Raw genomic sequence first — 576,214 nt, 5'->3', positions numbered from 1 at the left:
TTTTTAATGGAGGAGTGGTGGAGGGGCAATGGGAGAGGGAGAGAGAATCCCAAGCAGGCTCCATGCCCAGAGCGGAGCCTGACATGGGGCTTGAACTCGAAATCCTGAAATCATGACCTGAGCCAAAATCAAGAGTTGGATGCTTAACTGACTTAGCCACCAGGTGCCCCTGTGTTGGTTTCTTTTAATGCTGGATTTCCAGTGAGTGGGGGAGTAAGGGAATACCCATGTATAGAATCTGGCCTTACATGGAGTAGGGCAGATTGATCCCTGAACTTTAAAGCCATTCTTAGCACTGGCTTGTTAAGTATCTTTTTCCGAATGTACAGAAGGCTATAGGTTTTCCTTCCAAGGGCAGGGGCCTGAAGTGCCGCTGAAGAGAGGCATTTTGTGGTGCAATAAAACAGGGTTCAAAGGAAGGGAGCTGCATAGGGTGAGACCCCACCTCTGGTCTCTAACTAACCACATCCTCTCTCCCATTCAGACCCCTGAACAGTCTAGGAACTTTCTAGAAGTACATGCAGGGAGACAGAATGGGGTCACTGTGGTAAGAATGGCTGGCCACCCACAGAGATCCGTATGGTGTCAGCTCACCTCAAAGCTTAGTCTGGCTGGCCCTCAACATTGCCTGGCTCAAGATCTGGTTTACTAACACACACAGACTGGATCAGCTCTCAGAGGGCTGACTCATTAACCCAGCTCTCAGGCACTGATGCACATGCAGGGATAGTATTTTGATCTCCGAACCAATGTGGTTTTTTTCTCTGTTTCCTGTTAACCCTCTAACCCTCCCTCCCTTTGAGATGGCAGTACTGTGAGGCATCTTTTGTCTCAAGGCACCACTGTACAGCACAATGCAGGGAACAGAAGACTAAGGACTTAGATCTGTCTGATGAGTCCCCACCCTCCACCCCCATCAGATCAAGTTTTCCCAGATTGGGAAATGGACACTGTCTCAGGGCAGGGCCCCAGCACCTGGCACCTGTGGGGGTCTATACTTAGCCCTCAAGTTTCCCTGTACTTGAGAGCACAACAATAAACAGCAAATTAAAAACACCATGAGACTGAGAGAACAACTGCAGTAGAAGAGGAAAAACCTCTTCCCTTTCTTTTATGAGAAAGGGGCCCCCACATTTTCATTTTACACCGAGCCCCACAAGTTACGTAGCTGACCCTGCTGGCAGATTAGGCCAAAGGAATTAGCCAGAAGAAATCCAAGAATATTCTGGGAGTATTATGGCTTAAGTAAAAATGTAAGTTAGCCCTGCCCAAATTTGGAACAATGTTGGAGCTATTTCAAGCCATGTGAAATGTCAACACTAGTGGCAAAAGACCATTAGCAAAGCAGATGTGAAGTGAATGCACATGTGATAAGGAAAAAACCAAACTTGCGACGTGTGTGTGTTGGCTGTCCAGCTTCATTTGGAAGAGGAAAGTGGTGGATAAAAAAGTCTGTCTAGGTAGTACCCTCTTGAAGCAAGAGCTTCAAATTATCCTGATAATTTGGAATCAGATCTATCAAAGCTTCAGAAAATCTTGATTTGAAAAGAGATTTGATCTCTTCGCACTTTGTTCATTATTAGGTGCCCAAAAATTCTGGTTGTTGGCAATTTATTACTCAACAATGATCTCATGTTTATTTCAATTCAATTCTTAGGAGAGTTGAACCTCAAAAGGGTCTTCCTTTAAAAAAAGGAATCACTTCAGATGTTTGTCGTCTTTTTTAAATTTCCCATTCATATTCCTCATTTTCTTATTTATTTGCAAGTACTTCCTACATATCAAAAATAACATTTTGTTTGTTGTATGTGTTGCAAATAGGTTTTCCCAGTTTGTCCTTTATCTTTTAACTTTGTGCCTCTGGAATGTCTCCAAGCCACATCATCTCATGGAAATGAATGAGGTCATACTAACAGTAATACCAAAATCTCATTATTTCAAATTAATAATAACCTTACTTATCACTAATAATCATCAATGTTTAGTGAGCATGTATTAAATGCTTCAGATGCCATTAATCCTCACAGTCTACAGAGCGGATACTGTTGTCTTTCCACTTTAGAAGTGAAGAAACAGAGATAAGAGAGAGTAATTTGCCTAATCACACAGCCTAGTAAGGAATGGAATATGGGTCTTGATCCCAAACTGTCCGACACCCATATCCCATATTCCATCCCTGCACTGTCCAAAACCGTGGCGATAAATGGCTGTTGAGCACTTGAAATGTCACTAGCCTGGTTTGAAAGACCAAGTATGAAAGAAAGAATGGGAGATAGATGTCTCATTATTAATTTTAAGTTGATTACATGTTGAAACAATATTTTGAACACATGGGGCTAAGTAAAGTATTTTTGTGTTTATTTTTATTTTTTTTAATGTAGCTACTAGAACATTGTAAATACGAAACTAGAACAGTTCTAACCACTTTCCTACACTGCTGTTCTTCACATGGGTGAAGGCAGTCTTCATGGTCCCTTGAGTCTTTTGTGGTTATCTTTCTCTTGGCTTTTAAATTTGTTGTTAAACTAAAACCTCCAGTTTTGTTGACCTAAAATCATCCCAGGACCTCACTTTCTTGAACATTCTCAGTTCCCTCCACCGTTTCCCGTTTGACCAGGTTTTCCCACCTTGTCATCCATATCTAGATATTCTCCAGTGCATGGCTTTGTCCCCCACAACCTCCTAAAGAGGGAATAGAGTCTTTGCAAATACAAAGGTGATGACCCCAAATTCACAGAAAGTAGGATAGTGGTTGCCAGGAGTTGGGGGCAATTATTGTTTAAGTTTGGGATGTTGGAAACATCCTGGAGATGGATAGTGGCCATGGTTGCACAACCATGTGAAGGTACTTAGTGCTACTGAACGGTTCACTTCAATTTGGTAAATTTTATGTGCCTTTTATGTACAATAATCATAAAAATGGAACTCCTACATATTACAACATGGAAGAACCCTGTCAACATTACGCTAAACAAAATAAGCCTGATAAAAAAGGACAAATATTGTAAGATTCCAATTCCATGAGATAATCTAGAATGGGCAAATTCGTAGAAGCAATGTAGATCAGAGATTACCCATAGCTGTGGGGGAGGCGGGGAGCAAATGGCTGCTGCGAGGAGAGACGAGGGAGTGGGGGCCACGGGAGCGAAGCAGCGTCAGGGAGAGGGGTCGCAGACGGAAAGTCCGCAGGTGGTGCGTGCCGGGCGCCCGCGTCTTTGTGTGGATGGGCGGCAGCAGCAGTCCGGCGGAGAGGGGCTCGGGGCGGCCCAGGCCGGGGAGTGCCGGCTGCGGCGCGGGACACGACCTGGGCAGCCGGCGGCGGGGCGGGCAACGGCCGCCTGCCCCCTCGCGAGCTCCTTTCTACCCCGACCCTCCGTTAACAAAGAGCTCGGGGGAACCCCGCACCGAGTGCGCACGGCGCGCGGATGTCCACGAACTGGAAGTAGCCGCCGGCAGTGAAGTGGACAGTCCCGTGCCGCTCGGCCTGCGCCAGCATCTTCCCCGCCTTGCAGTCTCTCCCTCCGAGCCTGGGGCCCTAGGTGGTTTTTTGTTTTTATTTTGCACTTGCTCCTTTTACCCTGCAAGATTTAGGATTTCCCCCCCTCTCTTCCTCTTCTTCCACCATCCCAGGTTTAGCCAGCCAGTATATACTTCTGTAATTTTCCCCATGCTCACGTAAAGCCACACTCACACACACAGCACGCACACACGCGGTGTTCCTTTTGTTTTCCAAAATGGCATCACACAACCTACGCCACAGGCATCTTGTTTTTCTAGCACACCGTGGAAACCCCAAGTCCCAGCAGGTTCACTCTACTAAACGGCCGAATATTAATCCACGGCGGGAAGGCGCCTCAGCTCCTGTAACAGTTCTGTTGTTCGTGCCCTTCCCCTTTGTTTGCTTGGGTTTCACCACCACCAACGGCGCCACCGCCTTGAACACACGGCCCCCAACGCCGGAACAATTCCCGTGCACACCAGTAAGGTCTGAGAGCGCGTTCTCCTCGGGCCCACGAGCATTCTGCAGGTCCGACCGGGGTAAATATCACTACGTCAACACCCGCGTTAAGCCCGGATCGAATCCCCGCAGCGCCCTCTCCATTTTCCTCGCCGCCTCCTCACCATTTCCACCCGCTGCTACAGAAGGCCCTTTCTCCTCCCTTGCACCGAGAGCTTCCTCTGGGCCCTCGGCGCTCTCTCCTCCCACTCCGGGCCCTGTTCCACCCCACCCCTCCCCCTCGCATTTTCAATTTCATCCCGCGAAGGTGCCCTCAGGAGAAAAGAACCTGCCACTCCTTTCTGTTATTGCCCTATTTCTCTCCTAACATTTACTACACAACTTGAAGACTGCTGCTGATTAGTTTGCTATTCGATTTTATATGCCCATGGCTCATAATCCAAAGATGGAATCTAAAGGGGAGAGCCAGCCGACCCTTGTCTGCTACCGCTCCCCCCCCTGCCCCGCCCTCCACCTCCGGGCCAAGACTGATAGCGCTTGTGTATTTTTCCAGGAGAGTTCTAGCGGTGTGTGTGTGTATTTCACAAACAGCCGCAGAGGTGCAGACTGCTCTGCATTGGCGCAGAACTTCTTGGAAGTCCACCTGCTCTCTCTGGCTCCTCACCAACTTCTACCCCATCCTCCCCTTCTGCCCTTCTCACACCACTGAAGCTGCTTTCTCTCAGGGCCTGGAAACCACTCTAGTCCCTTCCTGTGTGCTTCCTCCCTTATCTGATCAGGTGCCACCGGGCCCAACAGTGCAACCTTTGCCGTATTTACTTCTCCAGTCCCTCCTCTTTGTTCCTCTGACTCTGCCTTCTCTGGGCCTCATCTGTCACCTTGCCAAGCCACTGCAGTGGCCTCCTGGCTGTCCCCTCATGCGGTCTGGTGTTGATATCTCATCTCGCCCATGGTTGTTGATCCTATACTCCATAGCAAATACCAATGCACGGAAATGGGCCCTTGGCTTTGAGAGATTGGTAAAGGTTATTGTGGGGAAGGAGCCCTGGCCGGGGCAACCAGAGGCCAGGGTAGAACCCCGACCCTGCTCTTTCTGGCTTGGTATGAACTTCAGCACATAGCACTGTGTTTCTGTTTCCTCATGGATGATCTCTGAGGCCTTTCTGGCTCTAGTCTCTGTGAGGCTACAGTTGCAATTCTGTGTCCCCCGTGCCCACCCCCACCCCCCACCTTGTGCTGGCCTTTTCTTAACCAGCCATGCTATCCCTTCTCTTTCACTGCACCTCTGGAAAGCCCTCCGTATTCCGAGTACCCAGATCCTGCTTATTCTTGAAGACCTGACTTTTAGTCGTCCGTTTTGCTTGAGAAGCTTTCAGCACTGTACGCAAATGAGAACTCCTTTGTCATTGCAAGGCTGCTGTCTATAGCCCTTAACTCGTATTTTGTGCCTCACTGATGGCACTAACCACTCTACCTTGGAGAGTTATTCCATACTGCTCCTTCTTCGGCCATCCACCTCTCTCCCACGACCCCTAGCATATGACTTGGTACATAGTGGTGGATATGGTTTGGGGATTCCCAGGACCTGTGCCCAAGTTCCAGTTCTGACACTAAATAATTGTGTCACTTTGAACATGTCATACACCCTTTCTAAACCTCAATTTCCTTGAATGTAAAACGGGACTAATAACCTATTTTATGGCGTGTCATGTTGATTAGAGTAGGTAATATATGAGAAAGTGCTTTGTGAACTGTAACGCTATCTACTGATGTAGATAAAAATAATAAAGATAAATGTTATTCTGATGCTGGCAACTGTGACTGCCTTCCCAAAACAGAATTAAAAAAAAAAAAAAGGTAGGAAAAACTATGGAAAACGGGTTTTTCCTCTTAGCTGAAGTCTGAAAATTTGGGGACTGCATTTTAATTATTCCTTTTAGACCAGTTACCAGGTAGTATTACATATAGTAGTAAAAGCTAGCGGTAATCTAAATTTTGAACAATGGGGGAATGATTAAATTATGGTTAATGAGAATAAGTGGTCATCAGAATTATATTTTTGAGCAACATTTAATGACGTGGGTAACTAGCCATAATATAACATAACAGTGTTATTTTTTGTTTTTTTATTATTGTTTTTTAAAGATTTTATTTATTTGTCAGAGAGAGCACAAGCAGGGGGAGCAACAGGCAGAGGGAGAAGCAGGCTCCCCACTGAGCAAGGAGTCCAATGCAGGACTGGATCCCAGGACCCTGGGATTGTGACTTGAGCTGAAGGCAGACACTTAACCAACTGAGCCACCCAGGCGTCCCTTTTTTGTTGTTTTTTAAAAAAGTGATCTCTAGGGCCGCTTGGGTAGCTCAATTGTTAGGCATCTGCCTTTGGCTCAGGTCATGATCCAAGGGCCCTGGGATCAAGCCTTGGAATTGAGCCCTGCATTGGGCTCCCTGCTCTGCAGGAAACTTGCTTCTCTCTCTCCCACTCTCCTGCTTGTGTTCCCTCTCTTTCTATCAAACAAATAAAATCTTTTTTCTTAAATAAATAAAATCCTAAAAAAAAAAAAAAAAAAAGTGATCTCTGCACCCAACATAGGGCTCAAACTCACAATCCCAAGATCTAGAGTCACGTGCTCCACTGACTAAGCCAGCCAGGCATCCCTATAACATAGAAGTTTTCTTTAAAAGCTGGATACTAAGTAGTGTTTATGCAGAGAGGTGTAAGAGAGGAAGAGGCTTTCCCACCACTCTCCAAAGCTTTTATTAGGCCTCCAAACACGGCACCTGGTGCCAGAGAACTTGGGACACATTCCAGAGCCTGACTCTTACACAAATAGCTCACTCCTTGCCTCCCAAGAGTAAGGATTCAGGACGGAGGAACCAGAAGGCTAGTGCCTCAGAGGAGCCCACAGCCTGTCCCAGATCCAGGGGACAGCCTTTGGCCTGCCTCTGTGTCCCCATGATCTCATGTTCCAGGTTTTCTGCACCATTTCTCCCAACTGGACTGTGGACTTCAAATGAATAGAATATTTCAGGGCTTTGACAATTTCCAGAGTGGGTTTACAGGAAAGGCCCCCTCCACCCAAAAAGAAGACTCAAAGCACAAACACTGGAAGAACTAAGTTCCAAAATGAGGGGCCATGGGCCACAGGAATGGACAAAAAATGAGCCATCAGGCGGTTGGGGAAGCTCAAGGGACTCCAGAGAGAAGGTAGCATTTATGCTGACCATGGAAGGATGGTAAGGATTTGGCAAGTGGAGATACGATCATTAATATAAAGCTGTATGGTTATTTTCTTATTAATATCCCAGGGTGGGGGAAGGGAGATGTTTTGTTTAAAATACTTTTTCCCCTCTTGGGGCACCTGGGTGGCTCAGTCGTTAAGGGTCTGCCTTCGGCTCAGGTCGGGATCCCAGCGTTCAGGATCGAGCCCCGCATTAGGCTCCCTGCTCACGGGGAAGCCTGCTTCTCCGTGCTTGTGTTCCCTCTCTCGCTGCCTCTCTTTCTCTGTCAAATAAATAAAGAAATAAAATCTTAAAAAAATATATTTTCCCCTCTTTATTACAATTTTTATTGTAGAAAGTGTGGGAAGTAAATGTAAGAAAAAGAATAAATGTTTCCTATAACCCTACCAACCTAGAGCAGTGGTTCTCAACCTTGGCTGCACATTAGAATTTCCTGGGGACTTTTGTTGTTGTTGTTTTGTTTTTAAGATTTTTTTTTTAAAGATTTTATTTATTTATTTGACAGAGAGAGAGACAACCATTGAGAGAGGGAACACAAGCAGGGGGAGTGGGAGAGGAAGAAGCAGGCTCATAGCGGAGGAGCCCAATGTGGGGCTCGATCCCAGAACACCGGGATCACGCCCTGAGCTGAAGACGCTTTACGACTGAGCCACCCAGGTGCCCCAAGATTTTTTATTTTTAAGTAATCTCTACATCCAACATGGGGCTCAAACCCACAACCCCAAGATCAAGAGTCACATGCTCCACTGACTGAGCCAGCCAGGCGCCTCTCGCCTGGGGAGCTTTAAGAAATACTATGAACTATCTGTAGAGAATCTGATGCACTTGGAATAAGGTGGGATCCCAGAGCCCACGCACACCCACCCACACACACACACAGCTCACGCCATCTGTTAGCAAATCCTACCAGCTTACCTTCAAATATATCCAGTACCTAAACCCTTCTTACCAGCTCCTCTGCAGTCGTTCTGGTCCTAGCCACTGCCGTCTGCCTGGATCGATCGATCTTTCTTTTTCTTTCTTTCTTTCTTCCTCCTTTCCTTTCCTTTCTTTCTTTCTTTCTTTCTTTCTTTCTTTCTTTCTTTCTTTCTTTTTCCTTTCTTTCTTTCTTTCTTTCTTTCTTCTTTCTTTCTTTCTTTCTTTCTTTCTTTCTTTCTTTCTTTCTTTTCTTTCTTTCGATTTTATTTATTTATTTGAGAGAGAATAAGCAGGGAAGGAGCAGAGGGAGAGGGAGAGAGAATCTCCAGCAGACTCCATGTTGAGCACAGAGCTGAGATCATGACCTGAGCTGAAACCAAGAGTTGGATGCTCAACTGACTGAGCCACCCAGATGCCCCTTCTGCCTGGATTGTTGCTGCAGCCTCCTACCTAGCCTCCATTTCCTATCTTCAGGTCCTACACCTGACTCCTGAGTCTGTTCTCTACATTGCACTTTCCAGAGTGATTCTTTTATTATTATTATTTACTTACTTACTTACTTACTTACTTATTTACTTACCAGTCAGTCAGAGAGAGAGAGCACAAGCAGGGGGAGTGGCAGGGAGAGGGAGAAGCAGACTCCCCCCGGAGCAAGGAGCCTGACGCAGGACTGGATCCCAGGACCCCGAGATCACGACCAGAGCCAAAAGCAGGCGCGTAACTGACTGAGCCACCCAGGCATCCCCAGAGTGATCCTTTAAAAGCATAAATTAGGCCATGTCTTTTCCCTACTCAAAATCCCCCCATGGCTCCCCATCTCAGAGTAAAAGGCAGATCCTTAGAATGGTCACAATGCCCTACAAGACCTGACCTAGCTACTTCATTGACCTTGTCTTCTACTCTCAACGCTTTGTGCTTTGCTCACCGTACTCCAACCGCACTGCTTCTTTGCTGTTCTTTAAGCACAGCAAGCATGTTGCTGCCTCCAGGCCTTTGCTCTTGATGTTCCCTCTGCCCAGACTCCTTTGGTAGTTCTCATCTTTCCTTCAGGTCTCTTAAGAAATGGCAACCCATCAGAGGGGTCTTCCCTGACCACCCCAAATAAACCTGCAAAGTTTCCCTATCTCCCACATTTGCTACACTCTCTTTCTTCTGCTTTCCTTTTCTCCTGGACACTTTTCACCGCCACACCTATGATACCTGTTTTGTAATCCCTGGCCCCTCCCCGATTTAAAAACTCACAAAGCCTCTCTTGAAGAAAGCTTTTCTACAACTGTCTCAAACCTCTCTCCCAATACTCAACAGTCCCATTGTCTGCCTTCCCCACCCCCAAGCCTGTGTTCCCCAAGCTCCTCCTTCCTCCTGTCTTCACCTACCAGCTCAGGAAAATGAACTCCCAAGGAGCTATACCACGCTTTCTACCCCACAAATGACTCAAACGCAAGGTGCAGGCCAGACTTTGCTAGGGAACTCTTACATGTTTATTTATTCATTATGCTTTTTTACACAAAGGAGATCAAAACATTCCTATTGTTGGACAGTAAGATGTTTTCCAAGTTTTTACTATTGTAGGCAACCTTGAACACACCCATGATTGTTTCCTTGAGATAAATTATTTGAAGAGGAATTATTGAGCCAAAGAGTACATGATTTTCAAGGCTTCTGATATGTATTGGAAAATTTTCCTCCAGTTTATCTAATTATAGTCCCATCAGCTAGTATATGATGCCTTTTATGTTTTTACATCCTGGCAATCCTGGTATTTAAGAAACACTGGGAGGTGAAAAAATTTTATCTTGTCTTAATTGACATCGGTGAAGCTGGACATCTTTTTATTTATTTCCCTTTTTAATTAGTTAATTAGTTAATTAATTTCCCTTTTAAAAAATGGCTTGCCTCTGCTTTTTTCTCTTCTATTGGGATATTAGGCTCTTTCTCCTGATTTATAACCCTCATTTTTTTTAAAGATTATTTATTTATGTATTTATTCATTCATTCATTCATTTATTTGACAGAGATGGAGACAGCCAGTGAGAGAGGGAACACAAGCAGAGGGAGTGGGAGAGGAAGAAGCAGGCTCCCAGCAGAGCAGGGAGCCTGATGTGGGGCTCGATCCCAGGACCCTAGGATCACAGCCTGAGCCGAAGGCAGACGCTTAATGACTGAGCCACCCAGGCGCCCCTGAATGTCTGACTCTTGATCATGGCTCTGGTGATGATCTCAGGGTCATGAGATCAGGCTCTGTGCTCAGTAGGGAGTCTCCTTGCGATTCCTCCTTTCCCTCTCCCTCTGCCCCTCCCCCCCACTCCATGCTTGCTCGCTCTCTCTCAAATAAGTAAATCTTAAGGAAAAAAAAAAAAAGAATATTTATGGGGTGCCTGGCTGGCTCAGTTGGTGGAGCATGCAACTCCTGATCTTGGGGTTGTAAGTTCGAGCCCCATGTTGGATATAGTGATTACTTAAGAATAAAATAATTAAAAAACAAATTTACTATTTGAAATGTGTGTGCAAGTATTTTTTTTTTCAGTTTGTTTTTCACCTTTCAATTCTGTTTTGCACTTTTTAACATAGAAAATTTAGAAATAGGGGTGCCTGGGTAGCTCAGACAGTTAAGCTTTCAACTCAGTTTCAGCCAGGGTTGTGATCTTGGGGTTGTGGGATCGATCGCCACGGTCCCCAATGGGGGCTTAGTGTGGAATCCTCCCTCTCCCTCCCCCTTTGCCGCTTCCTCCGCTCCTGCGCATGCTCGCTCTCTCTCTCTCAAATAAATAAATAAATGAATAAATAAAATCTTATAAAAAAAGAAAATTTAGAAATATTTACAGGTTTCTAAATCTTTTTCTCTGCAGCTTTTGGTTTTGGTTTCGTGCTTCTAAGTGGCAAGTTTTAAATAGCCCCCATGATATTCCCTGACAGCTGAGACCTCATATTAACTGGAGAGGATTATAAACCTAGACATTCCAGCTCTCAATCCACCTACCAGTGACTTTCAAACTTTTTTCCTGTGATTTATAGTAAAAAATACAGTTTGTGTTACAAACCACTACACACAAAAATATTTATTTAAAATAATTATTTTAAAATATTTCGTGAAATATTACCCTAACTGCATGTGATATAGTCTGATATTTCCTGTTTGATTAATTATGTTTTATTTCATTTTAAAAAAAAGTGTTGATCTTGACCCAGTGAATTGATTTAACAACACATTAATGGAGTCTTGACCCAGAGTTTGCAAAACACAGATCCAAACCATGAAGAGGCTGATTTTTCTCTTTCCCCGGATCTTACCCACTTCGATGCCACTTGCATTCATGTTCTGCTCTAGGAGGGTGATGGAGAGGCCCATCATCAAGCCACAGAGGAACCCTGAAGACCTGTGTACAAGCACTGAGGCTGAACTAAGCTTTGATTGACATCTAACAGGCAAAAGCAAAAAACTCTGGTTTGGGATTTCAGTCCTGAGGTTTAGAATAAGGTTCTTTCTAGTGCCATGGTCCTGAAATCCTCAGCCTAACTATATACTCCGTTAAACGTAGTCCTAGAAAACTCCTCTTGTCTACCATGTAATCTGGGATTTGGCAACAAATGGTCAACCGGATCTGCTCCAGCTCAGCTGTTCTTGCAATTAGAGCCCAAGAAAAGGGTGACACAATTTTCTTGGGCAGAGAAACTAATCCAGTGCATTCTTTGCATGTGCATTTAGACCGGCACGGAGAAACCAGCCCCTCCACGTAAAGGTGGAGAATCATTCAGTAATATACTCTGACAGAAGGCTGAGAACGTAAAGGGAATAAAGAGGTGATGAATCCATTAGAAAGTCCTTATAAGATACAACAGCTTGGGATTTGGGTCAGAAGACCTGAAATCAAGTCCACGTTCTGTCTGGGATTTCCCAACGTTCTGTTCTAGGTCAAGTCAGAACTCCCCCGTGCCTTGCTTTTCTTATCCATAGATGGTTATAATAATAGCAGCTTCCTCAGGGATGCAGAGAAATACAATTGAAATAGCAGTAAGGTGCTATGCTATGGGGGTGGCTGCTGCTGTTGACTCACACACAGGCCTTCCTGACTTTGAAATGCTGGCTGAACTGCTGGTCATTTAATTTGGTTAGTGATTTGTGCCTATAGCTGAACTTGAGTTCGAGCTAATGGTTCTAATAGCCTTAAATGAGTTTGAGAATTTAGGCCAGGCACTTCTGGTTATTGCTTGTTAGGATTGGCTGTGCATGGGCAAGTTTCTATGCAGTGAGCCTAAATGCACAGTTAATGGAGCCAAATGCATGGTATACATTTTAATTTTCTTTTTTAGAGCAGCCTCATGGGCTCCTGGAGAGTGAACACAGCCTGCCTCCCAGGCAGCTCTGAGCTTTCTGGATTGTATGCTTTCTTTCTCCCTGCTCTTAGCTGCCCTCTGACCCGCTAAACACCCAAAGATGCCTTTGGAAGACAAGCTTCTTAGTAGCCACGTTGGTGCAGTTAAGATGAGTTTTAACACTTTTAGGGAATCCCTGGGGTCATACCTGCAGATATGCTGCCAAAGTTTAAGTTTGCAAACCTGGGTAACAGTGAAACTGTGAATGGAACTATATGTAGTTTAAGGCTGAATTTATAGCTCAGGACACTTCTATAGGGGCTTTTCCTGGTGAGAGGGCACCCCTGTTCCCTTCTCCCCTCCTCCAGAAAATGTCCTGCTGGGGACACATCTGAGGGTCTGCTTGGTCATCAGGGATTCCCCTCGCTCTTCTCTGAGAAGAGCCAACTTAAGATGAGCCCCAGTGGCCATGTCTGGGACCCAGGACTCCGTTTCCCTGCGCAGAGCGAACTGATAGGGCTGTAGACACCTAACCCAGGCGGGCAGACTAGACTCTGTCCCCTGGGGATTTGAAACCTGGACAGAGAGTCCCTGAGGTTGGCAAGTGTGGGGCTGCATCACATGAAGCACTGCGTTCTAGAGAGAAGGTCCCCCAGCTGCCCAGTTCCTGCCGGTCTGGTCCTGTTTGGTAGCTCTGCCTTTGGTTCAGCTCTCTGAGCCACCAGTAAAGTCCCATTGGGATCAGGTAGTCCAAATTAAAAAAAAAAAAAAAAAAAAAAAAAAAAAAAAAAAAACGAAAACCAAACCAAGCCAAACAAGAAAACCTTTATAAAGATCATGGCACCCAAGGAGTAAAGAGGCATGGTGAGATGGAAAGAGCGTGGACTTTGGGTGTTTTTCTTTTTTAACTCTTTCCACACCCAGGGTAGTTTTGAATCTTGATTCTTTAACTGGCCAGCAGTATAAATTTAGGCATTACCCTTCTGAGTCTTAATTTTCTTTTTTTTTTTTTTTAAAGATTTTATTTATTTATTGGACAGAGATAGAGACAGCCAGCGAGAGAGGGAACACACGCAGGGGGAGTGGGAGAGGAAGAAGCAGGCTCATAGCGGAGGAGCCTGATGTGGGGCTCGATCCCATAACGCCAGGATCACGCCCTGAGCCGGAGGCAGACGCTTAACCGCTGTGCCACCCAGGCGCCCCTGAGTCTTAATTTTCTTGACTATGAAATGTAGATCACCTACCTCATAAAATATGTTCTTTAATTAGTTGAGTGATATTTATTGTGGTCACTCAGGGTACATTTTTGCTTATTTCCTAGACCTGGGCTGCATGACAGTTGTAGCTTCTGGAAATTAGTGATATTAAGATACCTTAGGTATCATTATATTTGAACATTTTATTAAACCAGGAATCTCTTTCTTCCTCTTCTTTAAGAATAAAGGATTTAAGGCGCACCTGGCTCCAAGGTGATGGAGCATGTGACTCTTGATCTCGGGGTTGTAAGTTCGAGCCCAAAGTAGGGTGTAGAGATTACTACTACTGTTACTACTACTAATAATAAACTTAAAAAAAAAAAGAATAAAGAGGGGGGTGAGGGGACGGGGTAACTGGGTGATGGGCATTAAGGAGGGCATATGACGTAATGAGCACTGGGTGTTATTTAAGACTGATGAATCACTGAACTCTACCTCTGAAATTAATAATACACTTTATGTTAATTAAGTGAATGTAAATAAAATTAAGTTTAAAAAAAGGGTTTTCTTTTCAAAGTAAGAAAGGGGTTTACTCAGAGTGGTTTTTGTTAGTTCACCTTGAATCTCACTGGACAGAAGGGTTAGGGGTGCGGTGGTAGCAACTGCACATTGAGAATGGTCCTTTTTAAAAAAATTGTGGTAAACTACATGTAACATAGCATGTACCATCTTAACCATATTTAGGTGTGCAGTTCAGTGTCATCAATTCCATCTGTGCTGTTGTGCAACTATAAGATGGTCTTCTCTTAATGTGATTGAAAAAATTTACTTGCATTGTAATTTAATCTATGTGGCTTACTAAAAATTTACTGAAAATATTTATATGTCACTAAAAACTTTTTTTTTAACTGAACTGTTTTAAAGTAAGTTACAGATATAATGACATTTAACTATTCCATACAGTATTCTATGCACCTTTTTTTTTTTTTTTAAGATTTTTATTTATTTATTTGACAGAGAGAGACAGCCAGGGAGAGAGGGAACACAAGCAGGGGGAGTGGGAGAGGAAGAAGCAGGCTCTCAGTGGAGGAGCCTGATGTGGGGCTGGATCCCAGAGCTCTGGGATCACGCCCTGAGCCAAAGGCAGACGCTTAACGACTGCGCCACCCAGGCACCCCTATACGTCACTAAAAACTTTAAACACAAAACTTTAAACCCTTTGTCAGACTGCTTGTCTCTATTTTTCTGGAATAGAAACTGTTAGTATGACTGTGACTTAGTACAAACTGGGTCAAGTTCTAAGCAGTTTTGAGCTCTGTGCAGGATAACAGCCCTCAGAAGTTAGTGCTGGGAGTGCCTGGGTGGCTCATTGGGTTGGGTGTCTGCCTTGGGGCTAGGGTCATGATCTTGGGGTCCTGGGGTCTGGCTCCCTGCTCAGCAGGAAGTCTGCTTCTCCCTCTGCTCCTCCCCCCCAAGCTTGTGCTCTCTCTCTCTCCTCTCAAATGAATAAATAAAATCTTTAAAAAAAAGTTAGTGCTGGAAGATAATTTAGGAATCACCCAATCCAAGGGCCTTAATTTACATGGTTGCCCGTTTCTTTGTCATTCAGGCATCAAATCTTTACTGAGCCTGTGTCCCAGGAACTAGGGTGGGTGCTGGACGGACACAGCCAGGGTGACCAAGCTACCATTCTTCCCAGTGGGGCTCATGGTTGTCCAGAAGTGGACATGACACACAGTACTATAGGACAGTGGGCTGGAGGGCAGGAGAGAAACACAGGTCTGCAGGTGATGAGATTTAAAAATGTATGGGTGCCTGGGCCGCTCAGTTGGTTAAGTGTCTGCCTTTGGCTCAGGTTATGATCCCAGGGTCCTGGGATCGAGTCCTGCATTGGGCTCGACGGGAGCCTGCTTCTCCCTTTGTCTGCCGCTCCCCCTGCTTGTGCACTCTCTCTCTCTGTCAAATAAACATAAAATCTTTTTTTTTTTTTTTAAGATTTTATTTATTTATTTGACACAGAGAGACAGCCAGCAAGAGAGGGAACACAAGCAGGGGGAGTAGGAGAGGAAGAAGCAGGCTCCCAGCGGAGGAGCCTGATGCGGGGCTCGATCCCAGAACGCTGGGATCACGCCCTGAGCCGAAGGCAGACGCTTAAGGACTGAGCCACGCAGGCGCCCCGAATAAACATAAAATCTTAAAAAAAAAAAAAAAAAAAAGTAGCCTGGGGCCAGATGTTGAAGGACTTCAAGTGACATGGAGAAGAGTTCGCATTTTATTTTTTTTCCTGCAGGTAACCAAGGCCGTGGGGTGGTAGTGGAACTGGACTCTGATCTTAGACTGGGGACTAGGGCGGTCAGATGTGTGCATGTCAGAGCCAGCGAGGGCGGCGGTGCAGACAGATGGTAGGCTGGAGGGATGTGAAATGGGACTGGGGGTTGTGTCAGAAGCCTGTTGCACTGGATGGCTTGGAAACACGAAGGATCTTTTTAAAATTACACAGTGACAGAGCCAAGTTCATAGCCCCATCCCAGGTGGGCTATGTGACTAAGTACAGTATGAAGGATTTTTCAAAACTTTGCATATCAGACTTTGCTGATATTTCCTTTCAAAGACGACTCCCACCCGGTTGTGTTTTTCCTCTTGTTCCATTGCCAGTCCCGCCTTCCCCCGTCCCCCCCCACCCCGCCCCCCCAGCCCTGCTGGAGGAAAGTCCCTCCTCTGAGAATATAGTAGGAATGAAATTTGCTAGAAAAATGTGAAGCATTCCTAACGATGCCACCTCCACACCAGCAGCAGGCTTTGCAATGCTATCTTTGTGTCTTCAGATAAAGAGATCAAAGTTTCTCCAAGATCTGATTTCCCAGGCTGATTTCCATGAGGACGGATGGGGGTGGGGAGGATGAGGATAGGCAAATCTGCCGAGAGACTGCAGATGGAAATTTCTGTGAAGGTGAAGTCTCCATTGTGGCTGGCAGAGCTGGATCTGCACGGACAAGCAAACCAGCCTCGTTCTCTGACTGTGGTATCAGACACAAAATCTGGGGCAGAGTCTGACCTCAATAGAGAATCCTGGAATGTCTGTGCTGGAAGGGGCCTTAGGTCTGTCAAGGCCAACCCACCTGTTTTACAGATGGGGAAACTGAGATCTCAGAGTGTCAGACCAGACCTAGAGACGTGCTCTTGGCTTTCTTTTTTTAATTGAAAAATATTTTATATGTAGCATTGTGTAAATTTAAGGTGTATAGCATTTTAATTGGATACATTTATATATTGTAATATGATTGCCATTGCAGCAATAATTAGCACCCCTATCATGATACGTAATTATCCTTTCTTTTTAGTGGTTGGAATCATTAAGTTCTAGTCTCTTAGTAAGTTTGATGATTATAATACGATATTGTTGTCTATATTCACCATACTGTGCATTGAATCTCTATGGTTTATTTACTGCTCATTTCAAGTGCTCTTGGCTTTTAAATCCAGTATACTTTCCACAATCCCCAGTTGGTTTCATCCACTAGCATGTGTGTATGTGGGTATAGGTTTATTAATAAATAAAACTTGAGAGATTAATAAAAACAGAATGTGCCCTAAAATAGCAATAAAATGCAACAATTCAGAAAGACCTCAGGCCAAAATTCTCAGCCTTTAAGAAACTCTATAGCCCTGGGTCACCTGGGTGGCTCAGTAGGTTAAGTGGTTGAACAGCTTACTCTTGATTTTGGCTCAGGTTTTAATCTCAGGGTTGTGGGATTGAGCCCTGAATCCTGAATCAGGCTCCACCCTCAGCGGGAGTCTGCTTCTCTCCCTCTCTCTCTGGTCTTCCCTCTATGCATGCACTTTCTCAAATAAATAAATAAATCCAAAAAAAGAAAGAAAAGAAAAGAAAAAAGAAAAGGAAAGAAAGAAAGAAAGAAAGAAAAAAGGAAGGAAGGAAGGAAAGAAAGAAAAAGAAAGAAAAGGAAAGGAAAAAGGAAGGGAAAGGAAAGGAAGAAAAAAGAAACGAAACTCTATGGTCCTGGCCCCCTGCCTTCCTTGTAGTGGGCTCTGTTCACTCTGGCAACCCCTTGTCATGAGTTTGGAACACTGGCCAGCTTCAGCTGGTTATGATAGAAAGGTAGAATGAACTGGGAGAGGGCAAATGAGGGAGCCTGAGGCTGGGGGATTCAGTCTCTATTAGACCAGTTAATTTTTCATTCCAGTGATTCTCATCCCTGGTTGCACCTGGGCAGCTTTTAAAAATACCAAAGCGCGAGCCCCCAACCAGACCAATTACAAAAGAATGTCTGAGGATATAGGTGAGGCATCAGGATTTTTCAAAGCTCCCCAGGTGATTGCACTGGGCAGCCTAGGTGGAGAGTGACATCCTGAGGTTGCATCCTTACTCCAACCAGCATGCCCCCAAAAGTTAGGCGATCTTTGTACAAGAAATTGGGAAAGCGGTTAGGGCGCCTAGGTGCCTCAGTCACTTAAACGTCAGACTCCTGATCTCAGGTCATGTGAGATCCAGTCTGGCCTAGGGCTCGGAGTTGGGCGTGGAGCCTACTTAAGGTTCCCTCTCTCCCTCTACCCCTCCCCCCCCTTGAAAGAAAGAAAGAGAGAGAGAAAGAAAGAAGAAAAGGAAAGGAAAGAAAAAAGAAAAGAAAAGAAAAAAGAAAGACGGTTGGGAGGGAAAAAGGGAAAGGGCTGGCTGAGTGGATAAAGATTACTTAAAGGCTTAGAAAGAAAGAAAGAAAGAAAGAGAAATTGGGAAAGAGAATGCAGATTGCTGTGTGTTTCAATAGCATTAAAAAACATTTAAAATGTATGTTCCTGAGGGTGGGTTTTTAACTTGGGTGTCCTCTGCCATGTAACAGCTCCTTTACTGAGTCAGGGCATGTATCTGCAGTGCACCCCAACTAGACACCAATGTCCTTGCCACCAGGGAGGCAGTTTGGCCAACTGGTTAATAATGCGGGTTCTAGGGGTGCTTGGGTGGCTCAGTTGGTTAAGCATCCAACTCTTGATTTTGGCTGGGGTCATGATCTTAGGGTCGTGAGATTGAGCCCCACGTCAGGCTCCGCACTCAGCGCGGAGTCTGCTTGAGATTCTTTCTCTCCTTCTCCCTGTGTCCCTCTACCCACTTGCGTGCTCTTGCTCTCTCTCAAATAAATAAAATCTAAAAAAAAGTAAAAATAATAATAATGGGGGTTCTGGACGCTGACTTACTTTCTTACCTAGGGCAAGTTACTGAATCAGTGCAAAGTGCCTGGCAAGTAGTCAACCTTGTAAAAACCTGGAGCTATTATTATTATTATTATTAATTATTATTATTATTATTATATATGGCTTTGTACCTTCATCCTTCCTTGAGCAAAGTAGGTGTCCAATAAAAGTTTGTTTGTTGATGGGCATAGAGTAGCATTCTCCAAGAGAAACATCATGGAAGCCACAGATGTAATTTCAAATTTTCTAGCAGCCATATTTTATTGTATTTACTCATTTGTTTATTTTTTAAGATTTTATTTACGTATTTGACAGAGAGCACAAGCAGGGGGAACAGCAGGCAGAGGCAGAAGCAGGCTCCCTGCTGAGAAGGAAACCCGGCTGCGGGCTGGATTCCAGGACCCTGGGATCATGACCTGAGCAAAAGGCAGATGCTTCACCGACTGAGCCACCCAGGCGCCCCAAGCAGCCGTATTTTAAAAAGTAAAATGAAACAGATGAAATCAATTTCAATAACACAGTTTACTTAACTCAGTACATCCGAATATTATTGTTTCAACATGTAGTCAGTGTAAGACAGTATTAATAAGTTATTAAGGAGCTATTCTATGCTTTTCTCCCCATACTAAGTCTTTGAAATCTGGCGGGGTATTTTACATCTTAATTCAGACCACGCACATCTCACGTGCTCAGCAGCCACGTGCTGGTGACAAGTGGCTGCGTATTGGGACATCAGGGGTTCGTTGTTTCCTGCATGTCCCCACACCGGCAGGTTGTAAGTTTCCATTAAACGTGCTCCTCTGGGTTGGTCCTGAGCTCTGCCCAGGCCTGGTGTTCCGACCTGAGCCCATTTTGAAAAAGGCCCCGGTTTGTAGCCTACTACAGTAAACCCCAATCTGTGTGAACAGCCCTGTGCCTTCGCAAGATCCATTGGGCTCATCCTTGCTTCAGCTCGCCTGCTGACACAGGGAAATTTGTAGCCGTAAAAGGAAAGTTACATTTTCTGTCTGAATTTTTACAAAAAAAAAAAAAAAAAGGCCGTCTGCCCAGAGGCAGGGCGGGAAGTTCCCAGGAGCCTCTGTACCTGTGAGCCTTCCCACCCAGGCCCCGCCCCAATGGGGGTGGCAGCCCCCGTGGCCCTGGCAGCCGAGCAGCATGAGTCATCGTGGTCACTCGTTAAACCTTCGCTCCAGTCTCAGAGCCGCTTTTGTTTTGCAGTTGAATAGGCAGCCCAGAACAGACACACGCACGCGCACATTCACACGCACACGCAGGGAACCAAGCCGAAGGCGTGGTTCTTAAGCGGAAAAGCGTATTGTTTGCCATAATTACTATCATATCCTTGAACCTGGCCCTCCACTGCTATTCCAGGGCTCTCTGGGTCTGTTAGGGAAGCTGTCTGTGGTTGAGCTTAAGGCAGGAGGTTGGAGAAAAATTCAGACCTCAGCGAAGAGCAGAGCAAGGCAGGAATTGGTCCTCCTGTGACTGGGGGGATGTCCTCAGCCCCCACGGGAACCTGCTGCTTGAGCCAGAGCACCAGAGCCTCTCCTGGTCCTCCCACCCGGGGGGGAGATTCAGCCTCTGGATGCACAAATGGCCAGCAGTTCTCACCTATGGCTGCCCATTAGAATCACTGGGGCAGCTTTTAAAATGTCTGATGCGCAGGACAAAAATCGGACTGATGAAATCAGACGCTTTCAGGGCCTTTACTCTGACCAGGTGGATTTATAATTTCCGGATTCAGCCGGAAACCTAATCTCTGCCTAGCAGCCCTGCAGTCCTCCCTAGTCAGCTGGGCCCAAGGGCAGTGATTCCACACCTCCCCTGCTCTCAGGGCTCCAGCCTCCTACTTCTGCAAGTCTGGTTGAGAAAGGACAGAAGTGGGAAATTTTCTCCACGGAAATCTTTAGTAAAAGGCGAAAGATTTATGCGATCTGAAGAGAAACCAGAGTATGGGAAATTTTCTCTAGAGACACCAATCCGCACCCATCTTAACATCCTTCCCACCTACTTGAGAGAAAGCAGAGATCAAGACTAACAGAGTCTTAAATGGGAGCCCATCCCTTCCACACCCTTTGTGCTTTGCTTGGTTAGGTTTTCCCCCTGTTGCTCAAACTTTTAGTCTTTCTGTCTTTTCCTTTTCTTCTTATAAGCAGCTTCGTGCCACTACTACCTGCAAAAATCCAAATCCTTCCTCAATTCTGTCTCCCTTTCAGTTTAGTACCTCATCTCTCTCTTTTTTTTTTTTAAAGATTTTATTTATTTATTTGACACAGAGAGAGAGAGAGAGAGAGAGAGAGAGACAGCCAGCGAGAGACAGAGCACAAGCAGGGGGAGTGGGAGAGGAAGAAGCAGGCTCCCAGCGGAGGAGCCTGATGTGGGGCTCGGTCCCATAACGCCAGGATCACGCCCTGAGCCGAAGGCAGACGCTTAACGACTGTGCCACCCAGGCGCCCCTAGTACTTCATCTCTTGGCTTCTCTTCCCTGCTGTGCTTCTTGAAGGAGTCCTTATGACAGCTTGTACTTTGTCACCTCCCCTCAACCCACTGCAGGTAACTTCAGCCCCATCACAACACTTGCACACCTCATACTCACTAAGGTCATCGGTGACCTAGATGCTAAATTCTTGGCCTGTTTTCCATCTTCCCCCTCTTTACTCTTTGCCTGTGTTCATCAATTCATCTTCCTTGAAACCCGTCTTTGGTTCCCCACTACTCTTCTCTTTACTGATTTCCATTCATCCCTTGATGGTTTCCTCTTCCTCTGCTCAGCCTTGAGCTTGGCATTCCCCAGTTCCATCCTTGGCCTTCTCTCCATGCAAATTTCTCTAACCCAAGGCTTCAGCTATTGCCTGTATGATGTTAACCCTCAAATCTTTGTGTCTAGCCCAGATTTCTTGTATGCCCAGCTGTCTGTCAGACAGCTTCACACTAATACCCCTCTGAACAAGTCCAACATGGAACCCACTGTATTCTTCGCATCAAATTTGCTCTTCCTATAGTCATCACACTTAACAGTGAAGCACTAAAAGTATTACTATAAAAGTTAGGAACACCAAAAGATGCTCACTGCTATCACTGTTATTTAGAATTGTTCTGAAAGAACAATAGAAATTTGAATAGAAAAATCTATTCAGTAAGTCTTCTGAGACAAATAAATAAAAGCAATACATATTGGAATGACGGCAATTATCAATATTTGCAGATGTGGAAAATTCCAGAGCATCACTTTTAATACAATTAATAAAAGAATTTTGCAGGGTTGCCTGTTACAAATTAGTGACACACTAAGAAGTGGCATTGCTTTATGCCATTATTCCTTCATTTAAAAACTTTTATTGAGAGCCTACAATGTTTCTTAAGCTCTAGGGCTACAGTTATGAACAAAAGATGTGTGGTCTTTGCTCTCATGAAGTTTATATTCTATAATAAGTTAGATATTTAAATATATATATATTTAGATATTATATTTAAAAAATCCCACTTAGAATAGCCACCACAAATACAAAATCTCTAGGAATAAACTTCACCAGCAATGTGTATGACCTCTCAAAATTAAACCATTCTGAGACATAAAGGGAATCTTTACAAATGGAAAGAAATACTATGTATCTAGATTGGAAAATCTAATATGAATCTAAATTAACTTATTTTGGATGTTCTTTGGTGCAATAAATTTAGTCAGAAGTTTATTTTTAAAAAGATTTTATTTATTTATCAGAGAGAGAGAGCACAAACAGGGGGAGGGGCAGGAGGGAGGCAGGCTCCCCACTGAGCAAGGAGCTCGATGTGGGACTCCATCCCAGGACCCTGGAATCATGACCCAAGCCGAAGGCAGACACTTAACTGACTGAGCCACCCAGGTGTCCCTAGTTAGAAGTTTAGAGGAGAGAAAATCATCAAGAAAATGTTGCAAAAGGGCTAAGGCTTGTGTTACCAGTCGTTACGGTTTAGTCCATAGATGCAGTACCAGCGGGGTGGAGCTAGCACAGGAAAAGACAGGCCCATCGATAAAACGGAAAGGAAAGTATAGAATAAAACAGAATATATTATCTAATAAAGGCCTTTTGCATCAATGGGGAAAAGGATGGATTCGTCTAAGGAATGACAAGAAGTTTCATGTTGATGCCACATCTCACAGGTTGGAGGTGGCTGCCTGAAGTTCTAGGAGGGCTGTGAGGCCTCATCTAGGCTTTTCGAGGAGTTCTGTGTTTGATTAGAAATGTCTTCCAGGGGCCCGGGAGGGGGAGACTACACTCAGACTACATATTTGTCATTCCTGGATTATTTAATAAATATCATTGGGACAACTAGCTAGCAATTGCAGGGAAAAATCATTAGCTTTTCCTATCATATATACCAAAATAAATTTCAGATGGATTAGAGTTAAATGTAAAAAATGAAAACATAAAATACTAGAAGAAAGAACAATTTTTAAAAGTAATTATTGTGGTGAGGGAAGGACTTCCCAAGCGTGACGCTTAAAGACAGAAACCACAAAGTTAAAGATTGATAGGTTTAGCTACTTAATCATTAGAAACTTCTGTAGAGCAGAAGTTAAAAGGAAACTGGCAAGGCACCTGCGTGGCTCAGTTAGTTGAATGTCTGCCTCTTGATCTCAGCTTGGGTCTTGATCTCAGGGTGGTGAGTTCAAGCCCCACATTGGGCTCCATGTTGGGCTCCACGCTGGGTGTGGAGCCTACTTCAAAAAAAAAAAAAAAAAAGAAAAAAGAAAAGAAAAGAAGAAACTGGCAAATTAAGAAAAAAAATGCAGTATATCTGATGAAGAGTTAATATCTTGCTATATAATGAGGTCTTCAATCAATAAGCAAAATATGAAGACAACCAATAGAAAAGAGTGAAAAAGATGTTAATAGGTTACTCACCAAAGGAGAAATGCAAACAGCTGAGAAACATAAGATTTTTATTATACTCACCAGTAATCTAAGGAATGAAAATTAACACAGTGCTGTGCCTTTTTTTTTTTTTCACCTGCCAAACTGGCAAAGAAAAATCTCTAGTGTGGTAAAGAATGTGGGAAACAATATTGAGAAAATTCCAGCTAATGGGGCCTAGTCACCTTGGACACAAAATCTACCTTGTAATGGTTTCTGATTAGTTTTTTCAGAGAGCAGTCAAGTTATTAAAGGTAGTACTTACTGGGGAGATCTGAGAAAAGTTGCAAAAGATCTCTGTAGCTAAACTATAATTCTGTAAATTTGTGGTTAGCTAGAATATCCTGTCAGACTGTTTAGTTCTAGTTTCCTTTTCTTATTTTAAAATGTCTCTTCCTAAGAAATGGGTCATGAGTGCTTAGGCTATTGTCCTCTAAAAAAGCTTTAACTTCTTGGATAAGCAAATCCCTTGCTAAAATTTTGGGTATAAACTGGCCCCTCCTCAGGATACGATGAGACAGCCCCCTGCTGGGCACCACAATGTTGGCATGAGGCCAGGAGGCCCACCCACACGAGTTGGCTCATGTGGGGAACAGAAGACTCACAAGTCTCCAGCCTTCTAAGCAGGTGAGACCCACCTCATGTCACACAAACGATAAAGCCTACCATTGTCACCTTGTTCTGGGTTGGCAGTTTTCTCCCAAGGACATTTGGTTGGGAACTGTCCTGGGACTGTGACATCAAAGATCATCTTCATTCTGACTCACATGTGATTTCACTCTCATTGTATAATACTCTAATAATCAATAGAATAAAAATAGGAAGATTTTATTAATACTATAAAAATGCTAATCAGGCACATCCTGATGTCTTCCTGGGCCAAACGAGCACATTCACACACTACTGGTAGGAAATGAGAGGACAATTTATTTGACTTTGCATTGGGCAAAAGGAAAGGATAAAACCAGTAAAAATGCTGATGCTGGGGAGGGGGTGCCTGGCTGGCTGAGTCGGTAGGACATGCCTTAGGGTCCTGGCTTTCGGCCCCACATTGGGGGTAGAGTTTACTCAAAAAAATAGACAGTATTTTTATATAAAAATAATAATTTTAAAAGCTATTGCACATCAAGAATATTTTCAATGTTCCTGACAAAGGGCTAATATCCTCAATATAAAGAGTGCTCTTACAATCATTAAGATAAAAGATGCCCATCTCAGGAAGAAAATGGGCAAAGGAGATACTGAGGCAATTTATACAAGAAAAATATAAATTACAAAAATCATGAAAAAAAAGTTTCAACATTGTTGGGGTTCATGTAGGGCATGAAATCAGCCATAATACCTGGCTTGCTAAAACATAATATGGAGGCCGCAGAGGGCAGAGAAGTTTTCGGAGAGGGGCGTAGGCCTTCGGAAGGCCGAAGCCTGCGTGACCACTCTGCCATTGCAGTCCACGGGGAGTTGCCTTCCCGAAACTTTCCTAGCCCAAACAGCCACCTTGTGATCTGAGAGATGTAGGCATTGCCCCTTAGGCTATGTTTAGCGGAACTCCTCGAACACGCAAATTAGCATATCAGGTCTTTCCCGTAAACAGATCCTCCCAGGTTCAGTAAGACCCCTTGTACGCATCGTGTGCATAAGGAACACTGATAAGGATTTGTGATTATCTTGAAGGACCAACAAAAGCAGGAGCAAAGAAGAGCAAAGGGTCTTCACCTCTGGGTGATGAGAGTTTCTGAAGTGAGAAGTATAAAAAAAAAAAAAAAATCAGCCTTTCCTTTTTTGAATATTTCCTGAAAAATAATCAGAGACGTATCTCAAGATATTGTTGTAAGTATAGTCACTGCTGTATTATTTAAAACAGAAAATGTAAAAACAACTTAAATGTCTAAATAGGAGATTGGTTAAAAAAATTACATCAGTGTAATGGAGTACATATGGCTAATAAAAAATGCTACTATGAAATAGTGTTTATTGTAGTAAAAATGTTCATGATTTATTAAGTTAAAAAATAGGAAATAATGAAAAAAATAGGATATAGTGGAAGAATAGGTTTTTCAACAAACCATGCTGGGACAACTGGCCATCCATATGCAGTACAGTTAATTTGGACCTCTACTTAGACCAAATATAAAACTTAACTCGAAATGGATCAAAGACCTAAATCCAAGGTCATTAAGATTTATCCTTATGTTTTGAATTTTATAATGTAAGAGCTGGAACTATAAGAAGAACACATTAGCATAACTCTTCATGACCTTAGATTAAGCAGTGGTTTCTTAGCTATCACACCAGAAGCTCAACAACCAAAGACAAAATAGATGAACTAGACTTCACCGGCATTAGAAACTTTTGTGGTTCAAAGGAAACCATCAAGAAAGTGAAGAGACAAAAAAAAAAAAAAAAGAAAAGAAAAGAAAAATTAAGAGACAGCCCACAGAATGGGAGAAAATATTTGCAATCATCTCTCAGATAAGAATCTAGTATACAGAATATATAAAGAACTCTTACAAATCAACAATAAAAAGAAAAATAACCCAATATTTAAAATGGGCATATTTGAATAGACATTTCTCCAAAGAAGATATTCAAATGACCAAATAAGCACAAGAAAAGATGCTCAGTGAATGAAATGAAAATCATAAGGGAAATGCAAATCAAAACCAAAATGAGGTACCACTGCATGCCCAGCAGGATGACTACCAGAAAAAAAAAAAAAAAGAGCTTTAGCAAGAAGGTAGAAAAATTGGAAACCTCATACTCTGATGGTGGGAATACAAAATGGTATTACCATGGTAGAAAACAGTTTGGCCGTTCCTCAAAAGTTAAACAAAGAGTTACCATATGACCCGACAATTTCACTCCTAGGTATATACCCAAGTGAAATGAAAACATATGTCCACGGAAGAACTTGTATACAAGTTCATAACAGCATTATTCATAATAGCCAAAAAATGGAAACAACCCAAATGTGTATTTTTTTTTTTTTAAGATTTTATTTATTTATTCGACAGAGACAGAGACAGCCAGCGAGAGAGGGAACACAAGCAGGGGGAGTGGGAGAGGAAGAAGCAGGCTCATAGTGGAGGAGCCTGATGTGGGGCTCGATCCCATAACTCCGGGATCACGCCCTGAGCCGAAGGCAGATGCTTAACCGCTGCGCCACCCAGGTGCCCCACACCCCAAATGTGTATTAACTGATGAATGGATAAACGAAATGTGGTCTAGTTAAACAATGGGGTATATTCAGCCAAAAAAAGGAACGAAGTACTGATACATGTTACTACATGGATGAACCTTGAAAACGTGGTGCTAAGTGGAAGAAGTCAGTCAACAAAGGCCACATATTGTATCATTCTACTTACATGAGATGGCTGGACAAGCAAATCCCTAGAGTCAGAAAGTAGATTATTGGTTGCCAGGACTGGGTGGGATGGAGCGGGTGAGGAATGAGGGGTGACTGGTAAGGGGTATGGGTTTCTTTTTGAGGTGATAACAATGTCTGGCAAAAGACAGTGGTGATGATTGCACAACTTTGTGAATATACTACCACTAAATTCACACTTCGAAATGGTGCATTTTATGGTATCTAAATGATACCTCAAATTAATACAAAGAAAAATAACATACAAATTAGTCTGTAGAGTATGACCTCGTTTTATTTTTTTTTAGAGAAATGAGTACAATCCCATTTTAAAATGAGTAGCGTATATATGCTACTTTAAAAGAGTAGTATATCAAACAAATAGAGGATGTTAACAGCATGGATTTCTTTCTTTTCTTTCCTTTCCTTTTTTTAAGATTTTATTTATTTATTTGACAGAGAGCAGAAGCAGGGGGAGCAGAAGCAGGGGGAGCGGCAGGCAGAGGGAGAGGGAGAAGCGGGCTCCCTGCTGAGCAAGGAGCCTAGCGTGGGACTCAATGCCAGGACCCCGGGATCATGACCTGAACTGAAAATAGACACTTAACTGACTAAGCCACCCAGGCGCCCCAATAGCATGGATTTTCATATGTATTACATACTCACGTACATTTTATAAAACGTTTTGCCATCTTAATGGGAAATTGGGCAATAAAAGTTATCGAAGACAAAATAACGCGCAGACTATCTGTCCATTTAGACTCTCCTAGGGGCAGTTTTTCTGCCCTGGTGGGACAGTCCAGAATAGTGATTAAGAAAGCAGCTTGGGGGGAAAATTTTCTAGCCTTCTGGCAGCTTGGGAGTCACATTGCTTGGGTGCAAATACTGGCTCTGCGGCTGACTGGCTCTGTAACGTTGGACAGATCACCTACTTGCCATGTGCCTGTTTCTTAGCTGTAAAATGGCATCAAAATATTTACCGTATAGGATCCTGTAGATTCAGACTTAATTCATTTAAAGTACTTGGAACAGTGCTTTGCATATAGTAAGCCTTTTTTTTTTTTTTTTTTTTAAGTAGGTTCTGCATCCAGTGTGAAACCCAATGTTGGGCTCCAGCTCATGACAGTGAGATCAAGACCCTGAGATCAAGCTCTGCTTTGAGATCGAGTCAGACACTTAACCGACTGAGCCATCCAGGTGCCCTGCATATAGTAAGCTTTTGATAAATGTTAGCCAGTCCTGGAGATGTTGCTTGGTGTGGCTGATTCCAGGCTGGGGAATGATGACATCCGACTTCACTAAGGTCCTGTGGGGATCCAGTGAGAGAAGGCTCCTTTAAGGGCACGTTGAGCAATCCCAGAACATGCTTTTAAAATTTATTTTATTTTTTGGGGTGCCTGGGTGGCTCAGTCGGTTATGTGTCTGACTTTGGCTCAGGTCGTGATCTCGGGGTCCTGGGGTCTCCCCGCTCAGTGGGGAATCTGCTTCTTCCTCTCCTTCTTTCTCAGCCCCTTCCCCCGCTTATGCTCTGTCTCTCAAATAAATAAGATCTTGAAAAGAAAAATTAAAAATTTATTTTTTAATCGAAGTATAACTGGCACACAATAGAAAATGCATTTTTTAATTTATTTTGTTTTTTGTTTTTAAAGATTTTATTTATTTCTTTGAGAGAGAGCATGAGAGGAGGGGCGGGTCAGAGGGAGAAGCAGACTCCCTGCTGAGCAGGGAGCCAGATGCTGGACTCGATCCCGGGACTCCAGTCTCATGACCTGAGCTGAAGGCAGTTACTTAACCAGCTGAGCCACCCAGGCCCCCTATTTTATTTTTTTAGTAATCTCTACACCCAACGTGGGGCTCAAGTTTATGACCCTGAGATCAAGAGTCACATGCTCATCTGACTGAGCCAGCCAGGTGCCCCTAGAAAATGCTTTTTGAAGTAGAGGGGAACTAACAAAAGAAGGCCCAGGTTTTCACGTGCATGGGGGTAGGTGTAAAAAGGTATATTTTCTCACTGTGGTTGAACTGCTCAGGGAATAACTAATTTGATTTCTTCCACCACCCAAGAGTGACTAATGGGCTAGTGTGTTTGCTGTCACTAAAGTACCTCCACCCCCACCGAGGTGTACTTAGCCTGCTGGCAGATGTCTGAAGTACTCATTTGCCGCCGGGAGAAGGGCAACAGCTATAGCCACCCTCTCCCTATTTTAGTAGACATGGGTCCAGGGAGCGCTCAGGGAGAGCCAGAGCCCTCTCATAAAGCCCTTACTCTTAAAAGAGGAGAAGGGGGCTTGGGTCTGCCTAGGGGACTAATCCTGTCTATATATAGCCTTCTCTTGTGTGTACCCTTTGTTTTCCCCTCTACTGTCCTTACCTCCTCCCCATAACATCTAAAGGTGACAGCACCTTCTGGGATATTCAGAGTAAATCTTCCTGGTAGTTCCTTCCTTCTGCTTCCTCTTCAGTCAAGCTCCTATGAGTGGTTACCCAAAATGCCCAGCTGCAGCCAGTTTTTTTGTTAACTTCTGTTTTTCGGTCTGAGAGTGTTTACAGAAGGTCTGTGTGTCAGAAGTCTGCCCTGTGGCAGGAGGCAAAAGCAGGGATGCGTGCGCACAAAGGCAGTATTATTTCCCAAGGCAGCCAGAGAATCGTGGATATTATCTTATTCATTCTTCCCAGATGGAAGACCGAGACCCAGAAAGACCCAGAAAGCTTGTCCAAGATCACCCACGGAGTTGATGCCAAAGCCAGGACTAGAACTCAGCTCTCCTGACCCTCAGCAGAGTGTAATTTTCCTCTTAGAATGTTGATGTCCAAGGGCAGGAGCCCCAGTTAGGTGTCTCAGAACCCCAGGCAGGTAACAAAGAGGACAGCCGGGGTCAGAATTATGAAGAAACCGTTATTTCCCAGGTGCAAGGACGCCCAAACAGAATGACACTGGGGAACGACAAGTCATTCTGTATGGGAGGCTGAGGAGAGAGACAAGAGACTGGCGAGCCTTGCTTGCACTGGTGAGGCCGGTGGAAACAGATCCTGAAGCGTCCATGAGCTATGCTGAGAAGTTTGAGTTTTCTCTTGTAGACCACGAGTGGAGGAGGGACTTGATGGCCTTTAAGTAGGGGAATGATGTGGTCAGATTGGAATTTTAGGAAGGCCCCTCAGGTGGCCAGGCCACGCAAGGTGGCCAGAGAACTTGGCAGTGAAAGGCTTCTCTGGTGGTAACTGCCTATTTATATGTCTGGCTAGGTGCTGTCTCATTGGCAGGAGGTGACAGGCCCAGTGATGCTGGACAGTATGTGGCTCACTACTAAGGGTAGCCAAGAGTAGCAGGGAGTGAGGTGGCTTCAACTCACAAACCTCAAGCTTTTTTTTAAAAACAAAACAAAAAAACCTCAAGCTCTTAACAAACACTGGTTACTGTCCAGGTGACAGTAGCTGCTCTCACGGTGATCCCAAGAGTGGTGATTCATGCCCAAACTGCTGGCTGGGGTGGGGCGCATGGTGGTGGGGTACATGTATGTTGAGTGGGGCGAGAGAGGGGACCGGGGGTTGGGGGAAGACTAGCCCTCCAAACATGTGGGACAACTCCTGCGGCTATGACACAACAGGTGCTTGTCGACCTGTTCGGTCTTCTTGACTGTGGCAGTGGTTGTGGTGTAACAGCTGGTGGCCGGAATGGGGCTGGGGAAGGAAATATGGCAACTGCAGAGGGGCTTATCGATTTCTAGTCCTCAATCCAGAAGAGGCTGGGGCATGCTCAAGCTGCCCCAAAGAGAGAAGAGTCCTGAAATGTAAGTCCTGATTGAAAAGGGAACAAAATGAATTAAATTCTAAGAGTCAAACTGGCTTGGCATCTGATAGTCACTGCTCCAAGACCCTCTTCTATCCATAATCCTTGTTTTTATCATCTTTTTTTTAAGTTTTATTTATTTAAGTAATCTTGGGGCACCTGGGGTAGCTTAGTCAGTTAAGTGTCGGACTCTGGATCTCACCTCAGGTCTCGATCTCGGGGTCATGAGTTCAAGCCTGGCATTGGACTCCATGCTGGGTGCGGGGTCTACTTAAACACACACACACACACACACACACACCAAAACCAGCGAATCAAACATTTCAGTAATCTCCACACCCAATGTGGGATTCAAACCCACGACCCTAAGATCAAGAGTAACACACTCCTGACTGAGCCAACCAGGCGCCCCTCCATAGTCCTTTCTTTCTTTTTTTTTAAATTTTATTTATTAAAAAAAATTAAAAAAAAAAGATTTTTATTTATTTATTTGACAGAGACCGCCAGCGAGAGAGGGAACACAAGCAGGGGGAGTGGGAGAGGAAGAAGCAGGCTCTTAGCAGAGGAGCCCCTGAGCCGAAGGCAGACGCTTAACGACTGCGCCACCCAGGCGCCCCTCCATAGTCCTTTCTTACCTAGCTTTTATTTTCAACTTCCTATTGGTTCCTTATTATCTGCCTTTAGTGAAGTTCCTTTCAAAAAGAACAGTCCTCCCTACCAAAATCTTTTCTCCAGTCTCCCCCACTCAAGTTATTGTCCTATTTTTCTCTCTCCTTTGGACCCTCAAGCATTTGAGCCATCTACGCACGAGTCTCCACTTCCTTACCCCCAGGCCGTCCTCTCCTGATGTAATCTGGCTCCCTTACATCACTCTTCTGAAATTCTGCTCCCCAAGGATACCCATGATTTTGGAAGTGTCTTCCCCAGTATCCTCTTAAAGTGGTCTCCGAAAATGATTGGGTGGAAGGAATTAAAGAGAAAAAAAGCAACAAAAAAGCTATTAGAAATTAGTAATTTGTTTATCTTAACTGTTAATGTTTAAATTTTTTGTTTTCCTTTTTTTAGATTTTATTTGAGAGAGAGAGAGCACACGTAAGGTGCACACAAGCACGGAGGGGGGCTGAGAGGGAGAAGCAGACTTCCTGCTGAACAGGGAACTGGATGCAGGACTCGATCCCAGAACCCCGGGATCATGACCTGAGCCAAAGGCAGATGCTTAACCGACTGAGCCACCCAGGTGCCTCTAAATTTTTTGTTCTCTAACATAATATTGAGAGTTATGCTTGTATATAGTTTATAAGTAAGCATGACTAAAGTACATGTATGTAGTTTATAAACAAACATGTAATAGTGTATATGCTAAAGACTTCTTACTGAAGGGGTGCACTTAAAGAAAATTTTTGAAGCCCACTGGTTTTCAGGATAAAGCTCAAACCCTTTATTATGGCATTCAAGGCTGTTTTAGCCTCGGTTGATTTTGTGGCTTCCTCCATCTCCCCTTCCCTCTTTTTATCACATACTGTGCTTTACCTATAATTAGCTACTACACACCTTCCAGTTGTACCAAAACATCAAATTTTAGTTCAGAGTATTTTGCACAAGGTAAATGTTCAGTCAATTCTGTGAAACCTCTCTGTAGCATCATTGTCCTTTGTCAGCTTTGAAACTTTCCTCCTTGACTCCTCTCAAGGGCACTATCCAGGTTTTTCTCCTGCTGTTTTGACTCTTCCTTCTTCATTGGCTACTTCTATATTCATTGTACAGATATTTATTGAGCCCCTGCTAATATGTTATGGTGACCGGCACTAGAGTTACCATGGTGAACAAGGAGACTAGGTCCATTACCCCAAGGCTCAATCTCTAGCCCCTTCCTCTCGTTCACTGTCTCCCTGTGGCTCTGACTTCCCTTCAGTTTGTCTCTTTCTAGCTACTTGTTGAATATTTCTCCCTGCAAATAGTCACATCACCATGTCTGAATTCATTGGTCCCTTCCTTCTTTCTCTGGCCTCCACACTCAGTTTCGATCTCCCTTCCATTGGCTCCTTTCTACGTGTACTCCCAGTGATACTACTGCCCAGCCTCTCACTAGAATCTGCTTGAGGCTGTTTTTTAACTGCTCTTCCAGGCTTCATCCAAGTTGCCTTTCATCCTATGCCTTGCTGCTTAACTCATTATTTTACAAATTCTCGCCAGCTTTGCCTTTGAAAAGGTGAGAGGGGGAAGGGGTTGAGGACAATTTGAGGTCTACTTTTTATAGGGCATTTGAACCACTTCACCCAGCGAATTTTAAGGACTCCTCAAAAATCATTTGGCCTGAGTTTGAGGGTTCGACTTAATTATTCACTCCTGCACTACTTCATGCTACCTGGTTTATGCTTTCTCTCCAGAAGACAATGGGTCTGGGTCTTCACTAGGTCCTCCCTTACCTGTCCTGGCCCCTCAGTCCAACTGTCCTCTCTCAGCTTGTCATTTAGTACACACTGCTTTGTTCTCTTTTAAATGTCTTTTCTGTCCAAAGACACTGTGGACAGAAATGGACCTTTGGCTTTTTGCAATCTAAGTATATTAAAGTTTACTAGGTTGTAAGCACTGTTCTGCTTTACATACCAGCTTATTATTTTTTTCACAAGCCCAAGAGATGTGTACTTTAAAACACCTCCATGTTACAAAGGTTAAATAATTTGCCCAAGGCCACAAGTAAGAGGGAGAACTCACATTTGAACTCAGGTCCAGAATTTGGGTTCCTTTCAGTGACCGACTGCCTGACTTCACTGTGAGTGTGAAGTGCATGGTAGACCCCAGTCTTACCTCCAGAGACTCTTGGAACCAGGTCTGTACCTCAGAAAAAGGCAGATATCCTGTAGAGAATAAGCCTCAACAGATATTTATTGTGTGTGATACTCCCCTCCCACAGGAATTTCTCTTTGCTGTTAGTGATCTCCCACAGTGCCTGGGGTTTGAACTAAAAAGCTCTTTTGGCATCTAATTGTCCATTGTCTCGTATTGCCGTTTCTGTCTTTGCCTAATCGTAGAGAATTTTTCTTCTCTCCTGAAGTGCAGTCTAGTCCCACTGGCTGGTGTGGACATGAGGTTATTAGGCCTTCACAGCAAGATCTTCCTAATCCACTGGTGAAGATAATCAGTGGCACTTAAATCTAAAAATCTTTTGGGGTTTTGTTAAAAATGCAGTCTTCTGATTAGATTTGGGGGCGGGGCCCAGGAATCTGCATTTTTACCACCACTCTCTTAAGCTACAGTTAATCCATCTAGCTACATTCCTGCCTGTGAGGGCTGCCCCATTTTGGCAGGATTATTTCCTGGTACCATGATTTCTCTAACATTGCACACAGCTGAAGAATTACAAGCTGGGCCTCTTTTGTTTCTGGATTCACCACTTGGCAGGTGTAATAACATCCTCTGACAGGCTGCTTGCCACAGGTGCAAGCTTGCCACGTGCACCCCACTGGTACCATCCCCCATTCAGTCCCGGTGCCCAAGACCCCTCCATCCTATTACCACCCCTGCCCTCTTCCAAATCCTCAAACCCACCCTTGACCCTTTCCCTTCCCCCCACCTCAGCCCCTCCCTTCAGCCCCAGCCCAGTTCTTTTCCCTCCCCCACCTCTGCTCCGGGTCTCCCCCCAGGCTCCTCCCACCTTAGAACATTTTTTTTGTTCCTGGCTAAGTTTCCCCTGTGAGATTGGGTTGGGGGGTGGGGCTGGCTGGACGGGAGGACACACTGCCATTCATTAGAGTTCCTACCGAATGGACTACTTTTTCCAGCTCAGAAAACCCTTGTTTTCTACCAGAGAAATGGGCAGAGGCCTCTCTCTGGAACTTGGCTGGAGGGATGTCACTCTCCGGGAGAGTCCCTCCGTCTGCAAATATCCCAAAGCAGGCCCAGCCTGCCGTGTTCCTTTGTTGGGACAGAAGGGGAATGGAATCTTACCAATAGGTGAAAAGGGCTAGAGAGAAAACCAAGGATGGGCCCACCCTTCTCCCTACAAAGGCCTAACGCTAAAAGGGAAGGGAAAAAAAAAACCACCAACAAAGAGTTTAAGATAGTAGTTCCCAGCTTTTTCAAATATGAAGCATTTTTTAACCAATCCATTTTTTAATTTTTAAATTCTTGACATTACAGAACTAAACTGAAATTTATTAACATTCCACTCTTACATTTCTTATTGACAAACAGAAATAAAATTCATGAGCCAAAAACCCAAAACAAAACTAAAAACAGGGAAAAGCTTATAAAACTAAATATGGATCCCAGCATTAACAGCTGAACAGAGAATGTGATTTTTAAATTCTTAGCGGATGATAAAGTTGTGTAGAAACTGAACACTTACAAATTATTTAAAACCTGGAATCACTGACCAGAAATTACACAGTTGGATCATGGGAAAACAGCAGAAAGGGGTTGTAAGTGAACCTACACTGTTCTAGCTGCACCCCATGCCCTTCTCGGAGGAAAGCCTGGCATTAATTAGATATTGGGCCAGACTAATACTGGCAGCAGAACCAGTGATAGTAACCTGCCTACCAGAGGAGCCTTCCACTGGATTGGCAATTTTGATCTGGGCCCCGGACATCTGGCGGATCTCATTAATGTTGGCGCCTTGGCGCCCGATTATGCAGCCAATTAAGTTATTTGGAATGGTGAGTTCATGGGTGGTTTGAGTAGATGCATCCAAACTTGCCCAATAGCCTTTCACCTCTGGAGAGCTGGAGTCAATTCCGGCGAATCCGGTCCCGCCGTGCATCATGGCAAAGTGAGACTGTTGTCTTGCCACCTGGTTCAGCTTGGCCAGATCGAGCGGAGAAATGGTGTGTTGTCCTTGAATCGAGTAGGCATCTAGAGGTGGTCCCTCCAGGTCATGGGTGGCATGGGGGTAGCCCGCAGCGTCGCTGCACCGATCTTGGCCGCCCGCGCAGATGACTGGAGAGCTGGCCGGCATGGGCTGGTACGGAATGGTCATGACTCTCCCTTGCGGAGACTGGGAGAGCGTCTCCAGCATGACCAGGCAGATCTGCTTGACACACTCGGTGACAGACTGCGGCACGCCAGCAATGGTGATGGCCCGCTCGGTGGAGTTGGGCAGCATATCCCCCGCCACCTGGACCTGGGCCCCCGTACTCTCGCGGATCTCTTTGATCTTACATCCGCCTTTCCCAATCAGGGAGCCGCACTGGGTGGCCGGCACCACCAGCCTCAGGGTGACCGGGGGCCTGCTGGCCGCCGTGCTGTTGGTCATGGAGCTATTGATATCTTCTTCCAGCTTGTCGATGATCATAGCGAAGGCCTTAAAGATGGCATTGGTAGGGCCGGTCAGAGTGATGATTCTCTCCGGACAATTCCCCTCCGAGATGTTGATCCGCGCGCCACTCTCCTCGCGGATCCTCTTAACCGACTCCCCTTTCTTCCCAATGATGCTTCCTACTTCCTTTCCGTGCATAAGCAGCCGAATGGTGAGAGTCACATTTAGTCCACTTTCAGTCACACCGGCATCCATGGCGAGCGGCGGGCGGCGTTCGGGGGAGTTGGGCTCGTTACGTGGTCAAGTCTTTGGTGGCTGGCGGGGGGAGGGGAGATGTAGGCCCAAAACTGCCGGCGCGAGGCGAGCGAGGGCCGCGGGAGCGAGCGGGCGCGGGCGGGAGGCCGCGGCGTCGTCGCAGGGGCGGGCGGCGGCGGCGGAGGGGGCGAGCGGGGCCGGGAGCGGCGGGCGGGCGGGTGGGCGAGGGCGCGGCGGTGGCGACTCCGGCGGCAGCCTCGGCGGTCTGGGCGGGGCGGGAAGCCCGCTTTCAACCCCGCGTACCCTCTGACCCCGGAAGTGCTTGCCGCGCAGGACCCCTTGAAAAAAAATGAGGACCCGTCTTTTTTAGGTCACAAGATTGCGCCAACCTCCACATGGTAGTTTTAAAAAAATTTTTTAACAGCCTAGCATTGCAAATAAAGCCCCGATGTGCAGACGCTGTGAGCCCGGCAAAGTTTTAAAACCGATATGCATTTTATTAACTCTAGCGGCACTGGCAAATGTTTGGAAATGTTAGCGTTGTGAATGGGTATGACACATTATTTTCCCGCCTTACAAAACGAGTTTGGAAGCGGAGCGACACGGGCAGCCCCGGCGGTAACTGCAGGCGGCAGCTGGGACGCCGCGGATTTAAAACGTGCGCGTGAGGAGGCTAGAGCGCGTGCGCGAGGGTGTGGGGAGACGGGAGGGGCAACCGCGGTCTTCCGGGGGGGAGGGGCGGCGAGGCGAGGCTTGCGGGGTGGGTGCGCGCGCGCGAGGGCGCGCGAGCAGGCACGTGGGGCCCCTTCGTCCCCGGTGCCCGGGCGCCCCGCGCCAGCCCCCACCCCTACCCCGGTCCCCCAGCGGCGGCCGGTGAAGAGAAAGACCGAAACCCACCCCTGCCGCCCGAGTTGCGGCTCTGCTGATGATTTCTGGGAAGTGCTGGAAAGACGGCCATAAAAAAAAGAATGGCGTCCATTTACATAATGCTTTGTTTGCATTTTGCAAGTTTCTTTCGGTTGAACCTGCAGAAACCCCACCTCCTAGTGTCGTTTTAGTCGTGGCAGTCTCGTCAGACATTTAAGACAATGGTGTGCCTCTTGGGGGCCGCATTTATTTAGGGGTGCCGAGTAGTGCTGTGGGGCGTTCTTGCGGTTTTCCCCACGCCGTTTAAGCTCCCGCTTCTGCCCTTCCCATTTCCCCCCTTGGTGCAGATGCCGCGCCCCGCTCTCTTCGGGGACGGCCCTTGTCGGGCACCGCCATCTTGGAAGGCCTTTCTTGCCGGTTCGCCACTGCACGTTCCTCTCGCTAAAGAAAGGTCGCTTGGGTGGCTCGTATACGTTTGCTTCTATCCCTTTCTCTTCCCTTCGGCTAAACCAGACAGAAAAGGCACACAGACGTGTGCGCAACGTGCTTCAGGATCCTTAAAGGAAAGCGGCTAACGTGGCGGTCCCTCCGCCCCCCTTCCTTCCCCACGGGGTGGCCGCCATGTTTCCAGAACACAAAATGGCGGCACGTGGCCTGGATTCGTCGCCAACGAGAAATTGGGGTCGACCGGGTCGACCCGAAAGCTCCAGAATGGCCCCCCCTCCCCAACCCCGTGCGTGTTGGCTGGAGCCTTCCCCTCGCAGCGAGTGCTCTGACCACCCTGGTCCAAACCTCGGCTGCCGAATTTTAATGCATTTCCCCTGTTAATTTAAAATGGAAACGTTTATAACTGAAATGTAGGCATAATACTGAGTTTCGTTAGTTTTAAATTTAATAATGAGTAATGGGGGGCAGTACCAGTGGATAATTTGGGCCCCCAGTACCGAAGCATTTAGGAATTGCTGCTTTAAGAAATGAGATGGGAAGTTACTGATTTCCTAGACTTTTAGCACAGGTTGGTGTGCTGGAGAGACCAAGAAATGGTCTTCTAAAACAACTTAAAAAAAAAAAAATGTCCATGAAGCAATTCGGATACCAGTGACCTTTTTCAGAGGTCAGCTGGCTGGTGAACCTCAGTTTACCCACAGCGGGTGTTAACTTTTAGTGGGAGGGACAGAGACAGATGTTACTGTGCGTTTACCAGTGCCAGATGCTGTACTAGCATTTCACTGCATACTGTCTTTAATTTTTACAATGATCTGAGGTAGGTGTTACCTCTTTGTTTTTTTTTTTTTAACAGACGAATTCACTTAGGCCCAGAGATGTGAAGTGACTAATTCAAGGTCACACTGTGGAGGATGGAATCCAGACCTTCTGATTTCCTTATTGGTGAGCACATTTTCAAATTTTTCTGTAAGTCATGGTTTTAGAATTCAGGTGCTATTCGAGTGTTTAAGTGAGCTTGTCATTTAAAGGAACCCCTCAGGTAAACTTTTGGTGCATAGTCACCCACTGTTTGTTTGGGGATTCCCAGTTTTTCCTGGTGTGAGCTATACCTGTAAGAGGCTCAAATGCTATTTTTTTTTAAATGAGGTGTTTGGGTGACAATAGGGAGGGGGACATGATTCAGCCCTGCCCAAAGGCTGAAGCATCTGTCAGTCCAGCCTTGTCTGCGTCGCATTTAAATCTACGTGGCTCTGTGGGAGCAAGCAGTTTCCCTGTGTGACTCACTTATTCCTTAAGCCATCCGTGGGCATGACTTCCGCCTTCCTCACCCCAATGTCCCAACCAAGTAAAAATACATAATTTTACTTTGGCGCCAAGTCTCCATTTCTCTGCAAATATTGACAGAGCATGACAGTGTTAGGTAAGTCATAGTCTGTGAACTCTTCAGTTTAATGTAACAAATAACTTGTAGGTCAAAGAAGGAATATGTGCCTGAATAGGGCTCTACATGTGTGGGTGTTAGAGATGGAGAGAAGGGCTTTTTGCTTCTTTTAACTTACGTTAATGTCCTATATCATGGTTTCTGAAGTGCTTTTGCAGTACTTTGTGTAATTTTACAAACAACTTTGGTAGATGGGTACATAAGAGCAACAATGACAGTAATAGCATTAAGTGCTTAATTTGCCAGGCACTGTTTGAAGCTTTATTCTGTATGATAATTCAGTGGCTCTTATATTTTTTTATTTTAAAGATTTTATTTTTAAGTAATCTCTACACCCAACGTGGGACTCGAACTCCCAACCCCAAGATCAAGATTGCATATTCCACTGAGTCAGCCAGCCAAGTGCGCCAACAGTTTTAAAAGCAAACCACCATAAGAGCTAAATTTTACAAAATAACTCATGTATGTGCATGTATATAAAACAAAATCTTTTTGAAACAATACGTAGTCTTACTATATGCAGTGTGCTCTGGTAATTACATGAAATAAAAAGGCACATCAAAACTAAAATGAGAAACCCATTGTTAGGTTGTGACCAAAACGATTAATGTACACATTTAATCCTCACAAAACCTCCTGATATGGGGGTGATGTTAATTTCCATTTTGCAGAGATACAGAGAGGTGAAGGATTTTTGTCTAAGGCACAATTAAACAGTAAAATAGGGATTTGAATCTAGGCGATCTGAATCCAGAGTCTGTATATATACCACTATGCAAGATGCGGTGTCTGGGGGCAGCTGGGTGGCTCAGTCATTAAGCGTCTGCCTTCGGCTCAGGTCATGATCCCAGGGTCCTGGGATTGAGCCCCCCATCAGGCTCCCTGCTCAGTGGGAAGCCTGCTTCTCCCTCTCCCACTTCCCCTGCTTGTGTTCCCTCTCTCACTGCCTCTCTCTCTGTAAAATAAATAAATAAAATCTTAAAAAAAAAAAAAAAGTTGTGGTCTCCGCAGAGGGCCTTGTCTTATAGAGGAGGCAGAATTGTTTAGGGAATTAAAATTATTAGTAAATGTTAAAAACTCAGGAGACAAAAAGAGAAATTATGTATAATTGGGAATTATGTATAATTAGGAATTAAAACTACTCTGGGGGCGCCTGGGTGGCTCAGTCGTTAAGTGTCTGCCTTCGGCTCAGGGCGTGATCCCGGTGCTCTGGGATCGATCCCCACATCGGGCTCCTCCGCTGGGAGGCCTGCTTCTTTCTCTCCCACTCCCCCTGCTTGTGTTCCCTCTCTCGCTGGCTGTCTCTCTCTGTCAAATAAATAAATAAAATCTTTAAAAAATAAATAAATAAAATAAAACTACTCTGGTCCCCTAAATCTGCCACATACTTCTTCTTTTTTTTTTTTTTAAAGATTTTATTTATTAATTTGACAGAGAGAAACAGCCAGCGAGAGAGGGAATACAGCAGGGGGAGTGGGAGAGGAAGAAGCAGGCTCCCAGCGGAGAAGCCTGATGTGGGGCTCGATCCGGGAACGCCGGGATCACGCCCTGAGCTGAAGGCAGACGCCTAACGACTGCGCCACCCAGGCTCCCCTGCCACATACTTCTTTTCCCTAAAGAAGATGTATACATTGGGTCTTTCTTCCCAAGGCTGCCTATTTTAAACTTTTTTGCCTGAAATTTTCCATTAATTTTTTCTCATCTGAGTACCTCTAGGATTCTACTAAACTCCCCCCAACCCCCAACAAAGACTTCCCCTTCCCAGCTCTCAGCTTCTCTGTTTCCCCCAGAGTCCTACAGCCCTCTCTGCCCCTATAGGCCACATTTAGCTGTTGATTAAATTGTAATTGGAATGTGTCTTGGTGTTGATAGTGTGTTGTACAGACTACAGGTGCTGTGTGTGACCCGGAAATCTGGTAAAGAGGGCCCTGGACTTAGGAACCTGTGTCTCTGGCCCCTAGCCCCAGCTCTGCCACTGTCTAGCTTTGAGATGTTTACAACCCAATCCAAGACTGGCTTTGGTTTTCCCATCTGTAAAACAAGAGATTAAATGATGTCTTCTGTCTAGGCAGTGATGATATTTGATGATCTTGGTTCTTTATCTCTGGAGGGGGGGAAGATTATGTAAACACTTTACTCACTTATGGTAAATTCTCCACTCCCTTCCCGAGACCTGCACTATCTTGTGGATATATGAGTGAATTCCACACCACCCATTTTACAGATGAAGCCACTGAGATATGGAACAATTGACTAAATAGTCACTGCCCCACCCCTGGAGCCTCATGCCTGACTCTTCTCCCATTTGAATGACTGCAGGTTAGTTAAGGAATTTAACGAGGTGGTGAAGGTGAGTCAGGCCTAGACTTCGGGAATTGAACCACAGGATTTATATTCTGTTCAGAGGAAGGATTTTTGCTCCCTTTTATTTAACATTGGCATGTTATGTGAAATATTTTGAAGTGATTTTACGTTACTTAATCATCACAGACAACTTTGCCAGGAAAGTATTATTATGCCTATTTTATGGAAGAGCTAGGTATGGATCAGAAGGATGAAGTGACTTGCCCAAGGTGACATAGCTTGTCAGAACCTGAGCTGGGCCTCTTGACTATTGTGTCTTGTTCCTCTTCTTGGCTTCTGATGCTTTGACACATGGAATAATTTTATCTTTAACTCAAAAAGCTTTCAATCCATTCTTTATTCTTCTGTCCCAGAGCAACCAGTCCACTTATGTTAGGTTCCAGATTTTTTTGGTTTAAGAAAACCTCTTTGCTCTTTTTCTCTAATGTTTACATTTATGGGTGTGGGAAGTGGTGGGAATTATTCCTCTGGAGACGCTGGAGGCAGGGACCACATTTTTTCCTCCTAATCTACCCGGTCTAGCAAGTATACTATAGCTTTTTATTTATTTATTTATTTTTATTTATTTATTTATTTAAAGATTTTATTTATTTATTTGACAGAGAGAGAGAGACAGCCAGCGAGAGAGGGAACACAAGCAGGGGGAGTGGGAGAGGAGGAAGCAGGCTCATAGCGGAGGAGCCTGATGTGGGGCTCGATCCCATAATGCCGGGATCACGCTCTGAGCCGAAGGCAGACACTTAACCGCTGTGCCACCCAGGCGCCCCATACTATAGCTTTTTAAATTTTCCCTACCAACATGTAGCATTTTTTCAAAAAGTATGATTTTTCTCTTACACCTTCAGAATTAGCTTCACATTTTTCTTTTATTTGAAATTGTAGTAAATTGAGAGGGCCTTGACCCTATCACTTTCTGGGATACTACAGATTATAGCCTAAGAAATATATGTGTGTATTTTTAATGATATTTACCACTTTAATTAATTAATTAATTTAAAAGATTTTATTTGAGAGAGAAAAAGTGGGAGAACACAGAGGGACAGTGAGAGGGAGAAGTGGACTCCTCACTGAGCAGAGAGTCCAATGTGGGGCTCGATCCCAGGACCCTGAGATCATGACCTGAGCTGAAGGCAGATGCTTAACCAATTGAGCCACCCAGGCGCCCCTATACTTTATTTATTTTTTTAATTACTACTTGTCTTTTTGTTTGTTTGTTTGTTTAATATTTTATTTATTTGAGAGCACGAGTGATGGAGACGGGCAGATGGAGAGGGAGAAGCAGACTCCCCGTTGAGCAGGGAGCCCAATGCAGGGCTCGATCCCAGGACCCTGAGATCATGACCTGAGCCGAAAGCAGATTCTCTTTTCTTTTCTTTTTTTTCTTTTCTTTTCTTCTTTCTTTCTTTTCTATTTTTATTTTTTTAAAAATATTTTATTTATTTATTTGACAGAGAGAGACAGTGAGAGAGAGAACAGAAGCAGGGAAAGTGGGAGAGGGAGAAGCAGGCCCCCCGCCGAGCAGGGAGCCCAACATGGGGCTCGATCCCAGGACCCTGGGATCATGACCTGAGCCGAAGGCAGACGCTTAACGAGTGAGCCACCTGGGCGCCCCATCTTTTCTTTTCTTTCTTTCTTTTTTTTTTTTTTTTTTAAGATTTTTATTTATTTATTTAACAGAGAGAGAGAAGGCACAAACACGGGGAGTGGGAGAAGGAGAAGCAGGCTCTCCACTGAGCAGGGAGCCTGATGCAGGGGTCAATTCCAGGACCCTGGGATTATGTCCTGAGCTGAAAGGGAGACACTTAACTGACTAAGCCACTCAGGTGCCCCTGAAGGCAGATTCTTAACCAACTAAGCCATCTGGGCATCCCACTACTTTTTTTTTTTTTTTTTTAAAGATTTATTTATTTATTTTAGAGAGTGAGAGGGAGCATGTCCATGCATGAGAGAGAGGCAGGGGGTGGGGGCAGAGAGAGAGAGAGTCTTCAGACTCCGTGCTGAGTGCAGAGCCAACTCAGGGGCTCAATCTCATGACCCTGAGATCATGACCTGAGCCGAAACTTAGAGTCAGATGCCTAACTGACTGAGCCACCCAGATGCCCCAGCGTAAGAAATATTTCTTACACATTTTGTGGATAGTAACAAGAGTAATAATATTAATCTCATATGCCGATGATCTTGTGCTGCTGCTATGGGGTTATTACTGGGTTTCCTCAGAAACATAAGAAATATATTGGTGTGCTTTACAGAAGTGCCCAGGGAGATACAACAACATTTTTGTTCTAAGTTCTCCTAGTTGGGGAAAGTAATGCCCATGGGTTCCCCAGGGTTACTCTGACTGAAATAAGGCATGGAGAAGGGAGTGCAGAGAAAAGTTAAAGGGAAAATGAGAACAGAGTGCAAATGCAAAGTACAGAAAATAAGGAAGGAAAACAGGTAAGAAAAGGAAAGGGAAAAGGCTAGGGCAGAGGGAAGAGGAGAGCACAGGATCGGTGGAAGGGATGTGAAGACGACAGTTCAGAGGTCCGTTTGCTCCTCGTGTTGTGTGGGAAGCATAGGCTGCTGTTTTGCACCAAAAAAGAGCAGCTGATATGAGAACTCCTGAGCACCATGTCTCTTTTTATCCTCTCTTCCCAGTGTCTGGTAGGGAAAATTTCTTTGTTTTTGCTATCAGCTGGGGATGTAGTTAAGATGCCAGTATTTTTAGTATTAGCCTCAGTTCAATTGGTTTATCAAGGAAAATGTGCTAAAAAGATCACACAGGGGCGCCTGGGTGGCACAGTCGATAAGCGTCTGCCTTCGGCTCAGGGCGTGATCCCAGCGTTCTGGGATCGAGCCCCACATCAGGCTCCTCCGCTAGGAGCCTGCTTCTTCCTCTCCTACTCCCCCTGCTTGTGTTCTCTCTCTCACTGGCTGTCTCTGTCAAATAAATAAATCAAATCTTTAAAAAAAATAAAAATAAAAAAATCACATAAAGTATTCCAAGTCATATTTTCTTTTTTTTAAATTTAATTTCTTTTTTTTGTTATGTTAGTTCCAAGTCATATTTTATCTTATTCATTCCGGCAGCAAATACTTTTTTCTTCTCTTAATTTATTTTTAAAGTTAACTCCCAGCGTGCGACTTGAACTCAGGACCCTGAGATCAAGAGTCTCATGCTCTACTGACCTAGCCAGCCAGACACCCCAGTCAGCAAATACTTTCTGATTGCTTGATAGTTCCCAAACACTAAGGATACAAAAATGAGTGAGATCCTGTCCTTGCCCTCAAGATGTTTATGATCTGGAGAGGGACACTGACAAGTAAACAGATTGGCAGTACACTACATCAGTGTATTAGGAGATGAGTAGGCAGAGGATGCTATGGGCTTAGAAGAGGGTCATTGATTCATCCTTGGAGGGGATCCAGAAAAGCTACCTAGAGAAGTTGGCACTCAGGCTGAGTCCCAAGTTGAGAAATTGCAAGGTGGAGGGCAGGAAAGGTTAACTCTTGAGAAGGGAAGCAAAGGCCTAAAGGCCGACAGTGCACAGTCCATTCAGAAGTTGAAGGCATTTCCAAAAGGTATGAAGGATGTTTGCATGATCCAGGTTTTGGTGATTATTGTTCTGCTTCAGAAGTGTACATTATTGAAACTCGATTATGCTTTACTAGAGCACAGAAAGTTCAAGTCTTACTTTGTAGCAGTAATTCTCTTTTAAGATGAAGACATTAGAAACTGTACTTCTGGGGGCGCCTGGGTGGCTCAGTCGTTAAGCGTCTGCCTTGGCTCAGGGCGTGATCCCGGCATTCTGGGATCGAGCCCCACATCAGGCTTCTCCGCTAGGAGCCTGCTTCTTCCTCTCCCACTCCCCCTGCCTGTGTTCCCTCTCTCGCTGGCTGTCTCTGTCTCAAAGAAATAAATAAGATCTTAAAAAAAAAAATTGTACTTCTGGTCTAGAGATTCCAAGGAGAAAATGTAAATAAAGCAGTTTTTGAATTAGCAAATGATTGGTAATCCTCTGTGCAGTAAAGGAAAGAAGGTATAGAGCATAGCATATCCCTTTCTTATCCAAGTTTTGGATTTGATTGTGTTCTGCTTTGTTTTCAAAGGGGGTGTGTATGGAAATTTAGGGTCTTTGTTTAGCTGGTTGGGATGTTTGAGTTAGGGAGGAGGGAAAAGAGTTCAAGAATAATTGCTACTTTATGGCAGAACAAAAGAAATACATTTAAATAGCTCATTTCTCTGAGCCCACCTACTGAGCACAAGCAAGACTTAGTTGAGAACTTTGTTTCAGAGACACAGTTAATTCAACCAGACAAAGCATTTGTTCAGCATTATTTGCTGTGTAAAATCTGTTGTGTCCGGATTAAGCACGTTGATTTTTGTTTTTTTGAGACATGGTTATAGCTGCATTAAATAAAAACCTTATGTGTATTCATTGGACAATACTGGGATTTTACCTGGATTAAAGGAAAAAAAGTACTATGTGGAATGGGGAAGAACGTGCTTAAAAAATAGCACACAGATTCAGTGGTCATTTCTCAGTCATCTTGACCTCTCTGTAGCACCTGACACTCCCTCCTTGCACATTAGTTTCATTTGGCTTCCAGGATGCCACTCCCTTGATTTCCCCCCTGCCTCACTGGCCCCTCCTTCTCAACCCCATCCCCCTTTTTTGGCTCCTCATCCCCAGCCCCCTTTTGAATCCTCCTAATCTTCTCAGCCTCTAATGATGGAGTACTCAAATGAGTCCAGGCATCTCTTCTCCGTTTACACTCATTCCCTAGGTGCTCTTTCAAGATTTTAAATACCATTTGTACCCTGACACTTCTCAAGTGTATATGATCAGCTTGGATGTCTTCCCCTGTACTTAAGACTCTCATATCTAACTGCCTACAGGATACCATCTCCACTTGGTTATTTAATAGCTTCTTGAGCTTAACATATTCAGCAAATTAATATTGAAACTTCTCTCAAAAATGTACCCCTGGGGGCTTCTGGTTGGCTCAGGCGTTTGAGCATCTGGCTCTTGGTTTCAGCTCAGATTATGATCCCAGGTCATGAGATGAAGCCCCGCATCAGGCTCCGTGCTCAGTGGGGATTCTGCTTGAGGATTCTCTCCCCGTATCCCTTCCTGCACTCGCGCGTGCGCGCTCTCTCTCTCAAGTAAATAAATAAATCTTCAAATGTGTACCTCTGCCAATTCCTCCCCATTTTAGTTGTATTGAATATATGGAGGACTCTCCCTTGACTCTGTTCTTTTTCTTTTCATTTTTTAAGATTTTATTTATTTGACACAGAGAGAGCGAGGGAGCACAAGCAGGGGGAGTGGCAGGTAGAAGGAGAAGTGGCTCCCCATTGAGCAGGAAGCCTGCCGTGGGGCTCGATCCCAGGACCCTGGGATCATGACCTGAGCCAAAGGCTGTTGCTTAACCGACTGAGCCACCCAGGCACCCCGACTGTTCTTTTCTTCTTCTTACTTTCCTCATCCAGTCCACTAGCAGGTCCTATAAGCTGTATCTTAAAAAACATCCAGGATTTGAACACTTCTCACCACCTCCCCTGCTACCTTTGAAACAGACTTCTAAGTGGTCTTCCCTTGGTCTAATCTGAACAGTGACCGGAGTAATCCTGTTAAGCGTATATCAAATCATGCCACTCCTCTGCTGAAAACTGTCCTCTGGGTTCCACCCATGTTAAAAATTAAAGTCCTTACAGTGGTCTGGGAGACTACAAAGGATATTCAGCAACACCCTTTCCAGGCTGCTCTGACCTCATCTTTGACCACTTTCCCCTTGTGCTCTGGACACATTGGTCTCCTTGCAGTTGCTCCAGCATGCCAAGCCTTGGACTTCTGTAGTTGTATTCTCTGCCTGGAACACTTCTTCCGGTTACCAGTATGGCTCCTCTCTTAACCTCCTTTAGGTTTCTGTTCTGTCATCTGGTTTGTGAAGCATTCCTTGGCCAACCTATTTAAAGTAAAAGCCATCTCCTGCCCTCTGCCTTCGCTCTTCCCTTTCCCTACTTTATTTTTCTCCACAGAACTTATTACTGTTTGATGTACTCTTCATTCATTCATTATTGATATATTTATTGAGGAATGCCTACTATGTGCCAGGCACTATTCTAGAGACTCTACTGTAGTTTATTATTGTTCACCTGCTACTCGCGTGTAAATTTCATGATAGCTTGAACTTTGTTTTGATTGTTGCTATATCCCATCTCCTAGAATAGTTCGTGCCTAGCACATGAGAGTTGAATGAATACGTTTTTCAAATTTTAAACAAAAATGTATTGAGTGTATAGGGGTTGTGTACCAGATAATGAAGAAAAGATCTGTATGAATAACATATTGTTTCTGCCTTCAAATGACTCAGTCTAAAAAATGTTTATTTTGACCTGAATAGTGTTGTGCTCTCTAACAAGATAAAGTGATACATCATTTTGGAATTAGGGAGGTAAGGACTGGTTTGCAAGGGTACGGATCTCTTCAGAGATGAAGTCCTCCTTTGTCAGGCTTATTGATAATTTGAACTGTTCCTGGGAGGGCAGGATTGCTGATAGCTCACTGCGTTACTGGCTTTTCGAGTTACAGTTTCTTTTTGGTCTTGTCTTATTAGAACAGGAGTTTCTTTAAAATCCTGTTAACAGTCTTGGTTCATTTAGATATCTTCTAGGAACCCTTTATCATAGCCACTTCTTCTCAGGATAAGTGAAGGAGTTTACTGTCTTTACCTTTCTCCATATCTGAAAATTCTTTTCCAGAAACCCTGGTCACCCATATCCTAGCTATTTGGTCTTAAACCTCTCAAAACCTCAGTTTCTGCACTTGTCAAATGGAGATATCTTCTTGTGAGGATTAAATGACTAAAATAAAGACATTTTGAAAATGGGGGAGTGGAAAGGGGAAAGAGAGGACAATTTCTTTTCTTTTTGCGGGGGGCAGAGGGAGAAGGAGACAGAGAGAATCTTAAGCAGACTCCACACCCAGCATGGAGCCCGACATGAGGCTTGATCTCACGATCCTGAAATTATGACCTGAGCCAAAGTCAAGAGTTGGATGCTTAACCGACTGAGCCACCCAGGCGCCCCGAGGACAATTTCTTTTTTTAAGTGAATAGTGTATATTTCTATTTTGAAAAAAAAATTTTTTTTAAAGATTTATTTATTTTAGAGAGAAACAGCAGGATTGAGAGTGTACACAGGGGAGAAGGGAAGGGCAGAGAGAAGATCTCAAGCGGACTCCCTACTGAGTTATGGGGCCCAATCAAGTATGAGGCCCAATCAAGCGTGGGGCTTGATCCCGCACCCCTGAGATAAGGACCTGAGCTGAAATCAAGAGTTGGATGCTCAACTGACTGAGCCACCCAGGCGCCCCTTGAAAAAATTTTTTAACATGGCTATGTTTCTTTTCTAGCGAGAGTAATGAAGATTTTATTTTTAAAAACAAAGATGTTCCTATATTGTTTTTTAATAGAGTAGGGTTATTTTGTTTGTTTTTTTTGTTTTGTGCAAAAAGTTGATTTTATTAAAGCGTGGGGACAGGACCCATGGACAGATAGAGCTGCTTTAGACTAGGAGGTTTTTAGAAAATACTTTCTTGTCTTTCTACCCAGATGCTTCTGTATTATGAGGGCAGTGAAATACTAGAACCCCACCTCAGGCTGCCCATTGAGCTGGTATGTAGATATAGGCAAACAACCATTTCCTTTAAGTGAAGTTGGAACTCAGGAAGTAGTATTTGAAGAGGCTCAAAGGGATTGGTGATAATAATAACAGCAATTATAGTAATGGCTAACTGATGAACCAGGTACTTTATGTAGATTGTGTTATTTTAATAGCATAGCTGTCACACGAAGGCTGGTGCCGTGAGAGATAGAGCAGTATAGGAGTAAGAAGCATAGACTCTGGGGTCAGGCTTCCTGCCCTGACTTCTCAGCTTTGTAAGTAACGAGCTGTATGGCTTTGAATTAGAAAACTGTCTCTTTTTCCTTACTTATAAAATGAGGGTAGTAGTACCTGCCTCATAAGGTTGTGATGGTTAAATGATATAAGCCATGTAAAGCGCTTAGCATAGTGCTTGGCACATAGAAAGTGCTCACTAAATGTCACTGTTACAATAATTAAAGCAGATGGAGAGGCAGAGGCTTAGAGGTAAGGTATGCCTAAATGATATAGCCAATAAATGATAGAACAGTAAGTTGCTCCTGGGAAGTCAAACTCCAGGGCTCTTGTTCCTTCTTTCCTCCTTTCCTTTTTTTTTTTTTTTTAAATAGGCTCCACACCCAACATGGGACTAGAACTCACTACCCTGACATCAAGAGTTTCATGCTCTACCAACTGAGCCAGCCAGGCACTCTGTCCAGTGCTCTTGTTTTCTTACCATTATACCGTACCACCATCATGGATTGAAGAGAAAAGATTGGACATGAACTGCATTTTTCGAACTTGAGGTGAGCATAGATCTGAAGGTCACACCTGGGTTCAGACCTACATAAACTTTATTTGTGATCTTAAGCATCTTATCACCATGGCATGTACTGGTTATTCTCTGAGTGATTCTTCCCTAGATCCAAAGAAATGAAAGAGCGATGGGTCATTTATGGTCTTCTGCTGAGGGGTTGAGTGTTCCCTGGCTGAGGCCAGGAAATGGAGCTGAATCTTACTGCTTTTGGGCCTAAGTAAGAGCTTCTCCTGTCTCTTTTGTTACTACGATTGTGTTTCCATTACAACTGGTAATGATGGGAAGCAGAGCAGTGTATATACATTGAGCACTTTATGTGCCATGCATTTGACATGGGTTATCTGATCTATTCCTTAATGTAACCCTATAAGGTGGTCACTCTTATCCCCATTTTGTAGAAACAAAGAGGTTAGGAAACATGCTTTAAACTCACATAGTCAGTGCTGGGATTTGAATATGCGATCTGGCTCTAGAGTCCACATTTTTAGCCTCTACGCTCTACCGTTTCTGTTCTTTTCTTATCTGTCTAAAGTACATAGTATGGGGCAGTTGGCTTTGTAGGGCCAGTCCTATTTTTCCCATCTGAAAAATGGGAAGCTTTCGACTACTGGGCTAGAAATAAGGAGGCCTGTGATCTTAACCTTGTCATCAACTTGCCGCATCCAGGACTTCACTTTTCTCAGCCTCATTGTCCTCATTCATTAAACAAAAGGGTCGCTCTAGGTGGTCTCTGAGATCCCTTCTAACTCTGATGTTCTGATTGATCATTTGAAGTGAGGAGAATAATACTTGCTCAGCTCCTTGATTTTGGAGTGGTAGTATTTGTGAGGTTTTAGGGATCCTGCTTTGTGCAAGGGAGAATGCCAGATTTCAGGACAGAATACTGCCTTCCTGAAGAAGGTAAGTCTGGGCTCTTTTTTTGAGGCTTGTTGCCTAGGGAACCTAGCCTCTGGCCAGCAACAGTCAGGAATGCTTTGATTGAGAGCTGGGTACAGATAACTAAAACAAGCAGCACATTTAGGTTTCACTTTCCACCCTCCCCTGCCCGCCCCTCCCCCCTCCAGCTACCTTTCCTTTACAAGCTCCTAGTTTTATACACTTTCTGTATGTTACTACTTTGTTAAGAAGTTTGCTACCTAATCTTCATAGTAATCTTATGAGATAAGTACTGTTCTAAATTTACAGATAATGAAAGTGAGGCTGGGCGCCTGGGTGGCTCAGTCGTTGAGCGTCTGCCTTCGGCTCAGGGCGTGATCCCGGCGTTCTGGGATCGAGCCCCACATCAGGCTCCTCTGCTGGGAGCCTGCTTCTTCCTCTCCCACTCCCTCCTGCTTGTGTTCCCTCTCTCGCTGGCTGTCTCTCTCTCTGTCAAACCAAAAAAAAAAAAAAAAAAAAAAGTGAGGCAAATAGAGTTAAAGAATTTGTCTATAGTTACTCAAGTGGAAAGTGGTATCCAGCCCCCTGTGTTGTACTGCCTGGTTGGAATTAAAAAAAAAAAAAAAAAAAAAAAAAGCAGAGGGAGGACTCTATTAGTGATGTTTGTTTTTTGTTTTATTTAGAATGATAGACTCTTGGAGTTGGAAAGGGCCTTTGAGGTAACAGTCAATCTCCTTGTCTCCTGTCTGCCATTCAGTTACAGGAATGCATTCCATTATCCCCCTGACACATGATCACCCAAGTTCTTTTTGAATGCTTCCATTGCTGGGGAGCTCATCACTTCTTGAGGAATCCCATTATATGTTGAATAGCTCTCTTTGGTAAGTTATTATTTCTTGTTTTGAATTGAAATCTAATTAAGATGACTTCTCATCAGTTTTAGGCCTATTCCCTGGAACCATACAGGGTAAATATAATCCATCTTTCACATGCCAGTCTTGTGAATGTTTGAATACACTCTTCCTATTTATAAGGCATTTTGCAGTTTTCTCATAGCATCTAAACTTGCTTTCAGTTTGGATTGGTCTGCACAAAAGCAATCTCTGTTTTTTACCGCTCTGCAAGTACAGCCTTGCAACAACAATCTATGCTTCACTTCTTATGGTTAGGCACAAAATATGGGCCCTTTCCACATCTGTGGAGAATGAATGGATAGTGAGCTCAGTCTCTACAATTGTATATGAGTCTGGAGGGTTTGCAGTCTCGTACTCTTGTAATCTCTAGAACATTAGACTGTCAGAGCTACATGCTGTCAGAGCTCACAAAATGGCTGGAAGTTTATCCGGGCATTTGACAAAACTGCATTTACTTCTTCAGGCCACTAGGTGATGAACAACTCACAAACCCAGACTTCCAGGGATGGTTGTGTACAGGACAGTTTCTGTTTATACTTGGAAAGGGCATCAGAAGTCATCTCGTACAACCTCATTAAAAGGTCTTTTTTGGGGGAGGGAAAACATGCCTTGTGTACACTTTATCTTTCCCAGCTTTGCTCCAGTTTTAAATATTAATTTGAATAGGATGTTTCTTTCTCTGAGTGATTTTCTTAGAAAAGGGGCATGGATGGTACTTTCAGGGTCCTTATATGTCCAATTGTGTGCGTGTAGATACATGTGTGTGTGTGTGTGTGTATATAGTAAGAGTTTATTTTTTATTTTTTCTTAAGATGTTATTTATCCATTTTAAGTGGGGGGAGGGAATGCGTGTCCACACAAGTGAGAGGAAGGAGAGGGACAAGCAGAGCTCAGAGCCCTAAGTGGGGCTCAGTCTCACGGTCCCGAGATCATGACCCCAGCTGAAATCAAGAGTTGGACGCTTAACCAACTGAGCCACCCAGGTGCCCCACGAGTTTATTCTCAGGTAATCTCTGCACCCAATGTGGGGCTCAGACTTACAACCCTGACATCAAGAGTCGCATGTTCTGCCAACTGAGCCAGCCAGGTACTCCTGAATTTTACCATAATGTAGGAATGATGTCTTGGCTGGGTTTAGGATTCTCAAATAGTAGTTCTAGTCACTACAAAGTCTATATGCAGCTTTCTATTGTCTTCAGTTTCTAGTGATACAGATGGGAAGTCCAGTGTCAATAGGATTCTTTTTCCTTTGTAAGTAATTACCTGTTCTTTCTCTTTGGAAGTTTGTAAATTTTTTCTTCCTGCTTAGCATTTCATCTTGATATGCTTTAGGTGTGTGTCTTTTTTTTTTTTTAAGACTTTATCTATGAGAAGCAGGCTCCCTGCTGAGCAAGGAGCCTGATGCAGGGCTCCATCCCAAGACCCTGGGATCATGACCTGAGCTGAAAACAGACGCTTAACGACTGAGCTACCCAGATGTCCCTAGGTGTGTCTTTTTAAAATAACTCTCCTTGCCACTTGCTGAACTGTTTAGACTTGAAAGTTTGTCTTTTCATAGTTCAAGGAAGTTTTATTGCTTTCCTTCCATCTGTTTCCAACCTCCTTACTTTACAGATGAAGAAACCAAGTCCAGAAAGGGTAAGTGCCTTGCTCAAGGTCTCTCAGCTAGTTAATAGTGAACCTCAAGCAAATAAGTTGATTTCTTTGATGAATTAGACTTTCATTGTATTGACTATTGCTCTGTTGAGAGGGCCATCATGAAAAACGTGGAAATTTTTTAGTGAGACAGGAATTTTGCTGAGGGTTCATGGGGAGATGAAGAAGGAGGAAGAGATGATAAAGTTCATTACAATTAAAATGTGGCCCATTTGGGGTGCCTGGGTGGCTCAGTCACTTGGGTGTGTGACTCTTGGTTTTTGCTTGGGTCGTGATCTCAGGGTCATGGGATCAAGCCCCACTTTACAGAGTCTGCTTGGGATTTTCTCCCTGTCTTTCTTCCTCCTCCTCTGCCCCTCCCTCCCCCTAGGATAAATAGATAGATAAAATCTTTAAAAAAAGATGTGGTCCATTTGAAGGACTATAAAATTCACAAGGTATCCCAGTTACTAGAGTTACCCCAGAGCTCTAAAACATAATAAAGCCAGGAAGTTGATTGAACACTTGGAGAATTAGATATCTAATTGTCAGGAGTTGGATAAGCATGGTCATGCCCTGTTGTAAATATTGGAAAACGTGTAAGTATCTGAAGGCTTGGAGACAGACATCATAAACTGTCTTATCAGTGGTCTGGTTTCTGTTTTGAGTTCCAGCCTGGGACCCTTTTCTGCTGGGAACCACCTGTTCTGGCTCTGTTGATCTTTGGATTTCCCCAGCTCTCAGTCCCTTTCAGTTTTGAAATGAAACCTACCCCAGAGGGTGAGGTCAGGTACCGAGAGGACTTTGACAGCTCACACCAGGTTGTTTTTTTCTAGAGTCTGGTATGTGACTGTGTGAAGTGTAAGGCTCAGCAGGCTGTGATATAGACTAATTGATGGTGAATCAGCTGTTGGGTAAGGCCCAGGTAGTGCTATTTCTTTGGGTAACCAGGAAAACATGTAGACCAAATATGTTGTCTTTCATCCTTGGACAGTCGAAAGTTAAGAGTACAGTCATCAGAGATCTGCCATGATCTTGCTGCCTTTGGTTTACTGAAGAAGGAAACACATTGTTTCAGTGTCCTTTCTCCTCCTTTTTAGAACCTCCTTTCTTTTCAGGAAGGAGCCAAGTCCTTGGCTTCTTTCTGTTGCTCCAAAACGTTTATACTGTGCCTCCTGGAATTGCTGCTTTGAGTGAAGTGACTCCTCTAGATAACCCTAGACACACATACCCCCATTACGTGCCCCCAACCCCTTCACAGAATTTGGCTTCCCCTCTCCCGTGTTGTGAAACTGGTTTCCACTATACTACAGCACTTCACTTGGAATCTTTATAAGCAGTACTGGCTCTCTAACTCACCCCATACCACTTCCCCCTGATTTTGTCTGATTGTCCCTCAGCCACATCCCTCAGTACTGCAAAGCTACTTGTAGACCTTCAAATACCTTTTCTCCATTGAGACTTTTACTGGCCAGCAAGGCCACCTGGTCCCTGTCCTTGAGGTTGGCATGGTGTTTTTTTTTTTTTTTTTTAAGATTTTATTTTTAAGTAATCTCTGAACTCAATATGGGGCTCAAACTCACAACCCTGAGATCAAGAGTCATATGCTCTACTGACTGAGCCAGTCAGGTGACCCTCATTCTCCCATGTTTGTTTAAGACTTTGGTGTCTGACCTCTCCTCCTGGGACTCTGACCCAGGCTAGGATTGGTGGTCAGGCTTGGCCTGGGTCTAGTGATTCAGGGTAGACATGGAATTAGGCAGCTTCGTGTTAATAGATGGGAAGCCTTAAGATCTGAACACCAAGGCCACTGGGGGTGGAAGAGACAGAAAATTTAGCATCTGAAGCAAAAGATATCCTTTGTAGGCTCCCTCTTTTCTCCCATTTGTAGGCTCCCATTTAAAAAAAAATTAGATTTTTTAGAACAGTTTTAGGTTCACAGCGAAACTGAGGGGACAAAGATTCCTGTTATTATTATATTAAGTAAGCTCTGTGCCCAAGGTGGGGGCTCAAACTCACGACCCTGAGGTCAAGAATCACATGCTCTACGAACTGAGCCAGCCAGGTGCCCTGAGATTCCCATTATTTTTTGGAAAACTGATCTTTAATGTTATAGGGAATGTAGTAATATAATCTAAAAAAAATTAAAATCTGTAGATATTTTGAATTCTCCTGCTCTCCCCACACCCATTTCCGTTAGTTTTGTATTCCTCAGAGGTGGCAACCTGTTAGTGTTTGGCATTTGTACATACCAGACTTTTTTCTGTGTGTTTACATACGTATGTATGAACCCAGAAAAGTGTTACTTTTGTGTCTTATTTATTTATACAAACAGGGTCACATTTTATGGATCATTTTGGTATTTCTTTGATTCAGTAAGGTGCCTTAACAATATTTCATATTGGTACATAAAGATATTTCTCATTGATTTCAGCTACTGTATAATATTTTATAGTGTAGATTTGCTGTATTTAGTTATTTTCCTATTGAGAGCTATTAAGGTATTTCCTTTTTTTTTTTTTTAAATAAAGGATTCTTGTTGTGTTTAAGTGTCAGCATTCTATTCCTAGGCCTTTTTTTTTCTTTTCTCATACTCTTCCTAGGTGATCTCAACCTTTCTGACAGCTCCACTTAACCATCTACGTATGGATGATGCTCACATCTTTCTCCAGACCACAGTGTCCAGCTGCTCATGTGACCAGCATCACGGGGATGTTTTACATACTCGCCACCATGCAGCCTACCGCTCTTCCCTACTTGCTCCTCATCCAGTGTCCTGCCACATGGTAACCGACACGCAGTTATTAGCCCAAAGGCTTGTAGTCATTGTCCGACTTCGCTTCCTCTCCCACAGCCAGCAACCAGCCTGTCACTGGAACTTTTCTTCCCTAGTGTTTCTTGGATCCAGTTGCTTTCTTTCCTTCTTCAATGCCACTACCCTGTATCTTAGTTTTATGACTTATAAAATAGAGTACTTGTGAGTATTAAATAAATGAATTACACGTAAAATGCTTAAAAAAATAGATCGGCCCCCAGTAAGTGTACATGAGCGGTGGTGGTCCTTGTCATCATCATCATCGTCATCCTTGTTGTTGGGTTCTTCTCACCTTAGTGTATATAATACATTTTCATCTCTACCTCCAGTCTTGATTTTATCCTTCCCCACCTTCATTCTACTCTGCACATTGCAGCCAGAGTGATCTTTATAATATAGATGAATGATCATGGTCTAACTTTCCTGCTTAAAAAACTTCAATGATCTTGCCATTGGACTTCTACATGAATTGTCACCCCCACCTAGAATGCTTTTTCCCTTGATCTTTGAATGATTGTTTTTTGAGGGTTTGTTGTTGTTTTGTTTTGTTTTAAGATATATGTTTTTATTTTTGTTTTTTATTTTTCCTAAAGATAGTATTTATTTGACAGAGAGAACACACAAGCAGGGGTAGCAGCAGCGGGAGAGGGAGAAGCAGCCTCCCCACTTAGCAGTGAGCCCGAAGTAGCTCCATCCCAGGACCTGGGATCATGACCTGAGCCAAAGGTAGATGCTTAACTGACTGAGCCACCCTGGTGCCCTGAGAGATCTGTTTTTAAATGTCCTCTCCTCAGAGAGACCTTCCCCTGACCACCTAATTATTCTAAAGTAGCCACCCATATCCTTTCTATCATATCACCTATTTTAATTCTTTCCATAGTACTTATTAATATGTGATATTTTTCTAGTTTATTCATGTATTTGTTTATATAGTCTCCTCCAATTAATTTTTATTTATTTATTTTTTTGAGTAGGCTGCACACCCAGCCTCAAATCAAGAGTCACATGCTTTATGGGGTGCCTGGGTGGCTCAGTCATTAAGTGTCTACCTTCGGCTCAGGGCGTGATCCCAGGATCCTGGGATCGAGCCCTGCAGCAGGCTCCCTGCTCTGCTGGGAGCTCTGGAAGCCTACTTCTTCCTCTCCCACTCCCCCTGCTTGTGTTCCTTCTCTCGCAGGCTGTCTCTCTCTCTGTCAAATAAATAAATAAAATCTTTAAAAAAAAAAAAAAAGTCGCATGCTTTACTGACTGAGCCAACCAGGCACCTCTGGTCTCCTCTAAGTAGAATTAAATTCTCTGAGAACAGGGATGTTGTCTGTTTTATTCACTGTTTTATTTCTACTATGTATAACAATGTCTGGTACATTGTAGATACTCAATGAATACTTGTTAAGTGAATTATAAATCAGTTTCATATGTCTTATGAGGCCCTTTTTGGTCTTTGTAGCATCTTCTGGTTCAGGACACCTTCTGCTTTGGCCTCTCCATCCCCCAGCTCATCCCATCTCTTCAGATGTGTTTTCTTGCTGCAAGACCTTTGCATATGCTGTTCCCTCTACTTAGAACACTTTTCCTCAAGTACCCAGCCACTGCCTAGGTATCTCCTATTCAGCCTTCAAGTTTCAGCTTAGGTGTAACCTCACTTGACTGCCCTTCTTAGTCTTACAGCTCTACATGCATTACCTTTGATTATACATACTGTAATTATCTGTCTCCCTCACTAGATGGTAAGTTTTGTTGGGCAAAGGCCTATGTCTTGCTCACCATTTATTCTTAGTTGTAACTGCTGTGAGCTGGAAGCATCTCTTGAGGTGGGGTGCTGGGTAGGACTACCCAGAGTACCAGCTGAGGGCTAAGAAGGTGCGCTTTTGAATGTCAGGGTAAGATCTAGTCATTTGGCCCTGGCTCATTGTCATTCTCCTTTTTCCATCTTTGGTGATTCCAGTGTTTGCCTGGATGAACTATCTAACATGCTTGAAATGAATCATCGAATACACTTGTCTCTCCCTGAGACATATTCATAAAAATCAGTGTACCTGGCAGAGGACTTGCCCATGAATGGGGCATGAGTGCTGAGGATAAAAGTTGGAGATCTGGGTAGGCAGGTTATTTACTCTGAGTGGCTGATGGCAGAATAACTGAGAGTGGAGTGGAATTCTAAGCAAGGAAGGAAGCAAAAGGCCTTAGGGATAAGGTGAGGCAAAGATGAAACAGGAAGCTGAATCATTAAGTCAGAAACCTAGAGAATCTGGATAATGGGTGGAGCGTAAGAAAGGATAGGGCAAGCAGCTCACGATTAGGGCCATAAATAATCTTGGGGATTACTTAAATCATCTTTTGGCATTCTTACCTCTTTAGTGTGGAGCCAGCTTTTGGATTAGAAGAAGGATCAGGTAGTTGACATATAAAGGTTTGAGCTAGATTGCATATTACTTTGTATTTTATGTGTTAATTATCTGAAAGTCAAATCCTCAGAAATCCTACTGTACCTTTCCTCACACTTCAAATTCTGCTCCCTTTTAAACATACCAGGTTTAACTAGCTAATTTTTGAAAAAGTTTCCTGTATAGAAGCCTATAGCAATCCTGGTGCTCCTCTTAGGTAGGCTGAGGATATTCCCTTCAGGTAGGGTGAGCACTCCCTCGGGCTGTACCTCCTCCCACCAAACCATGCGTAGGAGCTGGCCTCAGCAGCCCAGGGAATTCAGGACTCTGCCTAGCCTCACTCAGTCTGTGGATTTCTGTCTGAATTTTGGGGAGGGACATAGTGTAAAATATAGGGTGGGATTCTATCAGCGAGGCATAGTAGGAGTAGTGGAAGACTGGCTGGATGTGGATAGATGTAGGATCTGAAGGTGTATGGGCAGTGGGCTTCAAAGTTTCTGACCTGGAATGGTCCTTGAATTTATGGCAGCGTTAGGGTGCTTTAATGTGCCAAGTAGAGAATCTTGGTAAGTGGTGCCTGTCATTAGCCCTTAGAGGTGTTCTGTATATTTTTCTGTGTGGCCTGGAGGTCTTCTATAGACTGGTAATTGGCATCATGGTGGGTGCTTGGTGAGGGGAAATCATGGGGATAGGAACAGTACTTACTGAAGAGAGGTATATTCTCTTTTGAAGGTTGGATAGACTGATTGTGTGCACGTCTTGGGCAGTCTAAGCCCAGTCACGTTGCCTCCATGAAGCAAGGCATCTGCACTCTCCTCCTAGGGCTCTGCTGGGAAACCAGCCTAAGAGAGCCAGATATGGCCGTAGTTAGTGATTCCCTCAAGAATGCTCCCTGTCTTGACTCCTCTTTTCCCTAAGCCTCATGCTCTGATGTCCTGCCTTCTGTTTTCTGCTCTGATGTCCTTGCCTTCTATTTTCTGTTTCAAATTTCATAATACATTCTGACTCCTCTTTCTAGATTACTCCATGTCCAGCTTGATTCTTGGTTCTACATAGTGCCCTAATTTTGACATTGTCAGCCAACTTCAAGTGAGGGCCCTCCTCCATTAGTCCTGTTTGTAGAACTATGATTTTGAAGCTTTAATGCATCAGAAATACCTATGGGGGCAAAAGAGGGGCGTGCTGGATACTTACTTAAAATTCAGATTCCTGGTGATGCCTGACTGGCTCAGTTAGAAGAGCATGTGACTCCTTATCTTGGGGTTGTGAGTTTGAGCCCCACGTTGGGTGTAGACCTTACTTAAAAAAATAAAAAAATAAAGTAAAACGCAAATTCCCGACCTCTGCTCCCTAGCTTTTCTGATTCAGTAGGTATAAGGTGGTAATCAGGAATCTGCATTTTGATTGGCCTCCCAGATGACTCTGACTACAGTCATCATCTACAGACCATATTTGGAGAAACTGGCATAGAGGACTCCGCTGACCTCCCATCCCTAAAGGGAAAGAAAGAGGATTTGAACCCTTTACTTGGATTTAAAGGTCCTAGGAAACTTAGTCTGTCATGGAGTGGGAATAACGGATAACCGTCTCTATGTACCAGCACCTCATCTCGTTGCCACAGTACATGTAGAGCCAGATAAGCTGTGCAGGGCCTTATGACTAACCCGTGGCAGGTCAGTAACTCTGGGATTTACAGGAAGCTTTGACTTTGGACTCAGAAAACAGGCTAGAACGTGGACCCTGAAGGCTACCGGTTGTACTGCAGATTTTCTCTAGGGTGCATCTCTTTTCCTGTGCACACTGACCCTGTCCTAGTGTAGGTGGTCTTTATTTGGTTCCCAAGCTGTCTTCATGCCAGGTTGTGGCCATCCTTTACACAGCTGCCACTATTCTCCTGTAAGACAACCCAACTCTCCTTTTCAAGTCCTCTGTTGCATTCCTGTTACCTATATGATCAAGTCCAACTGTCTTAGATTGGAATAAACAGTCTTACAGAATTTGGCCCAAATTGTGGCCTATAAGATCAAGGAAGATCTGGTCCCTGCCTTTTTCTCAAGTCTTATCCCAAGCCCTTCTCTCATCTCCTGTGACACCCTCACCTGCGTGTAGTTCCTGATCTCCTCTTCTACTCTCTGGTTTCAGAGCCTTTGTAGTGCTATAGCCTCTGCCTAAAACTCGTGTCTTTACCCTGCTCTTCACCTTATTAATGATCCCTTACTTTTAAGTGTCAGTTAAACATTATCTCCTCTTAGAAGTCTTTTCTGCCCGTTCTGTACAAAGCAACTCCATGTTACTTCTTATCTTCGTACCTCATTTGCTTTAGACCACTTACTGCTTCTTAGTAGTTTGTCTTTCTCTCCTATTAGATTATAAGTTCCACGAAGGTAGGGGCCTTCTTGCTCATGGTTGTATCTTTAGTGCGTAGAGTCACTCAGGAAGTATTTTTTGACTATAAATTATTTTTCACCTTCTCATCAGTAGCTGTGTGGGTACTTTGTGGCCTTGCACAACTCTCACCCTTTGCATGTGTTGTGGCCTCTGCTGGAAGCACCCTTTCTCTCATCAGCTGGTCAGATTTTTTTCTTGTCCTTGTCCACTTCTCTAAGCAAGTCTTTGACTTCCCCAGGCAGTGCTGGTTCAATAGAGACAGCACTTTGGTTCTCTTGAACGGACTTCTTTCCCTGTGTAGTGATTTCAGCTATATGAGAGATAGGTGGTATTGCCCTTGGTTTATAGATGATAAGCCAGAAGCTCTGAGAGGTGGTTTAACTTGGAAATGGCAGAACTGAGATTCCAATCCCAATGTGTCTGTAGAGCCCTCACTCATTCTACCTTGCTGTGATCTAAAAGAAACCGAACAGCAGACCCAGGGACACTGAAGTGAAAGAGATGTTTTTTGCTTTTTAATTGGGTAATGAAAGAGAGAGAGTGTGTGTGTGTGTGTGTGTGTGTGTAGTTTATTTGTCTTAACACTTCCTTATAGTTAAACACAGTAAAAGATATACTATTAACAAGCTATTTATAAAGATGATGGCGTAAAGGGTTGACCAGAATATTCAGGGGACAATATGTATTTCATGTGTTTCCTTGATCATCTTTGGTGTGACAATGACACAGTCAACATATACTGTAGTAGAAATAAGTCAAGATGAAACACTATTAAATTCAAACCAAAGCGAGTATCAATGATCATTAATAGTTGCTTGGAGGATATATAAAGAGTTAAATCTGAACATTTTTGTTGAGGGAAAAATATGCAAAAGTGGTGTGCATAGTTTTTAACATATTTTGCTTAAAAATACATCTTACTATATATCATTAAGATACTAGTTGAATAGGGATGCCTGGGTGGCTCAGTCAGTTAAGCGTCTGCCTTCGGCTCGGGTCATGATCTCGGGGTCCTGGAATCGAGTCCCGCATCAGGCTCCCTGCTAAGCAGGGAGTCTGCTTTTCCCTCTGCCTGCTGCTCCCCCTGCTTGTGCTCTCTCTCTCTGTCAAATCTTTCTGGAACTTTGTTAAGATTTTATTTATTTATTTGTCAGGTGCCCCATAAATAAAATTTAAAAAAAAAAGATACTAGTTGAATAAATTGTAGTGAATATTGCCATATTATGTAGCTGTTAAAAAGAGTGAGACGTACAGGCACATACACACTCACACCCTGATAGGGAATGATCTTTAAGATCTGTTATTAAGAGAAAACTAAGGCAAAGTGCAGAAAAGTGTTTGTGGCATACTACTATTGGTGTTTGTGTGAAAAAGGGGGAGGATTCTATTGATTTATTATACCCAGATTACCTCTTGCTTGTTTTGTTTTTGTTTTGTTTTGTTTTGTTTTTAAAGATTTATTTATTTGAGAGAGACAATGTGCATGTGTGTGAGATAGAAAGTGGGGGAGGGGGAGGGGGAGAGGGGAAGGAGAGAATCTCTAGCAGACTCCCCACTGAGCACACAGAGCCCAGTGTGGGGTTCAGTATCATGACTCTGAGATAATGACCTGAACGGAGATCAAGAGTTATGGATGCTTAACTGCTGAGCCACCCAGACACCCCAAGTTTTATAAAATTTTTAAGTACTTTGCTTTACCCTATAAATGTGATCCTGAAAAGTTGAATGTGTGTGTCTGTATGTGTGGGGTGTGTGTGTGTGTGTGCGCGCGTGTGTGTGTGTGTGAACAATGACGGGCTGTGGAGGCATTAAGTTGTATCTCGCTAAACTTCACAGGAAAGAGGAAGAAGGAAGATCCTTTTTGTCTAGTGAATGATCCCTAACTTAATATATTTGAATTTTGTATATGACATTTTTTTTGAAGTGAAACACATCTCTCCTGAGAATGGAACAAAAAAAGGGGAGATTGTGTTTGAAATTGAAGATACCTGTGTATGTCAGGATACCCCACTATTTGTCTATCTCTGTTCTTCCTGTTCATGCACTAGAAATCTTGGAGCTCCCTTTTATAACATGTTTCCTGTGTGTTGATTTTGTTTTTCCAAATGGAGTAAATTCTTAAAGGTGGGAGGCATATCTTATGATTATATCTTACAGTAACAGCATAATAGAAGTTGCTCAGTAACTACATATTCAAGGACGATAAGAGAGAGGTGGAGAGAAGGGAAGAGGCTCCCCTGTCAAAGAGATGATGCTTTTGGATTTTCTCTGACTCATCTTGTTCTCTTTACTAGTAAAGAATTTCTTCCACTTGTATACTAAGTGTGTTGGAGGATTTTGGGTGTGTATGTGTGTGTGTGTGTGTATGTGTTGGAGGGATGTTCCTTGCTGAAAGCCCAGGAAAGAGCAGAAGCTGGAATGGGGCATGAAGGCTGTTGACCTAATGGTGTGTAATGAGACTTCTGTGTTGCAACCCTGAGGAGAATCTCAGATTTCTGACTTATTCCTAATTTCAGTCTTGGGTATTCAACTGTCAGTTGGTCAACTGGACCTGTGTGTGCCCTAGACTTCCTAAATTTAGTAGCATGTGGTATGAATGTTTGATTGAAGTGATTTGTCATTTTTGGTGAGAGTATATGAAAACTCTTAACACTGGGCCTTGTGTATTGTTGGTATCCAAGAGGTGACAGAGAGTATGTGAGAAATATTTTGAAACTGTTAAGTCTTTCCTTAGGTCCCCTGCCTCTGTTCACGTGCCTCCTACTCTCAGGCTAAATAGGGGATAGCAACATGGATTCCACCTTTGGGAAGTTGCCAATTCCTTGTTGGCAGCTTTATGCTCAGGCAAGAGGTGTAATTGGCTTCCACATATTTGGCAGCAAATATATCTGGACCCTGTCCACCAGATTACTCAAAACCTTACCCCAGATTGAAAACGTCACCTTGGGCAACGTTCTTGGTAGGGACCTAGACTTGAGAATCTTACTGGGGAGGCTGTGAGTCTCTAGGGGAGTCATGCAAGGTGGCGAGTGTATAGGATTGGACATGAGTTTAACTTAGCCAGGATAGCTTGTTGGGTGTAGCTATGGAGGAAGGGATAAAGTAGGGAGTAAAATGAGCTCAGCTCTGTGTCATTTTCTGCTCCTAGGAAGATGTAGGCACTTGTGTGCACACACCAGCCTACTGTGGCTTGTCACTTCCCTTTGAGAGTCAGTCTTACCCCTGGCTTCCCTGCAAGCCGTTTGGGGTTTAGTAGGAGGTGAAACACGGAATCTGAATTAGATAGCTTTGCTTTAAGTCTTTTTTTTTTTTTTTTTTGAGATTGTATTTATTCATTTGAGAGAGAGAGAGCACAGGCAGTGGGAGCAGCAGAGGGAGAGGGAGAAGCAGACCCCCTGCCGAGCTGGGAGCTCGACATGGGACTCAATCCCAGGACCTGGAGATCATGACCTGAGCCAAAGGCAGACGCCCAACCATCGGAGCCACCCAGGTGTCCCAGCCCTGCTTCAAATCTTACAGATCTGCAAGGCGGAAGTGTGCGTCCCAGGATCTGTTTCCCGTGTGCTGAAATAAGGAATCCCATCCAGGTGTATAGAGGTTTCCCTCCATCCTTCTTGGGCCCCTTCAGGTTGCCTTGATCTTAAGCTTTTGTCTTTTTCTCCTATCACTGGCCTGGCATCTGGAAAGAGAAGGGAGAAGGGTGAGGAAGGAAGGGGAGAGTTAAAGAACTTGTAGGGGTAGGTGGATTTGTGGTCCTTAAATCCTTTCTGGAACAAAGTGTAGGGGTGCCTGGGTGGCTCATTTGGTTGGGTGTCTGACTCTTGATTTCAGCTCAGGTCATGATCTCAGGGTGTGGAGCCTGTTTGGGATTTTCTCTCCCTTTCCCTCTGCCCTCCCCCCCAACAAAATAAATAAATGAAAGTGTAGGTGTGGGGAGAAGGATGAGTAAAAGGTTGCCAGTACCACTTGTCTGGCAGTCAGCCTGGACCCTTGGTTGGTATTGTCAAGTTCTTTCTGTGCTGTTCCTCTATCCCATTTAAAGCATAAGCATATATACACATGTAATTTCATATCAATGGAATCGTATCTTAATACCATTTTTCTTCTTTATACCATTTTGTAATCTTTATTCACCTTTCCCCCTGCTTTATTGAGATATAATTGACATATAACATTGTGTAAGTTTAGGGTGTACAATGTGATTTGAAACACATATATTTTTAAATTGTTATCATAATATGGTTAACACATCCATCACCTGACATAGTCCCCTGCTTTGTGTGTGTGTGGTGAGAATCTTTTCTCATTCTGTAGTTTGTTGTAGACACCTTTATTTATTTATTTTTTAAAGATTTTTATTTATTTATTTGACAGAGAGAGAGACACAGCGATGTTGTAGACACCTTATTATGTAAATGCATGTAGAATAAATGGGTAAATTATATTTCAATGTGTGGATGTACCATAATGCTTTTTATTCTTTAATATTTAATCTGTTTATCTTATCTGTTATCTGTGGGGCCTTCCCTGACTCCCTTATTTAAAATTGTAGCAAACCCTCTTTCTTTCTTATCTCCCTTCTTTCCTCTATTTTTGTCTATAGCATTTAACACCACCTGATATACTATATACTTTTCTAATTTGTTTATTGCCCAACACCTTCGCTAGAATGTAAACTCCATGAAGACAGAGATTTTTTTTCTTCTTTTTTTTTTTTTTTTTAAGATTTTATTTATTTGACAGAGAGAGAGAGACAGCCAGCAAGAGAGGGAACACAAGCAGGGGGAGTGGGAGAGGAAGAAGCAGGCTCATAGCAGAGGAGCCTGATGTGGGGCTCGATTCCTTAACGCCGGGATCATGCCCTGAGCCAAAGGCAGACGCTTAATGACTGAGCCACCCAGGCGCCCCTTTTTTTCTTCTTTTTTATTCACTGCTCTCTAGCTGTTACGTAGGACAGTTCCTGGTACACAGTTGGTGTTCAATAAATATTTGTTGAATGAATGAACTTGTTGGACTTTTGGTGTATTTGTTGGACTTTTTATTTGCAGTATTTTTTTAAAGCAATCTCTGCACCCAATGTGGGGCTCAAACTCAGGACCCTGAGATCAAGAGTTGCACACTCTATTGACTGAGCCAGCCAGGTGCCCCTATTTGCAGTATTTTATTATTATGTACATTCTGTGATAAACACCCTGTATATAATCTTTGTACACTTGTCTGCTTATTTCCTTAGGATAAATTCTAAGAAATAGAATGGCTCAGTTAAGGGATATGCACACTTACAATGTTGATTCATGGAACCAACTATCCTTAAGAATGTTAACTTCTACCAATAGCACATGAGATTGCCTACATTGTCAGTAATACTGGGTTGTATGTTTTTCATCTTCCCCATCTGACAGGTGAAAAGTGGTCTTGTCACTGTAATATGGTAGTTGAGAATGTGACTGATAGATGTGATATGATATGGTATGTGACTCTGGAGCCAGCCTGCTGGGGCCTGAATTCTGACTCACCCACTTACTGTGTGACTTTGGGTAAGTCATTTAATTTATGTCTTTCTCAGTTTCATCTTTGATAAGGTAAGCGTAGTGATAGCACCTGTTTCAGGAAGAATAAGTCAATTTACGTAAAATGCTTCAAATAGTAATGGAGACATGTCACTCAATAAGTACAACTTAATATTTTTTTTATATTAAAGATTGAACATCTTTTCAAATGTATTTTGGACATTTATATATTTTTTTGAGTCACCTATTAATATCTTTTACATATTTTCCAGTAATATTTTCTTAATAACTTATAAGAGGTAAAGTGTTGACTATAATATATAGTGCAGAATTGTTCCTAGTTTGTCATTTATCTTTTGACTGTATTTATGCAATTTTTTTCTTTTGGGAAGCTTTACATTTTTAGGTAGTCAAAATCATCTTTTTTCTTAGAGTTTTTCCTGCTGCTAGGCCAGTATTTAGAAAAGGCATGTCTCCCTACCTCAAAAATGTAAAAAATACTCATTCTCTTTGAGTACTTGGTGTGTTTGTGTGTGCGTGTGCACATGTGGACATTTAAATCTTTAAATTTAATCGTTAAGTCTTTGATCCATCTGGAATTTATTTTGATACGAAGATAGCAGTTGAGATCTAGCTCTGTTTCTTTTCAGTTGTGTACTGTCCCAGACCTATTTATTAAAGAAGAAAGACTAGGAGCCTTTAATCTTTTCTCCCCTCCCCTAATCTGAAAGTAAGATATCCTAGAGTTAGAGGATCTCCATCTCAGAGAATGAGTTTCGTGTTTGGACTCAGTCACTCAGTTGCTAAGCTGTGGGATGAATATGCTGTGTAAAGCAGTTTGGGATCAGAACTCACAGCCTGACTAAGCCTTGAACTGCTGCATTCACTAGTGTAGCTTCTCCGCTGCCTGTTCTCTGGAGCTTGAGGATCTTCTAAATGGATCTTAGCTTGAGGACTGCTTTGAAAGGGCCTTTGTTAGTTTGGAATGATAAGTTCTGTGTTTTTAAAAAACAAATGAAGTGATTGTAGTGGATATTTCCTCACTCTAGCCTATTAGTAGGGTATTGATGAGGGGGTATTGAATGGTAATGAACACACTGTGTTCTACTTGTGCCCTTATCAGCTCTTTTTGGCACTCTCGTCCCATCAGGTTCTTCCCTCTGACTCATGGTGGAGGGAGAGCCATTCCTATATAACAGAGCGTTCGTATATCCCATGGCAGCTGTCATCTGCCAAAGACGTCGAAGAAGGGTAGCTGACTCTTACTGCCATATGTTAATGTGTCAGCAACTGTTCCAAGCACCTTACATATATAAAGTTTTTATGAGATTGGTGCTCTGTACTGGATTGAATAGTGTCCTCCCCAAAATTCATGTCTGCCCAGAACCTATGAATGTGATCTTATTTGGAAATAGGATCCTTGTAGATGTAATCAAGTTAAGATAAAGTCATAGTGGATTAGGATGGGCCCTAATCCAGTGACTGGTGTTCTTATATGAAGAGGGAGATATATAGAGGGAAGACGTTGATGCGAAGATGGAAGCAGAGATTGGAGTTGTGCTGCCACAAACCAGGGAATGTCAAGAATTACTGGCAACCATCAGAAGCTGGAAGAGGCAAAGAAAGATTCTCCCCTGGAGTCTTCACAGGGAGCATGGCCCTGCCGAAACCTTGAATTTGGACTTCTAACTTCCAGAACTGTGAGAGAATAAATGTCTTTTGTTTGAAGCCACCCACTTTGTAGTGTTTGTTATAGCAGCCCTAGGAAACCAACACCTGCTCTTTTATTATCTCCATTTTCAGATAAGGAAACAGGCCCAGAGAGATCAGATACTTTGAGATCTGTCTAGGCCACTGCTCTGCTGGCGGGGCACTTACTCTGAAGTTCCTCATGTTGCTGTTGTCAGCTCTGCATCTTCACCATGCCCGTCACACCTTCTGGTAGTGCTGGGACTGAGCTCCTGGAAGGCTCCTTCTCTAACACAGCAGGCCACAGCCTTTCCCCATTCTTGCCCATTTCATGCCCTAAAGGAGAAACTCCTCTCAGAGGCTTCTGGCTGTAGCCTGATTATTTCAGCAGGTTGCTTTGTGGCCCCACACCTCCAGGTGAAATCAGGTTTTTGTTTTTCATTTCCATGCAATGTCAGAGAAACGTGGGTGACACTTGTGGAGAGGGTCACTCAGCTGCTTCTGGCAGTTATTTTTATGCTTTGCGTTTCTGGCTTGCTATCCTTCCTAGAATTCCTGTCAGTAGACAACTCAAGTCTTTTTGTTTTGGAGCTTCAGAATGTCACACACAGCTCACATGGCACATATCACAGTTCATGGCTGTGAGCAGAGAAGGAGCAGCGTCATGGCTGCATTGACTCTGAGGGCCCCGGTCACCTGTTCTTGATAAACCCAACACATCCCTGTGGCTCTCTTCTCTGCCAAAGTGAGTGGGGGGCGGATAAGGATATTATCTGACCCAGCCCACCCCCCTAAACAGCTCCTTGTTTGCCCATGACCTCTTTTGCTGGCATCCCAGAAGGGATCTCCTCCCTCTGCATCCCATTGCTGGCTGCAGAATCTTGCCTACTTTCCAATACGAACCTTTTGCTTTGGATCCTGCTCTGATTTTTATTTATTTGAGAGAGCGAGAGAAAGCAGGAACAGGGGGAGGAGAAGAGGGAGAAGGACAAGTGACAGAAAGTGCAAGCAGAGGGAGGAGAAGATGGAGAGGGACAAGCAGACTCTGCACTGAACACGGAGCCTTAGGTGGGGCTCGATCCCACAACCCCGAGATCATGACCTGAGCTGAAACCATAAGTCAGACGCTCAACCCACTAAGCCACCCAGGCGCCCCAGTCCTGCTCTTATTCTTAACAACTCTCACTAGACTGAGCTCCAGGGACTCAGGAACCATATTTGTTTTGTTTGCTGCTGTATCCCAGGATTGAGCAAAGACCTGACACTTCTCTAGCCCCTCAAGAAATATTTATTGAATGAAAAATTGAATATTGGCCTTGAAGCTTTGGAATCCTGGTTTTCCTTGCTTCTTGATAAAGCTAAGGACCAGATTAAGAACTTCAGAGGCCTAAGCAATAGAAAGATTATGTTGTCCCTCAAATTTCAGCCCTCAGTATGTATTTCAAAAACAAACACAAAATCAGTATAAGGAAATCCAGTGAAGTATAAAGAAAATAGAGCAAAATTCTGTTTTTTACCATGGTGACTAATTAGATAAGTATAATTTAAAACATTTGCTATTACTGTCTCTGCTTTGCCAGTTCTCTAAGCCCATGCTTTTGGATAATCCTGCCTGGACCAATCCTTTTCTCCCCTTGACTTCACCTTCACTTCCTCTTTATTCCATCTGCTAAAGTTGCCAGCCAGTCCCTTTGACCCCAGAGGGGCGTCTGGCTCTTGAGACCCCAGCCTAGGCTAAGTTCCCTGGGCTCCCTGGGGGCTTGCCAAGAAAGTCAAGTAGAGCACGCACACTGCTAAAGAGTACCTTAGAGAACTTCCATGCTGAATTGTGATTTATAGTCAGCATAGCACATTGTGCCAAGTGATTACACTTGGGCCATTTTTAGTTGTAATAATCTGCTTCTGTGATCCTATATGTGGAAAGTCCAGAAATGTTCCTGTGGTCCTCTTTCCTGGATCACTGAGAAGTTAAGATGTAGTCCCACTCTGCCACCTGTATTAATCTGGCTTTGTTGAAACCATTCAGAGAAGCAAGGTATGATTCTGGAAGTGTAGAGCCCAGGCCTCCTACAGGCTATTCCAAGGCTGTGACCGTAATCAAATCTGTTGCTGTTTCATTTCAAAGAGCTTAAAATAGTGTTGGAAACCTCCTAGGAAAAAAAGCAGCACTGTAACTTCTTGGCTAAGGAAGTGGTGTGTGCTGGCCAGAGCAGATGCGGTAGCCAAGGCTCCCAAGTTCTTTTCTGGACCTGTTGATTTGAGGTGTGATATTCGGCAACCTGAGCTGTGGTCCTATAGCTCTGATGGTTCATCTTCAGCACAGAGAGTGATGTGGGCCATGCCTGTGGAGAGAGAGGCTGACATTGGTCCCCTATGATCTAGGGGAACCTCATGATTAGGTGTCTTTTCTTTCATTCGAATATCTAGTTCTTTTTACAATTTTTACAAAGATTTTATTTAGAGAGAGAGAGTGAGAGCGAGTGAGGGGAGAGGCAGAGAGAAAGGGAGAGAGAAAATCTCAAGTAGATTCTATGATGAGCAAGGGGCCCAACTCGGGGCTGCATCTCACCACCCTGAGATCATGACCTGAGCTGAAATCAAGAGTCCGATGGTTAACCAACCGAGCCACCCAGACACCCCTAATTTTTAAATTTTTAAAAAGGTTTTTATTACGTAATCTCTGAACGCAGTGTGGGGCTCAAACTCACAACCCTGAGATTAAGAGTTGCATGTGCACTGAGCCAGCCAGGTACCTGTCTAGCTTTCCTTTTTTAATGTAGAAATCCTCCCCCTCCCCCACAGAATTAATATAGGATTAATATCATACACATTTTACTTGAATTCATTTAATCAGAATTGCTTTCCTTTTAGTGGTGTGATTAGATCAGTTCTTTTTTTTTTTTTTTTTAAAGACTTATTCATTGAGAGAGTGCATGAGCAGGGAGAGGGAGACAAGCAGACCCCTTGCTGAGCAGGGAGCCTGATGTGTGGCTTGATCCTAGGACCCAGAGATCATGACCAGAGCCGAAATCAAGAGTCGGATGCTTAACTGATGGAGCTACCCAGGCACCCCTGATCAGTTCTTCTAAGGGATGGGAACTTTGATAGGGTTTAGGAACAGAAGGTTAGGTTTGTGTGGGGCACACACCTTGGCCTTGGACAGCCAGAGAGTAACATTAGGGCACCAGGTGCACGATAAGCCAGATGGGGGAGAACAAACTCCTATCCTTGGAGAGCCAGGCATGTATTAGATGCTTTTCATGTATTTTCTTATTTAATTATCATAATGGAAACCAATAAAGTATCATCTTCCCTTTTGCACACGGGCAAGCTCAAAGTCAAAGAAGTTACGTAACTTGCCCAAGGTCAGACAGCTAATAAAAGGCTGAGCTAGGATTTATTTCTCCTCAGGTCTGTCCAGTTCCAAAGCCCATGCTGTTTTCACAGAGCTCTTCTGTCTCTGACAAGATTTTAAGGAAAGAAGAGAAGATGGAGAGATGACATCTTCTGCCTCACAGTTTTACTCGTTGAGGCGTGTTCAGCCAGAGCATCGTGTTTATAGAATGCTAGGTTCTCTATATAGAGATGCTGCAACAACATATGTGGGAAGGATACCAATCGGCTCTAGGGGAGGATTTAAAAAAAGCCTTTGTTCTTTACCTCGAAGTTTTCATTGCAGTGTAATCCACAAGTGTCAAAACACCACTGTTAACTCTGGTGTACTGCTTAAGAGGCCCTGTCCTATTCTCCAAATAAAATTTGTTGATATGTCCCAAGGAGTAAGCCATGATGGGGGCAGAGGTGAGGGTGTGGTGTGCCCTTACTGTATGTACTGGAGCTGGTGACACCTGTTATGTGACTATTACAGTGAATTATTACTGAGTAAACAAGAGGTGTCTCTCTTTTGCCTTTCTAAGGGAGACCAGATGGCACTGGGTGCTGGCCCAGGTCCAGGAGAGCCTGGCCTCTGGGCTGGCAGAGGAGACAGCTTGAGTGTGTCAGGTGATGGAATAAGAAGAGACAAGGCTGGACTATCAAGAGGTAGAGTTTCAGGGGCACCAAGAATGTGTGCTGCTGCTCGAAGACTTGCTTCAGCTCTTTGCTAGTGCTTGGAATTCCACAAGTGAAATTTATTTCCCTTGATTTAAGTCTTTGAGACACTATTGAAAATGAGAGTCCAGGAAGGGGTCTGATTGTGAAGCATTTTGGTCATGTAAGTGGAGGTGTGAATGAGTGGCTGTGATTGATTTCTGAGAACTGGACTAAGGCAGGGACAGAGAGGAAAGGGCACTCTGCCCTAGTCGTAGGGAAAGGAAGGAGACACTATTGAGTTTGAGATAAAGGCCCTGAAAAGAGAAGTTGGGTCCCTAAAGAAACACCTTGTTTTCTTTACAGTTTTGACTGAGAAGACAAGCAGCTGAAGGTGATGGGGATGGAGGCTTATGATTCCACGAGGGGGTGTTGGGTGGAGAGACTTCCCATGAACATGCTGGCTATTCAGGCATGATGATGTTTGGAGAACAGCTGACAGGCAGACTGTAACAAGGAGTGTAGGATCTTTGGGTCTGTGGTTTGCTGTGATGTCCTCAGACAAGACCGGCACAGATCTTAGGAAGTGGGAGGCAGCTTCCCAGAAGTGATGTAAAATGGTGGCGCAAAAGAGGCTGCTGATGACAACATGGGCAGGGCACTTCCTCAGAAGCCACTGGTCACAGACAACTTCTGGTCTTGATTTCCCAATGTGCTGTGCTGAGATAGGGCTTTACCAGAAAGCAAAATACACCATGTCAAAAGCAATGACAAAGCATTTGGGGTGTCCATGCAAAGGGGCAGTTCCCCCTTGTCCGCTTTGTGGAGCCAAAATAGCTAATCCAGAGGCTGCCAGAATAGCACCTGTGATTCAGAGCTACAACTTTTTTGGCCTGAATTCCTCCAAAAAGAGCCTTTCTAGTTGACTGTTCATCATCTTTCATCTAGCACTGCTTTCAAACAGCCTTTGTGATCTGAATTCTCACATCTTTTCTCCCCCAGGGAGCCTTTGACAGAAGCAACTCAAATCTCAGTGCCTTTTCCAGCTCCTCGCAGTTGGGTTCATGGATGCCCTTCACCTTCAGGCTTGAACTTTTACTGTGTCCATGTTCCTACCCTAAGTCTAGAGCATTTTGTTTGGACTCAGACTTTTGGTTTCATTCAGACCTCTGGGTTCCTTCTAGCACATTTCCCTAGAAGGCTATTCTAGGAATGGTCTCCACCCCTCACCTCCTGAAGTTTGCCAGGGTCTGGACCTCCCTCTTTAGTGGAATTAGTACAACTCTGTGGAGTTTCTAGATGTAGTATATCCCTTCATCTCTCCCCAACCATCATAGCCCCATACAGAAGGTCTGGTGATGTAGCTAGATCTGCTGATCGCCAGGATTTTGGAGCCAGTGCCCCCAGCAGGGAGGGACTCCTGGATAGGTGTACTATACTGTGAGTGACAGCTCTGTCCATTACTCTCTGCCTCTCTTCTATCTCACCTTTGTTTTGGCTTTTTCCTGAGAGGCTCAAGCTCTGTTCAGTTGCTCTTCTTGGACCCCCTAGCCTTGTCTAGGTCTATAACTCTGCTGTCAACCCCTCACCAGAGCCTGGGGCTTTTGCTTTCCAGCCTCTCCCAGGCCAGGTCCCTTCTCTGATACTAGAGACTTTTCTTCCCCACCCGCACCCCACTAGAGACTTTTCTTGCATCTAGGCTTCTGTGGGTAGAGTCTTGCCCATGCACAGATCTCCCAGTTTTTGACTATCCTGAACTCTGCCTCCTACTCTTTGGGCTAATTTGATGTCATGCTAGTCTGTTCAGCTGTACTTCTGGAACAAGCTTCTTAGCTTAGTTGGGGCCTGTCCTGAATTTCATGCTAGTTCTCCAAATGCCTCTGCCTCAGAAACAGCTTTTATTTTTAATTTAATTTTTTAATTTTTTTTTAAAGATTTTATTTATTTATTTGACAGAGAGAGAGACATCCAGGGAGAGAGGGAACACAAGCAGGGGGAGTGGGAGAGGAAGAAGCAGGCTCCCAGTGGAGGAGCCGGAGGCGGGGCTCGATCCCAGGACTCCAGGATCGTGCTCTGAGCCTAAGGCAGACGCTTAATGACTGAGCCACCCAGGCGCCCCCTCAAAAACAGCTTTTAATATGCATTTATAAAGCTTCAAAAGGGAGATAGAGAATATAACATTTTCCAAATGTATTTAACTAGAGAACCATTTTTTTTTTGAAGGAATATTAAAATTTCGCAGAATATGGTGTTTGCTGGAGCGTAGTTTTGGAAAGTATGAGGGCTTATCCTAAAGAAATGGACATCAAATTGGAGGAATTCCAGGTGAAGGTAATGTGACAGTCAGTGAAAAAGCACTATTTGGAGGTAGGAAATATCTCTTGGTGCTCTTCATTCAACAAATGGCTGGCTATTGAGTGCCTAGTATTGACTAGTCTTTCTGCTGGAATCACATCATGTGTTTGACTACCTACCTGTGTGTCCTCTGCATAAGGACAGCTCTGATCTGGAGTGTAGCTCTGTGGTGGGGAAGAGGTAGGGATTCTACATTCTTTCTCCCACATTCAGATCTTCTTCCTTTTTCCTCCAGTTAAAACAAGAAGTAGTGAATGGGGTGATGCCATCATCAGCTTCTGGATCCAAGGAAGGAGACCTCTCTGAGGCTGCTTTCCCCAAGTTTGACTTCTTCCAGGATTTCTCTAGCACTCCTGAGCACCCCTTCCATCTCACTCTGGAAGTATTCATCTCAACATCCGTCTCAAGTCTCACTGCTAGTTCAGGGTTTTGACTTCACATACGGGATCAGTGCCAAGTGGAATGGAGCTCATTCTTATGGAATAATTATGGCATTGTAAATTTTCTGCTTTGCCTATGAAATCCCTCTTTTACAGCTCATGGGTAGTCTAGACTATTATTTCTTTCAACCCTTCAGTGGAGAAAAACGCATGCACTGCAGGCAGGGCAGTCTTTCAGGTGGAGATCATTTAAATCTGGCAGGGTGGGTGACCAAGTGCCAGGAGCTCCAGCTGGCAGAGCTGGTACCAAAGAGGAAACTAGTCACTTCTTCTGTATGCCATTCTCAACCAGGATAGCCAGGAAAAGACCACTTGAAGTGGACAGATGTCTCTAAGACTCCTGATTAAGAAATTTTAGGTCCCTTTGAGACCCTGATGTATGTATGTGTCTTTACTGTCATGAATGAGATCTTCGGTTGGCCAATCTTAACTGAGTTGGATGAGCTAATCGTGAAACAAACTATATGCAAAGATTTAGCTTTGATCCTGCCCTTGGGTATGATGTTCATCCAGTAATTAGCATCCTCTACCCACAGGCCCCACCCCAGAGGCCTTGGTCCAGGGCCCTTGTCCATTCCTGCCACTTCCTCTGAAATGCCACAGTTTTAACTGAAGATCAGGGAGCAAACTCACTTACAGGAAGATTGAAAGAAGGCTTGAAATGGGCATTTAGAGGTCTTCAATAGAGCCAGTTATTTGGTCATCTGTTATAAGTATTAGTTGGCACATAACTATATAAATGTGTTAACTATAACTTCCTATAACTGTAGAAGGCTTGTTTTCCCCAGCAGGCTTCCTGCATGAAGGAAGCCTACATAAGATTCTATCCTTAGCCTCCTTCTCTCCTCCGTCTATATACTGTCCCTGGGTGATATCACCTGTGCTTATGGTTTTGGCTACCACTGATATGTCAGAAACTCTTAAATCTCCCTCTCCAACCTAAATCTCTCTTCTGCATTCCAGACTCATGATGGCCAAACTCTATTACCATCATAACCTGGGTGGCTCTTAGGTATTTCAAACTCAGCATGTCTCAAGCCAAATTATATTTTTCATTATGCCATCCTCTTCCCCTATTCTCCTATTCCTTTCTATTCCTATTCCTCCTTGGTTCTTAGGAGCATCACCATTCAAGGTCATTAGTAAACTTGCTTCTGCATCGCTGTCTTCCACTATTTCCCCACCAGGAATTAAGAAGGCTCTGACTGTACTGTAAGATGTTTAGAATGTCCCTTCCTCCTACCCTCCCTCACTTGTGTATGAGCACACTCTTTCTCTCTCTTTGTTTCTGTCTTGCTGGGGTTCTTGTCTACAAGATGTCTATAGTTGAATTCAATAGAGAAGTTAACAAATAGGAAAAAAAAAAGAACGATTGAAGGTTACACTGCAGTTCAGATTCTAGGTAAAATGGAAGTTTTGGAAAGGAATCATCTGAGAGCTAAAACCTTGGGAGAAAGCTTCATGGAAGAGATGAGAGTTGACCGAGGACACGCTAAGGATAGGGACCAGAACACCTCTACAGGAGCATGTGGAATGGGGAAGGGATGGGGTATAATCCTCAGCTTATTTTTTGTGCAAGCAGAGTAATTGGCACCTCCCCCAGTGGTTTCTTCTGTAAATCACCACAGAACCTCATGTAGTTTGGTCCTTTAAAAGTTTCTGAGGATTGAGTATCCTATTGTAACCCATTAGTTAGCTGGAACCATCTTTTCCCTTAAAAATTTGGCTCAAAGTGTCATTCTACAGCTTGTAGAGAGTCTGATTCCTTCACCCAGATTCTTCAAATTCCTTGGAGCTCATGTATTTATGGTCATTCTAATTTTGAGCTCTTGATTCTACTAAATTAGTTCATATTATAGATGGTCTTACCATTTCAAGTATGCTGTTCTCTTTCTATCCACATTCACCCAGATGTAGAACTCATATCTCCCAGCTAAATCCTTTGTGTGTATAGCAGACTTTATTAAAGATTTAGGGTAATGGAGAGTGTTTTACATTGCCACAAAGCAAGCAACTTAAATTCTGATACCAGCTATCCCTCCTCCTTTTTTTTTGTTTACCTCTCCATTAGGGATCCATCATTATTCATATCACCCATGTGATTGGTTTGGCCTCTTATAATCTTATCTTTCCTCTGCAAACCTTCCTAACTCTGTTGCCACTAAGCATTCCAGATACTTCTTACTCTATTATGCAAAGCAATTGAATTCTTCTCTCTCTTCCAAACTTTACTCTGTATGTCCAAAGCCCACTGGAATGGGTCTACTGAGTAAAAAGTTCATCTACTTCTTTAGCCACACAAGTATTTGTAGAAGCTTTGATATGTTCTTTCACATTATTCTTTCCTTTGAAAGCATTTCTTGTTTGGGGCGCCTGGGTGGCACAGTCGGTTAAATATCTGATTCTTGGTTTCAGCTCAGGTCATGATCTTAGGTCATGAGCTCAGGGTCATGAGCTCAGGGTCTGAGATCAAGCCCCGTGTCAGGCTCCAAGCTCAATGTGCCGTCTGCTTGAAATTCTCTCTCCCTCGCCCTCTGCCCCTCCTACCCATGTGGTCTCTCTCTCTCTCTCTTGCTCTCTCTCTCAAATAAATATTTTTTAAAAAGGCATTTCTTGTTTCTTTTTTATTTTTTTAAGATTTTTATTTATTTGAGAAAGAGAGAGCACAAGCAAGTGCACAAGCTGGGAGGAGGGGCATAGGGAGAGGGAAAGCAGACTCCAAGCTGAGCAGGGAGCCCAGAGCAGGACTTGGGGATCATAACCTGACCGAAGGCAGATGGTTAACCAACTGAGCCACCCAGGTGCCCACATTTCTTGCTTTAAATAGCATTTACTACTTTTTCTTCTTTCTTTTTTTAAAGTAAGCCCTGCACCCAACGTGAGGCTTGAACTCATGACCTTGAGATAAGGAGTTGCACACTCTGCCAACTGAGCGACCCAGGTACCCCAGCTTACTACTGCTTACCTCAGAAGTGGTTTTGCTTTGAAGGATCTGTGGAGGGAAGGTAAGAGGATGTTCCAGGCAAGGGCAGTAGTGTGTATATAGGCAGCAGTCTACATAAAACCTGTTGTGGGCAATGAAAAAATTATTCCAACTGAAAATAAGAATTTTTAAAAAGATTTTTTTAATTCATTTATTTGACAGAGATTATTTTTAATTCATTATTTGACAGAGAGCACAAGCAGGGGGATGGCAGGCAGAGGGAGAAGCAGGCTCCCCACTGAGCAGGGAGCCCGACAGGGGGCTTGATCCCAGGGTTGCGACCTGAGCCGAAGGCTGATGCTTAACCAGACGAGCCACCCAGGTGCCCTGGAAATAAGAATTTTTGTTGGTTGAGCAGAGCTCAGAATTGATTAGAAAGTCCAGAAACAGATCTCAGTTTTAGTAGGAAAGGATAGTGTTTAGGGTAAATGTCTAACCGTTAAAAAAAAAAATCCCTCCTCTCACCTTCTAACAAAATATATTCTAGATGGATTAAAGGTTTTTAACATAAAAACTAAAGTAATAAGTGTACTAGAATGTAGTTATTTTATATTTTATTTTTTTAAAGATTTTATTTATTTGAGAGAGAGAGCGTGAGTAGGAGGGAGGGGCAGGGAGAAAGGGAGAAGCGGACTCCTTACTGAGCAGGGAGCCTAACACGGGGCTTGATCCCAGGACTCAGACCATGATCCGAGCCAAAGGCAGATGCCCAACGGACTGAGCCACCCAGGCACCCTGAGAATAGTTATTTTAGTATGGCATCCAAGGCAGGAACTATAAAGGAAAAAGTGTAATGTATTAGCTAAAAAAAAAAAAAAAAAAAGGAAAACAAACACCATAAACAAAAAGTAGATGAGAAACTGGTTAAGAAGAGTTTTTTGGGGGCACCTGGGTGGCTCAGCTGGTTAAGCAGCTACCTTTGGCTGGGGTTATGATTCTGGGATCCTGGGATGGAGCCTCGCATCAGGGTCCCTGCTCAGTGGGGAGTTTGCTTCCCCCTCTCCTTGTGCCCCTCCACACTGTTCCTGTTCTTTCTTGCATCCTCTCTCTCAAATAAAACCTTAAAAAAAAAAAGAGTTTTCGACATATATCAGTGTGCACAAAGCTCTTATAAATCAATAGAAAAAAAGCAAAAACAAAAAGAAAATGGGCCAAAGTCATAGAAGAATAAATACTAATGACCTGTAAAACCCATAGAAAAAGGGTGTTTACCTTATAATCTAGAAAACACAAATAGAAATGAGACATCATTTTCAACTGTTAGATTGACAAATATTAAAAATAATATTTATTGCTGGTGAGAATTTGAAGAAACAGGAACTCATACTCTGGGAATTTAAATTTATACAGTCTCTCTGAAGTTCTATTTGGTAATATGTATCAAATTTGAAGTACACACTTTTTTTTTTTAAAGATTTTATTTATTTATTTGAGAGAGATAGAGAGCATGAGTGGGGAGAGAAGCAGAGAAACAAGCACACTCCCCACTGAGCAGGGTGACCTGATGCAGGGCTCAATCCCAGGATCCTGAGATCATGACCTGAGCCAAAGTCAGATGCTTAACTGAGCGAATCGGGTGCCCCTGAAGTACACACATTCTTAAACCAGCAATCTGACTTCTAGGTATTTATCCCCAGGGCAATGTACAAAGATATATTTATGAGGATATTTGTCACTACAGAAGTTATAAAGCAATCAAAATGGCCATCAATAGGGGATTGGCCAAATAAACTGGTAAATCCATACAATGATAAATGAAGGAAATCTATAATTATTGACACATAAAGATGGCTATAATATATACATGAAAAAATATATAGCATATGGACAATAAATAAATAAATACAGCCATAGCTATGTGTATATATTTTAAAAAATCATATAGCAGGGGCACCTGGATGGCTCAGTTGGTTGAATGTCCAGCTCTTGGTTTCAGCTCAGGTCATGATCTCATGGGTTATGGGATCGAGTCCTGTGTCACGCTCTGTGCTCAGAGGGAAGTCTGTTTGAAGATTCTCTCCCTTTGCCCCTACCCCCCATTAAATAAATAAAAATAAATCTTAAAAAAAAATCACACAAGACATTGTTAACAGAAATTATCTTTTTTGATTCAGGAAAAAAAGAAAACATTTAAAAAAATAGGAGGGGCACCTGGCTGGCTTAGTTGATAGAACACACAACTCTTGATTTCAGGGTTGTTAGGTTCAAACCCCATGTTGGGTGTAGATTATTTGAAAAATAAAATCTTAAAAAAAATAGGAAATGGATTCTGACTTGATGGTGGTGGGTGGGCTGAAACCATTGTTATATTATGCCAAAGTGTGTGTCTATCCTGTGAAGTTGGAAAATGACTTGTCATGATAGAAAGGGCGTAACTGGAAAGGAGAACCACTCTTCTGGAAAGGGGAGGTAAATTTGTTTCTTGGAGTTGAATTTGAAGGGCCAGAGTTACCTCCAAAAGGAAGTATTCTGTAGACTGGGAATTCCCATTTAGAGGAAAAGGTACTTCTAAAGTAGAGGCAATAAGTAAGAGTGGGACTCTAGATTTGACACCATTGAGATATTTAGGGGAGAGCTGGTCTTATCTTGGTCCTCCCTTTCTTGTTGGTAGTCTTGACAGGTCCTGGAGAGGAGTGTGTGGCAGTGATCGCAACTGGAACCTGAGAGTAGAGCTTGAGGACAGGCAGGAGTGGGCAGTAATCACCATAATAAAACAATAGCCACAACATTATTTCAAGATCACTCTGCAATTTAAGAAGGCCATTGTATAGTGATGTGGCTAACATAGTCCTGTATGCTGTGCATTATTTTTTTTCTTCTTTTGTATGGACACTAAATCTCAATCAGATAGTAGAATTAGGACCTAGATTCAGGTATTCAGACCTCAAATTCCGTTTCTCATTTCTTCACTTTCCATTTCTTCAAGATGAATTTTCCAAGGAGGAAAAGACTAGAGCAAAAGCAGCAGCCTGGAGCTAAGGATACCCACAGTGAAGAGGTGGAAGGAAGAAGAGAGCCAGGGAAGATACCATGCTACTCACAGTCACTGTCCTGTCCTCTGGCCCTTGTAGGTCCTGACATTCCTTTAAGCCAGAGAATGTGGGATGTTCTGTTGATTTAAGGGAAAAAAACAGTCCTAATCTGTTCATAAATAGCTTGAGGTGTTTTGGAAGTCAGGTTGGCCAATTTGGTTACAGTAGAGTTAGTGTGGTGGCTTAGTAGTTTATTGAATTCTGGCTTTATTTTTTTGAAAGCAATACAGTAGGAGCATATTGACTTAGACCCACGAGGGAAGGGCTTGTCTGATTTAATTACATGAAAAAAAAATTTTTTTAAATTAACATATAATGTATTATTTGTTTCAGGGGCACAGGTCTGTGATTCATCAGTCTTACACAATTCACAGCACTCACCATAGCACATACCCTCCCCAGTGTCCATCACCCAGCCACCCCATCCCTCCCACCCGCATCCACTCCAGCAACCCTTAGTTTGTTTCCTGAGATTAAGAGTCTCTTATGGTTTGTCTCCCTCTTTGGTTTCGTCCCGTTTCATTTTTTCCTCTCTTCCCCCATGATCCTCTGCCTTGTTTCTCAAATTCCACATATCAGTGAGATCATATGATAATTGTCTTTCTCTGATTGAATTATTTCACTTAGCATAATACTCTCTAGTTCCATCCAAGTCGTTGCAAATGGCAAGATTTCATTTTGCTGCATAATACTCCATTGTATATATATATACACCACGTCTTCTTTATCCGTTCATCTGCTGATGGACATCTGGGCTCTTTCCATAGTTTGGCTATTGTGGACACTGCTGCTATAAACATTGGGGTGCACATGCCTCTTTGGATTACTGCATTTGTATCTTTGGGGTAAGTACCCAGTAGTGCAATTACTGGGTTGTAGGGTAGCTCTGTTTTCAACTTTTTGAGGAACCTCCATACTGTTTTCCAGAGTGGCTGCGCCAGCTTGCATTCCCAACAGTGTAGGAGGTCTCCCCTTTCTCCAGTCCTCACCAACATCTGTCGTTTCCTGACTTGTTAATTTTAGCCATTCTGACTGGTGTGAGGTGGTATCTTGTGGTTTTGGTTTGTATTTCCCTGATGCCGAGTGATGTGGAGCACTTTTTCATGTGTCTGTTGGCCATTTGGATGTCGTCTTTGCAGAAGTGTTTGTGAAGTCATTAAGTTTGTTTAGCTTTGGAATCACATGTTAATTCACTTATGCACGTATGCACTAACTAGTCAAGACCCTAAGAGGACCTGCTCTAATCAGTAGAAAATCGCAGTCTCAAGTTACTTCAGTTTTCTGACTGACAATCTTATTTATGCAATTAAATATTTTAGCTAACCTATTCTGATAGTATAAACACAAAAAGCAGTCGTCTCCTGTCAGAAATTCTGAACCAACAGGGTCCACTTTAGAGAGGTTCTTGGGCAATTGCTAGAGTGGTATCTGCTAAGAATTCTGCAAGGCATTCTTGCTGCCCAGTGCTTGGAGCATGTGGGCAGTCAGAAAACTGTGGTAGGGGGGCGCCTGGGTGGCTCAGTCAGTTGAGTGTCTGCCTTCAGCTTGGGTCATTATCCTGGGGTCCTGGGATCAAGCCCTGCATTGGGCTCCCTGCTCAGTGGGGGGGGGGGGGGTCTGCTTCTTCCTCTCCCATTCTCCCTGCTTGTGCTCTCTCTCTCTGTCAAATAAATAAATAAAAAATCTAAAAAAAAAAAAAAAAAGAAAAAAGAAAACTGTGGTTGAATGAATGAGGAAGGAAAAGACTGAAGGAATCTTTATCTCTGAGGCATGTTGAGCTGTATAGAACAATCTTTGTACTATAGTTTGACTTTGGTGGTTTGGGGACTAGTCTTATCATTTGATTTTATATCAGGGAGAGAGGAAACAAGTACCATGGGAAGTTTCTGCTCTGTGAGCTGGTGACTCCACAGAGGAGGGATGTTTCCAAAATCAGTAAGCTGGTGTCACTTGAATCCCAGTCACATGATCTCTCTCCTTCTAAAAAGATCAGGCTGCTGAGAAAGTCTCTAGAACAAGTGAGGAGGCCCATGGAGGTAAGAGATTTCCTATTGGCAACCTGGATCTTACCCAAAGAGGGCAGCTACTTTATAAGTCCTCTGTGGGAGGCTCTCCACCACCCTTCTTCTTTACTGCTTGGATTCTAAATCAGGAGCCTCTCTGGCTCATCGCTGGCTTTTGCTTACCCAGCCGGGCCTTGCCCTCTGGCTGTGTGCCATTGGCGATTTTTAGCCCAGCTGGAAATTACACCCTCTGCGAGGGCAAAGCAAACTGGGAGGTTCTGGCTCTGGCTCCAGAGGGACTGGAGCCTGTCACCTGGCCCTGCCCTGTGTTTCCTGGCGTGCATTCCTGGCCACTTTTTACCCTTAGCACGGTGCTGTAAGCCCATAATTCTGCCTCAATAAAGATTTAAGGACTGGCTTCTTCAGAGGGACTGTGGGGGGCAAGAATGTCAGTGCTTCGGATGAAGCTCCTGATACCAATCTCTGTGTCCTGCTTTAGGAGAATTACTGGTCTCATGTAGATGATCTAACAGTTCTCTTGGGGGTGGTTGGAATATGACGATTCTTCAGTATCACAAAAGGATGTACCACCGGGTTTCTTTAACCTGATCTTCAAAATTGAACCTGCTTTTCAAAATAAAATTCGATTTTCACACTGTAAGTAGCGTGCAGTTATTTACATCAAAAAACCTTTGAGGGGCACCTGGGTGACTCAATTGGCTAAGCATCCCACTCTTGATTTTAGCTCAGGTCTTGATCTTAGGGTCCACACTGGGCGTGGAGCCTACTTAAAAAACAAAAACAAAAAAAACTTTTGAGGTTTTCTAGGCAAACTTCCTTGTTTCAGGTATGAGCAAACTTTGGGAGGTCCAACAAGGGCAAAGCTGTGCCTTTGTTGAGGAGCTGACGCTCAGATTACCTGAAAGGAATTGAAGCAGAGGAGAGCAGACATTGTGTGAGAGGAAGTCTCAGTCCCTCCGGGAGAAGCATTTCTTGGGGTATTTTTTAGGTGAGGGGGTGGAAAAATACATTCCTTCCCCTTGAATGCCCTGCTCACAACCCTTGGGTTGGGTAATTCCTGCCTCACTGACTTTTACCTCAGTCCTTTCGGATTGAACCCAAAACGACATGGTAATACCTCAGTATTTGAAACTTTGCAAGGTACATTTAAGTGAGTGAAAACTTAAATTATAGGAGTGACTGAATGTAACTTTATTAAATTCAGTGTGTGAAAAAAGCCTTATATTACGTTAGCAAAATGTCAGTAGACATTCTTTAGGGGCCTAATTTAATTAGTCGATTAGGTTGATTAGATTAGAATTATCTGATCTATAATAGGTACTTGTAAATTCTCTTCATTTTTCAAATATGTATTAACTAACTCAAGATAAAGTAGTAGGGTATGACAGATATAGACCAATGCTGTGGGAACTCAGAGGAGAGATTGTTTCTAATTTCTGGATCTAGAGAATCAGGATAGTTTAGGGAAAACAGATTTCTTTGTTTTAAAGAACACTTTAAATAATTTTGCTTATACTCTAGTCAGAGTATTGATACAAAGATAAATCTAGTCTCATTTATATTAATAAAATTTATTTTAATCTATATTATTAAAACTGAATTAATAGAAACATAATGTATTTCCTTTCACTATGCTTCTTTGCTAATCTCTAAAGCAATTTTCCAAAGCACAGACCTTTGGCAAGTAAGAGCAGTCCACTCTTATGGGCAGAGAGACCACTCTTACAAGAAGCTTGTTTAGGAAGTGAGGGCAGTTAGTGAAGGGGCATCACATGGCCTAGGGAGGGTTATTTATTTTTTTGAGATTGGAGCATGTCCTTGTGCTGTAGGGGAAAGAGCTAGTTAAGAGGGAGAAGTTGAAGATAAAAAGAGAAATAAAATTGAGCAGGGCCTCTGGGGGAAAGGGTCTACTGTATCCTAAACACTGGCGGAGAAATGAAACTTGAACTGAGCAGAAGACAAAGACTACCACTGAATTTAACTCCATCACCACCATCACCACCATTTATAGCTTTCCTACCTTTTCCTAGCAGTCTGTTGAGCGTTTTCAAGTCTTATTTGACAGTGGCGAGGGATATGATGGGACAGAGGGATTTGTGAACATTTGGGGGAGACAGAAAGTTGGAGTTTCCTTCTATTGGGCTTTGTTTTCTCTGAACAGAAATCGAAGTCATCTCCTGGGAGCAGGTGGGATAGTGGGGACAGTGACATGGTTTTTAAAAGCTGTTGAACTGGGGCGCCTGGGTGGCTCAGTTGGTTAAGTGTCTGCCTTTGGCTCCGGTCATGATCCCAGGTGGGATGGAGCCCCACGTCAGGCTCTCTGCTCAGTGGGAGCCTGTTTCTCCCTCTCCCTGCTGCTCCCCCTGCTTATATTCTCTCTCTCGGTCAAATAAATAAAATCTTAAAAAAAAAAAAAAAAAGAAAACATTTAATGCTTTTTTTTTTTTAAGATTTTATTTATTCAACAGAGATAGAGACAGCCAGGGAGAGAGGGAACACAAGCAGGGGGAGTGGGAGAGGAGCAAGCAGGCTCATAGCGGAAGAGCCTGATGTGGGGCTCGATCCCATAACACCGGGATCACGCCCTGAGCCGAAGGCAGACGCTTAACCGCTGTGCCACCCAGGCGCCCCAAGAAAACAACCTTTAAAAACTGTTGAGATAATAGTGTGATCTGAAGACACGTAGGTGAATAGCTGAGTGGTGCTGAAGGCCCAGGTAATGTTGGAGATGATGACTTTCTAGAGGAGGAGCAGCCCTCGTTACTTAATCGTTATTTTAGCAGTGTTCAGCAATTGACGATTAAAGCAGAGGACTTTTGTATTCAAATAGGGGCTGTGTTTTGTGATCCAAGTGGAAGACTTGGAGTAAGAGGAGTTCAGAATATTGCTAGCTAAGTGGTTGTTGTCAAGGTGGTTAGAGAAAAGGAGTGACTCCACAGGAGGACTAATAGGCAGCAAAATGATGGTTGTAGGTGTCAAGGAGCTGGAAATCTCAATAAAGTTGAAGAATGAAACTGTAGAAGTAAAGACAAGGAGAGGTAGAAATATAGAAGGATATAGGAGGCCATGACCAGGCAAAAGGTCTAACTTGGAGTGTAAAGGCACACTGTGATCAAGGGGCCAAAGGTCTTGATGACCAAGAGGTCAGTAGCTGACAGCAGTGAGGAGGAGTGTAGTTGTTTGGTATAGACGTTGGCAAAGAAAGGATTTTTTGTAAGGTGGTAGGAATAATGACTTGAAGCCACATTGAGACAGACCATCTGTTTTTCTTCTTGGTACCACTGGGAACTGAAGAATGATTTTATGGTAGAATCTTCATTGCCCAGAACCAAGTTTCTCAGGGAGTGCCAGGTTTCACCTAGGGGGAAGGAGGCCAGAACCATCTTTTAGGCCTACTTTTTGCAGTGTGTGCCTAAATACTGTGGAGTGGGGGGAGGAGAGATATTCTGGCTGAGTGGGACAACCTCCACAAAGTACTGCGCCTTTAGGCAGAGTTTGCAGGAATAGGGACGAAGTACTCTTAGCAGGGAAAATCCCATTCGGCCATGAGGGTTTTTTTTTGAACTGTTCAGGATCAGATTGAGTCAGTGCTAATCTGTAAGAGGCTGAAGGGAAACTGTGAAGGTTTCTTAAAGCTTAAAACTCTACAAGTCAATAGACTTTTGAGGCTTTCTATTCCTGTGGGGTCTGGAATTTACTTTTCCTTCCACAGTGACAGCAAATAATGCCCTAAAGGCCACACAGTTTGAAAGAGTCTGGAAATACTCAGATTATTGTTTGTAAAGATGTTTTTGGGTTTTTAATGGTTCAGGATTCTTTTGACATTGTTAGAACATGATTCCAAACATTTAAGAAAGAGCCTCCAAATAGCTGGAAACAAACAAGCAAAGTCTTTACAATTCTTTTTGCTCCTTCTTTACTTGATTCATTTATACCACCTCCCTGACCAGATGTGAATAGCTCAGAAAATGATTGCCTAATCAGTCATTTCATCACAGGAACCCAAGCAAGATTGTGTGGCCCCCAGCAGAAGAGGCCACGTGGCTCAGAGCTCAGGTTGTGCTGCTCCCGTGACAGTACTTTCCGAATCGTTTTTAACTGGTTTTGCCACATAAAAATGAGGAACTTCTGTCTGGCAAAAGTCATTATAAACGAAGTTAGAAGACAGCCAACAGAATGGGAGAAAATTTTTGCAATATATGTAGTAGGTGATGAATTAATATCTATAATCTATAAAGGGTTTCTATAAATCAATAAGGAAAAAAACAGACCCAATAGAAAATGGGTAAGAATACAATAGGTGAGACACAACAGGGCGGACTGTAATTTCATCTAAAAAATTGCTTATCCATTTTATCCATTCCAGATGAAACTGGAATTTCATTTAGGAACTGAGCACAGACTTCTCTGGATAGGAATATTCACTGTCTTGGTAAATATCCACGAATAGGGGACTATGAAATACTATGTGGCTGTGAAGACTTTTTTGTTTTCTTTTGAGAGAGCACACATGTCCATGAGCAGGCTGGGGTGGGCAGCAGAGAGAGAGAATCTTAAGCAGGCTACATGCCCAGTGCAGGGCTCGATCTCCCAACCCGGAGATCATGACCTAAGCTGAAATCAAGAGTCAGACACTTAACCAACTGAGCCATTCAGGTGCTCCAGCTGTGAAAACTTTGAAGTTAACTTTCTGTATTAGTGAAAGGAGCAAGGTGCAGAGGAATATGAATAGAATGTTCCCATTTATTTTTTTTAAAACATTCCTATTTGATTTGGATGTATTTATTCTGTTTTGAATTTTATAAAGGATTCCTTTAGATTAAAAAATATTTAAGGTTTTATTCTTCTAATTACAACATTAATGAATGAAATGTCAACTTTTGTCTTCCCCTTATGTAAAAGATTGATCTAGTATTTTAAATCTTAGCCTCTGAGAAGAATTTAGAGACTTCTCACTACCTTTCCCTTTCCAGAAACTAAAAAAATTCCTGAAGGAGGCTAGTGGGCCCTGGTATCTACAGTTATACTTCTTCCTGTGAGGAACAAAGGAATTCAAAGCTCAGAATTCTTTTTCCCTAGGATTTGCTACATTTTGGTATTCACACGCTTGTAGAGCCTCTCTGCCTCCCGCCTGTGATGCAGTGGAAGGGGCTGAGACCTCCTCTGGTTGGAAGGCTATGTCGTTCCTTCCCTTGGAAGAAAAAGGAACATTACCTGATTGGCCCAGGAAGGCAAGACTTAGAGCCAGCCTGAGTCTTGAGAGGAAACCTGCTTCTTGCATTTGTCCTTGCCTCTTCTTTGGAGAAGACTCTCAGCCGGTTTTAATCTTAGTCTCAGGCCCCCACCAACCTAGGTGAAAGGAGACCTTGAAGCAGGTAGCTTAGTTTTATCTATTTCACTGGAATTTGAGGCTCTAAAACTCTAGCCTGGAAACAACAGGAATTCCATCACAGGGTGGCATAAGGCCAAAAACCTCTTTGTCTTTCAGAGACAGGCAACACTTTTGGGACAGAAGCACCGCTTTCCTTAATTATATTACTAGTGTTAGTAGACCCCAGTATGGGTGTATGGAGATTGTTTGAGGCTTGTAACATAGGCTTTTCTGTGAGCTGGAGAGTTTACATAGAGTGGTATAATAGAAATGTATTTAAAACCAAAATTGACTCCAGCCAGTTCTGTTCCAAAGAGGGGTGGCCCAATTCATATTCATAGGGGAAAAAAATTATTCCATTCTCTTCACCGGTACAGAATGCTGGTGCTGAGAGAGTGAAGTTCAAAAACTTCCTTTTGTTCCTCCGTGCTGGTCAGGCATGGAACCTGGAGTGGATGGTTCACAGTGGGGCTGACTCCAGGTATGGGTCATTGGGTGTCAGAGGGAGGGGGATGGAGAGCTCAGTTGCTCTGAATAATATACGGGGAATTTAGTTTCCTGAGCAAAGGGGAGACACCTCCCAAATATGAGCAGTGTCTGGGGACGGTGAAGGAGCCACGAAGCTTGGTAACAATATAAAACCCCTCTGCCTCTTCATATCTTTGGGAATGTCTGATGAAGACACAGGCTCGAAAGAGTCAGTTTGTGTATGTGTATTTTTTTCTTTTTGGTAAAGCATGGGTAAAGGGAGCTGAGTCCCAGCTCTGGGACAGCTCAGCTCAGAAGGAAGAGACCAGCTTCCATGAGTGACATAAAAAATCCAGCAGGAGCTGGAGTCAGAGCCAAAAGAGTCTGTTAAGAGCATTAGCTGCTGGGAATTTGCAGAAATTGTGGGAGAGTCATTGGATGGGGGGTCCAGGCCGATTTTAAAACATGCCCACAGGGAGAGTGGTTGCAGCTGACATCTGATTGCTGTGGTGCTTGCTGTATAACTCTTACAGAATGTTTAGCCTTGATCCTCCCCCAAGGATCCTTATTATGGAGGTCTGTGTGTTAGATATTCCAGGAACTACCCTGATATTCTTCTTTCTGCCCAGTGGAAGCCATTCTCAGTTCAGACTCCAAAAGGGAAGCAAAACTTTCCAACAAAGAGCTGGTTATTCTCTTCCTTCCCTATATCACAAACCCTGTGATGCTGGTCAAAGAGTGAGAGAACTGCAGCTTTGCTGGTCACACCAGCACTGAGTAGGGCACATCATTTGGGAGTTGAAGGGAGGCAGAACAGTCTTCCACAAAGTATTGGGACTTGGAGACTGCTCTGAGTATTTAAGCAAATATTAAGACTCCAATAAATGCCTCAGAGCAAGAAGCCAAGGTCTCTGAGCAGCTGGAGTAGGACCAGGGCAAATCCAGCCAGTATCACACTAAACAAGGACTCTTGCTCACTTCTTAGGGAGGAACACCCAACTGATGGAAGAACATATGGTATAGTCTTAAAATCCACTGTAATTCCATACTTCGAGGACAGTAGTGATTAGTGGGCTTTGACAGCCTAGCATGCCTTCTCTCTTCTTAGGTGAGAGCATATTGATTTTCCTTTGGGGGGCCATGTCCTTCTCTCTTCTAAGACTGGATTCAGGTCCATCCCTTGGCTCTAGATGGAGGACACATGACTGCCAATCAAAGAACAGCAGTTGATGTTGGTATGCTCTCAAATCCAGGTCAATTAGGACTCTGGACTTGCTGGAACTATTAAGAAGTGAATTCTCATTTTTTTCCAACTGGATTGCCAAGCCTGTAGAATGTGCGTAATTCTGAGGCTGCTAGTGGTCATCTTGCCACCCCAGGGGGAGTGCTGGAGCCAACACAGGTGAAAACTGAGTTGTGAGGTGGAGACGGAGCCTAGGTGGCATCTTTCGAGCACCTGGATCTAACCATGCTTTATGCTAGTCTCACTCTGGACGTTTACATGGGTCTAGGCTTTCCTGTTTTATTTTGGAAAGTGTGATTGGGATATTTGACACCTGCAGGCAGTAGAGTCTTAATTCATGTTACGAATTGTATATAGTTCTCATTACGAAGTGTGGTTTGGCCTTTCTCATCAGACCCTTTTGTCTTAAAGTGCTGAATTCTAAGTTTGTTGTATGAATCAAATGAGACCATATATATAAAGGACTTAGCGTTATCCTCTGTACATAGGAAAAAACCCAGTAAATATTGACTACAGGAAGCAAGGAGGGAGGGAGGGGGAAGGGAAGGAAGATCAGATGCTGAATTAAAAGGACCCTGAAGTCCCTAGGGTAATATTCTAGGAACCCTCAGGACCTCTCGGGTCTCCCTGATCTAAATGCCCCTAGTGCCCTACACTTTTCCGTCCGTAAGCCTTTATCATGGTTTGTAATGATATGTAATATTTTGGTTAATGTCCATCTCTCTCACTGAACTGGCAGTTCTATGAGGGCAGTGATTTTGTTCACTTACGTCCATAGCAGGTAGTTCAATGTGTGGCATTCAGCAAACATTTTTTTTAAGATTTTATTTTTTAGAGAGAGAGTATGTGTGTGTTGGCAGCGGTGAGGGGGTGAGGAGCAGAGGGGGAGGGAGAGGGAGGGGGAAGGAATCTCCAGCAGACTTCCTGCTGAGTGCAGAGCCCTACCCAGGGCTCAATCTCATGACCCCAGATCACGACCTGAGCCGAAACCAAGAGACAGACGTTTGAGCCACCCAGATGCCCCTCAGCAAACATTTTTTGAAGGAATTGTCATCTGTAGGTACCCACGTTGGACTGGCTGTCCTCCATTATCGGGGTTGGGGCTGTGGCAGAATTGGCAAAATCAGGGAAAGCTATCCCTGTCCCCTCTGTATCTCCTACACTAGTGATATCCCCAACATGCATACAGTTGGTCTTAATGAGATAATTTTGATTTGGTTGTGAAACCTGGGCAGGTGGGAAAATGTTCCCTTCTTCATTCCTAGAGTACTTGGCTGGTTTAATAATTAAATTATATAAAATACATTGCAGGAGAAAACCAAATTTCATATACATGGGAGCCCCATAAAAAATGAGGCCCAAAGGGCAGTCAAGTAATTGAAGTTTTAGATAACATCCTGAGCTAAGGAAAGGGGTAAGAGTCTGGGGATGCAAAGGGAGGGAAGGCCATTCACAAGAGGAGGTGTTTGGAAAACAGAGGTTGCCCTTTTGTGCAGATAATAAGTTTCTTAGGTAAAAAGGTGTCTCTGGTAATAGTGTCCTGGCATAGGCCCCCTCCCAGGGTAAATTTAGTCAGTTGGGAGAGGTAAAGAGCTTTTCCTAAGTTTGCTGTGTTTTGATTGCTTTTAGCTCAGAAAAATCCTTATGCCAAAGAGACATATTTTGGGGTGGCAAAATCTGCTCCCCTTCCAACCCTTTCCCGGATCTCTAGTTATTTTATTTTTATTAGCTCATTTTATTGAAGAATTACATAGTATGGTAGTTGGAAATAAATGGAAAGCAGAGGAGTTGGTCAGGTCTCAGTGCTCAGTGATTAACAAGCAGCCTTCCTTGCTCCTGTGTCTTGATAAAATCATATATTTAACTGGGATAGTCCACTCTCACTCAGGCTTGCTCAGGAGTGTGTTGGAGGCTGTATGAAGGCCCAGGAAATTGATGAGGGGGGCGGATGCTGGAGACTTTACTCTCTAGCAAGGAACAAAAGCAGTTAAGAGGTGGCCTGGGGAGGGCAGGTAACCTGAAGCTCACTCCTTTAGCCCTGGTGTCTGGGCCCAGTGGGCGCTCCAGGCATCCCACCCAGCCCCCTGCCCGGGCACACAAAGCAGCCTCCTTCCAGCTTAGGCTGTGGTTCATCCCTTCCCCCAGCCTGCTTTCGCTGAGGTGGGGAGAGTGTTTCCCAGGGCCCATGTGACTTCCCCTGGCAAGTGACGATTACAGACGGTTTACCAGTCAGTAAAACTGCCAAAGGCTTTTGTGCAGTAATAATCCTTTTCCTGTTTAAAACTCTGGGGATTTTCTACTCTTGCCAATAGTTTTTCAAGTCAGCAATTACGTTGTGGATTATGTAATGGCTAGGTATTAAAAATAGAAAAGACCAGAGTTTGCATCTATTTTAACCAAATCAAAACAGAGCAGAGGGAGGGGAAAGAAGGAGAGGGAGAGACCAGAGGAGGAGGGAAAAAGAGATTACGTGACAAGAAGCAGCGAGATCCCATCATGTGACTGGGCAATCCAGCCCACAATTTACTGTGCTCTTTTCCTGCCATTCTTGGCCCAAGGGGCTGCACTCCCTTCCTGAGGCTGCACTCCCTTCCTTGGTCTCCTCCAGGGAGAGGACCCTGCGGAGAATTCCTTTATTCCTCAGCTCATTCTTGGGTGTTTGCCTGCCTCTGACAGGCAAAATGACTAAGGGGGGACGGGATTGATTTTGATGTGATTAAAAACTGTATTTGCTGTGAAAATGCACTTTTATTATAGATACTCCCAGCCCTCCAACTTCCCCACCCTCACTCCTCTTCCCACTGGATTGCCATCCCTAGGCCCTCATCTAGGAATTCCAGGGCTTGTTGTTTGAATGTGACTTCTCACTAGTCCCCCACCCTCACCCCGAGTTAAGAGATCTTTGTGTTTTTCTGGGAACCTGTTGAGTAATTTTAAGGGCCTTCTAATGAAATTTTAGGTGCCGGGTGGGTCTGGAGTGGGGGGATATATTTGGAAGGTTTCTTCTAAGGGCCTGACAGATCACACCAAAATATACCAGGCTTCCTGCTGTGTCACCTCCAATGTCGCTCACTCCATCCTGGATACAGAGGCAGCTGCAGAGGGAAGTCTTGAGTTACTCACCTCTAGCCCTTGGGCCTACGTAGAGCACATGCTGAGCAACCTGATTTAGTAGGTCTCTGGTGGCAGGCAGTGGTGGGTACTTTGAAGAAGCAGCTTACTGTTTCCGAATATTGAACCCAAGTAGGTTTGGTGGGGTTAGGGAGAGAGACCTGAAAGTCCAGACCAGCAATAGAATCAGTAACAGGCAATATTAAAAAGTTGTGTCCTCATTGTTACTTCCATCACACTTCTTCCTTGGAGTCTTCATCTGAACCGGGGCGGATGAGTGCCAACAGCTCAGAGTAACACTGGTCCTGGCTTCACCCAGCACTGCCCAGACTAGTGGGAGTACAATGAAGGGAAGAGAACTCTAATTTGGGGATTAGAGGCATAATTTCACTAGATAGGTGGAGGGTGTGGGGACCTTCCTTAGGGCCTTTCAAATCATAATACCAGCTTGGACTAGGAAGTGCCTGTGACTCGGCGCTTCCTTACTCTTGTAGGTTTTTAGTTCGCTGTTGCGGATTCCTATCTGCCCTTTCCTCCAGAGGCTGACTTTGGTAAGGACCACCAAACATCTGGTATGGTTCAGATTTTAAATTGTTCTAACCCACCCTGTCTGTTAATGCACTTGAACATGCCTAGTCAAGTGTCCTGGCCTTGGGTGTGGTAAGTGTCACTGCAGCATCGGTTTTCTGTTATTTGACAGGCTGGCCACTCCAGACCCAGGTAGTGAGCAGAAGTTATGGGTCACAGTAAGTATTTGTCCTCTACGTCCCATCCCACCCCTGAGGCTTTGAGCAAGGTTAGGAGTCCACTGAAGCATCTCCCCTAGGGGCCATTAGGGGCTAGGGTCAATTGAAGACTAAATCATTGCAGGGTCCACCAAGGAACCTTTTCTGTCTAAACTCAGTTTTCTGTTGTGGTCTCCTTCCCACTCCTATCCCCCACGACCTCACAACTTGACCACAGCAATGTTATATACATTGGCCATCCCCATCCTGAAGGCGATCACCTTTCCTATCATTATTATAATATTTAATGGATTTCCACCCCCAACACACACACACACACACACACACACACACACACACACACACACACACACACACACTGTAGTAGTGGTGCTTCTGGTGTCTGTTGCTTGAGATAATGCTAGTGGTCACAAGCTGGTATAGACAAAGTAACACATTCTAACAGATTTTACTTTTTTCATCCAACTGACAAATTAGAGACACACTAGTGCTTACGTGTGTTGGATATTCATTTGGGCCACAGACAGTGTTAAGGTATAAAGGATAGTTCTCTTGCATTAGCTCCCAATAACAGGGCTCAGAGTTAGACAACTACCTCCCTTTATTGCACACACCATCACACTCCTTGGACCCCTTCTCTATCCCATTCCAGCATCAGGCTCAGAAATGAGTTTGGGGACGGGGCACCTGGGTGTCTCGGTTGGGCATCTGCCTTTGGCTGTGGTTGGGCTCTCTGCTCTCTGATTGGTGGGGAGCCTGCACCTCTCTCCCTCTGCCCCTCCCTCCGCTCGTGCCCTCTCTCTCTGTGAAATAAATAAATAAAATCTTTAAAAAAATAAAATAAAATTTCTCAAAATTTAAAAATTATTAGCATAAAATTTTCATAGTCTTGTTTTCATTTCTCTACAGTATCTTCCCTTTTTCATTCCCAATATTGCATATTTAATGCTTCATGCTTTTTTCATGGTTAGTTTTGTTAGAGTTCTGTTTTGCAAGAACCAGCTTTTGTGTTATATCTATTGTTTATTTTTCTGCCTTTTCTTTCTTTTTTCTTTCTTTCTTTCTTTCTTTCTTTCTTTCTTTCTTTCTTTCTTTCTTTCTTTCTTTCTTTCTTTCTTTCTTTCTTTCTAAGATTTTATTTATTTACTTGAGAGAGGGGGAGAGAAAGAGAGAGCGTGCACAAGAAGGGGAAGCGGCAGAGGGAGAATGTGGGACTCAATCCCACGACTCTGGGATCATGACCTGAGCCGAAGGCAGACCCTTAACTGACTGAGCCACCCAGGCGCCCCTGACTTTTATTTCATTAACTTTTACTTCTTAATCACTTTTTAAAAGATTTATTTATTTATTTTAGAGAGAGAGAGAGAGAGAAGGTGTACGCGGTGGGGGGAGGGGCGAGGGAGAGGGAGGGAGAGAATCCCAATACTGGGCTCAAGTTGGATGCTTAACTGACTGAGCCACCCAGGCACCCCACTTCTTCATCATTTTAAAATCAGTTTTGTAATTGAAAAACAATACAAAGGGTCACTTTTTCTTACAAACTATTAGAAAAAGATCAGTTACCCCAAAGAAAGAACAGAGGATTGAAAAAAGAAATCTATGTGGCTTATAAACATAAGAGAAGAACTTACAAGTAAAATAATGCATCTTTAATGATGGACCTCTAGGCTTGAGTGGGGAAGAGAGGCGTCTTAGAGCTAGTGCCCAATGGAGGGAACCCTGGGTAATAACCCAGTGCTCCTGTCCCCACCCCCAATCTTTTATTTACTGGTTGGTGTCAGGCAAGACACAGACCTCTGTTTCCTCCCTTGTAAATAGTGACTAATACAGAATGGCCCCACCTGCCTTACTTACTTCATTGGCTGTTGTATCAAATCAGATACTGAATGTGAAGAGATGACACCTGAACTCCCACTGAGCCCTCTTCCCGCAGTCTTTCTTCTCCCACAGGGGGCAGTAGGAAGGGCTTGTAGAGGAACCCAGCCTACCCTGGCAGGGTTAGTTACCAGGCCGTGGTCCTTAAAGGAACATTATTTTGAAGGGAAAGAAGGGGTCTTATTCTCTGTTTAGCTCACTGTGCCTGCTGTCTCATTTCTTCTTCAGCTCAGTTTTATTTTTTATTTTGTTTTGTAACTCTGTATTTGCGGAGAAGTGCATGGGAGGGGTGGGTGTCCTAGAAATAAGCTCCAAGAACCGGGAGGCAGGAAAGGGTGGTCTGTATTAGTGGTTCTCAAATATTTTGGTCTCAGGACCCTTTTACACTTAAAAATTATTGAGCGTGTAAATATTATACACCTTTATTTATGTGGGCTGTTGCTGTAGATATTTACCATAATACAAATAGGGAAACGAATATTAGAAAAAGACTTTAAAAGTATTTAATTATGTAAAGATAACAATAATAAATCCTTTACATATTAACATACTTTTTATAAAAATGTATTGTCTAAAATAAAAATATTCAGAAAGTCATTATTTTACAGTTTTGCAAATGTCTTTAATGACTGGCTTAACAAAACACAGTTGAATTTTCGTATCTGCTGCTTTATCAGTCTATCATGATAAGTTGCTTTGGTTGGAGTAGTTGAATAAAAACCTACTTCATACAGATTTGTAGATGGAAAAAGTAGGAGTATTTTTAATAGCCTTTTCAGATAATTGTGGATATCTTTGATATTTCACCAAAACTGGACAAATGGCAGTTTCTGAAAGGTAGTCGCAATGTGAGATCTGAAACCATATTAATGAACTTCTCATCCTCAGCTATGTTAAACTCCGTTCATCTGTCTTACACTTTGAATGGTTCTTTAGTTCATGCTTGATTTTGTGGCATCATGCATTGGTCATTTGGAAAATAATGGGTCGGTGATTTATGCAGATCTGCCCAATGTAGACACATTTCAATCCATAATATTACATTCCTTAGTATTACCACTGATGTCATCAGCAGAGTCTTTAAGTGCCAGGAAGCTGTGAAGCTCATGGTGTGGAGACAAGTTTTCTAAAATTCTAATTTTCACTTGCCAGTTCAAATTTTATCATTGACAAAAAATACTGTCAGTTTTCCTTGATGTGACAAGCTCACTTCATTCATTTTTGAGAAAATGACTGCCAAATGCCCATGTCCGAGTAATCATAGTTTGTCAGTCGTTCTTTCCTTTTTTTGGGGGGGGGGGAGGTGTCAGTTATTTTTCTAATAAAAATGTTTCATGAACAAAGGAGGTAGTTCATTTCTCAATTCAAACGATCACATAAATTTACCCAGTACTTTGGTATGCAGCAGAAGTGCTTTATGCACAGACTATCAACAAGATGCACTCATGGGTCATTTTTTTTTTTTTTTAGGATTTTATTTTTAAGTAATCTCTACACCCACCGTGGGGCTCAATCTCACAACCCTGAGTTCACGAGTCACAGGGCAGCCAGGCACCCGAGGGTCATGTTAAAAAATCAGAAGTTGTTGTTCTATCATGGGCATTCTTATGTGAGGCTAGCCTTTTTGTTAAACCAAAGTGCCTGGGGTGAGGAATATGACTTCACTGATTTGTGTTAAGTCCCCAGCAGTTTTACCCATTGTTGCTTTTGTATTATCAGTTCAAATGTCAACTACGTGAGTATGGCAAAAAAGTCTTGGTATTATTATAAAAATGTTTTTTTAACTCTTGGGCCACATTGGAAGGGTCTTTGGCACCCCCAGGACTCCAGGGATCATAATTTGAGAACCACCGATGTGTGAGATCATGGGCAATAATAGTTTGTGGTTTTGAACCCCTCACTATCCCTAGGCCTCAGTTTTCTCAGCTGTTAAGGGGAGCCGGGGCTGGGGCCAGCTCTCATTTTCTACACACTGTTAGACCCTGTTCACTAGTCCTTGAAGCCACTTCTTCCTTGTGATACTGCTCACTTCTCCCTCCCTCTCTCATGTTTCCTTCCCCTCCAATTCCCCCGCCCCCCAGCCTACCTCTTACAGGTGGGGATCCTCCTTATTATTTTCCCTCCTCCTTTGCTCCATGGGTTATCTTATCCCCTCCTTGATCTTTAACCATCACCTGTAGGCTGATAGCTCCCAAATCTCTATCTTCAGTCCAGATGTGTGTCCTAGGCTCCAGTGCTATGATTCCAGCTGCCCTTGGGACCTCTCCACCTGTATGCCCTACAGGCATGTCAAAGTCAACATGTCTAAACTGATTTCATCATCTTCCCCAACACGTTGCCTCCTCTTCCAGAATAGCCAGTCTTGGTTAATCTGTCATCTACCCACTGCTTAAGCCAGAAGCCCAGGAGCCCTCCTCTCCTTATCTGATCCCCTCACTTCCCTCATCTAATCACCCAGGCCTATCAGTGCTGCCTCCTAAATATTTTCTCAATCTTTTTCTGCTCTCCAGTTCTACCACCAGTCGCTCAGGTCAGGCCCTCCTCACTCCTTAACCAAACTATTGCATGAGCCTTCTCCCTGGTCCCCCTGTCCCCCTTTCCAATTTGTAATCTGCAGCTCTGGCTGGAAACTACAAGATTATCTTCTCACAGCCTTTTTTGTTGTTGTTGTTGTGTTTTCTGTTAAATAAATACATATTGATACTTATCATGCCAGGCACTGTGTGGGGTGCTGGAGATAGAACATAGAACATAGGAGAGGTAGTCCTTGGCCTCCAGCACTCACAGTGTAGGAGGGGACAGAAAAAAGTACAGGGCACAGGTAATCAAGACACAGCGTGAGGGGGAAGTAAAAGAGGGGGTGGTGCTTGGGAGCCTCTACAAGTCTGAGGGCTAGCGGAGTCCAAGGGGTGGTCAGGGAACACTTCCTGGAGGAAGCAACACTCTGAGACTACACACTTGGTGGGAGTTAGCTAGGAGTGGTGGAAGTGTTGTGGTGAAAAACTTGCCTGGTAATTGTTCATCTCATTTCCCTGCATAAAGCCCTCTTCCGAGCTTCACCATTGCCAGCAGGATAAAGTTCAGATTCCTTATCATGGAACACAATCTGCGTGGCCTCAATGACCACTCCCCTGTATTGAGTCTGAGGTGCTTTCGGTTAGTTCCCCCAGACTCTGGCTAGCTCCCTCACAGCTCAGTTCCTCATGCCCTCCACCCTTCCCACCCACCCTGAATTACCAACGTCAGTTGACTCAGGAGACCTTCCTTGACCCCTCCCATGTAGACTTTGTGGCTCCTTCTTCTGTGCTCCCCGCCTATGCACACACCTGGACACCTGTGCACTCATCACATCATTAGAGCTCGTCCATGTGTATCTCTGACTCTTGTTCCTACCTGCCAGTGTAGAATTCCAGGTCTTGCCTACCTCCCACACCCTCACCCCCTGAGCATTTTGGGCGTCCCCAGGGTGTGTGTCTCCCATGTGCTGGTGGATAAGGTTGGACAGCTACACCCTCCTACTCCCAGCTATCTTTTCCCCTCCTCCAACTCTGCAACCTCCCTTTGCCCCTGCCACACCCCATGGAGCTATCAGTTCGGCTGGACATTGCCGCACCCATTAGACACCCCACACCTACTGGGAGCCAATGACACTCCTGTTGGCATGAGGTCAGCTGGCTCCACTGTAGGAGCTGATCTGTGAGGCTGTTGGCACCCCCATTGCTTTACAGAGCCTTGAGGTTTGGTCCCATAGATATGTGTACATCACAACTACTACTTCAGCTCCAAATTACTTCCTCCTTTCCACTGAGCAAAGCTTTGGCTCTGGGTCAGCTCATTGTGCTTGTCTCCTTCTTCCCTTAGAAAGAGTTCTTTCCTAACAAGTCTCTCAACCCTTCATGCAAATACAATCCCCAAGGTTCTGCCCTTCAGTGGGCCAAACAGGTGTGACCTGCATCACCCTCCAACTCCAGCCTGGAGGGGAAAAAAAATATGTGTATTTATATATTTAAAATAGTAGATGATAGAAGCAGTACTGAATAGAGCTTCATCATTAAAACATAAAAGCAGTTTAGAAATACATAAAATAGGGGCGCCTGGGTGGCTCAGTCATTAAGCGTCTGCCTTCGGCCCAGGGCATGATCCCAGGGTCCTGGGATCGAGCCCCGCATTGGGCTCCCTGCTTGGCGGGAAGCCTGCTTCTCCCTCTCCCACTCCTCCTGGTTGTGTTCCCTCTCTCACTGCCTCTCTCTCTGTCAAATAAATAAATAAAATCTTAAAAAAAAATACATAAAATAAAAAGGTAAAGCTCCCCTTCTAGCCCTTCCCCTATCTTAAAAGCTTACCCTACTGGTAGACTCTGTTAATTCTTTGGTGGGAATGTTCAGACTTTTTGCTCTACATTTACACATATGTGTGGATGGCATAATATTTGAGAAATTAATCTCTTTCCTCCTCTTGGATTTCCCCCCTTCCCACTCTCACATTCTTGGAGCACATTTCCTCCTGAGCTAGCTCCCCAGATTGGAAAATGGAATCAAGTTTCAGGTGTCTCTGGCTTTTGTGTGCCAAAAGCTTATGCATTAGGAGAACTTAAGGGTTTGTGGACCAGTACATTGAAGGAAAAGGATTCTTTTGCACAGACTGAATACCCTGGCTAGAAACAAGAAGGAAGAAGGATTTCAGCTGGAATGGAAAGACCCCCAACTCTTTGCAGACCTCCCCTCCCCAAACTGACTCAGGGCAGGAGAGACAGGGGAGAAAGATCTGGGGTCTCCAGAGTCCCACCTTGCCTTCTAGCCAATCACCTGAACAGGCGGGAGTAAGATCCCAGAGAGTAGTGGCCACTTGGTGGGACCGAGCTGTAGGGACACAGGCAGCCTCGTCCAAGATTCTTGGATGCCCATGGGTGGCAGAGAGCAGCAGAGGCTATTAGATACGGCTTCAGCCAGCTTCACAGCCACCTCCTCTGTTCCATGCCTGGCACTTCTCGGTATTCTGGAGAACTCAGACACACCTAGAATTGTTTCCTTTTGGCACAATGGAAGCTTACCAGAAACATTGAGTTGAGCTATAGAAACTTAAAATTTGGTTTCCTGCACACTTGAATTTGTGAACCGAGATTCATTCCTATGGTTTGTGCTATTCATATTCTGCCACTTTTGAAAAAAAATTGCAATATACCTTTAAAATGTTTCCATATCAGTAGATATAAATTTATCTTGTTCTTTTTAAAAAACAATATTAGGGATGCCTGGGTGCCTCAGTCAGTTAGCGTCTGCCTTCAGCTCAGGTCATGATCCCAGGGTCCTGGGATCAAGCCCCGCATCAGACTCCTTGCTCAGTGGGGAGCCTTCTTCTTTCCCTGCCTGCTGCTCCACCTGCTTGTGCTCTCTCTCTCTGACAAATAAATAAATAAAATCTTTAAAAAAATATTGTTTTCAAAAATATACATGCTCATAGTAGAAAATTTTAACAGTACCAAAGGAAAAAGCAAAAGTTCTCCAGTCCTCTATTCCTACTCCCTAGATATAACAATTGCTAACAACTTGTTCTTCTTCTTTTAAGATTTTATTTATTTATTTGACAGAGAGAGTGCAGGCAGAGGGAGAGGGAGAAGCAGGCTCTCTGCCGAGCAGGGTGCCCTATGTGGGGCTTCATCCCAGGACCCTGGCATCATGACCCGAGCCGAAGGCAGATGCTTAATGGACTGAGCCACTTAGGCGCCCCGCTAACAGTTTCTTGATGGTTCTTCTAGAAAATTTTCTATGCAGTCAAGAATGATATGTAACCATTTCTGTATAGCTCTTTTTATATACAAATAATCCCAAACTATGCTTATCTGCAACATATTTGATTCTTTATTTAGCATTTGATCTTATTAAATAAATTCTGTTATTTAAGTGGGTATAGTTCAACTTCATTTCTCTTAATGATGTCCAGTATTCTATAGAATAGATGTGCCACATGTATGTAACCAGTTGATCGGATAAATGTCCAAATTTTTGGCTATTACTAGTTAAGAGCACAATGAACGTAACAATATCTAATATTTGTTGACCACAGACATTATTCTCTGCATGCAGTAAGTCAGTAACCCTTGTAATAGTTCAATGACATAGGCCCTATTATTGCCCCTGCTTCACAAATGATGGGATTAAGTCACAAAGAGATCAATAACTTTCCTGTAGTCACCTATCTGGTAGGTGGTAGATCTGGGATTTGAACCGGGCAGTGAGGTCCCAAGCCTGTACTCTGGATTAGTACACCCCAGGCCCTGTGTAGATGCTGTGTACCTGTGCTAATAGAGCTATAGAATACGTTTGTAGCAACTCCCGGGTCAAAATAAGTGCATGTTAAGCTTCAATAGTGCTAAATGGTCAGGAGGTTATTATATGAAAAGACTAGTGTGTTTCTTTTCATAATCAAGTGCAGAGCCTGCTTGTTTCCTGAGAACAGAGGGGCTGCAGAGGCTCCTGTGCCCAGAGGCCTCACTAGGTGAGAGCATTTTTTCTGCCATGGCCAAGTCTTTAGGTCTGAATCCTGTATGGCCTTCTTCCCTCTGGGCTCAACAGGGCTCTCTCTAATTAAGGCCACAGACACAAGCTGCCAGAGAGTCAGCTCCTGGACTCCTTTTCTCTTCGTACCCTCTTAGTCTCTCAGGGGTGAGTTACCCTCCCAACTAGAGCAGGCCCTGGTTTCCCATTCCATCTGCAGGGAGAGAAAATGGCAGCCACCTACAGAAACAGAACTGGCCGCTCTTTACTTCCCCACCTGCAGCTCCTACATCAAATCACAGGGGGCTCCATTGTGCGACCTTTAGTCCTGGATCCACACCATACCTGCTCAGAGTATGTGGCATAGATTCTCCATAGCAGTGGCTTTTTTTTTTTTTTTTAAGATTTTATTTATTTATTTGAGAGTGAGAGTACACAAGCAGGGGGAAGGATGGACAGAGAGGGAGAAGCAGACTCCCTGTTGAGCAGGGAGCCCAATGTGGGGCTTGATCCCAAGACCCCTGAGATCATGACTTGAGCCAAAGGCAGCCACCCAACCAACTGAGCCACCCAGGCACAGACAACCCCCCCCACCCCGCTTTAAAGTAAACTCTACGCCTAATGTGGGGCTGGAACTCCTGACCCTGAGATCAAGAGTCAGGTGCTCTAGGGGCAGCTGGGTGGCTCAGTAGGTTGAGCATCTGACTCTTGATTTCGGCCCAGGTCATGATCTCAGGGTTGCAAGATCGAGCCCTGCATCAGGATCTGTCCGTGCTGGGCATGGAGCCTGCTTGAGATTCTTTCTCTCCCTCTCCCTCTGTCCCTCCCCTCTAAAAAAGAAGATTCAGTGCTCAACTGAGTCAGCTAGGTGCCCCCATGACAGTGGCTTTTATAGGACTATATCAGTGATTCTGAAAGGGGGCAATTTTGCCCCAGCCCCACTAGCAGGGGACATTTAGCAATGTTTGGAGATACTTTTGGTTGTCACAAATTGGTATGTGGGAGGGTTGGGGGGTACTACGGGCATATAGTGGGTAGAGAGAGGCCAGGGATACCGCTAAACATCCTGCAATGTGCAGAACAGCTGCTCACAACAGTTGTCCAGCCCAAAATGTTAACAGTGCTGAGGTTGAGAAACCGTCAGCTACAGAAGGGCAGACAGTTCCCAACATGGCTCCTGCTTCGTGTGACTCCTGCTTCTGTTAACAATGGCAAACACTTATGACTTGTTCACTTGTATCTTGCGACTGTTGTAAGTGCTTTATCTCCATTAACTCATTTAATCCTCACAACCAGTATGTGAGGCAGGTTCCACCATTATGATCTCATTTTGCAGATGAGGAAGCGGAGACATGGAGCTATAAAGTACCTGGTCTAAGGTTCCCATGGTGGCAGTCTAGGTTGGGTCTCCAGATAGCCTCTCACACATGCTAATGGTAAGCACAGCAGGACCTCTCTCCCCTCTTTGCTGCTTCTAGAACCCTGGGAGCACCAGGGACTGTTTATATCTTTACAAGGAGTGGGGGAAAAAGCAGTTGACTGGTCTTTTCTCCCAGATTCTGACTTCTCCCATTTCTGATGGCTTTTGTATATTTTTTTCTGCAGACAGTTTAACCAAAGTGAGTACTGATTGCAGAGATTATGGACAACCATGAAAATTAACTTATTGAATTTGCATAAAAAATCCCGTGTCCTTCCAACAGTGGTCTCTTAGGGCTCTTTCATTCTATAGGCTCAACTGCTTAGATGACAGAGTCGCTTAAATATGAAAGCAGGAGGACACTCAGGAGGACAAGGAGGAGCTGGTGAGTCAAGCTTGGGACACCAGGGACACAGGACTATTCCGACTAGGCCCGTAGTTTTGATGAAGGGGGTGCTTTTCCAAAGGAGGCCTCCAACAGCCAAGATGGGAAGTTGTAAATGGGGTGAGGGTGGCGGAAGGAGTGGGATGGGATCTGTTGGATCAAAGCCAGAGGAAATACTTATTGGTTCATTAATTATAGGATGCCATAGGATTGGCTTTGCCTCTGGGTGTAGGGGTAGTGACCTATGCTTTAAACAAACAGCCCCATCACTCAACAATAATTAGCAGTAACAATAAGCATCTTCAGTGGGACAGGATTGACAGGTGGCCCACAACATGCAGCCTCAAGCCTGGCCGGGAGCTGAGCTTGAAAGCCACACCTGTGGAGCCAACCAGTGCATGCTCAGGGAGCCCACAGGGTCATGGGCACAGAGGTGACATGTTCTTTCTTGGGCCATTTGCCAAGAACTTGCTATGTCCTAAGTGCTGTAAGACACAGACCTTACCCACGGTTTAGAGAATTGAAGAGACAAGATTAGGTTTGAAAAGTTAAACAGCAGCATAAGAAATAGCATATACGTCACACATAAGGGGTGTAGATGCTCACAGTCAAATGGGAATTCTGGACAGGGCTCCCCACCAGGCAGATGGTAGGGAAGGGGTCTATGTCGCACCGCCATGTTTCTTTCAAAAGTGGGAACACAAAGAATAAAGAAGGAAGTAAGAAATCATACTAATAATACTAGTCAGAGGTATGTATTATTGCCATTTTGGTTCATGCCTAAAGATCTTTTTTCTGTGCATATATATGGATGTGTACACACTTATTTCATTACATAAATGGGTTCATATCATACATACTGTTCTGTGACTTGCTTTTTATACTTAGCAATACATTGTAAACAGTTTTCCTTGACAATAAATAAACTTCCTATGGATCTCTACTGTGTACCTACCATGATTTAATCCCTTATTATTGCCCCTTAGGTGACTAATAGTAAGACTAATAGTAATAATAATACCGACTTTGTGTACATCCTTATTTTTATCCTTAGGATATAGTCTTGAAGTAGAATTGCTAGATAAAAAGTATGCACACTTTCAATGATCTTCATATGGCCCAAATGCCTTCCAGAAAGGATAGATTAACTTAGGCTCTTAACCACCAGTCTTATGAGAGCATCTCTTTGCCTACATCTTTCCCAAAATTAGGGAATACTACTTTTTTTTAAATTGCAAATTTGATAAGCAAAAATAGTATTTTATTGTTGCTGCTTTATTTTGCTTTTCTTTTAAAAAATTATTGTTTTATTACTTGGACTGTTTTTTTTTTAAATATTTTATTTATTTATTCGACAGAGATAGAGACAGCCAGCGAGAGAGGGAACACAAGCAGGGGGAGTGTGAGAGGAAGAAGCAGGCTCATAGCAGAGGAGCCTGATGTGGGGCTCGATCCCATAACGCCGGGATCACGCCCTGAGCCGAAGGCAGACGCTTAACCGCTGTGCCACCCAGACGCCCCTTGGACTGTTTTTTTACAGGCCAGTTAGTCATAGGTAATTCTCTTTTGAAGAATTGATTATGTGCTTTAGTTTTCTATTGGTATGTTCTTCTTTTTTTTTTAAATAGATTTTATTTATTTGACAGAGAGAGAGAGCACAAGGAGGGGGAGTGGCAGGCAGAGGGAGAAGCAGGCTCCCCACTGAGCAGGGAGCCTGATATGGGACTAGATCCCAGGACCCTGGGATCATGACCCGAGCTGAAGGCAGCCACTTAATGACTAAGCCACCCAGGTGCCCCGTCTATTGGTATGTTCTTTTTTTTTTTTTTTTTTTCATTTCATTTGTGCAGTATTTTGTTATTATTTGGTGCGGCTTATTCTTTTTTGTCTTTTTGATTTCAAGGAGAACTTGATATATATTCAAGCTACTAACTCTTTGTCTTTTTTATGTAACAAATATTTTACCCTAGATTGTCATTTACCATTTAGTTTTGTTCATATTTAAGCATTCCTAAATCTAAAATGTCCATGCTGTCAAGGTGGTCTTCATAGCTTTCCAATCCATTGGGCTGGAGGTGGCTGTGACTTGAAGCAGAGAGGCCCATGGGCAGCCCTTGCGCTGGTAGCAGGGTGGCAGGATGAGGCCTTCAGTCAGGGCCAGGCTGGAGAGGATTAAGCTGGACAGATTGAAGGCAGAATGAGAAGTGGCCAAGAAGTGGTAACCTTGGGAGAGGGGAATGAGGAGGGAGCAGGAGGAATCTGGGTTGATTCAAGGGTGCTGACCTGAATGGCAGAGTGAGCAGGTGGGGGATGAGCCAGAATCAAGAATACATGAAGAGGTAGGGGTGGGGGACAGGGGCGGAGAGCGTTATAATTCACCTTGGGATTGTTGATGGAGGTTCCTGGTGGAGAGAACTCATTGGTGTTTGGATCTCTAGGCCAAGCCTACGTTTCTGTCTTTGTGTCGGCTTAGAAAGGTTTTTTTGCTACAGAGTTATATGTTCATAGATGTTCTTAATACTTAAATGGTTTCTTTAAAAAATTACATTTATAAGTAAAAAAGGAAAAACAAAGAAAAAATTTACATTTAATTCTTAATATAGATGAAATTTGTCATATTTTTGTGAATTGTGAGAGTCAAGGACTTCTTTTTCCTAGTCACTAATGATTCAAACATCTACCCTTAGCGTCCTCACCTGAAATACTGACTGCCTCTTACAGTACATTTCCATGTGTACCTGGGTCTTCTAGGAGACTCTGGTCTGTTCAGTGAATTGTCTGTTCATACACCAGTACCTTCTGTTTTGTTCATATTTTCTTTAAATATATCTTAATAGGTGCTAGTGTGAGGTATACGTCATCACACTATTTTTCTCAGAATTTTCTTTCTGAAAGTCTGATACTCTTTTTTAAAAAAAGATTTTATTTATTTATTTGAGATAGACAGAGAAAGCAGGAGCAAGGGGAGAGGCAGGGGGAGAAGCAGGCTCCCAGCTGAGCAGGGAGCCCGATGTGGGGCTTGATCTTAGGCCTCTGAGATCATAACCTGAACTGAAGGCAGACACTTAATGCACTGAGCCACTTAGGCATCCCTCTTTTTTTTTTTTTTAAGATTTATTTATTTATTTTAGAGAGAAAGAGAGTGCATGAGGAGGGGAGGAGGGGAAGAGGGAGAGAGAGAATCTCAAGGAGACTTCCCGCAGAGTGTGGAGCTCGATGCTAGTTCAGTTAGATCACACGACCTGAGCCGAAATCAAGAGTCAGATGCTTAACTGACTGAGCCACCCAGGCACCCCTCCCATCTTCTTCTGGAACTGTCTTTAAAGGGTGTTAAGGGGGGAGCCACACTTCAAGCCAAGTCTATACCGTGGTATAGAGAGCAGAATGGTAAGGAGTGGTGGGTCATGTTCTGGTCCTCCCCTCAATAGCCATGGGACTTCTGTGCCTTAGTTTCAGCAGCTGTCAAATGGGAGTAGATGATAGCTCCTACCTCACAAGGTTGTCATGAAGATTACATGAGGCAGTACATGTAAGTGCACAAAAAATGTTAATTGTTGTTTTTGTTGTTATTAATAATGAGGAGGAGGAGGCAGTGGTTCTTAATGAAGGATACACATCAGAATCACCTGGGGCACTTTTGCAAAATACACGTGCTCAACCTGGACAGATCTACTGAGTCAGAATCTATATTTTAAACACCTCTCCAAGTTATTCTGTTGCTTATCTGTGATTAAGAACCACTGGGCTGGAGGTGGCCGTGACTGGAAGCAGGAAGACCAGCGGGTGGCCCCTGTGATAGTGAGGGCTGGAGAGGGTCAGAGTTGGGCAGATTCATGGCAGAGTGGAGAGGTGGCCAAGATGTGGTGACGTTGGGTGGGGAGCAAGGAAGGAAGGGGAGGAGGCTAGGGTGACTCATAGGTGCTGACCTGGATGATGGAGTGAACAGGTGGAGGATGAGCCGGAAACCAGAATACAGGAAGGGGGGCAGGGGTACAGTGGGCCAGACATTGTTATAATTCTTCTTGGGATTGCTGATGGAGGCTCCTGGTAGATATAACAAGTTAGTATTTGGGTCTCTAGGCCTGGGCCTGTGGTGTTTTTCAGGGAGTCATTGGTGCGAAGGAGGTAGAGCCATGGACGTAGTCATAGAGCAGATGTTGAGGGCAGAAGAGGGCCAAGTTCATAAGCATCCACCTCTGGGAAGGCCTGTGTCCACTTTTTTTTACTACCTCCCTAGAAATAGAGAAGTGCTTATTTCATGTGTAATAACCCCCTTGCTGAGGACTATTGGGGAATAAACTCTCACTTGAAGCTTAATAATAACTGTGGGTCACTTCCTCACAGTTCTCAGAGTTTTCCATGTCCCCTGATAGAGGAGCTTATTTTTATTGTTCAGTGTCCTCGGACAGCACTTTCAGCTAGGGCAGTGTCTTCTGACATCCCTCCATCCTGCCACATGCTGTCACACATACTCAGCTTATGATGGCTGGCTTCAAAGGCTCTGGCTTTCTTCAGGCCATTAATATCAACCAGTTACTCTTTGGTAAGAATTTAGGTCATTCCAGTACCTCTCCCAGAGACATTTGCATTTGGAACTACATGTGTAATAGAAATAATGGAAATTGTTGGATTCCTGAGGGAAGGCAGTCCTGGAATGAATTAATCATTTGCTCATTCTAGAATACCCCTGTCCAGTAGCCCTTGCTGCATTGATAGGAATGTTCTGTGGTATACAGCATGATGGCCACGAGCCATATGTGGCTACTGAGAGTTTGAAATGTGGCTAGTATAACTGAGGAACTGAATTTTTCATTTTAATTCATTAAAAGTTAAATTTAAATTGACAAAAGAAAAGCAGGCACTATCACTGAGAGATAGGGGCGCTAGGCTGGACACCACCCCCCTCAACTCTCCCACCGTCAAGTGTCCCCCAAAGGTAACTTTGAAAATGGGTCTTTGGAATCAGATCAGCTTTCTTCTCCCACTCCTCTGGCCTCAGCCCCTCAGGTTACCTCCCCAAGAATGTAGGCATCAATAGCTATCCCCCACAGGCCTTTCCCAGCCCTTGTTCACCCCACTCTTTCTTACCATAGTACATTGCCCATGCCTTTCCTTCTGCCCTTGCTGCCCCCTCCCTATTCCTGCTCATGTCACAGCAAGCCCCATTTCCTCCAAGAAGGCTTCCCTTACTCCTGTGCCTTCCAGGGGAGGCCAATTTTAGGACCTTGAACAGATTCCTTTTGACTTCTCACCGGGGTGGGGAGGTAGCAGGGATGGGTCTCAGGAAGATGTAGCTACAGAATGGATGTTAGATTACTGCGTTTCAAACTTCTTTGACCACCACTCCCTCTGAGAAATATGTCTCATGTCCCAACCACCACACACCTACATACAGATATATAAAACTGAAGCAAAAGTTTAATAAAAATAACAACCTCGCTCTATGTGATGCACTTGGATATTTTCTGTTCTACTTATTTTTTAAAGAAAATTGCTGGTTGTGACCCACTAAACTGATTTCATAACCCAGTAATGGGTCACAACCCACGGGGTGAAAAACGCAGAGTGAGCTCATTGCTCAGAACAGCTGCAAACACAGGCCAGGTGGCCCCATCTAGACATCACCCTCTGGTTCCTTGAAGAGCTGGTGCATAATGGCACCGGCAGTCATGTGCCCCTGGTGGTGGTCCACCTGGTGGTGCTCTGCTCTGTCTGTGGAGGCTCCTTTCAGCGGCCCAGTTGGTCATACCATAAAGCGGCCATGGTCACAGATGCCATCTCAGTGCTATGGCAGGAGGTTGAAGTCTGTAAAGTGCTCCAGAAACCTGAAAGATGCCAGCTCAGTGTCAGGTATCACAGGGCTGTACATTTCATCCCTCTTGATGAAGCTCCTCCAAAGCTCCCGGGCCGAGTGGGGCTCATCAGTGCTGCTCACCTGGCAGGGCTATGAATAACAACTAGAATAAGGGCAAAACATGGAGCTCTGCATGCAGCCTCACAATAATAGAAACGTCTTACCAGCCAGAGGATGGATGAGAAATATATGGAAGGAACATTCTGGTGGGATTGAGTCTTGAAGCCTCATCTCTCTTTGGACTTTAGCCCTGAACTGAAAGTTATTGAAAATAGAATCTGCAGAAATAACTATGTCAAAATCCTTGCATCTAAACCAGGTGTTTTAGCCTTCTGAGGGCATCAAGTCTGTTAATACTTAGCACACTGTTCTAATAAGAGTGGCTATCTGATTTCCCAACTACTACAGAAGAAAAGAAACAGCGTGAAGGGTGGGGCTGGTAGGTTGTTTTTAGAGACAGACATGTAGATGACAGGAAAGTGAAGGCCATGGGGAAGGACAGAGGAACAATAACGAAACATAATCACATTATTGTCTAGTTCCATAGGGAATGCTCATAATGACCACTTAAGTGGAAAAAGGATGGTTTTCTGTTTGTTTTTGTAAAGATTTTGCTTATTTGACAGAGAGACAGCGTGAGCACAGGGCGAGGTTGGGGGGCAGAGAGAGAGGGAGAAGCAGACTCCCTGCTGAGCTTGGAGCCCATGGGGCCTGATGCTGGGCCCTGAGATCATGACCTGAGCCAAAGTCAGACACTTAACTCACTGAGCCACACAGGTGCCCTGGAAAAGGATAGTGGTGGTTTTTTTTTTTTTTTTGTTTTGTTTTTGTTTTTAAAGATTTTATTCATTCACTTGACAGAGATAGTGAGAGAGAAAGCACAAGCAGGGGTAAGGGGAGAGGCAGGCTTCCCGCCCGAGCAGGGAGCCCGATGAGACACGGGGCTGGATCCCAGGACCCTGGGATCATGACCTGAGCCAAAGGCAGTTTAGCCGATGGAGCCACCCACATACCCGAAGTTTCACTTTTTAGGGAAGGTATTTTATTGGAACCTCAGTGATTCTGGATAAATTTGATGCTGTTGAGTTGATCCTGATTAAGGCTAGCCATATTCCTCATGGGTTTGAGGCATGCTCTGATCTCAGGTTCACAGGGCAGGTCCTCCCCACCCAGCCCTAGTCTGCTTCACAGGCTAAAATCTTTCCATTTCAGTTGGATTCCTTTGTTTATCAGAGTGAATTTGTGTGTAAATACTTTCTCATCTGAGAGCTTGCTGATAGTGGCTCCCTGATGCCCTGAAGATAGATGCAGAGAGGACACTCTGAGGTGGACACTCCCTGGGGATGGCAGGCCTGGGTGGGGTGACCTAGATGTCCAGAGGGCAGGACAAAGCCACTGGGTTTTGGGCTGGATTGAGTTTTTAAGGAGTAGCAGGGGGCAGGTGGAGGCCAAATTACCCCCTTTTCACTGCATTGCCTAAAGATGGCCCACTCACTGAGGCAGGGCCAGGTATCTGTTTCTTTGGTAGCCTGTCCCCTCAAGGCTCTCTGGCCACCTGGTCCCCAGATCTGCTTCTGTGAGTCACCCCAAATGACTTCAGGGGTGCTCCAATCAGTGAGCGAAGAGAAAAGCCAGGTATTTCTGAGACAAAGATTATTTATTCCACACCATCTGAGAGAGGGACGTTAAGTAGAAGGCAGTGGGATTGGAGATGTGTTACACCACCAGGAGGTTTCTGTCTTAACAATAGATGATTATATAGTATGCATGCATAATACATTACACATCCTCTTGTTGATATTTGCAAATGCTGTTTGATTACAAAATGATGAAACATTTCTTCTAATGGGAAAGAATAATAATAATAAACTAAAATAACAATATCAAAAGTCTTTGGAAAGATTTCAGAGGTTTGCAGAGCCATTCACACTGATGTGTCCCCACGGCCAGAAGTAGAGGAGGGCTTAGTCAAGTGGTGGTTCTAAGAAACTGTGTAATTAAATTCTTTATTTTTTTAAGTAGGAATATAATGTGAGGGGTAGAAAAAAACCACCCAATTCTAACTAGTGGAAATTAGATTCTGATGATGAAGTCAAAATGATTTTTATAGGGAGAAGGGTGGGCAGCAGCAAAAGAAGACAGATGAGCTTAGATTTTTAATGAACCTATTGTTTTTTCATGTGTATGTGGTACCTTGCGTGTGATACACCCATATCAGGATACACAGAAGGAGCAAAGTCCAGAATTAGCAGTGATTGTAAAGTAAGCGTGTACAGCACAAAGGTTGCTTGTCTGCTTCCTTATTGAAGTCTGTATGAGCAAGAGGATGAACAAGGCAAAAACAGGCCCTCTGTTAGGGAGAGGCACAGAGTGTTAATGTAAGAGAGAAAGAAAAAGTGCCCTATTTCCATTTGTTTCCAATTCTGCCTCTCTTGAGAATAGCCCCAAATGGCAGGAGGTGGGGGTGGGGTGGGGGGGTCATAGGGAGTGAAATGAAGTACCCAGTCATAGAGGAGATGTTAGTGGAGCTCCCTCAACCCCTGCTGGGGCAAAGTCCACCTGTCTTCAAGAAATCACAGCCCAGTGTGGAAATTGTCACGGTAGGGATGAGTTCAGGGCAGTGCAGGGTGGGGCCCTTCAGGGAGGGCTCCTGGGGGTGGCAGGCAGAGGCTTCCTTCCTTGGAAACCAGCTCCTGAAACCGTGACTCTGCTCTAAAGCATTTTTAGGCATCTGAGGGCTGCTGTCTTTGTCAGTCCAGTGCTCTCCCTGGCTATTTGTTCTAGGGGTGGCTGTACACGAAATGCACCCCAAGCGAGTGCTAGGACTGGCCAGGCTGGCCTGGTAGGTTCAAGGGTGTGGCCCGCCCCACAACTGGGGCCCACGACACCATTCCTGAGCTTCAGGGCCCAACACTAAAGTTCCTTGTGTGTGCCTCCTTGGTGCCTGGCACTGTGCTGTGTGTTCTCTGGTGGCGTCAGGACACATCATATCCTGGGAGGTGGGTGGTGTCAGGCCATCCCCATTTCACAGTGAAATAAACAGCCTGGGATGTTAAATATCTTATAAAGGGCAGAGCCAGGACTTGGAGCCAAGGTCTCTAAGGCCAAAATTGGGGGTCGGGGGGTGGCATTTCCATACCCAACCCTGGTCAAGACCAGAAGTGACTCGGCTGAGAAACCTACCCTTGGGAGGAGATGGAGCCAAAAATCCAGTAACTGGCCACCTCAGCCCAGGGGAAGGGCTAGTAGAAGGACCGGACCCACTCATGGGCCCCCCACTCTCACAGAGCTAACACCTGCCTGCAAAGTGCTTAGGGGTCCCTCCTGCAGAGTGGTCCTTGGCAGCTCACTCTTCATGAAAAGTTCTCTCAACCAGTGGTCATTTTGGAGAAGGAAGGCGGTAGTTTAGAAACATGTTTTTAGGCAGCGGTGGCCTTTTCCTCCCCTAAAAACTATTTTTTTTTTAGAACAGTTTTAGGTTGATAGCAAATTAAGAGGATGATACAGAGATTTCCTCTGTAGCCCTTGCACCCAAACATGCATAGCTGTCCCCATCATCAGCATCCCCCACCAGATCTGTACATTGGTTACAACTGATGAAGCTATGTGGGGGCTCTTTTTTCCAAACAAAATTTCCTCTGAACATGCTTAAAATTGAAAACAGATACAAAAGGAAGTATTCTGTGTGAGGAGATGGTGGGGAAACCTGCACATGCCTCCTGTTTCCTGACCCCCTCCTACTACCCCGCCCAGATTCTCCAGAACCCAGATGTAGTTTATGGCTCCTGTGCTGAGGTGGGGAGAAATGATGCTACTCTATTAATGAGCTCTTCTCCCAGTCTGTGCCTCTGGGACATATGTTCCAAGTGCCACATTTTAAAAAAATTATGGTAAAAAATAGATAACATAAAATTTACCATTTTAACCATTTTTGAGTGTGCAGTTTAATGGCATTAAGTACATTCATATTGTTTTGCAACCATCACCACCATCCATCTCTAAACCTTTTTCATCACCCCGACCTGAATCTCTGTACCCATTGAACAGTAACACCTCATCCTCCCTCCCTCCAGATTCTGGCAACCAGTGTTCTACTCTGTCTCTGTGAATTTGCCTATTTTAAGTACCTCATAAGTGGGATCAAACATTTTTTGTGTGTGTCTGCCTTATTTCATTTAGCATAATGTCTTCAGGGTTTATCCATGTGGTAGCATGTGTCAGAATTTCCTTCCTTTTTAAGGTTGAAAATATTCCTTTGTATGTACATCCCATATTTGTTTATTCACTCATCTGTTGATGGACATTTGAGTTGCTTCCAGTTTTTGGCTGTTGTGAATAATGCTACTATGAACATTGGTGTATGTGTTCTGGTCTCTGATTATAATTCTTTTGGGTATATACCCAGAAGTGGAATTGCTGGATCATGTGATAATTCAATGTTTTAATTGATTAATTAATTAATTTATGAGAGAGAGGGAGACAGAGTGGGATTGGGAGGGAGGGGCAGAGGGAGAGGGAGAGAGAGTGGTTTTTTTTATTTTAAGGATTTTTTTTATTTGAGAGAGAGTGAGCGAGCACGAGTGGGGGGAGGGGCAGAGGGAGAAGCAGACTCCCTGTTGAGCGGGGAGCCCAATGAGGGGCTTGATCCCAGGATCCTGGGATCATGACCTGAACTGAAGGCAGATGCTTAACCAGCTGAGCCACCCCGGCACCTCATGCAGGGAGAGAGAGTCTTTTTTTTTTTTTTAAGATTTTATTTATTTATTCAACAGAGATAGAGACAGCCAGCGAGAGAGGGAACACAAGCAGGGGTAGTGGGAGAGGAAGAAGCAGGCTCCTAGCAGAGGAACCTGATGTGGGGCTCGATCCCATAACACTGGGATCACGCCCTGAGCCGAAGGCAGACGCTTAACCGCTGTGCCACCCAGGTGCCCCAGGGAGAGAGAGTCTTAAGCAGACTCCATGCTGAGCGAGGAGCCTGATGCGGGACTCGATCCCACGACCCCGATATCACGACCAGAGCCAAAACTGAGAGTCAGACGCTCAACTGCTCAACCGACTGCACCACCCAGGCACCTCATATGTTTAACCTTTTGAAGAACCGTAAACCATTTTCCATAAAGGATGCACCTACCATAAAGGATGTACCTACATTCCTACCAGCAACGCACGAAGGCTCCAATTTCTCCACTTCCTTGACATTGTGGCAGGCATTTTTATTTTGGGGCTCCTAGCTGAGGAGCCTGATGTGGGGCTAGATCCCAGGACCCTGGGATCACGCCCTGAGCCGAAGGCAGATGCTTAACGACTGCGCCAACCAGGCGCCCGTGTGGCAGGCATTTTTAATCTCTTATTCATAGGTGTATCTCCAGAGACAGGGACAGGGCCTAGCACGTAGTAGATACTCAATAAATATTTGTGGAGTTGAATGAGTGGGAGGCCTTAGGTCTCTGGAAAGCTGTACCAGGGAGCCCTTCTACCTGTTAACCAGTCAACAGAACCTTCCCCTCTAGTCCCTGCGCAGCTCTAGGAGAATCACCCTTTTGATTGGCTAAGTTACCTAAAATGCGCACTCGTGTCAAAGAGGAAATGGTGGCACTGTGGAGATGAGGGAATCTAACATGCTGGCTAGCATGGGAGTCTTTCAGACTGTGGGTCTCCACTCATTTCTGGCTACTGAAACCCCATTTTTAGTGGTTAAAACCAGCATTTATGAATAATGAAATACAAAAGGTATACCAGGGTATACCCCATGGAAGAAAGAGTAAATATCATTTTGTGAAACTTTTGTTTTTAGTGTGATATTTATGTATGTTTATAATGGATCACAGAGAATTTGAAAAACACTGTTGAATAGGGTATACAGCCTGTGCTTAAAGAATTCCCCATGCAGGGGAGGGTTTACTGCCGTACAACAGAGCGCATGCTGCTTGGGGGACTGCTGGAACATTGGAATGTTCTTCCGTTATTGAGCAGAAGCCATTCAGCTGAAAGATGTTTCCTCCGAGGTCCTTCTGTGTGCTAGGACCTGTAACAGGCCCTTGAGATGAGAGGAGTCGAGGGTGCCCTCAGGAGTTAATGGAGAAGAGAGGTAGGAGAGCAATAAAGGGGCAGACAGATGTGGGAAGGGAGGGGAGAGGAGGGCCGGGAATGCTGCCTGGAGGAGGCCAGGAAGGAGCCAGAATGAGCCTTGAAGAATGAATAGGAATTTGCTACTCTCTACCAAGAGAAAAACTTATAGGAAAGTATGAAGATGAGAAAGGGCAAATTGTGTTCAAAAAATGGCAAGTAACCTGGTCTGGCTGGAGTCCCGGGTCCCTAAGGAGGTCAGAGATAGGGATGGCCAACTTGGGCCACATGAGGCAGGAGAGCAGGCAAAGCTCAAATGTGAAAAGGTCTTTGTGTCAAGAGCTTAGGTTTTCATCCTACAGGCAGAGGGATGTCTTTTGAATATTTAGAAAACAACTTGTCAGGATGTATACCAGGTTCTGGGGAATTAGGGTGAATGAAACCTGAGAAGCCATCATCCCAGTGTAGGTAGCTGGTATGACGTAAGGAAACACAGAGACAAATGGTTCTAGAAAGTGAGATGAACAGTGTGGTGGGATATAACAGGTCCTATGAAAAAGAGTGAGAGGGGCACTTGGTTTAGACTAGGGGGAGGCTTCTGTGAGTAATGGTTCAGTTGCGGCCTGCTGGTAGGAGCCTTCTCCGGAGAGGTGGCAGCATGGGCCAAGGCCGCCGTGCGGAAGGCCCGGAGCAAGACGCAGCAGAGAGAGCGGGTGGGAGTGGCTGAGCCAGCCCAGGGAGGCCCAGGTACCAGATGGGGCAGGCCTCGAGTAAGGATTCGGGATTTTATCCCAAGGGCAGTGAGAAGCCATTGGAGTTTGAGCAGCTGTAGGTGTGTGTGTGTGTGTGTGTGTGTGTGTGTGTGTGTGTGTGTGTGTGTGTGTGTGTGTTTGTGTAGGGGAGAGGGAGAGACAGATTGAGAGAGATTATTTATTTTTACATGAAAGGAAAAGTACATGCAGGGCAAAGATCAGAGTCAGGAGGTCCAGAGGAAAAGAAGGAAAAGAGACAGTGAAGGGCTGTGGAAAGCCCACCCTTATTTTCTGTGGATCTTGGAGCTTGGCTGTCTGGACCTGGGGTTGGGAATAGAAGTGACAGAAGATGCCCAAAGGATATGACGCTTGGGGAAACACTGGTTTCTTCTGCCAGAGGGCAGGGAGTAGGGAGGAGAGTCTTATTTTATTCTTCAGGACTCCTTTTCCTGGTTTCTTCTTAGTCAGACTGGACTGAACACTGTGTTGCCACCTCTGTATCTTTGTCCAGGCTATTCACCCTCCCCGGAACACGATTCCTCCTACTTTCTTTCTTCCTAACCCAAGGTGGCTTATCCGTCAAGGCCCAAAGGAAGGCCCACATCGTCTCTAGGGCTTTCCCCACCGTTCCGGGCCCCCCTCCCTGCCAAGCCCAGCCCTGCACTGTCTGTGGCCAGCAGGAATGGGAAGAATGGTGCTCCTGGCATGTGTTGTGACACTGCACCTATGAGGAACCCTTTTGAGCTCCAGCTTTGAGCAGGATGAGAGTCTTCCCCACTGAATGACCTCACAGTCCCCTCCTACTCTCCTGGCTCCCAGTGAAAGACACACGTGGCAGGAGCCCCAGTCAGTGTGTTCAAGTCAGCATGAGACTAGCTGTGAAGTCCCCAGAGGGGGTTCTGATGGCCTTCATGTCCTTCACCATCTGGAGCAAGTGGTCCCTAGGCCCTGAGTGGGGAGGCGCTGGGGACTGATGTCAGAACCACCTCCCAGGTTCTGCTTGGATGAGGTCTAGAAAACTCTCATCACACTTCCAAATGAGGGCTTTCTGCTGCTCGAAACAGTGGACTGGGGACATAAAGTCTCAAGGAACATTTTAGGTGTCCCCATATGAACTTGCTGGTCTGGGCGGCATCAGCCTACTCTAGGGGCAGCCTCTGGTGAACAGACTCTGTCCTGAGCACACTTGTATTTTTAAGATTTTATTTATTTGAGAGAGTGATGGAGAGAGAGCGCAAGCTGGGGGAGGGGCAGAAGGAGAGGGAGGAGCAGACTCCCTGCTGAGCAGAGATCCTGTTTGTGGGAGTCTATCCCAGGACCCTGGGATCGTAACCTGAGCTCAAATCAGACACTGACTGAGCCCCCCAGGCGCCCCGCCCTGAGCACACTTGTGTCTGCCCAGAGGTGGCAGCGGCGAGGGTTCTCAGTGCTGCCTTCTTACCTGCTGGGCAGCTGGGCTGCTCAGGAGAACTGTTCACCACTGTTAGCTAATCTGCCCCTACTGCCACGTAGCCTGGACCACATGGAGAATTAGCCTTGTGGGAAGCAGCCCAGCCATTACTCTCCCCCGCAGGGCAGAGTCTTCGGTGTCTTTTGATTGGGATTTATATTAGATACCCTGTTTGTTTTCTCCAGTGAAGGCATCTGTATGTGGGGACATCTGTGTCCCACTCCATAGGCAGGACTTCCTTGGTCCCAGTCTCCACAGGTCTGGTCTAGGATGATTGCTTCCTTCTCTGAGTGTCCCTCTGGACTCCTTGCACTTAATTTAGTGCATGCCACATAGTCTCCATTTTAATTCCGGCTATCCCACATTTCCCCTCCAAGCGTGATGGAAATGCCACCCACCATTGTTGCATGATGCTGAGGCAAGCGAGCAGAAACAAATATAGATTTATATATGATTTCTGGGATTAATGCTACTATCCGAGTCATGCCCAGGCCTGGATTCTGTCTACCCAGCTTTGCTGCATCTCCCCTACCACAGACTTGTGACAAAGGTCTAATTGCTTAATTGTCTTCTTCCCTAGTAGACTCTTCGTTCTCAGAGGGCAACAACTGTCACATTCATCCTTCCTATCATTGTGAGGTCAGTTCTCCATATGTATTTGTTCAGTGGACCAGTGTATGAATTTTAAACTTCTTAAGGGTAGAGACTGAGTCTTTCTCTTTCTTACCAGTTCCACATCTCATTCTAGCCCAGAACTAAGGCGATAATAAGGCTAATAGGTTGGCTATTGGATGGGAGTGCTGGAGAGTCATCTGGAGAAGTTTCTCAGGTCAAACTCGATTTTGATCCTCAAAGAAACAAAGAAACTCAAAATCTAGACTCCCAAATATCTGGAGTGCCTGTCAGGGAGAGGTCAGACCCTATCACATGTGAGCTGTGATCCTGGGCATTGGGAAGGTGGTATGGTAAGGTGGGAAAAACTTGGGTGGTGAAACAGGAGAGGGGACCAGTGGTGCTCAAGTGCCAGGAACTGAGGAATTGGTTAACTCCACTCTCTGCCCGCAACGTCCAAATTTAAAAGAAACAGGAAGAGAAGAAAGAGAAGGGACTGAAGGGAGGGAAGGGGGGGAGGAAGGCAGGCGAGAGAGAGAATGAGCCTGGGCTTGGAAGCTAAATCAAAGTGGATCTGAATCCCCTTTTCATCTCCTTTAAATATGGAACTCCCAGACATGGTATTAATCTCTGTGAGTCCTAGTTTTTCTGCATCTGTGGAACGAGAATTAGATTAATGCATGTGATAGGCCCCACACTGTTCTTGGCACATGGTAGACACTCGGTAAATAATGGGAATTATTAGTACCATGGCATTATGTATTTAAAAAAAATTTTTTTTAGAGATTTTTTAATTTATTTGACAGAAAGAGTATGCATGCATGAGCAGGGGGAGGGGCAGGCAGAGGGAGAAGCAGACACCGCGCTGAGCAGGGAGCCCAACACAGGGCTTGATCCAAGAACCCTGAGATCATAACCTGAGCCGAAGGCAGACGCTTAACCAGCTGAACCACCCAGGTGCTGGCATCATGTTGTATCGGTGAGGGTCCAGCCAAACATAAGCCAAAAATGGTTATTTATTAGAAGACTCCCAGCTCGTAGCCTTGAAGACAGGGTTGGCTCTGAGGCTTCAGGAAGACCAGGAAACTTGAACCTGGGTTTTCAAAAAAAGCAAGACTGCCTTTAGGTAGAGGCCATGCCAGCCTCCTTGTGTGATACGAGACAGAGTCTCATGGGCTGATCTGGGTCCTGTGCTGACTGTCCCACTGGGGAGTGAGGGAGATGGAGTTCTCCCTCAGAAAAGTGAGGTGCTGTATCCAGAAGAATGGAGGGAAGATTGCTAGACAGGCAGAACTGTTGACTGTCACACACGAGACTCCCCACCCCCCACCACGCCCACCCCCACCCTGGTGCTCCCGTAGGCCTGCCTGGCAAGCCCTCAAGTGCAAAATGATGTAACTACTGCTTACCTTACCTGTTTTCTTTAAATTCCTCCATCAGTTTTTCATTTCAACACACTCTCTGGCCAGCCTGGCCCCGCTCCGCCCTGAGCAGGAGGGTGGCATCTTTACTCAAAGGGCTACCCTGCTCCAGGGCCCCTAGCCTCCTCCCCGGCTCTCCCCAAGAGTCCCAGACCCAAATCCTCACCTGCTCTTTACAAAGTTCTGTACGCCCTACAGAAAAGAACCTCAGGCCAGCATTAAAATTTTCATTTGCTTTTTCCTACTTTTATTTTTTCAATACTGACTCTTCTTTTTACTTTACCCTTGGCCCAGCCCTGCCAGAAATGTGTTCTTAGGAAGGCTGCTGGGAGACCTTGGGTTTCCAGTAGGAAGAGAAGCCTCAACTGGGAGAAATGGGAAACCCAAGTACTGAGGATCGCCAAGTGTCCTTAAGTATGGAGCCCTCCACAGGGCCAGGGGAGGGAATAACTCCCCCGCTTTGCCAGCCCTTTCTGCTTTCCTCCTCTCCCCTTTTTCTGTGCCCAATATTCTACTGCAACAATGGTATCCACTCAGGGTGTCTAAAAGGGTCCCACTTCGGAGGTAGAAGATTTCATGATGACCGCCTTAGGCCCGATAAGGGAGAGAAGCAGGCCTACTTCTTGGGACTGATCAGTCAGCATATTTGCCTTTGTGCCCCTGTCTTCCCCTCTCTCCTGGAAGATTCCTAGTACCAGTGTTCTCATACCCTGCCAAGGCTTGTCCATTCCAGGAGCTATTGCCTGCTGTGAGCCTACCCCATCCCTTTGCCCCTATTAAAGCTTCTTTCTGTATCTCTTGTCTTTTCAGCCTACTCTTTGTTAGATGAGTTAATTCCCACAGGGGTGGTAAATTCCAAATCCCAGAAAACTTGCGTTTTATAGGGGAGATTTAAAAGGGCAGAGTGTCAGTGTCAAAGGGTAGCTCTAAGGATTAGCTCCTCATCGTGGGGGCCCCCTGGATAGTATAGCTTTAGTGTTTGAGGGAGGGAGGGAAAGAAGGATAGACAGATGAATGAAGCGGTGAGGGTGCAAAGAACCGACGGGGACAGACTCACAATCACAATCACCCTCTCAGGAGTCTGTCCATCACATAAACGGATGGCTGCCGGCCTGCCTACACGGGCCTGGCTTGGGGGGGCAGTCGGACTCTACCAGCCTGAGCATCACTTAAAATTAAGGAAAAGGATTTTGTGAAAGAAAATTGTTAGAAGCAGTAAGATGTGGCGTTTGGACAGGGGGATTTTTTCCTTTTTCTTTTCTTTTTCTGAGATCTAATAATCCGCAAACCACAAAATTCACCCTTTGAAGTGTACAATTGAATGGTTTTTAGTGTATCCACAAGGTTGTGCAACCATCGTCGCTAATTGCAGAACATTTTCATCACCCCAACAAGAAACCTCGGACCATTAGTAGTCGCTTCCCATCCCCCAGCTCCCAGCAACCACTAGTAGACTATACTCTCTGTCTCTAGGGGTCTGCTTATTCCGAGCATTTCATATGAATGAAATCCTATAACAAATGCCCTCTTGAGTCTTGTGTCTTTCACTTACTATAATGTTTATCATGTTTTAGCTTGGGTCTATGCTCCTTTCCTGTTTCCTGCTGAATAATATTCCATTGCATGGATATGCCACATTTTGTTGATCCTGCTGGACGTGTGGAGGGTTTCTACTTTTTGGCTATTATAAATAATATTGCTATGGATATTTATGTACAAATGTTATTGTGGACATATGTTCTCAGGTTGTTGTTTTTTTTACTTTTTTTGAGTGATACTAGGAATGGAATTGCTAGGTCATATGGTAACTCTGTTTAAATTTTTGAGGAACTCCAGTGGGTTGGGGATTTTTGATACGTTCTTTTCTGATTATAAACAAAAGTTCATTGTAGAAAATTTACAATATATACAAATATACTCAGAAGAAAATGAGATTCTCTATATGACCCATTAATAACTACCTTTAATATATTAGTGTATTTCTTATCTTGTTTATGTACATCACTTAAAAATTGTATTGAACTTAAAATATAGTTTGTCTTAATTCTTTCACTTTACCTTCCATGTCAACAAATATTATATATTGTTTTTGACCACGTTCTATCATCATTTGATGCATTATAACTTATTTAATTAACTGCTATTCTTGGACATATAGATAATTGCCACATTTTTGTGATTATCACACGTGGTGCAGTATCTTTGTGTATAAATGTCTATCTACATCTCTGATAAGTTTTTTTTAATATGCTAAGCATTTCTTTTTTGTTGTTTTGTTTCAATCTGCTAGGTGCTTTTTTTGTTTTGTTTTGTTTTGTTTTGTTTTGTTTTTAGGTAAGCTGTATGCCAAACATGAGGCTTGACCTCCTGCCCCGAGATCAAGAGTTGCATGCTTGAGGCACCTGGGTGGCTCATTTGTTGAATGTCTGATTCTTGGTTCCGGCTCAGGTCATGATCTCAGAGTGATGGGATCAGCCTCACATCAGGCTCCATGCTCAGCTGGGAGTCTGCTTGAGATTCTCTCCTTCTCCCTCTGCTCGCACACACTCTCTCTCAAATAAATAAATGTTTAAAAAAAAAGAGTTGCAGGGGCGCCTGGGTGGCTCAGTTGTTAAGCGTCTGCCTTTGGCTCAGGACATGATCTCAGAGTCCTGGGATCGAGCCCTGCATCGGGCTCCCTGCTCAGCAGGAAGCCTGCTTCTTCTTCTCCCACTCCCCCTGCTTGTGTTCCCTCTCTCGCTGGCTGTCTCTCTCTCTCTGTCAAATAAATAAATAAAATCTTAGGAAAAAAAAAAAAAAGAGTTGCATGCTCTACTGATGAGCCAGCCAGGAGCTCCCATATATCTCTGATAAGTTTTGAGATACAATAAAATCTTAGAAATGAAATTTCTGGGTAAAAGAATGTGAACATTTAAAAAATAAACCTTTCATTTTGAAATAATTTTAGATTTACAAAAAGTTGCAAAGATAGTACAGAGAGTTCCCATGTACCCTTCACACAGCTTCCTCTAACATTAATATCTTATCTAATCAGAGTATATTCATCAAAACTAATAAATTAGCATTGGTACTTTACTCCAGACTATATTTGGCTTTTATTAGTTTTCTTACTAATGTCCTTAATCCATTCCAGGATTCAGTCCAAGATACCATGTTGTATTTAAGCATGTGAATACTTTGAAGGCTTTTGGTGTGTGTGTGTGTGTGTGTGTGTGTGTGTGTGTGTGTGTGTGTGTAAGAAAGTTGTGTCAATTTATATTCCCATCAATAGTATAGGGGAAAGACCTTGTCAACCTAATAGGTATTGTAGCAACAGCAATAACATCAATTTAGCAGGTATTTATTTTTCCTTTTTTTAAGTATATGGATATGTTATTAGATAATATATTCAGGAGAGTTTTAAAACCACTTCATAAATGAGAACATTTAAATGGAATGATGGCAGCTGTAGAAATACACATACAGTTTTGGAAACAATGTTTGTCACTCTTTTTAAATATTGTTCTTTCTAGATTTTTTCTTTTTTTTTAATTAAAAAATTTAAAAATGTTAATTCCAGTATAGTTAACATACAGTGTTATATTAGTTTCAGGTGTACAATATGGTGATTCAACAATTCTGTACATTACTCAGTGCTCATCACAAGTGCACTCTTAATCCCCATCACCTATTTCACCCATCCCCCCAGCCACCTCCCCTCAGTTTGTTCTCTGGCTTTGGTTTGTCTCTTTTTTTCTTTGTTCATCTGTTTTGTTTCTTAAGTTCTGCATATGACTGACATCATATATTTGTCTTTCTCTGACTGACTTATTTCACTTAGCATAATACTCTCTAGCTCCATCCATGTTGTTGCAAATTGCAAGATTTCGTTCTTTTTCTATGGCTGAGTAACATTATATTGCATATATATAACACCTCTTCTTTATCCATTCATCTATCCACGGACACCTGAGCTGCTTCCATACTTTGGCTATTGTAATAGTGCTGCTATAAACGTGGCGGTGCATGTGTCCCTTTGAATTAGTGTTCTTGTATTTTTGAGGTAAATACCCAGTAGGGCGACTGCCAGATCTATGATCTGGGTAGTTCTATTTTAAACTTTCTGAGGAAACTCCATACAGTTTTCCACGGTGCCGCACAATTTGCATTCCCACTAACAGTGCATGAGGGTTCCTTTTTCTGCACATCCTGTGTTTTTTATTTTAGCCATTCTGACAGGTTTGAGGTGATATCTCATTGTGGTTTTGATTTGTTTCCCCCTGATGTTGAGTGATGTTGAGCATCTTTTCATGTGTCTCTTGGCTGTCTGTAAGGCTTCTTTGGAGAAATGTCTGTACATGTCCTCTGACCATTTTTTAAGTTAGTAAACGTCTCTTAATGGCTCGTGGGTTTACAGGTTTTTCTCATCTGTTTGGTAACTACTTGTACTTTTTGTTTTTTATTTCCAAATCATTGATAGGGCCTTTTGTCAACGTCTAAGCCTTTAGCTTCCATTCAGGCTGACATGCAGCCAGTGTCAGGTAAACATCTAGAAAGCCATCACTGCATCCTGCAGAGTCATCAAGGCAGTGTCACCCAGGAAGGGGAGGCCTGCCAGATGTTTCCTGCAGGCCTTGTCTCTCCTGCAGAGGCCTGCCCGGGTCTGTGGAACCTGGGTGACAGTGAGGTGTGCTTTGCTAGTGACCCAGAGGCCAGCTGTGTACAAAGAGTGGTACAGGGTCGGCAGTGACGTGTTGTAAAGAGCATTGTCCAGGAGTCCAGAGAATGGGGGTTTTGTCCTGGTTCTCTTACTACCTGTGTGAACTTGAGCAAATCTGCTCTGTTTTCTGGGCTCCCTTTTTTTTTCATCTGGTTAATGGTCAGGATCTCAGGGACCGAAGAGACTGTTGCAGAGCACTTTGTAAAGGACTGTACAGGTGGGCGATGCAGTCATAGGAAATGCTGTCGTGAAGGGGGCTGAGTAGAGCCTTATGTGGGTAGTATGACTCTCAATCCACCATCCCAGGAGGGCAAGAAATGCTCCTGAGATCAACTCAGTTCCAGCGTGAACTCCCATCTTACTGACGGGGAGGAAATTCTATTGCTCTCATTATAAGCCCCCTCCTAATAAGGGCACCCAAGAATCCAGGAGGCTTCTGGTGCTGCCCAGGAAAGGGGCACTTCTATAGTCTGTGCTCTCTCTCATGGGCCCTGGTACCCTGTGAGGCTAAGACTGCTGTCAGGCCCTGCTTGAGGCTTTTGTGCCCAGGGCCCTGCCTCCCCACCACTGAGGCCCACTGCTCACTGAAGGTACAGAGCACTAGTCTGGATCCTCTTCCCACTCCCCAACGTCCCCTTTCCCTCTCCCCTTTCATTTTCTCCCTCCCAGGGTGGCCTTCAAGACATTCCTCTGAGTCTGCAAGGAGCTCAAGCTCAGGAAAACAGATGCAAAGGAGAGAAGGGCCCAGGGGTGGCTTCTGTCTGGTCCTGAGTCTCAAAGAGGACAGATCCCAGACCTTCTTGGAATGAGAAGGCAAAGGAAAAACGCAACCATCTAAACACAAATTAATACCTGAGAAAATAATCTGGCCACACCAAGAAGAAATGGGAAGATATGTCCTTTTGTCCAAATACTGTCACAACCCCGTGGGGTGTTCTCAGGCATGTCATACATTGTCTCTGAGCCTGTTTCCTCCACCGTGCAGTGAGGGGCTGGTTCCATGACCTCTAAAGCAGCCGTGGACTCTCATCATCCTAGAGTCAGTACTTCCTGGGAAGGGGTGAGGTTTTCTTTTACTTTGACATTCTTGGCCTTTCCTAGTCACTATCACGTGACCTGACCATGACCCCTCTAGCAGCATTGTGGACAGACTTCCTGAGGCCTGTTGTTGGTCTGATCTGTGAGTGTCTTTGTAGCTCTGTGTAATCATCATGGTGCATATGAGCTAGCTCTGGGCTTGGCCTCAGCGCTCTCTTTGCGTTATCTCATTTAATCCACATAACTGTTTGTTGGGTTGGTCCTACTGTTTTCATTTTATGAAAGAAGAAACAGAGGCCAAGTAGCTTTCCCACAGCCAAATGGTAGGTGAGGGACAGAGCTAGCTTGATTCTGAAGCTGAGCTTTTTAGCCCACTGGGCTGTGTCCCCTCCTGGAGGCAGAGGGGACTAGAAGGCAAATGTCCTGGGAAGACTGTCTGACCATCTTTAGAACCAGTCTAGGAAAATCCTCCCCGAAGCAACTCCCAGGTACTTGTGTCTCCCTGGGGCCTGAAGAGATGGAGAGAGTGTTGGGAGGAGCACAAGAGCCCCCTCCCTAGGGTTCTCTGGGGGTGAGAGCAAGCATTCCTCAGAGCTCCGGGGTTGCTATTTGGATGTAAGGCCCGGGACCCTGGCTGCATGCTGACCCTGCAGAGGGCTGTCCTCCTTTCTTCAGTCGCTCGGACAGGTACATGGCTAGTTGTGTTCATGCAAAGGTGGTCTGAGAGCGCCCCAGCCTGCTTCCTTCTTCTGCTGGGGTGGGGGTGATGACGTCTGGGTTTACATCCACTCACTGGGCAGATACTTGCCACCGTCATCACCACCCACATGCGGGGCTCATTACCTAGAGGCAGGTCCAAGACAGCTTGGAATGGTGTAGCTCACACTGACACGAGCAAGCCTCCCCCTCAGTAGTTCTATCCCACCAATCCCTCCACTGTCGCCACAGAGTTACTCCTACTTCTCTCCTTTTCACCCCATGGGCTAAAAATTGGCTATGGAAAAAGAGAAAAACCCCAAGACCTAGTGACCTTCCAAAGATGCATTCTATTTAACTTCCCTGATGAACTTGTTGGGAAATGGTATCTTAAGCCAGGTTATATTCACTCAAAAATCATGTTGGATGGGATGCCTGGGTGGCTCAATTGGTTAAGTCTTGGACTCTTGCTTTCAGCTCAGGTCATGATCTCAGGGTTGTGAGATCAAGCCCCACGTCCGGCTCCACGTCTTTCTGCCTCTCCTCTCCCCCTGCTCATGCTCTCTCTCTCTCAAATAAATAAGTACATCTTTTAAAAAAAATCATGTTGGACTGTTTCTTCTCGTTTGTACTTATTAAGCCCTTCCTAGATGGCACTGGGCCAGGCACTGTGAATATAGTAGAAATCCAAGACAGAAGATCCAAAGCCCATCTTTCATTTTACAGGTGGGAACAGGACAGCCCAGAGATTCTAAGGAGCTCATACAAGGTCACAAAGCTTCTTGGGGGCAGTTGTGGGTTTGGAACTTGAGGTTCCTGCCTTTCAGCCCTGTGCTCTTTCGACAGCATCTTACACAACTTACAGTATGGTTGGTTGCAGGGGCAGAAACAATGGCTGGAACAATTTTAGAACTCTTAGAGCGGAGCAGAGTTCCCCTTGCTGGTGATTTCCCACCCACAGTGGGCTTGCTGCCAGTGTCTTTATGTTTTTTACTTATAGATGCTGTCTGGGAGCTGTAATTTTCTTTTGAGACACTGGGAAATCCCATATTAAAAAAATGATTTGGTGAAATTGAATTCTTACATTTTGCCCAGTTTGTGCTTCTTCAGAGTGAGTGAGTGTGTGTGAGTGTGTGAGTGTGTGTGTGTGTGTGTGTTATGGGGCCATTCTAGCACTTCCTGTCCTCAATTTCATATAGGTTGATCTGGGTTAGGGCTCTCTGTATGTGCTTTGTACAGGGCACAGTGACGAAGCGGGAAGTGGGAATGAAGTGTTGAGAAGAGTTAACTCAGGCTCATGTGGAAAGGAGATGCCATCTTACTGACTGGGACACTCCCAATGTGGAGGGAGAGGGGGTCTGCATGGCTGTCCACTGGTGGGGTGCGGTGGGGTCTCAGGGTGAGAAGAAAGAGGCTGATAAGGGGTTTTCTTAACCCAGAAGTGTCCAGGTTTTGAAGGCTCCTGACTCATTGTCAATATCAGTCATTCATTCACTCAGATAATTCTGGAGAACATTCAACAAATAATGATCTACAATCACCTCTGGGCAAAGGCCCTGTGTCAGGTTCCAGGAAGGATGTGTTCTATATCCAGGGATATGACTAGGTTGGTCTTCGTGGTATAGGAGAGAATCCATCTTCTCCAGGTCCCATGGCCTGTGTGAGGGCTCCCAACTCTATCTCATTGGCTCTGGAGTTGACTCCCAGCTCCCGGGGTTGGGATGGGGATGAAGACCGCTCATCCACACTGCTGCCTCACCAAGATCAGATCGGAGGGAGCTAGGTACTGTGGGGCTGGGCCTGGCTTCTAAGGAAAAGTACTACCGCAATGCCTCTGAGAAGCCAGTGGGCCAAGAAGCAGGGCTTGGAGGAGCATGGGTTTCCATCCCTCCCTGACTTACACCAGACTTTTTGTTAGAGAACATGAAAACCGGGCCCACTATCTGGAAATGAACCCAGGTTTGGATCTCATGAGAGCTCAGAATAGAGTCTCAAAACAGAAGGCTGGGAGAACTTGGTGCAGGCAGGGATGCAGGCCTGAGGTGGCCAGTCCTGGGTCAGAGCGTCCCTGGGCCACACAGTGGGGAGAGACAGGGCTGGGTGGGGCAGAACTGCGGTTGGGTCACATTTCTAACTCTTGTTTTTTTGGAGCTATGAGTCGGACAGATTTTATCTTGCCTGTTTTGACCCTCCATGAGGCAACAGCTGGGGGCCAGGGGAGAGACAGAGAGCAGCAAGCATGCTGGTTCTTCTTTTGGTCCATTTAGCAATTTCCTGTAATTTTTGAGCAAGAACAGGTATAACCCTTTGTGCCCTGAGGTGTGCAGTCTCCAACATATATGCCTGAGGCCCTGAGGCCATCTAGAAATTGACCCTGGCTCAGTCCAATCAAAAATAAATTCATTGACCACGGGGAAAGGTCAGGCGTCCATTATATATGCAGCCTTGGCCGGGCTCTTACCTTCATCCGGCTGTTCTTTCAGCAAATAGTTTTGGAGCACTTATTTTTGTGCACTGCACAGTGAAGGTCAAGGCCCACATTTTATCCGTGAAGACATGGGACCACAAGGAGAAAACCACCACCTGGCTTCTGTTTCTAAATGAGTGAAGCTGGTGGCAGTTTCTTGGCAAATTCAAATGTACCTGCTATACACAGATCCTTTTCCTCAAGTAATTCTGGGTGCTTTCCAAACTTACCAGTTCCCTCAAGAATGGGGGAGGAGGCCAGGAAGCTCTCCAGGGAGAGGAACAGAATGGTTGAAGGCCCTCTGTTAAAGGGAGCAAGGCCCCTTTAAAAACCTGAGGGAAGGCACTGTGACAAGGAAGGAAAGGTGAGTTTGCAGGTTGGGCTCTTGGTGGGTGAATGGGGTGTCTCTGAGCCTCACTCACGATCCCACTTCACCATCCCTTTTCTTCACCTAGGACACCCCTTTCCTTTCTCAGATCTCAGTTCAGGCATCTTAGCTTCCAAGGAAAACTGCCATGACAGCTACTCTGAGAAGCCAGTGGGCCAGTTCCATTACCCAGCATCTTGATTCTTACCCTATATCTCTCCATTATATTTCTCAAATTGATCTTTCCGAAAGACCTCTAGCTCTGTTTTTTTTTTTTTTTAAGTAGGCAGGGCTTGAACTCACCACCCTGAGATCAAGACCTGAGCTGAAGTCAAGAGTTGGCCACTTAACTGACTGAGCCACCCAGGCGCCCCAAGGCCTGTAATTCTAGACTGGGAAGACTTCCACTGCTCCCCATTGCCTTCATCACTATCAGAATCACCATTTTTTAAGCTTTCTCCATGTGCCAGTTAAAACCCCTCTAGATCTGGTCTTGCTTTCCTTCTTGGTCTTCTCTTGACCCCCAAGGGCTAGCTAAAGTGAATCACATGCAGTGGCCTGCATTCTCAAGCCTCAGGGCCTTTGTTCTATCTTCCTGGAGTACTCTCCCACATTCCTCACCTAGCCAACTCCTACCCATCCTTCAAAGCTCAGATCAACGGTTTCAGCCCCCAGGAGCCTTTGTAAGGGCATCCCCCTTCTGCTCTTGCCCAGCACTCTCCACAGAGCTCTGTCAGTTTAGTTCTAGTTTCCTAGTTCTGTTTCCCCTATTAGAGCTTCCCAAGAGCCTAGCTCGTTTCTGCATCCTCAATACCTAGCATAGAATCTGGCACATAGTTAGCAATAAATAAAAATCAGTAATGAAGGAATGCATGAGTGAACAAATGAATGAATTCTGCTTGGAATTGGGGTGTTCACTAGGGAGATAATGTTTGAGGTGAGTCCAAAAGAATGACTAAGAATTTGTGAAGCAGGGGCGCCTGGGTGGCACAGCGGTTAAGCGTCTGCCTTCGGCTCAGGGCGTGATCCCGGAGTTCTGGGATCGAGCCCCACATCAGGCTCCTCCGCTGTGAGCCTGCTTCTTCCTCTCCCACTCCCCCTGCTTGTGTTCCCTCTCTCGCTGGCTGTCTCTATCTCTGTCGAATAAATAAATAAAATCTTTAAAAAAAAAAGAATTTGTGAAGCAGGAATTCTAATTTCAGGGACAGGGAATTGCCTGTGCCAGGCATGGAGGTTTGGGAGAATGGGGTGTGTTAAGGGAACTACGGCTAGTTCTGTAGCTGAAGCAGAAGCTGAGTGTGCAGGATACGCCAGAGACGGATCTGGAGAGACAGGACAAGGGACAGCGACTGTCAGGCTCTGGGAAGCCTGACTTTGCCCAGCACAGAGCAGAGCAGGACACAGAGGGCGCTTTTGATGCTCGAGGCAGGTGAGCGGGAACGGCCAGTGCCAGGCCCTGGGGAACTGGGAAGAAGGTAGTGGGGGTGTGAGCCCGAGCAGGCCAGGGCACAAAGAGCAGGGGTGGACTTGCGTGGGGTTTAGATGGCTGTGACCCGTAGCCAGAGGAGGTGTGAGGCATGTGGGATGGTGACACTGTGGTTTCTGGCTTGGGTTCCTGTGTGGCTAGTGAAACCACTCACCAAGATGTCAGCCTGGAGAGGAGCAGATTTGAGAGCAAGAAAAGGAGTTCAGTTTTGCTTCTAAGACCTGAAAAATGTAATTGGAAGGGGCCATCAGGTTTGGAGAGCTTTTTGAGGTCCCTGTTCAAGGCAGAGCTGGGGGGATGGGGTCAGATCCAGGTGTGCTCAGATGATACTAGCTCCTGAGAGCTGATGTTAAATATTCAGGAAATTTGTGAGATAATAGTTAAACCTTCCTATTATTAAAAAATTAAATTACATGAAATTACAATTAAGAAAATTGTATTAAAAACAAAGGTACTCAACTCATCACTTCTAAGAATTTCAGAATATTTTATTGTTTATGGCTTTAAGATTATTTGTATCTGTTATGTCTCTGGAAATACTGTATGATGTGGTGTTACTGTGCTTTTCTCCCTAACTCCACATTCAGTGGCATCACATTGGTAGCTTGAAATCGGCCATGGTGGGAATATTTGCACCATGGAAATTGACAGACACCACACATCAGGGCCTGATTTATTGCTTTGGTGACTGTCTAGACTTAGGAAAATTATGGAGAAAATGTTAATAATGCACTTTGAATATATATATGGTGGCTATAGCTATTATGTTGTGAATGGCACAGAGAAATTGAGCAGATGTTCTTCCAGTATTCAAAAAGTATTACCTGATTCAGTAAAGAAGTTGCTTACACCATTGACAAAGGAGTGAACTTGCAACATGTATCATCATTGTTTCACTTTTTCTTATTAGTCACACAAGAAAAATATCAACCAGTATTCATGTTAGAACTACACTCATTTGTCAATTATAATTATAGGTTAGTTATGGATTTAGTGGTTGGTAAAAATCAATGAAAGCTTTCTGTAACACTCAATTTGCTCTATGCAATTTACAGTATAGACTACTGTATATCTTATTACTACTTGTAAATTGCTAAACATCCTTTATGTCAGTAAAGTTTATAATGAAGTCATATATGATTACGGCTTTTCTCCAGAGGGCCTGTTGTTATGTATTTACCAGTGCACCGCTGGGCAGATTGCCTTAGGCTGAGGAGTGACCAGAGACCAGACTGGACTCTTTGGAAAGATTCCCAGAAGAGGGAGGGAATCATCGATGGCAAGAAGCTCCCATCAGTGGAGAGACCAGGGACGGGTGAGTGAGGCTCAGGTGGAGGGATTGGGCTGGAGGGAGAGTTCTGAGAAAGGATGTAGAAGTGAAGAGGGCCTGGTATGGGAAGCAGCTGGGCCCGACTGTTTCCTCTGCCAAGGAGGGTGCAAGCTATGTCCTGAGAGTGAGAGGCACACGGATGAGGAGGTGAGGTGGGGTGAAGGTTTGGCCCAAGTGGGCAGCGAGGGACACAGAGGAGAGGCCTGGGAGGATGAGGCTGACTCAGGAAGCCAGCAGAGACCACAGCAAAAGAATTGTAACCATGAGGGCGAGAAGATGGGGTGTGAACCAGATTCCAGCCATGGGCCAAGCCCTGCCGTGAAGGTTGCTGTATTATCTCCCAGGACAATCCTAGAGGAAACCAAGGCTGGGCGAGGTTAAGTCCTTTATCCAGAGCCGACAGCCGGTGAGTGGCTGAGTCAGGATGCAAACTCAGGCACCAGGCTCTGTTGACAAGGCAGGAGCCTGCACAGTGGCACTTCTCTCCATGGCAGAGCCCCTCAGACTATGCAAATAGCAATCTCTCCAGGGCAGAGATTGGCAGTGTAGGTGTGGCCACCTGTCAAGGGCTTACAGGTGCCATAGTTCTGGCAAAGCCTCCTCAGCCTGTGGCCCCAGGCTGGTCTCTGCCTCCCAGCACATTCTTGCTGCGCCACTCCACAGTGTCTACTGAAAGTTCATAATAATGAATTGGGGCTTGCATTTTTTTTTTATATCTTTGTTACTTTATTTTCTAATAATTTATTTTATTGTATTTTTTAAAAATAAAGTACATGACAGATTGGGAACTTACAAAATTGGTCCTTCCCCTTAGAATATTTGAGAAGCACTGTTCTAACACCCCTTCTTTTCTTTTCTTTTCTTTTCTTTTCTTTTCTTTTCTTTTCTTTTCTTTTCTTTTCTTTCATTTTATTTTATTTTATTTTAGTAATCTATATGCCCGAGGTGGGGCTCAAACTCACAAACCCAAAATTAAGAGTCACATGCTCCACCAACTGAGCCAGCCAGGCGCCCCTCTAACCCCCCTGCTAATCCCATTGCTCCCCTGCTAGAAACCCTTAGTGATCCCCATAGGCTGTAGCAGAGGTTTCAAATGGTGGGTGGGGGCCAGTTTGTGGAACTTAATTGAATGTGTCACTACCAGCATTAAAAAAAAGAAAAGGCAAGTGAATTAGAAGATACCAGATGATCTTACATGTGGTAAATACATTTTTGTTTCAGTTACTTATATATTTCATGTATTATAATGCATACGTGTATTAGTGTATGATGAAAAATGGCTCTTTCTATGCTCACAGTAAACGCAAATGTTTGAATGCTGCTGTTCTGCAGATACAGACAGCACCAGCATGCCCGACAGTCCAAGACCGGAGGAGAGAGTGACTGCTGAGGAAGGAGCAGGCAGTGCTTCCTGGGAAAGGGTGAAGGTGAGCAGCGTTTGGAGGACGTCCAGGTTATGGATGAGCAGAGGGAACTATATGAGCGAAGTCAGAAAGACCATGACTTGCATGCCTAGATTGTGTCTCCAACTTTAAGAGGGCCTGGGTCATGCCACTGGGAGCTTGCAGGCAGCATAAGGGTTACAGTCCCTGTGATGGGAGCTTGGGGGGAGCCCCTAAGTCTGCCAGGGAAATTAAGGGAGACTTCCCAGAGGTGGCAGTGCCTCAGATGGGAAGGGTTGGGGTTCTCCAGAAGAACAGGCATGTGGGGAAGGCTTGCCTGGTCAGGGGAATGGCTTATGAAAAGGCACAAGCAAGCCCATCATGTCTGGGGAACCATGAGCCACTTGGTGCAGGTGGACCATGAATTAGGGAGGAGGCCTTCACGTACCCTGTTGTGGGTTGAGATTTTATTTTGGGATGAGCAGCCATGGAGGCATTTTGAGCAGAAGGTTGACATGAGCAGACTTACGTCTCAGGACGCGGGCAGCTGTGAGGAGGGGATTAATGGGGAGGAGATCTGCAGGACCAGTTCTGCAGTGGTTGGGCCTGAAGGAAGGCAGTGGGGGTGCAGGGCAGGGAGACTCAGGAGGAGGAGCCGGCGGACTGTGGCCACCCGTCCATGACTGGATTGGGCCCTGAGAAGAGGGAGGAGGTGAGGGTGCCCCAGCTGTGGCTGACTCAGGAAACTGGCTGGGTGGTGGTACCTTCTGCCCAGAAAAAGAACACAGGGGGCCAAGAGGGTCTGGGGAGAAGGTATAATGAGTTCACTGTTGAAAGGGGCACCTGGCTGGCTCAGGTGGTAGAGCATGCGACTCTTGATCTTGGGGTCATGAGTTTGAGCCCCACGTTGGGTGCAGAGATTACTAAAAAATTTAAAAATAAAATAGAAAAAACAAATGGAAGCAGTGAGTGTAGGTGGATGTGGCAGTGGGCAGCTGGAGCAGAGCAGAGAGGTTAGGCCCAGGGCACAGCCTGGGGAGAGTGCAGAGCGAAAGAGCGCTGTGGAGGGCGCTTTGGGGAGAAGGGAGCCCACAGGAGACTGAGGAGAGTGGTTTTGGAGGCACAAGATCCAGAAACTTGGGTCCCGGGAGCTAATGGGACAGAAAAGACTTAGGAGGAAAAGCAGTGATGCAAATGCTTCAGAAAATCAAATTCCTTGAGGGAGCCACAGGATGTGGCCATTGGGAGGCCACCGATGTGCTGGGCAAGGGTGCAGCGATGGGTTGAGGGGCAGGAGCCAGGGGCTTTGGGGATGAGTGGGTGACACGGTTAGGCAGGCAGGAAGCAAGGCTGCACCTTTGTGCAGATCAGAAAGGTGGGCTCCTTCCTCCAGGCAGATCAGCCCCTCATCCCAGGACGCTGGCCTGGCCGGAGAATGCAGGCTGGACTTCAGCCCTTCTAGGCAATGGGGAGGAGGGAGAGAAGGAGTCATTGACCAAGGTGGGTGCTGGACCATGGGAAGGATTTATTTTTTAAGACGTGAGAGACTGGTGCACGTTGACTTGGCTGAGAGAGGGGAACCCATTAAAAAAAAAAAAAAATATATATATATATATGGCAGGGACACCTGCAACAAGCAGCTGGGTGGGCGGGTGGGCAGCCAGGCAGGAAGTTACACGCCTCTGGTGCGCCAGGGGCAAGGCTGGTGTTGCTGCCATGGCATGGGGCAGGGACTGAGGAGGAAGAGGGTTGTGTGCCGAGCCCAGAGCCTGGGGCCCAGCGTGCAGGTCAGTCCTGCTGGCAAGAGTTAGCTGAGAATCTCTGCAGCGGGGCCTGGGAGAGGACGCTGAGCAGAGACAGCGAGACACAGCTGAGACTGCCTGTCCCGGTTGACCAGTGGTTGCAGCGCCCAGGACTGGGTGACATCTAGACTGCCCGGGCTTTGGGTCTAGAACCGGGCAGACCAGGCTGGAGAGGGTCTTGGCACAGAGCTTTAGTTTACTTTTTTACTTTTTACTATGGAAAATCTTCAGACACACCCGAAAGTTGTGGGAAACTCAAATGAACCCTCTTATACCTATCATTAGCCTTCAGTGATTATTATGATTGTCAATGTTATTGTATGACCTCCCCCTCTAAGTACCTCTTTAAAAACTTTACAAAAATCATTTAATAGATTTTATTTTTTAGAGAAGTTTCAGATTCACAACAAAATTGAGAAAAATGTGTAGGGAAATTTCCCATATATTTCTGGTTGAAAACTTTATTTGGAAATAATTTTAAGCTTACAGAAATTGCAAGAACAAGTTTCTTTATTTTTAAATAATGTTTTCCTTATTAGAGAATATATTCTCGGAATGTATATAGAAGAAAATTAAGATCATTCATGATCCTACCGCCCCAAAATAAGTACTATCACTGTTTTGGTGTATTTCCTTCCAGTCTTTTTTCTGTGCTGTTATGTACATATTTTTAACTGGACTTTTTTGTCCAGAAAATAACCCAGCCCCCCAAAACCTTCCTGTCTGGTGTGTCCATATGAACTGGCTCAGTCCCAGGGCCCTCACGCCCAAAGCCTCCCACAGAGACTGCAGAGAGCAACCACAGTCGATCTAAGCCTATGGTTTGTGGGTGCTGTCATTCCTTGGTTTCAGTGCTCATGCAGCTTTCCCCTTAACATTCCTTTCATTTTTGTTTTTCTTGGGTAATATAGGTTGATTTCTGTGGGATGAGTCGCCCAATGCTCCTTGGACCACTGTCTTGCCCACCTTCCACGCTCATCTCTGGATTCAGGGCCTCTGTGTCTGAGCCTGTCTTCCCAGCTCACCTGAGCGCTCTGTGAGGGTAGGGCCCTGCTGATTCATCTCAACGTGAGGCGCAGTTGGCCTCGAGAAGTATGTATGGAATTGAATCAGCCCACTTCTTTGGCATTGCCCATTCCCATCCATGCCGCGTACTCTTGCCTTACACTAACTTACAGCAGGCAGCATGGTGTCGCACACGATAGGTGCTCGGTAAACGTTTGTACTGCTACTACCAATCACTTGGGGCTTCCTATACATGTTAGGGCTCTGCTGGTTTTCCTTTTTCCCTTTCCTGCCTCCCCACACTTCTTCCAGATGGTAAAGACAAGACACCACTTTGACATGCCAGAGGGAGGGTGCCCCCACTTTGTCCCCCTGTCTTCTCTAAGTTAGGAGTGAATCTAAGCTGGCATTGGCTTCACAAGAAGCAGTTCCCTGCTCTGAGGCTATTTTATATGTTTGCATTGCTCACAGTACCAGTTATCATTAGCAGCAATTAAAACTATTTCAGGATCAGTTCAAAGCTGCCTTTGAGGTATTTTAAGTTGGACCAAAGTCCTCCATGTGTCTAGCTCTACGCCAAGTTTCCTGGTGTCATTAGAAGCCCACTTGTATTTGGAGAATACCAAATCTGTATATTTTGATTGCCTGAACATTTCATAAATTTCAGGGGTGTCACTCCCACCCTCAATTAAGTGAAGGGGACCATGGAGATGGGAGAGGTGGAGGGGGTCTGCTCCTCTGGCCAGGTGGAAGCCCTGGGCCCAGAGGGAGGGTGGCAGAAATCAGAACAGAAAGAGATGAGGACTTGGTCTAGGGTGGGGGCATCAGGGCTTGGGAAGAAGGTGGGAACCTACTTGGAGGGCCAGGCTGTCGGGGGAGGGGGAGAAGGGAGGCCTTCAGAACACATTAAGTGATATTCATATTTGATTGAAAGATAAAGGTAGGGAAAGAACCACTTTTGGCCTATTGGATTTCTAGGGAGTTAGTCAGCAATGTGTTCTGACTCTTGGTTGGCTGTGGCCCTGACCCCAGGCCTGGAGGACTGGCAGTAGCTTTGAGGCCTGAGATCACTGTTCTGGAAACATCCCCTGGATCCTTTGGGACCCTCCAGGGCCACGATCAGCACCAAGCATCTTGCTGCCTGCTGACAGAGTGGGTTCAGCTGATGGGCTGCGCTGGGTGGTTTCCTGGTAGAAGGGTTCTGAACGGATGGTAAAGAAGGGTGGAGGGCAACCCAAATGGGCAAAAAGAGGTTGTGGGACAGTGGAGAGCTGGGGAAGGGCCCCACGGGCAGAAGTGCCTGTTCAGTCAGGGCAGTGGCAGGGACCAAGAGGGGGACCAGTTAAGGAAAAGTTATCTTTGCTAAGTGCCTTTGGCCATGACTGATGTGAGGACTGGATACTTCCTGCTTGGGAACGGCGGTGCTGGTAGTCTGAGGCTTTGTGGTTTGGGAATAGGGAACTTGCTGGTGCTGTGGGTTTCTCCACATGCATTGCTTTGGTCAGAGCCCACCAGCCCCCCTTGGTCTCTGATCTGAATCCTTAATTAGATTTTTGAGCAGAATTCACCTCTTTGCCCTTCTTTTCAGCTTGAGGACCCGATGCCATGCCCCACTGAAGCAGAACGCCAGAACCAACTGTGGCCGCTGCTCCTAGGAGCCGTGCCATCAACCCTGCACACCCACACACCCATACTGGCCCTGGAACCCGGGCCTCAGCACAGACGGTGGGGCCGGCAGTTAGGGCCTTGCTTGTGGTGGCAAGTGCCCAGAGAGGGTAAGAAGGGAGGGCATCATGTCCGTGGCCCACACAGTTGGAGGGGGAGGCAGAGGGCAGGATGACCCACTTTCAGAGCGGCGTGGCTGTGACTGGGATTGCTTCACGTGGTCAGTCTGCATATACATGTCAGTCTTAAACTCTTCAAAACGGGCTGTTAAACATCTGTATCCTGTTTTCATTAGCTTGTAAGCCATGGTGATGGGGACCTGCCTAGTTCTCTGAGCCAACAAGTGTGCCCAGAGGCTAATAAACAGCAGGTGCCTCCAATAAATCTGATTTTAATACTCAGTGTAAATGTGTGTGCAAATACATCTGTGAAATGAAAGGTGGGAGCTGAATTCTATGCAAGTTACACAATTTCATAGCCATTTTGAACTGAGAACCGTAGTGTGACTGTGTTTGTATGGCTGGCATAGGGTTTACATGCACAGGAGCTGTGTACAGTGTGCAGGGACGGTGTTTTCATGGACGCCTGTATGAGTGTGGTGTGAAGGGGCAGGTGTGTGCGTGTGCGGATGTGGGTGTGGGAGAGAAGTCCCCGTCAGATCAGGTGGAGACAAAGCCGGCTGTGTACTTTATAGGGCCTGGCTCAGAATGGAAGTGTGGGATCCCTTGTTCCAAACTGTTGGGACTCTCAGGACAGTCAGAGCAGCACGCCAAAGCCAGCTCAGCCTTCCTGAGTGCAGAGTCCCATGTGATGTCACACGCTAAGTGCCCATGGAGCCTGCCCGGGATGGAGAACGTGTACCTCCTGTCTCCCCTGAGTCTTCCTTTGCTGCCCTGGTAAGTCCTTGAATCCCTCTGCGCTCTCCCCATCCAGCTCCCGGGTGCCCTTGATTTGGGGAGTGGGGGTGCTAGCTAGAGGCAGCCTGGAGAGGAGCGGCAGCGGGTGGCCTGCGCGTCTCCTGATACTCCTGACATTTCAGTCTGGACCTCATCACGGCCACCATGAAGTGTGTGTCTCTCTGCTCTTTGCGCAGAACAATCTCCTGAGGACATCCAGGTCCCCTCCACAGCCCCCCACTGCCCACTGAGGGCTTCAATTCCTGGGGGCCCTGATGGGGACCAGGGAGCTGGGGGCAACAGTGGGCCAGCAGAGCTCACAGGCCCAGATTCTCAGTGAGGGGGAGTAGAGGGTGGGGACTCCCTGAGTCCTTCCTGTTTATTGTCCTCATTTGCCTCCTTTCCAGTCAAGTGTGCTGTGCCTGCTTCTGAGCACACTCAGGAGATGCTGATGGGTCATGAAGAGGGTGTTCCCGCCCCAATACCTATACTTGTCAATAATTAACCATGATTTCCTACGTTCTGGGAGGAGGCAGTGGCACCTGGTCTGCCCCAGCTGGTTTAGCCCATCATGGTAGATTAGCATAACAATTCCAAGGTCCCTGAGTGGTTCTGGGGTGTTCCAGGTATGGCTTCTCCCAAGGGTTAAGGGAACTTGAGAAGTTACTTCACCATGTTCCTGATCCTAGCCAGAGACCGCTCCCTAAACTCAAGCCCTTCCAGCTCTCCTAGTAACCGTGAGACGCCTGCGCGCTTCTGTCTGGGGATCCAGATGGGACTGTACGAGCAGAATGCCTGCAGAGCCTCTCTGAGGAGGGCCACCTGCCTCAAGCCAAAGGGCCCAGGAGGATAAAGGTTGTTTGGGCAAGTGTAAAGGGCAGGGTGGGCAAGAAAGGGGGATTTAGGCCCACGTGATTGGGCAGGAGTGGAGATTTCCATACATTTGTTAATCACTGGCCACGGGGCTTGGTCTGCCCCAGAGAGACGGAGTGACTGAGTTCCCCATGCAGGGGTGTGATGACCAGCTGGCTTTCCAGGAAAAAAGAATTTGCTAATGTCTGTGGTGTCAATACTCCCACCAGGTCCAATTCTAAGCTACCAGCTGGTTTAGGAACTGACTTACAGAACTCTTGAACATTTAACAACCAGCTCTCACTGCCCATTAGATCACCGTCCCCACCAGAGACCGTCAACCACACAAGCCCCCAGGACCCACCCTCGTGCCTCCCTGAGCCCAGACTCCCACTTCCCTGCCTGTATTTACAAAATGCCACTATCCATGCCCTGGACAATGCCTGAGCCTGGGCCTGATGCTCATATTCCTTGTGCCGCAGTCCTGGAGGAAGGCTGGCTGGTCGGCCTCGTGGGTCACCATGATGCCGCTGAGGTGACAGATGTGAAATGGCTTTGCCAAAGCAAACACCAAACCCAGCCAAGTGCGACTGTCCAAGTCCCAGGGACCATCTATCTCTAGTCCAGAGCAGTGGGGAGGTCGGCCTCAATGTCTCGCGCGATGGTTTGACAAGCCTCAGTTTAGAGCATCTAGCAGTCTGCCAGCTGACAAGCTGCCCTGCCTCTCACCTCCCTCAGTCACGCGCAGCCTCCTCACACACTCCCACTTCCAGGGGACCAGCTGTGCCCGGTGAGGAATACCAGGTATCCAGGAAGCCACTACTAGGTCCATTCCCTGGACCACAGAAGGATACAACGCCCATCCCAGGGGTTGGGAGTCTATCCACAAAGTTCACTGGCAGAAGGGGCTTCCTGGTCTTGTGGGTGGCCAGACCACTTCTCTGGGTGTAGGTTTTTCATGGTGCAATCTTCTTGGAGACCCACCTGCATTTGACACCTTCCCAGTGAGTCCATTTCCCCCTCCTCTGGGCTTCTGGAATGGCACAAGGGCCCCACCTTAGTCAGGCAGCTGTGATGAGAGATGTTGACCCAGCTGCCTGTCTGCTAGCTCACTGTGTCAGGTGGAAGGGGCTGAGACAGCAGCAGGGACTGAGGATCTTTCCGAATAGCCAGGGACCCTGGGAACGTCCAGAGGCAGGACTGGGGCCAGGGTCCTGTGGGAGTCAGCCAGGCACTGGGGGATGAGTGGTAGAGGGAACCGATGAGAAACAGGCTCTGGGCCAGGAAAAACAGACCAGAGCCGCAGGTGTGCCACTGTTCCTGCTACTCTCCTGTCTTAATCCCTCTTGTTTGGTGACAGCACTCAGCCAGGTCTGGAGGCCGGCACGGAACACCTGCTGACCCAAGAGTAAGTTTCTGTGGGGGCTGGAGACAGTCACATGTCTGTTTATGTGAACCTCACACTCTGGTTCATTGCAGGAGACAGAGCTCTGAATGAACCAGCACATTACACTGCAACACATGCTCAGCAGGGAGTGGGCACATGTGTGAGAAGAAAGTAGAAGGTTCCGTGGAGGGGGTGACATTTGAAGGAGGTCATAAAAGTGGGTCCCCCCAACAGCCCCAATCTCTCTGCACAGGCCCAGGTCAGGCTCCAACCTTGGGACTCACAGATCTGCCATCTAGGAATCCCTGGGGTGGCCTAAGGCAGTTTGCACTCCTCAGCAGGAGGTCACACAGCCAACTTCCTCCATCCAAAGCCTTCCAGATCCTCACCACTGGCTTTGCCAACATGGCGGACATTTCCTCTGCTCAGAACATAAGGGAGTGAGATACCCTGGCTGCTCTTTCCATGGATGCAGGGATGGGGGAGAAGGAGGGCTATAGAGCTTGGGGAAGGGGCTCTTGGAAGGTTCCTGGAAGGTGAGAGGGAACAGGAGGGGAGGAGACAACATCAGTGGCTCAGAGGTTGGGGCCCCCCCCGGAGCTGGAGCTGCAGCCGGAGCCCATCCGGGTCCTGGTGTACACTCCCAGAAGTTCAGGGTTGGCACCAACCCACTTCAGGGCCTTAATGAGGGTGCTCTGGCTGAGGCCTGCCCCCCATCCCCCAAAGTGCTGATTCTGAATTAGATGTGATCAATGAGGGGGAAATGACTGTAGCAATCAAGTGCATGGCAAATGCTTGTGTGTGTGTGTGTCCCCTCACTTAAAAAACAATTTCTGGGCATTATTGATTCTGGGACTATCCTCTATCTTCCCCTCTAGAGAATCTTATGGGATTCCATACTTGGTTTAGAATGTATGAGAAACTCCTACCCCAGGCCTTGCACAAAGTAGGAGCATAGTGAATGTATGCTCCTTTTCTTTAGCCACTCAGAGTGGCCACTTGAGGTTGAGGGCAAAGGGGCTTCCCCAGGCTAGAAGCTGATGGGCCTTTGGTCCTTGCCTCCCCCTTCCGTCTCCAGCTGATGACAGACACCGGGATGTCGTAACATACTCTGTGTCCTCATCTGTTATTCTCGGACACAGGCTGGGGAGGGTACCTGAGTGGGTCCCCTCTGACTGGGGCTGGACTTTCTTGCACCATGGGCTGGCCTGTACCAGTCCCAGGGATGGATGCAGAAGGGTGAGGCACTGATCCTGCTCGTTGGGCAGGATGCTGGCAGGAGGGCGGGCCGAGCAAGGGCGGGGCTTCCAGAACAAAGGAGAATGGGGAGCCCTGGGGGCCTAGGCTAGGCATCAAAAAGGCTCTGCAGAGTGAGCAGGCTATAGCAGCTGCCTGCCTCTGTGCCCAGCAGTCAGTCAGATAGTTCGTGCAGGACCCTTCTGCCTGCCCCAGACAGGCAGCAAACAACACTGCTCAGAGAGGCCTTGTTCTCCAGCGTGATTGCGCCGACACTGCTCCGCAGTTTGCTCTACTTGGCGTGGTTTGCTGCTACAGTTCCAGAGGAGGGCACAGGGATGGCGGGGAGTGGAGCCAGGAGCCGGGAGGGCCGTCGGGAGCGTGTCTTCATCCCGGAGCCCTTCGATGGAACCAGTACGGCCCCACACCTCTGGCTGCACCGCTTTGAGGTCATCAACGACCTCAACCACTGGGACCACGCCACCAAACTAAGGTTCCTGAAAGAGTCCCTCAGGGGAGATGCCCGGGAGGTCTACAGTGGACTCAGCCCCAAGGACCAGGAAGACTATGGTGCTGTGAAAGAGACCCTCCTGAAGGCCTTCGGGGGGCTGGGGGCCACCCGCAGCCACTTGCCCAAGGAGATCGTCTTTGCCAACAGCATGGGTAAGGGCTACTACCTCAAGGGGAAAATTGGCAAAGTGCCTGTGAGGTTCCTGGTAGACTCTGGGGCCCAGGTCTCTGTGGTCCACCCCAGCTTGTGGGAGGAGGTCACGGATGGTGACTTGGACACCCTGCGGCCCTTTGAGAATGTGGTCAAAGTGGCCAATGGGGCTGAAATGCAGATTCTGGGCATCTGGGATACAGTGGTGTCCCTGGGTAAGCTGAAGCTGAAGGCAGAGTTCCTAGTGGCTGATGCCAGTGCCGAAGAAGCCATCATCGGTACCGATGTGCTCCAGGACCACAACGCTGTCCTGGACTTCGAGCATCGCACGTGCACCCTGAAGGGGAAGAAGTTCCGCCTCCTGCCTGTTGGAGGGTCCCTGGAAGATGAGTTCGATCTGGAGCTCATAGAGGAGGACCCCTCTTTGAGGGAGGGGGGACAGGAGCTCTCCTACTGAGAAGCCCCCTTTTCTTTACCCCCCAAACATTGGTGAGAAGACGCACCACAGTGGAGGGGAAGGGCAAATATCCTCAGGGGTCACTGGGTTCTGCCGACACTCTGGAACCAACTCTTGCCTCCTCCTCTCCCTCCTCCTCCATCTGCAGGGGCCTTCGTCTGTCCCTGGTGAGGGAGGCTTCCATCTGAAAAGGCACAGGTGAGGGAGAACAGGCTGGCTATCTCAGAGGGAGGAAGAGTCCTTGTGGTGGTCAGGCTGCTATTGGTGGCAAAGATTTAAGGCAGGACGGTTCCAAGAAGGCTAGAAATTACTGTCTTTCAGAGAGGACTGGGGTACCTCTTAAGATCCCCGAGATGTGGCTCAGTCACCTCTAGGTCCATGCAGTCGTTCTCAGTTGAACTGAGCCCTGGCTGCAGGGTCCTCACAAGCAAGACCCAGCTCTTGCAGGTGAGGGTCACAGCTGCTCTGGGAGTCTTCCCTGTTGGGTCTTCCCACCTACCGGTATGATGTAGTTTCCTTCTGTCATTTGCTTTGAAACTCATTGAGCCTTATGCCAATAATTCATTACTTCAAAAACCAATAAAAATTGACTCATGGAAAAACCACGTAATGTGTTGATTGGGGATGAATGGAATGGATGTGAGCGGCTGGATAAAATGGAGAAACCATCAAAGAGAAGGAAGATCCAAGTGCTCCATGAGTGATTAGCCTGGAGCTGTAAGAGAATATATACACAGCACTGTAGGTATGGCTTGGATTTCTAAGATAGCCTCAGTTTCAAGTATTTTTACTTATTTCTTCCATAATTCCTCTAATCATTTCAAACTATCATATTTTCGCATCCAAATTGCCTCTTCTACCCAAGAGCGACCCTAACATTATTTGTGAGGTACTGATTGGGAATTGGGAATTATGGTTATTGTAAACAAGTGGGAAAGTACCTGCCTGGCAAATAGTTCTTACAACCACCTGGGAGACAGAGGCAGACAGGGCAGGGCACAAGTATTGACCTGCATGGGGCAGCCCAAGGGAGTCTGGAGGGCAAAAGTGGAGGTGACCGTGGGGGCTCTGGTATCATGAGGACAGCTTCTTCCTGGAGGGACATGGAGCCTGATGCTAGAGAGACGGGATGGAGTGGGGAGGACATTCTCAGATCTGAGAATGGGGTGTTCGTCTTTTTTTAGGGGTCTTCCCCATAGCTGCTTCTAAGTGCCTGCCTCTCTCTTTGGAACTCAGCAGGGCTGAGTATCTGGAAACAACCGAAAAGGATCTGCAGGGAGACTGAGGGTACAAAGCCTCAAGAGCTTTTGATGGGAAGTGGGAGGGGACATCTTCCTTTCACGAGGTGGAATGAGCCTCTCCTGGAAGTTTCCACCTGAACATCCCCAAGGGAGAGACAACTAACTGGGCAGGGCCAGAGGCACGGTGGAGTCTTCTTCTTCAGAAGCCTCTGGGGTCTTGATGGTCTGGTGGTCTGACCACCACAAGGACTCTTCCTCCCTCTGGCTCCCGCAGCTGCTCGGAGCCAGGGGCCCTTGCTCCCCAGTCCGATGCCGGCTGTGATTCTCCTGGGAACAGAGGCCCAGGCGCAGCCCCTCTGCCTCATGATTACTGCAGCCCATTCCTGGGCAAACATCTTAACAGGAATCAGCCGCAGCAGGCTCGGCTCGAGGGGGCGGTGGGTGGTGCTGGATCGGTAGGAAGTCTTCTTCAGGGCAAGTGAGGCCTGGAGAGGCCCGGCCATGGAGGTGGGAGGAGCCGAGAAGAAGGTAGGAGAATGCTACAGAAGGAGATGGTCTCCTTGTGCCTCCCAGGTCCCTTTCTCAAGTTTGGTTTTTAGCTCCTAACAAATGTGGCTTCTCTCCTAGGCCAAACCCTCCCCTGAGGGGACAACCCAGGTGGCACCTCCCTGTGACCTATTTTCTCCAGGTCCTTCAGACCTGAGGCACATGCTGAGCTGAAGGAAGGAGGGTGGGGAGGCGGACAGGGGATGGGGAGTTGGGCGCCAGCCGGAATGTCAGGGCAACACCCAGGTTGTCCCCTCTCTGCCCTTGCCGCCGCACGGCCGGCTGCTGAGCCCTGTCCTACGTGAACGGGAACAGGGTGACCTGTGGCCCAGCTGCAGAGACCTTGCTGCTCTGAGTGAAGGGAGCCTGTCCCCGAAGGAATGTGAGCCCCAGGGTGGGCCCAGCTTGGGGGGGGAGGGGTTGGTCTGTGACTTCCTAAGCACAGGCCCTCATGGAGGAGGGAACCAAGAGGTGGCTCTCAACCGGAAGTGAGACTGGAGACCAACGCTGTGCTTGTGAGGTGCTTTCAGGTGCAAATGCGTGAAGGTGGAGCCTGGGCTGCAGGGGCTGGGAACAGAGCATCGAGGGGGGAGCGCTGAGAGCAGCTAGGAAAAGGAGGTTGTGGACACTTCGCAGAGGGCTTGTTGCCCGGCGGAAGGGTTTGCCCATAACTTGCATGCAAGTGTTTTAACCATGGTAGACCAGGAAGACTCCTCCGGCTTCTGGGCGTATGATGGATACAGCAGGAGCAGCAGAGAATGCAGCTCTGGAAGCCAGGGTGGTGTTCAGACTTAGGGTCTCAATTTGAGATGATGGAAAGGGGGAGGCAGCAATGTAAAGGTTGAATCCTGGCTGCACGGGAGAAGCACCTGGGAAGATCAGTGAAAGCCAGTTCTTTAGGGTCCTGGCTTGCAGGACCTCAACCAGGCTCGAGAACGTGTGGTCTGCATCCCAGCTGTATTCACCCCCTCGTACCTCAAAGGGTGATACCCGGACCCGCAGAAAAGCAGCACCAGTGTCACCTGGAGCTTGTTAGGAATGCAGAGTCTCTACCCTCACCTAGACTTCCGCTGGCGAAAAACAACAACAAAAAACCAAAAATAAAACCTTTCCAGGTGATTCCCATGCCCAGGAATGTTTGGAAAGCTCTGGCTGAGAACATTCGGATACCTCTAGTTAAGGGGCAGCTCATGGCTCCCACAAGGCACCCACTTCTCTAATAATGAACACCACATCCTGAATAGCTCTTAATTCCTCAGTCTATGCTTGATAAATCCCCTGCCTTTATCCTGCAAACATTTTGTTTTTAAACTTTTTTTTTTAAAGGTCTTATTTATTTGAGAGCACAAGCAGGGGGAGCAGCAGAGGGAGAGGGAGAAGCAGACTCCCCACTGAGCAGGAGGCCCGACACAGGGCCCGATCTTGGGACCCTGAGATTAGGACCTGAGCCGAAGGCAGACACTTAACCCAATGAGCCACCCAGCCGCCCCCTGAAATGATTTCAAAACAAGAGTTTAAAAATATGGGGCACCTGGATGACTCATTGGGTTAAGCGTCTGCCTTCGCTCAGGTCTCGATCCCAGGGTCCTAAGATCGGGTCCTAAGATCGGGCCCCACGTCGGGCTTCCTGCTCAGTGGAGAGCCTCCCGCTCCTGCTGCTTGTGCTCTCTAATAAATAAAACCTTTAAAAAAAAAATTCAGACTTTCAGAAAAGTTGCAAGAGCACTACAAAGAATTTCCATCCATTTTACCTAGTTTCCCAAATAGTAACTTTTTTTTTTAAAGATTGTATTTGAGAGACAGAGCATGAGTGGGGGGGAGGGGCAGAGGGAGAGGCACAAGCAGACTCCTCGCCACGCAGAGCCAGCGGCATGAGATCTCTCAGTGACCCTGAGATCATGACCAGAGCCAAAATCAAGAGTCAGCTGCTCAACCAACTGAGCCGCCCAGCCGCCCCAGGAATTCTCTTCTGTAACCGCAATACGGTGATCAAAATCGGGAAACTAACATCAGTATACTATTACCTGATCTGCAGACCTCATTACATTTTCCTGATTATCCCAATAGTGACCTTTAGAGCAAAAGAAACCACTGTCTCCCGTCCGGCATTCAATCCAGCCACACGCTGCATTTAGTTCCCATGTCTCTCTGGCCTCCTTTACCTGAATGAGTGCTCAGGCTTTGTCTTTGTCTTTCATGCCCTTGACATTTATGAAGAGGCCAGGTCAGTTATTTTGTAGAGTGTGACTCCAGATTTGGGTGCCTGACGCTTTCTTGTGACCAGATTCAGGTTATGCGTTTTTGGTAGGAGTGCCCAGAAAAGTGATGTGTCCTCCTCAGGACACATCGGCAGGTACCGGCTGCCTGTTGGTCCCATTACTGGTGACGTTGACTTTCATTGGTCGGTCAAAGTGTCTGCCACGTTTCTCCACTGCAGACTATTCCGTCATGTTAGTTACGTTTTCTGGGTTGCTGCTGTGAGACCATACAAATAGCTTGTTTCTCATCAGACTTACCCACTAGATCCATTGACAGTCCTTGCCTGCCAATGGTGATTTTCTAATTCTCCTTGTGTGTACTAGCTGGCACTCAATTCTCAGCTCTCCCTTCCTATTTATTACTTATTTAAATTATTTATTTTTAAGTAGACTCCACACCCTGCATGGAGTCCAATGCAGGACTTGAACTCACAACCCCGAGATCATGACCTGAGCTGAGATCAAGAGTTGGACACTCAACTGACTGAGCCAGCCAGGCCACCGACCCTTCCTGTTTATTATTTGTCACTGTAGACTCAGACTCTTCCTTTCTTCAGTGAGTTATCCTCTGTTACTACCATTATTTTAACACCCGAACAGTTTTAGATTTCGCTTTGGGAGCTCTTCAAACTGGCTTCTATCTTCTTGGGCCATGTCCCCATCATAATCTGAGCCCTTTCTTATTTTCTGTCATGAGATGTTCCGCGTTCATCTTGTATCTTCCCAGGACTAGCCTTGGGATCAGCCGGTCCTCCAAGGACCCGCGTTCCTTCTTGTGGAGTCCGATATTCAGAAACCAGGACCTGGTGTGTTCTTACTGGGGCGTCCTTACATTACGTGGCCACTGGTGTGGTCAGGTCTAAGAAAAACACATAGTTCGTCTATATGTATTTCTACATCTCTATCTGTATTAAAAATGAGTTCATACTGATACCACCAATTCCATCCCAGGACGATCGGGTTTAATCTACCTTCTCCCTTTCCATCTTTGCAACTTCTTTCTCCGATGGGAAATCTAGCTGCAGGTGACTTTATTTGCTCCGTCTTCGCATACCCGGAACGTAGTTTCAGACTTGCTAACTCCGATGCCTATGAAAAACAGACCAGCAACCAGTTATTAAGCACCTACTCAGTGCCAGGTGTGGGTGGTCCTTGGCAGCAAATAAGAAGAAAAATAAATGATGAAATCAGATCGCAGTCATCTTAAGGAGAGCAGAGGCTCCCAGGTGTGTAAAGCCCTAGGTGCCAGTTGGAAGGTTTTACTTTGTCTTGAGGACACATGGTGTTCGTCGGGAGAGCAGCTGGAGTCAGACTGGAGGTCATAAATCTTCCTCCGTGGCAGTGCTGAGGGCATGGCCAGCCTCCATGGCCCAGAGCAGTGACCTGGCCTGCCCACCTGGTCCTCCACCACTGAAGAGACACTGAGGCAGCTGTCAGCTGATGCCACCACACGTTCTAGTCCCATCAGTCACTGTCCGATTCAGGGTCCACTGTTGCCAAGCAATCCAGGTAATGAAGGCGGCTTCGCCAGCCGGGCTGCCAGGAGGGCAAACTCTGGCTAGGCCTCTCTGATCAGCCCCTTCACCCAGCTGTTCTGGTCCTCACTGTGGCTTCACACATTGGCTCTCAAGTTCGCACTGCTCGGGTACTGTGGGCCGTCTTCCCTGAAGCCTGGCCGGGGGCAATTCTCCAAGGCACAGGCTGTCCGTGGGACTTGTCTGGGGCCAGCCTTGCCCCGCCTCACTTCCCTGGCTCCTGTTAAAGCACCTTCTGCCCTAGGAAGTATGTGAGATGAGCCGTGCCCTCTGGGGATCTGCAGTCTGAGGAAGGAGGCAGCCCTGCAAAAGAACCCCAGGCCTTAGAGTGGCCCGGTGCTGTGTCCCCTCCCCACTGCCCTCTGCACGGGGCCAGGAAGGACTCCACAGGGCAGATCTTTAAGCTGAAGACAAGTGGTTGTTTTCCAAGAAGCAGAGTGGAGGGAGGAGGGTGAGGAAAGGGAGCAAGGACCAGCGGGGCTGGGGCAGGCTAACGGGGTGATTGGGGGTGGGGAGAGACAGAGGGCCAGTGTGGAGGGTCTTGTATGACTCTTGAGATGACTCCAGAAGGCCAGAGATAATTGGTGATGGATTTCTTCAGCTTTAAGATGCACTCAATTAAAAATACATTATCAATTTTTTAAAATTTCAAAGTTTTAGGTTTATTTTAATGTGTATTAACAATATATACTAATAGCTTATCCTTTTGTGAACATTTTAGCCTACATTGGGCTTGAAGTAGATAAAATCATGAATCCACCATCCATAAGCCAGAGGAAATAGAAGTACCATGATCAGGCAATGGGCATACAGGCAAAAATTTTGGAAGCAGTATGAAAATGACTGAAATTTGGGGAACAGGTTATGTTTCTCCTCACTAGAACGTAAGCTCCAGAAAAGAGCGCTTTTGTGCCCCATTGTCCCCACCGGGCTTGATGCATACCTGGGCCTTGATAAATAGTTGTTGAAAGACTTGACAGGTGATTGAATGAGCACTGTACTGACTCACCAGGTGCCCCTTCCTAAGCGACATCAGGCCAGCCGTAGGTCAGACGGCACGGAAGAAGGTTGAGCTTTCTCTCGAGGACCCTCCACAATGATTGCACACCGTGGAGACCCGTCGGGGCTTTGTAGACTTAGAACGTTCAGCTTCAGAGGCCCAGCGGATTTGTCGAGTCACAGGGCTGTCGGGGACTTTTGCAGTTATCCTGCTCAGGGTCCTGCCTCTAGCCTCCTGGGAAGGCGTGTCACCGGCTGGGCTCCCCGAGAAGCAGACCGGAGGTGAAGTTCATTAGGGATCAGGAAGCAGGATAGGGCAGAAGGAGAAGGGAGGCAGCGTCAGTAGGGGCCTCGGCCAGCGTCAGGAGAAGTTCTGTAGCTGAAATGATCCTGGCGAGCTGTCTGGCGCTGAAGCAGGGGAGCATTGTGTTCCAAGGCAGACCGCCGTGGATGGCCGTGACCTTGGGCAAGGCAGCGGTCTTCACCCAGGCCATCCTTCATCTCTGCAGGGAGATGGGGGTGATGGGTCCGCGTCTACCACGGGTGTCCATCCGGTCTCAGTACATTGTCAATTGAATCAGTTTTTTGGAAAAAAATTTTTGGAAAACAAATTTTTTGGAAAATCAAATTTTTGGAAAAAGAAGAAACATCCATGTATGTGCCAATGGTATATCCTGATTTAAGAAGCAGTAGAATGTATGTGGGGGGTGGGGGTGGTGGAGGTAGGTCCTAAAGTAGAGAAAATACTTGATTCCCTCTCTACTAACCATGCCTGGTGGGAGGTGCTGCAAAGCATTCTGGTACCACCTGTTCAGACACAGCCGGAGAGCGGCCGTGACGGATTAGTGAGGTCCGCTCTGGGAGAAGCTTGGAGGGCGAGCACCTGATTCCCCGACTGTGTGCAGCCAAGGGCCTTCATCCCTAGGTCACGGGGAGCTGTGGAAGGGTCTTCGGCAGGGAGGTGACGTGACGACCTCTCCACGTGTAATGCAGCCGAGCCCCAGTTTACAGACAGATGTGTGGGAAACGGCAGTTCGGAATGTTTTTCCAAAACTAAAACTAATTACATCCAACCGAGTCCCCATTCGGCCAGGCTGTAGAGAAGGTCACTCTCGGTCCTTTCGGGGGCTCTCCCAGAACCTGATGCAGCACCGAAGCTTTGTGGGGAGAGGGGCAACAAGTCAGGGATGCCCCGTACACCTTTATCACGGAGAGGCCCGTGGCCCTGCTCACGTGGTCCCTTTAGGCCGCGTGGCAGTGCTGCTCTCTGCCCAGGAGCACTGGCAGCCGGGGCCTCAGGCCTCGCCTTCCTAGGGACACCAGGCAGCCCCTCCCTGGGATGCCCTGACACCTCTCCAGGGTGAGGCCACTGAGCGGTGTGTAGGTGCCTGTCCTCTCCAGGCCTGACTGCCATCCCTCCCCGGTCGAGCCACCGTGTCTTCCTCCTCTCCTCCTATGCGTCTGAGCCCAGCCCTCCCTGGCTGGGGCATTCGAACAGATTCTCATCCATGGGTTTAGGCAGGTGCAAAAGTTGGGGAAGAAAAGGACCATAACTTCCAGGCAATGCTGGCTTTGTAGCCCAGGACCAGAAGCAAACCCTAAAAGACTAAATTACTTGCCTGAAATGGAGAGTCAGGGGAAGAATCTGGAGCAAAAGCCCACCCACTGGTGTTTTCGTGCACCCGCGTCCTGTGGACGGGCACAGGCATAAGACCGGATGGAAGGGGCTGTCTGCTGGGGAAGGGCGTCTGCGCCGGCCCGGGGGGCAGGCCGAACGGGCTAGTAAGCAGGCTCTGTGGTGGGGGGGACCAGTTCCCGAGGTAACGGGTGGTTTTGCCCCTCAGGGAACATTTGACAAGGTCCGAAGACCTTTCCGGTTGTCACAGATTTCAGGGAGGAGGTGGGGAGGGGAGCAGTGCCACGGGCGTCTAGGAGGTCGAGAGAGGCCAGGGATGCAGCTCAGCCTCCCACAATGCACAGGGCGGCCCCCCAACAGGGAATTCTCCACGCCTGCCCGTCAACAGCAGGGCCAAGCTGAGGAACTGGCTTGAGGTAACTCAGTTTGCTGATCTGGCAATGTCTAAGTCTTACGAAACCCCCGGAACGTAGGTTTTATCTCCATTTAACAGAAGGGAAAATTGGCATTAGGGGAGGTTCGTTGGCTCGACGTTGTTCAAATGGTAAATGGCTGAGCTGAGTTAGAGTGTAAGCCCGCCTTCCTTCAGAATGTTCCGTTCAGTCTGTGGAGCAGTCCGCACAGAGATTTGGTAAAAATGAATTTATTTTCATCTATTATAAATAGAGCCAGGAAGACAGAGTGGGCGGAAATGAATGTGAAAAGTGGAAATGTTTAACAAACGGGCCTTGGTTAGCTAAACGGTATGTAGAGTATTGGTAAAACTTTTGAACACGTTGGTTGGACACATTTTTCTCAACTTATGAAAATTAAAAATTTATAAAAATTACCAAACAAGTAGAAGAGACATAATTGGCTGAGAATAAACTTAGGAGAAAGCACTCCCCGGAAACCTCCCCCAAATTCCAGACCCTTTGGTTACTTGATTAATTTGTCGTCGTTTACATTCCTTTTAGTAAATTGTTGTTTTTACAGATGCAGTCAGTGCTCATTATAGGAAAACCAGAAAATTAGGTCAATCCAAAAATAGACGAAGAAACTTCATGAAGAACCTTCTACCTACTCGCCCTCCCGAGGTCAAACATGGCCTGTTCCCCAGGACCTCTCTCTAGGGACATCTATCGGGTGTATTTTCCTTCATCCTTTCACTCCCTCATTCTCGTTCTTGCTTTCATCCTTTTTAGCAAAAACAGGATTACATAGTACTTTCTCCTTCGTAAACTTCCATACTTTATGTATCCAATGCCCTATTTTGGACCTGCAGAACGTTTTCAGCATTTTGCTGTTATAAACCTCACCATACAGTGAAGAAGAGGAAGGTACCCCGGCCACATACAAACACAGATCTCACAGCCATGGTGTCCGGCGAAAGAAGCCAGACCCAAACACGGACGTTGTGATTCCATTTATACAATCTGCTAAAACAGGCAGAACCCAGCCACCGTGTGTGGCGACACGCTCAGGAGGCAAGGGGAGGTATGTGATGACGGCAGAAGCAGGGTGGCCAGGATGATGGGTCCGGAAGGGCATCTGGGAACACGTGGGGGCCAGCAGTGTCTCGATTCCTGACTGGTGTTCATGTGGGCATTTACTGTGTAACAAGTCACTAAGCAGAACGTTTATGTTCTGTGCACCTTTATCTATGTGCGTGGCCTTTCACCATACATTTTTAAAAATGAACCGAATTAAGATAGGTGGTGGAAATATTAACTAGAAATTTAAAAGGGGGTAAAACTATTCTGAAATTTAAGCAAAACACTTGGGAAGCACAAAAGGATACACTCCATCTCCACACTACATCAAAATCCCAATTTTTGAAAAATAGGACTATATTCTTATTTTACTTCAATTAGCCAACACACAGTACGTCGTTAGTTTCAGATGTAGAGTTTAGTGGTTCATCAGTTGCATAGAGCACCCAGTGCTCATCACGTCACGTGCCCTCCTTAACCCATCACCCAGTTACCCCATCTCCCCAGCCCCCTCCCCTCCAGCAACCCTCAGTTTGTTTCCCAGAGTCAAGAGTCTCTCATGGTTTGTGTCCCTCTCTGATTTCTTCCCATTCAGTGTTCCCTCTCTTCCCCTGTGGTCCTCTGTGCTGTTTCTTATATTTGTGGACTATATTTTTAGACCAAATTGTCCTTTGGGCTGAATTGTGTCCCCCTCTTCCCCCCCCCACCCCCACAACTTGTTCCAACCAGATTGTTTTCTATCAAATTGCTTTTGTTTTTGACCAAGTCATGTGGATAATTCTAAAGTCCAGGTATTTTTAGGGGCCCTCTGCCCTGCCTTGCTACAACTCTGCCAGTGATCATGTCCTTCCTTTGTAATAAACACGTCACTCACTGGGTTTCACCATCGGCCCTCTATCATCCTGTCTCAGCTGTGAGCCTGAAGTCTGTCTCTTGCTTGTATTCACTCATTTACTCGCTTGTGCATCCGTCCACCAGTGTGGATGGCTGAGTACCCTGTGTGCCAGGTACGGTTCTAGGTGCTGGGACAGCACTCTTCTGGAGAGTTCTGTCTCTGTTCTTACAGAGCCCCATTTTAACATCAGACAACAAAATAGAATGTCCTGTGGTAAGAAGAAATGAGTCAGGATGGGAGGGATAGCAGGTAGAAGGGGAGGAGGGATGTGTAGTTTTGTACAGAGGGGGTCCTGGGGACCTCATGGATAAGGTGACCTGAGCGAAGTGAGGGAAAACCATGGAAGTGTTGAGGGAGGGCCTTCTGGGCAGAAGGAGTAGCAAGTGCAAAGGCCCTGGGTGTTCAGGGCACAGTCATGGAGTAGGGTGCAGGACCTGAGGTCCAGGAGGGTGGCCGAGGCCAGGTCAGCTGGGGACTTGCCACTGAAGAGGCTCTAATGTTGTGCTGAGAGATGGAGTGGCACGGGCAGCTTTTGCACTGAGGAAGGCTGGGATCTGGTGGCTATTTTAAAAGGGGGGCTCAGTCTGTTAAGCGTCTGAATCTTGATTTTGCCTCCGGTCGTGATCTCAGGGTTGTGGGATTGAACCCCACATTGGGCTCCAGGCTGGGTGTGGAGCCTGATTAAGATTCTCTCCCTCCCTCTGTCTCTGCCCCTCTGCCCCTCTAAAAAAATAAAAGGATAATGGGGGTGTGGGAAGGTCCTGGGAGAAGGCGGGGGGAGAGATCAGCTTCCCGTGACCTAGGGGCTTGGCTCTGTGTTGGCCCCTTCACTCTGGAGACTTGCCACTGAGCCCCCTTTCTCTCTGACCTGTGGCAGTGGTGGCACTCCCCTCTGGGACTGATGTCCGTAGCCAAGGACGGGCCTGCGCTCGTCTCTCAAAATGCATCTTGTCTGAGACGCCCCCTCACTTTAGCTGTCAAGAAATTTTGGATCCTGGTTCTGTTAGGCAATCTGGGTGTCCTCTTACCACCCTGGGGTCATCAGATGTAGAGAATGTGCCTTCCATACCGGAGTCCGAATTATTGTATTTATGTTGAACAGAAGAGGGTCGGGCACAGTGTCCCATTCATGTCAGTGGATGCCTGCTTGTAGATAGACCTGCGTCCACTAGTCTAATCTCAGTGGGACCACAAGTTAGTTAGTTAATTAGTTATTTTTAAAGATGTTATTTATTTTAGAGAGCACAAGTGGGTGGCAGAGGGAGAGGGAGAAGCAGACTCCCCACTGAGCAGGGAGTCCGATGCAGGACTGAATCCCAGGATCCCGAGGTCATGGCCTGAGCCGAAGGCAGACGCTTAATGGACTGAGCCACCCAGGCGCCCCAGGGACCACAAGTAATTTATTAATACTGAAATTTGCAAGTGATTTTCTCTTTATACAACAGAGCAGAGTCCAGGCTAGTCCTGTGAAAACAGTATTTTCATTCACTTGCAACCGATGAACTTTCTTGAGTTGGGGAGAAGGGGTGGTGTTCCTTCTGCTTCTGACAGGTGACTCAGACCCAGGTCAACTCTGCCACTGCCTCCGGCCTCCGTGGAAACCCCCAGAGGAACCCCAGTTCCTCTAGACAAATAGGCATTACTTTCAGCCTTGAGGCAGCTCCCTTCTATTCTTTGGCAAGTTTATTTCCACTGCTTAAAAAAACCCACACTCACCTTCCCTTTCCACGCTCTCGACCCCTATTACCTTACCCTTGCTTAGCCAACCTCACTGCCCTCTGCTTGCCAAAGAAAGGACCAGAGCGTTGTTTTGTTTGTTTGTTTGGTTTTTGTTTTTGTTTTTGTTTTGTAAAGGCTGTGCTCTTTACAACTGTGTTCTCCTTGTTCTCAACGAAGGTGAATCTGAAATGACTTCTAAAATTACATATATTAGAAGAAATTTTAAAAATCAAGGTCAAGAAAAAGACTAGGGGGAATTTGAATACATACACACACACACACACACACACCACAGCGTCTCACATAATTACTAACGGTGAGGTGTGAATTTGGCTCTGAGCTTCCTGGCAGCCTAAGCAATAAGAGAAAGGTGATCCATTTAATGATTCACTTTTTCCCTGAGGAAACACACACCCATTCTTCAGGGAAAGCAATGGGATTCCTGCTCTGAGTTCTGACAAGTGGTTTCGCCCACCATTGAGGGCTGTCAGCATGGTGAGGAGGAAGCAGTGCCTCACCCGAGTCCTCTCTTGGTCATCTGTCTCCACTGATGACTCTTCTGGGCCCCATGCTGTTCTATGTCCTGTGCTGGTCTGTGCTTGCCCTGCAGCTGCGTTAACCAAAGCTTTTAATTACACAGTTGCAGAGAATTGTCACAACCTCGTGATTTACGCTTGAAACGTGGCATCTTTGTTGACTGGCTAGGGCTCTGGCAACCGTCATTCTGAGTTTGCTGTTGGAAAGGCACCTAAGCACCTCCCACTCTTCTGAAGAGATGCCTGCAAAATGGAGGCATTTTAGCAAGGGTCTCTCTGGCTTCGCCAGCCCTGTCCTTCCCGGTCTCTCCTTGAGAGCCTCGGAGCCGCCCTGCAGGGCTGGAGGGGTTTGAGGATTTGACTTTTTGAACAGCAACCAGGGGAGGTACCACCTGAACAAACACCCCCTTCCCCACCTTGGCCACACTCCATCCCTGAGTCACCCTCTCTTCTCTCCTTCTGCCATTTTAACCACTTCCTGCTTGCCGTTCGTGGTCTAGATAGCACGGCCAGGATGACGTACTTGAACACTTCCCTGCCATCTCATGTAATTTTCCCTTCCAGGCTGATTTCTTTTCTGAACGTTAGAATTTTGTCTTCTGAAATCTAAGCTCCATTGCTGACAGCGCTCGTGAAATAACCATGATTGCTCATATGTACTGAATGCTCCTGCAAGTCAGGAAGTGCGCTAGGCTCTTTCCATGCCCTCTGTCACTTAAAGTCCCCAACAGCCCCGGGAATAGATACTATTATCCTCATTTTCCTCTAGATGGGAAAGTGGAGCCCAAGACCAGTTGCCCCAGGTCACCCAGAGTATAAAGGGTGGAGCTGGCATTGGCCCTTGGGTCCAGCTGACCAGAGTCCGTGTGCTTGACCGTCACCCAGGACCCCCTTCCAGGGTTTCTAAAGGACACCGCATTCCCCTGAGGAGCTCTCGTTCCACTGTCGATCAGGACCAGTGCCGGCGCTCTGTGATAATGGCATCTTCTCCCTTCTGGGCGATGGGAATATCGGCAAGGCAAGAATTTGTCAGACGTTTTTTAAATGACCTTTCCAGCAGATGGTTTGGGTCCCCCAGCCCTCCTGGCCACTGGGCAAGTTGGGGGGACTGCCCCTGGGTGTTACCCAGCCTGGCCATCTAGGTGACTAACGGGTGGTTGGGCTGGTGTTTGTCCCTTTTCCTCTGGGTCGCCTAGGCCTTCCCAGGTGTCTCCTCTCCCAGGCCCATGGTTTCCTTGAAGGTAGACGTATTCCTGACACAGAGCTCCCTACCATGGGTGTCGCTGCTCACCTCTGCCCCCAGGTGAGGCCAAGAGCATCCTAGGAAAGCCTCCTCTCTCCTCCCTCAGGGCCTCAGTGAACCTCTCCAGTCCCTGAGGCCCCAGTCCACCAGCTCCGCCTTGGCCTTGGGGCCACACCCTTTGCTTTGTGCTGGCTCTTGCCTCAGTTGTCCCACTAAATCCTCAGCCTGTCTTCAGCAGAGATGCCGCCCTCCCGCACAGTGAGGGCGGATCCCAGAAGCTGCGGCCCCGCAGAGCCTGTCCTCCCGTCTTGCCGAAAGCGTGTCCGGCCCTTGCCCCCAACATGCAGCTGCTTTTTCCTCTGGGCAACTGCTCACCCCTAGTCAGCAGTGAGCCTTCCCGTCTGTTCGGTCAGTGCCAAGCCCTGAGCAATGCTTCCTGCGGAGCCCCTGCCTGCGGGGCCCTTGGCCACCGGAAGCCGAGTGCGCTTGATGGGCGGGAAGGCCCAGTGGGAACGAGGGGCGGCTATTCCAGAGACTCTTGGCAGAGAGCCTTGCTGCCTCCCTCCTCGTCTAGGTCTGGGTGACGTCTAAGAGGTGCACCCAAGCGGCACTGGATTAAAGGGAACTCCAAGGCTCTGGAAGTGTGTTAAGTAAATGGTGGTTGAATAAAATGTTGCCGCTGGGTCCACAACCCCAAAGACGTGGTAGAGAAAGAACGTCTTCAGCCGCATGACTTCCTCCAGCAGCGCGCCGGGTTGTTGTCCCAGGAGCCCCGTGAGGCTCACGAGTCGGGGGCTGTCCCTCAGAATGGACAGAGGAGAGTTAAGATGGCAGCGAGGACGGTGCCTTCGCACTGGCAATCGCAGTTGTCTTGTGTGTCCCCGGTTTCCGCCTCGTTACTCGGAACCTAAGGCCCCTTCACAGAAAACAGATCGCTGCCTCCAAAGGCTTTAAAAAGAAAAGATGCTAACCGGGGAAACTGCTTCCGGGTGGACGCAGCTCTTGCCAAGGGGAGGCAAGGGGGTGTGGGCCCCGGGACCGAACACCTCGCCTCTCTCTGCCTGCGCCCCCCGGAGACGGTATAACGACCGCAGCCGCCCCAGGGCTGACGCCGCAGCTCGCGGAGGCAGAGCCCGGAGGCGTGAGTTGACCATTAGGGTTTCGCGGCCGGGCAGCCGTGAACAAGCGAGTAGGTCTGTCTTGTCAGGGAGGCGCTGCGTGCGCGCCGACTGGGGGGGACCTGCGCTCCCGCCTCCTGCCCTCGGGCCGCGGTCAGGAGCGCAGGGCGCGGCGCTCGTCCCTGCTGCTGACCCGTCACTCTCCGGCGGGTCTGGCTCCGAGCGTGTCCACGGAGGCGGCTTCTGGAGTCCCACAGCCTAGACTGGCCCGGCCGGGCCCTGCTTTTTGGAGAAAGCGGAGGGCGAGGCTACTTTTCCCAAGTTAAGCACCAGAAAGATGCTTTCTTCTAAGCCCCGCAGGCCGCACACCGTCGTGGGTAACTTCTAGGGCCCCCTAAAAACCTTTCAGCGTTTTTAGATGGTTTTAAGAATAAGAGGTCACTGGTCAAGAAGGAGAAAGCCACCTTTCGTCTCTCTCGACCCTGAACGAGTGCTTCCCGAGGGAGCGGGGAGTCGGGAGGGGATGGGCCTGGCTCAGAGGCTTGCTGGGGGAGCCTGGGGCCAGAGCCAGTCAGCGACCCTAGAACGCGGCGTCGAAGGGCAGGGTTTTGTGTTCTGTCCCTAGATGTGTCCCTCAGCTCTACGACGGAGCCCGGCTCAGTCCCTGTTTGTTAAATGAGTGAATGTCCATTAACCACGTGGGTTCATATGTGAAACAACCAACCCCCTAAAGCAGGTGCCTCGTCTCCTCTCAAACGCACGCGTCCGTCACAGTTGGCTGTCCTCCCTGCATGTGTCCCATCACCCGCCGCGTGCTCTGCCCGCCACACCCCAGCCCTGCGGGGCTGCCCCCTTTCCCTGCAGGCCTGCTCCTAACCTAGCAGACGCGCGCCTTCTCCAGGGCCCACCTGCGGTGTCGCCACCGCTGTGACTTCTCATGGCACGTCCCTGCCCCACTGTACCCCACGAGTGACTGTGTGGCGTTAAACTGTGACTCCGTCTCTGTCTTTCCCCGCAGAGCGTGAGCATCCTGGGGGTGCCGGCACGGAGACCAGCGAGCCCAGGGCGAGTGTGGAGCAGGGAACAGGTGAGAGCAGCAGCCCCAGGCCATCGGCTCTGAGCGACACAGGAGCTCTGCCCGAGCCACACCACCTAAAATTCGTATCACAGCACCGAGAGCTGAAACCTTCTGGCCAGTGAACGTTCCATGACATTGAAGTCTGATGAATTAACTCAGTTCTGTAAGTAAAAACCATGAAAGGGTACAAAACATCAGGAAGACCAAACTTTAATAATGAAATAATTTATTTGTTAACGGTGGAACAATACAGAAGTTTACATATACACAGCAAAGATTCTCTAAAACACGTAGTAGTTCTAAAAATGCATGTGCTAGCTGCAGTAAAAAGCACCATTCTCTAGATCTTGACACAGGATTTACAGTGGCTTCATATTTACATAAAGAAATAAACATCTGGAAACAGAATTCCATACTCTCCCATCTGCTGCTCCCCTGTTCAGGCTGTGTTTACCACTAGGGAGGTGGCCCCAACATTGACAGTTCACAGCAACATTCCCGGAGCACCAATTCTAGGGACAAGCGTCAAGGCAAGTTTGGTTCTCGGGTAAAAGCTAAAATGAAGAATGCCCCATCAACGTACCACCCCCATCGAGTAAGAAATCAAAATTAAAAATTTGGATAAACCTTAGAATTGGGTGTCTTACTAATTCTCATTTTATGATTTTGAGAGAAGACAAAGGTACTCAATTTCTTCAGCCATTCACTAGCTGACTCTAGCAGTGCCAGGCAGTTATTTCTTCTTTCAGAAGAATATAAGCAAATCATCCACGTAGCAAATATTAATGAAGAAATCATGATAAACCGCACACTGCACACACACACACACACACACACACACACACACACACACACACACCCCCCTCCCCGTCCCCAGACAGCTTTGAGAACAAAACATCCCCTAGTCACAGAGAGCTGAATGAGAAAAGCCACCCCATCTGAAAGGGTCTTCGGGTCATCTTCTCCCAGAAATTTGAAAACTCAGTAGCCAGCTACGGAAGCATACTGCATCCAAGACTTAGACACAGGAGAAAAAACAAAACCCAGATTGACCTGCAGGAAATCGCCTTGCAGCCGTTGACTTCCTGGGGTTCAACACACAGGGCAGGTAAAGGAGGAAGGCAAAGAAGCTTGGGGAACAAGTAAAGACAGATTCAGGAATAGATTATAAAGCACAATGAAAGTGGTATTCTTGCCGATACAGTATGGTATAAAAACCTAAACAATGTGTTTGTATATACTTTTCAAAAATAAGTTTTCTCTTTAAAGGATGGGGCAGAGGCAAGAAGAAAAAAGTCCATAACACCCACTCGCGACCCCCCAAGACCCCGCTAGCGCAGTTACTTTGAGCATCGCCATCCTACCTAGTTGACACTTTCTTTTCCCCCCACCCCAGGATCTGCTCTTGGCCACTTCAGGGACGGATCAGAGAGGCCCGCAGGAAACCCAGGTAAGGACCCTCTGTTTCTTTTGAGAAAAAGTGGAGGTTAAAGGAAAATGCTTCCCTTAGAAGAAAGCCATTCCAGTGGCCGAAGGCCGGGTCAGGGCCCTACCGCAGTGCTCAATTTTGAATGAACCCTGAAATCGAGTCTGGGGCAGACTGGGAGAGGAATTTAGGTCCTGCTCAAAAAAGTGATTCAAAGAGCGTCACCAACTAGCGTTAGGTCTGCGACTAGACACAGGAGTCAGCGTCACTAGCAGCACCTGGAAGAATTCAAGATCTCTGCTCAGCAGCAGCAAACCCTGCACACAACCCCCTGGGGGCTTCGCCTGCTGTTCTAAGCCAACAGGCGGGGAAAGCTAGGCTTTCTGGGCTGTTCACAGAAGCACACCGATGTATTTTCTCACTGCATGAAATTGGACTACATACTCTTATTTTCCCATCTGCATTGCAATGGTATCCGTGAGAGTATAGATTTCTTGTTTTTTAAAATCAATTTGACATAAAAATATGCATGTGCCTATATTTACACACATCTATAGTTACGTACAATTGTCAAAGTCTTAAAGGCTGGGGTTTCTAGCTTTGCCCCTCCCCACCCCCCCAACAACCCTCATAGAAAGGTTTTTCATTTTGCTTAAAAAAACCCAAAACAACCAAACAGACTCGAGAGCTCTGAACAGTCACGCTGGTGGATCAGTGAATGCGACGACAGGTTGGCAGGTCAGGGCTGCTGGGGAGCCGTGGGGGGAAGGGGAGTAGCTGCCTCGGGCTGAGTTTGCTGGTCCTGAAGGTTACAGTTTTGGTTAGAGAGAGGCCTAGCTAGCTTGCTGAGTGGTCCACCTCGAGCTTTGAAAAGTAAGGTCTAACCCTGGTGTCAGTTTATCACAAGTGCATTAAAAATATATCAATTTCCACATTTATATATGCAATCAATCAAATTGAAAAGGACCAGACAAACAGTGCAAAGATCAAATAATGACTGTTTTATACTGGGACAGTACATTTCATATTTCAACGAAAAGACAAAAATGCAGTTTAACTTAAACACAGAAAATAACGGCATCTCTCAGATGCCTTATTTCTAAATCGAACAAATACACAAATTCTGTTCCCTTCCCTCCCCCAATGCAAGCCCACAAGTTTTGCCCAAAGTCTTGAGTTTTCGATGCCTTGAGGCATCCAGCATCTTGGACTTGTGAGGCGCTTGAACGTAGCAATTAAAACGCTTGAGAGGTCTAGCGAATGGCATTCGAAAGGGACCTCAAAGTGCAGATATATCTTTTCAAACATGTTACAGGCTGAGCTGGCTCTTTGAACACTGTCACTCTGCTTAAATTCAGGAAGCAGGCTTTAAAAATGCAAAAGGCATACAGTTGTAGTTCAGTGCAAATCTTCAGCTGGTCATTGGAAAAGATTCCAACAATTTAAAAAAAAATCCTTTGTCACCTGCCCCCCCCCCCCCCAAAGCTGAAATGCAGGAAAAAATAGAACAAAACAAAAACAAGTACAGATGACTTTGGAATCATTTAGGAATCGACTACTTCCAATTTAAAAAATTTAATACATTAGAAAATCATTAAAATGAAAAAACAAAAGTAATCTTGCTTTGTTTAGACCGCTCTTCGGGTATAGAAGGAGCTTCCGCGTGGAGCGCGTTTGAACTTTGAGTCGCGTGGAAGGTGGAGGCGCTGGAGGTGGGGCGAGGCTGGGGGGCCAGAGACCGCAGGCGGCGGGAGCTTGGGGCGGCCGCCCGCCCGCCGCTGCTTCAGCCGTGGAGCCCTTAGGTTGCAGTGCGTCTGTGGATTTTAGGAATGTTCTCGTCACTTTGTGACACACACTCTGTTTCAGCGTCACAGGTTTTACAAATGGTTCAAATTCAATGAAAAAGATTTGCCAGAGGCTGAAAACCTCGGCCTCAAAAATATGAATGCAAAAATATTATGGGGAATGAACCAATTTTGTAGATACCTACATACAAAGTTTCTAGAACATCTATAAAAGCACAAAGTCATAAGAATTTTTTCCATTACATTAGTTTATATAAAATGAATAAATAGTATTTATAGATTTAATGTGTCTTATGTACATATACATGTGCTCTGTTTTAGCTTAAATAAAAATGCTACAAAGTGGGAGACCACTTAGGGAGAAATCATAACCAAAAAGAAAGATCAGCCTTTTAAACTAGCTACCCAGAAGCCTCCATAAAGAAGTTTCTGGGTGTATCCAAAACTAAGGAGAGGAATTCTAATAACACTGTACCATCCCCTCCCGTTCACGGGCAACAGAGTAGAAATGCGGACTTTTCCTTTCACTGATGGACACTAGCTCAGCTAGCGCCAGAGCTCAGTTATTGCTGAGAGTTAAATAGGAAAATAGATTAGAATTGGACCAAATGTCACTTATTTGGGGGTGAAAAAAAAGGCATAATCACTCTGTGTTAAGTGGGAAATGGAGATCTCGTTTATCTCTGAGGTAGGAAAAAAAAATGTTCCAGAGACAAGTAGCATAACAAACTCTGAGGGAGAAAACGTGCCTTGGGAGAGCAGTACACAGCGCGGCCCCAAGAACATCGCGCACAAAGAGACTGTACCGTCTTGTTGGTGAGAACAAACTGCTGGAACTTGTATGAGCTGTGCGACCCCAAAGACATGCTATCACGGCGTCCACTTGCAAGTGAGAAATACTGCTCCACTCCACACGCGGGTTGGGGGTTAGCACGGGGGGGTGTGAAGGGTGTGTTTTCTGGAGGTATTCCTGACTCCTCACTGGGAGGTGAGGTCCACGGTGAAGTGCTCTTAAATGCCGCTTTCAAAGCTTACTTTGGAGTTCTGAGATCGGGATCTCAGCTTTAAAAGTCTGTTTTCCTTCAGTTTCCTAAGCACAGGACACATTTGGACATTTCTGCTAGGTGACTAACATAGCCAGAAAACTTTAAGAAACGTTGGCTAGACTACCCGGGGACAGTAAATAAGAGGGGAAATTGCTGAGCTGTGAAAGTTGCTTATTCGGTCTAAGAATTCTTGGGTGCTTCAAATTGATTGGAATGTACAGTCTGGCAGACGAATTTGTGTGGAGAGAAAGAAGCTAGTGGATGCGATCAGAAACCCACAATCCTAAGCACTTCCTGCAAAACGGTTACAGAGCTGACTCTGGTAAAGGCGGTACACGGAAGCTTACGTGCAAGGGGACTGTGGCGGTCCGACACTACCCAATCCGAGCGGCCGGCAGAGCCCTCCGGAGGCAGCCGCGGCGACCCACGCTCTCAGAGGCCCAGACACGTCTTGTGATTGTCCTGGAGCCTTATCCTCTTCCTGCTGGAGCTGGAGTAGCCCTCGTCGCTGCCCAGGCTCTGCGTGCTCCCCCGCTCGTCCGAGTCGCTCACGCTGCTGCTCCAGTCCAGGTCGCCCGGGAGATAGTCTGTGCTTTCGACGTCCACGTCGATCTCTTCTGTGGGGAGACGAGGGACACGGGTGAAGGCGGGCTTCGGGACGCCGGGGCGGGACATCCCAGCCCGCCCCGGCTGGCCCTGCTCTGGGCCTGGTGCCCTCGTGCCAAAAGGAAAAAGGGACTCGGTACTGGAGGTCCCCTGCCTCGACGTCGCTAGCCCTCGGGCCGGGGCTCCGTTCCTCCCCTGCGCTGCCTCCGGGGACACACGCGTACCCCGCCCCCCGCCCCCAGACAGACCCAGGCCGGGCGGCGCTCACCCCTGTCGGAGTCCGAGCGCTCCGAGGAGACGGTGGAGCCGATGCTGTCCATCCGTATCCTCTCGAGGCCCAGCTTCTCCAGCTGCCGCTTCAGGTGCCGCTGCTCTCGCTGAAGCTGGTCTATTTGGTGAATGGCTTTTCTGTCACAATCTTCAAGTTTCTACAAGTCAAAGGGGTAGTTGTTGGAGCCCGCAGGCTGATTTCAAAACTGGCAAGGACGCTGCATCTTGCCCTCGAGCCGCGAAATAGGCTGGGTTTCCTGAGAAGCCATGTGGTGTCCCTGGGGTTCTGGGGGTGAGCGTGGCCCCTCTAACGCCGCGGAAGAGCCAGCAGCCCCCCCTTGTCTGTGGTGACACCCTGAACACTGCTCTCTGCACTAGAGCCCGGGGAGGGACGGGAGCGGGAACACCGCCATGCAGGAGGAGGGCTAGTCAGCGACATGTTCTAATTATACCAACACTTGAGTTATTCCAAATCTCAGTTAACTTCTGTTTGGTAGCAGGAAACAGTCTTTTGAAGTCCTGATTCCAAATTGTCCAACATAAGAGCTTAAACGCATTTCCGAAGACCACTGTTTTTATAAATCTGTTTAACTGTGGTTATGTTGCTCTAACCAGAGGTTCTTTTTCCTTCCAGAATTGTCATGTATGCAGGCCACCAACCATAATTAAAGAGACAGTTGTCCAACAATGACTAAAGGATTATAAAAACATGCTAAACAGGGAGTTTTGGCTGTGGCTCTCAGGAGTCCGAATGCCACTCCACTCCCTCCCCTTCTGCTGTTCAAGCTACGTGCCACCTGCAGACTCTGTTTCAGATCCTCTGCGAGGTGCTGGGGATACAAGGTGAGCATAAAGACCTCGTCCCCTCCTCCGACAACGGAGACAACCAGTCACACAAACCATGGTCAGATGACAACTGTGATAAGTGCTGAGAGAGAGATCCAGTAATAACTCCACCTGTGGCAGGAAGGACGTAAGCAGGTCAGGAAAGGTTTCCCTGCACTAGTGATACCTGTGTTGAGATCTGAAGGATGACAAGAAGTTAACTAGGTGAAGAAGGGAGGGGAAAGCATACCAAACAGGGGGAACAGCACGTACAAAGGCCCTGGGGTAAGAGAGCATGACAAGTGCAAGGGGCTGAAAGGGCATGGGGCACAAAATGCTGCTGTCCAGGCAGGTGAGGGCCAGGTCATGCAGCCTGGGGCAGGCCTGCTGACAGTCTGTCCTGAGCCACTGAAGAATTTTAAACAGGGTGACATGTTGACTTGAGCTTTGGAAGGATTATTCTTGGGAAGCACAGAGCTTAGGTCAGAGGCAGCCAGAGGAATACAGGGAGGCCTCCGAGGAGTTCACCGCAGTAACTGCTGGCGGGGTGAAATGGGAGTTGGCCTGTGAAATGTTTAGGTCTTGGAGAGGACTTAGATACATATGGCTACAGAGCAAGGGCTAGCAAGGATGACCCTGAGTTTCTGGCTTAATCAAATGGACAACTGGAGGGCCCTTTACCTTCTGCTACACAGGGGTGAGAAATACTCAGTGGGGCTCTGGACATGTTGGGTTTGGGACGCCCAGGATCATCTATGAGGCAGGTTGGAGGGTTCTCCAGAGAAAAGGGCTGTCCTGGAGATACGCATTTGTTATCCCTCATCAACAGACAAACCCTTACTGGACAGGTAAAGCTAAAGAGGAATCCCAAGGATATACTTACCTTTATGTGCAATTTGGCTTTTGTCAATAAACTCAACGTAGTGTGTCGGTTCGATTCGGGCCCAAGCGGAACCAGCCCCTTCAGCTTCTCCAGGCACAAGCGAAGATGGGCCCGCCTACACAAACAAGGCCACAGTAGCATTGAGAATGTCACAGTGGGCCAGAAGGCACTCTGGAAGAACACATTCTAAAGGCGTAGGAAGTTGCCCAGGCCCAGTAATGGCAAATGCCACCAAAGACCTCTGGCCAAATAAACATCTTTGGAAATTGGACAACTCTGGTGAAAGCCATGGAGAAGCCAAAACTGGGGTTTTCTCAAGTATCTTTATAATACAGGTGTTAGGGCAGGGACTACTACTATTAGGCATATTTATCAGGTTAGCTCCAGGTTTCTGGGTTATAATGTGACCTGACAGAACATGCCAGGATTTGAATCCTTTCAACCCATACTTCTCTTCCCATTCGCGGACTACGAGAACTAGAGCACTGCCGTATATAGTCTGTACACGTGTGAATGACGTGTATGGTTATTCATTATAGCTTGCTTTAGCAAAGACCAAAACCACCCAAGTCACCAACAACAGGGAGCTGGTTAAATAAATTATCACGTATTTATGCAGTGGAATACTACGCAGCTATGAAAAGAACCAGAATGTGCTCTGTTTACTACTAGGTAAGAACTCTCGGATCTCTTGCTGTTCATTTCACAATATATGAAACCATGCCATCATGCCATCTTTGGACAAAACAGGAAAATTGTTTTCTTATATGGACATAAAATCTTGAACAGTAAGAAACTACTAACAACGGCAAGGAGAGAGAAATCAGGGCATAGGCAGAGATAAGGAAAGGGAGTGAATTTTTACTGAATAATTTATATCTTTTGGTTTTTCAACTGCTATTTAAAAAGTACATTTTTTTTTAAATAAAGAAAAAGCAAATCCTCAGCATTGCTACCCTGCACAGGCGTGCAAAACAGCTGGAGATAACCACATGCGGGCCTTGGAGGGGGCACAGAGGCGCAAGGGAGAAAGACCCGAGGAAGCAGAAGCCACAGGGAGTCACTCGAGAACCTTTAGTCACAGACTGACCAGAGTCCCTAAAGTTTTGGAAATTAACAGTTCATCTCTTTGTGCTTTATTCGAGAACCTAGCAGATCCCATAAATGGGAGAAGCAGCCAAATTCAGAGTTTTTGCCTCAGCCCACCATGTCCTTAAAGCCTTCGCAGGCCATTCCAACCCACAGCAACTCCTCCACTTTCTGAGTCCTCACTGGTTTATACTAGTCAATGGGAAGTTCAGTGTTCTGCCTGGACTGTTTGGTATTTGCTACCTAACCACTCATTCACGGCAAACTCCTCAGAAAGTTAGACTGCCACTTAAGCACTGCTGAGTTACTACAGTGCCTCCCCCTCCCACCTCCTCAATAAATGTCTGCTGAGGGGCGCCTGGGTGGCACAGCGGTTAAAGCGTCTGCCTTCGGCTCAGGGCGCGATCCCGGCGTTACGGGATCGAGCCCCACATCAGGCTCCTCCGCTATGAGCCTGCTTCTTCCTCTCCCACTCCCCCTGCTTGTGTTCCCTCTCTCGCTGGCTGTCTCTGTCGAATAAATAAAATCTTAAAAATAAATATAAATAAATAAATAAATAAATAAATGTCTGCTGAGTGGGTTATGTGACCCTTCAACTAGACAGTAAGCTTCTGGAGGACACAGGCCATCTCTACTCCACCTCCACACCTTCAACAGTGCTTAGGCTCCTAGGGTTTTAGACACATGCCCCCAACCCTCACACAACCACCTGGAGCAGAGTTCCTGGGAGCCTGGGAGGCCATTCTCCAGCTGAAATGGGAGCCAACCTTAAAGCTTAATTTGCCCTCCCCTCCCCTTACAATTTTTGACGGTATTAGCAAAAGTTGGGACTAAAAGATGAAAACCGCTTCAGAAAGCTCCAAGAGGTCCACATGTATGATAGTGACCAAGGAAGTCCATTCACACCCTTCATATCAAGACACTGGGATGTTCCCCCCAAGGCAGATCTAACAAGCCGGGCATAAGACCTCCTTCCGAGCCCCCTGCCTCATCTGCTTCCAAGCTTCCTTCCTTGTCTAGCTCTTGAAGGAGCTGTCCTAGACTCTCCGAGGGCCCTCTAAGCCTTGACAGACTTGAGTACAGCATTCACTCTTGAGCTAGGAAGATTTAACGGTACAAAAATGCCTTACTCTTTGACAAGACTTCCACTTGCCCTGAAACCCTGTCTATTGGAATGGCCACAAGCAAAGGCTCCCATAGAGGTTTGCTCCTCCCATCACCACAGGAGGGAAAAGAAAAGCAGAACCTGTGTGTAAAATGTACCTGTTCACCTTGGATAATAATACTCAAGAAGAGTCATGAAAATAGATGTTAGAAACACCGTAAGTATAGTCACTTATATAGTTATCCAAATTATTTCTCCCAAAGTTTATACACAAATTGTCAAGTCAGGGAAAAAAGTTCAAAAATTAGATATAGACATTTTTCAGCTTACTTGTTATCTGCAAAGACTGCATGATTCAGAACAGTGTCCTATTAGTCATTTTATGATGTGGGTTTATCTACAAATATGAGTATGTAAATTTTTGAGGAAGTTTGTCTACTGATAAAAATATAATAAAGTCATCTTTCCATGCATCGTCATTTCTAGTTACACAGGGAGTCTAGCCCAGAAAGTATAATTCTCACTACCCAAATGTGGGTTTTTCCAAAGAACACTTCCAGTTGTGAAACTAGAAATAAGCCATTTGACTAATTCAAGCTAAGGATAATACATGTTCATTCAGTGTTTTTTTGGCCTGGTTCTATGAAAATAAGACCAGAGCTTTTTCTGGATTTTTGTCGCGATCCAAAGCCAAGTTCTGTCTTTGGTAGTGCCTGCCTTGGCCTCCTCCAGCACCTCACTGCTCCAGCCCAACGGCTGCCCTGCCCCACCCACCTGCCGGCAGACATCCCCAGGCTGGTACCTGGGCCAAGCACAGGGGAGGGGTGAGGTCTGTGGAGCAGCCTCAGTTCTATCATGTAATAGTGAAATTCAACTCCTGAACCAGATAAACAAGCACACGGACCCCTCTGGAAACCACCCCCCCGAGGCTCCTCAACCCTGAGACACACACATGCACACTGCCGCCTGGGATCTGGGATCCCTCAGCCAGCCTTGAGAGCACCCACGAAGCGCGAGACCCAGAGCAAGTAAGACAGGCACCTGTCTCAGCTCCTCCTCCCCAGTCCTGACTACTCCCCTGCCCAGGGCTCTGGTCCTCAAGGCCGGGATCAGTGTCCTGTTTTGAACTAGATCTAACTCCCCCTCCTTGGGGAACCAGCAGAGGTTCTGCCACGTGTACTTAACAGGAGGCCACTCAATACCCCAGTCTGATCCTTACTTAGACCTCCTCCCATCCCATCTTCTTCAGCCAGTCCTCCTTCTGTTGCCAAGAGCTGCCTCCCTGCTCCCCACCCCCGCAGAAGAGGGTTGTGCCAAGTCCTGGCTGCCTCCTGCTCCCAGCTGCCTCTTCTGTTTGCTCTGATCCAACTGCTTTGTACCTGGGTCATGAACTTTGACAAACTTTGTGTGCTGACTCCTCAGAAATAGCGCTTTAATTATTCTGAATGGACAGATACACCTTTGGTCTACTGTAGCATAAAGAGACCAATCTTTGATCTGAGCTATAATCAGTAATGCTCAGAATCAAGTGTGCCCTATAACCAGGGATAACTAAATTAGATACAAACTATAGCTTTTCTTCAGTAAGGTTTTGAAAAGGATCTCAAATTTTACTTTTGTTTTTAGTTCAATAGTCTGAATCTGTCCATTACCACACAACCAAAATGTTGGCACAGTATGTGAGAGCAAAGGTTTGGGACCCTGGCTTTGCCACCTACTTCCTGTGTGACCTTGAGCCAATCACTTGACTCCACGTGGCATCAGCTTCCTCAGCAGGAGACAGGAACACCACCTCAGAGGGCCTGTGTATTAACTGGGACAAGGTACGGAAGCCCCTGGCCAGGGTCTGACTGGAGTGCTCTGTATATGGCAGCAGTTATTCTTTCCATTCTAGCTTCTTCTGTAGACCGGTAATTACCGGGAACAAACAGATTCGTAGAGCACTATAATATTCCTTTGAAAATCAACAGGAAACTCAAAGTGTCTCACTAGGTAGATAGAGGCTATCTGATAAAAATCCAATTCTTCCTTAAAGAAAACAGTGATCTTTTGTCATTAAAAAAATTTAATGGAAAATGTAACCTATTTTCCATGGCAATACAGATCTTGCTTATGCTTAAGGTATCATTTTTTACATTAAAAAAAATCAGCAAGGACAGTGAAGGAGACCATCAATGAATCTAAAAGGCAACCTATTGAATGGGAGAAGATATCTGCAAATGCCATATCCAATAAAGGGCTAGTACCCAAAATATATAAAGAACTGATACAGCTCAACACCCAAAAATAAAATCCAATTAAAAATGGTCAGAAGACATGAACAGACATTTCTCCAAATAAGACATACAGCCAGCCAACAGACACATGAAAAGATACTCAACATCACTCACCATCAGGGAAATGCAGATCAAAACCACAATGAGAGATCACCACACACCTGTCAGAATGGCTAAAATAAAAAAACACAAGTGGGGGCGAGGATGTGGAGAAAAAGGAACCCTCTTACATTGTTGGTGGGAATGCAAACTGGTACAGCCACAATGGAAAACAGTCTGGAGGTTCCTCGGAAAGTTAAAAATAGAACTACCCTATGATCCAGTAATCGCACTACTAGAGCAAAACAACTAAACACTAATTCAAAGGGATACATGCACCCCTGTGTTTATAAGCAGATTTACAACAGCTGAAGTATGGAAGCAGCTCAAGTGTCCGTGGATAGATGGATGGATAAAGAAGATGTGGTATAAATATATACCCAACATAGTATTACTCAGCCGTAAGAATGAAATCTTGCCATTTGCAACGACATGGATGGAGCTAGAGAGTATAATGCTAAACGAAGTCAGTCAGGGAAAGACAAATACCATATGACTTCACTCACATGTGGAATTTAAGAAACAAAACAAATGAGCAAAGGGGAAAAAAGAAAAAAAGAGGCAAACCAAGAACCAGTCTCTTAACTATAGAGAACAAACCCATGGTTACCAGACGGGAGGTGGGTGGGGGGATTAAGGAGGGCACTTGGGACGCACACTGGGCAATATGTGAAGTGTGGCATCACTATACTGTACACGTGAAGCTAATATTACACTATATTAACTATACTGGGATTAAAAAAATTCAAAAACTTAACAAGGATCTTGTAAAGCTAATGCACGCAAAAGACAAGACTCCTTCTTGGCCACACATCACGGAGAGTCTTGGCTAGAAGGGAGCCCAAGGCTGAGAGGGAAGCATCTGAAGGGCACCCGATCCTCCCTGCCCCGGCTGCACTGCCACAGCCCCAGGAAAAGCCAGGGGCACATACTGACCTTGGAAGTCCAAGCACAGCTCTGGATGTGCTCTCTATATCCAAAGCACCTAAAATCTCTCTCCAACAGCAAGAAGGAAAGCATATTTGGGAATAAACTTAAGACGGCTTAGGAAGGATCTCTAGGAAGGAAACTAGAAAACTTTGCTGAGAGACAGAAGAAAATCTGAGCAAATGGGAAAAAGTAGCACCTTCCTAGATGTGAAACCTAAAAGCAAAGATGCCAGTGTTATCCAAGTTTGTCTACAAATTTAACATAATTCCAGGATAAAAATCCCAAGTGTTCTTCTTAATGCTGGGAAATTAGTCCAAACTCCACGTAGAAGAGTACATGTATACGGGATTGCCAGATTTTTGAAAAAGAAGAATGAGGAATGTGCTATACCAGATAAAAAATTGTATTATAAAGCTTTAATTAAAAAACTATCCACTAATACAGGAATGGGCAGACAAATCAAGTGAACAGAGTAAAAAATTCCCAGAAACAGACTGAAGAATAGGTACGAATTTAATATACAGCAGAGACAACACTGAAATCTAAGATTTAGCTATAAAATATATTTTGATACCACACCGTCCTGTTGTTAGTTTTCCTTAAGTCGTGTCAGTCATGAATTATGGAAAACTAAGCATCCAAGTGAAAGGAAGTCATCGATGGAGTCTCCGGGCTGCCTGAGGCACCCCTCCTCCTCCCGGAGCGTTGGCACTGACGAAGGCCCCTGGGCTGGCCGGCGCTCTCCTCAGCCTGAATGCTGCTCTTCTTGTTTCTGCCTCCGGACTTAAGCTCCCTCTAGTCTATCCGTGTCTCTCTCCCTCTCAGGCCGGCAGACTTGCCAATTGGGGCATAAACTGGGAAGCAAGACTACAGGTAGACTGTGCCATCTGTAGACAGTGCTCCTGAATTTGCTAGGTTCCCCCAAAAGGTCTTCCTGACTTGAACGTGGTCACGAGTGGGAACGGTATCCAATCAAGCGTGTGTGAGGAGGCACTGCTGTCAGAGATTACTTTTTAACTGAAGGTGTAACTGAACACCCTCCTTTCACAAGAAAGTGTAGGACACAAAGAAGAATGAGAAGGTCAGAGCAGAGTGTACAGGATGGCAGCCAGTGAAGGGGGCAGATAAGTAATTAAGCTCACAGGTGGAAATGTGGAAACATACACTTGGGTCTTCCAGTCACTTCCTCCGCCTGCCTCTCCGAGGAGGATTACTGTGCACTGCTACTTTCACAGGCGCTAGGATACCATGCTGAGCACCATCAAGTCCCTGCCTTGGAGCTTAATATTCAGTTAGAGATCAAACATAAATTATTGCAGAATTATTGATCTGAGCTACCTTCAGACTATGACAGTTGGCAGCTCTCACTGAAAGTTCTAGAACAGGCTCCCCTTTGCCCTCTACCAAACCTATTCCTTCTTTTCCCTCACCCATATCTTGTTTGACTTAAAAGGTTGTGAAGCTTTCATAGACCATCAGAATCTGTTTTTTCCCTTTCCAAACAGATCACATTCATTTCTTCATTCATTCACACACAGCACACTTCCTATGTATCCAACTTTCATTACCAAGTAATGGGAAAGACCAAGACTTTTATTTCGTGTTAACCCACTGGAGCCTAGAAATAATATATCTGCAGATGCTGACCTGAGAGTAGAATGTGGCATCTTGGCAATCCATGTCCCTTCTCTTTGAGAAAAGCCCCACCTAACAAACAAGGCACACAAGACCTTGCTGAGTACTACTTTTCATTAAAACTGGGCTTCAGATTCTTCACCAAAGAGGAAAAAAGCAAACAATAAACAATAGCCTATTTAACTCTGAAGTTTCACCATCTTACTTCCTAGCTTTGTGTGGGCACAGACTTAGCCAATTAAATAGCTTCATAGATTCTACGGATAATTGGAGGTTTAATAAAACTTTCAGATATGTCACGTATGAGCTGTATAGTGAGAAAAACAGGTTTAGCACAGAGTAAGAAGCAACAAATCATCTCACAGGGTCAAAAATTACTCCCTAAAAGTGATTACAGGTCACAAGAGATACTTCCTCCAGATTTGGGTTTGAGGAAAGAGCCTTACCAGGTTAAGCAAAAGGTCCAGGTGAAGACTACAAGTCATGCTTTGAGGGAAAAAAAATACTCTCCTCCTTTCCCTAATCTCTTCACAAATAACTGCCAGATGCATCATTATTACCCACTTAACTGGAACCTTGGAAAGTTCCGAAGATTTTTGATAATTGTGATAATAATCTTTATAAAAGATCCAGACGTAGTTCTATACGCTAGCTGCACGGGAACAGGCCACTCCATGAACAAGGCAGAAATAGCATTTCACGGTGGCTACATTTTGAAGTTATAAGATCACTTCTCTATGAATGAAATGAATGAAATACATAGTATATTCATTAATATTTCCTTTCTAGAGCCCAATTTAAAAAAATGCACACAATCCATGGGATGGTTGGTGCCTGCCAGCTTTCCCGCCTTTGACTATTAAGGTCTATGATGAAGTCAGGCAGTGCCCCCACTGCTCCAGCAGTGACTGGAATTTGGCTTTGTCTTTTCTCCCAGTTTTTCCAAGGGCAGATGCCATCTATCCAAGAGGTACAGTCCAAGACAGACAGATTCTGGTGGTACACATCTGCGTGTTCCTCCACACCATCCACGTAGGCCAGATTTGCACACTGATAGCTGCATCCCTTCTTCGTAAGAACCGGTCATGCCCTCAGCCCCATGTGGCAACAAAGCAATGCAGATTTGTTACAACACCCGACAGTGAAGTCTGAATGTGGTCAAGAAAGTTCAGAAACAGTAAGAGTGGTGCAACGTCTACCACAACTCGGGCCCAATGCAAAAGTTACACCCCTACCCTCTTCCGACAGAAGGAGCTTGGCCACTTGAAACGCCAAAATAACGAAAGAGACCTGCAATGAATTAGAATATCCTGCCAGAAGAGACCTGACTGCAGTGGTTTCTCGTACCAGACCAGATGCCTCTGAAATACTGTTAGACCAAATGAAAATAACAGCTTAGATCAGGCTGCTGAGTCCTCCCCACAGAGCACGCACAAAAATCTTTTGTCAGGGGGTCAGAAGACTCTATCAGAGGTAATCTCTCTAGACCAGCTGCCTAATTCCAGCAAGGCCTGCATATGTACCATTCCAGAAAAATGAGTGTCTATTATTAAAGAAGATGCCAGAGCCTTCTTTTGGAAAAAAAAAAAAAAAAGTCCATTCTAGCACCTGACTCCTGACCCCCGCCCCCCCAGCTGCAGCTTATATGCATTCACTCAGCCTCCACTGGCTGAAGGGCATTCACACCAGAGGAATTCCCAGCTAAGAGAAGGAAGACAGGAGAATGATCAACAAAGCCATATAATAACAAGATTAAAAAAATTTCCTATACTCCGAGAAGAATTAATTACAATGGGAATACAACAGTGATTTAAAAATATATAAATACAGGAATACCTTTTAAAAGAAATATGCAAGATGTACAGGGAACACTATAGAACTTCAGAGAAAGAAAACTGATCTGAATGAAGTCACAGACCAAATCCTGGAGGGAAAGAGCTAATACATGGACATGAACTTTTAACGGCTAATTTATACTGAAATTATTAAATTTTCATTTTGAAAATCCCAAAAGGATTTGGAGGCTGGGGAGATGGATTGACTATACAAGTCATAGAGAAAAATAAACTAGTGAAAATAGCTAACAACATGGTAAAATTAAAAAAGAAGGGAGGAATAGGATTTGCTTTACCAGATCTTGAAGTGCATGATAAAACCTCAAAGACTGACACAGTGTTCACTGGCGCAGGAAGAGCAGCGCAGATGATCAGTGGAACAGAAGAACCAGTCTAGAAACAGACTTAGCCATGAACAAGAATTTAAAATACAGTAGAGGCAGCAAGTTCAAACAGTGAGAGAAAATGGATTCTAGTAAAGGAAATGATAAACTGGACAATAATAGGATACTCAAAGGGGCAATCTCTTTCATACAGATCTTTCATATTATATAATCTTTTCAAAATAAGGAAAAAAACCCAAAACACCCAAGTAGAAAACTGGGCAGAGGTTATTAACAGGCAATACAAACACACAAAGATAAAATTATTTGTGCTAATAATGTAAGAAATGCAAATTAAAACAAGTTGTTGGTTTTGTTTTTTAGGTATCAAATTCATAAAGGTCTTAAATTATAATATCACCTTGTGAAGGTACATGGAAAATACAGCCTATAACCTGCCTGGTGGGCAATCCAGCAGTCAATATCGAAAACTGTAACCATGTGTATATCATTATTTCCACAACTATAAATTTACCCTAAGGATAGAATTACGGTGTTGGACAGAGATTTATCTACAAGGTAGTTTAAGGAAGTATTGGTTTTTGTGTGTTTGTGTGTGTGTGTGTGTGTGTGTGTACAAAGATTTTATTTGAGAGAGAGAGAGTGAGAGAACAAGTAGGAGGAGGGGCAGAGGGAGAAGCAGATTCCCCGCCAAGCAGGGAGCCCAACGTGGGACTTGACCCTAGGACCCCGGGATCATGACATGAGCCAAAGGCAGATGCTTAGGTGACTGAGCCACCCAGGTGCCCCAGAAGTATTGTTTATGTTAGCCAAATACTGGGAAGAACCTAAAACGGGACTGGTTATGTGAGTTACGGTACATCCATAGGAGGTAATACTGGGCATTCACTAAAAGTAACGTTAGAAAAGGAGACTTAAGGACACTGGAAAATATTCATAATGTAGCTTGAAAAGATGATAGAAATCATTTACTAGGTGATCCCATGTTGATTTTAAAAAAGCATGCACAAAGGTCTAGATGGATATAGAACTTCGCAGGAATGTTAGCAGCTGTTACTGCTGCAAGAACTGTAACAGGTGATTTTTATATTTCTTGTGCTTTTTGGAACTTCCCATTTTCTACACTAAACTATATTTTTAAGTTAACAACTGTGGAGATACACTTCAAAGTTCCACTGCTGTCCTCTGGCAGCTAGAATTATGGATGATTTAAATTGTTTTCAGAAAGACTGTCTAGATTTCTCAAAATTTTCTGTAAGATTGTTATTTATTTATTTATTTAAAAGATTTTTATTTGAGAGAGAGATTACAAAGGGAGTGGGAGAAGCAGACTTGTCCCTGAGCAGAGAGCCTGATGCATGCAGGGCTGGATCCCAGGACCCTGGGATCATGACCTGAGCTGAAGGCAGATGCTTAACCGAATGAGCCACCCAGGCGCCCCTATAAGATTAGTTTTAAAAAGAAAAACCACACACTCACTTAAAGTGTTTCCTTAGGAGGCTAGACCCACAAAAACTAGTTACAGTTCAGAGAAGCACAGGCTGAGTGATAGACGCAATCTATACTGATAAACTGAACCCTCTACCCCAGGGGCTTGGGCTTCATCGGGCTCTGTATTTCCAGCACCTAGGACACAGCATCTTCAGTACTCCATTAATGCCCAATCTAGAGAATGGAAGATACAAGCCTTCTAGAATGGTGGAGGTGGGGTATTTTCCTACCAGCACCAAGGATATCAAAGTGGTAGTGTTGAGTATATAGTCCTCAGAGCGGAGTCCTGATGAACACCAATTACTCAGAATCTCTAAAGTTCCACAGAAAAGGTTTCTGTTTAAAAATGTAACCCAAGTATAATCAACTCTGCAATATCAAAGAGGAAAGCAAATTCCCATTGTTAGAAGTTCTTTTCCTAAGTTTTTGTTTTGTTATTTAAGAGCCATGTCCATCTTTTTATGTGATGTTTTAATGTAAAAAATGGCTAAAATATATATGCACTTAGCAAAGCGGGATTCTTTTATAGGAATCAACTACTAAAACCAGGAGACTACAAGAGCAGCTGTTCAACTGGCTTCAAAACCCGAAGATTCTTTTTTTTTTTTTTTTTAAAGATTTTATTTATTTATTCGACAGAGATAGAGACAGCCAGCGAGAGAGGGAACACAGTCAGGGGGAGTGGGAGAGGAAGAAGCAGGCTCATAGCGGAGGAGCCTGATGTGGGGCTCGATCCCACAACGCTGGGATCACGCCCTGAGCCAAAGGCAGACGCTTAACCGCTGTGCCACCCAGGCGCCCCTACAAAACCCGAAGATTCTTAAGCATCTACACTCATAACGGGAGAAGAGCCGGACAACTTTAAGTTCCTCCCCTGGACTGCAGCAACCAATGTTTGGTTAAATTAAGAAATTTAAGTCTTTACTTCCTTCTTTTCTGTTCACATGCTCTGGACTAGAGAAAGAATTATCAAGAGCTTAAAAGACCAAATTCCGAAAAAGAAAGAATAAGGAAACTAGATAACTCTTCAGCAAGCAAAAGTTGACTGGTCACATGGAAGCAGTCTGAATTAAAAGCAGCTTGCCCAGTGGGGACTCCAAATCCAGTTTTCTAGATTCTTTGCCTCCATAGCCTCTCATGTATACCTCAATCTGAGGACACAGTGTACTCACTGAAGCTGTCTCTGCATCTTTCCCATTAGACAAACCACATTTCTCTAGGATGGGGACCATGCTGATTTAATACCCCCAGTGTGAACTCATGTAATACCTAGTACTGAGCACAAGTTCTTGAGACACTGTAGGCAAAACAACAACAACCCACCCCTGAACTGCTAAAAGGTAAAACTGGCACTGTGTGGCATTCTTGCAGAGGTAAGAGGCATAAAGTAGTAAGTACAAGAGCCCTTACCTGAAGAGGTAAAAAAAAATTTTTTTTTAAAGATTTTATTTATTTATTTGACAAAGAGAGAGACAGCCAGCGAGAGAGGAAACACAAGCAGGGGGAGTGGGAGAGGAAGAAGCAGGCTCATAGCAGAAGAGCCTGATGTGGGGCTCGATCCCACAACGCCGGGATCACGCTCTGAGCCGAAGGCAGACGCTTAACCGCTGTGCCACCCAGGCGCCCCAGAAGAGGTAAAATTTTTATAAGAAAAATGAGTGCCTAATGGAATAAAAAAAATAAATGCCTAAGTAAGGTGGGGGAGGAGAACTAGAAGACTTTTCAGCAGAAAGAGTTTACCCAGTTCACCCCAAAGGCAGAAAGTTGAGAAAGAACCTAAAGATGAGAAAGAGAGGCCGCATCTATCTTTCCGCCTTAAAAGACACTTTTGAGTTCCCAATTCATGATAAGTAAATCCCTAAAGCATAAAGGAAGCTCTGACTTCAAACACAGTCACAATCACAGAGAAATTAAAAGGGAAGAAGGGGGACGGGGGGAAGCCCGTGTGCCACGAGGCCCTAGCACACATACAAGTCCTTGGCGGAGTCACGCTAATGCTCGCCCCGTTCCAACATTCTCCTTCCTAGTAAGTCGGTCTGCCCTTTCACCGCGAACCGTGTCATTCAGATCCCGACTTTCAGAGTCAGACGCCCTCTTCAAAGAAGGTTTGCGTGAAATGCCCATATGGATTTACAGAGCCATCATTACACATCATCGTCTGGTTCGTGCAGGGCACCGAGAAAGCCGCTCAGTCTGAATGGGTAGCCTGTACTTCACGCTGATGGGAGCTCAGAGCCCAGAATGAAGCTCGTTCAGTGGTTCTCAGCCCTGGCCGCCCATGAGAATCACCTGGGGAGCTTTTAAAAAACTACCAGGCAGAGTCTCAACCCAAACCAATTAAATCAGAATTGCTAGGGGTGAGGTATGGGCATTGGTTTCGTTCCTTTTTTTTTTTTAAGCTCCGCAAGGAATTACTATTAATTTTTCCCCCAGCATGGTGAAAGCAAGTGGTTATGTTTTTTAAAAAAGTCTTTATTAGAGATAAAAGATTTACTTTAAAATACTCCATAGAGAGGGGTAGTTTTGATTATACAAGACTGACAAAATGTTGATAATTGTTGAAGCTGGGTAATGGACACACAGGACTTGATTACACTGTTCATTCTCATATACTTGAAGATTTCTGTAAGTTATTTTATAAAATTGGCAGAAATAAAATTTGTTACAAAGGTGGGTAATTTAATACAAAAATATTTTTAAAAAACATCAAAATAAAAACTTCGCAAGTGACTCTAACGTACAACCCGAGTCCAGAACCACTAGGCTACATCGTTGAAGGAGGAGCAAGCTGGATTTAGAAAATAAAGATTTAAGCAAACAGCAAGAGGCAATCCAGGTGAGAGAGATCAACTCAGGCTCAGCCAGATGGATCCCAGGGAGGGTGGCAGGCCTCCTCTAGTGAATCACTGTCTCTAATTTGTGCTATGCATATATTTGCCTGAATTTTGAGAATCTTTATTCACAAGTAAACTGTAAATACACACACATATGTATATGTATTTATATATATCTGGGTGTGTACATGATTTAAGACAGAACCACCAATTATATTCAGTTGCATGTAATTTAAAAAAAAAAAAAACACTATTTGTGGAAACACTGCTCATGACCTAAAATGCTTTGGCCTGTGAGACAGTCACCCAGAAAGGCACTCCTGCAGGAGGAGCAGGTTGGAGTGAGGGGTGAGGGTGCGCTCTCTGGAACCTGCGAGCCCTCCATCTACCTAAGTGATTTAGGGGCAGTGCTGCTTCGACGGCCTGAGGAAACTCTGACATCAAGTGCTACTTGTGGAAGAACCAAGAAAAGCATCCAAGTCTCCAAGACCAGAGGATACATCAAAAAAAGACCCCCATCCCATTCCCCAAATCCCCCACTCACCTATTCTTCTCCATCTCATTGTGAGTTGATCTGAAAGAGGGAACAATACGAAAAGAGTAAGATTCTTCTTGTCTTAAAGGACTACTTCAACACCATGCAATTATTTAACTTCTTTTTCTCCAAAGTTGGTAGAAGAGAAAACAGAAAGGGAGGAAAAACTCAGTGGGCTGCTAAAGAAATGAGTTCCTTTGAGGAGTTAGATAAATGTAAATATGTAAAAGAGAGTTCAAGGAGAAGTGACAAACTTAAGAGGCATGCAATCCCTAGTGGAAATGCAATCCATTTTAAGAAAGGAAATAAAAGGGGTCTATTTATACGAAGAGAAAAACAGCTGCGCCATGTGACGTGAGTTCGGGTGATAGAATACTGACGCTTTCTTCAGGCTGAGGGTAGAAGAGTGGAGGTGGCACCCCCTCCTAGTCCTGCAGTTTTTTCTAGGTGTAGTAGATATGCCAAAATTTTATGCTAAGTTGCTTAACAATAGGATACAATTTTAAGTGGATAAAAATAATTCTTCTTCCCTCAATCTTTCTACTCCCTGACGTAATTATTTGATCATGTACGACCTCCTGAAAAACACCACTGGTCAACAGCAACCAAATGAGTCCAGGAAGGGGCTTCTAAGACTTAGCTCAACATAAAGACGATACAGACTGGTTAATGCCAGTTAGGATGAAATGGGAAGTCTAGCTTTGCCACTGACTGGTACTGTAGAAGAAATAAAATTCTTTACCATCTTGTCCTTGGTTAACCCCTCTGTAAAATGGGAGTAAAAATAATTGCCAATTATCTACTGAACACACGTAGATCAATGAGGTAGCAACTGTAAAAGTGATTAGAGAGCCTTGGAGGAAAGCTGTGGTGGATGTGAAATCCTATTATTAAAGTGTTTATAGCTGACCTTGAATATAAGGCCTGGTCTAAGAATTTATGGACAGGTTTCCACCAAAGTCACACGAAGTCGGTCAATATGGTCACTACAGTGTCTTCCCCACACAACTCCTCCCTAATTATAAACTTGAGGAACCTCCCAGCATTATAAAGGAGCTGAATCTTGACCTTTCTTAATGGAAATTCTCTGGAATCTAACCAGTTCAGGAGGTAACTCCCTGGCTCAGGCCAGAACCTTCCTGGGCCTATAGAGAAATTCTCACAGTAATCATGGAGAAACAGGACCTCCGCGAACGCTCTGCCGCTCATTTATCTCAGAGGGGCAACCACCACCACGTTCGTTCATAACAGAGAAGGGCGGTGAGGGCGTGTGGGGGGGGGGGGTGGAGACTTGGAATGAGAAATTTCCAATCCAGCAATAAAATTTCTCTTCCACAAGGCTCTTGGGACACCAATTTTTATTAACGAGGAGAACCAAGAAAATAATGACAGTATTTTAAGTTTTAGAATATTTGTTTTCTAGGTAAAGGACCTCAAAATTGGTTACCTTAAAAGCTTTACATTGATTCACTTGGTTTTCCCTCAGCCTCCTTCACTTACATTTTTCTGAAGGTTTACTTCCTGCAATGGCCGGCAGGCTATCACAGTTAACAAGAGGCAGGCCTGCACTACAAACCTTTGGCTTTAAAGCACGTGGCATTTTAGTTTTAACACGGAATAACAAGTTCAAAGTCTGACAGGTTTTTTAAATGGATGAAAGTATATGATAGCAGCTGGTCAGTATTTCCCTGTTTAACTGTAGGCAAGGACCATCCCAGGAAGGTGGTGGAGGAAAGAAGGTGGATGTTTGAAAAGAACATAATCTCGGGCTAGAGAAAATAGCACACAGGGCACTCTTATCAAAAATTTCTGGATTCTTTGAAGATACATACAAGAAAAATTCTGAATCCCCAAGATAAATTTCTTAAGAAATTCCGTAGGAAGGACAACTCCTTCCAGACTTTGAATAGTTTTGGAAACTACAGATCTTATTTGATTACTTAAGAGTACTGAACACATTGTGATTTTTACAAGGGGACGCACGTCTAATTGCTAAAGCATTACTGAAGTGCATTTGGGTGACTGAAACTGAGTTTGTCTTTAATGAAAATAAGCCTTTTCAATAACGGTCAGAGGCTGCTTGCCAACTCTGTTAATGGGTAAACATTTATATTTTTAATTAAAGCATTATAAGAATACATAGATACCTGTGTCAAAATTATTTTCCATGTGGTTACTGAAAAGATTTGATAACTCTGGAATCGCTGGTAAAGGTCAAATGTCACCATTAAAAAAATATATTCTAACAAGGGGCGCCTGGGTGGCTTAGTCAATTAAGCTTCTGACTCTTGATCTCAGTTCAGGTCTTGATCTCAGGGTCATGAGTTCAAGCCCCACACTGAGCTCCATGCTGGGCATGGAACCTACTTAAAAAAGAATATATGTATACATATTTTCACAAAAAAAGATAACTAAGCCAAATTACAGAGTGTATGAAAATGGGAAACGTTCTTAGGTTCAAAAAGATTCTCTAGTCAGCTCAGCTATATAGCCACTGTTGTATAAAAGAGCTAGGTGGCAGGTCCTGAACTTCCTCTTTCACGAGTGCCAAAGCCTGCTCTACAATTTAACAAAATATACCTTTAAAAACTCTGAATTTCAGTTCTAAATAATTAGTAACTGATTTCAAAAATCAGTAGGAAAGAAAAAAAAGATTCCACCTCCCTGTATTCCAGTAGTTCTCTGGATGATTCTGAAACAATCAGTATTCACAATTTCATTTGTTTTTGTTTTTTAAACAACTAGAGAAACTGGATTAAGATCTGCATTTTTAGTCCCCAATAAGTTGGATATGTGGCTAAATCTTTTTTTTTTTTTAATGTCCAGGGAAAAGTAGCCCCCTGACTCTACAAGAAAAGAGCACAGCATTTCAACCTGAATTAACAAGAATAAACTATCATTCAGTGGTTATGTAAACCAGCAGTAATCTCTCCATCGCCCTTACCTCAGTTCAAAATCCTGACCATACATGGCCTTGAAGAGAAGTCTAATTCAAATTAAGGGGGTCAAACTGCATTCTCTGGGGCGATGTCTCAGTGCTCAGGTAAGGGTCATTCCAAATCGGGCATGAAGGAAGTGATCACATTTAAACAAAACAACCTGCTCTTGCTTCATGTTTGCTTGGTGTCATCTCCAGGTTTAATCATGGTCTCTCAGAGATCCTTGCACCACTAATTCACTATTAGTCAAGAATATGGGAAACTGTGATAGCCTCTGGTCTGTAACCATGGAAAGCAAACCAAGCCCATTAACAGAAGAAAGCTCTTCCAAAACTCAGAAGTTGCAGCGATTTTTTCCATAACGACACTGGATATTAAAGAGAAAGAATCTGTTTCTTGGCTTGCAGTTCTCAACTATCATTATTTTTCTTTCCTAATCACCTTTGGGGACCAGCCTACTTCTCTTTCAACATCCCTTTCTCTTCCTCTCCCCACCACTGAACCTCCTTCAACTTTCCTGTGAAACTTAGGGAAAAATAAAGTGCTAAGGATTAAGCCTTGACTAGTAAGGTGGACAATTCCTCCCAAATCATGAATGGGCAAGAATGAATGGGCAAGAATAAAAGCAACAAACGGACTACCTTTTTCAGGAAAAATAAACCAAAAGGCTTCAAAGTTCTTCCAACCAAAATGCAACACAACTATAAATTGTTTATACCACTGCATAATACAAGTCAGTACTGACATTCTTCTTACGGGCCCTTAATACCCACACACAGATCTATTAGCTACCACCTTCAGGTAATGTGAAAGATGGGAGGGAAAGAAAAACCCACGGGGTAGTTAATTACCAGGTTCATCCCTCACGTGCCTTCTTATTCAAGAGCTCAGCACATGTGTGCTGCTCACATCCTGTGGTTCTACTAACGCTAAGTAACAATGGGATGAATCAAGGACAGAAGCAGCAGCAAGAACAAGTGAGTTTTAGGTTTAAGTGGGACCTCCTGGCTTTTAGTGGTCTGTGTTATGCCACAGAGGCTAACCAAATGTAGTTACTTGCAGGGAGGAATAAGGATTCTAAGTCAGTGAAGAAAATGTGAATGACTTTAGTCTACTGGAATGAAAGGTGTAAGTAAATAGACCTAACAGATTTCCTAGCTAACTTTTATTTTAAGGGCAAAGAAGGGGAAAAGGGGGTGTAGCATTGATAGAGTACTCAGAAGTACCAGGATCTATACTCAGGGTTTTAATGTGATTTCACTGACCATTAACCATACACTTCCCAGTGAAATTCACAGATTTTAAGAACTATAAGGCTAACAAAAGGCTTGTGGCATACTAATATTTTAATATTAATCCTCCATCATCAAAAAAGCAGGTTTTAACCTTGATCATTCCTCTTTGCCATTATAAATAGATGTAACAGATTATGAGACAAATCACTGCATTTCATTTACATGTGAAATATGAAATCCTACCACCTATGCTAAATCAGACTTTAACATGTTAATAAAATCTTCACTATGAAAAGCAAAAGAAATGGATAATGTCCAGCATTTTCAATTACAAAAATCTGCCTTGAATCTGCAACTTCTGAAGGCAACATATTGTCATTGTTACTAATCTCACTGGAAGTTTCCACAGATTTTTGTTCCAAAAGGGAAGAAAAGCAAAATTAAGTTAAAAAGTTCATAAAGAAATGTAAACCATTTCCATTTCTCTTTTCTGTCCCCTCAACCCAAACAGAAGGGCTGCTTCCTCCAATGGCTTAAGACCATGTGTGCCTTACTGAATCATGATTGCTACTTAATGTATTTACTGGGTTATAATCACAACAGGCAACTTCCATTCTGCAGTTTGTATCATCTGCAGTATAATCTAAAAAAAAAGAAATATTTACCAAATTACCTGCTACTGCTGTTATTCTTCTTGGATTTGTTCCTCCGTTTTAAGGCATCTCTGTCCTTGTTATTGTATGGTAACATGGAGGCATAACCATGTTCAGCTTCTAGAAAACCGAAGGATCCAGTTAATGAATGAGCCTAGAACATTCAATACTCTCTCCCCTCCACAGTATTTCCTTCTTAAATTTTATTTTTCATTAAAAGAATATCGTGTTAAACAAACGATGCAAGGTGGAATTCTTAGAACAATGATTGTTTTTTTAAATTGTGTGAATACCCTCAGTTCGGAGCAGGTGTAAGGAGCATTCCAGCTGCTCATTGTTGAGAAAGACACAGCAAGTCGCTAAGCTCATGGAGCTTGGGTTCCCCATTGGCAACGTCCAGCAGGTTGGCGTGCTTTAAGTGGAACCAGCCTCGGGCGACGGTCCGGGGCAAACACCCGGCACCCAGAGGGAGGGGAAGGGGGGGCTCGGGGAATCGCTGCTCCTCCAGCTGGGCCCACTTGGGGGCCGGTCGGGACCAGCCCGGGTGAGGTAAGCCAAGGGCCTGGCCGGGGGGGACCCCGAGCACCCCACTCGCTCTGCGGTGGGGGACGGCGCTCGGGACTCCGGGGGGCAGAGGCCCCTTTTCCACCCTCATTCATTGCCTTTGGGGCAGCGGCGGCCTTCCTTCGGACCGCGCGTGGGGAGAGCTGGAGGGGTTGGGAGCGCTCGCGGTCGCGCTCTCTGAGCCTCCAACCACCCCCAGAGCGGCTGGGCGCCCCTACGCCGCGGCCCGGCTCCTCAGAACCCCTGGCCTCGGCTCGGGACGGACTCCTCCCGTCCCCGTGCACCTCTCTCCCGCCGCTCCAGGTAGTCAGCCGCCTCCAGCAGCATCTGGATGTTCATCCGAACCGCCGCCGCCATTCTGCACCGGGGGCCGGAGCCGCGGGACCAACCCCCACTGCCCACGGGCTCGCCGCCGCCGCCGGACACCCGCACCCTGCTGTGGACCCCGCAGAGCAGGGTTGGGAGAGCCTCTCTGGCGACCACGCTCGCCGGAAGCGGGAGGGGGGTCCGGTGAGCTGGGCACCGCCGACACCGTGACAGAACCCGAAGAAGAGCAGCAGCCGCCACCGCCGCGGAGTGTTTATCTCCGACTCACCATCCCCCCGCCCCCAGGCCCTTCTCTTGACAGGCCCGCTTCGGCTGCGTTCCTCATTGGGCACCCTAAAGAATGCCCCACCCCTGGCCTTGTCCGATTGGGGAAAAGCGTTATGTCCCCGCCCCCTAGAGTCCGCTCCTGTCTCTGGTTGGTCACGCTTGACAAGGCCCGGGCTCCACCCCCTCTTTCCAATTGGCGACAGGATTCGCAACTCCGCCTCGTGCTCCTTCCCTGTTTTCCATTGGTTCTATACCGACAACCCCCTTTTGCTTTGTTAGTATTGGCCCAGAGCTATAGAAAGCGAGCCACTTTGCCTATCTCCCATTGGTGCAGCCGGCTGAAACCTCCCAGCTACGATGACGTCACCTTCCTCCGGGCCCAGCGAGCCCTGAGTGGCTGGTGATCAGCGGCACCGCTACTCCTCCCCTGATCTGGCATTGGCTGGGAGGGCTGACCAGGGCGCCGGCGCTGATTCATCGGCCGCCGCGGAGCTCGGTTCCATCCCGCACATCCCGACCCCGCCTCGGACCTGTTGCCTGGACCTGTCCCCGGGGAAAAGTTCCGAGGGCCTGCCGGGTATCCCTCGAGTGGAAGGCTGACACCGCGCGTCGCCTGGGCGCTCTGTCCCGCTCGGGTACCGGGCCGGAGCCCTTGGTCTGGCGGCCACGGTCCCAGAGGTTCCAGGCTTTCCGGGACCTGGGCGCCTGTGGGCCCCGCCGCAAATCCGCCTGAAGGGAGAGCAGTGCCGGCAACCTGGTGGGCCCGGGGCTCTCGCGGGCGCCACGTGGCTGTGGGGCTTGAAGGAAAAAGCTTGGCTCGCGTTGAACGCTCGCCGCCCAGCGTTTTTTCTCTCTCAAAGCGGTGGAATCGGGAGGCTGTTTACAGAACTGCGCGTCTCTAAAGGCACTCCCCACACCTACCCCAAGTGCAGGTATACTCACTCCCTCACGCGAGGGGGTGCTTTAAAAGCTCAAAAAATGACTGCACCTACAGAATGGCGTTGAATCCTCAGATTCTTTGACCTAAATCTCGTTCAGGGTCTTTCCTTCCCTTTTAATTCTAGATGAAAACATTAAAAAAAAATTATTCCTCTGTTCAAGTCTATAAATGGTGTTTGTGTGGGGGGTGGTACCAATATAAAATATATAGAACTAAAAATTTAAGGATTATTTCCTAAACCTATCAAGATTTTTTAGATGAAAGCTAGCTATCTTGAGACCCAAGTTTCATTGTTAATATGCTGATGTCTCCATTTTAAAAAGGAGGAAAAAAAATGTCTTGGTAAGCTTTAACATACTTCATAAAGCTTTTTAAAAAAGTTTACTGTTGGCAATATGTGAAAATAATAGCTTACTATGTATCACCTGCATTATCACTAATCCTCAGTATAACCCCATTAGATGGGATAATTACATTCTGAACACGAGGAAACAGGCCCAGAGAAGCTAAATGACTTTCCTTGTCATCCATTTAGCCAGAGATGGATACTGAACCTTGATCTGTTTCGCCTAGAGCTCACGCTACTGCCTTGAACAAGAGTTAAGAAATAGATTTCCAGACTGAGTCACAAACACTGACACTCAAACACTGGGGGGAAAGAAAAACATGTAAATGTAATCATGATGGGAATTTTTTAAATGTGACCTTTTTAGTGGTTGACAAATTCATTAAAATTAAAGTCAACAGAATGAACAAGTAGAATAAATGTAGTAAACCATGCTTGACATATAGGAAACATTTTCTGGTTTTAATGGTTAATTCAATCTAAAAGGTTATTCTTTATGAAAGCTAATACACTGAAGATAAAGGTTTTCAAGAAAACGCGAAGAGTCAGAAAGGAGAATGGGGATATAACTTTTTTTAAAATTAAGACAGGTTTGTTTAATATTCCAAATGAAGGTCTATATGATTATCCATTAATCAAAAGTAAACTTCAAAACCTGGCTGTTAAAAAAAAACCCCTTTTACAACCAGTTTACAATGTAATTATTACTACATATAACATTTCTAACAAGTTTTTTTTTTATATTTCATTTATTTAAGAGATATAATACAGGAGTGGGGGGAGGGGCAGAGGGAGAGGGAGAAGCGGACTCCTGGCTGAGCAAGGAGCTCCATGTGGGACTTGATCCCAAGACCCTGAGATCATGACCTGAGCCAAAGGCAGACACTTACCCGACTGAGCCACCCAGGTGCCCCATTTAATGAGCGTTTTTTAATTGCAAGTTATTTGTAAAAAAAAATTTGAAAGTCATAAGGAAATGAATACAATTCTACTGAAGTACCAAAACTGACAACAGTAAAAACACTTCGTTATCTTAAATCTGATTTTACATACTTTTATATTTCTGTGATTTTATCACGAACATTCAGCATATTTCTTTATTCTTTCTCTCTTATCCTCAACTTTTTTTAGCCCAGTCTTATTTCAATACCATGATCCTTCCCCTTGAATCAATGTGATTGAAAATCACTACATAAAAAGGAAAAAAGGTGATCAGAAATAGCAAATTAATAATTCAAATACCAAAGGGTTTATCTTTAAAAAAAATTTTTTTTAAAGATTTTATCCTTAAGTAATATCTACATCCAACATGGGACTTGAACTTACAATCCCAAGATCAAAAGTTGCATGCTTTTCCAACTGTGCCAGCCAGGTGCCCACCAACGGTTTTATCTTAAACCATGGATAAAATACTAAGTTATATAACAATCACAGAATTAGATGAAAGAATGGACCCTTTCTATTCCCTGGTGGTGGTGGTGCAAGAAATTATCAATTAGCCAGTAACACCAACTAGGAATTGGTATCATGAATTTTAAAGGGTATTTGGTGCCATCTACTGGAGATCAAGTAGTATAAAACAATGATTTTGTTTTGTTTTTCTAGGAATTATTTTACACAAATGTACACAATGTCTAGTTAAGATAATCTAAAAGTACAGGTTTTTAAGAAAGAAAAATCCTAAAACAAAGTATAGCACCTAGTGCCTCAAAGGCATTATAAAAGCACTGACCACTAGGCACGAACCCAAAAATAAAAAATGGGAATTTCAGAATGTTTGAACCTAAACTCTGTGACCAGAATTTCAAATAAAAAGTTATGCATGAATATGGGCTGTCCAAAAATAGTTCACATTTTCAAGCAGGCATCAAGATAAACTAATAGAATTGGGAAGGAGGAAGAAAATGCTGAAAATGGGGAAGCATAAATGCAGAAGATACTATACTTGTTAGATAATCTTTACTGCATCTTTTAGAAGGCTAAGACCCAGCTCCTTCCTCTGCGGGGCTTATGTTCCAGGAAGGCATATAAATGCCAATGCCAAATGGCAGGTTCATTAAATGCTATGGGAATTGTGATAGAGAGAGACCTCTTCAGTGAATCCCTCATGGCAGGAAGACTACTATTGTATTAAAATCCTTAAATGTCTAAAAAGTTCCAAACTGTAGGAATTAAAAAAAAAACCCTATTTGTAACTGAGCTTGACAGCTAACCACTATGACATTAAAATGAATTTTGTTTTATATGTTTCTGAGGAATTGATTTTATTCTTTGAAGTATAAGAATCAGGACTGAAATTTGCTACTTCCTAATATTAATCCCCTTCTTTGTGGCTACTTTGGATGCTCTGTTATCATGTATTACTGGGTGATCTAGTATCATGATATAAGCTTTAAAAACCTTTAAAAATGCTGCTTTCCAAAAATGAGTTACTCGAGTATTTGTGATTTTAAAAACAGAGCAATAGCTAAACAACCAGTGGTAGTACATTCCAGAAAACACTATGGTAGCAGTTAAAAAAGGAGAGGTATATATATTGGCATGGAAAGATCTCCAAGGTAGTATTGAGTAAATAAGCTGTAAAATGTTCCTATAACATATTGTTTATGGGGAAAAAAAAAAAAAAGCCCAAACCATGTACTTTGCTCCTTTGCAACTTTGTGACATACATAGGTACATAGGCAAAGGTCTGGAAGGATACACTGCGAAGGATTCAAAGTGAAGAAGGGGTAATAGGACCAGGACTGTGGGTACTGTTCAAAAGGGGTTTAGCTTTGTCATGATGTTTTAAGATTTTTACAGGAAAAAATGTGTCCATTTATTACTTGGGTAACTAAAGGTTAACATAAAGATCAAGGAAGTGGTTAAGTGAAAAAAAGGTTACTGAACTATCTTCATGGACTGAGCAGATATTTTTGGGTGCTTTACTCTGTGCCAGGCACTGTGTGGTGCTGGGGCTACAGTATGAAACAAGACAGAAGCCCCAGTTCTCAGAGCTGGACGTCTAGTGTAAGAACCAGATTGTAGTACATGTACACAGTATGTCAGGCAGTGATAACTGCTATTAGGAAAAGGAAACTTTGCAGACCGTATGAAGAAACTGGAAGCTTCACATATGCTGGTGGGAATGTAAAATAGTGCAGCTGGTTTTGAAGACAGTTTGACAGTGCCTCAAAAAGTCAAACATTAATGTATGAGCCAGCAATTCCACTCCTAGTTACATACCCAAGAGAACTGAAAATATGTTCATACAAAAACTTGTATACGAATGTTCATAGCATTCTTTATAAAAGCCAGAAAGTGAAATACAAATGCCCATCAACTGATGAATTATAAAAATGTGTTAGATTCACAGAATATTAATTGACCATAAAAAAGGAACGAAGTACTGACACATGCTACAATATGAACAAACCTTGAAAACATTATATTAAGTGAAAGAAGCCAGATATAAAAGGCCACATACTGTATGATTCTATTTATATGAAACGTCTAGAATAGGAACATCTTTAGAGACAAAATGTACATTAGTGGTTTCAGGGGTGGGGAATGAGGGTGGCAGGGAGGGATGAAGAGTGACTGTTAACTGGGTATGGGGTCTCTTTGGAGTGATGAGAGTATTTCGGAATTAGATAGTGGTGATATATAACTGAATATACTAAATATACTAGGGGCATCAGGTCATGGTCCCAGGGTCCTAGGATCGAGCCCCGCATCAGGCTCCCTGCTCAGCGGGGAGCCTGCTTCTCCCTCTCCCTCAGCCCCTCCTTCTGCTTGTGCTCTCTCTCAAATAAATAAATAAAATCTTAAAAACAAAACAAAACTGAGGGGTGCCTGAGTGGCTCTGTCAGTTAAGCATCTGCCTTTGGCTGGGGTCATGATCCCGGGGTCCTGGGATCGAGCCCTGCGTCCGGCTCCCTGCTCAGTGAGGAGTCTGCTTCTCCCCCTCCTCCCCGCTCATGCTCTCTTTCTCTCTCACATAAATAAATAACATATTAAAAAAAAATAACTGAATATACTAAAACCCACTGAAATGGTACCACTGTAAAAGGGTGAATTTTATGGTGTGTGAATTTTATCTCAATTTAAATGTTAAAATAAGTGAAGCAGGGTAAAGGCACAGAGAGGGAAGTAGGGTTGCTATTTTGAGTAGGATGGTCAGGAATGACCTTATTTTGAGCAGAGACATAAAGCTACCCATGCAAATTGGGGTGGAAGTCGGGGAGAATGGAACATTCCAGAAGGAAGAGCAAGTGGGAAGACTCTTGAGGTAGATTCACACATGTTCTCAAGGAACAGCAAAGTTAGCAGCATGGCTAAAGGCAGCAGTGAACGGGGTGAAACCGTGGGAAGCCAGAGTTCAGACTGCACAGGGTTGAACACTACAGTAAGGACTGTACTTTATTCCATTTTTAAAAAGATTTATTTATTTTAGTGAGAGAGAGAGAGTGAGTGAGAGTGCATGGGGGCGGGGGGGGGGACGACAGAGGGAAAGAGAGAATTCCAAGCAGACTCTGCAGCGTGGAGCCTGATGCTGGACTCGATCTCATGACACTGAGATCATGACCTGAGCTGAAATCATGACCTGATGCACATTTTAAAAGGTTCACCTATGCTGCTGGGTGGAGAGTAAACTAAGGCAGCAAGAGAGGCTACTGCAGCAGTCCAAGCAAGAGAGATGACTTATGTTAGCCTAGGAGGTAAGTGGTCAGAGATTCAATGTCTATCAAATCACCATGATGTATACTTTAGATATCTTAAAATTTTATATGTCAATTATACCTCAGTAAACCTGGGGAAAAAAAGCAGCAGTTGGATTCAAAATATACTCTGAGGTCAGAGCCAAAAAGTTTGCTAATGAATGTGGGGTATGAGAAAAAGAGGAGTCAAGAATGACCCTAAAGATTTTGGTCTGAGCAAAGGAGTGAAAGGATGGGTCATTTACTGAGATGGGGAAAGCGTCAGAGAAGATTGGGCAGGGAAATGACAATTCAGCCAACCTTAACTTTGAGGTGCCTAATAATCTAGGCACATAATTGCACAATTGCACAAGTCTGCAATTCAGTAAAATGGCCAGGCTGGAAGTATAAATTTGAGAGCCATGGCAGAAGATGTCTGAAGTCACACTGAAGACTCACTAAGGAAGAGAATGGAGAGTCCAGGAATGAAGCCCCAGAGCACTCCAACATTTAGATACTTAGAAGATACGGTACAATTTACATTTGAGACATAGCAGCTTATTAGAGGAAGACAAAGATGCTCCATATTTGTTCTTACGGAATCAGATGATCTGATGGATAAAACTTCCTTTAAACCAGGACTTCCCAGGGCGCCTGGGTGGCTCAGTCGGTTCAGCATCCGACTCTTGATTTTGGCTCAGGTCATGATCTCAGAGTCGTGAGATTGAGCCCTGTGTTGGGCTCCGCACTCAGCAGAGTCTGCTTCGCCCTCTCCCTCTGCTCCTCTCCCTTGCTCATGCTCTATCTCTTAAAATAAATTAAAAATCTTTAAAAAATTAACAAACAAAAACAGGACTTCCTTTAGGATCGTATGTGTCTTATCTCTGGCTTTTCAGATGTCTTCCTCTTCATTTCTTGGTGTTAGCTCATGGAGAGCAAACCTACTGACCTACAAGGTATTCTCACAATATTTCTTTACAAAGTATGCTGCTTTGAGGATCTTGAGTCAAATCTCTATTAACACCACACTAAAATGACAATCCAAAAATCTATAATTTGATCTTGACTATATTATCCCAGAAGTTTTAGCTTCCTTATTAAAACCACAGTTGGATCTGCCTTTCTTAAGTGTGCACAAATGTGGTCAGAATAGCCCTTATCTGGATAATTTAGAGACACACACCTCAGTTGGCAAAAACGCCAAGCAAAATAATGTCACCTGGGGGCAGTGACACTTGTGCAATGGGTACTACAAGTTGTGCAGCTGATGTAGCATAAATCCCACTATCTTCTGCTTTTACGGTCTGAATAGCCTCAGCTTTTTCGTCTGGGAAATGGAGATAATAGTACCTGCTCTGTCTCATACGGCTTAAATAAACCAAGGTGCTCTGTGCACTGTATTATTACGCAATGCAGTCACACCACTCTTCTCTTCTTTACAGGAAATGAATCTGCCAGGAAAGTTTCTAAAGAACTACAATAGGTGGCCAAACTCAGATGCAATAAGGATTTAAAATCCAGCTAAAAATGCTTGTAAAATCATTTACATATAAGGATAGTGGTTGTAGAATTCTTTTTTTAAAGTAATCTCTATACCTAATGTGGGGCTCTAATTCATAACCCCGAGATCAAGAGTCACATGCTCCAATGAATGAGCCAGCCAGGTGCCCCCAAATTTTTAAAAATAGCGAAAGACTTAAAAAAAATGAGTGCCCATCAATAAGGACTATTAACTTACAGTCCATCCTTTAATGAACTGTAACTGCTGCCCTTAATAAATAGAGACAGTATTACATGTACTGATAAGAAACAATCTCGGGGCACTTGGGTACATCCGTTGGTTAACTGTATGACTCTTGATCTCAGCTCAGGTCTTGATCTCAGGGCTGTGAGTTCAAGCCCTGCACTGGACTCCATGCTAGGTGTGAAGCCTACTTAAAAAAAAAGAAAAGAAGTTGTATGGTGACTAACATAATATAATAAAAAACCATTAAAAAAAAAAAAAAAAGAAAAGAAAAGAAGGGGCGCCTGGGTGGCACAGCGGTTAGGCGTCTGCCTTCGGTGCAGGGCGTGATCCCGGCGTTATGGGATCGAGCCCCACATCAGGCTCCTCTGCTATGAGCCTGCTTCTTCCTCTCCCACTCCCCCTGCTTGTGTTCCCTCTCTCACTGGCTGTCTCTATCTCTGTCAAATAAATAAATAAAATCTTTAAAAAAAAAAAATAAGAAAAAGAAACAATCATTAAGATGTACTAGTAAATAAAAAAAGGATAGGTGAATAGTGTGTAGAGTCTGCTTACATCTGAATAATAAAGACATGTACACATATATGTTTGTGTATATATGGAATATCTCTGAAAGGATGCACAATTAGCTTTCACTATATATCCTTTGTTCTGTCTGAATTGTGTTCCATGTGTATTACTTACTCAAAAATAAAGTAAAATAAAATCTAACCACAGAGCCTCAAATATCAGCAAGATATGAAACAGAATGAGTAGTGGTTGTTATCTTCAATATAAAAAAGGCTTCCCTCAACTAAGAAAAAGAAAAGCTTGCCAAAAGACAAGTGGATCCAAGACTTGGAATTAGCATTTCACAAGAATATATATATATGGCTAACACATTTTTTAAATGTTCATCATCCTTAGAAATTGAACAAATTAAAACCGAATGCTATTTTACGCACCAGATGAGAAATTAAAAAAAAGTATTACACCTGACATTGGTTCACATATATGAAATCAGAATGCTCACACTTTACTGGTGAGAGTTAGTTGTTACCCTTCTGGCCATACATGTATCAAAAGCCTTAAGACACGTACACACACCCCTTTATCTCACCCAGCAATGCCACATCTAAGAATGGAACCTGAGGAAATAATGCAACAAGTACAAAAAGATATATGTAACAGAGATACTACTCACAGTTGTAATTAAAACAGCAAGTCATGGGAGGGAAGCCAATGTTTGCTAATAAAAGATTAGTTAATAAATTATGGTACAACCAAGTAGCTAAACTTAACTAAAAGTTAAGTTTCTAAAGAACATGTAAAAGAGTATTAAAAACTGTTCACAGCACATGGGAGAAAAAAGATTAGCAAAAGAGAACAGCATATAAATTCTAATATAATGAGTGGGGGCAATAAATATACATCATGGGAGGCTGGAAAGATATATACCAAACTATTGATTGTTTCTGGGGGTAGATTATAGGTGATTTTTGGCTTTTCTTTTCACTTTTTGGTTTCTCCAAGTTTTTATATAATATGTATATATTGCTTTTAAAATGGGGAAAAACACTAAATGGGGGAAATATTTGGGGGAAAAAGCTACAGAAGATACAAAAATCCAGTTATTTATAAATTAGTAATGAAATCTAAACCTATGTAGAAAAAAAACGGTGTAGGGGGACATTTTTTATAGCAATACAAATATTTATCAAATACAAAAGGGCAGAAATATTGCTTTATTTGAGAAACTTACATCCAAATTACTTTTATGTGTCTTAAAAAGTCCTAACGAGCTTCCAAGAAGAAAACATATACAGCTTCCACAATAATAAGAACAAAAAAATGAGGCTGATGATTGCCCCAAATGATACTTCCTAAAAGAAAAAAAGTGCAGTATTTAACTTTCCTTTTTGTGAGTCAGGGTAAGTGAACTGCATACATCATAAATAAAATTTTCTTACTTTATAAGGAGAAAGGACTGTGATCCTGTTTTTTATGCATATTAAATATGAGATACAAAATCCACTCTTCTGAACAAGGGGGAAAAAAATCATTCTTTAACATTTCAATTCTCATGCAATGAAATCCAAAGGTCTGTTGAATCCGCCTTTTCGATTCATGTACTGCCTATGATGAGAAGAGAAAACTCATTGTTTATTAAAAAAAAATTCTGGACTCTTCTTATAAAAAAATAATTATATAAACCATTTTTAATTGGCAAAAACTAGGGTAAAAAGTATTCATGGTTATTTAATGCACATTAAAAATACTATTTCACTTTCAAAATAACCTAAAGCCTTTCGGATTTCTTTAAAATCCAAATAGAAGTATGGAAATATGCTTTCTAAATTATTTGGAAAGATTCTACAGACTTAAAAAAAAGCTGAAAATCCATATTCATAGGTAACAATAAGGAAATAGAGAAGAGCTCTAAAATAGGTACTCATCAAGTAAATCCGATCACATATTGTACTAGTTCTCCTTCTAAGACTTTCTTTGAAAATAATTTTACAAAGGACTGTTAATGATGATTCTGGTCCTCACCTTAACTCACAGCATTCTCAGATCACATTATACATATTCTAAATTAATTGGATTATTAGTCTTTTATCAGTGGTAAAAGCTGACAGAAAGGCATGTTTGAAGACGTCTTGACTTTCCAATTCATTAGGAATTTACTGAGATTTCAGGTTTTTTCTGTGGTATTAATAAAATATGCCTTAATATACTTATACTTAATATGCTTAACAGAAAAATATATTTACAGCTGAAATCCTTACACAATCACTCTAGGTAAATAATTCAGGATGGATCTAATTTAAACCCATAATGTAATGGAATTAAAGCCTAAAGACTTGAAATTATGCTGTTTTGAAGAAAGAACTCTGTTGAGCTTTAAAAGATTTAAGCCAACTACCCTTCTCTATAATAGTTATTAGTTCACATGTAAATTGGAAATTATTTTAACACACCAGAATATAAGCAAAGAAGATCAAAACAAGGGACTATATGGGAACTGCTACATTTCCTACAAACACAACTATCTCATAAATAAATTCTTTCCCAAGCACCTAATTTATATCATTAGTTCAAACATTATGGGGGCTAAGCATACCTGTACTTCCTCTTCTGAGACACATTTATGGCATAGGCATTTACAGAGCCATCCACCTTTTTCCCCTAGAGAAAAGCAATAAACAAATATAAAAAATGGGAAAGATATATTAAATGCCTTGATCAAAGAGCTAGATCCTACAGACATACTTAAATGGCAATTTAAGAATGAGGAAGCCCAATGAGAGAATTTTCAGATACTGATGATATTCCATGAACTCCCAAGTATTACAACTCTGTTCCCATTTTTACAGTCACACATAATCTAACATATTCAAATATTCAAGCCAACAAACATTCATGGTATGAATTGGTATATATATTTATGTGCAAGGCATGCAGATAAATAGGGTAGTAGATCCTAACCTTTTTTAGTCCAAAAATTCTTTGAAACCAAATACCAGTTATTTTCTCTAGAAAAATTTAACTTATGACCTTAGCTCATAGCATTCGCAAACCACAGCTGGAATAGTCACCATTCATTCAGATCTCATTTCTTTTTTTTTTTTTTTAAAGATTTTATTTATTTATTTGACAGAGATAGAGACAGCCAGCGAGAGAGGGAACACAAGCAGGGGGAGTGGGAGAGGAAGAAGCAGGCTCACAGCAGAGGAGCCTGATGTGGGGCTCGATCCCACAATGCTGGGATCACGCCCTGAGCCGAAGGCAGACGCTTAACCGCTGTGCCACCCAGGCGCCCCTAGATCTCATTTTTTGCATAGTCCTTGAAATTTTGATTTTTAAACCAAGAATCAGAATACAGGGGTGTCTGGGTAGCTCAGTCGATTGAGGATACGACTCTTGGTTTCGGCTCAGGTCATGACCTCAGGGTAGTGAGACGGAGCACTGCATGGGGCTCCACACTCAGCTGAGGGTCTACTTGGGATTCTCTCTCCCTCTGCCCCTCTCCCAACCTCCCCTCTCTAAAATAAATAAATCTTTAAAAAAATCAGAATACAGAATAACAGATGCTACTGTTACGTGTCTCTTTTATTTTAGCTTTTCTTATGTGGCATCTACCCTCTTTTTCACTAATTCCTTTACGGGTCTTTTGATTTGGCCAAGTTAATTCATCATTTGCTATTCCTCATGTCTAAACTGCCTTCTCAACCCCCATCAAAGAACCATCTGGTCTTATCCATCATTCAAGGGCAAATTCAAGTGGTTCAGCTGCCGGAAAGCACCCTCTACCCCTCCACAGAATGTTAACTGTGCTTCCCTCATAATACTTTCCATTTTGTACCTTGCATTATCATAATGTATATACATGATGTTACTTCCCCAAGACTGAAAGCTTCTTGATGGAGGGATATGGATGTGAGTCACCTTTGCATTCTCACATCCTAAGCCACTGAACTTGCAGGTGCTCAGAAAATGACTGTTAAATATATGAACCCACCGATTAATGCCATCTCTCTCTCTCTCTCTCTCTCTCTCTCTTACACACACACACACACGTGACCTCCAATTCCCTCCCTCCCTCCCCCATTATTACTCATGGGAGTATACCCTATCTGCATAGCGCACTTACTAGATATCTGTGTTAGGGTAAAAAAAAGGATTCTTATCCACTACCCTAAAGGCATGCACAGGTAAGGTACATATTTGAGGTGGAGCTAAAATAAATATATTTGGGGGCACCTGGGTGGCTCAGTCGGTCAAATGTCTGACCTTGATTTCAGCTCAGGTCATGATCTGGAGGTTGTGGGATTGAGCCCTGTGTCAGGCTCCGAGCTCAGCAGAGGGTCTGCTGAAGATTTTCTCTCTCTCCCTTTGACCCTCCCCCTGCTCGCACTTGCTCCAAAAATGAAAATCTTTAAAAAAAAAGATGTATGTGGTCTTACTTTTCTATTCCTGTTTTCACTACATTGTGGGGGGGAGCAGAGAGTAGAATACTGGGTAAATTACTTGAAGTGTATAATTTTGCCCTCCCAAGAATAGGAAGTAGACATGATTTGGAAAGACTGGCTCAGAAAAAAAAGTAAATGATGCTAACCACTTTATTAAGTTCAATTCCTAAAGGATTATTGGTTTTTTAAAACTATTTGCAGAATTATATATTATTAGCCTGTTTTGATTTACAGGCTGAAATAGAAAATTATCCATTAATAAACATAACCAAACTTTGAAATGTTCTAGAATGTGAAAATGGAAGAGAAAATAAGTGACTACATTGGCATATGAAAAGGTACCACCACAGATCTATGACGAAATATCACAAGATACACATTACTAAAAAGCAAATGAACCGAGCGGCTTTATAACTAATGGCCATGAAGCCAACTGCATACAAACTAAATTAACATCCTTGTAGATGTCCTTAAGAAAACAACTGACATCATTTGTTCTCATGGTACTCCTTAATTTTTACGGGATCTATGAATTCTCACCTATTTTCTTCCTTTACAAACAAACACCTTCAGCACAGACTACAGTTAAAAGTATGGCTCCATGGGCACCTGCGTGGCAGAGCGGTTAAGCGTATGCCTTTGGCTCAGGGCGTGATCCCGGCGTTCTGGGATCGAGCCCCACATCAGGATCTTCTGCTATGAGCCTGCTTCTTCCTCTCCCACTCCCCCTGCTTGTGTTCCCTCTCTCGCTGGCTGTCTCTATCTCTGTCAAATAAATAAATAAAATCTTAAAAAAAAAAAATAAAAGTATGGCTCCATTTTTACACCTGATTCTCAGAATTTCAAACTTAACATCAGGCAATAGTAAACCCACTGCCCAGCTCCACCCCCCAAAATAATTCTGATGGGTTCCCTCCCTATTCTTCTAAAAACAGTAAAATTATAGTTGCTTTACTCTGGAGATATTTTTGTTCACCCAGTGTACATATTAATAAACCATTTCACTTATAAAATATTCTTTGGAAAGACAAATAAGGATTTGGTGTACTCAAGGAAGAAAACTGATACATAAACTGCATTAAATTCCAAAATGGGGTATATAACCATTTGTGAGAACAAGAGCTCATAATTTTCATACCTCAAAACAGTCATGCCTCAGTATTCCTCCTAGGTTATACACTGTCATTGTAAAAACATGTGAGCCCTACACAATCACAACCATCAGTAAGAAACTTTTACAGCATTTGAGATTACCCCATTCCATTTACAAGGTTAGGGGAAGTGGATTATTATTATTTTTTAAAGATTTTATTTATTTATTTGACAGAGATAGAGACAGCCAGCGAGAGAGGGAACACAAGCAGGGGAAGTGGGAGAGGAAGAAGCAGGCTCATAGCGGAGGAGCCTGATGTGGGGCTCGATCTCATAACGCCAGGATCACGCCCTGAGCCAAAGGCAGACGCTTAACCGCTGTGCCACCAAGGCGCCCCGAAGTGGATTATTTTTGACAGTTTTTCTTAAAAATCTCAATACCATTTACAAAACTAAATGGACTTAAAATTCTAGACACTGTTTTTAAACCATATTCTTAAAGAGAATATATATTCTTTCCACACATACTCTCCCTCTCCATTCTTACTAGATCCCTCTATCCCTTCTCTCTTTCCACATCCTCTCTCCATCTCCCCTCCCCCATTTCTCTATCCCATCTTCCTATCTCTTTCTACTCCCCCCCACCAATAATCCCTTCTCTTCATCTTCTTCTCCACAAATCCTCCTCTTTTTCCTTCCCCACTTCCTTATTCTCTGCACTATTATGATCAGGCATTCACTTTCCAATATCCCCCCTTCTGAGCTATGAGATATGTATACAGCTACCCAATGTTATCTTTCTCTGCAGCTGAATTTCATTCTTGTTTAACAGCACTTCCCCTTACCAGAACCTCTTCTTGGTTAACCCTATTCCCCCGTCTTTCAGCCTGTCATTTTGGAGGAGTCATCACTGACTACTCACTCCCACTTCTACCACCACTACCACCAACTCTGGCTCCTGAGTGGACTCAATATTCTGGCCTCAGTTCAGGCCTTCGTCATCTTTCACTTGCATGACCCAGCAGTTCTCCCTGCCTCCAATCTAACCTGTCTCTCATCTGTTCTCCATGTTGTCCTGGCTCATCTTTCTAAATGCACATATGATCCTGCTTAAAAATCATTGCTTCCTCTCCTCAACGCCTAATGAATCAACTCTAAATTCCTTAGCATGGCTAAGAGTATCAAAAGCTTCCACAATTTGCCTCCTATCCTGCTTTCTAGCTTCGTTCTTAGCCACTAGTCCATCAGTACCCTTTTACCAGTCACTGAATTTGAAATTCCCGCAATACACTATGCTCCTTCATGCCTACATGGCATTTTCATGAGCTCTTCCCTCTTCTTCAAATGATCTTCCTCCTCTTCATCTGATCACCTTGAAAATCAAACTTAAACATCAGGCAGACACTCCTTGAATTCTAATGGCAGCTCAGTGCTTCCTTCTCTGTGTTCTCAATGCCCTTCACACAGACACTTCATGTATTCTAAAGGAAAAAACTTGTATGAATGGAAGACATTACAAGCAATTGTAAAAGAATATGGAAAAATGTGACAGTAATAATGGATTAATTAAAAAAATCAGAATTTTAACTGGCTATGTGTTCTACTTACTTTCGTGGAGTCAAAAGAGGCAAATCCCATTAACTTCATCATTTCTATTTCTTCCTCTGTTTTGCCCTCTAAGTCTTCCTCTGCAAAAAACAACACAAAAATAAAAAAAAATTTTAAACTCCATCATTTTATGTATTGGCATCCCACCTTCCCAAAGCTTGAGGTACACCACTTTGCTTTTAGAAAAGACCTACGTTAGAGGCACCTGGGTGGCTTAGTCAGTTAAGCGTCCAATCCTTGGTTTTGGCTCAGGTCATGATCTCGTAGTTGTGGGACTGAGCTCCATGTTGGGCTCTGTGCTCAGTGTGGAGTTTGCTTCAGATTCTTTCTCCCTCTCCCTCAGCCCCTCCCCGCTTGTGCTCGCTTGAGTGCCCCCTCTCTCTCTCAAAATAAATCTTTAAAATAAAAAAAAAAAAGACGTACATTAGTACTTTTTTTGCTAACCAAAAGAAATCTGAAGAGGATTTTTACTTTTAAGAAAAAAGCAATTACTGTACTAATGTAGGTCTTTTGTAAAAGCAAAGTAGTGTACCACAAATTTTCAGAAAGCATGGGATACTCTTGCTTTATGCCATTTCAGCTGAGGAAAGGTTTCATAGGAAAGCTCTACTTCTGTACTCAGGGGTGGCGGACAACAACATGGGACATGACCTGTATAAAAAGAGCTGGCAATAGATTAATAGTTATTCCAGGACTCCTGGATGGTTCAGCTGAGTAAGCATCTGTCTTTGGCTCAGGTCATGGTCCCAGGGTCCTGGGATTGAGCCCCACTTTGGGCTCCCTACTCGGCGGGGAGTCTACTTCTGCCTCTCCCCTCTTCTCTCCTCTCTCCTCGTGTTCTCGCTTACTATCTCTCTCTCAAAAAAATACATAAAATCTTTTAAAGAAAAACTGTTATTCCACCTCGGCAGCAGAGAACACACAAAACAATCAGCTAAAGACTTGGAAATTGGAAAAAATTCCTCTTCAGTTTGGACACAATGTAACTTACGATGCATGGAGGGAATATGCTCTCCATCCTCCATCAGAAGAGACTGCTTAAAAGGACATGCTTGGAGCCTTTGGGCAGGACCACTTTTAATATCAGATACTACACTAGTTTTGAAGGTACTTCCAAAATAGAATATTCTCATGTTTTTAACTGTCCTTATATCCAGAGCACCACAGATAACCAGCAACTCACTAAGGTACAATGACAACAAAATTTCAAAACCATACGCAATGAACGCTATAAAAAATTTAATATTTAAATGTCCCCAAATTATACTTTTATAATTTTATCATGACTAAAGTTAAATGAACAGGCTGTATTTTTCCTACAGTTATTTATCTAATAACATTACCAGTAATCTGGCGTTCTTTGCTCTTTGTTTCTTTTGTTTCTTTCTTTTCCTCATCTCTTCTTTCTTTCAGTCGAGAAGGAGAAGGAGATGTGGATCTATGTCGTCTTGGGGATCTAATATTTAATAAGTAAAGATATCAGAAGCAGAGACATAACTGGTGACTTGTGTTGACTGGCAAAGATATACATGCGCTCCTAAAAGGTAAAGGCTGAACAAAAGCCAGGCTCCAGAGAACCAGGAGTCCATTCCCAATAGCAGAACAAGGAAGAAGGTTCTGCCTAGGCCCTGACTGTTAAAAAACAAAAAACAGAAACAAAGACATAATTTGTTGCTTTAATCATCAGTCTCAGTACAGCTAGGGCTAAAAAAATTTTTTGTAAGGCAGAAAAATAAAAGTTTCTAACAATTACAAATACACAGAAAGTTGACTTAAACAGCAACTGATACTAAGAATCAAGAGTCAATTTCTAGGGTTCTTTCAAGATCTCACATTCTTGTTTATATATTTGAGTAAACCCTCATCACCAAAAAGTTAGTAAAAACAAAACAGGGGCACCTGGCTGGCTCAGTCTGTGGAGCATGTGACTCCTGAACTCAGGATTGTGAGTTGGAGCCCCACGTTGGGCATAGAGATTACTTATGAAGATGAAATCTTAAAAACAAAAACCAAAAAAACCCCCAAAATACAAAACCCTTATTTCCTACTCCTGCCAAGCACCACGCTAGTGTTTTTCATGTATTATTTCTCATTTCCTCCTCAAGGCAACTCTACGGCATAGAGAGTGTGATTAACCTCATTTTACTAATGGAAATGTTGGGTCTAAAATAAGGTGGGCTTAAGTTTCCTTTATTTCAGGAACCTGTAAATACCTTGTGATAAAAACAAAATTAAGGGCAGCGACTAGTTTCTTTGCGACTTGTGGTAAAACTTCTGGGTTTTTTTGTTTTTGTTTTTTTTTTCTGCACTCACCTGGAACGTCTTCTGTGCGGGGATCGAGAGCGGCTCCTTCGCCGATCTCTCTCCCGGGACCGGGACCTTTCTCGGCGTCTGCGTTCTCGCTCACGGGATGTGGACCGGGACCGCCTGCGCTCTAATACAAACACACAAAATCTTTTTGCGGAGGCAAAATATTACCTCAAATATCTAGAGCTGCGCCGTCCGATGGAAATATAATGCCAGCCATTTCTAGTAGTCATATTAAAAAAAGTAAAAAGACACAGGTAGAATTAATTTTAACATTGTTATTTGACCCGATATATTCCAACTATTAACATTTCGCCATGTACTCGATATAAAAATCACTGAGATATTACTTTTTTTGGTATTTAATAGGAAACCTGGAGTGTATTCTACACTTACACAGCATTTCCTAATTCTGATTGAGCACATTTTAAGTGCTCAATAACCGTATGTGGATCGTGGCCTCATTCAACTTTTTAAAAAATCAAGTCTTGACTAGTGGAAGGTGATAAAAACTAACCAAAGGAGGAAGAATCGAGGGTCTAAGTTAGATCTCTTTATCGAAGTCCTGTTCTTTACATCCCACTGCCTCATTTATGGGGGTGGGTGCCAGAAGATATTACAAGGTGAGCTCCCGGACGCAAAATTCTAAATATCGATTTTCCTATTATATAAACCGGTAAGGAAACTAACATTGAGCATTCAAGAACTAGCCATTACCACATGCTCAGTGTTATGGAATGTGACATTAATTCTCACATCAGTTTTTAAAGATAGGTGGTACTACCCCGCAATGTCTAATTACGGGAATTCGGTCTCAGAAGGGCTGGATGACTTGCACAAGGCCACCAGAAATTAAGTGAGGGAACCATGGTCTGATTCTAAATCCCTCAGTCACAAGTATAACAAGTTACTGTATGAGGCTGACAAAGAGTCCACGAAACTTAGAGAAGGGAAAACTGCCTTCAAACCGGAGGGCTGAAGAGTACCGGGCTCAGGTCTTCTCCCCCCCCCCCCCCCCGCCCGCATCCAACTCCACTCTTCTCCGCAGGCGAAAAGGGCCCTTCTCTCTGCTGCGCTCGTACATGGGGTGAGGAAAAGGAAGGGGCCACACCTCCGACCAAGCCCCAGACCAGCCAAATTCCCTCTGGACTCACCCCTCCGTGGGGAGCGGCTGCGGCTGCGACCCATTCGGAATCTTCCTCTATCTTACCCTGCCCCGGAAACGACTGTGCAACAACTTCCGGGAAGGCCGGGTACTGAGCTTTCACCGCCGACTGGAAAACGTAGAAAAGACTCCGGAGGGTTCCGGCTTCTAAAGAAGGGAGGGGGTTCCGGCTTCTAAAGAAGGGAGGCTGCACTGACCCTGCCTAGAATCGTGCAGGCTGCCCGGGTGCCAGCACTTCCGAGACCAGACATTGTCACCAGAGACTCTGTAACAAGCTCCATACAAGCCACATAGCCCAGGTTTCGGGTCCTGCTTGCAGATGCTGCTTGCCACCAGAAACTACAGCCAGATACCAGAAGCCATAGACTCCAAACAAGCCCCACATGACCCGGTTTTCCACCCGTTTGGTCCAGTTCAGCCGCCGTGCTAACCCTCCACATGGCCTCCGGATCATTGTTATCTAATTGTAGTAACAAAAAACACAGCTACCGGTGCCGTGATAGATCTGACTGCACCGATTTAAGGGAAGAAAAGAATTGGCACTCTCATTCTGAGAAGTCTCCTCTCCCCCCAAAAGCCCCGAGGTACGCTTGCTTACCAGCCCGTTAATTACCTTAACCACATAAAACCCTGACATGAGACCTAATAGAAAAAAGGTGCCTTTAGAGCATGAGCTCCCCGTCTCTATTCTCTAGCTATTGAATACATTACCTACTTGCCCTCAAATACTGTTTCGTTATTTGGCAAATGGTATTGAGTAGAAAAAAAAAAAACACAACCACCCCAAAACCAAAAACCCTGCCACTTTGGTAACAAGATTCTGGTGAGAACAGAGTTCTCACCTCTGCTCCTCTAACCTCACTTTCCCGGTGGCTTCCCCATCTTCTGTGTCCACGATGGGCTTTAAAATGTGCTACTTGATATTATATAAGGGTCTGGAAAAAGCTGTATACCCTCTGCCCCAAGACAGTTCTCATTTTCCCATTTTCCTTTCCAGTTCTTGCCCACATGCATAAAATATTTTATACCAAACCAATTCTAGACATAGAATACACAAAGTTTCTGTCCACACAGGGAAGCACTAGGGTGGGTCAGGAGCCAGGAGCAAGGGAAAAGCATCGGTGAGAGCCTTTATTGTGTTTTCAGGCAGGAATAGCAGAGGCAGGGTAAGTATAAGAGGTTTTGTTTGTTTTTTAGAGAGGGAGAGGGAGAGGGAGAATCTCAGGCAGGCTTGGTGCCTAACACCCAGCTGAGCCTGACGCATCTCACAACACTGACATCATGACCTGAGCCAAAATCGAATTGGACGCTTAACTGACTGAGCCACCCAGGTGCCCTGAGCTAAGAGATTTGAGATTAGTTAGAAAAATTTCAGTGGGCTTTGGGACGTAGGGGCTATCCTGAGTTGTTTGGTACCTGGCCCTGGGGTCGTTAGAGCAGAGCAATATGGCCTTGGCTTGTGAAAGTTTGATAAAGAAGGTGGTTGGAGGGTTTGGGCTTTTATTGGCTAGAAAGAGAGACATTTGCTGTATCTAGGAACAGTTAGCCCTGGGAAGGGCAGTCTCAGCAAGGATGACAAAACATCAAAAAATAAATAAAAAGGCATGACTAACAGTTTTCACACAAACCTTTATTGCACACCTATATACCAGAGGATTAATCAGTGAAAAAGACACAAGTCCGCTCTTGAGTAGCTTGCAGTCCAGCGAGGGAAACACACAAGTAAACAGCGTGCCAGTGCATTGAAAGGGGAAGAATTAGATTATTGTGAGGGCACAGGACAGGTCCCTAACTGGTTTCGAGGGGGAGGATTGTCAAGAAGTTTCTAAGAGGAAATAATGTCCAAACAAGACCTTAAGAAGGTGTAGAAATTAGCCAGGAGAAATGGGGTGGCAGTTGTAGGGAGAGATGGAAGAGATTGACCAGGTAGAGGAGCCTGAATGTGTGAGGGTCAGAGGCAAGGGAGAGGAAATATAAAGGCTGGAATAGGCTTGTAAACTATGGTAAAGAGTTATCCTGAGGCAAAGGCATTAGGGAGTTTTTGAGGGTTTTTAAGGATGGGAGGGAATCAGATTTGAGTTTATTCAGAGAACACTTGATGTGGATACTTGACTAGGGGGGGTTATAAAAGGAAACTGGTAAAATAATCCAGATTGGAACTTACAGCGGCACGTACTAGAATGGTATCAGTAGGTAAGGTGGAAAGTGGCTGAGTTTGAGAAATAGTTGCTAAAATAGGAAAAACTTGGTGATTTTTGGATGCAGATGATGAGGGGATTAGAAGGTTCAAGAATGACATCCAGGTTTCTGGCTTGTTAAACTGGATAGCTAGATGGTAGCATCACTTGCTAAGATAAGGCATATATGATAAATTCAGAAAGATGATGTTCAGATCTGGACATGCTAATCTGAGGTTCCACTTTGAACACTCAGGAGGAGATGCCAACTAGATGTGTATCTGAAGGCTATTAGAAAGATCCAGGCTGGAACTACAGAAAAATAAATAATCAGAGGGGCGCCTGGGTGGCTCATTTGGTTAAGCATCTGCCCTCAGGTCAGGTCATGATCCCGGGGCCCTGGGATGGAGCCCTATGTTGGGCTCCCTGCTCAGCAGGGAGTCTGCTTCTTCCTCCGTCCCTCCCCCGTGCTCATGCTCTCTCTCTCTCAAATAAATAAAATCTTTTAAAAAAATAATCGGAATACGGATGTTCATTTGAAGCCATCTGAGTGCATGATATCCCCTGGTGCACGCTTCACACAGAAAAGGTCCTGGAGACAGCCAGAGGAGACTAAGATGAGTCACCAAAAGGAGACTAAGGGCTGCGCAGAGAAACAGAATGAACTGGGTGAGTGTGATGTCAGAGAAGTTTAAGAGAAGGCTGCTTTTTAAGGAGGATAAAGTGGTAAATTTTAAGTGTTAGTTAAAAAGAATGAAAAAAACACATCTAACCTATATAATTTAGCAACAAAGTCTTTTTTGATTCAGAAGTTTTAGTGGAGTCGAGTTGTGCATGGGTTTGGAAGTGGAGACAGAATTTGGAGAACCCTTATGAGATGTTTAACTGATGCAGGGCAAAATTTGGCAATGGGTGGAGGTAAATGTTTGAAGGTTTTTCAAAGATGTGAGAAACCTAAGCACATTTATTTATTTATTTATTTATTTTTCCTGGAACCAGCTACCTCTTTTATTGAGCACCTCATATCTTTACTAGGCATGCTTTATACATAATCTTTCTTTCTTTCTTTTTTTTTTTTATTTTTTATTATATTATGTTAGTCACCATACAGTACATCCCCGGTTTCTGATGTAAGGCTCGATGATTCATTAGTTGTGTATAACACCCAGTGCACCATGCAATACGTGCCCTCCTTACTACCCATCACCGGCCTATCCCATTCCCCCACCCCCCTCCCCTCTGTAGCCCTCAGTTTGTTTCTCAGAGTCCATAGTCTCTCATGTTTCATTCCCCCTTCTGATTACCCCCCCTTTCTTTATCCCTTTCTTCCCCTACCCATCATCCTAGTTCTTATGTTCCATAGATGAGAGAAATCATGTGATAGTTGTCTTTCTCCCTAAGCACATTTAAATATTGGTGTGAATGAGTCAGTATAGAGAAAAAAAAGATACAGAAGAGAAAGGGAAAAACCAAAGGAATAAATTGCCTAAAGGAGATTAAACCTTCTCTGGGAAAAGAAATTGTGTGTCTCCAGAGGTCTCCTTCCCCTTTAAAATGTGGGACAGAAATTGAGTTCTGCTAAGGCTTCCTTACTTACTGATCAAATTGCCTTCTCTCAGGATGTAGGTTATCCAGCACTGTATATCTTTCAGCACTGCATCTGGAAGAAAATCCTTTATATTTCTGATGAATAGTTTGAGGTACCCTTATTCCATTTTAATGGAATTCAAGTGGGATGGGTCAGCACTTGTGATCACACTTGTTTTTAAGTTCCCTCCCCAACCAAACAATAGTTTTTCAATAAAGGCAAACTGTATTTAAAGTATATATATACCTTACATAAGAACCAACATTAACAATCTGTGATTGTCTGCAAATGTACTATTCTCTAGCCTTGGTTAAACTTTGTTTTACTTTGCTAGTCTTATTTTTTAAAATACCACCACCTTTTACAAAAGTATCTTACTTTATCATTACATGTGGGAGCATGCTGTTGAGTCAGTAATCTCCCCGCTAAATTAGATGCAGTCTGACCTCTAGTTAACAGTGATTGATGATGTTTGAGGCTTTTTGCTTTTATACCCCTGCAGGTGGACCCTGGGAAAAATGTCAAAGTCTCTGGCTAAGGAGGAACTGTACTATGTCTTTTGTTTTTTAGGTCCACATCACTTGAAATTATGAATCAACATTATCATTTCAAGTACTTGATCTACCATTGGCACCACGGGCTCTATTATCTATTATTAACATGGGTTCATCTTTAAGGAAATGTAACTTTTGACATAGTTTCAACATTAACAGTTCAGTGTTCTGGACCAACTGTTCAACAGAACTTTCTGCAACGATGGAAATATTCTCTATCTGCACTGTCCAATACTGTAGCCACTAGTTACATGTGGTTACTAAGTACAATGTGCCTAGTATGACTGAGGAAGTAAATTTTAACTTTTATTTAATCTTAATTAACTTAAATTTAAATAGCCACAAGGACTCCTGGGTGGCTCAGTCAGTTACGCGGCTGACTCTTGATCTCAGCTCAGGTCTTGATTTCAGGGTCTTGAGTTCAAGCCCTTAAAAATGGGATGAGCACTGGGTGTTACATATCTAAGTGATGAATCGCTAAATTCTACTCCTGAAACCAGTACTACGCTATATGTTAACTACCTTGAATTCATATAAAAACTTAAAAAAATAGCCACAGTGACCCTAGGTAACCTCACTTTTGCACTTGATATTGAAAATCATTCATATATAACGGTAATCCCATTGAAAGACTTAAAATGTGATAAAATGTTAGCCACTGAACACTTAATTAAAAGCTAGCGACTTTTCATTTAATTTTGCCTGTACCTTGCTAAGTTTCAAGGCAAATTCATTAAAAAAAAAGGTATGTTCATATTCCTCTTTAATAATTTAGCATGAGACTCTAGAATATTTTCTCCTAAGGACCTTTTCTTTACTGATAACCAAATTAATTGATACTAATAACCAAGTTACTGATAATAATTGTTAATGGGTAAATACCGTTTTCTAGCCTTAAAAAATTAGCTTAAAGAAAAGAGTTGGCAATGGCTATATGGCAAAGGCAGACAAACATAAAAGCTTTCATATATAATGGTTTATATGATAATTCAGCTGACACTATTAATACTTAATGGAAAATATTCCTGCTGAAAAGAATGAGAAGTTGGTGCTAAGGAAATAAAAACAAAAGCAGATCTCTACTATCATTAGCTGACAAGTACCAATTTCTCAGATGAGAACACAACCTACTTGTGATTGAAGAAGTAGCTATTATTTGTGGACGACGTAAGCAATTTGGCTAGGAAGAACCAAAGACAGGAACCATAGATAATTCAAATTTGGTTAATTTATATAATGAGATGAAATAGTTAATTTTACTCACTGATACACTCAAACTTTCTCTTTACTCCCAAGATTTCTAAAAAGTCAATTAATCACATAATTCAAATTAAGCTTGTTATTTATATTTTTTAGCAAGGAACCTCTGATGCTAGAAAAAGACAGAAAAAAAGCATCTCATGAAAGATATAATTATAGCCATATATAAAAATAAGAAAAGCAGCCTCTTGATAAGCTAAATTATTGTATTTAAAACATTTAAGTTACAGTTTGGGGGGTGGGGGGGAGGCATTTAAAAGGTTCCTTTAGGGGCGCCTGGGTGGCACAGCGGTTAAGCGTCTGCCTTCGGCTCAGGGCGTGATCCCGACGTTATGGGATCGAGCCCCACGTCAGGCTCCTCCGCTATGAGCCTGCTTCTTCCTCTCCCAGTCCCCCTGCTTGTGTTCCCTCTCTCCCTGGCTGTCTCTATCTCTGTCAAATAAATAAATAAAAATCTTAAAAAAAAAAAAAAAAGAATTAAAAAAAAAAAAAGGTTCCTTTAAGTCAAAGAGGATGAATTTTGAAAGGAGAAAAGCAATTTATGAAGCTATGGACCCTATTACTGGGGAAGAAAAACTATTAAATTCCAAAAGTTAAATCTAACTAGAAAGAAAAAAAATTGTTTTCAACTAAGTTTTTTTTGTCCATTTTATATAAGAGCTTATTTATTTTTTCCAAATGGGTATTTATTATTTGTACAGATACATAAAAATGATTCCCAATTTTTAAAACATACTAAAAATATATATTAACCACAAAAAGCATTTACTCTGGAAGGAAGATGAGCATGGCTATTTGCAAAATAGCAGTAAACACAAGAAGCAAACATATAAATCATGACAAGTGTACATCCCCTTTTTGACAAAAATAAGTTCTATTTTTACATTAATGCTTTATTGTAAGCTTCTATATGAGATCCTCCAACCTTATTTACATATACTATGAAATTTCTATTAGCATGTGTAACTCAAAGGCACTCAATTCAGAGGTTATAAGGTCCTGAGCTTAAGTAGGAAATAGGATTCCCAACCAAAATTTGAAATAAATAATTCTGAAGATGAGAGAATATGAAAATGTTTAAGGTGTAATATTTGGTACATAAATAATCCACGACCTAAGAATAAAGTACAGCATGTCAAAAAAAAGACCATGTAAGGCAAAGAAATATCGTCAGGTTCAAACTGATTTTCTCCCCCATTCAAGTTCATTTGAAAGTCTAAAGCTGATTTTGTTAAAAATACTAAGAAAGCTAAATTAAAAGCAAAATAAAATAGCATGAAAATGCTTACGTTAAATAAAAAGTCCCCCACCTTAGTCTCCAAAACCACAAAAAAGTATTTAATGACTAAAAACAAGCACAACTTGGAGGGATATCAGAATATGAGGAGGAATCATAAAGAGCAGTTGAAAAAATTAAAGGACAGATTTAAACGCACCAACTGAAAGAGCATTTATAATTAGCCATTCGAATTGTTCCTTAAGCATTCTTTTAGCCAAATAAAAATAAATTTACAGATAGATAACTGACATTCACTAACATTAGGTAGGATCCGAGTTTAAACAAAAAATTAAATCTATATTAGGCTGCCATGTGAAATTACCTACAGCGATTTTCTACTGATGCTTAAAAATTAAAAGCACGAGTCAACATCTTTATAACAGAAATGGTTTGACAGATATTCTCTTGGCTTTAAAACGTTTTTTTCACATATGCATAGAAATGTAATGAGCATAAGAATAGTCTTCTGTATTATCTGTACAGTTCATAAGGCCTTTGTCATTGTTAGTCACCTTAGATGTGAATATCAGTAGGGCCATTAAATTAAAGCTGGCCGAAAAAGTTTTCAAAGTGCTACTGTTTCCAGCTGATGAGATCCTCAGTTTTCTGGATTTTCTGGATGACAACTGTTTTCAGTTCTTTTTTCTGGTGATATATACAGGAAGTTACAGCAGATGTATAAAGGGAAGATCAGAAGCCTGCTGTCCAAGTTCATCACTACTTGTTCCTATAAAACAAATTTGTAGCTTTAATGACAAGACAAACAGAAAACAGAAAACCAAACTATTGAACTGAGTAAACTGAAGGAGATCATACAGTGGTTAAGAGCTTGCATCTGAAGCCTCAAAGGCACTATTCTAACCTTGAAACTCCCATCTACTAGCTGTGGCATTGGGCAAGTCAATGACTTGTCAACTGCAGTTTCCTTACTGTAAAATAAATAAAAATACCCACCTCACACGATTATAGTGAGGATTAAATGAGACAATGCACACAGAGGACTCAGCAAAGCCAGCCACATATGAAGTACTCCGTAGTGGTCATTATCTTCATTATTGAAAAATTTCTATTGAGTACCTACATATCTTAGGAACAGATATAGTCGAGAAATATATAGCATTTTGGATTCATCTCTTGATGGCCTTTAGGTATAGCAAATAAATGGGAAGAAGGTGGGAAGCCATTATTAGCACCAACAAGCATGGTTCCCACGTTCCCACTCTTGTCTAAGATTTTCCACTGTCTCTAATGCAAACATATTATTTGTCTCTTGGAATGTAAAATACATTATCATGTAAAATCAATTTCGGGCTCAGTTACATCAGAACACATGAGAATGCCTTGAAATCTCACAGAGACAGGAGCTGCTCCTGTATCCAAGAAGCACAAACACAACCATCTCTCATTCTACACACCTCCACGTGGAACCCTGTGCCAACAGCATTTGGTGAACGGAGTGAGTCTTCAGAGTAAAAGGAGCAGCACTGCAACTTCTCCTTTTTGAATACTTAGATACACTCTCTGCAGTACTATACATTAGTTTTGCCTTATTTTATACATTTTGAAGAACATACTATTAAACACTGTTTAAGCCTTGAGTGTTTAATTTTTACTAAGGATGATACTCCTCCAATGAAGAGAGACGAACACACTGGAACACTTGAATTACTGATGTAGGCTTAACTGGACATAGCTTCTGTATTGGGGGGAAAGCCAAATAAACTGGATCAAGAAGGTAAGGAACACACACACACACACACACACACCCACACACACACACACACATCTCCATATATCCCAAATCAGGGAAAGTGGCGTTTTTAAAAAAAAATGTTCGTGAACAAGATGGGTGAGATGATGGGTCAAGTGAGCCGATCACCTAGCCTGACGGTACTAACAGGGTTAGCAGAAAGGAATGATGTCAAACATAGTTGGTCTTGAGATGCCTGAGACACCTTGGCCTAGACAAAGCTTACGGCTACAACCCAGGTGAAGGCATACTTACTAAATTTGTTGAGGACATATGCTTTGACAATATGTTTATTTGATGATAAAAACCACGATTCAGAGCTACAACAAAACAAAACTCCAAGGAAGATTCTAGTTTTTCAATATAGTTAGGGCTGGGGGTGAGGGTAGGTCTAAGTGCCAACTTTTGGAAAAGAGCAGAGCCATGTGGACGTTACTTGAGAGCTGAAAGGACACAATGATTTCTGAATATTAGGTTGTATTAATTCCCAATCCCTAGCCCCAAACTAGACAGATTTAATCATAGCTTTACTAAACCCTTAACTCCGCCCGAGGGCTCAATTTACATCTATGTTTGCACTGAAGCACCATAAATTTCCATTTTCTTTCTTCCACTACAGGGTGAAAGCTGAGAAGCCCACAGATCACAGCATCAGACAGAGTGGTGGCATCTTCCTATGTTTCCATTTCTACTTCCAGACTGTTACTTCTCCATCTTCATGTACAAATCCCTGCTTCTCTGAGGCTCACCACCTATGTCCTACAGCTCTATTACTTCCCCACATTCTTCATCTAGGTCTAAATTCCAGGACCTATACATCTAACTCTCTACTGGAAATCTTCACTTAGACATAAAGCAACTCCAATTCAAACCAGCAGCTACTGGCTACTACCTCTTCTTTATGGGCCATCTATACTTTCACTCTTGCAATCTGGCTTTGACTCCCCATCCCAGCTCTTCAATGTCTCACCAGGTTACTTTTCTTGCCCACCCCTCAAATACCAGTGTCCCCTAGGTTTCTGTCTTGTTAGAGTCTCTACACATTTCCTAGAGGCTATCTCATCCAGTCATTATTTCCAGCCCAGGCATTGCTTGTAAACCCCAGACCCATTTATCCCCCACCCATCACACTTTCATCTCAATGCCCTCTAATTAAATATGGCTTAAACTGAATTCATCATCTTTTCACCCGCATTTTGTCATGTTCACTTTCCTTCCTATAAGTCAAATCAAAGGAAAACTACTATAAATCAAGTTGCCCAAGTCAGAATACTAGAAACTATTTTTTTAAAAAGATTTTATTTATTTATTTGTCAGAGAGAGAGAGCACACAAGCAGGGGGAGCAGCAGACGGAGAAGCAGGCTCCCCGCTGAGCGGGATTCAATCCCAGATCCCTGGGATCATGACCTGAGCCAAAGGCAGACACTTAACTGACTGAGCCACCCAGGCATCCCTGGGAACTAACTTTACTCTCTCACCTTCACACAATTAGGCACCAAATTCTATCAACTGCACTGCTTTATTTCCAGAACCCATCAACATTTCTTCACCCCCATTGCTACCTTCTTAAGTTAAGGTTTTCATGCTTTATCTGGATTATAGCAATAGCTTCTAAATCATCTTTCACCTATTACCGTGTCTCTAATCCTTCTTCCACATTGCTGAGATCCTTCATTTGACGGCACAGTCCTGTGATAGCTATAAAATACACAAAAATCAGGGGCGCCTGGGTGGCAGAGAACCTAGCACACAGCAGGGACTCAAATGTTTGCTGAATGAACAACTCAAGAAACCCCTGAAATACAACTATTATCTTGGCCTGGTGTTTTAAAATCTCTGGCTGCTTTGAGCCATGACAGTATTTTTTAAGAAGTTCCAGATAGAAAGTAAAGATAATCATTGTTCATGAAGCTCCAGAGGGTGCCAGGGGGACCAAGAGAGTTCTACTGAAGGCAGATTTGAACTTTTCTTATTATATAAGGTATATATACCTTCTCAAATACTACCTACCATGTGAGAGAGTCCACTCTCTGTTGCTAGAATTGCAACAACAAGTGGAGGATCCTCCGTCAGAATGTTGTTACAGGAGTTCTCATACAAGCTATGTGAGGTCAGAACTATCACTCCAAGGTTCCCTGCAGTGCTAAATGCTGATGTTCTGTTAAGAGGCTCTTCAGTCTGAAGAAAACGGCTAACTTCTAATAATTTATGTGAACTATAGGCTCTGAACCCTTTATTAAAACAGTATGTCCCTTGGAATGGTGGTTAGTTTTAACAGAAGTAAACGTCCTTAATATTTTTTTAAAGATTATTTATGTATTTATTTATCTGAGAGAGAAAGCAAGAGAGCGTGCATGAGAGCGCATATGCCAGTGAGCACGAGCAGGGGGAGCAGCAGGTAGAGGGAGAGGGAGAAGCAGGCTTCCCTCGGAGCAGGGAGCCCAAGGCAGGGGTCGATTCCAGGACCCTGGGATCATGACCTGAGCTGAAGGTGCTTAACCAACTGAGCCCCCCAGGTGCCCCTAAGCTTCGTTAATATTTTAACAGCTCTCATATTACTTTTTGAAAATGATTTACTTCCCTTTCATGACATTTTGAAACTTCCGCATGCATGTGATGTATGAAGAAACAAATGGATTTAGAGAGAGTTTGGGGAACATTACAGATGCTTGCTACTTTAGAAATCTATTGTGCGAGAGGATCATGCTCTCTTAATATTCAGGAGTTATGCAGACATACTGGATCATCTTTAAGGTGTTCGCTGTTAATCTGTAAGTAAACGCATTTATGAGCGCAACAGATAAAGCAATCAAGATTCATAACTTTTTGAAGAAGTTATTCAGGATAAACAATTATTTCCCTATTATCAGCTTTTCTCTGCCCCTCAAATCAAACTTTGTTGCCTTTTTTCTTTTTTTGTCTTAGTTACACTTGTAATAAAATGGGGGTAAGTTATGCATACGCGAACATGGTATTTCCATCTCTACCTTTAAAAAACTTTTAAACCAATCTTTAAATCAGATGTTAATTCTACTTAAGAACTTTCAAAAGAGGATTCAAAAGACAGATACTATTACCAAACAACACAAAAGTAATCAAACATACCTGGTCCTTTTCAAGTGTAAGTATCTGATAGCCAGTTGTTCTGCTACATATTAGTTTTCCACTACTGTCAAAAGAGGCTAAACGTAACCTAGGATTAAAAAAACAATACAGATAAATGTATGATTTTTTTTTTAAGACTTTAAGTAATCTCTGCACCCAAAGTGGGGCTCAAACCCACAACCCCAAGATCAGGAGTTGCATGCTCCACCCACTGAGCCAGCCAGGCGTCCCTAAACATATGATTTTTTTTACCACAGATTAATTCAAACAAGCCCTCCCTCACTTTAATATTTACTTTTCTCTTCATACTCTTTTATTTGATAAAAGATTTTAAAAAGTCTCTTCAAATTCTAAACTGATCCCCTTAGAGATTTGTAAGCTTGAGCTATTATACATACTGGGATATAAAATAACTTATAAATGTCTTTCCTGTGGTAGAATATACATAAAATTTACCATTTTAACCATTTCTAAGTGTATAGTTCTCAGCATTACATACAGTCACACTGTTCTGCAATCATCACTGCCATCCATCTCCAGAACTTTTTCATCTTTCCATCTGAAACTCTGTACCCGGTGAACACGAATTCCCCATTTCCCCCCACTTGGCCCCTGACAATCACCATTCTACTTTCTCTACGATCTTGTCTACTCCAGGTACCTCATGTGAGTGGAATCATACAGTACCTATTCTTTTGTGACCGGCTTGTGTCACTTAACATAATGTCGTCAAGATTCATGTTGGTGCATGTGTAAGAATTTCCTTCCATTTCAAGGCTAAATAAAATCCCATTGTAGGTATGGACAACATCTACATGGACATCTTTGATGGACACTTGGGTTGCTTCCACTTTCTGGCCATTGTAAATAAGGCTGCTGTGAAAATGAATGTACTAATAATATCTGTACCAGTCCCTCCTTACAATGCTTTTGGGTAATTACCCAGAAGAGGAATTGCTGGATCACATGGTAATTCTATGTTTAATTTTTTGAGGAAACACCCGCCATTTCATTCTCCACAAAGGATACACCATTTTACATTCTCACCAGCAATGCACAAAGGTCCAATTTCTCCACATCCTCATCAACACTTTTTGTTTTGTTTTTGACAATAACCCTCCTAACGGGTTTGAGGTGGTATCTCACTGTGACTTTGATTTGCGTTTCTCTGATGATTAGGGATGTTGAGCATCTTTTCATGCTTGAAAAGACGCTTATTCACCATCTGCATATCTTCTCTGGAGAAATGTTTATTTAAGTCTGCTGCCCATGTTTGAATGAGGCTGTTTGTCTTTCTGTGGAGTTTTAGCAGTTCTCTAGATAGTCTGGATATTAGCTCCTTTTCAGATACATGGTTAGTAAATATTTTCTCCCATTCTCTAGGTTGCCTTTTTACTCTTGTGATATTATCCTTTGATACATAAGAGCTTTTAATTTTGATTAAGTCCAATTTATTTTTTTCTTTTGTTGCCTATGCTTTGGTGTCATATTGAAGAAATCATTGCCAAATCCAACGTCAAGAAACTTTTCCCCTATGTTTTCTTCCAAGAGTTGTTTTATAGTTTCAGCTCTTATGTTTAGGTCTCTGATCCATTTGGAGTTAATTTTTGCATATGGTTTAAGGTAAGTATAAATATATGACTTAAAAAATCTGCCATTAGGGGCGCCTGGGTGGCACAGCGGTTAAGCGTCTGCCTTCGGCTCAGGGCGTGATCCCAGCGTTATGGGATCGAGCCCCACATCAGGCTCCTCTGCTGGAAGCCTGCTTCTTCCTCTCCCACTCCCCCTGCTTGTGTTCCCTCTCTCACTGGCTGTCTCTCTCTCTGTCAAATAAATAAATAAAATCTTTAAAAAAAATAAAATAAAATAAAATAAAAAATCTGCCATTAAGCTATTTTCCAATTTGTCAGCATCCTCTCCAGAAAGATAGCCAGCAAAACTATCAGGCAAAGCTGGACATATGAAATCCCACAGAAAGTAAAATACAATACCAGATATGTTTTCCTAGAGAAATACCTTGCAGTCTTTCCATTCTGGACCTTTAATTTGCAAGAACAGCAGCAAGGCAACAGCTTCAAGCCTATTATCAATCTTCTATCATTCATATTCCAGCCTATTCTTTCTGACATACCAGATCCAGGCTTTTTGATTTTGATTATTACTAACATTTCACAGGAACAGAACCTTAATATTTCCTTGCACTTTCATATATACTATATCTTACCAAAACTCTACTACTGTTGGCATGAAGTAACAGGTTTTATTTTATTTCTTGTATTTTTTCTGGAGTGAGGAGGAGTGGGACAGGGAAATTTCATCCTACCTAAATGCTATGCTCCTTCGAGGTTGTAAACTGACAGATCCACTACATGGCTGATTCAGTGTATTGCGTTTGAAAATGATGTATCGGTTGGTATAAGTTACGAGCAGGTCAAAGCCGAAGTTAAAACCTGTCCACCGCCAGCAGTACTAAGAAATAGAAAAGAGAAAGATTTACTTCAGTTTGTCATACTAGTAAATCAAAAATAAAAAATTCAAAATGTCTTTTCTTTCTTTAACTCATTCCAAATATTTCTCTCTCTTGGGTACCTTTCCCTTAAGGCTTACCACACAGACTATATCTGTGAATCTATATAAAGGTCTACCACATGGGTACAGTTATATTTCAAAGCCAGAAAAGCAGCCTTTATGATCACCATTCTTTAAGGTACTTTCCCAATATATCTCTTCACGATCTGTTTTGCTATGTCTCCACACCATAATTCTATGCTAAGTAATATGGCTTTTCACTGCACCGCTAAGGATGTAGAGCTCAGGGCGCTAGGAGGCTATAAGGAGGTAGTAAGACCCCATTAAAATCCACCTTGCTTTAAAAAGATTCTAAGTTCCTTAAATAACTAGCCAACAGATACACAGTGTTACTTTATTTATTTTTTAAAATTTATTTAGTAATCTCTACACCCAACGTGGGGCTTATGAACCCAAGATCAAGAGTTGCATGCTCTTCTGAGTCAGCGAGGCACCCCATAACTGAATTATTTTATTTTTTTAAAAGATTTTATTTATTTATTTGACAGAGAGAGAGACAGCCAGCGAGAGAGGGAACACAAGCAGGGGGAGTGGGAGAGGAAGAAGCAGGCCCCCAGCTGAGGAGCCTGATGTGGGGCTCGATCCCAGAGCACCAGGATCACGCCCTGAGCTGAAGGCAGACGCTTAACGACTGTGCCACCCAGGCGCCCATGAATTATTTTAAATACCATCATGAGGTTCACAAATTTGTTTAATCTATCACCTAATAGTTAATGGATTATTAAGCAAGCTGATATGGTATAGTGAATTACAACACTAATTTAATAGCGCAAAGGTATTTCTTGAGCACATATTATGTGCCAAGTACTGTTCTAGGCACTGAAGAACAGTAAGTTTCTGCCCTGGTAAAATGTTTATTTTAATATGTGTGTATGTTTGTGTGGAAGGAATAGATAGAATGGCATGTAAGAGAACAAAACAGAATAGAATGTCAGGATAGAGTGACAGGATAGAAAAGGGGGACCTCAGCTGGGGAGCCTGCTGGTTCAGACAGGTGGTCAGGGAAAGTCTGTCCAAGGAGATACTAGGTGAGCCGGGCCCTGAGTCAACTAAGGAGCAGACCAGTAACTATCTGGGGAAAGAGCAACTTAGGCAAAGAGAACAGCAAGTACAAAGCTCTGGAGATAAAAAACATGCTTGGTATATCTGAGGAACAGCAAGAAGGGCTATGTGGCTAGGGCAGTGACATGGGTCGACAGAAGATGCGGATAAGGTCAGAGAGTCAGTCAGGGGTCAGAAAACGTAGGGCCTAGGAGTCCACAGCAAGGAAGAGCATGCATTTCTTCTAAGTGCAGTAAGAAGCTGATGGAAAGTTTTAGGAAAGGAAGTAACATGATCTAACTTGCATTTTAAAAAGATGACTGTGGCTGTTGTATGGAAAACAACACATAGAAGAGCAAGAGTGAAAACAGGGAGAGCAGTTATGAGGCTACTACCGTAGTCCAGGCAAGAGATAATGCTGGCTTGGACTTGGGTGGTAGTGGCAGACATGCTAAGAATAGATTTCACAAGTACAGCCTGGCAGAATTCCTCATGAACACCAGGTGTGGTATTTAAGAAAGAAGAATCCAAAGTTTGGAGCTTTTCAATGGAGTAACAGAGGGGCCATTTATGGGTTAGAGAATTACCTGGAAAGGAGAAAGTTTGGGGATGAAAATCAAAGAGTTCCGCTGGGACTATTTTATTCAAGATGCTACTAGGATTCTAAGAAAGATGTCAAGTGAGTAGCTGGATATGTGAATCTGGAGTTAGAAGTCATCAGTGTGAAGTCATGGGAACTAGATGAGATCACTTTGGCGTGAGCTTCGACAGGGAAGAAGTTCAAGTACTGAACCTCTAAGTCATACCAACATCTGCTGAGAAAGAGAAGGTTCTAGGCAAAGACTTAGAAGGAATAGCCAATGAATTGGGAAGAAAACCAGCAGAATACGCTATCCTGGAAGTCAAATGGAGAAAATCTCTAAGAAAGAGTTAGTGCAGATATGTCATGTTGCCAAGAACTTCTGGAAGACTAAAAACTACCTGACTTGGCAATGTGGAAATCACTGGTGACACTAGCATGGCAGTCTCAGTGGAGTTTACCGGGATGAATGAATTGGAGTGAATTCAAGAGAGCATTGGAAAACAGGAAGTATAGACAAACCTGAGCAACTTTTTCAATGAGTTTTTTGCTTAAAAGAGATGCACAGAAATGGGAGTGGTAGCTAGAGAAGAATGTGGGGTCGGGGTGTGGTTCCAGATGGGCGGCGGTATGGTATGATATATGCTCAATGAGAATGACCCAGTAGAAGAGAAAAACTGATGATGCAGGACAGGGAGGTGATAACTGCAGGAACAAAGCTTCTGAATAGGTGAGAAGGGATGGAGTTTTTTATGAGGGGAGGGAACGGACTAGGACACAAGCAGATGGTTCATCCATTCTAATAAGAGGAAAAGCATAGCACACAGTTACAGCCGCAGTCAGACTGGCAGAACTGTTTGGTAGGAGGATGTGTACATTCTCTTCCTGTTGCTTTTATTTTCTGAGTGATGAAAGAAACAATGTCATCAGGTAAGAATGAGGGTGGTAGCACTGCCCCTCTTAAAGAAGGTATGAGAGGTACTCAAAGAGTGGCAGGATGAAATGCTGGAGGAGCCCCATGCAGCACCTGTTTGAAGTTTACAGTTACAAACATTCAAGTGACCCCTGGTGGGGTACACTGTTTTTCTTTAGTCATATCGATCTGTTTGGAAGCAGGCATGGAGTGCACGGTAAGTCAGGATTTAGTAAGAATTGGAGTTTAGCCAGCTGAGCTTGACAGAGTAAAAAGGGAAGTTAAGAGTATTAGCCAGGGACCAATTTTAAGATGGAACATAAAATATAAGTCAGGTAAAGAAAGAAGCAGAGACGTGGTGAGAGAGTAACGGGAAAAGGTAATAACAACAATGTATTGTACATCCCAGTGGAGTTAAAAAATTGTTGGGAGCCCAGGTTCTAGAAAGAGAGTGCTAGAAAGATAACAGTAGTGGAGTCTGAAAATGGTATGCTTGAAATGGCGATTCTGAAGGGGGTGCATTATTTAGTGAAGCAAAAACTGAGGATATGCCACCAGAAAATAGGTGCTGGAGGTAGGGCAGAGCATAAGATCACTGTGGGGAGAAAGGTTAGAGAACAGAGACACTGAAATCACCAAGACTGATAACAGGAACAGTGATAAATACAGATAGCCCAGTGAATGATGGCTACAATAAGGGTCGTGAGTGGCGTAGTAGAAGGAGCTGTGGTTCAATGAGGGATGAGGGAGGAACAAGTTGTGGAAGCAGCAACAAGGAAGACTGAGGAATAAAGAAGACACCTACCTATTCCCCTTTCAGACACTGCTAACATTTATCACAATTACGAATGCAAACATAACTTCTAAAAACAAAAAAGTTAAATTGAGGGAAAATTTAGAAGAAAAATAACTGAGTGGTTATCTAAATTAGGCTGGATTATTATTATTTTTTTAGAGGGGGAGGAGCAGAAGGAGAGGAGAGAGAGAACCTTAAGCAGTCTCCATGCCCAGTGCATGAGTCTGATGAGGGGACTGATCTCACTGAGATCGTGACCTAAGCTGAAATCAAAAGAGTTGGACACTTTACCGACTGAACCACCCAGGCACCCCAGGCTGACTTATTTTTTAAGATGAAAATTACAATTAGAGTGGGATTTTTAAAAATGTAGTTCATGTCCCATTAAAATCAATTTAATGAGTCACAGTAAGCTTTTTAAAAAAAATTAAATAAAAAATAGGACCTTTGGATATAGCAACAGTAAGTATTGTTTCAAAATACTTTGTTTCACTTATATACATTTATATATGGTGGTAATGAAAAATAGAAGTCTAAATGTGGGTAGCTATCAAAGGATTTGAATGTCTTTGATTTAAGGTAACTATAAAATAGAAAGAATCACTTTTAAGACTATGTAATAGCTCCATATAATTTCTTTCTTATCTTAATTTCTGGATTGCGGAGGGATCTTCTTCTATCTCTTAGCTGGACACGAAAAGTTTAACAGTCTCATGCAACACAACGGAGCACCTAACTCCCTGTCCAGCAGATCATGCTATAGAAACTACCAAAAAAGCTCTTCTGAGGTGTGGCAGGTGTCATGATTGTTACTGAAAGTGTATTTTGCACTAATAGTACAACAATTTGAATGAGAATATTAAGAGTCAAAACCCATACTTACTTCCCCATCTTTGGCAAGCTTTCTACCACACCTCATGCTATTTCCCTCTAGTTCTTCTTTATTGATTTCTTGAGGCCTAGAAATATACATAAGATGTGAAATCTCATAGAAAATAGGCAACTAATAGTTTAAAAGAATTGTTAAGTTTAAAAGAATAGAAAAACCTGATTATAGATTTAAAAATACCTATTTGTGTTATACATAAAATAATGCATTGATTAAATCTAGCCCATTGCCTTTGCTTAAAAAAAAAAAAAAAATTAACTTCAATGTGTCACTTATTGCCCTGACTTCTAGAATACTTTTTATTAGGGCTCAGCCAAACCAGAGAAGAAGAAAAAAATGTCTATGAGAAATTGTGCTCATCAAGAAAATAAAACATTTAAAAGTCTAACTACGAAGTAAAATCAGTTAAAATCCATTATTTAAGATGTGACTTAGTATCATCTACCATTGGACATTACTGCTTTCACAGCCAAGCCATTTTTTACATAGTACAACCACACAAACTCGGTATTTAAGAGAAACAGCTGGAGAATTTTATCAAGTGATCTTTACTTGGTTCCCTACGTTAAAAACCTTAATCAACCAAGAAAAACACTGTTATTTCAAGTTATAACAGAAAAATGCATTATTATTAGTTTGGAATTCCAAATGATAAAAGTAATACGACATATTCACCATATACAACATTTATGAAGTGCCTAGATACTGGGGACATCATCATCATCAAATTAAAATCCTGAAATACAATATATGAAAAATAAGTGAATGTATGTAACACTCATAAAACATGTCCTCGACACCCAAGAGTTCAGTCTAGTAGAGAACTAGACCTGTAAGTAATAATTACAATATTGTGGAGAGAGTCGGGATGTTAGGAGCATGGAGAAGGCAGATTTACTGCCTGCGATTACACAGAGATCATCACAGAGGAGGTATTATTTGTGCCTGAGTGGGAGTTTGTTGGGGTAGAGGTCAGGGGTGGATTCTATGCAGATGAAGGGCATTCCAGGTAGAAGGTATAGTAGGTAAAAAGAATCTGGAACGTGAAAGAATACCAAATGTATGAAGAATTTAGTACAGCTAGAGCCTAAAATGAGCATGAGAGGGGATGAAGTGAAAGACATTTAGGATGGACTGTGGATGGGCCCCCCCAGGCTATGCTAATAAGAGTTCCAACTTTTCCTGTAGATAGTAGAGAGTTCCCAGGCATTAGTTCTGTTACTTTTACATTTTTTATTACAAAAAATTTCATACCTAAAAGTAGATAAAATAGTATAATGAGCTAAATTTTCTCACCATCTAGCTTCAATAATCTTGTTTTAGTTTTATTCCAAACCCACTTCTCCCCATAACCCTCCTGACCGATCATTTTGAGGCTAATCCTCCAGACATATCCTTTAATCTGTAAATAGTCCAGTATGAATTTCTTAAGGATGAGGAATTTAAAAAAATGTTTATATCACACATAAAGAATAACAATAGTCCTTATCATCAAATTCCTGGACATATTTAAGCAGGGGAGTGACACAATTCTATTCCTGCTTCAGAAAGATAACCGTGTCGGCAATGTAGAAAAGCACGAAGGTAGACTTTAACGGATTATAACCTAACATCCAGGAAATACACTGTCTTCCTCGCTTTAGTAGACCTGCAGCAGTGAGCAGACGCTGAGTGTCTATGAAAGTTGGGGTGCTACAGTCATACAGACACTTCTGAGGGGAGGAAACCCACTTAGTCCAGCTCAGTCTCTCAGGTCAGATTCTATGTTCAATTCAGTAAAGATGCAGATGAGGAAAATCTTGAAAAATAAGAACACCTAACATCTAAAAACTGAATATACAAAAGAATGAGGATGATTTTGAAAATATTTCATATATTACAAATGCTTTGAATCTGAATTCCATTAAATAATTAACTTTCTGGGGTTTTTTTGCTTTTTGATTTGTTATTATTTCTACTTCAACAATCTTACTGTATTTGTGGATAAGTATGCTGTGAATATATTTGGAAAAAGATGGAACATAAATTATAAATAAAGTAGAAACCAAGAATCCTGGATAATAACCTCCTAATCACTACTATGAGTCTGTATAACACTTCCATACAGTCACTGTTTGGATATAAACATAACCAGGTCATATATTTTAGCAAGTTTTTTGGTGTATAAACATGGGTTAAAAGAGATCAGGGGCAAAAAAAGGTCAAACTTAAGGCTTCTTCCATATACACTCTCAGATGCATTGTCTCCTCACACAGCCTATACCAAGGAGCCAGTATACAGACCAAATAATAAATGTGGAAGTACTTCTGTGAACTGCAAAGCACACTGAAAGAACAGATGATCTGCTTTCCCTTCAAGCGAAAAATGCACAGAAATATTTTTTTTGGGGGGGGGTCATGTTTCTGGGGTAGGCGTCTATAACTGGATTATGTTAATTCATTTCAGACTCAAAGGTCTTCAAAACACTTATTAGCTAATTAATAAGAATTAGAATTTCATACTACTACCACAAATAAGAAAATCAGCTTTACCTGTATGTAAGTATGAAAATCATGCTTTGTGAAAGCATTATTTCAAGTAATATTTTGGTATGCTGAAAGAAAATCCTTATACAACACTAGGTGAAATACAATTTATGAATGACTCAATTTTTACAAACACAGCAAATGACTATTCAAACATTCCATTAATTGACCAGAAAGATTATTAATAATATTGATAAAGTTACAGAAATATAAGAATAAAAGTTGATTAATGGTCTTTTCTCTAACATCTCTTGATCTTTCAATATAATAAATGCATTTAAACATCCACAGAAGTTACATTGTTTTCGGTTTGTTTGTTTTTTATGAACAATGCTATGATCTAACATACTTACCCCACCTCACTGTCTTGTTCTGCCCGGAGCATAGCGAGCCACTGCTGTTTGTACACTGAAGACAGCCATTCTAAAATATAAACATAAATAAACATAAAAAAATAATAATAAATATAGGAAAACATAAAGCATTTAAAAATTTTAAGAACTTGATAAAACTGTTACCATTGCTAAACTCAAGTTTAAAATAGCAACAAATAAAGCTGGTAGTTTATATTTTATAAATATGCTATAACAATACGGCTTAATGATTTTTAGTGTGGTAAACACTATTTTGCTTTGCTTTAGGATAGACTCTACTTAGATTACATGCATTTTTTTTTTAAAGATTTTATTTATTTATTTATTTATTTATTTATTTATTTATTTGACAGAGAGAGAGACAGAGTACAAGCAGGGGGAGCAACTGAGGGAGAGGGAGAAGCAGGCTCTTTACTGAGCAGGGAGCCCAATGTGGGGTTCGATCCCAGGACCCTGGGATCATGACCTGAGCCGAAAGCAGATGCTTAACCCACTGAGCCACCCAGGCGCCCCAGACGACATGCATTTAAATTAGGATTTAAATCTTTAGTTAAAAGCGGATTCTTCCATTTAATAGTTTCTTTTTCATAGCTCATATTAATATTTGTGACAAACATACCTAGAGTAATATTTTCAGTTTTTATGTAACTTTTATAGAAAACTGAATAAATTGTTTTATTAAATTATCTAAAAATAACAACTAATTAATGGGAGGTAAATTATCAGAAAAATTATGCATACTCAAAAAATAATTTTGGGGGGTGCCTGCGTGGCGTTAAGCATCCAACTCTTGGTTTCGGCTCAGGCTGTAATCCCAGGGTTGTGAGATAGAGCCCCGCCTTGGCACTCTGTGCAAAGTCAGCCCTGAGATTCTCTCCGCCTCTCCCTCTGCCCCTCTCGCTTGGTATCTCTCTCTAAAATAAATAAATCTTTAAAAAAATAATAATTTTGGCATATTAGATTTAGGTAACATATTAAAAAGAGATTTTAATTCATTCTAAATGGAATAAAAGTTATATTTTTTCCTTTAATAAGCATATCATTTTTTCCACAAGTCTAGAAATTTTAGTTAAAAAAATTATTAATAATATAGGTAGAATTGGCTTAGTACCATATTTATCTTTCTGCTTTTATTTATTCCCAATCCAACTGAAGTATAAGTATACTTCAAATACTTTAAAACTCATTTTTAAAAGTCTGGTCTAGAGGTAAAAAATCCAGAAAAAAATAACAGAAGGGAAAGTCAAGTTGGGTCTAGTGAAGCATCTCAGAAAATGAAACAGACTCATTTTGCATATTAATAAACTGCATATAGCCTATTTAAAAAAAAAAAAAAAGTCTGGTCTAAAATAGTGTACTACTTAATCAAATTAAAGAATATCCATATTAATATATAAACTTGGTACATATTATACTTTTGTTTTCATTTTAATGTATACATATTAATAAAAAGGACTAGAAGAAATTCACCAAGATGTTCATTCTAGAAGATGGGATTAGTTTCTTTTTCCTCATACTTAAAAAAACAAAACAAAACTGTATCACAGAAAACTAGAGTCATTTAAATAGTCCAGATAGTGCTTAATGATGGGGGAAAATACTCAATATAGAATGTGAACACAGAAAACTACCTATGTAGTATGATTCCACTTTGGTACAAAAATGTATATCTTACTAGGATTAAGGGTAATTTCTATTCTCTTTCTTTTTTTTTTTTTTAAAGGTTTTATTTATGTATTTGGGAGAGACAGATGGCACCAGCGGAGGGGAGAGGCAGAGGGACAGAGAGAAGCAGGCTCCCAATGGGAGCCTGACGCAGGGCTGGATCCCAGGGTCCCGGGATCATGACCTGAGCCGAAGGCAGGCACTAAACTGACTGAGCCTCCCAGGTACCCCTCTTTTTACTCTTTTCTATGTCACATATTACTAATATAATCAGAAAGATATCACTTAAAATCATAATTTCGTCATGTTCTCTTACCTGAAGGTACTAGAGAATCTTGTTCAATAATTCTTGCAGAGGCCAAATCACTGATAATATACTGTAACCTTAAATGTCTGAATACTGACACAAATGGTTTTCCTTGTTCAGTTTCAAGGAAGGTCATACCTTCAAAATCTATTAAAAAACAGTTTAAATTCAATAGGCATTCTTTTCAAATCTATTTATTTTATTCCTAAATGTTTTTATGGGCAGGGACACACACACACACACACACACACACACACACACACACACACACGTATGTCAATTAGAATACAAATAAGCTAGTTTTCAAAGATTATATAAACCTGTGGCGTATGGATAAAAACTTGAAGAGATTTAAGAAGTAGCCCCAGGAAATTAACTTTGGTCCCAAGTGGCCTTCGGACTGGGAATTCAGTTGTATACCTAGTTTCTGGGGTTTGGAGCAGTGCAGCAAGGTTTGGGAAAAGAAGGCTTGAGAATGGTAGTTAGGGTTATGGTATCTCTCCAGAAACCCTTTTCCCAGGGACTGAACACTCCAGCGGTAGTCCAGAGCTCAAATGCCAAACTCAAGAGTCTTCATAAGATACAAAGGACATGGATTTGTCCCTTGGGATTCATCTAATTTATGCTTTAGCTACATGTGATAAACACTACTAGTTAATATATTAATTCTCTATTAAAATACAAAATAAGATAGACACTATAGCCATTGATTTGCAACACATGTATTGAAACAGTTCAACAACAACTAAAATCAAATGATATATTGTCCTGTGGTGTGCTGGAGATGGCTTGCCCTGGCTTATAGGAGCTGATGGTGTGCATTTCTTCTCAACTCTGCATTCAGTGTCAATGACATCATATTGGTAGCCTGGAATTGGCCACACTGGGAGAATTTATATCATGGAAATTATTAAGATGCTGAGAGCCAGGGATTATTTTTTCAAAGACCAGCTTACTAGCATACCTCTATGTTATGTATATTAAGACCTACATGCACAATGCAATAACATTTTTTTAAGGGAATAATAAACACAAAATTCAAGAGAGTGGTTGGGAAAGTCAGAGACACACAACAGGAGAGAAGCATAGGAGTAGACTGAAGTTACTAATGTTCTAGTACTTGAAGATTTGTTTGTGGGGGCTCAATATATTATTAAAAATAAGCAAAAAAGGTGGCTATGCATGGACCAAAAATGACCTTGGACTAAGAAAATCATGAACTAATAAGGATTATGATTTATCCACTTCTTTGTACCTAAAATTTTTTGCCTATTATCTGTTCTGGCAAAGTACAAAAGAGATACATTGCATGTTCCACCTCTACCCCAATAAGAAAGAATTTAATGGCAGCTGATCTTAAAGAATTTTAGATCAGTCTTCTCTGAGAATCTGACAAAAGATATGAAGTTCTCACCTTGCAAAATACATGCAACACATACATATGTATAAAGTTCTGCATATAATTTTGGGGGTTAGCAATACCCTGAAGCCTGTAGATGGGCCCCCCGCGTTAAGAACTGTTGCCTGATAGATGGGGTTAATGTGTTAAGGGAAATTCAATGTGGTCAAACAAAAGACAAACGTAATCACCAAGACCTGCTGTTGATAAAATGGGAAAGGCAATAGTTCAGGGGATCAAACTACGGTGCTAGTTCAAGGAGTAATAGTTCAGTTAATACTTGGCAAGGCATTTTTCTTATCCAGCTTTACTTTTCTCAATTTAAATTAGGGGCTGAATTAAAACTGCTGAAGGTCCTCACCAGATCTAAAATTCTCTAGGTCTACAAGTAAGTTAGGCCCTGATTTTAATAAATTTTTTAAATTTATTTATTAAGGCCCCCAAAACAAGTTCTCAATAAAAATTTCAGGTATACCTTTTCTCCTCTTAGAAAACCAGACATCTGTTTCAGTCAAAAGCTGTTTTAAAGATCCATTCCACGAAGGCACAAGTTGAAGAAACATCCACTAGGTTAAAAAAGTAAATTTAAGAAAAAAATTACAAGATTTCATCATGTTACAATTTTACATTCAAACTGTTTCCACCTTAAAACATAATATCTAAAAAATTTAATTTCCTGTACATGCAACTGAAAGAAGTAGAACTATTATATGACATGCTTACATGCTTTAAATTCATCATGGCTTTGGGGCACCTGGGTGGCTCAGTCGGTTAAGCATCTGACTCTTGATTTTGGCTCAGGTCATGATCTCAGGGTTGGGAGACTGAGTCCTGCATTGGGCTCCATGCTGCATGGAGCCTGCTTAAGATTCTCTCTCTCCCTCACTCCCTCTCTCTTTGCCCTCCCTCCCGCTCATCATGGCTTTTAATTGTGGTCCAATGATAAAAACTAAAACATAAAGAATAAATAAATTATAATAAATAATAAATTAATAAATAATAAATGAATTCCCGAAAAGTATTTATGACCTCAAATGCAGTACAGTTACACAAAATGGTAAATGTTTGATATATATATTACATTAGTAATTTTACACTAATTTATTCTACTCATCAATTAACTCAATTTTGCTAAATGTTGTGTAAGGTTATAAAAATAATCTTAATTATTTAATAATAATTTAATAGATTATTTAATAATAATTTATTAAACAAGGGAAAAAGAGTTTCTTATTGTTTTATTACTGTTAAGACAATATACAGAGTAGTTAGGGGGTATGGACTTTTAAATCCTGGTCCTGCCAATTAACAGCTGGGCAAATTACCTAATTTCTCTGGGCCTTAATTTCTTCATTTATAAAATGAACATGATACCTCATAGAACATTAAAAGAGTTATTATGTCTACTTTGAATAGTGCTTGGCACACAGTGAGCGCTTACCATTCCCGGCATAAAAGCAATTACAACAATAGGAAACAATGAATGCTACCACTGGCTCAGAGACAGAAATGGCCTGTCTACCCTTCCTTCAACGATTACATAACTCAGTTACTAAACTTCCTTGAAAAAAAAAGAACAGTAATAGAATCTCATCTCTACCACAAAATAAGCAATTCCAATGATATAACTTAGAAGGTGTCTCATTCTCAGATTTCAAAGCTGTGTTAAATGGAGACTCTGTTGCTGGGGACAAAAGGCTAAAGGAAAAATTATTCAGTAGGAAAAGCAATGGACTAGGGCTCACAAATCTGGGTTCTACCTCAAGTCTGCCACTTGGTAACTGTAAAAGTTCTAAGTCCTAAGTCCTATCATCTATAGAACAAGAATGATAGCTGATTTGTCTCTTCAGAGTTGTGAAAACAAAATTAAAAATGTTAAAACCTTTCAAAAGTTTGAAATGACACATATGCCTGAAGTGTAAATAAGGTCTTTAAAGAATTTCACCATTTTCTAGAAAAAGTGAAAATTTCATCATAAAGTCATTAATTCAACTTCGAAAACATTTCTGAAAACCATATTATTTAACATTTCTGATTATGTAAATAACATAACAACATCATGCTTGTTTTTGAAAAAAATCTGAGAAAAAAAGAAACATATTCCTAGGATAGAAAAGTATTAAAACCAAACAAAGGAAATAGGACAGGCGCTCTCATGGCCTACCACTTGTCAACTGCAGACCCAACAGTAAGAGAGGTACCTTGCATTCCCAACAGGAAGAAGCCAACTTTACTACTCTAGCAGGAGAAAGGAAGAATTTCTTCTTGCCTAGCAACAAGTTCAGCCAATAAGAAGATACCACAACTCAGACAACAAGGAACTCTAGCTTTCCTCCAACACGCTTTCATTCAAAGCAGCCACTTCCAACTTCCTCTTTTTCCTCGATAATGTAATCTTCATCTCCTTTGAGGTCTGGACTTGCCTATGGTTTGTCGTAGCTTACATGCCCCAAATTCCAATTGTTCTACTATTCCCAAATAAATCCATTTTGCTGGTAAAATAACTGGCTATTGTACTTTTAAGGTTGACAAGCGTAAGGAATGAAATTAAAATCACTCATGATAGCAAATCCCTAAACAAAGTTTTTTTTTTTTTTAACATTTTGGCATATTTCCTTTTACATTTCTTATATTTACACCATTTCTTTATCACTGGACACGAGCTGTTTTCAGTTTTTCACTATTATAAGTAATGCTGAGGTGATGTCCTTACATACATATCACGTCAATACCTTTTTAAGAGCTGTGTATACATCCATCTCCACTTGCATCACAAATAAGTTAGATGAACCAATGAGCTGCTTCATGACATTTATACTAGAAAAGATAACATAGAGGTAGTGAGTTTGTTCGCATGCACAGGCTAAACACCCTGGCGGAACTAAAAAATTTAGGTCTTTCTTATGAAAAGAAAATGTCATCGGTATTTTTGCCCGTGTTGGGGCAAAAAAAAAAAAAAGAATCTTAGACAGAAATAACCTATCTGAACACAAGGATACTTTTAATTCAGAGAGTATACTATGAAAGGTCTTTCTTTGAACTGACAGGAAAACAAAGAACTTTGATCTGCTGATTAATCAAGTTAAAACGAAGTCTCAATGAAATAACTTTTAGTATGCTCTGATAAAGTGGCACTGTTCCTGTTTTGCCTTTCCTGCCCATTCATTGTTAAAAAAAAAAAAAAAAAAGACACTTGTCAGAATTCACCGAAACATCTATATCTTTAACCTTTAACACTGAGGCTTAAGAGAATTGCTTAGTCATAAAACATGTTCTCATTAAGAGTAGGATCAAGAAATATGTATTAGTTTAAAATTAGAGTAGAAATTACATTACCAGCTGTTTTTCCCCCGTCAAGCCATAAAAAGCCAGAAGAACATCTAGGTTTTTAAGATGACCACTACAATTTATCTTCTTTTTGAAAGAGCTCAATGAGAAATTGTGAAAAAGAAAAAAATGAAAGTGTTTCTAATGATTTTTTTTAAAGATTTTATTTATTTATTTGACAGAAAGAGAGAGAGAGAGAGATGGAGAGAACAAGCAGGGCAAGTAGCGGGCAGAGGTAGAGGGAGAAGCCGGCTCCCCACAGAGCACGGATCTGGATGCGGGGCTGGATCCTAGGACTCTGGCATCATGACCTGAACCAAAGGCAGATGCTTCACCAACTGAGACACCCAGGTGCCCTGACGATTTTCAAACCAAACATAACGCAGAGCTTTGTTTATGCCCTGACATCATTAGGTAATGATTTTTTTTGGTAGAAAAATGTTTCTTAAACTTTTCTACCAAAGTACCTCTTAAAGGCAGGGGAAAGGAAAGGACCCAGGAATCCAGGAGATAGCCATAAAAACAACGTTTCTACTACTTCTTTTATTTCATGTTTAAAACTCAAAGAAGCTTGAATTCTCTCTATTCCATATTGCATTTAAACATAAAAATGTTTATCTTTTTCTCCACCACTTCCCCACCCACCCTTGAAAAAAAAAAACAGTAAAATTGACATCACAGGAATGATCTCGTTGAGGGCAAAAACCATGACATCATCATCTCTATATCCTTCACAGCCTCTCACAGAGTACCTTCATCTACAGTGGACATTCAGCAAGTGTTTGCTGAAGGAAGGCGGGAAGGCAGGAAGGAAGGAAAGAAGGAAGGAAGGAAGGAATAATAAGCAGATGCTATTCAAAAGGCCAACCTGATTGCAAATTTAACTTCATCAGGCCTAGCATAAAGTTTAAAACAACCTCCTTAAACTTAATTTTGCAGGGGTGCCTGGCTGGCTCAGTTGGAGCCGGCGACTCTTGATCTCAGCATTGCGAGTTGAGCCCCATGTTGGGTGTGATTACTTAAAATAAAATCTTTAAAACTTAATTTTGCAATGGTAAAGATGGTTTTTAAATAATCTTTTAGATTCTCTAAGAGCCCAGCAAAAGTGAGGTAACACTTGATATTTTTCTATAGTTTAATGGTCACAATGAATTTTTCTATTAAAATTGGTTAAAATAGTAGACATAATATACATATTATTTATGACAAGATTTGTGAAGCCATTTCTTCAGTTCATAGATCTCAAGACACCTTTCATTAAATTATTCACTTTTCATAAGTAATATATTTTTGTATAAAGTACATGCATACTTTAACAAATAAACATTATTTTAGGATGATTAATTATAAAGTTACTTAAAATTAAAATACCTGAGTTCCTTAAAAAGTTCAACATTCTGGTGAGTCATCAAATTGTTCAGAAGCCATTCAAGGCACCTGAAATTAAAACATGGAATTTCTTACTACATGATACATAAATAATATATCATGTATTTATGACTTATTTAGTAGGACTTAGTTAAAATAAAAACAATTAGTCTTGCCAGAACATGCTCAAATTTTTAAATTTAACAACCGAAAATTTAGTGTTGTTTTTGTCAGCAGTTATTAAGGAAATATTTCCTTTATATTAATAAGGGCATTTCTAATTAAGAGAACCTCATTTCAAGTTGGTGTTACATCATTTATGAAGGGGCTTGCACACTGCTATTACCTTTGAAAATGGGTACTGCAATTCTCAGGAGTTAAAAACATTGCCAGTAGGTGTACTGATACAATGTCTATGATGCCTACTACTTAAAAAATATTAATAGAAAACGCACTGTAAAGAGTGACCAGAGTTTTTATAAGCCATGTATAAACACGTATAACCCACCCATGGTCACTTACAAAGGCAACACTTTCAAGGAATTTACTAATTCATCCAAATGTAAAAAAAAGACTTTTTATAACAAAATTCTAGTCCCCTATCTTTTTTTTTCTTTCTTTCTTATAGCTATACATTCTTTTAAGAAACCAAAGCAGCCAAATTCCCACAAGTGGGATGGGAGGAAAAATAAAAAAGGTAACTCACTTTTTCTTTACAGAATCTAATCCATAGGTCCCTGCTGATGTGTAATAGCCACATACAGTTTTCACATTAATTGTTTCCTTCATTGTCTCACCACACTGCTGTATTAAACCATCCTGTAAATATAAATAAGCACTGGAAAGGCCCATTTCACGTGGGAAAAATTAGCTCTGAATATGTGCTTGTACATATTAAAAGGTAAAAAAAAAAAAAAAAAAAAAAGGAAGAAAGAAAGAAAGAAAACTCATTAAGTGCAGCAAGCCTAAATTTTTAAGTCCAGTAAAAATACTGAAAAAAAAAAAAATCCAGCAAGTATTCAACTAAATACTTGGAATTGAAAAACAGAACGGAGGGGATAAAAGCAGTAAGGTAGTAAAGTAGAGATGAATACTGCTGTTCTCTTTCTTTTTTTATTCTTCCCCTCTCTGGGACATTTGCAAATTTAAGCAGCATTATGTCTGGTTTGCCTGTTCTTTTTAAATGGAGACCTTTTAACATACTCAGTCGACCATGGGACGGAGCTATGCAAATAAACAGTATGAATCGTCAGGAAGTGTTTACTGAAGTATAAAACACTTCTCAATTTCTAAGAGATTATTATTTGCACTGAAATATTAATCTAAAATTATGAAACATTATTTGCACTGAAATATTAATCTAAAATGTTTATATGTAAGATTTCAAACTAATTTTATTCAATATATGGAAAGAATGTCACTTTTTACCTAAATTTCTGAAATATATTCATCATGCAAGTATATTATTAAGTTAGTTAGTTAAGTCACATAGATAATGCAGAAAAGAGATTTAGGACAAAACCAAAAGGACTTAAGTTAGAAAATAAAGTATACTTTTTGAAAATAAGTACTGAAAGGATGACAACATTTAAAAAATTAAATCTCAGCTAAATATATTGAGCAAGCTATTTACTAATACTTCAAATAAAAAATTATACAAATGTCACAGAAAAGGAAACTTAATTTTTTCTAAAGATCATAATACAATATTGACTCCATTAGGATTTTAAACTTACCTGAAAATCATTTGAGACTAGCCCCCCAGCCCCTTCGGCTTTCCTCTTAACATCTTGTCTGTCACCAAGTCCAGTGGATTATCCCTGATTAATCTTTCTGTGATCCAGTCTGTCCTCTCCATGCTTATTGCTACCGCCCTACTTTAGACACTACCGCAATAAGATTTTGTCTCTAACGTACTCTTTTCTTCAGTACATCCTTCACATTATTTCTGAAGTATTCTTTCTAAAACACCAGTCTTTCCTCTGATTACAAGCTTCCAAAAGGGGGCACATGGGTGGCTCTGTCGGTTGGGCATCCGATTCTTGGTTTCGGTTCAGGTCACGGTCTCATGGGTCATGGGATCGAGCCCCACATGGGGCTCCGCGCTCAGCAGCGAGTCTGCTTGAGGATTCTCTCCTCTGCCCCATCCCCTACTCACGTGCAAGCTCTCTCAGATAAATAAATTTTTAAAAAATCTTCCAAAAGTACCTACATATAAAGTCTAAACTTCTTAAAAGGTATAGAGGGATTTTCACAATCTGGCCTCTGCCACCTTCTCTACAACCCTTCCTTTCATGTGCTAGAGCTTCTTGTATGTGTCTCTCACTTCTGTGCTAGAGCCACGTGCACACAGATTCTCTGATTCTCTACTGTTTCACTTCTCAGAGTATTAATTTACTCTAGAAAATGCTTCCTTCCCCTTTTCTTTCTTTGCAAGATAAATACATTTTCAGTTTTCAAGACTCAACTTCCTTCTTTGCATCACCAAGCTGAACTGACCACTCCTTCTGTTCATCCACTAAATCCTACAGGATGTTTATTATCATATCTATAATACTGGACAGTTCTTACTTTATCTCTGGGTCTGTTTATTAACCCTCCTGCTCCCATTCCACACACACATTATACCGTGAGTTCTCTGAAGGCTGGGACTATGTCTTAATTTACCTTCAGATCCCTATGCCTAGTTTGACACATTGCTCAATATATTTGTTGAAAGAACAAATCTGTCATTCTACCAAAGGATTATATGTTTTTATGTGGTTTACCACAATTATTTCATAATTAAGAAAAAGTCAACAAAGTAAGCACTCAATGTTTTTTAAACCCATGACCTAAATGAATTAGTAATCATAAGTGATCTGCTTAATAACAGTCAAGATAAATCATTAATGAACAGAAATCTGTAAATGGACTTAGACAAGTAAATTCTTACATTATAGTAATTCTAAGGTATCTACACTGAAATAGCCTGCATTTACCTTACAACAGACATGATGACCCCCTCATCTATAATAAATTGGTTTTCATTAAGCATTTTATTTTATTAGTGGTATTTTTTGGGGGTAAGCATTTTAAATGACTATCACAAATGACATATTTACACATTTCATTTTTATTTTAAAAATCGTAAAATGATAAGCTTTATTTTTGTTTTTAGAATAGATACTTTGAAACAAAGATCCAACTGTGATCCTTTCTTTGAATTATGTGCACACTCACCAACTGCAACATACAAGCTGCTGCCAAAATGGCAATTACTCGACTGGGCTTTATTAAGACATCATCTCGATACAGTGACCCAAATGCAACCTGCAGTGCTGAAAGCAAAAGCAGACACGGGGAATGAAATAACAGTGATATCTATAAAGGTATTACAAAAATAACAATAATGACCATCTTTATACTCTAAGACATATAGAGGATGTACATAAAAGAGAAGTATCACTAATTAAAATGCTAATAATGGTTACTGATCAATTGTACTAACTTAATAATAATGTTATAAATTTCCATTTATTCTACCTAACAGAGCTGGATTCTTCCACATCTAATCTTGACATTAGCTGGTGGTCAGAATTAAGATACCCTTGGAAAAAGTTTTATGAAGACACCCTGAGTAGACCAATCATTAAGTACACAGACCCCATGATAATCTTAACCCTGGTGCTTTCAGTGCTTCGTTCCTGGGGAGTGGGGAATAGCTCCTGGTCTTCTCCATGCCACACTCTCCCCCAGCCACCACAGCTATCTAGGCCTGTCCTTCCTTCTCTCCACTGCCACTCTTGTGTGTGTTTATGAATATCCTTAGCTTTCCTCTTTGCCTGTGTTGTGAGTACTGGGTACTTACACTTGGGCAATCAAAGAGGGGAGCAGAGAATGAGCACTGGAATGGGAATTAGGAGAACTATAGGCTGACTGAGGCGCACTAAACTGCTGAGACCTAAAATAAGTCCCTAAATCCTCTGGGCCTGAGCTTCCTCATCTAAGAACTCAGAGCTCTAAGATACCGATTACATGATTCATATCCTACTGTTCCCAGAGAAAGTCTTCACACATGGGGAATAATCAATAAACACTATTTACCAGCTTTTCTTTTCTTTTTTTTTTTTACCAGCTTTTCTATGTAATTTTTAAAAATAGTCATACTCTTCTTCCTTCACCCTACATCCTCCATATCCCAGGCAGATACACTTATAAACATAAGTAAGCAGACTGATAAGGCCTACATGACTAAGTAGATTAGGGACAGATAGAACAGAATTGATAAAAACTATGGAGCAAATCAATACAAAGCTGACTCCCTGGAGTGTTAAATGGAGCTTTTTTCTAGCCTACAAGATTGGAAGAAAATATTTATCTTCTACTAAATGAATAAAAAGTTTACGTTACAATTCTGCATAACAGTAATTATGGTGGGGGTTACCTTCTATATCAATATTCTGGTCCGGAATCTCCAGTTCAATAATATTCATGCTGGATTCTTTCCAAGAACCACTGAACATACTAGAAAAGTAGCCAGACTTAAAAAAAAACAGAACAAAAAAACAATTATCCAGTACGTTCTGTGTCTTGCAAATTATTTTCCCATTTCTAATTCCAAGCAACTCTTCTATCAAAATAAGTCCATATTATTTTAAGAGAAAAAGAATTGCCAAACATGTCTACAGGAAAATGAAACTGAAAATGTCAAAATACTATCTGAACTGAATTCCTGTATTATTATTTGAACCTTACATTAGTTTTTTACTTGGTTAAAACAATTTCTGAGTCTATTACAGGTTTTCCTTCAAGCTTAGAAAATATATCATGTATTTAAGACTCTCATAAACACGACAACACACAAGGTAAATACATAAACATGCACTGAGGAGGAGTGAAGACTAAGAACCTTCCTACTGTTGAATCCTTACTGTGTTAGTGGCTGTAAATGGGATGATCCCCAGAAATGAGGATAAATCTAAAGTTTAGTTTTATCTAATCAGAAAATTCCAGAATGGCCTTAATTCTTGGTAAGGTACCAGAATGGATGAAGTCTTTAGTTACCTTCTAGATAGTACCTCTCCTAATTAGAATTACTTTGGAATAGATCAAATATTAACTAATTTTACTGAATACTTAGTATGTATAAGGCACTGTGAATACAGCAGTAAACAAAACAGACATTGTTTCTGTCCTTAGGGGGCCTACTATATTTTTGCATGTGGTTTGCACTATAATCAATACAGCTTCTCTTGAGAGGGAAAGCCTTCACTGAGGCATTCTCATCCTTAAATTCACAAAACTGCTTCCAGTGATTAAAAAAAAGATATGGACCCTATCCTCAAGTTGAGACCGATATTCTGATATCTGAGCTATAAACTTCAAGCCAAAGTAAACTTATTAAAAAAATTTAAATAAAAAACATTATGATTAAAATGTTATAGAAAAAGTTCTTTTAAAATATTTCTACTGAAAATCTTATACTATACTGTCTTACCAGTGATTATTGTCAAACGGTGAAGAACAGAGAAAATATAAACTCCATAGGATAAAAACTGAATTGTTCACTGTTCTATTCCCAGTGCCTACAACAATGATTTGAAGAAAGAATAGATACATTTGATGAAAGAATAAATGAGTAAAATATTTGAGCCATTAGAGCAACATTTTCTTTCATTTTGAGAGTTTTGAATCTTTAAAATGGGGTAGCAGATGGTAATATTGTCAGCACACAAACCAAATAGGTATACCAGCTAAATGAATTAGTCTGTATTTGCTGGGTCTTGTCTTTAATTTAACTGCATTTTCCAGAAGGAAAGAAGAGTAAGTGTCAAGAACTTTTCATTCACTTTCAACCATATCTACAAAATACCATTTTGGCTAAATTCATCCAATTTAAATAATTATACACAAAATAAACAAATTTAGCAATCTTAACTTTAGACATTTTGCCCCTAACTTTTTTCCCTTTTGTCAACGAAAGGCACCAAAATAAGAACCTTTCTGAAGTAACTGACAAAAAGGTATTTGCTGGGCTGGTATGACAAGGAAAAATAAAAATCTATCTTCTAGACCAAACTAAGTGTGTGCTGTATTTCTGATAAAACAAGACTCTGAAATGAGATGAGAGGACTTAAACAACTACTGTCCATGCAAAGAGATTGCTGTGAAATGCAATTAGAAAGAACATGACTTGAAAGAGTTTGAGTTATTTTTAAGTAACCACCTTGTTTACTCAAATAGAAAAATAAAATACTTACTTGACATAAATATATTTTGTGTAAGTTCCACTCTTCTCCTAGAGCACAAATCTTAATGTCACTATTTTCACCATTCAAAAATAATGTTTGATAGATATATTTGGAGGTACTCTTTAATTTTTTCCTGTTAAAAGAAAAGCAAATATTATATATGTGTAAAACTGAATGTTTTGCTGATTTTGCATACAACTCAAAATACTCCTTTTGTTCAATTTCTATGAAATAAAGCCAACTTATCCATTGTGTAAAAGGAATAGAGGGATATTATATTCAAATTTGCATGAGCACATAAGAAACTAATAACAGTGGTTATCTCTAGGGTACTATATTCCCAAGAGGGTTAATAGTGGCTAGATGGGACAGCATGTACATGTGACCTTTCACTGTGCACCATTTTTGCAATTTGTGATTATTGAACTAAATGAATTACCTGTAGGTCAGCACAGTGCTTTTTGCTTACTTCCTCATTTAGAGAACAGTACTATGGAGGCTCTCAATACAACTGCAATGATACTTCTATGCAACTACAAAACGGAGAACAAGAGTAAAAATTTTACCTACCCAAGTAATTTTTAGAATAATTTACATTGAATCTTATTTTGGTACCAAATCATTCTTAAACTAAACAACTTTTTTTCCCATTAGACAAATGGTTTGCAGCCTTACATCAAAGGTTTTCACAACTATGCTCAATGGAGAAGTGTCTTCGGGGCCACCAGAGAGCGCTGAGGAATAAACCCTGGGCATCCTCACCTAACTTCAGCTAAAGCAGCAGTGCATCTGAGGGATTTCTGCATAAGATTTCATTTAAAAGATTAATTATATACTTTTTTAAGTTTGATAATCATTGTTCCAAGATGGTACAATGAATAAGAAAAGCCCTAGGCAGAGGCCGATAAATACCTTTTTATATTCCTGGCCAATCCTGACAAGTTTTCTTGGTAGTTAAAAATTTTTAATCTTTTAAAAAATGAAGTAATTGTTTCAGATGATGTCTTGAACCAGTGTGTTTGCCACGTCTTCCCAACAGACAGTAAAAATAGCACATGCTTTGGTGGTGGAGAGACTTGGGTTTGAGTCCCTCAGTTACCCCAGATATAAAGAGGATATTAGTAGTAATCACTTTATTGGGTTACTGTAAGAAATAAATGGGACAATATAGTTTCCAGTTTCTGATGGCACCATCCCCAAATCACATCAAAAGATTAAAAGTACAGAAAGGATTAAGCCCGCAACAGCAGAAAGTAAGGGTGGGCTTATCACCTGACGAGAATTTGATGGATCTGGAAGTTAGAAAATAAAATGTAATAGAAAAGAGCAGCAGAAGCCACAGCCCGGAATACATCATGAAGGTCTAGGATGCAGGTTGAAGCCCATCTGCCCTTCAGAAGCCTGTGTGGGTTGAGGGGAAGAGTCTCAGGAGAAACAAAAGGCAAAAAGTGAGGCTGAAAATGGGGAAACATGTTCCCCTAATGGCCTCTTCCACAATGTATGAACACAGAATAGAGAGAGCCAGAAGAGAGATAACTCAGGCATAAAGATTCCAAGGCTGTTCTAGGAAGGAGTGGACAAATCTATCAGGAAGGCGTTGGCACCCCAGACAAAGCAATCCTCATTCTGGTATTTGAGGAATTTGTAGCCTGTGAGCTGTTAACCCATTCACCCTGAATCATGGTCCCCAAACTACATGTCAAAGCACCTGGAGCACCACACCAAACTCAGGAGCATCTTTCAGATACCATGCTATCTACTACTACTAAGCAGTAGTTTGAATCTAACTATGAGATATTTCTTTAGGACCAGAGGTACCATGAAAAAAATTACTGAGACACTAAGGGTGCTGTGAACAAAAAAAGTTTGGGAATCTCTGCTCTAAAACAAAGCATGCCCCACCCACACCCAATTTAGTAGTCAGTCTTCTTACTTAAAGGGAAGGCTTAGTAGAAATAGATCTATTTACTCAATTAAAACACACACACACACACACACACACACACGTTAGTCGTTCTTAAATATAAACAGACAACCAAGGATGACCCAACATGAAGAGAATTAGGAGCATTAAAGACTATTAAAAAGAGAGAAACAGGCCCCAGAGGAAATATATTAATTCAAGGGGAAGAAAACTTAAAACACTCTAAAATTAGTATATCTAGATATCTGAGATTATTACATTTATAAAACAACAGGATACTATAATAAAGGAAACAAGGGAAAAAAGAGCTCTTAGAGACTAAAAACACAGTTACTGAAATTACAAAGCCAAAACAGAGGCTGATTGAGAAAGTTAAGGAAATTTCCCAGAACATAAAGTGAAAAAGACCTAAAAAGGAAAAAAAGAAAAGAGAAAGAGGTACATTCCAAGAAATCCAAAATCTGGTTAAGAGGAATCCAAAGAGAAAACAAAAATAACAGGAAAAGGGAAATCAGGGGAAAAATTAATGGAAGAAAATTTCTCCAAACTAGTCTCCAGATTGTAAGGATCAACCAAGTGCTGAGGCAATTTAAAAACCCACACTTAAGCACATTCTAGTTAAATTCCAAAATACCAAAGAAAAAAATTCCAAAATTTCCAGAGGGAAGAAAGGTCACCTACGAAGAAAAGAGAATTAGACCAGCATCCTATTTTTCATCAACACTGTAGGCTACAAGACAACGAAGTAATATCAACAAGGATATGAAGTTATTTTAGAGTTCCATACCAAAGGGTGAATAAAGTGAAAGACTAAATTTACATTTAGATAAGCACAAGTTACCTCCGTTTGCACCCTTTCTGAGGAAAATACATGAGGATGCAGTTCTCTAAAATGGGTGAGAAAGAAAAAGACCCAGGCTACAAAAAACAGTAGATCCAATCCTAGAGATGTGGTAAAATTAAGTCCCAGGGTAAGTGCAGACCTGGAGAGCAATGGATCCAGAATGGAACAGGAAGATGAAGGGATCCAGGAGCGGGGGGGGGGGGGGGGGGGGGGGGGGGGGGGTGTCTTGGGTTTGGAGGACACCATGAAAATGTGTTTGGAAAGATAAGAAAACCTGAATATATAATGAAGGAATAGTATTCTTTTGTCAATGGTGAGGAGGGGGAAGGCAGTTAGAAAACTCTAGGAAAATAAAAAAGCAATACAAAAAAGGGAACTATTGCAATAAGATGCAAATGAAAACAGGGCTGGACTTTGAGCACTTGATGGAATGAGAAAAACGATTGTACTTAAATTTGAGGTTAGAAAATTTCACCAATAGAAGAACAAGGAGTTGTGACATTGCACCCTGGAAGTATCATTTATAATCTTAGCACACTACTTGACTTTGCAGTGAACAGTATTTACATAGTTCTAACAACAAATATTGTTTACTAGGTTTCAAAATTTAAAGACAGTCTAGGCACAGCAAACACCCAAGATCTGGTTGCAGAACAGCTGAGTTTTAAGTTACATTAATGTAAAAGTAAAAAATACAGTTGTCAAAAGGTGTGAATGAAGTGGAAGGTGGGCACGGAAGCCAAAGCTTTTAATGGAGTAGTTGGTTGAGGTGGGAGAGCACATCAGACAACCTCAGAGAGCATAACTGATGCCAACACACAAATTTCTAGGTCTTAATATTTTCTTGCACCCTTCATCCATGCTGGGCTGAATAGCCAGGTCTCTTCCACGGATACAAAACATACTAAATTCTCAATGTATTTTCTAATAAGGGTTTGCTTTAAAGACTTTCCATTCTAGGCCATTCATGTAGTTCAGGGGTTGGCAAAGCTTTTCTGTAAAGGTCTGGGCAGTAAATATTTTTGGCTTTGTGGGCCAGACAGGCTCCAAGCAAGTTTTTTGGCATCCCAATGGCAGCTGCCTGCTTGCCCGCCTTAGCCTACCACATCTCAGTAAACTTCTCTACCATCTAGTATGGGCTATGGCCACACCACCTCCAGTATCTGAATCTCAGCTGGGGAAAGACGGCTATATTCCAAATTTGTTCCTTCCTTGGGTATTCTGTCTCAGTCTGAGAAGTTGTGATTGCACCCTTATATGCTCTATTCCTGTATATTTTTAGAGATCTCTTTACCTTAGTAGTTTACCTTCAGTAGTTATTTCCCCATTACTTGCTAATAATGGTTGTATTAAATTTTCCCCGGTTTAATTACGGCATAGTTTCTCTTTTGGATGGACCCTGACATAGAGTTCAAAAATGGCATTAAATATAAGTGGTCTAAATAATAATTAATAGGCAGAGATTATCCTAATGGATTAAAAAAAAGCTAGCTGAACTATACGCTCTCATACCTATTATAAAGATACAGGTAAAAAAGGAAACAATGGAAAAACTATACCTTTTAAACACTTATCAAAAGAAAGTAATAGTGGAAATATTACCAGGGATAAAGAGAGACATTTTATAATAATAAAGGGGGCCAATTTATCAAAGAGACATAATATTTACTGAGTGCTTCAACACCAGGCACTGTGCATTATACACAATCTAGTATTTTTCAAACCCTAAAAGGTAAGTATTAGCATCACCATTTTACTCATGAGGAATTAAGGCCATTAAGCACAGAATCCAGAATAGAAGTCAGAATCTGAGTTCTTTATACTAGACTGACTCTCCAAAAATGTGGTAGGGGTGACGGGGGGGGGGGGGGGGCGGAGCGGGGCGGTGGTGTCCATTTTTGTAAATAAATACAAGCATTCCTACATAAAACTGTATGAAAGATTTTTAGATACCAAACTATTAACAGAGGTTATCCATAATACTTTTTACGATAAGTAAGTTACACTTGTGTAGCAAAGTTTTTACATCTTTTTTCAAAGTTTCATTTAAAAAATTACATTTATGTGAACCCAATGATGATCTTTAAAAAAAAAAAAAAAAGCAACGAGATTGCTTTATGTGAAAACATTCTACGCATAAACTACGTTCTAATTTTCTAATTCACAAGTAAACATCCTGTTTTTCAACTCTTTCAAAAAAAGGTTAAGCTGCAGCACTGACTTACACACACACATCCACAGTCAACGTTCAAGTACTAGAGACTTGAAAGACTTTGTTCCAAGTAAGGAACAAATGTACACTATTGATAAACTTCACCTTTACAGTTAAGGAGAACTCCTCGCGTAAGCAATCACTTCCCTTTACACTGGAGGACGACAGTAGGGGTGCCCCTTAAGGTAACCGGATGCAAAACAACTCATTCTCCTGCCACCCACTCAGAGAGGACAAAGGTGTATTAGGAAGGCCAGCCAGCCGTTCCAGTCTAAGGTTTAATGAGGCACAAGCTCTGGCTTGGCGTTTGCCAGTCTCATCTTGGAGCTGTAATACCACTCGGGCAGCGTCTGTGGTTTATAATCCAGAACGCCAGGCGTCTCCCAAGGCGCTCCCCATCCGCTCAGCATCCGGCTGGCTCCCACGTTTCCCGGTCAAGGGCACGTCGGCTCCTCACCCGCTGGGGAGCACCGTACCCCGAAGAGCACCCGGCCCCCGGCATGTCCCCAGGCGCAGCCCTGGAATCGCCCAACAGGTGCGGGCGCGTCCCTCCACGTACCTGCGCGGGGTGTTGAGAAGCCGCTGCTGCTCGTCCCCTTCCTCCTCATCCTCGTCTGTCTCGGAGTCGGGGTGACAGTAACAGAAGGCCCCACTGCTCCGCTTGCGCTTGCGGCTGCCCGGGCAGTAACAGAAGCCGTGGCCGGCCGCATCGCCGCCAGTCTCCGGCCTGCGAGTCGAGCCCCCCGCCCCAGAACGCGGCTCCTGGTGGGCTCGGGCTCGCCCCGGGTGGCGCAGCACTCGACTGCTCAGCGAGCCCATGGACCACGGCTCCCCGGGACTTCAGGGAGCGCACCTCAGGGAGCCCAACGGAGACCGTCTCCCGCCATGGCCCGGCCGCTGCCGGCCTCCACCCAGCCCGGCTGCTTACACCGCCACCTTCTCACGCGCAGCCCCAACCGTTGCAGCGGACGCTACCGCCTCCATCCTCCGCCCCGCCCGCCGCGTCTAGCCGCGCGGCGCGCCGGGACCGCAGGACCTCGCCCCCTCGCTTTCGCAACAAAGCGTGGACCGGAGGGCGCGTGCGCGCGGCGAGCCTCCGGAAGAGGCGGGGAAAGACGAGTGTGCTTGGTGGGTGGAGCCTGCACTGAAAGGGACGCGGGCTGGAACTGGGAATAGCTTAGGCGCTTAGGTGATTGCTGGCCTGCGGTCGGCCTGGGTCTCACACTACCGTGAGCTTTGGGGCCAACCTAGATTTTAGCGTTACTTTACACACCTCATTGTATTGGCTCGACCGGGAGTTGCGCCTCATTGATTCTTTTTGCAAAGGTTCCTTGAGTTCCGGATACCTAGTAGGCTCTGTGCCAGGCAAGGGGCTAAAAGGACGGCGCAGTTTGGGTTCTTCCTTAGAAGAGCTCACCATTTGCTGGGATCACGCTTTGCGGAGATTTGGCATGGCTTCCTCGGGGAGGAGGAGGACCTACAATGTGGAGTTTGCTAGGCCTTTGTGTTTCTTAAACATCAGCCTTCTGCTGCTCTAGCCGGGTTGTGGCAAATGTTCCCTGCACTCCTTAGCTTCCCTCCTAGCGGCAATGGAACGTCTGGGTAGGGTCTGGTACCGGGACTGGCAGGGCTTACAGTGCCTTCTGGAGGCCCAAGCAAAATTTACAGCTGTCTGCCTGAAGTGTACAGCAGTTGCTATGGACTCCGGGCAGCCGACTTTCACTCCCTGACTCCCTTCGGCTACTTTGTAAATAAAGTATTTACAATAAATTACTCAGAGTAATACGATAAACACCTATGGACCCACCACAAGTATGATAATTTAAAATTAAAATTCTTTGATTCATTCTTTTAAATAGAATATAGAACGAGTTCACCCTCCATCTCAGTCTCTCTCTCCCTCCATTGTAACCACCATCCTGAGAATAGTGTGTATCATTTTTCCCATACATGTTCTTATACCCATAAGTAATACATGTTCTTGAGAACATTTAGGCATATAATTAAATGGAATCATAGTGTACCTATCATTCTGCACCTTTCTCCGTTCTCAAAATGATACTTTTAAGACTTATCTAGTTGACAAATCTCCAGTTAATTTTCACTGCTGATTGTGTCACTAACCCACAATTTGTTTACCTTTGAGGGAGTAAGGTTGTTTCTACTTTAATGTTCTTATAGAGTAGCAATGAACACCATGTGCAAAGATTCACCAAATAGACTCCTAGAAGTGGATTTCCTAGGAGCTTTACAACTTTATTAACTACTGCCAAATTGTTCTCTGAAAAGAGTGCACCAGTTTATACTCCCATCAGCACTATGTGTAGTTGGGGCCCCAGTGGACTGGCGTCTGACTCATCCCTGAGAAATTTGAATGGGGAGAGGCTGACTGAGGCAGCCTGGTGGGGGATGGGGAGGAGAGGGACAGAGGAATGGCAGCAAGGGCATCAGTCATGCCCAGAATTTGTCAGCACAAAAGATGTGCAAGTGTTTCCCACGGAACAAGTGTGGGCCACCAGAAGACAGCCAGCATGGGATCATCTTAGATTCTGTCCTAGAGGTCTGGGTGGAAGGACAAACTGACTTCAGCAAAGAGCACCTGAGGGTATCACCAAGTTTCCTAGGGGCTGGAAAAGGAGAATACATTTGCCTTGCCAAAGGAACAGAAGACGAGTGGTTCCCTGGTGACGGGATTGATAAAGGAACCCAGGAGAATGCCCCTAAGAATCAGTGTTAACTGTCAATGGTACACAGTGCTGACCCTGTACCACCGCAGCACGAGCAGTCAGGTAAGGACTTCCCTGCTTCCCCTTACTCTCCCTCCTGCTACAACCCTGGCTAAGTGTGGGCTGGGGTGGAAGGCTGGGCGTGTGGAAGAAATGAGGTGGAGAAAGAAGAGAAGTCCACCATATTCTTTATTCCTGCTGGCAATAGGCCAGAGCTAAACAAGGGAAGAAGCTTCAACTGTAAATCAAGTTTGGAATTTTGACTAGACATATTAATTACTACAATGACCTTAAGGGATGCAAAGTAGGACTTTTTAAAACCTAACAGTGACCAGAAAAGACCCAGCTCTATCCTCTATCTGTATTTCCATCTAAAGCCAGGAGAAGAGATAGGCCCATGAATAAATGTAGATGAACAGTGGGAGAGAAAAACAAAGTTGCCTCATAATTATATTCCAGAGTCATGCTTGTTTTTGACAATAAAAAAACATTCCTCCAAGGTGGCCTTATCCTGCTTTCAGTCAGCAAATGCAATTTGTATTAAAATTTTGGCTAAGTTAACTATATAATTTAAAGATAAAATACCAAAAATTTGTAATGCTTCCAAAGCCAAATAAAGTTGGAGATTCCATACTTTTCTAGGTAGGTATCAAAGCAGCGGTACTGTTTCCTATAATTAATGGGAATGACTAAGTATTCATACAAATAGCCTTCACCAATAACTCAAGCATTTACAATAGGCAAGTAAAAACAAATTGAAAAAAAAAAACCCTTTATATTTCATCCATCAAAATACAACAGATATTATAGAATGAACAAAGAAGGCAATTATTCTTACTTACTACAAATGTTCTACTTGGTAGAACAGAAAGCATCACTCATTTTCGGAGAATAAATTAATACGTTATTTTATACCATTAAGTAGTGTTTGGTATATGTGACTAAATATATTATTTTTTCTTAATGTTGTAGTTTCTAACAGAAGCTAAATGACACACGTTTTTTTAAAGACCGTGGAAAAGTCAATTAGAGAAAGAATATACCTCATTTTAAAGACACCATGTTTTATTGAAATTATTTTTCCATGTTGTATACAAACTGAACTTTTGAATAAAATCAAGTACAACTTCAGAATAATTCTAGAGTTCAAAGACACAATGCAAATGTAAATTAGTACAAATCAACAAAATTGAAAAATATTTTAAAAATTATTTTTAGCACAAAAAAATTCCTTTAAGTAAAAGTAAATTCAGAACAGTACACCATCACCAAAATAATACCTAGTTGGACACTTAATTTTCTTCCATTCATCTTCCAGCTAGATTAAGATATTAACCATAATATTGTGGAATGTTCAGCATTTATGTTTGTTAACCACACATATATGATCTGTATAACCACACAAAGAATTTAATTTGTTCAGGTAAGTGGCTGATTTGGGTATACTTCAACCTGGAGAAAGTAAATAATCTTAATATAAGATGTGAGGAAGGAAGTCTCCCATGCAAACTTTTGTAGAGATCAACTAAGAGTATAGACAAAATCTAAACCAAGCAGATTATTGGATATCTTCAAAGTTTGACCAGGTGAAACAGCAAATTGGATATTCTTATAAACTAGATGCTCACAATTTCAAATCAAGAAATTACTAGCCACTTTGAAAATAGACTTAGGGAAGCAGAGTGATTTTAGGACAGTCTTTCAGTCTTTCACTTTAATAGTTTTTCATCAAAACCATGAAATAAATTTAATATATTCCAATTTCTGTGAAACACAAAGAAGAGATCTGTTAAAAACATGGAGTACATTTTTATTTCTAATTTTAAATCTCCTTTTAGGTTTTATAAGCTTTGAAATGCAAGTACAGCTTTAAAGCATCATAGTGAGTAATTACAGATGAATAATAATACAGTCAGTCTATACCCTAGGAAGCATCTGTAGGCGTTTTAATTGGAAATAAGCATTCTGAGATAATGCTAATAGCAGTGTAGAAAAATGAACTTAAAAAAAATCCAAAGTGTTGGGAATCCTCCTATCCTTCTTGGATTGTATTTTAATCATCTCCTCCACAGAGGATGAGCAGTACCTTCCTGTAGTCTCCAGATGTGTCTCCCTGGGGGCAAGCCAAGCAAAGGTGCAGTCAGAGAAATAGGTTTCGACATGGAGTACACAGCTCAGAGTCATCTGTGTTAACTTTTTCTTTTTTTTTAAAAGATTTTATTTATTTATTTGACAGAGACAGCCAGCGAGAGAGGGAACACAAGCAGGGGGAGTGGGAGAGGAAGAAGCAGGCTCCCAGCAGAAGAGCCTGATGTGGGGCTCGATCCCAGAACGCTGGGATCACGCCCTGAGCCGAAGGCAGACGCTTAACCACTGTGCCACCCAGGCGCCCCCTGTGTTAACTTTTTCAATCTTGTCTGGCTTTTGCTCAGAGAGGTATTTTTAAAAAATAACACCTGCTATTTTTTTATTGCAAAAATAATACATGTTCAATGTAGAGAATAAAGACCTAAAGGAAAGGGCACCTGGGTGGCTCAGTCATTGTCTGCTTTCGGCTCAGGTCATGATCTCAGGGTCCTCGGACTGAGCCCCGAGTTGGGCTTCCTGCTCCGTGGGGAGCCTGCTTCTCCCCCTCCCTCTGCCTGCTGCTCTCCCTTACTTGTGCTCACTCTCTTGTCAAATAAATAAATAAAATCTTAAAAAAAAAAAAAACACCTAAAAGAAGAACATAAAAGTCCTAATTCCACCATCCAGAGATTACTATTCTTAACATTTTGGTGTGCATATCCTTCCAGATTTCTTTCTATGTGTATAGATTCCTGTGTGGGCTACGGTGTTCTGTATTCTGCTTTTTTTACGTAATGTGGATTACTTCCCTATTTATTAAATATTCTTCTACAACATCATTCTTTAATGGTTAAAAGCAATTCCATCGTATATAGGTAAAATAATTTATTTGATCACCCTCCCCCATTGTTACATATTTGTTGTTTCCAGTTTTTCACTATTATAAACACTGCTGCAATAAGCAATTATAGTTAAATTTTTGTGCATTTCTTGATGATTTCATAGGGGTAAGTTTTCATAAAATGGGAATTATCAGATTAGTGATCATGTATTTTCTTAAGTCTTTCAATACGTGTTGCAAAACAGCCTTCCAGAAAGTGCTATAATTTCTACATATAATTGTTTATGGTCTAATAGATCAATTTTTGTTTGTGCTTCATAGGCATGAGAAAAGAGGAATCTCGGGGCACCGGGGTGGCTGGGATAGTTAAGAGTCCAACTCTTGATTTCCGCTCAGGTCATGATCTCACAGTTGTGAGACAAAGCCCAGCATTGGGCTCCATGCACAGCGGGAGTCAGCTTGAGATTCTCTCTCTCCCTCTCCCTCTGTCCCTCCCTCCTGCACTGTCTCTCTAAATCAAGTAAATATATCTTAAAAAAAAAAAAAAAAAAGAAAGATGGGGTGCCTGGGTGGCTCAGTCAGTTAAGCATCTGCCTTCAGCTCAGGTCACAATCCCAGGATCCTGAGATGGACCCCACATCGGGCTGCCTGCTCAGCGGGGAGCCTGCTTCTCCCTCTCTCTCTGCCCCTCCCCCTGCTTGTGCTCTCTCTCTCAAATAAATAAAATCTTTAAAAAAAGAATAAATAAATAAATAAATGGAAGCGCAAATCTCTGTCTATAGGATTCAAAATTTAATATATAGCTATTAAAATAAATCGTAATGTATCCTTCTTTATGCTTTGCCTCATCAATCTTCCGAAGAATAAGAATGTGTTTGTTAAACTCTATCTGGCATACTATTACCATCTATGTCTTCTTTCAGAGCTTCAGATTTCTTATTTATAGAGTTGAATGCAATACTTATTTGGCACCTAACATTTCATGACAGTTTAATCTTTGTTGTGAATAGCTGCCTTTCTTAATATAAAGTGATCCATTTTTTCCTATTTAATGCTTTTTCTCCTTAAATTCTTCTTTTTCCTGATAGTGTAATCCCTGCTTTCTTTTTTATATTGTCAAATGTAAGCTGCCTTTATTTTAAGCTGCTTACATGTCACTGTGGTTTAGTTGTTCCTCATAAACAGCACAGACTAGAATTTTACATTTTTATATAACCTGAGGGCTTATTTATAACTTACATTTTTGTCTTACTTCTGTTTTTTTTTCCTTTTTTAAAGATTTTATTTATATATTTGTCAGAGAGCACGCACACAGCAGGGGGAACAGCATACAGAGGGAGAAGCAGTCTCCCAGCTGAGCAGGGAACCTGATGCAGGACTCGATCCCAGGACCCTGGGATCATGTCGTGAGCCGAAGGCAGATGCTTAACCAACTGAGCCACCCATGTATCCCTTCTATCTTTTTTTTTTTTTTTTTAAGATTTTATTTGTCAGAGAGAGAGAGTGACAAGCAGGGGGAGCAGCAGGCAGAGGGAGAAGCAGGCTCTCCACTGAGCAGAAGCCCGACTCCGGACTTGATCCCAGGATCCTGGGATCATGACTTGAGCTGAAGGTAGACACTTAACCCAGAGCTATCCAGGCATCCCTGTCATTTTTTCTATTATTGACATATTTTATATATCTGTTCTGGTCCTTCTGACAACTGTTATTAAATGGGCAATGTATTCTTTATTTTTAATCTTTTCCAGTGTTGTGTGTGTACACATACATATTTACGTATTTATATATATACAAACATATAATGTAAATATATTTATAGTGATGTTGCCTGAGCCAGTCAATATTTTTGTACCCCATCATTTTAGTGCCTGTATAGTATTACATCGTATAAATTTTCCATAATTTATTTGAGTCATCCCCTATTGGTTAACAAAAATAATAATATATAGTGAATTATGTACCATAAGTACATACCATATAATTTATACAAATATAAATAACATAAAGTAATGTAAATATAAATAAAACTATGATAAAATATAATAATTAGTTGACATTTTCCACCTTTCGTGAAATGATTTTATTCAAATTCTTTCATAAATCTCTTTTATTACGGTAGAATATATCTATAACAAAATTTGCCATTTTAACCATTTAAAGCGTACAATTCAGTGCCACATTCACATTGTTGTGTAACTATTTCCAAAACCTTTTCATCTCCCCAACTGTGTAACCACTAACCAATAACCCACCACTTCCTTTCTCCCCCTAGCCCCTGGTAACCTCTAATCTACTTTCTGTCTCTATGAATTTACCTATTCTAAATATTTTGTGTAAGTACATAGAATCATACTATGTGTTTTCACATAATATTTGTCCTTTTGTGTCTGGTTTAGTCCACTTAGCATGTTCCAAAGGTACATCCATGTATCAGAATTTCATTCTGATGGAGATATATATATATATATATCTCCCTCATTTTGTTCATCCGTTCAGCTGTTGCTGGATGCTTAGGTTGTTTCCACCTTTGCTATTATGAATAATGTTTACATTATTAATGTGTACAAGTATCTGTTAGAGCCCCATTTTCATTTCTTTTGAGTATATACCTGGGAGTGGAATTGCTGGGTCATTTGGTAATTCTATGTTTAATTTTTTTTTTTTATGTGTAACTCTTTGAGGAAGTGGCAGACTGTTTTTCACAGTGTCTGTACCATTTTACATCCACACCAGCAATGCACTAAGGTTTCAATTTCATTTCATTCATCCTCCCCAACATTTGTTATTTTCTGTTTTTGTTTTTAAAAATTATAGTCATCCTAGTAGGTATGAAGTGGTGTGTCATTGTGGTTTGATTTGCATTTCCCTAATGATTAATGATGTTGAGCATCTTTTCATGTGCTTATTGGCCATCTGTTCATCTTCCTTGGAGAAATGTCTATTCGAATCCTTTATCATTTTTAAATTGGGTTGTTTGTCTTTTTGTTGAGTTGCAGGAACATTTTATATATTCTGGCTAGTAAACCCTTACTAAATATGACTTGTAAATATTTTCTCCCGTTCTGTGGATTAGAGCACTTTTATTTTGTTATTTTCTCTGAAGAAATTCCTAAACCTGTAATAGCTAAGTAAGTGGTATGGTTTATTTTTTAAACATTTATTGCTGGGGCGCCTGGGAGGCTCAGTCAGTTAAGGGTCTGACTCTTGATTTCAGCTCAGGTCATGATCTCGGGGTCCTGAGATTGAACCCTGCATCAGGGTCTGAGCTCAGCAGGGAGTCTGCTTCTCTCTCTCTCTCCCCTTCTGCCCCTCCCCCTACTTGCGCACTTGTGCTCTCTCTCAAATAAATAAATCTTAAAACAACAACAACAGCAACAACAACAAACATTTATTGCCAAGTTGCCTCCCAGAAAGGTTAGACCAGTTTACAGTCCTTCCATAAGAGATGGTGAATTTTCTCCAAGCCCTTCTCAATGCTGGTTATGATCTCTCTAAACTTTGTTAAGGTATGAGATGAAAGATGGTGATTTGTTTTTTTTTTTTTTTTTTGGTGATTTGTTTTTACTTGCAATTCACTGTATATTACTGGTATTAAACATTCTATACATTTATTGTCTGTTAGTGTTTCATCTTTCGTGAAGTAAGTGCATGTTTTCTTTTTGGATTTTTCTCCTTTTTCTTAGTGATTTGTAGAAGCTCTCCATATAGGGATATTAACTCTATGTTATATAGTAGAAATATATTTTCCCCTTATGGTCATCTTTGAATCTTTAAAGTATTTTACTTCCAGCTAGCTGTATTTCAGCTCTGCAAAATAAAGGTACCTCATAGGCCATCCAGAAATGGAAACAAGTTCCTAAATGCCTGTATACATAGTAACAAGCTCAGCAGCTCAAATCACCTCATAATTATACTCTGCAAGCTATGTGTTGGGTTCAGAATATTTAATTCATGGAACAAATCCTGATTTGAAGTTTATTGTGCAGGCAGCACCGGTTTCTAGGGAAGTGGGTCTTGGCTTCATAGTCAGGAGACCCTTCCAGCTTCCTCAGGAAGCAAAATCCCAGTAATGAAGGGTTTTGAGGGATGTGAGTCATTTCTCTTCACCCCTGTGCCAAGTTAGGACTCCTGGAAGTGTGCTGTCAGGTAAAGAAAGGCAGTAATCCAGGGTAACTAATATGCTTTCGCGTGTTTTCAGCAGACCTCAGCTGGCCCGGGTGGGATGACCCACCGACTGGTTGACCGACTGAGTTGTGTACCTTTCACTGTAAGCAGGTAGACAAGGAAACTGCATTGTTAGAAGTATTCATTAAAATATATTCTTTCTCTGTCTGGGGTCAACATGAAATAATTACTATATTTAGAAGCCAAACATTTCCAGCTTTTAACCTGGCAGAGATTTAAACATCTGTGTGAAAGGAGAGAAACCGGAAATACCTGCATTAGAGTACCATCTTTAAAGGGGATGCTATCTGCCAGGGAGCAGCTAAGAAGTGTCTGAATGCCCAGATTAGAACCCCTTTCTTTCCTCAGAGCTTTCCCCTGGGCCAAGGCCGGGCTCTCGTGACCTACCTTGATGAAGGAGTATAGAGACTTTCCATAGAGTCTCTTGAAGTTTTGCCGGATATCCATCATATCAATCTCTGCTCGAGAAACCATAACTCTGATGAGGGTGTCATCATCGGTGCCCAAGCCCTAAGGAAGACAAGAAGATCCGTGCTGGTTTTCAGACAGCGCTCTTCTTTAGCTTATCAAGGCAAAGCTCTGCATGGCTCTCCTGATGATGGCCTTTGCACCACAACCTTAGAAAGCCTGTGGAATACTGCTCCTCACCACAGCGTTCAAGGCTTTCCAACGTTCTGTGCTCTGACCAGAGATGACCGCTCCCTGCCACTGGAGACATACTCTGCATTCTCAGCCTGCTGCCTCGCCTGCAGTGACTCCTCCCCGTGAACGTCCTCCTTCCCTCCCCAGCTTTCCCAGCCTTCCTACCATATGAAATCCCCCCCCATGTAAAACTTCCCTAAGGTCCTGCTCACAGATACCAACTTCTTTATAGAGTCTTTTCTGATCCTCACCCCCTCAACAAATATTGAAAAAAAAATACTCTTCTTTCTGTGTTCTTATATATTTGGGTCCTCAACTACTGTCTTACATTCTATTTTGTTCTTATTGGTGTTCTGCCCATAACTGCCTTCCCCTTCCTACCTTTTGATCTCTCCTGCACCTCCCATGGTTCCCAGCAAGGGTGTCTGTGCACAGAGTACAATGTGTGGTTAGGAGCTTGGGTTCTGAACCCAGACTGCCAGTGTTTGCATCCCTGCTCCGTTACATCCTCACTGAGGACCTTGGGCAAACTGCATACCTCCCTAAGTCTCAGTTTTCTCATCTGTAAAATGGGGGTTAATAACAGTACCTGCCCCATACAGCTGTTGTAGGGATAAAATTAATCCGTATGTATACAGCATTAGGAACAGTGATCACATGTTACAGGGACTCAAGAAATATTACCTCGTATTACTAGCAGGCACTCAGCGAAGTATCTGATGAATTGAACTGAAAATCTCAGGCTGATTTTGGTTAATTTGTGTGGGAAATAGAAATAAACATGAAGGCGGACATAAGACATGTTGGAGTCATTCGGATGCTAAAAATGAGGCCATTTACCTTCATAGATTTATAAAGCCTTTCAGCAAAATATGCAGATTTGTTCCTCATGCACTTGACTGTTAAAGAGATAAAAAAAAAGGAAATAACAAAATTACAGATAAAATCTATGTGAAAAAAATTATACTTGTTCCCTCTGTCTCTACGAGGTATGAAATAATATCTCTCGATTGGTTTGTCGGAAAAATTTTAGCCAAACAATGTTTTATGAACATAGGCCATGGAGAAGTAATTAATAAAGTAATTAATTGGAGAAATAATAAAGGCAATTAAAGCAAAAGGCAGGATAGTTTCAAAATGATTACTATCTGTACCATACGAAACTGGTATTAGTTCTAACCATTCATAGACTTGTAAGATGCAGCTAATATGGGATTATCTTTCCAGTATACTGAGATGTAAAGGCACAGAGGATGTAAAATATATAAAACTACGGGGGGGCCTGGGTGGCACAGTGGTTAAGCGTCTGCCTTCGGCTCAGGGCGTGATCCCGGCGTTATGGGATCAAGCCCCACATCAGGCTCTTCTGCTAGGAGCCTGCTTCTTCCTCTCCCACTCCCCCTGCTTGTGTTCCCTCTCTCACTGGCTGTCTCTATCTCTGTCAAATAAATAAAATCTTTAAAAAAATATATATATATATATATAAAACTACATAATACAATAATAATCAGATCATATATAATACTTTTTGTTTAAAATTCTGTATCTTATTATAAGTGATTTAAACATTTTTTTTAATCCCTGAAAACAAAAAACTGTATCTCCACGACAACAAACTGGTAAGGAGGAAAGTCTGTAAACTTTTGTTTCTCCCCTCCCCACCCCCTGCCAGCTTACCTATGGCCAGCAGAGCGTCTTCAAAGCTACCAGATGTTTCAGATTTAATACTCTGCTCGATATCCTTCTGTGATATCCTTTTGTATTCATCAAACACTGTGAACAGTAACAAAGTGGAATTATAAATAATAAAGAATAGAGGAAACTAAATTTACAGAGAGAATGAGCGTCTTTCTAGAGCTCACACTTTATTCTTTGGCATACATCAAGAGGAAATTAGTTAGCAATGTCAGTGAGAACCCGGGAGGCATGTGGCAAGTAGAATGGATGCTAGGGGAGGATGAAGGAATATTGTGCCTCTTGGAGGATATCAGGCAAGTCCTTTCCCTTATTTGGGACCCTGCTTTCTCACACATAAAATGGAGATAATGTCTGGAGAGAGTTGCTTTCTTTTGTCATTGTTCCCTTAATGAGCAGAACTTGTCTTTTTGTAATTTTGGCCTTGGCAATCACCTGTTTGTTCATCTTCCTTTGGCTCATCAAAACTAGAGCAATTCAGCCCCTTCAATACTCAATCACATTTGATAACAGATGGTTGCATTTTTTAATAGACTGTAACATAATTAATTTTTTTCACCTTTTGCCAAGTATATTTGAATGTGATGAACCTATTTTCCTCTCACTGCCTCCTTCTGGAGCCTTCTTAGAGTGGATATTTGTTTTACCTTCTTAACATTGCTTTCTTTGGGGTGCTGCCCCAGGCCCCATCACGGTGATTCTCACAGGTCTGTCAATCCAGGGACACCCCTGCCCCTCAACATACACCATAAGCTCTACCAAGTGAGTGGGCAGTTCACTGGACCAGAGCGAGTCTTACCCCACTGGGGATTTTTAAATTGAGCAGATCGTGGGGATGGCCAAAAGCACTGAGTCATCTTTAACCCTAGAGAACATAAGAATCACCCGGGAAACCTAGGAAACTTCCTGGATGTCACTTCCAGGGATTCGAAGTCAGCCGGTCTGAAGTAGGGGTTCAAGAATCAGCATTTTCAATGAAGACCAGACTTTTGGAAACTCTGCCTTACAAATAAAATATGTGACTCCCTTCCACTGAGATCCCCAGATCTGCTTGATTTCTGTACTTCCTGGAAATGTTCGGCTCTTCCTTCAATTCAATGAACCACCAGTATTTTCCATATTCCCTCTTGTCCCATTCTGTATTATTTCTTCTTCTTACTTAAGTTGGAGTCTGTGTCTATCGCTTAGAATCAAAAGATCTAATTGACACATTTTCTAAGCCTCAATTTTCTCCACTGTAAAATGGGGGAAATAATGACTGATCCAATGGGATGTTGCAACAACCAATGCTTATAATATGCTTAGCACTGGGGGCGCCTGGATGGCTCAATTGGTTAAGCTTCTGCCTTCGGCTCAGGTCATGATCTCAGGGTCCTGGGACTGAGGTCCTGGGATCTCGGGGTCCTCGGGCTCCCTGCTCAGTAGGGAACCTGCTTCTCCCTCTGCTTGTCACTCCCCCTGCTTGTGCTCTCTCTCTCTCTGTCAAATAATAATAAAAAAAATATTTAATATGCTTAGCACTGCACCTAGAAGACAATTAAAACTTTAGTTATTTGAAACCTCACTATTATTATTGGTTGGTAAGAAAATTATGAAGTTTATTTTTATCCATATAGTGCTTAGATTTCCTTCCAGTGGTTTACAAGCAGATATTTTATAACTTGCCAACAACTGACTTGTGCCTACAAGTGAAAATTGTTAGTTATGTACAATTTTTGAGGACCTGCAATTCTTGGAAGATACCACCAGGGGGAGATATATGTAATTAGCCATCTGGCAAGGAAGGGAAAGCAAAGAAATAAGGATCTGAGTCAGAAGTTAGTGCATCTGACGATAGCCCATGACATTTATTAACAGGTGTAATCACCTATTTTTAGTCACTGTGGAATATCTGAAATAAATGCAACTTCCAAATGTGCTGTAATTTTCAATTACTTTATGTTTTCAATTTACCAAACTCATTCTTCTCAAATTTCCCAGAGGTTTTGTAAATTGTGTGCGATTATAAGGCATGGTGGGTTTATAAAATTATGATGCAACATAAAGACCTAAAGAGCTTACATAAAAGATGAAATATCTTATTAAACCCTTACTGCTGTTTACAAGAAGAAAATAAACCCGACGACAAATGTGCTACAAATTTTTTCCCCAAAGAAGTTAAAAGCACATTACAAAGACTAAGCATTATCAGAAGCAAATTAGAAACATTACACACAGGAAATAAAATGTGAAATTATCCACTATTTATCTTATACAACATACTCCCTAAAGAAATCACTTCTATTAGCTTTACAACTTGGATATTAAATAGCAATAAATGTCAACCAACAATTCTATTTTATTGCTCACTAATGTACTGAAGATTTTTTCTTATGTAACTAAAATTAAATGGGCTGCTTCAGAAAAAGGACTGACTGTGAAGGTTGGTTTCCTACAAACAGAAATGCCAAACTCCTATGAATATGTTGTATATCTGCTAATTATTCATAATTAGTCTTTCAGGGGGCACCTGGGCGGCTCAGTCGGTTAAGCATCTGCTTTCAACTCAGGTCATGATCCCGGGGTCCCAGGACTGAACCCCGCGTTGGGCTCCCTGCTCAGTGGAGAGTCTGCTTTTCCCTCTCCTTCCCTCTGCTCCTCCCCCTCACTTGTCCTCTCTCTCTCAAATAAATAAAATCTTTAAAAAAGACAAAAAGAAACTGGCCCTCGCACATCGTTGCGCTCATACATTTCCAAGGTAAAACATCGAAGACAGTTCAGTACAATCTGTTCTTCGTACGAGTAAAGGGGGGAAATTCTCAATTAATTATGGACAATACGGTTTTCATCATCTTTCAGTTTCTTTGGAAGATGAGGCAAGTGCCTTACCATGCAACAGATGATTTCGGTTCCGGGAACAGAGAACAGTTAGAAATTTCACCTCATCTGTCCCCCACTTCTTCTCTCCAGCCTCATACAGGTCCTGAGAGCCAAAGCACAAGTTTAAACCATCACAGAGAAGGTGCCAGGAAACATGCAAATATTTCCAGAACGTCAAAGAGCTGAGCTGGCTTTGTTTTATTTTGTTGCTGATGGGTGTGGGAGGGCTGTCTGCGGTGAGTGGCAACGACTCGAGATTTTTCCTTAGGTATAAAACTAATGGGACCTTGGGGTGCCTGGGTGGCTCATCGGTTAAGCATCCGATCCTTGATTTCAGCTCAGGTCATGATCTCAAGGTCTTGAGAGTGAGCCCCACCTCAGCTCCGTGCTAGGCGTGGAGACTGCTTAGGATTCTCTCTCTCCCTCTGCCCCTTCCTGCCCCCTGCCCCCCAAAAAAGACTAATGGGAGAGTCGGGGCAAGCACCAGCAGCTCCCTATATATGGACTACATGGTTCCATCTTTTTCTTTTTTTTTTAAATATTTTATTTTTAAGTAGTCTCTACACCCCACGTGGGGCTTGAACTCACACCCCCGAGACCAAGAGTCACATGCTCCACCGAGCCAGCCAGGTGTCCCACATTGTTCTATCTTAAGAGCTAAACGGAATGCCCTAGACTAGGCGTTCTGTGCAGTAGCCACCAACCAAACGTGGCTATTTACATTTTAACTAAAATTAATTTAAATTAAAAATTCAACTCCTCAGGGGCACCTGGGTGGCACAGCGGTTAAGCGTCTGCCTTCGGCTCAGGGCGTGATCCCGGCGTTATGGGATCAAGCCCCACATCAGGCTCTTCTGCTAGGAGCTTGCTTCTTCCTCTCCCACTCCCCCTGCTTGTGTTCCCTCTCTCGCTGGCTGTCTCTGTCAAATAAATAAATCTTTAAAAAAAAAAAATTCAACTCCTCAGTCATACTAGCTATATTTAAAGTGCTCAGTGGCCACATGTTGGCTAGTATGACTGAGGAGTTGAATTTTTAATTTAATTTAATTAATAAAATTAACTAGTGGCTACCCATACTAGACAGTGCCAATGTAAACATTTTTAGCATCACAGAAAGTTCTACTGGACAACACTGCTCGAGAATGATCTGTGATTTGCTTGAGGCTATGGAAGGTCTCACGGTAGGACCAGGACCCATTAGGAATTGCTTATATTCCAAACAGGTAGGGCTATAAGAAATTCTGATTGCTTTAACTGCATTATTGATAAGTCAAAACTATTATTCATATCACTGCATTGCTACTTAAAAAAAACCAAACAGAATAGCAAGTGTTGGTGAGGATGTAGAGAAACCGGAACCCTGTGCAGTTGATGGGAAGGGAGAAGGAAGCAGCTGCTGTAGAAAACAGTATGGCTGTTCCTGAAAAAATTAAAAATAGAATTACCATAGGATCTAACGACACTACTTCTGAGTATACATCCAAAAAGAACTGAAACTAGATCTTACAGAGATATTTGTATACCATGTTCATAGCAGCAGTATTCACAATAGCCAAAAGGCAGAAGCAACCCACCCATCCACTGACACATGATGGATAAGCAAAATGTGGGTGTATGCATGCGATGGAGTACTATGCAGCCTAACAAAGGAGGGGACTTCCGACACATGCTACAGCAGGGAAGAACCCTGAGGCCACTATGCTAAGTGAAATAAGCCAGTTACACAGACAGGAATACTGTGTGATTTACTTGTATGAGGCATCTAGGGGGGTCAAACGTCTAGAAACAGGAAGACGAATTGTGGTTGTCAGTGGCTGGGGGGAGGGGGAAATGAGATGTTTAATGGGTATAGAGTTTCAGTTCTGCAAGGTGAGAAAGTTCTGGAGATGGGCTGTACAAGAATGTGCAGAGTTAACGCTACTGAACTGTATACTGAAAAATAGTCAAGATGGCAAATTTTATGTTACGTGTATTTTATTAAAAACATTTGTTTTTAAAGCCCTACTGTTTATAATCAGCAGCTGGCTTGTCAAATTTCTCAAAATGCCCTTATTTGACACATTTTGTTACTGCCTGGGCTTGCCTCCATCTCCTCCTTCTTCGCTTCTTTGTCTCATTTCCTCACTGCTTTAGAGTCAGTTCAGAGAACCATGGAATTTTAAAGCTCAGGGGGCACAGAGGCTTCATCTAAGTAGTGAAGTAATAAGCTGTAAAATTCAGATTTCCGTCGAAGCTCATTTCTCGTGAGCCCCTCTAGAGCTCCTTTTATCTCTTCTCGCTTTTCATTCGGCTCCATATTCATGTTATTTTCTCTCTTTTTTTTTAGCTCTTGTTTAATTGAAGTCTGTTTTTCTCTCCATCTGAAATCTGCATCTTCCTTACAGTGTGGCCACGTTTGCCTCCCCCCTCCCTGCTTCTGTGTGTTCACAGGCCACATGGTGTTTGAGCTGAGGCACTTGTGGCTTCTCATGCTCTTTCATTCTTAAACGATGAGCAGCCTATCCGGATATGGCTTTTCCCTCCAAAACAAGCTGAGTGGGTTCTTCTCGGAGCGCCTTGCTTTTTACTTGGATGGATTTCAAGCAGGAGCACCAGTTGCTCATCCACGGAGGGCAGCCGAGACAGCAGTTCTCTGAGGAATTTCTTCCAGTTTGCATGAAGCCACTGTGCCTGCTTCCAGCTTGGGGTTGGGGGGGGATTAGCCTCTTTTCTGGGGCAGAAATGTCCTTCCTGAGTCGTTGGCCCAGGTTCACTGCCCATCTGGTATTTTAATGGCCCTCTTCTATAGTTTCCAGTGTTGCTGCAGATTTTCCCTATTTTTTTAAAATATTTGCTGGTTTGTTTGTTTTTCAGAAGAAGGGAATCAAAATGTATCATCTAGCCAAAGCTCTCAAGGGCATTTTTAATGTAATTTTAATATATCGCAAGTTTCTTTCTAAAGTAGGAATTCTGAGGGCTCCTGATTATGTCCTTTGGTGCAAGTTTCATCCCAAGAACAGCTACAATTCCACTTGTTGGATAATAGCCTCTATATTTTAAGATTTCTACCTTTTATAAGTAACCGTTACCTAATTCCACCTGTCCTGATCGTCAAAATCAAGCTATAGTACCCAGTGTTTGCAAACACTCCCCTTGCTGCTGATACAAGTCACCGAGCAAAGGCTGACAAGGTTTTCCTCCTGTTTTATCCTGTAAGAGCTGAAATCTCAGCTGCAGTTGTTCTCAAATTCCTCACCTCTTGGTGAGACTTGAAAGGATCCAGAAAAACCTACTCTGAGCTCTGCTCCCTCTGTCCAACTTCCCCAGCCCAAACTTATTTGGAAGCCCCTTTCCACCCTGATCACTCCCAAGGGGAACCATCCTCCTTGAAGAGCCCCCCCCCCCAACATTTGTTCATTGACTTGCATGGTTTTAAAGAATCAGACAGACCTGGATCCAAAGAACCCAATTCCACCAGCTATGTGATCTAGGACCAGCTATTTAAATCTCTGCTTCAGTTTCTTAATCTCTAAAGCATACGAAGTAATAATATCTACTTCACTGATGTGTTGCAAGGAAAAAGTGTAAGGTAGTTAATGCAATGCCTGGTCCCTAGGAGACCCACCAGAAACTGATGGTGGGTATACTGTCTCAGGAATAAATTGCTCACTAACTCTTCACTTAATTTGAGATTCACCTGGGCTTTGGAGGCTCCTTCCAACGTATCCAAAAATGCTGTCCTTGAGGTAACTAAAATTCACATAAGCACCCAGAGTTGCAATGTTTTCAATACCTCCTCCCTCCTCAAAGCTTCTGGATTAAAGGCAATTTCCCATTTCTCCAGTATGGGATGGGCCACCCTGTATCCTCAGAACTCTTGTGACACATTTACCCCCTCCCTTCTCGTGAAAGCAACAGGTTCTTTCCTGCAGAAGCCAGAGTGGTTCATAACCTCACATACTGAATGGGACCAAGCCTTCCCTAATGGTTATACATTGGTTAAGAGTACAGGGTCTAGATCCAAACTGTCTAGGTTCAAATCCTAGTTCTGCCATGTATACCGGTGAACTTGAGCAAGGAACTGGACTTCTGTAAGCCTCAATTTCCTTGTCCATAAAATGGGAAGCGCAGTACATGGTTCACTGAGTTATTGCAAGGATTCAACGACATACTTCATGTCAAGAGCTCACAACACTGTTTGGTGTCCGGTAAGGACCCACTTTTTTTTTTTTTTAAGATTTTATTTATTTATTTGACAGAGATAGAGACAGCCAGAGAGAGAGGGAACACAAGCAGGGGGAGTGGGAGAGGAAGAAGCAGGCTCATAGCAGAGGAGCCTGATATGGGGCTCGATCCCATAACGCCAGGATCACGCCCTGAGCCGAAGGCAGACGCTTAACCGCTGTGCCACCCAGGCGCCCCAAGGACCCACTTTTTATTAGCTATTATTCTTAGTGTTATATGGCCACAGTAAATGAATTGGGGGTTGGTGCCAGGGCAGCCATCAGTGGGCTGGGCACCAGGGAAACAACTGCCTCTTGGGGTTTGGTATTAATTTTACCCAATAGGGTACGCACTGTGCCAAGTTGTTTTACACAGGTTCTATCAAACTTTCTCTCTGGGGAAGTAAAAATGCAAGGTAAATAAAGCAAAGGCAGGTCCCTTCACCTCCAAGTGATTCAGAAGACACTCCGTGGTTCTCTGGGGTGGCCGTACCATGGTCCCAATGGCAAGAACCCGGGGATGCTTATATGATGATGTCCTGTGTCACCCCAAGCCCCAGGAATATTTTTGCAGAAATTTCTGCTATTAAAGGTCATCTGTGGGAATCTTTTTTTTTTTTTTTTTAAATAGAACCTGCTTGGCCAATATACACTGAAATATATGAGGGGGTCCACCAACTAAGGCCTTACTGGCAAAAGAAAAGAGAGAAACTGCAGTTCTACTAACCTGAGCATCCTGTCTCATGAGAGCATCATCCAGATAGTTTCCTTCGTCCCTGCCACCCTTAGAAAAACAAAGCAAAGACAATGAGACAGTATCCATGAAGATGGGGGGCGGAGGAGGATGGCTGGGAACCCAAGGACATGGTAATTAGGCAGAATGCCAACAGGGGTCACACTTCCAGCCTAGGGAGGGATGACAGATGTCCTTTGAGTGTGTTTCCATTATTCCTGTGGCTCTAATTTATGCCTAGAGAACATTACCAATCACAGAGCCAGCGGTTCCTGAATGCTGCCTGGGTGTCTCTGTCAGTAGAAGGGGAAGGAGAGCTACACCGCCTGCTGACTGCCCCCTCCACTGCTGTCTCCTCCCCTGCGCCAACCCCCCACTCCTACGCCTTCCTAGTGGACCAAGGCCTTCCTAACTGGCAAATCTACATTGATCAATTCTGCCAAAGAGTGGCTGGGAACAGAAGAGAATCAAGAGTCTAGGACCAGCGGTGAGGCTTAAGGACCATGTGAGAATGCCCCATCCCTTGCTGACACCAGCTCCCGGGGAGGGCTGGGTTGAAGCCTTGGAGGAATGCTAAGGAGCGACACAACTGGTGACTTTCCTCTGGTTTGTTAGACTATTTTTATTGCTATGCTGTCTCAATATTCTATGGTCTAGGCATAGCTTGGCAGAATGCTAAATCTCAGAGGCAAAGAACAAAATGGGCAGAAAATAAGAAAAGCAGGCTGGCATTATTAAGTATCAGAGACAAAGGAGAGGTGGGGTTGGAGATGATTTCCAGGGTCCTGCTTTGTTGGAAGAAGGGCAGCAGTATTAACAGGAACAGGCAAGTCAGGAAGATGAGCTGGTTTGGGGGGTGGCGGGGGGGGGGGGCGGAATGAGTTCAGGTTTAGGTTAGTAGGCCCCATTTGAAGAAGCACCTTAAAAAGCAGTGAGAAATGAGAGTCTTCTACTCAGGAAGGAGATCGGGATAAAGACAAAATTGGGAAGTCATGTGAAATATCTCATGTATGCATCTTCTCTTTTCTGGTGGCCCTGCCCCCACGCTAGCCCAGTCCCGCTTTATTTCTCATCTGGAATATTGAGGTAACTTCCTACCCGCACTCCCAGCCTCCAGTTCAACTGATCTTACACATCACTATTACATTACTCTTCTGAAAACGCAGGTCACTCCAGCATTCCCAAACCCTCAGTGGCTCCCTACTGCTCTCCCAACAAGGGATCCCAGTTCATCCTTCCGCCTTGCTCCTAGAATTACCTGCCAACTGCTCAGTCAGTTGTTCCTGGAACACACCCCATACCCCATGTTTCCTGCCTCCCTGCCTCTTCCTGGCTGTTCTTCCTGCCTGTGATGTGCCCACCAACACCTCTGCCTCCTGAAATCCTAGCAACCCTCCAGGTCCTCTCCGAACCAGCACCTCTGTCACGAAGGCTTTTCTTTGTTTCTGCTACCAGACTCTCTCCTTGAACCTTCCTTCTACTCTGTTCCTCTCCTTGGGCACTCTTCCTGCCTTTATTATGGCTACCTGTGTACCTGATATATTCCTTTATGACAATATGAACTCGTAAAGCCTAGAAGCTGTCTTAATGCGCTGAGTAGCAAGGGTATCCGGCATGTATTAGGTAATTGTATATATAAATCTGAATAAACGGGTATGCGTGACTAGCCAGAGTCTCCACAAGAAAGACGAGGAAAACAACAGCGAGGCCCAAGAACAACACCTGGGGCATATTCACGTTTGGGAAGATGAAAGGATGAGAAAGGCTGGAAAAGATGCTATGGAGTGAGCGCCCCAACAGAACCCAACCCCCGTCAGAAGCAGCCCACAGATGGAGCGACTCACGGCGGACAGAGACACCAGCACCCTCTGGAACATGAATGAAGTGTCGGAGCGAATGTCATCTTCAAGGCTCCGCCCATATTCTGGCAAGAGAACGAAATTAGCTTCATTAGAAGAGAGTCCTGCCCAGCACTGCGTCCTGCTCCAGAGCCGTCTGCCCGCCCCAGGATTAGCCAGTTTACTGAAGCAGCTCCCCTGGAGGGCTTCCACCCTGCACACAGTTTTTCAAAAACTGAACTCTGATAAAATGGTCAAGGTAAGCTTAGGTTGTCATTACAGAGGGAAGAGACGTTCCTGTTCCTTAACATGGGAGGTCGAGAAGCCTGGGGCTGCAATCCTACCTCTGTCCAGGGCTCTGTCCTCACCACGGTTCTCAGTGACACAGAGAACAGTGACGGTTGACTGGCACATGGAAAGGAAAACTGAGCAGAGTTTCTGAACCTGTGTCTGGGAACCTGCCGGGGGCTGTCGGGCCCAAATTCTAGCACGTGCCTTCTTTGCCGTGACACTCCCTTGAGAGTTTCCCCCAGAGAAGCTCCAACCCTCCACAGCCCCTTAGGGTTCGAAAACCTAGACTGATCAGACATGGGGATCTGAGTGCTTGAACCAAGCTCCCAAGGTCTAGTATCTCCTGCTCTGAACACTTACCAAAAAACTCTGTTTTGTGTTCTTAAATAAAATGGAGGAGGAAAACCCCCCACAAAACTCCACCATAACCCACTTCGTGGACTTTAATAATATCCTTCAATATACATTTTGGTGACTATATAATACTTCATTGTGTGGGTACACCGTATTCTGGTTAGCCAATCTGCTACTGCGGGACATTTTTCGCTAATATGAACAATACCAAATAAGCACTGTAGGATCTAAAGCTTTGTGCTTTTTTTTTTTTTTTAATTGCCTTCTTAGGGCAAAAAGGCATATTTGAAAGGCTCTTCGTAAGCATCATCCTCTGGAGATTTCTAAGAGGGGAGTAAATGTCTATCCTTCTGAGATGGCTGGAGGACATACAGTTCCACCTGGAAGTAAGAAGTGGGGCTAGACAGCCCCTCCAGGCCATTCCCTGGAGTACTAAGATTCATTGGGACCACCACTTTCGAACAAACACATTTGATTCTCTGTTTGATAATAAGGAACAACCTTCCAACTTTCGGGGTCATAAAACACTACACTGGGTGGCTTCAGCGGAGTGGCATCTTAAGCAGAGAAGTCTTGAGAAGCCAACAGACTGTCACTTCCCTAGACAGGGATCTGCCTGAAAGCAAAGCCTGGACCTGAGGATCCCTCATGGTCAGTGTTGCTATGAGGAGTTTCATCGGTAGGTAATGACCCGCTGCTAGTTTACTTGTCAAACCACAGTGAAGCCTCAGTGGGCCACTGAGGGTGCTACGTACGAAGCTGGTAGGTCTGGTTTATGCGCCGGATCTCCTCGGGCGTCCGGGAGGCCAGGATCTCAATCAGGCAGCCCTCATCCGTGCCAGCTCCCTGCACACGAAACCCAGAGGAGAGGGAGTTAGGAGCCAGTCTACAATGTTGAATCCCAGACATAGAGGCATATACCCAGGAATCCACAGAGAATAAAGACAACCCACCCAGTTCTAGCAATAGGCTTTGCTAATTTTAACTGTCCTGCTCAAATTCCAATGCGTTTACCGTAATTGTTTTTAGTAATAACAAACACTTATGGGCTGTTTCTATTGGATGGTTGCTGTGCCAGGTTATGGACAGTGTCTCCCCTCGGGGGGGGGGGGGCTTAATCTTTCCTTGACTGCCCCTGTACTTCTCCTTTGAAGGGCAGAATCTTCTGGCAAAGACTGTTACCTCTTTGCTTTCCCAGAACCTTCCACAAGGCTGTTTACAGACATGGTTGGGGAGGGTAACTGTATTTGAATTTCGGAGCTGGTCATTCAAAACTGGCAGACCCTGGACTAGAGCAGAGTGGGTCTAGCACTGAGGGACGCCAAGAACCCCTTTGGCCAGTTCTGGCGCCACGGTGTTGGCCATAAAGTTTCACATCTCAAAAGCAGCTAACACAGAAAGTTCCTGCAGTTGCACCACAGGCACAACCATCACCAGTCCCTCCAGAGCCACAGCACAGAGCAAATGATTGCATCACTTGGGAGAACACAACTCTTAAGTTACAATTGCTGGAATGTAATGTCATGTTTCCGCACTGTCATCAACGAGGGGGAATCTCTGTCCTGTGCCTCACCCTCCCCACCCTCACAAGGCTTTCGTCACTCTCTTGAGGAAGCCGATCAGCAGCTGCAGGCGAGGAGGGCCACACACCTTCATGGCCCTTCGCAGCTCCTGCACGTCGTACAGCACGGTGGGCGTCATCATCCCCACGATCACCCGCTCGAAGTTGCCGCTCAGTTCTGACTTCAAGTCGTCTATCAGGTCCTGCAAAGCAAGCAAGGGGCTCCAAGTAGCTGCCAGCTAACTTAAACCAGCCGCTCTCAAAGTGTGGGCCAGGGATGAATGGCGTCTCTGGACCCTTTCAGGAGGCCTGCAAGATCAGAGCTCTCTTCGTGATAACACAAAGATGTTATTTGTCTTTTCACTGTCATGCTCTCACAATTGTACAGTGGAATTTTGCAAAGGCTACTGGACACATCTACATTTCTACAATTATGTTAAAAGGCTTTTAAAATGCCCCCTTTCCGGGGCACCTGGGTGGCACAGCGCTTAAGCGTCTGCCTTTGGCTCACGGCGAGATCCCAGAGTCCTGGGATCGAGCCCCGCATCGGGCTCCCTGCTCTGCTGGGAGCCTGCTTCTTCCTCTCCCACTCCCCCTGCTTGCGTTCCCTCTCTCTCTGACTGTCTCTCTCTCTGTCAAATAAATAAATAAAATTTTAAAAATTAAATAAATAAAATAAAATGCCCCCTTTTCAACTACGTATCTGTACGAGACCAGATTTTCTTCCTATACTTCAACAAAACCATGCACCACCACGAACAGTGCAGAAGCAGATATGAGAATCCAACTGTCCTCCATTAAGCCAGGCATTAAAGAACTTTACAAAATGTAAAGCAATGACAATTTTCTCACTAAATGTTTTTATACATAGCTACTATTCATAAAGTGTTGTTTATATTAACACGTAATGTGTTTATTGTTTTTTAAATAAGTTAACAAAAATATATTTTTAAATGCCTCGGTTTTAATTTCTAATACGGCAAATATCAATAGATATAATCCACAAAAACAAAAAAGTTAAGAGTGTAAAAGGGTCTTGAGAGCAAAAAGTTTGTAGACACAGACTTAAATGTCTTCACTCACTTAGCAATGTACTTTGAATATATTTCCAAGTCAATAATCACCTATGACATTTTTAACAGCTGCTGGAATTTCTACATATAGTAGATGCAATACAATTTCTTTCATCGCTCCCCTGTTCCTATTTTTGTACTGTGAACGCATACCAAGCATTTAGCTGTACCTTTGTGGTCATCCACGATTACTTCTTTTTTCTTTTTTTTTTAAGATTTTATTTATTTATTTGAAAGAGATAGAGACAGCCAGCGAGAGAGGGAACACAAGCAGGGGGAGTAGGAGAGGAAGAAGCAGGCTCACAGCGGAGGAGCCTGACGTGGGGCTCGATCCCATAACGCCGGGATCACGCCCTGAGCCGAAGGCAGACGCTTAACCGCTGTGCCACCCAGGCGCCCCTTCCACGATTACTTCTTAAGACTCAATTCCTAAAAGAAATGTAATTCCTTGGACAAAGGACCACATTCTAAAGAAGTTTATTCACATCTCCTCCTAGAACAGGTCAGGGAGTTTAGGAACCTGCTTCAGATCAAGCAAGCTAAGAAGCTGACATACTGCTCAAGACAGATCTCGGATTCTCACAACCTGACTGCACAGCCCCCGTATTTCAATCTCTCGTGCACAGTTTTATGTCAAATCCACACATATTGCATGAATAAACAAATTAGTGCTCGATCCATTAATGCTGGGCATCTTAACAAACTGCCATCAGATTAGCTTCGTACTGAGGCTGAATATTCCAGTTCACACATCACATGCATGTTCACACTGATCTGTGCTCATTAAGTGTCTTTGGGACGGAGAAGGGTTCAAATGCCCAAAAGACAGTCTGAGCTGTGAAGAATCCCATTCCTCGCTGGGGTCCCAGCCAAAGGTGGCACGCAGATGCACTGGGCAATCACCACGCCAGCTCTGTCCCAGCCAGCGCTTTAGTGCCAGGCTTCGAGAAGCAGCTACAGTCGGACTAGCTGTAAGGTGTCTCGAGGACAGAAACATTTACCAGAGTGACTGTACTCCGAGACCTGAAACACTCATTGATAACGTTTCCTCAATAAAAAGATTCTTGCTAATCACACAGACAGGTTTTCAGTGATGAGGGAAGCCTGAGTGGAATGGCTCTGGTAAGTGAAATGCTGAAAACAGAGTTTGAAAGAGGGTCCCTGAGAGGTGCACGATTCAGACCAGAAGGGGTGAGTGAACACCCTCTGAATGTATAAACAAATGATAGACATGTTCACAAACACACTGGCCCCCCCTTCTAGAATTTGAGAGGGTGGCCAACCACTGAGGATCGTCAAAGGAATGAATATATGCAACAAACGGGTTTATGTGGAAGAGTCGGAGAAGCCTGCAAATCCTAGGAGAGCCTGTTTAAAACGAACTAGATATAAATACTGCTTCATGCACAGTGGCCTCAAGGCAGCCTGACCAGGATCAGGGAGACAGTGCTGGAAGCTCAGCCCCGCCTGGCGCTCACAAGGCGGGCAGGCGGCGCCCATGAGCGGCCGAGTCCCTGCAAGGAGCTGGGTGGGAAGACACCAAGAGCTCCCAGAAATCACTTCAGGCTAAGGACAGTGGAAGGAACATGCCAAAGCCGTTTTCTTTCAAGAGCATCTTTAAACAGGGCAAGGACCCGCTTCTGAAAACACAGGGCCACTTCAGGAATCTAGCTCGGGAAGAGACCCCGGCCTCCCTGCCGCCTGACAGATTCTTCGTCAGCCCCTGGAACCAGAGAGGCTGTGGCCTACCCTGCCGATGGTGGTCTTGTAGGCCGTCCTGATTTCCTGGCGCTGGGCCGTGTTGCGGTAGGCGAGGACGCTGATGATGGCATCTTCGTCAGTGCCTGGCGGAGAGCGGGGACAGTGAGTGAGGGGATTTGAGAGAGGAGTGAGGAAACAGGTTCCCCCGAGGACATTAGCGTTACCCCAACACATGCAGAGACCTTTTAAGAGGTCCTTGTTCAGTAGGTCTGCCTATTTTTTCAGGAACCAGACACTAGATATGAGTCCTAGCCTCTCCTTTAATCAACTGTTAAGCACTGAACAAAAAAGCTAACTTCTCTGAACATTAGCTTCCTTATCCATGAATGTGAGTGGTCATAGCACTTTCCCTCACAGGGCTGCTGCAAGTGTTCAATAAAACAAGTGAGTGAATTCCTTAACACAAGGCCCCGCAGTGACTAAATGTTCACTAAATGCTCACTGGGATTCTGCTTTACCCCTCCTCTGCAATTCTTTTCATGTCTTTTGGTTCTTCCGTATCTTCTATGTTCTTGCTTTTTCTTGCCTCATTTTTTTAAAAGATTTTATTTCTGGGGGCGCCTGAGTGGCTCAGTTGGTTAAGCAGCTGCCTTCGGCTCAGGTCATGATCCTGGGGTCCGGGGGTCCTGGGATCAAGTCCCACATCGGGCTCCCTGCTCGTCGGGAAGCCTGCTTCTCCTTCTCCCCACGCCCCTCTGCGCCCCCCTCCCCCTGGCTCATGCTCTCTCTCTCTCACTATCTCTCTCTCTCAAATTAATAAAATCTTAAAAAAAATACTTTATTTCTGTATTTGAGAGAGAGAGCAAGAATGGCAGAGGAGGGAAAGGGAGAAGCAGACTCCCTGCTGAGAGAGAGCCCAAAGTGGGGCTTGATCCCAGGACCCTGAGATCACGACCTGAGCCGAAGGCAGACGCTTAACCGACTGAGCCACCCAGGTGCCCCCTCCTCATTTTTAATCTTGCTATCATTTCCTCTGAGTCTTGCAACAATTCAGACTCTTAATTCACTCTGCACTTTGCAGGGTTTTTTTCCTTAATTTCAGTATAATTAATGAACAGTATTGTGTTAGTTTCAGGTGTATAATCCAGTGATTCTGCAATTCTGCACACTGTTCAGTGCTCACCACTAGGGTACTCTCAATCCCCTTCACCCATTTCACCGGGCACCTGCAGGGTTTTAACGGGCTGCTCACTGCTTGCACTGCGCTTTGAGATCCATAAATGTGTTTTTCATTTCCAAGCTATCTTTCCTGACCTCAGAGGGTTGTTCCCTTTTGAAAACTGCTGACGAATTCCCACTGTGCAAGATCCTACCAGAACTTCATGAGAATTACAAATTTTAAATGTCCTAAAATTTGTTTGCCTGTTTCTTGCACCAACTCTGACCAGGGGGGGCTTTATTCTGATTTTTCCAAAATAGGTCCCTTGTCTTAGTAATAGCTGGATGTTCACATATATCTGGTGAGTTGAGTTTTCTCCTTTCTCGTTGTTTAATCTGTATGGGGAATTGTGAGGGACTACAAAAGAGATTCTATTGGGATATTTCAAAGAGAAATGAAAAAAAATCTAGATTTACCATAGTTATTCTTTGTAAGATTAGAGATCCAGAAAAGTGTGAGCTGTAGGGAGGAAGCTATAGAACTTTGTTTACATATGTTAGGGACCTACTTTCTGTTCTCTTAAAAGAAAGAAAGAAAGAAAGAAAGAAAGAAAGAAAGAAAGAAAGAAAGAAAGAAAGAAAGAAAGAAAGAAAGAGGTATCTATCTACAACCTTCCTGTTCTCCTTCAGAACTCTCAGTGGGGGACGATCCATCTTCCCTCACCCCCGTTTCTATAAAAGGCACCATCCTTTCGTTCAGTCAGTCAGGTTTGAACCTTCAAAATAGATTTTTTTTTTAACCCTCTCTCATCCTCCACATTCAAATTTCCTGCCAAGGCATACAGAATCTAACTCTAAAAATCTTTTTTGCATCCATCCCCTCTTTGATTCCTACCACTACTACTCCAATTCAGGATTTTAGGGACTTAGACACATGTAATGTCTGTTAACTGGTATTCTTATCTCCTAATTGGTCTTTCCAGTCTTGCCAGATTCATTTTCCTAAAAAGAAAAACTCTCGGAGTGTCTGTCCCTCCCTGGCTCAGGAACACACAATGCCCCCCCCCGCCCCCACCGTCTGCTAGATTTACTCCAGGAACAGCAGTCTGGCATTTGAGACGTTCTACAATATCCCATTCACTGCTGTAAATATCCACACGAAAGGATACCAGGCAGCCAAATTCACAGACCTAGCTCCTGAATTATTGTACTCGGTCCAACTGTACTGCACTCCTTTCTCCCGACCTCCTTCATTCCAGTGAACGGGTTTGTATGTCCCTCTAGCCACTCCATAGAAGGTCATGATTGTGGCACTGGTCTCCTGGCCAATGCCTTTGGGCCATCCCCCACATGTCTGTGATTCTACAGGTGGCCTTCTCAGTAGCAACCCCAGGAGCTCCCTTTGGTACCAGCCAACTCCTGCTTTCTAAATACCTCCTGCTGCAAGCCACCTTTCCACGGATTTACCGTGACTTCCCTAGGCCTCAGCTAAACTAGAAAACGGGACAATGCTCACAGTCGTCCCGTGCCTTTGCTCATGCTATCCCATTCACCTGAAATGCGTTCTCTCTTGTCTCTATTGAAACAACTTATCTCGCAAAGCCCATCTCAATTCTGTATCCTCTGAAAAGTTTGGCCTGATGCCCCCAAATTAAATGTGATCTCTTGTCTGAACCTAATGGGAACTTATTTGTGGCCCTCCTATCACTATCATATTCTGATAGCTATTATCACATTATTGTAGTTATTTCGGTGCACGCCTTACCCATCTAGCCTCCGTAGACCCGTTGAACTAGGTTTTATAATCCTTGTCTCCTCCACCTGTCTGCCTCACATTGATCCCCACACAGTGGACATGACAAGAAGAACTGGTTGTCAAATGTCTCCTGACTTTTATTTTGAGAATTCTGAATGCCATGTGGCCCACATTCTGAATGCCATGTGGCCCACATTCTGAATTACGGGATTCTTGCCAAAGATTCTATACCAAAGAAGTAGGAGAACATGAAAATAGAGTGGGCCAAGCACATTTTCCATCTCATTTATGAAAAAGGGAAAATGAGGAGAAGGACGTATCGATTCAGAACAATGTTCCGTTCAGAGGTGGGCAGCAGGACAGGGGGACTTAAACTCCAGCTCTGGAGTCATACTGCCTGGGTCTGACTGCCTGGAATTGCCTAGAATCCTGACTCTAACACCTACCAGCTCTGAGATGCTGGGCAAGTTAGCTAACCTCCCTAAATCCCAACTTCGCAGCAGTAGAACAAGCTGTTGTCTGTTACTGTTCTTGTCGTGTTTGCTGCTAGTAACATTGGGGCTAAGTAAAACGAGCTCTTTGGGGGGAGAAAAATTGGGAAATAAGGCTTCATGATCAAATGTTGTTATCCAAATCACAAGGAGATTATAAATAGCAGCTACGAACTAAGGGCACTTCTCTGGCCAAAGGTTCACCCAGGCAAGAGCGGCCAGAGCACGCCCGCGTGACTACGCCCACCAGAGGCCTTTGCCCGCTGAGTGTGACTCATGGCTCAGTTCCACTTACTATGTGACTTTACTTCCCTGGGTCTCAGTTTCACATCCATGAAATGGGTTGAAAAATAACAAGAGCAGCCGCTGCTTTCACTACATTGCTGGGCTGTTGTGTACACACCCATCAAAATAATATCTGTGAAAGTGCTTTGTAAACCCTATGGCACTATACACATATAGCACGAACTGGAAAACAGATACATTTCTGAAATTTTACATATAGATTCATAATGTTCTCATGCAAAACAGATTTAAATGGAGAAATCCAGAATGAGCGCATTAAATGTCAATTCTGTAAGTAAAGGGACTAATGAATACCCTCCCGTCTAATTTGTCTTAAAAGCCGACTTCTTCCCACTGTATTTTCTTAGAGACCTGCTCAGTGGACACAGCACCCTCTGTGTGACTCCGTGATGCACAACACACAGGGCACCCTCCCCTCCGCAGGACGCTTACCAAGCCCCTTCATGGCCTTCCTCAGGGTCTGGGCATCTTCAGTGGCACTGAATCCCGAAGCAGCTTTGATGGTGCCTCCTTTGGCGGCCTGAGCACATAGAGAAAAGATGTGACTGAGCGTCTCCTTCAGCACACAGCACAGGTGCTGAGCACCTACTGTGGGCCAGACGTTCTTCTGGCTGCTGGGGATTCGGCAGTGAGCACGAGAGATGAGGCTCTTGCTCCCATGGGGCTGATGCTCTGGTTAAGGAGGAGGCAGACCGTAAACAAGCCAACGAATGAATACATACATGGTGTCCGGTGATGGGAAGTGCTAGGGAGCAGACAGAGAGGTCCCGGAGCGGCCGCTCTGAGTGGTGACATTTAGGCTAAGATCTGAATGACATAAATGACATAAAGCAGCCTGGACAGGCAAATATAGGGGGGTGCGGGGTGGGGCAGTGGTGGTGTTACAGGCAGAGGAAACAGGCAAGGCAAAGGGCCTGAGGCTGGAACTAGCTTGTATTCGAGGAGCAGGACAGAGGCCAGGGTGGCCCAAGTTGGTGTGGGCAAGGAGGACAGTGGTAAGCTACATTCCACTACCACCTGTGCAGTCATCTTGTCCCCCCCACCCCGACCCCCGAGAAAGGAACACATCAAACCTGAATCCCATCAAGCCCCTGGCCCAAATACCAATACAGAAAATAGGAGAGAGAGGGAAATGTCAACCCACAGCACATGGCTGTAATCAGCAAAATCCAGACTGTGAGAAACACTATTTGGTGAATGAGCTGGGTTCGTCCACAAATCAATTGCAAAGGGAATAAGAAAAGAGAGAGATGGTGGGGAGGAATAATAGCTTAAAAGAGATTTAAAAAGGCATATCAATAGTCATAATTTGGATCCTAAATCAACACTAAAAAACTGAGTTATGAGACAACTGGAAATCTCAACACTGACTTGATATTTGATGACATTAAGGAATCAGCATTAACATTTTTAGGTATGATAATGGTACTGTGGTTATATTTTATTTTTAACAGTTTTGATCTTATATAGATTGAAAGGGTTTACAGAGGAGAGGATAAGATGTCCAGAATTTGCTTCAAAATAACACAGGTCGGGGGAAGTAAGTGGAGATAAAGAAAAAACAAGACTGACCATGAGTTAATAATTATTGGTAGGCACACAGGGGTTCTTTTTAATACTTGGTCTACTTTCCTACATGTTTACACTTTTCCATAATAAAAGTTTCAAAAATGAAAAAGGAAGAAAGAAATCAGAGAGGTGGGCTGAGGCCAGAACAAGGCAGCCCTCAATGGGGTAAGGGGTTTATAGTCTGTCCTATGTGCAATGGGAAGCCACTGGCAGGTTTTAAGCAAGGGGATGAAGGGGTGTGATCTGATTTACATGTTAAAAAGATCTCTCATACTGCTGAAGAGAGAGGCAGAGACCAGATGAGAACCTGGGGCAAGCCCCACGGATATGATACTAGACGAGGGTGAAAGAGCTGAAGAGGAAAGAAACAGATGTAATTAATTACATTACAATGAGGTCATTCTGGAGTAGGGTGAGCCCTTAATCCAATAGAATTGGTGTCCTTGAAAGACACCACGCGAAGACACAGACATACAGGGACAACAGGACATGACGCTGAAGGCCGAGACTGCAGGTAAGCCTAGGACTGCCAGCAAACCCCCAGAAGCTAGGAAGAGGCAAGGAAGGAGCCAACTACAGGTTGCAGAGGGATCCTGACCCTGCCAACACCTTGATTTTGGAGTTCTGGCCTCCAGAACTGTGAGACAACGAGTTTCTATTATTTTAAGCCACCCAGTTTGTGGGACTTTGTTCTGGCAGCCCTAGGAAATTAATACAGGTACTTCCATTCTTTTCTTCTACTATGCATCAGTAGTAAGTAATAAGCACACTGGTGGCTTGCTGTCAAAATTCCAACATGGCCTAACTCAGCCGTTGGCTCCACTATGAGACAGCTTTCTGAGTGAAATGTTTCACAGGATTCTTTTGGAGCTTTACTGCAAAATTTTGGATGGTGCCCAAACGCTGCATTCGACTTTAACACAAACTGCATTGCTGAGGGATGTTATTGTGGGATTGAAATTAATATCTAACACGACGAATCGATGGAGGGATTTGCAAAGATGTTTCAGCTTATCCATTAACATTGTCAGTAACTCTTTCTTCCAGGAAAAAGATAAGCTCAGGAAACTTGTTCCTGGTAGGCCTACAGTAACCATATCGATCAAATTCCAGGGTGTAATGTACCGTTATCCGTTCTGGGAAGGCAGGGGATCCTGTCCCAGGAAGGCTGCTTGTGGCAGCAGGCAAAGCAAACAGGGAGGTTGTAGGGAAGAATTACAAAAATGAATGGCTAGACATAGGTGTTAGATCACTATTGATGAAATATTATTCAGGTATTAAAATAATCAGGAAGATAATAAATGTCAAAAGTTGGAATCCGATACAATGGAATACTGTAGGTCCACAACCCCCGCAGGGGCTTTTCTGGCGTCATCTGAAGCCGACCCCCATAGGCGGAGGGCACAGGGAGACTCAAGAGAGATAAGCCGCTCCATGTCGGTAGGTGGTGATTTTAACAATGGCAAAGGGAACTTACATACAAGGCTCGTCTTGAGCTGGCAGCAAGACAAATTGATCCCTGGACTCATGCTCAAAATCTTCAAAGTTTATAAAGAGGCCCTAAATGGGCTCAGTCGTATATACCGTGCAGCTGTCTCCAACCCCATATCACCGTCTCAAGATGATGGAGCAGGGAAGGTAAGCACCCCGTATTCCAAAGCCGGGGGGCCGGGGTGAGGAGCCTCCAACTGTGCAGGTCCAGCTCACTGGTCAGTCAGTGGTCACATCTTTTTTGATGACACTTCTCAACAAATACTGATCAGCAAGAAAAAGGCATGAAGGAACAAACCGCAGATACTCACAGCAACATGGACAGATTGCCAAAAATATAACGCTCAGCGAAAAAAGCCAGACACACACGAGTACATACTCTATGGTTCCATTGATAGGATGTTCCAGAACAGGCAAAACTAGTCTATGGTAATGACAATCAGAATAGTGGTGTATTTCTGGGGTGGAGTGGGGAGCAGGGAAGGGACTGACCTGAAAGAGGCGTAAAGGAACTTCCCGGAGTGAGGAAATGTTCTATCTTGATAGAGGAGTAGGTTACATGGTCCACAGGTTTGTCAAAACTCATCTACCAGTAACCTTAAGAGCAGTGCATTTCACTATATGTAAATTAAACACCTATTTTAAAAATATTGTAAATATTTGAATACAGTAGCTTTTAAAACATATTTTCTTTTTAGAAATGTATCATATGGTCATTATAGAGATCTGGAAAATTAAAAAAAAAAAGAGGAAAATCAACACACCCATAACTCCACCATCTAGAATAAATAATTTTAATATGCCACAAAATATAGTATTAACGTGTTAGCAAAGCAAAGATTAGGGTGAATATATAACTGTTATTTATGCTTGTGTTACTACTGTTTAAAAATCATTATACATGTGAGCAGGATCTAAAATAAAATGATGGAAAACAATTGGGAATTACAATATTGTGACTACTATGTGTTTTTTCCTACCCTTTAAAAATGTCCTTTATCTGTCCACTAAATAACAGTGATGAAGGAAAAACAGGTACTAGGAGGAGAGATGAGAGCAACTAAGGTAATTTTCCTCAAGTGGAGAGCACAGTAAAGGGTCACTAGGTTATAGGCTTCACATGTAGGAAGTCTGTGAGCTTATTGCAGACCAGAAGACTGTCCCATTAATTTTGAGTCCCCAGAGCCAAATACTGTATCTGGCACAACGCTGGGACCCTGTAAACATTTCGGAATAAATGTACTCTGTGTCCAGGGAGAATCAAGAAGAAATGAATTTTAAAATAAAGCATGGAGATTTAGGGTAGATATGAGTAAGGTTTTGACTGTCACGGATGATAAAGAAAATTCTAGAATGTCTAATGCAAGACAATGTTAAGAGTATATTAATATTCATTCAACATAGTTTACACCTCCATCTTCCTAGAGGAGGCCATTTAGGGCTGGAAGGATCTCTGGTTCCTCTCCGGGTATAAGATTCTATTTCTATTGTTCCTTCCAAGAAGACCAGGGATCAGAATCACCTGCCTGTTCAGATACCTTATTTGGGTGGGAGAAGGAGAGCAGATGGCCAGCCTCAGGTAGAGCCTGTTTGCAGCTAAGAGGCTCAGCTTCCACGTCAACACTGAACTTTATGGAACTCCCAAAGGGATCCAATTCCCTGCCTGTCCCAAAGATCAGATAATCGAGCTCTGAGGAGTCTGGTCACGGCCAGAAACAGGAGGCAGATGACAAGCCCATATGGCTAAAAACACCCTTCTTGACGAGCCTGAAATGATGTTACACCAAAATGTGGACGGCACTTGTCTCCCAATGGTAGGACCTGTGGGATTTTTAGTTTTTCCTTTCCATTTGCCCGGAATTTCTACAATGAACATGTAAGTACTCCCTCAGAGAGAAAACTACAACTTATTTTTTTATCTCTGGATATTGGAAAGATTCAAAGGATTCTCTTTTTGAGTTAATATTCAGGGTCAAGTTACTCACCGCCCCTGAAAGAAATTAAAATGGTGCTTGAAAAAAAAGAAAAAAAGAAACTACCTTTTCATTTATTTCCTCCTCTCTCCCCTCCAGTAAGCTAACAATCCTCTGTAAAGTCAACAGTCCCTGAATACACATCCCGTACCTCCCCGTGGCTGGCACCAGGTGGGGCCAGGCACTCCCCGTCTTACCATGGCCAGGACTCTTTCTGTTACCAGGATCAGAGTTCAGTCACCGAGCAGAAGTTCCTCTGTGATAAAAGCAGAAGGGAAATTATTGTGATGAGAGATCTGTCATTAAAATCATTAATCAGGATAACTTGTAGTTTGCAGAAGTTAAATAATTAGGAAATAATACCCACTGTCATCGAAAGGCCAGCTATTGATTAGCCAAAGATACAAAGGCCAGGTTAATAATTAAAGAGAAACTGCTCAAGCAAGCCAGTTTATGACTGCGACAAAATACTTTCTGACCTGCTCTTCTGTTTGGACATACACATTACAGAAATGATTCCTATCGTTTGTTGGGATGAAGTACGGTACTTGTACTCAAGGCAAACATGGATTCTGAACAGTAAGCTCTAGTGGAGCAGAAGAGGTGGCTCCTTGGAGAAGAAAGAGAAAGCAACTGCGGTGGGGAAAAGTGCGGCACCGCAGTCCGCGCACTGGGCGTGCGTGTGTGCGCATGCGCGCGTGTACGTGCGTGAGGACCGCCGGCGGCAAGCCAAACGATAGACCTATCGTTTCCAGATGACGACTTTCCCTGCCACCATCTCGGGATGTGCAGGTGCTTCTTCCCTCAAAGCTGCAGCCTTCCACACTCAGCTTTGTCCTCCGTTCTCTTCAGCAAGGATGCTCGATCATCACACATGTATTCGGTCATTCATAATGCAAGGAATGCCTTGACTCTGGGCCAGGACTCTTGGGTCTCATGACAGACAGGCAGACCTCTGAGGGACAGGCCAACAGACTTCCTGTTGCCATATCTGAGTCCTACAGAAAAGGCTGCTTTCCTAAGTATTTTGTTAGCTCCTTGATACTCGAAAGAATCATCCTGGAACCAGAAGCCTGGGCATCCCCTGGGAGCAGTCTCAGACCCCCCCCCCCCGGGGGAGCAGTCTCAGAACCCCCCCCCATCCCAGACCTACTGCCAGAATCTGCATTTTAACAAGAGTCCCCCAACATTTGTCTGCACAGTAGTTTGAAAAGCACTGGCCTAGGTCACCCTACCAAGCAGCACTTTTCAATTGTACCCCGAGAATAACTAAATCCTTTCCACTTCATTACTGATTGCGTCAGTCTGCTCACATTCATTTCATCTTCCAGCTCTCCTGAGGCTCAGCTCCATTCTTCCTTGTCTCCCATCACCCACTGCAGACTTGTCTTGTAACCACACAGGGGGTTCAATCCCTTCCTGAGGGGAATGTCAACTTGTTCTGGGGCCCAGCCTGAGCAAAGGTGGGAATGTGCAGTGGCCTCAGGGACAAGGAGAGGAGGCTGCCGGGCAGAGGGCTCATTCCAGGAAGGCTCAGAGATAACGCTGGAAAAGCAGGTAGGGAACTGATAGGCAAGGCCGGGTATGCCCAGCTGAGGCATGTGACTTGACAGTGTAGGTAATGGGAAAATAGTAGAAACCTTTTGGTTTTTGCAGACAAATGATATAACAAAAGACATGTTTCCTTCCACAAGACACTATTCTACAGAACAGACAGGAATGAGAGACAGGGGGTCAGGAAGGCTTGAGAAAGCACTAAGGAACACACAGGCAGAGGCAGAGACCTGGGTGGGGTGTGGCGCCTGGAACAGGATATATATAGGAAATACTTGGGAGAAATTCTTTACTGGATTTAGTGGCTCACGGCCTGTATGGATTTATTCAATCACCCAATATTCATAAAGTACCTCTATATTCCAGGCACTGTTCTAGTCGACAGAGATAACACAGTGGGTAAGACAAAGAATAGGACTTCAAGGAGCTTACAGTCTACCAGGAAAGGCAGACAACAAAGAAACAAATAAGTAAATAAGATTATTTCAGATATCAGTAAGATGAAAATACAACAGGACAATGCTATAGAACAGGGATCAGCAAACTACAGCCCACGGGCCAAATCCTGTTTTTTGTATGGCCTACAAGTTAAGAATAGTTTTTGTATTTTCAACGGTTGGCAAAAAGTCAAAAGAATATTTCATGACATGTGAACGTTATATAAAATTCAAATCTCAGTGTTCATAAATAAGGACTCACTGGAGCCTGGTTATACCCATTTGTTTACATATTATCTATAGCTGCTTTTGTGCTACAACAGCAGAACTGAATGGTTGTCACAGATTATATGGGTCGCAGAGCTGAAGATATTTAGTATCTGGCCCTTCACAGAAAAAATTTGCTGAATCCTGGGGTAGAGGATGACGTGATCAGGTCACTGGGAAGGAGCGAGCCTGGACAGGGTGCTAAGAAGACATCTGAGCTAAGACCCATGAGAAGAGGCTAGCTATTCAAAGTGCTGGAGGAGAACTATTATAGGTAGAAGGAACAGATAATGCAAAGGCCCTGAGGCAGCAATGAATTCACTGCGCTTGAGGAATCAACAATAGCATCGTGAACAAGGATCAGAATAGCATGAGATGGGGTTGGAGTAGGGTCAAGGCTATCTGTGGGGGCAGGAAGGGGTGTTTCTCATTTGGCCAGAATGTGCTAGGAAAAGCCAAAAGCAGGGTTCTTTGAGGACTTAGCCATGACTTTGTCTGGAGGCCCTGTTTCACATCATATGAATGATCAAAATGCGCCAATATCCCTCATTCGGTATAATTTATATGTGAGTTGGATGGAGTTTCTGCTAATCGGTGGACAACCTAGCAGACCCAGCTTTAAGGAGCAAGGGCCCTCTCTTTGTTTTCACATAGTTTTGTAATATGGTAATCCTCCCTTATCTGCGGTTTCAGTCAACTGTGATCTAGAAGCAGGTGATTCTCCTTCTGAAATCAGGTCAACGGTAGCCTAAGGCTACTTCACAACACCTTTATCATTCACCTCCTTCATCTCATCACACAGCCATCTCATCACAAGAAGAAGGGTCATCTCATATCATCACAAGAAGAAGGGTAACTGCTGGGGTGCCTGGGTGGCTCAGTCAGTTAAGCGTCTGCCTTCAGCTCAGGCCATGATCTCAGGGTCCCCCCCGCTCATGATCTTTCTCGCTCGAGCTCTCTCTCGCTCGCACTCTCTCAAGTAAAAAAATCTTTAAAAAAGGAGGGGGGAGGGTAACTACAGTACAGTAAGATATTTTGAGAGAGAGACCACATTCATGTAACTTTTATTATATCATTAGGATTGTTTTATTATTAGTTCTTGTTAATCTTAGATTCTTACGGCGCCTAATTTATAAATCAAACTTTATCATAGGCATGTATGTATAGGAAGAAACAGCATGAATAGGGTTCCATACTACCTGTGGTTTCAGGCATCTGTTGGGGCTCTGGGAACGTATACCCCACAGATAAAGGGGAGCTGCTGTAGATGACAGCAAGTAAGGAGGCAGGGAAGGGAAACACCTCCCCCAAAGCCAGTCTTCAACATAAACACTTCCAAGCCTATTGACCATATCAAGAAGTGGAAAAAAAAAATGCTTGAGCAAAACCTTCTGGAAATACTGAGAGTCATTATTCAATGAGCTAGAAATAATTTACTGAAGGGAAAAAAATGTATCATACTTGAACACAGGGTGCTTTTAGCCAGAAAATCTATTTTGAAACTTGGACAGCACACAGCTTAAGTCCATTTATATAGAGACAGCTGTTGTATATTTGTTATTTACTAGCACGAAACAGGTTTCTCAACAGATCATAGAAATGAATACAGGAAATGGTACCCCTTGATTCTGTCATCAGATATCAGATAATACATTACTGGCAGCGTGTCTGGCACCTACTAAGGTGTGAGGAACTCGAGGCAAGGATGGGTGGGGAGTGGAAAGGAGGGGAAGGAATCACTCAGACCACCCCCTGGAACAGAATTGCCAGAGGCCTCTTCTTAACTGCACAAAATGATCAGCTCCCAAAGATTGCCACGCCCTTCTTCTGGAAGCTCAACCTCTCAAAGTCCTCCCACGTTCTCCAGCCTGAAGAGCCAAGGACTCTTTATAGGAACCTTTTCTGCCTCAGCTTCCTTGATCCATTCACTCTTTCTCTCTGAAGGCCAACCTACAAGTCCAGAAACTCAACAGTATCACCAGGTTCATAATGACTCAGACTTTGTGTTGGGGTTTCAGAAGTGTCTTTGGCTGCTCACAGGTGGGGCAAAATAATTCGCAACTGTGCCTCAGTTTTAGGAAAGAGGCAAACCCACCCAGGTTTGACCTTAAAAGCATCAGGCCTTGAAGATGAGAAGATGAAGACTGAAGGGCCCATATGTTAGCACTAAAAAAATCTATGGGTTATGCAGTCGGGGCGGGAGGTGGGGAGGGACGGGACTGCAACTTCTTTATAATATCTGAACTCTACAACCAGGGCTCACAATAGGGCTCCTGAAAATTTTAAGACATAGTTGTAGAGCAACTGAAAGAGAGCTGGGAATATAACATAAGAGACCTATCCTAAAAGCAGTTACATAGGGAATACTAAGTTATACATAAGTTCAACTTATTGCAGAAAAGATTACAAAAACTTTCTGTAAGTAATTTATGATGGATTTACAAGAAAAATGAGATATGTCGATAACAGATCCATATCGCTTTCTTCTTGGGTGTGCAAAAGGATCATTTTTACACCATTCCACAAACTGCCCTATTGTAACACTGCTAGAAATACCTCAAGTGTAAAGTTCCTTATGTCCTTACGGCAGATACAAGGAACAAGGACCTCTGATTTCATGCAGTATTTCAGGAGGTCGTACCAGGAGGTAACAGTGTGGTGGATTCCTTCCCACTCAGCCAGAATTTGGAAAACAGGAAGATTAGATTGTTTCCTGCGCATTAGACTAGCAAAATCAGCAAGTAACCATCAAAACAAAGATATGCAAATTCATTTCAACGAGAAAGAATGGCTCCTGACCTAAGGCCAGTTTGCTCAAAGTATCAGCATATTTAAAGAAAGACACCGTGCAAGCTCCACACAAAATCCTCAGAGAGGCTCACTTTGAAATATTCATCAAAGCCCGGTTAAGGAAAGGGCGGCTTGGCTCTAGATCCAATGGTCCAGGATCAGATACTTCCCACAGCTGTGTTATCTTAAGACCCTTTGTTCTGATTCCGCGATTGCCAAGCAACCCCTGGACTAGAGTTCGGCTTCCCACATGGGCCTGTCTCCAAAGTACGGGAGCACAAGGATTTTTGTCTCAGTAATGATTACATTCCTTTTTTTTTTTTTTTAAGATTTTATTTATTTATTTGAGAGACAGAGAGAGCACACGCAAGGTGTACATGAGCAGGGAGGGGGGTTGAGAGGGAGAAGCCGACTTCCCTATGAACAGGGAGCCAGATGCAGGACTCGATCCCAGGACCCTGGGATCACGACCTGAGCCGAAGGCAGATGCTTAACCGACTGAGCCACCCAGGCACCCCATATATTTCTCAATGTAATAAAGATATTATCAGCATGTGTGTGTTTGTATTTGAGGGCATGTGTGGTGAGCCTGTAAACATGACCCTGTCCCTGAGAGCTGAACCCCTTCTTAGTGTGCCCATGAATGCCACTTCTCTGGTCCTGCTGGAGGTGGCACTGAATTCACCCCAGTACTGGATGCTCCCTTGAGATCCCACCCTAACTTGGTGGCCTCCATTCGGATTCATGACGTTGACCCAGGTCCCAGGAGGGGCAACCAGGAAGCTCATTAGGAAGGGATTCGCTGTCCTTGTGGCACAGTCTTGCTGAATCCCTCCCTTCCCTGGAAGATCACATGTGAGTGAGTCACTCACCATTTTTCTTTGGTACGGGGTTTCATTTTACATCTCACAGGATGACAAATTTAAACTTCCAGCCTGTGGATTTGTGGAGGGTGCGCCCGGGCCCCACCCAAGCACCGAAGGCTTTCAAAACTGTCTATGAAATAGGAAAATGAATGCAACCCTTTTTCCTTGGAGCTTAGATCCTTCAAAACGAAAAGGAAGTTTTGTTGCTGTGATGGGGTTTGAGTCTGGAGAAATAAGCATTTTCAAACATTTAATCAAAGGCAAAGTGTGTACGCCAAAGGAAGGCTGACAAATTTGGAAACCTGAGGGCTAAGAATCTTGGGGAAAAATCTATTGTAACCCCACACGTTGTAGCAAACAGCTTATTGACAGTCTTTGGTCCAAATTTTAGCCACTTATTCACAGCATGGTGGGGCACAATAATAATTTCAATCCACAAATAATTTTAAAACATGTGTTTCACATACAATTTAAAACATCCCCACTACTTCTCTGTTATTTCCACATCATGCCAAAGTCTACTAAAGCCTTTTCTCTACTCCAATGATTCCTTTGTCAAAAAGGCAGGGGGAAGGTACATTTATTAAGTACTCCTCCACATTATCTTAGTTAATCTACCCAATAACCTTCATAGTCACAACTATTACCGCCATTTTGCAAATCAGCTGGATGATATAATAATGAAAACTGGCTGTGGTGAGTTCTCTATTATATCAAGAGATAAGATTAGAAAAATAAAAAGATAGCTGAGGTGGTCTAAATGCTTGCTGAGCCAGGGGCTGGGTCCGTCCTCTCAGTTCAACACTCACCTTGCTGGATGTCTCTGTACTTCACATAATACCTCGGTTTCCCCAGGCACAAGCTTCGAGTAGCGGCACAATCAAAGCATATTCTGATAAGCTTTGTAAATGTGTAGCTACCCTCCCTTGTTTCTCTGGCTACTGTATGCAGCTTGCACAGAATAGTTCTTCGGGTTTTCCTAAGTGATGCTCTTTTTGTTATCTGAGCAACTCCCAGTACCACGTGTGGACTGCAGACCCGTGGCATTCTCATCGGCTGGTCTTTTGTTGGTAGCGGTGTTTTGTTTTGTTTTGTTTAACTCTTATGCTTCTTAATTGCAAAGAAACCATTTGGATTCCCCTCTTCTCAGGACAGTGACCACAGAAACAAGAAGCCGGTGTACTGGTAATGCTGATTATCGCTCACAATCATGGGACTGATAGGATAGTTTCACTGATGTTTCATGCACATTTGTTCATTCTTTCATTCAACAAACAGGATCAGAATGCCTGCCCCACGCCAGGTACCATTTTAGGTGCTAAAAAGCATACCTTAATTTCCACCTATCTACCCTTATGCAGAGATATCTGCTATGTTATGTCTGTTCAAGAGTAGTCTATCATTTAAAAAAGAAATCTTGGGGACACCTGGGTGGCTCAGTCGGTTAAGCATCTGTCTTTGGCTCAGGTCATGATCCCAGGGTCTTGGGATCAAGTCCTACATCAGGCTCCTTGCTCAGCGGGGAGCCTGCTTCTCCCTCTGCCTGCTGCTCCCCCTGCTTGTGCTCTCTCCCTCTGACAAATAAATAAATCAAATCAAATCAATCAATCGATCGATCTTGGAGGCTGCTAGAGATAACTCCATTGAACTTTCTTCCCATTGCAAGGACCTTCTACCAAATCTTCCCAAATGGTAGTCATCCTCCCTCTGGTTATGGGGCTCATCCTCCAACAGGCTCTGCTGCTGCTGGGTAGCTTAGCATCGGGAAAGCTAGCCTTGTATTCCTTGCTCTGTACACTGGAGCTAGAGAGACCTTATTTGTAGGTAAATATTTATTGACCACTTAGTTGTACTGAGTGCCTAGATGCTTTTATCCATACGGTATCGTTTTGCCCTTCCACTGTCCAGTGAATGAGGTCTGATAATAAAAGTTTAGAAAAGTTAAGCATAGTGCCTAAGGTCACTCCAGTAGTAGGTGGTAGGAGCTGTTTTTTCACAGGTCTGCCTGACTTTAGAGACCTTTATATTATACCAAGCCAAATGCATGCATATGTCCATGTGTATACAGGCAGGTTACAATGCCAGGAGCTCTTAGAGTAATACTGGAATAAATACCGTAAATTGTCACATTTTTGCTGAGCTAGATGCATTCTTGTTCTTCATATCTTTAACAAGCTGGGTGCGAAACAAAATCAAACAAAACAAAACCACGACAAAAATACTCCTCTCCCAGACTTACCTAGTGGAAACTGGCCACACTTTGGCAGACAGCTCCCAACCAAAAGTGTTGAATACAAGACTACTGGCTCTCTGAAGAGAAAGCACATTTCATTTTTCTTTTTTTAAGACTTATTTATCTGAGAGAGAGAGAGCATGAGCCAGCAAGTGGTGGGTGGGGTAGAGGGAGAGACTCTTTCAAGCAGACTCCCCATCAGCAGGGAGCCCCACACGGGGCCATCGGGGCCAATCCCACCACCCATGAGATCACAGCCTGAGCTGAAACCAAGAACCGGATGCCCAACCGACTGAGCCACCCAGGTGCCCCATGAAGAGAAAGCACATATCTAACCCACATGCCCCTGCCCTAGTTCAGCCGCCCAACCTTTCCGGTGCAAGAACACCACGACACAGCTCCGTGATAATGTTTTTTGGAGCAGACACACGGTCAGGGTAGTGTCATCCCCAGGAAGAGACATAAGGATTCCATCCAGGCACATTCTGTGCCCATCCTGCCCAACCCCCATATCAGGATCCAGCATCCTGAGCTGAGTATGCTGGGGAAGGGGTGGGTCATGGCAGATCCAACTGTAATACATCAGCGCCCACAGAGTGCAGCCTGCTTCAGAGACTGACTGATGCCTCATGCTCTCGGGGCAGTCTAAATCGAGTCTCAGAGGAGGTTAGAATCATGACACCACTTGGTTATATGTATCTTAATGCCAGCAATACTAAGACTATCCAGTGTATACCACTTTCTAGGGGGAGAAAGAAGGAATGCCAGAAATAGCTCGTCTGGCTTATGCTATGAACCAAAAACATTACGGGCTTTCATTCAAAGCCTAAGATGGGTTTGGCACAGCCATGATGTTTTCTCAAGGCCTAGATGGCAGTTGCTTACGCTCTGTGCTATGGCAGTGACCTTCTAGACTCAGAAGTATTCTTTTGGTCTTCCGGAGTTGCTTCTCCCCGATTTCAGATCACAACGTCCAACAAAGCACAGGTGAGAGAGCAATTCCAAGGTTGAGATGTCAATGCCCTAAGAAAGCAGGAGTAGAAATGGGGGAAACACTTGCCTCCAGAAAGAGCTCATTTCTGCCAGTGTAGGACTGTCAGGGTAGAGAAGACTTCAGAGAATGCCCAGCCCTTCATTTTGCAGATGGGATGCCTGTTGACAGGAAAGTGGTGGTTCTGCCCTCTGGGTCATGTGCATGGTAATAATGTGGTGGGTTCTCTTGTTTGACCTGAGGTATGGCCGATGCCAGCATTGTGGGCAGCACAGGCTCCCACGAGGATGGGAGAATCCATGCCATCCTTCTGATGGGAATCAGCAACAGGAAGGTCCACACCTGAGTGTGGTGCAGCCAACCTCGTGGTCTAGCTGCTAATTTCATGTGATGGTGGGAACTCCTCCCTCAAAGACCATGTCATCCTTCCTCCATAACAACATGGCTGGAGCCTGGAGCCCAACCACTGGGGTTTATAACTCTCCTATACACACTTGTAGCTGTATGATTTGGGGCAAGTTATTATTTCTCTGTACTTCAGTTTCCTCAACGGTAACATGGAATTAATAACAACTGTTACTTTATAAGTTGTTGCAAAGATTAAGGCAGTTATTGCATCATACGAAGTACTTAGAATAGTGCATGCATTATGTACTCAACAAATGTTAACTATTCTATTACTATTCTCTCCAGGTAACCTTTGTCTGCCACATCTATATATTCTAGCATTACCTGTTCTGTGAGTTGTTTAAGGTGTGGGTTACCAACTCTACCTGTATTAAAAACATCTGTGGAGTACAGAGTTCAGGCTTTCACACCTACCAACACGTCAAACCAGACTTCCCGTATGGTTCCTCTGGCCACCAAGTCTGTGTGTGTCTGTCCTCTGACAAGACCATTGTCCTCACACTACTAGGTATCTACCCCGAAGAAACAAATGTAGTGATCTGAAGGGGCACTTGCACCCCAAGTTTATAGCAGCAATGTCCACAATAGCCAAACTATGGAAAGAGTCCAGATGTCTATCAACAGATGAATGGATAAAGAACAGGTGGTATATCTATACGTACACACACACACACCGGAATATTACTCAGCCATCAAAAAACAGAACCTTGCTATTTGCAACAACATGGATGGAACTAGAGGGGATTATGCTGAGCAAAATAAGTCAGAGAAAGACAATTATCATATGATCTCACTCAGATGTGGAATTTAAGAAACAAAACAGAGGATCATAGAGGAAGGAAGCGAAAAATAAAACAAGATGAAATCAGAGAGGGAGACAAATCATGAGATTCTTAATCATAGGAAACAAATGGAGCGTTGCTGGAGGGGAGGGGGCTGGAGGAAGGGGTAACTAGGTGATGGACATTAAGGAGGGTGATGGAATGAGCACTGGGAATTATATAAGACTGATGAATCACTGACCTCTACCCTGAAACTAATAGTGCATTTTACGTTAATTAATTGAATTTAAATTTATAAATTTAAAAAATTTTAAAAATTTAAACATTTTTTTTAAAAAGATCATCATCCTCACATTATGGTAATGAATTGAATTTAAATTTAAAAATAAATAAAAATTTTAAAAATTTAAACATTTTTTTAAAAAGATCATCTTCCATGTCTGAATTCTAAGACAGCACCTTCCCTGGAGTCTGCTCACCGGATTTCCATCCTGGGCCCCCACTTTCCAGGGGTTGGAGGTGATGATGAGGCAGAGGGGGTACTAACTGTAGAGAGAGGGCACTTTAGGTGGTGATAGAAATGTTCTTTATCTTGACTTTGGGGTAGTAGTACCCAGTTACACGCATTCTTCAAAACTTACTAAACTCACCTCACACCCATTAGGTTGGCTACTATGGACACACACATGCACATACACACACACAGAGAAAATAAAGGTGTCAGGGAAGATGTGGAGAAAGTGGAACACTTGCGTACTGCTGGTAGGAATGTAAAATAGTACAGCCACTATGAAAATCAGCATGGCAGTTCCTCAAAAAAAGAAAAATTGAATAATTACTATTTGATTCAGCAATTCCACTTCTGGATATATATTCTAGGCATATACACTTCTGTATACATATATATTCTTTCAAAAGAACTGAAAGCCAGGGCTTGGAGAGATATTTGTACACCCATGTTCACAATGGTATTATTCACAAAAGCCAAAAGGTGGAACCATGGACAACCCACGTGTCGACTGACGGATGGATAAACAAGATCTGGTACATACACGCATACGACGGAATATTATTCAGCCTTGAAGAGTAAGGAATGTTGACATATGCTACAACGTGGATGAACCTTGAAGACACTGTGCTAAGTGACGTAAGCTAGTCACAAAAGTCACAGATACTGTATAATTCCACTCAGAGAAGTCAGATTCAGAAGACAGAGAGTGGAATGGCCATGCCAGGGGGTGGAAGAAGTACAACATGGAAAGAGTTCTGTGATTAGACGGTGCGGATGGCTGCAAAACACTGTAAATGTGCTTCGCGCCACTCAACCATACACTAAAAAATGGTTAAGATGGTAAATTTTATCCTAGGTGTATTTTACCACAATTTTTTAGAATAGCTTTTTTTAAAAAAATGTGAACTCCTTAAAAAAAAAAAAAACCCTCACCAAACTAACCACGTTAAGATCTGTGCATTTTATTGTATGTAAATTATACCTCAATAAAATAATACACATCTATATGGCTTAAGAGGTCAAGGTCTCAGCTTTGTAGGTTGATAGTGGCCTCTTAGGGGAAGCACATTGCTGTTATCCTTCATTGAGCAACATCTACTTTTAAGTCAAAACCCAACTCAGCGAACCCAACATTCCACAGCATCATGGGTCAAACCACGTCGCCTCAGGTATAACAATTATTTAAAGAGAAAATCTGTCTCTCATGATGAGGCTTTGCCACAGGTTACATCATGTTTACTGACCCATTTTCGAAGTTATGTTAAAATCAGAGGCCCTCCAGGAAATGTGATAGGTCATTTCATTCGAGGCTCCTTCTTCAGAAATACCACAAGTAAACTATTCCAGGCCAGTGAGCGTCAAATGCAGAAACTCCAAGTAATGGATTACAAGCTACTGCACTGATCCCCAGTTCTAGTTTGTTCCAGCATCATGCTTTCATGTGTCCATCTGCACTTGGGTCACCCCAGCCTCTCCTTATGAATCACCAACTACAGGCTGCCATGTCCCAAGACCCAGATTCCAAGGTCTTGACATCTTCTCTTGCGTCAGCAAGCATGACTCTTAGGGACAAAGCGAGAGAAGTGCCTTATCAGAAAAGAGACCCCTGAATCTAGCATCTAGTCTTTCTCTCCTACGGCTTCCCAGAGAAAGTAAAATCCACTCCAGCTTTCTTTACAAAATCCTTGTGATGCAGGAAGGGAACAGACAGCCTGGATCTGAATGAGAAACCGGAGCACAGGAAGGAAGAGATCTGCAGTGAGTTAGTGAGAAACCAAACATGCAGCCAGGCTCCCTGTTGTCCAGCTAGTTTCATTTACCTGTAGGTAGAAAAACAGGTATGATGCAGCCCAGTCCTTTCCTTCTCAACACCACCACTTCTTTTTTTTTAAAGGTTTATTTATTTGAGAGAGCGCATGTGTGTGGGGGGGGGGGTAGGGGGAGGGGCAGAGAGAGAGAATCTCCTTGAGGTTCCCTGCTGAGCTTGGACAAGCCCGACAGGGCCAGATCCCAGGACCCTGAGATCATGACCGGAGCTGAAATCAGAGCGGGCTGCTTAACCACCTGAGCCACCCAGGCCCCCCTCAACACCACCGCTTCTGTTTGCCCAGGAGGGAAGAAAACAAACTCTCTTCCCAGATGAACAGGAAAAGCAGCTGAGTTTTCCTTCGTAGATTTACACTGGCCCAACCTTGGAGATCTGGAAGTGAGCAGAAAATAAACAGTGCTCTCTTAAATGTCACATTTTCTCCTGCCACCTCCCATGCCTGGCAAATATGCAAGTTCTAGCTGTGTGGGCATCTCCCCCTCCCCCGTGGAGCAGCCATTCCCTCAGTGGGCCAAGGCGGGGCTCTATTTCCAAATCTTGCCAGAATTCAAGCTGACCCTGGCAGAAGAATACAAAAACAGAACTGTTAAAATTCTTTCATGGTGGATTTCTGACTCACATAGGGAACTTGCTGTTTCTGATGCAGCCTCTCTCAATTTTTCATTAGAAACCTGACGAAGGCATGGGGATGCCCAAGAAGAAACTTGTGACAAAACTGAAAAGACCAGGACTGACGTGAGATTATAGTCAGCAGCTGAGAGGAACTGAAACTACGTTAAGAGATGGAGAGTGAACGTGTGTATGTGCGCCCGTGCATGATGGTGGGGAGATGGGTGGTACCTCCCCATCAGCTCTGTCTGTTAAGGGGATCCATCCAGAAAACCTCATTCCACCCACCCATCGGAGCTGAGGAGCTGCGAGGTGGATCCATTACTCGCCCTACTCACCCCCAAGCCAGCAAAGAGGTGTTGGGATGGATACTGTGGTGGCCAAATGGATGCAGGAGAATGTGACCAATGAGAAAACCTTGGCAGAAAGGCATGCTGGGAAGTATATTTTATGTATATACACTTTATATATTATATATATAATATACATTATAACATATATAATTATATATAACATATATAACATGTAACATATAACACATATAACAATTACATATAACGTATATAACATATATAACATATAAATATATAACATATATAACACATAGCATTTATAAAAATATATAACAAATTATAATTCTATATAACATAAATTATAATTTATAATGTATTTAGAATTATAATAAATACATATTACATATCTATAGCTCAGAGAGCCAGCACTGGGCGTAGGAAAAGATACCACCTCAGAGAAGCAGAGAAGAATAAAGAGAAAACGAGCTAGAAACTGGGAACTGGACCAGGCACTGTACCAACAACTTTGCCACCTGCTTAAAGCTGATGCCCACACAAAAAGGTGTGCTGGGTGGGGCTAAGGCGTTCTGTTCACCCACCCTGTGTTCTGAGAGTCACGGCCTCTACACCTGCCCCTGTACAATGCCGTAGCCACCAAGCCATGTGTGGCTGCTGAGCAACTGAAATTCAGCCAGTGCAACTGAGAAACTGAGCTTTAAATTTTAATTTTAATTAAATTTAAATTTGAAAATCGATGCAGTATGAACTGTTCTTCCATAACACACAACTTTTATGTTTTTGTCAGGCTGTACTTCACTCTAACCCCTGCAGTGAGTACACCCGCTGTGCACGTTGCATCTTTTCTACTGTTATACCTAATCCTGCCACCCATCTAGTTGGTGTCAACAGATTTGCTCACTTTGGATATTTTTCTTTGCACTGATGCAACTTTTTTCATGTGCTTATTTGAATGTCTTATAGATAGCACCAGTTACAGTGATACTTATGTAAATTATAATTTGTAATTAAGTTTAAATTCTTCTAGGGGTGCCTGGGTGGCTCAATCCGTTGGGCATCTGCCTTTGGCTCAGACAGGGTCCTGGATTAAGCCCTGAATCAGACTCCCTTCTCCACAGGGAGTCTGCTTTTCCCACTCCCTCTGCCTTGCTTGTGCTCTCTCTGTCAAATAAATAAATAAATAAAATATTTTTAAAAATTTAAATTAAGTTTTTAAGATTTTTAAATTAAATTTAAGAAATTTAAATTTTAAAATCTTAAAATTCTTATTTTAATTATAACAAATTATTTTTTAGTTAAAAAAAAATAAGTATGGGAGTGTGTGCTCTTCAGCTGCTCTCCGGCCCACAGCCCACCCGATACCCTCTCCCGTGTCCCCAGGTCTGACCCTTCTCTTCCTTTTCCTCAGCCTCAGGTGGAACAGCTGCCAAGATGCAGATTTTTTTTTTTAAGACTTTATTTATTTATTTGACAGAGAGAGAGACAGCCAGCGAGAGAGGGAACACAAGCAGGGGGAGTGGGAGAGGAAGAAGCAGGCTCATAGCGGAGGAGCCTGATGTGGGGCTCGATCCCAGGACCTGGGATCACGCCCTGAGCCGAATGCAGATGCTTAACCACTGAGCCACCCAGGTGCCCCAGGATGCAGATTTTTGGGCAGCCTTATGGAGAAGACCATCATTCTCAAGGTCGAATCCTCAGATACAATAGAAAATATAACGAGATCCAGGATAAGAAAGGAATTCCTCCTGATCAGTGGACCCTGATCTTCACTGGCAAGCAACTGGAATATGGACATACTCTGACTACATTCTAAAGGAGTTCACTCTTCACCTTGCGTTGAGACTTCATGGTGGTGCTGAGAAAAGGAAGAAGTCTTACACCACTCCCAAGGAGAATAAACATAAGAGGAAGAAGTTAAAGTCTTGAAATACTATAAGGTGGATGAGAATGGCAAAATCGTTGCCTTCGTTGGAAATGTCCTTCAGATGAATATGGTGCTTAAGTGTTTACGGCTAGCTACTTTGACAGACAGAATTATGATTATTATTTTTAAAGATCATTTTTAAAGATCCCAGGACCCCGGGCATCATGACCAGAGCTGAAGGCAGACGCTTCACCGACTGAGCCACCCAGGTGCCCCTGACAGACACTATTGTGGCAAACGTCTGACCTACTGCTTCAACAAACCTGAAGACAAGAAATTGTACGGAGGTTAATAAAAGACATGAACGAATGACAGTAAAAAAATAAGTATGGATCTACTGGGTAAAATGTAAACTTATATTACGAAAGTTCATTTCACCTGTCTCTTTTTACTTTTTAAAATGTGACTACTGGGGCGCCTGTGTGGCTCAGTCGTTAAGCGTCTGCCTTTGGCTCAGGGCGTGATCCCGGCGTTTCGGGATCGAGCCCCACATCAGGATCCTCCTCTGGGAGCCTGCTTCTTCCTCTCCCACTCCCCCTGCTTGTGTTCCCTCTCTCGCTGGCTGTCTATCTCTGTCAAATAAAAAATAAAAATAAAAAATAATAAAGGGAAAAAAAATAAAAAAATAAAATAAAATGTGACTACTACATAATTCAAACTTACATTTGTGCCTTGCTCTATCTTTCTGTTGCATACCACTGCTCTCGACATACTTGGCCTTGTTTCATAATAATGATTATAGCGATTGCTGAGCACTTATTTTACTATGTGTCAGATGCTATTCTAAACACTTTATGTGAATGACCAGATGATTTCTTTTAAATCTCAAAAAAAATGTGCTCATCTTCTTAGTGCTTTCATTTCCCCAACTGTTAAAAAAAAAGAAAGAAAAACACAACGTGGCCTAGGACAAAATGCTATGAAGAGAAAAGGAATTAGGCCTCAGAATATTTAAAGGGAAAGTCTAGTCCTGGAAATAATCCGCTTAGTTGTTCAGAAGAAAAGTTGAGGGAACTAGCGGGCACCCTCACTATTTGCAAAATAACACACATTCTAAATAAGAAAGGGGGAGGCCTGGGAGGCTCACTCAGTTAAGGGTCTGCCTTAGGCTCAGGTCACGATCTCAGGGTCCTGGGATGGAGCCCTGGGTCAGGCTCCCCGCTCAGTGGGCAGTCTGCTTGTCCTCCCTTTGTCCCTCTCCCCGCTGGTGTGCTCTCTCTCTCTCAAATAAATAAATAACAAACAAACAAATAAATAAAATCTTTACAATTAATTAATTAATTAATAGGAAGGGAAAAATGACTAGCTTACCAATATCGAGAAGTCCTTTAAGACTAAAGAGTTTGGCTTAAATATTCTGTACTCAGGGCCTAGGTTAATTTTCTATGACCGTCCTTTCCCTCCGTTTATTTATCAAGTGACGAGACATTTTAGATTTGTAAGACATACGTATGTATTTATTTATTTATTTATTATTATTTTTTTAAAGATTTTATTTATTTATTTGTGAGAGAGAGAGAGAGCCCAAGCAGGGGGAGTAGCAGAGGCAGAGGGAGAAGCAGACTCCCCACTGAGCAGGGAGCCCAATGTGGGACTCGATCCCAGAACCCCGGGATCATGACCTGAGCTGAAGGCAGACACTTAACCGATTGAGCCACCCAGGCGTCCCCATACGTATGTATTTAAGAGGGCTTACCAAATCATATCTAAATATCTTTCTTTTCACTACTGTTTGGTTTCAACTAATTGTTTTCTGTGGGTTTTTTTGTTTTGTTTTGTTTTCATAAAAATAGAATCCTCCAGCAGGAATCCTTCTAAAAGAAATGGAGACTATCTGCAGAGATCATAAAAAATTTAGTATTACCACCTCAGGAAATATCACAGGAAGGATAAAACAGAAAATACTGGCTAGCTTTTTAAAAATAACCTTTATTTATTTTTGAATATTAAACACAATAAATGTTTAATAATAATAAATGACAGAATTTATTACTTGATTTATTTATTATAATTTTATTTCTGTTTTAGCAACAGAAATTTAAATTTGGTAAATTTAAATTAAATTATAATTTAATATGATTTATATATTAAAATTTATTATTTGGTTTATTTATTATAATTTTATTTCTGTTTTCGCAACCTCAGGATTTTATGGTGGGTAACAAAACAGGGCAGTTAGTGTTACTTTTACCTGTCACTGTGAACCTCTCCTTCCCCTTCAGCTGTTATTAAATTGCCTGTGTGAGCTGATAAACTTGTTTCCTAAACCCAGCAGAATGTGGGTAGAAGTAAGATTTTCCATTGCAATGCTGAAAATTATGGATCTTTCCACTGCCAATGAATGGAAAAGATTAACTTTCAGAGAACTGTAGAGACTGAGGCTTTAAGCAATCCCCTATTTCCCTCTTTCATTTTATTTTGTAAATTATTTAATCAACTTTAAGGCCTGAGAAGGACATTTTAAAACAATATAAACTTACCATCTACTGCTATTTCTATTTGTGCCAGTCTTTTGGTTGTAATCACAGTATGTATATGATTTTGTGTTCTACTCTTTCCTCTTAATTTTTCATACTCCACGCGTTCACTATATAGGTCACTGTACTAAAATTATACTCTTCCATTATATTGGTATATTATAATTTAGTCGATGTCCCTACTATTGACTGTTCAGGTTTTTTAAGAGCATGGCTACAATCTTTATAATTAGCTTTGTAAGATATTTTATTCTTCTTTTGACGTATTTCTTGTGATATCTGATACTTATGGATATTTCCAGTTGTCCTCCAAATTTACAAGGACATCCAAACCCCAGCCAGCCATAAGCTTGCTTGCTTTATGGATACTGAATCTTATTCAGTATTCATATTCAGTGAAATACTAAATCTTATTATTGGTTTAACTTGCTTTTTAAAATTAGTAGTAGGAACACTGACTCCCTTTTTTCAACTCCTGTCCTTCTTTGTGTATTTACTATCTGTTTGCATTTTTCACCCATTTTTAGCATCTTGATGTTTTACTAAAATTTATAGAAATTCTTCCTATGGTATAAAATACAATACTTCATGTCTAAAATGTATTATTAAGTATTTTACCAATTTATATCATCCTTTTAATTCAGTACAGCCAAAATTTGGAAGAAAAATTTTCAATCATATCTGGCCATCTTTCCCTTTGTACTCCTCCCTCTTATTACTTTAATAGTTGCAAAGTCTCTTTTTTTGGTGAAATATTAATAACTGTTGAGCTGGGTGATGGATAAATACATAGAGGTTCATTTTACTATTCTCTCAGTTGGGTATATGTTGGGAAATGTCCATAATAAAAACTTTCTTTAAAAGTATCCCTTTCCCATTGCTCGCACAGTCACTTTATTTTATTTCTATTAGTTTCTCTCCCACCCCTTTTCAGTTCCAGTTGAGGAAATTCTTGCCCATGATGTTAAAGTAACTCATTTACCATATGACTCATTTTGTTTCCCACCCACTAAACTTAGCCACAACCTCTTCTTTTCTAGGCACCCAAAAACACTCAAAGGCACAGCTGTTTGGAAAGGGCTAGAATTCAGTTTAACAAAGTTTCCCTGGAAGATCCCAAGAGCCAGTGCTTTATTCGTACAAACTTACTCCAACCCTGCCCCACCAGTAAGACATGGAAAGACCAGGGACACCTGGGTGGCTCAGGCGGTTAAGCATTTGCCTTTGGCTCAGGTCATGATCCCAGAGTCCCGGGATCAAGTCCCGCGTCAGACTCCTTGTTCAGCAGGGAGTCTGCTTCTCTCTCTGCCTGCTGTTCCCCCTGCTTGGCTGGTTCTCTTTCTCTCTCTCTCTCACATAAATAAACAAAATCTTAAAAAAAAAAAAAAAAAAGACATGGTAAGACCAGAAGTTTGCTGATAAACTTAACAGTTGGCTCTCCAAAGAAAGAAAACCCTGATTTGTAACCATTTCTTTGACATAAATATTTCCAACATGACTGATTTCAAATTACCAATCTGATGTCACTGAACTTAGAACCAGGAATAGGTAGGCAGTAGTACACATTATATTGTATTTAATTTATTTACTAAGTTCGTATAATTGAATTGAATCAGGTCCCCAAACCACTGAAAATGTAACAATCACTTCTAATAAGCTGATATAAGGAAGCTCCAGCATACCACTGGGAGACAGAACAGTAAAGAAAGCAAGATTTTTTTCAAACTGTAATAAAATATACATAACAAAGTTAACCATTTTAGCCAGTTTTAAGCATATAATTCAGTGGTATTTTTTTTTTTTAGAGATTTTATTTATTTGAGAGAGAGAGCACGAGCGGGAGGGGTGGAGAGAGAGAGAGAGAGAGAAGCAGACTCCCTGCTGAGCGGGGAGCCCGATGTGGGGCTAGATCCCATGACCCCAACACCACGACCAAAGCCGAAACCAAGAGTCAGACATTCAACTCACTAAGCCCCAATTCGGTGGAATTAATCACATTCACGATGTCATGCAACCATCCCCACAATCCATTTTCAGAACTCTTCCATCATCCCAAACAGAAACTCTGTACCCATTCAATAATAACTCCCCATTTCTCCCTTACCTGAGCCCCTGCTAACCATCATTCTACTTCTTGTCTCTGAATTTGGCTAATAAGTATCTCGTATGTGGAACTGTATCATAGCTCCACTTGTGTGTCTCAGTTATTTCACAACCACGTCTGGCCTGGAGGGGGTGCTTGGATGTCACTCCACCCTCTCAGTTCCAAGGAATAAGCCTTCCATAGAGTCACCAAAGCACAGAAAACTCAGGGAATCCAGTCTCCCCAAATCATAGCCCAGGTAGGGAGGCCCCAGGGCAGCTATAATAGGGAGTTCAAGAGAACCTGGAAAGGGTAGAATGTGCCGTGTGCATGATTATGTTTATCTTTTCAATAAACAGCAGACCAGTATTTCAACCTAAAAGAAGTTCATACAACTCAGTGTTTATGAAAGTGTGGTTTCCAGACCAACGTCACCATATAATGGGCACTTGTTAAAAGTACACATTCTTGGGCCCAACACCACACCTACAAAACTCTGAGGTCAGGGCCCAGTAATTTGGTTTGAAAGAAGCCCACCAGGTGATTCTGACGCAATCTCAAATTTGAGAACTACTGCTCTACAGTAATGATTCTAGATTTCAACTACGGATGCGCAAAAAGGTCCTCAAAATGCTCCGTGGTCATTCCTAAGTGTAGATTCCCATTCATGATCACACATCAAGTATGATGTAAGGGAATGGGGGTAAAAAACAGGAAAAACTATATTCACGGGGAGAGTCATAACTTTAAAAAATATGTGTATAAATATGACTCAGGAAATGTGTTCAGCAAAGATGATTTAAATAGTAGAGTTCTCAAAACCATTCACTGCAAACATGCATTACTCCTGGCAAACCTGATCTGTTATTTATATCTGTGAAACTCTGAATTCAATTCTCTTCCCACATGCTGGCAGAGGCTGTAACGGAGATCATTCCACGCTGGACACAGCAGGCTGGGAATCCAGAACAAGGGCCGAACTCCAGTCTCTGCTCTGCCCTCCAGATTTAACCGCACTGAACACGGCTAGTCTATTCTGGCATATAACTGACATGGTAGTGACTATCGTGCAGAATTTCTGAGAGAATTAGTAGTTATGTCAATCCCCATCATACCTTCCTTCCTCATTAAGACAACTTTCATGAGTTTTGTGGTTGGGCTTGGAAAACCAGGAAGGTAGGACTCATCCCGGGAAGAAATAATGATTGGTCTGAGGTGACCCCATTCCAATGGCAACAAATGGTTTTAAGTGGCCAAGTAACCCACTTTAGGCCAACGAGAAATAAGAACAAGTCTACCAAGAGGCCTCGGACAAGACTCCCCCCAGATTAGAAAGACAAAGTTAGCCTGCCAATCTCCTCTCTCCTGGCCTTGGATGATATCAGGACACCGTGTTTGTAGCTATGGCTTTAAAAGTATCCTAATAATAATACAGACCGTAAAACACCTAACACGGTATCTAGGTAAAATTGTCAAATTCCAGTGTGCACAAAAAGCACCTGGGGAGTGTTTAGAAATACGGATTTTAGGGGTGCTGTACTCTGGAACCTGGATCAGTAAATCCTGGGTGAGGTCCAAAGACCTTACTGAATCCATTTTCAATAAGCACCCCTGCGGATTCCCCTCACATCCTGTTCCAGGCCCTGATTCTCACTCAGGCGGTCCCTGCATGAGGCCCCAGTCCCAAAACTGCCGCTCACCATGTGTGCAGCCACTCGTAGTCCTTACTTAAATATTGATTTTGCCTCATCAGGTACCAAGCACTGTGACAGAAACAAAGATGGAGGAAACAGTATCTTGCTATCAGGGAGCATGCAAGCTAACAGGTGCTAAGTATCGTCCCAGTTGCAGGGTGGGAGAAGACAGACAAAGCTCCCCGCCCCCACCCCACCCCACCCCTAGTCAAATGTCCTCATTTGCTTCCAATGACAGATAGGATTTCAATCGTGAAAGGTCTTGCTGGCAGAGAGAGAATGGTAAAAATGAAGCTTCGGATTGTCCACAATAGCTACATTGTGGAAGGAACCGAGATGCCCTTCAACAGATGACTGGATTAAGAAGTTGTGGTCCATATATACAATGGAATATTACTCAGCTATCAAAAAGAACGATTTCTCAACATTTGCTGCAACATGGACGGCACTGGAGGACATAATGCTAAGTGAAATAAGTCAAGCAGAGAAAGACAATTATCATATGATTTCTCTCATCTATGGAACATAATAGAACTAGGAAGATCGGTAGGGGAAGAAAGGGATAAAGAAAGGGGGGGTAATCAGAAGGGGTAATGAAGCATGAGAGACTATGGACTCTGAGAAACAAACTGAGGGCTTCAGAGGGGAGGGGGGTGGGGGAATGGGATAGACTGGTGTTGGGTAGTAAGGAGGGCATGGTGCACTGGGTGTTATACGCAACTAATGAATCATCGAACTTTACATCAGAAACCAGGGATGTGCTGTATGGTGACTAACATAATATAATAAAAAAACATTAAAAAAAATGAAGCTTCGGCTATGATTTGGAAAATACTTTGTTTGGAGTGGGGCTGGAGCTTTAGACCCCGAAGAGAGCGGTGGAAGACAAAGTTCTGGAAAGGTAATTTTCAGGAATGGGTCATTTTGTGGCAGGTTGAGCTTAGACGCTGGACTCATATTCCAGGCCATGGGAATCATACATTCATTCAGCACACATAGTAACACACACTATGTGCCAGGCCAGGGGACGGGGGCTGTGTAGTTCCTGTCCGCTGAGGGGGTGGCCCAGGCCTAGAATCATGGAATCAGACACAATAAGGCGTGAACATTCCCTTGACGGGGGAATCACAGAGAAAGAGCAGCACGCATACTAGAGAGGCCCCTCACTCAGATTAAGTCAAACCGGGAAGGAGACTACGACCATGTTGAACCTTGAAGGGTTGGCCAGGTGTAGGGGTCTTGTTTCTCCAAGGTTAAATCTCTGCCTTGATTTCCTTCCTGGTGCCCAGCACTTCCGTTTTATTAAAAAAATATTTATTAGATAAATGTGCTATGCACTAGAGCAGATGCAAAAGAAAACGAGGCTCTACAATCCAGGACAGTAGTTCTGACTGTGGACCCTCTAGGACCTGTCCCCCAAGACTGGTTCTGTCCCCCACAGGCCTACAGAATGACCTTCATTTCTGAGGGCCCTCCCATTCTTCCATCTGGGACTAGCCCTGCTCTGATCAACAGGCCACACCTCCAGTGAATAATGGTCTTGCTCTGTCATCCCTGTGCCTGTACACAAACCTTTCTCCTCTCCCACCTCCAGGAAGCCTTCTGTGACCACCAGGATGGAGTGAGGTGCACCTCCTCTATTGTTCAATGGCAGTCCGGGCAAAGTGTATCAAATCAACTATCACGCAGTCCTGTGAGTTTTGAATTACTGATTTGCTTGTTTATCTCCCTGAGGAGAGGGTCTGTATGTTTTATCTTTCTTTTTTTTTTTTCCCCAAGATTTTATTTATTTATTTGACAGAGATAGAGACAGCCAATGAGAGAGAGAACACAAGCAGGGGGAGTGGGAGAGGAAGAAGCAGGCTCATAGCGGAAGTATGTTTTATCTTTCAATCTCTAGTGCCTGTCACATTATATGACAAATGGGTGAACCTGTATCCATTTGGCAGGGGCTGCTGGCATCCTGCCTAGCACCTGAAGACCCTTCCCCAAAGTGCTGGGCTGTCTCTCCTGCCTTTAAAGGCTGCCCCAAGTCTTGCTACCACCTGGGTGGGCCTACGGAATCAAGAGCAGCACACTGTCTTGGTGTGTATCTGCTGCACTCCTCACTCACCTATCATGTGGGACCCCCTGGATATCCAGAATGACCCAGGTCAGTGTCGAGTTCATCTTAGACAAGTGGTATGGACACAGGTTCTGTCTCTTCCCCTCTGAAAGAGTCCAGCCCCACAGTGCTTAATCCCCCAGTCCTGCCTTTTCAGGCCGATTCCCCATTCTTTTTTTTTTTTTCTTTTAAAGATTTTATTTATTTATTTGACAGAGAGAGAGACAGCCAGCGAGAGAGGGAACACAAGCAGGGGGAGTGGGAGAGGAAGAAGCAGGCTCCCAACCGAGGAGCCCAATGCGGGGCTCGATCCCAGTACCCCAGGATCACGCCCTGAGCCGAAGGCAGACGCCCAACGACTGAGCCACCCAGGCGCCCCCGATCCCCCGTTCCTAACCCATTATATAGTACAACAGAGTGGTAGAGCACAGGCTGTTGAATCAGACTGCCAAATTCAAATCCTGACTCTACCACCTGCACTCAGCATGTGGCCTCCAGCAAATTACTGAACCCCTTTGTGCCTCAGTTTCCTCACTTATACAACGGGGATGATATTGGTAGCACCCACATATTACGGATGAAAGTTTAATAAACAACATGCCAGTTGTTTGGCACAGGGTGAGGCTCCTAGGAAACACTGGTGAACATTAGCTATTAATATCTGTGACATGGAGGCTCCAACATGCGTTGCCAGAAGCCTCATTGACTAAGACACAGTCTGGCTGAAGGGGTGGGGGGCAGGCTCTGAAGCCAAGGCCAGGCCCCTCAGTGCCCAAGATCCGATACCACTGCTGGGACTCTGACCTAGGGCCCTGCCCTAGCAGGTCTATCTAGTCTACAGGCTGGGACTTATCCCATCTACTCCTGTCTCTGCTTCTGCAGCTAAAAACACATGGAACTGATCAGATCACATAAATACAGACCTTTTCCACCATGCAGCTCAAGGCACCTTACATTCTTTTTGGAACTAGCTGGAGTGTAGCCAAAGGAAAAATTAGCCCAATTGAAATGTATGACAAGAACGAGTGATTGCTATTATATCTCACTGGAGACTGAAGCATAATTGCAGATTGGCTCTTTGTATACAAATAAGAAAATATACGATCATGTATTAATTTTGAGGTTGGAAAATTTGATAATATACATTTATTTTTCATTTCTACTTCATTCTCCCTCTTCACAAGCAATGTTAAATGGGTAGGTGATAACTCCCTTTTTAAAAAAATTGATAATATATGAATATGATTTTAAAAATTCAAATAATACAAAAAGATATAAAGTGATAAGTCTGGATGAACTTTACCTCTCTAGCTTGTTTTGGCAACCACTGTTGTAATTGTCTTATGTATACTATCAGAAATATTTAATGCATTGGGGCACCTGGGTGGCACAGTCGTTAAGCGTCTGCCTTCGGCTCAGGGCGTGATCCCGGCGTTCTGGGATCGAGCCCCACATCAGGCTCCTCTGCTATGAGCCTGCTTCTTCCTCTCCCACTCCCCCTGCTTGTGTTCCCTCTCTCGCTGGCTGTCTCTCTCTCCGTCAAATAAATAAATAAAATCTTAAAAAAAAAAAAAAAGAAATATTTAATGCATTAACAAGCATATAGACTACAGTCTCCATTATTCTTATGAAAAAGTAGTAGAATCCTATGCAAACTTATATTTTACTTTTTTTTTTAATGTTTTTTAAAAAGATTCTCTGATATCATTCTTTATCTGTTTCGGTCAACCTGCGTTGCTTTTTTTTTTTTTTTAAGATTTTATTTATTTATTTGACAGAGAGAGAGAGACAGCCAGTGAGAGAGGGAACACAAGCAGGGGGAGTGGGAGAGGAAGAAACAGGCTCCCAGCAGAGGGGCCTGACATGGGGCTCGATCCCAGAACGCTGGGATCACGCCCTGAGCCAAAGGCAGACGCTTACCCGCTGCGCCACCCAGGTGCCCCCAACCTGCATCGCTTTTTAACAGCTGCATAGTACTGCACTGAATGGATGTTCCATAATTTAACCAGCCCCTTGGTCATAGATATTTAGTTCATTTCCAATCTTTTGCTGCTACCAACAAGAGTATATATATCCTTGTACACATGTCTTTACACACATATCCAAGTATATCTTTATGATAAATTCAGAATTTAAATTGCTAGAACAAAGGCAAATCTGTTTTTAAATTTTGACAAACTGCCAAGTTTCAGGGCAATTCTATATGTACCTGCTAGGTATCCATGATTGGGTTTAGACAGGTGTCCATAAACCCCATGAAACTGTATGAACAATGTCAAATATGTCAAATTTTGAGATTCTCAAAAGGGTCTGTAACTAAAAAGGATGAGAACTACTGAGTCAATGGATTCTTGTATAGCATCTAAAAGCATCGACAGCAGAAGTTGGAGCGAGGCCAGACCCAGAAAATGCCTTTCTGAGCCCCCTGAAGAGGAGTGAGAGGGAAGATGCTGCGTACTGATTATACTACCGGGGTTTTACCTATTAAGGACCTCATCCAGGAGAGATGACTCAAGTACACATAAATCAGGAGAACCTGTTCCCACTCACAAACCAGCCCTTCTGTGTTACTTTCTGGTAATAATTTAACATGACTTCTAGGGAGGGGAGTGCAGGGGAAATGAGAGCCTTAGCCCAGAGAAATGAATCCACAGCGACTGGGCAGGGAAGTCTTTCTAGTGACCTGACAAAAGGCCACTCCTGGGACCTCCTGCTCTGTTACAAGTCAGGCCGCTCATGCTGTAGGCCTTAAAGGGTTAATGATGGGGAGGTGGGATTGGTGAAGGTCTTTTCCAGAGCAATTTATAGTCTGGCCTAGAGCCGCAATTTATCCTTCCTGCTGATTGTGGTTCATTCTGGTGAAAACATTCACTCAGGTTCTTATGTCTAGCAATCTGGACCAAGAAGCTATCTGGCAATTTACTGACCTCAAGCATCTTGAACCTTTAAAAAGAACACTTCAAAGGTGGTGATTCAGGTTCCCTTAGCAAAAGTTCTTAGTCCAGTTCAGACACAACTGAACACCAACAAGCTACTCCCAATAAAACAAGCAACAGGCCTTACAAATCTTAAATTGCTAGGTAAATTATTCTTAATATAGTAATCCATCTCAGGTTCAAATAAGCTTAAACATAAAACCCCTTTGGTTTAGACTCTCTATTTGGTCTAGGGGTGTCGAGCACTGTAAAACTATGGGGTGAATTTGATGTGATAGGTACACTACAGAGCTGTCCTTGACAATGGGGCCAGTATCAGCTTTTACCACATTATTTACAGCATAACGACAGGCCCAAGTTCCCTGAAGTCCCATGTTTTTGTTAATGCTTTACTCAATTTATCAAGCATGCATATATTCATAGAAGTGTTTCTAAAGCTTAGTTTCTCAAAACAAGGTCCAAGAAACATCTGAATTGCAATCATCCAGGGAACCTATTAAATATGCATTTTCCTGGGCCCAACCCTGCCATACTGGATGAGAATCTGGGGGGGAGTGGGGGCAAGAATCTACATGTTGTACAAGCTTCCTGAAGAATTCTGATGTACCCTGAAGGGGAGAAGCTATGGCTTTGGAGGTCATCTTAGTTAAACCTTTTACCCTTCACAGCCCCATCCAAAGGGGGGGCCACAAGGCCCCTGCCTAGACACCACTGCTGAGAAAGTTTTCCATCTCCAAGTCTACCCAGCCCAGGGGTTTCAAAAGCCACACCTTACATCCAGCAGAACCCACCATCCAACCCAGCTCTGCCCAACACCACAAGGAGTGAGTTTATTCGCTGGTCCACATGCCAAGCCCCTCCAGAATATAGGGCCATTAACATGTGTCCCCACACCCACCTCATCTATAAGACAAGGTTAGGAAACCTACCTCAAGTTGAAATAACGATTAAATGAGTAACCAAGGACGACTGTTACTCAACGTCCCTCCAGGTAAGACATGGCGGCACCCATCAAACTGCCCCCATAGTAGCCGGAACTGCAGTGAAAACAAACCCTCAAGGGCTAGGTTTGGGCTAAATCACAGCGCAAAGCCCAAGCAAAAAAAAAATGTTAAGTTTCTTCTTTTATACGAAAAATGTATAAATTCTGAATTCTACTCCAAAATATATCTGGTTGTTTTAGCATAAAAAATGTGTTTAATCTCAAAGATTGAGGCAAAATGGACCCTCCAGGCCCTTGGCTTATTCTGAAGCTTCAGGTATTTCCTGGTGGTGCCTGGCACTCACTGCTGAGGAGGAGTGGGCTTCCTGGACAAGCAGAGGATCCAAACAGGGAAAGCAAATGCGTGGCTAGACGTAAAGAAATGGGCCAAAGGACAGGAGTCTGAGGATGGCCAGAGGGCTCATTCTTCAGATGCTGTGGGCTGGTGTGATTCAACGTGACTGTTGACTGTGCATGTTACTCTCTAACTTGTTTTCAGAGAAAAATTATCCCTAGCGAAATGTAAAAATATTTAGGAGGGAAATTCATAAACGCCCTTGATGTAATAGTTATGTGTGTGTGTGTGTGTGTGTGTGTGTGTGTGTGTGTGTGTGTGTTCCCTCAAACCAACAGAAATCTGGCCTGAGTTGAATCTAAGGGATCTGGCCTTGACCAGATAGGGCTGGGTTCTGGGAGGGAAGCAGGTCTTGGGTGGCTGTGATTACCCATCTCACTCCTGTTCCCTTCCTCTCCTGCTTGCTCTTCCACCTCCGTGTCATCTGAGAATTCCCTGGTCAGAAAAGAGCTAGGGTTTGGCTATCAGAAGTGTTACCAGCAATGTAAGGAGGAGGTGGGATGGATAATTTGGACGGAGAGACCCTATCCATTCTTCCCACTGTCAGCTGGAGAGAGCAGATGCCCACTTGTCATGAAAGGTGTGGGTTACTCAGCACAGCTCACAGACTTGCATCACCCAGGGAGCACTTACAGTGGGGCAGACTGTTGAAAAGCAATAGCCTCTTTGGCCCCGAAGTCTCCCGCTAGTCAAAGCCAAGACAAAAGAGTGAGGCTGTGCCACTGGCAGACTCAAGTCATGGATCTCATAATAATGGATTCCCATGTGCCAGCCAGACATTCTGCTGAGGGCATTAGATACATGAGGAGAGAAAGGGTAAGAAACTAGGGAAAGGGAGTAAGTTTCTTAAAGGAGTAAAGAAAGAATTAAAAAGAAAACTTAGGTATTAGATTGAGTCATTTGCAGGGAGTATTAACTCAATCCTTTCTTGTTAATGCCCGAAGCCAGCACAGTTCTTGGCACATGAACTCAACAGAAAACTGCTGTGGTCTCTGACCCGTCTACATTCTGAGCTGTATAAACTGCTCCTTCTGGACGGTGCCGGTGCATACCCGCCTGCGCCTGGCCCTCTTCGAGCAAACCCCCGGCCGCCGGCGCCCGCTCCACCCAGTGGCCGCCCAAGCCCCGCCCGCAGGCCGGCGGCGGGCACCCCCCTCCTGGGCGCGGCGCAGGGCTGTCCCCGCGAGGCTCCCCGAGGCTACTGCGCCCTCCTCCCCGAGCCCAGGACCCCCGGCCCGGGGCCCCCTTACCGCTCGTGCCGAGACGAAGTTGCGCTTGTCCCGGACGGCCGCTCAGATCACACCCTTCCCGGGGCCTGGCAGCGGGTCTTATCCCGGGCGGACCCGCCCCACTTTGGGGTGGAGACTGAGTCCGAGTTCCTGGTTGTTCCTCTGCACACGGGACCGGAAAATCCTCCGGGCGGGGTTAGGGGGGCGAAGCGCACCTGGGGCCCGCGGCCGGGCCCGCCGCACCTGGCGCCTATCTGGGGACCAGCCTCGCCCCCAAACCTGGGGCTGCGCCCGTCGGGGACCGGGCCCGCGGTCCAGGCTCCGCGGCCTCGTCGCCCGCCGGGATAGCGCCGCTTGCCCGGCACCGCCCAGCCCCGCGCCTGCCTCCGCAGGCTCGGAGCAGTTGGACTCTCCGGAGGCGCGAGCCTCTCCCGCACCCGTCCTGCGCCCGCGGAGGCCGGGAGTCCCGCGGCGAATCACCGCTTCCTCCCCGGGAAACTGCACTTTCTCTCGTCCAGTCTGCGGCCAGAGCAGTGGGAAGTGAAATCACTACATTGTTTCCCTCTTAGACATTAAAACAAATACCCCCAAAAGTTCCCAGTAGTTCCACATCTCCCTTGAGGAAAACGGAATTCCCTTTCCTTGGGGAAACCTTTGGGAATAGGAGTTCGGAGCAGCCGCAGATCTTTCTCTCCTCCCCAGTGAATTACCAGGGTTTGGTACCGGTCGGTAGCCCCTAGGTTCGGCGGGGGAGCCGCGTTCACGCCCTGTAAAACAGTTTTCATGCGTTCGTTTCTGCCTCCCCGAGTGACGGTGGCCTTTTGAAGGCATCCACCGAGTCTAGGTCGGCTTTGCACACACGCCTACTATCGTGTCCAGCACATAGTAGATGCTTGGTGCTTGCAGAATAAATCCTGAGTCTACTGGCAAATTCGGATTTTATTTAACAGAGGGTAGGTAGCTTTGGGGCGTGTGTTTGCTATCCAATAGAACAAAATCCAAGTGGCCATTACACCCTCAAAGCTGGAGAGGTAATATTAAATCATGTCATTAAGATGTAGCAAAAGGAGGTGGTTTGACATGGTTAAGAACATGGGCTTTAGGATCAGACTGGTTTAGATTCTAGACCTCGTTCTGCCCCTTTTCTCTGCTTTGATAACTTAAAAGTTTCTGAGCTTCAGTTTATGAACTAACCTAGAGGAAACAAAATCTCCCATAACTGCCCTCACAGCAGGCTGGGGAGCCACAGTTCAAAGCTAACTTTCTGGGGTACAAAGGCCAGGAATACGTTTGTGACACCCCTTCTATTGCAGAGCTCCCGTGCGCTTAGACTGGAGCTAAATCTCGGTAGAAACCACAGCTGTTCTCTGCTTCTTCCTTTGCACTCCCCTGCTGGTCTCAAATACAGGCTTCTCCCGACAATGAGCCCTTGCTAAGTAAGGCACTCACATCAGAATCTCCATCTCTGGCTCTGCTTCTAGGGAGCCTGATCTAAGACAGAGTACTAAAAAAATTAGTCTCATTGTTGAAATTAAAGACTCAAAGGAGCCTTTAAAGATAGCGGAATGAACACATGCATTTGCCTCAGCTATCTCTTGAAATCCTAAAACAAGAGCAGATTATTTTTTTTAAATCTCTACAAGAACGAGGTAACAAGAGAGGAAAAAAATGAAATTTTGTAAGCTGGAAAGCAGATAGGCATGTGATCATTGGCTTAGCAGACCTGAGCAAAGGGAATTCCTGAGCCCAGAGTAGGTCGAGCCAAGAAGCAATGTAGGGGCGCCTGGGTGGCACAGCGGTTGGGCGTCTGCCTTCGGCTCAGGGCGTGATCCCGGCGTTACGGGATCGAGCCCCACATCAGGCTCTTCCGCTATGAGCCTGCTTCTTCCTCTCCCATTCCCCCTGCTTGTGTTCCCTCTCTAGCTGGCTGTCTCTATCTCTGTCGAATAAATAAATAAAATCTTAAAAAAAAAAAAAAGCAGCAATGTAATATGGCAACATTTCTCAGGACCCCAGGTCTTGCTACACCAGGTGCTTCTGAAAGTGGTGATATGCTTAAGAGTAAAAACAGCAAATTTTTTCTAAGGCTGCAGAATCCCCAGGACTGCACTGCTGCCACTGCCCCTCCCCCACTTTGGCAAAAGATGGAAAAACATATTCTCTGGAGGGCATAAAGCAGAGGATCTCCTGAATGGGGCATAATGGGTATAGTCAAGTTGTTCTGGTTATTTAAGTCTCCCTCACAAAGTACCTCAAAACTTGGTGACGTAAAACAACCATCATTTCATCGTACCTCATGATTTTGTTGATTAGAATTTGGACAAAGCTTGGCTGGGCGATTCTCTGTTCCACACACAACATCAACGAAGATCAAAGGTCACTGAGTGGTATTCAATTGGCAGATAGGCCAGTCTGGAGGACTCACTCGAGAGTCTGGTATCATGGCAAGGTGAGCTGGGAGGCTGGTCTCAGCTGGCACTGGCCACCAGAGCATCTAACTAAGCATGCTCTCGCCACATGGCAGTTTCAGGGGAGTTGCATTTCCTACACGGAGCCTCAGGCTCCCAGAAAGGATGCTCCAGGAGATCCAGGGCAGACGTTACTAGGCTTCTTATTACCTAGCTTAGAAGCCCCTGAATGTTATTTCCGTTATATCCTGTAGGTCATGCAAGTCACTAAGGCCAACCCAGATTCAAGGGAAGAGGAATTAAGCTCCATCCCTGAATGGGGGGGACTAACAAAAAATCTGCAGTGTTAAATAACAAAAACTCAGCCAAATAAATTTTAAAGTTCTAATTGCCTTTATTAATTGATTCATGAATCAGGGAGCATCTTGTCTAGCAAATAGAGAACTCCAAAGGGCTACAGAAAAGGAAAGGTTGTTAAAGGTAGGGGGAGAGTGGAAAAAAGGAAATTATTAGCCAAGAATCCATTGTTTTAGACAAGGTTGACCTCTTAAGGGGAACAGAAGAGGTCTATCAGTAAATTTCCTAGTGCTGATAGGGAAATTCCATGACTGGTTAAAGGTTACATTCCTGGGGGTTGGTGGGGGGGGGGGTGTGAAACTGCAGTCAGGTTATGTATTAAGTCTTGGTTTAATGACTTGGGGCCTCATCCCAAGTGACGCCATTTTGGGCCTGTGGTTTTCTATTTAAACAGTGGCCACACTTAGCAAGGGAAATTGTACTGAAATTGAAGATCTATATGAAACTTAATATGATGAATATTGAATTGGTCAGTATTCTTCCTTATGTGGTTTCTCTAACATTGGCAGCCAGAACATGGGGTTTGGAATATTCTTCTTTGGGGAGAGTAAAGACCTAAAGAGACTGTCATCAGGTACTCAATGAAACTAGAGCAACCCTTTAGTGAACTTATCCTAGTGAAGTCCTATCCACCTGCACGAAGCCTCCAGGCAGCATTTAAGATCTCACTTTTAGGATTGCTAGATAAAATAGAGGACACCTAGTTAAATGGAATTCCAGATAAACAATAAATAATTCTTTACTAAAGCATAGGATACTTATATGCTGTAAGTATGTCCTAAATATTGCACAGGATACACTTATACTAAAAATTATTTATCCAAAATTCAAATTTAACTATGTGTCCTGTTTTGTTTTGCTAAATCTGACACTCATAAATAAGAACAGACAGCTGAAAGTCATTAGAATTTAAGGGAAGGATCTGACATAAATCAGAACAGGAAAAAAGAAACTTCAAAGAAACAGAGTATGTGGAAAGAGGGAAACTTTTAAAAATGTATTATCAATTTCCTTTGAGAAATAAAAAGAATTAGAATAAAAATAGAACAGAGTCTCTAAAAAATGAACACTCAGAGAACCAAACAGAGCTCTTGTAAATTAAAAATATGATAGAAGAAATGAAAAACTCAGTACAGTGGTAGGAAGACAAAGTTAAGGAAATATCTTAGGATGTAGAGACAAAAGGCAAAAAGGAGAGAAAGAGATAAGAACATTTGAAAGCCAGCCCAAGACATCTGGGAAACAGAGAAGAAATCAATTAAATAATCCAATTATATATTGTTGGAACTACAGGATATTGCTACCCCAAACTGGCTTTGCCTCTTGGTGAGTGTCGAGCTAAAAGACACAACCAAGCCAAAGACCAGGAAAAGGAAGTGTTTTACTTGCAACATGTAAAGGAGAACACCAGGTGGATATTTCCCAAAGTAGTGTCTCCCAGAACAATGGGGGAAGTTTTAAGTTAAGGGCTCATACATTCTCATGAAAGGGCTTGTGCAATGAGGAATTAGGCAGGGAATTTGGGTAAAAGTTATCTTAAGGGAACAGAGTCCAACATCTGAAACGAATGATGTACTATAAGTTGGCTAGTTGAATTTAAATTAAAAAAAAAAAAAGGTAATAGAGTCCAGGTCAAAGTCACAAGGGTTGGCAAGGGTCAGTGTCATCAATTCTCTGGTTCCAGTTGGTCTGGTATCAGAGTACTCAAAGAAGTTTAAGATCCTGCAAAGATAATTCAAGAATTATAAGAGGTCAATCTTCACTTTTAAATTAGCTCTGGGAGTTTGTTTTTTTTTTTTTTTAAGATTTTATTTATTTATTTGACAGAGAGAGACGGCCAGCGAGAGAGGGAACACAAGCAGGGGGAGTGGGAGAGGAAGAAGCAGGCTCCTAGCGCAGAAGCCTGATGTGGGGCTCGATCCCAGAACGCCGGGATCATGCCCTGAGCCAAAGGCAGACACTTAACGACTGCACCACCCAGGCGCCCCAGCTCTGGGAGTTTTACCACTGATTTATTGTCCCTGATATGATTAGGTTTATCTCCTGGCCTAATAGTGGCTGTTTGATCTTATGATCTTTCACAAGATGGTAGGGGGACTAAAATGACTTTTCTGATATCGAGAAATCTATGTCCGTCTATTTCTGAAGACCCCTAATTCTTCCTGCTTACAAATTGAGTTTCCACACTGAAAGTGCTCATTGAGCCCAGCACAATGGACAAAAACAGAATCACATCAAGGTATATCATGATAACATTTCAGAAGACCAGGGAAATAAAGAAGATCCTACAAGCACCCAGAGGGAAAAATGAGGTTGCATGCTGTTGGGGGGTGGTGGGGGCGGGCGGAGAATTTCCTCTGCCTTTCAAGGTCCCTTTAGCAGGAATAAGAATCAAATCAACATGAGGCACATTAACAGGAGAAAGTCAAATTTAATAGCATAAATACAGGAAATCCACACAGACATGGGAATTCCAAAGACAGTGAGGCTACATGACACTTCTATGAGCTAAGAAGAGGGGTGGGGTCTTAAGATATAAAGGGGAGAAAGACCATTAGCAGGAAGGTGAGAGGAGATGTTTGGAAAACAAAAGTTGCCATATTATGTAGGTAAGTTTCTTAGGTAAAAAGGAATCCGTTAATAGCTCTCCTCCTGGTACAGGCAGGCAGCTGAGGGGAAGGTAAAGAGCTTTTCTTAAATCATCTGGGTTTTGATTGCTTTTAACTCAAAATAATGTTCACGCCAAAGCAGCCCATCTTGGAGCAACCTGCCATTGGCCCCTACAATACAAAGGATCAAGAACCAGAATGGCATCAGATTTCTCCATAGCAACACATCAAACTGAAAGACCACTGAATAATGCCTTTACGATTCCGAGAGACAATTATTTCCAACATAGATTCTCATAGCCACTCAAGCTATTGGTCAAGTTTAGGGGTAAATAAAGATATTGTCAGACATGCAAGATTTCAAAAAGTTGATCTTCCGTGTACCTTTTCTTAAGAAGCTTTCAGATGGTATGTTCCATTGAAACAAGTAGGTAAACCAAGAAGATTTTTTTAAGTTATTGAATAGTAGTGATGAGGGAACAGAAGACAAACTGAGCAGAAGCTGGCACCCTGTAATCCCCCACCCCTGGATGTATGCAACGTTCCTCAGGCACTCCTGGCTGCTCTGAAGGACAAAGAAAGTCCTTGCTACCTACAGCCCATTGACAAGTCCTTGAAACAGGCACCGTGACATTCCTCTGGGAATTCAGCTGCCTCGATGTTAATACTTGGCTAAGGGCAAAAGGCAGTCCTAGCCTGACCCCCTCCCCTCCGCTAAGATCCTGTAAGTCTACTTTAGATCCTGTAAGTCTACTTTAACGTATAAAAATTCCTTTGGAAACTTCCTTTATCTCTAACCCCCCAAGATACGTATTGGCAATCATCCCCAAGCATTATGGCCCACCGATATACATCTGAAGGGTCTCATGACTGAGGTTTTATTAGACGGTAATAAATGACCCTTTCCCAACAGTAGCTAGCTCCCTCAAGGTCCTGGAGACCTTGCTCCCAAAATTCCTTAGAGACTTACACTAGCCCTAGCCCCCTCCCCACTTGAGGGTATAAAATAGGCCATTCCTCACAACCTCAGGGCAGTATCTCTTTCTGCCCACGAGTCCTGTCCTCGTGCTTTAATAAACCACCATTCTGCACCAAAGACGTCTCAAGAATTCTTTCTCCGTCGTCGGCTCTGGACCTCACCCCACTGAACCTCACCTGTACTTCATCAGTAGAACGGACAACCGAAACGGAATGGCAGGGAGGAGCGGTCAGTGGACACTATTGTTATTGATTTCTAATTCTCTGTAACTGTAGAGTGTAGCTAACATCCACAGAAGCACTGACTACATGCCAGTCACTATTCAAGTACTTTAGATATACAGTTTTAATCAATAAATCCTCACAACAGCTCTATCGATTAGATACTCGCATACAGTAGGCATCAGTAAGTGTTATTATTGATGATATATGGTCATTTATTAATTCAACAAAATTGTATCAAACTTCCTGTGACAGAGTGTATTTTTCAAAATTGGTCACAACAATGTATTTAGTTACACATGTTCTTCCAAAACCCCACCCCCCTCACCCTTAGTCAAGAGATGGCCTCTTTGGGGCGCCTGGGTAGTGCAGTCGTTAAAGCGTCTGCCTTCGGCTCAGGGCGTGATCCCGGCGTTCCGGGATCGAGTCCCACATCGGGCTCCTCCGCTGGGAGCCTGCTTCTTCCTCTCCCACTCCCCCTGCTTGTGTTCCCTCTCTCGCTGGCTGTCTCTATCTCTGTCAAATAAATAAAATCTTAAAAAAAAAAAAAAAAGAGATGGCCTCTTTGAAATTGAATGGGCTCCTTGGGTGAGCTTCTGGGACTGCACAACAAAAGTAACGCACTATGTGGCTTTCGAGGCTGGGTCTTAAAAGGTGACACAGCTTCTGTCTCATTCTCTTGCTCAGAACAAACGCCTGTGGAGCCTCGAGTGGCTGTGTAGTAAGTAGATCTGCCCCGAAGCCACCATGCTGCAGAGAGCACATGGACAGAGCACACCAAGATAGAGAGAGACGCAGAGAAGCCCCATGTTCCAACCCCAGAAGTTTGAACTTCCCCAGTCCCAGTGCCAGCCAGACATGTGGATGAAAAAGCCTTTGAGATGACTCCCTTATCTTCTCTGTCTCACGGAAGCCAACTGAGAGACCCTGCATGAGAACCACCTGGCTGAGCCCAGGCGCTCACCAGAATCAGGAGAGGTAACAATAGTAAGTGATTGCTGGGGTTACGTCATAGAGCACTAGATAACCAGAACACTTCCAGAGAAGAGTGCGGGGGTTAGCCCAGTCTTCTGACTCTCCCTTCCCAAGACTTATTGAAGTGGCCTAAGGCAAAAAGGGAGAATTTTTACTCTGAATGGCAAGCTCCTCTCTGATATTCAGTCTGGCTGTTTGCTAGGAAGGAGGCAAGGACAAAGGCCAAATAACCTTTGGCCCCCAGGGACAGTGGCTTTGTAAAACACTGGGAAGAGATCTTGCAGGGGTGACAATCCTTGCCAGCTGGCTCCCTCCACAATCTTCTCAGGCTGCCAGAAGGTAACCAATCCTTCGGCTTTAGATATGAGAAAAAGATTCTAACAGCATCCAAATAGACAGGCAGGGAGCCAAGAAGAATTAGCTCATCCTGTTTGGGAACAAATGCAAAGCATACATAAAACTTTTAACATTCAAGGATGAGTAAGCATAAAAAAGTACATAGAACTATGAAAAAATTCCAGAACACAGAAATAAAAACATAGCATCTAAGAGGCAGAAGAAACTTAAAAAAATTTTTTTACAATATGAAGAAGAAATAATTTTTTAAGGATTTTATGTATTTATTTGAGAGAGGAAGAGAGACAGAGAGAGAGAGCATGTGAGCAGGGGGAGGGGCAGAGGGAGAGGTAGAGAATCCCAAGCAAGCTCCCTGCTGAACGTGGAGCCCAACTGGGGGATCCACTATCGCAGGACCCTGAGATCATGACCTGAGCTGAAATCAAGAGTTGGACACAACCGGGGCGCGTGAGTGGCACAGCGGTTGGGCGTCTGCCTTCAGCTCAGGGCGTGGTCCTGGCGTTGTGGGATCGAGTCCCACATCAGGCTCTTCTGCTGTGAGCCTGCTTCTTCCTCTCCCACTCCCCCTGCTTGTGTTCCCTCTCTCGCTGTCTGTCTCTATCTCTGTCAAATAAATAAATAAAATCTTAAAAAAAAAAAAAAGAGTTGGACACAACCAACTGAGTCACCCAGGCTCCTAGCAGAAATAAATTTTAAATGGTCTCTGCTATGACTTTGACAGATAAACCAAAAAATATAGCAGTAATCTGAACAATATTTTAATGAAGTAGAATAGTTATGAGCCAAACTGGGCTCCATATTCTACAGAGAAAGCACCTTCTTTTCAGCCATCTACTGAATATTTACAAAAACTAACAGAATATTTATTTGTAAGGAAATCCTCATTAAATTCCAAACTAAAAACAGGGTTTGAATCTCAGCTCTGCCATTTCTTAGCTGGAGACCAAAAGAGAGTCACTAGTCTTTTCTATGCTTCAGTTTTCTCATCTGTAAATGGGAATAATGATAGTACCTACCTCATAGGTGTAATAAGGATTGAATGACTTAATATATGTAAATTTTTAAGAGTTCTTGGCTCATTGTAAGCTCTATATTAGTATTTGCTATTTTTCTGATCACAGCCAAATAAAGTTAAAATTCAATGATGAAACTTTTAAAAAAAGATTTTATTTATTTATTTGAGAGAAAAAGTGAGAGACAGAGCATGAGCTGAGGGGGAGGGGCATAGGGAGAAGGAGAACAGACTCCCTGCTGAGCAGGCAGTCTGATATGGAGCTCCACCCAGGACCCTGGGATCCTGACCTGAGCCAAAGGCAGACACCTAACCAACTGAGCCACCCAGGTGCCTCTCAGTAATAAAACTTTTAACCAATCACTCCCTTCCTCAATCAGTAGTATTTGCTACCATCTAATATATATATAAATGCCATGTTTGGGGGCTCTAAAGGAAACTAACTTTGACACCATCCTCAAAGATATTTCTCCGTTGTCTCCTACCATCCACTGGTATTAAAGGAAAATCTGATATTAAACTGATTCTTGTTCCTTTGTAGGTAACATAGTTTTTCTCACTAGAAAAATTTAAGATTTTTCCCCCTTTCCCTATGCATTTAGGAGTAGGACTTGTTTCTCTAGTCCTGGTTAGCACTCTTAGACTTGACTCTTTCTGAATTCAGAAGTGCTCTTCTTTTATATTATCTCTCTTTCATTATCTCCATTCTTTTGATCTGGAATTTGTTTGATGCTATAGGAATTTTTGACCTTATCTTCCATGTCACTTAACTTTTCTTTCATTGGTTGTTTTTGTTTCTTTTTGTTTTTGTTTTTGCTTTAGTCCTTTAGCTCTGAGTTTGAGAGACTCTTTAGGATTAATCTTACATGTTCATTCATTCATTTCATTCATGTCCATTTGATTCAGCCCATCTACAACATTTTTAAAAAGATAGCTTTTATTTTAATCAAAGTTGCAAATGCACAGAATTATATTTATTTTAATCAAAGTTGCAAATGCACAGAATTTTAAGAGGCAAATAGTTCTGCAAGGCTTATTGCAACAAGAATGGCAGTGCCCCATCTCTTCTCCTCCGTCTTTCTGCCAGGCAACTAGTGCTTCTTCAGGCATAAACCCATTGGGGCACCACAGAATCCAATGATTCCTGAGGTTATATTACAGGGCATCCCAGTCACAAGTCACAGCAGTGTATTAGGCTTGCTTTAAAAAAAAAAAAATCTATGAAAAGTTTGTAAGAGGGATTCTCATGTGGAAAACCTGTGTTTCCTAATTTGAAAAGATAAATGCACCCCACGTGCATTGCAGCATTATTTACAATAGCCAAGATATGGAATCTATAGATTCAGCCAGTAAAGAGACACAAGGCCAGATAGATTTAGATAGTTCTATTACTCACAGCACAGCAGGCAGCATGGGCTCCATCTTGCCTCCCAGTCCCATGGGGGGCATGCAGGGGTAGGCTGAGGTGGATACCGGGCATACTGAGGGACAGGGAGCCTAGGAAACCCCTAATCTTATAAGGGGACTGCTAACAAACCTGTTTATCCCCCTAGAGAGAGGTATTATCTTTTATTACACTAAAATGTAAGCAAATAATCTCCAGGGAAGGAAGGGCAAGGTCTCTAGCTTTATTACCCTGGAATATCTCCAGGGAGAGATGTCTCCAACTCTCTACAGGGAACCTCTGTCTTTCTGTTTCCAAGGCTGTCTGTTATGCAAACATCCTTGAACAAAATGGTCTATGTGTTTTGCTCAGAAAACCCAAAACCCATGAAGAATTATCTCCCAACAATTATAACACCTTTTTTAAAAAATAAAATCCTGAAAATGCCAAGCTTTAGTCATACCCCAGGAGAAAAGAATAACTTTAATATGATGAAAATGTCACTATAGATCGCTACTTACATGACATACAAAAATCCCTAAACAATGTATAAAAAATGACTATATCAAATGGCTTTTGTTTTTGAAATTCTTAACTCTATACTGAAGTTTCCTCAGAGTGACATTACTGACATTTCAGCTGTATTATTTTTCATTGTGGGAGGCTGACCTGGGCATAGTAGGATGTTAAACAGCATCCCTGGCTTTCACCCAAGAGATGTCACCCAGTGTGACAAACAAAAATGTCTCTAGACACTGCCAGAGTTGTCCTGGGAGCAAAGTCACCTCCCACTGAGAACCACTGCTCTATGCTATTCTCTTCTCATGAAGTTCCATAGTTCAAAAATTGTTAAACATCAAATATTTAGGAATAAATCAGTGAAAGCTATGCAAGACCACTACCCTGAAAACAGTAAAACATTGTGAAGGGAAATAAAGATCTAATTAAATGGAGGGAAGTACTATGTTCATAATTTGAAGATTCAATATTGTAAATATGTAATGCTTCCAAAACAATCCATAGATTCAACACAATCCAAATCATCCTATCAGAGGGTTTATGTGGAAATTGACAAACGGATTCTGAAATTTAAGCTGAAATGCAAAAGGCCAAAAATAGGTAAGTCTATCTTGAAAAGAGTTCAGAGCCAGAAATATAAAGATAACAAGAGTTGATAATATGGCTCCTACGTTAGTATGGTAGTCACACAAAGATAGACAAATGAACCAACATAACAAGAGAGGGCAGAAAGAGACCTTCACCCATATAGTCACTTGATTTATAACAAAGGATAGACTTTCCATAAATGGTGCTAGGACAATTTTATATCATATGGGAAAATAATAAATCTTGACACTTACCCAAAAGAGAATCAATTGCAGATGGATTGTAGATCCAAAGACGAAAGGAAAAACAAGAAAGCTTTTAGAAGAAGACACAAGTGAATACTATAAATTAAAACCATTGTGGAGCAAACGAAACAGAGTATGTACCTACTGCATTACTAGATATTTACTAACGACAGAGGGAAAAATAGTAACTTTAAAGTGGAGACACCAGCCTCACCAAGTGATCAAGGCTGACATCACCACTGATAAGATATATTGACATCATGTTCCTCCTGCTACCATGCACGGAGAATACAACATCACTCCTTCAAAGATGCATAAACCGAATTTAATCCCGAGGGAACAGAATCAGACAAATGCAAATCGAGGGCATTTTACAAAATAACCGGTCAATACTCTTCCAAAGTGGTAAGGGCATTGAAGACAAAGACTAAAGGAGGATTCCAGGTTAATGGAGACCAAGATGACATGACAACTAAGGGCAATGTGTAATTCTGGATTGAATCCTGCTCTGGAAAAAGACATTAGAGAGACAACTGATGACACTTTAATAAGGCCTGTGGATGAGTAATGTTAATTTCTTGATTTTGATAAGTGGGCTATAGTCAAGATAGGGAGATACGAAGTTAGATGAAGGGGAATATGGGATTGTTTGGTACTATTTTTGCAAAAGTCTGAAATTGTTTCATAATGGAAAGTTAAGAAGAAAGAAAAAATTAAAAATTTATGTTAAGTAAGTTACAGAAAATTGGCAAAAGACTTGAACAGACACTTCACAAAAGCAGATATCCAAATAACCAATATGTAGCATGAAAAAAGTGCTCGACTTTACCTATTAAGATAAGCAAATTAAAGCCCTGGCGAGATACCACTGTGCATACCAGAATATCTAAAATGATAAAGATTAGTTATACCAAATGTTGTCAAAATGGAGCAACTACTATCCTCATACATTGTTGGTAGGAGTATAATTAGTACAACCACACTGGGAAACACTTTGGCAGCATCGATTCAAGCTGAACAAATGTAGACCCCAGCAATATGTAAGTAATGTTCATTGAGAGATATTTTTTAAAAATTCTCATTGGCTATTTGTAACAGCCAATAACTGGAAACAATTTACATGACCATCAATATGGAATGGAGATATAAATGGTGCAACGACAGCACAAGGGAATATGACACAGCAAGAGAAAGAAAAAATTACAACTCAACAATATGAATGTCTTTCTCAAATACAACATTGAGAGACGGAAGCCAGGTATAAAACAGCAACTAATATACGATTCTATTATGGAGAGTTCAGAAGCAGGTAAAAGTCATCTATGCTCCTGTAAAGATTTTATTTATTCATTTGAGAGAGAGAGTGAGTGAGCAAGTGAGAGAGCACAAGTGGCAGAGGGAGAGGGAGGAGCAGACTCCCCTGTTGAGCCCAGGACCCCGGGATCATGACCTGAGCCGAAGGCAGAGGCTTAATGGACTGAGCCTCCCAGGCGCCCGTCTTCCGTATTCTTAGAAGTCAAGGTAGTGGTTACCTCAGGAGTTACTAGAAGGCCTTCTAGGGTTCTGGTAGTTGTTACTTGATCTGGGTGCTGATTACATGGGTGTGTTCATTTTTATGCCAATTCATTGAGCTGTGCACTTTTCTGCATGTGTGTTATGCTTCCATAAGAAGTCAACAATAAGGAAATCATCTTTTAGTAGAAGTTGCTGCATTTCTCTAGCATAGCAATAAAGGCAATCCTAGTGCAGGCTAATAAATGAATTCAACCCCTGGATGGAAGAATGCTTTGACTGATTCTTAAGGAAAAAGTATTTTCAAAACAAAGCAATGGTCTCACTGAATGATTTTGATCACTTTCTCAGGGACAGCCTAACAACTGCAAAGTAAAAGAACTTCACAAGAACCAAATCGTGAAGCAATGACTTAACATATTTTTGAGAACTTTGTGCATTTTCATCTTTGGAAGAAAATTATGTTACTAAAATGCTCAGTAAAAGGAACTGATTCTTAAAATGTCATTTCTTTCTTAAAAATAAATGGTTGCTTGACTTTACCAGGAAAACACAAAAGCACAAGGCTGTGAGTAATTATTAGCTTCTTACAGTGTGCATTATCCCCAAAGCCACACAGACTCCCTACTCAACCCACTGTTTGTATTCCTCTGGGCCTTGAGCCTCCTTCAGGTCATTAGGATTGACTCGAAGGCAGACAAGAGAACTTACCACTGTGATGGAAAGGTTCTGTGTCCTAATTGGGGTGGTGGTTACACTGGTGTGCACATATATTACAACTCACTGAACTGTACACTTAAAAATTGTACCTTCAAGTGTTATATAAATTATGCCCCAACTAAAAAAGAAGAATGTTAAAAATCATTAATGGCTATTGGTTGCCTGGAGTCAGAATTTATTTAACCAATACCCCATTATGGTTTTTTTTAAAGATTTTATTTATATGAGAGAGAGAGCACAAGCAGGGGGAGGGGCAGAGGAGGGGGAGAGGGACAAGCAGACTCCCCACTGAGCGTGGAGCCCAACTTGCTCACAGAGAGTAGATTCCAGGACCCTGAGATCATGACCTGAGCCAAAGTCAGACACTTAACCAACTGTGCCACCCAGGCACACCACCCCCCGCCCATTTTGTTATTAATAAGGCCTTCTAGTATTTTCTACAAGTACTAGTTCTCTGTAGCTTGACCTGTGTCTCCTGAATTTAAACATCTGCAGATTGAAACAGAATCAGATGAAGAAGAGAAGAATTAGCTCCATATGAATTAGATGAGTGCTGTAAAACTGTTATTCAATTTAATAAAATTGCATGAAGGATGATAACATATTTCCAAATCACATACTAAGAAAGCTGGGATCAAACTTAAGTCCTTTCTACGTAGGCAGCCCTGCCTCCAAGCTTTCTGCTTCCCCAGTTTAGTCCTCAGAAAAGTCGGCTTCCAGTAACTGGGGGAGGTTGCCATCTAGTGGCAGGACAGTCATAAGGCCAAAAGTGGCGTGGGGAAGTGAGCTTAGCTTTGCCTTTTTACAGAACTCTGAAGGTCTCCTGGCAGAGGATAATTCTCCGTCTGTGGATTGCCAGTGATGGGTTAGTCTTCCACCAAAGGACTTGAAAAGATCTTCTGAAAAGATGCTTTGAAGCTGAAGAGAATTGAGGGAGCTCTTTTGAAAGGACAGATGGGAGACTCTCAGGCACTGACCCTTCTCTCCACCAGGGCAGCCCAGGTGGACAGGGACAACAGGGCTGCAATTTGCCCATACTCACTGACACATCTGAGCCAAATAAAAAAAGGCTTCTTTCATCTGGGTGGACGAAGCCCCAGAGTGTATGGCTTGGTAAGTGGAAAATAGGCTATATTTCAGCCCACCTCCCTACGTCTGCCAGGAGCTCTTGTGCAGCGGGCAACCTGTACAACCATGCACTGCAGCCCCGATGCAGCAACAGTAGCTTTTCTTGGCCCCTCAAATGCCCAAAGCAAACACCAATACCTAAAAACTGGGGCAGAAGATAGGCAGATCCCACCATCATATGTATCCTTAAGATACTTGGGCAGCCACTTGAATTTCAGTTTTCTTTTCAACAGTCACTGTCAATTTTAGCTTTCTATTCAGGCCTAGGTGTTGAAGGCCTCACTTGAGATGAAACAAAGAAAAGGTTGGGAGCCTCTGAGGAGAATAGCATCACATTGCTTTGTCATGAAAGATTATAGCATGGAATTGCACAGATCCAAAAGTGATGGATAAAGGGCTTAGGAAATGTTACACTTTAAAATCCACGGACGGATCAAACACACATTGTAGAATACGACAGGGAGACGTTTATTCATTTAGCAAACTTCTGTTAAACACCCTGGTTTGAGACACTGGGCTAGGAAGGGGATATAGTGGTGATTAGAACAAGAGTCCCTCTGCCCAGCAGACACAGACACACAGACACAGACACACACACACACACACACACACACCCCGCAGCTGGGTTCTGTGCCCCAGAACACCTCTACTCTTCTTTCCTGAGTTCACGAGTTTGATAAATAATTGAATTGTGATAATTTTTTACATTTATGAATCACCTGGCAGTTTACAAAGCATTTACCATATTTTTAAAATTTGATCTTCACAATGACCCTGGGGAGCATGTAGGAGAATCTGGTTGTATTATTTCCATATGCCAGAGGAGGACAGCCAAGGTGAGAGGTTCAGTGTCAAAGCCACTTAAATCCACTTAATTCCATAAGCGCATCTTTCTGAAGCCTTCTCCTACTTCACCTTGCAATTAGGACTTTCTTCATACTGCATCTCTTTTAGCATTTATCACAATAGAATTACTTCTATTTTATGTGCTTATGTGTATTTTATTATCTTCCCCTCCCTCTGAATCAGCTTTTTCTTTGTTGACTTTATTGTTTGTTTTCTAGTTCTTTCATTTTTGCTTTTATTTTTATTATTTCTTTTATTATACTCTTTAGATTTACCCTGTTGTTCTTCTGATGTCTTTAGTTGAACGCTGACTTATTTGTTTTAAAGATTTTTTTTAAAAAATGTATTTATTTGTCAGAGAGAGAGAGCACAAGCAGAGGGAGTGGCAGGCAGAGGGAGAAGCAGGCTCCCCGCTGAGCAAGAAGCCCAACTCAGGACTCCATCCCAGGACCTTGGTATCATGACCTGAGCCAAAAGCAGACACTTAACCCACTGAGCCACCTAGGCATCCCAAACTCTGACTTATTTACTTATTTATTTAATCATTCATTTATTCATTCATTCCTTGTTGTACTAAAATATATGTAACACAAAACTTGCCATTTTGACCATTTTTAAGTGTGCAATTCAGTGATATTAATTAAATATGCAATGTTGTGCCACCATCACTACTATTTCCAAAAATTTTTACCACCTCAAATGGAAACTCTGTACCCATTAAGCAATAAGTCTCCAGTCCCACCCTCACCTCCAGCCCCTGGTAACTTCTCACCTACTTTCTATCTCTATGCCTATTCTAGATGCTTCATACGAATAAAACCATACACTATTTGTTCTTTTGTGTCTTACTTAGCATGTTTTCAAGGTTTACCCATGTATCAGAACTTCCTTCCTTTTCATGGCAGAATAATATTCCTTTGTATGTCCCTACCACATTTTGATTACCCACTCATCTGTTGATGAATACTTGGGTTGTTTCTACCTTTTGCTTATTGTGCATAATGCTGCTATGAACATTGGCATATAAGCATGTGTTCAAATTTTTGTTTTTAATTCTTTGGGGCATATACATATGATTACCTCTTTATATCATTGGTAGTTCCAGTAGACTATAGACCCCTAGGGGTTGTCCCATTCATTTTTATATCCCCAGGCCTAGCACAGGCCAAACACAGTAGGAAGGGGTATGAGTTTGATAAACAATTGAATTGTGATAATTTTTTACATTTATTATTTTCATATTCCAGAGGAGGACAGCCAAGGTGAGAAGTTCAGTGTCAAAGTCACTTAAATCCAGATCTTTTGCCTTCTAGCTCAGCTCTATTTTCAACCTATCTTGTTATTTTGCCTATTATTTTGGACAAATCATTGGCGAAAATGATCCATTCTTACTGAAAATTGATTATAGGTATGTAATAAAGGTTTTTCTGTAAAAGAGCTGGGGAGGCTGAGGTGTCTTGATTTGTCTTCATTAACCAGTAAAATAGTTCCTGTATTTGGAATTTAAACAATCCAGGCTGACCTTTTAATTTTGCATATTTGATCATGTTATTGCTCTGTGTAAAACATTTCGAGGGCTTCACACTGCTCCCAAGGTAAAATAAATAAATAAATAAATTCCTTACCAAGTTTACCCACCCTGTAGAGTCTGGCTCTTAAATTCTCAACTCCAATCCTGATAGGCACTAGACAATGAACGTAAATGGGTAAGCTGGCAGGGCGTGAGCTGAAACAGCAAGGACACTGAGCTGCAGTGGTGGGAACTGACAGTGGTGGGCACCATGGGGGCGTGGGGTATGCGTACCACCTGGGGGCACACAGACCCAGTGTGGCCAGATCTTCGAACTTCTTAGAGAAGCAGAAATTTGGATATTTTGTGTGAATTTGACATAGTTTTAATAGACTTCACTCTTAAAAGATTGATTGATTTACTTTAGAGAGAGAGTGAGAGAGAGCACGTGTGAGCCAGGGGTGGGGGAGGGTTGAGGGAGAGACAGAAGCTCAAGCAGACTCCCTGCTCAGTGTGGAGCTGGAGGCCGCGCTCCATCTCACAAACCTGAAATCATGAACTGAGCCGAAATCGAGCCTGATGCTTAACCGACTGAGCCACCCAGGTACTCCATTAGACTACTTTTTAGAGCAGTTTCAGGTTCACAGGAAAATTGAGAGGAAGGTATAGAAATTTCTCATTTACTTCCTGTCCTCACTCATGCACAGCATCCCCTACTATCACCATCCCCGACCAGAGTGCTGTATTTGTTACAGTTGATGAGCCTACGTGGACAGAGCAATATCATCCAGAGGCTATAGTTTACATTCAGGGTCCCTCTGGGTGTTGTACGTTCTAAGGGTTCGGACAAATGGGTAAGGACATGTATCCACGATTGTACCATACAGAATAGTTTCACTGCCCTAAAAACCTCTGTGCAACGGATTTAAACTTAAAAGCCAGATGGGCTGAAATGAGTGTGAATCTGAGAAAACGGCACAGACTGGACACAACCCACAGGGCACAGGGCTCTCATCTCTCTCCTTGCCTGTTTCTCCTGCCTTGGTCCATGGCCCTCTCTTCTCCGGCCCTGCTGGACATCTTCTGGTACCTCTACTGCAGTGGTTCTCGACACTGGCTGTATATGAGAATGACTGGGGAGCTGGAAGGAAAAAGAAGCGATATCTGGGTCCCACCTCTCGATATTTATCTTTAAGCCCCCCCCCCCAGGTGATTCCCATGTGCATCAGGATTGACATGTAATTGCCAAGCAGACGTCCTGCCTCCAGCTTTGTCGTCCCCTGGTTAGTGTTTCACTCTGTAGCAAGAAGAATCTTTTTAAAACATAAATCTGATCAAGTCACTTCTCTGCTCAGAACCCTCCTAGGGCTGCTCCTTGACATCAGGATAAATTACTTTGTGTGGTCGGGAGGTCCTTTGGGACTTGACCCCTGCTGAGCCTTCCAGCCTCATCTCTTCCCATTACCTGTGCTCCTCCCCGCTATGAATGCGCTATTTTTCAGTTACACTGAATCTCTGAACTTCCATGATGTACTCTTTCACCCAAGAGCCTTTGGACATGGGCAACTGGAGGATCCTGTATGAGAGTGGTCACCTGGGCACTGTCGGAGGGAGGGAGGGTGAGAGGATCTGAAGTGGTGTAGGGAGGAGCCCAACACCACTGCCATCTGCAAAAAGATGGAAAGCTTCTTGAAGGCAGAGATGACAATTAGTACTGCTATTTTCCCTCTTTCCTATCCTCTACGGCCAAGCCTTGAGTATATGAAGCAAATTCTGAATTGAAGTGAGTATAATTGAATTACATTTTCAAAAAGTATTCTCTAAGCTGGTTGGTTATTTGGGGAGGAGGCTCATTCTTAACCAGAATGAGAGTCCGAGTACAACAGTAGCCGTAACAATCTATTTATTCATTTAACGACACTAGTATTTACTGTGTACCTGGCATATTGGGTCTATACTGACAATTAGGGAACTTACTGCCAATTGGTTAAGGCTGGAAAATCCATCAATGATTAGAAAACTGTGTACAGGGGCGCCTGGGTAGCGCAGTCATTAAGTATCTGCCTTGGCTCAGGGCGTGATCCCAGCGTTCTGGGATCGAGCCCTACATCAAGCTCCTCCCCTGGGAGCCTGCTTCTTCCTCTCCCACTCCCCCTGCTTGTGTTCCCTCTCTCACTGTCTCTCTGTCAAATAAATAAATAAAATGTTAAAAAAGAAAAGAAAAGAAAAGAAAACTGTGTACAGGGGGTGCTTGGGTGGCTCAGTTGTTAAGCGTCTGCCTTCAGCCCAGGGCATGGTTCCGGGGTCCTGGGATCAAGCCCTGCATCGGGCTCCCTGCTCCATTGGGAGCCTGCTTCTTCCTCTCCCACTCCTCCTGCTTGTGTTCCCTCTCTCGCTGGCTGTGTCTCTCTCCATCAAATAAATAAATGAAATCTTAAAAAAAAAAAAAAAAAAACACCCCACAGGGGTGGGGGAAAGGGCAGCTAGCTCTGACTTGGGATATCAGAGAAAACTTTACTAAAGAGATAGTGCCTAATTTGAGTCCTGAGGGACAAGCAGAAGCCACTCCGTGCTCTGTGTGTGTGCTCTGTGTGCGTGTGTGTGTGTGTGTTGGATAGGCCTGATAAAAAAGAGGGAATTTCGGGCAAAGAGGGCAGCAGATCTAAGTTTTATAGTTAAACGAAGGTGTGGCGGGTTCTAGAAAGTGAAAGTAATAATTCTACAAGTCCGAACCTGAATGATTCTTGGACCCCTTTCCAGGGCTCTCATGTTCTGGCTTAGCCTCTCAAGTACTGGTTTAACATAGCTGAAATAGCATCTAATTGAGAAAGTTAAATCTAATTTAGTTTCTGGCTGGTGAATTACATCCCCCAAGAGTCTCGTAAGAGACTAGGAAAGAGAAGAAGGAAGGGTGAAATAACAACAGAGGATGGGGGTGACATTTATATTGCAATTTATCTCCCAACAGTTACCTTTCTTGGGAACTCTAACCATCAGGGAGGACCTTTGCCCCACAGTTCACACTTGTATCCAACAAATGTAGAGTCCTTGCTTCTGTTACGTAGATGGGAAGCAAGGTTCTTCTGGGGTCACACAGCAGAATCCTGACATTTGGGGAATGTGATTGATGAGCTCTGTCCTCCCACAGAGGAGCCCCATGGCGAGAAAGGACTCTAGAAGCCAAATAGCCAAGTCACTTTCCAAACCAAACATCTGCAATGAAATGCAGGACCTGCTGAGCTATGCCTGACCTAGCTAGCTAGAGACACAGCCCTGTGGCTCCCCTGAGAGCTTATCCCCAGACAGATTTTCCACCATTAAAACAGCTCCTTTTAATTCCAGCTTTCTTCCTAGATGACTCCTACTAAAACATCCTAGAGGGAAGGGATCACACAGATGGTAAGTAAGTTTCTCAGATTGCCCGTCACCTGGTAGAAAGCCCAAGGGCATCTGCCGTAGGGCTGCAGGCAGATTCAGAGTTTATGCATCACCTAAGATGAGTAGGTTGAATGAGGTACCAAGTCCAGGGCATTTTGAGGACCGTGGCTTTGGAAGAAAGAGCTCACAGGGAAGAATATATTCCAAAGAAGAGAAAAGCATGGGTGGTGCCTCCTTAAAGGCACCTAACCTACTTTACAATTTTCTCTAGGACTGACCAATACCTCAGAGTCATGATTAAATCCATTTTCTTTGTCCCTCCCCTTTTCTCCTCTTATCACTCTCCAGAAAAAAAACTATTAATTGCAATAGATCCTTTATATAATCAATGAATAGTTTATAGTTCTTTGAGAATTCCTCAATTCTCTAAAACCATTAGTAATTATGAAGGCTGAGCAGAAGGTTGGGCTCACTCTAGCTGAGAAAAGACATGACAGATTTCAATTTGTGCTGGGGTCTTCACAGGCTCCTCCTTATTTAGATCTCCTATAGATGTGAAATGGGTATTACTTTCTGTTTTCAAAATTACCAGCATTCATAGCCTGTTGGTGTTACCCTTGCACGATAGAGATCAGGGACTGTAAGTCCAAATGCTTGGACCTACTCTGATCTGGATGTTGCACCTTACTTTATTAAAACCTGGTAAATAAAATAAAAAAATAAAATAAAATAAAACCTAGTGTAAATACCATTAGGTGACAACAGAAATCCACCAGAAAATATGCACACTTTATTTGTGAAGCCAAAAACTAGAAAAACGTAATGTCCATCAAAAGTAAATTGAGGGGCGTGTGGGTGGCTCAGTTGGTTAAGCGTCTGACTCTTGATTTCAGCTCAGGTCATGATTTCAGGGTCGTGTGATTGCATCCGGCTCTGTGCTCAGTGTGGAGTCTGCTTGTCCCTTTCCCTCTGCACCTCCCCCAGCTCTCTCTCTCTCTTTCTTTCTCTCTCTCTCAAATGAACAAATACAATTTTTTTAAAAGGAAATTGTGACAGAGTCCCACAATAAGGAAGAAGAGGCAACCACTGGCACAGTTCAGCAGCATGGGTGACTCTCACAGACATAATGTTGAATGAAAGACATCAGACACAAACATGTCCGGACCCATACGTGAAGTTCAGAAACAGGTAAAAGTGATCTTGATGACAGGAGTCAGGATGTTATACTTGGTGGGTCTGGGTATTCACTGCTTACACTTAGTGGGATCTGCCGAGGGGCACAAAGGAGCTTCTGGAGTGTTGGAAATATGCTCTATCAAGGTAATGGTTACCCAGGTGTATACATGTGTAAAAATTCACCTTGCTGTGCACATAAGATGTGCCCACTCTACTGTCTACAAGTTATATCTAAAAAACAAAAACAAAAGCATCTGTGTAAGAAGCATCTGCCTCTCCTCTGATCTTATAGGATTCAGAACAGGTATGGAAATAAACCAAAACATGTAGTGAGATGATCCCTGAGAGAAGGGTAAGTAGAACCATGGGTGGAAAATGTATTAATGTTAATTTATGGGTAGAATGGGTAGTGTGGGCAGTTTATGAGAGCACAAGTCAGGCCCCGCAGCCAGCAGCAATACATTGAACTTCACTCTAATTTTTCTTTCATCAATAAATTGCTCAGACTGTCTGAATGGTTAATTTTTTATTTTAAACTTTCTTTTTGTTTTAAAGATTTTATTCATTTATTTAACAGAGAGAGAGAGAGACAGCCAGCGAGAGAGGGAACACAAGCAGGAGGAGTGGGAGAGGAAGAAGCAGGCCTCCAGCGGAGCATGGAGCCTGATGTGGGGCTCGATCCCAGGACCCTGGGATCACACCCTGAGCCGAAGGCAGAAGCTTAATGACTGAGCCACCCAGGTGCCCCTATTTTAAACTTTCTTAAATTAAAAAATGACATGTATACAGTAAAAGGAATAAATCATACATTTGAGAAATATATATATAAGGGCATGGATTATCATCAAGTGAACACACCCAAATAACCACCTACCATCCAAGCCAAGAAAAAGGATATTACCTTTATCCCAAAGCTTTCCTGGGTCCATTTCCTTGTTTTTGTTGTGGTGGTGGTGGTTCTTTTTTGTTAATAGTTCATTGATTTTTAAGTAAATTTATACTGTTGTGCAGCCATCACCATAACCCACTTTTAGAACACTTCAAGCATCCCAAAAAGTTCCCTCTTGTCCATATGGTCGGTTCCTACTCTTGCCATCAGCCTCAGGCAACCACTGATTTGCTTTCTGTCTCTATGGTTCTGCCTTTTCTAGAAATTTCATATACATGGAATCATGCAATACGTTGTCTTCTTTCCTTAGCATGATATTTTTGAAGTTCATGCATTTGTGGCATGCATCAGTAACTTCTTCCTTTTTATTGCTAAGATATATATTATTGTGTAGATAAACTACGCTGTTTATTCATCAGTTGATGGACATTTGGGTTGTTTCCAATTTGAGGCCATTATGAATAATGCCGCTGTGAATATTTGTGAATCAGTGTTTTTTTTGGGCATGTATTTTCATTTCTCTTGGATACATACATAGAAGTGGAATTGTTAGGTTGTATTTATATTTAACTGAAGAAACTGCCAAACTTTTCCCAAGTAACTGTCATTTTATATTCTCCAGGAATGTCTGAGAGTTCCAATTGCTCTACAATCTCACCAATGCTTATTTTCGGTCTTCTTACTTATAGGCATTCTAGTGAGTCTGTAGTTCTCAGTCTTATTAACTTTCATTTCCATAGTGATTAATGATGTTGATGATTTCTGCATATGCTTATTAGCCATTTGAATATCTTCTCTGATTAACTGTTTACTCAAGTCTTTTGCCTATTTTCTATTGGATTGTTTGTCTTATTATGTGGTAGGAGTTCTTTGTGTGTTCTGGATACTAGTCCTTTATCAGATATATGATTTGTAAATATTTTCTCCCAATCTACCTTGTATTTGCATTTTCTTAATGATGTCTTTTGAAGTGCAAAAATCTTAGCTTTTTATTTATTTTTAAAGATTTTATTTATTTAGAGAGACAGAGAGAGAGAGCAGGAGTGGGGAGAGGGGCAGAGGGAGAAAGGGAGAATCTCAAGGAGACTCTGTGGTGAGTCTTGATTCCACAACCCCGGGATCATGACCTGAGCCAAAATCAAGAGTCAGATGCTTAACTGACTGAGCCACCCAGGCACGCCCTAAATTCAAACTTCTTATTTTAAAAATTTTTTTTGATGGGAAACAAAGTAAAGTTTACTGAGTGATAGCAAAGTGATAGTACAAAGCTCTCAAGGAGGGAGGGGACCCAAGAGGGTTGCCCAAATTTAAACTTTTTAAACTGATATATAATTCACATGCCATTAAATTCACCCTTTTAAAGTGTACAATTAAATGGGTGTTTGGGTTTTTTTTTAGAGAGGCAGGGGGGAGGGGCAGAGGGCGAGGGAGAGAGAGAATCTTAGGCTCCATGTGGGGCTTGATCTCAGGACCCTGAGATTATGACCTGAGCCAAAATCAAGAGTCAGACGCTTAAATGACTGAGCCACCCAGGCACCCCCTAAATGGTTTTTAGTATAGCCCCAAGGTCATGCAACCACTGCCACTATCTAATTCTAGAACATTTTCATCATCCCAAAAAGAACCCCCTTACCCATTAGCAGTCACCCCCCATTCTTTCCTTTTTCCCATCCCCTGAACCACTAATTTATAGTCTGTCTCCATGGATTTGCTTACTCTAGACATTTTATAAATGAAGTATTATAATATGTGGCCTTTTGTTTCTGGCTTTTTTTGTTTAGCATATTGTTTTCAAGGACCACCCATTTTGTAGTATGTATGAATACTTCATTCCTTTTTATGGCTGAATAATACTCCATTATATGGATAGGTTACATTTTATTTATCCATTCCTCAGATTATGGACATTGGGGTTGTTTTCACTTTTTGGCTAATGTGAATGCTGCTGTGAACATTTATGTGTAAGTTTTTGTATGGACAGATGTTTTCAATTCTCTCAAGTATATACCTAGGAGTGGAATTGCTAGGCCATGTTGTAACTCTCTGTTTAACTTTTTGAGGAACTGCCAAATTGTTTCCCACAGCAGCTGCAACATTTTATAGTCCTAACAGCAAGGTGCAAAGGTTCCAGTTTCTCCACATCCTAGCCAATATTTGTTATTTTCCTTTTTTTTTTTTTATTCTAGACACGTGTGTGTGGAGTGGTATCTCAAATGGTTTTCATTTGCATTTTCCTAAAAAGTAACGATGTTGAGTTTATAGGCCATTTGTCTAATCTCCTTTAGGGAAATGTCTATTCAAGTCCTTTGCCCATTTAAAAATTAGGTTATTTGTCTTTTTACGAGGATTACAAATATTCTCTATGTTCTAAATGAGGTAGCAGTTAAACATTGGTATACAAACTCACTGAACTGTACATTTAAAATTTGTGTCTTTAAGTGTAATGCAAATTATGCCATCATACTGAGGGCCCTAAGAAAGGAAATAAGTTATATTGTTAAGTTAGGATTTTATGTAGCACTTCAATTTAAAGAGTGTTCTGGGGAGAAAAGCCAATTGGCTTGGGTAACAGGCCTGGTGTAGGTAGGATACAGCAACATGACTTCAGGGTCCTTGAGGAAAAACTAAGTTTTTAGTCAGATGCGTGGAGTAAAAGAGAAAACAGCTGTAATAGAAAGATGTAGTGCCTGGCAATTCCAGGAAAATAGAAGGACCAGACGTCAGGTGTTTCTTGGTTCAACCCAAAGTAAGCTCCTTTGACCCAGAAAATAATTTTGGCTGATGCTCTGTAAACTGAGGCCTTTGTTGCCCCTATTTACGACGCAGGGATAATGATCAAAAGCCACTGCCTATGTCAGTGACCCGGGCCTGCCACAGTGGATGCCAGGATGGGCTTTGTGAATGTGGGATAAAAGGCACTGGGTAAGAAGAAAGGAGCGCTGGTGGGCGTCTCCCAAGCGCCAGCCTTGGCTTTCCGCACTGAAGCCTCTCCCCACGTTGTCATGGCCAGTCTCGAGGGCACGGCGGGGCAAAGAAGGCAACTTTGCAAAATGGATGGAACTTTTTTTTTTTTTTTTTTAGAGAGAATGAGAGAGAGAGAGAGAAAGAGAGAGAGAGAGAATGAGCGGGGGAGGGGCAGAGGGACAAGCTGACTCCCCGCTGAGCAGGGAGCCCAATGCAGGGTTCGATCCCAGAACCCCGGGATCATGACCTGAGCCGAAGGCAGACATGTAACCGACTGAGCCACCAGGAGCCCCATGGATGGAACTTTTTAATGGGCATGTTCATATTCGCATGAATGTGAGAATACTCATCTTGTGGCTGCCTCTATCACCCTCAGGGCTTCCGCACCCCCTACCAGCGGGCCACCCAAACTAATAGAGGCCCCTACTCCGTGGCCTCTCCCACATGACACTGCTTTATTGTCTATCAAGCACTTACCTTGTTTCTTTATTTGTTTACTTGTTTATTATCTGTTTTGTTTTTGCCAGAGTGTAATCCTGGGGGAGCAGAGATTTGACCATATTATTCTCAGCACAGTGCCTGGCCAGTGGTAGGCATGCAGCAAATGGTTGAATTAATGATTCAAAAAATTTTTCTTTTAATCTCCACTCAGGGGGCACCTGGGTGGCTCAGTTGGTTAAGCATCTGTCTGACTCAGGGCATGACCTTGGGGTCCTGGGATTGAGCCCCCCAAGAAGCTCCCTGCTCAGGAGGGAGTCTGCTTCTCTCTCTCCTTCTGCCCTTCCCCCTCTCCCACTCCTGCATGCACTCACTCTCTCTTTCTCTCAAATAAATAAATAAAATTTTAAAAAAATCTCCATTCAGGCACCTCTTTTAATAAACCAACTGGAGAAGTCCACTTAAATGTCTCACAGACACTTCAACCTTGAAATGACCAAAATGCAATTCTTTTTGTCCCTGTCCTCCCCTCCAGCCAATGGCTAAGCCAAGAACTTGGGAGCCATTTTCCACCTGGATCTCTCACCTGGATTCCTGTAGCAGCCACTTTTGAAACTGCCTCCTGTTGTATTCTCTCAGATTCATCTCCTGAGTAACCTGCTGAAACCCAGGTTTGATCATGTCACACCACTGCTTAAAACTCTTGGGCAGCTCCTCACTGACCTCATATAAAGACCAAATTATCTCAGCAGCGCACTCAGGCCTTTGCTGATGTGGCTCCTGCCCACCTCTCTAGCCATCCCACGTGTCTCAGCTCTAGCCATATTGGGCTGCTTGCGGTTCCAAGGGTAGCTGCTATTCCACTCCTTAACCTCTGCCACTCTTCTGCTCTTGTCTTTCTGGTGAACCCCCTTCTTTCTTGTGTCACTTCATCTATGACAATTTTTTTTGACCAGTACTATACTTCTCAGGACTCTGGATTCTGAGGGACAGCAACCCAACACAGACTGGCTTCAGTTATATTAACTCATATAAGTAAGGACTGTACGGAGGCAGCCTCGGGAATGGCTGGATCCAGACACTCAGACGATGCTGTTATAGCTCTCTCTGTCTCCGTCTACATACACACGTATTTTGGCTTCTTCTTATGAGTTGATTTCATTCTCTCTTGTTAAGGGAAAATGTGGTCAAGGGAATTCCAGGCTTATGTACACTTTGGTCACCCCAGGGAAGAATGAAGTCTTCTTTCCCCTGGTTTCAGCTTATAACAGTTATGGGAGAAACTAAGATTACCTAGCCTGTAGACAGGTACCCAGCCATTGACCCGTGGCTGGAGGGCAAAAGTTATGATTGGCCAGGTCTTGGACTGTTCCTCTTAACCAGGGAAGGGAGAGTGTGTACTCCTTTTGTTGGGGAGCCCTTCTCCAATAAAAAAGAGTGCTGTTATCAGGAAAAGAGTAGACCACCGATGTTTACGACAACCACCTTCTCCTCCCTCCCACTCTTTTTGTGTTCCCGTTGTCCTCTGTGCAGAGGCAGAGGGACCAACAGGGGACAAAACAGACTTTTGAGTTAGATATAGATTCAGCTATTGGTTTTATAATGACTATGTGACCTTGAGAATGTTTTAAGCCTCGTTGTGCCTTTATTTTCTCATCTATACAATATTTTAGGGTAGCTGTGAGGATTAAAGACAACATAGGTAAAGTATCGGGCACATAGATGGTATCAATATTAATAATACTTGTAACACTCAACTGTCTGTATTTGTCTATCTCCTCCTTCTAGGCCATGAATTACTTTAGGCAGGACCTTGCCTTAGGTACAACAAAACTCAGCTACAATAGCAGGGCTCAGAGGCTGGTGTATCCATTTGCTAGGGCTGCTATAACGAGTACCACAGACTATGTGGCTTGAACAACAGGAATTTATTTTTTACAGTTCTGGAGGCTAAAAGTCTGAGATCAAGACGTCGGCAGGGTGGGTTTCATCTGCAGGCTTTCTCTTTGGCTTGTAGATGGCTGCTCCTGTCTTCCCATGGTTTTCCTTCTCTGTGTGTCTGTGTCCTAACTTCCTCCTGTTGTAAGGACACCTGTCATATTGAATTAGGGCTCACCCTAACGACCTCATTTTAACTTAGTCATCCCTTTAAAGGCCCTATCTCCAAACACAGTCACTTTCTGAGGTACTGGAGGTCAGGACTTCAACATGTGAATTTGGGGGGGGGAGGCACAATTCAGCCCATTACTATTTGTTTGCATCCAAAACATTAGTGAGAAAGCATGCAGGATAAGGCAAGTTTTGAGGATAAAGGAGTCATTTAGTTCTGTTTTTCTCAATCTTGGCTTTATAATAATGGTTCACTGCATTTTTTACAGTCTTTTTTTTTTTTTTTTTGACTCTCCAAAGCACCTTCATAGCCATTACTTGATTTTACTGTGTTATCCCGGAGGGCCCTGAATTAGATTTCACGAATAGAATTACCAGGGATTCAAAGACACAAGGTTAACCAAAATTGGTCAGCAGGGGGCGCTGCGCACAAGCCCTGGGAAATCCAAGGGCTATAGTTCTGAACCTAGACCCCAAGCAGGCACAGCGCCCTACCACCTGACTCAGGCACCTCTGCACATGAGTGCCCAGCTATTGCTTGGGCCCAGGCTGAACCACGGTTGCCCTCCCAGGGCATCTCATCACAAATTATGTCTCAGTTCTGGGATCTGGCCCAGTGTAAACACTCTCCCATGCATACAAACTAAGTGGACAACACAGGAAGTTCAGTGGGAGCCCGGCCAGCCTTTCAGCCCTGCCTGAGTCCCAGGAGATAAAATCCTAATATTCGATAAAGCCTGTGCCCACAGGGGTGGCAGTGGACCCAGCAGTGGACACACTATGGACAGCAGGCTGGCTCTGGAGAAGGCTCGAGTGTTGTGAGGGGTCTCGGTCACATGCCCCCAGTCCAGCCTCAGGGTCCAGTCTTCTTATGCTTCCTCCTGTTGTGATGGTCAGGCGCAGGTGCTCATATTCTACCGACTCACGAGTATCTGAAGTCCTGTGGTGGGTGCCTTTGGTTCTCACAGCATCCTCCCTTTCCCCTGGAAACAGAATACTCCCCACCTTTAGAGAAAGTCAATTCCCCGGTCTATGGGATTTGAGGGGGGCTGCCAATCACAACGTTCTCACATATTCAGCCTGACCTCAGCCCAGGTCAGAAACATGCTCCGAATCTAGGCCCAGATGTCTTAAAAAACTTGGAGAGATGTCACCCACCAGGCACTGCTGTCACTGGGACCTCATTTGGGACAAAGATGAGGACGGAAGACTGCCTATACCCCATTCTTTAGTAGAAGACAGAGCAGTGGAAAGTAAAATTTCTTTGAAGTGGGGTCTTGTTCATTCTATGTTAAAATTTCCCTTTCTTCTGTTCAAGGCAAGCAGCCAGGCCCTTGTGTTCCTTTCTCAGGTGAAGTCTGTGCTGTAGGGCAGAAAGCAAAAGCTGCTGAAACTCTTTCTTTTAATTTGTTTGGTGGGTGGGGGGGGGGGAGAGGAAGCCTAAACTCTTCAAAGCCCTAAACTCTTTGAAGAGTTAGGTGCCCCAGGAGGAGAGGGGACACACGTGATGCTTTCAGGGAAGAAGAGAAAACAATGGAGGATTAGCTGCAAGTCAGGGCTCCACCCCTGTCCCAAAGCTGGTTGCTAAACATTTATCTGCATACACTATGTGTGTTAAGAGTGACCTTTTCCCAGTCTCCTTCAGGTAAATGTTTCCTTCCTTGGGGAGAATGAGTGACAGAGGCAGGAGAGAGCACAAGCTGTGCTTCCCTCCTAGAAAGCCGACTGGAAAGTTCTTCATGGAAACAAATGAAATGGAAATAGGGGGTGTCCTCCTACCATCCTTCCTTCCTTTCTTTTTCCTTTTTACCTCATCTATACTGGGAATGTTAGAAAAGAACAGGAGGCCGCAGAGTATGGTGGTTGAGAGCGAGGCTTTGAAGTAAGACAGAATTTGGGTTCACAACCCAGCTTGCACACTCTCTAGCTGGTGTTGTGTAAAGTGGAGTAAAGTTGGAATGAGAAGTATCATGGTAAGTTTTTGGGGCAGAAGCCGGGCCACTCTGTTCTTCACTTTTCTCAGAGAATCTTGATGGGCCCCAAAGAGTCCTACCCTCACTTTCTCTGAGCTACTGTACTGAACAGTGGTAGTGGTCTACAGCAATAGGGAGAGATCTAGGTGATATCCTGACAATTCCTACAGAACTCAGGCCTCAACAGCCCAAGAAGCTCTCTTGGCTGCCTCTTCCAGGCACATCTAAAAACGAAATGCCTGAGGCACCCGGGTAGCTCAGTGGGTTAAGCATCTGACTTTTTATTTCAACTCAGGTCACAATCTCAGGGTCATGAGATCGAGCTCTGCGTCATGCTCTGTGCTGGGCATGCAGCCTGCTTAAGATTCTCTCTCTTCACTCCCTCTGCCCCTCCCCTGCCTCTCTCAAACAAAACAAAACAAAACAAAAAAAAACAAAACAAAACAACCCACAAAAAACACCTTTAAAAATGCCAAACTGGAGATCCTGCCCCTAACATCTGTCTTTTGGTTCTTCTTCTTGAGGGAGTCAGTAGATCCCATGGCTTTTCTGAATTTCAACTTCCTCATTCATAGGATGGAAATAAAAATACAGCTTCATTGCCTTTTATGGATACAGATGAAAAGGTCCAGAACATTTTAACCATTGCAAATTTGTTACATTTTTCTAGAGTTTCCCAGTTGGATTCAATTAGGATCATGACTGGTATGGTTGCCTCCCCTAGTCTGAAAGAAAAATGCCACCATTAACCTTTAATTATTCACTACAAATCCAAAGGAAAAGTCCTTGGCCCAGGTCCTAATGGAGCTATTAAAGCTATTTTCCTACCCAGAGTTTAAAAAGCCAGTAAGCTGGTTTAAATAACTTGGTACTTTTTTTCTATTGCTCTTCTCCATAGAATGTAAAGGACCAAGAGTGAATCCTCCCTACTAATGTCTGTTAGGCAGGTGCCAAACTTCTTTACCTTCTTGTCTTCTTGGTTTACTTTTTCCTCCTACTGTTCTCATTTGGTTGTATTTTTAGGGTGTGTGTGTGTGCGTGTGTACACATGCATGTATGTGTGTTTAGAGGGAGACAGACTTTGGAAGCACAGAATGGTAACACATGGTGTGTGACACCCCCCCACACACACCTGACACACACACACCCCAGGAAAAGGAAAGACCAAGAGAATAAAGAATAAAGAAATGAAAATAAATTGAGACAAAAATAGGCAACACAAAAAAGCCTATGTACAAAAACTAAGTCTTTCCTTTTCTCAATTTCATGCTTTTTCCTTTTTTACTGAATTCAGATTTTTTTCCTTCTCATTTCTATAGGTTTCTTTTCTCTCTCTGTGCCCTTATTAACTCAACCTCATTAACACTTCCAAAACCAGAAGTCATTATCCTGACACCATCCACTGCACTCAAGTCCTACTTCTCTCTCTGAATTCCCCAATCTGTTCTCAGGTTCCACTTTAGGTCAGCTGCCCAAGTTAAAAAAAAAAAAAAGCAACTCAAATCATTCCTTATTTTTAAAATCTGCTTTATCAAGATATAATTTACATAGGACAAAACCTCACCCATTTTAAGAGTACGGTTTAACGCATTTTTAACAAATGTATGCAGTCATATAACCACCACTATAATCAAGATATAAAATAGTTTCATCACTCCAGAAAGTTTTCTTTCTATCACCATAGTTTTGCCTTTCTTAGGATGTCATATAAATGGCATTAAATGGTAGGTAGATTTTTGTATCTGGCTTCTTTTCTCAGCCTACTGCTTTTGAGGCTTGTCTATATTGTTGCATCTATTGGCAGCTCATCCATTTTTATTGCTGAGAAATATTGCACCGTACAGAAACATCGCAATTGTTTGTTTATCCATTCACCTGTTGATGGACATTTGCATTGTTTTCAGTTTGGGGTTGTTATGAATGAAATGCTATGAATATTCACATATAGGTCTTTGTGCGGGCATATATTTTCACTTCTCTTGGGAAGTTTCATTTCTAGGAAGAGAATTAATGGGATGGATGGTAAGTGTAGTTTAACCTTATAAAACATGAATAAACTGTTTTCCAAAGAGGGTGCATCATTTTCATTCCCACCAGTAATATATATATGAGACTTCCAGTTGCTCCATATCATTGTCAACACTTTGTACTGTCAGTTTTTAAAATTTTAGCCATTTTTGTGGATGTGTAGTATTACCTTATTGTCCTTTTAATTTATATTTCCCAGATGCTAAAGTTGTTGAACATACTTGCAGAATGTGCTTATTTGCCTTCAGTATAACTTCTTTGGTGAATTGTCCACATTCTTTGCCCATTTAAACATTGGGTTATTTGTTTTCTTATTATTGATTTTGTAAGAGTTCTTCACATATTCTGGATATAAGTCCTTTATCAGATACATATTTTGCCTACAGAAATAACCTAAAATTCAAAGAGTCATGAACAAGGTTTTCCTATCAATGTTATTTACAATTATGATGAAACTGGAAACACGTTACAATCTAACAAAAGGGAGACTGTCCACTTCTTTATGAGTCAAAGGAATATTTTACAGTCACTTAATTTTTAAAATTTAAGGATTTGTAAACCTGCTTTTGATATAATTTTAAGTGGAAAATAAAATTATGTCTAATATCAGTCATGCATTAAGCCTGAAGTATATGCTGAAATAATAAGAATGATAATATCTAAGAGGTAAGATTACGGCTGGGGTTTAAATTTTCTATACTTTTCTGTATTTTTTTTTTTTAAGATTTGTATTTATTTATTTGTCAGAGAGAGAAAGAGAGAGAGCGCACAAGTAGGGGGAGTGGCAGGCAGGCTCCTGAGCAAGGAGCCCCATGCAGGACTCAATCCCAGGACCCCGGGATCACGACCTGAGCCAAAGGCAGACACTTAGTCAACTGAGCCACCCAGGTGCCCACTTTTCTATATTTTTCAAGATTTATACAGTAGGCATGTCTTAGTTAAAAAAGGAAAAGCATCTCATAAAAAAGTACATGGTTAAAGCAGTGGTTGATGCTTCCTTTACAGGTTCACCTGAACTGTGGCATGATTTGTGATACTAGTGCTATTTTGTGATATTAGGAACCAAGTGAGTTAGTTAAATCCTTAACAGACCACCCAAAAGCTTTGAACTATAATTCCAGCTCTGTCCTTGAACTCCAGGCAGTTCTTTCCATCTAAAATGGGATTCAGAACTGTGAAGTACCTAGCAAGGCTGCCATGGGCTCCCCAAGTATGTGCTCGAAAATATGCAGAAGCTCCTAAGCTTGTGTTCAATGACTTGGGAAGACCTTGAGAAGTCAGATATGACTTTAATATTTAGAAGAGAGAATATCTGTGTTTCAGTCAATAGAGAATGAGACCAAAGAGACACAGACTCAGACAGCTGGAGGGAAAGCAGTGTGGGCAAAGAGAAAAGGCTTGGGTTGAAGAAGATATTGGAGCTAAGAAGAGGATGGACAGGAGGGAAAGATGAAATGGACAAAAGAAGGGAGAACAGAAGCAAACAGGTCTCTGGACTGAGAAAGGTCAGACTTGGAATCGGAACTTTGTAGATAAATTTTGCATCTGTGAATTCTTAGCCTGCAAATCATTTGTAACCTTTTACTCATTTTCATTTCTAGCTCTGAAGTTATTTGTTATCTTATGAAGACTGGAAAGAAAGTACATTTACTACTGGGTTTATTGAGAGGAAGGAACTCAGAGGTCCCTATAGGGATTACTCTCAGAAGAAGGCAATTTCCTCAGGTAAAATATCTTGAGAAGGTCAGTGATTCAGCTGATAGCAGAGATATTTTTGAACCCAGTCAATTACTTTACTTAAGGTAGGCACAGTATGTATGTTGGCTGATGAGTCATCCATGAAACCAAGAAATAGCATTCAAATGATTACTCAGAAGAGCCAGTAGAGGTTTTTTTTTTTTTTTAATTTGTTAGCCAACAAAATCTAACTAAGATTTTTTTCTTTGAAGCTTGATAAAATGGAAATGCAAAGGGCCAAGAATAACCCACACAATCCTGAAGAAGAACAAAGTGGGAGGACTTCCTCTACTGGATATTTACATGTGCTATAAATAATTTTGGCACAAGGATGGACATATTGACCAGTGGAATAGAATATAAATCTGGAAAGAGATCCATGTGTATATGGATAGTTTATTTATGACAAAAAAGGCACTGCAAAAAAAAAAAAAGGCACTGCAAAGCAGTAAAGAAAAGATAACTTTCAATACATGGCGCTGGGACAACTGGATAATTATGAGGGAAAACATGACCCTTACCTTACATTATTCATAAAAATTCATTCTAGATGTATCATTGACAAAAATGTAAAAGGTAAAATAAAGCTTCTAGAGGGTGATATAAAACTAAAGTTTCATGACTTCAGGTAGGGAAAGATTACTTAGTAAGTACTAGCCATAAAGAAAAAGATTGATATATTTGAGTACATTAAAATTTAAAACTTCATTAAAGGTAAGGAAAGATTTTTCAGAATTATTTATTTATTTACATTTATTAAAAAAATTTTTTTTTCAGAGAGAGAGAGTGTGCATTCGTGTGTGACAGTGGTAGGTGGGGTTGGGGGAGAGGGGGAGGAAGACAGAATCCTAAGCAGGCTCCGCACACTCAGTGCAGAGCCCTACATGGGCCTTGATATCACAATCGTGAGATCATGACCTGAGCCGAAATCAAGAGTCAGCCATTCAACTGACTGTGCCACCCAGGCAGCGTGGAAAGATTTTTTAAAAAAAATATTTTATTTATTTATTCAACAGAGATAGAGACAACCAGCGAGAGAGGGAACACAAGCAGGGGGAGTGGGAGAGGAAGAAGCAGGCTCATAGCAGAGGAGCCTGATGTGGGGCTCGATCCCAGAACGCCGGGATCACGCCCTGAGCCGAAGGCAGACGCTTAACCGCTGTGCCACCCAGGCACCCCCCGTGGAAAGATTTTTTTAAACAGGACTCAAAAGATCTAATCATAAAGAAAAAGATGGATAAATTTGACATTTATTTAACATTTAAATTTAATATTAGTATTAAGAACTTCTATTCATTAAAAAATTGGAACATGGAGAAGATATTTGCAACAACTATCACCTACAAAGAGCTTAAGTATAGAATACATGAAGAAATTCTACAAAGCAATAAGAAAATGACAGTCAACCCAAAAGAAAAATGGGCAAAAGACTTGAACAGATACTCTTGGGGGAAAAATGGATATCCAATGGATAATCGACATATGAAAAGATGCTTAATCACTAGTAATGCAAATAAAAACTATAACCAGACATCATTATATACCCACCAGAATGGCTAAAATTAAAAGATCAAACCTACCAAGTGTTGGTGAGGATGTGGGCGAGGAATATGTTCATATGCTGCTAGAGAAGTGTAGATTATAGTATCTAATAAAATTGAAGCTATATATAACTTATGTAACTTATAAATAACAACATCATTTATAGGAACTATACCCAACAAAAATACGTGTACATATTGTCTACAAGACACATATAAGAATGATCATGGCAGCTCTATTTGTAATTATCTCAAACTGGAAACTGCCTCAAAGTCTACCAACAGAAGAATGAATATAGAAATAGTGGTATATTCATACAATAAAATGCTATTAAACAAAGTAAAAGAAAAACATGAGCTACACATAGTAACCTGTATGAATCTTAAAAATATATTGTTGAATAAAAGAGGCTAGATCCACAGGAATATATATGGCATAATTCCACTTTATATAAAGTTAAATACAGGTAAAAAATTACTATTTAGGGTTCCATATAAAGAAAAGCGAGAAAATAGTTATCACAGAAGTTAAGGTAGTAATTATCTTTGAAAAGAAAAGGAGTAGTGATTAGGAGCAATCACTTTGGGGATTTCTGGAGCGTTGGCAATTCTGTTAACTCTTGACCTGGGTGTTGCTTTGTGACAAGTCATCAAGTTGTTTTGTAAACTTTATGGTTTGTGCATCAGATGGGCCCAGGAAGATACAGACAAATCGAGTAGCCAATAACCATAGAAGATGGTAGCCAAAGATTTACTTCCTAAGAGGAACCAGATCCTGTGATTTTATACTTAGATTCTAAGAAACTTTCGAGGAACAAATATTTCCTATTTTATACAACTATTCCTGTGCTAGCATAATCTCATAACAGAACTAAATAAGAAAAGCAGAAGAAATTAAAAACACAAGTTAAGCTTACTTATAAAAAGATTCCAGTATTCTAATAAAGTACAGCTGACCCTTGAACAATATGGGTTTGAACTGCATGGGTCCACTTATATAGGAATTGTTTTCAGTAAATATACATACAGTACTGTAAACGTATTTTCTCTTCCTTATGATTTTCCTAATCACATTTTCTTTTCTCTACCTTACTTTATTGAAGGAATACAACATATAATACATACAACATTCACAATATGTGTTAATAAACTGTTTATGTTATTGGTGAGGTTTCCACTTAACAGTAAGCTATATTAGTAATTAACTTAAGTTTTTTGGGAATCAAAAATTATGTGCAGATTTTCAACTGCACAGGGGTCAGCAACCTTCATTCACTTGTTGTTCAAGGGTCAACTGTACTAGTCAGTTAAATCTTGCAATTCATTAACAGAATAATAATTATGCCCACGCAAGATTTATCCTAGGAATGAAAAGATGTTTCAACACCAGAATATCTAGAATGCAATCCACTGGAAAAGCAAAATAAAAGAGGAAGATCATATGATCATTCACTCAGGAGATGACACAGAAGTATACATCCATACCACACATAAATGGGGTATTATTACCATTTACGAGATATGATTCAGCCATGAAAAAGAATGACGTACTGATACATGGAACCTTGAAAACATTATGCTAAGTGAAAGGAGCCATACACAAAAGGCCACAAATTGTATGATTGTTTATATGAAATTTCCAGAATAGGCAGATCCACTGAAACATAATTTTTCTACACCCGCTATAACAAAAAACACACCTCAAGCAAGTGTCATGCCAGAAATGCAAGTATGGTTCATTTCGGGGATTTGTTTTAATATGCCCCGATATTAACAGATCAAAGGAGAAAAAAATACAATCATCTCAGAAAGAAATGCCACTTAGCAAAATCGAACATCCATTCCTGATTAAACTGAGATCAAAATAAAACCCAGAACATCTTAGTATCCTAGGAAGAGTTAGATTTTTTTTGCCATCATAAAAATCTGGCATCATGCTTTAATTTCCATTAAAGTAAGGAAGAAGATTCCATACCTTGATAATGTTCTGAAAATCCTAACCAGTATAATTAAGTAAGGAAAGAATTTAAGAGGTAAAGAGCATTAAGAGAGAGCATCTTAAGCAGGCCAGCTCAGAGTGGAGCCTGACGTGTGGCTCCATTTCATGACCGTGAGATCATGACCTGAGCTGAAGACAAGAGTCAGTTGCTTAACTGACTGAGCCACCCAGGTGCCCTAAGGTAAAGTGCCATTTAAGGTAAGAAAGATTTATTATTTGAAATAATATCAGAGAATAACTAGAGGGGCACCTGGCTGGCTCAGTCAGTAGAGCATTCAATCCTTGATCTCAGGGTTGTGAGTTCAAGCCCCACGTTGGGCATGGAGCCTAGTTAAAAAAAAAAAAAAAAAGAACAACTAGAAACTTGAAGAGAATAGGCCAAGGAAATACTAGAAAGCTGCGGGAAATTGCAAGAACGGCTATACTATTTTGCAGTTCTTCTCAGAGGTGGAGTTTATTTCCCCACACTTTGACTCTGAGTTGGACCATTGACTTTCTTAGGATAATGGGACATTAGTAAACATGAAGCAAGCAAGCAAACATGAAACTTGCAAAGTGCTTATGCAATGGAACTTGCCCTCTCTTTTTTTTTTTTTAAAGATTTTATTTATTTATTCAACATAGATAGAGACAGCCAGCGAGAGAGGGAACACAAGCAGGGGGAGTGGGAGAGGAAGAAGCAGGCTCATAGCAGAGAAGCCTGATGCGGGGCTTGATCCCATAACGCCGGGATCACGCCCTGAGCCGAAGGCAGACACTTAACCGCTGTGCCACCCAGGCGCCCCAGAACTTGCCCTCTTTTTTAACCATTTTAAGGAATTCAAAAACCACTACTCTTTTTTAAAAAATTTTAAATTCAATTAGCCAACATATAATAGTACATTAGTTTCAGATGTAGAATTCAGTAATTCATCAGTTGCATATAACACCCAGTTCTTATCACATCACGTGCCCTCCTTAATGCACCGAATTACCCCATCACCTCACTCACCTCCCCTCCAGTAACCCACAGTTTGTTTCCCATAGTTAAGAGTCTCTCATGGTTTGTCTCCCTCTCTGATTTCTTTCCATTCTGTTTTCCCTCCCTTCCCCTATGATCCTCTGCACTGTTTCTTATATTCCACATATGAGTGAAACCATATGATAATTGTCTTTCTTTGATTGACTTGTTTCACTCAGCATAATAGCCTCCAGCTCTATCCACATCGATGTAAATGGTAAGTATTCATCCTTTCAGATGGCTGAGTAATATTCCATTGTGTATATATGTATATGTATGTGTGTGTGTATATATATATATATATATATATATATATATATATATATATATATATATCTCACATCTTTATCCATTCATCTGTTGATGGACGTCTCAGCTCTTTCCATAGTTTGACTACTGTGAACATTGTTACTATAAACATTGGGGTGCATGTGTCTCTTCAGATCATTAGATTTGTATCTTTGGTGAAACCACTACTTTTGAATTGAGCCCATGTTAGCCCGCTGGATGGTGAGAGACATGTGGTTAAGTCACCCCACAGCCCCAGCTGACAGAACCAACTACTAAATATATATAGGAGTGAAACCATCCCAGCTACCTATGTTAGCTAAGGTGTCAATTGAAGAGATAAACAGAGCTGGCCTAGACCAGAACAACCAGTTGACCCACAGAGATGTGAGAAATAACACATGCTTGTTATTTGAAGCTACTAAATTTTGGGGTGGTTTGTTATGCAGCAAGAGCTAACTGGAACGAAATTATACAAGAATTTATTGAAGTGGTCAGTTGCTTTTTGTACAGTTAATGTGCAAAATTGATACAATGTTAGCAAATACAATGGGAGAAAAAAATCTCATTTGCAATAGCAATACTACCACCAATTTACGTGAAGATCAACTTAACCAGAAATAGGCAGGACCTCAGTAAAGAAAATGTGATATCTCTATTAAGGGATATTAATTCTCACTAAATTAATCTATAAATGCAATGTGATCTCAATAAAAGTGTTAAAAAAATTTAAACATTAAAAAACTAACATTGGGTTTATTTGTAGCAATAAAAATCTGAACAGAAAGATATTGGGAAGAGGGTGGTCAGATTAGACATTTAAATGCATTTTAAAGTTACAAGAATTAAAAAGTTCGGTTCTAGAAAAAATGTAAACAGATCAATGGAATAAAATAGAAAATCCAGAAATAGACTGAAATACACATGAGATTTTAGTAGATGATAATGGTGACATTTCCAGTCCATGAAAGGAAAGATGGATTATTTTTAAAAAACAGTGTTGGGGGGGCGCCTGGGTGGCACAGTGGTTGAGCGCCTGCCTTCGGCTCAGGGCGTGATCCCGGCGTTACGGGATCGAGCCCCACATCAGGCTCCTCCGCTATGAGCCTGCTTCTTCCTCTTCCGCTCCCCCTGCTTGTGTTCCCTCTCTCGCTGGCTGTCTCTATCTCTGTCAAATAAATAAATAAAATCTTAAAAAAAAAAAAAACAGTGTTGGGACTATTTGGGGAAAAAATTAAGCTGTATAACCCCACTCTTTTCATCAAAGTAAATTCCCAAAGGAAAGTAATAAAATGTTAAAATGGAAGTATAAAGGTACTAGCAATAAAGAAGCCAGATACAAAAGGCCACATAGTATATGATTCCATGTATAGGAAATGTCCTGGGAATCCATAGAGACAGAAAGTAGATTACTGATTTGCCAGTGGCTGGGGAGACAGGGAAATGGGGAATGACTGCTTGATGTATATGAGGTTTCTTTGAGGGTAAAGAAAAAGCTCTAAAATTAGTGGCAATGGTTGCACAACTTTGGAAACACTAAAAACCACGCATTGTACGCTTTTAAACAGTGAACTTACTAGTAGGTCAATTATACTTCAATAAAACTCGTATTTGGAGAATAAGAAAAAGAAGGAGAAGAAGAAAGAACCCAGAGGCTGGAGAGGCCAGAGGGGGACTCTGACCCCAGTAGTTAGCTCAGAGACACTGGAGCTGGGTCTGAAAGGGGGTTTTTTAGAAGCAGATGTTACAGTTTGTAGGTGAGAAAGGTAGAAAAGGGATTAACCTCTCTTGCCTCTGACTATTCTATTATTCTGCCTTTTCCCAAGACCTTAGGACTCTGCATGCCCTGGATAATCATTTTAAACTTACTAAATGGTTTTTGGGTTTAAAAAAAATGATAGAAGAAAACATTGCTGAATTCATTTGTAATCTTGTCATAAAGACATTACTGAGCATGACACAAATCCCAGAAGTCAAATAAAAATGACTGATGAATTTGCACAGAAACTGGTTTTTATGTTAAAAAGCCACATATATGTGGTAACAGTATTATAGTTGTTTTTTAAAAGGTTTTATCTTTAAAGATACATGCGGAAATACTTGTGGATGAAATGAGACGATGTCTGGGATCTGCTTCAAAATAATTTGGGGGGTGAAGCTTGGTAATGAGTACATGGGATACTCTTCTCTCTGCTTTTTTATGTTTGATTTTTCCACAATAAAAAGTAAAAAATAAACAGCAAGAAAAAAGCCTATGTCCAAATTTTCAAAGACGAACTGGAAACAAATATTTACAGCATAAGATATTAAAAAGGGCTAATTCCATAATTTGTAAAGATCTCATAAAAGTCACTATGAAAAAGACAACCCAAATGAAAAAGGTAGGTGGAAATATCAATAGGCAGCACAAAGCAAAAGAAACAAAATAGCCAATAAACTTGTGAAAACATGATGAAGTCAACCATACTCATACATGCAAAGGAAAGCAATAATAACATGTCATTTCCCACCTGGCAAACCAGCAAACCTGACAGGTTTGATGAAAAGCAATATTGGGGGGCGCCTGGGTGGCTCAGTTGTTAAGCATCTGCCTTTGGCTCAGGTCATGGTCCCAGGCTCCTGGGATTGAGCCCCGCATCGGGCTCCCTGCTCAGTGGGAAGCCTGCTTCTCCCTGTCCCACTCCTCCTGCTTGTGTTCCCTCCCTCACTGTGTGTCTCTCTCTGTCAAATAAATAAATAAATAAAATCTTTAAAAGAAAAGAAAGTATAGGTATAGGAGGAGACAGTTGGACTGTCCACTACGGTGGGAGTGTAGATTGGTACCACCTATTAAAAAAGACAATTTCATAAGATATGTCAACATGTTAAAAATACATACCGCTGTACATAGAATATTATTCAGCCTTAGAAATGAAGGAAATTCTGCCATATGAGACAACATGGATAGACCTTGAAGACACGATACTAAGTGAAGGAAGCCAGACACAAAAGACAAATGCTGTGATTCCACTTAACCTAGAATAGTCAAAATCATAGAGATTGAAAGTAGAATGGTGATTGCTTGGGGCTGGAGGCAGGGGGTCGTAGAGTTGCTGCTGTTTGTTGGCTGGTTTCACTGAAGGAGAGTTGACACACAATGTTATGCTAGTTTCAGGTGTACAGCATAGTGATTCAGCTTCTCTATACCTTATGCTGTGCTCACAAGTGCAGCTCCCATCTGTCACCATGCAATGCGATTATAAAACTTTGACTCTATTCCCTGTGCTGTGCTTTCGTCCTCATGACTTATTCATTTCCTAATTGGAAGTCTTGTCTCCCACTCCCCTTCACCCATTTCGCCATCCTTCCATCCCTCTCCTCTCTGGCAACCATCACTGTATTCTCGGTATTTATGGGTGAGAGTTATCTTTTGATGGGTAAAGAGCTTCAGTTTTGCAAGATGGAAAGAGTTCTGGAAACAGATGATGGTGATGTCTGCAGAACAGTATGAATGTACTTAATACCACTGAACTGAACTATATACACTTAGTCTTTAAGACAGTAAATTCTACATTACATGTATTTTACCGCAATTTTAAAAAATGGGGAAAAAAACACATACCCCTTGACTCAGCAATTACACTTTCAAACATTTACCTTATGTTAGAAAGTAAAAATATGCCAAGTATTTCGTTCCCATTGTAACACCAAAAATTTCAAACAACCTGAATGTCCAACAGTAGTAAGTTTGTTAAATGAATAATGGCGAAATGATACAACAGCCCCGCAGAAATTTTGAAAAGGCTGGGGTGCCTGGGTGGTGCAGTCGTTAAGCGTCTGCCTTCGGCTCAGGGCGTGATCCCAGCATTCTGGGATGGAGCCCCACAGCAGGCTTCTCTGCTAGGAGCCTGCTTCTTCCTCTCCCACTCCCCCTGCTTGTGTTCCCTCTCTCGCTGGCCGTCTCTCTCTGTCAAATAAATAAATAAAATATTTAAAAAAAAAAATTTCGAAAAGGTGAACTGAGTTCTGAAATACGTTACTGTGTAATCAAGGCAACGGAGTTCCAGAGAGTGTGTATCGTGTGGCCCATGTGGACACGTTTTTAAAAATGTGTGTGCTCTGTGCATATTCATGATAATTTTTATATAACCATAAAATGTTTTGCTGCAGTTACAAATAAATTATTAATAAGGGAGAGAGGAATAATGATGGTGGTGGTGACAGTACGACGTCATGTCAAACCTTTTGGTAGTGTTTGGATTTTTCCCCCATTGGAATGTATTCCTTTTTGGTTTTTCTAAGTATAAAGGAAATGTAACATTTTGTACTCAGATGCTGAGCCTCGGCATATGGTTTACCAGATGCACTTCCATTTGAGTATCTTATCTAAGCATCCTTATTAAAAAGGTCAAATTTCAAAATCATAACGTTAAATGTTACTTTATCTACACCTTTCTTCTGTTTTTCCCTCTCTCCTTCCATTCTTTCCCGGTGCTCACTTCCCTGCCTAAATTCAACCACCACCTTGCGTGTGGCTCTTAGATGCTGCGTCAGGACGTCTTTGGAAGTGCTGCCTCAAACTTTTTGTAGCTCTCCTTGTACCTGGTACATGCACAGCATGTACTCAAAGTTCAATACCTCTCCAAAAAATACATTTTTCTTGGTCGTGACTGATGCTCTTGCTTTGAAAGCCTCCATGCTGCAGTCCTGACACTCTGTTCCCAGCATCTCAACCCTGTACCTCTTTTCCTCTCTTGGTTTTTAGTAGTGTCATGTGTCGCTGCAACTGGTAAGCCTGTAGCTGTTTGTGTATGGGTGACCTGTAACTTTTCACAGAAGGTTTTCCACGTCTTTGGTCCTTAGCTCCCTTCTCAGGGTGAGCAGAGTAGAGTCCTGGACCCCTGAGCCCGCAGACCAAAGTTTAGTCCCAGCTTGGTGACCAACTTCCTGTGCAATTCTATGAAATGAAGATGAACTTTGGACCCCCTGACCCTCTAACCACCCCCACCCCATTCTCACTACCAGTTCAAGTCTCAGCAAAGAACTTTAGCAACTTCTTTCAAGACAAGTCTCCAAAGGCAAAGGAAACAAAAGTGAAAATGAACTTTTCGGACTTCATCAAGATTAAAAGCTTGTGCTCAGCAAAGGAAACAGTCAAGAAAACAAAGAGGTGACCCACAGAATGGGAGAAGATATTTACAAATGACACTACAGATAAGGGCGGGTATCTACGATGTATAAAGAACTTCTCAAACTCAACACCCAAGTCAAAAGATGGGCAGAAGAAATGAACCGACATTTCTCCAAAGAAAACATACAAATGGCCAACAGACACATGAAAAAATCTTCAACATCATTAGCCATCAAGGAAATTCAAATCAAAACCACATTGAGATACCACCAGTTAGAATGGCAAAAATGGACAAGGCAGGAAACAACAAATGTTGGAGAGGTTGTGGAGAAAGGGGAACCCTCCTACACTGTTGGTGGGAAAGCAAGTTGGTACAGCCACTTTGGAAAACAGTGTGGAGGTTCCTCAAAAACTTAAAAATAGATCTACCTTATGACCCAGCAATTGCACTACTGGGTATTTACCCCAAAGATACAGATGTAGTGAGAAGAAGGGCCATATGCACCCCAATGTTCATAGCAGCATTGTCCACAATAGCCAAACTGTAGAAGGAGCCGAGATGCAGTTCAACAGACGAATGGATAAAGAAGATGTGATCCATATGTAAATGGAATATTACTCAGCCATCAGAAAGGATGATTACCCAACATTTGCATCAACATGGATGGAACTGGAGGATATTATGCTAAGTGAAAGAAGTCAAGCAGAGAAAGAAAATTATCATATGGTTTCACTTATTTGTGGAACATAAGGAATAGCATGGAGGACATTAGGAGAAGGAAGGGAAAAATGAAGGGGGAGAAATCAGAGAGGGAGACAAACCATGAGAGACTATGGACTCTGGGAAACAAACTGAGGGCTTCAGAGGGGAGGTGGGTGGGGGATTGGGATAGCCCAGTGATGGGTATTAAGGAGGGCACATATTGCACAGAGCACTGGGTGTTATATGGAAACAATGAATCATGGAACACTACATCAAATACTAACGATGTACTATATGCTGACTAACATAACATAACATAACATAACATAACATAACATAACATAACAAAAAACCAAACTTCACACTCTCCTCTTCACTCATAATGTATATCTTAGACATATCTTAATCTGGAGGTTCTTCCCCACCCCCAGAGTCTTTCCTTTAATTCATTCTCTTTAAGATATCAGCACAGTGTATTTTCCAGACTTTGTTGTTTAGCATTTCCCCCCTCCTTTCTCTCTTTATCTTCTTATTTCCTTTTGAAGGATGCTGATTCCTTCTCTCAATACTTCAAGTCACAAAAACAAATCTAGTTTCTTTTTATCTTTTCTTCCCACTCTTAATTGAAATTACAACTCGAAACCACCCCTTGCTGAGCATTTGTAGTTTACATTACAGTGTTGAGAAGCAGGGATAAAGCTCGATATGGCAGAAAGAGCATGAGTCCTAGAGTGACAAGGACTAGAGTTGATTCCAATATGACCACTTACTCTCTTGACCTCCTTGGGCTTCAGGTCCTTCAATGTGCAGACCATCCTCAACTTACGGTAGGGTTCTGTCCCAAAGAACCCATCATAAATTGAAAATATCCTAAGTAAAAATGCATTTAATACATGTAACCTACTCAATATCATAGCTTAGCCTAACTTAAACGTGCTCAGAACCCTTACAATAGCCTACAGTTGGGCAAAATTATCAAACACAAAGCCTATTTTATAATAAAGTATTGAATATCTCATGAAATTTATTGACTACTGTACTGAAAGTGAAACATAGGATGGTTGTGTGGGTATAGAATGGCGGGAAGTGTATGGGTTGTTGACCCTTGTAATTGTGTAGCTGATTGGGAGCTGTGTCTTGCTGCTACTGCCCAGTGTCATGAGAGAGGAGCCTACTGCCTATTACTAGCCCAGGAAAATTCGAAATTCAGCAGGGTTTCTACTGACTGTGTACCACTTTTGCACCATGGTAAAATTGAAAAATAAAAAAATTGTTCCTTGAGGGGCACCTGGGTGGCTCAGTCCGTTAAGCCTCTGCCTTCGGCTTGGGTTGTGATCTTGGGGTCTTGGGGTCGAGTCCCACATTGGGCTCCCTGCTCAGTGGGAAGTCTGCTTCTCCCTCTTCCTTTGCCCCTCCCCTCTACTCATGCATTCCTCTCTCTCAAATAAATAAAATCTTAAAAAAAAAATCACTGGTGAACCATCATAAGTCTGGACCATCTGTATTATGGACAATAAATAGTCATGCTTGCCCATTGCCCAGTCCTGCCCTGCCCTACCTGGTCAGAGCCTACAACTCAGTTTGTCCCTAGGAGCCATCCTACAGGCGACAGCTTTGGCTCCCAGGCCCTCCAGGACTCCTTCTCCTCTCCCACTAACTGCACCTCACGGCTTACTCTGCTTGAGCCTGTCCTCTTAGCCAAGCGAGCTCTCTGTGGAGAGACAGTGGGGAGAGGCAGGCGGAAGGCTGTGGAAGGCAGCTGTGAAGGAGGTGGTTGGGGGAGATGAAGGACAGCTCTTCAATTCCAAAGCATTCAGTGCTAAGTGGATCCCTGGGGGGTCTGGTCCTCATGTGCCCTTGTATTCACTGTTTCCCCAGGGGACATTTTGAATGATCTCAGAGATAGGATTGCTGGTTAGTTGGAGATTAATCTTACAGGGTGAGGTGAGTCATGCTTTCATTCCATTGTTTGAGAGGCCAGTGGCCGCTCACAAGAGGATACCAGCTCTCCCCGGATAGTTTCTCCTTAACTTCATGGCTTCCATCCAATCAACAAGAAGAGCATGCGGGTGTTGTTTTATTTCACACTCACGGTGTGCTGCCCTATGCTGTTTGTTATAACACTTTCCACAACTTTCTTTCTCTCCCCCACCTCCAAAAATAGCAAATGACATTGCTTGCCCAGATTTTCCACCTGAGTTTGTTTTTCGTTTTGAGAGAACTCAGCACGGTGCTGAGTGCTGCCTCAGCACCAACTAAATACTGGTATTTAACCCCAGGACAAAGTCAAAGGTTACACATTTCTGCTATGCAGCTGCAAAGCTGTCTTTATTCTTGGCCATGAGAAAAAAGGATATTGTTTGTGGTGTGAGAACTATATATGGGAGTATCTTGGATGTGCATGGATTTTTGCATTAAATATGTTCCTGAAATTTAATGTGTACATAGATTTATCTTGCAGCAAAGTTAAGCTTACCCAGTACGGCTGGTAAATAGGGTTTCTATGATAATCGAGTATCTTGAGAGAAGGAAATCTACCTTCTATAGAACACATGTGTAACCTGGTTTCTCCAGGCTACATTGGCCAGAGGATTCAAATGGGGGTCACAGGACCAGTGATAACTCTCTGGCAGGGTCAGCTTTGTGGTCAGGCAACCTATGCCATTGCATAGGCTCCACACTCAGACGGTTCCTGCGCTTGTTAACTCCCTGCTGTGGCCGTCATGTCAGGAAATTCTTTAAAAAAATTTTTTTTACATTATTAGTTTCAGAGGCAGAATTTAGTGGTTCATCAGTTGCATATAACACCCAGTTCTCATTCCATCAAGTGCCCTCCTTAATGTCCGTCACCCAGTTACCCCATCCCCTGACCCCCCTCCCCTCCAGCAACCCTCAGTTTGTTTCTGATAGTTCAGTGTCTCTTATGGTTTGCCTCCCTCTCAATGTTCATCTTATTTTATTTTTCCTTCCCTTCCCCTATGTTCATCTGTTTTGTTTCTTAAATTCCACATGAGTGAGATCATATAGTATTTGTCTTTCTCTGACCTATTTCGCTTAGCATCATATCCTCTAGTTCCATCCACGTCATTGCAAATGGCAAGATTTCATTCTTTTTGATGGCTGAGTAATACTCCATTGTGTGTACGTGTATGTGTGTGTGTGTGTATACACACACACACCTCATCCTTTCATGAAATTCTTCATGTAAAAACAAGGGGCCCACATTTTCATTCTGCACTAGGCCTTGAAAATTAGGGAGCCAATCCTGTTCCCTGGCTCTGCTTCCATCTACTTTTGCTCCCCATTGCTACAAACTCTTGTTAAAATCAACCCAAATTCTGTCCAGCAGCTCCCGGGGTTGTGGGTTTAACAGATTTGATGAAATCACCTGGTCACCTGCTTTGTGCCACTGCATTTCCTTCCTTTCCTGCCCCCACAGATAGACACCATGGTTGGGATGCATGGCAGCTCTTGGGGAGCTACAGGAAGGGTGCCTGCGTCCTCTGGAGTTCCCAGAGGGCTGATGTCATGCTGCATGTTCCTGTAAGAGTCCTCTTGGCTCTTTTTGTGATACATCTTACATCTTGCCCCAGAGTCCATCTGCTTGTGCCCCAAATGCTTCACAGAGCTTAGCAAGAAAACAGCTTCTCTGATGTTGGCTTGTGGCCACTCCCCCCACTCACGGACCCTAGACAGGACCAGCTACCTTCCCGGTCTCCCTGCTACTGCCTCTCCTCCAAGCCTTCCCTTCTGCTCCAGCTGCCTTCCGCCCTCTGCCCTCTATCCCAGAGCTTTATCAGCAGCCCTTTGACTCCGGCTCCTGTTTTCCTTTGAAGTCCTCACTAAACAGGGTGAGCACTTTTTGAAGAACAGGTCCATTTACCAACTCTGTGCTTCCCAGAACACCATTTCTGGAGTATATTAATAAGCACAACAACAAAGAGGGGGGTATCTTAGCCAAATGAATCTGTGAAACACTACAAATTAGATGCTGTTCTTAGAGATTTAACTAATTACTATTAAGTATGTTGAAAGTGTGGGGAGGGGCGCCTGGGTGGCTTCGCTGTTAAGCGTCTGCCTTCGGCTCAGGTCATGATCCCAGGGTCCTGGGATCGAGCCCTGCATCGGGCTCCCTGCTTGGCGGGAAGTCTGCTTCTCTCTCGCACACTCCCCTTGCTTGTGTTCCCTCTCTCGCTGTGTCTCTCTGTCGAATAAATAAATAAAATCTTAAAAAAAAAAAAAAAGAAAGTTCAGGGAAGAAACTACTTAATTTAACCCAGTGTTTCTTAAATTGGGCATTCGACCTGCCCCCCCCCCTCTCTCTTTCACAGTCACACACACACAATTAAGGGAGCATTCTGCAGACGTTGTTCTTGGGTAATGCTCACTTAGAATATAATACATCGATGTAAACCAATTCTGAATATATCTTAATCTTCCTGTGAGGACTTATAAAGTTCTAGCATTTATCTTTCGATCTATGGACAAACAGAAATGAAGTATATTTTGAATCACATTTAAAATACACCAAAGACATTCAGCCTTATACAACTAGGCACGTGGTAGATACTCAGCAGATACTTACTGCATTACTGAATTTAAAGAAACTTTTTGGGTCTCAGTTTCTTCTACTTAGAGGATTAGTTGGTCCTAAGTTGGTCTCTATGATTACTTAATAAATATTCAGTATTTTTATGCCAGGCACTTGGCCAGACACTAAGGTGCAAAGAACAGGCTCTTCCTTCAAAAGAACTCATAGTAGAAAACACGCAATAGACAAATAATTGTAATATCATATGATACTGTTATGAGAGACATATACTAAGTGTTATGGGAGTACAGAGAGGAAGTAACACTGAGTTGGGTCTTAAAGAATGAGCAGGAGTTTATTAGGATGAGAAGATACGGGGAAAGGGAATTCTAAGCTAAGTGCACGGAATGTATAAATGCTTCCAGGCCTAAAGCACTAATTTTTCTGAGACATTTCTAGGTCTAAATTCCTTGCCTTTATAAATGTTATAGTAAATTGCATAATGCAAATTATCATGCCCAAATTTATATTTTTATTTAGTTTTTTAAAGATTTTATTTATTTATTTGTCAGAGAGAGAGAAAGCACAAGCAGGAGCGGCAGGCAGACGGAGAGGCAGGTTCCCTTCTGAGCAGGGAGCCCGATGCGGGACTTGATCCCAGGACCCTGGGATCATGACCTGAGCTGAAGGCAGATGCTTAAGCGACTGAGCCACCCGGTGTCCCACAAATTTATATTTTTAAATTCAGAGTTCTATATATAATTCTCCTTATAGTGGTTCCATCTGAGATAATAGCCTGGGCTTTTCTTAAGAAAAATAAGTTACTAGATAGTAACTAATCCCACTTCCCTTCAAGGTCTACGTATGCCAGGAAGCTCAGCCACAATGGCCAAACAGCTCTGGCCCTGCTCTCTGTTGCCATTCTGCTAACTTCTGTCCTTCTAGTGTGAGGTCTGGACAGCTCAGGAGGATTACCCCAGACCCTCCACCCCAGGCCTTTCCAGATTGTACTCTACAGGTCTCTGGATTTCAGTGGCAGCTTCCAGGGGTCGGTGGCTGGATCTGATGAAATACCTTATAGTTGTGTGCGTGTGTGTGTGTGTGTGGGGGGCGTGTGTGTATAAAATTACCAAGGTTTCTCTTATTTTTTTTTAAAGATTTATTTTGTTTATTTGACAGAGAGAGAGACAGCCAGCGAGAGAAGGAACACAAGCAGGGGGAGTGGGAGAGGAAGAAGCAGGCTCCCAGCAGGAGAGCCTGACGTGGGGCTCTCTCCCAGAACTCCGGGATCATGCCCTGAGCTGAAGGCAGATGCTTAACGACTGAGCCACCCAGGCGCCCCCAGAGGTTTCTCTTATTCTAACCTTGAGCCTATACTTTTTATTCTGGTTCCCTCTTCTCTTCTGTCTCCAGAATAAACTCTCATCTTTATCCTGTGGTGGGTCATCTGTTTTTCAATGCAAAGACTATCCCAGGAAGTGGTGGTTTTCCGGGGCAGAGTATTTGTAAAAGTTGGATTTCTGTTACCCACATAAGGCAAACAAGCAAACAAACAAACAAAAACAAAACGAAAAAAAAAAACCTTGCCATATGAAAAGGCAAGAAAAACTGCTGCCACATCCTCCATCCCCGGCATTCATATGAACATACGATTTACCATTATTGTTATTTATCGGTTACAGGGTGTTTGTGCCCAACAAGGTCCCAGGATACTTTCAATTGTGGGTTGCTTTGTTTGTTTTATAAGCAATACTAAAGCGCTACCAACTAAAACATGGTACTTAATAAAGCAACCAGTGATGCCTTGATATATGCGCATCTAAAGTCGAGGCCTCATGGTACACGGAGGAGAGGTGACTCATTAGGTGGGTAAAGCTTTTGCAGGAGTTATTTTTAAATGAACTCCTCAGCATGCATTGCCACCTCAAAAAGAGCAGGGTTTTAAGGGGATGGACCGAAAAAAAAAAAAAGGCTTAATTTAGATGCCTGAGAGAATTGTTTGAAAAATATAGGACATTTGCTCAGGCTAGAGAGTGTCCCAGGGAAAAGGGTATTGGAACCGGACAAATAGCACAGGCCTTCTAAACAGGTGGGAGGGACAAACTGAGGGCAAATTTCAAGGGGTGCCTAAATTTTATCTCAGCAGACCATGTTCCATGTTACGATGCTTTAAATTTTAATTTTGATTAAATGTGTCTAACATTCAAGTAACAAACCCTGTGCTCGATTCCCACAACAGAGTACTACACAGCTGCAAAAACAAATGAGGACTAGAGGGAGCAATCCTGGGCATACACAGTGAAAACAAAGCAAGGTAGAAAAAAGTATCTATAGAACACTCCTGTTTTATCTAAGGAGGGAGTATTCAATCTATGAGAGCATTTGCTCCTTTTTTTTAAGTGAAAGAATAAACCATAAAACTTGGTTTTTAAAAAAGATCATCTACGTGGAAGAGAAGGAACAAGGTGGAGAGGACCGGAGTAGAAGACACACTCCTCTGAATGCAGCTGGGATTGTAGATTTGACTTTAGACACTTGTAAACATTTTACATAATTTTATAATACAAAAATTAAAAAGTAGTTCCTAAAAGCCAAAATCAAAATGAAACAAGTGAGCTGAAATGTACACTCTGAATCTGTGGAATAAACACAAGGGAAGAAGCTACACCAGTGGCTTCCATTTGATTTCCACTGTTACTTATGTTAAGCCCTAAAAATAAAAATAGCTACATAACAACATTAAATGGATTTCAGTAATCCTACTACTGCTAGTAGTATTGGAACAGTTAATGTAAGACAGTTGCATGTTTACTGTGAAATAAAGCAAATAAGTAACTGTGCTGATGTCTTTGAGAATTGGGATTTTTGATAAGAGAGAAAGAAAATATAAATGCAACACTGGTGAAGTTCAGAAAGCATCTTGTAGTTCTGTTTGAAAATGTCCTATGAACTCACTATGTATTTTCTCTTGAAAAAGGTGGAGGAGAGGAAGGGGAGGAGAAAAAAAGTATTTCCTAACTCTTTTTACTGAAATGGCCTAGAAACTATGATCAACTCAGTGGCCTGACAACCCGAGAGCCCAGATTATTGTCTCTGAATCTCGTTTCCCATTAAAAAGAATTGGAGCCCTTGGAGAAATGGCTGATTTCAGAGCTGAGGCAGAAAATATATGAACTAAGCCTGGAAAATAAGGAAACTTGTCATACTAGAAATCAAGAAAATTACTAAGATCATGTTAAAAAGACTTGGGAGCCAACATGAATAAACCCCCACTACCCAAAGATGGCACAAATTGAATATTAATAAGAATAGCAATGGATTGAAATACATTAAAAAAATCCATGAGTTCATAATGATACTTAAAATCAAATATCGACTTCCAGGAAGATGGAAGGTGGGGAGGTAGGCAGGGGGATGGGTGATATAGATGAAGGGGATTAAAAGTACTTATTGGGTGCCTGGGTGGTTCAGTCAGTTAAGCGTCTGCCTTTGGCTCAGGTCATGATCCCGGAGTCCTGAGTCAGGCTTCCTGCCTCTCCCTCTGCCTGCCGCTTCCCCTGCTTGTGCTCTCTCTCTCACTCTCTCTGTCAAATAGATAAATAAAATCTAAAAAAATAAGAGTACACTTATCATGATGAGCATGGAGAAATGTATGGAATTGTTGAGCTACCATATTGTACACCTGAGACTAACGTAACACTTGACATTAACTATACTGGAATTAAAATTAAAAAAATAAAGCAAGTCAGGAAATAACTATACCATAGGACACATGAAAAAAAAATCGAATACCTCACTGGTCAACTTTGGCAAATGCCAACTCTGGCATTTCCTTGGCAGATGCCAGGAAACCAGTTCATCATTTTGAAAAATAGTAAATAAGCATTCATCTTACATTTCCTGTGTAGCCTGTATTTCAGGGTACAAATAGTTGAGGAAAAGATATTTCTCTTTATAGAAGTACTCCAAATAATAAACGAAGGAGTGATAGAATTGGAATATCACCATTTGCAACTCCTAATGAATCAATGGGCCTAGACACATATTGGTGGCTGCTGACATAGCAAAAGAGAGCCATACATTGTTCCCTAATGAGAAACATACAATACCATCCATGAAATGTTCCTCCCCCTCCAAATCAAACATGGATCTAATCACAGGAAATATAGGGGATAGAGGAACACGTTACACACATCATGATAATGTGGTCAGAAAAATCCAGATTGGAAAAGTCTCAAGGACAGATGACTCAGCACAGCACCTTCAATAAATGAATTGAAAGGGGAAAAAAATAATGAAAGGAAAACCTATGGATTGAGAGAAACTTAACAAACACATCAACCAATTGCAATGTGTAGACCTTAGTTAGATCCCCATTTGAGTAAACTCGAATAAAAAAATTCATGAGACAATTCATAAAATTTAAACACTGACTGGATTTTAGATGATATTATGGAATCAATAATAATTTCTTAAGTGTGATATAGGTATTGTTGGGTATATTTTCAGAGTCCTTATATTTTAGAGAACATACCAAAGTATTCATGGAAGCAGTGAGGTGATGTCAGGGTTTTGTTTCTCCACCAAGGATGTGAGTGTGGGTGTGGGTATAGATCATAAAGATCAGACACAGATTGATAATTGTAGAAACAAAGTGATGTAGTCATGATATTATTCTTTCTACTTTTTAATATTTGATTTTCCCTAATAAAAAGTCTTTTTAAAGTGCACTGTACCACCCTTCTTTTTTAAAAAAAGACTTTATTTATTTATTTGCTTACTTACTTACTTACTTGGGGGGAGGGACAGAAGAAGAGGGAGAGAGAATCTCTATCAGACTCTGTGCTGAGTGCCGAGCCCCACTTGGGGCTCGATCTCACGACTCTGAGATCACAATCTGACCCGAAATCAAGAGCTGGATGCTTAACTGACTGAACCACCCAGGCACCCCTGTACCAGCCTTTTAATATGAGCCAAGCAAAGCCAGGAGTGGGGGATGCCTCTTTGCATGTACCTAGAAAGAGCAGTGGATCAAAAATCAGGAAATCACAGACTTCAGGGAGACTCTATTCCTTCCTACAGTGCCCCTAAAGGTTGTTGCCCACTTTCTGCAGGGTTATCCTCAACCCATTCCCCTGTGACAGCTTTGAAAGTTCTTCCTTATATATTTCATTCATTCATTCATTCATTCATTCATTCATCTATTTACTTATTCTTTCTTATATTGAGCAGAAATCTGTCTCCCTGTATCTTTTCTTTTACCCATATATTCTAGGCCTAGATGCTCCTCACACAACAGTCCCTCAATATTTGAAAACAAGCCTTCACCTGTTCCTCCCACCCTAACCCCATATGCAGGGCCTTTGAGCTCCAGCCCTAACTCTGACCACTGTTCCACAGACCCATGACTTTGGTCCCCTGCCATCCTGGCTGCTCTGCTCTGATCTCAGAACAGTTTGACTTGTAAGTTATGTGTTCTGGAATGAAGTGATCTGGGTGTGGCCTGACAATTGCAGAGAACAACAGGGCTATCGCCTCCCTTGCTCCAGTTGCGTATTTCTTGTTACTATGGGCTGAAGCCTGGGTACACAAAGTTCCAAGAGCTGAATGTTAAATTTTCAAGAATTCTTTGAGCCAATTGTTAAACACAGCCATAATTAAAAGTTAAATTACATAAACTTACAATACATATATTTTATTAAAAACAAAGGTAATAAATTTAAGAAACAAAACAGATGAACAGGGACGCCTGGGTTGGCTCAGTCAGTTAAGTGTCTGCCTTCCGCTCGGGTCATGATCCCAGGGTCGTGGGATCGAGTCCCACATTGGGCTCCCTGCTCAGAAGGGAGCCTGTTTCTCCCTCTGACAAATAAATAAATAAAATCTTTAAAAAAAAAGTTAAAAATATAACCCAGATGAACATAGGGGGAGGGAAGGAAAGGAAAAATAAGATAAAAACAGAGAGAGGTAAACCATAGGAGACTCTTAACTACAGAGAACAAACAGGGTTGTTGGAGGGGGTGGGGGTGGGTGGACGGGCTAAATGGGTGATAGGCATTAAGGAGGGCACTTGTTGTGTCGAGCACTGGGTATTATATGTAAGTGATGAATCACTAAATTTCATTCCTGAAACCAATACTATGTTATATGTTAACTAACCTGAATTTAAATAAACACTCGGAAAAAAAAAAAAGGAAAAAACCCACAAAGGTAATAAATACTTGAAACGCATCACTTCCTCATTATTTTACTGCATATTACTATTAACTGTATTTACATTTATTGTATTTGTGGGGTGAGGATACTATATAATGGTGTGCTACTGCGAATCTCTTCCAAACTGTGTTCGGTGACATGACGTTGAGAGCTTGAAACTGGCCATGACGGAAGTAATTACATGACAGAAACTGGCAAGTGCTATGAATCAAGGTGCTTTTTTCCTCCCAAGAGCCAGTTGTTCCACACTTACCACCACATCACTAGATACAGCTTAAAATCTTAGGGCTTTTTTGGCAAGCACATTACATTTCTGACTCAAATCGGGCTAAAGCTCTTAGCTACTGCTAAAGCAAGTAAAGCCATTCCTACCGATACAATTAGTTCCTTAAGATCTCATCTTAATTGCTTTTAAATTCATCCTTGTAGATTCAAGTCACTGATTCTCATTCTGTCATCCAAGTAGTCACCATACCTCTAACTTCAGGTGACCTATAAATTTGATGAGCACCTTCTGTATATTTATTATGAAAGTATTTATGAGGGGCAGGTGAAGGACACAGCCCTAGGACTCATCATTATATACTTCCTTGTAGTTTGGTATCAATTCGTTAGTCAGCACCTTGTGAATATAATCAACTGGTCGCTAATTCATTCAGTACGCTAGAGTCCAACAATTCATATTTCTCCCTCTTTTCCAAAAGAATATCATGAAAAAGCTCATTAATTATCCAACCAATGACAAAATACTCTCAAGGTATAGGCTTTCCCAGAGCTACAGGGCTCATAGCTTTGTTGAAGAAGGAAGTTGATAAACCAGTCTTGGCTTGTCCTTAGTGAATTCATTCTGGGTCTTAATCATTCCTTCTTCACTTAGTGCCTGAAACTGTTCCTCTAGTAACCCCTTGTTGAGTCTTGCCTGAGACTGAAGTTGTAGACAACTGTCTACAATTTCTCTGGCTCTGGCTTCTCTTTCTGAAAATTAGAATATTGCACTGTCTCTAGTCTTTTGATACCTCTCGTATTCTCCATAATGCCCAAAAGATCACTGACAATTGTTTGGTGATCCCATAATAACTTTTTCTCAGGGTCCTAAGACATTATTCCTCAAAGTTGGGGGCTGGAACTCACTTGGAGCAGCTCTGGGCCTTTCCACATTACTCCATCTTGGGCTTCCATCTTCTGTTACCAAGGTTCATTCCATTTTTCTATTTCTCCTCACCTTACTCATTCCATGTGGAGAAGAAATGTCCTTGCCCTGAAAGTCAGAAACAAAAGAAAATGGAAGAGCTCTGTTTTCTCTGTATTCTCCCATTGACAGTGGGCCCCAAGCTGCAAGTTCTGTCCTTTACTTGAAGTTATTCCTCAAACTTTCCTAAAAGGAATGGAAGACCCAAATGGAAGCCATAATAGAAAATTGTTGTTTTGGAAAAACTTGAGCTTATTTGCAGCTTTAGCATTTCTGAAACGTACAAATGTGTCCCATGGATATCCCAGCACAGGTATGACAGTAGGATAGATATTTGAGAAGAGATTCATGACCTTTCAGAAGTTGTGAAATCACATCCTTGTTTGAATTTGCAACAAGCTCCCCATCTCCTAAAGTGCAGCATTGTGTATATTAGTCTTGACATTTTTAATTAATTGGGTCTGGAGAATTTTTCATCTTTAAGTTTTCTGACAAAGAAAAAAAAACCGTAGATAGCTCTGATATCACAAAATCACAATTAAGGGGACCTGCAAATAGGGAAGAACTCCGTATATTTAGGTGTTTTTCTTCTTTAATTTTACTGAGCTGATCTTTAACATAAAACAACCTCTTAGGGGCGCCTGGGTGGCACAGCGGTTGAGCGTCTGCCTTCGGCTCAGGGCGTGATCCCAGCGTTATGGGATCGAGTCCCACATCAGGCTCTTCCGCTATGAGCCTGCTTCTTCCTCTCCCACTCCCCCTGCTTGTGTTCCCTCTCTTGCTGGCTGTCTCTCTCTCTGTTGAATAAATAAAATAAAATCTTTAAAAAAAAATAAATAAAAAATAAAACAACCTCTTAATATAATCAACTCTTGTTATACCACATTCTTTTACATGGAACTCTCTAAGTTGCCCTTATGCACAGTTCCAAAAAATGTTAACAATGTTTATGGGTTTTAACCGGAGGCCCTGAACTAAGAATGTGAAACCAAGGTTTTCCACTTTGTTCTGACACTCATCAACTGTGCAATCTTGGACAAATCCCTTTGCCTTTCTTGTTCACATCTAATTATTGTTGTAAGTCCCTTTTAGATCTAAGAGAAATATCCAACTATCTTATCTGTGGGTTCTTGGCGACCACCATCTACTCTCTGTACTTGACATGGGGGTACAGGTTTTGTATGGAGGGGTGGGGAAGAAAGATTTGAGTTTAGTCTTGGTAGGGGGTAGGGAGAGAAGAAGGAGGAGGTAGGGTAGGAAGACAGCCCATATCATTCCTCTTAGGTTTTTCACAAGAGGTAGTTTCAAAACAAAAGTAAGTCAACCTATCACAACAAGATAATGACAAGGGAGAAAGTAAAAGTTTTTGGCCAAATTCATCTCACAATCCTTCTTTCCTGCCCCCACAAAGCTATCTGAACTGAGATCTTGCTAGTGCACCTTCATTTCCAGTAAACATCACTCACTTAGAACAAAAACGGGAAGCTCCCACGTGTAGCCACTGGAAACATTCCCAGATGCAGGAAGAGGTTGTATGACATCATCCAGAGAGTTATGCAGTAGGAAGGTCTCAGATTAGAATAGCTCACTGAAGAGTTCTTTTTGCTCAGAACTTTTATCCAGTATTTAGAAGTCCCAAGTTTCTTGGAAAATGTATTTATTGATATGTGTGTATATTTGACCCATGCGTAGAAATTGCTGAAATGCTAAGGAAAAGTATTATTTATGTGTCTACATATTTAGTTAAAGGCCAGGGAAAAAACAGGTAAATATTATTATCCCTCTCTATGTGAAAAGAGTTTTGTTCGTGCTTTTAAAAATAAACTGGTTGTTTTAGTAAAAATGATTCATGCTCACTATGAAATGTTGAAACAAATCAGAAAAGCACAAAGAAGATAATAAAAATCACCTGAAGACTCATGATCTAGAAATAAACACTGGCAGATTGTTGGTAAAGTCTCTCCAGACATTTTCCTGTGTATATATATGTTTTAATTTTACATGAGTGGCATGTTCTTTATTTCCTGTATTATATTCTTCCTTCCTCCTCAATAATGTCATTAACATCTTTATGTGTCACTAAATACAGCTATATTGCATGACTTTTTAAGGACTCCTTAGTTTTCCACTGCATTTTGTTTGTTCCATATACTTAGTCAATTCCATATGGATGAAAATATAGGTTGTTGAGAAGGAACTTTTTTAAGCTTCAAAAGAACTGTTATGTAAAAAATACAAAGTTATGTAAAGTAACACATTTGCACAAGAATCTGGTTTGGTTGTTCCTACTGCAAAAGCTTGAAATAGTGTATGGAAACAGTGAGTGTCAGCCCTATAAGATGTACCTTTATTATTACTGAGCCATTAACAAAATTAAACATTCCGAAAAGCAAGGATGAATTGTGAAGAAAAACTCAATAGTTTTGACAACATAGATATGTAAAATATCATAAAGAAAAATTAAAAATAAGAAACAACCTGCAAAATAGCTATAGCAAATATGACAAAGGATTAACATACTAATACATAAAGAGCTCATATAAACCAATAAGGACAGTAATTTACAATAGAAAAATAGGCAACTAACAATTGACAAATAACACTTAAAATGGCTTACAAGTAAGTTACAGCTTAACAGAAACTAAGTATCTTAAAAATATTTATAATCTTTACTTAGTAATTCTACTTCTAGAACTCTCTCCTAAATAATAATTTGAAATGCAGATAAAGTCTTTATACATAAAGTAGATCACATTATTTATAATAAAAGTTGTAAATGGCTCAAATGTCCAGCAATCAAAGAATGATTAAGCAAAGTATGATGCAGCCATAATTAGAATACTCTGAAGACATTTAAAATTATGTTTAGAAAGAAACTTTAATAACTAGTTACAGACATATAGTATTGAGTGAAAAATTTTATGTATAGTCATTTCAGCTCCATATACAAAATAGCCTGGAAAAAAAAATACATCAAAATATTAACAAGTACCTATTAGAGGTGGGAGTATGGGTGATTTAAAATTTGTATATACTTTTCTTATTTTCTAAATTTTCTACAAGGATCATATATTCTCTTATAGCCAGAAAAATAATTTTTAACAAAATGTAGGAGCTAATACATATTTAATGAATTTAAATACAAATTCAAACATAATAAAACATAACATCTAAAAATCTGAATCCATAACAGTATTAAATAGCTTAATCACTTTTTACTATTTAGTAAAAATTGCCTGGATTTTCACATCTCTGTCATTCAACTAGGTGTGAGACTTTGTTACAGACTGAATGTTTTTGTCCCCCCAAAATTCATACATTGAAATCCTGGCTTGCAATGTGATGGTATTTGGAGGTGGGGCCTTTGGGAGGTGATTAGGTCATAAGGGTGGAGCCCTGGGGAATGGGATTAGTGCCTTATTTACATATTTTTTAAGATTATTAATTATTTTTTAGAGAGGGAGAAAGAGAGCATGAGCAAGGGGGGGGGGCAGAGGGAGAAGCTGACTCCCCACCGAGCAGGGAGCTCAGTGTGGGACTTGATGCTAAGATCCTGGTATCATGACCAGAGCCGAAGGCAGATGCTTAACCCACTGAGCCACCCGGGCACTCAGATAAGTGCCTTATAAATGAGACCCCTCAGAGATGCTGTTAGCATTTGTCATATGAGGACACAATGAGAAGTTTGTGACCCAGAAGAGAGCCCTCACTTGACCATGCTGGCACCTTCTAGCCTCCGGGACTGTGAGATACAAATTTATGTTGTTTGTAAGCCAGCCAGACTTGGGCAGTTTGTTATAGCAGCCTGAACAGACTAAGATTTCAAACAAGTGAACTAATTACCAGTTCTGGGCCTCCCACAATTTCAAAGTCTCCTTCAATTCTCATTAATCTACAAACCACATCTGTTAAGTTTAATTTTTAATTTTGAGGTGAAATTCCTTTATTCATTTGTTTCTGAACCTACCATCCTGAAACTCAATGCATTTTAACATTAATGTATTATTTACATAGTATCACATTTTCAAAATGAATATGAGGCAGCAGATGTTATTACTTGGTAATTAACTTTGTTTCGTTTTTTAAAAATCATTCTTTACTGCATTAAAATATGCAAACATAAAATCTACCATTTTAAGCGTTTTAAAGTTCAGTGGCGTTGAGTGCATTCACATGGTTGTACGACCATCACCACCATCAGCCTCTAGAACTCTTTCATCTTCCCAAACTGAAACTCCCATTAAACAATAGCTCCCCAATTCCCCTCTACTCCCGGCTCCTGGTAACCACCATTCTACCTTCTATCCCTATGGTGGACTATTCTAAGTACTTCAACTTTATTTAGTTTTAAGCCCTAAATAAATCTCTTCTCTATCTTGGTTGAGAACACTGCTAGTTTCAAAAAGTCAACTTAAAAAAATCTCAGTGTTTTTTAAATGAAGGTAATATTTTCATACAATAAAACGCATTCTAGATACTTAAAAATATACACATTTTTATCTATCTTATGTGAATGTATATGCGATAGTGTATTGTCAGCATGACTATAAAGTCATGAGGCTCATGTGCCATTTTATTTTGAAGTTACATTATACACCTAAATGAAATAGCAGACAAATCTATACTCTGTGATTCCACTATGTAAAAGGAATACCTCTGTGTGGAGAAAGACTGGAAAGGAAGACCATGGAAAATAAAAATAGTTTATTTTTAGAGTGCTACAATTTTTGAAATGCGAAAATATCAGGAATGTTATCAAGTTAGAGAACAAATCGTTTTGATTATAAGAGGATGGTAGAAAACAGATATTGAATTCACAGGTCAATCATTTAGAGGAGAGAGGGCTGATAGTATCTTATATCTTAATGTTTCTAAAAATCAGCTCTTGTGAAAACTTTTTCCAAGCCTAACCAGTGTGAATGTTGAAAGCATATGTATTTTTTTTCCTTCCTGAAAATAGACACAGAAATCACTGGGTATATTTGTAGAAAGGCTGACCCATAAAATGTCCATTATACTTCTGCACATGAGGTACATTTTCTTTTGTTAGCTTGCCCAGGAACAAAAACAAGTGTCAATAGTTTGTTCTTATCAATTCATAATTCTCCATTTCTGTCACACTATGTTCCCATTGATTACACACAGGGATAAAAATAGAAAACTCTGAGATGGTGCTCTGCCAGTTACTCAGATGACTTTCTGAACAAGAAAGTTTTATATGGATGGATGGGTGTAAGAACTTGGCTGGAAATAGGAAAAAGGCAGGAAAAGACAGCAGAATCTGCTTCTCATTGGCGTAGAGCCCAGATTGTCCTGCTTATCTGAAATTAAGCCCAAATCCTAAAAATTCTGAATACCTGCTGTCAGCGTCCTGCAAGTGGGCCAGGTTTCCCGGAGAATGCTAGCTAGAGTGCTGGCAGAGGTAGGCAACTCGACAGACGCTAGTGAACACCACTTCATCGTGTAGCTATTTTCACGTCCTACCAGCAGCTCACCGAAGTGCTGACAATGCTTGGGTGGACTCAACAAATACATCTTGGACACCTCCTTTGTGCCAGGCACACGGTGTAAAAAGCATGGTGGAGAGCCAGTTTCCCTTCAGCCCCTAAGCCCTACTGGCTACCCTTGGGAACAATTCAGAGCAAGGAATATCAAGGTAGGCCAGATGCAGTCCACCCTTATGCCTTAGCCTGCAGGGAGGTAGAATCCCAGAAGGGCCCTCCCAGCTCAGTCCTGTTTGGTGCTAGGACGAGCAAAGGAGAGAGATGGTGCCGAAGTCAGCCTCCACTGAGGGAAGCAGCATGGCAGCACTTTTTTCCTTTGCATGTTTGTCTTTGGAAAACATTTTTATTATGTCTACCAATTGACTGCATAGAAAAAAAAAATAACATAACACACTAAATAACATGTAGCCACTACCAGCTTTATCAAATCTTTGCATGTTCCCACAGTTGTTTCAGATTTTAAAAAGAAATAAAGTCATAACACAGTTGAAACAGTTGATTAATCTCTTCCTAAATCCATTTCCTTCCTTCTATCCCTATGGGTAACTATTATTCTGAAAGTGGTGTTAATTTTTTTTCATTTCAAAAATATTTTTTGAAATGCATATATTTATAAAAATGAAATTAAACTGGTCTTTATTTCATGGAGACTTTTTTTTTTTTGCACAGTAGTATGTTTTATATTCAATCATGTTGAGCCATGTAACTGCAGTTCATGAATATTCCACAATTTATCTCCAATCTATAAACAACAGGTTGCTCCCGATTGTTTTTGTTTATTATAAACAACACTTTCAGATCATTCTCCACATGTCTTATGGCACGCATGTGCAAAAGTTTCTCTAGGACGTATAACCATAAGGTTGAATCACTAAGTCGTAATGTTTGTGGACCTTTAGCAGAAAATAGCAAAATGTTTTTAAACTTGTCAGTCTCAACAACAGTGAATGAGTGTTCTAGCTGCTCTCCATCTTCATGAACACTTGGTGGGTTTTGATGTTTTAATTTTGTGCCAATCTGATAGCTATGATAAAATATCTTCCTGTGGTTTTGTGTTGCATGTCCCTGATTATGAATGAGGTCAATCATCTTTTTGTGTCCTGAATGACAATTTATATTTATTTATTATATCTTAAAAATATTTTATTTATTTATTTGACAGAGAGAGAGACAGTGAGAGAGGGAACACAAGCAAGGGGGAGTGGGAGCAGGAGAAGCAGGCTTCCCACCAAGCAGGGAGCCTGATGTGGGGCTCGATCCTAGGATGCTGGGATCACAACCTGAGCCGAAGGCAGATGCTCAACAACTGAGCCACCCAGGAGCCCCAGACAATTTATATTTTTAAATGTTTTGTCATGTCTTTTTGTGTATTTTTCTATTGTGTTTTCTTTTTCTTATTGACTCATAAGAATTCTTTACATATTCTGGATCCTAAACCTCTGTTACTTGAGTTGCAGATATCTTGAGTTTGTAGCTTCTCTTTTACTCTCTTTATGGTGTCTTTTTATGAACAGAAGTTATTGATTTTGGGTGGGGGATTGGGATAGGCCAGTGATGGGTATTAAGGAGGGCATATATTGCATGGTGCACTGTGTGTTATACACAAATAATGAATCATGGAACATTGCATCAAAAACTGGGGATGTACTGTATGGTAACTAATATAACAAAATAAAAATTATTTAAAAAAAAGAAAAAAGAAGTTATTGATTTTAATATAGTTAAATTTATCAATTTTTTTCCTTAAAATTTTTTTGGGCTCATTTAAGGAATTCTTTCCCACCCCAAAGTCATAAAGCTCTTCTGCTCTTTTATTTTTTTCCTAAATATTTTAAATATTTGCCCTTCACATTTGAGTACATTCTGAATTTATTTTTACGACTGGTGTAAGGTAAAGGTCCACATTCATTTTTTTTTCCATAGATAACCAAAATTTTCAATACCATTTACTCTTTCCCTATAGATCTATCGTATATACCAGGCGTCCTGTAGGTCAGTTTCTGGTCTCTTGATTCTGCCAATGGTCTGATTGTCTATCCCTGTGCCCACACTGCACTGTCTTAATTTCTACAGCTTTATCATTAGAGCAACAATGCTTCAGGCTTACTGTGGTGTCCAGCTGCCAACCAGTTTCGCATTTGTCTCAGATTTATCATTTTTGAAAACCACATACCATTATTACTAGTTGCATCACAATACGCTGGAATGAGCTTGGTAAACCTCCACTTTGTGTTTCAGCTTCTGCCATCTCTAGCCTGTGAGACACATATGCAGCAAACAGAACTCTCGCTGTGACTCACGGTTAAAATTGAAATATAACCAGCAATAATCTGTATATCTTTTTCCAACCCTTTCCAGAGTTAAGAGACCTATTAATTCCCTTTCAAGAACAACATGCTGGGCAGTTACTGAACAAATAAGGCAAGGACAGTGAACTCCTTGTGATCTTGGGCGGTGGACACAGAAGTATTAGAAGTATTAGACACAGAAGTATTAGATGTTGCTGCCCCCCTCCCCCGCTGATTATTTGGTATACCATGCAGCAGTGCCAGGCCTGCTGGGCCACCCGTCAGTGGTAAACGTGGGAAATTCGAGGTAAGATTATGCAGACTGTGCACAGGAAATAGAAGCTGAACAGCGCTGCAACAGAGTACAGAGGGTAGACTGGACACTCTTGTTATAGTGATTTTGCCGTTCATTTTATGGTGATAATATACTATTCTTTATGTTGTTTGGTGACACTTTTGTTTTGTGCAATAAGCCCCTTGACAAAAATGAGCGCAAGGATGAAAAAAAGAAAGTGCATATTTCATAAAAAGTTAAATACTTAATTTTAGTTTCTCCAAAAAACTTATAATGAATATATACCTTTTACTGGAGAAAGAGGAAGGGCCCTGAAAGAATATACATCAAGAGAGACCCTCTCTATAGGTAGGGGGAATGGTCATATTTCCTTATGCTCATTTTACTTGGCTATAATTTCTTCATTCCTTATACTTCTGCGATAACACATAACAATAGAAGAAATTTTACTTCCAGAGGTAATTCTTTACTTCAAGACTAAATTCACAATATAAAATAAACTATGTTGAGTTTGTTAAACAGATAAGCAAAAACTTATAAACACAACTATATATTATATTAATGGCCCAATTACGGGCTCCTTGTCTCCATCTCCATATGCTTTGCCTTGTAACTTTGTAAGCCCTTCTCCCTCTAACTCTGGGTTCAGCCCTGTAACTTACTGAGGCAAATGGAATGTTAACAGATGTGAATGAGCACGGGCTTGGAAAGCACCTGTGCATTTCTGCTTGCTCTTTTGTGCCCTGAGCGTGGTCACTTTTCAATCTCTGCCCCAGCATGAGAACTTGCCCCGGCTTGTCCATCTGAGGGATGTAAGAGACAAATGAAGAAAAGCAGAGTCCATCCTAGTCCAGAAAACAGCCAGCCAACCTTCACCCTGTGGGAGAGCCCAGCCAAGATCAATGCAAGATCAGCTAATGGCTCAGCTACCATAGACTTGTGCTCAGCGAGAGGAAGTCTTCCGGTGGTTTGTCGTCAGATTATTGTGTCAACGGATAACTGACACCACAAAGAAAAACTAATATGCTGTATAGAGTGGAGAAAGCCAAGAGACAAAAAGGAGAGTTCATATAAATTTTGCCACCATATCTCCAGACATTGCATCACAGAATATTCTGTCCCTTTCCCTAAGAATAAGCTGGAGTACTTCTTAAATTAGACTAAATCTTAGTCTGTAACACTTTTATGGGACTTTGTTTTTCAACAGCTTTATTGAGGTATTCACACAGGACACAGTTCACCTATTTAAAATGTACAATTCAGTGGTTTTTAGTATATTTGCAGAGTTGTGCAAGCATTACCACAATTAATTTTAGAACGTTTCTACACTCCAAAAAGAAATCCTGTATCTATTAGCAGCCACTCCCCACTTCCTTCCAACCGCCCTCTCCAGTTACTGCAGCCCTAGGAAACCGCTAATCTACTTTCTGCCTCTATAGAATTGCTTATTCTGGATATTTCACATAAATTGAATCAGTATGTGGTCTTTTGTGACTGGCTTCACTTAATTAACATAATGCTTTAAAGGTTCATCCATGTTGTAGTGTCAATACTTCATTCCTTTTTATGGCTGAGTAATATTCTATTGTATGGATTATACCCTATTTTCCTTATTTATTTGTCAGATGATGGACATTGAGTTGTTTCCACCTTTGGGCTAATATAATATACTAATATATTCTAATTTATATAATATATACTATTATACTATATATATATCATCATATATATTATAGTACATTACTATATACAGTATATATTACATAGTTATATATTGTTATGTACTATAATATATGATAATATATTATATATATTATATGTAATATAAGATAAAATAATGCTTCTATGAACATTCATGTATATTTTTGTATAGATATATATATTTTACTTTTATTTCTCTTGAGTATATAAGTAGGAGTGGGATTGCTGTTATATGGTAATGCGACGTTTAACCTTTTGTAATTGCTAGACTGTTTTTCACTGGCTGCACATTTTACATTCCTACCAGCAGTGGATGAGGGTTCTAATTCCTCCATGTCTTTGCCAACACTTGTTATTGTTTCTCTCATTTATTACAGCCATTCTAATAGGTGTGAAGTGCTATCTCTTTGTGGTGTTATTTGCATTTCTCTAATAATTAATGATGTGAACATCCTTTATGCATTTATTAGTCATTTGTGTATCTTCTTTGAAGAAATAACAATTCAGATCTTATGCACATTTTATTTTTTTATTTTTTAAGATTGATTTAGAGAGAGAGAGAGAGACAGAGCATTGGGGGGAGGGGCAGAGGAAGAGGGAGAAAGATTTTTAAGCAGGCTCCATTGTCAGTGCAGACCCCGATGCAGGACTTGATCCCACCACTCTGAGATCATGACCTGAGCTGAAATCAAGTCGGACGCTCAACCAACTAAGCCACCCAGGTGCCCCCAAATGCACATTTTTAAATTAGTTTGTCCTTGGAACAGAATACAGAACCCAGAAATGGACCCTCAAATCTATGGTTAACTAATCTTCGACAAAACAGAAAAGAATATCCAATAGAAAAAAGACAGTCTCTTCAACAAATGATGTTGGGAAAATTGGGACAGCCACATGCGAAAGAATGAAACTTCATAATTTTCTTACACCATACACAAAAATAGACTCAAAATGGATGAAAGACCTAAATGTGAGACAGGAATCCACCAAAATCCTAGAGGAGAACACAGGCAGCAACCTCTGTGACCTCGGCTGCAGCAACTTCTTGCTAGACACGTCTCTAAAGGCAAGGGAAACAAAGGCAAAATTGACCTACTGGGACTTCATCAAGATAAAAAGCTTTTGCACAGCAAAGGAAACAGTTGACAAAACCAAAAGACAACCGACAGAATGGGAGAGGATATTTGCAAATGTCTTATCGATAAAGGGCTAGTATCCAAAACCTGTAAAGAACTTATCAAACTCAACACCCAAAGAACAAATAATCCAATCAATAAATCCAAGCAGAAGATATGAACAGACATTTCTCTAAAGAAGACATACAAATGGCCAACAGACACATGAAAAAATGCTCAACATCACTGGACATCAGGGAAATACAAATCAAAACCACAATACCACCTCACACCAGTCAGAATGGCTAAAATTAACAAGTTAGGAAACTAACTAAATTAACAGAATTAATTAAATTAACAAGTCAGGAAACTACAGATGTTGGCGAGGATGTCGAGAAAAGGGAACCCTCTTACACTGTTGGTGGGAATGTAAGCTGGTGTAGCCACTCTGGAAACCAGTAGGAGGTTCCTCGAAAAGTTGAAAATAGAGCTACCCTACGTTCCAGCAATTGCACTACTAAGGATTTATCCCAAAGATACAAATGTAGTGATCTGAAGGGTCACCTGCACCCCAATGTTTATAGCAGCAATGTCCACAATAGCCAAACTATGGAAAGAGCCCAGATGTCCATCAACAGATGAATGGATAAAGAAGATGTGGTATATACAATGGAATACTACTCAAACATCAAAAAAAGAGAAAGAAAGAAAGAAAGAAAGAAAGAAAGAAAGAAAGAAAGAAAGAAAAAGAAAGAAAGAAAGAAAGAAAAAAAGAAAGAAAGAAAGAGAAAGAAAGAAAGAAATCTTGCCATTTGCAACAACGTGGATGGAACTAGGGGGTATTATGCTACATGAAATAAGTCAATCAGAGAAAGGCAATTATCATATGATCTCACTCATGTGGAATTTAAGAAACAAAACAGAGGATCATAGGGGAAGGGAAGGAAAACAGAATGGAAAGAAATCAGAGGGGGAGACAAACCATGAGAGACTCTTAACTAGAGGAAACAAACTGAGGATTGCTGGGAGGGATTGCTGGGGGACAGGGGGGTGGGTGGGTAGGGTAATTGGGTGATGGACATTAAGGAGGGCATGGGATATAATGAGCACTGGGTGTTATATAAGACTGATGAATCACTGAACTCGACCTCTGAAACTAACAATATACTATATGTTAATTGAATTTAAATAAAAAAATATAAAAAATAAGGATGCTCCTTTTCTCCATGTCTCAACTTTTCATTCATATTTTTCATCTTTTTTTGCTGACTTCTGGGTAAGATTCTCAGATTTAGCTTCTAGTTAATTAGTACTTTCTCTTCCATTGTGTCTAATCTGCTGTTTAACCATTTGTTTTAACTTTCTAGGATTATGTCTTCCATTTCTAAATTCTCTTTTTGGTGGTTCCCCATATCCATCTGTTGTTTCTTCATATGGTCTTTCCCTTAATCTTACGGTTTTGATCTCTTTAATGTCTAATTTTAAGCATATTCATTTTATATTCTTTTGGATTGACAATCTAATATTTCTAGATTTGAGGCCTCTAATCCTTCTGTTTTGTGTCTCCTGACTAAGCTCATAGTTGATTTCTTTATGTGTTTTATGGTTTTTCATTATAAAACTGTTTTTTGCCTGGGTGACCTGAGGTGAAGAAGCATCCTTCCAGAATGGTTTTACATTTGTTCCTATAAGTGCCTCAGGGTTTTTCACTGACCTGGGATCAATCTGTTAATTTCTTAATTTAGGGATTCCTGACTACAAGGGTACTATTAAGTCAAAGCCAAAACCAATGCAGGCCTGGGTTTTCAATGTTTCAGTGGAAAATTTTCTTCTTACCCAGTGTATGGGCAAAGAAATATATATTTTCTTGTTATCTCCCTGAGCTGGTGAGATTTTCTTTTTTTTACTACCCTTTCACTGAGGGTGACACCCTTTGAGAGTTCTAGCTTCTCATAGAGATTACTGTTCCAAGTTCCTATTTGGAGCAAGTCTAAGAGCACATCCTTAATTCTTGAATATGCCTTAAAATCTAAGTCCCTAGCTTATGGCAACTCCCTCCACCCCTTCATACCCCCAGAAATTGCAATGGTAGCTGGAACCGTTTCTCTCAGACTTCAGTCCCTGCTTCCTTTCTGTCATCTGCAGATTTCTCCTTCTTTTTTGCAAGCTCAGCTGTATATTTAAAGACTTTTTCTTATATTTTATCTAGCAATTCTAAGTATTTGTAATGGGAGATGCTCCGTGTTTCCAGAACCACCACCACCTATTACTTTCTAAATTTTTTGAAAAATGTCTTAGGAGGATAGTAACTATGTGGGAATGTTGAGGGAGAATGCATACATTGGAAGGCAAAGGGGGTCATGGGCATATGATATTAGGGGAATTAACTCAAGATGTTTCTATTTTCATATGAATTATATCCTAAAATTGACTCATCTGTGATAAAGGTGGGTGTTGACCCTCTCCCACCATTCCTTTCAAAATTGCCCTCACTCACTTTACAAAAAGGCAGGCATACCCGTCACCATTTACCTCCCTGTGCAAAACCCTCCAGACAGCCAAACAAAAGGACGATGGGAAATACTGGTTTCTGGGAAGCATCTTATAATTACTAATCAAGTCATCAAAACCATTCTTTAAGGCTCTGTATCTTATACTTAATTCTGTTAAGGGTGAAGCGAGGTTAGAAATGGAATATTTTGTTTGTGTTGGGACGTGCCTAATTCAGTGTGAGTCTGGGGGAGTAATGTCAATTTTTTTTAATGACTTTGCCTCTTCTATCCACACCCCACCATTGTCTAAGGAGGCATCACTTTTTAGGAGGAGCCCCATGAGGGAAGAACAAAGAAAGTGTTGGTGAAAAATACTGAGGGCTATAAGGAACTTTTTAAACATAAGCAATTCTTTAAGGCTACTCTTAAAACTCATCCTTAGGATACATCATTAGCTGGAAAGAAAGGCATCTTCATACTGAATAAGCAGGACAGGCTTGGGACATTGACTCTTCTAAATGTAAGTTGAGTGTTTTCTGGGACTACTACTATATGACTTTTGATGAAAAAGCTTACTTAATTTTTAAAAAATTCAGTATGAATCCATAAATTAAAATCTATTTTATAAATAATATAATGAAATATTTATTTCATCCAATTAAATGCTTAATATTTTCTTTTTCCTGTTAAAAACAGAAAATTAAAGTATACGCTAGCTGGCAGACCAATTAGTTTTTAGTTTGTCCTTTCTCTTTTATTAAATACACAGGGAAAGTTTGAACATGATATCTAAAGAGTTAACAGGGCTATTTCTGATTTTTTTTACATGATTCTTATTCTAAAAAGCCAATGCTTTTATTTCATACATTCCACACATTTAACAAAAAGCATGCAGTACCTTTTATCATACTCCTTGCTTAGTAAGTGACTTACTTATAAATTTAGCTATACATTTTAGTTCATTATTTCAAAATAACAAAGAAATAGCATATTCTTTTTATCTTGTTTCATAACATAAAATGTAAAAGCCAGTTATAGTAGACCTATATTATTATTATTATTATTATTTTAGACAGGGAGAGAAAGGGGGGAGGGGCACAAAGAGGGAGAGAGAGACTCTCAAGCAGGCTCCATACCTAGCATGGAGCCCTATGCGGGGCTCATTCTCACAACTCGGAGATTGTCAAGAGTTGGACGCTTAACTAACGGAGCCACCTAGGCATCCCAGATCTATATTATTTTAATCAAAATTGCTTTTAATAATGTTGTTAGATACTATCTGTAATTTACTTCTTAGTGTTTTATAATCTTTCTTGAAACATTAAACCACATATTTGTATTGAAAATAAAGTTGGGGGAAAAAAGAAACTAGACTTTTCTCACAAAGCAAGTTTGATTTACCTGGTAGTTTGAGTAAGAGGACTGGTTTTTCTAGATAAATTAGATTATGTGACACTTTTATAAGTTAAATGAGTAAAATCTATCTCCACAGTTTTGGCAAAAATACATTTAAATCACCTAATAAAAATAGCATTTTATTAAGAAATACACAAGGGTGCTTTGAAGTTAACATTAGTTCTATTTTCTTAAACCTTTTTGAGAATATTGGGTTAAATGAGATACCTCTGAGGGAAAGAACAGCAGTCCTGTGCTAAATCTTGGTAAAGCCTTTTTAATATATTTCCCAGAAGCAGAGGAAGAAGATGGCTGCAGTACCTGGGTAACAAATTTCTGCAAGTGGTAGTTTTCATTTTTCTGCTTTTGATCAAATTTAAGAGGATCAATTAAGTTAAAGCTGATATACTGTTAAAAGTAATTTTTTTTAAAGATTTTATTTATTTATTCGACAGAGATAGAGACAGCCAGTGAGAGAGGGAACACAAGCAGGGGGAGTGGGAGAGGAAGAAGCAGGCTCATAGCGGAGGAGCCCGATGTGGGGCTCGATCCCATAACGCCGGGATCACGCCTTGAGCCGAAGGCAGACGTTCAACCACTGTGCCACCCAGGTGCCCCAAAAGTAATTTTTGAGAGTAGATCCCTCTGAATTTTTTTGTGTGTATATCTCAGGAGTACAAAGAATAGTAATAGGGCTAAAGGAAAATTCCTTCAAGTCCCATCCATTTATGTATTAAGAAAGTTTTCCCAGTGCTTGTATCTATAAAAATAAAAAATAGGCATAGAACTGACGGGATTAATGAACTAAATTTTAAAAAGCCGCATTCATCTTGTGAAGAAATGCCTTCCCAATATATTTTTGCTTTTTAACAATTTATCAAAATTTGTATCACATTTGTTGTTTCAATCAACTGTATAAAGCTAATAACTGTCATGACAAATAAACAGTTAACCAGAAGGAATTTTTTAAATACTTAGAGATTTTTACTTACAGGAAATTAAAAACTTAAGTTTATTTTGTTGTAGAGAAATATAATGATACAATCAATGAAAAAATTTCAAGTATATAATTCTATTACTTTAGGATAAAATTCTGTGGAGGAATTAGAAATATGTGTTCCAGAAGAAAAAGGAATCATGTGAAATTCCTAGCTGTAGAAGAAGAATTTAAGTATTTATAAATGGATGCTGGTGAGTACTTATATTCCATAGAATGTGTGGTATTTAGTCTCCATTGCATACATTGGAAAGAGTGACGGAACAGTTCTATTTTTATTTTTTTAAAGATTTTATTTATTTGAGAGAGAGTACGACAGCATGAGCAGGGGGGAGGGGCACTGGGAGAAGGAGAAGTAGACTCCCCGCTGATCAGGGAGCCTGATGGAGGGTTCAATCCCAGGACCCTGGGATCATGACCTGAGCCGAAGGCAGACACTTAACCGACTGAGCCACCCAGGCACGCCTGAACAGTTTTATTTTTAAATGACAGTATTTTTAAGATGCCATAGTGACATCCTTTGTAATTATTTAAACTTAAGATGAAAACTTTTATATGTCAACTTTAAAACGTATGAAGGAGGGGCACCTGGCTGGCTCAGTCTGTAGAGCATGCAACTCTTGATCTTGGGGTGGTGAGTTTGAGCCCCACGTCGGGTACAGAGATTACTTTAAAATTTTTTTAAAAATCAGGTTAAAAAAATGTATGAAGGAATACAGTATTAAAAAAAAATGAACTTAATCATGTCAGTGAAAACACTTGAAGACCACTGTAATAGTTCCCAAGTAATGTATGATAGTTCTTGGAGGCCTATCTGAAAGATCATAGATTTCCTCTTATTAAATCAAGTCCACTGGCAAAAGGAACTATTTGGAAAATATTTGCTGAGAGGCACTTGAATTGAGGTCAATGCAGCATTCAATAGTTTCTTCAAAGATCATGACCATGAATGATATTTTAAGACTCTTCATTGAGGTATGGCTGAGGATTGGAGCCTGGCCCTCGAAGATACTCTTTTGTGGAAGGACAGTCACTGGTTAAAGTCTCTGCTTGGGCCAAGTGGTCAAGACACAGTGTCTAATTATGTCAGTTTCCAGGAATGGTTTAGGAAGTGGTAGGCACAAGGGGTTCAAGTGTCATTGCAGAGCTATCTTTTCAGTGTATGGGGCCTGGGATTTGGGAATTAGGGTATATTACACTCAGGAAAAGAAAGGCTTAGGAGGTAATTCGATAGGTATGTCCACCACAGGGCTCTATCACTAGTAAATTCTAAGGATGAAGTAACCATGTTCTAGTCTTCCTGGAAGGTACAGTTGATGTCTATTGTCCTGGCATAACTATTAATAGTCCCCTGTGATATTGTGATTTATAATAAGAAATATATATTTGGTCTTTCCTCCCTGCTTCTGTCACAGAGCTCCTAAAACCCTTGGAATTTCCTAAGTGATAAGAGTGATAGACCTGTGGGCTGCCTGAGTGGCTTAGTCAGTTAAGTGTCCATTCTTGATTTCAGCTCAGGTCATGATCTTGGGGTCCTGAGATTAAGCCCCCATGGGGGCTCTAGACTGGACACGGGCCTGCTTAAGATTCTCTCTCTCCCTCTCCCTTGATCCCACCCTCCTCTCTGTCTTAAAAAAAAAAAAACAACAACAACATAAAAAGAGTAATAAAGGTCTCTTTATTCATAACAAACCTTTTTCAACCACACCTGAGTTTATGTCAGTAAGATGACTTTCGGAAAGTACCTAAGGATTGGGGCTGGATGCCAGGGGAACCAACTATGTGATTGAAGGGTTGGAACTTTCAGTATTCTCCTCCCTCTACCTCCTGGGATGGATTAGGTAGGGCTAGAGGTTGAAAAATTCCCAATGGTCAATGATTTAATCAACCATGCCTATGTAATGAAGCCTCCATAAAAACCTAAAAGGAGGGGGTTCGGAGAGCTTCTGTATTGGTAAACACGTGAAGATGCCATGAGAGCGGCTGGGAGAGAGCATGGAAGCTCTGTGCCCCTTCCCAAGTACCTTGCCCCATATATCTCTTCCATCTGGCTATTCCTCAGTTATATTCCTTGATAATAAACTGGTGACCTAGTAAGTAAAATGTTTCTCTGAGTTCTGTGAACCCATCTAGCATATTAATGGAACCCAGGAAGGGGGTCATTGTAACCTCCAATTTATAATCAGTCAGTCAGAAGCCCAGGAAGCAACCTGGGCTTGTGATTAGCATCTGAAGGGGTGGGCAGTCTTGTAGGACTGAGCCCTTAACCTGTGGGACCTGATGCTATCTCCAGGTAGGTAGTATCAGAATTGTGGAAAATTGCAGGATACCCAGCTCGTGTCAGAGAATCAGCAGTGTGGGGAAATACTAGAATACTAGAATTAGGGGTGCAGAATCATATCCCCCTTTCATTTCCAAAGTGTTTCAATTGTACTGTAAATTGTATGGAACTTATTATTATAAATGTTTATTCTCAATTTATAGCCTTATCTCATTGTGGACCTGTAAGGAAGAGTTGAAGGACTGGCACTAGTCTACAGACCATACTTTGAGTATTACAATTCTAAGCAGTCAGAATAAGACTTCTAGGAGTATATCCTTATTGTGGGTATTTGCTGAGTGTTTGTTCAGCAAACAGTGCTAAAGTAGTTAGACCCAGAGTCCTAGATTGAACACTCATGTGGATGAGGGGGTAGCTTCCTTGTTGTTCCCTAGACATATACTGTACACCTTCAAAATCCAACTAAGAGGATATGGATGGATGGCAAAAAGATCTAAGAATACATGCCTCACTAAGGATGGGCCAGGGACATTCATACTGTGCTCTCTGACCATTTCAGGAGCCTCAGTTTACATTTTACATTACTTATAACAAGTACATCTTAGTTCAATTCTTTAATGTGCCCATTTCAGTCACTACAACAAATTTCCAAAGTGAGAAGGCTGAGTCCCAATTTAAGAAGGCATCTGGCTAGATGTCCATTAGCTTCCCCAATGACCCACTGAAATTCCTTAAGTGACTCAGAAAAATATTAAGACTCGTAACAACACTGCTTATCTAGAATAATTAAATAGGGGAAAAGAATTCTAATAGGTTTATGAAAAGATTCTACAGCATAAAAAAGCAAAACTCAGTACTCAAGATGTTGAAGAAGGCTACCTTTTGAACAAGATTTACTAAAAGCAATTTCTTTAAAAAGCATCTACTTTATATTTGCAATGAAAATTCAAAAAAGTGGACACACACACACACACACACACACACACACAAGAGGTGATAGATGAGGCACAAATGAAGATGGAAAGGGGGAACCGGCAGTCAGGTAGGGAAGAATCAAAGGAAGGCAGATAAAGTAAAGGGCATTTCTAAGGAAACTAAAATGCAGAATCTAAAGCTACATTAGACGCAGTAAGAAGCTAAATGGTATGGAGGGCAAACTTCACAAAGTAGAGGAAATGAAAAAGGCATGATGATCATGAGAGATGACACCACAGACTCAAAGGACAGAGAATGAAGATCTGACATGTACATAGTCGTTCCAAAGAGAAGATGAGATTTTAGGGGCATATACCCACAAAGGCAAGAAAAAAAGTACAGGGGACAACAGCACTAAACTTTTGGAAGAGGGAGAATAAAAGAGTAAATATTTAGCAGACCAGGGAAGGGCTCATCCAAAGGCAGCAGGGGAGAAAGCTCAGAATAAACCTCATGTATACTACTGAGTCTCCAAAAGGCTTAGGAGTTGTTTGCAAAAGGTACCTATAGAAGAATTGGCTGAAAATTTAGAAGCAGGCCAGATCTCCTCCCTGAGTCTGAATGGCCAGGTGACTGCCCTCTCCAGCCCTGGCAAAACACTAACGGTTTTTCTCTGAAAAGAGTAAAACAGGGTATCTCCTCTGGCAAACCAAACTATAGCACTGATGCTGAGAAGATTAAGGAATTGCACACTGCATGCCGGCTCCCCTTGGTCTCTCCCTTAACTGGGTTCTCCAAAACAGTTTCTCCCCAGAAAATATGACCAGCTTAGGTCTAAAGAAATGAACTTCAAGGGCGCCTGGGTGGCTCAGTCGGTTAAGCGCCTGTCTTCGGCTCAGGTCAGGATCCCAGGGTCCTGGGATCCAGCCTCACTTTGGGCTCCCTGCTCAGCGAGGAGTCTGCTTCTCCCTCCACCCTTCCTTCCTGCTCATGATCTCTCTCCTTCTCTCACTCTATCTTAAATAAGTAAATAAAGTCTTTAAATAAATAATAATAATAAAATACATAAAAAAAAAAGAAACAAACTTCAGAGGTTTACCCTGTAGTGCTGCTTATAGTCAACAAACCCCCGCTGAGCACTCGGTTTCTAGTCATCTTTTCAAATGCCCAGTCTTAAATCTGAAAACACAGCCAAGGATTGTCACATGTTAAGGAAAGTCTTGATAGGAAACAAAGAGACCAAGTCAGCCAAATAAATAGAAAAAGGCAGCTTGATGGAAACAGGGACCATGTAAGGAAAACAAACAAAAAATTGTTAATCCTCAAGGAGGTTTTATATTCATGAAATAAGAACAGAGTCATATAAAAAGAAATGATTAAAGAATAAGAGTTCTTGGGGCGCCTGGGTGGCGCAGTCGTTAAGTGTCTGCCTTCGGCTCAGGGCGTGATCCCAGCGTTCTGGGATCGAGCCTCACATCAGGCTTCTCTTCTAGGAGCCTGCTTCTTCCTCTCCCACTCCCCTTGCTTGTGTTCCCTCTCTCGCTAGCTGTCTTTCTCTGTCAAATAAATAAATAAAATCTTAAAAAAAAAAAAGAATAAGAGTTCTTGAAATTAAAAATATAAATATTTCAAATATTCAGTGGAAGAATTAGAAGACAAAGGTGAGAAAATACTAAGCAAAATAAAACAAAGACCATGTTTTAAAACAGAGAGATGGAAAATAGAAAATTACAAAAGAAAAATAGAAGAAAAGAGATGGGTAAAAATCATCGGTGAGATAATTTAAGAAAAATTTCCAGAACTGCAGGATATGTACTTCTAGAATAATACTGGGACAAACAGAATATCCTATAAATAGTGAGAGAGAAAGAAAAAAAGAAAGACACAGAGAGAGAAAGATTCACATTCAAAGAGTCAGTTATCATAATGGCTTTATACTGCCTAAGAATAACCCTGAAAGCTAGAAGATAATAGAGTAATGCCTTAAAAATTCTGCAAAAAATTATTTCTATCCTAGAATTGCATACTAACCAAATAACCAAGTATTAGAGTAGAACAAAAACATGGCAGACATGGTATTTTTCAAAACATTTATCCTCTGTATACTATTCTAGAGAAGGTACTGAGGATAATTCTTACCAAAATAAGAGGGTAATTTTTATCAAAATAAGAAGACGTGGGATACAGAAAACAGAGGTTCCAACACAGGAGGAGGGCAAAGGGAATTCCCAAGATGATGGTGAATCAGAGGATGTCAATTGCATATCAGGCCCAGAGGGCACGTAGGCCAAACTGATAGAAGACTCCTAGAAAGATTTATATAGAAAGACGGAATTGATACAATACCAAAGTGAATGATCACCTTGACAGCTGGTAAGAACTTGGAGTTGAATTAGCAAAAAGTCTATAGAAAACTAAAGAAATAAAAAAAGAAAACAGCTATTAACTCCAGGAAAACTAAAATGTTCCGTGACAAAAGAAAAGAAATAATCGTACCACGTGGCTCCAGTGTGAATAATGTTTACTTATTAATGATAATGTGAACACTGACTACTAATCTAACCAAAACGATGATATAGGTAAATTACAAGATGGACGTGGGAAGGGTAACTGAACGTGGTGGATGCTGGAGAAAAAAGGAAGCAAAGTTAATTTCTACCACAATGGGAAATCAATAGATTATGACCAAAAGTAAAAAATCTAAAAGTAGCAATAAAGGCATATTATTTAAACACAAAGAGTTAAAGACCAAAACAATCAACCAAGAAAGGTGAAAATAATTACTTTCTGGAAGGGAGAAACAGGAGGAAAGTGGGTAGGAGACTGCTATTCTTCACAACGAACCAGAGGGAACTCTTTTAACTCTTTATGCTATGTCATATATAACTTTGATATAAATGAAAACTTAAAAAAAGTTAAAGCAAATAATCAAAGATTGTATTTCAATATATAAGAGAAGACAACTTCCCTGAGGTGAAAAAACACCTGAATCTATAGGAACAGTTAATTAAAAGAAACTATTACCTAGGGACGCCTGGGTAGCTCAGTCGGTTAAGCGGCTGCCTTCAGCTCAGGTCAAGATCCAGGGTCCTGGGATGGAGTCCCACATTGGGCTCCCTGCTCAGTGGGGAGCCTGCTTCTCCCTCTCCTGGTCCCCTGCTTGTGTGCTTTCTCTCTCTGTCAAATAAATAAATGAAATCTTTAAAAAAAAATAAAAAAATAAAAGAAACTATTACCTAGACGTACCCCTGTAAGTTTTGAATTTTAAGGATAAAGAATTCTACAGTAGAGGCGCCTGAGTGGCGCAGTTGTTAAGCGTCTGCCTTCGGCTCAGGGCGTGATCCCAGCATTATGGGATCAAGCCCCACATCAGGCTCCTCCGCTGGGAGCCTGCTTCTTTCTCTCGCACTCCCCCTGCTTGTGTTCCCTCTCTCGCTGGCTGTCTCTGTCAAATAAATAAATAAAATCTTAAAAAAAAAAAAAAGAATCCTACAGTAAAATTTATTACAAAGGAACAAAAATAGAGAAGGTTTTAGACTTTTCCTCAATAATAAACATTAGAGGACAATGGAGAAATTTCTAAAGATTTGAAGGAAAAAATTACATCCAGGAATTCTATAGTTAGCCAATGTATCTTCTCTTTAACTTGTAAAGACAACAAAGAGACATTCACAGTATCTTTAAAAGCACATCATCCTCATATCTTTGTAGAAGAAAACTGCATGATGATATATTCCACCTGTTTGAGAGATAACTCAAAAATCTCAAAGATCATGGTATTAAAGAACTCTCTAGAGGCATTATAATAAGGCAAACAAAGAATTTAATCAATATAGTTTTATAATTGTGGTTTAAAGCAATTCAAATGTGAAAAATTATTGAAAGATAGAATAATAATTTCATAATAAAAACAGCTAACATATTTATAAAGTGATAGGCTCTAGTCTAAATGCTTTACATGAATTATCTCATTTAATTCTTAGAATAGCCCAATGATGGTAAGTACCATCATTATGTCCATTTTACAGATGAGGAAACTGAGGCATGGGGGAATTAAGTAATTTGCCTAAAGTCACACAGCTAGTATACTGGCTATTTAACTGTTCCTATGCTGAGATCCCAAGGCTGGAACTCTGCAATTCCCATTTCCCAAACTTCCTTGACAGCTGGCTCCCTGTTTCTGCTAATAAGAGGCATTAGAAGAAGACTGTAGGGAGGGAGTAGGACAGAAGATCCGTCCTTCCTGTCTTCCAGTACTGTCAGTGTCGTTCCACCATCAGCAGCAAATTGGCTCTAGTTCCCAGGTTCTTTGGGCCCCCCCAGCAGGAATCCTGCTTCACCCCTGCAGAGGTATTTCAGCAGGGGTGGGGTAGGGAATCCTCTCCTCCTCTGAAGTTCAAGCACCAGCTGACAATTTCCCCTCAAAGATCTGAGCACCACCACTACAGGGTCTCTCCTCTGAGCTCCAACGTTCTGGAAATGACTTCTCCCTTTTTTCTTACAGCCCTAAAAGTGGAAGATTTTCCTGCAGTTATCAATCTTTGGTTACCTCTGTTTCTTGTTTTTTCCTTTTAGTCTTCCAACATTTGTGTAACCAATTCCCGGCATTAAAGAGTCTTTTGAAGTGAAATTATTTTTTTAAAGATTTTTTTTTTATTTGAGAGCGCGCACGCATGAGATGGGGGGGAGAGAGAGAGAGCGTGCACAGAGGTAGAGTGGGAGGGAGAAGCAGACTCCCCACTGAGCGGAGAGCCCGATGTGGGGCTTGATCCCAGGACCCTGAGATCATGACCTGATCTGAGGGCAGACACTTAACTGAGTGAGTCACCCAGGAGCCCCAATACTCTGTTTGAAATAGTGTGGTTTCTATTTTTCTGATTGCACCTTGACTTACACAGTTAGTAAATGACAGAGCTGGGATTCAAATCCCGTAGTTTGACTCCAGAGCCTATACTTTCAATCACTATTCATATTATTCCAAGTTCTTTTTTTTTTTTAAGATTTTATTTATTTATTTGTCAGAGAGAGAGCACAAGCAGGGGGAGTGGCAGGCAGGGGGAGAAGCAGGCTCCTTGCTAAGCAAGGAGCGTGATGCGGGATTCGATCCCAGGACCCTAGGATCATGACTTGAGCCAAAAGCAGATGCTTAACCGACTGAACCACCCAGGAGTCCCTTATTCTAAGATCTTAAAAACAAAACAAAAATAAGACAAAAGAGTGAACATGATTTTAAATAACCTTGGGACAAAGAGGGACTAAACACTGTAAAATATAATAAGAGTATTTATTTATTTATTATAATTAGAATATTAAATAATGATAGAGAAAAGTGAAAACTTCTGTGACATGTGAAAGCTATATTGACTGAGTGAAAAGCTTAGCTTTAAATGGTTTTATTTTGAAATAAGAAAAAAGCAAATAAACCAAGTATTTGTCTGAATAATTAGAACCATAACAAAATAAAACAAAGTAAAGCCAAAGGAAAAACAAAATACAAATAAAAGCAGAAAATAATGAATTAGAAAAATCTCCACAGTTGATTTTTAAAAATCGAATAGCAATTTCTTTGAAAATACGGACAACAGTTGTTCTGATCAAATTAAATGGGAGAAAAAAATAAATATACAAAATTAGAAAGAGAAATGGATATAATAACAGAGAGAGTATTTTTACATTCATGAGAGAATGAAAAATACAAATGAATGAAAATAAACCACTGATTCCCCAGCACTATTTTATGTGCTGAGGATACAGTGGTTAATGAGATAAAACTTCTATCTTCAAATTTTACATTTATTTGATTAACATTTATATCTTAACCATCTTCTTGCCTACTCTGCCCAAGCTAAACTGAAAAATTTATGATTTTTAAAATATGCAAGTCTCATGTCTGTTTTTGCTTATTATTTTATCATTTGAAAAATTTTCAGTGCCTGTTAGAGGTCCTTGCACATAGTGGAAAAAGCAGGCTGTAATGCAATATATTCTCTATAAACTAAAACTATTATACACATGTTCATTGGTAATATATATGCATTTTGAAAATGATAGGAAGGATATCTTCCTAACTGTTGTAGGGTTTACTTGTGAATAATAAGATCAATTATTTCTATTTTCTTCTTTCTGCTTTTCTAATTATTTCCAAATTTTACAAAATGATTATGTATTATCATAACTAGAAAAACAGTTTTAAAAATTAGCCATCAAAAAAAAAAAGCCTAAGATCAAAGTGGGAAAAAGGGCTTTCCATTTATGTGACAATGGTTTTAATTAATGTCGTTAATATATAAAGAGTTGAACATTCAGGGGCGCCTGGGTGGCACAGCGGTTAAGCGTCTGCCTTCGGCTCAGGGCGTGATCCCGGCGTTCTGGGATCGAGCCCCACATCAGGCTCCTCCGCTATGAGCCTGCTTCTTCCTCTCCCACTCCCCCTGCTTGTGTTCCCTCTCTCGCTGGCTGTCTCTATCTCTGTCGAATAAATAAATAAAATCTTTAAAAAAAAAAAAAGAGTTGAACATCCAGTCTAAAGTAGTCACACAGGTACTCTTATCACATCACCCTAGTCTAATTATCTGTATGGCATTCATCACTAACTAACATTTTCCTTGACTTGTTTGTTTATTGTGTTCTCACCTGACCCCAGTGTAAACTCTCTTATAAGGAGAAACCTTATTTATCTTGTTCCATATCATCTTCCCTGTGCCTAGAACAGTGCCTTGCACATTGGAGGAGCTCAATATTAAATAAACTGATTTAGTTGAATAAAAAGCATTTTCAAATCAACTCTTTAGAAGAAGAAATACTCCAACAGGAAAACGGAAAGGGATCTAATTTTAAAATGAAGAAATATACATATCCAATGAGTATTAGACTATAAACTCTGTAAGGGAAGGAATACATCTACCTTATTTATCATTTTTTCCAGCTCCTAGTGATGAAGGAGAGTTGGAAGAAGGGTAGGCAGGGACAAGAGGCCCTGCCCGAGGAGGGAACCACTCTTAAAAGGATTTTATGCCCACTTCCACCTCTTCCCACATGATAGATAGATGGTGATAGATGACAAAAAACCTGATCAGATGACAGGGCACGGAGCGTTAATCAGATTAAAACAGACCATCAACAAGCCCATAAAAATCCCTAGACTTACAAATTTCTTGGTGGCAACCTTCTCGGGTCCCCTCCCTCTTTGGGAGCTTTGTACTATTACTGAATAAACTTTGTACTATCGCTCAATAAACTTTGCTTTGCTGCCCACCACTCTTCGTCTGGTCTACCTCTTCATTCTCCAAATCTGTGTGACCAAGAACCTCAGGCACTGAAGTCAAAGAAATCCTGTAACACTAGCATAGTTTTGGCATGTAACAGGTACTTAACGAAACAACTAATGAATGAAGTAATGAACATGGTGTTAAAGAAAAAAATTTCCTGACACTTGTCAAAGACAGTAAGGAAGATTTTATTCAAGAGGAACTATTGCAATGAGGGTTTTTGAGTAAGGGAGAGAGATGGAGCTCAAGTCCAGATACAACCAGGGTAGGTGGAGACTTACAGCCAAGGGTGGGGGTCAGTGGACAGAAAATTCCTAAGGAGAAATATCAAGAGGAGAAACATCAAGCTAGGGGGATTCTTGCTAGACAGACTCAATAGGATTCTCACTGAAGGCAAGCCAAGGTGATAAGATACATACAATGGGGGATCAGATATCAAAAGTGATCAGATATGAAGGGTGGGGGATTTTTGCTAAACTGACTCAGCAGGATTCTTGCTAAGACTGAACTAAGTGGGCCAAGCACAGAGCCCAAGGTCAAGATCTAGTCAAAAGAGGACTCAGAGGAGCCTGGCTCGTGTTTGGCTAAGGATAGAGTCCCTGTCAATTAAAAGTACCCAAGCTCACTAAGTTAAACAACGACAATTTAAAACAATGAGCACCATCTCTACCTATCAATGGGATAGATTTCTCTTTTAACTGTACAGACTCAGTGTTTTTTGTTTGTTTTTTAGAGAGAAAGAGAGAGAGAGAGTACACATGATCAGGGAGGGGTAGAGGAAGAGAATATTAAGCAGACTCCACACCAAGTACATGGGAGCCATCTCACAACCCTGAGATCATGACCTGAGCTGAAATCCAGAGTTGGACGCTTAACTGACTGAGCTATCCAGGTGCCCGGACTGAATGTCTTCTTTTAAGATGAAAAGCTCCTTGAGAGCAAAGAGTGTATTTATTTTGTTCATTGCAATAAAATTTCTGGTGTGTATGTAACCCATGGTAGGTGTTTAATAAATATACGTTAACTGAATCAACAGTGGAGAGCAAATTAGTATAACTTTCCTGGAGGAAACATAATTAAATATATATATATATATACATATATATATATATACATATATATATATATATATGTATATATATATATATATATATATATATATATGTATATATATACACACACGAAAATTATATACATGTAAATGTAATGTAAATGTATGAAATATACATGTAAAACATTAAAATTTTAAAATAAAATGATAAAATATTCAACAGTAAAGAACTGATTATTAAGCATCCACTAAAATAATGTTTCCGGAGAATATATAATGAAGTGGGAAATTATTAAATGAAAAAAATAATAGAATGGATCAAATATGCAATGGGATCTAATATGGTAAAAAAAAAACCCAACTGTATTTATATACTGAAAAAAATGCTAAAAGGAAATTGATCAAAATAGCAGAAATAAATGGAAAGACATTCCATGCTCATGGATTGGAAGAATATTGTAAAAATATCTATACTACCCAAAGCAATCTACAGACTCAGTGAGATCCCTAACAAAATACCAATGGTATATTTCATATAAATAGAACAAAAAACCCTAAAATTTGTATGGAACCATAAAAGACCCCAAATAGCCAAAGCAATCTTGAGAAAGAACAAAAGCATCATGCTCCCTAATTTCAAACTATGTTACAAAGCTATATTAATTAAAACAGTATGGTACTGAGCTAAAACAAATATATCAATGTAACAGAACAGAGAGCCCAGAAATAAACCCCTGAATATATGGTCAATTAGTAAGACAAAGAAGCCAAGAATATGCAATGGGGAAAAAACAATCTCTTCAAGAAATGGTGCTGGAAAAACTGGACGGCCATATGCATAAGAATGAAAATGGACCACTATGTTACATTGTACACAAAAATCACCTCAAGATAAAGACTTGAACCTGAAACCATAAAACTAGAAGAAAACACAGGTAGTAAGCTCCTGGACACAGGTCTTGAAGATGATTTTTTAAAATCTAATACCAAAAGCAACAAGAACAAAAATAAACACCAAACTAAAAAGCTTCTGCACAACAAAGGAAACCATCAACAAGATGAAAAGGCAACCTACTGAATGGGCAAAAATGTTTGTAAATCATATATCTGATATTGGGCTAATAACTGAAACATAAAGAACTCATACAACTCAATAGCAAAAAACCCCTTGAACAATCCAATTAAAAGATGGCAGAAGAGGGGCACCCGGGTGGCTCAGTCGTTAAGCGTCTGCCTTTGGCTCAGGTCATGATCCCGGTGTTCTGGGATCGAGCCCCACGTCAGGCTCTTCCGCTGGGAGCCTGCTTCTTCCTCTCCCACTCCCCCTGCTTGTGTTCCCTCTCTCGCTGGCTGTCTTTCTCTCTGTCAAATAAATAAAATAAAAATCTTTAAAAAAAAAAAAAGATGGCAGAAGATGTGAACAGACATTTAAAAAAAAACCATACAGATAACAATAGGTACATAAAAAGATGTTCTATATTATTAATCACTAGGGAAATGCCAATCAAAACCACAATGAGATATCATCTCACACCTGTTAGAATGACTAGTATCAAAAAGACAAGAAATAACAAATGTTGGTGAGGGTGTGGAGAAAAGGGAACTCTTGTGCACTGCTGGTGGGAATGTAATTGGTGTTGACACTATGGAAAACAGTATGATGGTTCCTCAAAAATATTAAAAATAAAACTACCATATGATCCAGCAATTTTACCTCTGGGTATTTATCTAAAGGTAACAAAACCACTAACTCAAACAGATATCTGCATCCCCATATTCATTACAGCATTATTTACAATAGCCAAGATATGGAAACAAGCTAACTGTCCATCAGTGGATGAATGGATAAAGAAATTGTGGCATATATATATATATATACATATATATATATACATATATATACATATATATATATACATATATATACACATATATACACATATATATACACATATATATACATATATATATACATATATATATAGTGGAATATTACTATATATATAATGGCATATTACTAATAACTGAAACATAAAAATATGTATTACATATATATATAATGGAATATTACTCAGCCATAGAAAAGAATGAGATCTTGCTATTTGTAACAACATGGATGGACCTAGAAGGCATCATGCTAAGTGAAGTAAGTCAGAAAAAGTCAAATACCATATGATCTCTCTTATATGTGGAATCTAAAAAATGCATATATTAAGCCTATAGGTACAGAGAACAGATTGATGGGTGCCAGAGTCAGGGACTGATGGGTGGGAGAAATGGGTGAATTGGGTTTTTTTGTCTGTTTGTTTAAATAAATCAAATTTAAAAAAAAGGACCTAGAGCTGTTTATTGGACACAGTAACGTGGAGAACTAATAGAGATGACAACGATAGACAACTGCACTGATGTGCTTTGCTGGAAAAAGGTGGAGAAAAATGGGGTAGTTACTGAAAGAGAATGAAAACTCAGGGTAAATTGATATTCAACTAGTGACATCAAAATAAACTGCAGGAGAAGGTGGAAATGAGTGACCTAGAGCATCTCGGGTGCCTTTCATAGCGTTAGGGAGGACTGAATATCCTGTACCTTTTCTTTATTAATCCTTTGAGATTTACTGATCATCAAACTTTCAGGTCTAGAAACTTTTGTGACAAAGGACTTCTTCTAAAAGAACATTTCTGTGGTTAATGAGACTATTAGAGCTCAATCTAATTAGGACCCTGATAAGAAGCATTAAATATGTTTCAGTATAGATTTTTTTCATTAAATCACTAACTCATTTGTTAAAAATATTTATTGAGCACCCACTATGTATGTGTGAGTCCACTGCAAAGGACAGAAAGATGAGTGTGATGTAATCCTGAAGGGATAAACAGGTTAACCAAGGCTATAATGGAGGTACATTCAAAGTTCTGCAGTAACAGTAAGTAGCAGAACACAGCAGAAGGAGTAGCTGAAAGATTTATAGGGCAACTAAAAAGAGAAAGGGGATTTAGACCTCCAATAGGCTGTTGGACTGGATATGCTGAGAGGTCCTTGAAATTTTGAGATTCATGAAAATAGTCAATGCAAAAAAAAAAAAAAAAGCCAATAGTAGTTATCTCTGAGTGATTTTTACTGAGTTGACTTTTATTCTTTATACTACTTTCTTCAATGATTATGTAATTACTTTTCTAACCAGAAAACAAGAACAATAAATGTTCTTGTTAAAAAAGGAAAATGGTCGTTGTAATTTCCCTTCTGCTAAACAGTGGTTCTCAAACTTGAATATGAATCAGAATTACCTGGATGGTTGGTGAAAGGGGATTGCTGCTCCCGCCCCTACCTAAATACCTTCTAGCTGTTTTTACTACGATTGTGCCTTTCTTACTATTTTTAGTTCCCTCTCTCATTTAATACACTTATTTTACAGGATATTTTAAATTCCTTGAAAGGATGATCATATTTTACTCACTTTTATTTATTTTTTTATTTATTATTTATTTTTTTAAAAGATTTTATTTATTTATTTTGACAGAGAGAGACAGCCAGTGAGAGAGGGAACACAAGCAGGGGGAGTGGGAGAGGAAGAAGCAGGTTCATAGCGGAGGAGCCTGATGTGGGGCTCGATCCCATAACGCCGGGATCACGCCCTGAGCCGAAGGCAGACGCTTAACCGCTGTGCCACCCAGGCGCCCCTGAAAATAAATTTCTGAAAACTGTATCTCTGTGTACCATTTTTAGTCCTGGAGAAAATACAACAATGACAAATATGTCAATTACATCTCAGAAGAGCAGGAAAAATATTTACATTTAAAAAAGGTTTTTTAAAATGTTAAACCAAAAGTGGAGTAAAAAAGTATATGGCTCTCCCCCTTAAGTGATGCATTTGATTAGTTCGTTATTTAGTAATCAAATAGTTAATGATCTGAGTGGGGCCTGATAATCCGTGTTTCTAGTAAATTCCAGTGGACTAAAAGCTGGCAATATAGAATGGCTACATGGTGTAGTTGAAAATGACGAGGGTTTTGAGGTCAGTCAGGTCTGCCTCTGCCCTTTACAGGCTCTGTGTAGCCATAGTTGACATACATTAACCCCGCTCAGCCTGTTTCCACATTGACAAAATTAAGGGTAATACACCCCTCATAGGTGTATTATGAAGACTGAATGATATGATTAAATACCCAACACAGTGTGGGCCTTAGGTAAGGTAGTTAATTCATGTTGGTCCCCTTTTCTTTGATTTTCTCTAAGGGTGCATCACACATTGCCATAACTGGGTTTACCGTGACACGAGTTAGCCACACCACAGGGCAAATCATTTTCTCCCAACAAACCATGCACATCCCTCTGCTACTAACAAAATATTCACTGTTCATCTATAAAATTGGGGATAATAGGATAATAGCATCTACCTTAATATAATAGATAATAGTATCTATTTTGCAGAGATGCATACAGGAGGATTAAACAAGATAATATGTTAAGTGCTTAATACAGTAACTGGCATATGGAAAATACTCACTAAATGTCACTTTTTTTCCCCCTTCTCTCTCTCTCTTTTTTTTTACGGGGTGGTGGGGGGAGGAGAGGGAGAGAGAGAATCTTAAGTAGGCTCCATGCCCAGCGCAGAGCCTGATCTCACAACCCTGAGATCATGACCTGAGCCAAAATCAAGAGTTGGCTGCTTAACTTACCGAGTCACCCAGGCGCCCTCCCCTTCTCTTTGATTAGGTATTTATCCATAGTATCTCCTAGACTAAGTTCAAAGGCTCACCTAGTCCAGAATACTTCAAATCAATTTTTCCACCTTATTCAGATTGCTCTGTTCTATGTCACATTTAATTTGAAGTCAATTATTTGGCGTATTTACATACTGGCAAAGGACACACACTATAGCTTTTGTATTGAATGCTCAAGGAGATAAGTAGAAGACTGCTCCTTACTCTGAGTACTTGAGATGACAATATACATGAAAAGTTGAATAGGAACGCAACGAAGGGTGGGACAAATCACACAGAAAGTAAGTGTAGTAGGAGTTTTGGGATGATGGTGGCTGGTCTGTGATTATTTTGCACTCAGCAACAAGAAAATTATTAAGAGTTGTAAGAGAGCACTGGTTTTATGGCTGAGAAAATAGGTCCAGAGATCTAAGTGGTCTAGGGCACAGCTATGGAGTGGCAGAGATTTCCTGTCTTCTGGTCCCTTGCTGCTTGCAGATATGTTTCTAACTATTTTCTAGTATTTTAATCAGTTTATATTTGTTCTTTCTAAGTAGGTAGTTCAGTGTAGCTAGTTAAACACTGGGCTCTAAAGCCAAAAAGTCTGGGTTTGAGCACTGGCTTTGCCAGTCACTATCTGTGTGACTTTGGACAACTTGTTTATCTCTATGCTTCAGATCCCCCATTTACAAAATGAGTACGATTACTATTACCTTATTTCATAGGGTGGTTATGAGGATCAAATAATTTATTATATGTAAAGGATTAAAAACTGGAGTTTTGTCATTATACTTATTAGTCTCTGAAAGAATGGAAAGCAAGAAATCCAGTGTTCCTGGATGTTTTTTCTTTCCAATCCAATGTTTTTTCTTTCTTTTGCTTCTTTTAAAAAAAAAACCTCCTCAAAGCATCAGGTGGATGCTTGTTAGCTGCCTTAATCCTATCACATAAAAACAAGTTTTTGTTCCTCAGAAGTGAGAGTTGGGATTTGCATAAGTCTGGCCTCGTCTGGTAACAGGAATGTCTAGAAAAGTAAAAACTGAGATAGCAACAGATTCTAGGACCCAACAGAACTTCAAAAAAGTCAGTCAAGATCAACAGATGTAGATAAAGATGGAGGTCAATGAATCTAATTCCAAATGAGCTTTCCCATCTATTTTAAGGTCTATTCCAAACTTCCTTAAGAGAAAATCTAGCCTTTTAAGGAAAGTGCAGAGAACATGCCTCCGTGGGCTTCCTTTGAGGGAATGTTTTAGCAGGTGCTGCATTCCACCCTGGAGGTGGCTGCATGAATTTGTGAACTGAGGTGACAACATTGACTCCCTCTGGAAGAAAAAATGCTGTCTCTACACAGGAAGCTTAACTACAAAGGCACTCCTTGAAAAAAGATGGGGGGGGGGGGAAGGAGGAGGAAGAGAGGGAGAAGGAAAAGAGGAAGGAGAAGCAGCAGTTCAGGGCTCAGTTCAACATTCAGATTAGAGAAGGCAAGAACCATTTTTTCCCCTGGAGTACCTCTCTGGCCTCTTCTCAAATGCCTGTTGAAAAAGTTCTGGGATGAAATACAAACCAAGAGCCCTATCACAGAATTAGGGAGAGCTGGTGGTGGTGAGAAATAACCTATATTCAGGTGGTTAGAAAAATCATAGATTTTTTTGCGGGGGGGGCAGGGATTTGTAACTACTTTCAGCATCATCCATCAGGAAACCTAGGGATGGAGAAGGGTACTAACCGGCCTTCCAAATCTTCTGCATTTGGCTGATGAAAATCACGTTGTGGACTTTGGCACTCAGGCGGTATCAGGGTAAAATAAACATCAAGGAGGAAATCTTGAAGTGAAAAAGAAATAACAGAAGGTCAGCCTTGGGTTCTTTGTGAGGGGATTTGTGAAGGTCAGGCCCACCCATAGCATCAGCAAAGGGGAAAGAATTAAGCGTCACCGTCGGCAGCCGAGTCCTGAAGTTTGGGATCAGAGACAACGATTTGGATCTGCTGGTACCCTAGGATCTGCCCCGCACACACCCCTTAAGTTTCTCGGGTTCAAGTCTCGCCTGTAGATTCCCAGACGAAACACTGTCTTGTTAAGCTTTCTCACAGCGCCTAGCTCAGAGCTGACTGCTGAGCAGTTCTCATAACAACTGGGAGCAAAACAGCTTTTGAGGTTGCGGGCAGAAGGGCACAGATTTTACTTAGGGTTGGCGTTGGGTGTGGCCTTGTACCAACTGCCAGCAAAATTCTCCCGACCACCCCTTGTCTTTCACTTTCTGCCCAGGTGACGTCGGTAAGCCCCGCAGGACAGGCTTGAGGCTAAGAGGTTAAGCCGCGTCCTTCAGGTGTCAGCCTCAATCCTTTTGGAAACAACAACCCCCAGAATCCCTTGTGCAGGGAGGTCAAGCCGCAAATAAGATGGCTCCAAAAGGGTGGAACATGCATCAGTTTCCTAGTCCTTGGTCGTCTCTTTACCGGATGTGTTTAAATAACCGAATCCCCACAAATGCACCACCCCACTAACCACCTTCGAGGCCAAGGAGGCCACCGCAGCCACCTCGCTCGCTCCTTCAGGGGGCATTCTGGGAGTTGTAGTCCAGCCTCTGAGTTGCGCCGAACTACCTTTCCCATGGTGCCATGCGGGTGCCATCGGGCGATAAAAGTTATTTTCCAAAACTCTCTCCACTCTGAGACACCCCCCTCCCGGGTCCCCTTCTCTCCGACGACTCCTTCTTGTCTGTCGCGACTGAGCGGCAGCAACAGGAGGGCCTCCGCCCGTCGCCGCGCCGTCCCGAGAGGCACTTCCGGCGGCGGTTCACTTCCTGGTTGGGTGGATGGAGCCGGGCGGGAGCGCGCGCGGGGGAGGGGCGGCGGGTCAGTCTCCGCTGGGCGCTCCGGGGATCAGCTGGCGGGCGGGCGGGCGCCGAACGGGGCCCCGGCTCTCGCTGCAGCGCCGCCTCCTCTCCGCGTCGCAGGCCGGCCCGGCGGCCGTGACAATGTTGCAGGGCTGGTAGCTGGGCGCCAGCCGCCGAGCCGTCTCAAGTGGGTGCCGCCGGGATGCTGCCTCTCGGGGCGGCGGGGAGACCCAGGAGGAGGGGGAGGCAGTGCCCGGCTGGGTCGGCGCTACCCGAGGCGGCCGAATCCTTCCTTTTTCCGAGCCGCAGGCACGGGGGTCCCGGGCTCTGCCGGGTTTTCCGCTCCAGGGTTTTTCTCGCTAGGAAAATGCATGAAGCGTTTCCCTGGGATGATGGCTTTTGCTCTCTCTAGGACTCAGCGGTTGAATTCGTAAGTGTGTTACTGATTCATCCTCTCTCTCTTCTGTCATCACAGGTTTAAACTTACACGAATCGCTCTCTTGAGGAGGAGGGGACCGCGGCGCGATTGACACGCATATTCCTATAGGCATCCTCCCTCAGCCCCCACCCCCACGGCCGGATTCGGGTGGCTCCTCTCCGAGCTGAAATCCGAGAAGAAATCCTTGGATCTCTTGTTTTCTTAAAAAAAAAAAAAAAATCCAGAAACCGTCGGTATTTTGCTTTACTGCTTCCTATTCGCAAGATGAAGAAGTTTTTCGACTCCCGGCGAGAGCAGGGCGGCTCTGGCCTGGGCTCCGGCTCCAGCGGAGGTGGGGGCAGCACCTCGGGCCTGGGCAGTGGCTACATCGGAAGGGTCTTTGGCATTGGGCGACAGCAGGTCACTGTGGACGAGGTGTTGGCGGAAGGTATGGTGGGACTCTTTCAGTGCGCCGTGAATTAAAATCTTATGCTGATGCAGCAAGACTGGTTTCTAGTTGTTCAGTGTATGAATGGGTTTTGACCAATTGACCCTCCCTTCCCCCTTCCCTTGCTCAGTGAATCATTGTCCTTGAGAAATTTAAAACTGAGATTTGAAAGTGACAGGGCTTGTGGGGTGGAAGGACGTTGCTGGAAATTGTTTACCGAGTGGCCTTTTATTTTATTATTTTTTAAAAAATTGGCAAGCCAATTCTTGTCTGCCTCACTGAATTATAAGGATCAGATGAGAAAACGTATGTGTGAAAGTGTAAAGCTTCACGTCAGATGTAGGGTGCTAGGCTTGTCATCCTCCTTAAACTTGAAATTGTGATGTGAGGGCTGAAGGGTGGAGATGGAGTAGCTTTAAGAAGAGAGAGGGTTTTCTCCTTCTGCCCAACTTTCCCACTCCCTGGAGCAGGCATTTGAAGAAGAGAGGATTTTCAGAGAATGGGAATATGTCTTTCTAAGAGCCAAGGCTCTTGGTGGATTTGACTAGTTTTGTTTCCTGACCCAACTGTAATCAGGTCCCCAGGATGTAGCCAAGATAACAGAAATTACATGTGATAAATGTGGTTATTTTGAAACCAGTCTGCTAGGCCCCTCTTCCTCCTGTTTTAGTTTTTATTTTTATTTTTTAGCCAAAAGAATTACTTGAGAATGGCATCTGATTTTTGTTTTTCTTCTATTGGAGATGTTATTTAGATCTGCTGTGTAAATTCTCTCCATGTGTGTTCATCTGTATATCTATAGATATGTAAATATATATTTTTATCCCTGAGGCTTTCTGGAAATCTTTGCATGTATCTTTTGGTAACCTTAACCTCGACCTTCATAATTATGCTAGACTCATACTTTTCACAGCCCATTGCCTGCCTTGTGTGCTTTTATTTTTAATAAAAGCAGCAATTTCCTTGGCATGAAGCTCTTCAAACTAATTGGATGGGGCCAACATGCTGTAGGTTGTGTTATCGGCTGAGAGGGGATGGGGGAAGGGGGAGGCTTCTGTTACTGCAACATGGTGGTTTTAGGGGGACAGTTTATTAGCTGGAGAAGGAGCCCTTTTGCAAGCTAAGGTTGAAGCAAAGGTCCTAACCTGGGCCTGGGAGATGCCCGTCATGGTGAGTGTTGCAGGCGGGTGGGTTGAGAGGAAGAAGCTGTGTTTGGCTCTCAGCTTGTGCAAGTACTGGGTTCAACTTGGGCCCATTTTTCTGGGGTTAGGGTGGAAGCCTTTACTTTAAAAACACTAAAAAAAAAAAAAAGATCTGATAATGAATGTCCTTGTGCAATTCTTGCTCTTTTCCATTCTTAGCCCTGTTCTAGCTGGATTTAATCCGGGGCCTGAGTCACTGTCCCTCTGGATCTTTCCTTGTGGGCTTTGGTGCAGGATGGGAGATGCTTCTGTGCCCGCTGCCAGATCCGCACCCTTGAGTCTGATCTGTGTCTTTCATCCCTGTGCTAAAGCCCTTAACTGCAGTGGGATGGGAAAGGAGTATGTGAGAGAGAAATCAGGAGGGATGAGGGGACGCAGAGCTCTTTCCTTCTTTGAATGGCTTCTGCTGACCTTATAGCCCAGGAGCATTTTGTTCAGCTGGGATATTGTCTCATTGTGTAGTTGGTGCTACCCTAAGCAGTGCCTGTTCTCAGAGTCTGAATGATGGGGAAGAGAAAAGGTAAAATTGGTCTTTGTTATCTAGGCTGTCCTCCTCTTCCCTGGAATTCATCCCTGAAAACTGCACATCATGCATTATGGTATTTTTATGTGGAACTTAGGGCTTGCAGCTCTGCATTCATTTATTCATTCAACAAGCAGTTATGGAGTATTTATGATGTGCCAAGCACTGTGCTCGGCCCTGGGGATATGACATAAAACTAGCTGCTATCGTTTGTAAACTACGTTGAGAGATGGAAAACAGTCAGTTAGAATAGAGTGATATGTGCTATCATGGAGATAAGCTTAGGGTGCAGTGGCCCCCAGTTTTAGAGAGCCAAGAATTGCTTTCCGCAGGAAGTGACTGACCAAAGAATGAGTAGGAGTTATCCAGGTGTGGAGACAGCCTGGACCAAGACTCAGAGCAGCAGGAGAGAGTCTCGTGTAAAACTGGGTCTGCTGATATTGCCCTCTTTATAGTCTTTGACTGTAAGTGAGTTTGAATTTGTGGCTCATAGAAGTATATAGCTATGTAGGAGTCTGTATACAAAGTATTTATGTAGCACCTACTAAACCACTAAGTTCTGAGAGGGATAACAGGGAGGTCTAAAGGGTGATGTCTGCCTTTAAGGAGCTGCCAGTGCAGTTGGTAAGATGAGGCAAATATTCACAAATATAGTACAGCATGGTTACCAGCACTGTCTGCAGAGTCAGGCAGATCTAGGTTCGAATTCTGCGTCTGTTCTTTACTAGTTGTGAAACCTTGGATAAGACATTTCAAATCTCTTTTGAATCTGTTTCCCTGTGGCAGTGGTTCTTAAAAGTGTGGAGTCCTGGATCAGCAGCCTCAGCATCACACGGAAGCTTGTAGGAAATGCAAATTAGGCCTCACCCCATAAACCATGAGGGAGGGGCTTTAACAGATTCCTGGAGAGATTCTGATGCAAGCTAAAGTTGGAGAATCCCTATCCCATGGAGTGGTGGTGAAGATCAAGTGAGGCAATGTATGTGAATTATTTAACATTTTCAGGTGTTCAATGAGTGGTAGTCATTATTTGCCAGCAACGTTATATCCTATATGTACTTAAGGGGGAGTGGAGGGGAATGGGAAGGTTAGTTTGGCCACAGCAATCTGCAGCAATCCTTTTCCCCATTGTGGGTGGACAGAGTCAGATATTTCTCTGCAGAAGCCTCACTGGCTCCTTGAAGGGTCAACAGATGTTTTGGGTAACCATGTTCCTTCCTGCACCCTCTTCTCTTTGAGTCCCCAGGTGTGGATGTAACCACCAGTTCCAGCGACAGTTGTCCAAGGATGATAAGGATTGTGCATCGAGTTTCCAGGGCAGTAACCAGGCAGTTTGGGGAGAGCGGGCTTTAAACACAGACTCTTGAGGACACATCCCACCTGTCATCCCTGTTTCTCTAATGTGGGTATCAGTCTATGCTTTATAGTGAGGAATGCAAGAACACCGAGGAAGAGGTGCTGAAATAAGACAGGAGAATGCGTGGGCTGCCGTGTCTCCATCAGCATCAGCCCTGCTCGCCTGCTTTCACTAACTAGTGCGTTGGGGCTTGTTTGGGGGAAGTGAAGGCTCTAGACCACGAGTTCAGAGGGATATGGCTGTCTCCAGGCTGGGTGCAGAGGAGGTTATTTTCTCTGGCTTCCTTAGTGAGGATGCCATGATGACTTCCTAATCATGTCTGAGGTCGTGGGCATGTGATGTCAAGGGAAGATTTGGTTTAAGCTTCTGGAATGAGCTCAATGGGAAAATTGGAGCAATGCTCAGAGAAGGACTAGAGAGCTGTGCTTTTGTTGTACGTCCTTAGCTATATGAGGACTTACATCCAAGCTTTATTTTTTTTTATTTTTTTTGCTTTTATTTTATTTTATTTTTTTAATGATTTTATTTATTTATTTGACAGAGATAGAGACAGCCAGCGAAAGAGGGAACACAAGCAGGGGGAGTGGGAGAGGAAGAAGCAGGCTCCTAGCAGAGGAGCCTGATGTGGGGCTCGATCCCATAACGCCAGGATCACGCCCTGAGCCGAAGGCAGACGCTTAACCGCTGTGCCACCCAGGCGCCCCTACATCCAAGCTTTAAACAGTAAATGTTTGTTGAATACCTGCTGTGTCCAAGACCACTTTCCAGAACTGTGTCAGTTCTATATGAGGTAGACCGCGTACGCCATCAGAGCAGTTTCCTTACTTCCACTGAAGGAATCCAGGTCTAGATTTAATGAGAACTAGTGAGTGAGTTTCCATACTAGTAAACTGACAATTTTTCCTTCCAACATCACAAGGTAGTTTTAAACACCTAAAACAAACATATGTGTACATGTATGTTATGTCTGTGTACACATACATGTAGCCTATAATTACATCGTGTTTGTATTGATATACAGCACACATGTATTCATTTAGTGAATGTTTGTTAGGCCTTCTTTGTGGTAGGCACTGCATTAGATTCCAGAATTACTAAGATGAATAGGATGTGGGCCTGGCTCTTAAGGAGCTCATAGACCAACAAATAACCCTAAGATCAGTGTCCAGCACTTGGCATGGCCCTTGGTATACAGTAGATGATAACGAGATGTTATGAGGTGATAAAGAGAAAGGGCCTAAGGGCCGGGGTTTATAGATGAAGTGTGGTTTGAGCAGGAATGGAAATTGCCCAGCAGATGGTCCAGATGAGGGTTACCCAAGGCCTTCCCAGCAGAGAGAGTAGCATATGCAAATGTGGAGTGGTGAAACAGTATGATGAGTTTAGGGATACTGACTAGTCTAGTGCTATCATCTGGGTTAGTACAAGTTTCCCTTTCAGAAGCAAGGAAGGAAGGACATGGAATGGTAGAAGAAGGTACATTTGTTCCCTGGCTGTTCACTTGGTGCTTGCTTTCTTCAGTGGCCCTGGGTCTTTCGAGTAACTGTTGAATAGCTCTCCAGTGTGCATTGCTACCCTCTGTGCCTCAGCCCTATGCTAATTGTGGGGCAAGGGAGGGAATAGTGTTTGGGGGCAGGGGAGCGGTCCTGAAGGTTCAGTGAGAGGCAAGCAGCTTGAAGGAGAAGCAGGTGGGGGAGTGGGATGACCAGTGTTACAGAAAGGAGTGGACGTGGGAGAGAGTGAGGATATGTGACCAGAGCAGAAGGTATGTTGGAGAGAAAAGAAGAGGCAGTAAGGTTATGGAGAGCTTTAGTGCCAGGCAGAGAGGTTGGCTCTAAGCACCTGAGGTCTTCTCTGACGCAAACACCAGTTTGATCCCTCCCACTTCAGATGTCTTTGCCTGCTGGGAAGTCTGGTTTTTTAGTGGCAACTGCAGATTTTCAGGGGGTGGTTTGTGAATGGTGTCTTCTTCCTGGCTTCGGGCATGATGACGGTTATAGCTTTGCTAAATATAGCCAAATCTAGAATTCAGAAATGAAATCCAGAATAAGCAATTGCATGGTCAAAGCCTTTCCTTTGGTCTTTCCAACAAAGTCACACTCATTTAATGAGAGATGATAAAGTTTCACATGGGTTTTGAGTGGGAGGTTATGAGGGGAGGCGTCCATTTGTACCTCAGTAGCTAAGACTGCATGGAGAGTACACAGGAAAAGCTTGATAAACGTTCATCTGGGACATGTGAAATATGACTGCATCAGAGCAGTCATTGCAGTATTTGAAAGGTGACCCCTCAGAGAGGGGACTAACACCACCGCGTACCTTCATTTTGTGCTCTTCACAGGATAAATGCTTTCTGAGCCTGCTTAAGAAATAACTGTGACATCTGCATCTGAAAGAGCCCAACAGTGATAATAATGGAAATGGTATTGTCTATCGAAGTAGCATCTGGCACTGTGAAGTAGCAAAGAGTAGCCTTCAGGCTGCTTTTCTGGAGCCATTTTTTTGGTGTGGTGGAAGGAGCACTGCCGTCTAACTGGGGGGCTCAAGGTTTGTTGGTTCATTCGTTGCTGTATCCAGTAACCATTACCGAGCGCTTACTATGTGCTGGGCGTGAGCCAGTGATCAATAAGACTCTGCTTTGAGGAACTCCAGTGTTAGAACTTCAGATGCATGAGCCGGTAGCTCCCAGGGCTGGAGTGGACGGTTATAAAAGGGGGAGGGGAACAGACATGAGGCAGAATTAATTTTGTCGGGTCAGGAGCTGTCAGGGAAAGCTAAAGAAAGGCGATATTTGAGGTAGGTCTTCAAAAATAAGAACTTACCATAGATGGACAAGAGAGAACTTTCAAGGCGGAGAGAAGAACATGGGCAAAGACAAAAAGCAGGGAAGTGCACTGCTTGCTGGGAGCTTTATGTTTTGAGATAGCATAATCTGTTAGTGGTCCAGGGCTATGCTGTCCAATAAAGTAGCCATAGCCACAGATGGCTGTTTAAATTTAAATTATCAAAATTAAAATTCAACTTTAATTCTTCAGGCACACTAGCCACTTTAAAGTTGCTTAATAGCCACATGTGGCTAGGACCTACAATTTTGGACAGCACAGATAGAAAATATTTCATCATCACAGAAAGTTCTATTAGTGTTGGTTTAGAGCAGTGGTCCCTAAACTTTTTGCATAGAATGGCACTATCAGTTAAACATTTAATCCCTTTGTTATATATATGCTTGTTTGTTTATACATTATATGCATGTCCTGCTGTCATTAGCTGATATCTGAAGGCACAGAATACTTAAAATGAAGTTCATCATTTATGATAGTAGAGGCAAATCTGTATTTTAAGTTATCTGGATAGGTTTTGGTGAATTTCTTGTCATATCTTACTAGATTTTAATTGTTTCTACATTGTAATGTGACTGATGAAAAGTACACCAGGAGGGACGCCTGGGTGGCTCAGTTGGTTAAGCATCTGCCTTTGGCTCAGGTCATGATCCCAGGGTCCTGGGATCGAGCCCCACATCGGGCTCCTTGCTCAGCGGGGAGCCTGCTTCTCCCTCTCCCTCTGCCTGCTGCTCCCCCTGCTTGTGCTCCCTCTGTCTATGTTTCTGTCAAATAAATAAATAAAATCTTAAAAAAAGAAAGAAAGAAAAGTACACCAGGAATAGAAATGAGGCACTGACATATTTTTGTTGTTCGGGTATGCTTATGTTATCTTTAAGGTATCTTTGCAGGAATCTTCTTAAGCCCCTTGTTTGTTTTATGACGATTAATTCACATAAAACAAATGTGATCAGTAAATCCACCTAACCAAGCCCGTGAACTGTAGTACATCTCAGTCCGTGTCCGCTCGTGCTGTGGAGCTTCCGTTCTTTCCTCATTATTCCATCAGATTCATATGAGACCCAGGACTGACATAGAGACTGGAAGGGAGCACTAGTGTTGGGCCATCTAGTAAGTATTAATAAAGATAAAATCTTATTTTTTAAGATGGAAATTAATATAGGTAGAGTCTCATCTGTGTCTTTTTCTACCCCAGTGGATTGTTTTGTGTACCTGTGTTTGGAGACCACTGGTCTAGAGCAGTGGCTCTCAACCAAGAGCAGTTATCCCCAGGTGACATTTAGTAATGTCTGGAGACATTTGTGGTTGTTACAAGGTGGGAGGTAATACTGGCATCTAGGGGGTATAGGCCACAGATGCTGCTAATAAGCATCCTACAGCGAACCCAGTAGCCCTCCCTTCCCGCCACAACAAAAAATTATCCAGCCCAAAATGTCAGTAGTGCCAGGGTGGCGCAACATGACGTGTTGACCATTGTGGGGAAAGAGAGAGGAGTCAGGGATGGCTCGGAAGGGTCTAATCTGACTTCAGGCGAATCACTTCATTTTTAAATTCATTTTCTCAGAATCAATGAGCTGTAGTCTTTCTGTTTAACCTGTTATGGTTAAAAATCTTTGTCATTTTCTGTATAAAATGGCTACTTCCAGAAATAAACCAGTGAACTGCAGGAGACAGAATGGTAAGTCTTTGCAGGCTCTGGCCAAGGGAGTTGTAACTCTACTCTACCACTGGCTGAATAGGGATTATGAACTTTAGACAATTCTCTTTATATTCTCGTGGCTTATATCTGAGCAACCCCAAAGTATTGTGGAAGCATTTTCTGACTTGAATTGCTTATAGGGAGGTTCAATTGGGAAGGGTTATTAAAAATCAGAATGTTGTGAGAGAAGATGTTGATAATCCTTTGTACAAAGAAGAATTTTCAGGAAGGGTCTAGCACTTGCAATTAGGGATACTGGGTTCAAGTTCTTTGACAACCGTTTGCCGGTGTAGCTTTGGGGAAATCATTTAACCAGTGTCAGCCACTGGTTCCTAATTTGTAATAAATGTCTTTCCTGCCTCTGTAGGGATGTTGTGACCATGAAACAGGAGGGTATAGGTATAATGCAGAGTGCAGAAGAGAGAGCTTGCCCTGCCAGCCAGGAGTAGCAAGGGTTACTGAGCATCTGTGGTATTTTCAGCTCTAAGATGCTGTGGCATACAGAGAAATAATGGAAGATTTGGCTCCTGCCGTCCTTGTTGACATAATGTGGGTAATACACACGAAACAAAAGCACCCTACAACAGGGTGTGTGGTGTAGTCTCTGAATTCTGGAGGTGTTGAGGGGAAGGAGATCAGTGAGGACTGCAATGGTTAGGAAACATTTTGTGAAGGTGGATTGTTCTTAATGGAGTCTTCTCTGGAACCCCTTCTTCGAGTAACCTTGTTTTAGGGAACACGTCTAGTTCTGCACGTTTGCATATGTTATATTCTTAGCAAAGTTGAAGTGAGTATTGCAACATTTTTGGTTTCTTTTGAGGAATAAAATTGCCTACATAAATAAATCATATGTTCTGTGCTTATACCCTAAGTAAAAAAGCCTTTTCATTCCATGTGATTTCAAATCGCTTAGCAATCCTGGCTGCGGTATTTTGTGCCTCCTTCTCCCCCCTCCAGTATCTTTAGTATTACTAGTCTGCTGTCTTTATTTTTAGCGTATTATGTACACTTTAAACAATCTCAGTTCTTCTTTTGAGTTATGGACAATTGTTAGGAAAGAGGAGTCCTTATGAGTGAGACTTCCACCTTTGCAGATGGCGAATTCCTCAAGTTGGAACAAAGTTTAAAGAGAAAATCTGGAGTTTCATTCGGGACCTGCTGTGAGTGAATCAGCCTGAACTGGTCAGTTTTCTCCTTGGGCTCTGAGTTAACCTTGGCAGACAGTGGATGGCAATGCCAACTGAAGCTTTGTTATTCATGATTTCTGAAGAGCCGAGAGATAATTGGATGAAAGAGTTTATGGCATCCCTATATTATTATCATAGAAGGCCAAGCATAGCATTGATGTTAGATTATCATTTGTAATTATAATGATCTTAAATAATGATGCCTTTCATCTAGGACTTGAATCCTGGGGAAAGCAATATAATGCCATGTAATTTTGTTTGCTGCCTGTTTTTGAGGATTCTTACGGCTATTGTACTGGGACCTTTAGGGTGAGAGAGAGATTATTGTCCCTCTGGTACAGAGCATGAATTTGAGAACAAAATGGAGACTTTATTACCCTTTGGGAACAAGAAAAAAGAAGAGGACTCTGGCCTCATCAGTTGGGCCCCTATTGGAGGATTGGGGCTTAAGCAACATTTACAGAGGTGGCAAGTCTCCTGCAGTTCCCCCAACTCATCATTTTCTCTGGTCAGTGAAACTTGTTGGTTCAGGAAGTGCTGATTATCCGACCGGTTTGTTAGATTTGTTTAATTTCCCCTTGCCTAACCCTGTTCCTCAGATCTTTGTCCTCTAATGTTTTTAGAAGCCTGGGCATCTTGGTAGTGGGGATTAGGATCAGATGGAGAAATAATTCCATCTGACCTTTTGGCTATGGAATAATCTTGGTTTGACCAGAAGGGGTAACTCAGTACCTGCTATCCGGTACTGTCTTTCCTCCCTTGTACCCCGGAATAATGGAAGCACTGTGGTGTTCTCCTTAGGAGAAGACTTCAGAGGTTAGCCCCATGTGCGGTGGTTTAAAAGCCCGGTAATTGGAGCTAGGCAGCCCTTGGCCTGAATCCTGGACCTGTGATGTTGGGCAGTGAAGATCCTGGCTTCATTTATAAAATATGGATAATACTATGGGTGGTTTTAAGGATTAGATGAAATTATGCAAAGTGCTTACCATAGTGCCTAGCGTATAGTTAGCAGTCTATAAATGGTAACTTAGTATTGGCGTGCATGAATTTTGTCTTTATTAGGCAGTATTTGTTTTGCTGTGTGTGTAACCTGGTGAAGTTAGTGTCTTGGAGATACACACACACACACACACACACACACACACACACATACATATATATCTGTCAATCTCAAAAGCAGAAATATGAGTTACAAGTATCTTAACTCTATAAAGGAACTCAAACTATTTAAATGAATGTTATACTCTGGAGATAGATAGATAGATAGATAGATAGATAGATATAGATGAGGAATAAGGAGAAGAGAAAGAATCTCGGATAAATATTGTGGTTTGATTTTTTTTTTTCCTGCTTGAAAGCCACCCGCGTGTTGGAAAAATTTCCTCAACCTGTCATGTTATTATTAGTATGAAGGTCCTCTCTGCCCCTGAGGAACGTCTGATCCCAGCTGCCTCTCCAGCTTCAAATTCTTAACACTCTAACACAGGTTATCTGCTTCGTTCAGGCCTGTGCCCTCCTCCTCTCCCTTGTACTACGGATTTAGTTCTTTCCAGCGCTTCACTCATAGTGCTCCCTCTACCTGGGATCCCCTCCCTGCCTTGCCCACCTATCTTAATCCCACCTAACCTCCTTGTAGTCGATCCGTCTCTCCTTCTGTCCTGTGGTTGCTTGTCATTCTTGCTGCCTTTGTTGACTGTTGGGGCTCATAAGCTCAAAGTTTTGCTTTGCTATTTATCTGCTCATTTGTTTCCACTTTCTAGTGTTAGATAATTCTTAGAAGGCAGAATGTAAACCTTAGGCTTCTTTTGTATCCAGAACTCTTACATTTGAACAATGCAACAGTGGGTACTGGAGAATAAATTAACTGAAGAAATAATGCAGTAAATCAATACTAATTCAGATTTACTGGGTAGGCAAATGTGGGATATACAGACCTCCCTATTCCTTTTTTTTTTTTTTTTTTAAGATTATTTATTTATTTATTTGACAGAGATAGAGACAGCCAGGGAGAGAGGGAACACAAGCAGGGGGAGTGGGAGAGGGAGAAGCAGGCTCATAGCAGAGGAGCCTGATGTGGGGCTCGATCCCAGAATGCCGGGATCACGCCCTGAGCCGAAGGCAGACGCTTAACTGCTGTGCCACCCAGGCGCCCCCAGACCTCCCTATTCCTATTCCAGTAATATAGTAGGTTTGGGACATTATTACAATGATAAGAGCTATCAAATCTTGTAGGTTTTTGGTAAAGTTGAAAAATAACAATTCAAACCAAAGTAGAACACCTTCCAGAAAATCACATAACTCTCTTTATTGGTTGTATTCAATTATGGATACCTAAATCTATCAATCTCAAAAGTAGAGATACAAAGAATAGATAAATACAAAAGTATTTATACAAAGTATAAATATCTTAAATATATAAAGGAACTCTAAAACTATTTCAGTCTATATTGTGAAGATGGAGAAGATTAGGTCAAGTATCAAAAACTCAGAAGTAACTAAAATTTGTCTTTAAGTGCGGTATGCATTAATTTTCTAGCTCATGGTGGTTGTTGGCCTGCGGTAAATTAGGACAGTGATTCTCAACATATTTAAGGTAGTGAGCATGGGAGCAAAGGACAGATAGGAAAGGAGTATGTAATTTGAAAAAACACAGACTAACCCCAGGTCCATCTAGGAAAGGTGGGACCTCAAAGAGAATGGGGACTGGTGGTGTACGCTCTGAAGAGGTATGGTGTAGTTCTGAGAGGTCGAGGGAAGGGAGGCCAGGAGACTTTTATGTTTATCAAAGAAAATATGGTTTTGTTTTGTTTTTGGAATATTTTATTTATTTATTTATTTATTTGTTTATTTATTTATTTAGAGAGGGAAACGGCAGAAGCGGGAAGGGCAGAGGGAGAGGGAGAGAGAGAATCTCAAGCAGACTCCACGCTGAGTGCAGAGCCCGATGCCGGGCTCAATCCCAGGACCCCGAGATCACGATCTGAACTGAAACCAAGAGTTGGGTGTTTAACCGACTGTGTCACCCAGGTGCCCGAGAATATGGTTTTTAAAAGGTTCATAAATACGGCACTAGCAGCTCCGCTGTAAATTGATTCTAGAGAGGTGGTACCTAAAATTGATCGCTGTATGTAGCTCTTAGAACACAGACAGACACGTATTTCTCCCTGTTCTTGGTACTTTCAGAGAGAAGCAGTGAAAAGGGGGATCATCAGTAAATCTTGCCCAGTGCTTTGCCCTGTGAGTTCTGTGACCTTGTTGAAAGATCAGATGTCGGTGGCTCTCTGACCAATGATGAGAATTCACTTGAACAGAGTTAATTTGGGATAATGCAGACTTTCTCAGAAAATGAAGTCTGTCTTTCTCTTTTAAAAACATGGTTTTAGACTATTATTATGTTATGTTATGTTAACAATACAAAATGGGTCATTTAAGTGGCTCACCCAGCAATTTTGGAGTGATTTTAAGGTGATATGATAGAATAATGTCCAAGTCTATATATTCAAGTTCTGATTCGAGGTTCACCTCATATGAGTGAACAACTATACAAGGTAAAGGAAGTAGATTGTGTAGTCTCTTTCTCAGTAATCTGGGACACATGACTTCCCTTCCGTGAGCGTGTTTTTCCTTATATAAATACGGAGATCACTGGGTGGTCTTAAAGATATCTTCTAACTGGAAGAAATGATTTTTAAGTTCTGTAGTTTCTGTTGAGACTGAGAGGGACAGTGGTGTGGGTTGATTAGGTTGAAGTGTTATACTTGTGTAGCTGGGACTAAGACAACATTCCTGAGATGGGTTGTTAACCTTGGCTTCCACATGAGCCATACTGGGAGGTGTCATTATTAGTGGAGGCAAAAGATTCCATTCCTTTTCTGTTTACCTTCTTCTGTAGCTCTTCCTTAAACTTGAAAAATCAGTGTTCATAATTAGATGTTGGAGGTGAGAGGAAGCTAGGTTGAAGCTTGGGCTTCCGGCTTAAGTGACTGGGTTGATAATGGTGTCAACAAAATGAAGAAAGTACAGTGTATGAGGGAAAGAGAATGACTTTAGTTTGAGACTGTTTAGCATGAAGCACCAGTGAAAATCCGAGTGTGGGTATGGTTCAGGATGCTGGCGGATAGGGCTGGCCTGGATTTTAAAGAAAGGTTTGGTGAGTGTTGTCCTGTAACCACATGATATTAATGAAAAGTGAAATGGAATGAGATCTCACAAGGAGACTATGTGGAAGAAGAGAGAAGTGGCTTACGGGTAGGTAGAGGAAGAGGAGCACACCTGGAGTAGAATCCAAACTCCTCGCTCTGACCTGCAAATCCCTGCAGGAGCTTCTGTCTCTTCACCAAAATCCTGTGTGATCTTTAGCCACAGCCATTCCCCTTTATCTCTTTCTCGAGCATTTTACATTGTTTTCTCATTGGTATCTTAGGCTTAGCTGGTTCTTTTGCCTGGAATGTTCTTTTTTTTTTTTTTTTAAGCTAGGAAGGAAGAAATGAAGGGTGGAGGAAAGAAGAAAAGAACAAAGGAAATACAAAAAGAAGGAGTGAAATAAGGAAAGTGAAAGAGGGAAGGAGGGGGACAGATACTTGCATAGAAAAATATATTAAAATCTATTTTTAAAATTAAGTAATTTTTATTGAAGTATCATTTAAATACAGTGTTAAATTAGTTTCAGGTATACAACTTAGTGATTGAACAATTCTGTATGTTACTCAGTGCTCATCATAATAAGTGTAGTCACCATCTGTCACCCAGCAACGTTATTGCAGTGTTATTGACTATATTTCCTATGCTGTCCTCCTCATCTTTGTGATTTATTTATTTTATAACTGGAAGTTTATACCTCTTGATCCCCTTTATCTATTTCACCCCCCCCACCTCCCGTCTGGCAACTACCAGCTTGCTCTTTGTATTTCAAAGTCTGTTTTTTTGTTTGTTTCTTTGTTCGTTTGTTTTGTTTTTTAGATTCCCCTGTATAAGTGAGATCATGCAGTATTGGTCTTTCTCTGACTTACTTCACTTAGCATAATACCCTCTAGGTCCATCGTGTTGTTGCAAATGGCAAGATCTCATTTTTTCTATGGCAGAGTAATACTACATTTTATATATATGCCACATCTTCTTTATCCATTCATCTATTGATGGACACTTGGGCTGCTTCCATATCTTGGCTGTTATAAGTAATGTTGCACTAAACGGGGGGGGGGGTGCATCTATCTTTTTGAACTAGTATTTTTGTTTTCTTCGAGTAAGTACCCCGTAGTGGAATTGGATCACACGGTATTTCTTTTTTTAATTTTTCGTGGAAACTGCAGTCTGTTTTCCACAGTGGCTGCACCAATTTACATTCCCACCAACAGTGCACGAAGGTTTCTTTTTCTCCATATCCTTGCCAGCATTTGTTACTCTTTTTTAAAATTATTTTTTATTTTTATTTTAACCATTCTGACAGGTATAAGGTGAACTCTCATTGTGGTTTTGATTTGCATTTTCCTGATGATTAGTGATGTTGAGCATCTTTTTTTTTTTTTTTAAGCATATTTTCATGTGTCTCTTGGCCATCTGTGTTTGTCTTTGGAAAAATGTCTCTTCAGGTCCTCTGCCCATTTTTTACTTGGATTATTTGGGATTTTTTGGTGTCGAGTTATATAAGATCTTTATGTATTTTGGATATTAACTCCTTAGCAGACATATCATTTACAAATACCTTCTCTCATTTAGTAGGCTATCTTTTTGTTTTGTACCAAACAACACAAAAGCTTTTTATTTTGGTGTAGTCCCAATAGTTTATTTTTGCTTGTGTTTCACTTGCCTTAGGAGATGTATCTAGAAAAAATATTGCTGCAACTGATGTCAAAGAAATTACTGCGCATGTTTTCTTCTAGGTGTTTAATGGTTTCAGGTCTCATATTTAGGTCTTTAATGCCTGGAATGTTCTTCTTCTTGATCTTTCCATGGCTGACTTCTTGCCATTCAGACCTCACATAGATCTTACTTCAGAGACACCTTCCTTCACCATCCAGTATAAGGAACTTCACATCCAGTATAAAAACCATGTTTTATTTTGCCAGGTAGCCTGTATCAGCTGATTGTTGCTTGTTTATCTCGCTCCACAGGAATATGACCTTCATGAAAGCAGACACCTTGACTGACCGGTTCATTGCATATCCCCAGTGCCCTGTGTAGTGCCTGACACATCTGAGGAGCTCAGTGAAAACCAGTTGAAGGAACGAATGAGCAGATGAAGGAGGCAGAATGATTGGAGATATAGATGAAGAACCAGGACATACTAAGTGATGGAAATGAATACTAAGTAGATTTAAAAGGAGGAGAGTGTAGATACTTTGGAGTGTTAGAAATCAGAAAGGTCGTGATAAGGATGGAAGAATGTTTTTGGGTTTGGAAATATGGAGATTATTCATGACCTTTGTTAGAGCAGTTTAAGTGGAGCAGTGGAGTGGAGTCAGGAGGCAGTGATAAGAGTGAATGGGAAGTCAGTTGAATGCTGAGTCACGGAGGAATTTATTATTATTTTTAATGGTGGAAGAGTCTTGAGTACATTAAACAGAAGAAATAGCCAGTAAAAAGAAAGGGGTTGGAAATAGAGCAGAGGGGGGATTACTGATGGAATTGGACTGAGGAGTTGATGACAGGTCATGGATAGAATCCTGAACTCAGGTGCAGGAGAGGACTTTGGACAAGAGAAGGGGTACTTCATTCACTGGCTTGGAAGGACACAGCAGAAAGAATGGGTACAGAAGATAAGAAATTGGTGAGGTTTGACAGGTTGAGGGAGTTCTTCTTCATGGCTTTTGTCTGTCTTTCTTTCTTTCTTTCTTTCTTTCTTTCTTTCTTTCTTTCTTTTTTTTTTTTCTTTATGCCTCCTGGCTTTTGTTTTCTATCGAATGCTATGAGGTGGAATTTGAATTGGGGGTTTACAGAGAGTAAGGTAGGATGGGGAGAAATTCCTTAGGGTTATGAAGAAAAGGACTGACAGGATGAATAGAGGAGTGGCCTGCCTGGTCATTTGGAAAGGCCACGTGAGATGACTCATCTGGGAAGACAGGTGTCCTGACCCCTGAGGGTTTATCAGTTTTGAAAATGTACTATTTTGGATAGGACTTTTTCTGAAACAAATTATATATTTCCTGTCTTCTAGATTATGTGTCATGGAGGCAGCGTGATGTAGGTAGAAAGTACGCCTGATCGGAACCTGTCTGGTGACCACCATGCCCTATACTCTGGACAGCTTACTTCCCAACCCTGTCCATCCGGTCCTTGTCTGTAAAACGAGGATGACATGATGGTGACATTACTTTCCAAGTCTGACACCTCACCATTCTTTTATTTCTCAAATGCATTGTTATTAGATCTGTTAGGATCTTTGCTTGGTATGAGTAAGACGGTTTGCTCCTGAGTAAACCGCTCCTGGCTTGCACTGCTTGTGGAACTTCATGTTTGTGCTTTATTGTGTTTTCTGGTTCCTTTCTCCAGAGTCTATCCCTTATCACTTCTCGCTGCCATCCGTGTGCCTTCCTGAATTAGTGACTCTTTGAGTTGCGGCTTTTAATTTGCAGCGGACTGGGAAACCAGATGACTAAGCCTGTTAGAACCGTGTGCAATGGTAAAGAGGCTGTGAGTGAGAGTTGGAGGGTCTTGTCTGTGATTAAAGTACAGGAGCTGCTGAGCATGGACTTTGTCTCCTGTTGGCACAGAAATTAGTTTTTTTTTTATGCCTCATGTTCCAGAAAGGTTGAGTTCTGAAGAGATAACGAGTTACCATTTGATAGTTCTTATAATTGAATGTGCTTGGAAGCATTTGTCTGAAAAGTTGATTATCAAAGCGTAGGGACCTAACCTATTTCCATTTTCCTTCTCACTTTCTATCCCTTCTCGTCCTGTCTCCCACCCACCCTTCTCATACACAGAAGGCCCTTCTCCACACTTGCAGTGTAAGGCAGTGTTCTAGGCACTGTTATAATATTATCTCAGTCATTCAATTTTCATTTATTTGAAACCACAGAGAAGTTTCCAGGATTATGAACTCACTGCTCAATGCTGTATATGTATGTATCTCAGTAAGGGCTGTGTTGGGGGCTGGAAGACTTGAAACAATGAAATGAATGGTAGTTCCATATATGATGTGTGGTTGATATGGAAGAAAGCAATCATGAAGTCATAAAATATGTTTTTAAGTTTTTTTTTTTTAATTTAAGTAATCTCTATACCCCTCTGAGTCAGCCAGGCGTCCCTCATAAAATACTTTTTTATATAAGTTAATCCGTAGAGATAGTAGAATAGTTAGAAGATAAAGTTAGACAAAGAAAGAAAATATTAGGGCATCTGGCTAGTTCAGTCTGTAGAACCTGTGACTCTTGATCTTGAGGTTGCGAGTTCAAGCCCCACGTGGGGTGTAGAGATTCAGTGAAAAAAAAAAAAATCTTAAAAAAAAAATATTACCCATAATCCTTATAGATCACCATTGTTAATGTTTTGGTGTGCCTTCCAGACTTGTGTATTTTTATAAAAATAAGAATACACTTCACATCATTCTCTGTAATCTGCTTTCTCACTTAGCAGTATATCCTAACCATCTTTTTGTGTTAAATGTCTGCATCATTAGTTTTAGTCCATTGTATGGATGTGTTGTGATTTATTTAGCCAATCTCCTATTAGCCATTTAGGTTATTTATAGCTATTACGAAACAACTGCAATGAGTATTTTTCAGGCCTTTGGGTACTTGTTCTGTTACTTCCTTAGAATAAATTTCTGAATGTGAAATGGCTGGATCAAAAGATAGGCATATTTTCACTTTTGATATGTATGATAAAATAGCCTCCAGAAAGATTAAACCAATACATACTTCTACTAACATAACATAATAAAAAATTTAAAAAACCCAAAACCAAAAAAAACCCAATACATACTTCCATAAGAAGTGTGTCTTTTTTTTTTCTTTAAGATTTATTTATTTATTTGAGAGAGGGAATGTGGGGGGGCGGGGAGGGGCAGAGAAAATCCCAAGCAGACTCCCTGCCGAGTGAGGAGCCCGACACAGGGCTTGATTTCAGGACCCTGAGATCATGACCTGAGCCAAAATCAAGAGTCAGATGCTTAACTGACTGAGCCACCCAAGTGTCCCAGAAGTGTATCTTCTTTTTGAGGTTGAACATGTTCTCTTTGTTTCTTTCCGTCTGTCTGTATGTTTTTTTATCTGTCCTTTGTGTTTCTTCTGTGGTGCTTTTTTTGTTTATGTTTCTTTGCTCATATTCCTGTTAGAGTGTTCATCTTCCTTAACAATTTACAGAAGTTCTTCACATATTGAAGATGTTAATCCTTTCACACACACATATGCATTGCGGCCTTTTCCCCCTATTTTGTCATTTACTTTCTGTTAAAGTGGGGTTTTGCAGATATTTTTAATTCTTGGGCAATCAGATATGTCAGTCTTTTCCTTTATGATTTCTGTCTGAAGTCATACTTGGAAAGGCCTGAGGAGAAATATAGGGCCTAGATCACAGAGACCCCGTGAGTCTGGTTTATCTTTGGAGCAATAGGGAAGCCAGCGGGAGTTTTAGGAGGGGATGCATGATCAGATTCGCAGTTTAGTCAGATTGTGAATGACGGGGAGGAGTGGAGTCTAGAGCATCTGGGAGGCTGTTGCCACGATCCAGGTTAAAGGCAGTGAGGGTCTAAGTGGCAGAACACAAATAGGAACAGAGAAGAATGCAGACAAGTATTTAGGAGGTTCATAGAGTCAGGACTTGGTGCTTGATTGGATTTAGAGGTTGAAAGAGAGGTATGGAATGGAGAATGAGTCCAGGCTTCTAACTGAGTGCGCAGGGCACGAGACAGCAGCGGCACTAGCTGAGCTGTGTTACTCAGGAAGAGGGGGGAAAGAGGGAAGACGCAGGTTTAATGAGGGAGATGATGGGTTGGATATGATCAGTTTGCCCTGTGTTTGGGTGTGTTTGGGTTTTCTGCTGTTGTGTACAACCCCAGGGGCTTAAAACAACAATGGTTTATAATTTCTCATGATTCTGTGGGTTGACAGGGGTTCCGCTGAGCTTCTGCCAGGGCTTCTGCCCATCTAATTTAGGGTCTGTTAAAATTGTCTTTACTCCTACTACTCTACTCTATGATATACCTGAATTCAGAACATCCCAACGTGGACTCGTACATCCCCTACCCCCTCCCTCCCTTCCTTTCCTTCTTTCCTTCCTTCCTCTTTCTTTCCTTCCTTCCTCTTTCTTTCCTTCCTTTCCTCTTCTTTCTTTTCTTTTCTTTTCTTTTCTTTTCTTTTCTTTTCTTTTCTTTTCTTTCGGGGGGAAGGGGGAGAGGAAGAGAGAATCCCAAGCAGGCTCCATGCCCAGTGCCAAGCCCGATGCAGGGCTCGATCCCACAACCCTGAGATCATGACCTGACCCAAAATCAGTTGGACACTCAACCGACTGAGCCACCCAGGTGCCCCAGTGTATCACATTTCTAAATCCATGCTGCATCCTTTACAAAAATATATGTCAGAGAAATTTAAGAAACCCTATGGATTTTCTATGTCGAACTGTGGTGTTTTTCACACTCTGGTGGATGCATCACAGTGAGAATTGGGTGAAGGCGTGCCTTTTTACAAATGTTGCTTTCTTATTTATTTCTGGTAAAGTGGGATAAGGGCTTTGGGGAACTTAGGCAAATCGTTTAGGAAAGAGTACCTAGGGAAGTTGAATATTACGAAATTGATTTGTTTGGAGTTGTCCATGCGGAGATACTTGTACTCAAGTTTGAAAAGTCAAGAGTGAGGGGCGCCTGGGTAGCGCAGTCGTTAGGCGTCTGCCTTCGGCTCAGGGTGAGATCCGGGCGTTCCGGGATCGAGTCCCACATCGGGCTCCTCCGCTGGGAGCCTGCTTCTTCCTCTCCCACTCCCCCTGCTTGTGTTCCCTCTCTCACTGGCTGTCTATCTCTGTCAAATAAATAAATAAAAAATCTTAAAAAAAAAAAAAAAGTCAAGAGTGAGAAGACCAGTGGGCTGAGAATGGAATTGAGGTTTAAGAAGATTTAAATGATAGCTTGGTAAGGAAAGCCCTTTAAGGAGACTGAGAAAAAATATCCAGAGAGGTTTGAGGAGAATCAGTAGACTGCAGTGTCTTCACACACATGGAACCCTACAGAGGTAAGAAATTGGAGTCTAGAAGAGTATTAGATGCCCCAGAGTGGTCAGGTAGGATGAAGACTGGAAAATGTCCTCCGGTGTGGACGGTGGGATGCCACTGGCCTCCACAAGAGTGGTTTCAGAAGAGTAGAGTAGTGGGTTGATGGTGCGTGCCCCAAAGGTTGCACTATTTCTTCAGGAAGTGAGTAAGAAAAGAAAAGGACAGATTGTATGGTAGCTAGGTGGTGAGGTGTTTGGGTATATGATTAGGCTAATAGGAAGGCATGAGGAGGCAGAGGGGGAGAGAGAGGGAGATTAAAAGAAAAGTAAGGGCAGTTGCCTATTCGAGTGAGGTTCCAGAAGAGACTGGAGGAGATGACATCTTCATCTTTTTGAATTTCAACTCTATCCTTTCAGTTACTCAGGTCAAAAACATTTCCTCCAGTGAGCCAGTTGGGTCTTTCCATATTCTCAGGCCCCAAACCTCTTACTTCTCATCTAGCTTGTCAGAAAACTCTGTTTGCCATTCACAATTTATCCCCACACCCAACCACTTCTAACTTCCTTACCTGCTGTCTCCCTGGGTCAAGCTGTCATTGGCCTGGATTACACCAGCTGCTTCTTCATCGGTCTCCACTTCTCCCTGAGCCTCTTCAGTCTAATCTCCTCACTGTAGCCAGAATGATCCTTTAAAATGCAGATCATTTCATGTGACTCCTCCGCTCAGAAAGATCCTAGTGACTGCCCGTCGCACTGAAAGTTAAAACTGCAAATCCTGAGGTGGGCCTAGAAAATGCTCTTCTCTGGCCCATAGTCACTTCTCTCCTATTTTACTACTCTTCTGTTTGGATATTGTACTCTATCCACCCTGGCCTCCTTGTAGCTAGTGAAAGCAGGGTAAGTTCATGCCACTGCCTCAGGGTTTCTGTTCCTTCTGCCTACAATGGTCTTCCTCTAGGTAGCCCCAAAGCTTGCTTTCCCCCACCTGTTTTGCTTAAATTTCACTTTCTCAGAGAGTCCTTCTCTGACTATTCTATTAAAAATTACAACCCTCCATTTTTCCCAGCTCTCCTTATTCTTTTTCCTTCTGTCTGTATGCTCTGTAATTTACTTATTTACTTGTCGATTGTCTCCCTTCATTAGAATGTAAGCTTCTTGTCTTGTTCACAGGCTGTCACAGGATAGGCTTAGTAAATATTTGTTGATTAAATTGCTGAATGAATGAATGGGATTGAGGCTGGTCCTTGGAAAAGGAGGAGGACATTTCGCCCTCAGAGACAGGAAGAGATAAATGAATCAGTGTAAACAGAATTCAGTTTGTAATGGGAGGGCTGGGGTTGTGTGGGGGAGATAGGAATTTGAAGGTAGTCATGACAGGTACCCTCACTTTTGGGGAATAAGGAGGCAAGGTTGTCTGCTGAGGGTAGTGGTGAGTATGGGGCTGAGGTGACTCCTGAGGATTTAGGCTAGTCATTAAGAGGAATAGGAGTGGGAGCTATTCAAGGACAAGTAAAGGATGCAGGCCAGGATGAAGACCATGAATTGATAGTGATACAGTTTTGCAAGACTGTGTGATTTTTCTCTGGTAGAACTCAGGAGATTGGGGTTAGGAGCCAAGTAGGTGGATTTAGCATTGATTCCGGGTTGGGTAGATGTGATGGGAAGCCAGGGGTGCAAAGGAATCAGAGGAGCAGTCCACATTGTCAACCATGGGGCAAAAATCAGGAGAGAAGGCGGTGCCAGGGTGGCTTAGTCAGTGAAATAATCTGCCTTCAGCTCAGGTCATGATCGTAGGGTCCTGGGATTGAGTCCCGCCATCAGGCTCCTTGCTCAACGAGGAGCCTGCTTCTCCCTCTGCCTCCTGTTCCCCCTGCTTGTGCGCTCTCTCACACACACTCTCTCTCTGTCAGGTAAATAAATAAATAAAAATCTTAAAAAAAAAAAAAAAGAATCAGAAGAGAAGACCATCTAAAGAGCAAGTTGGTTGATGTGAGAAAATGGAAAGAGAGCCTGGAGGACGGATGAGTTTGAAGAACAGATCAGGCCACAGTGAAGGCAGGGGAGACTGGAAGGGTTGGAAGGTGTGTCAGAAAGTGAACAATTGACATTTAAGATTTATGTTGACAATGTCTGAGGTGTGGCCATGGATGTAGGTGTTTGAAAAGACCAAAGCCTTTGTAGTGAAGAAATTTAGAGGCTAATAATAGGAGTAAATCATCCTTGTAGATTTTGAAACCATCCAAGATGGTGGCAAGAGTTATGGCAGAGAGGAAGCCAGGATGCCAAAGTCTTCAGTGAATTTGGGGAAATGAGTAGGAGGTTGGAGATAAAAGCGAGGCAGGATAGAAGCTGTGGGAGCCAGGTGGCATGAGCTCAGAGGGGCAGGGATTTTTTTTTTTTTTTTTTTACATGAGAGTGGAAGGTGGAGGCAGTAATGATCTGAAATTAATTTAAGAGAGCAAGGAAGATTCTGACCTCCTGCCCTGAGGTTGGCGAGGTGTAGGAAAATCTGGCCGGGGAGGGCTGGTGATGCAAGCCATGTTGGCTGGAGCAGAAGCAGGCCAGAGCAATTTGGATGACATATCTTTTGGCCAAGTTAGGAGTTCAGGTGTTGTTTATGGCATTTATTTGACAGCTTTGTGTTTCCTCTGATTATTAAAAGGAATAAACTTTCCTTTCAGTTATATTTACTTGTATTTAAGTGTATTTTTATAAATTTTACAAAATTCTCCCTTGGGTCTTAGCTTTGTAGCGATATCCTCAGTATGTGGTTTTGAATTTACCTTTTGTATTTTATGGATTGCTGGGACTTTCTGCTCACCTTTAACTTTCAGGCCCTGCTGATCAGGTTGGTTGCCTCTTGGTTCTCTTTCGTTACACTGGACTAATGATTAACTCTTCTGGGAGCCTTTTACCTCAGAGGTTGCTGAGTGATGAAGGACCACTTCTCCCTGAGTCTTTGCCAGCCTCTAGATAAAGGAAAAGGTCTTTGTCAGCAAAAATGCTCAATTTGTGAGTTAGACATGGTATCTTGCCTATTTACAGTTATTCAAGAACCAGAATAGTTAGCTCGAGAAGTCTCTATTAAATGCTGCCTCCTCCACACCCCTACAACTTCAAGCTCCTCACCTCACCTCCTGCACAGATCAAGGGTGCTCCTGGGAATACCTGTTGACTTATTTTACATGTGGTTAGTTGTTCCTAGCATTTGTTCTTTCATACACTCAAGCTCTTGGCACACACCTCTTTACCTTTTGTTCCATCTTAACTGTGTTCATTTATCTCTTCGTCGTCTAAGCCGTTCTCCACCTACCCCTGACCCAACTTGGGCTCCTAAAGGGTGTGGTTAGGTTTCCACTCACCTTTCATATATGCTTAATAGATAGAGATACTTAGCAGGTATTGAATTAATGCATTAAACTTAGAATTCAAACAGCCTGACTCACACATTTTGCAAAGGAGAAAACTGTGCCCAGAGGACTAAATGACCTGTCCAAGGCTACACAGGTTCAGATGGAATTAGAATGCATTTCTCCTTTCAGGGTTTTCGGGTTTTCTGAAAGATTAATGTCAAAACAACTAGGCCTCAATTGATTGTGTCCCCCAAAGGTAGAGATAATTGAACTTTTTGAAAATTTAATCCTATCTTCTAGGGATGGGGCTTTCTACTTCTCATTTCACCTATCAGCCTGTTTGGGGATGGGATGATGGGTGGGACTTTCATTGTTCTTTAATTAGCTACTGAGATTGGGGGATGAGGGCCTAGACACAGGAAGGTTCAGTCCTACTTGTAAAACTGGTAGGTTTGCTTTTTCCCTGACCTGAACCTTCAGGATGCTCTTCTGTCCCGCGGGTGCTCATGGGGACCTGGAGCCGGGCACTGGGAACCTGTAAGGGGTACTGGGTAATCTCTGGCCTGGCAGGCAGAAAGCAGCATATCTGGGGCACTCGTGAGTGGTTTGGGGGAATTTGGGATTAGAAGAAAGGACATTATAATCAGGTGCCAGAAGTTCAGAGATAGGTCATTTGTGGCAGGTAGGGTTGGCAGGAAACAGTGAGTCACATTGGCAGGTTGACAGGGGATTGAAAAAGAACAAATTCTTAGTAATTGCTGGGAGAGCCCTTTTTCCATTTAGACCAGTGGTTCTTAATCGGGGGCTATTTTGTCTGCCAAGGGACATTTGGCAATGTCCGGGGACATTTTAGGTTGTCACAACTTGGCGAGTGGTATGTATGTGTGCTACTGGCATCAAATGGGTAGAGGCCAGGGATGCTGCCGAGCTGGTCCTGCAGTGCACAGGACGGCCCCTTGCGACAGGGAATTATTCACCCAGCCCCAAGTCAAAAGTGCTCGGGTTAAGAAACCCTGATGACTAGTTAAGTCATTAAAACAAATGTTTTAAATATGTTATTTACTTTGAAGTCTGTGGTTAGATGGCAAAGTTGGATTTATTTCACCTTTTTATTCTTTTTTTATTGAAGTGAAATTCATATAACATACGGTCGTTTAAAAATGAACAGTTCATTTGCATTTAGTGTATTCACATGGTTGTACAACCACCTCCTCCATCTAGTTCCAAAGTCTTTTCACATCACCCTAAAAGGAAACTGGTTCCCATTAAGTAGTTACTCTCCATTTCCTCCCCCAGCCACTGGAAGCCACCGATTGGCTTTCCGTCTCTATGGATTTACCTATTCCGGATATTTCATATAAATGGAATCATACAGTATGTGACTGTCTTTTGTGACTGGCTTCTTTCACTTAGCATAATAATTTTGAGGTTCATTCATGTTGTGGTATGTATCTGTACTCCATCCCTTTTTATGCTTGAGTAATATTCCATTGCTATAATATTCCTCAAAATTATTAGCTGTATCACAGTTTGTTTATCCATTCATCCATTGGTGGATATTTGGGTTGTTTTCTGTGTTTGGCTATTATGAATAATGTAGCTATGAAGATTTGTGTATAGGCTTTTGTTTGATAAACAAAGTTATTTTTCAGTTATTTTGGGTATCTACCCAGGAGTGGAATTGCTGGGTCATATGGTAATTCTACATTTAGCTTTTTGAGGAACTCTAAATTGTTTTCCACAGCAGCTGAATAATTTTACATTCCTACCGGTAAGGGTTCCAATTACTCCACATCCTTGCCAACACTTGTTATTTTATTTTTTGATAATACCCACTCTAGTAGGTGTGACGTAGTATCTCATTGTGGTTTAAAAAAAAATTTTTTTTTATTGTGGTAAAATATACATAACATAAAATTTACCATTTTGATATTTTAGCTGATGATACAAACCGGTCATTTGACCAATATATTTTGAGGCCCTGCTCATGAGGGTGAACATTGCTTAAATTTTGATGAGCAGGACATGTATAAGCCCTAAGGAGGAAGACATTATTGACCTCCCACCATTAGGTTGTCAAATCCTGGAAGTGATTTTAGCAGAAAGTAAAGGAGGTGTAGCTACTATGTCAGACTTGACTGTCACAATTTATTGGTTTCTACTGTGTGTGTAGTTCCTTTCATATACGGACATAGTCATAGTGTGAAAGACACAGGGAAAAAAATAAATGAAGAGAAATACAAGACCCAGCAGTGAGGAGGATGGGGAGGAAGGACTGGGGCTGTGGCATTTGTCTCTGTCCTGTAGTCCACTGGGAAAATCCTGTGTTTCAGATCCCTTTAGAAACTCTCTAGGCTGGTTCCTAAAACATCTTCCATTGTGGTCTTTTATCTTTTGAGCCAGGTAGATGGGACGATCATATTTGCTTTTGAGTTGGTTTGAAAGCAAAACTGCGTACCTTCCTCCCCCCCATCTGTGTCTCCTGTAAGGATCAGAGTCCAAGCGAGATGAGGTGGGCTGGGTGCCTGGCGGGACTGAATCGTTTTGGCGTGTGGAGCCTCTTCCTCTGTGAAGTCCCTGGGATGTGGCTAAGCCAAGGTCCAAGTCCACGTGGAAAGCACAGTACCAATGGACATGAAATTTCCTTGGTACACTATGTAAGTGAAGCTTCCCCAGAAGGAAGACTTTTGATAGTGCCCATGAGGAAGGAGTACAGCAAAGTGTTTGTCTTTTTTTCTCCCGTGCTTGGGGTCATATTATTTTTTTAGGGCTGCTGTGGCTAATGACCACAACAGAGAATTTACCTTCTCACTGTGCTGGAGTCCCCGAACCTGCAATCAGGATGTCAGCAGGGCCATGCTCCCCCTCTCAAGTCTCCAGCGGAGGACCCCTGCTTGCCTCTTGCAGCTCCTGGGGGCTCCTGGGGCTCCTTCGCTTGTAGTGGCATCACTCCAGTCTCTGCCCCCATCTTCACATGACCTTCTCTTCTCTTTGTGTCTCTCCTCTGAGTGTCTTGGTCTAAGGACACTTATCACTGGATTTAGGGCCTACCAGTATAATCCAAGACTATCTGATTTTGAGATCTTTCACTTAATTACATTGCCAAGACCCTTTTTCCAAATAAGGTCACATTTATAGGTTTCTGGCGTTAGGACATGGGTCACCATTCATCCCAGTATAAGGGTGAAGGAGACAAGGTTCTGGGAGTACAGGAAAGCCTTTTTTTTTTTTTTTTTTTTTTCTGATTGGGAGAGGAGGAGACAAGGTGAGTGGCAAGGGGCATATTTTGCTGCAATATTGCTGTTACCCTCCTTAGAAGCTCTTAGCTTGAAATGCCAGCTCCACCAGAGGAAAGGACTGGGGGAGCCTGACTAAGCCTGGCTTCACCTGAGGTAGTTTATTAGACCTCGCCCCACATCTACTGAACCTATCTCCTTGTGACCCTATGTCTGTCTTCCTTCCATGCGCTCTTCCTTTTTTCTCTTTCCTTCCTTGCCAGGTGTTTTCGCTGGTATTTTGCTTTCCTTTGGTATTTTTTCTGTCCCCATCACGAATGGTAAGTGAAACAGAAGTATGTGTGTTGGTAATTTTAAAGCTTATTAAGTAACTCTTTGCTTCTTGTCTTCTGAACTGACTCAGCAGATGATGGTGCTGGAACCTTGCGGTGACCTTCCTTCCTAGGGTCTTGATCTTTGGCCACATGATTGGGCATGTGATTCTAGGAGCTACTGGGACTGCACAAGGCATGTGCCTTCAGATATTTGCATCTCACTTTCCTTGACAAGAATACTTTTCTTACAGGGAGCCATTGGACTTGGGGAGGGGATGGGCCTCCTGAGACCTTGAATCACCCACTTCTATTTGATTTCCTCCCCCGTCCCTGCCATCCCCTGCCCCATCTAGAACTTGGGCCATCATATATGGCTAAATGCACATCTCCCCTAAGGATAATAATCCTCCTAAAGGTCTGAAGCCTAGTCAGCACTTCTCCAAATAAAGCTTCAAGATTGACAAAAACATGGGCAAATCTATAAAGTTGACATTGTAGGCAGAGTGGAGGACACACAGGATCTGAAGTCTTTGCCTGATGTGGAGATTATCACCGAGTTGCTTTTTATAAACTGGAGCATCTTCCGCTTTAGGACGAAGGTGCCAGTTCTTAATTTTTCCAAGGAATGTCCTGTCTCCTGAGGCAACATTGAGACTTGCTGGGTAAAAATGATACAGGATGTAGTTCAATCCTAGAAGAGTTGAATGGTGAAGGGGCAAGGGTGAAGGGATCTTAATCAGTAAAATACCAAACAAAAATGAAAACACCCTTCCCTAGATAGTGATTCAGAAATACAGTTACAGCCCTTTTCTGGCCAAAGTCCTGGGAGTCAGCTGTGTCACCCTCATAATCTTAGTCGTCGTCATCATCACCACCACCATCATCATCATCATCATCATCATCGTCATCATCATCATCATCATCATCATAGGAGGTAACTTTTAGTGTTTCTGTGGTGACTACTTTACTGGGATTATCTCAGCCCTATGGAGTAGGTGCTGGTATTACCTCATTTTATGTCAGAGAGGTTAAGCAACTTGCCCAAGGCCACAGAGTTATCTGTGGGTAAAGGGACTGCTGACCCTAAGCCCAAGGCTTTTTTTTTTCCTCTCTCTCAGTTGTAAAAGATACATACTGTAAAATATTTTAACCATTTTTAAGTATACAGTTCTGTGGCATTAAGTACATTCCCTGTGTGGTACAACCGTCGCCACCATCCGTCTCCACAACTGAAGTCTATAGGCATTAAGTCCTAACTTCCTATTGCCCTCCCTAGCCGCTGGCAGCCGCCATTCCTCTTTCTGTCTGAGTTTGACTGCTTTAGGTACGGCATAGAAGTGGAATCATACAATGTTTGCCCTTTTGTGTCCAGCTTATTTCACTTAGCATAATGTCTTCAAGTTTCATCCATTTTGTAGCATGTGTCAGAATTTCCTTTTTAAGGCTCAACAATATCCATTGTACATATTTACATTTTGTTTCTTCATTCATCTGTTGATGGACACTTGGCTTGCTTCTCTTTTGACTATTGTGAATAAGGCCACTGTGAATATGGGTGTACAAGTATCTGTTCAAGTCCTTGCTTTTACTCCTTTGTCGTAAATACCCAGAAGTGGGTTGCTGGGTCCAGTGACAATTCTGTGTTGTTTTTTGAGGACTCACCATACTGTTTTTCACAACAGCCGCACCTTTTACATTCCCACTAATAATTCACGAAGTTCCAGTTTCCCCACATCCTTGCTAATACTTGCATTTTCTCTCTCTCTCTCTCTCTTTCTCTCTGTGTCTCTCTGTGTGTGTGTGTGTGTGTGTGGTGTTTCTGTTTCTGTTTTTTAATGGCCGTCCCACTGGGTGTGAAGTAGTAGGTCGTTGTGGTTTTGATTCAAATTTCCCAAAAGATTGGTGATGTTGAGCATCTTCTCATGTGCCTTCTTTGGAGAGATGTCTATTCAAGTCGCTTGTCCATTTTTTAATAAGGTTGTTTGTTTTTTTGTTGTAGAGTCATAGGAGTACTTTATATATTCTGGATATTAACTCCTAATCAGACAAATTTGTGTCCCATTGTGTCCCATTCTCTTTTAAAAAAAAAAAAAAGGGCACCTGGGTGACTCAGTCGTTGGGTATCTGCCTTTGGCTTGGGTCATGATCCCAGCCAGGGTCCTGGGATCGAGCCCCACATCGGGCTCCCTGCTCAGTGGGAAGCCTGTTTCTCCGTCTCCCACTCCCCCTGCTTGTGTTTCCTCTCTCGCTCTCTCTGTCAAATAAATAAATAAAATCTTTAAAAAAAAAATTGTGTCCCATTCTGAGAGTTGCCTTTTCATACTGTTGATAGTATCATTTGATGCAAAACAAACAAACAAACAAACAAACAAACAAAAAACCTCTTTAATTTTGATGTAGTCCCGTTTATCTTTCCTTTTGGCATTTGATGTCATATCCAAGATATCAGTGCCCAGTCCATTTTCATGAAGCTTTTCCTTTATGATTTCTTCTGAGAGTTTTATAGTTTGAGCTCTTATGTTTAGATCTTTGTTCCATTTCGAGTTAATTTTTATGTATGTTGTAAGGGTCTCCCTTTTTTTTTTTTCTTTCTTTCTTTTTTTTCCTTGTGCATCCCAGTTTTCCCAATACCATTTGTTGAAGAGTCTGTCATTTCCCCCTTGAATTGTCTGACACCCTTGTCAAAAAATTGACTATATATGTGAAAATTTATTTCTGGCTTTCTAATCTATTTCATTGATCTCTATATCTGTCTTTATGCCAGTATCACACTGTCTTGATTACCATATTTGTAGTTAAGTTTGAAATCTGAAAGTGTGAGACCTCCAGCTTTGTTCTCTTTGAAGATTATTTTGGCTCCTCAGAGTCTCTTGAGGTTTCTTATGAATTTTAGGATGGATCTTTCTGTTTTACTGGGATTTTGATGAGGGTTGCATTGAATCTATCGATTGTTTTGGTAGTATGGATTTTCCCCTGTGAAGGTCTGTTAGAGGACAATATTAAGTCTTCCAATCCATGTACATGGAATGTCTTTCCATTTATTTGTGTCCTTAATTTTCTTCAGAATTGTTTTGTTGTTTTCAGAGTACAAGTCTTTAAGCCCCTGGACTGTTTAGGTTTAGTTTGTTCCTAAGTACTTTATTCTTTTTGATGCTATCGTAAATGGGATTGTTTTCTTAATATACTTCTTTTCTTTTTTTTTTTAAGATTTTATTTATTTATTTGACAGAGAAAGACAGCCAGCAAGAGAGGGAACACAAGCAGGGGGAGTGGGAGAGGAAGAAGCAGGCTCCCAGTGGAGGAACCTGATGTGGGGCTCGATCCCATAATGCCAGGATCACGCCCTGAGCCAAAGGCAGACGCTCAACGACTGAGCCACCCAGGCGCCCCTCTGAATATACTTCTTGCATCGCTCATCACTAGTGTACAGAACTGCAACTGATTTTTGCATGTTGGTTGTATCCTGCAACTTTAATGAATTTATTGGTTTTCACAGTTTTTTGTTGAGCCCAGGCTTTTAACATGCTGTGCTCTTTCCCTGTCCTGTACTTTTTTTTTTTTTTTCCCTGTCCTGTACTTTTAAAATTAATCCCTGCCTCATTTTTATCTTCTTTAACTTCTCCTCTGAGTTCTTGAGGAATTTAAGTTTTACTTTACTAATTTGATTTTCTGTAGCCCTCAATTTGGTGTTCCTTTCCTCTATTACTATTTAAATTGGCATTCACAGTTTTAGTTCCCAGTCTTTCCTGGTTTAGAAATTCCTTTTTAAGTGACAGCTTACTGAGTAACATAGTTACATTGATTCCTTAAATCTTATTCCGAACAAAGTTTCGCAACCATCACCATCATCTCATGAGAGAAGGATTCTTACTGAGATAACTGTCTGTCTGTCTGACTTCTTCATATCCGAGTGAAGAAACAAGGGGAAATTTTAGGTTGATTGAATTTATGTGGGGGCTGCCCATGCCACTTCCAGTTCTTTAGTGCCACTCCCTCTGCCAGACTTGGTGGCCTAGGCGAGAGGTGGGTGGGAGACTGCTGGCTCAAGGCTCTGAGAAGAGTCCCTTTGGTGTGGGCCTTGACCAGTGCTGTAGCAGCTCTGTGTGTGCCGTGCTTGCCCCCTTGTGTGTTCTGCTGCCTGCTGCCTGCTGCCTGCATTTAGTGCCAGAATACTTGTTTCTCCATAGAAAGCTTGCTGGCCTTTCTTTGGTCCTGCTCCATCTTGAGTGTATCTAGCAGAAATTCCTCAAAGTTCTGGGCAGGTGGGATGGCATTCTTCCTGGTTTCTAGCTCTCATTTTTGTGTTTCTTTAGTTTATTTTAAAGGAAACTGGGGGCAGGAGACACCTGTCCTCCTGTTACCATCTTGCCCAGATGTTCTGTAAGATAGATGTTCTCTCCACTAAGCCACCTGATGGGATTAACAGGCTCCCCCCATACCTTTTGTAAAACACAGGACTGCTCTGCTCACAACAGACTGAGTGGTCAGGGGCTAGTCTCGGCTATACCCACACTGTTAATGATTTCAATCATTGGCCTAATTGAATTGTAGAAGAGAGAGTTTCTCCTGTATTACTCTGATGATTCAGGGAAATTTTTTTTTTTTTTTTTTTTTTTTTTTTTTTTTTTTTTTTAAGTAGGCTGGGAGCCCAATGCAGGGCTTAAACTCACAACGCTGAGATCAAGACCTGAGTTGAGCTGAGATCAAGAGTAGCCACCCAGGCACCCTGGGAAAATATCAGTATTTTAAAGAAGAATTACTGAATTTAGAAATGGGTTGACTTTAGTATAGATCTAATCTAGAAGGCTTTGATGATGCATTCTTACCTTTTGATGGCCACATCCACATCCAGTATGTTTTGCATCCTGGTAGCTGGGAGTAGTTGGTTATCTGTATTTGATAGATTATTTTACCCCCGAGTGCTATTTGGGTGCTTGTGGGAGTAGGAAAGAGTTGCCAAATAACATGGGAAAGACATACAGGTAGAAAGGGATAAAGAGTTACATAAAGTGTCATCAGTAATCAAGGCAAAGTCCTTCTGTGTCCATGAGCCTTCTTGCTAGTCCTTGAATATGTTCGATATGCTTCCGCCTGCTTTTCCCTCTGTCTGGGACGGTCTTCCTCCTAAGTAGCCCCATAGCATGCTCCCTTTGTCTCCTTCATGGTTTTGTTCAAATGTCATTTTAGGGAGTCCTTCACTGACCATTGATTTAAAATTGTCCACCTTCCCCTCAACATTTATAACCCCCTGTCAACCTTCTTGTTTTCTGTTTCTGCAAAGCACTCCATACCACAATCTGTAACCTACTTTTAAATTTAAGTATGTATTTTATTTCCTGTCTCACTGTACTTGAAAAGAAAAATCCGTGAGGACAGATATTTTTATCAGTTTTGTTGACTGCTGTGTCCCTAGTACCTTGAAAAGTGCCTGACGTGTAGTAGTCACTCAAAAGCATTTGTTGAATGATCAGTGAGTGTGGCTTCTGTGTCCCTCAGCAGCATCAGTATCCATGACTAATGTATTTCTACTTAGGTCATTGTGTCTTTAAAGTGTTTTCAAGGGACCTGCAGATTTTCAGGATTCACTCATTCCAGAAGTTTCTGGTGTGTATCCTCAGTGAGCCAGGCACTGGGGTAGCAGCTCATTAGCCCCTTATAAGCATATTTATTTTTGTGTCTCCAGCACTAAGTGCAACTAGTGACCGATAGCACAAAGGAAGGATTTGTGAAAGTTGGTTGAAACCAAACCACTGGGTCTTGTGAAGACAGAAATGAATAATACATACCCCTGTGTTTGCTGGATTGTGGTGAAGTGGGGAAGACATGGACACACAACAATTCTGTGCTCTGAGTGCTGTAACAGAGGGATCACAGAGAAGGGAAAAGTCAGTTGCTTCGGGACGTTGGAGGTCAGGAAGAGCTTTTTATAAATATGACATTTGAGCTGAGCCTTTAGAGATGGTTTTTCTGAGTGGAAAAACCAGGGTGGGAACGTATAGGCATAGGAACAACATGAGCAAAGATACAAAGGCAGGAAAGTATGAAGCGTGTTCCTAGGGAGTGCATTGTCTTCTCTTGCTGGAATAGTGAGTTTATGGGAGTGGAGGTAAGGAATATGCTGGAACAGCAGATCCAGACCACATCATGAATGCCATGCTGAGATCTATAAACTTTATTCTGTAGGCAGCGGGACACTGCTAAGAATGTCAGTTATGGAGATAGAGAACATATTAATTGTTGTCAGGAATTAGGGTTGGAGTCAAGGGTGGGGTGGGGGGAAGGTGGGGAGGAGGGTGAGTTGACTGTAAAGAGGCAGCACAAGGATCATTGTAGTGATGGAACCATTCTGTATCTTGATTGTGGCGGTGGTTACATAAATCTGTACATGTGGTAAGTTTACATAGAGCCACACCTATACGTACACGTGCATATAAGGTAAAATCTGGTAAGGTCTGAAGATTGCGTCAGTGTCAGTTTCCTGGTTTTGATATTGTACTATAGTTATGTAAGCATGTTACCATTGGGGGAAACTGGGTGAAGGGTAGATGGGTCCTCTCTGTACTATTTTTCCAACTTCCAATGAATCTGTAATTATTTTGAAATAGAAAGTTAGAAAAAAATGCCTAAGAAGGAAAACTTGATGAAGGAGAAGCTGGAGCAGGGAGGCTGATTAGAGTTTTTATTTATTTAATAATATTTTATTGTGAAATGCTATGTTGAGATACTACGTGAGATGCTGGGGAAGCTGTAAAACTTGGTGTCTGCCCTTGAGGAACTTGTCGAGGGGAGGAGACAGACATATTTTAAATCATGCTCATACTGCATGCTGGTTTTGTACTGGTAAGGACAGGTACAGAGCACTATGAGAGCAAGGGAAGCCGACAAACTGCTGGTGGTGGGGAAGGCTTCATAGTGACACAGTGACTGAGCGGATTCAGGGAAGAGGGGGGGTTTGGGTAGCATACACTGGGTTCTGCAGTCGTCCAGGTGAAAGACACAGCTACGGTTAACGGTAGTAGGAACTGAGAGTGGGGACCCAGCTTCACGACCACTTTGGAATAGTATCAGTGCCAGTTGTTGGTGTACTGTGCTTGGACGGAGAGGGAAGAGTCTGAGATGACTGAGATTTTGAGTTTAACTGAACCCGTGGTGGCTCTGTTAGCCAAGATTTAGAGGAGAGGAGGAGAAAGGTTTAGGCCAGCACAGGTTTGTGGTATCCGAAGAACCCCACGTGGAGAGCCTGGTGTGTAGCTGGTGTGTAGCGCTTGGGAGAAGCAGCCCCTAGAGGTAGAGATGTGGTAGACGTTAAGCTGCATCCACCTGGACCACTCGCTGCTTCCTCAATTATCCACCCTCAGCGTGTTTTTTAAGTCTGGCCTCGGCCTGGACCATCCCTTACTTTCTTCCCCATCTAGTGAAATCCCACTCCTGTCACCGTCTACTCCAGAATAGAGGTGATGGCTGGCACTTTGCTAATATGTCAGTTTTGCCCTTCTGTGGCAAAACTGTGGATACTGTGGAAGGGCATGACGAGAGGAAGGTGAGTTAGGAACCTGTGTTTGGAGGTGGTGAGCCCTAGAGAAGGAGATGAGCAGTGGCGAGAGTGGAAGAATCGAGAAAGTAGTGAGGCCAAATGGAAGTTTGGTTAGCAGAGCTAACCAACCAGAATTAGACACATTAGGAGATGAAAGAGGCCACAATCTAAATTGTAGAAGTTCCTGACAATAAAAGATCAGCCTTCAGTCCAGGCCTACTCAGAGCTCTGTTCTCATACGTAGAGCTGCCTGACATTGGACAGTGCTTTGCCAGCTGGATTAATTTTTAATATCTGCTTCTCTGGTGCAGTGGCCGGGCATTGAAGTGTATCAGTGGCAGCTTTTGTTTTTATGAAGGTTGGTCAAAATAATACTGGGGAGTTAAGTTACTGTAACCTTGAGCTCTGGCTGTTCTGAAGGGATGAGGTCAGACTCTTTAACTTCCCTGGTTCCAGAAGGCTCTTTACCTTTTGCAGGGCAAGTTATTTGGAATTAGGAGTGGGTATGCTTCCTGTTGGATGCTGGGCCCTGTATTGTTGGGAAATGCCTTATTTTCTGGCCACAGAGAGAGAATAGCATCGGTGAATCGGGCTTCCTCTTGCCTGCCCGCTTCCTCTTCTGTCCATTACTTACTTGAATGATGATGTGTGTTGTCTGAATCCTGAAAAACTATTGCCTGCCCCTGAAACACCAGAGAATTGAAACACAAGTGTGCTCTGAATGATACACTTTTACACTGTGTAGTGCCCAAAGCAGATGGTGATGAAGACGATGATTTTAGCGTGGGTTCTACTATACAAGAGTCCCTTAATTCTTCTAATTTTTCCTTCTGTACTTTTAAATGTTATACCTGAATGTTCTCTTTTTAAATTAAAAAACAACTTTTTTTCATCCTCCTATCTTTCTGCACAGAACACATTGATAACTGAGGCCGGCTAGGATCTGAGTGGTGAGGACCTATCTGTGGTGGGAGCTTCTCTGAGGGGACTCACAGGTAGACTGCTACCGCCTGGATCGCTGGTGATTGGTCGGGCAGGAGGGGGGAGGGTGGTGGAGAGGGAGGCGCACGCTCTGGTGGATTCTGTTTTATCAGCTGTGTGCTTTTTGAGAGCCCCTAGTTCTAATAGAGTAATTGGTGGGGACAGAGTCTGCCTTTTATTCTCAGAATGGGGTTTTCTCTCTCTCCTCTTTCGTTTTCTTGTTCAGCGGCTTGCTATCTATCTACTTATAAATACACTTTCACAAACTGGAAGGACTTACTACTTACTCCACATTATGATGGACTAGGCAGAAAACTTTCTACTTTACTTGCTTTTGCATTACTTGAAAAATTTTGCAATAATTGTAATTACTTTTATAATCAGAAGAGTTACAAATATTCCCAGTGGAAAAGAAACACTTAAAAATCTGGAAAAGATGTTCAAATACTGAGGATTTCTCTTTATTGAATTTATAAGCCTTTTTCTTTTTTGACTCCTATAACTGATTAATTATTTTAATGGATTTCTTGATATTCATTCATCCATCCATCCCTCTCTGAAAGAACTTGATTTTTGGTCTATTATTTTAACATACTGCCAGATTCCATTTGCTAGCGTTTTATTGACTATCTCTGCACCTTTATTTATAAATAGGTAATCTGTAGTTTTCTTTTTCCTATATTTAATGCCAGAGTTTTGGTAATATGGCTATACTTTCTTGCCCCATAAAATTACTTACTTGTTCCCATAAAATAAATGTGGAAGCCTTCTATATTTTTGTTTTCTTTTTAAATTTGAAATAATAAATACCATCATTTATTTTAAGCTTAGTTCGTGCAAGGCACAGTGATGAGCACCCAGATCCGCGAGCTCCAAAGGTCTGTGCTCATCCAGTTCATCATTGCTGCCCACGTCAAAGGACAAACACCAGTCTTAGAACCCAGGGCTCTGTGATCAGAAGGCTCAGTCTTAAACATACCATAACCATCTGTGTGTCCCTTCCCTTCCCTTCCCTTCCCTTCCCTTCCCTTCCCTTCCCTTCCCTTCCCTTCCTTTTTCTTTCTTCCTCAGATTTTGAAATAATTCAGAGTTACAGAAATAGTTCAAAAATAGTACAAAAGTCCCACATACCCTTTACCCATATTCACCAAAAGCCAAGGTTTTGCTACATTTGCTTTTCATTCTATCTATATACACATTTTTTTTCTGAACTGTCTGACAGTTACAGGTATAATGTCCCCTTTCCCCTAAGTACTCCAATGTTTATTTTCTTTAAAAAACAAAACAAAACACTATACAGTTGTCAAAATCGGAAGATTAACTTTGATATAATACTGTTATGTAATTATTCAGATTTTACCAGTTATCCCACCAACGTCCTTTATAACAAAAGAACATTTCCCCCCAGTCCAGTAACTAATTCAGGATGAAACATTGTATTTAGTTGTCTCTTAAATCTTTTCTAATCTGGGCCAGCTCTTCAATCTTGCTTTGTCTTTCATGACCTTGATTTTTTTAGAGTACAGATCAGTTTCTTTTTGTAAGATGTCCCTTAATTTGGTAAGTCTGATGTTTCCTATGATTAGATACAGGTTATGTATTATTGGCTGGAATACCGGAGTGTCATTGTGCCTCTCAGTGCATCCTGTCAAGAGACATGTGATGTCTATTTGTCCTGCCACTGGTGATGAACTTTAATCACCTGGATAAATGCTATGTGCCAGATACTATTTTTTACTTTATAGTTAATAAGTATTTTCCGGTATAGTACTTTAAGACTATAAATACCCTGTTCCTCACCCAACTTTCACTCAGTAATTTGTAGCATGCAAAATATCTTTTGAGGCCACAAGCAAGGATGCTGAAAGTGAATACAGACTTGCTTCCCTTGGAGCTAAAGTGATGCCAGGAGAAAGGGACGCATTCAGTCTATTAGGCAGCTCAGCCACATTTTTGTAAACCACGGCCTTTGGTCTTCGAATTTTGTCTTTATGTATGTTAATTTAACTTTAGTCACACTCTTGAGAATAGTGTTTGGCTGTAACCTATAACCTTTGGGCTCCTGGTTTGGTCACCCAGGGCCCAAGATCCATCCAACCAGTGCCCTTGGCTCTTTGGCCTATGGCTCTGTTCGGTCTTTGACCCCTTATCATGGCTTCTGATTAAGATGCTGTCAGTTGGAGGCCAGAGTAAAATGCTTATGTGTTGAGTCACTTGTGAATGAGCATTGTTTCTGACTACGGGGCCTTTCTAATCAGATAACTGTCTTCTGAGCCCAGTCACATATCCTGTGCTGTGCTGAAGCTGCTATTGTGGGAGACACAGGAGCCAGTTTTCAGTATGTTAAGAGTCCAGCACATGGTAGGAAGTATAATATGAAGAAATGTTTAAAATACTAGGTGGTATATAATTAATTACTAGTTCTTACAATTAGATGCTGTAGAAGTTAAAAGAGAGGTGAGTGAAGCAAAAAATAACCAAGGCAGACTTCTTGGGGAAAATGAGCCCCAAATGATAAGATTGGGAGGCAAGGATATTATGAGAAAAGGCACATTGGGTAAGAATGTGGAGCTTCCACACAAAGGATAGGAATCCATCCTTTCTAGCACATGTCTCAACCAGAAGCTGAGAAGTAGGATGGGGAGGCAAGGTGGTGGTGGACTTCTAGCACCAGGAATATCCGGAAGGCACAGGCTAGTTGTCTCTATGCTAGTTTGCGGACATTCGTAATAGCCATATCTCTGCTTCTGGTCTCCGGTTATGGTGCCTTCCAGTTTTTCAGTTGAACTAGAGGTTAGATTGCATGTTGAAACAAAGAAAGTTGGTTTCTTTGGGTCAATATTGTTACGAGGAAGCTGCTTTCCCGCCTTAAACACACACACTTACTCAGCAGGTTACCTCACCCTTTTTATGAGCACAGTTTCTCAGCATTTGTAGGTTTCTGACCTCACCAGGGTCCTTTTGGGTAAAGCTGGTGACTTCTATTCGTGAGACATCAATGAGGTAAGATATGATTAACTGGACATGGTATTCAGCACTCACATTCCTGATAGCCATGACCTTGAAAACTCAGCTCTCTGCCATGGTGTCACCACACACCTCTGTCATGTTGTTAAATATAAAACACTGCATTTTAAATAATTTGTTTTGAAGCACATTCATATATGGACACCTGAATAAATTCAAGGTTATCCCCTCAATAACCTGACTGTCCCTCAAGGTTTGACTTTTCTTGAGTGCCAAAAGCTACAGCTTTTACCATTTAGGAGTTAGACAGCCCACAGGATGTTCAGACTTGAGCTAGCCCTTACGTGAGCCCCCTGGATGTCCAGAAGTGTATGTCTTATTTGTGAATGTCACTGAGCATGCGTGCCATGGTAGAGGACAATTGAGTGGCTGGGCTAAAACAGATTCGACTTTAGAAATATACCACTGCCTTACCTCCCTTTCCCAAAGAAAATTTTTTGGGTGTCAGAAATCTCTCACAAAAGCCTCCTCTAATTTGTACCTTAGAAGAGAGACGATGCCCTCCCTTGGTCTTTTTATTCTTTCTCTTTTTTATTAATGAGCTCTTAAACTTTAGGTTTACTACTAAATTAAAAGGGATAAATTAAAATAGAGAAAGACAGCATCCTGGCAGCGGTGAGAAATGACAGGAGCCACTAAGTAAGAGACAAAAGCATAAAAGCTGACAGAGGAGTTAAAAGCATTGTAGTCTGGGATACTAAATGAGTGAGAGAAGTAGTATTACATATTCCAGTAGCTTCTGAGGGCAGTCTGGGGTTGAGTACAAAACAGGTAATTAATATTTGTAGTGATTTCACCAGTTAACGATAAAAGGTAGACTTGTATCCAGTATGCAATTTGGGGACATCTGGATATGAATAATAGCTTATCTGGAAAACTTCTACCATAACTAATTCATATTAATTGTAAATATTCAGAAACATAAAAGAAAAAATATTAAAAACAGCCCACATCTTATGATCTATAAACTACTCAGCATATTAGTATTTAGCTCTCTAGCCTTTTTCTGTGTATAAATAGAAATATATATAATAACATATATCTATGTTATATAGGAAATATATATTATATGATAGATATTTATGCCAGATTTGTGTGTGACAACTTGAGGGCTGCTTTTGTTCTCTTTTTTCTTTTAAAAGTTGTGGTAAAAAACACATAATGTAAAATTTACCCTCTTAACTGTTTTTAAGTGTTACAGTTTAGTAATGTTAACTGTATTACTACTGTGAAGCCCGCTTTTCTTTGCTCAACAATATAGTGTCAACATTTTCCCGTATATGAGTATAGATGTTCATTTTTGAAGGGGTGTGGATATACCATAATCTAGTTAATTTCCCATTCTCAAATATTTAGGTTTCCAAGGTTGGTTATTAACACTGCATAAAGCATTTTTAAATATACGTAACTGTACATTTCATCAGGATAAAGTTCCAGGAGAATTATCAGATTAATAGATGTGTACTTTCTAAAGGCTTCCAATGTATATTGTCAAATTGCATTTCTGTCACTATATTTAAGTGCCCTCTTCATTGTATTCCTGCCAATATTTGATGTTATAATTCTTCTAAATCAATGTTTATGTAATTCTGTCTTTAATGCAAAAAAAAAAAATGCCAACAGGGCAGTAAAAGCTAAAGAAGTCAATTAGAAAAAATGCATTTTAGGGAATGTGATGCATGAGATGATTATGGTTTATAAACTAATGAAATATTGTTCTTTACAAGAAGAACTTAACATAGTCAGTGCACAAGCATGGTAACTTTTGTCTTAAGACACCTACTCATGGAGTATACAAAATCTGAATCAGTCCTCATGAAGGAGAAGAAAAGTCTCATAATTTAAGAAGAGGTGTTAAGTGAGTCTGATTCTCATAACCCAAATTTGTGATCTCAGGATCGGATGTATTGATTTTTGTGTAACTTTTTTTTTTTTTAAGATTTTATTTATTTATTCGACAGAGATAGAGACAGCCAGGGAGAGAGGGAACACAAGCAGGGGGAGTGGGAGAGGAAGAAGCAGGCTCATAGCAGAGGAGCCTGATGTGGGGCTCTATCCCATAACGCCGGGATCACGCCCTGAGCCGAAGGCAGCCGCTTAACCACTGTGCCACCCAGGCGCCTCGTGTGTAACTTTTTTATGGTAAAATTTTTTTCAGTTGTCTTTAACTTTTTTGGTGTGTTTTGTTTGCCACATGTAAGTTTCAAAAAAAAATTTTTTTTTTAAAGATTTTATTTATTTATTTGAGAGAGAAAGCAAGAGAGAGAAAGCAGAAACCGGGGGGAGGAGCAGAGGGAGAAGCAGACTTCCCACTGAGCAGGGAGCCTGATCTGGGGCTCCATCCCAGGACCCTGGTACGTGACCTGAACTGAAGGCAGGTGCTTAACTGACTCAGCCATCCAGGCACCTGTAAGTTTCAAAATTTAATGAGGGAAAATCCATTCAATTTTGGTTACTCCTTTCATACTATATTTGTAAAAAAATTTTCTCTACTTCAAGGTTATAGTACCACCTTAACTTTATTTTAGTACTGTTGTAGTTTCAGTTTTTACATTTAAATCAGAAATTGAAAACATTTTTATTTAATAGCCTGAATTTCACCTCTAGAAGAGGTGGGGATTTTTTGTTAATTTTTCCCCCCAGTATAGTGTTTTTAAAAGTTGTCATTATCAGGGCGCCTGGGTAGCGCAGTCGTTAGGCATCTGCCTTTGGCTCAGGGTGTGATCCCGGCGTTCCGGGATCGAGTCCCACATTGGGCTTCTCTGCTGAGGGCCTGCTTCTTCCTCTCCCACTCCCCCTGCTTGTGTTCCCTCTCTCACTGGCTGTCTATCTCTGTCAAATAAATAAATAAAAAATCTTTAAAAAATAAAAATAAAGTTGTCATTATCTTCTGATTTGCCCCAGTCCTCAAAACTCCCACTTGTCTTAAACCTCACATATTTAGATTTGAACATTTTATTTTACCTACATGATCCTTAAGGACATTTGAGTTTGTGACACCTAATTAGTCAATCTAGAGTTTGTTTTGGTATTTGAGTGATAGAGGGAATTGACTTGAATTCTCCCTGCTCTCTTCACCCCCCCACCCCACACCCCAGTGACTAGTACCAACAGTTTTTATTGGATAATTCCCGTATATATTAAATTCTTACACATTCTTGAGGTCTTTGCACTTTTCTGTTTGTTGTTAAAACAATCACATTTTATAATTTTATATCTAAATTACATGTTTTAAAATTTTTTATGTCTGGTAGGACCAGCTTCCCCCCATCCCCACCCACCATTTGACAATTTCAGTATTCTAGTTATCTTTTTTCCCTAGATGAAATTTAGATTTATTTATTTATTTATTTATTTATTTATTTATTTATTTATTTAAGATTTTATTTATTTATTTGACAGAGAGAGAGACAGCCAGCGAGAGAGGGAACACAAGCAGGGGGAGTGGGAAGGAAGAAGCAGGCTCCCGGCGGAGCAGGAAGCCTGACGCGGGGCTCGATCCCAGGACTCTGGGATCATGCCCTGAGCCGAAGGCAGATGCTTAATGACTGAGCCACCCAGGTGCCCCGAAATTTCGAATAATTTAGCTCTAAACAAAAGTAACCTATTGAAATTTTAGTTTTAATTTTCATTTAGTTCAAAATACTTTCTAATTTTCCTTTTGATTCTGTGTTTGACTCATAGATTATTTAGAAGTGTTCTATTTAGTTTCCAAATATTTGTGGATTTCCCCAGACATCTTTCTGTTATTGATTTCTAGTTTAGTTCCATTTAAGATCATGTTTGATTTAAATCCCTATAAATATATTGAGAATTGTTTTATGGCCATTGAATATGACATGTCTTGGTCTTCTGTGGGCACTTGAAAAGAATGTATTCTGTTGTTAAATGGAGTGTTCTATGAATGTCAATTAGGTCAAGTTGGTTATTAGGTCAAGTTGATTGGTAGTGTTGTTCAAGCCTTTTATTTTTTAAATTTTATTTATTTATTTGACAGAGATAGAGACAGCCAGTGAGAGAGGGAACACAAGCAGGGGGAGTGGGAGAGGAAGAAGCAGGCTCATAGCGGAGGAGCCTGATGTGGGGCTCGATCCCACAACGCCAGGATCACGCCCTGAGCTGAAGGCAGACGCTTAACCGCTATGCCACCCAGGCGCCCCTTTTCAAGTCTTTTATATCCGTATCGCTTTTCTGTTTATTTGTTCTATTAATTATTAAGGGAAGGATATTAGGATCTTTGACTGTTATTATAGATTTGTCCATTTCTCCTTGCAGTTCTGTTAATTTTTGCTTCATGTATTTTGAAGTTCTGTTATTAGGTAGACATTTAAGAGTATGTTCTGTCGATGAATTGACCTCTTTATGATTATGAAATGACCCCGTAATATGCTTTGCTCTGAAATCTACTTTGTCTGATAGTAATATAGTCTCTCCAGATTTCTTTTGATTAGTGTTAGCATAGCATATTTTTTCCATCCTTTAACTTACCTGTATCTTTATATTTAAAGTGGGTTTCTTATAGGCAGCATATGGTTGGATCTTTATTTTTTATCCAGTCTGACAATTTCTACATTTTAATTGAGGTGTTTAACATGTATTCATTTTTTTTTTCTCTCCGGCTACTTTTATACATTTTGTTTTTGAGGTTCATCCATGAACTCAGTATCCATATAAAGGTAGTTCATACCTTCTTATTTCTGTGTAGTATTTCATTATATCAACACACCACAATTTATTTATCCATTCACCTTTTTTTAAGATTCATTTTTTTATTTGAGAATTTGAGACAGTGAGGGAGAGCACGAGCAGAAGGGGCAGAGGGAGAGGGAGAGAGAATCTCAAGCTGACTCCATGCTGAGTGCAGAGCTCGATGCAGGAATTGATCTCAGGACCCCAAGATCGCGACCATAGCTGAAACCAAGAATTGGGGGCTTAATCAACTGTGCAACCCAGGCGCTCCTATCCATTTGCCCTTTTTTCTTTTTTTTTTTAATTTATTTTATTTTTATTTGTCAGAAGTCGAGAAGGAACAAGCAGGGAGTGGCAGGCAGAGGGAGAAGCAGGCTCCTGGCTGAGCAAGGAGCCAGATGTGGGACTCGATCCCGGACCTGGGATCATGACCTGAGCTGAAGGCAGATGCTTAACTGACTGAGCCACCCAGGCACCCTTCCATTTGCCTTTTGAAAGACAGTTGGATTTTTCCAATTTTGGTTGTTAATATCCTCATGCAAGTCTGTGTGTGGACGTTTGTTTCATTTCTTTAGGAGCAGGATTGCTGGCTCATAGGGTAAGTGTACATTTAACTTTGGAAAAATAGTCTTTTATGAAGTTGTACGTTTTACATTATTTCTAGCAATGTGTGAAAGTTTCTGTTGCTGTATATTCTCACCAAGTTCTTGGATTGTCAGTCTCTTAATTTTGGAAAGCTGTAGATTTTTGTGTGTGTTGGTTTTATAACTAGTTTTCTTACTTAACTTTTATTAGTTATTTTTTTATGTAATTGAGTTTTCCAGAGAGACAGTTACATCATCTGTAAGTAATGGAAGTTTGATCTGAACATTTTCAGTATTTCTCCTTTAGTTTTTCTTCTGGCTGAATTTCATTGACTTACACTTCCAAAATAGGTTTAATAAATCTGAAAAAGAATTTTGTCAGAAGAATTAAAATTGAAATATGTTGGCATTCTTTGGAAGAGTTGAAAAACTCAAAACAACTCATTCTTTAGTGATGTAGTGTGAATGAGTGTTTCTAAGTTGTTAGTTAAATATCTGTAGGCTCATTTTGAAGGTTAAGCAAATTCTCTAAGTTTGTCCCCATGACAGGTACAAGTGTGTAAAATCCTTTAAAGCATTTTAGTGACCTATTTATGTTACATGTTGTAGAAATTCTATGATGGATTTTTTTAAAGATATATATTCAGTTCTTATAGTTACCACCTGCCTGGCACAGTCATTGTCAACATTTATGAGTTAACAGGTATGGCTTTGTAATTCTAGGATATGTATGTGATAGATCATTGCCTAGAGCAGGGTTTTTCAATCTTGACACTATTGACATTTAGGGCTGAATCGTTTTTTGTTGTGGGGTCCTATCTTGTGCATTGTAGGACATTAGCAGTATTCCTGGCCTCTACCCACTTGATGCTGGTAGGTCCTGCCACCACCCCCACCCAACCTACCTCACCCCCCAAACCAAAAATGTCTCCAGACATTACCAGTTGTTTCCTCTGGGGGGCAAAATAGCCCTCTCTTGAGAAATAGGCCTTGGTGTGACAGACCTTGAAGTGGGTTTAGGCACTACCTAACAAGAAACACTGGCAGGACATGAGATTAGTTCATTGGCTGATGGAATGCTCTAATGGACCATTTCTTGATAATTGTATTCTAGTCTAGAGATCGGAGAAACAGGAAGTTTGCAAGACTAGTCTTCCTTTTGTCCCAGTTTGTGGATTCCACAAGTCACTTGGTTCCTGTGCCTCACTTCCCCATCTTCTCTTATTGACCGCCCCTTTGGGAAAGCAGAACCAGGAGAGGGTAACTGGGAGGTATTAATAAAATGTTAGGAAAGTTATCAGCAGATCGCTTGATGACATCTTGCCCCAACTTTCCTATTTAAGCCCATTAGACTGTCTTGTGGTCATTGTGGTTTGAAATATAGAACCAACTCTAACTCTCTTGGTTCCAGAATAAAGTGATTTATAAGTCATTTACACAGACTTCTTCCTCAAACGTGGTCTTATTTCTCCTGCCCTGGTTCACTGCGAGCTGTAGGAATGGTACTTCTGTGCTCTGGTGGCTTACGGCAGAGTCTCTCACGTGGGATCAAGGTGGTGGTGTGGATGATCAGTGGACCTTTCTGGTTTTGATTGATTTCCAATTAATTTCATGCTCTAATTGAGCCAGGTAACATAAGTCACTGAACTGGACTTCATTTTTTGCTTTGCTGCTGTGACCTTTTGAATTGAGTTCTTTATCTACCTTATGCCTTAAATCTACCTATTTCTCAAAGTCATTGAGAGTATAAAATTGCGGTGATATTTACAATGTTAACCTCTTAAGTGTAAATATTTGAACTACAGTTTAAGTAAACGCTCTATAAAATCTGGACGTACAAAATGGATTTGCCTTTCCAAATCTTTTCCAGCCCTTCAGAATCCATCCAAATTTCCATTTGTCTCCAGAAACTTTCCCTACCAGTTCCACCTAGCATGTGTCTTCCATAGGCTTACAGTTTTTGCTCATTGTCTCACGTTTTATCTCTCCAACAAAGCTGTAAATTTTTTTTCGGGGAGGTAGGAGTGGGAATTGGAAGGGACATCGCATTTTCGTGTAATAATAAATCCCTTTTATGCTTTATCATTCGATCTTCCTACTAACTCGAATATCGTTAAAAAGATTGTTAGAAAAGATATAATTATTCCCATTTACAACTGTGAAAATGGAGCTTTAGAGAAGTTGAGACTACCCAGTGCTAACCAGTTAATGGTTGGTTAAGCCAAGGATAATATCTATTAGATATTGGGATTCCTAACTAGAGAAATTGTTCAAACCTAAAAACTGTTTTTGATTTGCCATTATGTTTGCAAGGTGCAGAATCTTAGTGTTGCCAGTTAAAGTATTGAGACATCTAAGCCTGCTATATTAAGTAGGCTGTGTACAAGGTTAGTGGGGATGGCTTGTGCTGAATCACTCCTGCCCTGGCTCTGTCCTCCAGGAAGGACAGGCACTGCGGAATAGCAGTCTGGGGGTGGGTGTGCAGACTGTGATCACACAGCAGCTTCTCTATAGAGCCTTCTTGGAAGGTGTGCTCTTTCCTGTTCTCGGGCACATTTGCTGACCAAAGTCCCCAATATCCTCTGCTTTAATCCTTAGCATTGCTGCTGCTACCGATAGAGCTTTGTGATAATACCAGCTAAAACTGAGTGTTTTAGGGACAGGTTCCAGTATGCCCTGAAGTGACCAGGAAGTTAGTATGCCTCAACCAGCGTGGAAACCACAGAGAATGGCTCTGCTGGTGTAAGAGGATGGAGCTCACAGAATAGAGAATGAAGTTCCCAGCTTGTCTGCATGTCTGACCTCTGTTGTTGGTTTTCCCATGCATTGAACAGTCATAAAGAGGTTTTCGACTTATTCCCAAGGCCTGGCAGAGCTAGTTTCTATAGATTATTTTATCAGAACCAGTTGGACAGTTTGGGTTTTTTAAAAATCATATTGCTTGTCTTTCTTCTGCAAGATCAAATGGAAGCTCCCTTGAAACCATCTAGGAGCTGCTAACTGCCCTGTGCCGGAACGGCTAGTCCAGGTGCTCTCTTATCTGTACTTGGTGCCTGGGGCAGGTCGTGCCAGGAGGGTGCTTCTCCTTTCAAGGACGCTTAGCACCCAACACTCCTTTACCTTCTTTAATCTGGAATATTGTGTATCTCTTCCGTTCACATCCCCTAGGTTTCCTTTTCCTGCTGATGTTCTTTCTAGGTCTAGGCCCTGTACCTCAGTACTTGACCATTAGCCATCTTCAGAGTTCAGCAGTCGTATCATCTGCTCTGTTCAGAGTACAGTCGGCAAATTATCTGGGCTCTCTGATTTATTCCTGACTTTGACAGGTCTCCACCTAGTGTTAACTACTCTAAGTAAACTGTTTAACTCCTGTCCAACCTGATGGATCTGTGCCCCCCGACCTTGACCAAAGCATTCAGCAAAAACCCTGGTTGCTCATCGGTACGCTGACCCTTAACACCAGATGACACTAGGGATGGCTTTGTGGTGAGGTTATGAGACTGTTTCCCGCCCCCCTTGCATACCATATGAGTATTTGTTTATGTGTCTCTCAAGACCGAGTCCACCTTTTTTAAAAGACATCTAAAAAGTGACAGAAAATCAGAAGCTGCGTTTTTGGGTAGCTGTTCCTTCATTTGTTCTGTTGGAGATCCTGACTGAGCTCTTTATAAAATATTCTTCTACAAAATGTACTGGCATAGGACTAACAACTGTAAACCTTGATCTACAGTTCAGGTGTGCCATTTGATAAAAATAAATAATGTGGAAGAACTCAATAAAACTAGCCTGTTTAATGGAAGCATCATAAAAACTTGTGTGTGTGGGGAAAAAAAGCCTGTAGCTGTGGTAGCAAGTATAAAACAAGTGTCAGGACTGAGGAGTCATAAAATTACACAGCTCAGCACCAAGGGATGGTTTCACGGATGCTCGGATGTCATAGCCATCCAAGACCAGGCCTCATTTTGACCATTCAGGCAGTAGGATTTCTGGATACTTGCATCATCAGAAGCCATCTTTTACAACAAACCATTATAACGTATCAAGAGTCATTAGTTAAGAAGAAGATGGGTTTAGTGTTCCTTCTTATTATAAGGGATGGAGAAACTGATGCTCATTACAAATATTGAAATTGGAGCAAAGTTTGTATCAGCAGAGCTCCTGTAACCAGAGTTTTACTGAAGACGGCAGGCGGTGTCCAACACCCATCTAATGCGCATTACTTAGGGAGGAAGGGGGTAAGGGGAGATGGGGGTGAACATCTGTTGGCTGCTTCTGCTGTTGGGTATGTGCCAGGTGCTTTGTGACACTGTCTTCTATAATCTTGATTAACACCTCAGTGGAGTAGCTGGTGGTTCCTTGTTTTATAAATACGCTGAGGTGACATTACCGTGGAGTGCTTGCACTGGGGTTTGCCTCCAGTTCTGACTCCAAAGTGTGGCTCCTTGCTACCCTATGATCCAGCCATTGCACTACTGGGTGTTTACCCCAAAGATACAGATGTAGTGAAGAGAAGGGCCACATGCACCCCAATGTTCATAGCAGCATTGTCCACAATAGCTAAATCGTGGAAGGAGCCGAGATGCCCTTCAACAGATGACTGGATTAAGAAGATGTGCTGTAACATGGACAGCACTGGAGGAGATAATGCTAAGTGAAATAAGTCAGGCAGAGAAAGACAATTATCATATGATTTCTCTCATCTATGGAACATAAGAACTAGGAAGATCAGTAGGGGAAGAAAGGGATAAAGAAAGGGGGGGAATCGGAAGAGGGAATGAACCATGAGAGACTATGGACTCTGAGAAACAAACTGAGGGCTTCAGAGGGGAGGGGGGTGGGGGAATGGGATAGACCGGTGATGGGTAGTAAGGAGGGCACGTATTGCATGGTGCACTGGGTGTTATACACAACTAATGAATCATCGAGCCTTACATCGAAAACCGGGGATGTACTGTATGGTGACTAACATAATATGATAAAAAATATTATTAAAAACAAAACAAAAAGAAAACAAAGTGTGGCTCCTTAGAATGAGGCAGCTTGCTTTAGAAAAGGAAAGCTGCTGATTTTGGCGGAAAGGCTGGCGGTAAGGACTTAGTCTCAATTCCCTCCTTTCGTAAAGATTGCTGCATTCGAAAGCAGGGTTCGTTAGTTTCCAACACCAGTTATTATGATCACCTGTGTCTTTTAGGCTCCCCTATGGAGATTTCAGAAAAACAAAACAAAACACCAAAACCCCAAAACAAACCCACCACCCTGAGGATTCGGAATCTCAGTGGGTTCTGGCTGTGGGGCTGGGACTTCCAGGGTGATTGTGATGTGCTGTTGGGCTTAAGAAATGTTTCTATAGAGAGAACGATGACATGGATGTGAGCCCTAGAGTGGCCCTGGAGGTAAGATCGCCTGCCTTCTTGTGAGCGGAAACTGAGGCCCAGAGAGCTCAGAAGCCAGATATTTTTTCATTCAGTATAGCACTTACCCGGCATTGTCTGTTTGTTGTTTTAGGTGATTCAAAAAATGCAAAAAACCCCCCACTTTCCCTGCCTTTGAAGAGTTTTTAGCTAAAGGCCACGTAGTTGGTGAGCGCAGTGCCACAATTGGAATCTAGGTTTCGTGGCCTCATTGGTGTTTTAAAGCCTTTTGAATGTTACCATTGCCAGGTCGTCTTTGAGATCTCTCCAAGCTGGGTAAGTGGTTGCTGTTACACTGTGGTAAGTGGCCACCAAAGCCCACGGCTCCCTGTCCCAGAAGTCTCCTGCCTGCCTTTCTGCCTCATTACCAGCCTGGTATTCAACCACCCATTTTGCTGTAGGTTCACAGCCCCACAGCTTTTTAGTTGACTGCTTTGTTCTTGATTCATTTTTAAGTGTCTCACCTGAAAAAGGCCTGAAAAGCTGCACAATGATTATTTTAGGAATGTGATGCTTGGACAAAACCTGCCCTTTGGTGGTCATCGTGATCTCTTTGCTGTGCTTTCTAATTAGTTCACAGTCGTCTGACTCATCCTACAGTGTTTTTGTGGGCTGCATACTTTTCAGAGTTTTTCCCAGACCTCTCGGGACAGTGAACACAGCAGAGGGCAGGGAGCCATTCTTTCCAGTCACTGGGGAGGGAAGGAGGAAGGCAGTGTGTGTGCCCAGCACTGTGCGAGACCCTTTCCCGTGCATTTTTTTTCCTTTAATGCTTCTCAGTAGCCTTGGGGAAGAAGTTTTCTGTACCTGAGAAACATGGGTAATAACTGAGCCTTACAGAAGTTAAGTAACTTTGCTAAGGTTATGTAAACAAGTTAAGTTTTGTTGCTAGAAATCCAACCATAGAGCCTTCCGACCTAGAGACCATGCTCTTTTCCTTAGACCACATGCCACATCATATGTAAAGCTTTTGCTCTAGTCCAGACCTACTTTTTGGATAAGTGACTCTCAATTTGATTTCTGATATCCTCAGTAGGTTTTAGAAATCGAGGCTTTGATTTAACCATCCAGGAGGGATATAGTAATTGGGACAGGACTCCAGGCAGAGTAGCATTAGGTGTCATAGTCTGAGAATTGTGGTGAGGCGAGGCACTGAGCCCGTAGGCCAGCCCAGGCACCCCAGGAACAGCAGTTTTGATTTTGGGTGAAGGGAGCAGTGATTTTTGGAGTGTGGCTAACTCCAGGAGAAGCAAAACCAGCGTGGGGAAGCTGCATTGCGAGTAGGGTGGAAGGCTTCTGATTTCTTGGGGATGGAGGGGCTGTAAACGAGATCTCTGAGTGCCTAGAGTTGGAGGTCTTGGGAGATCAAAGACTAAGCCTGATTTGATGCTGACCTGGGGTCTTACCGGAAGTAGCAGTTGCTCCGTGCTTCTGGACACCATCTTGTGCAGTCTTTAGCTTGGCGATGAGTTGTTGAGAGCCTGACATGACACGTAAATGTGATGGAGTATCCTGTAGAAGTTGAATCATGTACTGTAACGTGTATTTAATGGAACCAGTGCATCTGGGGTTTGGCATGAGTCTATGTGACGGGTTGTGAGACCGAGGTACCAAGACAGAGTTATCCATAAAAGTCTGGACTACTCAACGCTGAAGCTAAAAGCAATATTTGACTCTTACCCCTCCCACACTCTCTTACGCTGTTTCTTTTCCTTTATCAAAACGTGGTATGACTGTGTTCTCAAGAGTGAATTATAATTAAAGTAACCACAGTGTAAAGCTCATCAACCCAGGGTCTCCGAGTGAAGTAGAGAAGCTGGTTAGAGAAGAGGTATTATGTAATGACCTAATTATGAGGCCTACCATCTGCTTAGCAGTCACGCCTGCCTGGTTAGGGTTCCCTGACTGTGTTTTTCAAGGAGGATGCTAGATTGTTCAGGGAGATATATATATGTAAGTGTGTGTGTGTGTGTGTGTGTGTGTGGTAGGTACACAACACTAGAAATACTACTGCCTTTCTTGAAGGAGGTTTGTAGGTTGTGGGGGGAGGAGTAGAAACAGCCTTGGAGGGCTCCTAAGGAGATGTTACCCATTAGCGTGAAGAACACTGGTAGAAGGTTAATTATTCTGTAGAAGAGGCCCCACTTATTAGAGGAGAGGCAGTCGGGAGAAGGTGACTGTCAGGATGTGGCCAGATACCTCTAGTCTACCTGGAGAACAACTGAGACATTTTTCTCCATTTAGGAGAAAAAGCGAAATATCCACTTTGTTTTTTCAGTGGGTGGTTTCTACTAGAGATGGAAACATTAAATCCAGGATCCTGAAAATATAGGATGAGTCAGTAATAGAACTGAAATGCAAAGCACTGTGCACAGGGCACCTGATGAGTGAGTTGCCTCTGAAGGGACGTAGGTCCAAGAATCAATGAAGAAACCATACAGATAGCAGGAAAGTGGCAGGTGAAGGGACTGTGTCTTTGGACCTTCAGTGGGTATTGTGCTCAGCTGGAAAGGAGGCTTTGGACTGTGAGCCATGAGGCGAGACCCAGGATAGTGAAGTGACACACTGTTTGTACACTAGACAATAGGGAGTGACTTACTTTCAAGGAAAATATCAAACTTCTGTTTTTCTTTTGAAAATATCAAACTTTCTAAACTTTGTTTAGGAGAATCTTTTTCTTTTTTATTTGTCAGAGCACAAGAAGGGGGAGTGGCATGCAGAGGGAGAAGCAGGCTCTCCACTGAGCTAGGAGCCCGATGCTAGACTCCATCCCAGGACCCTGGGACCATGACCTGAGCCAAAGGGAGACGCTTAACTGAGCCACCCAGGTGTGCCTTTAGGAGAATCCTTAACAGAAAATCTCTTTGCCTTCAGGTTTTAAAAATGTGCCTATATCAAGATAATCAGCACGTGATTGAAGTGAACATCCCAAAGGAAGCAATGTTTTCCCAGTTCCTACCCCTACTCCCACCTATCAGAGAGCTCTTTAAAATTTATTTTCTTCTACTGCCCAACTGCTAGTTTCCAGTATGAAAGCAATATTATCTTTTAAAGAATAATAATTCGAAGTCCTGGATAGAATTTAGGAGCTCATTTGATGTGTTTCATATCCCTAAAGAATCATCAAAATATGGCAGATACCTCGCTCTAAATGTCAGATGTTTTCCTGTCCTTTTAATCCAATGCCATACTTTTATTTTACATATAAGGAAATGGAGGCCCAGAAAAGTGTAGTGACTTGCTCAAGGTCATAGCTTGTCATTTGTGGAACTTGGACCAGAACTCGGTCTCCTGACTCCTAGCCTGTTCTTTCTCTTGCCCCTTGGTATCTCTCATGTGGAGATTTATTTGAAGTGTTGCCAGGAGTTCTGTGGCGGGGACAGTCACACATGACTGCAGCGGATATGTATTCCAGCGCAGTCTATGGACAGAACCCTTTGGATGTGATGTGGGCTCTCTCACTGGTGTCCACTACAGCAGAGTTCTCAGAGCAGCAGGGCAGACTTTGAAGGTGTTGGACATCAGTGTTCTTTTTCCAGGAGTTTGCCAAGACTTTGGAGGAGAAAGCTTTATTTCTACACCTAAGTCTGCCTCTTATCTTTGACCACCGCTTCTTGTTGAACCCCATGTCTCTCTCTCTCTCTTTTTTAAAAGATTTTATTTATTTGTCAGAGAGAGAGAGCACAAGCAGGGGAGCGGCAGGCAGAGGGAGAAGCATGCTCCCCACTGAGCAAGCAGCCCAACGCGGGACTCAATCCCAGCACCCTGGGACCATGACCTGAACTGAAGGCAGACACTTAACCGACTGAGCCACCCAGGTGTCCCTGAACCCCGTTTCTGAAACAACTTCGGGATAGCCTTTCTCTTTTGCCCGGCTTTCCTAGCATTCAGACTTGAGCTGGAGCGGACATCTGGCAAAGAGGTTTCTCTGTAGGATCTTGAATAGCTATTTAAGCTGTGGATTATGGCATATTTTGTTTTTCCCAGCGGCAGTTCTTTTCAGGAGAATAGGAATTTGCAGTCATTAGCTTCCTTTCCTCAACAGAGACAGCTAGCATGGCCAGACTTCCTTGCTGTTTCTCTTACCCTAAAACCACTGGTAGGCTTCGTTTAAGTTAGGCACACACAGAAAAATAGATCTCAGGGCCCCACCCAGGCCTACTGAATCAGACTCTTTATCAGCATTTAGCTATTTACCAAGTACTATATCAGTGATGTAACATGTTCTTTGTATATTGGATACTTAATAAGTGGCTTAAGAATTTCTCTAGAGCCTCTTGGGAGGACGAAAGGTTTTGTTTTTTAGAACACTTAGTGCACTAACGTTCAATGTGGCGTTGAAGGTGAATCTTTTTTTCAGCAATGATATAAGAATGAATAGTGAAAAGCATTCTCTAAATATGTTCTGAATTGCGCCATTTGAAAATGGACAGGCTTACCTGCAGAGTGTCAAATGAGTTCTACTAAAAAGCAGAGAAATGTTTTAATTTAGGGCTTTAAGAAAGGAAACAATTTTAAAATGTATACTTAGGGTAAACCGATTGAAAATTGACATGAATAAAACACTTTCTTTGTGTTAAAATAGATATTCTATTTGTTTTTAAACTCCGCGTCTTTTAGGGGCGCCTGGGTGGCTTAGTCGGTTAAGTGCCCAACTCTTGATTTCTGCTCAGGTCATGATCTCAGGGTCCTGGGATGGAGCCCTGGGTCAGGCTCAGTGCTCAGCAGGGAGTCGGCTTTAGGAGTCTCTCCTTCTCTCTCTGCCTCACCCCCCCAAATAAATAAATCAGTCTTAAAACAACAACAACTCCGCATCTTTTAAAAACTTGGTTATTAAAAAGCACAGTCCTAAAATATGCATTTGGCTGTCCATGATTTTGCACATACTGGATATAGAAATCTCGCATATTCTACCTGAAAATTGTAGCATGTTAATGTTTACTGTCCTCATAGAGTTTATCTAATTCATCTTCTACTTTTACGGATGGGGAAGCTGAGCTCCAATGAGGAAGGGTGAGTTAATCCAAAAGTGTTAATCAAGACTTTCTATAGGCACATGATAGTTAGCTACTCAACTAGCTGACATATAAAAAGGAAAATTATAAAGAGACAAGGTAGGGAGGAGTCTGACATGGAACCTGGGAGCGTGTGTGCCGCTGACCTTCGGGAAGGGGCTGAGATCAGGAGCAAGATGGCTTTCAGGAGTTTCTGTCTCTCTGTCTCTCTCGCCTCTCTGCTTTTTTCTGCTTCTGTGTTGGTCTTTTCGTTCTTCCATGTGGACCCACCCTGTTCATTTATTCGTGTGGCTCAATATGGTTTACTGTATACCTCCCACTTTTACTTACAGTTTAAGTTGCCTTCCCAGACTTACACCAAATTCCACTTCTGTGGGAGAGAGAATCTGGTTGATCAAGCTTGGGTCAGCTGGTTCCAGCACCTCTGACAAGGTGGAGCTGAAGTTATTCTTTAGTCCCATGTGACTGGAGGAGAGGAAATATCCAGAGGAAGGTGAATCACTGAGTTGGGCAGATACCCCACAGCTTTTTGGAGAGTACACTAATAAATTGTAGCATTCTAGGGGAAGAATGAGGATGATCTGAAATAAGGCAATGGCAATGAGTGTGGGAAGAAATAAGAAGATTTGAGAGAGATGGAGAGAAATCAGTGAGCTCTGGTAATTAGTCGGATATTGGGGAATGGGAGTTGTTGAAGATAGAAAATGGGGTAGGGGGTGGTCACAATCACAGTAACAGGGAACACAGGAAAGGAGGCTTGGGAGGTATGAGGGGGGCAGATGGGGCTTGATTTCAGTTTTAAATATGTTGACTTGGGAGTGCCTGTGAAAATTACAGGTGGAAATGTCTGTCAGGTTAATTGAGTAAGTCAAAAATGTATGGGTCTGGAGCTCTGGGTAGAGTTGTCAATATTATGAATGTAATTAAAGGATGCTTAATGGGTGAGCTCGCCCAGGGAGCATTTACAGAGCGAATAGAGATGACTCAGGACTGAACCCTGAGGAAACACTAGCATTTAAGAAGCAGGAAGAGGGGCGCCTGGGTGGCACAGCGGTTAAGCGTCTGCCTTCGGCTCAGGGCATGATCCCGGCGTTATGGGATCGAGCCCCACATCAGGCTCCTCCGCTATGAGCCTGCTTCTTCCTCTCCCACTCCCCCTGCTTGTGTTCCCTCTCTCGTTGGCTGTCTCTGTCTCTGTCAAATAAATAAATAAAATCTTAAAAAAAAAAAAGAAGCAGGAAGAAGATGAGGCATTCTAAAGGAGATTAAGAAGTGGACAGAGATGTAGGAATATGTAATGGCCTTTCCTTTTGGAAGCCCAGTGGAAAGAGTGCATGATTCAGGAGTGTCACCAGTGAAAAGTGCAACATGGTTGGCATGTGACACAACACCTGAAAAGCAACCTACTGGACTGAGCCCCGGAGAGGGTCGTGCAGAGGGCAGAGACCAGATGACAGGCGGCTTTTAAATGACTGGGAGGTAGAATGTGCAGAGAGAAGAGTATTAGACGTTAAAAATGTCTGGTTATAAAAGAGAAGAAAGGGGTGGTAGTTAGGTGGGCGAAGAGATTGCTTTTCCTTTTTTCTTGTTAAGATCGGAGAGACTAGAGCATGTTTAAATACTGGTGGGAAAGAGGCAGTAGGGAGGTGCCACTGGAGATACAGGAGATGAGGCACAGTTTCTGGAGTGAAGTCCTTAGTGAGGGAGTGATGGGCTCCAGGGACAGGAGGAGGGATGGAGGCAGGCTGGCTGATGGAGGGTAACTAGGAAGAAGGAGTGGTGTGAAAGTCAAGGACACTAGCTGGATTCAGGACTTTCTGGGACTCTAGAACTCTTGGTAGTTTGGGGAGATGAAAAGGGAGGAGTTGAGCCCCTTTTAGTGTTGAGATTTTTAAAATGATGCTTTTGACCCTGCAAATAATTTTAGAAATGAAAGTGGGTGTCTGTGCTACATAGATCAGTGGGAGTTGGGGGGAAGGTGGTTCACCTGGGAATAGGATCTCCTTGCACTTGAACTCTTATCTGAGCCAGGTTCTAGACGTGCTCAGCATTGGAGACTCTGGTTTCCTTAGGATTGAATCACTAATTGCAATGAAGCAGGCTCAGACCAGTCAGCATCTCTTAATAGTCAGCATTCAGAGATAAGTCTAAAGGCATCTTTCGGTTCAAAATTTCACTGAAAATAGTTCCCACAACCCCACATACTCTTACTAAATAGTCCTGTTGGGATGTGTGTGTGGTCTGATTTTGTCTAATGCCAACTGCTTTTTACTTCATCCCAAACCCCAAGCCCTTGACATTGCCATAGTGAGTTACTGCTGGAAAGCTGAGAGGTAAGGCTCCATGATCCCCTCTACGGCCCTGGGAGTGGGAGGGAAGAAGGACAAGGAGTTCCTCCCCAACAGAGGCCTTCCCCTCCAACTGAGACCACACTGCCCAGGGAGCCTGAATTCCCCAGGGTGCCTTAGTGAAGGTGAAGGTGAAAGTGATACCCAAGGCTAGTGAAAAGAAGTAGAATTTAAGAATAAGATTAGTATCTTCACTGTCCTCACTCCCTCCCCAACCTAAAGTGCTAGTCCCCAACCAAATCTGCTGCCGCTTCGTCTGGGTCTCTTATGCCTCCTGTGGAAGCAAGTGTGGTAGGGATAAGGAGGGGTCTCTTGCCAGTACCTGGCCTTCTTTGGTAGATTGTAACCCGCCTCCCGCTGTTGGAGTGAATACAGCCGGACTAGAGAAGAGGGGTTAGGGCCGGGAAGGAAGGCGTGTAACCAAAGCTTTGTAGCTGAGATCCCTCCCACAGTCTGCTTCTGCGGCAGCTGGCCGCTCGGGGAAATGATCTCTTTCACTGTGCTGGAAGGTAGAAGATGATGTGCTAAAAGCTGGCGCACAGTCGCTACTTGGCTGTCTCCCATATTGTCACTCGGCTCTCCTTGTGATGGGTGGGTGGGGGGGTTACCTAGAATGGAGCCCGATTGGAGTGTCAGGGCACCATTTCTCACTCACAGTCGGGGAGTAAATTCTACAGAGGAGCCTGGGTCCTCAGGACAGCACAATGGCCCACTCTTAAGTGCATGGTACCAGAGGTCAGATAACGAGAAGTTCAGTGAATTCTTTGCTTTGCTGAATCCTGCTTTTCTTTATTGGTGAAATGAGACTTGAGTCTCTGAATGGACAATGAGAAAATCACAGTCGAATAAGCTGGGGGAGCCTTTGGAAGCCTGGTAGGTGGGCTTTAGGAAATGAGTGTGTGAGGCACAGAATCAGGGCACTGGGCACGTGCCTGGGTTATTGGGGTTCTGCTGCTTACAGAGTGAACCTGTGCTTCCCCATTGGGTAAATGCATATAATAATACTTGCCTCACAGGATTGTCATGAGGATGCAATTAGATGATGCATGTGAAAGTGCTTGGCACAGAGCTGAATCTCAGTAGTGCTATTTTTGGATGTGTCCTAAACAGATGTGCTATAAAGTGGCTGGAAGATGGAAAGATCTGATGGAGAACAGGCCATGTAGCGTTGTATTGTGTGTATGTTTCTTTACCTTATATTCCCATTATATTTGTGTTCTTACTAGAGCAGTTGCTCAGACTGCTGTCCTGATCGATGGTGCTTCTGTGATCATTGACTTGATCTCTTGAGCTCTTGAGCTCTAGAGGTCGTTTTTATCTAGACATATGTGCCTCTTCCCATCACCGTGAGGACTCAGACCTTGACAAACTTCTCATAAGCATGGTTAATTGAGCTTATTATTATAGTTAATTGTCATTCCCTTGCTTCCTAGATGTTTACATGTGTATCGTGTGTCCATGCTGCCATTAAACTCAAGCGTAATTGTTAACGAACACATTTTTTAAGTAGCATTCTGTTAAGGACTGATGCTTCTTTTATGGTTGAGTGGGGGTGTCAGTCGTTGTGTATTGTATATTTTCTGAATAGAAAGGAGTTTCCTATTTTGATCCCAGGAAATCACTGAAGAGAAAGGTTGGGCTGGAGTTGGGTTGGGGGAGCCTGGGACAGTGCATGGGGCTCTCTCAAGGCCATCACCACTCTTCCGTTCCTACTTAGTACTGCCGTCAGACCAGACAGGCACTGGTCCACCTCACTGCCCTGGCTGCGATGGAGGGGTGCAGACATTTTCCAGGAAATTAGCCAGTCAGGATTTTGGTAAGCACAGAAACACATTTTTTTGAAAAGGTTTTATTTATTTGAGGCAGGCAGAGGCAAAGGGAGAGGGAGAGGCAATCTCAAGCAGACTCTGTGCTGTGCGTGGACCCTGAGATCATGACCTGATCCGCAGTCAAGAGTTGACTCTCAACCGACTGAGCCACCCAGGCTCCCCAAGCATAGAAACACATTAATGCAAAGTATCTATGATGAACAAAATATCAGACTTTTAAATAAAAACAGGATCAGTAACAGTGTTGTGCCCAGCCATGTTGGAGCCTGAGGCCAGAGGAAAATAAATATGGATCCTGTCCTTATTTAAAAAATTGAAATTTGAAAAAATAATTGAAATTTGTTGGTGAGTTTTTTGCATGGATGTTCATTTACAAAATATGTTAGTATTTTATTTACTTTGATCACTGAGTTTTTTGGCACTCCCTTAAATTTTGTGCCCAGACAGATACCTCATTCTCCACACCCTACTCCCAGCCCTGGTTTTACATCAAAAGTAGAAGGAATTTTCTCCACATGTAATTTAGTACATTGGTTGGTGCTGGTGTGCTCCTGGTCCTTTTTGAAGACTTACTTTCTTTTTTTTTTAAAGATTTTATTTATTTATTTGACAGAGAGAGACAGCCATTGAGAGAGGGAACACAAGCAGAGGGAGTGGGAGAGGAAGAAGCAGGCTCTCAGCTGAGGAACCTGATGTGGGGCTCGATCCCAGGACTCCAGGATCACGCCCTGAGCTGAAGGCAGACACTTAACGACTGAGCCACCCAGGCGCGCCTGAAGACTTACTTTCTTAACACACCTCCCCAGGTTTGGAGGGCAGGTTTTTCTAAAAAAAAAAAAAAAAAAAAAAAAAAAAAGTTGTTTTTTAAAGACAACTAAAAGAATTTTTTATAACTTAAGAAAGATAAAAAAAGTTGGAGGGACCTGGGTGGCTCAGTTGGTTAAGCGTCTGACTCTTGTTTTTGGCTTAGGTCATGATCCCAGGGTCATGGGATGGAGTCCTGTGTTGGGCTCTGTTCTCAGCGGGGAGTTTGCTTGAGGATTCTCTCTGTCCCTGTCCCTCTGCCCCCCCAAATGAATAAATAAATTCTTTTTTAAAAAAAATATTTTATTTATTTGTCAGAGAGAGAGCATAAATGGGGAGCAGCAGGCAGAGGGAGAAGCAGGCTCCCCGCTGAGCAAGAAGCTGATGCGGGACTCGATCCCAGAACCCTGGGATCATGACCTGAACTGAAGGCAGACGCTTAACTGACTGAGCCACCCAGGCATCCCTGAATAAACAAAACTTTAAAAAATTTGGAAAATAGAGAAAAGGATAAGGATGAAAGCAATAATCTATAATCCCACCATCCATAGGCAATTCAGTCTTTGAAAGTTTTTGCATGTTTTAGTCATAGCACTTTGTTGTATTTTCTTCTAGTCTTTTCACTACACATATGCATTTTCACGTAATTGTGTTCCTAACAAGGCTAGAACTTTGTATCTTGTTTTTTTAAATTTGCTGTATTGTGCACATTTTAGTATTTTAAAATGTTCAATATTTTAATAGCTATACATCCTTCTCCTCACTTTATTTATAGCCTTAACAGTAGTACTGGATACTTGGGTCAAATTGTCCTCCTCTTCTTCCAGGTTGGGTGGGATCCTCCGTTCTTCAGATCTACTTCCCTTCCTTGTTTGGCAGAAACCTCTTAGAACCCTATGACATCTTGGTTTTTCCTAGTGCCTGTCCAGACTCTTGAAAGAGTGAGCACTTTCCTAATCAAGCTTCAGGTATTTTTTTTCCATAGGCTCTGCACTGACCCTGTAGCTTCTTTCTTCAACCCTTTGTTGAGGACTAGAAGATTCCTGTCATTGGTGGATCCACCTTTCTCCCTAACTTACATTTCTCTGTTCTGCTGTGGTTGGTACTCACTTGTTATCAATCTAGTTGATGACCTTATACTCATTTGGTATCTGGGTTTTTTTTTTTTTTTTTTTTTTAAGATTTTATTTGTCGGGGGGGGGGTTGGGGAGAGAGAGAGAGAGCGTGCACAAGCAGGGGGAGGGGCAGGCAGAGGGAGAAACAGGCTCCCCTCAGAGCAAGGAGCCCAATGTGGGACTTGATTCCAGGACTCTGGGATCATGACCTGAGCCGAAGGCAGATGCTTAACTGACTGAGCCACCAAAGGCATCCCTGGTATCTGGGCTGTTAATACTTGATCTCAGCTTCAGTGAAATTTGGTTTCTTTAGGTTTGTTTGGTGCCTGAGTCAAGTCTGATCTCTGCTGTGTCCAAGAGGGCTTGGGAGTAGGCCATCCCTGGAGCTTTACTGTGTCACTTTAATTGCTGCAGAAAGCCAGAAACGGACTCCACAGTTCTGTCTCTCTTCCTGTTTTCCAGCCCCCACTCCCTTTAGAGTCTCTCACTGAATTTCTGTGCCCCCCCTCCAAGGTGTGTCTTGACCTCTCAAGTCTGCCGGGGAGTAGAGGGCAAGGACAGTATGGACACTGGAGCCTGGGGCAGGTTTCTTTCCAGTGCGGACAGTAGTTTCACGTAGAGCTGAGACTAGAGTGAGGTGCTTCCCTCAAGTCCAGAATTTAAGGGGTACCCTAAAACTCAGTAATCAACCTTAATAAAATTTTATGCAATATTTAAAAAATAAAAATGCAAAAAGCAACGACGAACAAAATATCAGAGTTTAAAATACAGGATCAGTTTGGGGAGCATCAACTCTTGATTTCAGCTCAGGTCATGACCTCAGGGTCATGAGATGGAGTTCCATGCTGGGCCTGGAGCCTGCTTAAGATTCTTTCTCCCTCTCTCTCTGCCCCGCCCCAGTTTGTGCTCTCTCTAAAAAATAAAAAAAATAAAATATAGATCAGTTTAACATTGCTGTGCCCAGCCATACTGCAGCCTGAGTCAAAAGGAAAAATCAGTAATACTAACTAACTTTGTCTTTTTGTGCCTATGGGATGTGCCTCTCGGTCCGCTCATTCTAGTCCTGACCTCAGTTGTACAGCAAAGCAGGGGAAGTTTTCCCCGAGTGTAATTCAGTGCCTTGGTCAGTGCTGGTGTACGCCTGATCCTTTTGGAGACTTAACCTTCTTGACAGCCTCTCCAGGTTTGCCCATGCCTGAGCCCTTTTTTCACTTGGTACAAAAGATCCCACCCTGTCTGCTTCCTCTCATTGGGGAGCTAAGTCCTCTTCTCGGTGATGCTTTCTGATAATCCCAGGTAAAAACCATCTTCCTGGCTTTACCAGATAATGAGTGTTCTGGGTGCTGAGGATTCCCCCACTCCTTGACTCCGATCTGTGAGCCCAACAAAAGTTATAATGCAGACCATATTCCCCTGTTCAAATTCCTATGGCTGTCCTTTCCCAAATAGATTTTGACCATTTTCTGCCATAGATCTTTGTGTATGATTGCAGGTTCTATTTTAATGTAAATCTTGTCTTTAACTGAAAAATTCTCACTCTTCAAGTGCAATTTTTAATGCTGTTTTAACATTCTGTTCTGGACACTTTTTGTTAAAGGAGCCCGTATTGGTTAAAATTATTAAAACCTAGGTTGTATCAGAGCTCATGTATTCTGCAGTCATATTGGTACAAGGTTTCTTAGGGTCATCAGGGTCAAGGAACAGAACTTTAATTCAAATTAGATTAAGTAAAAAGGAATTTATTGGATAAATATGGTGGAACCTTCCAGAACCCAATAGTAGGAAGTGAAGCTGGATTTTGTGACTATTGGAAGGTTTTCAGATGGCTCTTTTTTCTGTAACTCTCCCCTTGGAGCCGCATAACCTTGCATTGCAGCTTCTTCCAAGTGTCTGCTCCATTTTCCTGCCCTTTTTTTTTTTTTAACAGAACTTTTTTTTTTTTTTAATTGAAGGATAGCTGACACACAATGTTACATTAGTTTCCGGTGTACAAGGTAGTGATTCAGCAAGCCTATACATTATGCTAGGCTGACCACAAGTGTAGCTAACATCTGTCACCATACAGCACCATTGACTATATTCCCTATATTGTATCTGTTATCCCCACGACTTTTTCATTCTGAGACTGGAAGCCATTTTCTTGCCTCAGGCTCTCAAGGGAGAATGTACACCAGCTGCCCACTCCCGGTCCAGTTCAGTGTGGCTAGGAGAAGGAGGTCACTGGATACAACCTATCTAATCATTATTTCAGCATGGGGCAAAGAGTGTGGTAAGCTAGACCACTGTGTTTTTTACAGTGTATAATAATAAAGTAAAATTTTTGTCCTCTGAAAGAATAAAGTCCTAGTGAGACAGACTGGTACGTAGACAGGTGGGATATAATCAGGGTAAGGAAATAATGTGGGGATGGGCATTCTGTGAGGTGAAAGTTCACAAAGGAGTTCTGGTTTGAGCTCCACTTGTATTTAGAGCCACAAGTTTACTAATGAAACAGAAGACAGATAATCCAGATAGAGAATGCAAGGAAGAAGTATGGAGGCATCAGAAAACGCTGTCCAGCAGCTCAGTTCAGTGTGGGCTGCAGATTATGATGGGTCTTGAATACATACCACGTTAAGACGGGGATTTTGATCTTATAGCTGGTTGAGAGCTAGCGGAGAATTATAAGCATGGAAACAACATTATTGGATTTGCTATTTATGAGACATCTGTTAATCATCTATCATGTACCAAGCACTGTGCTAGCCCTGAGGATTCCAAGAGGAATAAGTTCTTGACATTTTAATTTTCTTTGGTGACCCATTTCTCAAGTGCCCCACCTGGAAAACAATGTAGAATGTTGTCGCTGTGATTTCACAGTATTCAAAGTCCTTAAGGTGGTGTTTAATGATGGCATTCAAGGATCATAAAGTATAAATAGTACGCTTCATGTAAAAAAACACTTTGTAAAGTATCATATAGTATGTCATAAAATTTGATAATGTAACAAGCGTTATTTCTACCAAGGCAGAAGTGAGTGCCTCCCTCTTTGCCTCAGCCGATCTAGTGAAGTGATTAACATGTATGGCAGATAATCACAACACGTTGTGATAAGTGTGACAATAGAGGTAATGGCCAAATGTGTGCTAGTATGAAAGCCTGGAGGTGAGTGTCGGGAAAAGTGAGGACTTCACCAAAGAGGTGAACTTTTGTCAAGCAGAAGACTGGGACAGGATATTCCAGGCGGAGGGAATAGCCCATGTGACCCTCCCGGGGATAAAGTGGCAGAAAGTTTCAAGTTCTGAAAGCTTGGTGGTGGTGGAGGAGGAGGTGTTGGGAGCTGGAGCTCGGGGAGGCAGGGCTGTCTTTAAATTATAAAGGGTCTAGAGCTGTCATACCTTGTTGGTGGGAGTATAAAATGATATCAGCACCTTGAGGAAAGGTCTGGCAGTTCCTTAGAAAATTAAATATACACCTCCTCGGTGGCCCAGCACTTACACGCTTGGGTGTTAGTGATTTACCCCAGAGAAATATTTATTTTATGATACAAAAGACTTGTACAAGAATGCATATAGAGCTTCCTTTATAATAGCTCCCAACTTGAAATAATTCAATGTTTCTCTGTAAAAGAAAGGATAAACAGGTTAGCAATAAGACTAATACACTGATACACTCAACAACATAAGCTATTACGGTGAGTGAAAGATCCTTACACCAAAACAAGCCTGTACTGTATTTTTCCATTTATATGACGTTCTAAAGCCTGCAAACCCAGCAATAGATTAAAAAGTCAAAACAGTGGTTGTCTCTAGGGGGGATACAAGGGTGGGATTGTCTGGAAAGCGGTATGAGGGAATTTTCTGAGTGATGGAAAGGTCTAATATTTTGGTAGGGGTCTGGGTTACATTGAGTGTATGTGTTTATCAAAACTCACCCAATAATAAACTTAAGATTTGTACATTTCACTGTAAATAGATTTTATTTCTACCCTCCTTCCTTCCCCCAAAAGAGAACCGTGAACTCTGGACACAAGTTAAAGGTATGCATGCTGAAGCATTCAGAATGAAGTGCACTGAGGTCTGCACCTTACTTGGAAATGGGTCAAAAATAAGACGAGTTGATATTTGCATAGATGGATGATGTATATGTGATAAAACAAGTATACTAAAACATTGTAGACTCTAGTGGTGGGTGTGTGGCTATTTGAAGTATGATCGTCTCAACTTCACTGTGTGTTTGAAATTTTTTGTAATAAAATGAAAGATACAAAGGTTCTTACATACTGCTGTGTAAGGAATTTGGTCTTTACTCTGGGGAACTAATGAACACTTTTAAGAGGAGTTACTAGATATGAATTGGGGAAGAGGAGTTCTTAGATATGAGTTGGGGAACCAATGAATGCTTTTAAGAGGAGTTCTTAGATATGAGTTTTAGAAGAGAAAGAGATTCAAGGCATATAGAAACTGAGGACTCTCTTTTAGTTCTCCTGGTAAGGAAAGAGGAGAATGTGAACGAGTACCAGGGATGGAGTGGAGAGGATGGATCCTGGAGAGATTTAAGGGACAGAATTGTTAGGATTCAGTGAAATCAACCAGGTGATGGCAGGAGTTGGGAGAGGAAGGAAACTGAACTGGTGCACAAGTCCAAGGGGAGGGACCACACCTAGGGGATGGTGTATGGCAGTGATGGGCCATACATCCGGAAATCCTGAACCTCAGACAGAAGGCTTTAGCACGAAGTGAAGGTGGAATGCTCTAGAACTAACAATTGGGAGCTGAGAGAATGTCAGCCATCCTTTGCCTTTGCCAAAACCCCAGTTCTCCTTTGGAGAGTGTGGACCAGTGACATACAGCAGGGCCTAGCGGAAATGATTAGAGCCAGAGCTTGGATGTCTGCGGTTGGGGGCTCACAGAGTTGACCTCAGCTGCTCTGTTTGCACACCATTTATCAGAAGATTGCTGGCACCAGTGGCTTAGAGAGAGTGAGGCAGTTCAGGCCCAAGAGGCTCTCCACTTGTTCAGGGGAGAGGTGGCGCAGGATGGAGCATGGGGGTGTTTGATTTCTTTTCCTTCTCCACCGAAGAGGGTTTTCATTTCCAGCTCAAGTGTTATTTTTAAAAGAAGGGATGGCGCACAGAGAAAGTGTCACTGTGTGACAGCACAGAGATTTCTGTACAGCTCTCCATAATGCCACACCATGAGCATGCTGCCGATGTAACTGTCCAGTTGGCTCTCGTCTCACACGGCCCTCAGTTGTGCAAGGCTGAGCACTCAGGGCTTTTCTGTATAAGGGTAGACTACCTTTTCCCCGGGGGACCTTTTCTCAAAATGTAGCCCTTCTGTCTCCAACTAGAGTTTAATCTTCTGAAAGCCTGGGACCGTGCTGTGTTTTCTATTGTTTTGGGGTTTTTGACGGGGGGAGGTGGTGGTGGTGTATCCATTATGGTGCTAGGCAGACACATTGTGTAACCAACACTGAGTACCTTTTATGCAGTGGGCACGGTGCTGGGTGACAGAGGCCACAGTGAGTCAGTCATTGTCCCTGATCTTGTGCACTTTACAGAATTCAGGGGAAGAGGGCATCAAACCAGGAATTACCCATCTAAGTATTTAATTACACTCCTGATGCGTCCCAAAGGAAAAGTAGAGGGTGCTGGGTGTAACAGGGGACTTAACTTAAATCAGAAGAAGGGGGTGAGGCCAGGGGCAATCAAGGAAGCCTCATCCAAGTAACAGACTGAAACCTGAAGGATGCTTGGTAGGAGCTGGTCAGGCCACAAGTGCATAGTGCAAAGGGAGAAGCATGCGCAGAAATCTTCAGGGAGGGTGGAGTGTAACACTGGGGAAGAAAGAAGGCAGTTGGGGCTGGACCAGGGTGAGCAGCGGCAGGCTGTGGTGTACGAGTGAGGCTGCCCAGAGATCACGTCCCGTCACGTAGCGCCTCGCAGGCCATAGCCGGCATTTGGAGTTTTATTCACAGAGGGGCCGTGAGCCCCTGAGGAGTTCCACACGGGTGAATAATACTCACTTTCCATTTTTAAAAGATCATCACCCGGGCTATAGTAGAGAGAACAGGAAGTGGCTCGGTCTGACCCAGGGAAGCTGCTCAGTGATTTAAGTGAACATAGAACGTGGCCCTGTGATGTCTCTTACTCTTTCTCTCTCCTTTGTCCAATTGCTGACCCCATGGGAATGCGACAGCGACGGTGGGGCCGGGGAGCTCCGGGAAGGCTCTCTTGCTTGGCCTTAGCTGTTGACAGACGCGGCCCCGCGTGCTCTGGCCCTGGGTCTGCGTGCAGTACTTCGTCGCACGCCTCTGGTGTGTGTGAGCCAGCTTGAGTTCTTAAACCCTAACCTTTTATTCCAGGCACCCAGGTGCCTTCCCTGAAAATGTCTCTCTCTCTTTTTTTTTAAGAGACTCCTGCCAAACCCCCAAAGAGAACCCCCCTGAGCTGGGGATGCTCTCCAGTAGTCACAGTCCTGGAAAGGAAGTGGCAGTTGCCATCTGCCCCACATTCAGCCTGGGCTGTGGACTGACTGGGTTGGGTTGACGTTTCAGCACCACTGCCAGAGTTTGCCAGTCTCTGACTTTGTGCCCACGGTTCCTGATGGGGGGCAGGGGGAGAAAGTTGAATATCTCTAGTCTTCCCCCATCTGGGTGTTCTTTCTGCCTGAGGAAGGGACTGCTTAGACATGTTCCCCAGAAGGAGCTGGCACATGGTGATTTTTAATATGAGAGATTGATGTTAAAAAAAAAACCCAAAACCCAAAACTCCTAGTCCCCACTGAAATCAGTGTTGACAAATGATACAGATTGACCTTTTCTCCCGTAAAATCTTTGTTGTGCTCCTTGCCATCTGTGACAGAGTGTTGAAAATTTTTGTTCCTTCTGAAACTTTTGGCAAAGTCGTCTTCAATGTGAATGTACAGTAGATGGGAGTTTGTCAGCCTCTTGGTTGTTGCTGTCTGTGGGAGCTCACAGACACCGCGACCGTGTGCCCAGCTACTCACTGAACAGAGGGCTCTGTCCCACCTGGTCAGCTGCAGAGGCCCCTGGCCTGTCACTGTGTCTTTTCCCTTCCTTACCTTCCCTAGCTGTGCATGGCTTACTGCTAAAGGGAGGGGATGGTGGCAGGAGAGAGTGGACCAAGGTGAGGGCCAGGAACTGGCACACCTATATTCAGGCCCTGGCCCTGCCGCTAAGTAGCAGGACTAAGGCCACCTAGGCTTTTCTCGGTGCCTCAGTTTCCCATCTGGCCCAATGGAGATTGTAATACATGGCCTGCTTACTTCACAAGGCTCTCAAAGATCAAAGCAGGTTTCTGTGGTTCAATCCCAACCTGGAAATAGATTTCCTGAACTGCACAGGTTTTAAGAGATTTGTTTTTTTAAAGTTTGTTGCCTGAATTTAAAAATAAGGAGATTTGGGGGCACCTGGGTGACTCAATCGGTTATATGTCTGACTCTTGATCTCAGCCTAGGTCTTGATCTCAGGGTTATGAGTTCAAGCCCTGCATTGGTCTCCATGCTGGGTGTGGAGCCTACTTAAAAATCAATCAATCAATCAATCAATCAGGAGATTTCACAGAAAACTCCAGCTTCTCTTGGAAGTCAAAAAACTTGGTAACCCTCAGCCCACCTTCCTCCATGGCGATGGGCTGGATTTGAAGAGTGGCTGCTTATGAGCTGGGGCGTGCACTTCTGGTTGGTGCAGTCCCCAACCCGTGGTCCTTCTGCCAGCAAGTCCGTGTCACTGGCCTCTGTCTATACATTGTGTTATACCTGGACAGTTTCCCGCTTTTGCACAATCTGTCTGGTCCCTGTTAGCATTTGGATTTAATGCCCTTGATTTCAAAAAGATATTCCAGATTTAGAACTTTATGCTAAATTAGGTATCCTACAGATACTGAGGATTTGGGGGGGGATTACGGATGGAACCCTATACCCATCACATACCTTTCATGTGCTTGGTGCTCTGCTTATCATGTAACCCTCCCCTAAAGCATGAGGGAGATATCAGCCGCCCTTGACAGGTGAGAGGACAGGGTTTCACGGAGATCGTGGCCCGCGTGAGCCAGGGTTGGAGCTAACCTGTCGGACTGTGAAGGAAGACTGCATGGTCTCCATGCACAGTGGATGTGGTGGCGCAGCCCCTGCCCCTGCCCCCGAAGCTGCCTGTATGTATTTATATCCGCAGTAGGCGTGTAGGGAAGGGCCCTTTGTATGACTTGCAGTGGTGTAGTCTTTTTATAAAATACTTTTACATAAAACTACAGAATATTTTGGGGTACTTTTTTCTCTTCTCCTTTAAAGCAGAGTCACCCCCTTTTCCCCCAGTGTCTTTTTCAGAATTAATATTAAGCAGATAGAAAGAAGCTGTGTGCAGAGTCCTACCTTGGCATGGGGTTATTTTTCCTCCCGGGGCCACTGAAGTACCTCCTGTGTCCTAGGGCTCTGAGGAGCTGTTTAAAAACCACTAGTTGAATCTTAATTTCTGCAGTTGAGAAAATGGAGGCCAAAGAGATCCAATAGCTTGTCCCATGTTGCCCATACTGTTTTATCTGCTGGCTAAATTCCACTTTACTGGGTTCTCTGTCTGATGCTTCAGAAAAGGTTCTGAGGGTTATTACATGCTCATCTTCTCTTCCTTGTGTCATTTGAAGAGAAATTGCATCAAGTCAACAGCCTTCATTGGGTTAAATCTTATTTTAAAAGGGAAACAAAGAGTTTGTAGGGTGGAAAAGTGGAAGACAAGAGCAGAATATGGGTCCGGACGAGGTTTTCCCCATTTTAGTATCCTCTGGTTCCTTTCATCTCAGACAAGTGGAAGCCATTCCTGAAAGTGTAGTTGGGACTTCTGTTAGGAAATGATATTTCTTTTACCTGTAGGAAATAAGCAGGTTGAAGTTTTTTTGTGGCTAGGATCTATGCCCAATATTAAATATCCACCCAAGCCTCTTTGGCAGCAGCTCCAGAAACCCTGTCTCAGCCCGTGCTGGGCTTCTGTTGTCTCTTAGTCCTGGCTCTCATCGTTCTCATTGTCTGCCCAGCTGTTTCCCATCTCTGTGCACAACGCTCTGGAGATAGTCACTGTGGTGTTTTTCTTCTCTTGCCCGTTACCTTATCACCCCCACCCCTCGCGGGTCAGGTCTCAATTCATTCAGAGCAGCCCCTGGGGCCTGATACTATCTAGCATGATTCAGTCTTTGAGACAAAGCCCGGAGAGGTACTACATACGTGTCGGTTTTCAGGAGCCCCATCGCTGGTGCTGACAATCATGATTAGGCTCCCAAGGAGGTTCTGCTTAAAGAGCTTCAGCCATGAAAATGACGTGGAGGCCCATGATCTCTTGTTGGTGTCAGAGGTGAAAATTTTTAGAGATGATAGAATTCTCCCTCTGTATATAAATTCTCACTTGTCTGCTTCTCACAGAAGAGAATTAAGCACTTTTGTCCTCTTTGCTTGAGAGGTAGAAGTCCACGTGACCTCAGTAATTCATCCGTGACTCTGATCCTGTGCTTATTAAATAAAACCTTCCATCAGGAAGGTGCTGGAGAGCAGCTAATCCTAGGAGTTTAAATGCTGAAGGATCTATAGAGAAATGTAAATTAAAATCGTAACGAAATATCACTATACACTAGAATGGCTAAAAGAAAAAGATTAACAATACCAAGTGTTGATGAGGGCGTGGAACAGCGAGAACTCTCATGTGTGGCTGTTGGGAGTGCAAAATGGTACAACTGTTATGGAGAACTATTTAGTAGTTTCTTATAAAGCTGAATAAATATTTATGATATGTCCCAGCAACTCCATTTCTAGTTATTTGCTCAAGAGAAATAAATACTTACGTCTACAAAAAGTGGACTTCTATATGAACGTTTAATTTATAACAGCCCAAAGTAGAAACACTGCAAATGTTCTTTAACAGGTGAGTGGATAAACTAATTGTGGAATATCTATATAATAGAATACTAGTCTGCAATTAAAAAAAAAAACAACCAAACTACTGATAAATGTAGCAATGAGGATAAATCTCAGAAATATTATACAGAAGAAGCCAGACATAATAGTATATACTGTATGATTCCATTTACTCTGGAGCAAGCAAAACTAATCCATAGGACAGAACGCAGATCGGAAGTTACATGAGCTAGTATGGGAAGGAGCAGATGCCTGCGGAGAGGCACAAGGAACTGTTCACTGCCCTGGACTGATGGAGGTGATGGTGTGTAGTGTATAATGTATGAAGGTGTGAAAACTCATCAAACTCTACACTTAAAAGGGTGCATTGTATTGTATATAAAGTTGGTTTAAAACATTTAAAAAGATGAAGGATATAGTCTGCACTCTCCCACTAACTGGCTGTGTGTATTTTTGTAAAAGGAGCTTAATCTCTCTACATTTCTTTCCTATCAGGAAAATGAGGACAGTGGGTAGTTCATCTACCTCATTCAGTTATTGTGAAAATATAAATGAAATAATTTATTTTGAAATGCCTTTGAAAAAGTATAAAATCAAATACAAATGCTGGGTAGGGGCAAATTCCATAAACTCCTCTTTAGGGAAGGGAAGGGAAGCAAGAACTGTGATAACCAGTGTATGAGCCCTATATATATATATATATATATTCACTTTGTGTACCACTGGCTGTGAGACTTCCTCCCCTATATTCACTTTGTGTACCACTGGCTGTGAGACTTCCTCCCCTGGCCATCAGTAAGATGAGAGGTTAGACTAGATCAGACGGAGGAGACTCAGCCTTTCAGATGTGTTTCCTTTAGCTCTGTAGTGTCAGCCTCTTCAGCTTTAATTTAAAATGTGATTGTTGCCTGGATATTTCACATACGATTTTGGGTTTCCAGCTTATCTTTAACACTAGCAGATCTGGGCTTATGTTCCCGTGGCACAGCGTACCTGGAGTTGTGTAGTGGCTGTTCCTTTATATGAGCCATTGCTTCAGTTTCCCATGGTTCCTCCCCCACCACTTTCCGTAGCCTTTTCTATTCTCTGTAGTAACAGTAAGAGGGAAGTTAATTAATTTTTGAGGGCCTTCTGCATGTTAGGCACTATTCTAGGGCATGAGGATACAGAGGGGAACCAAAGAGACGAAAACCTCTAATCTCATGGTGAGTGACAAGTACCCATCCACATCATTAAAAATTAGGGGGACTACCCTATGACCCAGCAATTGCATTACTAGGTATTTATCCAAAGGATACGAGCATAGTGATTCAAAGGGGCACCTGAACCCCAATGTTTATAGCAACAGTGTCCACAATAGCCAAACTATGGAAAGAGGACAGATGTCCATTGACAGATGAATCAATAAGAAAGAGGTGGTATATATATATATATATACAATGGGATATTACTCCGCCATCAAAAAGAATGAAATTTTGCTATTTGCAGTGATGTGGACAGAACTAGAGGGTATTATGCTAAGTGAAATAAGTCAGTCAGAGAAAGACAGATACCATAGGATTTCACTCGTGTGGAATTTAAGAAACAGATGAACATAGGGGAAGGGAAGGAAAAATAAAATAAGACAAAAACAGAGAGGGAGATAAACCATAAGAAACTCTTAACTATAGGGAACAAACTGAGGATTGCTGGAGGGGAGGTGGGTGGGGGTGGGGTAAGTGGGTGATGGGCATTAAGGAGGGCACTTGTGATGAGCACTGGGTGTTCTATGTAAGTGATGAATCACTAAATTCTACCTGAAACTAATAATGCAGTATATGTTAAATTGAATTTTAAAAAAGTTTTTTAAGCAAAAATAATTTTAAAAAATTAGGGGGAGAAATACCCAAGAGTGCTCTATATATTTTAGGGAAAGTGGGAGAAACCATGTTTCTTTGTGGAAGTAAAAGGATATTCCGACCTGTTTAAGGGGCTAATGTGTGTCTGTGTCAAAATTATCACGGCGATTTCACTTGCTTACCTCACATAATGGAATGAATCCTTTTTCCCTTTGTGATTCAATAAGTTCATGAATTTTCCCCCAGAATGGATTCCAGTGAAATCATAGGGAATATCTTAGCGTTTCAAAAAAGAATGCAAGTAGGCCGAGAGACTGGCACAGATACCAGTGGGCAGATTGGCACAGCTCTGCTGCATGTTAGCTTTTCTTACCTCTGTCCAAACCCTCCCCAGCGCGGCTTTACGTTTTTCCATTTAATCAAGGTCTTGGGATGCAACTCAATCTGAAGTAAGCATCTCTATTGCCAGTCTTATAGTTGCCTTCTTCGGTAACAGCCTGAGCTCTGCTTAGCTGTGGCTGAGAATCTTCGTACCCTGGTCTGTACGGCGGCCCCGGGCCTGTGCTAGAGCGGTACCTCGAGTGGTGCTCTCACCCCTCTTCTTTCTCACGGAGTAACTTACATCTCTAGTTGGTCAACTGCACACTGATAGTGACCAACATCTTTAAACTGACACATCCTAGCAGCCTTTGAATTTGATCAAGAAGCTCTGACTTACATGCTTCTCACCTGCAAATAAGCCCTTTTGTGGGCATGGAAGCTAAATCACGTGGTTCCATCTGTGTTAGGCATACAGGCTCATTGCTTTACCTTTAGCTCTGTGATGGTCACAGGCTTTGAGAATCTTGGCTGGCTCTTCTCAGCCCTTTGTGCTTGCTTGATCGTGATGTAGGCATATGCCACATTTCTTCAGTTTCGGCTGGAAAGGTCATCTTGCTACCTGGCAAAGAAAACTACACTGCTCCCATCTGGTGGCAGTTATCTCGGATTGGTGCGTCATCAACCTGCTTCTGAAGGGACTGCCCCCACTTCGGTGGTTCCATGTATCACAGAACTGCAGACATGGTCCTTCCCAGCTCATGTTCTACAGCACTGTCGGATGTCTCCTTCGTATTTAAAGGGGCTGTTACACAGGTTTTCTCTAAGATGAGTAAAGTGGAAAGAACATTGTTTGGACAGTCAGCAGAGTGACACCATTTCAGGTTCTGCATAATTAGCCAGGAGACTCCTAAGCCTCACTTTCCTCTGCTCGTAAAGCAAGATGGTCAGATTTAATGCTGACTAGAAGCACTACTGATGCAAAGTCTGTAGTTCTGTTATTTTTTTTTTTTTTTTTTTTTTTTTAATTCAGATACCTGAGGCGTCTGGGTGGCTCAGTCGGTTGAATGTCAGCCTTCAGCTCAGGTCTTGATCTCTGGGTCCTGGGATTGAGTCCCACATCGGGATCCCTGCTCAGCGGGGAATCTGCTTCTCCCTCACTCTGCCCCTCTGCCCTGCTTGTGTGTGTTCTCGCACTCTATCCCAAATAAATGAAATCCTTAAAAAATATTCAAATACCTATAAAATGAATACTCACTTGGACTGTTTACAAAATAATTATGAATACACACAGATATTTTATAATTTATATTAGCATTTCTAATTCTGATTGAAAATAAGACGCATCATGAATTTAGTACCTTTTTGGGGAAAAGAAGATTAAGTACTACTGCATTCAATGTACATATTTATTACAAGAAAAATTCTGATAGCCTAAAAATTCCAGTGTAAAAAATACACATCTTAAAATTGAGATTGTGTGTGTGCGTTATAAGACCTCTACTCGTCAGTACATGGTAGGGTTTCAAACAAATTTTTAAAGTAAATTTCTAGAATTAAAATTGACGAGTGAGCAGTGTAAGCCGACTGTAAAGTATTGCAAGAAAATGGAAAATGTTACGGAGATACAAAGATTCAAGATGACCGTGGAAATTAAAGACTTTATGGCAAATCTTAGTGTTTACCTGACTCCTGAAGAAGGACGTTGTGCTAGGAAATCTACAAACATGCAGGCTCTGGTAAACATTATCAGAATGCACACTTGGAACATTTGAGCCCATTAACATTTTTGTAAACACAGAATTATGTGTGTATTATATGAAAACATGCAAGAGTGCTTTATGATTAAGGCTCTCTTTGGTTACAAGCTGCAGAAACCTATCCAAGACGACTTGAAAAAGGATACACACTGTGACCAGGAAATGGCCATGGACATCAACAGACAGGTGCTCAAGGCCCGGGGGCCTTAGAGGATGTAGAGAGATTCAACAGGACTGAAGTCTTCCGCCTCAAGATCTAGAGTCACTGCTTTTGCTCTGTATCAGTTTTGCATGTGGCTGCTAGCCCCAGCATTGCACCAGAGCCTCAGCTCAGCTTCCCACACTGGTGACTTCTCTCTATGTTCCTCTCCATCAGTTAGTGATCACCCGTGTGCAAACAATAGCCTCACAACTTTTTTTTTTTTTTTTTTTGCTACCCAGGTCAATGCACAGGATAGGTCAAACTAAATTATGATGGTGTATGAGCAGGCAGATGGACTAAGTGCCCAGTCTAACTGCTGCTTATCCCAAAGCCAGCAGCTTTGACAGCTTTGCTGCACCTTATCTGTCTATAAGCCCTGTTAACAATGGCACTGAACACCTTCTACAGTGTTTGGGGAATGAGATCGAAGGAAGGAGTTCTAAGAATCTGTGGAAATGCTAAGGTGTAACCAATCCAGAGCATTTAAGAATTTCTGTTAGAGTTATATAAACATTGTTAATGAATTTTGGTCTTTAAGAGAAAGATTGGTGTGGACATTAGAACATCTGCCCAGTAATTGAGTTATACTTTCCTGGTGTCTGCTATGGCAGGGAGCACTTTCATATCTATATTTTGTGTCTTCTCCATAGCCCATGAGGTAGGAAAGGCAGGAGGACTTCTCAAGGTCAATTGTTAGATCTAAGTTGGGGGAGGGGTGAGGAGGGTTGAAAAGGAAGAGAAAGCTTCTTGAATTTGACGTTATTATAACAATTATTAAAATAATTTCCAAGCCTCTCTGGTTAAGTGCTGGATTTAATTTTTTTTTTTTTTTTAAGTTCTTGGTCGAATCTAATCTCTTTGAGCCTCTGTTTTCTTTAGCTGGTAATAGTCTTTAAGAGAAAAATAACACCCAGCCTCATAGGATTGTAGTAAGAATTAATTAAGAGCTCAAAGTGCCTAGGTCAGCGGTTAGAATGTAGTTCTTTTTTCTTCCATCTGTTTGTTCATCTATTTATTTGTAGGTTTTTTGCAAGATAATTACTGTTCTTCTTTCTTCCTGACATAGGTGTTTAGGAACAATTTTTCTGAATCTTGCCACACAATCCCATAGCAATATCCCTGAGTCCCTTGAATCCAAGAGTGCCTTCTGGGCCAGGCCCACCCTCAGGTCTAGCTGATGATGGCATCAGTACCATTAACAGTGACAGCACAAAGCTGCAGCCACCGTAATTATCTGACTGACTTTTTGAACACGACTCAAAAGAGCTTGTATGTGTGTTTCCCTCACAGGTGGATTTGCTATCGTGTTTCTGGTGAGGACAAGCAATGGAATGAAATGTGCCTTGAAACGCATGTTTGTCAACAATGAGCATGATCTCCAGGTGTGCAAGAGAGAAATCCAGATAATGGTAAGGCTGCCCCTCAGACTTGGGATTGCTTGTCTAAAATGTGTCCTCTCATAAGAAAGGTGTTGGGGGGTTTGGGGAGGCTTGTTCCCTCCCTGAGATGGCAGGGGAGTCTCAGCACAAGATGAGGATGAAGAGGCACGGGGTGGAGCATGCTTCTCCCGTCTTGGTCACCCTTAGCTGGAAGGTTGGGGAGAAAGGAGCATATTGAGAGAACTGACCAACTTTTAAGGTCAGAGAAATGTTTGCGCGTCGGGAAAAGTTTATTTCATAACTTCATTCCCAGAACTAACTGTGGAGTTTAATCCAGAAACCTTAGCTGTCCAGTGAGCCTCTTCTAGTCTTGTCTACTGTCATTTACCAACCCTGGTTTTCATCCGTCTTGAGCTTCTCTGCATTCCATGAACATACCCTTCCATACCTTTATATTTTATATGTGTAGTTCTTTCCTTCAGAAATGGTTTTCCCTTTTTTTGGACTAGAAACCTCTTATACATACTCTATGATTCCATGTATAGAAGTCCAAGAACAGTGATCTGTGGTAACAGAGATCAGAAAGTGGTCATTTGAGTGTGGGAAATTGACTAGAAGGAGGCATGTGGGAACTTCCGGGGCCATAGAAACGTTTTGGGTAGTGGTCATACAGGGCTATACAAGTGTTAGAACTCAACTGAGTACCTTAAGATCTGTGAATTTTATTATATGGAAATTATACCTCACATCTTAAAAACTTTGTTTTTACAATTCAGATACATACTGTGTTTAAAGAAAGAGTTCCTGTTAGAGGTATATGCGGAAATATTTATAGATGAAATAACATGATGTCTTGAAGTTAATGAGTGGATTTAGAAGAGAAACAAAATTGGCAAAGGGTTACGATCAAAGCAGAGCGGTGGATACGTGGGAGTTTGTTAGTCTCTTTCACTTCTGTTTGATATTATACATTAAAAAACTTAGTCTTTTTTTTTAAGAGAGAAGGAGAGTGTGACTAGGGGGGAGGGGCAACGGGAGAGGAGGAGAGAGAATCTTTTTATTTTAAAGATTTTATTTATTTATTCGACAGGATAGAGACAGCCAGCGAGAGAGGGAACACAAGCAGGGGGAGTGGGAGAGGAAGAAGCAGGCTCATAGCAGAGGAGCCTGATGTGGGGCTCGATCCCACAACGCGGGGATCACGCCCTGAGCTGAAGGCAGACGCTCAACCGCTGTGCCACCCAGGTGCCCCGAGGAGAGAGAATCTTAAGCAGGCTCTACACCCAGTGTGGAGCCCAATGCAGGGCTCAATCTCATGACTCTGAGATCATGACCTGAGTTGAAATCAAGAGTCAAAGGCTTAACTGACTGAGCCACCCAGGCACACCCTTAAATAGTCTTTTATTCCTTTGTGTTTCCACAATACCTTTGTTTACACCAATTATATTGCTTAACTTGTTATCTTATAAGTAATTCTGCCATCAGAAGGGAAGTTTTTTAAAATCAGGAACTTTATATTCCAGCAGACTGCTTGACGTAAAGTAAATACAGCCGATCCTTGAACAACAAGGGGCTGGGGTGTTGACTCCTGAACAGTTGAAAATCCTCATATTACTTTTGACTCCCCCAAAACTTTACCGGTAGCCTGCTGTTGACTGCAAGTTTTACCAATAACAGTCAACACATATTTTGTATGTTATATGTATTATATACTGTATTCTTACAATAAAGGAAGCTAGAGGGAAGAAAATATTAAGAAAATCATGAGGAGGGGCAGCTTGGTGGCTCAGTGGGTTAAGCGTCTGACTCTTGATGTCAGCTCAGGTCTTGATCTCAGAGTTGGGAGTTCAAGCTCCACACGGAGCCTACTTAAAAAAAAAATAAGGAAAAAATCATAAGGAAAATACATTTACAGTACTATACTGTGTTTAAGGAAAAAACATGCATCTAGAGTTGCACAGTTCAAACTCGTTCAAGTGTCAGCTATGTTTAATAGACTTCGGATGAAATGAATGTATGAATAATGGTAATATCAGATGCAAATATTCACCTAGAGGTGATGATTCCTTTATGCCCTGATTTTAATGCTTTCGTAAAGAACAAAAAGAAGTCCAAAAAATGGGTGAAGGTGGCATAGTAGGAATTCCATGACGCTTTGCTTGCCCCGTCCCCCCCTGTGGAGTTGCCCTCTCGGGCTACTTAGAGTAACTAGCTGTACTGTAGTTGGGTTACTGAAAAAGACCTCAGGATTTTAGGGAGCCTGGTGCTATTTTAGATTCCAAAAAGCTGAAACCATTTGAGAAGAAACCATTTGCTGGGAGAAATAAGTGTTGCTGTCATCGTTGCAACACAAACAAAAACCCCAAGGCTCAATCAAACACATGGGGCCACCTGGATCTGTCCGCAAGGCACCAGTGCGCGCAGACTCTCACGCCACAGGGCTCCCAACAACCAGCCTCACTGCATGTCCCTCCACCAGCCACTAGGTTTTCTGGCTGCTTCTCTTTGCCCCTCCTCCCCTTGTCCCTGCCTCACTGAGCTCTCTCACACACACTCTGTTTCCTGTCTTTGCTTCTGCTGTTTCCTCTGCCTGGAATGCCCTTCTCATTCATTTTTCTGGCATTATGAAAGTAATCCCATTCTTTAACTTTCTCCCACTCATTCAGAAACATGTTTGAGGGCTGGCTCTGTGCGAGGCAGGTGTGGAACTGGGAGGGCACAGGTCCCTTATGAGCTCACAAAGTAACACACCTGATTGGGAACTGAGTTACATGAGTTCACGTTCTGGCCCAGCTGTATATTAGCTGTGAAAGATTTTGTTCTGTTTTGAGTTCATATTTTTTCAAAACTTAAATAACTCATATAGGTGAACTAAGCTTGTTCCCAAAAACTTCAGGCAATTCCCTGAGGGGCCCACCTCTGTCACTGCAAGGTCCCAGAACAATCACTTTTTGTTGATTCATTTGATGTGTTTCAAAAGAACGTGCTGATATTGCTAGTTCCTGATTGTTTTCTCCATTTTAGGCATTATATAGTATGGGAAGTAAAAATTTAGCCCTCTTTCATCCCCTGCACACCCTTCTCCCCAAATACCTGCAATCATGCTCATCTCCCATTCTGCGGCAACAGCAGTTAAGTTTTGGTAATATATTAGTTAGGGTAGTATTAGTTTTTACATGTACGAAAACACTGCTCTTGCAGAATCTTCCGGTGGACTAGGATTACTGTTCCTTTTCTGTATAACTCTCTTTTCACTGGAATTAATAATCTTTTTCAATTTTTTGATCTGTTTTTTCTGTGTACTCTTCAGCAGTTTAACTCCAAACTCTCCTTAGGCTGTAGAAATCATTTTTTAAAATACTTTTAAATGCATTTATGTGTTCTGTCCATTTTATCTTGGAAAAATCTCAGTCTCCTAACTCAGTGAAATCTGGATTGGTTGCTCTCTAGGCCTAATTTACAGTCTTATCTTGGAATTTCTTAGTCATTCCCTTTGCCTCGCTTTTTTGTTAGATTTCCTGACTCGTTTTTGTTTTACTTCCTCATTTTGGTGGAGCTTATCCTGTGGTAGCTTCCTTATGCATGGTAGGTGAATTTTTGAGATCTTGCAGGCCTGGAAGTGTCTTTACTTTATGTTCACACATGTGAAATCTCGTATATAAAGTTCTGGCTCAGGTTATCATTTCATTCAGATATTTGAAAGCGTTCCTGTACCGTATTTTAGCTTTCATTGTTGTGCATAGGAAGTCCGAAGTCATTCTAATATCGGCCCTTTGGGTGTGACCTGTTTTTTCTCCTTAGAAATTTATCAGTTTCCGCTTTGTTTACACTGTTATGAAATATCTTGATGATACACCTTGCTGTGTGCATTTATTTTTTATTAATAAATGGTGTTCCCATGTAATATAGAGATTTCTTGCATTGTGAGAAATTTTAGCTTGTCTCATTTGGTGATTTCCTTTTCTAATATTCTTGTTTTCTCCCTTTTATTTTTCATTTCTTTGGGTTTTTTTTCCCCCTCCACGTTCCAGCAGATTTCCTCAGCTTTACATTCCAACCACCCTACTGAATTTTTTATTTATCAGGCTTTTTAATTTCTAAGACCTTTCTGTTTGTTTTTGTTTTGTTTTGTTTTTAACTTTGATGAAGTCCAGTTTATCTGTTTTTCTTTTCGTGGAACATATTTTTGGTGTCATTTCTAAGAACTCTGCCTACCCCTTGATTCTGAAGATTTTGTCTTTTTTTCCTAAAAGTTTCACAGTTTTACATTTTATATTTACATCTGTGATCCATTTTGAGTTAATTTTTAGGTAAGGTGTGAGACTTACATGGAGGTTCATTTTTTGCCTCTGGGTATCCATTTGCTCCAGCACCCTTTGTTGGAAAGGCTATCTTTCGTCCATTGAATATGTTTGTCAGAAATCAGTTGGGGATATTTGTGAGGGTCCATCTCCAGACCCTCCTTTGTTCTATTCCCATTAATCTATATGTCTGTCCCTCTACCAATACCATATAACCTTGATTACTGTAGCTTTTTAATAAGTCTGGAAATCAGACTGATTTCTTCTACTTTTCCTAAAATTGTTTTACTTATTCTAGTTTTTTTGCCTTTTCACATAAATTTTAGAATAATCTTTATCTACAGAATGTCTTGCAAGTATTTTGATAGGAATTCCATTAAACCTGTATATGAATTTGGGGAAAATTGACATCTTTTCTGTTTAGTTTTCCAGTGAATGAACATGGTGCATCTCTCCATTTATTTGTATCTTTGATTTTTTTCATCAACATTAAGTAGGCTTTGTACATGTTCTTAGATTCAGACATAGATTTTTGGTTTTGTTTTGAGTGGTTATAAATGGTATTGGATTTTTAATTTTGGTGTCCATGTGTTTATTGCTAGTATGTAGAAAACAAATGGATTTTTCTTCATTCATTCATTCATTCGTTCATTCATTCATTTTAGAGAGAGCGAGTGCAGGTGTGGGGAGGGGCAGAGGGAGAGGGAGAGAGAATCTCAGACTCCCTGCTGAGTGCAGAGCCCAGCACAGGGCTCAATCCCACACCCAGATCATGACCTGAGCTGAAATCAAGAGTTGGATGCTTAACTAAGCTTATCACCTAGGTGCCCCAACCAATTAATTTTTCTGTGTTTATCTTTTATCCTATAGCCTTGCTAAATTTATTTACTAGTTCTGGAATTTTTTTCTAGATTCCTTAGGATTTTCTACATAGACCATTGTGTTACCTGCAAAGAGAGGTGGTTTTATTTCTTCCTTTCTGATCTGTATCCTTTTAATTTCCTTTTCTAGCATTCTTGCATCAGCTAGAATTTGCAATACTATGTTGAGTAAGAATGGTGAGTGGACATCCTTGCCTTCTTTCCAATCTTAGGAGGAAAGAAGATTTGCACTATTAAGCATAAGTTTAATTGTAGTTTTAAAAAACAGATATAAAAAATAAATTTGAGAAAGTTACCCTCTACTCCTATTTTTCTAAGAGTTTTTATCATGAATGGGTATTGAAGCTTGTCAGATGTTTTTTTCTCTGCATCGATTGATATGTTCATGTGATTTTTCTTCTTTAGCTTTCATATAGTATATTACATTGACTCATTTTCAAATATCCAACCAAACTTGCATCCCTGCAATAATCCTCACTTGATAGTGGTCTATAATTATTTTTATATATTTTTTAATTCTATTTGTTAATATTTTGGTTAGGATTTTTACATCTGTAGTGAGGGTCAGTGGTCTGGTTTATTAATCTGTTTCTGGTTTTGGTATTAGGGTAATTCTGGCTTTATAACATGAGTTGAAAGTTAGAAACTGTTCCCTCCTCTTCTGTTTTCTGGAAAAGATTTTGTAGAATTGGTGTTTGTTCTTCTTTAATTAAGCATTAGTTGGAATTCTCCAGTAAAACCACGTGGGCCTGGGGATTTCTTTTTTGGCAGTTATTAAGTTACAAAATCCGTTTCCTTAATACTTATGGGGTTATTCAGATTATCCATTTTATATTAGGTGAGTTATAATAGTTTATATTTTTGAGGAATTGGTCCATTTCATTTAAGTTAAGTCAAATTTATGCAATGTAGAGTTAGTTGTTAGTCGTATCCTTTGATGTGTGCCGGGTCTGTGGTAAAATCCCTGATTCATTTCTGATATTGGTAATTTGTAACTTATTTCTTTTTTTCTTTGTTGGTATTGCTAGAGGTTTGCCACTTGATGTTTTGAAAGAACCATCGCTTTGTTTAATTGATTTTCTCTATTTTTCCATTTCTCCTTTCATAGATTTTTGTTCTTATATTTATTATTTATTTCTTTCTGCTTGCTTGGGGTTTATTTTTTTCTTCTTTTCCTGGGTACTTGAGGTGGGAGTTGACATATTGGCATGTCACTATAATCTAGAGTTCGTAGTTTATGTTAAGGTTACTCTTGGTATTATACATTGAGTTTGGTATTGTGTTATGGTTTTGACAAATGTATAACATGTTATCTACCATTATAGTATCATAAGGAATAGTTTCACTGCCCCAGACATTGCCTGTGCTCTGCCTGTTGATCCCACCAAATCCCCCAACCCCTGATAACCACTGATTTCTATTTTACTGTCTCCATAGTTTGGCCTTTTTTAGAACATCATATAGTTGCAGTCATTCAGTGTAGCCTTTTCAGATTGGCTTCTTTCACTTAATAGGCATTTAAGTTTCTTCCATGTCTTTTCATGGGTTGATAGCTCATTTCTTTGTAGAGCAGAATAATATTCCATTGTATGGATATTTCACAGTTTATCCATTCGTCTATTGAAGAACATCTTGGTTGCTTCCAAGTTTTAGCAATTATGAATAAAAGCTGTTATAAACATCTGTGTACAGGTTTTGTGTGGGTATAAATTTTCAACTCATTTGGATATATTGCATAGATGATCAACTAAGCAATTATTTTTTCAATTCTGAGGATTTCTTTTTGTTTTTAAGCCAGTATCTAAATTTTTATTTTATTTTAATTTTCCTCTAACTTTTAAAAATTGTGGTCAAAACCACATAACTTAAAATTTAGCATCTTAACCATTTTTAAGTGTACGGTATTATTAACTGTTGGCACAGTGTTGTACAGCAGATCTCTAGAACTTATTTAGCTGTTTTATAGACCTCATGTAAGTGGAATCATATAATATTTGACCTTCTATGACTGGCTTTTTTCACTTACCATAATATCCTCATGGTTCATCCATATTGTAGAAATGACAAGATTTCTTTTTTAAGGTTGAGTCATATTCCATTATAAATAAATGCCACATTTTCTTCAGCCATTTATCCATTAGTGGATGTTTAGGTTGCTTCTACCCCTTGGTTATTGTGAATAATGTTGCAGTGAACATGGATGTGCAAGTATCTCTTCAAGATCCTGTTTTTAATTCTTTCGAATATACCCTGAGAAGTGGGGTTCCTGAGTAATATGGTAATTCTATGTTTAATTTTCTGTTTTCCGCAGTGGCTGTATCAGTTTACATTCCTACCAACAGTGCACAAGGGTTCTAATACCTCCACGTCCTCGCCAGCACTCGTTATTGTCTGTGTGTGTGTTTGCTTAATAATGGCATCCTAACAAGCATGAAGTGTTATCTCCTTGTGATTTTGAGCTGCATTTTCCTGATGTTTAGTGATGTTGAGCATCTTTTCCTATACTTGTTGGCCATTTCTTTGTATAACTTTTAAATATTCTAATTAATGTTATATATATTAGCTATATATTATGTCTGTTATAGACATATTATATGTGTATATATTACATAGCATATGTTATGTATTATATGTTCATGTTATATATATATATTTTATATATTAATATGTTATATACATATATAGTGTGTGTGTGAAGATGGAAGTCTGGGCTTCCCACTTGGCTTTTGCTGGCATGTCTGCGGGGAGGGGCTGCAGTTTTTTCTGTGATTTTTGGCTGGAAAAGAGTAGTTAGTGTCTATGAGTTTCTGTCTTGCCAGGCTGTCCTTTTCCTGGGTTTGGCTAAAGAGACCAAGCTTTTATTGGGGCTTTTTTGTCTCCACCCATTGGTGTTTTTAACTTACCAGTTGCTTCAGTTTCCAGTCTAGGATTTATGGGACAAAAAGAAATCTCAGGCAGCTCACCACCATTTCATTCCTTGGGTTCCAAAGTTTCTAGTCAGTCTGCTTTCTGTCCACATTTCAGGCCCTTCTTATTGTGCTTTTTAAAATCTATACTAGTGTCCAAAGTATTTAGTTGTACTTAGAAGGAAGAATAGGCAAGAGCACATCTACTCCATTTTCCTGGAAATGGAAGTCTTCCGTTTGTGCTTTTTAAAAAACAAACTCTTTACATCATTTCCTAAGGCTTTAGAAGGAAGCAGAGATGAAAGCAATTCAACTTAACTTAAAAATTTTTTTTCCTACGATTTTAATCAGAAGCCCTATGTGATGTTTTTAACCCTCCTAGGCTCAGACTTCTGCCAGATAGAGGCCATACCCACACCCTACCTCTCTCAGACAGTGTCAGAGCTGTGAAAGGAATTGGAGGAGGTAACATGCTTTCTCACATGCGTGTTAGTGGTCAAAGAAGCAGCATCCTCTCTGCACTGACAGCAGAGTGAGGATGTGCCTGTTGCACCTACCCAAACTCAGAAATGGTTACTAGTCTCACTAGAGACGTTTAATTTTGATAGATGCCGTGTACCGTTTACCGGAGTATGGTAGGAGTCCTTTGATAACATCTGGGATGTGTACCCTGATGGACCAAAGGGATTTTGGTTTCTGACGGACAATTGGAAGTTGCGTTTTGGACTTCAGATTCCTTGACCTAAAGGCAGGAAAAGGTGAATTATCTTCAGACTTAAAGGAATAAGAACTCAAGCTCAAGCTTGTGCCAGACGCTCAGGTTCTGTGTTCATGTTTCCTGGCCCAGATGGATTCCATCCGCAGTGAGCTTGATAGTGAGGACACTGAGCTGCCGCCAGTGACGTTTGAAGACTTGATTTCAGCAGAAGAGATCTCAGAAGATTTGAGGGAGGAAAATGTTTCCATATTCCTACAAGAGAGGAAGGTAGATTGTGCACAGTAGGGACATCAGGCTTGATGGGGGACAAGAATCTGGAACAGATTATTTAAAAAGATGCTTTGATGCTATTTTCTGTGTAAGAAAAGATGTGTGTGTGTGTGTGTGTGTGTGTACACATCCATAATACATACTGTTTGGATTTGCCTGAACAAAACACTGAAAGGATGAGAAAGAAGGAGAGAGGGAGGGAGGGTGAATGGGAGAAAGGGAAAGAAACAGGGAGGTTTCCCTATAGGGGATGAGTACTGGAGTAAAAAGTAATTTCGTTTTTTTTTTTCTTTTTGAATGTTAATATATTACTTATTTTAGAAGTAAAATAAAATTTTAAGCTGTTTTGTAGTTCCTTGGATAAGTAAGCAGGGATCCAAAAAACTTTCAGGTTGGGTAAGAGCAGGCCATGTCATATCAACATCATGGCCTCTTTGGAAAGGTTTCTGGATAGGAAACTTAGTTGAGTGCACTAGGTCCAGGGTCTATGGATTGTGTCATTTGGGTAAGGACACTCATGAGAGATCTGTGAGCAAGTTGGATAGTGTAGGCTGGATGCCAGGAATAATAGCTACTGTGTATAATGGTATCTGACCTGTGGTTTGATATTAATTTGGAGGAAACCTTCTGAGGAAGAATGCCCTACAGCTTACCATTAGTTTTATGTTATTTTACATTTAGCAGATAACTTGGTTAAAGAGAAGACACAGTTATCAATTTTGTACCTAATATAAAGTTGGAAGATATAACCACTACATTGTGTAATAGAATCAGGATCCAAAATGATCCGTATGAATGGAGCAATGGACTGATTCTAATGAGATGAAATAACAAGGCAGGTCATACTCTTGAATTTTTATTTTAACAACTTCACAAGCATAGTTCTGGAAGGCAGAGATTTAAAGCAGTGTAAAATGGAAAAAGACTTAAGTATTTTAGTGGTCAATTAACTCAGTATGAATGTGTAGTGTAATTCAGCTGCCAAAAGAAAAAAATGCCATTTTTAGCTACATTAATAAAATTAATAGTAGGTGACGATGCTGGTCTACTCTGCATGAGTCAGACCACACCTGGAGTATTCCATTCATTTCCTGGGGCCATTCTTGTCAAAGGGACATAGACAAAGCGAAGCATTTAAGTGGTGATGCAACCAAAAAACATGTCTATGGAAGTAGATATATTTAACCTAGAGAAGAAAACATTTAGAGCCTAATTAATAATCTTTCAATTGTTTAGAAAGTGGAGAAGACGTCTTACTCTTTTTGCTCTGAAGAGGACAGTCTAGGAACAAGAGATGGAAGTTTCCAGTTGGATGTAAGGAAGCGTACAGTACAGGCTGTCTGCATTTGGGCTGAGGGTCCAAAGAAGTGGCATTATTGTAAGAAAACTGCTTGTCCAAAGGCTCTAGAAGGGATTACGATTCGAGCTGCCTGACTGCTCTAGATCAGTGCTACTTAAAGGACCTTGTTTTCTTTGTCTTTCCCTGGCTGTCTTTCCCTAGCTCCTCATACTACTTTTCTTTGTAAATCAAGATAAAATTCACCCTTTTAAATATAATTCAGTGATTTTTAGTATATTCACAGGGTCATTTATCCATCACCATGTACCTAATTCCAGAACATTTTTTTCCATCATCTCTGAAGGAGACCTATCCCTGTTAGCAGTCATTCCTCATGCCCCCCTTGCCACAGTCTTTGGCCACCGTTAGTCAACTTTGTGGTGTATATTCGGGACATTTCTTATAAATGAAATAATATAATATATGGCCTCTTATGACTTCTTTCACTTAACATAATGTTGATGGTTTAACCATGCTGTAGCATGGATGAGTGCCTCATTTATCCATGTGATAGTATATATGAGTACCTTTTCCCCTTTTCATGGCTGCATAATATTCCATGTGCGTATATCACATTTTGTTTATCCTGCTGGACATTTGGGTTGTTTCCACTTTTTGGCATTATGAATAGTGCTGCTGAGGACATTTGTGTACAAGTTTTTCTGTGAACATTATGTTTCCTTTCCCTTGGGTATATACACAAGGATGAAATTGCTGATCAAGTACAACTCTGCTTTTTGAAAAAATGCCAAACTGTTTTCCATAGGAGCTGCACTATTTTGTATTCTTCCAGCAACGTATAAAGGTTCCAGTCTCCACATCCTTGGCAACATTTTTTATTGTTTCTATTTTTTGATTACAGCCATCCTTGTGGTTTGGAGTGATACCTCATTGTGGTTTTGATTTGCATTTTCCAAGTGATTAATGGTATTAAGCATCTTTTCATGTGCTTATCAGCCGTTTCTGTATGCTCTTGGAGAAATGTCCATTCAGATCCTTTGCCAATTTTTACATCGTGTTGTCTTTTTATTGTTGAGTTTTAAGGGTTCTTTATATAGCCTGGATCCTTGTCAGGTGTATGGTTTGCAAATATTTTTTTTTCCATTCTTTGCATTGTCTTTCATTTTCTTAATAGTGTTCTTTGAAGTGCAAAATTTTTAAATTTTGATGAAGTGCAGTTTATCTGTTTTTTTTCTTTGATCGCTTGTGCTTCAGGTGTCATATCTAAGAACTATTACCTAATCCAACACCATGAAGATTTGTGTGCATATTTTCTTTGGGGAATTTTTAGATCTTCAGTCCATTTTGAATTATTTTTTGTATACGGTATGAGGTAGGGATCTAAATTTTTTCTTTTGCATGTAGATAATCTAGTTGTCTCAAAATCATTTTTTGAAAAGACTAATCTTTCCCTCATTGAATTGTTTTGGCACCCTTGTCAAAAATCAATTGGCTATAAACGTATGGATGCTATTCAGAGGTTGTTGTGCCTGAATGTAAATCCAGGAACTATGTTCCTCGTGGGTAAAATATCACTGGGAAAAGAAACAAGTCAGCTTAGTTACTTAATTGATTTATGGCCTGGAGCAAGTTTCTTATCTCCCTATGGGCTGGTAACAGTTTACTAACCAGCACACTTTTGTGGGCCACACCTAGCCCTGCTCTAAGTGTTTGCTGCTTTAAATGCCACTGAGGAATAGCATCCTGGGCCCTTTCCCTAGAGCTACTGGATTAGAATCTGCTTTTAAACAGGATCCCCAAGTAATTCATATGCGTATAAAAGTTTGAGTAGCACTGTTCTAAATCAGAATTTTAGATGACTTGAAAGATCTGTTCAGTAAGTACAGGATTAATTAATGAGTAAGACTCTGGAAAGGGAGAGTCAATGTGAGTGTGGAGGAGAGTGGTATTTGAGACTTGTTACGTAGCAGAAGCCCAGATACTTTGGCCTTCATAGAACACCAGGGCCAGCCTAGATCTCCAGGTGTTTCTTTTCAGTACCGTACCAGACTTAATGTTTTACTTTGCCTGTGAATAATTCCTTGAAGAGAGTTATAAAGGAAATTTAGAGTTATTGAGGGGAAAAGGAGCAAAGAAGAGTAAGGCAGAAGATTTTCACAAAGCAGCCAGTAGGAGAAATAAACAAATTTCAGGCCTTAGAACTGGATTCCTTCACCTTTAAGTTAAAAAAGAGGCTGAAATTTGCTTTTTAAAAGGGTCTGTGGAACCGTGGTGTGTTCCCAGAAGCAAGCAGCAATAATGCTGAGTTATAAAAGCCGAAAATGTTGAATATTTGAATGGGGTCAAAGCCGGTGAATTACTTCTTTGGAAACTTAATCTGTCAAATGCAAGCACTATCAGTGCTGGGAATTTGCAGGTATCATGCTGACATTCCAAGGAAGGGTGACCTGAGCAAATATCTAGGGAAATTAGTTATATGCCATACTCCTTTTACTGTTCGGAGGTGAGCGACGTTATTGGTACGCTCTTTAGAAGGCTATCTTCTTTGTTTTCCTGAACTTATATGTAAAAGTTTCTATAGATGTACTTAGGGATTAAGGCCTCACCTAAGGCCTTAAGATTCTTAACTAGGAATCCTCTTGCTGTGGGAATTTTGAAGATAGGGATAGAATACTGTTTTATGCTACAAGTGTCATTAATTAGGACCCCAGATAAACTTGAGATTTGTGATAACCTATAAGATCTGGGTTGAAGGCATGATTTTCAAATGGCAGCTTTTGCATGTATTTATGAAGAAAGTTTTTAGCACTTCAAACAGATAAATATATTAATAAGGCAACTACAAATAATTTAAAATATCTACTTAATAAAGCAGGTCTTCTAATAGCATGTTTATGTCAGTACTTTATTAGTCCTCTGTAATGTTAGTCTAAAAATTAAGTTTAAAATGACAATACACACTCCTTAGACTTATCACTGTTTAAATCATGTAATATAAACTGATCTGATCTATAATTTAACTGAACATTTCCCACTCCCCTGAAAATCAGGTTTTGACTTACACTTACCACAAAGATTTTTATTTCAGTGTACCCCAAATAATAGTTGTCGCCAAGGGCATCAAGGCGTCCTCCTTATATCCTGCCTTTTCCTGTGTGATTGAGCTCTAATTCCGTGTGGGCTCTACCCCATACCTCTGTGTCCATTTCTGTTCTCCAAGCCTGGACAGGGCTTTTAACGAAGGCCAGGGAATGCTTGGGCCTCCTCTGGCCTATTGCTGCTGCGACCTGGGCAGTGCACCCTCAGTGTGAGTCAGTCTCACTTTGCAGCAAGTTTTTCTCTTGACCTTTTCTGCATTTCGCAGCCATTCAAATCGATCTTCTCCATCAGTTGCAGACTAGTGAGGTATTACTCTAAAATCTGAGATGTGCTGCATCATCAAGTCGTTAAAAGTAAGTGCCATGGTCTCCCTCCAAAGAGGAGATCTTTTCTGCTTGGACGTCTCTCAGGAACTGTGCAGAAGGCAAAATGAACAGGAATTTGGGCTTGAACTGATCAGCAAACAGCCTGGCACCTGTTCTAGCATGCCATCTGCAGATGTTAATTATCCAGTTTGGGTCCTCTAATAGCTCTTGACCTCCTCTTGGCTCTACCAAATGCTTTTTTTTTTCCTTCCTGATTCTTTATTATTCCTCTCGGGGTGAAACAAATCAGAGGTAGCGTTGCTGATTCTTTTTCAAACAGTTAAATGTAGACAAATTACTAATGTGGAAACATGAGTCTTTGATTCCTCCTGCGAACATTTGGAGAACATGATCATCTGCTCTATTTTGGCTTCAAGAACTTCTCCCCGTTCTTCCTCCTTCCTCAACTGTGTAAATGAAATCAAGTTTTTGAAGAGTTGGTGATGAGAGTAAAAAGCAGGGGGAAGAACGGGCCTCTACGACATGAACCCTGAAATCACGTTCTGTTGTGCGGAACTTGAGAGACTGCATTTTCTGCCTCATCATCGCCTTTGTCTGTTATCCAAAGTAGTTGCTCTAAGCCTTTTATTTCTCTCATCAAGCTTCTTTCTCATTCCGTTGTACTGCAAACGTGGTCTTGTTCTCTACCAAAAACAGAACAATAGAACTGAACTCACTGAAGTTCCCTTTTCTCCAGCTGTAAACCAATACGCCTATCCATCCTTGTTTCCTTCCTGCTCCTCTTTCTAAGACCCGTTCCTTTATCGGTGCCCTCAGTCCCCACCCCTTCTTCCTGCCGGGCTTGGTTCCATTAGTTATCCGTTGTCCTCTCCTGTATGCTGAAGGTTTCTGCTCCTGGCTCCTTCCGCTCTCCCATGCTCGATTCTCTCTCATCCTGAGAATTCCTTCTGGCAATGCTGTTCCTCTCTGGAGCACAGAATGTTCCAGAAGACTCATCTGTAGTTGCCAGCTCTATGTGCTCAACTCTTTGCAAGTCCATTTCTTCCCCCCCCCCACCCCCATCCTATCCCTTCTCTGAAACTGTTTTTGCATAGGGCTCCAGTGACTTCCCACTGTCAGTTCCAGCGGTCACATTTCTATTTTTGTCTACCTTTCTGAGGCAACAGTCATTCTTACTCCCTCAGAGGAAAGTTCTAATGAATTTTAACTTTGATGCTCAGGGTTCAGGCAAATTCATTTGCTACTATGAGATTTCTTCTTGTTTTGGTATATAATTTCAGATTAAAAGAGACTTTATATGTCGCTCTAAGCAGCCAAATCTCTAGTTTGTGTAGTGGTAGTTACTGTTTTTATGGCCTGAATTGTCATGTTTGTCTGGTGACTCAGAACCACTTGTGTTTCCACTCCCTTCCCCTCCCCCCTTTTTTAAACAAAGTAAAACAATTTATTAAAACTAGGTTTTTTTTATCTTATATTTGTGCAAAAATCCTTTTACCCAGCTTGCTCACTTTTTCTTTCCCCAGCTTACTTCTTGATGACATTGGATTTTAAACATCATCATTACAAAGATTTGCATCTATGGATGTTGAAGTAACTATGCCAAGGTGTGAGGCAACTTCTAGTGCCTAAATGGGTCCTGACACATAGGAAGTGCTCAATAAACATTTGTTGACTAAGTGAATTTCATAAGCAGTCCCGAGAGAGCATATGCAGTTCCAACCAGAGAGCTAGAAACATGATCCATCTTACGTTCCATTCGGTTGGCTTGAAAGGCTTAATTATAAGCGAAATGTTTAGGTCTGGGTGCCATTATAGTCTGTTCAGAACTTTGTAAAGCAGTTATTCTTTTCACATATTTCTTCAAGGGAGAAAAACAGTACAAACCATTTAAAGGTCATGTTAAATTCACTTGTGTACCTACAACCAGGAAAAAAAAAAACCCACCCGTTTCATTTTTCTGAATTAAAAATTCACACGTTTAAATAATTCATACTGTCTGGCTCATACTCTCTGCAGTACTTGTGGAGATGGGCGTCTTTGCTCCTGGCTGACATGGAGCACGGATGGAGTGAGCAAGTAGGCACCCTGTGTGCATCTGGTTCTAGAATCTCATCCAGGAGAGTGCTGTAGTTTAGTAGGAGTGTAGAACTGTTTACTGAAGATCTGGCCATGCATCTCAGTGACCACTAGAAACCTGCTCTTGACCCTCCTCTTCAGTCTTACCTCTCGTAGCGGTTAAGGTCATCTGCATTTAAATTATCTATGCTAATGGAACCCACGGGCTCATTCTGTCTCTATGGGTGTCTGTAACTAATACTATATTTCTCAACTCTTCTTTATAGAGAGACCTGTCGGGGCACAAGAACATTGTCGGTTACATTGACTCCAGTATCAACAGTGTGAGCAGCGGTGATGTATGGGAAGTGCTCATTCTCATGGACTTCTGTAGGGGTAAGGATGTGACCCATACCTTGAGCTCCCGTTGCTCTGGCACTTTGAATGTCAAGGGCACCGGGGCCATTTCAGTTCACGTGCACTGGGCCCTAATGTATGTTGTTCTGGTTTTAAAGATGTGCAGACTGTGAGACTGAAAGATCCAGAGCCTGCTGTCACCTCTGGGTGATTCTTACAATGGCGAACAATTTGAAGTGGTGGATAATACAAAACTCCCCTTTTGTTAGCTTTAGGGAGGTTTGGTGCTTGTATATGAATGAGAATGTATGAGGGTGAGAATGAATGTGTTATTTGTGATGCTTTAAAACAAGCAATCAAGGCACATAACAAAGACCCAACTCCAGATGGACCGAAGAAACAATTCAGCCTCCCCACTCCCTCCCTCCTGTGTTCTCTTCTCCACCCACACCTCCATCCTTGTGTTATGGGGGAAAATAATCCTTTTCGTCTAATGGAAATGACCTTTCCTCTCCTTGCTTGCAAGCTGTAATTGCCAGTAAAGGCTATATTCAAACGATGCTGCTGTGAACAGTGGAGTTAAGTAGTTGAGAGCTTGGGATTTCAAGCAGCATTTATCTTGGGAAATACAGACCGTAGCGCGACTTGATTCAGAGTTGACTTCATACAACCGGTTCGGAGGTTTGACTTTTTTGGCCTAAGCAACTGTCACTTATAAGCTTGGGTCACTGCCTCACTGTTTGGTGCCCTGTTTTATAATCATCCCTACTTCCACTGACATTTTCCTTGCCTTTAAAGATACTATCCATAAATTAAATATGTTGTTAATCCCCAAAATGTGATGTTAACCAATAATTTCAGCCTACTCTGTAATAACTCTTAGCTGATTTTATAAAAGATACTACCAAATTCGACTTGACAGTTTGTTTCTTCCTGTCCATTCTTCTTTGGACGGTGAGATGTTTCAAGACAAGGCAGTGGGAGCATCCAGGGATCTGGATGATTTTGTAAGTGAGGTCATCAGTCTTTTGGTCCTGGAGATGAAATACTGGTGTAGCCTTTCTACATTCTCAGCAGTGGGTAGTGAGTGAAGCCAGAGAGACTGAGCCATTCTTAAAGTACAGACTATAAAGCTGTCTTCTTCCTGTTCCTGGGGTCTGATGTGTAGTCTGATTCTTACTAAAAGATACGGCAGGTTGAACCTGTGGCCTCATCTCATGCAAACGGAGACAGTGTAACCAAGCAGCTATAGCAGGACCATACTGTCCATTCTACTGATCTTGACGATGTCATGAAGGCAGCTCATGTCTGGAGTACTTTATAAAATAAACTGGTTTTGAGGCATTAGAAGAGGCCCTGGATTGTAAGAAGACGAATCTGGGCCTGGGAATCGAGACACTTGGGTTGCAGTCGTGGTTCAGCCAGTGACCCGTGTCCAGGTTGCTCCTCCAGGGACAACCGTTCATTGTCTGGGGTGAGTGGTGAGTCTGAACGTTGCTAAGCTCTCGCTTGCTCTGTGCCCCCTTGCAGGAGGCCAGGTGGTCAACCTGATGAACCAGCGCCTGCAAACAGGTTTTACAGAGAATGAAGTGCTCCAGATATTTTGTGACACCTGTGAAGCCGTTGCCCGCCTGCATCAGTGCAAAACTCCCATTATCCACCGTGACCTGAAGGTGAGGGCCACACTGTAGCATTAAGTGCGTTCTTACAGAGGGTTTTCCATCTGCCCCGAGAATGGGGGAGACACTTTGGGGATGTGAGAGAACAGGCACGGTAACCTTACATTTCTTATATTCTGCTTGGTGAGAGAAGATGCAAAGAAAAAAGAAAGTACAGTACAGGTATCACTTAAATTACTTAAGCAGCCTTTAGAAATTCTTATAATCAGCAAATGCCCGAATACATGTTGTCTTTGTTTTTCCTGATGTAGTCCCAAATTTACTTTGTCAGGGGCATGGAAAATGATAGACTAATTTAAATAGTTTGCAAACAGCAATGCTTGGTTTTCAACATCTGTTTCATATTTTGCAAAATCCAGTGATTATTTAAAAATTTGTTCTACTAATTACTGTCTCCTTATAGTGGGCCTTTCATATTATATAATCACTTGACAATGTTTGTTGCCTGGACTTGGCACCTGGTTAGGATTCACCAGCATGTATGGCACACCAACTATGTGCCACGTACCCTACCGGACACTTTACACACACTGTCTCTTGGAGGAAGATGTTCTTCTTTACATTTATAGTTAAGGAAACTCGGGAGTAGAAACATTACGTGACTTGACTAAGGTCGTATGACCAGGAAGGAGCAGGACCCGGATGTGAATCCTGCTCTTCTGATTCTAAATTACAATTTCTTTTCATTATACCTGTGTTTTGAGGAACATGCTTCATAGCTAATACTTTGGATCAGCATGCCCTGGTGTGCTTGTTAAATGCAGGTACCGGATTCCACACTGAATCTGTTGGGCTGTAACTTTTGTGGCGGTGTCAGGGAAGCCCAGCAATTCATAGCTTAATAATCACCCCCTGTGGGTTTTGTATCTTCTAAAGCTTGAGGATCATAGCAGCATAGTAGCATTTCTGTGTCGAGAATGTTGTTGTCGTTTTAGCTTTTTTAAAAATGGAGATGTAATTTATAACCATAAAATTCACCCTTTCAAAGTATACAATTCAGTGGCTTTTACTATATTTACAAGGCTGTACAACCATCACCACTATCTAATTCCAAAACATTTCATCTCCCCAAAAGAAACCCTGTATCCATCAGCAATCACTCTCATTCCCACCGCACCCCAGCCCCAGGCAACCGCTAATCTGCTTTCTGTGGCCTGGCCTGCGCATTTCATATAAATGGCTCATACAATAAGTGGCCTCTTGTGTCTGATTCTTTCACCTAACCATGGTGCCAGGGTTCATCTGTGTTGCACTATGTAGCAGTACCTCATTCCTTTTTATGGCAGGATACTCATAGTGTGGAGAGACCACGTTTTGTTCTTCTAGTCATCAGTTGATGGACATTTGAATCGTTTCTACTTCAGATAGTATGAAAAGGCTACTATGAGCATCTGTGTACTAGTTTTAAGTGGATATGTGTTTTCAGTTCTCTTGTAAGTACATCTAGGGGTGGAATTGTTGGGTCATGTGGTAACCACAGTTAACTTTTGGGGGAACTGCCAAACTGTTTTCCAGAGCGGCTGTCCTATTTTACATCCCACCAGCAATACAGGAGGGTTCCAGTTTTTCCACATCCTCACCAACCCTCTTGTCCTTTTTTATTTCAGCCATCACAGTTGGTGTAAAGTGGTGCATACATACTGGTGTTTCTGTACTAAAGTATTTAGCTGACGGGAAGATAGTACATACCTTTAGAAGCTCAGGGAGCCTTCTCCAGTGTCCCTCTGTAGTCAGCCCTTTTTTCTGCGTAGAAAAGGGAGAATACATTTCAGCAATTATTATGAGCCTAGCATAGTACGAGTACATAATTCTGTGGAGGTGGTACAGGTATAATATGGTTCCTACCCCCAAGATGTTTAAGTATCGGTGAGAGGATATAAATGAAATGTTCAGACTTGAAACAGAGACAGGTGAAGCACGAAGTCCTAGAACAAAGTGATGAACAGCAGAGAATCGAGCCGCTTAATGTATGGTCAGATAGGGGGACCAGGTAGTGGGGGTTGGAATCTTCCCGAGTGGTGGGACTTCACAGGCTCATGGGCTATGGGTGGTCACAGAGAGGATGAAGGCCATTTTAGGCAGAGAGCAGAGCCCGAGGGCTTCCTAGAGAAGGGGAGAAGGAGGCTTTAGAGCTTGCGTGTTCATCTCCAGGCACACGCCTGGCACAGCAAGTGCCTAAGGGGGCATAGAGGTAAGGGCAAGGGGAGGAGGCAGAGATGGCCACTGAGCATCCTTGTAGAGAATGCTGTTCCCATGTTCTTAAAATATTTCTTTATTTTAACTGGATTAAATGAGGCCTCAATGATGAATCATCGTGTACCTGTAAATAATACCTACCTAATTTACCTAGTCCCAGCATATCAGTGCCCTGTGGTGCTCACAGTGCTGCTGTGAGGCAGTGATGGGAGCCTGAAGTACAGAGCTCAAGGTCTAGCCCGGGAACAGGGAGTAGGACAGTGTTTGGGCTCAGGCAGCAGGAGCCCCAGATGCTTTCTCCACTGCACGGAACAGTCTGTGAGATATTTTAGCAGAGGACCATGGACAGAGTGGAAACGGAGGAGAGGCCACAGAATGAGTGAGGACAGGCTGCCGTGTTCTGTTCCCCAGCTTGCCCCCAGCCCTGTACCCCTTAACCCTCCTTGGTGCTCCTGAGAGTTGCGTGGTGCTGGCAACACAGTATTGGACTCTGTAGTTGTGTCTACCTCCGTAGTGGAGACCATCGGGCGTGCTGCCGGCTTGCCAGTAGTGTTTCAGGAGACTGTTGCCATTTCTCCTCTACCTTGGAAATCCTTGAATGTAAATAGGGGGCCCCTGGGAGGAGGCCTCGATTGTAATTGTTCCAGAAGAGCCCTGCCGCAGTCAGTTTTAGTCGTTGACTCCTGGTGGTTTTGATTGAAGTTTTCCCAAACTCCACAGCTTCCCCTCTATGCCATCTAGCTGCTCTCGTTAGCAAGTGAGATTTTGTTATTTCTGCTAATACGTGCTTGGTGGGCAGTCCCATTTGCCTGCCACACTGCCAGCCTCCTAAGGCCCGAATGAAAAGTCCCTGCGTACCTCGTTTGCCATCCCGTAGTCTCAGACACTCTGAGCTCCATGTCCAGCCACTCCAGTGCCAGTAGTAGCCAGAGCCAAGAAGTGCTTTATTCCCCTGCTGGCCAGAGGAAGTGCTGGTTGCTGGTCTCTGGGTGCTTCTCGGAGCAGGACTTATATTTGGTGAGGTGGCACCACCTTGAGTAAGAGTCAGTAGGACACGAGAAAGAGCGCAGGCCAGGCCAGCTGTGGATCCCCTTGTTGAGCCAGTGCTGCCCCACGTGGGGGTGCATTGTTCACATACAGAACTGAGGAAAACCTCTCTTGCCCTGCCCACCACGCGTGTGGTCTTTCAGATTCTGTGTAGGAAATAAGTTGAAAGCGGTCCCTGTCCTTAAGCAGCTTATGTTCTAAAACTAACCATGACAGAAGTTCTGTTCTTCATTGGAGGTCTTTTCCTCAAATACTTTAACATTTTCCTCATTTCTCTGTTTTGTTTTGTTTTAATTTTTATCTCTCTCAGGAAAGAAAGAGATCATTGCAGATCATGGGGTCATAGAGCTGGGAAGGTCACGTAAGCCAGCCCTGTCCTGTTAACAGTGAGGAAGCCTCTGCCCGGAAGGGCTGTGACCTGCCCAGCTACTTCTGTGATCAAAGCAGAGCAAAGGCCATGGGTTTTTACTCCCATTTTGGTTTTTGGTTGGTTCGTTTTGCTCAGTTATACTGTGCTGTTTGTCCAGGCATGTAAGAAAGGGGAAGAAAGGGTTAAGATTTAATAAATGCATTCAGATTGAAAAAGTTATGAATGTCTCTTTTTTTTGGTCAGAAAAGAGATTTTGATTTCATGAAGCACAATAGGATGGAGATTCTTGTCCCATTTTTAGAATCTTAAGTTTGAAAACCTACGTTTGTCTAATCCTCCAGAATTTCTAGTGGTAATAAATTCTGTGACTGGAATGTCTGAAAGCCATCTCTGTTTGGAATAATGTCAAGATGAAGGGTCAATAGGAGGTGGCTTTCCAGATCTTTTAGCTAAAGCTATGAGCAGAGTTTGGGAGTGACGACTTTAATAAACTTCTTAAGCCTATAGGTTGGGAAGTAAGGTCAGCAGCATTAATCTCTCAAAGAGCTGGAAGACTATAGGATTGTAAGCAGTGGTAACCAGTGTTAGGCTAACATCCTAAGGAACTTTGCCAAAAACAAAGTCACTCTGCAAATTCTCTGGAGCTTCCAGAAGTTGATGTCTGAAGGTCCAGTTGGTTCTCTACCTTCCTAGTCTCACTTAATCCTTCTGGGCCCTACTCTAGCCCTGGCCTTAGTCACCTTCCCCCTGGATGATTGCACCTGCTCTCATGTTCCCCCTTCTCCTCTGTCACTGGCTGTCCTTCCTCAAACACCTCTTTTCGTCTGCTGCTGAGTGGCTCCCAAGGGGCCTTCCCTGGTCTGCCATCTGTCAGCTGCTCTGGTCCTCTCTTCTGCTGCCTTCGCCCCGTCTGAGCTGCCCACATTCCGTAACTGCATAACACACATCAAAGCAGTGGGGAGGGGTAGCCTCAGCAGTCAGGCAGGCCGAGCCCACATCCTGCCCTACCAGCCCTGTGACCTCAGGCATGTTAGGTAACTTCTTTTCTCATCTGTTAAGTGGGGGCAATGGGCTTTGTAAGAATTTCATGAAATTAACATGGGTAAAAGTGCAGGGAGCAGCGTCAGGCTCATAGTGAGTGCTGTTAGTTGTTGATGCTATTGTTATTATCATCATTCCTGCCTCTATGCTTCTATTACAAGTTTCACTTCCCCAAGTCCTTCACTAACCCGAGGCCTAGCATTATCTGGTTTCCCCATTCATAAGGGCACTAGTCCAGAGAATGTCTAGCCCCCTTGTCTTCAGTGTTCTTTGCCACACCAGTGCCCAGCAGAGTGCTGTCCCAGCTGCAGTGGCCTGTCTCAGTGCCTCAGATGCCTCAAGCCTGCTGCCCTCTCAGTGCCATCCTGCTGGCTGTCCTCTGGGAGCCACCTCTTCCCCCGGGTGGTCCACGCCTTCTCCCTCCATTTGGGTCTCTGCTCACCTCATCACAGTGACCGTTCCAGCTATGCTGTTTGCTGTAGCATTCCTCTTCACGTCGCGTGTGTTTAACCTGTTGGGTTTTTCCCCATAACATTTATCACCACCTGGCAATTATACCTGCTTTCTTTTTTTTTTTTTTTTAAAGATTTTATTTATTTATTCGACAGAGATAGAGACAGCCAGCGAGAGAGGGAACACAAGCAGGGGGAGTGGGAGAGGAAGAAGCAGGCTCATAGCAGAGGAGCCTGATGCGGGGCTCGATCCTATAATGCCGGGATCACGCCCTGAGCCTAAGGCAGATGCTCAACCGCTGTGCCACCCAGGCGCCCCTATACCTGCTTTCTTATTCGCTTCCACTGGACTCTAAGCTCCGTGAGCAGATGAACCTTGATTTGTTCACAGCCTTATACCCAGAACCTTCTAGGCGTATAGTAGGAGTTTGTGCGTGTTTCTCTATTAAATGAATAATCATAACTTCTTAGGTTTATATAGGGAGATTTATAGTTTGCTTTTACATATCTTCTGTTACTTGCTTCATAACAGCAGTGATAGAAATATTATTAGCTTTCCTTTGCAGATGAGAAACAAACCCAAAGAGATTTAAAGGTTTGTCCAGGGTCAGACATCTGAATAGTCCCTGAGGTCCTGTGACCTCCAAGTCCAATGTGGTTGTCGCATGCCAGGCTCTGTGTGAAGTGTATTGTTGGTGGTGGTGGTGGTGACAAAGGGCAGCAGTCAGCTTGATCTTGGAGGTTTCCACAGGTGTCCCAAGTCACAGGGTCAGACTGAGAAGGTGCAGAGGTGGCTGCTGCCAAGCGAGTTCACCTTCGCAACCTCGTGATCCTCCCAGTGAACCTGCAGAGCGGCCAGAGCAGGGCTTATGGTTCTTACCTGCATTCGTATTTCTTTGATGTTGGTAAGGCTTTCTCCTACATTAGTAGTTCTGGCTTTATGTCCACTTTTGTACGCACCCTTCATTTTTAACTGTGTTTTTTTTCCCCCTGCAAATATAGTTTTGTACAATGTTATCTTTATGGGAAGGAGGCAAGCTGAGGTGGGTACCAGGTTGATGCAGTATTAACTGCTGAGTTCTGCCACTCTGAAACTAACCAGAAATACAAACCTAGTTTTTAAGGTGGAGGGGGATAAAAACAAAACAAAACCCTTCCGTTGTGCCTCATCATGATTCTGTCTTTGTCTGATTGGTTTTCCTCCTCCCCGCAACCTAGTGATTTTGGTTCCTGGAACTACCTAGTTTGTGTTTTGAAGTGAGTTAACTTTTCAGTTTTTTAGATTATACATTCTAGCATCGGAAGTATAGACACTAATTTGGGAAGGGTCTGTGCACATACAATAGGAGACGCGTGGTTTCACGTGATGCTGGGGAAGAGATTGCTGCTAACTGATAAGGGATTGATGGGTACGTGACGTGTGAAATACCGGACTGGGTATTATTGTAGGACACACACAGGTGTAGTATAATTACAGACCGGAGGCTGACAAACTTTTCTACAAAGGACCAGATAGTAAATACTTTAGGCTTATCAGCCATATAGTCTCTGTCACAACTGCTCGGCTCTGCCACTGGCACTCCAAAGCAGCAGCCAGAGACTAGAGGATACGTGACGAACAGGCATAGCTTGATTTGGTCTGAAGGTCTTACTTTGCCAGCCCCTCATGGACAGTAAGTTCTACAGATTTTATAGGGTGGCCACGGAAGATTTTACTGAGGGTTTATGACTCAAGCAAGGCCTCGAAGAATGGCTAAGATTTGACAAGGGGAGCAATTGAATCAAAGGACAAAGCGGGCGATGCAGGGAATGGTTAAGAGACACTGAGCAACGCAGCCTGGGTAGTAATTAGACACCTGGCTCCTCATCGACTAGATTCCTATTATGGGGCCTTTCTGAACCTAAAGGACTAAGGCAGCCCTGTCCTTAAGCTTGTATCCAGTACAGTGGGCGTACTCATCACACCCACCACGGTTGGAGGATATTGTGGCTGGGCACCTTGAGCAGTGCTCCGCTTTTAACTTGCTTCCTGCCCTGGCAGAAAGGTAATTAATTACCTGTCTTTCTCTAGGGTTAAATGGCCTAGGTTTACTTCCCAGCTTCATCACTGTGGGCCTCACCCTCTGCATCTGTAAAACAGGGATATTATTATATTATTGTGAGGATAATCCATGTAAAGTGTTGAGTACAGTAATACTCATAATAGTAAAAGCTCAGTAAATGGTAGTTGATCCGTCTATAACCTCTAAATTAGATTGGAAATATTAGTATTGCTTTGTTGGAATTATTTTAGATTCCTGAAGTGAGTATATGTTCAGGATAGCTTGATGTCACTTTGTATAAATAGGTTAAACTGATGAGCTTTATAAAAAGCTGTAGATGGTAGAAATATTTGCTTGTCTCAGCCTTGTCCCTGGGGAACAAGAGCATATCCACGAGAGTTGACAGCCATAGTTCACCCTGCCTATGTGGCTAAAAATCCCAAGGCCAAAATTCTAGATTAAAGTGATTATAGGTTAATAGTGCCCCAGGTGCAAAAGCGTATCCTCTCTGGAAGAAAAATAGATTTGAAATTCAGTCCTCAAAGGCTTCCCACAGATGAATTCCAAGGAACATGAGTTAACAGCACCAATAACAAAACCCCTGATAACAACACCATAAGTGAGACGCAGTAGGAGTAAGAAACAATAAACAGAAGCATCGGTTTGCAGTAAAGGCTTTAGGTATTAGATTTAGCTGATACAGACTATATAATAAACAATTTTGTAATATATAATGCAATTTTCAGAAGAACTAAAGCAAGTATAGAAACAAGTATAGCAACAAGAGACTTTCACAATTGACCAGACTTTTTTTTTTTTAAGAACCAGTAGTAGTAGTAGTAGGCACAGGCATGTGGTGACTCCTATCTCGCTTCTGACAGATGGACACACACAAACACAGTGTTAAGTGTGTTTCTGTTTTTTAATTTATTCCTGTCAACCTGCATTTTCTGTAGCAAGCACTACGTTAGGCCCTAGTAGAGAAGACTACCAATAGGATTAAGAGATGGTGTTTGTCTTGAAGGAGCTTGTAGTCTACTCTTGCCTTTGTTTCCTAAGGTGATCAGTCTTTGGAAGGCTGATGACAGAGGACAGTGGAGACTACAGACTTCCTGGCTTAACAAGATTTTTTGGCTGCCATTTTACTATCCACACATAGCCAGGCCTGTCTTCCAACATACTAGTCAGCTCAGTTCACCTATACCAACAATTACTCATTGCATCTCGAGTACAGAAGGGCCCACCATCTTGGAGTTATTCTTTCATCGGTGTAGTCCTTTGATATCAGAGATTTCTGTAGGTTCTGGTATTTGCAAGTTCCCTTCTACCTGGAACTGCTAGCTCACTGTCCAAAGAATTCATCTATAAAAAGATAATACTTTAATAGGAAAACTGCACATTTGCCCACAGGCCTTTAATCACTTTGAGAAGTATCTAAAATACAGCAAATATTTATTATTCCAGAAATCCTAACATATTGTGGTAAAGAAATTGATATATGTGTGTATAAGGCCCAAATGAAATAATTGACATCAGGAAGAATAAAGTACTGAAGGACCGTGGGGAAGGAGTGACATTGGTCTCAGTGGGTCCTTGAGGGCGGCTTCAAAGAAGAGGTGCCATTTTGAACTGGAGTTTGAAAGATGAATGGGATATTGGTACTTGGGTAAGGAGGTGGGGGTCACAGAGAGCGTTCTAGACCGAAAGAAGAACATGAGAAAAGATACAGAGGCTTGAAAGTATTAGGACTATTTCTGTAGAAGTGAGAAATGTGACTAGAAATCTAGGAAAATGGGAATCTTGCTTCCCCATTATGAAATTCCTCTGTTTGCCCCCTCTACCCTCATTTCACCCTGTTACTGTGCTTTGTTTTTGTTCACTTGGGATGATTCCTGTCTAGATACTAGGAGGGGAATAACTTTCCAGTGCATATTAATGGGATTATCAGCAATAAAATATTTATATGACTATGAATCAAATTTCAAATGCATTACTGAATAATATCTTGGAATGGGTGGTTGGGGAATGTTTTTCAGGTTGAAAATATCCTCTTGCATGACCGAGGCCACTACGTCCTGTGTGACTTTGGAAGCGCCACCAACAAATTTCAGAATCCACAAACTGAGGGAGTCAATGCAGTAGAAGATGAGATTAAGAAGTAAGCATATCCTGCTTTCTTGGAGTCTTGTCCATGGCCAGATCAGCAACTGTACTTTCAGCTTATGGGTGAGAGGGTCAGGGTGGGAAGACCATGGTGCTAGTCACGGTGCCCTTGTCTCAGAGCATCATGTCGGCAGTTGAATTGTTTGATTTCAGGTGGAGGATGTGGAAGGGGTCCACAAGTGTTGATCAGTAGAGCAAAAGGAAGGAATCATACAGCACTTAAGCAATGGTCCAGTGATCACTGTACATAGATGTTTTGACTTACGTCACATGGCCCTTAAAAAGCTGAATGGTGCACAAACTGTAGAGGGACCGTGATGTTTTTAAGAGGAGTCACAACAACTGTGACATTATCAGTCCGTTGGATCTGTTTTTCCCTGAATCCTACATTGCTGTGTACTCCTTGTTCATAAGGAGCTCACCAGTCTAGTGGAATTAATGGTAAGTAGGGCTGTGAAGTCTCTACAGATACTGAATCCCTGACTTCGATGAGAAGAAGCTTCTTTAGATTTCTGGCTCCAGTAAGAAGCTGACACATTTTCCCCTCCTGTCCAGAGTGTTAGATTTTCCACAGGCAACAACACTCACCAGTACTACTAATAAACCAGCAGTCTGTTATGCACACCTCTATCCTGATGCTCGGTCTCCTTTCCTGCACCACCCCTGGCAGCCAAGCTGGGGCGGGAAGACTTCTGGTCCATGGCGCTGCTGGACAGCTAAACCATGGTGCCCCCTGGGCTTTAGAGACTGGAGCAGCGTAGGTCACGTGCTTGGTGACATCAAGACACTCACTTTGAAGCTGAGCTTATGCTATGTTTACCTGAGCCAGAGATAAGAGGAAAACTGTTGTTTCATCCACCTTCCAGCGGCAGAGACCAGCCACCTCCCACCCCAGCCAGGCCCCACTTTCTGCTCTTCTCCAGTGTCTCTGCCGGCATTGCCTATCTGAGTTGAGCCACATTGAAGGGAATTACTGTTTTTAAAAACAAATCAGAAAATACAGTATAAATATACAATCAGACAACAAGGATGTGCAGGAGAAGATTTTATCATTGGAGGACCCAAGAAAAGTTGCTTTTAGTGTTTATTGAAGTGCCTCAGTGTCTGGGTCTCCATGTGCCCTCAGACAGAAGGACTGCTTCTAGAGGGCCACGGGTGTGTACCAAGGACAGCTTTTCATTTTATCTGCACTAATATTTCATAATCTCTTCTGCAGATTGCTCCCAGGGAACTAGACTCTTTTAATTTAATATATATGTATTTAAAAAGTATTTCTGCTACCCCTGGTTTTTAATTGTAGCATTGACATATTTAACAAAAAACAAATCTCTTGATTGTAGATACACAACGCTGTCCTATCGAGCACCAGAAATGGTCAACCTGTACAGTGGCAAAATCATCACTACGAAGGCAGACATTTGGGTAGGTGTCAACTAACCTATCCGCACCTCAGATACCAGCAGTCTTGACCGTAAATTCCCAAGTCTAATGCAGACAGTGCCATTGTGAGAGTGGTCTCTGTACCATGTCACTGTCTCCCTAACCCTCAGGGTTATTCTTCACTCCAGGTGACCAGCCACTGCCTCATGAAGCATGTCAAAAGAAATGACTTTAGAGTTCTGTGAAAATCATTCAGGTGACCTGCCCAGTATTTAGGTGGTTTTCATATATGCGTTACCAGTTCTTAAGAGCAAGCTAGCTGAAATGCTTGTTCCTTATTGGAGCACAATTTGGTAATGATGGCAGAAATAATGTATGTCAGCAGCTAAATAGTGGTGTTGCGTTCTAAATTCAAATTTCTAATAGGTTAATAGTACAGAGTTTTTATATCTGCTTGTAAGTGTGGATGATGCCAGTATTTCTCAGTTATGGTAAATAAACCACTCGTAGCAATCTGCTTTATTTTTTTAGGCTCTTGGATGTTTGTTGTATAAATTATGCTACTTCACTTTGCCATTTGGAGAGAGTCAGGTGGCAATTTGTGATGGAAACTTCACAATTCCCGATAACTCCCGATATTCCCAAGACATGCACTGCCTAATTAGTAAGTATTTGAAGTTTCTAGTTCCATATTTTTATTCTTATCTCCAGGAACGAATTGGGGGACAGAGGGACTGGATTGCAGGAGTGATGGGTTGGATGCAAAGATAAGTCAGCCGGTAATGGTTGGTCACTCACAGACGATATAACAGTCTCTAGTTAGAGTCCTAGGTCTTTTTGCTAGAAATCTAAGCTCTTTTGCACTTGAGCAGAAATCCTAACTGTGCTTTGAGCCGTACAGTGCTGCTCTGTTCTCTTGCAGTCAGTATGAAAGAGTCCAGCTGACTCCTATCAAGTGATAAGAAATTCATCTTTGCAAAACTGGAAGCAACTCAAATTGAAATGATTGCCATGCGTTGGCTGGAGTGAATACATAATTAAGACTGTATAACTCTGTGGAACAAGGTTTTTTCTCTCTTTAGGTTGATCACTGGATTTTAATAACAAGCATTTAAACTCAGTGCTTGGTTTCAAATGTTTTTTAAGATTCCCCACTCTTCTGCATCATCCTAGCAAGCATATGTACCAGTTCATCAACCAGATGGTAGAACGAGTAATCTTTGCACAAGCCCTTGTACTAAAATGTGAAACAGAGATATTTTATCATTTTTCCACATTGGTCAGGGGATTTAGCATCGAAATTTTAACCATTATGGGTTTATAAGTCCTGGGATAGTTTGGGTCCCAGTTTGGGTCCTGGGGTTGCATTTGAAAAAAATAGAAGCAGATATGGGTAGAGCATCTGACATTTGTTGAGGGCTTACTCATATCTTACTTAATTCTTAAAATCTTATATAGTAAATATAATTATCCCCATTATACAAGTGAGGAAGCCGAAGCTGAGAAAATATGGGTCACTTACAGTAACGTAGTTACAGCTTTTAGATGACCACCCGTCCCACTGGGCCAATTTTGTAAATCCACTTCTTCTTCTGTTTAGGAGCCAAAAAGTGGGGGGAGGGGTATTTAAAGAGACAGAGTATGGCATTTAATGGTTGCTGGATTGTTTTCAGAGGTAAAGCAGTAGCATAGTCCCTCCTTATCCATGGACTTGCTTCTGTGATTTTAGTTACCTACACTTCACCGCAGTGGGAAGCAGATGATCCTACTTCTGATGTATGGTCAGAAGGTCAATAGTAGGCTAACATTATGTCACCATGCCTGTGTCATTCCCCCACGACATCTCACCACATAGGCATTTTATGCTTTCACATCATCACAAGAAGGGTGAGTACAGTATAATGAGTTGTTTTGAGAGAGAGAGACCACATTCACATAACTTTTATTGTGGCATATTGTCATAATTGCTCTATTTTATTATTCATTATTGGTAGCTAATCTCATACCATACCTAATTTATAAATTGAGCTTTATCATAAGAATGTATGCATAGGAGAAAACAGAGTATATATTGGAGTCAGTACTATCTGCGGTTTCAGGCTTCTACGGGGGATCTCAGAGTGTGTCCCCCCGGATAAGAAGGGACAACTGTATATCTGTTCTAGAACTCAGCTACATAAGTGAGATTGGCAAGATATATAGGAAATGGCCAAATCTGGTGCCAGAATGGTAGGAGTTTTTGGTAATCCATTTTCTTTTTAACATTTGTACAGCAAATTCATATTAGGAAAAACAACTCTTTACAAATGTCTGTAACAGTGACATCTTTCCCAAACTCTGACCTATTTCTTTACAAATTACTTGAAGATTCCAGAGTCACCCTGAAGTCACAGGTCTAAAATTAAATGTATTATCCTTGCCCAATTACTGCCAATACACAGTTCACCTCTTTTTTTCAGTTTCTATTCATGGTGTCACCATTCAAGCCGAGATCGTGGAAATTTAAGGTTTTCTTTGGATCTGGCTCGCAAGAGAGAGTACAGTCAGGCATTTTCTAAGCAGTGCTTTGGAGTCTGTCCTGTCTCCATCACATTCTCTCTGTTCTCATCACTGTCACCGTAGTGTATACACACTGGGCCAGTGCGTGCCTATAGGGGTGGAGTGGCCACCAGCCTCTCTCCTCCTTCAGTCAGTCCAGCCCCGCCTCACCGTGAGATCAGTCTTACACAGCGCCCCCGTCAGTCCCCATAGTAAACGTCCTGGTTTGCCCATGGTCCCACGTAGGGCCCAAGTATTTAGCATGGCGTTTAAGACCCTTCATACTCTGGTTCCACCCCACCCACCCAGCCTTATTTCCCTGTGTTCTCTGACAAGGAAATCTCTGTTCTGTCCTTCTGGCACCTGCATTTTCTCACAACGGGGCCTTCCCTTGCCTTTCTCCCAAGTGCATTTTTGCCCAGACTGTTCCCTCACCAAGAATATCTTTTTCTTCTCTTTCCCCTGACTGACTAAATTCTTTCCTGCCTTCAAGGACCAGCCCAAACCCTGCTTCTTCTTTTTTATAATTTATTTATTTATTAGAGAAAAGAGAGTACATGAGCTAGGGGGGTGGGGTTGGGCAGAGGGAGTGGGAGAGAAAATCTCAAGCAGAGCCCTGGCTGAGCGAGGATCCGGACGTGGGGGCTCGATCTCACAGCCCTGAGATCATGACCTGAGGTGAAATCCAGAGTCGGACTCTCAACCGGCTGAGCCACCCAGGCGCCCCCAAACCCTCCTTCTTCTGCAAGGACTTCGCAAGACTGCAGCCTCGTCAGTCTTTCCTCCAGTTGGTGTTCAGACCGTTCATTTGGTTCCTTAAACAGTAACGCCTTGCCTTGTTGTTTGTATGTGTGCAGGTGTATGTTTGTGTGTCTTCACTAAAATGCTTTTCCTGGGAATTTTTCCAGCTTCAGAAAGGGCAGAAGCTTAAAGGATCTGGAAATAAACAAGTGTTCTATAGATTATGTAAAAGTAGAGATGTATTTATTATTGTATAATTTCTCTTAGAATGGAAACCAGCTAATATTTCCAACAAAGGAATAGTAAGTCAGTTCTTAAAATTTGAGTTTTGAGGGGTACTTGGCTGGCTCAGTTGGTGGACATGTGCCTCTTGATCCTCAGGGTCTTGAGTTCTAGCCCCACATTGGGGGTAGAGATTATTAAAAAAGAAAGAAAGAAAAAGGGGGGGGAGGGAGGGAGGGGAAAAAATAAGTTTTGATTATAAGTATCAAGGATAATCGTTTGTTTAGCAAGATAAGGAAGCCAGAAGCCTGTAACTTCTAGGTACCAGAATATGAATGTGGTAACTTTAAATTTTTTTTCCTTTTTTTTCAAAGATTTTATTTATTAATTTGACAGAGAGAGAGACAGCCAGCGAGAGAGGGAACACAAGCAGGGGGAGTGGAGAGGAAGAAGCAGGCTCCTAGTGTAGGAGCCTGATGCGGGGCTCGATCCCTTAACGCTGGGATCACGCCCTGAGCTGAAGGCAGACGCTTTACGACTGCGCCACCAGGCGCCCCGAACGTGGTAACTTTAATGAGAGCTTGCTTGAGTCCCTGTTGTACAAGCCACAGAATGTGAACTCCAAGTATCTTTGTTACAGTTCAGAAACTTTGTTACTTTCTTGTGCATATTAAAAAATTTAGGGAAGTTAGAGCTTCCATTTCTGAGAGGGGAGGAAAAGAGCTAATGTACACTGTTTGACTTTTATGAGAAATGAAAAAAAATCATTTGGTAACAGAGAAATTAATGTTTTCTAGCTAATGTAATAAATATTAGGGTATTATTAAATATGTTCACATACGTTTGTCTTAGGATATATGTTGGAACCAGACCCTGATAAAAGGCCGGATATTTACCAGGTATCCTACTTCTCATTTAAACTACTCAAGAAAGAATGCCCAATTCCTAATGTACAGGTATGTGAAAGGTGCTTTTTAGGGGGAGTAAACATTATCAGATTGTCATTTAAAATTCCTGGAGTGTGAACCAGCTATTTAATGAATATAGATGTCCTTGTTTTGTGTGGTAGGGGGCATTCAAGCAGAGCTAACTATGAAGCAATTACTATAAAGAGAATCCAATTTTCCCATAGAATTTAATTATTAAACTAGGCAATTATACACACACACACACACACACACACACACACACTCCCTAGGGATTGAGTTGAGCACTTTGGGTGAAAATTAACCAAACTACTATCTTGTTAACTTCCACAGTTCACTAAGAGCCCTGTGCCTGTTGTATTTACCTAGTGTTGGTAAAGCAGGCCTCTGAACTTGCCCCCGTACGGACTGGAACATAAGCCCCTTGTCCCTTTTCTCTTTTATTGCATCAGAGCTTTCTTGATTCTGCTTCTACTCTCCGCCATCTATAACTCACACTCCTTTCCCTCTACCCTCCTCACACACATCAGGCCATAGGAATGTTTTCTATTTTAGTAATCCTAAGCTCTGCACTCAACAGTTTTCAGAATACAGTGCTTGCAACCCCCCTTTTTATAGTCTTAGCATATTTTTCATGTGTGAACCAGTTCCCTTGAATATTTTACTAATGGATGCCATAATAAATAAGCTCTAATCTGAAATTGTCTTCCAGTTTTCCCAATAATGAACTTTTGATGTCACTGTTGGAACTTGAGGGTACTGATAAATAACACTGCTCTTTCACTCCTATATCCGAATCAGATGTGGGAATCATTCAGATGGAACTCAGAATATTGGCTGTATTACTAATCAGATTGAGTCAGAGAACGTAGCTTGACCAGTCAGGCTCCCTAACATTAGATCCACGTGACTGAGCAGGGAGCACCTGATTCTGCAGAGACAGGCTCTCACTTAAAGGAGGGAGGGCACGGGTGAGCCAGGCGAGCTCACTTTTTTCTCCCAGTCCTATCAGTCAAATAAGTTACGCTTCTCCCTTGGGAGAGGAATGCATGGAGAGAGGAAGAGAAGCAAGGAGAGATATCCTAGCAGAAGTTCTCCCCACATGGAAACATGGAGGAAATGGGAGGTGCCTCCTAAAAGCCTAAATATTTACTATTACTAGTATTCCATTTGTCAGCTTTCCAGATTAAAATGAGGAATCTTGTACAGGAACCTAACATGACCATGTTTTTCTTTCGCTGCCCCACTTTCCCATTCATAAAGTTAAATAACCTAAAATATAATTGGAAGCATTCAGATTGGTAACTAGTTTTTAAAAAGTCAGCTTCACAAGTCTCAAGCCATTTGGTACTCACTCAGCAGTGCTAAGCAGTGGTCTTGTGGCTGGGAGCAGGAGTGCTCTCTCTGGAGCCGGTGTCAGGTGGCCCGTGCGGAATCTAGGTGGGAGGAGTTCTGCTGGCCTCATGGGTCGAGGGGTGCCTCACACACTGGGAGAGGTCCCAGGACTGCAACCAAATGGTTCGTGGCTGTGGTTTTCTCCCAATGTTCAAGATAGAACAGAGAATGAGTTCCGGCTGGGCATGCTGCTAGTCAGCGCTGACTTCTGTGAGGTCGCTGATAGCTTAAATAGTAATACAGGCTACAGCCATCTCTTTCCCATTCCATTCTTAACACCACCTCTAAGCTGTGTGGTAGGAAGAGAGGGTCCAGAAGGTTGGGAGTGTGGGGGGAGGAGCACACCAGACGCAGGCTGCTCTGTCCTCTTCTCTGATACGCTGCCTCCCTGAGAGGGGCTGAGACGGGTGGGATCTACCTTTGGTTGACTTCCCTTCCCTCTAGTAGACATCGGGGCTTGGCAGCTCCTCCTGGAGATCCCGACATGTATTTCTATCGGTCCAGCCATGCTGGTATTCTTTTACAAAGAAATCTGCAATGTCCCTTTTTTGATTTCTTTTCAATTCTATAGAACTCTCCCATTCCTGCAAAGCTTCCTGAGCCAGTGAAAGCCAGTGAGGCAGCTGCAAAAAAGACCCAGCCAAAGGCCAGGTAAGAACTGCCCGAGTGCACAGGCCCCGCACCAGCTGCCACGGTGGCAGGGCAGGGTGCCTGGTGATTGTCATGCTCCCGTGGCCAGAGGTTGCGCAGAGCAGGAGAGCAAGCTCTCTTCCGGGGAGTGCAAGGAGAAATATAATGGAACACAGCAATCTACATCTGAAAGAGAATGAAGAACTCTCAGCTGTTTCTCTTGCTTGGGGAGAAGTACGGGGGCATTCAGAGATGAGGCAACAGCCAGTGTTAAATAGTGCTAAAAAGAATGTCCTACACAGGTGCCCTGGTCTTCACGTAGCCTGGTTCACCACCCTGGTCCTTCACCCCCCTTACCTTCTTACTTTCTGTGGCCCTGACCACATCAAGAGAGTGCTGGTCAAGGCGTGGACTCCGTGAACGGCAAAAGAGCTGTGGGTCTTAGCTAATCACAGTCCATGTAACCTGGGGTCTTCCAAGAAGCAGATGCCAAGAGAGGATTGAAGAAGCTAGGATTTTATTTGACCATGAGAGAAAATAGGGAGGCAGCCAGGGAAGCTGGAAGAACCATCAAAAGACGAGGTAACTTGAACCCAGAGAGAGGAAGGAAGAGTGGGTGGAAGTGACCTAAAGCTGCCACACAATTTAAGGAAGGTTCACCAAAGGTGTCAGGGAACCCTGAAGCCAGAGTCAGCTACCAGAGGAGCCCCTATGTCCCGGGAACAGGCCTACTTTAATATCCCTGTGGCTGGGGTAAAAGGCCGGGAGAGCCTGTGAGAAGCATGGCCCCAGAGCGAGCATGGCAGTGGATTTCAGGAGCACAGCAGCCGGGGTACAAGGTGTTTGCACCCCTTGCGAGCTGCAGGTCTGCCGGGCACAGCCTCGTGGCCGCCGTGCTTCCAAATGGCAAATTCTGAGGGTAGTCGAAGAGATGTTTATACCTCTTTTTTCTACCATGTTCCCATGGCAAGGAGACATTAGCCACAAACTATCAACGAAGTACTCTAGATGGGAATATGTGAATTTTAATAGAACGGTAAAATAATTTCTACATTTTAAAACATTCTTAAATGTTTATGGAATAAATGTAAATGCTGATGTGGCTTCAAAAGTAAGGAGACTTTCATTTTTCACAAACTTAGCAAACCACATTCATGTTGTTACTTTGTGGTTTGTTCTTACCTAAGTCTGCCATGCTCGCCTCTGGAAATTGCTTTTGAGGCTGATTTAATTAGCTGAGTATTTGGGGTTTTGGCCATATTACTCTAGGCCCAAATATAGGAGGTACCGAGGCTAAACAAGGATCCATTCCCACAAAGCCCCTGCATTTATAACAGTGACGATAACTGGCACCATTCTGAGTGGTGCTGTGTTGTGTCAAATGAAGAGAATCGTACCTGTGCCATAAGGCAATAGTGAACATCGGTGACTGTGAAACTGTTCTATAAACTGTAGAGTGCCCATGCTGTTAGTTTGTATGGCTCCATAATGCTGCGAGAATACACAGACCTTGCAGCCAAGAGATTTGGGCCTAAGGTGTCCAGTCTGTAATTTACAGTGATTTCATTCGCATTACCATATTTGCTCCCCAGTCCTAAGAGGTAAGTTTTTCTTTCTAACTCCGTTTTTAAAGTAACCACTCTTCATTGAGGCATCATGTATTCCAGATACCATAGGAGGTTCTTTATATAAACAAGATGTCTTTATTTTCCTTGAAATAAATCTATGAGCCATTGTTGTTCTTGTTTTACAGAGGAGGAGACAGACTCAAAATTGTAAGTGGCCCAAGGTAATCAATCAATATGTGGTATAAAAAAACCAGTGATTCCAGCATCCATACGCTATTCTGTACATTAAATGATTTGCCCACAAACACATAGAAGTGACAACTTAGAGCCAGATCTCCTGGCTTCAAGGTCTGTATTTTTTCACAGCATATTGAAGGCTATACGAACTAACATTTTGAGCACTCTACAGTTTATAAAAATGGTTTCACAGTCATTGATGCATTTGATGTTCGCATCTGCTTCATGATGTATTATTTTCTCCATTTCATACAGAAAGAACCCAAAGCTCTAAGACAAGGTAAAATGACATACCTGTTAGCACACAGTTAGTGAGGAACCCAAGCTCAAATATAGTTTTCTCTGACTCCAAATTCCTTTATCCCTAAGATGTTACCCTTAAGAGAAGTCCATCCGGGGGCGCCTGGGTAGCTCAGTTGGTTGAGCGTCCAACTCTTGATTTCAGCTCAGGTCATGATCTCAGGGTTGTGGGATCAAGCCCTGAGTTGGGCTCCATGCTCAGTGCAGAGTCTGCTTGAGATTCTTTCTCTCTGCCCCTCTTCCTACTCATGCACTCTCTCTCTCAAATAAAAAAAAAATCTTTTAAAAAAAAAAGAGAGAGGGAGAGAGAGAAATCCATCCAGTGTGGAGATTCTTAGCATTTGGTTTCTATAGACATCTGTTCAACTTTCTCACCATTGGCTATATTTTTCTTACACCTTTCTCTTTTTCTCCAGCATTTGTCCTGTTTTCCTTCCTACCTTCCTTCCCCAGGTTATAGCCTCCCCAAATATGATACAAATATGATAGCTTTGATATTATAAGTTTTCTACCCCACACAACAGCATCCCTCTAGAAGGATTCCAGAGGAAAGTCTCAGGGTCCACAGTGAACATTCCTTGGAAATATATCATGGGGAAGGCACATGGAGGCAATGCCAGACATATTTTGGAAATAGTCACAAAGCTTGTTTATTATTTTGGCCATAATTTCAGTCATACTCCCTAATGTGTGTTTTCAAAAGAGCACTACTCTGGTCTGAGTTAGGTGGCAGCCAGCTGCCTGGACTGCTCTAAATGAACGGAAGTTATCACAAGGAATGAGTAGACCACCCAGCAGTCCTCCCTATATTAATGTGGATTCGATTTGGCAGTTCTGCCCCACACCCAGGCTTCTTCAAGCTTATCACTCTACCTTCCCTACGATTGTAGCCATGACCTCACGGACCTTATTCCAGGCAACAGACGAATGAATAGCCAAAGAGAAAGAGAGACAAATGGCATACCCTAGCTATTTCTTAAGGCTTCTGGAAACTGTCATATAACAGTCTGCCTTCCCATGTAAGGCTAGAACTTAGACACATAGCCACACCTGATTATAAGAGAGGCTGGACAATGTGATTTTTACTCCGGGTGAAATCCAGCTAAATTTTTTAATTGGAATATATTTTACATATAACATTGTATAAATTTAAGGTGTATAATAGTTAAAAATTTCATTACCCTGAGAAGAAAGGGAACATATGTATTGGAGGAGATGGATCCCTATCATATTCCCCAAATCCTTTATCTTGAATTATTTACTTATTCCTTCTAGTTGCCTTCTTGGGTTCACTCATTTACGTGCTTTTTTTTATTGTAGAGAGACCATTTTGACAACTAGTTCTAACCAAGTTTGAGTTCCCTCTACATTGAAAAACACCTGTTTCAAACCCCTTTCCATCATCACCTAAAGTGTATTCTGGGAAATCCTTGGAAGTATTAGGTGGAAGGGTCCCAAGGTCAGGTAAGCTAGAGAAACGTTGCGTTCTCTGTAGGGCTCTCTTCAAAGTTCTCCATGCACATTCACACGTGAAAAGTTCTGCTGGAAAGAAATGTGCTCGATGTGTTTTGATTAGTTTGTTAAAACTTCTTTCCCACCAACCCTTTTATCGTAACATCTAGTAACACATCACATCCTGTGGAATACCCTTTGACAAATGTCGATTAAGCAGATCTGGAAGGTTTGGATGAGCGTGGAGGGGAAAGCCAACCCATCAAGTACTCTGAAGACTATCTGTCTACCCCCTCCCACTCTCCCACACGTTAATGTGAATCTGTGTTTCTCCCCCTTCCTTTTCTAGACTGACAGATCCCATTCCCACAACAGAGACTTCAATTGCACCCCGTCAGAGGCCTAAGGCTGGGCAGACTCAGCCCAACCCAGGAATCCTTCCTATCCAGCCAGCCCTGACACCTCGAAAGAGGGCCACGGTTCAGCCCCCACCGCAGGCTGCAGGTCAGTAACTCAGTTGGTTTGAAATTTGGTACACCTCTTTGTTATCCCGGACATTAACAGAAGTCTCGGGAAGCCTACTTTTGCTTCAGGAATGGAACCCAGAGGCACATAAGGAATAATGGTTTGCCTTGAAGAACAGGAGGTGAGCGCGCATTGAAATTACATGGCATGTGGCTGGCAAAAGGGAAGTCCTCTCACTGGATTCTGTGGGGGACCTCCAAGACCACTGAAACCTGATATCTCTATTTTTTCTAGTCTTGGCCCTGATTTTGTGCCTTGGTCCATTCATCCCATGCCTTCCTTTTTATTTCATATTCTTTTCTTGGCCTTTAAAGAAACAAGACTGTCCTCTTTTTGACACCAAGGCATTGTTTCTTTAATACTCTGTCTTCTTAAGTATCTGTTACCACTCAGTTTTTTGTTATTCTGGTTCTAATGAGATGACTGAGTTTAGAGGACCCAAATTATCAAGTAACTGAACTTAGTCATCACTTCCCCTACCAGGAAGCTGCTTTTAGTGAATTTGGTGGTCATCTACTTATCGCCAGGCATCTAGACTGGGGGTCGTGTGACTTACATGTAAAACATCAAAGAATGCTTTTGTCCTGAAGTTTAAGTGCAAAGATTATATTTGAATACAGTAGCATCAAAGGCCAGTTGAATATGGAGATACTCAGGTGCTGACTAGAGGAGTAATTGACTAAATGGGATGGTGAATAAGGGAAGACTTTCTGAAGGAGACAAGCATTGAACCTTGTTACTGAACCTTGTTTTGAAAAATAAGTAGCACATAGTTTAGCAAGAAGAAGATGCAAAGACAGAAGCACACAGCTCTTGGGATTATCTGTCCATTTATCACCCCCTCTTTATTTCTTTGGCAAGAGAAAGCAGGCCATTTTTGTTTGGAAGAGTTTTGAACCCTTATATGAAGTTTATTCTCATTACAGGATCCAGCAATCAGCCCGGCCTTTTAGCCAGTGTTCCCCAACCAAAAACCCAGCCCCAACCCAGCCAGCCTCTACCACAGTCTCAGCCCAAGCAGCCACAGGCTCCACCCACCCCACAGCAGACACCGCCCACTCCAGCCCAGGCTCTGCCCACTCCAGCCCAGGCCACGCCCCAGCACCAGCAGCAACTCTTCCTCAAGCAGCAGCCACAGCAGCAGCAGCAGCAACCTCCCCAGCAACAGCAGCCAGCTCCCCAGCAGCCCGCGGGCACGTTTTACCAGCAGCAGCAGCAGCAGCAGCAGCAACAGACCCAGGCTCAACAGGTAAAGTGTTCAGTCTGACCCTTGCTTGGTGTATCTGGGGCAGTGATGCGGAAAGGTCCCGTGGGTACAGGTATCCTCCTTGAGAAGCCCTGGGAAGACAGGGAGCCATTAGACATTGCATCATTGCTTCTCCCGGAACTAAAGACTAGAAAGCATTGAATAGTGGACCCGTCGCTGGGCTGCTCACACCCCTTTCTTGGGCCACGGGGACTTCTTCACCTAATGGAGGAAGCTCGGCAAAAGAGGTGTTTTTAGGGACTCTTTTTCTCTTCTCTCTCTTTTTTTCTAACACAATTGTACCATTACCATACTAAAAATAATTTCTTCTTATTATAAAATATCCAGTAATGTTTAACTCTTCCTGATGTCTCATAATTTCAGTTGGCTTGTTCGAATCAGGTTCCAAATAAGGCCCACATGTTATATTTAGTTGTGAATCTTTTTTCTTCCATTACCTTTTTATATTTTTTTCTACATTTTTTACTATAAACGTATTCATTTTATAATGATTGACATATCTTTTAAGTCCCCTTTTATTCATAGTGCCCTCTCCCTCTTTCTTTTCCCTTCGCCATTTAATTTTTTGAAGAAACTGGGTCACTTGTCCTGTAGAATTTTCCACCTTCTGGATTTGGCTGATTGCATCCCTGCGGTCATTTAATATGTTCTTCCATCCCCTGTGTAAACTGGTCATTTTTGAGGCTTGCTCAAAATTCGATTCAGTTGGATAGTTCTTTGTTCTTCTGGTCGCATCACTCAGGAGGCTTATAAAGTCTAATGAGACTTTATATCTTCTTAAGGCTTATCAATATTAGGATCAGTCGGTGAGTTTGGTGTTGCTGTCTGATCCATTCATTCAGTGTCCCTGATCAGTTTAGCAGCAACTGCTGATCATTTCCTAAGTCCATTCACTCATTAGGGATGGCAAGATGGTGATAGTCTAGCCTTCCCTCTTTACTTAGGGGCTGGAATTTTTCTGTGAAGAATTTTTCTTAACTATTTGATGACCCTGAGTACTGTTTACACAGAAAAGGCAGAAAAAAACGCTTGATTCTTTGCCTGTGTTTACCAGTTTTCAGAATGGGTTTGTTCCTAGTGTCATCTAAAGGTGAACAGAGGTTTTTGATTTGTTTTGTTTTAGTATCGTCATGAATTCAGGGATCTTTATAATGTGTCCAGACATTGCCGTTTTTGAAATTTTATTTTGATGCCTAAATTGCCCCAGCTTTGGCCAGCGGAAGTCTCTTCAGACTGGCTCCTAGGTCCTTTGGTGGTGACCCAGCCATCTTTAATGCTTTCCTTGCTATTTATTGTAACAGGCCATTCCAGGCTCACTCTGCCCTTGACCTGGATACAGCCATTTCTCTGAAGGAGCTCCATTTCCTTTTAAAAATGGTATTTAGAGACCACAGTTTGGTGCTAAGGATACTCACTTGCTAATGGGTCAGTTATTGTATTTAGGCCTTTTCAGTGGATACTTGGGAAATGTATTTTGTTTGTTTTGTTTTGTTAATGGAATATGCACTATGAATCTAAATTTATGTTCTTAATTCAGAATTGTAATTATAGGATTTTTGCTTAACTCCTTGGATTTTATATTTGAATTTTTCTAATCTGAAAATCTTGATTCCTAATAACATTAACATAATCATTTAATTGCTTTATAATTTCAAGATAATAGTGCCAACACGAGTACTGGAAACAGTGTAAGATTTCTTTGCCCTTTTCGTTCTTAGAAGGTTTTGCTCATTCTTTTCTGGAGAGTTTGGCTATCCATTTGAAACACAGGTTTATTTGTTTCATTTTGCTTTTGATTTATAGTTACTGCCAACTTTTGGGTTAATTTTGTTTCATGAAAATATAAAACATTTACAGAGCTTCAAAGTTAAATCTGCAGAATTCTGCCCCCTCCATCCCATAATATAGAGGGAGCCCTCATTCCTGTTTACAACTCGAGAGGATTCCCTTTTAAGGATACATAGCATGGTTTATTCAATCAGTGTCCCCTCTTGATAAACATTTGGTCATTTCCAGCATTTTGCAGTTATAAATAGGCAGCTATTTATTGACATCTGCTTCTTTGCTAACCCTTCAAACTTTGCCACAGGAGGCAAACAGTATCCCCTCAGTTACCTCTACAACTAAGTAACAGTGTTTGGGATGTTCAAAGACAAGATCTTGACCTTTGTTAATCAGTAGGCCCTTGTTTGACGTTTGTGTGTGTGTGTGTGTGTGTGTGTGTGTGTGTGTGTGTGTGTTTAGCAGTGCAGAGTAGACAGACAGATAAAAGGAATCCCTATCCGTAGACAGTTTATAAGAGAATATAACTTGAAAGAATTGGTTACCAATACAAGATAAAATATCAGTAAGTGTGGTAGAGTGTACTGAACATTTTGAATGTTTAAAGGTGGGACAGCTAATAAGAGAGAGATGTAGGGAAGTAATTTTCAGAAGGGCTTGAATGGACTCTTTATAGCTGGCTTAGCATTTAGGTTATTTTCAGTGTCATTACTGCTTCATCCTGTTCATGGAGTGAAGCATTTTAATCTTCGCTGCTTCCAAATCCCTTTACAAGAGGGATTACTTCTGTGATTGGGAGATCGTTTATTAGCTTCTGTTACCCTCCAGCATGGGAAGTCACAAGGTGCATGGTCAGATGGATGCCCTCAGGCTTGCCATAGAAGCCCACCCGGAAGCCAGGACGCGGTGCAGGAGGCAGCCCAGCGCAGGGGGTGCAGCCTGGCGGTGTCACGTGCTGTCAGGTTTCTTTTAATGCCCCGAGGGTCCTCCCTTGCCTTTGGCTTCAGACTGGGCTTGCTTATTCCTGAGACATTTGTCTTTTGTGGAATACCGTTCTGAGACAGGCTTTCTTCCCCTCCTCCTTTTTGCCACTTCTCCGGCTCAGTTTCAGGCAGTACACCCAGCAGCCCCGCAACCAGCCATCTCCCAGTTCCCGGTGGTGTCGCAAGGAAGCTCTCAGCAGCAGCTGATACAGAACTACTACCAGCAACAGCAGCAGCAGCAGCAGCAGCAGCAGCTGGCCACGAGCTTGCACCAACAGCAGCTGCTGACTCAGCAGGCCGCCTTGCAGCAGAAGACCGCCGCGGCCCCGGCACAGCAGCCACAGGCGCCGCCCGCCGCAGCCCCGCAGACGCCCGGGGCCCAGGAGCCGGCGGTAAGAGCTGGCCAGGCTCGGCCAGGGCTCCGCGAGGGCTCGGCCAGGGCTCGGAGCGCCAGAGCAGGAGAGCGTGCGGTGAGGGCTGCCCAGAGCCCGGGCGGGGCTCCTGCATTCGGGCGAGGCTGCTTCCCCAGGCTTGTGGTTAAAATATTTGATTTTTTTTTCTTGTTATGCCTGAGGTCAAGATGAGGTATTCTGTAAAAGGTAGAGTTTAAAAAAAAAACGATTCTAGGCTACTGATGAAGATGAGTGTTCTTTTTTATCACTCTAAAATTAGAGTGGCAGAAAGAGCTGCTCACTATCTCCGTGCCAGTGTTGAGCAGTCAAGGACCTAGGTAGGGTTAGAGTGAATCCCTTTCCCTTCAAGGGCCAGTTTGACCTTTGTGGCCTTTCCAGTCTCTGGAGGTTTACGTGGATTCCCGCCTTTACTCTGAGTCCTGATAGGGTTTTATTTATTCTTGGTCTTGGACAACATTACCTCATTTAAATCTACCATGTAGCGGCCTTGAGGGCCCTCCTTGCTGGGACCATTTACTGTGACCCAGTCCTCCAGGCACCAGAGCAGCTGAGTACTGGTTGAGCCGTCCTGTGCGTTTAGAAATTGGGCATCCACATACTGGCTGACGAGAGCGTCAGAACCCCTCATTCCTCTCCTGATTGAGCCCTACAGCTTCAGCATCCTCAGGCACATTGTGTTTGGCCTGTATTAAGTGCTCTTAATTCTGTACTCGCATATTTCTGAGTGATAGTGAAGAAAGTATTATGGTGATAGAAAGACATTTTACATATCCGGCCCATAGAGCATCGCAGCTACTCTCTTATTCCCAGGGAAGTCCAACTACTAGATGAATGAAGGAAAGGTAAGAAACTATCTTTCTGAGAATTGATTTCTAATAGAGTCTTGTCGCCCATCTTAAATCAGAAAACCATCCCTTCGAAAGGAAGCAGTGCCGTAAATAGATGGTCTTCTTTGAGCCTCAGCTAAGCGTGTGTTCAGTGTCTTTACACCTTCGTTTCTGAAACAACTCAGTCTCCCCGCAGGCGTGTGGTAGACAGCTACTCTCTGTATTTTTAACACGGACGAAGGTTCCTCTTGTTAACGGAGTTTTTAAAAAAATTATATGATGTAGGTAGTTGAGATCATAATTATCTAGCTTAGTCCCTGCGTTTACTGGAATTGGAAACTAGGCCCAAGCTAGAAAGGGATTACCCAAGACACACAGACTAATAGCAGCAGAGCTGGGGAAAGAACCAAAGAATCCTCATCTGTATTCGAGGATAATAATAACAAATGCTCATCCAGGGGGATGAAATGATCAATAACCATTGACTACATTTCTTACAAGGTTTGCCTTTGCTGTCCCTCTCTCGGGAATGAATTATAAACCTTCTCCATGCTCCTTGGCTGAAAACATATTTTGAGCACTTTGCTCCAGGGTAGTTCTTTGAGGGGATGGAAAAGAAACAGGAGCAGAACTTGCTTCAGCCAGGAGCCAGAGAGCTTCCCAAATTTGACCCATCTCTTTGTCTGGTGACCCTTGGCAGGACTTACCTAGACAAACAAGTGAGTGAATGTAAAGAATACCCTGCAGCCATCTTAAAGCAATAATCTACAAAAGGAAAATGGCAGTATGCCGTAGATGTTTATTATAGCCTTATTAGTAACAGCCAGAAGAATCAAAGTAACCTAATTGTTCAAGAATCCAACTGTGTAGCCATTAAATGGTTATAGAGTGTACAACAATGTGAAACACTCATGAGGTAATGTTGAAATTATGGGAAAAGTATGTACTTGGAAAGGAACTTAAATATAAGATACCAAAAAGATAAAAACAGTTGTATTAGGATAGTGGAATGGAAGTCTGGGTGGTCCCCCCCCCCTTTGTGTAATTCTTGCATTCCTGAATCTGACTATAGTCCTTTTATAATTATATATTTTGTTCTTTAAAACAGTCTCTAGCAAGACCGACATCTGAGTCTACTTTGATTCTCCTTCCACTGTGGTTTGTCTGTCCCCCCCTTCCCCTTCCTAATCCCATCTTTGGAGGAGACATGATGGTGAAGCGAGGGACTTGGAGTCTGTGCTCTCTAAGGTCCCTTTTGACTCTCATATTCTTAGATTTGAAATGGAAATAAAACTGCCTGACGTGGTCATGGGGAGTAGCCGAACGGATTGGAGCGGTTTTGTAGTAGTAGATTGCTGTGATGGGGTGAGGTGTCCTCGTGATGGAAGTGTCTGTCAGTACGCTGCATATGGGGATAGGTTAAGAGGAAGGGGAAAATGTTCTCTAAGTAGTCTGGACTCTTCAAAATAAAGGGACTCAACAGTGAAGTGTACCCTTCTCAAAGCAATGAATGTCTAAACTCCAAGAAATAAGCTAATCTATTCTGTCTGTAAAGCCATGGTGGTACTGGCTCTCTCTGTGGGTCCTGGCTCTGGGTTGGCTGTTGCAGGTACAGCCCTGGGCTCCTGAAGGAAGTTGTGGAGCTGGAGCTCTGGTCTTCCCAGGCATCCCTCAGAGATGCCTCAACTGCTTTACCCTCTGACCTTACCCTGACTGATGTTAGAGCCTTGTATCATTCGTTCCGTTGGTGAGTGGTTGTGTACTCATACGTGCACATAACTTGCCTCAGTAAAATTCAGCATCTGTGTCAATACAGGGACAGAAAATCTCAGGCTGGCAGCGTCCTGACCCAAGTAGCTGGCCCCTCTGGTCTCCTTTCTCTCTCAGGACCTACCTTCAAAGGCACCGAATGTGAGAGCCGAGCTACAGCGTGGAGGGACGTCTTAGTCTGAAATGAGACACTGGAGGGAAGGGCTAGGCCTTTAATATTGTGAACCATTTTGTTTCTGAACTGACAGAATTAAAGCATGAGGTAGCCTTCTTAATACTATTTTTGTTCATCTTTCTGACATAGCGCTTTGTAGGTTGTGACTGATGCTTGAAGTCTAACCATGTGGCCACAAGGATGTTCCTACCTATTTGTTTTTCTGTGGTGACAGTTTGTTCTGCCTTCTGAAAATGGCCCAAATCTCAAGAGCCTTGTGTTAGTAGATCGATTATCATCAAGGGCTTTTCAGATTTTTTTCTTATTTCTTGTTCTGTTCTCTGCCTGGTTCTTCAGTGCCACTTCCAAACAGAAGGTGGGAACAAGTTAATCCCACTGCCTCGATGCTGTACATTTTCCCAGGGGAGCCACAGAAATAGAATCTCGCAGACCCATCTTACCAGTGAATTAAAGAGCCTTAATAACAAAACAAAAGAAAAAGAAAAGCACTACCATTTATGAATCACAGTGGAATCCTAATTTATTCCTAACCAGTAGTCCGAGCTATGTCAGAGTCAGGGGTCTCTTAGCAGAAATTTTTCAGCTCAGATGTGTTTAGCGAGAGGTGTGCCTTCATCGGCTTCTGACTGTGGTGGTGGATTGCTTAAAGCGCGCCGGAGGGATTCTCAGTGAGTTCCTACGTGACCCCGGAAGCAGAAAGCGGTCCTGTAGGATACAGTCTTGATTTTGGAGTTAGCAGTAGCTTCTACAATCTTGCGCTCTGGGCTGTACTATGCATGGTTGCTCTGTGTATCATTGCTGGTGAAGTCTGAAGCTTATGTGTAAGCATCAGATAAATACCATACCATCAGTCCCGACGTTATGGCTCACATCGTCAAAAACTGTTTTTTTCCTTTCTGGGTGTTACTGGTAAATTCAGCCACTTGAGTCCCATGTTAGCTCTCATGTGGCATTTTTTATTATGCTTGTCTATTTGTTTTTCCTTTCCCTTCTTTTTGGAACACTTGCCTTTTTTTTTTCCTAGCAAATTCAAGCCCCAGTAAGACAACAGCCAAAGGTTCAAACAACCCCACCTCCTGCCGTCCAGGGGCAGAAACTTGGATCTCTCACTCCTCCGTCATCCCCCAAGACCCAACGTGCTGGGCACAGGCGGATTCTCAGTGACGTAACCCACAGCGCAGTCTTTGGGGTCCCTGCCAGCAAATCAACCCAGCTGCTCCAGGCAGCTGCAGCTGAGGCCAGCCTCAATAAGTCCAAGTATGTGGTGCTTCCCCTTTCTCTTTTTCACTTTTGTGGGCCAGGGCTGCTGTGGGCCACTGCTGTGTAGTTCTCTGCATCTGTATAGAGATGTGCGTGGGTATATATATAAAGGTACGTGTGTGTCTGTGTTTACTAAGAGACTGAATTTGCCTGTGGTACATAGACCATACTGATTTTAAGAAATAATGCCATACTTGCTTTCCTGTTTCCATTCTCTCACCCATTTCATGTTCCACAGGGTATTTTTTAAAATCTTAGTCTGACCAGCTCTCTCTCTGTAATGAAAATCTTTCATTGGCTCCCTGTTGCCAGTGGGACAATATCTGAACTCATTGGTTAACAGACCAAAGGCTGTTGTATCGCGTTGGTGGACTTGTCATTCTCCGTCTTTGTGGGCACTCTGTTCGTCCTCCGCCCTCTCCCCGAACTGCCGCTCTCCTCCTTGTCCACCTGGGAAATGCTTATTTATTCATCAAAATCCATGTCAGAGGTTACCTTTTCTTTGACCTCTTGGGTGTCATATATAAATTTGTCTGAACCTTTTGGGAGATTTATCACATTATATTATCATTATTTATTTGTGTATCCGGCTGAACTAGCCTGCAAATTCCTCCGAGACAAAGACCATGTCTTTTTTTTTTTTTTTAAAGATTTTTATTTATTTATTTGAAAGAGAGTGTGTGAGAGAGAGAGAGAGAGAGAGAGCACAAGCAGGGGGAGCAGCAAGCAGAGGGAGAAGCAGGCTCCCCTGCTGAGCAGGGAGCCCGACGTGGGGCTCGATCCCAGGACCCTGAGATCATGACCTGCACCAAAGGCAGTCGCTTAACTGACTGAGGCACCCAGATGTCCCAACAAGGACCATGTCTTAACCATTGTAAATCCAATGACCATCTCTGTGCCTGAAATAAAGTAGATTGCGTTGAGTGTTTGCTAGGTAAATGCAATTCAAGACCCTCAGCTTTCTTGGAACCATGGATTCTATAAAGTTAAAAATCTTTAAGTTGTTAGTTAAATGCAAAGGGCATCAAGAGAGACTTTAGAAGAAAATTAGGCAATGATACCTAGAAACACAAGATAATGATAGCTGTCTTTATTTCTCCTTAACTGTGATGGTGACCACTCATGGTCGCCCTTCATTCTATGTGTGCTAGATCCTGACAGATGGGAGGCAGCCTGAAGAGGCATCAGTCCTAGCCACTCTGGGGTCAGTCATTGTGGATGTTATGGTGGGCGCCATAGGAGGCACAAGCCTAAGAACGGTTTGCTTTGGGATTCTGGATTGAGAGGACTTGCAGATGAGACCAAAAATCTAAGCAGGAGATTAAAGAAGTAGTGGGAGATAATGGATTGTGAAGGAAAGGGTGACATTTATTTCACACAGTGATAAAAGTATCTGTGGAAACTGTACAATTGCCGTGGAAAGCCCTTTTAGAAAACCACTGCGGAAAATAATGGTTTGACTCAGAAAACAATTTGATCTCAAAATAAAGAGAAAGTAGATTGACCCTTTTTCAACTTTTTTCATTTCGTGGGGGTGGGAACCTACCTAGGTCTGCAACCACCACTCCATCAGGCTCTCCTCGGACCTCCCAGCAAAACGTTTCTAATGCTTCAGAAGGTTCTACGTGGAATCCCTTCGATGATGACAATTTCTCCAAACTCACAGCTGAGGAACTGCTGAATAAGGACTTTGCCAAGCTGGGGGAAGGTGAGCAATTGGTGTCCTTCTGTGATTCGTAAACCCTAACTCTAGAGGGGCATGCGTGTGAAAATGTAGGGTTTTGTCTTTCCTTCCCTCAAAGGCTTGACTTGAAGTTTGAGTGCAAATTGCTTTGATGTCAGAGCACGGACATCTTTTTGTCCGCCAGAACTCCTAGCCTGTTGGGGGCGGTGGCAAGGAGAGTGGGACAGTTTTAGGGAAGATTTGGTAGCATAGATCAGGATGATACTGTCAAGCATGGTCATTCCTTGGAGGCGTGTGATGGTTTTCTTATCCTTTGTGTGTTTATTGTCCCAGAAAGTTGTAACTGCTTACCCAGGAGAGAGTGTGCCCTCACATGAACTTTGAATCTTGGACTATGGTCTGAGTTCTGTAGTACTGTTGACCGACTGTGGAGAGGTGATCAAATAAATAGAAGGTACCATTTCTACTCTCAAAAACCCACAGTCTAGGAGCGCCTTTGTGGCTTGGTTGGTTAAGCATCCAACTCTTGATCTCAGCTCAGGTCTTGATCTCAGAGTCATGAGTTCAAGCCCCGCACTGGACTCCACACTGGGTGTAGAGCCTACTTAAAACAAAACAAAAAAACCCACAGTCTGTTTTGGAAAGGTGGGACTCATACACACAGACCCTCATGCACACTTTGGAAAACAACAGCACGCCCTGGGAAAATTCTTCAAAAAGAGTACCTCGGCGTTAGACAAGAGCACGGGGTAAAGGAATGATCAGAACCGAGTGAATGATAAGAACTTTAACCATGTCTTTTAACTTTACTCTAACTTTTGTTAATCTCTTTTAACTTTAACTATTATTTTATAGATACGTTTTAAAAATTTATATTGCTTTCTTATTCTTTTAAGCAAAAAATAGGGTATAGGATTTAACTCTGACAGACCACTAACTCATTGTCAAATTATTTCATTGTTAGGTATGCCAGTTGTTGTTCTAGAATAAACAGAATACCTTCGTGGTCTATTGAAGGCTCTAATACTTTAGCACTTGATTAAGAGACTCCCAAGTTTTAAAATTCTTGTGTCTATTTTTCATAATTTCTCGTCTCTCTTCTGTCACATTAAACTGCTGCCATTGTGTCTGTCCCTCGTCGCGTCTCACCGCTGCCGCTTCCCCCACGCCCCCTTCTCATGTGCTCTCCTGAACTGTTTCCAATGTGGGAAACACATTGCCAAACTCAGGAGAATTATATAAAAACAAATAGATTCAAAGTAAGGACTGGAGGCATTCTGCCTGAGTAACGTGCTTGAGCTTTTGGGCTCTAGCACCAGCCATCTCTTTTGTTGGTTATTTATTTATTTATTTATTTGAAAAAGTTTTTAACTGTGATAAATATACAGGGGCGCCTGGGTAGCTTAGTGGGTTAAGCGTCTGTCTTATGCTCAGGTCATGATCCCAGAGTCCTGGGATCGAGCCCCATGTTGGGCTCTCTGCTCAGCGGGGAGCCTGCTTCTCCGTCTCCCTCTGTACCCCCCCTACTCATTCTCTCTCTCTCTGGTGCATGCCCTCTGTCTCTCTCAAATAAATGAATAAAATCTTTTTAAAAATTGTGGTAAATAAATATAACACAAACATGAACTTCTTAACCGTTGTCGAGCGTACAGTTCAGTAGTGTTAACTACACACCCGTCGCTGTGCACCCAGTCTCCAGAGCTCCTTCCATCTTGCAAAACTGATGTGCTTTGATTCTTACAACTTCCTTTTCTCAGCTGTTGTCTCAGTTATTGCAGTGATTAGACAAGGACCTATGAGTGGCTGAGGTGTTGCTATAAGGCAGTAAAAGGAGTCAAGTCTAGCGGTCGGTTCAGAAGGTGCCCTCCACCTGCTGCGTGTGTGTGTGCATCGTGGGATTCTGCTGGAATCAACTGAGTGGTGTTTTGTCCCTCTAGGCAAACATCCTGAGAAGCTTGGAGGCTCCGCTGAGAGTTTGATCCCAGGCTTTCAACCAACTCAAGGTGATGCTTTTGCCACTCCTTCGTTTTCCTCTGGAACCGGTTAGTATGGCAGATGCCTGAAGCACAGGGCTTACAGTTGTTTCCTCCACAGTTTCCGCTCCACAGATAACTCTGGCAACACCAGTGAGCCCCAGATCTTGGTGCTGACGTATATTTTCTTTCATTCAGAAGATTTCCAATATAAAAGATAGGGAAAAAGAAATATCTAGAATCATTCTGAATTAAAATGACAGAATGATGTGTCAGTAATATACAGAATTTGTTCTCTCTAGTTCACACACATACTTTAAGTAAATATTTCTAAATTTAAGAACATTACTCTGTTAATCTCTTGTAATTGCTTAGATCTTTGGAAGGACTTGAAGAATTCGAAGAATTAAATGCTCTATCCTCTGTCCAAGATTCAACTGAACTCTGTGTGTGTGTGTGTGTGTGTGTGTGTGTTTACAGGGAGAGAGGTATCTTTTTAAAGTAGACCTTTTTTTAAATTAAAGAAGTAATAGTAAAAAACTAATTTTCTCCTTTATTAATAAAAATCACACGTAGTCAACTATACTTCAATTAAAATTTCTTAAAAATTAGAAAATCATACATATATATTACATGAAAGTTAGTATTTTATAGAAAAGCGTAGAGAAGGAAGTTAAAATCCCCATAATCTCACCATTAAGAAGTAGCACAGAGATACCATTTTGGTGTCTGTTAATGGCATGTAACCTTTTTAGGGTCACAGGTGGCTTCGTGAATGTAATGAAAGTTACAGCTCTTCTTCCGTACGAAAATACATCACCACAGTTTTGTACGTAATTTTTAGCCTTAGCTTAAGACTCTAATGTACATCCTTATAGTCCTATTTTAAAACCAAATTTTTTCTCTTACTAAGTCTGGCACATTTCCCACATCATTAAAGAAGCTCCTAAAAGATAAATTTTAAAAGATCTGCATTAAATTGCTTCATATGGATTTGTCCTAATGTATCTAACCAAGTAACCTCTTTTCTAAACATTAATTTGGTTTCACTGGTTTCCTGTTATAATTCCCTCAGCAACTGATAGGAGGTTTTGAGTATATATATTCCTTGTATATATGGAATTTGATATGCTTCCAAACTTGATCTTTTTAATTTTATTGATTAATTTCTAATTTTAATCTTATATATTCTTTCTTCCCGCCTTCTTTAGGTGTGTTAGTAGTTTTTCTAATGTCATAAATTTATTTGTTATTGGAACTTTGGCTGTCATTACATAATATCCTTTATAGTTTCTTTAAGATAACCTCTAGAAGATTATTGTTAAATCAAAAGACGTGTCTTTTAAGGCATTTGGTGCATATTTCTAAATTGGCCTCCGAGAATGCTAATGCTATACAAATTTTATTTTAATCAACAGTGAATGAGAGTAATTTCCCCTCCATTTCCCTACCCAGCCCAGATCAGAGGCTGTAGACAGGGCAGTGTTTACTGGCCATTTGTTTTTCTTCTGGGATTTGTGTTGTTCATGTCCTCTGCCCCTTTTTTTTTTTTTATGTTCTTTGTTCATTTCGTTTTATTAATTTGTAAGAGCTCTTCGTATATCCTATACTGTAAACATTTTCCCCAGTCCGTCATTTGTCCTACACAAGTATTATGTCATCTGACCCTCAGTACCATCCCCACATTTGTCACAGCTGAGGTAACTGAGCACAGACTAGTCTCTTTTCCAGGGTCGCATAGCTCGGAAGTGACAGAGCTGGGACAACAACCCTCCAGCTCCAGAACTTCCTCTCTCAGGTTTTCTGCCACATGATGAGGCTAATTTCGTAATATTTTTCCAGAAAGTCATGTGTAGTTTAAAATTTTTTGAAATAAAATAGAATAATGCATTTAACCCTTTTATAATATTTCCTTTGTATACGTATCAATTTTCATTGTTTATATTTGTGTTTCGCTTTTTCTTGGTAACTTTAGCTAGAGATTTGTTGTTTTAGCATCTTTCCAAGTCAACTCTTAGATTTATAAAAATCTGCCGTTTTCCCGTCTTCCAATTCTTTAACTTTTGCTTTTTTTTTTATTATAGTTCCCTGTTTTTCTTAGGTTTGCTTTGTCAATATTAAGAGGAACACAGTAAAATTTTTAAAAATTCTTCTTAAAAATGTAATGAAAGTGTTTAGAGTTTTTCTCCCACTATAACAGTGATTTTCAACCAGCATGAGAGTAGGGAGAGAGGCTCATTATAATCCGCTTAGAAGGCTTGTCCACAGATATTTCAATATTCTCTTTGCTTCTCTCTTAATTGCCCACCCCACCCTGACTTTTGAGGATTACACTATTTTTTGAGAGCACTTTCTAATAGGTGTGTGTTTCCCTTGTCAGAAAAAACCTGAAGTTTTAATCCTATCCTATAAGTCTTCATATGATAATCTCATTGTTATTAATTTAGAATACACATTGGCCTTATTTGGGGCCTTTAATATTAAAAAGTTAGTGTTTTGTGTAATTTTTTATTTTTAGCTTTGTCGTCTTACCTATGTAATTTTTAAATTTATTGATATTTTGGTCTGGTTTAAAGTACTTAAAGTTAGATAGGCCACATGCTGACTAAATGTACCAAATGTAAAAGCATTGACCGTTGTCCTTGAGATATAGGACATCATACTGATGACCAGCTATGGTACTGAGTAGGGTATAGTTTCCCTGGAAAGGGGGTCATGAAATAAACTCCAGGAGAGTGTTCTTTGCTGTTGAACCCTAGCATTTAGTATTGTGTTTGGTTCAGTACAGAGTGTTGAGTGAATGAAAAGAATTGCTTTTTGCCGAAGGATAGGAGCGTGAATTCACCAGTGTTAACAACAGAGATCCCTACACATTTTCCACACACTCCCAGTTTCAGTGCCTATAATTCTACTCAACACTGTTTCGTTGTTTGTCTATATGAACTGTTTTTTTTTTTTTTTTAAGATTTCTTTGTTTATTTTAGAGAGAGAGTGTTGCAGGGGGGGTGGTCCAGAGGGAGAGGGAGAAAGAGAGAGCCTTAAGCAGACTCCACACTGAGCACAGAGCTTGATGCAGGGCTCGATCCCATGAAACTAAGACTACAACCTGAACGGAAACCAAGAGTCCAATGCTCAAATGACTGCACCATGCAGGCGCCCCTGTATGAACTGTTTTTAAAACAGTTTTGATTTTTGTTTTAGCCTCTTCTCCCCCTTTATGCTCACTTTGAAGGCCATAAGTGATTGTATTTTTTAAGGGACTTAAAGGCCCCTGCCTTAAAAAAACATACATTTGAGTAGAGTTACGACAGCAATAACAGTGAATGTATACTGAGCCTGGCAACATGCTAATAAGCCCACTGGTTAAGTGCTTTTTATGCATTGTCTCAGGTGGTCCTTAAAGCAGACCTTGGGGGGTGCCTGGGTGGCTCAGCCGGTTAAGTGTCTGCCTTGGGCTCAGGTCATGATCTCAGGGTGCTGGGATCGAGCCCGCATCCCCTGCATCCAGCTCCCTGCTCAGCAGGGAGTCTGCTCTCCCTCTGCCCCTCCCCCTCGTGTGCTCACTTGTGTGCATGCTCATGTGTGTGCGCTCTCTCTCCCTCCCTCTCTCTCAAATGAATAAATAAAAAATCTTTCTTAAAAAACCCCAAAACCAAAAACCAACCCTCAAGAGGTTAAGTGACCTGCCTAGGTCACATCTGGAGAATGACGGAAGAGAGAGTCGTACCTGAGCAGCCCAGCTCAGAAGCTGTAGTCATAACCATGTCTCAGGAATCTTTGTAAATCAGTGACACTAAGCTTTTATGAACATTATAAAACATCTTCGGAGTTTTTTCATCTTATCCAGCCATTTTTAAATGAACATTTGGGATTTTTCCTTCTTTCTTATTTGTGGTGTAAATTTTTGTGTGTGAGACACTTTCATTTTTTATGAATGAAAGAAAATGATATCTAAATCCCAGAAATTAATATGTCCTCATTTGTTTGAAGTATAGGATAGCATCATTTTCTAGAAGTTTTCTAATCAAGCTCAGACTGTTCACTGATTTTAAACCTTCTGATCAACCAAGGGAGGAAATAAGCAGGAAATTTGGCAATGAGTCAGAGAAAATGACAGAGGGTTATTTTAAACATCTTAATGGTGAAAGCCGCAAAAATGTTGATGAACTGTGTCCATATGTTGGAATAGATATTTAAAACTTGACATTGTACTTCTTTATTTAAAATATTTTCCCATTAAGTGATACACATTCATTTGTGTAATTTTGAAAAAATGACTAAAAGCCCAAAGAAACGAGAGAAAAGAACTCACAATCCCAGTCCAAGAGGAAAACATTGCTGACATTTTAAAATATTTATGTCCATAATTTATTTCTGTATATATACTTTTTCAAAAATGAATATATCCAGTTTTATGATTTGTTCTTTTTCTTTTCATATATTTCATTGTCTCATTTGAAAATATTTTAGAGATTTTAAGAGCAGTGATTTTACCCTTCTCTTCCTCCATTTACCTTTAAAGAAGCTTAGTTAAAAACCCGTTTAATAACCTTGTCAAAATGACAAAATTATAGAGATTGAGAACAGATTAGTGGATTCCAAGGGGGTAGGGACTGGAGTAAGAAGTGGGTATGACTATAAAGGAGAAGAACAAGGGGGTTCTTTGGTTTGATGGAACAGTTCTATATCATTGTCATGGTGGTGCTGTGCTAACCTATACATAGGATCTAATTGCAAAGAACTACACACACACACACACACACACACACACACACACACGTGAGCGCATGTGAAAACTGAGTAAAGTCTGGTTTACAGTATTGTAACAGTGTCAGTGATATTGTCCTATAGTTGTAAAAGATCTCACCATGGAGGGAAGCTGGTTGAAGGTTCCTAGGGCTCTATGTACAGCAAATACCTGTGATTTCATAATTATTTGAAAATAAAAAGTTTTTAAAAAATCTATGGAAGGCAAAATGAGATTTTAACTAAAGAACAAATGAGTATTAAAATGCAGTGTAAAGAATGGTAAAGTAGAAACCAGCAAGCTTGGGTTCTGACTGTAGGTTTGCTGGTAGACCCCTGGCTAGCCTCTTAACTTCTGGGCTTCATTTTCTTTTCTGTAAAGTAAGAAAATTGTGCTAGAAAATCCTAAGACCCCTTCAAGCCCTGATATCCCACAGGGTGTATAGATTTCTGTAAATCTGCGAGTTTGCCAAGTATAGAATGAATGTCAGTGAATGTTAGATGTAACCCAGAAGTTAGGGCTTGTCTAACCTTGCAACAGACAAGAAGCCTATTTCTGTTTCTGTCTGTGCCTGTCTGCCTAGCGCTGTAGTAGACATTTGGTGATACAGTGACCTCAGGAATGTAGAGGGCACATTGAAGCACCTATACGTCTGTGTTCGATTGCAGAACAGACAGGGTTTGTTTACACGCTACAGTGTGAGATACGGACAATGGTTGCTACAGGAATTCTGGAAGAGAACACAGTAGGCTTCCACACAAGGAAGAAGTGGAACTCAGGTGTATGAATACACTAGTTCTATCATCAGTTGCATCTTTGAGTATGTTGCAAGGACCGGATTATATCTCTCATACATATTTTGCCATTACACTGGATTATATCCACTCATCCCTCTTTATTCTGCCTCTAAGTTTAGATTTACTCTATAATTTGAGCTGTTGGGTTAATAGATGATAAATTCATGTAGATTTACTTGATGTTTTCTGCTTTTCTCTTTTTTTTCTCTCCTTGACCTTTTCTTCCCCTCCAACCAACTCCAGCTGAAAAAAGGAAGGGTGGGCAGACTGTGGATTCTAGCCTCCCACTTCTAAGTGTATCTGATCCTTTCATTCCTCTTCAAGTACCCGATGCACCAGGTAGGTAAATAGAGCTGATCTGAGGTTAAGCAGCTTGATGCTTAGGTCCCAGGGTCTCATGAGAGTTGTTTAATTCACATCCATAAAAAGGATGTGAATTCCAAGCCCTAATAATAGGTGCTGTTATAATATTTTTTGGTAACAAGAACAGCCTGTGTATTAGAAGGAACATTAGTCCAATAGGATGATAACATGTTGGGGGGGCGCCTATAAGCATGTGACAGAAGGAACAAAATGCTGATAGTGGGTATAGTATGATGACTGGAGTACTGGTGATTTCTGTCCAGTTCCTGTTTTCCTATAATGTGCTTTTATTTTATAAATAAAAGTTAAAGGGAATGTTGAGTCAGGAGACTCCGGTTCCCTTCCTGGCATTTCTACTATCTGAAAACCTTCTGGGCTTGACTCTTCATCAGTGAAGTAATTTGGACTGCATGAGTTCAAATATCCCTTTAGGCCTACCATATCCTGATTTTTAAGTGAGCAGTCTTAAAAAAAAGTAAGAAATTGTTAGTGTGTTCTGATTGAAATAGCTTTTGAATAGTAATTGGATGCTTTCTATTTGGGGTTCATGGATGCCAATGATTTCTTTCCCTATTCTCCTCCTCATCCTTTTGGGGGTGGGGTGGGGAGCATGATGTGAGACATAAAAGCCACCCTTTCTCTTCTCTGTCAGTCTTTTTGAAAAAGCAAATAGGTCCAATGCTCTAGAAGCATCTTGCAACCATTTTGTTCCCGATAGTTTTTTTTTTTTATTCTCTTCTTACCCTACCTGTTCTTGGCTTTAAACTAATAGGATCTGCTTGGTTGTTCTTCTCTCCCAGAATGTTAAAGGTATTGGACTGAACTCAAGATTGGAAGTGATTGTGATGTTTGTACCATCTACTTACTAAGACAGACGGCAGCAAGGGTACCATGACAGTTTTTATTTCTTTAGGCAATTTGTTGACCCTCCTTAGGGGAAGCAAAAACTTGCCTTGATCTGGTAGTATTGTGTAACGTTACAGCTTGCTGTACCTGGATGTAGGTCAAAAGTACCTAAGGTCACTGAGGAATGATTCGGTATCAGATACTTAAAGGGAAGAAAGGAATCAAGTAGAGGCTCTTTCCTCTGTTGTATGTTCAGGTGTGCCTGGAAGCACCTGGACAAGCCAGTTTCTAGCAGAACACTGGAAAGGTATGGGCTGCAAACTGAGGCTGGGGCCCACTGGCCTCTTCTTCTTCCCTGTTGTGGCAGGCATGGGATCAGGCAGGTAAAAGGGGTTATTGAGGCATTCTCCCTCTGACACCCCTCAGGGTTCTTGCCTTACTCTTTCCCAGATAGCCCATGAGCTGTGGAAGCTGGAAGGGTGGCCTCTTGGCACAGGCCAGGAGATGAGGGTCCACAGGCGCGTAGCTGTCCTCTGCCTCGCACAGGTGCCCTTCAGATCAGGGCAGAGGAGCCAGGCACACACGCCAACTGGTCAGGATATCAGCTTCTGGTTGTAGAGATGAGTTGTGAAGGGCTGTGAAGGTGAGCCTGGGAAACACCATACGTAGCTGGTGGCCATCCTGCCTCCCTTATTGTCATCTTTCCTGTCTTCTGATCCTCCATATTTCTCTCATTCTGGGGGATTCCTGATAAAATGATACTTGTGTACACTTTAATACCAGTTAAGCCATGGCCCCTCTTGGTTTTAATGGGAAATCTATTAAAATGGAACATTCTAATAGAGAATTACAGGTGTATCTTATTTGCTCTATGATCTGTCAGACCAGACTCATCTGAAAACATAAATTAGACATGTCACTCCTTTGTGCTCCAGTGAATTTCCATATCACCAAGCATAAAATCCAGACTTCTTATCGTGACCTGAAAGGCCCTAACTAATCTGGTTACCCCTCTGGCTACCCCTCTAACCTGAGCTTATAGCATTCTTTTCTTCAGTCTTTCCTCCAACAGGCAAAGCTTGTTCCCACCTCAGGGCCTTTGCACATGCTGGTAACTCTGCCTGGGAAACTTTTCCTCCATCTCTTTTCCTTCTTGTCATCCGACATTTGGATCTCCGCTTAAATGCCGTCTTCTCAGGTCCATTGTGGTCCCACAGCACTCTCAGTCACACTTTCTGGCCTTCATAGCATTATCTGTTTTTATTGGTTCATTACCTGTCTTTACCCACTAGGATGTCAGTGTCCTGAAGGAGGGACCTTGCTTTCTGATCCAGCACTGCTTTTCCAGTGCTTAGAGCACTTAGAGTTGGCACTCCATGAATATTTGCAGATTGAATGAAGGAACAAAGTAAAACCTGAGGCTAAACGGCTTATGGCAGCCCCATTGCTCTCCATTTTTTCCCCAGCTCCCAAGTATTAGACTGGTGGCTCCACAGCCTTCCATCTGTGTCTCTGCCAACTCGCAGCCAGGCCTCCCATCCAGTCTTTGAGGATGAGTAAACGAAGGCACAGCTCACTGTCAGGAAGCTGCCAGACCTCAGAGTGGAAGTAGTAGCTAGGCTTAGCAGATCCTTCAGCTCCGACCCTTCCCGGCACCCTCCAGAAGTTGGGCTGAGCAGGGTATATTACCACTGTGACTGACTATTGTGTGTACTGTAACATTCAGCCTGTAGCACCACTCAATTCTGTAGCCTCTTTATCCAAGGATGTAGATAGGATATAGATAGGATTCCCCTACGTGCTTCCTTACCGTCTTGAAATGTCTGAGTGAAGAAAGGCCTGAAAGTTTAGGGTCTCTGGGAACTTAGCAAATGGGCAGTTTGTCTCCCCCCACCTCCTGCCCCCCTAAGCAGTTTATCACTGCTTCCAGCCCACTGTGGGCACCAGCCAGGCTTTTTGGTCTGTTTGTTTGTTTGTTTGTTTGTTTTGCATACATACTTCCCTCCACTCTCCACCTTCCTGATTGTGAGTCATGAAGTCTTAGTCTCCTGACAACTGTATGCCTTTTAATGACTTAACATTTTATTTTATGCTTTTAAAATGTTCTCACATATAATTTCCTTTGATCCTACAAAGAATACTGACCGGTGGGTATGTCAAGTAATATCTCATTTTCTGGGGAAGGAGGTGAGGCCCCAGTGCTACAGTGACAGGTGCTGCCTCAGACACTCGTTTTCGTGGCCGTGGGCCCCCCAGCAGTGAAGGTTTCCTTGTGTGGAGATCAACAAAGCCTTCGACTGCAGAGCTAAATTTAAGGTTTAGGGAAATACACAAATGGGTTTGAACTTAAAAGACCTGGGTTCTACCCGCATACTAACTTGGTGATTTTGATCAAACCACTTAAACTCTGAGTTCTCCTCAAAATTGGTGCTATTAAAACCTACCCTATGGAGTGGCTTGTGAGGTTCGGATGAAAGCGTGTGTTTGGAATTGCTTTGTAAACTTTAAATTAGTATAAAGATAGGAAATGTTATAACAGCTTTGGTTCTGAGTCCTTATTCCCTGTGGGACAGGCCTACTTATGATAAAGTCTTAGGCAATGATATTTCTCTCTTACAGAAATTAAACTTGCTTTATAACCTTTGACCTTTGCACAACTGAGAGCCATTGAAGTAGACGTCCTTGATTTAATGATTATTCAACTGTGGGTAACAGGGACTGAATAATTGGATTTGTTTGGGTTTTCCTTTTTTTTTTTTTTTTTTAAGATTTTTATTTATTTATTGGCTAGAGAGAGACACAGCAAGAGAAGGAACACCAGCAGGGGGAGTGGGAGGGGGAGAAGCAGGCTTCCCTCTGAGCGGGGAGTCCAATGCGGGGCTCGATCCCAGGACCCTGGGATCATGACCTGAGGTGAAGGCAGACGCTTAAAGACTGAGCCACCCAGGTGCCCCTTGTTTGGGTTTTCTTAAAGGAGCGTTTCTATTTTCCAAAGCATCATAAAACAGATTTTCTTAGAAAATCTACCATAAAAAAAAGTCACAGCCATGAGCATTTGTGTGCTCCCAGAGCTGCCAAATGAAGCCTAGCTCTGTGAGTCTCAGAGTATTTCATCGATGCCTATGTGCTGTGTGCTCATTCATCTTCTATTTGTGTCAGAGAACAGATAAGCTATGAGTGGTACCAAATTTAAAATATGGTAGAAGAGAGTGGGGAATTTTCCCTGAGAATTGGCTGAAAGATTTGATCTTTTATTTTTTAAAACTGGTAAAATATATATAACACAAAATTTACCATTTTTAAGTGGCATTAGTACCTTCACATTTTTTGCAAACATCATCATCCATCCACAGAACTTTTTTATCTTGCAAAACTGAAACTCTCTACTTATTAAACAATAACACTCTTCCCTCCCTCCCGCAGCCCCTGGCAACCCCCATTCTACTCTCTTGTCTTTTTGAATTTGACTGCTTTACCACACAATTCACTCATATAGGTGGAATTGTTTGGTATTTGTCTTGTGACTGGCTTATTTCACTTAACTTAATGTCCTCAGGGTTCATCCATGTAGAAGCATATGTCAGAATTTTCTTCCTTTTTAAGGCCGAATTATATTCCATTGTACGTACATAACCACATTTTGTCTCTCCGTTCATCTGTTGTTGGCCACTTGGGTTGCTTCCATAGTTTGGCTCTTGTGAGTAATGCTTCATGAACGTGGGAATGCAGATAACTCCTCAAGACCCAAGATTCTTTTAGATTTATATACCCAGAAATGGAATTGCTAGATCCTATGGTAATTCTGTTTTTAATTTTTTGAGGAATCACTGTATTATTTTCCATAGCAACTACATCTTTTTACGTTTCCACTAGCAGAGCAGAAGAGTTGAGATTTTCATAGCACCTCCTTAATACCGGCCTCTCCACACCGGTGTTCCACAGGACTAAGCAAGAACGCATTAGTTGCCCCGTAAGTGCCACTTCCTAGAATCAACAGCTTTTCAAACTGTGCCTCCTGCTTTACGGCGCTTCATCCCCTCTTAAAAAGTAGGCAAGAGAAGGTGTGTTTTCTTAGTGGTTTGTTGTCAAGATAGGCGTTCCTCTCAGAGCTGTTTGCCTGGCATCTTCCTCACTTCCAGTTGCTGTTTTGCGGTATTAAAAAGTCCAAGGTTGGTCATCTGTGTGTCTTTGCTCTGGGAAGTTTCTCTTTCTGCAGATTCCGTTCCCTAAAATGAAGTTGGAATGAGGCATAGTGGTTGACTTCTGCTTCCAACTTGCAGATGTTACAGTTTAGTGTCTAGTTTCTCCAAGATAGGAACTATTTAAAGTGACTAGATTTTAAAAACAGCATCTCTCATCACAAGACTTCAGACAAGATGTAAATTTGCAAAGCCACAAAGCCGTGGCAGCCAAATCCTCTTTTTTTGACGGGGCTGGCATCCGGCTCTTCCGTGTTCGTTCGTTCAGCCTGCCCTACTCCTCGTGGTCGTATTCCTAGTTGGGCCTGGAATGGTCCTTGAGCAAACCCTTAACCTTTTTAGCCTATATAAGCAGATACCTATCCTCTCTTTTGATATTTCGAAAGAGAGAAAACTCACAACTTCGAGTATATCCCAGTCTCAAATCAGGAAGCAGTTTTGATTATCTAACCTTAGACAGGTTTACAAAGGATTTCTTACCTTCTTGCCTTGTGGTTGATATTTCAATAACTAAGTCTTGAGAGAAATGTGAGAGAAGACTCTGGAATGGATTAATTCCTACCTGTTCCTTTCTTCCCCTAGTCCCCAGTGCCACTTGGCTTACGCTTGAAAGGAGAGAGAGGGGGGTGCTCAAAAGATCCTTTTTCCAAGTTCCCTCTTAATTTTTCAAAGTACTAACAATCTTTTCCTTTGTTTTTAAAATTTTTTTTAATTTTTAATTTTTTAATTTTTTAAAATATTTTATTTGAGAGACAGAGAGAGAAAGAGAGAGCATGAGAGTGGGGTGAGGAGCAGAGGGAGAAGCAGACTCGCCGCTGAGCAGGGAGCCTGATGTGGGACTCGATCCCTGACTCTGGGATCATGACCCGAGCTGAAGGCAGACGTGTAACCGACTGAGCCACCCAGGTGCCCCAATCCTCTCCTTGAATGCACTCTCCATCTCCGTGCCCAGGCCAACTCCTTCTGCATCCACTTTGCTCCAGGGGTCCACCTTCCTAGTCCTCTCACCGTGATTTCAGTGCTTTTCCATGCTCTTAACCAGACTCATTTTTATTTGGGAACCCTAGAGACTTGAGAGAGAACTGAGTATAGTGACCGGGTTATGATAAGAAAATACCACCAACAGGAAAATAAGAGCAGACGATTCTAGAAGGAGAGATAAATTACCATTAAGTATATATTTTGTAAAAGTCCCACATGATGATGAATCCCAAAAGAGCCATTTATGAAACAATGAGATGTTGCGAGCTCTGCCATCAGCTTGGAAAGAGGGAAAACCCCACCACCTCATGCTTGACGAACGTCTAAGGAAGTGGACACACTCAGATCCTGCTAGTTTACATTCTCTTTCCTTTTCCAAAAAATTACTCTAAGAGGCACCAGGGTGGCTCAGTCAGTTTGGCATCCAACTGGTGATTTCCTTCTCTCTGTTAGACCACGCTGCCTCCTCTCACATTTCACTTTATTCAAGGAATTCCGCCTTTTCTCATCTCATACCAAGACACGTGGGTAAAACCTGGAACTCCGCCCATTCTCGCTACTGAATCTCAGGCCTCTGTGGCTTCGTTAGGTATCAACAATCGTGAAACGCCCCGGGAGAACTCGATTGAGGTTTGGGATCTTAAAGAACACTTTCTGCACATGTTCCTAAATTCAGCACCCTCTTCTCTGCACCGCTGTTCCCCACCCACCCCCTTCATGACACGTGGTCTCAGGGTGTCTTTATATAACTGTAAGAGAGCAGATAGAATTCTTAACGTGAGTGATATCAAGGCCAGCCCTTGATGCACATGTGAGGCCTGCAGGCCGTGATTTATCAACTCTCAGCCTCCTGTAGCCTCCTTGTGCCGCCCATGGCGTCCTGTTCTCAGGTTTTTTGTTTCTAGTGATCAAAAATGAACAAGAAAGAATAGCTTGAGATGTGACTTCTTCTAAGAGCCTTCACTTTTTCAAGCAATCAAAGCCTCAGTTCAACCAGGAGACTGAATCTCTCGTGTGAGGAGGTCTGGGTCCTAGTCCTAGTTAGCTCTGTGGCTTACCTACTGTAAGCTCTCAGGCAGGTGGCTTTACCTTTCTGGAGCTGGTTTCTCCATCTGTAAATGAGAAGGCTAATCGAATAAGATCTGAGGCTCCTTCCAGGGCCAACATGTCTTTGCTAATTTGGCCATTGTGCACCGGGCCATGTCTGTGTGAAAACCTATTGTTCTATGTTGATGGACATAGGCAGACCCTGTAGGCAGCATGTGGGGGACACTGTGAAGTCAAGTCCAAGCTCTACCATGTCCCATCTGTGACTTTGGGCAAGTCACACAGTCTCTGTCTCCATTTTTCTCACCTCTATCGGTATTCCCAAACCCAGGTCTTTTTGTGAATAATGAATGAAAATGTTTGACATTAAACTCTACAAATGGAAGTGACGACTGCAGTTACAGGGGCACCTGGGCGCCCGCACTGAGGCTCTGGGAGTCTTCTGTCATCTCGAGAGCGCTGGCAGTGGCAGTGGGCTGGTGCCCACGCTGTCCCCCTTACTTACGCCATGGCTCTGTGCTCTCACTCCCAGTTCTCTGTCTGCTCCTGCTCTGTCCCTGCTCCCCCTCCCATATTCAGTATTCGAGGATTCTCAGGCAGGAGTGACCATACAGATTATCTGGGTGAGTCGCCTGTTACTTGAGGTGCGGTCAGAAGATAAGCCCCCTAAATTTGCCAACTTAACCCCATCCCCACCCTGGTCTGTCTCACCACACAACACGCGCCTGCACACACACATGCACACGCACACACACACACACACACACACACACACACACACACTCATGCACACACGTACTTTTTTACCCCCTTCACATGATCTTTTTTGCTAATGGCTAATAAAAATATTCAATTCCTGCTGAAGTACCTGACTTTCCAGTTAATCTCCTCTTCCTCCCCACCTCCCCAGTGAAGCAGAGATGTGACATAGGGTACAAGAGGAAACTGAGAACTGTGGATACAGAGAGTAAGAAGATACCTTCCCTGTCTTCAGTCCCATTGTAAGGGCTGCAAGAGAAGTGAGTTCAGAGTGCTCCAGAAGGTTCCCACTGTGGCAGGGAGGATGGGGAAAGGAGTAGAAGAGATGATACTTGAGTGACCAATACAAAAAGGTGGTGGGACCTATCTCCGTTGTACAGTTCAGGAGGTAAGAACAGAAGTTTAAGGACTGACCCCATGGTCGCAACCGGTCGCTGGAGAGGCTAGAATTCGGACTCCGGATTTGGATAGTCTAAGGTTTTGCACTGAGATAAACTACCATATGAAAGATAAGCAAGTAATTTCGGGTTATTACTTTTTATCCATTGCTTTGTAAGATTGCAAATGTATGAGTGCTTAAAGTGGAAGAAGAAAATACTTTCCTGTACGTGAAAGAAGCTCTTTTTGGGAATAAAACAAAAGCTGGTGTTCAGCATAATGAAAAATTTTAGACTTTTCAAGAAAACCATCTTATTTTTGCCGGTATGCTAAAAATTGTCACATATTTTTTAACATCTTTTCTGCTAATAAAACATTATGCACGATGCAAGATTAATGCTGATGTGATTACACTTGTACATTTGGCTAGTACTCTGGGGTTTTTTCCCCTGCTGTTGAGAAGCTTCTTTTCTTCTTCCTTTCTTCAATACAAATATCAGGTACAAATGAGAAAAAGTTAGCATACTGTCATTTAACTGAAAGACGTCTGCGTGCCATATACTCCAAAGACGGTAAATTCATTTCACATATAAAAATACCTTTTTCTGCAGTGTGTTACTTGCACCAAAGCAAATTATCTTGCCAGGACACTAAAATCCATGATTTTGTTTCATCTGTGTAGTTACAGATTACCTTCAATGACAGATCACCTAAAATTTGGTTTCAGTCCCTCAACAAATAACAATTTCGTCTTTACTTATCTTGATTCCCGATGGCCTAGAAGAATGCAGATTCGTTAAAATGTTCTATACACATACTTGAACATTAAGTTACTTCTTTTTCTCAAACATTTTCATTTTAGTTTTATCTTAATGGCATGGTATTTCTATGATAGAAAAAAAATGTTGACAGGTTTTTACTGGTCAAGTTATAGAATTTATGTGGCCTCCACCTCCTTGTACGTAAAAGGAGGTCGAGCTCTTAATTCCCTTCTTTCTGTAAGATTCTATGATTCAGTGTTTTTAATAAGCTGAAGATAAATAGAGAGTTGTTGATGGATCAAGGCTGAAAAGATCATAACGAAATTTTAACGTGTGCACTTATGACACATTAAGTTATCAGGTGCGACAGATCCGGCGGCTTCTTACATCCTTTTGTTTCCTAGCCAGAAGACATCAAATTAATCCATCTTCAGGTATAAGTGCGTTTCATGAGATCTGACCATAGAATGCTAGGGGTACCAGCTTGTCACCGGCTCTCAGTTGGCAGACAATGAATGATGGTTGAAGTTAGCTTCGGCATATTTCGATTCACTTGCTGAGTTACACAGCATTTCTAAATGCGAGTCCAAAAAAATTTTTCAAAACTAAGCCCAGGAAGGGATATGAATGCATAAAGACTTAACGCATCTGTTTGTGGCAGCTCTGTTTTAATAGATAAAAACCAGAAACAACCAAATGTCTATCAGCTGGTGAACGATTCAACGAAATGTGGTACATTCATACAGTGGGGCACTGCACTGCAATAAAACGGAACAAACTACTGATACACGCCACGACAGGGAGGGAGCGCAAAAGCATCATGCTAAACAGAAGACCTGAGACAGAAGAGACTACATATTGTATGGGTCCGTTTATAGGCAATTCTAGAAAAGGCAAAGCTATAGGGACAGAAAGCAGACCCGTTGTTGCCAGGGTCTGGGGGTCACAGGAAGGCACCGACTAGAATAAGGCACAAGGATAATTTGGGGGGTAATGGAAATGTTCTATATCATTTCGGTGGCGCTCACATGAATGTGTACATTTGTCAGAACTCAGCAAAGTGTACACTTGAAATTGGTGACTTTTATTCAGTGTACATTATACATCAAGGTTTTTTTTTTCAAGTTTTTATTTGAATTCCAGTTAGTTAACATACAGTCTAATAGGAGTTTCAGGTGTAGAATTTAGGGACTCATCACTTATATACAACCCCCAGCGCTCATCACGACAGTTGTCCTCCTTAACACCCATCATCCCTTTAGCCCGTCCCCCTCCCCTCCCCCTCCCCTCCAGCAACCCTCCGTTTGTTCTCTATAGTTAAGAGTCTGTCTTATGGTTTGCTTCTCTCTCTCTTTTTCCCCCTATGTTCATCTGTTTTGTTCCTTCAGTTCCACAGGAGTGAAATCATATGGTGTTTGTCTTTCTCTGACTGACTTACTTCACTTAGCATAATACTCCCTAGCTCCATCCATGTTGTTGCAAATGTCAAGATTTCATTCTTTTTGATGGCTGAGTAATATTTCATTGTGTATATATGTATACACCACATCTTCTTTTTTTTTTTTTTTAAGATTTTATTTATTTATTTATTTGACAGAGATAGAGACAGCCAGCGAGAGAGGGAACACAAGCAGGGGGAGTGGGAGAGGAAGAAGCAGGCTCATAGCAGAGGAGCCTGATGTGGGGCTCGATCCCATAACACCGGGATCACGCCCTGAGCCGAAGGCAGACGCTTAATCGCTGTGCCACCCAGGCGCCCCCACATCTTCTTTATCCATTCATCAGTTGATGGACATTTGGGCTCTTTCCATAGTTTGGCTATTGTTGATAGTGCTGCTATAATCATCAGGGTGCATGTTTCCCTTCAAAGCAGTAATTTTTTATCCTTTGCATAAATATTTATACCTCAAATTTTAAAACAAACAAACTTAGGGCAGTATCTTGAGTGACTTACAAAGTGACTACTTCAGCTGGGGAAATAATCATTTTTTAAACTTTGAACTTTGAAAGCTTATTTTTAATTAACAGTAAAAGATACTAACAGTATTTGTTTTTATGATGAATCTATACAAAAGTTTGAGCCCAAAATATGTTTGCATAGAAAACGGTAAATGATCAGCTTACTTTAATATCTCACTGCATTTTTGCTTTCTCTTTACCTCTCTGCCCAACCTAGAAAAACTAATTGAGGGACTCAAATCTCCTGACACTTCTCTCCTGCTCCCTGACCTCTTGCCTATGACAGACCCTTTTGGTAGCACTTCTGATGCTGTGATTGGTAAAGTCGTCATCTCTGTTTCTTCAGTCTTGCATGATATATGTGTCTGTCTCAAGAATGATAGCTAACTGGTTAGCAGATCCCCAGTGAATAGCCCTGCCGAGGAATGGAAAATGCCACAAAGCCTCCTTTAATCTTATTTGTTATTACCCCAAAAGAAGTGTTTTCTCTGCCTCCCAGGGGCACCACACTGTTATTTTTGCTTTGCTTGATATCCTGAGATGTCTAGAAGGACTTTCCCAAGAATGAGGAGGAACGGAAAAATTCACAGTTAGTTACGAAAGCTTCATGAAGGAAGTTGGTTTCCAGCTGGGACCTTTACCTTTAGCAGATTCTTCTTAGAAGGCCTCTGTCTGTGTCAGGTATCCGTAACAGAAAACACTGCCCAGTGGTGAAGCCCCCTGAGTAGAATCCAGGCAGGGGCTTGGTCCGCTCAGTCTGATATTGGCCTGTGCTCCTACAGCAAGGCAGGCAGGCAAGACGTACAAGATGTCCAGGGGCCCTGTACTCCAGGGCACATCATCCTCGAACCCAGGAAGGCCACGAGCCTAGAGAGAGATGGGCCTTCAGCTGCAAGATGTCAGACAGTGCAGAAGACCTCCCAGCCACACTGGGGGGCAGGATTCGAAATGGACTAGTGGCCTTTGCGAGGCACAGAGGATGTCTGCCCCCAGGTTTATCCCTTAAGAAAAACAAAATTCCTGTAAGATATTATGGTGCCTTTCAGTCTATGTCTTCAGACATGGAAGAAATCTGGGTGGCTCGTGTTCTACATGTATCTGTGAAAACTGAGACTCACCAAGCCTAGTCCGAACGGTTAACCTTGCACTCGCATGCTCAGTCAGTGAAGCCCAGGTACTCAAAACAGCAGAAATAAAGTAACTCCTTGTGCTGCCCATCTTGCCCGAGACTGGCATTTTAGAGACCTGTAGAAGAAAGCCTTCACAGACTTGTCTAAAGAACCTTTTGACTCCTTTTCCCTTACCCTTTGTTCTCCTTTCTTAATGCTCTGTTACGAAAGAAAAAGCTGATGTTGCTGTTGAGAGTCTCATACCAGGACTGGAGCCCCCAGTGCCCCAGCGCCTTCCATCTCAGACGGAATCTGTGACCTCGAACCGCACAGGTCAGTCAGGTGTCTCTGCCACTGCGGGGACTGTTTATTGTGGTGGCCCTCCAAGTCCACCTTTCCACCTGCAGCAGGTGCCCCTGGGCTTCTTGTGTAGACTGGTCCGTTCCCCCTAGAATGGATGCTTTGTATGGTTACAGCCCCAGCTTCTAGATGTTCAGTGATACCTTTCCATGCTGAAGAGCAGAGTACTTTTGGGAGCCATGTTCTTTGTAGAGTGATACTCGGACTTTCTCTGGTTATGGTATTTGTTTATTCAAGATTCTTTTCACTGGTGGCAGGTTCCCTCCACGTCCTCCCTAAAGAACTCAGCCGAGCTGCAGGGATGACCTTAACTCCTCCAAGGTTTCTGAGCCTTCTTTCTACCTAACGGTGTCAGTGGAGCTCACGCTGTGGATGTTGCCATTCTAGTCCCAGCACAGTGCTTTTAGCCTATATAGGTAGTTTGTTGTTAAATTGTAGGCAGAGTTGAAATCTTCCCTGGTCCAGCATTGTTTTTACCCTAATTTCAAAACTTCACTCTTAATAGAATTCCTTAACTGTCCATAAATCCAGAGTTGATAGCCTGCATTTTTATTGAGTCCATAGTTAACTTGGTAAAAGTGTCTAATTACCTAACTTGGAACAGAAAACAATTAGAAGTCTGGAAACTGTGAAAGTAAACTCAAGGAGGTAGGGGAAAAAATGAACATAGAAGGTGAGATGGTTCCTTTCCCTGTGCTTACTTGACTTTTCTGAAACTTTCCCAGAGAACAATTTGTATGTTAAAATGCTTGAACTCTGGATTTTGTCTTCCTTCTGTTCCTTAACTGGAAGTAAAATCATATGTTCAGAGGAGCAAGTCAAATTTAAAGACGACTAGTAAGAAGCAAGATCATTTTATTTTGAATGGGGAGCTGGTTGAGTTCTAGAAAATGCTGTTTAATCATGTCATAATAAGGCAGGGACAGCCCCCTCCTAGTCAGCTTAGATACCTTTTCCCCTGAATGTTTAGAGAAAGTTTAAATGAAACTCTTGAGTTGCAAAGTCCTTTTTCCGAAATGGCATTTGCCGAGAACTGAGTTGCTAAAGTTTTATTGGCAGCCAGAGCACATATTTGCTTACCCAGCAACCTCTGAGCAAAAAAATTTTCCATATTTATATGTTCATGTTAAGAGGAATCTAGAAATACATGTTTCTATTGATGAAAATGCCGGGGGCTTAAGATGTTACTTGTGGTTTTCTTTCTCCCACCTGGGCTTGTACATATGACATGTAAGTGCAGTAACTTAAAGGCTGAGCTCTAATCTCATGATATTGTGTGTGCTATTTAATGCCATCACTGACCTGGGATGCTGTCAATCTGGACTCAGATTCTCTCACCGGGGAAGATTCCCTGATTGATTGCTCCCTGCTTTCTAACCCTACTACTGACCTTCTGGAAGAGTTTGCCCCCATAGCGATCTCAGCTCCAGCCCATAAAGGTAAATGCTTTCCTGTCCTTGGGCTCACATGCGTCCTTCAAGGAGGACTGAATGACTCCTGAGAATTTTCCTTACCGAAAGTCTTTGCCAGTGAAGTGTTTTTGCCCCGTCCTCCATATGGAAAACTCGAGTTTGTACTCTCAGCCACTGTGTTATAATCCCTCTCGGGAAGAGTGCTTGATACGGCTCAGACAGCAGATTGGTGGGGCCATTGCTTTCTGGTGGTCACCGGGACTGCAGGTGTCCCATGTTCTCCATTACAGGCAGAGTCAGCACAAGTGGATGGTTAAGTTGACTATCCACTGACTGACTGTTGTTATTAATATGATGCTTGTTAGCCTAGGCCTGAAAATTATTTTATCAAATCTGATTTAAAGTTTTTGGGTAGTGATGGCTCAATAAGCAGGCATAAGTCCTCAAAAGTCAGTCTTCAGAGACTGAACTTAGAAAAGTTTTAAATTTTGAGTCATAATTGATTACTGGATTTGTCTTTCTCATCTACCACTCTCATTTCTTAGTCCTGGGCTAATACCTGTTTGAAATGCTGCTGGAGAGAAGTAGCTTGACCTGACTTCTCTTCAGTGAGCTGTTCTTGAAAGTGACAGGCACAGCACCTGGCTGACTGGACCCAGGCATTCACTAAACTTCTCTCTGTACTTAGGTAGTGAAATTGGTTTTCTGGAAGGAGCAAATATATAGAAAAGGAACAGTGTGAGTTTGTTCTGAAAGAAATTCAAGAAGGAAGCCTCCCCAAAATGTCTAAAAATAATTTGTTTATGGTTTGCAGTGGTAATAGCTGAGTTTTTGTTTTTACCCTCGATGGCATTAAAATGATTATGTTTTTATAGAGTGTGTGTTTAACCAATTACATCTGGCAGGAGTGTGTCAGCAGCCATATGTAATTACAGAGAAGCATCACTTGCAAAATAGGTGCTCAGCTAGCACTTGCCAGGAGGGTAATCTTAATCAGAACGGAGGAGAATATTCTAACAGACTTCTGCTCAAAATCTCAGGGCCTGTGATCTTGGGCCCCAACATTCCCTGAGGCATCAGAGTTGATGGAAACTCTTTTTTTCCTAATCACAGGGCAGCGAGTCCTTTCAGAAGTATTTTGTTTTTTTGTATATAGCAGTTGCTGCTTCTTTTTTTAAAATTTTATTTTAAATTCAGTTAATTAACATATCGTGTATGTAGCAGTTGCTTCTTAAAGAGCCACTAATTACCTCCTCCCTGCCCCTGGCTTTGAGTGTCTTCAGTATTGTTTATTAGTCAGGCCTCTGTTTGCTCAATAAGGAAGATAAATGACTAATTCCTAGGCCTTTGCGAGTTACTGACACTGAAGAGAGACCTCACAATAACTACAGTGAACGGTCTTGAAATGGTAGAGAGAGTTCATCCTGTAACCCTTCTCCCTAATCATTTATGAAAGTCTTAACATGGCCAGCTCGAAACTATTTTTCTGTTTCCCTATTTTCCAGTTTTGCTACTTTTATTTCAAGTCATGAAAATAAGCATTTTCACCGACAATAGTGATTGTATAGTTGGGAACTTTGTGCCTCTTACATGTTCTCTCATTTGCTAATCTCTACCTCTGTTGTTTCTGCTTGTGTACTTGCATTCTGTATTAAGCTGCAGAAGATAGTAATCTCATCTCAGGTTTTGATGTCCCTGAGGGCTCGGACAAGGTGGCAGAAGATGAGTTTGACCCTATTCCTGTATTGATAACCAAAAACCCACAAGGTAAGAAAGAGAGGATGGGGAAAAGAGAAGAGCTTGACATCACAGCTCACTACAAAATAGTAATGTACCTAAACTGCAAGAGGGGAAGAAGCTCCTCACTTAATGAAGGAAACCGGGGGTAATGACAGTCCTTGGGGCCGAACCAGGATAAGGCAGAGATACAGGTACAGATGGAGATACAGTTATCTTAAAGCTTGGCTGTGGTGTTTATTTAGAGAGAAGAAAAGTATTTAATGCTTTGACTAAACCCTGGTTTTTACAAACTATCAAGCCAAAAATAAAGTGGAAATTTCATCAGTGGAAACCGGAAGGCATATGTTTTTTTAAAAAGCACTGAACATTTTTTGGCATGATTACAATAATCTGTAATAAATATTCTTCCCAAAGAGATTAAGTATGGTGCTTCGATACCATTTGCATCTTTTGGACATTCGTGAAGCATCCTTTTTCCTCTTTGATGGATTAAGAATCATTTGAATGTGCCATGAGACACTGAGTTGCCATGGGACCATCTATATATTTCTTAAAGCATGTTTCTATTGCAGTGGTCTTAGAAACTGATTTCTCCCCAAAGCAAAAACTATTGATTTTTACTTTGTCAGGGAGATGATTCGATGTTATCAGGAAGTTAAGGTCTAGCCAGCAGTTCTCAGGCAAAACATATATTCATTTGAAAATAGCATCCTCTTTGCAAGGTGTTCTGCCTCTAGCATGGTGTGCCTGAAGTTGTGGCGGGGGGTGGTGGATACCTAACTTGTAGGTTTAAAAATCAACACGTAAGAGTTTACAAATGTAAATTGTTGCTTCTCAAGGGTTTGGTTTTGTGTTTTTTTTCTCCTTTGCTTGCTCTGCACATCTAAACCGTAACCCTCTGTTTTGTACTGAATTCCTATCTCTCCACTTCCAGGTGGGCACTCTAGAAACAGCAGTGGGAGCTCTGAGTCCAGTCTTCCCAACCTAGCCAGGTCTTTACTGCTGGTGGATCAGCTCATAGACCTGTAGCCGTGACCCAGTAGCAGATGCAGTTCTGTAACCTTCACACCGTAATATACATTTTCATTACGGAGTTATAAGAAAAATGATTTTTTTAAAAATCTGCTAATAAGGGGCCCTCTAGCCCTTCTCTCCTACCCCTTGCCTTCTCCTGTAGAAATGATAAGGAAAGAAAATCACTTTGGCCCTCCAGATATTCCTTGGCCAGTTCCTCCCTGTTAGTTTGCTGTGTTTTCTCATTACCCTTCTTCAATAGCATTATCTTAAATCAAGCGCTAGATGCCATGAGCTTCACCTCTGCTGGAATCAACTCCACCCAAAGCTTAACTGTAACTGAAACTAGTGAATTGACACCTTTGTCTCATCCTTGCTAGGAATGGCCTCCCAAACCAATCCTCCCAACCCCTGTCTCCTTTGGCCAGATGCTGATGAATGTGTTTCTCTGTTTTTGCTTTTTATGCTGCTGCATTATCATGAGGACATGGCTTCTTCAGTTGGTCTTAACTCTGGGCAGTAGCCTGGAGATGGGTGTGTGACTTAAGAGAGGGTAAAACTGACGGACGGATGGGATATGTTTGAAAAGAGAAATTGAGCCCAGCTCTAGCCAACCAGCTTTGACCTTGTTTGATCATAGACTTAGCCAAGGGATTTTACACCCCATGCAACCTGCCCAGCATTCATCCAGCATTCTGGCTTCCATTGAACCGTGATTTCGCAGATCTGGAGACGTGACTGCAAGTACTTGAGATCCTTGGATAAAATGTGTACATTATATAAAACCCAAGTATTGCCATTCCTTTTCATGTTAACTGTCCCGAGCCGGGATCTCAGAATTAGACCAAAACAAGACAACGGTGGTAATATGATACCTTTTATTAGAAGACTTTTCACTGGGGGGTGGATGGGGGAGGGGAAGGAATTGTAGCAGAAACAGATGTATTTTTCTTGTGATTTTTATTTTGAATCAAATATTGTAAATTGTGTATAAATGAAGACGCTGAATAGTTCTGTTTCCACTTGGCGTTTCAAGTCTGATATCAGGTGTCTGTACAGGGTTTTGATCTCTTTCCCTTGTATAACTACACAGCAATCCTACAGTGTAACATATGGAATCATTTTGAGTAGACTTGTGTGTTGCTATAAGCTTTCAGCAGGTCCTCCGTCTTTGTAGAATAAGCATGTTGTTTATTTTCAGATAATCAGAAATAAGTGTGCTGACAAGCTAGGCACAATTTGATTCTGGCTACTTACCTTTCTTTCTCTCTGATGTTTGAATCGAAGGACGCAGCCAATGAAATATGTTCAGTCGGTTTTCCTTGGCTTCCTAGATTAAAAAACAAAACAAAACAAAGCGTAGTTCCTCACTAACCTTAGAATATTGTTCATAAAATAAATAAAGGACCCTGCACTGACATGACAACATGCCTCATGGTCACCCTCTGTATATGTCCTTACTCGTGGAAGTGTATTTTTTTTTCCTTACATAGAAAGCAATTTTATAAAATTGCCCTTTTGAAGAGAGGTGGGCCCAGAGAACCCCACTGTGGTTCTCTTCCTTGAGCGCCATTTTCCATGATCAGAAGGGGAAACTCTTAGTTGATCAGATTTGTACAAATAAAATTCCAAGCTCATTTGCTTGTTTCTCTCTCTAGTACTTTTGTTTCTTCTTCCTCACTTTTGCACTTTAAAGGGGGAAAAAAAAAAAAAGAAAGTTGAGCAGCAACCACGGCCTGCAAAACACTGCACTTTGGAGGTCAAGCTTTGACCCCAGAAATGTGAGAGCAGCCTTTGAAAGGCATCGGAGGAAAAGTCTGAATCTTTCAGTCTTCCTTCTGACTTTAAATACTTCCTCTGCCAGCTGAAACTAGATGAGCTAAGGAGAGCCCTCTGTTAGGATAATGGATCATTTCCAAAATTGAGGGAGGCACAATCTTCCTGCTGAAGATAAAAAAAGATGTCCTCGAAGAGCTCTCCATGATTGGATGGCAGTGAAAACGGGACTTGGTTTGCCCCTTTATGGACAGGAATATCACTGAAGATCAAAACTGTATTCTTTTTCCTGGACATAGAAAGAATGTATAAACTAATGAAGGAAATGTTTATTTTTAAATAAGAACAATGTTTTATGCCTATGTTTTCCAATTTGATTTTTTTTCATACATATACATGTTAGAAATATAATGAAATATCTAGTTTCTCAATTTAATTGAAACCGTGAAGAGTACAGTTTAGAAATTCGATATCTCTAAATTGTTCCTTTCATGTATTACCCATAATCACACTGAGATATATTCTCTAGTCATCTGGCTCAATAAAGCTTAATGGAGACTATTAATGAAAATGAACAGACTAGAAGCCAGAGACTAGATGGAGAAAGTCTGAGGGAGATAATGACATGAAATCATCTTGGGTTTATTCTTTCGGAATAAGACTTCAAAGGGGAGAACTATTTTTCTGTTAAGTTAAGGAATCCATGTGAGTGACTCGGTAAATGGGACCTGCCTTAGCTTATAGCTTCATCCTTGAGCTAAAGGGTTTATTTGATATGACACTAGAGTCACTACAGTGTCTGATAATCGGTAGACACACGGAACTCTAGACTGAGCCACAAGCAGGATCAGAGAGACCAGTCTCTAGTCCATCCACTCCATCTCACAGGCGTGGGACCTGAGGCCGGGCCGTGGGAGAAGAGGCCTGGGCAAGACAGGTCACCTGGGATCTCTCCCTGACCTTTGCCAGTCACCTGCCAAGTAGCCGCCAGCAGGCACTCCACTTCTAAGAGCGGTTGTTCCTTATGTATACAGTGATGAGTTTGGACTGGATAGTCTTTAAGCTTATGGAATTCTAGAGTTCTGCGTACGTAGTATTATGCTTTGGAAGGACTATGAAGGATCTGTATAATCCTGATGTTCTTCAGTTATCTTCTGTAGTTCTTACTGTTACTGGAGCAGTATTTACATTTTAGAGAATTATAATGGGCCTTTACTAACTTGGGTGGCTCTTCCTTGGTTATCTGAATAGAAGCCTACATTATTGGACAGTTTTGGACTTAGATTTTTTTTTTAAATATCTAAATATCATTTTTTTAAATGACCCTACCTATTCTAGCAAAACAGTATCAGACGACTTCAGTTCTTTTTAAATATATAATCAGTGATCTGGCACTTAAAAATGGGCAGATACTATAAGCATATATTTCTGATTTGCTTTAGTCCAACTGTGCAAGAGTAGTAACTATACCAGAACACATCACAATTTTTTTTTCCCTTACACCATTCAGGTAATTAGATCACCAGATATAAGTCCCGGTATTTTTAAAAACACAGGACTCAGGAGATAAGGTTTAAACGGACACTTCTAACTACGATCATAATTAATTAGTTCTTTATAACAGACATATCAGAATTTTGGCCACTCGTTGAGTGTTGTTCCCTTCAAAGGCATCTGGTTTTACTTGGGAGGCTCATACTTACTCTAGCGTTGTGCCTTCATTTAAGTTATTTCTGAAATTTTTAATAATTTCCTTAGAAATACCATCCTTAGAAATACCATCAAGGACAGTAATAAGGTATAAGAAACTCTGTTGAATTATTATCTAACTAGTATTGCTTTCAGCATCTGGAAGTATGTTCTCTTTCTTGATCTTCTTTCATGACTCCTGGTTCTGAGTCACATTTAGCTGTTTCTAAAAAACGCAATCATCCCCCTCCCCAGAAGCATGGTTACCATTAAAGACAGGAAAAGGAATAATCCATAGAAAATTCCCAGAGAGGACCTTATAATGGAAAGTGACAAAAATCAGCCTTAATTTCCTTAATATTCTGAATAAGGGGACTTCCATAATTTCACTTGTCTTTAGTGGTTTAGAAAATGGAAAGATGCAAATTTTAAAATAACCTCTGAAAGAGGTTGTCACTGTGTTCAGTGTCATTTGATATTGGACTTGGCACTTCCTGAGTCAGAGTTATAGAACGTGGACTGCTAATAAGTAGAGGGGAACATACTCAAGAAAAGAACCTGTTTTTCTCAAGATGAAATTTGAGTTTTGTTTATAATACTTTTTTTTTTTTTCCTGCTCTCCTGGCAGGTAATTGAACATTTGATTCGAACTAACACAGTTTTCTCTAGGTCAGGAACAGTCTGCCTTCAGCAATTTTAGAGGAAGGAGAAGACCTTTGGGGTTGACCTCAGCCCAGAAGTACGGAGGGATCTGAGTTCAGCTGAATAAAAGCACATTGTAGATACCTTGGGCCAAAGTAAAGTCTCCCATGATGATGATTGTCTAAATTTCCAGGAGTCTTTAACTTTCTCTGGCTTTAACATTACCAGGATCATGTAGCCACTAACTTAGAGTTTGGGGACAAAAATGACAGGATTGCCCAAAGTACAAAATTAAGCAAATTAGAGGCTGCTGGGCAGAACAGAGAAACTATCAGAGGGATATTTAAAATGAAGTCTTTACTGAAACACTCCAGATAATACAAAGCTATCTTTTATTCCTCCCTAGAGACTATAATTTTACCAGCACAAAGTTAGTCTTTTCATTTTCCACGCTAGTCCTGTTCCTGAAGTTGGATGTACTGGGTTTCTTGAGTCAGAATGAATCCCGGATGGCCTCCCTTTCAAATAATCTGTAACAAGATACTACTTTGTTTATCCTGGGTTTCCTTTCGCTAAGGTGGAGGAGGGAGGTTCTTTGGGTAATGCTAACTTATGCAAAGTTACCAAATGGTGGTGGTTGCTTGAACGGAAGACACTTTCTTGGTTCCCACTTTGATGTAGTGTCCTGACTTTACTCTTTTTCCTGTGAGCATTCTACTCCACCCTATTGCACACCCCCTTTGTCACATGGATGTATATTTACCACAGGTCTTTATCATGTCCTCTCCAAGAAGACAAAGCAAACAGAGGTATGCGAAGCTACCTTACGTAGTAAAAATATGAAATTTAAACATTGCTACGCAAGTATTGTATAAAAAAAAAGTCTGTAAACAATTTATTATGTAAACATACAGGGGAATAAAGACTTATCTGTTCAAACAGGAGCCTGATGTCCACAGATGTAAATCACGTATACTAGCTGCTGCTTTCCTGAGCCAAAAACTCACTTGTTCAAAAAGGACTTAACCCCATTCTTGAGTGACAGTCACTACCTGCGCACAAGGAGAGCGCAGACACCTGCCAAGGACTTAGACCGAGTCACGGCTACCCATGAGGCTTCCCCTTGTAGACAGGGACAAGGAAACCCCGTGAGCCTGGATTTGATATGACTAGACTCGGGTTTGCAAACGGAGCACAGATTTGCAGCTACCCTCCTCTAATTTAATCTTTAATATACCCAGGCCAGTTTAATTAAACATTTGATGTTGGCAACAGCAGTTTTATGCCCAGGGAGAAATCTCTCTCATTTAATGCTCCATTGGCTTGAGAGGCACAGCGTCGCTGGCCCATGTTGGCTCCCACCAAATCCCTGTCCCCCGGTCATGGGTGTTAATGCCACCGCACAGCATATGGTGGAACCAAACCCTTAATCTTATTATCTAAGCTGAAAGGTCATGGAAATGATTAATTTGATGTCCATCTCTTGATCCCCTGAGTTGGCTCCAAGAGTGTGAATTTCAGTTGGTGCTGCGTTTCTGACCTTCTTGGGAAGGGACAGTCTGCTTTCTAATTCCTAAATGTATGAGAAGGTTTCTCGGTACTCCAAGTCTTCATTTTCAGTTTTTGGCAAGAATTCTGTCTTCGATACTGCTTGTAACTGGTATTTCCGTTTACAGTATGGGGGAAAGTAAAGTTCTGGCTGTGAGTGATGTATTGCACTGAAGAATATACAGCCCGGAATTTAAGTCTTCAGATTCCGATTTTTTTGAAAGCACTCTGATGACCCCGTCACTGTGTCCATCAGATAAAATCCCCACGGTAAACCTACCCCAAATCATTTAGCACTTATGGTCGCTTTGAAAGTTAATAGGCAGTTAGTGAGGAAAGTTGCCAAGTCATCAGAGAGTTTTGGGGACTCCTTTCCTACTCTGTCAAGCATATGAATGCTTACTGAAATCTACATAAATTTGGAGCCTCAAAATAGACTAAAACGGAGTTATCCCTCGTAGAAGTCACAAAAAGTGTGCTCACCCTTAACCTTGCACACAGTCCTACATGAGAGCAAGAGAAAGAAGGGTGTCTTGCCTTCTTGCTTAATCTAATGTGCTAAACCAAAATGAAAAGAGACCTAACCCAGTTTGAGGGGATTAGAACAAAATAGCCTACTTAGGCTTCATGGTAAGAAAGACCCTTGTGCAGCCTGTGAGACCAGGTCCTGGGTTGAAGGCCTCTACTCCTCAGGAACCACCGGCTGGCTTTGGTGAGCTCTGTGGTCACGGGCCGTCTGCTGCGCACGCTATTGGTTGCCAGAGGAATGGGGCCAAGACATGAGGTTAAATTAGTGCAAATCCTTCTTTGCTAGTAGCCAGACTGTTTCACACACGTTTTCCTAATAGTGGAAGGCCATTTTCATATGCAAGGATTGTTCCCCTTGAAAACACATGCTTTCCCTACAAGAACGTAGATACTCCTATTCCAAAAAGGACCTCTACCTGCCAACAAGATTTAATGTCTGTCTTCTGCTTACAGTTACTTAGAATCTCCTCCTCTCTTGACGACTTTGTGCCTTGTGCTGAGGGAGTATAGATGTCTGTGTCTCCCCAAATCCACCAGCATTCTTTGGTCTCCAGAATGCCCGGCTTGGGAGGGCTGCAAAGGGTGGTTGCTCTCTGCTGTAGTCATACTACACCTTCTCGAAAAAGAATGAAGAGGTTAAGAGACTTGGCCATCTCAGGACAGTCCTTTAAATGTAGTTTTCCACTCCTAGAAAGCAGATTCATGCTAAAAAACAGAAACAGGTCTGGTGTCGTTTTGAAGAACAGGAAACAAGTTTCCTCTTCAGACTCAACGTCACAGGGTTTTTGTGACTGGGCTTGTGAGTTTTTGAAAGTTCTTAAAATTGTAGGTGTGGTTTTCCTGTTATGTAACATCAAGGTCCTAGTATATGCTAATTTGGCAGGTTTCCAGTTGACCAAGAACCCACTTTTTAAGTAATTTACATAGGTTAAGTGTGTTCTTCTGTCCTGTCCAGCCTGGATATGGTCCCCTCCACTTGGTACTTGATAGTTCTCAAAATGTAGTCTAACACTGCAGGCGTCCAGAGCACCCCTGGTTCTTTAGGTAGCTGCTTTTTGGCATTCTCTGCACACAAGTAGATCTGTCTGAATTCAATTTAAATTTCCCCAAAACACTAACTCCAGTCAAACTAGTGTCCGGTTTTCCTTATTGATCGGTATGATGCCAGAATTGGTCATTGGCCTGACTAAATTTACCATTTTCCCCCTAGAAGATATTTTGCTCTCCCACAGAACCGGCATGATAACGCCAACTTTTGGGGTGGCTTTGGAAGATAAGATAATTATGCCTTCGTTTTGGCAACTGAAAACTTCGTCAGAAAGTGGTTCAAGGAGTCTTGGGAGAGGGGAGCTTTCATGCCTCTTTGCTTGGCAAATCTTATTTTGGGAAGCCTCTTGGCCCCCCTTTTCATTTGAATTTCCTCCCAGACATCACCACCTAAGAATCACAGTAACAGAACTAATATCAACACACTTGCCTGAGAGGTTAGGATTATGTCTGTCCACACACACTGCAAGAGAGAAGATGTTCCTTTGCTTCCCGTCAGCTGACTAACGCTCTGTATCACCAGTGGGTGCACATGCTAAAGCTGCAACGTGAACAGAAAACGTATCCTCTTCAAAGTCATGTTCTGCAAGCGCTACTCAGCTGTTTGGCACCAGTACACGTAAAGACTCCTAATCGGAAATTCACTGAATGCATTCAAACTCAGAAAATGAGGGGGACGCCCACCTTTTTTTTGTTTCTGAACACAGTATTTAAGATCAGAGCTGTTTAAAAAGAGGCGCTGCTAAAGAGTTCTAGCATTCCGAGGAACATAGTATTTTTGTACGGTATCTTCTAAAATGTTCCGATCTCTCTCTCCACCTCTTTACGATGTAATGTCTCTAAGTGACTGGTTTCCCAATAAACTGATTTTGATGCCGCTTCTGCTGTGTGCTGTGTGCTTCATTCAAGCAGAAACCTTAGCCAGGGGGTAATTGTTAGCAGGAGTTTCTACCAGTTAATGATTTGCCTGGAAGGGGAGAGGGTAACTGGGGAGGGGTTGACGGAATTGCCTCAGTACAGAGGTTCCAAGTCATCTACAGAATCCAAACCATTTTACCGAATGCCTGGTGGGTTGGGGCCCCCATGACGAAATGATCTCTTTCGCCCTTTCTCTGGATTCTTCTTGCTTAGTTACATATGCCTTTTTCCTGCCCTCTTGCTAACATGTGCCCAATGACTTACTTCTAACCTGCTAATATTTCTTGGAAGGTAAGCTCTCTTGCATTCTGATAATTGTGTATTTGATTTTAAAAGCCAGAGCACCCTGAGGCATGTCTAGCTGGCTAGCTGTAGACCAGTACATTAGCGTTTGCAAGTATTTCTGTAATTACCCGTGTATTTTACTCCTTCTGCTTAAAGAACTTTATGATAGATTCATTTAAGCAGAGGAGATCTTCGCTCACTTACAAGACTGAAAACAAAATTCCACAGCAACTCCTGCTGAAGGTGATTTATTTAATATGATTTTGACTATGTCTCCTCCCCTTAGAAAGCGCCTTCAGAATTGGCATTTGGGGCACTCTTGTGCTCTTTGAGTAGTGCTTATGATTAAATCTTGCATTTACCAAGCAGCCGTGCTCTGCTGCTCTTCCGGGGTGGGGGTGGGGGTTGGGATTGAGAACCTGTCCTCAGATTCAGGCAGTGTGGAGCAGATGACCACATGTCAGACACTGAATTGCATTTGTCCCCAGACAATATTTCTACATAATCCAGACCTGCCACGGTGTATGTGGAGATGAGCGACTGGGTTTGTTTTCATGCCATCCTGAGCCAGTGCCAGGTACAGCAGGTGGCAGTGCCCGGCCCCGCGAGTAGGAGCACTGTGTAGTTATGCTGAATGTCTGTGTGCCTAACATCTTCATCTCCTTTCCTGTGCATTGTGCCTGTCACGTTCCAGAATGTGAGACCGTGATTGCCTGTGTTCCAGTTTGTGTGCCGTTTCCTTGCCTGACTTATCTTTCTGTTTTTCCTTTTCCATTTCAACCGTTATTATTTGGTCCCACAATGTTTCTGCCGCGGGTTGACCATTTTAAATGTTCCAAGGAGAGTTGAACTGATCTGTGCATTAATCCTGCATTTTGTGCTTTTCTAGGTCTCCAGAGAGAGCCCAATCCCTGTCCTGTCATAACTGTAGAGCACTTTAAAGACTCAGCGGGTGTTAAAGGCCTTCCCCTGTATCCAGACCCCTCCAGAGTACCTGGCACGAAAACTCAGAACAATTTAGAATCTGACTACTTGGCCCGAGATGGCCCTTCAAGCAACAGTTCATTCCACAGCAGTGAAGAGGAAGGGACTGATCTCGAGGGGGACATGCTGGACTGCAGTGGGTCTCGACCTCTCCTCATGGAATCTGAAGAAGAGGATGAGAGCTGCAGGCCTCCCCAGGGGAAGCTGGGAGGACCTATTCCGTTCGGTCAGCCAGAAGTCTCTACTGAGCAAGCAATGGCAGGCCAGAGCAGCAGAAAGAACCAGTTCCAAGCCCTCCCACAACCAACCACGGACGGTCTTGGGGAGCCAGATGTTTTTGCCACAGCCCCCTTCAGGAGCTCGAGGGTTCCAGCTGATGACATGGATATTTTCTCCAAAGCCCCGTTTGTCTCCAAGGGCAGTGTGGCTCCTTCCCAGCCAGAGGAGGCCGACGTGTTCTTGAGAGCTCCGTTTACCAAGAAGAAGAGCATGGAGGAGTTAACGGTTGCCCAGAGCACCTCCCAGGAGTTGCCCGTGCAGGCCGGTCTCCTCGGTCAGACTGAGGATGTCCCTCTGCTCCCAGGCCTTGAGAGAGCAGTGTATGCCCCTGTCCGAGCTCAGTATTCCATGGCTGCTTTTGTCCAGCAGTCTAACCACCCCTCCCATTCTGTGCAAGCAGCAGACCATCTTGACAGCATCTCTCCCAGGGGGCCCTCCCTGGAATCGGGGGGGCTTCCTAATGACAGAAACAAAGGACCTCAGCCCCAGAAAGAAGCTGTCTCAGGCCCGGTGGCTGGCAAACCATTCCGCCCCCAGTCTTTATCCAAATATTCCCGTCACTATAGCCCAGAAGATGAGCCAAGTCCAGAAGCCCAGCCCATCGCTGCCTACAAAATTGTTTCACAGACCAACAAACAGTCGATAGCTGGCTCTGTTTCCATCACCTCCCTTTCCTCCAGGACTACGGAGCTGCCAGCTGCGGATCCGTTTGCTCTAGCACCCTTTCCTTCCAAGTCGGGCAAGCAGAAACCTTAGGAGCGATACCTGAGCCTTCAGGCCTCTGTCTTTACCCCAGCCTCTGTACCTACCACGTCACTCCCAGCTGAGCCTGTCTCAGAAGAAATACACCAGTTATTACCTTTTAGTTCCACGTATCAGAGCAGAACTTCTGCGGGCAACAGACTCAGTTGCAGTGATACTTAGTTGAAACCCCTTTAAGTTATGCTCATTTCTTTTGTTTATATTGATTTCTGGACTTCTAGGCATTTCCATCTCCACCTCCACCCAGAACTCTGCTCTCTTTTTTTGCCCCAAGACTGTTTAAATCCAGACATACTGCACCGCAACCCCAAAGGGGCCATGTTACTGCAAGTTTTTTTTCCCGCAGTTCCTGTTCTGAGTCATGTCCATTGAGGACTCAAGATTAGTCCCTTCAGGACTTGATTTAATGCTCTTGCAAAGGGGATATTTATGGAAGGGAATGCAAGATAAAAATCCTGCAAATCAAGAGGAAGTGTAATCCTGCAGATACTAATCATTCCTGTAAAACCAGCAGCTCTACAGAGGATTCTCTGGATCTGTTTCTGAGTCTTGGCGAGCCAGGCTGCCCTCTCACACATGAGTGTTTGTGGGTGTGTAACCTGTGTCAGATCCTTTCCTATGTAGAAATGCGAACAGATGAGATATCTGTGCTCATGTCGAACAGTGTTGAGCCTTCCCACACCCATGCTTTTTAAATCAGTATGAGTGCATAGGGGTGTGTGTGTGTGTGTGTGTGCATGCACGTGCGCGTGCAGGGAGCGTTTCTCCTTTAGGTAAATCCTGTCTCACTGTGCCTACCTCCACAATCACTCATAGTGGCATTTGTCTCCTGACCTAACTGACTTGAGCCCTGTTTTTATTTAGTCCTGTCTTGTGGCAAAATTGAATTCATTGGAAGGTGTAGGAGAATCCTGCTTAAACTGATGTTTCACGGAGTAGATGTTTTTCTCCAAATTTCCTCCAACAAGTTCCATTTATGTGGTCTTAAGAAATTATGCTTTTTCCCTCAGAGCAATAGAAAAGAGCACCTTGTCCCAATACCCACATTGGGTATGTGGTCTTAGTAATATTTTGAAGTACTTAAAAACCTTAGGTCTGAGCACTCCATGCTGTCCTCATGGAATCAGTCATGAGACTAGGCTACAAATGAGATTTGCATACTTGTTTCTGTTTTCCAATTCCTTGCTACCTTTCTCCACTGCCTCTTGAGGAAAAATAAATCTGAGACATGTAAGTCAGTTTGGGAGAAGAGTAAAGAGTTGAATCAGCTATCCCTGAAAATCGTTCGATTCTCTATCCTCTGTAGATGTCGAAGTAAGCCAGATAGGTGACTGACTTGTGTTTTTCAAATGTCTTCTATTTCTGGAAAGATCTGACTCATTCCCAGCTGTTTCCAGACCCTTTATTATTAGTGCCTTAAGGTGAAACTTGTGTCCCAATGGAAAGATCTCTGCTGAGGAAGTTCAACCTAATGGAAATAGCTGCAGCACCATGTTTCAACCTGAAAGCTTCCAGTGACTTGTAATCGATGTCAGTGATGTCTCCATTAGCTGGAGACTTCGGGAGAGTTGCTTACCAAACCAGATTAATGATTTAAGAATTGGAAATTCATCCAAGAATTAAGCCAGAATGCCAAACTATTGCAGTTGATTAGGTGTCATACTCTTTAAATTTGAAATTCAGGAATCTTGGGGGTAGAATATGGACAGCAACTTTTCAAGACACTTTCTAGTTTGGTCTCCACCTATTTCAAGTGCCCACGTTAAAAGATAAATAATTGGCACCGGATCAGGGCTATTGGCGATGGTTTTACAACTGAGGTTCCGACCATGCCAGTCTTTCACTTTGGTGAATATTAAATGTTCCTTCTAAGAGTCTGCTTTTCTCCCTGTGATTATTTCTGATTTGTGTGTGTGTGTGTGTGTGTGTGTGTGTAACAGTGGATGCAAAATCATCTTTCCAGTTGAATAAATAGTTTGGGCTAATGCCTATGGAACTTTGCACCCCAGCCTCTTCCCTTGGCCATTATCAAGTAAAGCCCTCCAAGGCAGGAGCTAAGAGGATAGGAATATTCAGAGGGAGTTCTCACCCCAAGTCAGGAACTCTTCAAGTGGAAGGTCATTCTCATTCACTCTCCCAAATATTCAGGATTACTTCTGTAACGGCCCTGCAAAATGTCTTTCCTTTTGGTTATTTAATCACTCCTTCCTAATGGAGTAGCCATTTTAGCTCTCCAGGTAAAATCAATAAAATCATGGCAATTTTATCACATCGTTGAATCATTTGTCAAGCATGGGCTTGTAACCCTTTTTTATTCTCACTGAAGACCTATGATGGGTGGAGACTCTAAATACATTCTTTGAATAGGAAATGAACATAAACATGCAAACTACTTGCGTTCTTACTGAGTGATGCATGAAAAATTTTGACAATATTACATTAATTATTAGCTAATAACTAGTAAATTCTGCACTGATCTTTGGGTCATATAGGGTAAATTCGTCATTTAAAGATAAAATATTCTTGCCAGAGGCCATTCTGAATCTGGAATTCTAGAAAATTTAGTGTTAAGGGAATTAGGAGTGCTCAGGATGCTTCGAATTAGTAGCAAATGCATGTTTCCAACAACTCTACTGCAAAAGGTTAACATTAAAGAGAAAAAGAAGATATATAGTCAACAAAATGCTACACCTTTTAGTTTTATGTGTTACTTGCTTTACACGTCTGATAGGGAATGCAAGAACTTGTGACTTTTCATTTCAGTGGCACGCAATGAGCCAGAATATATTTAGATATTAAAGCATTGAACCACAACATGCACTGATGAATTCTTTTAAAGAATCTGTGTTAAATGACTAACAGGCACTATTGCATTAATGAAGTTATATTATGTGTGGTGGAAAATATTTACCTCACATACGGCCTGTCAGGCTCCCAGTCCTTGTTAGATTGGAAGATGGAATGAACAAAACTTGATGCAGAAGCAGATGCTGGGCAGGACCTAAGGGAATCTCGAGCATAAATTCAATTTCATTTTGGGCTCAGTGGTTACTGAGTTGAAATTTTTGTATGTGTACATGTGTGTATGTGTTCATGTGCCCGTGTTAGGTCTGAATTTAATCTGGCAACCAACATTTCTTGAAACTTTCAAGAAAAATACCAGCATCTTATTGGCCCATTATTTATTTAGTAAGTTTTAGAGTACATGTACATCCGTGTTTTAAACTATTTGGTGGACATTTCACTGACTCCTAAAGTAGCAGATTTCAGTTTTACTTTAATCAGCAGAGTGATCTGACAATACAGATTCAATCATGCTGTATTCGCTTCCATAAAGAAAAGTCATCAGAACATAGGTCATATAATATGTATGCGTTTTATCAAATAGGAAATTTTGTAGGAGACTGCAGAAGGGTGAGATCCAACTCATTCTCCAGCAGGAAGGATACAACTTAAAATGGAGTCACTTGGGTGCCTTTAATAAAGAAAAATGTTATTCTCTGCTGTGTCTTTGGAATTGAAATCGGAGGACACATGCCAGTCAACTCTGGAATGGCTGCTGGTCGCATAGATGCAGTTTTATCTGAGAAATTTGGAACTTGGATGATTTTGGTAAAAGGTACATAAGAGAGCCGCTGGAAAGACTGCAGCCTCTAAGGAGGTAGAAGCACTTTGTAAACGCCCAGAGTCACCCCTGGGTTCTAATCCTCCAATCCTGCCTGATGGAGTAAACATGAAGATTTTAAATGGAATCATGTAATTTAAATTCTTCATTTCTCAATGCCTTTGTCAACTACTACTTGTTTTGTTTTTATAAACTATCAGAACACTTGCAAACTTGTGAAATTCACTTAAAGATTTCGAGATGCTTGAAAATAAAAAAAAAAAGGAATATCTGGTTGGGAATTGTTTCTGTGTTCTTTTGCTACAGAATAAGTCTTCTAGGTTGCTGAAAACAGCTAGCTGTCTCCGCTTCGATGTGAGAATCCACACTGGCAGTATCTTGATTCCCCAGGTGCCACCTTGCTCTCTGACTTCCTGGTCCTCCCTGCCTCATTTGTATCTTGATCTTTATTAGGGAACAGGCCTCCCGTGTGGTTGCCAACATCCCATCACTAAAACACTACCAGACACAGCTTTTTCCTGCTGCTTCTCTACTCCTGCAAGTCTTCCTGGCTCACCTTCCTTGTTCCTGTTCCCACTTCATTTCCTCACTTAACATTGCCTGACTATGACCATACCAACAAGTGGATGGTGAGAGGTATAACCGGATGAATGATCATGTTAATTTTTATGTGCCTTTGTAGTTGTAAACAGTTTCTTCCTAAATTTCAGCCTAACCGATGATGATCTCACCACACTGGAATAATTACAAATAAGAATGAAATGACTCACCTTCCCCATTTCTTATGGATTAGAAGAACAGATGAAGGAGGGTTGGCAGAAGGCCAGCCTTACTCTGGAGACACAACCCAAAGGCATTTCTCCACCATGATCTAACACAGGCCCAATGTACCCCAGAACGCAGGGGTAAGTTTAGGTGTGAAAGGGCTCTGGAATAGCTTGTAAAAATGGCTGTTAACCAGCACACTGGTGGCTCAGTCCAGTATTCCCAGAACTTGTAATTCTGTAAGAAATTTAGTCCGAGCTACTTCCCGGCAGTCTCAGAATGGGCGACACTGTTGTGAGTTTATAGTAATGTTTTGTTCTTGAAATCAAGTCAGTGTTATCTGCATTGCATTGTGATAGAACTGTATGTATGTGTTTGATTACTTTTGGCAAGGAATTGCAGAAATGGTTTTTGTTTTTGTTTGCAGAAATGGTTTTTAACAAAGTTACAAAGTGAGACTTTGGGAGTGAGAGAAGACAATGTATAGCCTTTTCACTCTGAAATAGCAAAATAGTTGTATTCTTTGAGTCTACCAAAGACTCCTGTTTGAGGATTGTGAATGGAGAGGGGTGTGTGTGTGTGTGTGTGTGTGTGTCCGTGTCCCCATGCTTTCTGCCATGGTGTTAAGACCTCCTTATGAAGGCCTCCAAAGAATACCAAATGGTGACAGTAGTCAACACAGTAGTAGTTGGCTTGAGTGAATTCAGTCCCATTTGCCAACAACTCCGAGAACTGGAGTTGTTCTAGATAAAGGTGGGAAAAGTCAGCCATTGCCTTAGCCTGCTTCCACAGTGAGCATGCTCGTCTCATCCACAAGGATGAAACTCAGTAGGGTTTGACCTGAAGCCTTGGCTCATGTGTGGTGTTGGACTGGCAGTAGTGACCAGAACAGCACAAGGCCTGCAAGATGTTCCTTTGAAAGAGAAAGTGTTTGATGTCATTTGTTAGGGCACAGAAACCAAATAAAGGCCAAGGACCATGCTCATTCCATGGAGAAGTGGTGAATTCTGCTGACAAAATATTTTGAGTTGACTGAATGAGGAAGTCGACCCAGCTGTAAGGAATACTGAGGTCATCAGACCCCAGGGAACAGTATGTGCGTGCGATCTCAAGGGCTGTGAACATGGGAAAGGAAGGGAAAAAGACATTCATAAAGTCAATCTTAACAGTTTTTGCGACACCTCTTATTTGCAGACTATTGGATTTATGTTATCGCACTCTGTGTGTGATCTATTGTATGTATCTGATAGTTTTTATGAATAATTGTTTTGAGTTGTAAACTCTTATACACTTTATTAAAATGGACCTAATAAAAGTAAATGATTTATATTTTGTATTATTTCTTAAGTCAGATCTTCCCAGGATTAAAGGGTTCCATAAGTGCCTTTTACAGTACCAAGCCTAGTTTTGTGTCTTTAAGTTTCAAAGAACAACGTTTAGTTGGTTGGTTGGTTGGTTGGCTGGTTGGTTGGTTTCCAATGCCAGTGTTGTTACTTCCTGAGACCTACTTTCCATTCTAGATGTTATACGGAGACATAAATGAAAAAATAAAAGACAGCAGGGCCATATGGACTGAGCCAAGGAAACCACAGAGCTCCCCACTATTGTAACCTTTACTGTGAGCCCCTAAAAGATGTTATCTGAATATGACCTGCATCACTATTCAGTCTTCCTTTTTAAAGATTGATTTTATTTATTTATTTATTTATTTATTTATTTTATTTTATTTTATTTTATTTGACAGAGAGAGTGTGAGCACAAGCAGGAAGAATGGCAGGCAGAGCAAGAGGAAGAAGCAGGCTCCCCATTGGGCAGAGAGCCCTACATGGGACTCAATCCCAAGACCCTGAGATCATGACCTGAGCCAAAGGCAGATGCTTGACTGAGCCACCCAGGCGTCCCCAGTATTCAGTCTTTATTTTTTTTTTTTAAGATTTTATTTATTCATTTGACAGAGATAGAGACAGCCAGTGAGAGAGGGAACACAAGCAGGGGGAGTGGGAGAGGAAGAAGCAGGCTTCCAGCAGAGGAGCCTGATACGGGGCTTGATCCCAGAATGCCGGGATCACGCCCTGAGCCAAAGGCAGACGCTCAACGACTGAGCCACCCGGGCGCCCCCCAAGTATTCAGTCTTTAAAAACAAACAAAAAAATCCCTGATTAAGAGAGACCAGCATTAACATAACAAATTAAAGAGAGAAGTCCTGGAAACAACAACAACAACAAAAAAACCCAGACTCTTAACTATAGAGACTTAACTGGTGGTTACCAGAGGGAAGGTAGATGGGGGGATGGGTGAACCAGGTGAAGGGTAAGATCAAGAGTACGTTTACCTTGATGAGCACTGAGTAATGTACAGGATTACTGAATCACTATATTGTACACCTGAAACTAATATAACGTACATTATGCTGGAATTAAAATTTAAAAGTACACAAAGTACACATACGTGCAAAGGAAAAATCTTGGGGAGAAATGAATTATACCTAAGAATCTTAAAATCCATAGCGTGGGAGAGAACCTGCCTGCTTATTTCCTCTCCAAATTTGAGAAAATAACAGTGTTATTTGAGCTTTAATGAGTTTGACATCTATCATTCAGGGAGAATTGGTAAAGGGCTGAGTTCAGGTTTGAGTTCAAGCTGGTAATGGTGTTCAAAGAAGATACAGGGATCCAGAGGGTTCTGGTATAACATACATGAGCAAAACCAAAGTTGCCTCCTTTTTCTAAAGATTTATCTAAGATCTGATTCATCTATCTTTAAATATATGCCCCACCTCATTCTACAATGTGAAGTTCCTGTGCTTTTTCTGTTTCAAGTGAATAATTGTTTATTTATCTCAACTGAGATAGACGCAGGAATCAGAGCCTTCTGCAAATGTGGACAGACTCAGCGGCAGGAACTTAGCTCTGTCTTCCTTGCAGGGAGAGCCACACTCAGAAGCTCCGGCTCCCACACAGTGCTATCGTTTGCATTCACCCTTTTGTGGCTCATTTTTGCCAGCCCTGAGACTGGTTGAGAAGAGAAAAGCCAGGGAGGAGGTGTCCTTAGATCACGCCCAACTGAGAAGCAAGTGGGAAGAACCAGAGTGAGACGCAGAGAAAAGCCATGAGCAGATGACTTAGACCTTTCCTCTGGATTTGGAGACCAGGATCTTTTTCCTTCCGTCTTAACAATTTTTCCTTGAGTTTACTTACCTCTCTTTATATTGGGGTAGTAAGATCTAGAGGGCTTCAGTTAGCATCTCAGTTTATATGGAAGAAGACAAGTAATTCTTCATCCTGCTTTCATGTAAGCTTAGCCCAGAGGCCCAAAAGGAGTCCAAGTATTCTCTATAGAAGGCGTTCCACTTCTCTAGCACCAAGGTTTTGGGACCAAGATCATCACTAGATACGGAATTCCCCAACTCACATATGGAGAAATTAGTATTTCTACCAGATCTCCCCAGGCACACCCTGTTTTTGAGCAGGACCTTTGACCTCAAGGACAGATTCTGTTTTTACTCTTCAGAGAAACCTTGAGTTATCAGAGGGGAATTGATCACAGTTTTCTCACGGAGGAACAAAAAATTAAATATAAACTGTCAACCTTTATTCCATTTATAATGAATATTACTGGTAGAAATGTTCAGTTCAAGTAAAATTCAAATCCGTTAAAACCGCACATCATTAAAAATTGATGAAAAGATGAAATTCTGACAAAGTGTAAATCAAAATTTTGACCAGGAAATTTGAGTTTTTGTAGGTATAGTAGCCACAAGAGAACTCAGTAGCAGAAGATACATTGGTAAAATTTGAAATGAACCAAAAATTGACTAATAAGTCTCCATTATAAAACATACAGAGAGACCTGATCCTAATGAAAATAATTTCATCAAAATGGAAATACATTGCATTGAAAATTGATCAAAAATTAATTGGCTTAATGGAGTTGCTTAATGGAGTTTCTTGATGAAAATTCATCAATATTAGCCCAACTAAAATATGTGTTCAAAAACATTGGGTGAAACAGCTGCAGAAGTTCAAAACGACTTTCCGGTCCTGCATGTGGACTGTCGAAGTGAAGCTGTCCAGATGGCCATTAGCAGAGAAATTAAAAGAGATAGAAAAATGTTACCTGGATTTGTCCATTGGGAGGCCACAGGTGACCTCAGCAAGAGCAATTTCGGTAAAGTGGGTGCAGACTGCAGTGACTTGAGGAGTGAGCGGGGTGTAGAGAAGGAAGGATATATTTTAAGAGCAAGGTGGTTCCATTTTATACAAGGACCTTTCCTAATCCACAACTTAAGGGCACGCCACAGCTCCACTGTTCCCCCAGAACACCAACCTGGCCCCCAGTTTTGTTTTGTTTTTTACATTATATATTGGTTTTTTCCTTAAAAGATTTATCTTTCTTAATCTAACAGCCTTTTCCATATCTTACTATATCAAACTTGCATTCCAATATTATTGATTTGAATGTGTTTTTTTCCTCCAGTTCTCATACTAGTAACATCATTGAACAAATATTTAATGACATTGGTAGGATAAGTAAGGAGAATTACATTATAATGTCAGTGAATTAAAAACAAAACAAAACAACCAGTGGTCACTGTGATGGGCTGAGTAGTGCCTCCGACATTATCCATGTCATCCATCCATGTCATAATCCCCAGAACCTGTGAAGGACTCCTCATCTAGCAAAAGGGAGTATGTGTGATTAAATTAAGGATCTCGAGGGGCGCCTGGGTGGCTCAGATGGTTAAGCATCTGCCTTCGGCTTGGATCATGATCCGAGAGTCCTGGGATCGAGCCCCGTGTCGGGCTCCCAACTCAGCAGGGAGGAGTCTGCTTCTCCCTCTCTCTCTGCCTCTCCCCCTGCTTGTGCTCACTTTCTCTCTCTCTCTCAAATGAATAGATAAGATCTTTAAAAAATTACAATGAATAAATTAAGGATCTTGAAATGGGAAGACTATTTGGGATTATCCGGGTGGGCCCAACCTCATCACAGCTTCCTGTAAGAGAGATGCAGGAGAAGTCAGAGAAGGTGGCCATCTGGTGACAGACACAAAGACTGGAGTGCTACTTTGAAGACGGAGGAAGCCGAAGAATACAGGTAGCCACTAGAAGATGAAAAAGACGTGGAAACAGATTCTCCCGAGAGCCTCTAGAAGGAACCAGTCCTGCCAACAACTTGACTCTAGTCCAGTGAAAACCAACTCCAGACTCCCTGCACCTGTACCAGACCGTGTCAGACCTCCAGACCATAAGAGAGGAAGTTTGCTGTGTTAAGCCACCACGTCTGTGAGAATTTGTCACAGCAGCAGTAGCAAACTAGTCACTGAAGGTACTCGCCAAAGTTCCAAGACAAGCTGACAAAAGCACTGTTCTTACTGACAAAGGGCAACAGATACCTCGTGTGGAGGACTGGAGGTGAAGAACATGGGTTCAAACTGCTTAGGCTTACGTCCCTCGTCCATCACTTCCTAGCTGTGTCACCTTGAACAAATCACTGAACTTCCGAGTCTGTTTCTTCATCTGTAAAACGGGGTAACATTAAATGCCCCCGTCATACATTGTTAGGAGTTGTACTCGGGAGAGCGCCCATGTTGGGTGCTCAGTCAGCGTGAGTGATGTCTGTTGGACTCCCTCATGTGGTGATGGCACAGCTCCCTCAGACTGCCTGCTCTGAAGTTGTGCTTTACCTGACAGTTTTTCATATTTGCATGTATTTCATATTGTGCACAGGAGTTGGCATTTTATTAATCTTTCATGTAATACTTTCAAATTCATATAAAAATGTGACCATGCCAAGGAGTTCCTGGGTGGCTCAGTTGGTTAAGCATCTGCCTTCAGCTCAGGTCATGATCCCAGGGTCCTGGGATTGAGTCCCACGCCGGGCTCCTTGCTCAGCAGACAGCCTGCTTCTCCCTCTCCCTCTGCCTGCTGCTCCCCCTGCTTGTGCTTGCTCTCTCTCCCTCTCTGACAAATAAAATCTTTTTTAAAAAATGTGACCATGTCATGAGCTTGAATGGAAATGAAGAGTGCTAGGGAGCCTGCCAGTGGGGGATATGGGTGCAGAAGGATTCATGGGGGAAGCACTTGGATATGGTCGCATCTTAGCAGCTGAGGAGAAACACTCTGCAGAGAGGGAGCAGACGGAGATGAAGGAATAAGAGAGAGAAAAGAAAATGGATAACCAGCATACCCAACACCCCGATCTTGGTTTCTAAAGGGACGGAACCAGGACTCCATGGAGAAGTGGCTGAGGGCAGGAAATACACAAGGTGACCTAGGAGTATCTCGTACTGCTAGAGAGTAAAGAAGTGCTAAAAAATTAAATAAATAAATAAAGCCACAGGGACACAGGCACCAGCTTGAAAACTGCCAATGGCCCAAGCTGGAACAATGAGATCAACAAAATAAATAACATAGTATTAGATTATAACAAAATATAAAATAAATACACACAGCCCATACTGATATAAAGGTGATTGAAAAAATGGGAAGAAAAGACGTATCTCACATAGGAGAATTTCGAGTAATTTATGTAGGCCCTCCTGCCTCCAAAGTAGAGCTTAATTCCACACACTTTGAGTGTTGGCTGTGCTTCCAAAAAATAGTGTATGGAAAGGGGAGGTGGCAAGAGTAACTTTACTAAAGTGGAAAACCTCACAAACAGCACCTCAGCCAGCCGATCAAGGTTAACATCAACAGTGATATGTCGATGATATGTACCCTTAATATGATGTGATGAGAAGGGTACGTCACCTCCATGGTCTTCCTCTCCAAAACCCAGAACCCCAGTCTAGCCAAGAGAATAACATCATACAAATCCTGACTGAGGGACATTCTATAAAATACTTGACCACCACTCTTCAAAACTCTCAAACGCATCAAAAACAAGGGAAGTCTCAGAAACTGGTATGGGCCAGAAGATGCTAGGAGATACAACAAGTAAATGCAATACATCCGGATAGGATCCTGGTGCAAAAAAAGAGCATTAGAGAAAAAGTAGTGAAATCCAAATAAACTGTGGAGTTTGGTTAATGTTGGCTCCTCAACTGTAATAAATAGTAACACTGGTTCCTTAGTTTTGGCAAACGTATAATGATAATGTAAGATGCTCTCAGCAGGGGAAACTGGTTAAGGGACACACAGAAACAGTCTGCACCGTCTTCGCAAATTTTCTGTAAACCTAATAGTACTTTAAAAAAATTACTTAAAAAATAATAAATTGGGCAAAGAGAAGCAGGCTCCCCACTGAGTAGGGAGCCCGACATGGGGCTCGATCCCAGGACCCTGGGACCATGACCCAAGCCAAAGGCAGACACCTAACTGACTGAGCCACCCAGGTGCCCCTGCAACCAGTGTCTTAAATAGACTGAGTTCAGTAAGGTAAGTAAGAGTTCAGGAAAGGGCTTCAATGTCCTGCCTCATTCCTTGATGAAATTCCTGCAGATCCCATCGCTTACTGGTTACTTTCCAAAGTACTCTCAAGTATTAAAAAATCCAGCCAAGTCTTTACGACTTCCATCTCACATCTGCCTCAGAGCTTCCCTCCTTTCCTTAGGTTGGGCTCAGGGACCAGCGTCCTCCTTCTACACCTGCCTCCTGCAGGTTGGGGCAGGAGGTGGGGCATCGGGATTAGGGTGCATGCAGCAGTCCTCTTCCTTGGCTGGGGCAGCCTGTGGATTTCTGCACTGTTCCTGTCCAGGGTGTTAAAACTCCAGCTTGGGGGGTTGACAAACAATGACCTGTGGGACAAATCCAAGCTACAGAGAATGGTTTTTCCATTTTTCCATGTCTGGAAAAAAAATCAGAATAATATTTCATGACATGAAATTATAGGAAATGAACACGGTAGTGTCCATAAACAAAGTTGTATTGGGACACAGCTACGCCATATACGTGTGTACCGCCCACGGCTGCTTTAGCTCTGTCAGGGCAAGGTAGAGTGGTTGTGACAGAGACCATATGGTTGGGAAGACTAACATATTTACTCTGGCCCTTTACAGATAAGTTTGCTGACCCCTGTTCTAACTCCAGCAACGCACTCCCCTCCGCTTCTACCGCTGGTGGTATACCCCACTGGTAAGCTGGAACCCCTTGCCCTCCTGGGGACCCTGGTGAGCGGGAGCCCTCCAGAACAGTTCAGCCTGGCTCGCTTCTGCAGTATCACCTCATTGCATGGGAAAGTCTTACATCCTTGTTCCTCCAAATGCCACAAGTGCAGGCTGGTCCCCAGTTCCTTCCCTCTTTGCTATGCCATTGTGGGATGCTTCGGTCAGCCTCCTA

General features: G+C 42.6%; 7 protein-coding genes, 1 long non-coding RNA gene and 1 pseudogene across 62 annotated transcripts; 2 read left to right on the top strand and 7 right to left on the bottom strand.

Annotated features, from left to right (window-relative positions):
• Positions 1-20,725: 20,725 nt before the first annotated feature.
• On the bottom strand, positions 20,726-20,775 carry LOC113247617 (U5 spliceosomal RNA; annotated as a pseudogene).
• A 14,195-nt stretch (positions 20,776-34,970) lies between these two features.
• Positions 34,971-36,567, bottom strand: PCBP1 (poly(rC) binding protein 1). The gene has a single exon (XM_026483613.4). The coding sequence runs from the start codon at positions 36,387-36,389 to the stop codon at positions 35,319-35,321; it is 1,071 nt and encodes a 356-aa protein (XP_026339398.1). The 5' UTR covers positions 36,390-36,567; the 3' UTR covers positions 34,971-35,318.
• Positions 36,568-37,119: 552 nt separating this feature from the next.
• On the top strand, positions 37,120-144,325 carry ASPRV1 (aspartic peptidase retroviral like 1). 35 transcript variants are annotated; one of them, XM_048222462.2, is made up of 15 exons: positions 37,158-37,707; positions 38,557-38,645; positions 49,765-49,941; positions 51,586-51,709; positions 66,367-66,501; positions 67,976-68,174; positions 77,849-83,038; positions 93,920-93,965; positions 132,234-132,365; positions 133,713-133,807; positions 135,156-135,262; positions 136,476-136,656; positions 138,158-138,344; positions 138,929-139,130; positions 139,854-144,325. In XM_048222462.2, the coding sequence occupies exon 15, from the start codon at positions 142,944-142,946 to the stop codon at positions 143,721-143,723; it is 780 nt and encodes a 259-aa protein (XP_048078419.2). In that variant the 5' UTR covers positions 37,158-37,707; positions 38,557-38,645; positions 49,765-49,941; positions 51,586-51,709; positions 66,367-66,501; positions 67,976-68,174; positions 77,849-83,038; positions 93,920-93,965; positions 132,234-132,365; positions 133,713-133,807; positions 135,156-135,262; positions 136,476-136,656; positions 138,158-138,344; positions 138,929-139,130; positions 139,854-142,943; the 3' UTR covers positions 143,724-144,325. The 35 variants fall into 35 exon arrangements, 26 of the variants coding, with proteins under 26 accessions (XP_057165440.1, XP_048078422.2, XP_057165438.1 ...); XM_057309468.1 differs by lacking the exons at positions 93,920-93,965; positions 135,156-135,262 and adding exons at positions 53,100-53,228; positions 55,981-56,163 and having other exon boundaries at positions 132,208-132,365; positions 138,929-144,325; XM_057309473.1 differs by lacking the exons at positions 67,976-68,174; positions 77,849-83,038; positions 93,920-93,965.
• Positions 144,326-160,208: 15,883 nt separating this feature from the next.
• Positions 160,209-188,147, bottom strand: MXD1 (MAX dimerization protein 1). 2 transcript variants are annotated; one of them, XR_008958350.1, is made up of 7 exons: positions 186,709-187,042; positions 185,881-185,980; positions 181,043-181,072; positions 166,861-166,975; positions 165,151-165,310; positions 164,624-164,893; positions 160,209-163,239 (listed from the first exon to the last, which is right to left on the bottom strand). XR_008958350.1 is itself a non-coding variant. In XM_026483862.4 (6 exons), exons 1-6 carry the CDS (start codon positions 186,779-186,781, stop codon positions 164,709-164,711), a joined length of 663 nt encoding a protein of 220 aa, XP_026339647.1. In that variant the 5' UTR covers positions 186,782-188,147; the 3' UTR covers positions 160,209-164,708. The 2 variants fall into 2 exon arrangements, 1 of the variants encoding a protein (XP_026339647.1); XM_026483862.4 differs by having other exon boundaries at positions 160,209-164,893; positions 186,709-188,147.
• Positions 188,148-188,870: 723 nt separating this feature from the next.
• Positions 188,871-205,930, bottom strand: SNRNP27 (small nuclear ribonucleoprotein U4/U6.U5 subunit 27). The gene is made up of 6 exons (XM_026483878.4): positions 205,841-205,930; positions 204,693-204,813; positions 203,723-203,835; positions 202,380-202,459; positions 197,831-197,895; positions 188,871-196,842 (listed from the first exon to the last, which is right to left on the bottom strand). The coding sequence occupies exons 1-6, from the start codon at positions 205,872-205,874 to the stop codon at positions 196,788-196,790; spliced, it is 468 nt and encodes a 155-aa protein (XP_026339663.1). The 5' UTR covers positions 205,875-205,930; the 3' UTR covers positions 188,871-196,787.
• Positions 205,931-212,064: 6,134 nt separating this feature from the next.
• GMCL1 (germ cell-less 1, spermatogenesis associated) lies at positions 212,065-247,644 on the bottom strand. Its single transcript, XM_026483891.4, has 14 exons — positions 247,112-247,644; positions 241,582-241,705; positions 239,766-239,862; positions 238,562-238,659; positions 236,046-236,158; positions 235,343-235,408; positions 233,377-233,461; positions 231,120-231,210; positions 229,255-229,392; positions 227,253-227,322; positions 224,368-224,443; positions 219,889-220,034; positions 217,566-217,653; positions 212,065-213,436 (listed from the first exon to the last, which is right to left on the bottom strand). Exons 1-14 carry the CDS (start codon positions 247,369-247,371, stop codon positions 213,308-213,310), a joined length of 1,581 nt encoding a protein of 526 aa, XP_026339676.2. The 5' UTR covers positions 247,372-247,644; the 3' UTR covers positions 212,065-213,307.
• Positions 247,645-250,325: 2,681 nt separating this feature from the next.
• Positions 250,326-402,854, bottom strand: ANXA4 (annexin A4). 11 transcript variants are annotated; one of them, XM_048222467.2, is made up of 16 exons: positions 402,589-402,849; positions 401,806-401,902; positions 390,082-390,234; positions 368,017-368,143; positions 282,262-282,320; positions 277,464-277,551; positions 273,369-273,463; positions 270,636-270,749; positions 269,741-269,831; positions 268,347-268,426; positions 266,497-266,553; positions 261,577-261,670; positions 258,691-258,786; positions 257,854-257,912; positions 256,759-256,881; positions 250,326-251,391 (listed from the first exon to the last, which is right to left on the bottom strand). In XM_048222467.2, exons 5-16 carry the CDS (start codon positions 282,262-282,264, stop codon positions 251,332-251,334), a joined length of 960 nt encoding a protein of 319 aa, XP_048078424.1. In that variant the 5' UTR covers positions 282,265-282,320; positions 368,017-368,143; positions 390,082-390,234; positions 401,806-401,902; positions 402,589-402,849; the 3' UTR covers positions 250,326-251,331. The 11 variants fall into 11 exon arrangements, with proteins under 11 accessions (XP_048078424.1, XP_048078426.1, XP_048078429.1 ...); XM_048222469.2 differs by lacking the exon at positions 402,589-402,849 and adding an exon at positions 402,014-402,421; XM_048222472.2 differs by lacking the exon at positions 390,082-390,234 and having other exon boundaries at positions 402,589-402,854.
• Positions 402,855-402,920: 66 nt separating this feature from the next.
• AAK1 (AP2 associated kinase 1) lies at positions 402,921-566,210 on the top strand. Of its 10 annotated transcripts, XM_026483910.4 has the most exons (22): positions 402,921-403,103; positions 403,392-403,782; positions 479,279-479,397; positions 495,511-495,619; positions 497,111-497,253; positions 506,444-506,565; positions 507,911-507,992; positions 508,482-508,614; positions 512,304-512,407; positions 514,344-514,423; positions 518,309-518,463; positions 519,411-519,733; positions 522,639-522,908; positions 526,726-526,958; positions 528,512-528,669; positions 530,583-530,687; positions 536,406-536,501; positions 547,673-547,774; positions 548,796-548,897; positions 550,253-550,363; positions 551,993-552,103; positions 562,413-566,210. In XM_026483910.4, exons 2-22 carry the CDS (start codon positions 403,620-403,622, stop codon positions 563,540-563,542), a joined length of 3,951 nt encoding a protein of 1,316 aa, XP_026339695.2. In that variant the 5' UTR covers positions 402,921-403,103; positions 403,392-403,619; the 3' UTR covers positions 563,543-566,210. The 10 variants fall into 10 exon arrangements, with proteins under 10 accessions (XP_026339695.2, XP_044233470.2, XP_044233465.2 ...); XM_044377530.3 differs by lacking the exon at positions 550,253-550,363 and having other exon boundaries at positions 402,955-403,103; XM_057309408.1 differs by lacking the exons at positions 522,639-522,908; positions 550,253-550,363 and having other exon boundaries at positions 402,955-403,103.
• Positions 488,027-494,250, bottom strand: LOC130543185 (uncharacterized). Its single transcript, XR_008958329.1, has 2 exons — positions 492,812-494,250; positions 488,027-488,425 (listed from the first exon to the last, which is right to left on the bottom strand). It is a non-coding gene; the product is annotated as an uncharacterized LOC130543185 (long non-coding RNA).
• Positions 566,211-576,214: the final 10,004 nt, after the last annotated feature.

Source organism: Ursus arctos, unplaced genomic scaffold (genome assembly GCF_023065955.2).
Source record: "Ursus arctos isolate Adak ecotype North America unplaced genomic scaffold, UrsArc2.0 scaffold_8, whole genome shotgun sequence".
In the NCBI taxonomy this organism is placed as follows: Eukaryota; Metazoa; Chordata; class Mammalia; order Carnivora; family Ursidae; genus Ursus; species Ursus arctos.
The sequence above is the reverse complement of the archived record's forward strand: the minus strand, read 5'-3'. Positions and strand labels throughout refer to the sequence as shown.

Coding starts and splice junctions, on each gene's coding strand:
- PCBP1 (XM_026483613.4), bottom strand. CDS start 36,389: ATGGATGCCGGTGTGACTGAAAGTGGACTAAATGTGACTCTCACCATT.
- ASPRV1 (XM_057309455.1), top strand. CDS start 38,615: ATGGAATCCAGACCTTCTGATTTCCTTATTG. Junction 138,345..138,928: donor GTGGCAAGTGCCCAGAGAGG/GTAAGAAGGGAG, acceptor TGTACTTTATAG/GGCCTGGCTCAGAATGGAAG. Junction 139,131..139,853: donor AGTCTTCCTTTGCTGCCCTG/GTAAGTCCTTGA, acceptor AAGCCCTTCCAG/CTCTCCTAGTAACCGTGAGA.
- MXD1 (XM_026483862.4), bottom strand. CDS start 186,781: ATGGCGGCGGCGGTTCGGATGAACATCCAGATGCTGCTGGAGGCGGCT. Junction 166,976..181,042: donor AATGAGATGGAGAAGAATAG/GTGAGTGGGGGA, acceptor TTGTTTGTGTAG/GCGGGCCCATCTTCGCTTGT. Junction 165,311..166,860: donor AAGCCAAATTGCACATAAAG/GTAAGTATATCC, acceptor TTTGACTTGTAG/AAACTTGAAGATTGTGACAG.
- SNRNP27 (XM_026483878.4), bottom strand. CDS start 205,874: ATGGGTCGCAGCCGCAGCCGCTCCCCACGGAGGG. Junction 204,814..205,840: donor CAGCCGCTCCCCACGGAGGG/GTGAGTCCAGAG, acceptor TGTTTGTATTAG/AGCGCAGGCGGTCCCGGTCC. Junction 197,896..202,379: donor CCTCTTTTGACTCCACGAAA/GTAAGTAGAACA, acceptor GCTTTTCTCTAG/GGGAAAAAGGTGGATGGCTC.
- GMCL1 (XM_026483891.4), bottom strand. CDS start 247,371: ATGGGCTCGCTGAGCAGTCGAGTGCTGCGCCACCCGGGGCGAGCCCGA. Junction 229,393..231,119: donor GTTTTCTAAGAGGAGAAAAG/GTATACCTGAAA, acceptor GTTTTTTAATAG/ATTTTGAAGGTATGACCTTC. Junction 213,437..217,565: donor TTACACTTGAAAAGGACCAG/GTATGTTTGATT, acceptor TTTGTTTTATAG/GAACAAGTAGTGATGAACTT.
- ANXA4 (XM_057309443.1), bottom strand. Junction 266,554..268,346: donor TGCTGGTGTCTCTGTCCGCC/GTGAGTCGCTCC, acceptor TGTTTTTCTAAG/GGTGGCAGGGACGAAGGAAA. Junction 257,913..258,690: donor AGACGCTCTGCTGGCCATAG/GTAAGCTGGCAG, acceptor TCTCTTTAACAG/TCAAGTGCATGAGGAACAAA.
- AAK1 (XM_026483910.4), top strand. CDS start 403,620: ATGAAGAAGTTTTTCGACTCCCGGCGAGAGCAGGGCGGCTCTGGCCTG. Junction 497,254..506,443: donor TTATCCACCGTGACCTGAAG/GTGAGGGCCACA, acceptor AATGTTTTTCAG/GTTGAAAATATCCTCTTGCA. Junction 526,959..528,511: donor GCCAGCCTCAATAAGTCCAA/GTATGTGGTGCT, acceptor GAACCTACCTAG/GTCTGCAACCACCACTCCAT.